This window comes from Ursus arctos, unplaced genomic scaffold (genome assembly GCF_023065955.2).
Source record: "Ursus arctos isolate Adak ecotype North America unplaced genomic scaffold, UrsArc2.0 scaffold_10, whole genome shotgun sequence".
Taxonomy (NCBI): domain Eukaryota; kingdom Metazoa; phylum Chordata; class Mammalia; order Carnivora; family Ursidae; genus Ursus; species Ursus arctos.
The window spans coordinates 50,022,873-50,508,562 of NW_026622764.1; the positions used below are offsets into that span (position 1 = coordinate 50,022,873).

The 485,690-nt window shown below is 40.3% G+C and overlaps 2 protein-coding genes and 2 long non-coding RNA genes across 8 annotated transcripts; 3 read left to right on the top strand and 1 right to left on the bottom strand.

The window, feature by feature from the left end:
• Positions 1-12,139: 12,139 nt before the first annotated feature.
• On the top strand, positions 12,140-25,226 carry RGCC (regulator of cell cycle). Its single transcript, XM_026493343.4, has 5 exons — positions 12,140-12,395; positions 12,891-13,076; positions 21,617-21,724; positions 23,494-23,556; positions 24,832-25,226. Exons 1-5 carry the CDS (start codon positions 12,347-12,349, stop codon positions 24,837-24,839), a joined length of 414 nt encoding a protein of 137 aa, XP_026349128.1. The 5' UTR covers positions 12,140-12,346; the 3' UTR covers positions 24,840-25,226.
• Positions 25,227-69,353: 44,127 nt separating this feature from the next.
• VWA8 (von Willebrand factor A domain containing 8) lies at positions 69,354-406,306 on the bottom strand. Of its 4 annotated transcripts, none has more exons than XM_026493342.4 (45): positions 406,052-406,306; positions 394,064-394,141; positions 367,554-367,684; positions 364,017-364,127; positions 351,357-351,524; positions 346,863-347,027; positions 346,259-346,308; positions 344,985-345,093; positions 342,617-342,721; positions 330,692-330,823; positions 328,691-328,825; positions 328,527-328,604; positions 300,954-301,114; positions 298,865-298,978; positions 290,065-290,233; positions 287,771-287,848; positions 280,521-280,636; positions 273,066-273,172; positions 269,529-269,635; positions 256,944-257,015; positions 237,834-237,910; positions 213,190-213,265; positions 210,926-211,061; positions 208,248-208,367; positions 204,924-205,129; positions 203,511-203,662; positions 190,398-190,506; positions 188,746-188,884; positions 187,297-187,496; positions 180,688-180,798; positions 179,706-179,770; positions 179,097-179,222; positions 177,881-177,990; positions 177,084-177,238; positions 172,367-172,562; positions 165,185-165,266; positions 161,257-161,461; positions 116,126-116,234; positions 112,855-113,011; positions 106,449-106,557; positions 92,314-92,439; positions 90,240-90,398; positions 77,427-77,525; positions 76,260-76,498; positions 69,354-74,133 (listed from the first exon to the last, which is right to left on the bottom strand). In XM_026493342.4, exons 1-45 carry the CDS (start codon positions 406,212-406,214, stop codon positions 74,025-74,027), a joined length of 5,721 nt encoding a protein of 1,906 aa, XP_026349127.2. In that variant the 5' UTR covers positions 406,215-406,306; the 3' UTR covers positions 69,354-74,024. The 4 variants fall into 4 exon arrangements, with proteins under 4 accessions (XP_026349127.2, XP_044237775.2, XP_044237776.2 ...); XM_044381840.3 differs by lacking the exon at positions 406,052-406,306 and adding an exon at positions 369,666-369,802 and having other exon boundaries at positions 394,064-394,143; XM_057308352.1 differs by lacking the exons at positions 69,354-74,133; positions 76,260-76,498; positions 77,427-77,525; ... (3 more) ...; positions 112,855-113,011; positions 116,126-116,234 and adding an exon at positions 120,615-133,325 and having other exon boundaries at positions 406,052-406,305.
• A 27-nt stretch (positions 406,307-406,333) lies between these two features.
• On the top strand, positions 406,334-433,215 carry LOC123000704 (uncharacterized). Of its 2 annotated transcripts, none has more exons than XR_007188899.2 (4): positions 406,334-406,722; positions 407,657-407,781; positions 408,938-409,028; positions 430,589-433,215. It is a non-coding gene; the product is annotated as an uncharacterized LOC123000704 (long non-coding RNA). The 2 variants fall into 2 exon arrangements; XR_006408866.3 differs by lacking the exon at positions 430,589-433,215 and adding an exon at positions 411,512-413,716.
• Positions 433,216-461,194: 27,979 nt separating this feature from the next.
• LOC130542995 (uncharacterized) lies at positions 461,195-475,053 on the top strand. The gene is made up of 3 exons (XR_008957971.1): positions 461,195-462,487; positions 463,929-464,119; positions 474,842-475,053. It is a non-coding gene; the product is annotated as an uncharacterized LOC130542995 (long non-coding RNA).
• Positions 475,054-485,690: the final 10,637 nt, after the last annotated feature.

Here is a 485,690-nt window from a genome sequence, read left to right on the forward strand (position 1 = left end):
CAGCGGTTAAGCGTCTGCCTTCGGCTCAGGGCGTGATCCTGGTGTTATGGGATCGAGCCCCACATCAGGCTCCTCCGCTATGAGCCTGCTTCTTTCTCTCCCACTCCCCCTGCTTGTGTTCCCCCTCTCACTGGCTGTATCTATCTCTGTCAAATAAATAAAAATAAAATCTTTAAAAAAAAATAAATAAAAGAATGGATTAAGCAGAAAAATCAGTTCACTAGGGTTCTATGCATAAAAAAATTTTCATACTAAATAAAAACCTTCCTTAGGTAGTCAAGATTTTTTACCGTACCACCCCCTTCCCTGAAAACTATTGATCAGGTATTACCCAACCCCTTGTGGCCGCTGGTGAGTGCACAGCAAGGGCTGTGACCCCAGCTCACTGGCCACAGTGGATTCCACCACAGGAAATATCTGCCCCACATGGGGCCATCTCTCTCCTGGAAGTTTGGGATTTGGATATAGAGGTTAGTTCATATGCTTCCTAAAAGAATTTTAGGGTGACTTATGAAAGTTTTCATTGTACGTATATGGAATTGCAAAGGATGTTATTTCCTGGGTTTTACAAATTCTTATGTTTTAAAATAAAACAACATCATTCTTTTACCCTTATCCAGGGAAATCTAAATTCATCCACTAAAAAAAAAAAAAAAGTAAACAAGTATACTTTATTATCAGCAGGACATTATACATCACTTTTTTTCTCTTTAAACCTATGTTTGTGTTCCAAATTCTCCATTTTGTGTTGATCACAGTATCTTAATTCTCTAGAACAAAAATACTTACATAAATTGAAATTAGAAATTTAAAAATCTGCAGCGCCACTAAGGCTCTGTGTTAAAAACAAGTAAATATGCTATGTATTTTCAAAAGTATTCAATGTAAAGTAAAATATTATTGGCCTTTTAAACTCTTGGTTCGGGGTGCCTGGGTGGCTCAGTCATTGAGTGTCTGCCTTTGGCCCAGGGCATGGTCCCAGGGTCCTGGGATCGAGCCCCACATCAGGAGCCCTGCTCCGCTGGGAGCCTGCTTCTTCCTCTCCCACTCCCCCTGCTTGTGTTCCCTCTCTCGCTGGCTGTCTCTCTCTCTGTCAAATAAATAAATAAAATCTTTAAAAAATAAATAAAATAAAATAAAATAAACTCTTGGTTCATGTATTCCGTGATAAATACTTCATACTGAGGAATAGCCCATATTCCTACTTACCCCATTTTTAAAATCATATCTTCGTATGTATCTGTAATCAATATATATAATGATTGACTTTGTCCAAATAAATGTGCAAAGGAGACTGGAAGTAATTTACATGCTAATGCCCTTAATTCTTTGACATTCTTCTCAGCTTTATGCCCCAGATCCCTTAGTGATCTTCCAACAAATATTATTTTAATGATCTATCAGTGGACAACTCTAGTAGCTCCTTCTTCAAATTTGATTTAAATGATAAAGTGGAAACTTCCCGACTTGCCTAGTGGCAGATACTATCAGTGCCCCACCCACTTCTGGGAGGCACTAGCATTTTAGGATGCGAAGATGGTGTCTTATTATAAATATATATGACTGTCTCTGAGATCTTTCCCTTTGCCTGAGTGTGAGGGGGACAAATGTCAGGGAGTTAATGCTCCTGGGGACAGCCTTCAGTCCATGACAAGAGATTCCTTGCTTTGCAGGTGGGATAGGCCTGAGGTGTGCTCTGTGCCATCTCCCCAAGGTTCCCTATGGAAGGGATAACTACTGGTTTCTCAGTCGTGACTCGCTTACTAGGGCATTCTGTATTGGCTTCCTTCTCCTCCCTGTCACTTCCCACTCTCCTGTTGGTGCTTCCTGGGGTCACTGCCCTCATATTGTATTTGCTTCTGGGGTAACCCAGCTGCAGTGAATTGAATTGTGGCCCCCAGAAAGCTATGTCCATGTCCCAACCCTCGGAACCAGTGAATATGGCCTATTTGGAAAAAGAGTCTTTGTAAAAGTAATTAAGTTAAAAATCTCAAGATGAGATCATCCTGGATTACCCAGAGGAGGGTCCCTAAATCCAAAGACAAATGTCCTTATAAGAGAAAGAAAAGAAGGCCTAGAGTCAGAGAAGGTCATGGGAAGACAGAGGCAGAGATAGGAATGATAAAGCCAGGAGCCAAAGAATGCCTGGGGCCACCAAAGGCTAGAAGAAGCAAGGAAGGATTTTGCCCTACAGTCTTTGGAGGGAGCGTGTCCCACTGACACCTTGATTTTGGACTTCTGGCCCCTAGAACTGTGAGCAAATAAATTGTTGTTGTAAGCCATCAGATTTTTGGTAATGTTTGTTACGACAGTCACAGGAAACCAGGTTCTGGGGATGGAGGGTTGTGCAACAATGTGAATGCACTTCTGCCGCTGGACACTCGAAAATGGTTAAGATGGTAAATTTCATGTTGTGAGTATTTTACTGCCACCACCATCACCACAAAAAGGAAATAAAGACAAACTAATGGAAGCTAGAGATGAATAGCAGAATTAGATTTAGTCAGTGCTCAAGGGATCCCCTGGATTGGGAGGGAGCCCAGGAGGCTTTCTGTCATGTGGTATGGGGTGGGGGCCGGGGTCCAGAGGGGTTGGATTTCTTGTCTTCTCTCACATTCCCCAGCTGTATCCCTCCGTGGGCTCAGAAGAACAAACCAGAAGGCATCTTCCCATACAAAAACCAACCAACCAACCAACCAACCAACCAACCAACCAACCAACCATTTTTGTTTGTTCCATTTTATCTGAAATATAGAAAGCTTTTGCGTCCTCTAGACTTTGAAAGCTCTAGCAAAGCTCTTTCTCCCCTGGCTCTGTGTGTCCAGGTGTGATGACTGCTATCAGTGAAAGCAGGCTGTTTGCTAAGCACAGCTTTTACACCAGTGAGAGTTCTTGAATTTTCTTGGTCTGCCATTCCTTTGAACATCTTTGATACTCCAAGCAATACTTTGATGACAGGTATTAACTTTTTCACCTGAAATATCCGCATTTACACATCTTCTCATGGATCCTCCTACGAGTTTGTGGACCTAGGATTACATGCACCTGTTCTAGAAGCTGAGCACTTTCATCTGGGCGTTACTCGTGCTATGAGAGCGGGTCAACATCAGGGCCAATTAGGCCTTACTCATAGTTGCTCCTAGAAGCTCACATTCTCATAGAGGAGACACATACAGTGTCAGCTGGGACTTACCCAGGCTTAAGTGATAAGAAAACTAATCTAACAAGCTTAAGTTAATAGTATATTTGGTTCTTTTAATTGGGAATTTCAGGAATGGGGGTTTCAGGCACCTCTGGATTCAGGCTTCAAGTGTATCATCAGGATTGAGTCTTTCTTCATCCCACAACTCTGCTCTCCAATGGGTTCTTAGATTCTCCTGTGGAGCCAAAGTTCTACGTGTCTGTGATATTAGTATTAGTAATTTGAGGGGAAGAGATGAATTCTTTCTCTTCCAGGGTCCATATCAAACCTCCAAAGGGAGCGCTGCTTGGGTCGCATATCCAGCCCGGCTGTGGGGTCAGCCTGCATCTGGTGCCTCCCCTATGTGTGGGAGGAGTGGAGGCCGTGTCACTGACAGCCCTAAAAAGTGGAGAAAGGAGTTTCTGAGAAGAAACGATCCCGGCCGGAGCATAGGTAACAGATGTCCGCTGCAGACATATCTACAAATAATTGCAGATCTGTATGCTGGATACTCGAAAGGAAACACGGCGAGGTCCAGTGGGGACGTAGAAGGGCTTATCGCCTCCACCGGCTGTGTTCTAGGTAACGCCAAATAAAGCCTCATAGAAGATATTACACATGATGCATTTTTAAAAATTAAAATAGAAATATATTAATTATATTCAACACTGTTTCTCTATAGCTCCATGGCTATTGTCTTCCTTGTTCACGTTTTTATTCCTAGATCTAAGCATAGTCCTTGCACATTTTAGCGACTCAACAAATATTTGTTGAATTGGGAGTTTCAGGAACAGCAGTAAGATAACCTCTTGTTGAGATAAAGATTTAAAGAAGTCAAAGCACTAACAGATCATGCTGAAATTTACATCCCACTTTTTGGGACGCCTTTAGTTACCTCTTATCCAGACTCGGTTTTGAAATAACATCAGAAGTCAGTTTTATTTTTAATGTTATTTTTTGTTGCAAACATCTGACAGCCTTGATTTTATAAGTTCTTAGGCTTCTTGCCCCATGATCAAATGGAGCATTCTATGAGAACACTATGCAAACTGTAAAATCATGGAAAAATTTAGGCCGCTTTTATGATTTAAAGTTTGGAAACCCCATCTTTAACTTATTCTTGTGATATAACGGCAGTCCATAAAGAATCTGGAGTGTTCTTAGTTAACTTGCTTCTCTTTCCATTCAGCACCTCCTTAGAGAATTGATTTACAGATTTTTTTTTCCCACTTTGGTCCAAACAGGCCCCAAAACACATAGAATTTAGGCAGACTGCATATTTATTAACTAATCAGGATCCAGTGAAACAATTACTAGGGTAAGGAATTTTGATTTATTAATACCTGTCACTTATCCCAAATAGCGTTTCGTCTTTGTTTTTTAAGCACCGTCACGTCATACCTTAGGCCAGCTCATTTCACAAAGGGTCTGTGCAGATTTTCTTCCCCAACTGTACTTTCAGTGGACTTCAGGCACTAAGTTGAATTCCTCATCTTTGGTTTACCTCCCTCATCTCTGGTCTGTGCATAGCTCTCTTTTATTTTTATCTGCGTGGCTGTTTATTTGTTGATCATGTAACGAACACCCATGAACTCACTATCAAGTAGAGAAGGAGCACACTATACTCTTCCATCTTTCAATGCTCCTGCCCTCACCCATTTACCACCCCCACGCCCGGGACCCCTCCCACTAGATGTAATACAATACAAATTCAATACAATTCAATGCAATTCAAAATTTTGTATTTTTTTCACTCTTGATTTGAAACATATTTTTTTTATCACACATACGGGCATGCAAACCATATAATGATTAGTTTTACTTATTTGTGACTTTTTTTGGAGAAGTTATTATGCCCTATATAATCTCCTGGGACGTCGTTCCTGTGTAGTTTTCTATACGAAGGGTCATTCATATTGTTGTAGCTGCTGTGATTCATTCACCTTCACTGCTATGTAGTATTTCAGGAGGTGAACACACCAGCGTTTATTTATCTGGCCTCCTCGACACTGGAGTTTAGGCCTTCACATTTCTTGCTGTGATACAGAGAGCTGCAGTGGAGATTTTCACATGTGGTCCTCTCTCCTGGTGCTCCTGGAGCTGTCCTCGGTTTATACCCAGGAAAGGAATGTGGGTTGGTGGTAGGGCGTGGGAACATTCAGCGCTGCAAGACGATGCCAGACTGCTTTCCAAAGCAGTCCTAGCAACTTATGCTCTCGCCAGGGATGTGGTAAGACATCCTATTGATCTGGCCTCTTCAGAACTTGGTATCACCAGATGTCTTAATTTTTGCCCATTGAACAGATGTAAATTGGTATCTCATTAGGGTCACCATTTGCATTTCCTAGATTATTTATGAGGGATTCAATACGTGGGACAGGAAAAAAATCATTATCCATATGAAAAGTAAATCGGATTCCTATCGCACATCAGACATGCAAATCAACTCCAGATGGATTAAGGATTCGAATGTCAAAAGCAAAACTTAAAAAATTTTAGAAGAAAACATGGGAAAATAGCTTTAGGTCTTGAGGGTAGGGGAGGATTTCCTATAAAATGGAAATGTGATGAATTGGACTCTAATGAAATTAAAAACCTGCATTCATCAAAAGACACGTTAAAGAAGATGGAAAGATAAACTACAAACAGAGAGAAGATGTGTCACATACAACAAAGAATCTGTATCAAAAATATTTTAAGAATTCCTACAAATCAGTAAGGAAAGGACAACAACTCAATAGAACAATAGGCAAAAGAGGGAACGTATAAAGCTGATCCTCATATGGCAAACTCAATTTCCTTAATTTTGAAAAGCATCTTTTGACTAAAAACAGGAGAGTTTAAAAGCTACTATGGTCTTCTTCCAGGCTAAGAAAAAAACCCCAAACATCTAGAAAAACACAACGCAAACTTAAACGTTCCTCTAATATTCCAGGGAAAGCAACTAAAACTAAAGGAAAGAAGAATATTTACTAATGTATTTTAAGTTGACTCTGATTTTGTTATTCCTGTTGCCTTACACATTGTTGGCACTCAACAATGGTTAATTAATTGATTGATTCACTGTGCCTGATTCTCTGTAAGCCTAACTTTGATTTCTTCCAGACTTGGAACAGATGGGCACGTACTTTTAAGACATTAATAAACATTATAAAACATGATCTTCTTTCTCTGAACTCTGTGCCCTGTTCGCTATAAGAATAAAGTATCCACTTGAAGGAAGAAATCAGGTTTAATCTAAAAGGCATGGTATAGCTATGCAGAGCCCAGACCCTGTGGTTGAAAACAAAATGCTTAGTCGGCATTGCTAGGGAGAATCAGAGCACAAAAGAGGATGAGAATGCCCCCGGGGCCCCCTGCACAGACGGACCTTGAAATCAAACAAATACGCTTTTATAAAACAGGGACTACATTGTAAGGTACCCTCACAGAGCAATAGTTTAATAAAGGTGACATTTCAGAAATGTACTTCTTTTGTATCAGATTGTTAACACGTGAGCTCATAGTATTTTATTTACAATTTTTTTTTTTTAGGAGAACAGCTCAGAATGTTAACATTTCTGAAGATTGGTCAGTAGGAGAGTAGCTAAAGGAAATTGATTGATGTGCTAATATTGCCTTGTATTTTCTGCAGAAGCTATACCCTAGTTAGTATAATCTTTGTGTTGGCTGGTTGGTTGGAAATTACATACTAAAAGACACAATTTTATATTTTCATTGACCCAGCAATTTATGAATTTATTCTATGAGTAAGTCTGAGTTTATTCTAAGGAAACAATCATGAATGAGCCTAAATATACAGTTACTAAAATATTCATCAAAGTATCGTCTACAAAAGGGAAAAAGTGAAAAACAATCTAAATGTGAAAAGTGGGGAACTGATTTAATTGTAATCTATGCACATAGCCATTGCAATGATGAGAAACATCAGAGACCTGGAAACTGATCTTATGGTCACAGGTTAGTAAGCAGTATGCAAGGCACGATCGTATTTAAAGCACATACAGCAATGTGTGCCCAAAGAAAACAGACTAGAGAAATATACACCGAGCAGGAGAAGAGAAAGGCAGTACAAATGAATAGAGGGCCACAGGACAGCCACGGAGCACAGACAGGTTAGCAGAGATAGAAAGATAAGGAGTAAAAACACAAGCATAGAAACTAACAAAAAAACTTAGGAAAATATTGGTTTGAAGGAATTAAAAAAAATATGCTTGAATCAACTCTCAAAATAAGAAAACCAGTGAAGATTGTTTCTAGTTGCTGCTCTAACAGGTTACCACAAACTTAACAAATTAAGACCACAGAAATTTATTTTCTTACAGGTTTGTGTGTTAGAAGTCCAATAAGTGTTTTCAGTGAGTCAAAGTCAAGGTGATGGCAGAGTGTTCTTTGTGGAGTCTCTAGGGGAGAGTCTCTTTCCTTTCCTTTTTCAGCCCCTCGAGACCACCCATATTCCTTGGCTTGTTGTCCCTTCCTCCATCTTCAAAGTCAGCAATGTTGTATCTCTGACCATTCATCCTGTGTCACATTTCCCTTTGGCCACAGCCAGGAAGGCTTCTCTGCTTTTAAGGACTTGAGTGATCCAGAGTTATCTCCCCATCTTGAGGTCCTCCACCTTCATCACATGATGGTTATTTTGCCACCTGATCACAGGGATTTGGACCTGGACATCTTTGAGGGGCTGTTATTCTGCCAACTGCAGGACCCTTGCAAGCGTTATGTTTCTAGGATTCGTCCATATTGTTGTGTGTGTGTCAGTAGTTTGTTCTTTCTATTCTGAGCAGTGTTTTGTTGTATGAACACACATCACAGTTGTGCATCTATTCTGTTGATGGCTATTTGGGTTATTACCAGTGCTTGGCTACAATGAATAAAAATGCATTTTTAGATTGTTTTTTTATTTCTCTTGGGTAAAGATGTAAGAGAATTGCTAGATTGCAGGGTATTCCCATGTTTGACTTTTCACATGTTAATTGGTCATTCATAGATCTTCTTTTGTCAGGTGTCTGTTCAAGTGTTTTGCCCATGTTTTGCTTTTACTAGACTGCTTGCCTTTTTAATATTAGTTTGTAGATGGTTTTTCTATATTCTAAAAACAAATCCTTTGTCAGATTTTCTTTCAGTCTGTGGCTTGTCTTTTTCTTTTTGTAATGGTCTCTCTGATGAACAACAGGTTTAGATTTTGATGAAGTCTGATTTCTCAAAAGAAGGTCAAGGAGAGACCTGTAGGGAGGGCAGAGTTTAATTTCACAGAGGAGGATTCCACAGGACTCTGAGGGGAAATGGTGAGGTGGGTAGGCGGATATGCAGGACAAGTTGTAAGGAGAGAGTGGTTCATGTTGTGAATACAGAAGAGATGCCAATGAAGAGTAAAGGCCTAGTGCTAACAACGTAAGATGTTGCCCTGTTTCAAAATCCTAAGCTGCCTCAATTCTTTTTCTGGAAGAAGACCTGTGTGACCAAATGACCTTCTGGAACCAGAAATGTGTGTAAATCCCAGTGTGAGGCTGTGTGGTTGATTTAGCTTCAGGGCTGGTGAAATACAAGGCTCCCCACACCTCCTCGGTAAGGGGCAAGGTCATACTTGAACAGTGAGGTCACTTATCATCTTTGTCTGTATGGCCATGTATCTGGGACCATAAGAGCCCCTGGAATGGAAAATGGAACAAGTCAAAAACTCAATGGACTAACCTTTGCCTTTTGTCTGGTTCTACAGTAGGGAAAACACAGCAGTAGACTCATGTTAGCAGTGAGATAGGTAGGAGCATGTTAACTGAAGCATCGTTTGTGACAGAGAAAGACTGGAAACAATCCAAATGTCCATCAACTGGAGAGCGGGTAAATACACCCGTCCGTAGTCACTCAATGGAATTCAACTTGGCAGATTCAGTGAATAAACTAGATCTGTGTGTTATCAACATATGTAAAGACAACGTTGAGTGAAAACAAGGCATTTTGCAGCATGAAAGTAGTTATGTAAATTTTAAAGCCACATAAGGCATTACTATACATTTTTTATGTAAACATATAAATATAGTTTCAGTACAAAACATGGACTGGGAGGGTACTTACCAATTTCCTGGTAGTGGTTGTCTCTGGGGAAGGAGGGGGCTAGGGCTGGGAAGGACAACCAAGGGGATATCAACCTTGCGTGTATTGTTCTATTTCTCTTATTAAAAGTATTTGAAGCATATGAAAGGTGGTCAATTTAGTTACCTATTGGGAAAATGTAAATTAAAGCCACAGGAAGAAGAAGGAGAAGGAGGGGGCGGAGGAGGCAGTGGGGGAGGGAGGGGGGAAGAGAAGAAGAAGAATTGCAGTCAGGTACCAGACACAGTCACCAGAATGGCTAAAATTAACAAGTTTAATAATATCCTATGTTGACACAAATATGGAGCAACTGGAATTCTTATACATTGCTTGAAGTGTAGATTCATTCAACCACTGTTGGTTTGAAAACCGTTTGGCAGTATCATTGAAAGCTAAGCTTATGCTTCTTATCCTGTAATTCCGAAATGCCACTCCTAGGTATAAACCCAAGAGAAAGGTGTGCCCCAAAAGAAATACACAAGGGTGTTCATAGCGTCTTTGTTCATATTAGCCAATGACTAGAGATAATCAAACCAATTTGGTTATCCTACTTCTAGATTCATATCCTGGAGAGTTTTTATCATGTACACCAGGGGACAGGCCCAAGAATACTCATTGCAGAGCCATTTACAGTAGCAACAGCAGCAAAATAACAATGCAGGGGTCCACCAGCAGGAGGATGGCTTAATACTGCAGCAATATAGATGAATCTCGAAGACATTATGTTAAGCAAAATAAGCTAGATATAAAAGAACACATACAGTGTGATTTTGTTTAAGGAGTTTTCGAATTGGCAAAACTACTTCCTGGTGACAGAATTCGGAATAGGGGTTACCATAAGGGTTACTAATGGGGCGTTATTGACTAGAAAGTGGCATAGGGACCCTTCTGGGGTGATGACAAAATACTGCATCTTGATCTGGTTGGTAATCACACTGGTGTATACATGGGTAAAAATTGATCAAACTCAAGATTTGTGTACTTTGCTGTATGCCAGTTTTGTCTTAAAAAATATCCAAGGCAAAAATAACAATGTTAACATGTGTTAATTCTCAGTGTGGATACAGAGTACTATTACCTAATGCTCTATATTTTTCTGTATATTAAAATTTATAATTAGGAAAGAGAGAGAGCAGTAGTCCTCCATAGCCAAAGTGACGCCCATCCTGGAGGGGCCCTTTGCCCAGCCATCTCCCGGACATCTTAAGTTGCCTTATAAAGGGGTACAGATGACAACAAGCAGCCAACCACTGCTGGTAGAGATAAGGTTATCTTCATTGTCACTCGCTCAGGAAATTAACATGGCTGCTGAAAAGTGGGGCTGTCTGGTAGGCTCTTCTGAAGATCAGCTTGGCTGATTCTTAGCTGACAGGGACTCTGAGTCACTCTGCATGAGCTGGGTGGGGTGTCCAAGACCCTGCAACCCAGCCCTAGCTGAGAAGGTATTTGGAAAGCAGTTCCCTGGCCTCAGCTCCCAGATGGGTTGCTGCTCCGTTATCCCAGGGCATCACCCTTGGGTGCCATGCAAGTCAAAGAGCATGAGGAAGGAAAGGAGAGAAAAAAATAATGTAAAATGGAGGTGGGAAAAATAAGAAAAAGAGAGACAAAATGAAAGATGCATATGCCTTGCCTTGTCGCGTCAAGGTCCTGGGTGATCTGTCTCCTTACTTGGAGCCTCTTCCTCCTGTCATAGGCTCAGTGCATCACCTTACAGGTGGAGGAAGGGAGGGTGTGGTAAAGCCCAAAGTGGCTCTAAAACCAGACAGACCTGCCTTTCCATCATTACCTGACAGACAACCTCATCTCTGGTGCCTCAGTTTCCTCACCTGTGAAACTAGCCGTAATCCCACCCCTCGGGATGGCTGTCTGGGCTGGAAATGGTGCATGCCGGAACCTGACCCAGGAGGCTCTTGATAACCCGGTAAGAAGCCTCTCTTCCCTCCGAGGTCAGTTTTGTGGATCAGAGACCCTAGCAGCCTTGTCCAAAAGAACTTTCTGCGATGGCAGCCCATTGGGCGCTTAGTATGTGTCTGGTGAGGCTGAGGGACTGAGGTTTTCACCGTCTTCTATTCCAGTTGTTCTACACTTACCTTGCCTCCTGTGCGGCTAGTGGCCGCCCCCTGGAGCAGCGCAAGGAGAGTGATTCCTGGCCGTGACCGGTCCCCGCCAGGCTGCTGGGCAGGGGGCCCAGTGGTGAGGACCCTGAAAGGCGCTGGGTACGCTCTGCATCTACGCAGTAGTTTCTTTCCCTGACAAAAACTCCTCCTGAATAAGGTCGGGCTTGCGTGAAAGCCCAGGACAGGGTCAGACTCCGGGCTCTGGGATGGGAGCAATTAAGGCTTGTAACCGTGCGGACTCCACGACTTCTGTCCCTGTCTTCCTCTACCCTCTCGACTCCGTTTGCCCACAATCCCTAAGTCCCCTGGGGAAATGCGGTGGGGACGCGGGAGCCTCCCTCTGCGTGTGTGACACCCGTCTGGGCCTGCTAGGGCTACTTTATTCTTGGCAGGAAACCCTAGAGGCTCAGCACGTCCATTTCACAGATGAGGAAACTAAGGCTGGAGGAGGTAAAGGGCACGCGGCAGGAAGCGGGGGTGCTGCAGCCCAAAACTCTCTGGGGCTCTGGTGGCCACAGAGACACTTCAGCGAGTCGGGTTGTCAGGGTGCGCGGGCCAAGTGGCGAGTAAATATTTGGGGCGGTAACCCGGTCTCCAGCAACTCCCCGTCACCGCGGTTCCGCGGCGGGCGCGTGGCGAGGGCGGTGCCTGGGGGACAGGGACGTCCCCTGCGCTGCGGATGGGACACACCCGCCGGCCCCGCCCCGGCCCGCCTCCGCCCGCGGCTATAAGACGGCGGAGCTGGAGGGTGGCGGCGGCGGGAGAAAGAGCGGGCGTGCGCACGGTGCTGAAGGCGACGCGGCAGGAGCGCAGCCAGGCGAGCTAGACCCGCAGGGCGGGAGCGCGGGCAGGAGAGCGGGCCAAGTGCAGCTCGGGCCTCGGCGCCAGCGGCTGCACCGTCCCCGGGCTCAGCTCCCCGCCGGACCCTCCGCGGCGCGCGGGGCCGAGTCCGCCCATGAAGCCGCCCGCCGCGCAGAGCAGCCCCGCGGCCGCCGCGGCGGCAGGTGAGTGCGGGACCCTTAAAGCCCTGGCCCTTCAGAGAGAGCGGGTCCCGGGGCGTCCCCGTCCCCGCCCGTCCCCATCCTCACCCGCGGGACCCTGCCCGTGGCGGCTTCGGCCGTCCTCCCCGCGCCGGGCTGGGGACACTTAACGGGCGTATCCTGACCCAGGCTTCCCACCGCCACCGGTTCGCACGCGCCCCCGGGGGACGAGCGTGGGGACGAGTACCCGACAGCGCGTGGGAAAGAGTTCCGCTGCGTGGATCAGCTGGGTGACCTTGGGTCGGCACCTTCACACGGCGGAGGCTCAGTTTCCGTGTCTCTGAAATGGGCAGACTAATAGAACCGCTTCGGGGGCTGGTTGAGAGTATGCAAAGATAAGCAACGGGCAGCGACCGCGTGGCTGTCACTCGGCGCGCGCGCCGTGAATGTTAGCTATCCTCGGGAATGGGGGCGGCCCCCTCCGGGCCCAGCACCTGAGCCCGCCATCGCTGTCCCCAGCCCCGGCCTTGGACTCGGCGGCCGCCGGGGACCTGACGGATGCGCTGTGCGAGTTCGACGCGGTGCTGGCCGACTTCGCGTCGCCCTTCCACGAGCGCCACTTCCACTACGAGGAGCACCTGGAGCGCATGAAGCGGCGGAGCAGCGCCAGCGTGAGCGACAGCAGCGGCTTCAGCGACTCGGAGAGTAAGTGTGGCCCCAATGGGGAATGTGCCAGAGCCCGGGGAACGCCCAGTAAGGAGCACTGGGGGCCCGGGTCTCAGTTTGCTGATCCGTAAACCGAGGGGTGGCGCCCCGCGAAGTGAGCCCAAGGCACCACGCTGTCCTAGGACTCCCGCAGCGGGGGCAAGACCCCCGGTGCTGTCCCTCGGAGGCCCTTGGAGGGCCAGCTGGTCTACCTGCCACCTGCTGGTGTTCAGAGGCAGGAAAGTTTAAGCAGCTTGCCCTCACCCAGCCATACGGGACTCCTGGGACCCAAGCCCGGCTTTCCCACAGTTACCTCTCCTCCCTTCCCCTGCCTTTCTCTCTCTGCAGTCATTTTTTCAGAATGTGTGGGGCAAGTGCCGCAGGAATGGGGGTAGAGGGAGACATGGGAGAGCACAATACTGAAAAATTTGTGACACCAGGAAAGGTTTCATAAGCTGCTGTTCTTGGGATTTTTGAAATAACTTCTTGCATTTTCTTCTGGCTCTGAGCTCCCAGACTTGCTGCTGCGCTCATGGCAGTTTTGAAAGAATCTCTGGCACCTCAGAGTTCAAGTGTTTTAGAAAGTGCCCCTCTTCCTTCAGGCGGGTCCACCCCGGGGACTGCTGGCATCCACCCCCCCACCCCGCCCCCACCCCGCTGTGGCTGGAGAGGGAGCCAGAAAGCAGATGGGCATAGAAGTGCCTCCTGGCAACTTTTCTCATAAGGAGACTACCCCAGGGTCTCTTTGTCTTAAATGACCTTGCAAGGAGTGAGACAGTTTTTTATTCGGGGATCAAATGGTCTGTAAGGATTATAGATATCTGTTTAGGTGTCAAACAGCAAATCTGGTGACTTTTCAATGTTATGTGATTGTTGGTTTTCAAATTCTGGATGGCTTATTATTTTTCAAAGTGAATAGACTTTTCTGAGTTATTCTTGAGGCTTCATTCCCCAGACGGTTTACCAGCATGAATGTCACTCCCTTTGCTGCCCTTGACTCTGGAAGTGAAAGCAATGACACAGTGACCTTTCCTTGTGAGTCTTTTCTTTTGAAATCTGAAGCTCTTCCTTGTTCCAGGGCAAAGATACAGTCCCAGACCTCAACATGAGCTGTCCTCCTGGAAGTGAATGAAGGCCCTTGTCACCCTGTCCAGGGCTTGAGTCAGAAACCTGAGGTCCCTCTTGACTTTCCTTGGCCGTCCTGCCCAAGGGTTAGATTTAATTGCAGCTTTTGAGGTGAACAGGAATGGAATAGTGTGCTGTTAATTTTCTGTTTTGTACTTTTGGACTTTATGTGTAATGACTGGACCGCTTATTTTCAATTTCAAAGGGAAATCGAAAAACTTTTGAAATTTGTCTCAGTATCTGTGGCCAAACTTAAATATGTCTCCTTCTGCTGGGGCATGGAACGAGTTATTCATCAAGTACCAATTCTCTCCCCCACAGGAAAGCAAGCTGGGACAGCCTGTCCAGTGCCATGCTATTGCAAAGAACAACTCCTTTCTAAACCACAGCCGCATTTGGCTGGAATATGGTCTGAGCTGGCCCATCATGGGTGATTGCAGCTCCCTCGGGGCAGGGTCTCAGATTTGAGATCTGTTTTCAGGGGCCTCAATGAGAAGGCGCTCAGAAACACATTCTTCATGATTTGGGGGGAGATATTTGGAATAGTCTATAGTTTCTCTTGGGGGTGTGTGTATGTGTATTTTGCTTTCTGCTTTTGTTGTTCACTGTTACGCTGACCCTTCGTTTGGTGGCTAGAGGAGTAATGGGGATGGTATAAAGAAGGCTCAGATGATATTAGTCTTCCTTATAAATGTGTAGTTTGTCCTCCATAAGACTGGTTAGAAATAGTGTTGGCAGAAGCAGTGTGTATCCAAATAGTAATTTCTTAAGGAAGCATAGTGTGTGTCTCTTAACAGCCACCAAGAACTGAGCACAGACATTTATTAGACGTATTTATCTGCTCGGTGCTTTTCTGAGGAAGAGAATGTTTGAGAGAGGTAGAGCCTACTGAGATTTAGGGCACCAAAAGGGAGACCTACCGGCATAATGATAATAAGAGCAGCTCACTTTTACCAAGCCCTTACTAGGATTATTGTTATTTATTAGCTCTTACTAGTAGTGATCTCTTTGCTGTGCTTTCAATGTGTTATCTCATAGGACCTCTACCACAGTCCTCTAAGATAGGCATTATTATCTCCATATTTCTGATAAGAGAACAGAACTACACGGGCCCTCTCGAAGACCTTGCTCTTGTCACCATGGATGGTTAGCTAGAATGGGAACCAGGTCCTCAGGAATAGACTTGAAGTCCCATTGGACCCAAATCACGTGCCTGTTTATCGATAGCGGTTGTGTCTGAGGGTGTCTCTTCAAGGCCAGGTCAGTGGGGCCCAGGCTGAGTTCTGTCGGGGCCCTGGGCCATAGGTGGGCCTTAGTCTCTCTAACTGTGAAATTGAAAGGATGCTATTGAGTGGTGCTGGTAGAAACATCCATAAGCTGACTATTAGGAAGAAAAGATTTGCTGTTTCCTGCTTTCAAGAAAACATTAAAATGCATACACCAGGCTCTATTACATTGATCAGATACATTTGAGCCCGTGTCTTGCATGCAAGTGTCACGTAGGAGCTATGGTCCTCACTCTGCCTTCCACCTACCGCTCTATCGCTCAGGAAATGCAGCCACCATACAAGATGGCTCAAAGCAGCAATTCTGGTTTTTTGAAGAACCCTTCCTTGGGGGCGCCTGGGTGGCTCAGTCTGTTAAGCTTCAGACTTGATTTTAGCTCAGGTCACGATCTCAGGGCCGTGAGATTGAGCTCCATTCCGAGCATGGAGCCTGCTTAAGATTCTCTCTCTACCTCTCCCTCTGCCACTACCCTTTCTTCTCAAAAAAACCCCCCAAAAAACAAAAAAACAAACAAAAAAAAAACCCTTCCTTTTCTCACTAAAATAAAAATATTTAGCTTGCTTGCATCCAGAGAAGAAATATAGACATTCCTTCCATCCAAAGAAGAAAATTACTTCTGTAGAAGAGAAGAACATACATTTAATAAAGAAATACTCCCTGTTCCCAGTTACGGGGGGGGGGGGGTCCTCCCAAGACGTGAAGAGGACCAAAATGAAAATTGCAAGATAACGCCACGTCATGGGTGGCATTCAAATGGGGGTTGATCAAAACAGGCTTGTTCCTTTCCCCTAGACTTGGGTCCAATAGGTAATTTCAGACACTTGGGTGGGAGCTGTTTTAATGCCAGCAGTAAAAGGGCAGTGTAATTAGGAGCTAGGGCAGTGTTGTTCAAACTTGATCCTTAGAGGTGCTCCAGAGGTTGTAAACTTCTTTGGTTTGAACTTATTTTAAGATAATATACTGTTTTTCAGTATTTTCAAAACTAAATGCACACCGGGATTTAGTAATGGAATGTAATGGAATTTTAACTCGTAATTACCTAAGTTTTAACCAATGTATTATAATATTAACCTGAACTTGTAAAAGATGGTAGGCACTTCTATCTTTGCTGTGTTGGGGTTTCACACACCTTTTTCCTTTGAAGAGAGGGAAGTGTTTACTACCTAACAGGAAGTTCCTGTGAATGCGAGGGATGTTGTGATATTGTAGAGCCGTTTTAGGGAATGAGGAACTGGCTCCTTTAGCGTGTGCAAGACCAGAACATTTGTATCCCCTTGCCTAGAGTCTTCCAGCTTGCGCACCTGCTGGACGCCGGGGGCCAGCACGACAGGCAGCGTTATTGGCCAATCTGGCACAGAAGCTACAGAGACTAGAATCCGGACTTGTTCAAGCCAGGAGAGACTAGAAGTTAGGAGCCCTCAGGGTGCCCTGGCACGCTGGTAGGGGTTCCAGGTGGGGGACGGGGCTCACTCTGTCGGAGATCAGGAGAGGTGTCCAGAGGGGCCCAGTGTGCCAGAAGGGAAGCTGGGGCAATAATGTTGAAAGGAGATTCACCCCCCTCAGCCCCCCCCCCCCCCCGCACCGTTCCCTGTGGCAAAAGGGAAACAGGTCCAAGGCTTTCTTTTTCCCAGTTAATTACTATAGTTTGCTTGTCTTCAACGACTGTTCTATATTTACAGGAGCTCCGGGCAAGGTTTGCCGTCTGTGGCTTTCCTTCCCTCTGGGGTAGCACATGCCGGGGCTAACCCTAAATTACCTTTCTCCCCACCCCCAAGCTCCAAAAGCACAACTACCTTTTAAACAAGCCTCTGGTTTTACAGCTGAGTTTCTCCAGCTCTGTTGGCGAGCACTGAAGTTGGACATTTGTACATTGAATGTGCTGACATTTCTTCAGCTGGTGTCTTAGAAAACTTGGTCCCCGAGCTCGAGGTTCCTGGCTGTCGCTCACCAAGGTGACTTGCCAAGGACATTTCCAATGGGGCTTTGAGATGCTCGTGAGATGGGGCTTTATAGATGCTGTGGAGCCCTGCAAGATCTCGTCTCGTCACCTGCCAACGTTCCCCAGATCATTACCGCGTGTGTCCCTGGAACCCTTGTTGGAGTGGGGCCGTCGTACATTAACACGCTATCAGCCAGCAACACGTTGCTGTCATTTTATCAGACTAACTGGCTGTTGCTTTGCAAGGGGTAGAGTTGCAGAGGAGTGGAAAGAGCAGGAAGTCAGGCTTTCCTTGCCTTTTCATCTACCACAGTGCCTTCCATGAGATCTTCTTCATGGAGCGTGCTTAATAAAAGTCCATGGAGTGAAATTTTTTTGGATAAAAAAGGAAGCGAGATCTAGAGCCTGGGCTCCTTCTGTGCTGGTGGTTTGTTTCAGGGAGGTTTATTCTCGGGTGCCTCCGAAGATAAGCTTCTCTTAAGAATTTTGCTGCTCTCTGAAGAGGAAGAGAAAGCCCGGTCCCAGAATCTTGATGGTTACTATTCTCTGTGGTGACCTCTCCTCTCCTGGACATGTCATCCTCCATTTCGCCAGGAATTTAGAATAAAATCATGAAAACCATAGGAATCATCCATGGAGCACCTAGTGAGTATTCCCCTTTTGCTGAAGAGGAAACGGAGGCTCAGAGATGAAGTGATTTGCACAGGGTCACACAGCTGTCATGGCCTCCCATCCCACATGTCTCTACCGTGGCAGCTTCTGCTGGGCTTCCTTGGTAGCTTTGGGCTTCTTGAAGTTGCTTTTTTCGTGAATGACGTGTGTACAGTATTACCACAGGGTGGAACTAAACTGCGGGCAGGTTTGGCTCAAGGATGCTGGGGGTTCATTTCCTGTTGATGGTTGAATATTTTGGAGGCTGGAGTCAGGTCTGGCTCAGATTAAAACTCATGGAGAGAGAAAGGAATCAAGGTGTGGCAATGTGCCGGTGTGCGAGCCTGTGTGTGTGTGTGTGTGTGTGTGGTTGGGGAGTTGTAAGGGGAGAGGGGAAGTGGGGAAGGGAGCGTGTGCTATGCTGACATGCCTGCATGTGTGTGTGTGTGGTTGGGGAGTTGTAAGGGGAGAGGGGAAGTGGGGAAGGGAGCACGTGCTATGCTGACATGCCTGCATGTGTGTGTGTGTGTGTTTATATAGATATTGTACCTCGTATTTTTTCTCTCCCTCCCTCATTGGGGGGAGTAGCATGAGTTCATTAGCAGTAAGAGGAACTTCTGATTATTTTAAGTTTGGTTTGCAACTGAATTTATTAGGCAAGTAACAACCGGTTTGTCTATATATTTTCTAAGTTTGAGGAAAATACTTGGATCAAAAAGGCATTTTCACACCAGGCTTTAAAGGCCAAGAGGTCCACTGTGGCAGTGTCCTGGTGCTATGACTCATTCTCTACAGAGTCTCAAAACCACCTGAATGACCCAGAGTTTTTCCTGAATCTTCTTTGGATTCTTTTTTTTTTCCCTACCATTTTGCAATGGCGTTTTCCATGTCTAGATCATTCCTTCCCCCAAAACTCAATGACATTGGTCTACTTGCCTGTGAGGAAAAACAAATTGCGTGTGCATGTCCCCGGTCCCCCCCTTCCCCCGAAGGATGAGTATATGTGGCTGGAAAATTGTTGAGGATTTGGAGCAGAAGAGAGATGAAGTCCAAAGTCAGGGCAAGAGCTGGTGGTGCAGGGCGGGGTGGAGTGAGGTGTGGTGACAAAACTGGCTCTCAAGGACCAACTGCTTTTGGAAGATAGAGACCAGAGGCGTGGCCACCTCAGTCTGGGCCAGCAAGTCTCTGGGCTCGCTACTCTGGGCCAGGGATGGGGGCGATGCTCTCGGTGTTCTTCAGAACCACAGATCATGTGCCAAGTGCCTCATATTCCTTCCTTCTGGCTCAGGGGTCTGGGCCCGAGGCCAGCCTCCCCGGGGCCCTCTGTGGTTTTCCTGCCCCTAAGTCTTACCTCATCTTTTCCCTACAAGTTTCTCAGGTTCTATTTGTGGCGATTCTCCTACTTATTGCGGGGTGACAAACAGTAATGCTCTGCGGTAGGTCTGCAACAGACGTGACCACTTTCTTGTACGTAAGGGACAGGCTTTCCCTTGAGAAAATCCAGACTGCTCTAGAGGTGGGCTCAGAGGACAAAGCAGGCAGAAAGGCTTCCCCAGCTGAGTTCCACAGAGAGCAAGTGTCCTGAGAAATATGAATGGGCTGCCACGAAAAATGTGTCCCATAGTTAAACTTGAGAAATAAGGCTGAGCTGGTTTATCGTAAGACTTCTCAGGGACATTAAAGTGGGAAGACACAGTGGGAATCTCCAGGGGTGCTCAGTGTTTCTCAAACATAGTTGATCACACGGTTCTTCTTTCCAAAGGACCAGTGTTCTGAGGAATATATTTTTGGGGAAATATAAGTGCAAGGTTTGGTATTTTGGATCTCAGTAGGTGTTCATCCTCAAAGCCCTGAAGAGTGACTGTGGTGCTTTTAGGTGACCTGGGCTGGACCTCTGAAGGGAGAAAAGATCGGGTGGGTTAGGTGTGTTTGGAAGAGTGGACAAGATGAGTGTGTAGGTCAGGAAGACAAGATGGCGCTGGGGCCACCTGGTCAGTGGAGGGTGGGAGGGTGTCGTGCCTGAGAACTTGTAGCAGCCTTTGTAGGGACAGAGCTGAATTTTTTTGGGATGAGAACCTCTGCTTCGGAAAACCCTTTTTATTCTGAGTATATCTTCTGTAACTTACTCATGCTCACTTTAAGTGATGGGGACCAAAGAAAGATGTTTTTGCCTCCTCCTGAGTTGGAGATCATTGGATTAAAGTGAGTGAATCCCAAAGAAGAGTAGAGTCCTGGCCAGGCCCTCTTGATTCAGCTGCCCCCTCTCACCTGAAGAGCCTTCCCAGAGCTCATCTCTGCTACAACCATGGCTGGCTTTGTGTTTTGTTTTAACCAGGAAGGCTGTGACTTTGTGACCTCAGAGGCCACATCCTGCTTCTGCTGGCTGCTCTGCCTTTGAGCCCTTTGAGTGGGTGCAACTCGGCCACCAGCTCCCTTCTGCTGTCACAGCCACGCGACTGGGCTGGCTGTGGGTTGGTTTCCTCTTTCTTGGCAGGGGCTAGAGAAGTAGATTCTCAGAACTTAAGAGCTGGAAGGGACTTTAAGGATTCCGTAGCCTTCCCATTTTCCTGGTGGCTAAGCTGAGGCTCAGGGGTGTCTTGCTCAAGGGCGCCGGAAGGCAGAGCCGGTAGCTGAGCTGGTTCCCTTGACTCCCAGCACAGCCCTGCCTCGGGGACCTCGCTCGCTCTTGCTCTGGTCTTTGGGGGTATGACAATAGAGGGAGCCACAAAATCACTCCAAGTGTCTATAACTAACAACCTCTAGAAGAAATATTTGTCTCTGACCCTCTAGCTTATCCTTAGAGGGTAAGTTCTCAGGAAAACCATGACAAAGATCTCTTGAGCAGGCAGGGAGGATTATTATTATTATTTTTTAAACATTTCTTCAAAAGACTTATTTATTTATTTTAGAGAGAGAGGAAAAGAGAGAGGGAGGGAAGAGGGTGGGGCAGAGAGAATCTCAAGCAGACTCCCTGCTTTGTGTGGAGCCTGACATGGGGCTCGATCTCACAACCCTGAGATCCTGACCTGAGCTGAAATCAAGAGTCAGACGCTTAGCTGACTGAGCCACCCAGGCACTCCCAGGAGGGAGGGTTATTAGTTAATGGGATCCAACCTTAGACTCGTATTTTAGGGAATTCAGAGGGCAGAAGGGACATTTTTTAGGAAACATGATTCTTTAGGTCTAAAATCTCCAACCCCCCCACCGCCACCCCTCATCAGCCAAGCACTGGCTTGGTTGTCGGTTAGACACCTGGTCAGTGGACTCCCATGTGTTGCGAAGAAGGCTGGGCTGGTCGTAATAATGCTATCCCACTCTCCATTTCGCAGGGAAGCGAGGTCCTTGGTGTGCATGACACATCCGCACGCACACACAGGCACACTCCCCTGCCTCAAATCATTTCGGGGGCATAAATGTAAAATCTGGAAATCTACCTGTTTTCTTTAAAGCCTTGCTCCTTTGGGAGGGGAGCTGTCGGTTATCAATAGACTGTGGCCTGAAAACCACCTCGAATGAGTTACGTTTTCTTTCCTGAAAGGTGCAGATTCGCTCTATAGGAACAGCTTCAGCTTCAGTGATGAAAAACTGAATTCGCCAACAGACTCGGCTCCGGCTCTGCTCTCCCCCACTGGCGCTCCTCGGAAAGGTAGGCTCCTTAGCTGCGGTGTGAGCTTTTTGGCTTCCTTACTGCCTCTTCCCCCGTCCGTCTCTCCTCTCCTCCCCCTTATCCCTGACCGATCTTCCACAAATGTGTGAAACAAATAGAACTAACATCCTCGTATGGGACGGTGTGAAGTGCAATTTGTTCTTTCTCAGGATTCTGATCAGTGTGAAAATGAATCAGATAAAAGGGGGCGGGGACAAGAAACCAGATTCGCAGGGAGAGAGAAAACCTGTCTTCCCGAGACTCTGCTTTCTCTCATGTGGTGTAATCAAGACTGCCAAATGACAGTGCTCTCTCCCAGACTGGTTGGTTCTAGAATTGAAAACTCAGCAGCAATTAGGCTTTGCAGAAAGTGGGATTCTTTTCATTTGCATTAACTAGTTGACCAATGCTTTCAGATTACCAATTGAACAATTAAAGGGGGTCATCCTCATGCGACAAGTGATGATCTCACATGATTTAAAATAGCAGCCCCAGCCTGGCTCTACTGTGATATTAATAGACCTAAAAAAGTTTTTAAAGATGCATGAGCAGTTTCTCATTTTTTGGAGCTTGTCAAGTGTCTCCAGCTAGAGAGCTAAATGTTCTGTTATATTGGACAAGTGCCCTTTTGAAAACAAAAGGAGTTTTTTTCCTCAAGAAACATTATACTTGCTGAAAATAGTTGCAGAATGCAATAAAAATGGAACACAGTTCAAAAAGAAATATGAAGATTCTATTACTTTTCTCACTCTTGGCATTAAGGAGGAATTTCCCTCTTTTTCTAAAGAGTGATTTTTAAATTCTCCTCTCAGCGGAGCAGTGTTAGTACCAGCCCCTGGGGACTCTGCCATTGTCCAGCTCCCTGTGGGTAAAACGGAGCTATTGAATTCAGAGAGACAGAACAGTCTAGGAAGTGGCTTCAAACGTGCTCAGATTTGCTCCCTGATCCTCCAGAGATAGGAATTAAAGAGGGAGAAAAAGCTCTAGTGGCAAATTGACTTTAAAAGCTAAGAACAACGAGCTATTTGTAACCAGCAAGGGTTAATTAATAAAAATATCCAGGAGTGCGTTTCGGAGAAGGCATGAATGTTGAGCTCTACAGGAAAGCGTGTACATCTCAGGATACAGAGGGGACAAAAGCAAGATAAGCACCTGTTGCCTTGTGCTGCCCCCTCGATGGGATGGGGCTGTCCCCGAAGCCTCACGTTGCCTTCCCTGTACCATTTTGACAAAGCGCGGTGGCTCTTCGTTCATTTCATACTGGAGGGACTCTGAGGGCTGCCGTGTTGCCCTGGGGTGGTAGCACAAACTAGAACGGGTCAGAGGTGAGGCGGAGCGGGAATATTGACTCCAGGTGTCCTCTCTGTACAGTGTCATGCTTACTGAATATTTTTTGACAGATAACTCAAATCCTACATAATCAAAAAATTTAAACTTTATCTTCCCCCCCTCACCCAGCTCCTCACTCCCCCTGCCCTTTTAAGGCAGTAAAGGGAGAGTCTCCTCCAGGTTGTTAGGGTGGGGGTGGCATGAGGGCTGATCAACTGAAAAAAAAAGAAGTAGACGAGATCTTCGGCGAATCTTCAGAATCAGTGTCTGAGTTGACTGTAAGTCAACACCGGGGCAGACACTGAGGGATGGTATAGGACACTTGACAGTAATGTCTCTGTAGGTGCAGAGATGCAGAATAGGGTCACATAATCCTAGGAACCGAGGGCCTCATGAGCTGTCGTTGATATAGAAACTGAAGGTTGACTCTTGTTTTTCAGCCAAACTAGGAGACACGAAAGAGCTAGAAGACTTTATTGCTGATCTTGACAGAACATTAGCAAGTGAGTACATGCCTGGTATTAAAAAAAAAAAATCAAACAGAAAACCAACCAACACTGCTGATAAAGTGCCATGATATTTACCAGCTTGCCTGGGGGCAGGAAGTTACATCATCAGGCTCCTTTAGGTTCCGAAACAACCCTAGTGGCTCAGAAAGAAATTCTGAGGATAAGCTTGTGTTCACGTAGGTCCTGTGCCTTTCCAAACGGTGAGAACAGGCCACCAGCAAACACTGACATTTTGTTTGAGAAATGCAGAGTAGTCGTGAGAGCGAGATCAGAGCTTGACTAAAATGGTGGCCTGGCAGACTTTTCAGGGGAGAAATGAGCCGACCACCCACAAGAGCAACGTGCTAACAAGCCAGACTGTTCCTTCCTGTGGGCCAGGGAAGTCTTCCCAGGTTAGATCCAGCGGCTTGAGGAGGTCTGATTTCTAGAGGGTTGGGTCCCAAAAGAAAGAATTGGCCTGGGGAGACCCCATAACCAATGGCCCACGTCTTAGTGAAAGACCTGGGTTAAGTACACACCACCTTGTTTTCCATTTGGCAGTTACACTAATGGTACCCCTTTTGTGTGACAGAAAATGTGGGGAACTGAAGATATCAGACCATAACTGCGATGTCGGGGGTGGGTGTCCAGAAGCTGGGGCCCTGAGAATCAGTCCACCCTCTCTGTTTCAAAAGGAAAGGATTGCAAGAGCTGGAAGGAGCAGCTAGAGCTTCCGGGATAAAAGTTTCAACAACTCGACTCCTGGCAGGCCATATTCAGTCACAGAGCAGAAGAATTTTGTCCTAGCCTCTTAATTTTTCAATGAAAGAGTTGATTTTCCATGAGAAATATTTTATGTTCTATTCTGTTAAACGGCCAAGTCAAACTGAAAAATTAGATCCAAAGCCGGTTATTTAAAAATGACTCTGTGCCTCACACTGAAACCTAAATATCAAGTGGAAAGTCCTCGTGTATTTTCGATTTATTGGAGAATTTTATGGCCCATTCTCTTCCATGCTGTACCATCCCACATCAGAAGACCAAGGCCTGTTTTGACAGAGATTATGGTAATTACAGCGCAATTTGCATGAGAGCCCTGGAACAAGCCTGCCTACTTCATGGAAATGGTAGCTGGCGGCCCACTTGGGCCAGTTAATCAGACACACATTATGTGGGAAGCCTGCCATTAAGTTTGGTGCTTTGATGCCTGTCTGCGATGGTGTGATCTGGTTAAGCATAGGAATTGGAAACTTTCGTGAGTGGATAACCTTATTTATCTCCTCTTTACAGGCATGTGAAACAAGGAGAAGTTCTGGGTCCTTTTATCATAAGGGAGAAGCTTCGGAAAGCTCCAAGGACCTGGTAAAATCAGCTACAGAATTTGCTGCCAGAGAGGCAGAGACAAGCGCTCACCTACCAGCAGGCCATTCTCAGGCTTGTCCTAAAACCAGCCTTTGCGATCATCTCTGGGCAATTTAGACAGTGAAACTGACTTGGTTTACCAGCTTGCAGCATATTAGAACAGACGATCCATGCTAATATTCTATTTTCTCTCAAAACATAGCTTTCCTGTAATTTAAAGTGCTTTTATGAAAATATTTGTAATTAATTATATATAGCTGGAAACAGTAATATGCTTTTCCCAGTATAATATATTTTTGTATGCAAATAAAATTTGAACTGGAGTCTATTTTGTAAACTTCTTTTTTTTTCTTCTTTATTTCTTTCAGTATATTCCCATGCAAATAATACTCTGGTGGCAATAACACACCTCTTGACGTCTAACAAGGGTCTTAGGCGCTGCCAGGTTGCTCTAGACGATAGGCTGGTGAGCTTAAGTGTCACTCCGAAGCTCCTTCTGTACTCCAGAGGGAAATGCTGGCATATGATGCATGGGAAATTTTAATTTGGGGATTATGGGTTTTTTTAATTGAGGTATAGTTGACAAACAATACGATATTAGTTCCAGGTGTACCACATCGTGATTTGACAGCTGTATGCCTTACCAGACGCTCACTGCGATAAGTGTATCTGTCACCCTACGAAGTATTACGATATTATTGACTATATTCCCTATGCTGTACTTTTCATCTCTGTGACTGAGGGTTGTGGTTTTGATGGAATTTGGGTTTCCCTTCCATCTCTATTCTCCTCATCTCTTACCACCTTTCCAGGTGCCATGGGCTCTTTCCTTCAGTTAAGGGAAACAGTTGTTGCGCTCAAAATCCAGAACTGAAATATGAAGGAGCTTTGGGGCAGCTGGAGGACTTGGAAATGATGGTGCTCTTATCAGATCTGTGTGCTAAGAAAGATTTGATGGTGTTGGCCTTGATGCTTGTGTTCAGGTGGCTTCCGTGGAGCTGGAGGCTTCAGACGCGAGGTCTTCCACAGGGGTGGGCTTTGCATGTGGAAGCCAATGACCCCCTCCGCTCCCCACCACCTGCCTTTTGGAGAGGATGGAGGGAGCACAAAACCAGGAAAGTTCCTAACTTTCTTATCTGTGCTTTTCTATCTTTAAAACCTCTACAGTAGGGGTGCCTGGATGGCTCATTTTGTTGGGTGACTGACTCTTGGTTTTGGCTCAGGTCATGATCTTGGGGTTGTGAGATCAAGCCCTGCACTGGGGGGGGGTGTGTCTATGCTCAGCGGGGAGTCTGCTTAAGATACTCTCTCCCCCTCTCCCTCTGGATCCCTTCTCTTTCTTAGGGGTGCGTGTGCACTCGCCTGTCTCTCTCTCTCTCTCTAAAAATAAATAAATAAATAAATAATAGTAATAATAATAATAATAATAAAACCTCTAAAATAACCAGACATTACTTTGATAATTGGAATCAAGCTATTTATAAACTCTGATCCTTATGTTTCTATAGGATACAATTCTAAAACATAAGTATTCAGAATTTTATTTATATCTTCAAAAGCTAATTACCATATTTGACTTATGTTTTAGGGCATCAGAAAACAACATGGCCTCTCCTTTAACCTTTGCCTTTTCCTCAGATTCTGGGAAAGCTTTTGGTTGAGCACAGAGAGTTTCTTCATCTCTTAATGGAGATGTAATTCACACGCCTTAACATGCAACCTTTTAAGTGTACAACTCTGTGATTTTTAGCATATTCGCAGAGTTGTGTAGCCGTCACCAGTACTTGACTCTGTCTCTACGGGTTGTCTATTCTGGATGTTTCGAATAAATAGAAATATAGTATGTGACCCTTCACGTCTGGCTTCTTCCCCTCAGCACGCTATTTTCAAAGTTCATCCACGTTGTGCACGAATCAGTACTTCCTGCTTTTTTATGACTGAGTAACCCACTGTAGAGGACATGCCGCATTTTGTTCATCCATTTATTAGTTGAGGGACATTTGGGTTGTTTCTATTTTTTTGGCTAGTGAATAATGCCATTATGAATATTCATGCACAGGTTTTTGTGTGGACATATTTTAAAATTTCTCTTGGGCATATAACTTAGAGTGGAATTACACAGTCATCTGATATCCTATGTTGAACTTTTTGAGGAACTGCCAAATTTTCCATAGCAGCTGCACCATTTTACACACCTCTATCAGTAATACATGTGGACTCTCACTTCTCCACATCCTCGGCAACACTTATTATTGTCTGAATTTTTGAGTAAAGCCATCCTATTGGTGATGAAGCGATATCTTACTGTGGTTTTGATTTTCATTTCTCTGATGACTAATGATGTCAAACATCTACTCGTGTACTTATTGGCTATTTGTATATCTTCTTCGGAGAAATGTTGATTCAAATCTTTTGCCTATTTTTAAATTAGGTTGCCTCCATTATTATCGAGCCGTAGGAGTTTTCTATGTATTCTGTATATAAGTCCCTTATACATGATTTGCAATATTTTTTCCTGTTTTGTAAGTTGTCTTTTCACCTTTTTGTTAGTGTCCTTTGAAGCTCCAAAGTTCTAAATTTTAATGATGTCCAATTTATCTGTGCTTTTGGTGGCATATCTAAGAAATCATTGCCTAATTCAAAGTCACAAAGAGATATTCATTTTTTTAGGAGTTGCATAATTTTTGACAACTCTTACATTATACAAATCTTACATTTAAGTCTTGATGTACTTTGAACTAATTTTTGTATGTGACTTGAGCTGGGGTCCAACTCCGTTCTTTTACATATAAATATCCAGTTGTCATTGCACTGTTTGTTGAAGAGACTGTTTTTTCCTCGTTGAATTGTGTTGGCACCCTTGTTGAAAATCAGTATGGGTTTATGGATGGACTCTCAGTTCTGTTCCAGTGATCTATATGTCTGTCCTTATTCCAGGGCCACACAGTCTAGAATACTATAGCTTTGCAGTAAATTTTGAAATCAGAAAGTATGTTTCCTCCAACTTTGTTCTTCTGTAAGATTATAATGGCTGTTCCGGGTTCCTTGCATTTTTATGTGAATTTCAGGATCAGTTTGTCAACTTCTACAAAATGGGTAGCTGGGATTTTCATAGAGATTGCATTGAATTTCCAGATCAGTTTGGGTTGCCATCTTAGAAACACTATGTCTTCCTTCTAATTCATGAACATGAAATATCTTTCAATTTATTTAGGTCCTCTTAATTTCTTCCAGCTATGCTTTGTAGTTTTCAGTGCACTAATCTTGCACCTTTTTTGTCAAATATATTCCTAAGTATTTTATTCTGTTTGATACTATTGTAAACAGAATTGTTTTATTCCATAATTTTATTTTCAGATTTTTTTTTGCTAGTGTAGAGAATACACTTGACTTTGAATATTGATTTTGTATCCTGCAGCCTTGCTGTACCTGTTTATTCTAATAGTTCTTTGTGTGTGGATTTTGTATAAATTTTGTACATACAAAATCATAACCTTTTCCAAATAGAAGTAGTTTTACTTCTTCCTTTTCAATCTGAATATATCTTCCATTCTTTCTGCTGCCTCACTGCCCTGGCTAGAACTCCCAGTACAATGTTGAAAACAAGTGGTGAGAAGGCACACCTATTCTTGTTCCTGATATTAGAGGAAAAGCTTTCAGTCTTCTACCATTAAGTATGATGGTAGTTGTGGGGATATTTTCTTGTTTAATCAAACCAGACCTTGACTTGTTTTCCAAATATAACTTTTTCATTATGTGGAACTGTTTCTTGTTCATGCTTGGGAGCTTTATTTGCTTTGGATAAATCTTTTTTCATCAGGATACCAGTGGCTATTCATTGTCACTGTCACTTTTATTACTAGCTTCTTCCAGAATTGAGGATCTACCTGCATTTGGCAGCTCTTTCTTTATGGTCTCCTGGGCCCGGGACTCCCAAAGTTAGAAGTGCAGGTATGTAGGGCTTTGTGGGCTGTTGTGAGGATAAGGTCAGTGGTTTGGGGAAAAGAAGTGAATTCGCTTAGGACATTGTTGGGGTGAGGGTAGTTTGTATTTTGCAAACCTCTGTTAGATGAATAACTGGGGACAAGCAGGCTGTGGGCCATGTCACAGCTTGGGGTTCTGGGTATGTTAAAAAGATTGTTTTCAATATTTCCCAAGATGCATTTTAAGGAACACATTCTTAACCTGTTTTGAAAAATAGGTATTAAGATCATGTATACTTGAAAAATGCTGCATGATACATATTCCACTTTGAGATTTATTGTGCATATTGGTACATAAAATACTTAGGGTTCAGTCTAAGTTGATGGCTCAGAGAACCCAAATATAGTGACTTACACAATATGGAAGTTTCTCACTAATAAGTAGCAGTACAGAGCTAAGTGCCTCACTGGTCCAAAGTGGCTGCTCCTGATCTTGTCATCACATTTACATTCCATTCAGCATAAAGGAGAAAAAGCAAGGCAAGCACAGGCTTATTTCTTTCAATGACATGACTAGAGGGGACACAAATTCCTTCTGCTCATATCTCCTTGTCCAGATCTTAATCAGATGGGAAGCTGGGGAAAAAAGTCTCTCGGTGGGCTAAAATCTGAGCTTTCTATAGTTAAATAAAGATGAAGAGGATGGGTACTGGAGGACAACAAGTCATCTCTGCTACAGAATGTGGAAGGCTTTGAGAAATCCTACAGCCAAAAGACTTTTTATTGTTCGTTTGTTTTTAAGCTACCAATAATCCAGAGCCTATAAGGGAAATGCCATTGTAGCTAATCTCGCTCCAGTGGGGTCTGTTGTACTCCGCCTCCTCCAAGACCTGAGAGCCGGCAGCATGGTCCCTGCAAACTGCTGAATTGTTACGTAGGGACTGTCAGCCACTGGGCTTTTCTGGAACAGAACAAGACCAGATATTGAGCACGCAGAGCTGGTTAGGATGTGAAGAGTCTGTTTTTGAGCTTTGGAAATTTGTGTTCTAACTTCTGGGAGGAGTAACTCAAGCAAAACAAATCAAAAAATGTGACACACACCCAAAGGAAGGGCACCGAGTGCCAGCCCAAATATTCATACACGAGCCAGCCTCTGGGGTGGGACAGAGGAACCAATAGGCACCTCTTCTTGGGGAATGATGATAGGGGCTGGCTACGGAGCACATCTGCCCCAAGTGGGAGAAGGCACATCTGAGCCGGGGGCGGGGAGTAGGCGGTGATGGTGGGTGGCCTACTGGCAATCAATCAAGACTGGGGATGCTGACGAGATGTCTCCACAGAAATCCCCTTCTGGGTATGGGATGGGAAAAAAGAGAAAGTAGACCAGGTGAAGTCTCACCGTGCCACGCTATGTCTGGGCAATCTGGGGCAAGTGTAGCCTCCTTTCAGAGGCTCTGTTTCCTTATTTACAAAATGGCAGTGTGAGTCGTGTCTCCTGGGGTCGCTGTGAAGAACAAATATAGAAGGTTTAAAGCCTCTAGCACTCTACCTCCCCCACCTTCCTGATATCACAAGGATATTGGGCTACTGTACTGAGGACAAAATTAAGCTCCACCCCCAGTGGTGGCAGAGGGCAGTTCCAACCCCACTGCTCCTCATCTGATAGAAGAAAGCCAGCAGCTCTGGTGTCATGGGGCCCGAGGGAGTGAGGCAGGGAGAGAACCCAGGACCGAGGGCAGGGAGAGAGGCTTCAAGCCACAGCCTTGCCATGGACTGGATTTGGGCCCATCCCTGTGCCTCAGTTTCCTCCAGGTTCATCACCTACAGTCAAGTGGACTCTGGCCCTACCTCAGACTCGCAGCTCTTCTCTGAGAGGCAGATGGGGTATTTTTCTTGGTTTTTCAGTATGTGTTTCTTCCACACCCTTCTCCAAAATGTTTTCCTTTGCTAATTTATTTGGCTAAGAAGGTTTGTGGTGACAGACACCAAACAGGAAACGGCTGTCATAGCTGCTGTCTGCAACTCTGTTTTTTTTAGGCTTTCTCCTGCATAGCTCACCTTCTCTGTGTTGCTTTGTATTGACTTAAGTGCAGGGCTAAGTGGAAGGGGAAAGGGAAAGGGAAACATATTTTTAGAAAGGAGCATTTTCCTTCAAGTTCAAAGTTTATTAAAGGTTAAGGATTATGCACAATGGCAGTGTTAAGTGGCTTCTTTCCACCACTGGGCCTTTGCACATACAGTTCCCTCTGCCAAGGAGGCTCACTCTTCTCTGTTTTTCTAGTTAATTCTACTTTAGGATTAGCTCAAGCATCACGTCCTCAGAAAGCCTTCCTGCCTGCCCTCCCCTCCCCCAGTCTAGGTTGGTTCCTTGCTGCTATTCTGATAGAGCCCTCTTTAAGTGCACTCATCCTGGTTTCAATGAAATGGTCATTAGTGTGATTTTTGGGGTTACTTTCTCCCTACCCTCCTGCAAGTAGACCTTAAGCGCCATGAAGGCAGGGACTATCTCTGGTTTGGCTTGCCAGTGCTTGACATGGCTGCTGGCACATAGTAAGCGCTCAGTCTATGAGGAATGAGTGGAACTTCTCATCTCTTGCACAGCCCAGGCAGGCTGGGCATGAGGCAGCGTCTGTGGGATGCTTGCTTGCCTTGTGTGTGCTGTCCCTCGCTCCCCTGGCAGGTTTTTCTGCTTTCCCTTCCCCAGGGTCTTGCTCCCACCCTACCAAAGCATCTGAAGAATTGATCCGGACCAAGATTGCTGCTGGAGGGCCCAGGACAGTCATTTCCCAGCTACTTCTCATTTGTAGGGGGAGAAGGAGCCACTGAAGACAGAGAGAACTTTGAGGCACAAAGGAACACATCTTCACAGGTGGGATTCCAGACACCCTAACTGGTAGTAGGGGAAAGAGGCAGACTTCCTAGTCACTCCAGCGACATGTCTGATGTTAGGTGGACCCTGATCCTGACACAGTATTTCTTTTTAAAGATTTTATTTATTTATTTGAGAGAGAAAGAGAGAGAGCAGGAGCAGGGGGGAAGGGTAGAGGCAGAGGAGAGAAGCAGACTCCCCGCTGAGCAGGGAGCCCGGCTCAGGGCTTGAACCCAGGACCCTGGGATCGTGACCTGAGCAGAAGGCAGATACTTAACCGACTGAGCCACCCAGCCGCCCCTGACACAATATTCATACCTTTTCTTAGAACTCAAAAATTCTAAAGTCAGTAAAATCTGCGTCCCACTGTGGACAGAATATGAACGCACTGAGTTACGTGAATGGGTGCACGCACGCATATGGACATGTATGCTTGTGTGTACTTGCTTGGGTGTGCACGTGTATGCATGTGTGTACATGTGTGTGCATGTGTGTGCTACGGATTAGTTAGAAGGAAGGAGATGAAGACACGAGCTCTGGTTTGGAAGACCCATGGAAGAAAGCAGGGCCGTGAGAGGGTCTGGTGTGGAACTGCTCCCTAGACAGTTCTGCTTTCTGGGGCTGGACTGACCCTCCCTCCAATGGGCTTGTCCTTGCTTATCAACACGCAAAACAGGATCGCTTTTGTAATTGAGTTTTCGTGCCTCACGTGGGAAGGGCCTATTCCCTTGTGCTCCCGGGAGACATGTGACCTACTGTCCTAGGCCTGGGGCCAAAGCCTGTTCTGGAAGAGTCAAGGCTTGGTTGTAGATTCTAAGCCAAAGGAAGCCCCTATGCAGCCAAGAACAGGTCTGGGAGGGGCAGGACCAGAGGGTGACCCCTCACTGGTCAAGGGTATCTGGAGGGCAAGGCCTCGTGGCTGCAGGAAGAGAGTCCTGGGAGCAATGGGTGGGGAAGGGAGCAGCAGAGTCACGGGGAAGGGATTCTGAGTGAGAAGCCTGACCCTGCTTAGGAAAGCAGGAGCGTGGAGTAAGTTCCTGGGGTAATTTGGGTAGCCGACATGGAGTTCAGGATCATTCTGGAAGGTGGGTAGACAGCACACCTTTCCAACTGAACAAGGGCTGTCATCTGATCCCTTGCTCCAGGCCTGCCCATGACCGGCTCTATCTCCTTGGGCTGATACGCAAAGGCTCACGTAGCCAAGCTGTCTCATTTTAGACACCAGAAAACAGACGCCGGGCCAAATGGTTAAGTGACCCTTAGACAAAAGTCTCAGACAAAAAAGGTTCAGGAAGGGGAAATCAGAGACGTAAATGCACCAGGGGGAAAATGAGCTCCCCAAACCCGGATTATAATTAACCGTCACTATCTCAAGATCTGGGCCTGATAGAGAGATTAGCCAGGCCCAGAAGGACATTCGTTTACCAATTGCTCGAGCACAGATAAGAGAAGTTGCGTAAGGCCGTCGGACTAGGGAGCCAGGGAGCACGCAGACCAGGAAAACACTCTGGGAGGGAGGTCACCTTGTTCTGAGGAAGCCCATTGTGCTAAGATTAGAGCCCGAGCTCTGAGAGGCTCTGACACTGGTGAGGCTGTGGCCCATGGGTCCCAGGGTACAAGGGAAAATGAGATCTTGATCCTTCTCTGATTTTATTTTTATTTTATTTTGTTTTGTTTTTTTATTTTATTTATTTTATTTTTTAAATTAAAAAAATTTATTATTAACATATAACATATTATTTGTTTCAGGGGTACAGGTCTTTGATCCATCAGTCTTACACAACACACAGCCATCACCACAACCATATCCTCCCCAATGTCCATCACCCAGCCTCCCTGTCCTCCTACCCCTCTCCCCTCCAACAGCCCTCAGTTTGTTCCCAAGATTAAGAGTTTCTGGTTTCGTCTTATTTTATTTTATTTTTTCCTCTCTTCCCCTATGATCCTCTGCCTTGTTCTTAAATTCTACATATCAGTGAGATCATATGATAATTGTCTTTCTCTGATTGACTTACTTTGGTTAGCATAATACCCTCTAATTCCATCCAGTCATTGCAGATGGCAAGATTTCATTTTTGATGGCTGCATAATATTCCATTGTGTGTATATGTGTGTGTGTGTGTGTGTGTGTGTGTGTGTGTGTGTGTATATAACACCACATCTCTGATTTTTTAAATCTTGACGGAAAGAGTGAAGACTGCTTCTCCTGAGCGGGAGGCTGAATGGGGTTTTTCAGACTGCACACACTGTTTCTAATTTGTGATCTGAGATACCAAAGTAGAAAATTTTTCCTTGCATGGATCCTGCCTTTTCAAACCTGCCACATCCTGGGGTTCAGAATCCTGTTCAGCTTGTAGTCAGTCCTGTTTTTGAAGGCAAAATGGTTTCCTTGTTGGAAATAAAAAAAGAAACAGATGCACTATCATTTCTAAAAGGTCGGATTAGCATTTTCTCCTGATAATTAAGACCCTGTGCAAAGAATCACCACTTTATTTCTCTTAAGATGATAAACACCTGGCTTGTGTTTTGTGGCCCGAGCTTGGACTCTTGTTTTCTGAGCATCATTTTGGCCGCACGGTCCAAGAGAGACACAGGGAGCGTGGAGATGATCTGAGGGGAGGTATGAGGTGTCAGGAAATAAAACCTCTCATTTCAAAGGGCTGGGCTTACGTTGTCCCACTTTCCTGAATGACTGACTGGCAATTTAATGCCACTTAAGAGAGGTTGCCCGCTTTCCATATCACCAAAGATGGACAAGGGATCTTGGGCTAGGTTGGACAGACTAATCTGGTGGTGAGTATGTAGGAGGGTTGGGGTTTCTCCTGAGGCTTTATCATTTTTTAAAGGATAGATTTTCATTTGTCGGAAAGGATGTAGGGAAGAACCCTTCTGAAAGGAGAGGAGTGTCCTTGACCATCAGGTTTTTCCGGCCCTGTGGCTGTTCCTTCCAGGTCTCCGGTCCTCACTGTGGGCCTCTTGAGCTGTTTCTACTTGAGAGCCCGGAATTCCACTTTGACGGTTGACCCGTGCATGAACGGGCGCCTCCGTGCACACAGCCTACGGGGCAGGCTAAAAATGAGAACCTGATGTGGGCCCCACCTAGTGTCCCAATTTCAGCTCCGTCTCATTTGGCCACGGGATGAGGGGACTGTCACGCGAAGTGTGCCCTTTCCAGGGTAGCACGACAGCCTCAGAGGTCACACCGGGGTTTCCAAACGCAAGGACATCCTGTTCTGGGTTTTAAATAGATAAGTCTGGCATTTAAGGAGTGTGAGGCAGTCCTCAAAGATGGCCACTTAAGGAGGGGTGTTTATGTGAAGGCAGTGAAGAGTGAACCCACTCCAGAGCTTTTAAAGAGAAGCTCTGTGAGATCTCATGGCGGGAATTCAGTGCCAATTACAACAAGACCTCGTGTGGCCTTTGGCAGAGGGGGCCTCATCTCATTCCCAGGGCAGCCCGATGAGGCAGGCTGTAACCACCCCCAGTCTGCGGACCAGGAAACTGAGGCTTGGGTCATGGTGGTGGAGAGCCGCAGAGCAGGACCACAGCTGGGCCCATCTGGTTTGAGTGCCTGCTTTATTTTTTATTTTTTATTTTTTTTAAATCATACCAGCCAGCTGTCAAGGAAAGTTCTGGGTTAATTGGTCTCTTGCCACTCAAGGCTCAGAGGTTGGCCTCCTTGGGACTTTGGTCAGGCAGAAATTTTGGAGACTTTGCTCCTTGTCAGTGAAACTTAGTGTTTCACTCATCTTCCAGCCAATGGCTGACACTCTCAGAACTGAGGTCAGCGTCGCCATGGTTAACAGCTGACTTCCAGAGAAGGAGCTGATGAGTGAAGCTCTGGGGCTCTGCTTCCCAGGCTAGGCCTGGGGCAAACGTGGGAAAGCAGAAACACAGAAATTACCTGAAGAGTGCAGAGAACCAGCTTCTCCAGGAGCCAAACAGCGCAGACAGCTAATGTGGCAGCCAGCCAGCCTGGTTCTCAGGGTGGCCAAAGTTCCTGGGATGAGATTCATGGCAGCTGCAACCATGGCTGCCTCCTTAGCCTCACATCCCCCTTCGTGTCCCCAGCACCGCACCTGTTTCACACTCCGCTTCAGGCACCACCAGGCTTGTCCACGACCCCAGGAGCTGTTTGCAGGTGTGAGTAGTGCCCCCCAGTGGGATCCCCCAGGAGCTGGTTTGGGCCTGGCATATGGTAGATCGAGGCTTGGCTGAACTGAGAAAAAAATTCATGTCAGAAGCAGCCAAGAGATGCTTCTTGGCCCTTCTTGGCACAAATGGCAGTTAGAAGATGAAATTAGTAGCTCCCCATTTTAAACTAGCTGGGACTAACGAGACCATGGCTGAACCAAGAGCCAGGAGAACTGATTCGAGTCCTGGCTCTGCTACTCCTTCTAGTTGAACGAGTCAGGGCAAGTTATTTGGTCAGCTGGAGTTTGAGTTGCTGGCATAAAGCGCGTGTCTTGCATCTGAGGCTTCTTAAGAGAAATGCATGAGCTCACACAGATGAAAATACTTGTAAATGGGAAGTACAAGGCGGATAATTTTTGTGCTATTGAAAAAATATAACGAATAAATCTAGTTATTGTAGCAAGGTTTTGCTGTGTTTTGTTTTCTCTTTCTCTTCTGCAATCACCACCCAAGTCCCTGCTCTCACGGAGCTCAAGTCAGAGTGGGGGAAAAGGCAAGAGAAACATAAGGATGTATTAACATGCACACACGCAGGGAGCTGGCGATTTGCCAAACACTTCTGCTTCCCTCTGTGCAGCGTAGAATTGTTGCTGTCCCAACAGGATTACACCTTCTGCCTTCCTCGCATCCCTGAGTGGCCGTGGGATTAATTCTTGCTGGTGGAGTGTGAGTAGAAGTGATGCATGTTGCTTCTGGGAGGGGCTTTTAAGAAGTGGGTGGGCTTAGGGGGCGCCTGGGTGGCTCAGTTGGTTAAGCATCTGCCTTCGGCTCAGGTCATGATCTCAGGGTGCTGGGATAGAGTTCTGCATGGGGCTCCCAGCTCAGTGGGGAGCCTGCTTCTCCCTCTCCCTCTGTCAACTTGTACTCTTTCTGTCAAATAAATAAATAAAATCTTGAAGAAAAAGAAGAAGAAGAAGAAGAAGAAGAAGAAGAAGAAGAGGAGGAGGAGGAGGAGGGGGAGGAGGAGGTGGAGGAGGAGGAGGAAGAGGAGGAGGAAGAGGAGGAAGAGGAAGAGGAAGAAGAAGGTGGATTTTGTCCATACTCTGTCTTTCCCTGCACGGTTTGAGCGTCAGGGACCTTGAGGCCGTCAAAGGTGGCAGGTCCACGAGATGGGAGGAGCCTGGGTGCTGGAATCGCCATGTGGAAGGAAGCCTTACGCTGACCAGGAACATCACCCTGGGCCGATGCAGGAGTGAGAAATCAACTTCTGTAGCCTTCGGCCACTGAAATGGCCTCATTTTTCTTACACGAAGCATCAGTGTTTTCCCTTTGACCCCCTTCCTCCTCGTCACACAAATAGCCTTGCTCTGGACCCAGCCTCTCTCAACAAGGGAGAGCGGGGGTTATAGATACCCATAAAGTTGTTTACCACAGCAAGAACGAAAAAAATGCCTATTTTCTTTTCTTTCTGCCTTTTAAACACCCACAATATCTGCCACAGTGTCAACACCCCACACACCGTTATTGCAGAGTCTAAGGTGCCAGGAAGGACACTGAATTGACTAAAAGAAGGCACACTTTATTTTCAAAGTGGTGTTGTGATGACTAGTATCTTAACCAGGCACATGAAACGGCTTGTTGATCTGCCCAGTGATGCAGGAGGAAAGAGCTGGCTTGTGCCACGTGGCTGCAGCCGACAGATACCAACAGGTGTTCCTGGCTTAGCGCCTGCCGGTGGCTGATTGCTGTTTCACATCTAAGTTCACCGGCCACAGACACCTGTGTTTTTGCATATTGTTGTTTAGACCACAGAAGTGCCCTGAGGGGTTAAGCAATTTGCCTAAGGTCATGTAGTAGGTGAGAGGAGGAGAGGGGTTTCCATTCGGGTCCGTCTGACCCCAAAGTCCAGTGCTCTCCACCAGCATGTTTCACAGCGGAAGGTGGAACTCCTGACTTGTGTGGGCGACACAAGTTATGACGCTGGGATACGGATCATTACTAGGGCGCACCCCAGGGCCCCAGGCTGGTTCAGGGCCTTTGCTGAAGGTTCAGGTCGGCTTGGCAGTGGGTGTGAAAAGAAGGAGAAGGAGAAGAAGAAGGAAAGGGAAAAGGAGAAAGAGTGGGGTGGGGGGAGGTGGAGGGAGACAATTTCAGGCTGCATTAAGCATATTCGATGGTTAATGCATTTCCTTTTTATGTTTCCCATGAATGGCGGTCCCCGTATGATGACAGAATTCCCAAACCGAATCTCCCATTGAGGGAACCTGGTAGCAGGTAGCTCAGGCTTCATCCTCCAGCCTCTCGGAAAGATCAGACTGGGGCTTTGGGATGCAGGGCAGACTGGATGGTGTTGAGGCTGGCTTGGACGGCTCGGAGAGGCTTCTGCCCCTAGAATGCCCAGGATAGAGAAAAGCCATGATTTTTTTTTCTGTCCTAGGCTGATGTCCATTGACCTGCTGACCCATCTAGGTTGGGTCTTTGGCTCCAGTCTCTCCTCTGGAGGACAGGGGTATGAGAAATGCTGTTCATGGACTGAATGCAGTGCGGGGCGGCGGTGGGGGGGGGGGGCTTTCAGGTGGAATTTCAACAGAGGTATTGAGAAAGTACCTAGGAATCGGAGCTGTCCATGATTAGATTTTGATTAAGGAATTTACTCTTTGTAAATTAATTTCTACCTTCTATGTTTGCATTTTTAAATTTTCCCTTCTCTACTGGTAATGATGGATTGATTTAATTAGCTCAGATTCTTCACTTCTCCCAGGTATTCATTCACACCCTTTCCCAAGCGATTCTGCAGGTCCTTCCACTAGGGAGAATTTGTTTGTTCTTGTCACGTGACTTGTTTTGGCCAATGGATTGTTAACAGACCTACAAGAAGGTACCTGACATGTATTTGCAAGGCTAGGCTTCTATTTTCATGCATTTGCCTGCACCAAGAGAACATGCCAAGCTAGCCCACTGGTCTAAGGAGGATAAGAAACACATAGAGCCGATCTGGTCCCACTTCGTAGTGTGAGTCGGACGCTTAGTGGACTGTGCCACTAAGACACCCCAGCAGCTGAGTTTTTTAACCAGAAGCAAGAAACACATCATCTGAGCATTGAAATTGACATAAATTTTAAGTTAACATCTCAACAACTAGTAAGCAAAGGCTCATTTCGTGCCAGGCTCTGTGCTTGTTGCTGGAGATAGCAACTAGGATAAGATTACCGGGCTCCCTCTCAGGGGTTCAGACAGGGAGTCCGGGGATGCTGTGTGAGCAGGGATCTAAGCAGGAGGCACATGAAGGGAATTCCCACTTGTCCTGTCAGGAGAGGCTTCCTGGAGTAAGTGGGTGTACTCAGAGATTTGAAGACAGAGACCAAGAGTGGACACAGCCAGGAGAAGGACAGAAGAAAGAGTGTTCTAGCTGAAGGGAATCAGAAGAGCCCCCCTGACTTCCATATGCAGCTTTAGTATATGGTTTATTTTGAGCTGAAGGCACTTGAGAAACAGCAAATGCAGAGAGAGCTTCTTGACTTCCCCTTTTCTACCTAAAAGCAGGTGATAAAATTTTCCCTGAAAGAGATGCCCTCCCTGTACCAGGAAGAGAACATTCTTAGCTCTGGAGACTGGGAGTTGAAGCTGGAAAGGCTTTGTACAAACCCACCCATTAAAATCACTCTGATCTGGCATTGATTTCCCTCACGGATTTCCTAGTCACTGCCACACAATTCATTGCCCAGAGCCCCGGGCACCTTGTCTTGCCACATCCCCACCATTGGTCATTCTTTGTTTCAAATGGTGAATAAGCTTTGGGGCCCCATGGCTTCTTCAGGGATTTATTTTCCTTTTGAAGACTTGCGTGGACATGTAAAAATGTCAGATAAAATGTGTACCCCTTCTTCTGTTGATCTGTCTTATGTCAGTTTAACTCTTTGCTCCACCCGCAGAGGGCTGAAGGACGTTGCTCCTTCTCTACACGTCTGCGTCTGCATCACGGGGGCGGCACTCAGGACCTGACACGCTAATCATCCCTGAGCCTTAGGAGAACTGATAGGTGTTGCGACCTGCCCTCAGCTGTCCTGTGGGGGAACGGGGTGCCCAGTGCCTGCGTTTGGGCCCTCCCCCTTGAGCCCATGGGTGATGATTGTGGTCATTACGGAGAGGTCCCCAAGGGGCAGGAGTTCTGGAGGCCATGAGGCTAGGCCTTCCAGTCGAGTCTACTCACAATGAGCTTTTTACTCCTCTGCCAACTTGGCATGATCCAGGGGCTATTTTGTCAGGGGACATAGCAGGTTTGCTTAAATACTTGGACGCAGCTTGGATGATCAGTTGTTTAGTCCCCAGGAATGGGATGGAGACTATTCTGTGGAGAGGTGAGGAGACGGTGTTGGAGCCAGAAGCTCCTTCCGGAGCATGCAGCACGGTCCCAGACGGCATTCCTGGTGGCTGTGTGGCGGGGGGCTGTCAGAGGCTGGGAAAGCCGAAAGACATCAGGGACCTCTACCAAACGGGGCTGACAATGAGGAGAGAGCAGACGGGCAACGTGGGAGTGAGGATGGGGTTTGGAGACAGTTTGGCTCCTGGGCTAGCCCTGACGAAATAATTATGACTACTGCTTATTAAGTGTTTATATGCTAGAATCCTCCCAAAGTGCTTCACGTGTATTAACTCAACAGGTGGGAAGGGGGCAGATCCATTATTACGCTCCCATGGTTACCCGGGGAAACCGAGGCACGGGAGAGTTAAGTAACTCACCTAGGATGCAGCTCATTAGCAGCAGAGCCTGGGTTTGGACTCGAGCTCTCCGGCCATTCCTGCCTGTCGCTGATGCTGGGAGAAAATGACGGTGACGTTAACGCGCGCTAGTCCGTATTTTGCTGTTCTGGGTTCCAGAGGGTCAACATGAACAGGAGAACAAAGCCCCTGCTCCACGGGGCTTACATTCTAGTGCAGACAGAAAAAAAAAAAAAAAAAAAAAAAAAAAAGACCCACAACAAATAGATAACAAAATAACTTTAGAGAGTGACAAGTGCTATGGAAAGTTCAGGCAGGGCGCTGTGACAGAGGAGGACCAGAGAGGATTCAGGAAACGCTCACTGAATGGATGACTGTGCAAATGAGCAGTTGGGGCGCGGAGGCCAGCAGGTACCTCACGAATTAGGACAACCTCAAGCTAAGCACCTGCCTCACCGGATGCAGTGAGGGGAGCCGCCTTGAGGTCATCTCCCGCAAGCGTTCATTCCTTGCACACCCGAGCAGCCGCCCACGGTTGGGGCAGTCCTGGAGTTGAATGTTTACTACACACAGGAATGTTTCTTCAAAAATCTTTCCCCCATGTGTCCAGTGATGCCAGACTTTTAGTGTGGGTATTCATTACGCGTGTTATTCTAACATTAAATGTTACTCCTTCTACTTGAAAAGAGATCCCTTGGGAACAAAGGATCATAACTTTTGAATTATAATTTTCCCTCTGCTAAGCATCCCAAAGCTGCTGATCTTTCTCAAGAAAAGTTTATTGTTAGTTTATCATTTCTTTTATCATTCTGGGATGGGTTGTGAATGGAAAGGGAAGATATCCCAATTTTAATGCAATTCAAAGTAAATACCAGAGAAAGTTCAGTGCCTTTGCATAGTACCTTCCTCTGCCCAGGAAACATGTGGAGCATAAAAGCCTTTCAAGTGTTCTGTGGGAACAGTGCCACTGGCTCACAGATTGTGGAGTGTCACACCAGGCCCGCACCTACCAGCTCCCCAAGCTTTAACATCTGCGAGACAGGGTCTTGTCACATCTCCTAGTTAACAGCTGGGTCGCTTGAAGGAGAGCCACAAATAAGGAAGGTTCTGTGCCTGTGACCAGAGCAGGTAGGTCAGCGCCCTGAGGTCTAGGTTCTCAGCACCCCTTCACTGTCCGCCGGGGCCATCACAGGTGCCTGGCAGTGAGGCTCCCTGTCTTCTGTGCCTTCCGCCTCCTCCTCCCCCCCCCCCCACCGTCCGTCCCCTGTCCTCTCTCTCTGGTCATCACCTGGTTGGGGGAAGGGCAAACCTGGCCCCAGGTGTGGGAGCAGGAAGGACAAGGCAGGAGCAGCTGGCAGCGGGCAGGACCACAACATTACAGCGAGTCCTGGCTGGTGTGGGGCTAGCAGGATGGCAGTGGTGAGTCAGGTGACAGGTACACGTGCTCTGCAGGGTTTCCGCTGGGAGCAGGAGTCAGAGGAGAGTGACAGGTAGGTAAGGCATAGCCTTATCAGGGCCCTGTGGTAAGCTTGGCAAATTAGGTCATTTCTCTGGGCCTCAGTTTTGCTGTCCACAAAAGGATGGCTACGTCCTTCGCACGACTGGGCTTCCCACTGAAATGACGGAGTTGAGATGATGGTGGGCGGGGGTCCAGGTGGGCTGCTCTCGCAGCAAGGTGCAGATCCAGCCCTCGGGATGAGGTGCCAGCATGGCTTGGGTCCAGAAGGCAGGGCTAAGGTCAGAGCTGGGCCTCGGGGTGGGGCCAGAGGAGCAGCGAGAGCAGCGTGACACTAGCCAACCCCCCCCCCAACAAGAACCAGGCTAGAACGGGGCATCCCACAGAGCTGGTGGGACTGGTTCCACAAGGTGGCCAAGGGAAGGAAGGTACCTTGTTAAATAATTTGGTGGGGGGGGGGGATGCCTCATGATATAGCGTCTCCTTGAAGAGGTCTAAAACCTCGAACCTACTAATGATTTCGAGAGTCCTGTAGTCCAGAAGACTGGGGCTTTGCTGGTTCTCATACTTCCCCCCCTTTTCCTGAGTAATTAATAGCCCTAGGAAATATAGATTCCAGAGCCTTTTCAGTTTTATTTATTTATTTTTAAAGATTTTATTTATTTATCAGAGAGACAGAGCACAAGCAGGGGAAGCTGCAGGCAGAGGGACTGAGCAGGGAGCCCAACATGGGGCTCAATTCCAGGACCCCGCGATCATGACCTGAGCCGAAGGCAGACACTTCACTGACTGAGCCACCCAGGCACCCCGCCTTTTCAGTTTTAAAATTCTCTAAATTCCTGCTCCCTCTGGAGAGTGTTGGTCTTAGGCTTGGGGCTGGGACAGAGGGCTTGGAAGCAGCCCAGCTAGGGGGGCCGCGGCAGGAGCATGGCATAGGAACGTGGCAGGGCCTGACATTATTTTATTTTATTTTTTTAAATAATTTTTTTATTTGGGAAGAACGGTCGATTTATAGGAAAGTTGCAAAGGCGGTTCAGACACTTTCCATATTCCCTTCACCCAGCTTCTCCTAACGCTCCCGTCTTACACACACATCACAGTACCTTTGTCAGAGCTGGGAAATGAGCCCTGGGACAATGCACTTCACCATCTCCAGACTTCATTCGGTTTGCACCAGTGTTTCTACTCTGTCCTCTTTCTGTTCCAGGACCCAATCTGGAGCACCATGTTACATTTACATTGTCCTTTTTCCTTCCTTCTCTCTCTCACACCCCGTTCATTTGTGTGTGTGTGTGTGTGTGTGTGTGTGTGTGTGTGTGTGTGTGTACCTCCTATTCTCCCACCTTGTGGTAGGTGAGGGGGACAGCGAGGTGAGTACAAGAGTCCTATTAGGGACAAGTCACTGTGATGCCTTTTGTGAGGTGAGCAGCGGCTGCAGGGAAGAGAAGCCCAAAGCGTGGCCAGATGGGGGCCCCGGGGACCCCATCATGAGCCCATCATGAGCAGGCTGAGTGCACAACTGTCTGCATCTGGGGAGTAACGAGACAGGATGGAGAAACCCACGAAGCTTAAGGAGCTGCTTTTTGAGGACAGGAGCCCCAACGACTCCCATCTCAGTTGTGGCTGCAGGTGGAGTGTGCGAGTGAGGAAGCAGAACACAGCAGCCCCGTTTCCTGAGACCCAGATGGTTTGCTCAGGCTCCATGCTGTCCGTCAAGGCACCGGGCCAGGTGAGGGAGAGCTGGAGCACCAATGGAGCAGACACTTCTGGATGCCTGCCCAACATGGATTTACTCCCTTCCGCCTTGCTGATTTAGTTTAGGTCTCCACTCCCTGTCTAAAAGTCTAAAAGGCAAATGCTTCAGGGACGCTGGCTTCCTGGAGTAGGTCCCAATCGGCCTACACCCATCAAAGCGCTCCCATACTGCTGGCCAGGGATTGGTTTAAGTGCGGGCATGCGGTACAATTCTGGCCAAGAAGGTAGATGTAAGGGAAAGGCCTCTAAAGTAGGGGTGCAGGTGTTCAGAAAAAGCTTTTCTCACTCTCAAAGAGACTCAAAGGTGAAATGGCTTTCTTTCCTGAATCTTGGCAATTGTGTGCCTTGGATGCAACATCTGGAACTTTGGCAGCCATCTTGTGACTGAAAGCAGTGAACCTACAAGAATGGACTAATGGGTGGGTTCAGCCAGTATAGCATGCAACTCTTGATCTCAGGGTCTTGAGTTTGAGCCCCATGTTGGGTGTAGAGCTTACTTCAAACAAACAAACAAACAAACAAACAAACAAACAGGCTGTTAGGAAGAACCAAGGTCCTTCATAACATCACTGAGTCACCAAACCGAGGCCACCTGCCTTTGGACTTCCCCTTTTGTGTAAACCAGGTGAGTTGGGTTCTTCAATTACTTGCTGTCACTGAATCACCCACACTAGGCGATCTGTGACCTGGTGGGGCCACTCCTATCTCTCCCTCCTGCTCCTGTGAATCCTTACCCTAGATCTCTGTATATGTTTCCCATTGCTTCTGCAATAATTCCCCCAAAATATAGTGGCTTAAACCAAAACAAATGTATTTTCTTACCTTTCTGGATGTCAGAAGTCTAAAAATCAAGGTTTTGCCAGGGCTGTGTTCCTTCTGGAAGTTTCTGGAGAATCTGGTTCCTTGCTCTTTTCAGCTACGAGAGGTGCCCTGCATACCTTCACTTGTGGCCCTGTCCTCCCATCACTCTGACCTCTGTCTCCCTCTTGTAAGGATCTTTATGATTGAGCTGGGTCCACAAATAATCCAGGATAGTCCCCCCATCTCAAGATCCTTAACTTAATCATATCTGCAGAGTCCCTTTTGCCGTGTTAGGTGATGTGTTCTCAGGTTCTGCGGATTAGGCCATAGACATCTTTGGAAGGGTGTTTTTCAGCCTAACACCCTTGGTCACCAAAGGTGATCCATGCTTTCTCTCCTGGTTCCACAGATGGTGGTGGTTCCTGCATGTCCCCTTCAGGGCATGATTTGCACAGACCCCAGCCTGATATGGTTTACCTGGTATTTCCCACCACCAACTAGGGAAACTCTACTTAGGTCTAGTGTTTGCTCTTGGTGGGAGAGGCGAGCCCGGGTCAGAGAGAGACAGGGATTGTGGAAACAGAATGAACTTTAGCTACTTCAAAGTGGAGAGTAATAGGGGCCTTGTGTGTTCTCAAGCTAAAAAAGATGTTGTTAGAGGTCTACCAGATGGCTTAAATGAGGCTCAGCTTTTCCTTAGAAACTCACTGCTTTTGAGGACCCTCATAGACATCAGAGTTCCAGAAACTCTGAGATCAAGGTGCTTGGGCATCTCTCAGGGAGTATGAACATCATACTTGGACTCTAACACCAATAGGCCACTGATCTGTTTCTCATCCATTTTGGACACTTGGCTAGGTTTGTGGTGGGGAGAATTCAGAAGAACTGCAGGGTCAGCTTTGGGGAGCTTTCCAGCCATTTTTTCGTTTATGCCACAGGCTGGGCTTTTGGCCAGGTGAAGGAGCACCACGTATGAATCCCGAGTGTATTCTCCACATTGCAGCCCAGAACACGCCTTTGCCTTCTGCCCTTGCAACACGTCTGGAGCAAAGGTCACCTTGACTATAAAACAACGGGTTGGGAACACTCTCAAAGATTTACAGCTTTCAAGTGCCATTGCGTTGTGGTTGGGAAAGGGATGTGGAAGAGAAAATTTTGGAGCCAGAAACAATGAGGCCAGAGCATTTTCGGGCCTTTTATCCTTAGCTCAACCCCATGAAAGGATGTGGAGGGAGAATGGGTGAAGTTAGCCTTGGGCAACATCTCTCACAGCTTGGGGTGGGTGGTATTTTCTAGCCTCAAGAGTGACTCCACTTTCCCACTTCAACCCTCTGTCTAGCCTCCTTTAGAGCAGCTCCGTGGGTGGGAAGATACACTAGCTTTGGTGTAGACCAGTCCCACCAGGAGAAGCAGATCAATGACCCAGGAGATGACTGACAAATTTTGTTTGTAGAACAAGCCACTTCTTAGAGGGCAAAGCTACAACATGCTTTTGTTGGTCTAAATTCTAGTGATCATACCTTTGCCTTGGCGAATCTCCAGAGAACTACGTACTTCCAAAAAAAATGCTTTATTTACTGGCTGAAAGAGGAAGAACAGAAGGGAGGGAATGGGAGCCTTTATCCACCAAAAGGTAAGCACAGTGGCTGATGCCATCAACAGCTGATGTAGATGGATAGCCGGAACTGGCAGCAGGATCCCTCAGTTGGCACGGTTCTGCTTCATTGAAAGTCTTTCTTGCCTTCTCTAGGTCTTACTCTTCCCAGCTGGGTTACAAAATCTCTGCGCTTTCCCACTCCAGAGCACATTGTGGCACGTCAATGAATAAGGCATGTGGTAAAAGAGTTCTTTGGAAAAGAGAATGTTGACCTGGCAATCTTGTGCTCATGGGAGCAGGACAAGCACAGCGTCTCTTGTCTATGCTGAGCGCCTCCAAGCCTCACAGTCAGTGTGAGCTTCCCTCAGAGACCACATATGTAATCAGTGTGGGGAGGCTTCTGGGAAGGTGTCAGGCTTTCAGACACAGTCATATGTGAGGGAAAAGTCCCACAGTGTGGACACTCAGTGGACTGAGGAGGTGGCTCTCATGCCTGGTTTTGGCATTTGTCAGTGTCATGGTTGGAAATCCATCCTGGTTCATTCGGTTGCTTTGGGTTCTACGCCAAGTGTGGTTGGGGAGACCCCTGAGGGTTCCCTAGATCTTCAGGGCCTGATTCATCTGACTACAGACCAGGGTGATGACAGACATAGTCTGATTTCAGGCAGAGAGTGGCAAACCAGTGTTAATAAGAGACAAACCTACTAGATGCTTCTGGAAGCATTTCAGCTTTGCGCTCTTCCCTTATCTCCTTTCCCACACTCAGCAGCAAAACAGCTAGAAAACCACAGGCTCCAAAGAGTCTCTGGAGGAGGGGTGGTGGCAGTGGTTAGAGCTTGTTTTCTAGAAAGCCAGGATGAAGTGCGGGAGCAGGCACACACATTCACATGGGGGACATTTTGCTTCAATAATGGTTAGAAAGGTGGCCAGTGTCTTTAGATCAGGGGAGATGGAGATGGAGGTATCAGGTATAGGGCTAAGGGATATCCTCAAGAGTGACCACTGGGAGGCCATTCTGTCCACACTGTCCATTGGCTGAGGACACTGGATACTTGACATCCCCTTGAGAGGCAGAATTTGGGAAGATGGCATTAAGGAATTCCCTCTTTAGCCAAGAAAAGGCAAGGTCCTCTTTCAGTCAGGGCTCATAGTTGCAAGCAAAAGCAGCTGACCCCGGCTGATTTAGCAGGGAGAGAATTTATTAACAAGACATTGAGCAACTCGCAGCATTTCCAGGAGCTCTGGGCGTCTGGTTTGGAAGCTGCACCCTGGGGATAGCACCCAAACTTCTGCCATGCAAACACTTGCTCTGCTCTAAGGCCCACAGCAAACACCCCAACACTGGGTACTGGGTGCTGGCTGGAAACAGAGCCCCTGCGGCCTCTAGAAACTGGAGACCCTGCCCCCCATGACCACCACTGCCTGTTGCCAGAGTACATTCTGAGCTCTTGTAGCTTCTTGTAGGTGTCAGATCCCAGGCCACTTCCCCTTCTACCTGTCAGGGAGCTGGAGAAGCTAGTATCTGGACCCTTAGGTTTTTATAGTGAGATGTGGGCTCTGCCTCACAAGATTGGGGGATGGGCACACAAGCACAGAAGAAGCTGCAGATCCTTAGTGACCAAAGAGATGACAGTTGTCCCCTATAAGGCATGAAGTGATAGGAGCTGACTGCCGGCATTTCTGGTGCTGCTGTACTTCTTTGCCTTGTGTTGACTCTGGGAACCACTATATTCTGGGTTCTTTCACTGACGTTGTCCTTGTGAAGGTCTCCCATGATCGCCATATTGCTAAATTCCGTGGTCATGTCTCCGTCCACATCTTGGGCAACCTCTTAGCAACATTTGCCAGTTAGTCACTCCTTCTTGAAACACTGTCTTCTCTTGGTTTCCATGACACCTCAGCCCACTGGTTCCCCTCCACCCACCTCCTCCTCTGTCATCTTGGCTGGCTCTGCTTGCTCTGCCTGATCTCTGAATATCAGTGCTCCCCGGACGCAGTCCCGGCCCCTTCTCTTCATCTTTGATGTCTCCTCCATTAGCTCATCTGTTCTCCGAACTTCATTTTTTTAAAAAAGATTTTATTAATTTGAGAGAGAGAGTGCGTGCGTGCGTGCGTGAACAGGGAGAGGGGCAGAGGGAGAAGCAGACTTCCTGCTGAGCAGAGAGCCCAACACGGGGCTTGATTCCAGGACCCCGAGATCATAACCAGAGATGAAGGCAGATGCTTAACTGACTGAGCCACCCAGGTGCCCCCCTCAGGACATTAAGCGCCATCTACGTCCTGATGGCTCCGACATTTCTGTCTCTACACCAGTTCTCTCCTTGGATGCCAGCCTTATATATTCCACTGCAATAAAGAAGTACTTTTACTTGGAGGTAACTGAACTTTTAGAAAGGTTGCAAAAATAAAAAGCATCTAAAACACCTGTATTCTCTTTACCCACATTGACCTCATGTGGACATTTACACCATTTGTATGTATGTACCTGTGTGTGACATACATACACACACATACTTTTTTTCCTCAACCATGTGGGGGAAAGTTCCATACATCATGGCCTTTTACTCCAAAACACTTCAGTGTTTTTAGGGGTGAACTGTATTTTCTCGTGTAACTCAGAACAGTTATCAACCTCAGTAAATTTAACATTGCTACGGTACTTTGATCTCGTCTACCACTCCCATTTCAATTTTGTCAGTTAACCCAAAAACATTTTCTATGGCATTTTTTTTCACCTTCTGTGCAGGATTTGGTCCAGGGTCAGACTTTGCAATCAATTGTCATGCCGCTTCGGTCTCCTTGTACTGGAACATTTCCACAGTCTTTGTCTTTTATGCCATTGATGTTTTTGAAGAAAATAGTCCCCTCCTATTTTGTTAAATAGAACATTCCTCATTTGGGGTTTGTCTGATGTTTTCTCATGATTAGGGCCAAGTTACTTATACTCTGCTGGAATACTACCTGGGTTGGGTTGTGTTTCTCTCAGAGTGTCACATCTGGAAGCACACAGTGTCCCTCACTGGTGATGTTCATTGTGATTACGTTGTCAAGGTGCTGTCTGATTTCTCCACTATGCAATTACTCTTTTTTTTTCATTATTATGTTAGTCACCATATAGTACATCATTAGTTTTTGATGTAGTGTTCCATGATTCATTGTTTGCGTATAACACCCAGTGCTCCACGCAATATGTGCCCTCCTTACTACCCATCACTGGCCTATCCCATTCCCCCACCCTCCTCCCCTCTGAAGCCCTCAGTTTGTTTCCCAGAGTCCATAGTCTCTCATGGCTCATTTCCCCCTCTGTTTACCCTCCCCCCTTCGTTTTTCCCTTCCTTCTCCTAATGATCTCCCTGCTATTCCTTATGTTCCACAAATGAGTGAAACCATATGATAATTGTCTTTCTCTGCTTGACTTATTTCACTTAGCATAATCTCCTCCAGTCCCACCCATGTTGATGCAAATGTTGGGTAATCATTCTTTCTGATGGCTGAGTAATATTCCATTGTATATATGGACCACATCTTCTTTATCCATTCATCTGTTGAAGGGCTTCTCGGCTCCTTCCACAATTTAGCTATTGTGGATAATGTTGCTATGAACATTGGGGTGCATATGGCTTTCTTTTCACTAGATCTGTATCTTTGGGGTAAATACCCAGTAGTGCAATTGCTGGATCATAGGGTAGTTCTGTTTTTAATTTTTTAAGGAACCTCTACACTGTTTTCCAAAGTGGCTGTACCAACTTGCATTCCCACCAACAGTGTGAGAGGGATCCCCTTTCTCCACATCCTCTCCAACATTTGTTGCTTCTTGCCTTGTCAATTTTTGCCATTCTTACTGGTGTAAGGTGGTATCTCACTGTGGTTTTGATTTGAATTTCCCTGATGGTTAATGATGTTGAACATTTTTTCATATGTCTGTTAGCCATTCATATGTTTTCATTGGAAAAGTGTCTGTTCATATCTTCTCCCCATTTTTTTGATTATTTTTTTCTTGGGTATTGAGTTTGAGAAATTCTTTATAGATCTTGGATACCAGCCTTTTATCTGTAGTGTCATTTGCAAATATCTTCTCCCATTCCGTGGGTTGCCTCTTTGTTTGCTGTTGTTTCCTTTGCCATGCAGAAGCTTTTTACCTTGATGAAGTTCCAAAAGTTCATTTTTGCTTTTGTTTCCCTTGCCTTTGGAGACGTGTCCTGAAAGAAGTTGCTGTGGCCGATGTCAAAGAGGTTACAGCCTATGTTCTCCTCTATGATTTTGATGGATTCCTGTCTCACATCAATTACTCTTTTTTTTTCCCTCATAACTAACACATGGTCTGTGGGGAGACACTTTAAAACCATGCAAACATCCTGTTGCTCATAAAAATTTACCTCTAGATTTAGCATCCATTGATGATTCCTGCCTGATCCACCCGTTACTAGAATGTTTGGCAAATGATGCTTTTCTAATTCTCGTACTACCTACACGTTGACCTGTCAACCCTTGACATGCTGCTATAAGTAAGAGCCCTCTCTCTCTTCCATCTGTCCCTTCCTTCCCCGCTCCTTTATTTTTAATTTTTTAAAAGTTTATTTATTTATTTAAGTAATCTCTATGCCCAACATGGGACTCAAACTCATGACCCCAAGATCAAGGGTCACATGCTCTTCCGACTGAGCCAGTCCGGTGCCCCTGCTTCCCTCCCTTCTTCCTTATCAGTTTATGATCAGAATGGACTCACAGATTTTTCAATGGTTTGTCATTCATTAATGCCCTTAATTATGTAGGTGCTCAGATCATATTTTTGACATCACTTGGCTGTCTCACCGAAAGTTCAAACTCAACATGTCCAAAATGAAACTCTTAATTTCCCACCACAAATGAATGAACCCCTCTCACCATCTTAGTCTTCTCGTCCTAGGAAATGTCACCATCATCTGCCCACTTGCTCAAGCCAGAAACCTGGATGTCATCCTCAAGTCTTCTCTGTTCCTCAGCTTCTACACCTAATTCACATGTAAATTCTGTTGGGTCTAGCTCCCAAAATACATCTTGAGTCCCCCTCCTGTCACCGTTTCTACCCCATGGCTTGCATCCCCACCACTTTCATCGCTCACCCGAAGTGTGGCAATCTCTCTCCCTGCTCTACCACTCCCTCTGATGCCCCCTCCAATTCCTTTCCACTCACTAGCCAGTGTGACTGTTTAAAAAAGACTTGTAATCAGATCATGTATTTCCCCTGCATCAAACCCTCCAACGGCTTCTCGTTGCATCTAGAACAAACTACAGCCTTTGGCACAGCCTCCGGAAGTCTGCAGCCTCTTGGACTGCTTCCCCCCACTCTGCCCCCATCCCTGCCACCCCCCACCCCCCCCACCCCCGCCCTGCCAGTGCTGCAAGGGGACATGCACACACCTACATCCCAGCTATGTGTCTGACTTCCCCTCGCCAGCCTCGCCACATGACCTTCCCCAGAGTGCTTGCTCAACAGGAACCCAGATTCTGGGGAGAGTTTTCCACTGGATCTTCTCACTATTGAGCAATCACCGCTGTTCAAGGGGTTGTCCTCCTAGCCCTTGGATTCGAAAGTGGTTTGTGGAGATGACTCACGTGCGGCTTCATGTTCGAGAAAGTCATGGTTTATGGTTTGGTTTTGTTTGTTAAGGAAAACGAGAGATTGTGAGAAATAGGAAAAAGGTCTCACTAAAGTCAATGAAGGACAGCGGGCTGAAGCCCCTCTCTGAACCTCTTCTTAACTTGGAGGAGGGTCTCCCCCAGCAGCCGCAGGTCCACACAGGGCCTCTCGGCTCTCCCCAGGTGCCCAGGAAGGGGCTGGGGACAAGCGACGGTACCGGCACCCCCACACTTTTTCCAGTCCCTGCAGACTTCTGGTTTTTATAGCTATGATGGACCTTGGTTCATAGGTTGGACTTTGGTGCTTGGTTGTTGCTTTTTGGAGACGCTGGGTCACTCTCTCCTAATCTCATTTACAAACAAACCGAATGGAGACCTTCTCCTCTGGCTTCAAATGGGACTTCTGTTCAACTCTCTCTCCACCCTGTGATACCCAGTCCTGCCTATCTCCCAGGCTCCAGCCTCCCTGCCTGTGTAATGCCCCCAGGAACCTTGGCCTCTCCATCAATGACGTAACTCCCTGCCCAAGTGCCTGTGCTCTTAGGCCAGGACCTGGGGTGCTGGCCATGAACACGCTGGCAGCCCCACCTAGTCACTTCTCGAAGCACCTAGTTGGGACCTGTCCTTCCCGGCAAGCAGACCCTGACTCTCTGGATCCTTGGGGCCCTGCCTTGGCAAGATGGGATCTCCATATGACTTGGGCAGTTGGAGGGCAGAAATCTAGTCAGCGGCGTCTGCCTCTCCCTAAGCCTGGCTTAAACTCCTAGGAGGACTGGCCTTTCCTCCTGTAGAACAGGCCAGGGCCATGCAAACGGCCTGACCCCTGGAGGAGCTCCCGGGGCTCCACCATGGGCTCCTGCATCCGGTGCATTTCTGCTTTGCGGCTTTTGGTATCACCCACAGCTGACTGGCTCCCCTGGGCTTCTGGAAGTGGAGGGCTGTTTTTGGGGGAGAAGTCTTTGGGTATTTCTGAGGCTGTCACCTGAGCTCTGCCACTTACCAGCTGTTATGGCCTTGGCCAAGTAACTTGGCCCTTTCTGGACTGTTGGGATGATGTGGGTCCCCTGGCACTGGAATCGAGAGTGCAAGTGAGCCCCGCACACCACGAGTTCTTAATAATTAGTGATTATTACTGCTGTTGTGACTACTTACTCATTCCATTTGTAATTATTTGTTTACTTTCTGTCTTCCCCAGTAACTCTTCGCTCCATATCTTCCCCATCCTCCTCTCTGACCCCAGAGCCTGATTGTCAATACATATTGTTTGCTGAATGAATGAATGAACGAATTGGTTGTCATGACAATTAAACGAGATGCTGTGAAAGCTCTAGGCACAGAGAGGCTCTTCATCTGGGGGCAGGGAAGTGGACGGGCCATCAGCAGTTCGGCTGAGGCAGGCCCAGGTCTGAGCGTCAGGCACGCAGAGAGAGCCCAGGTGCTGCTGTAGGTAGGAAGGTCTCCAGGTGCTTCTCAAACCAGGTGGCACCACCTCTGCAGGCAGCTTCTCACTGCTGACGTGTGTGTGGAGTTTCGGCCACCACTCTACACGTGGTCTCTCCTTTCCTCAGAGGAGGAGGAGATCCGGCTGCACCATCTTGCCGGCACCTCAGACCCTCTCAGGGGCCTGGGTCTGAGCTGTGGGTGATGGCTGCAGACCATCCCAGAGAAAATGCCATCTCTTTCCTGTCAGTGTGAACTCTCACATTTACATTGTTGCTAAGCTGGAAAAAACAATAACATAAACTCCCCTCCCCTGTGAGCCCCTGAAGAGAGAGGAGAAAAAAGCCCAGCCCCATCCAGGAAACAAAGTCCCCTCTGTTGGAAGACATGGGCTTCTGTTCAAGTCCCCAGGGACCCTGTGGCGGCAATGGATTGAGCTGGGCCCAGCGAGTGGGGTTTACTGTGTGGTCTGGGGCGGCCCCCCAAGGCCTGGCCTTGTTTCTCACCATGGGAGAGAGCTGCTACCAGCCTGGCTGGGGCACCCATCAAGGGGCTGATCCATCCAGCCCTGTGGGATCCCAGGGGCCTGAATGCCTCTCCTGTCCCCGGGGGTCAGTGCCTTCCACCCCCCGCCCTGGTCGCCCTGGTCAAGGGCACATGGTGTCCCTTGCCAAACTGAAGTCCAGTGTGTGTCCAGAGTCCCTCTCCTTCAGAACAGTCTTCCTTTTCACTGCCCTGCTCAGGAAGTAGAAAAGGTTAAAATTTCCATCTTCTGCCTTAATTCCTGCTGTGACTCAGTCTCTGACAGGAGTCTTTTTTTTTTTTTTCCACCTTCCAGGGTGGAGTTTGAGCTGGAGACTCAAGGCAGAGAGGCTGAGGACGTGGAGCATTTTGGATGTGCCACTGGAGAAGACCACTTTGCCACTTCCACGCTGGTGTGGCCATGGGGACAGGCAGCCCTGGGCGCAGGGCCCGAGAGAGGCTTGATCTCATGCAGAGTTGAGAGGCAGGTGAGCCTGAAAGCATCCCCGTCCTGGCCTCCCTGCCTGCCCCCAAGAGCCACAGACACTCACCTTCCCTTGCCCTATTTCTGCATCAGCCCCACCTGTTCTCAGCTCATTACCTCAGGGCTCTGCTCTTGGCTTTCTCAAGTGACTGCTCATTTATAAAGAAACCCTTGCCCTGTGGCTGGGGACTTGTGGGGATGTCATACCTTAATGCTTGAAGGCTCTAGGGCCCCCAGGGCATTGACAAGGCCAACCCAGGAGCCCCAGGACCCCCGGTCCTGTGCTTTCTCCCTCACACTGACTTCCGGGGAAATAAGGACTTTTTCCCCAGCAGGGTCTTCAGGTGCAGCTGGGTGCTGACCCTGAAATGGCGGAGCAGGGCCTCATGGTCACGAGGCCCTCAAGGTTTAGGGAATCGTGTGCGCTGAGCTGCCTGTGGAGCGTCTGGAGCGCCATGGTGAGTCTGTGGTGACTCGGGCCAGCCTGCCTTTGGCCTGAAGATATGTTAACCCGGGGACCCTCTCTGGTGCTAGTGTCTGTGGGTTCAGATAAGACATTTTAACTTTCCGGTGGTAGAGTAGCGAGTGAAATCATAATCAACTGGAGTTATCAGTGGAAGTGAGACAAATGTCTGACCGGCAGCTCCAGGAAATGCGAATTTTTCAGCCGGATGTAAATTTTTCCACAGCTATTACAGTTTTTGCTGCAGTGGGGACATCCTGAAGGGTGTTTTGCCGCGTTTAGGAATGCAAAAAAAAAAAAAAGAAAAATTAAATAAGAAGGTGATTGGAACCTCTAGTCAAGGCTTATAAAATCGAGACCTAGGTTCTCAGAGTGCACAGGAAAAATGTCACATGTAGACTTATTCCTATCTCCAACCCCAGAGACAGTCTCTTGTTTTTTTAATTGTAAAACTAAATATTGGAAAAACAAAAATTTAACAGAATCCCATCACCTAACATGCTACAATGATTTGTTTTGATGGCTTGGTTTTAATTTACTTGAGCTGCTTCTGGTTTCAATATCATTTACATATTTGAAATCTAAATAACGATTATGATTGCCAAACAGCTGGCCAGTTTGATCAAAACCCTTAGACAAACTGGAGGCTTCTCAAGAAAATTTCCCCAGTCACTCATCTCTAATTTATGTAACATTAAATTAACATCTCTTTCAGAAGGAATTTAAGACGAATTAGAAGAATAAAGATACAAATAAGTTGACATCTCACTATTGTGTAGCTCGGAGACTCTCAACTTCGGGGCAGTTTTTTTTTTTTTTTTAAGATTTTAATTATTTATTTGACAGAGCACAAGAAGGGAGGAGAGGGAGAAGCAGACTTTCCGCTGAGCAGGGAGCCCGACTTGGGGGCTCACACTACTCTCCCCGGAGCCCCCACAACAAAGAATTATCTGGTTTAAAATTCAATAGAGCGAGCTTCAGCAACTGTGGTATAGGAACCATGAGAGAGATAAAGAAGCATAAGGCACAATTCCTATTTTTTAGGAATTCACCAGCTAAATCATTTTTAAAATGCTGCATGATGGAAGCAGCTCCTCTCCCACATGCCGTTCCTTGCTCTGGCCCGAGCTTCGCTGTGCGAAGACGCGACGCCGGCTGCGCTGATGCGCCAGGCATTGTGGGTAAGGCGGAAGCGCAGAGCCCCCGAGGCGAGGGTGTGACTCGCCATGGCCGGCTCTTTCCTGGACTCTGCACTCTCCTCAGGGTGCCAGTGACCGACTAGACCCATTTTTACCGTAGGGGTCCCCAGCTCCGAGCCCACCCAAGAACGCCGGCCGCGAGGGGCAGCTCCGAGGGAGGAAGATGAGGAGGGCGCGGTGGCTGCTTCCGAGTCCGGTTAGTTTTGGGGAGTCTCCCTCCTGTTTGTGCTTCTCTCACTGTCCTCAGGCTCCCGGGCCCCCCGGGTTCCATCTCGCACCCAGAACTGGAGCTGACACCCTGGGGCAGCCCGGCGCTCTGTCACCTGTCCGCCGCATGACCTGCGGGGAGGCCTTCCCGGGCCAGGCCGGCACGGGCTAGACTGCTCACAGCCTGTGCACCTGCGCGGCCTCGTGCTTGCGGAGGACAGCCCTCCCTCTGCAGATGCGGGCGGAGGTAGCTAGCGACGCAACAGTATGATGCCTGTGACTCGTGGGAGAATAATCTGCACGGTGGGCACCGGCGAGAGCTGGTGAGGTGACAGCTGTGAGCCCTGGCTGATGGTCCATGGGAGTGTACTGTGCGTGTCTCTCAGCTTTTGCGTCTGTTTGGAATTTTCCATAAAATATCTCTAGGCCACGCTCGACGCTCAAAGCCGGACAGGTTGTGGGCTAAGTGCCACGTCTGTGAAGGGACTGAATGAAGGGACCTTCCAGTTCTCTTTCAGAGAATGTTATTTGCTTTCACTTCTGACTGCAGGCCTGGGTTTGGAGGGAGAGTTTTTAATATCGTCCTGTTTAGGTGGAAGATTAGGACTCCTGTCAGGTGGGTGGGCGTGGGGGGCAGTGCTGGCGGAGTGGGAGAGGAGGGGGCTCTGTCAGGACACGCTGGTGACCATGGGGCTGGAGTCCACCCCTCAGAGCTGCCCTAGGGGCGGGAGGGTCTGGAGGAACCGAGGAGGCCATGCTGGCCTCCAGGGTTACGAGGATTGGACCGAGAGGGGTGCCCCGGGCAGAGAGTGTGAGCGGACGGTGACTCCGAGCATCAGGATCACAGAGGACTCCGGTGGTTTAGACCTGCCTACAGTAACCGAGAGACAGGCGGCCCAGGTCTCAGTACTCGACGTCCGTCCCATGCCCTGGGGTCTTCTGCACTTACCCTTTGTGCGGAAGGGGTGGGGGGTTTTCATTGTGGGGCCTGTCTCTTAGATGGGGGAAGCAGGAAGTTACTTAAGAACAGCACTGGGTGGGGGGGCGCCTGGGTGGCGCAGTCGGTTAAGCGTCTGACTCTTGGTTTCCTCTTGGGTCATGATCTCAGGGTCCTGGGTTTGAGCCCCATGTGGGGCTCTGTGCTCAGCAGGGAGTCTGAGATTCTCTCTTTCCCTCTGCCCTTCCTGCTTTTGCTGTCTCTCTCTCTCTCTCTTGGGCTGATCTCATGTGGGGTCTCCCATGTGGTTGCAGTCAGGTGATGCTGGGGCTGTGGCCACCTGGAGTCTCCTTGGGCCGGAGAACAGTTGGCCTCTCCATGTCACCTCAAGGCATCTGTTTCCCATATGGCCTCTGCGTGACGTCTCCAGGTGGACTTTTTGGCAGAGGAGCCAGGCTTTCCACACAGAGGTTCAGGTCTCTCCAAAGTGCCACCGCAGAAGCCTTTTCAGGGCTTAGCAGGGGATTGGCCCAGCATTCTATCACCTTCTGGTGCTTAAGCAGTCGTGGGCCAACTCAGGCTTGAGTGAAGGGAAATAAACTCCAGCTCTTGACAAGAAAATGACAAAGAATTGCGGCCATCTTTAATCCACAACAGGGACCCTATTTGGAGTCTGCTTAGAAGAAGAGGGGAGCTGCAGTCATGTAAGTTGTGCCACCTTGTAGATGGGGGAGATTTCAGCATCTCTGTCCCTTGCTCCTTCCCCATTTTGTCTCTGACTTGGGCAGGCACGGTGATGATGCGTCTCCAGACTTCATGTCAACATCCGTGAAATGGTGTCACAGTGATCTCTCTCTAGGGCCAGTCCTGGGTCAACCACATCACTGTGCACTGTTCTTGAAAGTCATTCACCCAACATGACTCTGAAGTCAGACCTGCCCTCCATGCTGGGGGCCTTCTCCGTGGGGTCAGGCTTTGGCCACATCCTGACCTATCTTAGTCTGCTTGGGCTGCTATAACAAAAACACCATCGACTGGGTGGCTTGGACGAAAATCATTTATTTCCCTCAGCTCTGGAGGCTGGCCAGTCCAAGCTCAAGGTGGCAGTAGAGCCGGTGTCTGGCGAGGTCCTGCTTCCCGGTTCACTGATGGCTGTCTTCTTGCCGCTCCCTCACATGGCAGGAGTGGAAGAGCTCTCTGGGATCTCTTTCTAAGGGCACTAATCATCCAGTCACCTCCCAAAAGTCCTACCTCCTAAAGCCATCACACTGGGGATAGGATTTCAACATAGGAATTTTGGGAGAACAAAAACATTCAGCCTATAGCCTGGTCCTTTCATTCTTCTCCTTCTGGACCCACAGAAAGGAGGTCTTTGGGGACGTGGGAATGAGACTCTGACTCTGCTTGAACGGGAGTCTGTCAAATAGTGGGCCCAGTGGGCAGCCGAGGGGAGCCTGGGGGAGCCAGTATAACAGAACAGCTTCACATGTTAGCATCTGCTTAATGTTCTTGCAAGCCTGAAGCTCAGAGGTTAATATTGACCTTAAGGGTCTGCAAGCGGTTGTGGTGGAGTCAAGGGTCAAGGCCAGGTCGGCCTGACCACTGCTCCCAACCTCTCCCCACGGCGCCAAGTCACGGTCCCCACGGTCTCCCTTTGGCTGGGCGGGGAGGTGGGTGTAGAGGAAGTCAGCCCTGCTCTCATGGCCAGACTCCTTGGGGATTCCTGTTCTTTAGTTACAAAGAGCCTTCCCTTTGGTTTGCTACCCCAGACAGATGTTCTCAATTTTCAAGGAGCAAACGTTTCTCGTTTCATCTTACCTTAATCAAATTATTTGGGTTCTGTCCACAAAGTGTCTGGGGAGCTGGATAAATGGTAGGGGGTCCCAGCCACCCGCAGCCCTGGAGGGGAGAGTCCATGCAGTGAATGGCTCCTCTGTCGGCCAGCCGTGGACCGGTTGACCCAGGGGCTTCACCAGGGGAGCAGAGGGGAGCAGACTCTGGCTCCTCGGTTTGTAATTGAGATTTGACCTGTTTCCAAGGTCATATGCCTTACAGGAATCCTTCATTCTCTCACTTGCCTCTGGTTCCTGGCCACCACCCCCGACTGTCCCAGTGCCCAGGAGGAAAATGAACACTCTAGCACCGTGGGCTCAGCCCCAGGCTCTCTCCCTTCTCTGCCACATTCCACACACAGGTGGGCTCTGTTGGGAGACATTCTGGGGTAGAGCGTGGCTGGATAGCATTTTAAAAAGTCTTTGAAATACACTTATATTCAAAGCAGAACAGGCGGTGGAGGTGGAGTGAAGTCAGGTAAACTTGAAATGTGTTCTTGGAGAGATTGATTTTGTTTCAGTTCTGAGCAGAAGAATGCTCTGCAGCCCTCGTGTGGTTCCCCTTACTTCACAAGGACAGGGGTGTTTCTGTGCCCCCCCCCCCCCTTAGTCCCTTGCTAAGCACAACTGGAAACTCCGGGAGGTGCCAACAAGAGCACTTACTGATTCAAGGTCGTGGCTCCCAACCTTGGCTGAATGTTAGGATCTTCTGGGAAACTGAAAACACGGATGCCAGGTTCCCACCCATATATTTTCTGATGAATTGTCCTGGAGTACCCTCTGGGTGAGAACTCCCTACGTGATGCCAGCATGCAGACAAGGTGGCAAGCTCCCACTCTGATGTCCTTTCCTTCTCCTCTGCAGCCCTGCTTGAGCCTGTCCATGCCTCGGCCTGGGAGCCACTCATGTGGGTTGTCCATGGTGTTGCCTCTTGTCAGTCACCGGGAGCTGGTCAGACTCTGCTGGTTCCCCGTGTATTCCCACAGCGTGACCCGCAGAAAGAGGATCTTAGCTGGAGATGTCCAAAGTGCCTTCTGTCCACAACCATGGAGGGTCAAAGAATACAAGTTGCAGGTGTCTGTAGATGGCTCGGGAAGCCACTGCAGAAGGGACGTCATGCCACAGCTGGTTATTTTGCTGATAGGGAGAAGGCCTTGGAGGTGGAAGGTGCGGGGCAAACCTCACCCCTTCTCGTTTATCTGCTTGGCTTCGCCATCTCAGTAAAAGGCAGCTTTATGCTTTCTGTTGCATAGGCCAAATACCTTGGAGTCATCTTTGATTCCTGGCCTTCTCTCACATTCCACATCTAATCCATCAGTAAATCCCATTGGCTCCACCTTCAGAATATCTTCAGATTCTGACCACTTCTCACCATTTCCACTGTTCACCCAGGTTCCTGCACCAGCTTACCATGGTGCAGCGAGCTCCTTACCTGATCTCTCTGGTTTCATCCTGGGCCCTCCATGCTCTATTCTCAACATGGCAGCTCAAGTGCTTCTTTCAAAATGCAGTTCAGAGTACGTCACTATTGTGCTCAGAACCCTCCATTGGCTTCCAGACTTACATCCTGTAAAATCCAAAGTTCTTCCCATGATCTATAAGGCCAAACAATAATGTGGGGTCTGATATCTCTTTGGCCTCATTGTCTGACACTCTCCCTTTGTTCACTCCAACCCAGACATACCCATCTCCTTGCTGTTCTTCAAGCTTGTGAAGTCTGCTTCCACCTCAGGGCCTTTGTATATGCTATTCTCTCTGGCTGGAATGCTCTTATCTTTGATATTTTTGCAGCCCGGGACCTTATTTCCTTCAGGTTTCTGCTCAGTTGTAGTCTTATCAGACTCAGAATTCCCTGAGTACCTTATTTAAAATAGTGTCCCCAACCCAAACTTACCCCTCTTTTATTTGTATTCTCTGAGCTTATTGCTACCTGCATATTTTCTGTTTATTTTTGGCCTTGCCACTAGATTGTAAGTTCCATAGAGCAAGTTCATTGTTGTAGCCCAGCCCAGGGTAGTGCCTGAAACAGCAGGTGCTCAGCAAATATTTGTTGAATGGGTGAATAAATTGGTGAGGTGAAGCAGTAGCAAAGAAGTTTCTTGGGAAATCCTTCTCTCAGAAGGTCCTGTGACTAGGTTTTGAAGGATGGAGGGGTGGGCAGATGGGTGATGGAGTGGGAGGGCACTTCCGGCAAAGGGGACGACAGACACGGTCAGTCCCAAGCTGTGGCCGATTTTGGTGCAGGGCCTGGGTGGAGCATCTGGAGAGGAGGCTGGAGGAACCCTGAGTCCTCCAGGGGCTTGGCGCCTTGCTACCTAACTACCCTGCAGGGCTGCCGTGAGGCTGGGATGATGGCAGTGTGGCCAGCTGGCCTGTACAGCCAGGAAAAGGCGCTGCACAGAGTCGAGGTTTACTGCCATTACTTAGTTGCTATTCCTGGTTGGTACCACAGACCACATAACCTCTGAGTTTAGTCTTCTTAGAATCATTCCTGTACTACGAAAGTCTCCCTCGCCAGGGCTGGCCTGTGGTGAAGGTGGACGGAGCCGGAGTGGTTGGAGAGTAGCGAGGTTTTCCTGCCTCCCCCAAGTTGCTGCGGCCTGAGCTGGCTGTGGCTGTGTTCAGGCTTGGGACCCGGGAGCAGAACTGGGTTAGACTCTCCGTTCCCTGGAGAGGTGGCCTATGGGTAATTAGCACATCACCAGCCAGCAGACATCAGCCAGTTGGGGGCGTATAGCCTGGGAAGAGTAAGCTCTGACAGGGGGATGGGAATGAAGGAGACCGTTTGGTTTAGGAGGAATGAAATGGAAGCTCAAGAGGGCCTAGCCATAGGGCTATTTGGGTATAAACTGAGTCATTAGAGGATTACATTGTGTGTTCCAGAACAAGGTTAGGCAGCCCCAGCACCTTCCCTGCCACTTCCTCTTCCCTGGTGATAATGACCTTCCTGAGTAACTGGTGGCACCAGGTGGTGTTAGGTGCTTTGCACTTCACCTTATTAATCACCCCCGCTCCCCCGAAAGATGGAAAGATAATAATGATTGAGGAAATGGAGGCATGAGAAATTTCTTGAGAGGGGGTAATGTGAGTGAAAATGGTGGGGTCAGGACTTGAAAATCCTCCCCTCCATAAAAGCAATGAGAACACTGGCATACATAAATAAATAAATAGATAGGTCTGAATCAATTGTTTCAAAATTCTGCAAATTAACCAAAGACTTGCAACAATCGAGAGCATATATTTAAGAAAAGTGGCTGAATCTTAGTAAGAATGGCGAGCTTTGTGGTGTGTTGGCTTGTCCTATCACAGCGAGTAAACAAGTTCGGCAAGATGGTAAGATGCAAGCTCAGTATACAAAACTCGGTTGTATTTCTGTACTTGACCAATGAACAATCTGAAAATGAAATTAAGAAAATAATTTCCTGTACAAAAGCATTGAAAGACTAAAATACTTAGGGATAAATAAACACATATTTAGGAATAAAAATGAAAGAAGTGCTAGCATTATACAACTGAAAACTATAAAATATTGTTGAATGAAATTAAAGAAGGCCTTGAGAAATAGAAAATCATCTTGTGTTCATGGAGTTGGACAACTTAATATGGTTAGATGGCAACACTCCTCAAAGTGACCGGCAGATTCAATGCAATCCCTATTAAAATCTCAGCTGGCTTTTTTTTTTTTTAATGACAAACTGATTATAAAACTCATGGAAATATAAAGAACCTAGAACAGCAAAAATAATCTTGAAAAAGAACAAAGTTTTAAGATTCATATTTTTCAAATTCAAAACTTACTACAAAGCTCTACTAGACAAGACTTTGTGGTAGTAACACAGGGATAGTCATATAGATCATTAGAATAGAATTAATAGTTCAGAAATAAACCCATACATTTATGGTCACTTACTTTTTGACAAGGATGCCAAGATGACTCAATTGGGAAAGAACTATCTTTTCAACAAGTAGTGCTGGGAAAGCTGGATACCCACATGTAGACGAGGTTATTCCCCGATCTCACACAAAAATTAACTCAAAAAGGATCAAAGGTGAGAGCTTCAACTATTTAACTCAGAAGAAGATGTAAGCATAAATCTTCATGACTTTGGGTTAGGCAATGTTTTCTTTTTTAAAAATATTTTTAAATTTTTATTTTTAAGTGATCTCTATACCCAACATGGGGCTTGAATTTACTACTTCAAGCTCAGGAGTCTAATGCTGTACCGACTGAGCCAGCCAGGTGCCCCAGCAATGTTTTCTTAGATATAACACCCAAAGCATGAGCAACCAAAGAAAAAATAGACAAGTTGGACTTCATTAATATCAAAAACTTTTTTGCTTTGAAGGCCACTTATTGAGAAAGTGAAGGCAACCCACAGAATGGGGGAAATAATTGCAAATCATATATCTGATAATGGTCTAATATCCAGACTATATAAAGAATTCCTACAACTCCACAACACATAGACAAATAGTCAGTTAAAAAAAATAGGCAAAGGATTTGAATAGACATTTCTCCAAAGAAGATACACAAATGGCTAATAAGCACATGAAAAGATGCTCAGTATCATTAGTCATTAGGAAAATGCAAATCCAAACCACAATGAGATACCATTTCACATCCACTAGGATGGTTATAATAAAGAAGATGGAAAATAGCAAATGTTAGAAAGGATGTAGAGAAGTTGGAACCCTCATATTGCTGGTGAGAATTATTAAATTGGTGCAGCAGTTTTGGAAAATAGTTGGCAGCTCCTCGAAAAGTTAAACATAGAGTTACCGTGTGACCTAGCAATTCCACTCCTAGAGAACTGAAAACATATGTCCACACAAAAGCTTGTACAAGAACGCCCATAGCAGCATTATCCATATCAGCCAACAAGTGGAAACAGCCAAAATATCTATCAGCTTGTAAACGGAAAACCAAAATGTAGTATATTGATAAAACCGAATATTATTTGGCCATAAAAAGTGAAGTACTGATCCATGGTACAACAAGGATGAATCCTGAAAACATGGTAAATGAAAGAAGCAAAGAAAGGTCCCATGTTGTATGAATCCATTTATATGAGATATCCAGCACAGGCAAATCCATTGAGACAGGAAGTAGGTTAAAGTTGCCAGGGGATGGGGGAGGAGCATGGGGAAATGACTACTAATGAGTATGCGAGTTCCTTCTGGGGTGATGAGAATATTCTGGAATTAGATGGTGATGCTGTTTGCACAACTTTCTGAACATAGTCCAAACCACTGAGCTGTGTGTTTTGAATTTTATGGTGTATGAATTATAGCTCAATAAAAAATGTTTTAGAAAACTTCCCTGGGACAGAAGACTAGTTAGTATGGTAGTCATGATTTGAATCCAATGCCCATGAGCTCAAGGACATTTGTTGCCAAGTCCTCTGTGCCTCGCTAAGCACCAGGTGGTCCCTTGGAGCCGACTCAGTTATCCATAGAAAAATGGTTTTTGTTGGGTGTCACTGTGTCCTTGGGCACAGCTGCCTGGATATCTGCTTGTCGCCAGGGGCTGACCTGGACACAAATTTACGGTCAATACCACGCAGCATCCCTGCCCCTCCCACTAGTAAGATTTTATTAGAGGGTCAAGCTTGGGTGTCTGATTTGCTCTTCTCTTGGGATGACATCCTCTCCGTGTGGCTCCGCATCGCTCACGTAAACGGATTACGGGGAGTCGCTGCTGCCACTCTAGCAGACGTGACAGAATTCCTGCTTAGCCTAAAGCTGAATCTCTACCTCTGCTGCACTATTATTATTGTGGGTACTAATCTCCTTTCCTTGAGGTGTTTTAAATAGGATAACATTTTTCCTCTTCAACCCATACCCCACCCATCCTCCACCCCTTCAAGCCATCCATCCGTCCATCCAATTTGACCAGGCCATGTTGTGCTAGGCTCTTTGAAAAGCTACTCGCTGAAGCGCAGTTTTGCCTGGGTTTGGGAACATGGGCCAACTGATTTTTTCTAAGTCTTCTAGAGATCTAGGAGTCTAGGGAGGCGGGGGTCTTTCTGGGTTGTGTGTAGAGTTGAAATGCTTGGCAGCCATGATGATCAGCTAGGGGTCCCAGGAAGCCTCACAAAGGTGGAAAGGATTCTGCTCCTCCCTGCTAATTTCTTTTTCTTTTCTTCTTTCTTTCTTTTCTTCTTTTTCTCCTTTCTTTCTTCCCTCCTCCCTCCCTCCCTCCCTCCCTCCCTCCCTCCCTCCCTCCCTCTCTTTCTTTTTCTTTCTTTCTTTCTTTCTTTCTTTCTTTCTTTCTTTCTTTCTTTCTTTCTTTCTTTCTTCTCTCTCTTCCTTTGCCCTTCCTTCCTTCCTTCCTTCCTTCCTTCCTTCCTTCCTTCCTTCCTTCCTTCCTTTGCCACAGAGCAAGCCATTTTCAACAAAAGGGCTTGCAAACGTACAGGCTCCTCCCCAAGGGCTCCTTCTGCATGGCACAGACCTTTCATCACCAACGCAACTTGTAATCTTGGGTAAAAGAAGGCTTTCCACTCATTTTCAAAGAGAAAAAAAAAAAGCAAAGCAAAACAAACAGCCACATCATGAAGTCGCTCCATGTAACAAGGCTTGTTCTGTTAAGCTGTCATTACTCTGGGCTCCAGGAGGGTCTGGATGGCCCACTGGCCTCCCACCTCCCCCTGGCCAGTCGGGCTGGAGTTAGCAGCTGGACAGCCTAGAAAGCCACCCTGGAAGCTCTGAGGAGAGGCTGTTTTTCAGGGCTGGGCCTCGCTTAGAAATTCCTGGCTGGTCAGTGACAGCCAAGGATGGAAGAACAATCCTGACAGGGCTGCCACCTTAGCTACCCCTCAGAACATTCGGAATTCCCCCAGGACTCCCAGGACTACCTTCCCCCAGGACTCCCCGACCAGTCCTCTCGGCTCACAGAACCTTGCTCATTCTCGAGAGCCAGTGTAAGTCCTGCCTTCCAGGATCAGGGAGCCTCTGCATCTCACAGCTATGCATTCAACAACAGTTTATCGAGTACCTTCTCAGGGCCAGGCTAAAGACAGACGAGCCTGGATCCCTGCACTCCCCAGCAGTAAGGACAGTAGATATGGAAACCATTATGGGACAGTGTGCTGAGTACTCATAGCTACAGCCACTGATTTTCAGGGTGCCATAGGCACTTCTGTCTCCCTCAGTCTGCCAGTTGGCCTCTTCTTTTCTCTTTTAGGGTAGACTGGTGGTCTTTGCTTTTTAAATAAAATGGGAGTAAGAAGAGTACCCGTCCAATGAAGTTGTTGTGAGGATTTAATGAGTTTGTTTATGCAAAGTACTTAGGAAGTGCCTGGCATGTGGGAAGTGCTAGATAACAGCTATTATTATTTTGTGTAATAATAATAATAATTTTTGTTATTCTCCCTGCATATGACAGAACATGGCACCTCTCAGGTGTAGGCTTCCAAGACTCCTCAGTCACCCTCTCAGAAGGGACCGATTCTTTCAAGGGCTGTCTGAATACTTCATGGTGTCAGGAATTCTCCCCTGGTTTGAGGAAGGGATACAGGCCAGGGAGACATCCAGATAGACTCTGCTATAGTCTTGACCTTGACAACAGTTCTGGTGCTAACAGCCTCCAGCAGGGAAAGCTGTGGGTGCAGGGCACATGGCTTGGGGCCACTCCTAAGAAAGGCCATTGTCCCTCACCTGAGACAGGCTGTGGTGAAGCCTGAGAAACAACGTTCTGACCACGGGACAAACTCTTGACTGCAGCCAGGTCTGCAAATAGAGAGCCCGGGCTCTGTCTGTCCTGGAGGGACGGAAAGTCCTGGAGTTGAGTTGCCTCCCATCGCCTGCCCCTGCCCCCCACCACTTGGCCTGTATTTTCCTTTCCTTGGTCCCCACTTCATTCACCCTAATGAAGAGGCGGCTCTGGGCTCCGCATCCATTCTGAGGTGTTTGACCAGGCCACAGGATGTCCTGGCCCCCAGCCAAAATTGGTCAGAGTCCCTCACCTCCCAAGGGGCCACTTCCCTCTTGGGGAAATGCCTGAACTGGCTGGCACTTTCTGCTTATGAGGTGTCTTCCTTATTTTATTTCAATCTTCATAAACCCTGAGATATCAGATTATTATCCTCATCTTAGAGGTGAGAAAACAATGCTCAGAGAGGCCAAGAAACACGTCTGAAGTCATGGGGCTTGCTTGTAGTGGTAGCCAGAATTCGACCCGCCCCGATGCCCTTGACTGCACAGCCGGCACCACACAGAGGGGAGTTTGGAGGTTCTCGGGTGCCAGGGCTGGGCAGGGATGCCCAGATCTGACTGCAGAAACGAGAGAGAGTCTTCTCATCACAAACGCCGGCTTCTCTGTCTTCTGTGCTCATCCCTTGGCTCATCTGACTTATGTAATATTTGCAGGGTGCCAGCCATGTGGCTTTTCAATCAGACCTTGTTGGGATAGTCTGATTTAATGATGCTCAAATGAGACAGTCATGTGGGGGAGCTGATGTGGTTTTAGGAGAGAAGCTGATGTCATGGTTTTTATAAGCATTTGGGGAATGGCCAGTAACGAGGGGAGGGGGTCATCAGCAGGCTCAGGAAACACAAAGCTGGTTCTCTTTATATGTGCGATGACGGATGGGAACTAGCCATACTGTGGTGACCATTTCACAATATATACATATACTGAATCATTATGTCGTACACCTGAAACTAATATAACGTATGTCAATTATACCTTAATGAAAAAAAACTGGTTCTCTTTGGAAAGGGAAAAAAGAGAACTGTCTCAAAGAAAAACAAAGGAGCTTTTTTTCTTTAAGAAGCCACACTCATTTTTCAAAGGTCCTTGATTTTTTTTAATGCTAATAATACGTGTTTTTAGAAACTGTTACACAAACAGCTTCTTCCTAAAGCCTGAATTACAGACGCTTCTACAGACTTCTCCAGACCTTCCTAGCGGTAAACTCAATACTCCCATTGTACAGGAGGAACATTCTGAGTTTAAGAGGCTCCCGCTGATCTCATTCCAGTCCTTACCAGGATGGAACTCGGGAATTCCACGGCTCCTTCCTCAGGAACCTCCCTATGGCTTGCCATGCCCGCATCCCACTGGGTGTGGACTGGCCCTGCTTCTGCAGGGGAGGGAAGTGGCTTCCAAGAAGGGTTGTGGCCTCTCAGGGACATAAATTCTCTTTGGAAAAGCCCACAGTGCGGGGTAAAAGTTCTCTTGGAAAACTGAAAAAAGAAACCGGATTTGTTGACTTCACCAGACACATGGCCCAGGTGTTGGGGGGCAGCGGCCCGATGTTCAAGCGCCTTGCCCTTGCTAGGGAATCACGTCCTTGGTGTGCGCGCTGCGCCTGACTCTGTAACCCCGATGCCAGAAAGGTGGAGCCTCCCTACTCGGGAGGGCAAAATGCAAGTGCAATCTGGGTGTCTCTAACAAAGCGGGGCTGCCGCGAAGCAAACCACCGCCCATCCACACCTGACAAAGCCTTCGCCGTGAGCTCTCAAGAGGATGGAGAGACCACATGCGCAGCCCCAGGCAAGAACGTCACCCCCATGTGCCCCTGTCTCGTGCCTGCACCCTGCGTCCCAGCCGGGTCCCCAGCTTGGGTGATGCTCCCGCCCCCTTCTACTTCCTCACCGGTCCCAGTCCCTGTCGGGAACCTTCGTCTCAGCTGGGGCCTGGAGGAAAGCGTGTGAATGAAGGAATTCTAACCAAGATGAGCATGATGGATAGCTTCTCAGGGCTATTTGTATTTTAAAAGAGAAGCCCCTCTCTCTGGGAAATGCTGCTCTGAAGACAGACCTCAGATGTGAGGGGCGAGGAGCCAGGCCAGCTGCGTGGGGCTGTACGCCAGCCAAGTGACTGACTGCTCTCAGGCCGTCTTGTGGAACTGCCACACGCTCCCACCTCTGCGGAGAGCCTTCCCATTTCTTCCAGTCTCCACTGAGATTCAGAGAGGAAAAGAGATTCTTTGGTTTGGGCACTGCTATTGAATAGCAGATCTCTGTACTTGAGCCGGCAATGGATCGACATGCATATTCTGTCAGCGTTGAAAATAGTCGTTCAGAACATCCAAGGCCCCAAAGGACACTTTTCAGGTAAAAATCCCTTCTTTGTCAACCGCACGATAAACAGGTATATTTCCCAGACAATGTGTTGGTTGACTAAGCCCTGAACCTTCCCAGGTATCCTTTGTCATCTGCCCTCTTTTTTCTGTGTGTGTTTAATACCCTGGCATCTGAGCGTCCTGGCATGCTGCAGAAGTCCTTGCGTTCCTCACCAGCCCTGGGCTCCCCCCAGCCCCCAGGAGCAAGGCCAAGGCTGGTCAGCTGTCGTTTGCTTTCCACTGGGCCCACACATGCTCCATTCTGGGCCAGTGTTTTCAGGGCTGAATTTTATATGGGCCAGAAAATATTTGGTAAAAGGAAATGGACCCACCAGCTTTGCTAAGACTCACCCTGGAGCCCCGATGATAAAAAAAAAAAATGCACGTCTTAATTAGTTTGGAATGAAGAAATGCTCAGTCTCGTTGAATTAGCATCAGTATTTATTATTAGAAATATATTGCACTTAAAAACCCAACATTAATGTCCTGTCTGAGTAAACATGCTTATTTTTCTTCATTTCAACTAAAAAGTCTTCATGTACGGCATCGTGAGACCAGTTACACAGAGTACTCTTGACAGGCTCATTATTTGCTTGCCCCAGTCTGCCCGGCATAAAGAGTCAAACCTGCTGTGGGATGTTCACGCTGGCATTTCCCCCTTCCCTCTCCAGGACACTCGCTCCTATTTCTAAGGCTTCAGAGTTGTACGGAATTTTAAGAAATCCTGATATTCTAAAACTCTTCTGGGGTCACACCCACCATCTCTGGGGTCAGAGCTGATAGACAAACACGGATTGCTTTTTCAGGGAGAGAGCTGGCGGCCCCAAAGCACTTTCACAAAAGCCTGCAAGGAGAGAGGAGCAAGGTGAGTCTGGCACTGGCCTGGGGGAGAGGACCGTGTGTGGGGGCTGACGCTCCTTAGAGCTGACGTGTCCCTTGCTGAGATTTCTTCGAGCCGAACGTGATGTTCTCGCCACGCTCTGGATCCAAACCACCTTAGCAGAGTGTTATACTTTGCTCCGAGTGGCCAAATACCACAAGCGCCACTCGATTCTAAGATTATGTAAGGCTGGCATTCCAAAGCTGACGTGCGCGCCGCGAGGACAGACACGGTCTCTGTTTGGAGGTGCAAGCCCCAGACGGTGCTCAGTGTCAAAAAAGAGTGTCAGATCATTTTCAACTGGAGAAGATTGCTTGGCAAGCATTTTTTCCCCCTCTGGAGGAGATTTTTGTTTACAGGATTTAACAATGAAAAAAAACACACACACACAATTGCGCATTGTTCGGCCTGCTGCGCAAAGGTCAGCCCTGGGCACCCAGTAGTTTTCCAATTCCTGATCCTTTTTGATCCCACTGTGCAGATCAGCAGATAGGGAGTTTTATTTTAAGGCAGCAAAATGCAAAGTAAGAGACAATGGGCAGAAATCTTGTGAATGACTATCCAACAGAAATATCCGTCCAGCTGATGGGGGAAAGCCCTGCTTGTCCAAATCTAATGACGTGTTTGTAGCTTTTAGAAAGCATATTCTGTCAGTAACACTATCTTGTTGGGGCGGTGGGTTTAGGTGCTCAAATCCTCTGTATAATAGGGGCTGTTTGTGGGGTTCTGGAGGCAAAAACACACTGAAATGATGTGGTTCTTGTAAGACATGTGAGGGACAGAGTCAACTGGCTGTTTGAGATATAGAAACAAGGACTGAACCAAATTAGAGATAATTTGGTTCAACTTTTTACATTTAAATTAATTTTAAATAGATGAAGCAACTGAGACCCAGAAGTGACAAGCCCAAGTTCACACATCACAGAAGCATCTAGAACTTCCTTTCTACTGACTACTTAGAGTTTATAAATTCTTCTACCACAAAATCGAACACTGGAATTCCTTTCCATTACCTGTTGTACTTTTGCTGCAGCAAATCTGAGAAAGAAAAGTAAAGGAAAGGCAATGGTAAGAACTTGATGATAATACCCTGGCCAGAAAGTGGAAGCAAATTGGACTCTTCATCAAAGTATTTTTAAATGCCAGATATGTTACTGGTTGGAATAATTTTTTTGAAAGTGGACATTTTATTTCCTAAGATGAAAAAGTAATGTACAATTTACTAAATACAAACGAACATGTGACTATTCTTTGAAGCAATTCCAGAAAAATAGTCCAGGCAGGAGACGTTGGCTTAGAACTTGTGGAATCTCTCTCATAATTGTGATTGTTGGGCCGTAATGGAAATACCATCCTGTTGCCCCAGCCCCATACCTCTCTGCTCCATTCTCGGAGGAGTTTAATTCTGGCTGCGCTGACAGGCACAGGAAGGAGCCAGGGGGAGGGAAGGTTGAAGCCTCTGGAGCTGGCCGTTCAGGAACACCGACAGTGCAGTCCATGGAGAACTACTTCTAAATGGCTTTCAAAGCCCTCGAGTTTGTTCAGAGAAAATCCCACTGGCATTGATGGATTTCTCCTCCTCTGACAGTTCACAGGAAAGGGCGTAAAGAATTAAATGATTCATTCCAAACATGTGACAGGCTCAAGTACTCCTGCTCCGAACCATTTCTCGAGGCTGGGCTCACTGGAGGTGCCCCATGTGTGATGAGGTCATCTTGCTGGGGCACACAAAAGATTCCGGGGGGATACACAACATAGACGGCGGCCATTCATAGGCTTCATTCCTCCTGGTGCTCATGGGCCACAATGAACCTTCTCAGCATTACACGGGCTCACTACAGAGACTGAGCTGGTTCAGAGGCCTTTCAGAGGAACCCCCCTGAGGCAAACAATGCATTTATTATAATGTCTTGACCCTAAGAAGGGCCTGGGAACAGCTTGGAGTGGCCTATAATTAAGTACATTTAATAATAAAGGCACAAACTTCTTAGGTATTCCAAGAAGTGAAAATAAACCCTTCTCAGCTCCTCTCTCTCCGCTCCCCTCCCTCCCCCATCATCTTTCCCTTTTACAAATAAGTCAGGAGTTACGTGTTTTGTTTTGTTTTTTTTTTTAAATAACAATTGCAAGGATGTCTGGCCAGTGGGGAAAGGGAAATTGAATTACATGAGAACATTCTTCCCATGTTAAAAAAAAGTGGCTTCTGCTCACTCAGGTGGTTAGGGCACAGGCAGGATTTGTTAAAAGGCTATTCTGTTACTGACTCTTGGATTCTGGGCTGAAGCATTTGGGGGCTGTGACCCTCTTGCAGAGGGGGCACCCCCAGGGGTTAAGCTGCTGTTGGGATGGGCACTTCCTCAGTCTGCTGCTGAGCCCAGGAGAGCCCAGTGAGAGGTGTCCCTCCAGCAATGGCTCCTGTCCTCGGTCCCCACACCCTCCTCTGAGTGCCCAAATGTGTGCAGGGAGAGTACCAGGGAGAGGAAGGAAGCTCTATGAACTGTGGTTAGGTTGCAAGAAGAGAAAGGAGCAAATTCAACAAGAGCAGACTTTCAGTAAGAATAAAGCAAGAAAAGGGGCTAGCCCAGCCCCGCTCTCCCCCACGGACTCTGAGTGTGGCCTGTTTCCTTGAACTGCCTTATGCCTCAGTTTCCTTATTTGTCAAGGAGGATGTTAAACGGACAGTGACTTACTTGCCTTATCTGTAAAATGAGGTAAAAAATACCCGTTTTACGTGCATCATTCTGAGGGTCGAATGGAATGATGCATGAAATCACTTGGCATACCTGGGACGTTGTAAGTAATCAGTAAAGGCCAGTGGCTGCTGCTGTTACTATTATTACTGTTACTAGTGTGGTTACAGTTTTGAAGGTACTTATTGGATTGAAATTGCAGAGCAAGTGTTTGGAAAAACAAGACGAGCCATGCGAACTCACTGGACAGTACTGCATCGGGAATCTGATTGCTTTTATTTCTTTGACAGTTGAGAGGGAGTTGGAGGAACAAATGGGTGTCTTCTTTCCTATAATTGATTAAAATGAAATGAATCTACAATTTCATGATATATGGGCAGATAAGGTAATATTATTAACAAGACTGGTTTTTCCAACTTGTGACAAGAAAGCACAGCATCCACTGGGGCTCCCCGCAATTCTGACTTTGCATCACTGCTGGGGAGGAGCTTATGTGGTTGGACAGAGCCTGACTCTGGCTGTGGCATCTGATTTTAAACAAAGTGACACTGGACCTGTTGATAAAGGTCAGCCCAAGAGTAGGTGGGAATAAAGTGCACTTTGAAAGAAAGAAGAATGAATCTTGAAAAAAAGTTTTTTTTTTTTAACAGCTAAAGAAATCTCCAGTTCCCATTCCATTCAAACATACTGCCTTGTTTTTACTTTGCCTTAAGTAAAACGATGAGCGTTATTTCGAGCATTACGCTTTGGACACGGAAATACGTGAAACCTGTGAGAAGTACTGGAAGAACAAGAAGACACAGGAAGTTCAAGGCAAGACATCCTTTATCCTCCCACACTGGCAGCATGGAAATAGGACGTTTGCTCTTCATTATTTAAAGAGTCTTTTAAAAAGTCAGATGGGAAAGCAGGCAATGCAGGGATCTTGTGATTCCTTTTGGCTCTGGCCAAGAAAATGGATTATTGAAAAAAATCTAACCTTTCATAAAATACTGCTGTTAGAAGACTTTGCAGTGGGTTAAATACTATAAAAATCACTGTTTGCTGGGTGATAAAGGGTGGAGGAGAAAATCAAAATAATTATTGGACAGGAGCAGGTTGGGTGAGTTTACACTGACTTGTATCTCAGTGGTAGAACACGGCATCAGAATCCCTTCTGTTACGTCAGGTGACCAGACATTGTGTTAAGGCAAAAGCAAGGAATTATCTTTCCCTCAGGTTTCTGTATACAAACCAAGCACCATAATTCTCAGACTGCCTTCCTTGACCCCTGACCTTTTATAAAACGCAGGTCAACTTGTTTCCCTGTGAACCCATCTCTGGTGGTAGATTTTCATGCCCAGGCTCCCCTCCGGCTGCTTTCCTGAATTCTGATTCCTGAGCAAGCCCAGGAAGAGCCAGGAACGCCAGAATCCTCTAGTCATCGCACAGGTTCACTTTACAGATGTCGTCTTTTCTTCAGGGGACTCTTTATTCCTATCTTATTTCAAATCCCTGAGGTCATCAGGGTGATGAAGGGCCATTTTAAACAGTGGACAGCATGGTGGAGGTGAAGATCTGTTGTAAAATCTGGGGGATGTCCTTGGTATCCATGGCAACGAAGGACCGGCCAGCTGGTAAAGTTCTCTGAAGCCTGCCGGATGGAAAGGGAAAGAAAATTACCATTGCAAATGGAGGCTCCCCTTCCACCTCCTGCCCCTGCAAACCCACAGCATCCAAAGGAAATTTCTACTTTCTAATACCTTGCCCCTGCCTGCAATGGAATGGGCTGTCACCAGGCAATGAAAGGCTTGGAAGGGCCACAGAACAGAGAGAGGCACACTGAAAGCAGTGAACCGAAAGAAAGGTCTTTTTAGTGAGAAAATCAGTTAATTGGAAAAGAAGAAATTTCCTTCCTTTTCTTACTGTCATTTCCCGGTATTCCCTTGGCAGAAGAGAGCCCTAGGGATGAAACTGGGATTAGCTCACCTGGGTCCAGCAAATGCATTGGCCTCACACTGTACTTCTAAGTGCTTTCCCTGCCTTAGAACACAGGCCCCCAGAAATGTTGCCCAGCCAAACCCCAGGTGGTTCGTTCTTTCTTTCCCTCTCTCTCCTCCTCCCCCCTCACATCATACAACGCGAAGGGCAATCTGACTTACACAGTTGCAGCTTTGATGACTCCAAGGTTATATAGGCTTATGATAATTTTTTTAAATGGCAATTTATCATTTGGAACAAAGGGCCATTTTTGAAAGCAATGAAAGTACAAGACACAGTTCTAGCCAAAAGAACGCCTCCCTTCATTGTGCCAACAAAGTTTGGTTTTGGAATGACATTTAATAAAAGTCAACCATCCTGTGTAGTATCATACATTTGGCATGCCTGGTAGACCAGCTAATTCTGCAACATATCTTTTGCCAGTGGATGTTGGACCATTTCCCTAGGAAACCACAAGGGTATTATTGTACTTTCTTAAGTATTCAAACAGGATCTGTTCACTAGAAAGACAAAATAACTATTTCAGCTCAACCAGTATTTGTTGAACTTGCTGTCTGCTTAATACCGGGCTGGTCTGAAGGAAATCTGGGTAGAAAAGGCATGGCTTGCGTTCGAGGACATGGCAGTTCTAGAAGAGGCTAAAATATAAAACTGAGAAAAACGCAGTCAGTTGTAATAAAGTGACTGTAAATAAAGTGACATGATACTAAGGCAGTTCTTAACCTTACTCTGCAATCCTGAGCAAGGCGAAGGGAACAGAAAAAGTTGTCAGCTCTTTGGAGGCTAAAACACTTCCTAGTCTATACAGGACTTGATGTCTCAGAATGTGACAGGTAAAGACAGGAATAACAAAAAGGTATGTGTTCTGGGCAGGGATGTTATTTTTAGGGGGTGGGGGAGATATACTTTCATTTGTGTTTTCTGCTTCATACAAATATTTCAAGCAAAGAAAAATCACAGGTTCTTTCTGTTTATAACTCAAAAAGAAAAATGTTGGTGCGTTTGAGAAATCAAATCCAGATCTCTCCTTTTAGTTCATCCATAATGGTATTTGTTATCTGACCACAGGCTTCTCTACTGAATATTCAACGTGTTCAGTGTAGCATCTTACTATATATTCTGTCTTACATTGTCTCCCAGTGCTTCACCTGCCTGTGTCCCCAGTGAGAAGGGGTATATACACACATATAAGGGGAGATATCTAAGATAGATAGATATCTATATATTAGCCATGTATGTCTATCCACGCATATTTATGTGTATGTCTCTCTATATGCCTGTATACAGCTGTTCACTATACATACACACATTTTATATATTATTTATATTTATTTATATACACATTTTATAGACACATACAATCTCTTATACTAGGAAAAGTTTGCTACTTTGAATATGATTTGAACATGAAATCATATTCAAAGTAATTGAACTGATTAGAACTGAGCTTGAGAAACCTTGATGTTAAGTGCAAAATATATAAAATACTGTCTACTTTATTAGTGGACAAATCAATTTGTTACTTATTCTCTATTGTTGGATTAAATATAAGATGAAAATAATTAATTTAAAACTATTATTGCTCCTCCAAACATAAGCTGGGCTGTTACAGCCTCGCAACTAGACTATCAGCTCCTTGAGGGTAGAGCCCTACTGACTACTCTTCCTTCTTTCCCCCCACTGGCCCTTATGATGCCAATCCCATGAAATGGCATGTGTTAGGCAGGTACTCAAGTGTCTCTAGACTTGTCCTTTGCTGTATCCCGAGGTGACACTTACCTGGTTGCTTGATCACCTAAAGATCCAATGAAAATGGCAAAAGCATTTACTTGAGGGTTGCTTGTCAGGATTTGGGCAAACTTGGCAGGATGTATTCCATATCGTGACAGGTTTGCATCACTTAAGATGACGACGAAGTACTCGTCAGCTTCTTCTTTGACAATCTCCTTGATGGCGTGTTCTGTCCCCTCTAACGTGTGGTCCCCACTCATGCAGAACTGAGCATGGGCATGCATTGTCTGGAAGTAAGAGATGTTGCACAGAAGCCACGGGTGAGAAACTTTGTAAACAAACATAATGACATTTCTATTGACCACGAGAATGCACAAATACCAGTTATTACACTTGAATAGGAAATTTCTAAGTGAGTTCTATTTAATTTGCACCTTAGAGTGACAACAGTACACAGTGATATTTGTATGTGGTTAGAAACAGGAAATGTTCCCAAACTCTCCAGCTGCAGTGACTCTTGAAATTCAAGCTGCCATTTAAAGTGAGAAAATCTAAGAAAACATAAAACTTGGCATCTCACAGACACACAGTGATAGGCAGAATTCCAAGGTAGTCCCTAAGATTTCTGCCCCCTGGTATACACAGCCTGCATAATCCTCTCCCCTTAAAGGTGGGCAGGACCTGTGAATAGACATGACACAGGAGAAAAATGAGGAATGGGTGGAATTTCTAGTAAAGTTGTAACACTAAACACTGTACTTACAACAACAGCCATGGAGGACATTTACTTTAAGCTCATGGAGTGTGTGTGTTTCTACTGTAGATCTAAGTATATGAAATTTAATTTATCATTAGAAAATACTAAGGACATAAAATTGGGGTTGGAGCGTACTCGAAAAGTGGTCATTCTTTTACTGCAATGTGCTGAGAAGAACTGTATAGCATATACAAGGGGACCCAGGCGGTAGAATCCTGATATAATACTGAGTACACTGAAAATACATAGGGAACAAAGTTTAAAAATTGTAACGTGGAGAAAAGGATTTTAGGTACAGTGAGTGTTTTCCCAGTTTAATGCTTGAATGCCTGTAAAACAGAAAGTCTTTTTCTTTCCTGTAACTCCTGCTGCTTCAGTGAATCTTTTCAGTGATCAAAAGATACTTTACCTAATCTGGTGGAAGTTTTCACAAGAGAGAGGTGATTTAATGTATTTACCTTCAGAATTTCTAGTCTTTGCTTATTGTCCTTGGGGATTTTGTTAAGTGGAACCAGACCGATGTTGTAGCTGTCTCCAGAGTGTCCAACGATGTCATACTACAGACAAGAGAATCAGAGAGTTAGAAGCCTCTGTCCACTAAAGAACTGTCATCAGACTTATAAGCCTCCAACTCTTTGGGCTGCTACTGGACAGAAGTGCTCAACGGGCGGCCATGGAGAAGTCCAGAGACATGGATGTGTGTTTATACACAAAGGCAGACAAACTCTAGGCTCCTTCACTTCTTGTCCATCCTCTTATGTGATTTCTGCCCCAGCAGGAGGTAGAAAGGATGATGAGGGCTTTAGGGGCTACCAAGAATTCCATTCTTAACTCTCAGGGGAGAGTTCAAAATCACACACACACACACACACACACACACACACACACACAGTGGTAGGCAGAATTCCAAGGTTGCCCCCAAGATTCCTGCCCTCCCATATACATAGCCTGCACAATCCTCTCCCCTTAAGTGGGCAGGACCTGTGAATATGATAGGATATTGCTTGTGATAATTTATGTTATGTGGCAAAGGGGACTTTGCAGATGTAATTAAGGCTGCTAATCAATTGAGTTAATAAAAAAGGGAGATTATCTGGGTGGGCCTAATTTAATCATATAAGCCCTAAAAAGCAGAGAGTTTTTCTGGCTGGTAGCAGAAGGGAAAGACAGAGACTTGAAGTATGGGGGGATGTGACATGTGGGAATTATCTGTGGCTGAGATTGGGGGGACGATGGGGTGAGGCTCTGGGAATGGCATCTAGGAGTGACCCCAGCTGACAGCCAGCAGGAAACAGAGACCTCAATCGTACTATCACAAGGAACTGAATTCTGCCAACAATCCAAATGGGCTTGACAGCAGAGCCTCTAGGTAGGAAGCCCAGTCTGACTGATATCCTGATTCCAGCCTTATGAGATCCTGAGCAGAGAACCCAGCTGAGCCTTCCTAGACTTCCAAACTCCAGAACTATGACCTAAAAACGGGTATTGCTTTCAGATGCTGTGTTTGCAGTAATCTGTCACACAGCAACAGAAAACTAACATAGATTTTTTTTTCCTGAACGCAAAAGTGAAATGTATTCACCATAGAAATCACAGAAAAGCACAAAAAAAGAAAGTAAAAATTCATGATCCATTATTCAAAGATAACATCTGTTAATGTTTTGCTGTGTAAGTTTTGAGGCTTTTATTTCCTTTCAGAGTATGTATAAGATGGTGCACATTCACACACACACACACACACATACACACACACACACACACACCCTACATCAACAGAACTTTCGACCGAAATGGATAACGTTCACCATGTGGGTTTTATAATCTGCTTTTATTCTTTAGTGCATGACATATTTTCACATTTAGGAAATACCTTTTTAATTCTCTGTCTCACAACACACGTGAGAAAAGGCTAGAGCTGAGAGTGGGGTGTAGCATTTTTATGGAATTTGGAAAGAAGTCTGGGACCTTGAAGCAACTGTAACTGGAGCAAGGTGGTTCTTAACTGTTGGGTTTGCTCCCAAATTCCCTTCTTCCCTCCCATCTCCCTCCAAGAATTTTCACAATACTGATGTGAAAGAATAGATCTCAGAGTATCTGGGCCACTGGGGCATCTGCAAAGAAAACTCTGAGCGTGGGCAAAAGGTTTTTGGGAGTATTGGGAATACCACTGAGGGATGAAATGCTTAAGATTCACTGCTTTCTATTCACCAACTGACAGTCCCATCAACAGCTGTCTTTTGAACACCTGCCATGTGCAAAACATGACTCTAGGTGTTGTAGGGGAATGCAATAATTTCTTTTCATGTCTATTCCTTTTTAACTGTTGAATTCTTTGAGGCCATATCTTATTTGTCTTTGAATTTTAGTATCTGTGAGTGTGCCTGGTGTGTTTATTGCATAGATGCAATCACATTGGGGCAATAAGACGCTTTCCTTTCCCATGTGGGCTACATTCTTTTACAAATAAGCTGTTTGGAAGCTGGAATGCATTTTTCCCCACCATGTGATAAATGGTGGTTAGCCCGAGCTAGCTGACAAAAAACCCCCGTACTGTAACTGAAACCATTGTACTTAAAATGAAAAGTAGAAAAATTCCTGTTGAAATAATTTTTATGCAAAAAAGAGGGAGTCAGAAGGCAAGTTGGGTTCGTGGTGGAACATACTGAAATTGTGCATTTGGGCAGGATCAGAGTGGAAATCTATTTCATGGAGTCAGAGATGTGGCTGTCCCCCCCCTCCCCCCGAAGGGAGACATGTCTGCCAAGGGCAAATACATAGAGAAGAGCAGAGGGCCCCTTCGACTGAACCCTGGGGAGCATCCTCCTCTGTGGGTGGAAGAAGGACACAGAGCTGAGAGAAGACAGGGGAGACAGCACTTGGCGAAGCAGGATAAGGGGACAGCCGTGGGGAATCTGTGTTTTGGGTCTCAGGGAGTGGTTTGCCACTGTGCTCAATTACCCCAACCACAGCCATCCCAGAGAAGGGTGGCTAGTGACCTCTCGGCCTCAGAATCAACAGCGGACCTCTGTGGGGACAAGATCAGGGAAAAGTTTGTGGGGTGCCTGGGTGGCTCAGTCCTTAAGCGTCTGCCTTCAGCTCAGGGCGTGATCCCAGCGTTATGGGATTGAGCCCCACGTCAGGCTCCTATGCTGAGAGCCTGCTTCTTCCTCTCCTACTCGCCCTGCTTGTGTTCCCTCTCTCACTGGCTGTCTCTATCTCTGTCAAACAAATAAATAAAATCTTAAAAAAAAAAAAAAAGAAAACGGCACAGCATCAGAGGGGGTGCTGGGGGAGCGGTGTGTCTGCATTTTGCAGGCGGCAGAGAGGATGCTGTGGGGAAGGAGGTCAGGAACAGTCAGAAGCTCTAGTCTGGAGGAGGAGGGAAGACACTCCTTTTTCTGAGACCAAAAGAAAACAATGAGAATGGACAGAGATAAGTGTACAACTGGAAGGGACAAGTGTACAAATGAAGGCACATGTAAGATGTCTAAATATTTAAAATCTATTCATCAGGCTACAAATTGTTAAATAAGATCTATTCTCTTTTCCTTCTTTGATTAATAAATATAGATTATAATGGCCTGGAGAGCCAGGAGTCCTTGAAGTTCTGTGTAAGAACAGGGTGGTGTGGGCAGCATTGGCTTGCAGTCCAGGCCCTTCTCTTGCTGTATTTGGCTCTGTCCCATTCCCTGAGGCGCCGCCTCTGCACGTGTGTGCTTACCTAGCTCTCTCTCACATCCACACGCCATCACAGCCCTCCATACAGTCGCCCCTCGGCCAGACCTCAGACCTGGGTGTTTACACCACTGGCCAGTCTACCCTAAGAAGATGGACCTAGGAAAGGGGCCCATGTAGGCTCTGGAAGCAGGTTTGGGCTCACCTGAGGTTTCTTGGGGGATCCCAGAAACCAGGAGCAGGACTGAAAAATTGGCTTTAATTGGGCATAACCCCTTGGCCCCACAGACTCTTCACTTCATGGGAGGGGTATGGTCAGAGGAGGGCCAGAGTGGGGTTTTGGGCAGGGGCTGGGACATTATTCTAGGCTTGAAGATTTTTTTTTAATTAATACCAAAGATGATACAAAAGAATTGTGAAATTGACTAATGCATTAAAAAAGCTTGATAACAAATGCTTTCTAAGTATGTAATAAATTCCATATGTGAAAAAAAATCTCCTTAGGATAGTTTGCTATCAATCTAGTGAAAAGGTAACAGAATTTGAACCCTAAAAGCTGCACAGCTCTTGACAATGGCTAATTGATGTGAAATACTGGCTTCAGTAGACGCCGAAGGTCCCCCTTCAGCGCTGCCATTGGCCGGGATGTGGAGAAAGCCTGCCCGATCCCTCCATGGAAGCATGCCTGGGGCTCTGTCAAGTCTGACTGGACAATGGTCGAGGCAGGAGCTGTTTTAAGCGAAGAATGAAGCTGTCCTGAGAAGGTGCCAGCAGGCTGCTTTCGTTAGGAGCCTGGTGAAGTAATCTGTTACACAGGATCTTACACAGGACGGGATAAGATCAGTTCCTTGAAACACAAGTAGGTTTCTCTTGTTTGGCTGAGGCAAGAGGCCTATAGACATATTAGACGTTTTTTTCCTCCCTATTAACGGACGGTTAAAATTCTTTGTAATCAGATGCCTGTGGATGAAACTATCTGAATATGTATTTGACCATGTGGTCTGCTCACAGGGTTGACGTAACTGGTTACTGCGAGGAAGAGCTGATTATTAAAGAAGGAGCGGCCAAATGAGCTGTTGGATGGTCTTCGTCAAAAACAGATACTGGCTGATTAAATACTTCAGAAACATTTTGGTAACTACCCGTCTATCACTTGACTGACCTACCTACCTACCTACCTACTATTTAATTATTTGCCCAGGAGAAGAAAGCAAACCATGTACTTTTCACACAAATGAGATAAAGGTGGGTGAGTTGCTGATCTTCCTTTCTTCCTCCCCCCCTTCTTCCCCTTCTTCCACCCCCCCTCTTCCACCCTTCCTTTGTTTGTGGTAAGGAAAGTGCTGTTCGCAGAAGGATCTACCCTTGTCTGTGCCGGGTTAGCACTGCAAAGGCTTCTCTGAGGAGATACACCTAAAGGACAGGATGGGGCTTATAAAATGGTTTGCAGGCTCTGGTTCTCATTTTCCAGACAGGCTGGGGGGATTATTCTGCGCCCAAAGTAAATAAAATGCTTGAGAGGAATCAAAGTACGTCCAAATGTGGAGCGTTTCCTGGTGTTACTGTAGGTCATTGTAAGCTTCCACTGAAACCAATGCTTCTATGTCATAATTATCTAGTATCTGCTATCAAAGGACCCCAACACGTTTCACAGACACAAATTTGCTGATCCTCAAAACTGGGCTAAAGGAAAGAAGTACATCAGCTCACTCATTTCCATTCTCTAACACCTGATCCTGCCATTCACCCAGTCTGGTTCCTGCTGTGACTACTGTCAAATCAGACTCGACAGGGTCTCAAGCATGCTTCTGCGTGGGGAGGATCCCAGAGCCATTAACTAAGAACCTCACTGTCATTATCAACCCGCCTCACATTTACATCGTAACTTTTTTTGAGCAGCTCAAAATGATTTCTCCATTCCTCACGGTCTCCTCTGAGTCCTTGTAGAGTCTTGCTTTTGGCACACACATAAATAATAAACCACAGTAGTAAGGAACAGCCTCAATGAGAGAAGGCCAGTTTTAATACTTCTTTGCTTTAGGAGCTTGCTTAAATGCCCTTTTGCTATATTCTCTTTTGAAAATCTCATTCAGAGAAAGGTATAACAAATGAAAACAAATGCTGAGTTTCAGTCCAAGACACATTTATCAGCAAATAAGAAAGCTGATTTGTGGTACTTAGACTGCAAAGAAATCTCAGCTTAGAAAAAAGAGCTATTAGTGTTTTTTTTAAAAGATTTTATTTACTTGAGAGAGAGAGAGAGAATGTGCATGAGAGGGGGGAGGGGCAGAGGGAGAAGCAGACTTCCAGCGGAGCAGGGAGCGGGATGCAGGGCTCATCCTGGTAGTCCGGGATCCTGACCTGAGCTGAAGGCAGACGCTTAGCTGACTGAGCCACCCAGGCGTCCCTAGCATTTTTTTTTTTTTTAATGAATAAGATTTATGTTTAGGTTTCTATGGGGAAGGATAATTATCTGCTAACTTTAGGAAAGGCTGTGCTTTATTACACATCCACATTATAACTACGTATGAGACACCCATCTGAGGCTATTTCTGAAGACCGACGATGTGTGAAATTCTAATCTTCTAGAAATCCAAGTACACCCTTCTAAGATGGCACCATTGACAGTGGGCAGCAAACGCTTAGAAGATGAGTATGTGACTTAGAAGGTCAAGAGAAGTGCCAACAGAACCCTAAGGTGTTAGTTAGCCAATAGCTATAGTAGCTAGTTAGCTAACTTTTCTTCATATCACAGAAGTCAACGTAAAAAGAATAATGATCTGAAGATCAAGGATTCTAGACTTAGCTCTGATATTAACAAGCTTTTTGACCTAAGGCAAGTCACTTGACTTTTCTAAATCTTGTTTCTTCCTTATAAATAATGCTGGTGTAGTTGACCTCTAACATTATATGCTTATATGTCCCTTAACCTCTCTGACAAATAGGAATAATCTCTGTTTTATCTGCTCTCACAGGGTCACTGAAAGTATAGGACAATACATTTAATGAGTAGAATGTCAATGTTTGTATAGTTCTTCATAGTTTATAAACTGCTCCTATATATTTCATCTCATCTTGATTCTCTTCACAACCTTTGGGGTGGGTATTACCTCATTTCACAAATGAAGAAATGAATGCCTGGAGAGATGAACAGCCTTTCTTAAGGTCAGAGATCGAGTGCTGGCAGAGGTGGAAGCCGAACCCAGGTGCCCCGACTCTAAGTCCAATGTCTTTACCTTAGAGAAATAATCATTCCCTAACTGTTCCCCTCCCTGTCCTCCCCCACCCAACCTCTCGGCTCAATACTTCTATAGCTGTAGCAACAATCGAGTCAATTCTGAATTCTTGTTTCACTTTGAAAGGACCCAGAGTACTCTGTACACCCTTCTTTGGTCTTATCTCCATGTTGCAATAAGAATTTATTCAAAGTCTAAGCCTAATAAAATGATTGCTTTCCATTTCTAAATGTGTGAAACATTGCTGAGGCATCAGGAAAAGGTTCATTACAGACACTGAGCTAAGTTGTTGATAGAAGGAATTTTCCCAGCAGGTGCTAGTTTGTGAGTCATATCTTTCCACATCCTTCTGAGAATTAACCCAGCCTTTCTGACCAAGATATCTTCGAGAAAAGTCATGCCTATTATACCTCACTTGGGTGATGAAGTGCTAAGGGGAGGAAAAGATAAGAGTCTTTTATGTGAACGGTACATTTGCTCCTGAATCACAGCTTTGTAAAAATACTGACTGGGCAGAAATAAAATGGCTGCAAAAAACAGGGATAAAACATCAACTAAGAAAGGGCCCTGAGGTGGGAGTCAGAAGTCCTGGCCTTTTACCACGCAGCTGTGTGACCTCGAGCAAAGGACTTAATCTCTCTGGATCTTGATTTTCTCATTTGTAAAACAAAGACGTTAGTGAAAATGATTGCCAAGACCCTTCCTGATCCCAAAGTTCTATGAAGATTCAATGGTTCAGAATGAAACAGAATGAAAAAAGTCTGCTTCACTTAGTCATAGGAAAACCTGTGCCTTGCTTTCTCTTGTCAAATGAATGAGCCATCTAAATGTACCCGAGGACTGATGAAGTCTTTTCTAGAAGGAATGCCCTCAGAGTGTACAAGAAATAACAATCCAATATTGGCTCTAGGAGAGCAGTTTTCTAACTCTTTAAAATATTTTTAAACAGTGGAAGTCTTTCTCCAAATGAAATATTGCACAAAAGCCCAGATTATGAAACATCATGCAAAATCAATGTAAGTGAATTGTTTTGGTTTAATTAGGGACAGAAGGGGAAGGGGTAAAAAGTCCTGTCCGCTCACCATCGCTCCCCAACACCCTTTGAGGGTACCTCGTTACACTGTTAGGAAACCATGGCCTTAGAGAATGACTTATTCTCCACAAAAACAATAAATCTGAGAACACTTTTTCAAGTGCAACTTTTCAATAACTAACTAAATCTGCCTGTTGCCCGGTGTGGCTACTTGAGTGCTCAGAGGAGAAACAGTTACCTCACTTTTGATGAGAAGAAGTACTTAGAAGAAAGAAAACAAAGGCATTAAGAGCTTTTGAAAAGGAGATCTACTTTAAGGTTCCAGTGAAAACGTTCTCAGGGGCTTGCAGAAATCACAAGGAACAAACGAATGAAGATAAAGGCTTCCGGACTTAAATAAAATGGTTCACACAACTGTTACCATTCCTCTGTTCACTCCAGCGTTTCAGTGCTCTGTGAACATTAACAATTTTGCTGATAAGATGAGTTTATGATGGTTATTTGCATGTAATGCTACTCCTGTCTGAAGATGCTGTAAATGCTGTCCCTGAGAATAACCGCGTGCAGTTGGTAGACCGATTATGAGAAACTGTAAAAGCTTCAGATGGCTTTGAAATGTGTCCTGACACTGCGTTACCATTTCTTCTCAGTAACTCTTTCTCGAGGGTCCCTGTGGTTTGGCAAGGATCATGCGAAGATGGAACAGAAAGTGTCGGCGGACTCCGAATGTGCCTCCTGGACCTGGACTGTAATGATCCAGGGCTGGGGAGCCGAGCCTGAGCCAAACCACACACACGGCAGATGCTGAGACAGAGAGGTTTCAGGGAAGAGTCCAGATCACCGGGCCAGGCCAGTGGCTTCTGAAGGTTTCAAAGCAAATACAGACTGGACATCTCGAGAGAGGAGGGATAACTACAGGAGGACCACATTAAGAGCCATCTGGAACTGGGGAGTGGGGCATCTCAGAGCACACGCTAATTCTTAAAGATTCCACGTGCAATGCCATCCCAGGCTATGGAATATAAATTTTTCACTAGAACTCCTAAAACTCATTTGCCCCTGCATCATTTTATATTGGCTGAGAAAGTTACATACTTTCATTAGTTATTCCTAGTCCTCACACTTCTCTTGCAAATGAGAACACGAACGCACAGACGAAGGGAGCTGAATATGATCACGTGGTGCAGATACAGAAGCGAGGGAATGGGATACGCCTGACGCACACGCATCAAATATCTCTGAGACGATACCACAAAAAAGTCCACTAATGGTGGTCGCCACCGGAGAGGGAAGCAGGAGCTGAGAGAGGGGGCAAAGGCCTCGCTCTCACTCTTTTTGTACCTTCTACACATGTTTAATTACCCCCCAAAAAAGCTCTCACAGAATGTCAGTAGGCTCCATCCCACCTCTTTCCCACCCTCGACAAAGGACACTGGGGAGCCCCAGGAGAGACTGGGTGGCCGGCGGCCTCTCAAAATTGTAGACATGTTGGCAGGGGTGGTGAGATTATACGAAGTCTCCAGGGCACCCAATGTCGGAGGGCGGGGGGAAGCCTGTCAGGAGTTCTGGAAACACAGGGAACACTGGGACAAGGTAAATGGCACTGTGAAGAAACAGCCAGATGAATCCAGGATGAAGGACATGCCATAAAACAACTGATCTGAACTCTCAAGAGAGCCACCACCCCGAAAAGAGGGTAGTGGCAGGGGAAGTGGCCGTTCCAGATTAAAAGAGGCTAACAAGACATTACAACCAAAACACAAGTGTGGACTTTCACTGGATCCTGGATTGTGTGTGTGTGTGTGTGTGTGTGTGTGTGTGTGGAGGGGGGAGACCAATTAGAAAAGACACTTTCGGGAAACACCGTGGTGAGCACTAATATACGGAACTGTGGAATCGTTAAGCTGTACCTGGAACTAATATAACCCTGCACGTTCGTTATACTTCCATAAAAAAAGACACCTTTGAGATAGCTGGGAAAAGTGAAGGTGGACTGGACATTAGAGGATGTTACGAAATTACTGATAATCTTCTTAGATGCGATAATGGCATTGAGGTTGTATTAGAAAATGTCCTGTTAGGAGAAGCATAATAAAATATTTGGAGGTAAAGCGTTATGACGTTTATAATTTACTTTCAAATGATTCGGAAGAAGGAAGAGAGTATGTATTTAGAGAGAGACATAAAGCAAATGAGGGAAAATGCCAACAATCGACAAATCTAAGCGAAGACATATGGGTGTTCATTTCACTGTTCTTTCGACTTTTTCTGTAGGTTCACATTTTTTCAAAATAAAAAAGGCGGGAAATAAAGGGGAAAATTTAAAAACAAGAATATCAAAAAGGGAAAACAAACAAAGGGGTGGGGGGTCCTGGCCTGTCTCCAACTAGCCCTCTGACTTTGGGAAAAGTCCTTAATGTTCCTGGGTCTCGGTTTCCTGTGTGAGGAACGAGGAAACTGAGTAAATGACCTAGGAAAGCAACCCCGTTCTGAAGTCCACGGACACGGGGAGGAATTTGCAGGAAGGGGACTCCTGTGCCTTCCCCATCCTGCCTCTCCCCCAGCCCTTGACGTCCTTGCCCAACGACTGCTTTTCCTCAAAGAGCTTGTTTTGTGAAGACTTAATGTCTTTTCCTTTTGTTGGAAAGATTTTAATGCACTGGAGACTTTCTGTGCTCTTAAAAAAGTTCTAAAGGAACTGTAGTGAATGTAAGGAGTATGTTTAGAAGTATGAGAAAATGCACAAACCCCAAACAATCAAAGAGCTGTCTATTAAGGATCTACTAGCATAAAAAAACAATAAAGATACTTCAAACCGTGAAGGAAGTTATTCTTATCTTGGTGTCTTGCTATAATTTCTTGTTCTAAATAGTGACTGGATTTGGTAATAATTTACATTACCATAGTAACATATGGTTATCTTCTCAATATATCTGTGGTTTTACTGATAAAGACTGAGGAAATGGTTTGTACTCTTGTGGGAATCAAAGACTATCAGCAAAACACTACTTTTGGGGTAATGCCCCGGAGGGGGGGTGTCTGGAGAGGAGTGTGCTCTGTTCGTGCCTCTGTTACCACATGTCTCTCTCCGAATCTTCCACTAGACTTGGTAGTCTTTATGGGTCCCCCTCACTAGGCTATGTGCTCACGGATGGCAGGAACTCGGCACCTGGCACAGTACTCTGCTCTTCGCAAGTGCACAATTTGTCATTTTACGGAAATCCAGCACATCACGTGGCAACAGCTGGGCTGTAACTGGCAATTAGAAACAAAACAAAACAACATCCTGGGACATGCTCATTTTCTTGATATTGTTTCTTTTTGGTGCAATATGTCCAGTCTCATTAGTAGTTATTCCAAATAACAGACTTTTCACAGTGAGAATTGGACAAATCTCAATCTCTGCACACTGTGCTGTGTGAGATGAACGAAATATTTGGCACGCTTCGTGCTAATCACACCGTCTCCCTGCAGGCTCTGGGAATGGCTCTCTGAACTCCCTATTAGCTTTGCCCCCTTCCGCCTTCTAATTCTTTACCCAGTCCAACCGATTTCTTGGTGAACTCCTAAAAAAATCTTCCTAAAAACTTAGAAGAAGTAGTTTCACCTATCAGAGCAGTTCTGTTCTCAAAGGCACAGAAATCCTCTAACTGGAAGTTTTGTTCTAGAGAATATGAACAGGTATGCCAATTTTAAGAGTGATACGTTTGCTACGATCTATAATGGATCAACATCTCCATATAACTCACAGGAAGCTGAGGAACACTGACCTTCAGGAGTCACACAAGAGGCAGGTGGGCTGATCCAAATATTAGCGGAACCCAAGGGTTGTAAACCATTCAGTGAGATTTGTGCGGGTGTGATGGGTGGGTGTTTAACCATCCTCTGGGTGTCCGTGGTCCAAGGAATTATCTCAACCTCCTACTAGAAAGGATCTAAATATTTTAAAATAAATATTTTCTAGAAAACCACATAAAAAAGCAAAAAATCAAAATCAAGAAAAAGTTACATCTGAAGGGACAGAGGGTCAAGGCAAGGAAAAGGCTGAATACCGGGGCACAAGCCATAGGACATAAAGCTGTCACAGCTGGTCTTTGAGTTCGGCTCTGAGTTTCTGGCAACTAAAACTGCAAGGGAATCTTGAACAGTTCCATGGTTTTCACGAATCACAGGGGGAAACGCAACCCGGTTCTTCAAGGGAAACAAAGCTGCTCCCTACACGGAAAGTCCACCTCCTATTTGTATTGGCATCCTGCACTGGTACAGAGCCTGGCAGCCCACAGCACTCCCTGATCAAAGCCGCCTTTTCCTGCCACTTCACGCAGAGCTCCATACAAGGGACTCTGGGAGGCCTGGAGCTCTGAAACAGGCTTAAAGTAAATGACGTGATGGGTTCCATCAATCTGTTTCCATCCTAACACAAGACATGTCTCAGGACAGTGATCCTACAGGTGGGCTGTCGAGCCAAATAATGATCTAAGACTGCCTGTCTCTGCAGGACATGCATGATGCTGAATACGGTCTAGAATACCGACGGAGAGGCCATGCACCCGCCACACGTGTCGCACATACACCGTTTCTCTCCGCCGCACTTGTGATAATAACGACACAGCACGTGCCGTGTGACCTGCTCTGGTAAGGGCCAGAGTGCAGGTGCTCCTGCGGCTGACTAAGCGTGGACTGCTGGGCTCACCTTGGGCGGTCACCTGGCTCTGGGGGATCCCTCCTGCACATTCCCACATCTGAAGGAGGATGCAGAGCAAACTGAGCACGCGCAGAGTGGACGTAGTTTAAATGGCAGACTGCATGTCTCCCGGCCTTGCCGTCCTCATTGTCAGCGGCGTCATCTATTACTGTGTAATCCTCGCCCACGTGGAAAGGCACAGCAAGGCTGAGAATTATCCTCTTTGAGGGTGTTCTCAAACCTTGGGAGGCTGTCTGCTGGGCGGTGGGGCAAGAATGGGGTGTGGCGGGAACTGGGATGAGGAGGGAGACTCCGAGAAATCTGGGGAAGAGACTTGTGGTGTTTCTAAATGTCTGGTTTTTTCCCCCTAACATTATGACCAACATCACACACTTGTAAAGTGCTTTCTTCTGTAGTAATCAGTCCTTTAAATTGTATTGGTCCTTTAAATCATTTTCTGATGATTATGGCAGATAAAACAAAAGGTTCTCTTTCTCTATGCTGGTAGGTGAGCTGATGAGCTGATTTTTGTCCACTCCGGTGGAGCCTGCACCCACCTATCCATCATCATGACCTAACTTGGGGTGACCCTGGGGCAGATGTGTTCGGTGACACCTCTCACCATTCTTAGTTCATGCCATACCTTGAACTTCTCCTCATAGTTCTCGAAGGCTTCCATGACCATACACACGGCCTCCATGGAGCGCTCCAGCCGGCCGTCCACCCCGTTAAAGCGGTACATGCTGCCAGATACATCGACCACCAGGCGCAGGCGCTTGGGTTTCTGTTGCGGGCTGCCCAGCTGCGGGGGAACAACAGAAAAGCCTTGTGAACCAGAAAACCATCCCTGGATGCCGTTCTGAGGGGCTCACAGAGGCCCCAGAGTGCCAGCCGCGGGGCAGGCCGATCAGCTGTAGGCTCAGCATTGCGCAAGGCTGACCTGGCAGGTGGAGAGGATTGTATTTCAGTAAATGGAATTTCAGACTTGGGCTGGTAGTTGGGGCCATATGGGAAAGATTTTCCTTTCAAGTATGGTCCTTTCGAGACCCAACCTCATCTAGTAAAACCGCCTCACTGAGGCTATTATCCTTAAAAATAATAATCTGGAAAGATATAAACCCCAACATGTCATTTTCATGTCATGCCTCGGAGTCAGTTACACTAGCAAGACTGAGTTATTCTGGAAGGCCACATCAGTTTTACTCTTACCTGTTACGTTGTGACCTGCAAATCATTTCCCACAAAGCCCGCCAGAAATGTCAGATTCCTAAAACAAGGTTATGTGAGATGGGGTCTGGCAAAGAACCGAGGGAATATGTTTCTGCAGTGTCTTCTGTTCTTAGTAAGCTTTCGGGTTTCTCTTCCTTCCCGTTACTGCATTACTACTCCTGTGACTTTTCTGGGCGCTTAAAGCATGAGAGTGGCGCCTAACTGCGCTTGAGCGACAAGTGTTGATTAAAATGCGAAACTCCTCCGAGTTTCAGTTTGATTTTGGACTCATGCCTGCCAGTTTGCCAAATTAAAAACAAAAGTATGTTTGTCAGTTTTACTTACAGGAAAAAATGAAGAAGAAAAATTCCAGATTATTCTGTCATTATACACTCGCAGACATGCATGAAAGCTAATGAGCATGGTTAGTAATTTCCAAAACATAGTGTGGGTATTGGAGGGCAATGATTTCAGACAAAATTCAATATATTTCTTAAAAACTTGTTGAGTCCGCCTAAATGAAGAACAGTACCACATATGCTTCCATGACCACTCGCAATTCAGATATTTCTGAGCACATTTGTTGACTGCGATGAGTCAGTGAAGAACGCAGTTGTTGACTCATGCCAATGACACAGAAGTGAGTACTGCCCAAATTACCAAAAGATCCTCTCTGAATAAACATCGAAATGGAGTAAGTGACTACCCTTCCCCACCAGTCACTGCATCCCCAGCTCTCAGCGGCTGCTCAGCAATTCTGGTTATTCTGGGACACAGGCGATCACAGAGCCCTCCGAGAGGAGAGATGCAGTATTTCACCCACCGCCATTTTATGTTTGCCGCTCTGTTGCAGATGCTTTAATATTAGGGCTGTGTAAAGCTTTGTATACTACGGTTGGAATTACTTCAGGGAGAGTTTCTTATTTTCGAAAATTTTCTTCAGGTGTAGGATGGGAACAGACCTTTAAAGTCACAGGACAGTAGAAGACCACCAAGATTGCTCTAGGGCTTCCGCCAGCACAGTCCTCCAGGATGCATGGACACTGAGTGTCTTCACTGTCCCCTCCAGGGGCATCCTGCTCTCTGTCCTAGGAGCTGATCTGCATGGACAGCAGCAGCCTCTCTCTCAGCTGCTAGCTTCTGGTGGATTCTTTTTTTTTTTTTTAAGATTTTATTTATTCATTTGACAGAGAGAGACAGCCAGCGAGAGAGGGAACACAAGCAGGGGGAGCAGGAGAGGAAGAGGCAGGCTCATAGCGGAGAAGCCTGATGTGGGACTCGATCCCACAACGCCGGGATCACGCCCTGAGCCAAAGGCAGACGCTTAACCGCTGTGCCACCCAGGCGCCCCTTCTGGTGGATTCTGCAGATGGGAGACCCTGGTAGGAGATCGGGTTGCCATATTCAGGGTTTTTGGTGTTTTGACAAAGATGGCAACTCAAGAAAGCATTTGTCTATAAAGAGGGCTGGACTCTACAGACCGAGGCTACTCGTTCACCATTACTTACCTGCGGCTCCAGCTCACCCCGGCGTTTGTAGATGGCTTTTTCTCCAGTCAGCCCATCTATGATCTTGGCATCATCTAGTTCCCCTGTAGCTTGGTGTCTTAGCCACTGTCTTTCTTTACCTTTAGCCTACAACGACACACACACACAAATACAAATCCTTATTTTAATGACTTCTGGAGGGTACCTGACACATTTTCTGTGTGAAAAACAGGAAACACACCAGGATCTTTACAAATAAGTGATGCGTCTGCATGAACACAGTTTCATCAAAGGACTGGTTTCTGCTCTGCCAACAAAGAATGCCCTTTGGGTAGATTTTGTCAGTTTTAATCGTCTTAACACAGGGAATGATAAAATGAACTCACTTAAAGCACATATAAATGGGAAAACAGTATGCAAATGAGCCCTTGGAGAGATGTGCAGAGTCCAGAAACGCAGGGTTATACATTTCTTACGCATCTTCTGTCACGGTACTTCTGGCGAATTTCTTAGGTAACAAAATAATCAGCTTGAACCTGTTAACATTGTCCACAGGCACAGAGAAAACGTGATCTTCAGAACTCTTCCTTTTGGGAAAAAAATTTGTTATTTGAGTTCTCTGTGACTTATGGTACAAGTGGAAACAGCTGAAAGTAATAGTTCATGAGCATGTTGCGTCCCCCATGTCTCTCTGATGAGAAATCTTCTGAATTACTTTCCCAAAGGTACTGCCACATAATACGTTCCCACAATGACTTGTAACTATGCCAGGTGGACCAAGATGGTAGTTAAGCGATGAAGAATGACAGTATCCCAAAGGAAGGCATGGGTTTGTTACAGCCAATGACTATATTTACATTAAGAAGTGGCTAGAATAGTTAAAATATTTTTGTGTGCAAGTGAGAGTCGTAGTCAAGATCATGTGAGTGCAAATGAGTGGTAGTTAAGATCCGAGAGTCTGGTTCCCATCTTCCCTTCACCATGATCAGATATCTGACCTCAAGCAAGTTACTTAACCTGTCCGCATTTCAGCGTCCTCAACTCCAAAATAAAGATAACACTAGTTCCTACTTTGAGTTTTTGTGAAGAGTGAATGAGATACTACGTGGAATTGGCTAAGGAAGAGCCTGGAAATCTATGTCAGCTGGTATCATCATCATCATCATCATCGAGACACATTACAGACAACTAAGCCCAGATTAACGTAAGCACACTTCCATCACTGTTTCATTGGAGGTGGCTGTAGGACAGTACTGTCATTGAAAATACAAAGCCAAGCTTTAGGCAGCCGGTGTTTCCTTTAGCAGAAGACCAACCACTACCCAGAGCAGCTCCAGACACTATAACCATAGGCAGGACTACCTATATTAATTTCTTGTTCCTGATGCCCTTGCTGCAAATGGGTGCAAAATTCCCTCATTTGAATACAAATATATTAATGTGTACACGCAATAAAGAGACACTCCTATGCCACTGTTATCACTAAGCCTTGATTTTCGAAGTTTCATCAATGCATTGACAAGGCAATGACGTTGAAGAAGTTCAAGGGAAACTATTCAGTTTCTAGTGACACGTAATTCAACTAAGTATAATATGGAACTCTCAGTTTAACCAAATAGTAAATGGAGAGTGCATCATAGTTTCTGGTAAGGCTAGAAAGTACACGTCAATCCTAAAGGAATCGAAGAGGTCCAGGATCATAAGCATGGGTTATTAAAAAAGAAAAAAAAAAAAGCACTGTGCCACTTTGTAGCTCATCCCCGTTTTACTTTCTTTGTACTTACCGCTGTTTACAAATGTATTATTTACCTCTTTGTCTCTCTCTTTTTTTTTAAAGATTTTATTTATTTATTCGACAGAGATAGAGACAGCCAGCGAGAGAGGGAACACAAGCAGGGGGAGTGGGAGAGGAAGAAGCAGGCCCATAGCAGAAGAGCCTGATGTGGGGCTCGATCCCAGATCGCCGGGATCACGCCCTGAGCCGAAGGCAGACGCTTAACCACTGTGCCACCCAGGCGCCCCCTCTTTGTCTCTGTTATCTGTCTGCTCCATTAGAAAGTCAGGCTTATGGGATAAGAGCCCTTACATAACTGCAGCACCTAGAACAGTGCTTGATACATAACTGGTGCTCGACAAAAATTTACTGAAAGTTGATTGCTACTGTAAAATGTTATGTGATAATCATATAAAAGCATGTCCATACAGTATTATCTCAGTGTATATGTATGTACATTGTATACATGCAAGGAAAAATATGTGGGAGAAAACAAAAATATTAATAGTCATGGTTACTTTGGGGTTGTGACATTATGGGTGATATTGTTTTCTTCCCTTAATTTCTATATTTTCCAATTTCTTTCCTTCCTCCCTCCCTCCCTCCCATTGAAGAGAGTGAGAGAGCACATGCGTGTGCACAAGCTGGGGATGGGGGGAGGGAGAGATAGAGAGAACCTCAAGCAGACTCCCCATGCTCAGTACAGATCCCAACATGGGGCTTAATCCCATGACCCTGAGATGATCATGATTTGAGCTCAAATCCAGAGCTGGACTGAGCCACCCCGGCACCCCTCCAGTTTTCTTTTTTTTTTTTTAAAGGTTTTATTTATTTATTCGACAGAGATAGAGACAGCCAGCGAGAGAGGGAACACAAGCAGGAGGAGTGGGAGAGGAAGAAGCAGGCTCATAGCAGAGGAGCCTGATGTGGGGCTCGATCCCATAACGCCGGGATCACGCCCTGAGCCGAAGGCAGACGCTTAACCGCTGTGCCACCCAGGCGCCCCTCCAGTTTTCATATAATGAACTCATGACTTTTATAATCTGAAACAAAAGTAAGTTTTTTTTCTCAAAAGGGTTTAAAAATATCCTTTTATACTTTTATGAAATATATCTTTGAGACTAGCTTGCAGGTTATGCAGAGTAAGGCTTCTCAAGCTTTAATATGCATACAAAGAACTTAGGGATCTTGATAAAATGCAGCTTTTGATTCGGTGGGGTTGTTAACTACTTTTTGATTCAGTAGGTTTGTTAACAACTGGTCCAACAGCACTGCGGAATTCTACTAATAATTAGTAAAAATGATAAAAGGGGGTCCTTTTCAGGGGACCTACTATTGCCCATGGTAGAGAGGCTACAGAATTATAAAATGCTTACTTTTCCCTTAGAATATTATATTTGTCTGCTGTCTCTGGATTCACCACCATGGAAGAAACTAGGGATTTTAGGTCTTGATTTTCTTTGCCAATGTTGCTTCTTTTCCTAGATATAATTATCATCCCCTAAGGTACTCGTTAGGTTGAAGACCATTTCCGTTATATGTGCCAACAGACGAAAAGAACTTGGTAAAATTTGGGGTAAGGGTGAGGGAAGGAATCTGCTTTTTCCAATAAATCTGCTATCCCTTTCTTCCTTTTTTTGGGTCAACTTTTAAAATTGAAGTACAACATACTTGTAAGTAAAGTGCCTCCATCTTAAGTGCAGAGCTCAATGGACTTTAACAGTGAGTGCCCCATGTAACCACCTGTATCTCCACAGCCCCCATCGTGACTTCCACCCGCATGGCTTAGGTTTGCCGGGCTTGGGACTTCACAAAAATGGGAGTCCCACAGGATGTGCTCTTCTGCGTCTGGCTTCTCTGGCTGCACGTGACTGCTGTCAGGTTACCGACGCTGCTGTGTGTGGCAGCTCTTTACGCTTGCCCACTGCCGCACTGAGAGTCAGTCCTATGATTCGGTCACAATTTATGCCTTCTACAATGGCGCTGCCTCCACTCCGGGGCTATTAGGAATAATGCCGCCAGGAGTGTCCTGAGCATGTCTCCTGGAGCGGGTGTGTGTGTGTACTTCTGCTGGTTAGGAACCCTGGATGCGTTCAGCTCTAGTAGATACTGCTAAACAGCTTTCCAAAGTGATTTTTCCAACTTATATTCCCATGAGCAGTATGAAGGTTTCATCTGCTCATATCCTTACCAATACTTGATATTGATGGCTTAAAAAAAAATTGTTAGCCATTCTGGTGGGTGGATAGCATGTTCCCTTCCTCGTTATTTTTATCTGTGGAAAAATGAATTTTGGTTCTGCTGGTCACGGATATTTTTAGGAACATGAGCCAGTAGTTTTTGTTTTTGAGAAGTGGAAGTATGTACTAGCCTTTGATCCGGAGCTGCTGGGCACAAAGACATTTTTATAATAGTAGCACTATTCATTAGTCTTCGAGTCTAGAACTTGCAGATAACTATGGCCAGATAATTTATGATCTGCCATCTGCCTAGCCAGCCCACCAATTTTTGGAAACTTGAAACAGGAAGAGGCCTGTCAGAATGGATACTCTTGGAGGCAAGAGGCTGGAGGGGGAGCACTTTAAAAATTTACTTTGGGCTGGAACAGAAATATTTATTATTATGGACTGTGTATTTTATGGGACTCACTGAGATACGTCCTTAACTAGTACGTTCCCACTGCATTTAAAGATATGCTTTTATGTATAACAAAGGTCCCAACATAAGCTTTATGGTATATTCCTATTGGATGAAGTAAAAGTATTCTTATAAATATGTCCATCTGTTTTGGATTATACAATAAGTTGATACTAATGAGAATTTATTATATATAAACCTAGGTTTCACTAGTAAAAATCTATGTTACAGACTTTCTAGAAAAGAAATACAGTTTTATTATGTTCATGTAAAGAACACCTAGACTAATTGAAATGCTCAGAGGATGACGTATTCTGGTTAATTTATTTTCTGGGAAATAACTGGTTATCCAGAAAATACATTCACACTCGTCTGCAGCAGTGAGGACATCAGGAAGAAGACACTTGACAAAAACCAATTACCTTGTGGTTTGTGACACTTGATCTTGCGATCTCAGCACTGGAAGTATTCTGATTAATCTTCAATCTTTGCTTATCTGGGTTGTGGTTAATCATGACTTCCTTTACCTATAAACTCTACAAGTAAGCTGATTTTCTATTATTCCTTCAGAATTTATTTAATGAAGAGATTAGAAAGATTTAAGCAGCAATTTTTATAGAAAGCACATCCATTCTACAAAATAAAGCACATAGACGATCATCAATAAATACTGCTTGTGTGAACGAGTAAATGTAAATGGATGTCTGAGGATACCTGGGAGCAGTGATTCTTTTATTAAACATTAGCTCCTGTTATTTGTAACATTTCTCCATGTTCAACCAACATATACTTCTTATGCTATTAATCTGCACCTTTAAAAAAATAAGATGCTGGATTAAGGTAAACTTTTGCACAGTGTTTATAAAATAACAAATTATAAATCAGTGGAAACAATACGATTTTCTTTGGGGTTCTCTGTATTTTTTTTTTTTTAAGATTGTATTTATTTACTTGACAGAGACAAAGAGACAGCACAAGCAGGGGAAACAGCAGACAGAGGCAGAGGGAGACGTAGGCTCCCCACTGAACAGAGAGCCCAATGTGGAGCTCGATCCCAGGACCCTGGGACCTGACCTGAGCCAAAGGCAGATGCTTAACTGACTAAGCCACTCAGGCGCCCCTGTGGTTCTCAGTATTTTGACATAGCAAAAAGTATTTCTCTAGATACCTGTTAGGTTGCTAGCCGCTCTAAATGCTGAAACAGGGTTGCCCTGGAAAGAGAAGATACAGACCTTCCTATTTCAAGGGATTCCCTGTTTCTAGAAGTGACATGTCCTGGCAAGGGTAAATAGTGATTCACGTACTTAACAAGGACGACCCTCTTTAGAAGAGTTTGTTCTCCTGCTTGCTGATGTGAAACTAAACTATGACTTTGAGCCACAACGTACTGTCATTTTATAATTGGTTTTTATGAATAAAAGCAATTTTATGTCTGTTCTTCAAGAATTCAATTTTTTTTTACCTCCAAGGAGCTGGGAACCACACATAGCAGAGTGTGGTCGTGCAGCAGGCATTGGAAACCGGCTCATTCAAATGGAGCCCTGTGTTCACCGGGCCCTGCTTTCCCCCAAGTCGTCCTCATCTCAGGAAAAGGCAGCCGGCAGCCCCATTCTTCGGGCTGTTCAGGCCACACGCCTACAGGCATCTCGCATCCTCCTTCTCTCACAGCTCACGTCTAGTGCGCGGCAAAGAAGGGCGCAAGCACCCTTCTCTCTCGCCTGGACCACTGCCACGGCGTCCTGCCCGGCCTCCCTGCTTCTCCCCTTGCCCCCGTGGGCCCCTCTCCACACAGGAATCGCAAGGATCTTTATGACAACACGCTGCAATTTGCAGCAAACGCATTAAAAAATACTGGCATGATTAAATTTTTAAAACGCCTGACTGAACTTCTCTTGTTATTTTCAGGAATGAACTAGCATTTGTCCCTCTCGCAGGTAATACAAATTATCGCACTTTTTGCTTCCTTCTATCCCTCCTATCGACTTCTTGATTTTGGCTTAATTTGTGAGACACCATGAGAATTTAGGCCCCGCTTGTTATTATTACGTTCACTTTTCTTATATTGTGTATCTTTTTCAAAGCATTATTCTTGATATCTGAGTTTTCTTTGAAACATACCACAATTACTTAGAGCTGACTCTGTGTTTAACTGATTCTGAGGCTCATCGTAAGCCCTTTTACACCATGAATTTCCCATTCTTAAAGAATTCGAATTCCCTTCCTAATTGGCTGGAATATTTAAACAGATGTGCTTATTTTGTACACGTATGTGTGTGTACATGTGTGTACATGTATTTACTTCACAGTTATTTGCAACAAGAGCACTTAAGTGACACGTATCTGAAGTCTCTGAATGTCTGGAAGTGTCTCTCCGTCTCCTTGTACTTTGGCTGCGTAGAGAGTTCTCGGCTCACAGCTCCCCCTCCCCCCTGTTCTGTCACTATCTTGTGGCATTCAACGTCTCAGAGACAACGAAGGTAAGATTAATTTTTGGCTAACAAGAGCTTGTTTTTCGTCTGCCGGGATGCTTTTAGGCTATGGTCTTTGCTTTGGAAATGTCAGCGCTGTTCCGCGAGGCTGCGGTGAGGTGCGCATCTGTCCGATTACTTTCGCCTGGGCCTCGGAGAAGTGTTTTTCACCCACAGCTCAGTGCAGTTTGTTGTTGTTGTTACTCTGATTATTGTTCACGTGTTCTTTCGGGTCCTCTTCGGGAATATCATTGGCTCATTCAGCATGGATTTACGGCACGTTCACCATGTGCCAAGGTCCTACTTCTCGGGAGGGCTCGTGGCTCAGTGTGTTAGCCCTCTGCTCTGTTTTTACCGATCAGCTGTCTTTTGTTTTTATCTCCTTATTTCCTCTACAGTCTGGAATAACAATTCAAGTTTCCACTTACGTTAGTACTTAGACTTAAGACTGGATTGAGTCTGTTCCTCCTACTTTCAATGTAGATTTCAGTTTTGGCACTGCATTTTTAGTTTTTTTTTTTTTTAATAATCTTTCCTTATTGCATTCAACTCCCTTATTATTCCTGCTTGCTTCTTAGCCAGACTTTTAAAAATCCATGTCTTACTTCACATATCTCAAGTTTCTTTGAATTGTGAGAACACAAAGCAGATGTTTTCTAGAACTCGGGTGTTTTCTGAAGACAGTACTCTAGCCCAGCAGCAGCATCTCCTCTGCATCCTGGATGCTTGCTACCCTACCTCACTGCAGAATCGTCTCATAGACCCTGTGTTATTTCATTCTGGGTGTCCCTGCTCTTGAAGGATGAGACGGCTCTCCAAAACCGTTTAGGAGCAGACTGGGAACAGACCCTCCTTGCTTGCACTGACTCGCCACTTTGTTATTTTCAGAGTTCTTCTTGAAGATTTTCAACTGGTGTTCTTAGTTGAATTAAATCTACACTCCTTAGCTCAGTAGGGAAGGAGCTGGAACTGTGGACAGTCACGGCATGAGAACTTCATCCTCACATCATTTCTTTCTTTGTTTGGAAAAGCCATCGCAAGGGGGCCACTTAGTATTTGATCTCATCTTTAAGCCAAGGATAAGTCAAGGCTGGTCTGGCCCCTTTCCCGGTGTTACTCCCTCCCCAGCTTTCTGTTTGCTGTAGCCACGGCCTAAAATCTGGACCTCCCCACCCCCACTGCTCCCGGTGTTGCTGCTTGGCCGCGCCAAGAGGGAGGTCAGGTGATCTGCTGCTCGCCAACTTGAGGGCTCCGGCTTCTATTCCCCGCCTCTCCATGTAAGGGAGGCCAATCTGATTCTCCTGGGTTTCGTGCACTTCCTGGCTAGTAACGCTCTTTCTTAGGGAGGTTTTTGAGTTGTCGCTAGTACTGTCATCCACAGGGTCTCATCACACTCCATTCAGCACAAATCCTTCAAAGCTTCCTGCGTGTTACCAGTACTCTTCCCTAATTTCTACTGTCATGTGGTTTTTCACTGTTTACAGGATTTTGTTATTTTAACATGTTCATGGTCATCCGACGAAGACCGAGTTAGAGGCCCGTGCTCAAGCAGCCTAGAAGTTGGGACTGTATTTCTCGGCTGCACTTGGTTGAAGTTGTCCCTCCTGGGCACTAACGCTATGTGCTGAGTGACGAGCCATTTGGGTGCTAAAAAGAGTAACTGGCATTCTACGGTTCTCCCCGAAATGCAGACATTCCTCGATGTGGCTGTTTCCACCTTTCCTCTCCCTTTGCTCTGTACTCTCATCCTAGTCGACACACCTTTTCTCTTGGCTTGGGCTGTTGCTCTACACTGATGACCTTAAGAATGCAGACATAGATATGTATACAGATACGCAACCTATCTGGTCCTAGTCTTGCCCCTGAACTCCAGATTCACATCTTAAAATCTTCAAATATCATGCATGACATTTTTACGTAGGTGTCCCAGCAGTGAGAAAACATGGTAACGTCCAGACCAAACATTTGCTTTCTCCACAAGCCTCTCCTCTTCCTGGCTTCCCTATTGCTGTTCTCTAGGGCTTGAAAACCTCACCATTTCCCTCACCTCACGTTCAATCAGTCACTGTCTTCCCGTCCTACCTCCAAACTGCCCCATCCTTTCCATTTTCACTTCCATTACCTTGGCTCAGGTTCCTATCACTTCTTACCTGGATACCGAAAGTAATTTTAATGATTTGATTTCCGGTTTCCCCACCTCTCTCTTCTCTGATCCTTTCTCTCTCCATGGTTAGGAGGTTATGAAGCCTCCGAAAGAAGATACAACGATACGACTCCCTTTCTCAGTCATGTTCACACTCCTCAGCTGATTATGGAATACAGTCAGCATGGTGTTCAAGGTCCTTGGGGGTTCACCTTCCCCTCATTTTTTCTCCTACTACCCACTGCCCTCAGCTCCATCCCCAAACTCTGAACTCTAGTCCTTCTGGACTGTTTGTCATTCTCCAAACAGCCTTGTATTCAAGGCTTCTTCCTCTGCCCATAGGTTCCTTCTGTCTAGACCAGAGCTATGCACACTGCCTTTGGTGAGTAACACCTGCTACTGGTCCATGATGAAATAAGTTACAGAAGTGAACAGTAAGCATCTAAAAACTGGTATGGCAATTTGACAAAGTGCTTTTTGTTTGCTGAATCTAAAACTGAATAACACAGTTTTGTATCCTATATGTTCATTTTTATATCTTTTTCAGTAATTCATTTCTGTTTTATTTTATAAAAGCATTAGTTCATGGTCAACGAAAAAAACCTGGCCTCTCTCCACAGAAGGCTTGAGAAGCTCTGGTCAAGACTGTCCTTCCATCCGCATCCTTAGAAGAGTTCCCAATTGAAACCATGCTCACCCTTCATGGTCCAGCTCAAATGGCACTTCCTCTGAGTTTTCCCTAACTGCGCAGCCTAGAAATTGCTCACACATTTGCCTACATGACACACACTTGATTTAAAACGCGGCCGTGGCCTGTACGGTATTGTGTCCTACTACAGCTACTCGCATATCTTCTTTCTTAAGTTAGTCATTGAAGGCAAGAAACCTTAGGCAAAAGAGATATTCGACGGACGTTGACTGGATGAAATACAGTTATTCCGAATTGAATAAAAGGAATGGGGAAATGCCTTCCATTCTTTACATATGAATAAAGTGGGTGCTCAGAATAAAGTTTAAATTCCTTGCCCGGCACCTACCTGCCTCTTAGCCCAAGTCCTTGTGTGCATTTGACACTGAGTGGAATCCTGCTCACACTTGAACAGCCCTCAGCTCGCACCCGAGACCGCAGTGTCATGCCTTCGTCTACGCCATGTTCTCTGCTGGGGCATTGTTTTCGCCCTCCTTTAACTGGTGAATACTCATGTACCCTTCAAAAGCCGGCTCATGTATCCTTTCCTGAAAAATCTATCCTAGAATCCCTTTCCTCTGGCTTCCACTGCATTCTATGCATCTGTCCACCTAGACACCTATCATACTTAACCGAAATGATCTGTTTGGGTGACTGTCTTTCCCACTCCTCAAAACTATAGCCTTCTGGAGGACAGGGACAGTATCCCATGAATCTCTGTGCCCTCACTGCCCAAGCACAGTGCACGTCACACATCAATGTTCAAAAACACTGTTTATCTCAACCTAAGCTCATTTTAAACTACTCAAGGAAAAAAAAAGAACATAATTGTTGGTTCATGGAGATATCATGCTAGCCAAAGCAATCAGAGAAAGGCTAATTTAGTTTAGCCTGAGAATGAAATTACTGATTGTAGATCAGCAAAATGCTGGAGAGAAGATATGATTACAATCAGTGGCTTTTCGTGGAATGGATATTTTCTTTTGTCAGGCAATGCTGGAGACATGCAGATTCTGAACCAAGTATAATTGAAGTTATGATAGACTCTATTTGAAAAAGAAACTTCTTGCTATTGATTCATAAAAGGTCCAATAACCAGGACGCTACGATATCCCATACAGAATCCAGTCACGAAGCAAAGAGAGGTCACCGGTGACGGCTCTCTCAGCTGGGAAGGCCAGGAGTGGCAACAGACGCGTGCGGTGAAGCAGACGTTAACAGGAGCGGCACCGACGTTCCCTTTCTTCACATCTCAGCCCTGCCACCCGCAATCAGTGCGTGGGCTTGAAGCTGTACTTCGAGAAGTCATCTCTAACGATGATTTGCTAGTTCCTGGCCAGACTTTCTGCTGTTCACCAAGGAAACACCCATGGTTACCGGGATTACACAGCAACCTCAACACAGCTGGGAGCTATTAGTCAATCAGAGCCACACAGGACTGGTAGACGGTGGCGAAAGGGGGACCAAACAAAGCCTTCTTGTTTTGGTTACAACCTAAAGACTCATATTCCACCCGAGGCCCTGTCTATCCTTGGCCAGTAGCTGTGTTTTTAACTGTCTACATGGAGGACTAGAAGGCCCACCTGAGAATAACACTTCCGTGGATTTGAAAATACATGTATTCAATAAGGGAAACACTTGAAAATGCTGTGTTGGCATCCAGATAATGACGCAAAATGCTTTACGGGTATATGTGAGAACGATTCTTCTCAGAGAATTGTACGGTTGGCAGTGGGTACAGATGCCTAACAGGTAACGGGGACCCGAGCTTCGGGCTCAGATGCCTGCTTCCCTGGCCACATGACCCAGGCCGAGTCACAACATCTTTCTACTCTTCAGCTCCCTCAGTACAAAACGGGAACCAAATAGCTACATTTCATAAGATTGTGAGAATAGATAGGTTACAGACCTCCGCTTCCTTCTCTGTCAAATGTAGAAAATCGTTCTGTCTGGTTATCCTAAGGATTCACCAGCACAATGAATGAATGTGAAGTATGTAACTGGGTGTCTGGCTTGCAGTCCAGGCTGACGAATATTAGCAACAACTATGGAAGTAACGATGAAACAAACTCTTCCATAGAGAATGCTACGTGCTAGGCATTGTTTTACACGCTTTGTGCGTATCACGAGTCAATCTGCACAAACTGCTCTATGATCTGTCATTGCACTTTACGGGACCCAGGCTGTCCGGTGCTCTTAGTCACCACGCGATGCTGACGCTGACGATGGTGAGGGAAGAGATGGTGGCAACGCTGCTGCTAACGCAAGGCGTCTAGTGGAACGCCTGGCACACGCGATTGCTCAGTAACTGCCTGCTACTATTAAAGTGCTCGTGTATGTGGAGAGATGGAGTTCTACATCCGTTTTAGGTTCTCATCCAAGGATTACATCATTTTTATTCCCTTTCTTATATTTTAAAACTCTTTCTTGCTATTATTGAAGCCTAGTTTCTCTTTTTCAGATTTCCAGGGAAGAAGAGAATAAAAACATCCTTAAAACAATTACTCTATTTGAGAATATTTAGAAAGTTATGAACCCTGATTCCTTTATGGGTTTTTTTTTTTTTTGATAGGTGCCAATTTCTTGTTTTCCATCCGTTTAATCTATTTGTTGCTTTTCTTTGAGCCCTTCACAGTTCTCTTTCACATCTCTCTTTGAGGGCAGAAAGCCAAACTGGACACAGTTTCTGATACTGGTCTCATCACTGTTGCCTTTAGCAGAAGTCATTCGTTAATGGTAACCCTAACTCTAACCCAGGCTTACCTGGTGTCCTACTTGAAGAAGTCACAGAAGTGGGTCTACTTTTTCTTCCTTTGGCTGATCTGGTGAACATAATATCATTTATCTTAAAGGGCTGATGGGAGGATTAAATGTGGTGATGTTTGTGAAAGTAACCAGAGCCTGGTGCCCAGTGAATACCAAACTAATACCAGATGAGGATTCTCATTCCTTCAATTAAAAATGTATTCTCGTACTCCTCTCTGGTATTGTGAATAATCTAATGGCCCATTTGTACACAGGGTAAACCTCAACGTTGTCTGCATGTCATCATGGAAACAAAGGCCAGATTGTGATCTGGTCTCTGTGATTTTTTTAAAATAGATTTATTTATTTGAGAGAGAGAGAGAGAAAGAGGGGGGCAGAGGGGAGGGAGAGAGAAAGAATCTCAAGCTGACTCCCTGTTGACTGTGGAGCCCAACATGGGGCTTGATCTCAAGACCCCGAGATCATGATCTGAGCCGAAATCAAGAGCCGGACACTCAACTGACTGACCCACCCAGGCACCCCAACGTCTCTGTGATTTTGATAACCTTCTCCTTTGCCACTGTCCCCTACCACACACAGGCTCTTCTTGGTCCCACGGAACAACCTGCACTTGTCCATCCTGTGTCCTATGTCTGGAACACCCTGACTCCTCAACCATCTGGAAAATTCTCAGCATCTTTCAAGTGTGAACTCAAGCATTACATCCTCCACGAAGCCCTTCTTCGTTCATTCCACAGTACTGTGCACACACTTCTCTAGAGAATGTAAGAAATCCTTTGCCTATTTGTCTCTGAGTGGCTTCTTTGAGGGCAGGGGCTGTTTTTTTTTTTTTTTTTTTTTTTTTAGCCCTAATGTCTGGTGTGCATCAAGAACTTAAGAAATGACTGGCTGACTAAAGCACTCATTCTTCAGTCTTGGCATAAGCACTGCCTCTCATCACCCTCATTTCCTATGAACTGTTCATTTTGGCTCTTTTTCACCTTTTGCCTTGCCCTGGAGATCACCCAGAAGATGCCATTACTGCCCAGGGAGATAACCACTGGTAAAGTGAGTGTCTTCACTGGAGAAAAATCCAATCTTTCCATGTTACTTTGTTCACTCAATTTGCCTATGCATTTTTTTAAAAGCAAATTCTAAAAATAACAAGTCTTTGTTTGGGAAATATTGAAGCATCTTAATCAGCATTTTAAGGGACAAGAGCAGTATTAACTGATTCTGAGACAACCACAGTCTAAAACTGAAAAATAGCAGGCAAAGCAGGGTAGGGGGAACAGGAGGAGATGCCAGGAGACACAGAGAATGCACAGTCTGGACAACCCAAAATGCTCCTCTGTCTCTATAGCCAATGACAGGAAAATGATCTGTAGGAAGAGAATTCTACCTGCGAATTTCTAGTTAAGGTGGGATGCTCATAGATCTTATATGAGGGAAATCAGGAAGTCTAGTGTTTTCTAGGGTTGCTAGTCAAATTATTGCTTTCTGCACAGGTGGGGTCAAATACTCTTCCTTGGAGAGCTCACCTGAGAAGGCCATGGAGTGATCCACAGTCTTACTAAAACATTTCTGGCACTGATATTTTCTGACTGTCTGATTAGGGTTTGGATAACTTTTCCAAGAGCTTTGGGATGGGTCCAGCTTTGGGCCCAGATTATTTTCTTAGTCCACTGATGGAGGGATTACCTGTAAATTATCCAGGATGACTCGAAGGGAGCGCACCTGCCGTCGAACAGCACCTGAGAACCTTTCATACGTTGTGGCATCGTACTCACTCATTTGGATCTCCTTTAACCTGAAACCAGAGGGGGTGGAAAAGAGAACAGCTGATATCCTGTACATGTGGCCTTTTACTTCTATTCATCTGCTGCTAGAACTGTAGCAAGGTCCTTGGTAACTGAGCTTGCCTTGGAGGAGGAAAGGCAAGAAGTAATGTCTCCAGCTAGGAGTTTCAAAGGAAGAAAATATCTAGCGGGGGGCTGGTACGTGGTGAACAAGGAGCCTTCCAGAACAAACAAAGCAAACTGAACCAAATAAACAAAAAGCCCTGATGTATAGTATTTGCTGATTTCGGTGGTGTAAATATTCCCCCCGTGATCAATTCCAAGCTACTAACAGTAAGATCACCGAGCACTGACTTGGAAAGAAAGGCGCACAATTGGCTCTCATGAGCCAGTGAGTCAGCTCCAGAGCAAACCATTGCCATAACCCAAAGACGTGTCACGATGTTGGCAGCTGGTCAGTTCATGTGGCAGGTTCCTAGAAGAGCTCCGTGGCTTGCTTTTAGAGACCAAGGACAGATATTTGGTTGACCAAGATAGCAGTTCAGGCCCCAATAATGTAATTTAGCGTGTTGCTATGTAGAATACAAGAGGTTTCTGAAGTTGCTGTGTACTTTTAACAGGATAATTGTGTCCTCATATGATTGTGGCTTTGAAGTCCTAGGCTGCTAGCGCAGTGCTCCTTTTGCTCGTTCTTCCTCATTAGCTTCCAGCGCAGCCCCACCAGTGCCCTTAGAGACCCCTGAACACACGGCACACCCACCTCTCAGCGCTCCTGCCTCGGCTGCTCCCCCACTGGGCACTTCCTTTCTCTACCTCTTTGCCTATAACTCCCACTTCCTCTTCAAGAGTCAAATCGATGAGGACCACCTCGAGGAAGCCTGCACTGATCCCAGGTCTGTCTTCTGTGCTCTCATAGCACATTGTGCTTCTCACTGTCAGAGCATTTCCTACCCCTGCTATACCCATCGGCTGCTTGTCTCCCCAACTAGGCTCCTTTAGGAGAGGGACTGAGTCTCCCTCACTGTTACGTGTACAGTGCCTAGCATGGTACCTATCACCTAACAGGTGCTCAAAATGGAATGAAATGAATGACTGAAATAAAATAAGACTCAGGATTATTTAAAGTGCAACATCTTAAACCAATCATAAGGAGAAGGTTCATTCACCGAGTGAGGCTCTCGTGGGTTTTACAGGGTTGTATCCATAATACACTAATTTGATCACATGTTTCTATAAGTTTCGGTAACTGTAAAGGTGCTGATCCTAGGACAGGCACTAATGAACGTACATCGACAGAGCCTAGCAACAGCACAGTCTTCTAAATCGCTGTGCGTGCACACACGTGCGTGTATGCATGTGAACGGTGTGGGACGTATGGATCCCAGGTCCATAGCTGAAACTCTTATCTCAAATACAGATTTATCTTCTTGGGCTGGAACAGAAATCCCAAACGCTGAATGAGAGTGAACGGTCTCTATTCCTCCATGTCAGGCCAAGCGCCGGGGAGAATGCCCCCAGCACAGGGCAGAGTGGTGGAGGCTTGTTAGAATCATGTAACGTTAGGCCTCCACTGCCACGGGCAGATCTGCAGTTCCCGCCCTGCCACCCGGGGGGTTAGCTGATACCAACTCAGCTCGAGAGATCCCGCTGAATGAAGTCTTGCTTGATCCCTCCGGTAAAACTGATCGTTCCCACTCATGAATCTTCCGTAGATATCTACTATGCAACTCTGCACATTATGGCTTTCACTAGATATGTCTATTTCCCTCTATCGCAGTGTTTTCCAAACTATTTTCACAGAAGGAAATATGCTTTATATCGAGACCTAGTACACAAAAATGCATATGCACATGTGTGTATAATTAAACCAAAAATTTAATGAAAAATATATTTATTACTTGTGATTCATTACATGGATATTTTCTCTTTTATTCCTCTGGGAGAAAAAATAGTCTTATTTTTTCTTTGAATCTCCAGTACCTAGCACAACGCCTGGCACATGGTAGCACTCAACAAATGCTGTTAGATAGCACTTTGAAAACACTGACTATCAAAAGGTAAATAATAGCTGAATGGTGTTTCCCAAGGTGACATGCCAAAGGGACCTTCTAAATCTAATTTACGTTCTGCTCTGAAGAACAGCTAGGAATACGTGCACAGGACTTGACCTCCTAACAATACCTCTTATGTTTGGTTTTGGCAATCTCTTAAAACTCTCAATAAATTTTCATTAGATTAAGTTATGTCTCAAGTATCAAGGCTGACAGAAGCTGGGCACCATGAGTATTGCAGGATATGCTACTTCCCCCTCCACACACAGGAAGCTAATATGCTCTTTCCCAAAGAAGGGAGATTAGTACTTTTCCAAAGGGAGGTTAGAAAAAAAATGTGGATATAGCCTGCCCTTAGCAGGGGGAAAAATACATACGCACACACACACACACACACACACACACACACACACACGCATCAAGAAAGGAGTCAGGCAGTTGTAGGTCACCTTGGGCAGACTGGTCTTTGCAGCGAGATCAGAATCAGCTCCACTTATAAGGCTAGCTCTGGCACGATCGTGTTGCACCCAAAAACACACCACATGCTGTTTTAATTATGAAGAAATCTGGAAATCATATTCCAGGTTGTGTCAGCTTTCAGAAAGATCACCTACAAGGTGTTCAAAGCTGATAAATTCTGAAAGATGAAGACTGACGCAGGGAATGGGGAAAGAAAATAGGAAATTTTAGCCTCTGGATCAGATAAGCTTCCTGGTGCTAATACTCTCAAAGCCCACAAGACTAGCTGGAAATATGTCTTTTTGCTGCTTTAACCCTGATCAAAACTTCAGGGCACAGCTGCTTCACATCCTAGTAATCTATGTGGACTAACTGCATTTTGTTGGCACAGTATATTTTTAAAGGGTATATTTATTGTTACGTAAGAGTCTGGGAATTTTGGTTCTCGTTTTACTTTTCTTATAGGTCAGACTTAAATACTATAATTTTGGATCAGTTATGAGGAAAACAAACCTAAGCTGAGACCTACTGTGTAAGACTGATTCATTTTACAAATGGTAGGGGGTACACCTTCCACAGCTGCGCCCACCTCGAACGCCCTCTTAGGCGCGGAAAACACCTCACCATCAATTTCATTCATGTTTCGTTGGTTTAATGTTTTCTGTCCTGCTTTCCGCATGTCTTATGCTTGTCTACCTCTGTTAGTCTTCCTGAATCAAGCCTTTGTTTCAAAATTTTTCTTTAAATTCCAGTTAATTAATATACAGCATGCGATGTGAGTTTTGGGTGTATAGTATCAGTCAGTTCTTGATGTATGGAAAGAGGTATTGAGCTGGAATCCAGATACAAATGAATGCTAACTAGAGGCTATTCTGATGATGACAAGAGCCTTTCAATAGTATTAGGCTCTTTATGGCAATATGGGGCACCTCCAGGCTGATGGATGGGTCTGGCTGTCACTCTGGTTTCAGCCAATTTCTTTTTTTTTTTTTTAAGTTTTTATTTTAATTCCAGTTAGTTAACATACAGTGTGATACTAGTTCCGGGTGTACAATATATAGTGATTCAGCACTTCATACATCACCCGGTGCTCCTCACAGCACGTGCCCTCCTTCGTCCCCATCACTCGTTTCACCCAGCCCCCCACCCTGTCCGGTTTTAGCCAGCTTCTGAATGAAGTGTTAGCCAGTCTCTGAATAAAGCATTGATGAAAGAGTGATAAGAAGCATAGAGAAAAGGTACAGGCCACTATAAAGCATAAATGGGGGGACCTGACCTCATTCTGCATATGCCAAGAGTTACAAAATAGCTTTAAAACAGAGTATTTGATGATAGTGAAGAATTATTACTTTTTAAAGACATGATAGTCATATTGTGTGTTTCTATTTTTTTTAAAAGGGTTCTTATCTTTCAGAGATATACTCTGAGGTATTTAGAGTGAAAAGATAGGACATCTTGGATTAGCTTCAAAACAATCCAGGGGTGGGGACTGGGAGTGGAGCCAGAGTTTTCTTCTTGAAGCTGGGAGAACAGGTCCATAGGGTTCTCTACATGTTTCTCTCTCCTTTTATTTATGTTTGAAAAGTTTCATAATAGGACACCTGGGTGGCTCATTTGGTTAAGCACCTGCCTCTGGCTCAGGTCATGATCCCAGGGTGCTGGGATCCAGCCCCACATCGGGCTCCTTGCTCAGTGGGGAGCCTGTTTCTCCCTCTCCCTCTACTGCTCCCCCTGCTTGCTTTCTCTCTCTCTCTTATAAATAAATAAAGTCTTTAAAAAAAAAGAAAAGTTTCATAATAAAAAGTTTAAAGAGAATCTTCAACAATACTAAATTGGATACTCACCAAATAGGAGTATTTACTACATGAAAGTAGAAAGCACCCTCTTTGCTCTCTGTGTTTTGCTACGCCCTGAATGTCTCAGGATTTCATGTGTTTTTATTTCTTCCCCTCCTTTCTCATACTCTTGTTCACCTCCTGTCTTTCAACCACCTTATGGTCTTCTCTTTTACTTGGACTAGACTCTTCTTTGCGGTAATTAGCAGAGGTGTATGGTTTTCTTTCTCCTTTCCCTATTTCTTCCCTTTCCTCTCCCACAGCCACTAAATTTACTTGCCTTAGTATCACAAATGCTCCTTGACTTCCCTCCCCTGCAGGACGGTGGTGAGTAGAACCAGGCCCCTTATCCTTATTACGGAAATCAGAGAACGAGTTGTATACTCGTGCCCAAGCACTACTGAAAGCTCTTTCTCCCTCCCCACAAACTACATGTGTCAAAGCACTCTATCTGTCCACTTGTGCAAAAATTGAGACCACTCTGAGTATGGCAACACAGGAACTCATTAGTTGGTGAGGGGAGAATGAGGCATATCTCATGTTTCGGTTCTTTTCCTAAATGGATGTTTCATCGTTTCTATGGACTGAAGAGCAGTCTTCGAATCCTAGCAAGATCTTTCACACAGCATTCCTCCCATCTTTTCTTGAGAAGTTGAAACTGCTTTCATTTCTAACATAGTTATCTGTTCCCCAACTTCTTTGAGAGGAGGGAGGAAAGTCACCTATCTCCACGAGAGCCAGTTCGGGCACAGTGAGGGTAAACACATTGTTCCAGGTCTCCCGGGAAGTCAGCGAAATGGTGGGGAGGGACACTTTTGCCTTATTTACCTGCTGGGGACACGAGGCTCCTACCACCGCGCAGGCTTTCCTGAGGGTGTGGCAGCAGGGGCCTGCATTCTTGTCCCTATTGTTCTGGGCTGTTTACTTGCAGGATGTGTAAGTAAGCACAGCGTGTAACGTAATACCAGATGTTCTGCGTGGGAGGAACTTCAGAACTCACACACACACAAAAAGCGTGCTTTTTTCTAACAGCACCCAGCCCCTTCCATGGAGCACAACAACGTGAAGCCACCTCCCAAACCACTACCAGTCTCCTCGGTCCTGGAGGAGGTATTGCCGGTCCTTTGGTATTTTTTGCTTTTAGCTAAAGGACACATGTGGATGTCTAGTAAAAGCATCATGTGCATTCTTATTTTTTAGATGGTTCCAATCCAAGTGGCCCAGATGCGTTCCGGATCATCTAAAAGCCACAGGCTTGTGGGCCTGGATTGCAAGGCCTCCACCCACTGACAGGGACTCCACATTGAGCCTCGCCCCCAGCTGTTAGTCTTTCTCCTGGAGAGGCAAGCTGGCTCTCGCCACCACAGACACCGTGCTCGGCCTGCTCTGGGCCTCTGCTCATTTAGGTTTCCCTTCCTGAAGATCCAAACCCTGGCTGAGCTCAGGCCCCACCTCACTGACTTATCCTCGTCTGCACTGGCAGGGGGCTCGGCCTTCGTACCATGGGACTGCCGCACCTGAGTGTGTGTGTGTGTGTGTGTGTGTGTGTGTGTGCACGCGCGCCCATGTTTACCACTCCCGTCCCCACATACAAGACTGCTGAGGGCAGGAAGGGAACATCACATAGACTTTTCTAAATTCCCTTTGGGGCCTAGGAATGGATGTGGATGGAGTGATTTGAACTTTATGATTTCTCTTATGGGCGGTGTATTTGGTTTTCCTTTCTCATGGGCTCAGTTCCTTTTTCTATGAGCTATATGTGGTCAATGCATTGAACTGACCACATCAAGCAAAGAGAACGAGGCATTCTGTTCACTGGGCTGTCTCTGCTGGGGAGGTGGGAGGTACGGGTCGCAGTCCAGGCTGCGTGAGGTGGAGAACCCAAGGGCTCGGGTCTGCTCAGGGTCAGCTGCCACCTGGCACCACAGCGGCCACCCTGCCTGAGCAGCGGCGACCCACTCACCGCTGCTGAAACGCTTTCTGGCCCATCTCTCTGGCTGCTCTCTTCACCTCCTCGGGAACCGCGTCCTTCTCAGCCTCCGACACCTGGTACACGGTATGGCCTGCGTCCAGCCGGTACGGACCTCCTTTGCCACCCAGACCTGCGGTGTCTCTTCCCCCTGGAAGGAAACCGTGAAAATCCAGGTTGTAAGTCTGACCCAGGCCACAAGACAAAAGTCAGATCGTGGCTTGAAAGCAGTCCCGTGAAGCATGTTAACTGTACCTAATTAGTAATTAAATATCAAATGACCTTATTCTGGAAACGAAGGGTACCCACCCCCCTGCTTAGAGTGCCTTTTCTCTTCTCCATCCAACCAAAGTTTACCCGTATTTCAAGGGTCAGTCCAAATCCCAGGACACCTCACCTGATGACTCCACCTCACAGGCATCACTCCTGGCCACTATTTATTACCCTTTAATATTTATTTTTTTCTTTTCTCACCAACTATATGATGGGTGGGATTATATCTTATATATTTTTATACCTTTGTACCTAAAGAGTGGCTTGACCTCCATAGATAACTTGGCATGTATTTGTTAATTAAATGAGCAACACTCCTTGTCCCTCACATGTTCCCTTATTTTTCCCTAAAATAAGAGGCAGACAGCTAGGATAGAGGAGACGGTCGGCTTTGGGTAGAACAGTTTTCCATTATAAACCCAAGTCTGCATGCTTGTAAGTGTACATTGTGTCATACTGTGTAAACTGGTTACGTTGTAAATATAAATTAAATGCCTGGAAGACCAGGTAGGTAATACTATAAGAAGTGGTGAGGCCCTTGGCTAGCTAGAGAAAGCTTGCCTTGTTTAATACATTCAAATTATTTTAAAATACTGTACTGACCCCCAAAATACATATATTGGGTAGGTTTGGCTTCTGGGCTACCAGTTTATTACCTCTGCTTTATAATGATGAAAATACTAGCAATCAGTTTCTTTTGTTCATTCACACATAACGTGGGCACGCAGAAGAGAGCTCCACATTGGAGGGAAAGTATCGTATCACATCGTATCGTATACTAGTGTTATACGGCAGAGCATCGTACAGTTATACTGGGCTGCCTGAGTTTGAATCCTGCTCCCGCGCACTAGCTGTGTGTCCTTGAAGGAAGTTCCTGTGTCTCGGTCTCTTCATCTGTAAAGTGGAGATACTAATATGATTTACTTCTTGGCATTGTCATGAGGCTACAATGCTTAGAACGGTACTGGTGCGAAATAAGAACTACGTAAGCGGGTGGCTCTTACTATTATTATTCAGACAACTTCTGGTCACAGAAAATGAGGGTATTTCTAAGTTGCATAAAGTGGAAATTTTGAAAGCTTTCAGGCTTTGGTTAAATGATGTTACATTTATCTTTTCTCCTTTGGAGCCTTAATTCATGTAATAAACTAAAAGTAAAACTCAGTATGCACTGCTTCCCTTACCAGGGTCCAGGCAGGTCACTTCCTTTTGGGAAACAGCATGAGAACAGTCTATTAATGATCATATGTTTACCCTTCAATTTGAGCACATCTGATTTCACTCTTATTTAGAAATTGGGGGTGGAAAATTCCTTCTCAGACGTGTGTGATTCCTGGCTCTCACTCAGGGACAGCCTGGAGGCAGCAGGGACCAGTAACTGGACAGTGACAATGAGCTCCAGAGGTAGAAAGGCTGCTTCTGTGACCCGACCCCCTTCCTATAGGAAGTCCTTCTTCGGCAGGGGTGGGTCACGGATTAGTGCTTAACACTTCCTGGGCGCTAAGATGCCATCAGTCTTGGTGAAGAGGAAAGCACCCACAACTGTTCGGAGGCAGGTATGAGCGACGCTCAGCGTAAGTCACAGGAACCCTCAGGAAGGTCACACTGGGGTGGAGAGGGCATGAGTGGGGAGCTCTTCGTGACCTCTGCTTCTGAGAGCCTTTAATTTGTACTACTTAAATGAAAATGCTGGTCAGAGGTTTTAGACTTCCAGGCATCATCTTGAAGCTGATCTTGGACACCCTACATCAGCTCCGAAGATACGGGAGGACACGCAAGGGAGGCGCTCTGATGATGAAAGAGGGATCAAGTGACTTGGGTCAGAGCTAAGTTCCACGTAGAGAATTCTGAGGGAGAATGACAGAAAAAGAATCGGAAGCAAAAAAGATTCAACAGATAGAAAAATAAAGACTGAGGGAAACAGAAACAGGGTCTTCAGTCTGGACAGAGGTGAGCTAGTCGATTCAAACGGAATGAAAAGCGAGAACCTCCGCTCCAGAGCCGTCCACCGCTGGGAAAAACCTACATCTGGCCCACCCGTTCCACAATGCATTCCATATGGATGAAATCTTGCCGGCTTGACACACATTTCAAGATCAAAGGACATTTCTAAAAATACGCTTTCTTTAAAGCTGATGCTTGATGAATAAACAGAATAGGCAAGAAGTCTCCAGGCCTATTTGATAGCACATTGTCTCAGCACAGAAACCCATTTCCTCCCGAGGCTGTCGAGGCCAAGAGGCACACAGCATCCTCAGGGAAGGTGAAGTCGGGAGCTCGTGCCAGCACCGGCTCACGGCCGAGATAAGATCAGACAGTGCACACAGTCTGGCCCTATTCCTGCAGCCCGGCAGCTGCGTCTGCCCCGGCTGCCGCAGAGGAAAGAGGAAGACAGCAGTCATGGGAACAATGCTCCCGTCAGGCGGCCAAGAGGAAGGAATGGACCACAGCCATCGGTTCAAACTGCAACCCACTCTTTTATCTCAAAATCCTGCATCCCCAACATACTCACTTCTGAGATGTGGAAGGCAAGGCCCATTTCTTTCCCCAGTCAGCTGGTCAAGAGGATTTACTATAGATTGCTGGCGTGATCCCAAGGGCATGAGGATTTAAAAGAAGGGCTTAACATTTTTAACGAACACATTCTTCAGAGCAGGTCCCGTGCTCAGCACTTTATAATCATAATTTCATGTAATCCTCAGCACAGCCTTGTCAGGGAGTTAATATTTTCTCCTTTTCCTGATGTGGCAACCCTGGGAGGGTCTGAACGGTCTTTGGTCCCAGGGTGGTAGAGTCTGTGGGACTCAAAATGCCAGAGTTTTTCCGTGTCTTGATGTCATGCTGGGCTCCAGGGCAAAAGCACAGTCCGGCTGACTAACTGGGGAGGCAGAGAAGGCAAGTGGTCCTGAGCCTTCTCAGGGGTGATATGCAGTTTCCGTGGGCTTGGGAAGGCTCGGGACGCTCCACCCAGGAGGACGCCCATGCTACCAACCTGTTCCTCCAGCCCACGTATTGCCGCCCACATGGGGCATGTTGTCTGGGTCTTCCTTCCCGTGCTTGGGGGAGCTCACGTCTTCACCACTGTCCCTGTTGATTGTTATCTACGAATGAAGAATTGAGACATTATCACTCTCTCATGACCAACACCAGACACTGCAGGACAGGAAGAAGAATTCTTTTCCCCTAAATCCTTAAGGTATCTTATAACCTCAGGCCACAGGACACAAGAGATGCTCTTGGTATCTGGCAAAGAATTTGATCAGATTTAACATTCCTTTGGTTGGGAAGGAGACATTTAATTTTCAAGAAAATTCCTTAAAAAGAAAAGAAAGTGGACTGAGTTACAGTTTCAGAACTTTACTGGTGCAGAACATGCCTCGAGCATTTACACCAGGAGCAACACCTAGCAGAAGCCGGGACAGTGGATCTCACCAGAGACCGACACTTTCCAGATGGTTTAAAAGGATCACTGCCCAGCTGTTCCAACTGGGTAACAGCAGATATATAAACATATATATGTTTATATATATATATATATATATATATATATATATATATATATATATATATACCTATTTAATTTTCGAAGAAATCCCAGTCTTCTGAGAAATATTTTGAATAAAATATATGGAAGAGAGAAATAGAAAATGTATCTATGTGTGCTTCAGTGACATTATTATACACACGGACACGAAAGACTGCTTATTTATTTTCCGGACCCTCTCTAATTTGATTATGGTATGTTGTAGCTTTCCTAATTCAGCTTTATTTTAAAACTGGATTTACTGTTCCTGCAATGGCAAACAGAATAAGCTGCATTTTAGCTCTCCTCTGTGAAAGCCTGTGGCTCACTGGTCCCTAATTTCATTCAGCACAGATTCACCAAAAGGACTGGTAATCACCCAAGAATTCCAATCCTAAGTTAGTTCAGTAGATATCATTCCACAATACAAAAAACTCAGAGCAGCCCCACTTCATGAGTCCTATAAGCCAGCTGTCAAATGTAAGGATTTTCAGGACGGACCAGACCAAATATTCATTCATTTGTCCAATAAGACTTATAGACGAATTACTGGCAGAACACGAAGTACCATGGGGCCTACGAAAGCCACAGAGGATTGGTCACTGCTCTCTAACTGCTGAGGGTGGAGCAGGGGGCTTGCAGGTGGACCCGAAGCCTGATGCCAGATCAGTCTTTGGAGCTAACCCACTCCTTGTTAGTGCCTGGACTTTCATTCTGGATGTTGGATTAATGAAGGTAGGCAAGTAATTTAGAGCCTTCGCAAATAAAACAGCTATTAAGAATGAATTCAACATTACTTCCCTTGTCTATGTCCAGATGAGTTAATTTCAAATGTTACAACATCATAAAGAGCTTTCTGCCAATAGCTTTGGCAACAGTAACAGATTTTGGCCACAATTTTAGCATACTTTAAGAAAATTTAGCAACCAGGACATGACAATTTATATGAATTCCACACACATAATCATGCTCTAAAAATGGGTCAAAATAAATATTTTCTCCTTTTTAAAATTAAGCTATGCAGAATAGATAGAAACATTCAGAGAACAAACAAACACTTAAAAAAATTTTTCCCAGAACTTGTCACCACTTTCTGACTTGTCCAGAGGTATTATAAGACATAAACAGTGAATTAATATATGTATATTGGCTGTAAGAATTCTAGACCACCACTAACCAATAAAATTTTCTGTGCTGATGGAAATGTTTACATCTGTGGTATCTAATATGGTAGCTATTAGTCCAATGTGGCTACTGAGTACTTGAGGACCTGAATTTCAAATTTTACTTAATTCATTAAAATTTAAATTTAAATAACCACATGTGGGTAGTGGCTATTTCACTGGACAGCGCAGCACAAGGACGAGCTTGCCTTAGCCCAGCAGATACTGTTTGGAGCTCTCTGTAGCATCTTAGAGATGTTCTCTATGTCAATTTATATAAATTTAAGAAATTAATATAAAACTTATAACTACAGTCTGTTTTTTAAAAACAAATATAATGGAACTTACATATGAAGACACACTATAGTAAGAATATATGCTTTTTAAAAGATGCATTTATTACAACAATACTGTCACTGCTCAAAACACTTCTGGACTGCTTCTGGAAGGATCTACAGAGTCCATGATTCTTTAATATCTTTAATGGTGGCATCAATGTGTTAAAACTAAATTTGATTTTTAATAAACAGCCAAAGGATACTTAGAGTTGATTTCTGGTATAAACTGCTAACTTGTTATGTATCCGTCGGCAAGTCAATTAACTTCTGTGGCCCTCAACTTTCTCATCAGGAACTAAGCGGAAGTTGAACTAAATGAGTTCTACCATCCCACCTAGTGTCGGGATGCTCTGATTCCAATCTGGTAAATAAGGTGTTCAAGCTGGGGTTTTAGTCAAAACCAGGTACGCTTACGTAATAATGAGACTAGTTTGCTTATTAGAGCTGTGACTCTTCTTTAGGCTAATTCTAAAAGATGAAGTTCCAAAAATGGTCTGAGCAATGCAGCATTATTGGAATAACTATTCTGAGCATCATTCCTTACCTTGGGGTACGTGTATGCACGTGTGTGTGTGTGTGTATTCAGGTATGTTGTTTAAAAATAAATAAAAGAGGGGCGCCTGGGTGGCACAGCGGTTAGGCAACTGCCTTCGGCTCAGGGCGTGATCCCGGCGATCTGGGATCGAGCCCCACATCAGGCTCTTCTGCTATGAGCCTGCTTCTTCCTCTCCCACTCCCCCTGCTTGTGTTCCCTCTCTCGCTGGCTGTCTCTGTCTCTGTCGAATAAATAAATAAAATCTTAAAAAATAAATAAATAAATAAATAAAAGAACTTCAGAAGAGAAATAGAAAACAAATTCTTATGTGTCTGGTAACTTTATTTCAATCAAAAATTAGTTATCGTCTTTAGACATTTCCTACAATCCAGATATTCTGGTGCAAGAGAAGAGCCTCTAAAGAACAAATACTAAAAATGACGGCATTAGACAACAGAAAAAGCCCCTCAAATTGCCCCTCTCAGTGACTTCTGAAATCATGCTCTTGGAGTTGCGAAGACACCTATAGTGGGCCAACAGGAGGCAGAAAGCTGGCTATGAAACTTCTGGGCAGAAAGGAACTGGTATGTTCTTTGCCGCCTGTGTCTTTCCAGGCCATCTGCTGGGAAATGGCATTGCTTACATTGCCAACAAGGCAGCCATAAACCAATCCCAAATGGGAGTCTAGAGGTGTTTCAAAATTGACACATTCTTGACAAAAACAATCATCAGCCCAAACCTGATTTATTCCAGAGAAATATACACCACAAAAATCCAGGACACTTACTTAAAAAAAAAAAAAAAAAAGCATTTTGGGAAGTTTATCTAATTTTGTGTCATTGTATGAATACCATTATACTCACAGGAATGTAGCTCTCTAGCACATCTGCCAAAGGGTTTTCAAAGGCATTTTAGGGCATCTCCTACATGAATTGACAATGATTCATAAAAAGTACAAGACAGGAAGTCTAAGACAGTCCAAGCCAGGACAGAAACTGAAACAGATATTAGGGAAGGCCTATCATTTGAGGAAGCTTGTTTCCTGGGCACAGACAGACATGAGCCACTAGTCATTCTGAAAGTTGATAAACCACTGAGTACTTTGAAGTATGTGTTGGGGATCCGGAGTGCATCTCCTTTGAGGGCTGGTCTCACCTAAAAAGAACTTACGTAAATCATTCCAGTTACTGAAATAGACCTTACTATAGTCACTGAAATGGATCAAAATTTTCCCCAAACCACAAATATTATGGACCTTTACAATGTCTTTAAAAGATTGATCTATTTATTTTAGGGGGGCAGGGGTAGGGAGAAAGAGGCTTACACAGCCTCCAGGCTGAGCTTGGAGCCTGACAAGGGGCTCAATCTCACGACCCTGAGATCACCACCTGGGCTGAAACCAAGAGTTGGACACATAACCGACTGTGCCACTCCAGATCCTTACAACTTTCAGTGCAAACGGACGCATGTGCTGAGACCTTCGATGTGTTTCTCACGCTGACACGATCTACTTCCTTTTAGGTAAGTGTGCCGTAATCCTAAGAACTGTAATCCCAGAAATCCTTTTACATATGAATTAAAATGGAAAAAAACATGGAACTTGTAAAATATAACTCATAAAAATGTTCCGGAGTAAAGCAACCCAAAGTCAGAGAAGGAAAGGGACATGACTCACTAAAACCTTGTAATTCTGGGCAAGGCTCATATATTTTAGGCTCCTCCTTAAGTTCAGGATTTTTAAAAACCATCAATAAAATGATATAAATAGCCAGAATATAATCCTGGAAGAAAAGTTTGCTCTTGGAGGTATGATTGGACAACAGGGCCGATTCTCCTTTCCCAGCTGGAGACTAGGCATGGTGCAGCAGATATTTCTAGTTGCCTACCCAACATCCACGCCCTCTTTCTTCTTCTTCTTTTTTTTTTTTTTTAAAGATTTTATTTATTTGAGAGAGAGCAAGAGAGAGAGAGGGAGAGAGAGAGTACAAGCGAGGGGAGGAGCAGAGGGAGAGGGACAAACAGCCTCCCCGCTGAGCAAGGAACCCGATGCAGGACTCAATCCCAGGACCCCGAGGTCATGACCTGAGCCAAAGGCAGATGCTTCACTGACTGAGCCACCCAGGCACCCTGCTTCTTTCTTCTTTTTAAACAGAAGTCAGATGACTCACTGTTGAGTGGAATTAAGCATGGCAATCCCACTGTCCTCTGCCAGGGACTGGTTTAGGGAAAGGGATGTGGCCTGAGATGGAAGAGAAGGTCCGTGGGGAGGTTTCCGGGAAGCGTCCTCCTCCCAGGTAAAAGCAGAGTTCTCCTGCCGTTCTGGATGCCCTGCCCTGCTCTCCCCGGCAACACACCCGCACTTGCTGCCTTGGGAAACATGAGGCTGCGAGGCGCAGAGCTGCCGCTGACATCTGATCACCACGTGGCAAGGAGACGAAGGTGGCGGGGAAGGATGGAGGAGCTATGTCCCTGACGGCACTGCGGAGCCGCTGAACCAGCCCGGAGTCACTTAACTCTCATCTTCCACATAAGCAAAGAATCAACGTCCTTATAGTTCAAGCTCCTGTCATTTGGGTTTTCTGCCACTTGGAGTCAATTGCATGCGAATTAATAAATTCCTGTGTTGAAGGAGGAATGACAGGCAGCAGGGCAGAAGCTATTGTCTTGACCTTTTGGAGGATGTCCTATTTCTAACAAGAAGACATTCTTTGAATTTTTGGACATCAAAATTGTCATCATAATACCAGCACAGAAATCCGATTTATTACGGTTGCCTACAATTTTCTTGATTGATTAGCAGGCAACTGAATGAATTTATTCATTCTCTTATTCGAACGTTTCTGTGTGTGGTTATGGTACATCTGCTACTCACTGGGACACAGAGATACATAAAACAGGATCTTTGCTTCGAGAAAGAGACTGTATAAAAGGGAACAAAGTCACAGCATAGGGTGATTTAGGCCATGATAAGGTACCGAGCATACCTGCCTAAAACATTTTACTGTCTGAGGTTACTCTTCCTCACAGATTAGACATTTCTTTTATAGAGACAATGAGAGTCACATTAATATGTCCCTAGGAATGATGGTCTTTTATATGAAGACAGCTGGTTAAAAAAAAAGTGGACTCTCACCCAGTTTTCATAAATAACATGTAGCTTCTAAAATGAAATGCATGACAAAACTACCTTTGTCCTTAGGTACCTTCTATGTGTTCCAATGTCAATTCCCGGCAAACCATCAAGTAGGCAACTCATCTTCAGGTCTTCCTGGCTGGTGACATCTGTTTTCAAATACTCAATGGCCTCCTGCCCTCTTTAATTCCTATTCATTTTTACAAAGCAGGGAAGGATCTGATTTTTCATTATTAATATTAAAAAATGACACTGTAGCTGATATTCACTCATATTAAACAATTAACCCCGAAGGGCATTCACATTGTAAGTGTCTTTAACACTAACTGAGAAATCGGGTCTTTCCTTTGTTTGAAAGTCTGGCAATAAGCCAGCCGGCAGAGGGGGCAGCTGGAGTAGACGGGGCAGGGGATGGGGGGAGGGCACTAGGTCTGTTCCCTGGTCCTGAAGACAAATGCCTGTTGGGGTGATTGTCATATTACATGTAAGAAGTAGGTTATCTATGGTCTGTCTTGCAGCTCCTGTTCTGGCATAGAAAGCGTTCCTGTCCTTTCTCGCGGGCTCCTTCTCATCAACAAGTAGCCCCTCTCTTCTGACTTTGGGCCAAACTCTGTCTTATCCTCTTCCTTTCTGCTTGAAGGCTCCTAGAAACGTATGTTTATTTTGCTTCCTGGCACAAGTGATGTGCTTGGTAAGTATTTTTAAACATTTGAAATTATAATCTAAAACACCTCCCTTCCTCTATCTGATATGATGTTCTGGAACACATACCTATATACATCTTCTGTTATTTCTCTGAGTTTATAGTTTCTGACAAAGAACTTTCTCACTGAAATGACCCTCTTCGCTAAGTCTACTATTATGCAACAAAAATACCCCACTTGTTTAAAAGAAAGGACACTTTACAGATTTCACCGACTGGGGCTATAGAGGGGGGCAGAGTATCAGTTTATTATTTTACTTTGCCTTTTGTTATCTGACAGCAGTCGTTGGTGCAGTGGCTTATACCTATATCCTTAAACATCATAGATGCTTAACAAATATGTTAAATGAATGTGTGGGAGATGGCCTGCAACACAGTATGAGTTTAATCCTCTGCGTACAAACCTCTCCACAATAAGTGGTCAGCTGGGTGTCTGCTAGGCTCTTCCTGGCTCTTTCCTGCCAGCCCATAATTGGCAACCAGCACAGCAGGGCCCAGCCGCTGGTCAGCAGAGAGCCGTCTCCTAACAGAGGCAGGGAACACATGGCCCTCTTGGCTCTGGGTGTTCTTACATTCTGACCCTGTTCCTCCCTCCGCTTGACTCTGATCGTACGAGGCCTCAGCTCATTTTCTGGCTGGACCTTTCAACTGGGCCTGGGAGGACTCCCTCCCATGGCCTCCGAGTCTGTGGGTAGTGGCCTCCTTGCTCTCTGACCCAGATAGAGCTCTTTGAATGGCTGTCCAAAATCAAATTACAAGGCTACAGAGTCCGTCCAGAACAACCTCTTAGCTTCCTTGGAGTATTTATTCCTTTCTTTCCTCTACTTCAATTCAAACAGAACAAAAGGCGAAGGAGACTTTTGGAAAATGTGAGACTATGGAAGACAGAGGATGGGATCAAGAGGATGTTTCACAGGATAAGAGGCTATAATTACAAACAAATCTTTAAGGGAAACCAAATGGTATCATCATGTGTAGGTGAGTGTCAAAAACACATGCTAAGAAACCATCAATAATTGGCATGGCGACAGTCGACTGGCACGGAAACACGCCCCTCCTGCTGCCACTTGCGAGCACATTCTACAGCGTTCCCACAGAAACAGCTGCTAATTAAATTCAGACTGTGGAGGTGGGGCAAACCAGCAAGTCTTTATTCTACCCTTTCTATTTCTGCCTCTTTAATTTTCAGGAGCCCTCAAAAGGTTAACATTCAACAACACTACAGTCCATTGAAGCCTCGCCATCCGGCTTCCATAGTCAAGGGGAAGGTCAGCCATGCAGGGTCACCTCAACTATAGCAAAGCATGTGCAAAGGCTTCAGTTTTGTTCTAAACGAGGTGGCCCTGGTGAGAGATAGCTACTGCCATCTACTTTTATCATTACTGCCACTAAATGATCTCTTGTGACGTTTCCTGGCCAGGGGATTTCAGTCTTAGACTGAATGTTTGTGTTCTAAGACGCAAAAACCTATTTGGAATTTTTAAAGCTATTGTGCTTTCTGTGTTAACAGAATTCTCTGAGGTGTTGTGTAGCAAAGGAAAAGGAAGGATGGGTAGAAAAGCCATTCGTACCACTAGAGTGGGGAGAAGCAACAGGGGCTTTTAATGTGAGCCAGGTTCTAAAAATTCTTGGAAGCACTGATCTCAGCCCCACGCAAATGCACTTAGCATAGGAATTCTCCGAAGCTAGGAACGCTAAGCGAATCAGTGCTGGACAGGTCCTTCCGGCACGCCTCCGGGGAGCGTCACACTGGCAACTGGTTCCCATCTTCACATTCTGCTGCGGGCTATCCTTTCTTCCAGTTACCCTTCATACCGTAGCTGGTTCATCCTCTCAGGCTGCAATAGTGTTTACACCGCGTTGCCTACTGATGTTTACCCTGCGCTTCCTTAACCATTTCCCCAGGCACACGGAGTTCCGTGATGTAGGAGAACCTGTTGTAACGTCCGGCAGCACAGTCTTCCTTTGCTTCCAAGCAGCACCAATGTTCTCACACGCTTTTGGCAGCCACTATGGGTCAAAAGTGGTCATCAGGGAATGTAAATGATGGCATAAAGAGAGGCCAGCGAGAAATAAGCCAGATGCACCGCACACACTCGCTGCTTAGGACGGAGTGCTGTGCTGCTCATGAGCAGGGCACTGCCCGGCTCCCAGCGCGAGGGAGTGTTCTGGGCTGCTGCCCTGGCGCACATGGGCTGAGGGTGTACGTGGGCAAAATACACATGGTAAGTGGCTGGGAGGTACACTTTCATTGCGTGTGTATACTATACACACGTTTAAAAGAAAATGTTTCTTTAAGCGATAAATAGCACTGCGGTGAATCTATGAACCCCCATGGGGTACGCTGGAATAGGTGGCCAGACAGGCACACTGGTATGGGTTCTATGCTGCGAACACCCAGACGGCGGCAAGACTAGGTCATCGCATCCTCGTGTCATCTTCAGCGCCTGGCACAGCCTCTACGGTCATTTCAAAGCTGCAGGATGGTTCCAGTGGTATATATGCCACAAGACTATCTAGAAACCTGATCGTTGCTCCCCTGGGACTTCAGGAGGCAAGTTGCAAAGCAGGGACTTTGGGGCAGGAGACAAGAAGACTACTGGATCTTGCTTTGTGAGACATTCTTTCAACTTTACTTGTACCTACTACGTGAGCAACAGAGTAAGGCCACTAAACACCGGTGGGTATAGGACACAAATTATGTTACGTATCATGGACACTGAGCCACAGAGCAATTAGATACAAATGATTCCTAATAATGACTATAATTAATTAGGGGCATATATAATCAAACACAAGTGAGTTTGTCATCTTCTCCTTCGTGTTAGTTTTCCAGCTTTTTCTCAACGGTTTTCATTTACACCCCGAAACTCATACTCCCCCGAAGACAAAAGCCCTGGATGCCATTCCAGCAAGTTCCCTCTGCACTTGCTTCCCATGATTCCCTCTCTCCCTGCACCTGGTCCTGTGGCTTGGATCTGAGGATTCCCCCAGCAGCCCCAATTCTTGTGAAGCCTGGAGGTCAAGGGCAGGAGGCAGCATGGACTCTGGGGCATGAAGCTGTGTATGTTTCCAAGAGTGCCGCGACAGGGTCAGAGGCAACGAAGGGGATCACCCAGAAGGGAGAGGAGAGAGCGCACTCCAAAGAGACTCTAACCCAGGGCCTCGGGGCTGAACTGGGGTGAGTGGGAGCGGGGCAGCCAGTCCTTCCTCTGTGCCCTCCCAGGGCTGGTACTGTCTTCTATTCATTACACTAATTCTTCATGACACTTAGGAATGTTTTCATGTCAGTCTCCTCCTGCTGACATCATTGTATTCCCGGTCCCCACGCAGCGTGGCGTTCTGGTTGTGCAGTCATGCGAGGGTGCTCAACAGAACCTGGGTTTTAAGAAGTGTATTTATACCCTGCTTTTGGCTTACTTTGACATGTTTTAATGTCATTTCTGGGGGATGAGTCAGTTTCATGTAGGGAGTGGAAAGTGCCTGCAAGGAGGTGAGTGGTGTCTGAGGGGCTGGGGGTGCACCGCCGAGGGAGCGTGGGCTCAGAGCTGAACGGGAATTTCAGCCCCGTGGGCCTCCAAACTCACTGCGTGACACTCACCAAGTCATTTTAACCTTTCTGGGCCTTAGTCTTCTCGTCTTCAAAATGAAAAACCAGACGAGATTCTTTCTAGCTCTACGTTCTTTACTTGGGCCCTTATCTACATTTACCTTGGTTCTAGTTTACGAGAAATATAAGCTGTCACCAGGGATCAATTTGACTAAAACCAGAGTTAAGTGTAAAGTATATTTTGATAGAGTCACATAAATGCTTGGCTTTTCTTCACATGGGTCCATTAAGATTTTTTAAATTAAAAAAAAATGTTTTTTGAGAGGCAGCTTGATGTCATGGAAAAACCACTTTACTGGGAATTAGAAGGCTGGCTTTTGACCCTGATTCTGGCACTAACTGGCAAAATGGTTTTGGCTAAAGTTACTTATTTTCTCTTAGCTTTCTTCACCCAGAAAATGAGGGGGTGACTGGCAGAAATGTAATTCAAGTATACTACGTGGTTCTTCTGGTTGATAACATTTTACAGAGTATAATATGGAGCCTGAATGCTGGTCTAACCAGAATTCCAGCACAAATCTGCTGGGGGGGGAGGGGGGGGAAGCCTGTATCACAAAGCAGGGATAGGGAGGTGCGAACTACGCGTCATGGAGTCGGGATGGGAAAGTGTAAGGGTGTCACACTTGAACTCCCATGGCTGAAGCGAAGAGATAATACTTAAAATGGAAAATCAAGGGGAAACAGAAACATGTAATTGAGAGATAACGGGGGCAAAAAATAATTCAGCAAAAGGAGTTGAAAGTGTTTGTCTCTGAACTCTTTTTCGCAACAAGTCATTTGAAATTTTTTATAAGGATTTATTTATTTATTTTAGAGAGAGAGCAAGCAAGCGAGCAAGCGAGCAAGGGATGGAGGGGCAGAGGGAGAGGGAGAGACAGTTCCAGGCAGACTCCTTGTGGAGTGCGGAGCCCGACCCAGGGCTTGATCTCATGACCCTAAGATCACCACCTAAGCCGAAACCAAAAGTTGGACGCTTAACTGCGCCACTCTGGAGCCCCATGAGTCTTCTGAATTTAATTTTAAAACCATATATAACTTAGATGAAACTTCAATTGCCTCCCTTTCATCCTTTCCTGTCCAACTGCCTCCCCGCCTATAGTAGTTTTCAGCAGGCACGGACCACGAGCTGGGCCTTCTGCTAGATGCTAAGGATACAAAGACTCGTGACTCAGTCCTGTACCCTAGGGGGTTTTCATCGGCGTAGGACGAGGTGGGTCAGTTCTTACTAATCAGTGCAGAGAGTAGGTGGAGTGCCATGCCAGGGGAAAGCACAGTGTGTTAGCGGAATATACTGGAAGGGCTCCTAAGGCTGGGGGGCCAGGGCAACTATCAGGGCAAGTTTCCTGGAAGAGGTAATGCCCAAGAGGAATCTTGAAGGAAGCGTATGAGTTGCTCAGTACAGGGGCCAGGGGCTGGAGATTTCATGCAGAAAGAACAGCAGTAGGGGCGCTGAATTGAAAATAAGGGGGGTAAGTGATAGTTGACACGGGGAGCCCTTTGTGCTCACACAGCTCTTGCTACAGCACCCAGGACAATCTACCTGCGTAATACATATTCACTGAGGCTTGTGACGATGCAACACTTCATCCCAGAGCCCACCCGTGCTGCCACGTCTAAGCAGAATAAACTAATCGGGGCACAGAGGTTTACGCGAAGATCCCACTCACCGAAGAAGTTAGGGCTCATCACTCCTACACCTATTCTCCTTCGCTGAAGAACATCAGGGAGAAACGCATTTATAACGGTGCAATCAGTTCACCACTAATCACTATGTACATTTACACAAACACACAACCTCACTCAGTCTCTGAGTGTGGATAAACACTTAGAATTTCTATGCCGTGCAACTCCTCCTCGAGGCCTCTCTTCCCCGTGATCATGCCGTGCTATCTAGTACTCACTGCAGTTGTTGTGCTTGCCTCCCTCTTGCTAAAGAAAATCTCATTTAAAAATACGACTTCATAGCGTAGCAATGTGAGGACTGCAGAGAAGCAGCGTGGGGCAACTGTGGCAGCCGAAGAAACCAGGTGACCTGAGTTCTAGTCCTGCTGCCTACGAGCTATGCAACCGTGGGCTAGATTCAGACTTTCAGCTCCAGTTTTCTCATCGCTTGTATAGGAGTAATTCCACATGCCTTCCCGGAGTTCTTGTGAGCATCACGTTCGGCGTGAAGCATTGCATGACTCTAGGAAAAGCACTCACCCTCTTTGGACTTGGGTTCTGCATCTACAGAATGAAGGGGGTTGACTGGGACATGAGCCCTCAGGTCATTCCCAGCTGGAAGCCTGTGCATGGCCGAGTAAAGACGTTTTCCAAAAACGTAAAGTAGAGGCAGTAGAGATGGATTATTATTACTAAATAAAACAGAAGAGAAGGGAGAACTCATTCTATTTTTTAATAGGCACTTTAATAAATCCCCGCCATCTCTCTGGCTATTTTATTTGTTAGTGTTCTTTACGAGCACTAGCCACCTGAACTCATGGAAGGGAATGAAGTTGCCTTGAAAGACAGTGTAGAGTGAAAAGGGCAGCGGCCCAGAAAACAAATCCGGGACTCTCTGCAGGAGCCTGAGAGCAAGCAGAGAGAGGAGGGCAGTAAGGGCAAGATGGGGCTTCAACAAAGACAGTGCGCTGAGTTCAGAGCAAGTGAGGGCTGCATAAGGTGATGACTGGGAAGGGCCCCAGGGATTTAGCAACATCGAGGGTCCTTGTGACCCTAGCAAGAGCAATTCTGTAGATGGGGAGGAGGGGCCGGAATTTCATTGTTGAAGGAGGTGTGAATGAACGGAGAAGTAGAGTCAGTACACGGAGAGGATTCCTCTAAAAGGCTTCACTGCGAAATGGATTCGAGTTATCTGAGTTTGAGTAATAGCAAGTGAGATCTGTGGGGTCCAGGAAAATAACAGAGCATGTTTAAATGCTGATGAGAAGGATCCAGAAGGGAGAGAGAATGAAGATACCTGAGCGAAAGGCGTCAGAGGACGGAGGGAAGCTGGTAAGGCTGCAGAGGGGTTGGCCCATCTGGAAGAGCTACATTCTGGTAGCTTCCATTTTATTTTGGAAGCACGAGACTAGACTATTGTCTGAGAATACAGGAGACAGGAGCCTGAAGTTTGAGGAAAGTAGAGGCTGTATGAAAGTCACTATGGAGATCAGGCTGAAAAGACTTTTTTTTTCCCCCCCATCTCAAAAGAATTTTAAAATTTCCAAACATGTTCCTTTAAATGGAAGTTTTGTGGAGTATAACCATTTGTTTGGAGATTAAGTATTAGACATGTTGGTTGTGGAAGAAAAGATAAGGAGCCTGGATTAGTGAAACCTACGGCTTTAATTTGGACAAAGTGCAAGTATCTGGCCATGAAGAGAGCCAGCCTGCAAATGTTACCTTCTAGAAGTTGTTCCTGAATTTCCCAGACAAGGATGCTTGTATTCCTTTGGGCTCTCAGAGTATTCCTTCTCCACACTGTCCTCTGTGCCCTAACAGTCTGACAACCCGTGTATGCCTATCCACCTGCCGACCTCTTTGGGCACCATACAGGCAAAAGCCCACAGCCCCTAGCTTAATTGTACAGTGTGTCTTTCAATACATGTTCGCAACCTTTGAAATGGTTATGTAATCAAGAGGAAACGTTGTCTGAGTTCTACAAATTGGTCTGATGCGTGTTGAGGCAGACTCTCATGGCATAACGTGAGGTGTCTCTGTAAGAACAAAGGACTTCCAGAAACAGCAACATAACAAGTGGGTGGGCCACAGCTTGGAAGCGACGTGCTCCTTATGGGGGCCACACTGCTGCTCCATTTTACAATTTCAAGAGTCCGAGGTAGTCTAGCAAAGAAAATTCAAGGAAATGAAACAACTCCCTCCCCCTGCTCCTATTTTTCTGAGATACAAAAGACAGATAATTATCTAAATTGTTTCTCAATACGAACAAAATGGAGAAGTGACCTTTGAGTCTGTGACAGAGTCTATTCACGTCAGTGTTTTTAGCAGAAGCAAAGCCATGTCCAGGCTTAGAGAATGCTCACAGGAGCCAACTTTTGCTCTCCCTCCTGTTACACAGACCATAAATAAATAGGCACAGTTTAACAGGGGGCCAGACCCAAACGGCTCATACTCACCCTTGGGGAGTGATAAAATTCTCCTGCTGGTAGACTTACACAAACCAAGATGCAGGGAATTTTTTAAGGATACTCCCTTTGCTCAATAAACCTGAATGTTTTAAACTTGAAAGATGGTTTGACTATGAGGGAAAAATAAATCAATCTGGCAAGAAAAAGCAATCATTCAAAGTGTTGGTAGATTAACTGAAACATAGAAGAGCTCAAATTCAGTGATTTAAAAATCATATGCTTGCTAGTTAAAAATCTCCATTTCTAGTTTTCTGCCTATTTTAAAACACACTAGAGGAGCTTTAGCTAGTGATTTGGCTACTTCATGCTAAAACTGGACCTTCTGTCTTGTTCATATTCAAAATAGAAGGTAGAGTGAATTTCGGGGTCTGAGGTTTCTTACAGATTTATCTATCGGTTGGTGGCAATTATTACCAGATAATAAGTTAATCTAGTTGATCATTCTGATGATAATGACAATCTTAGATTTTGGGGGAAAGTGACATTTCTAATTTATTGAAGCAAAGTATCCAAATAGTTAATTGCTTTATTCTGTTTAAAAAGAAAAAGACATATGTTGACCATACTGGAATTAAAATTTAAAAAACTTAATAACAAAACAAGAAAAAACCACGAAGAAACCACAAAAACAAAGAGGACAAGATAAACAAGAACAGGTTGGAGGAAGCAGTAGGGGAATGGGTCTGAGAAGTCCTCCTATCCACTCCCGATCTCTGATGACCACTGGGGTTATACGCAGCTAGCGACACTGAACGGCACGTCCACGCTCTGTTCTCAAGAACCCTCATTCTTTCCTCCGAGTTACATGTGCCTATTTTAAAAGACCTTCAAGCACCAGCTTGAATGAAGACAAAGGATAAGAAGGAATAGCAGGGGAGTTAGGTTGTTTGTGGACAAGATAAGGAGAAAAGGTGGAGGGCATTTTCTGGGGGAAAATACATACCAGAGGTACAAGTGGAGTAAGAATCACAGTCCTTTCAGAAAAAAAGGTAATCTTAAATATTCGTAAGCAAAACCAATTCAAACTAAAATATTAATTCTACGATGAACAATTAGGTTTCAAAGCATTTAGAAATTACAGGTTTTTGTGAGAATTACAATGCCAATCTAAGTCAAGTAGATTATTTCACTCTGAAATCTCTTTAGAAATTTAAGGTCTGGGGGACCTGGATGGGGTTATGCATAGAAGGTCAAGTTTGTCTGCAATTCTGGATCCCTTTATATGTACTGGCTCAGCTTTTCTGAAGAGTTATTAAAACATCTATTTATTGGCAAGGGGCCAGAACTGCTGTGGTGCTGAGTATTAGTTTTAAGATGGCTGTTATGCTCTCTTAACTAAAAGAAAGCAATTTCCATCGAGCTTGGAAGATTTGGACCATGGGAATGAGGGCTCCCCTGGCAACTTCAGGATCTTAGGTAGTGTGTTAGCCATGCTAATTTGTATTCATACTGTGTGGTGTTCTAGAATGCATTATAGGTTTATAATGCCAAGAAGACTTTTATTAAAAAACCCCGTAAGTGGGAGGAGTGAGCAAAACCTTTTCTTGGTATGCAAATATGTTTTATATGATCATATGTTCTGGATTTATAGTTCCAAAATACCAGATGAATGCTACAGAACTGCATTCTAAATAAAATAAAACAAATGGAAATAGAATGACTAATAAGCAGCTTATCATAGGTCCTGCTGTGCTGGGACAGTCCCCAGTGAATGCCTATTGTCCCAGGGTATTTATTAAGGGCATCATTTCAGTCTCATCAGTGGAATTATACAATCACCTATAATAACTGAGCATTGTACATACCGGAGGAGCACTGTACATACAACACCTGGGTACTGAATTAAACTCTGTTTCTGGGCAGCAATTGCCAAGGGCAATACTGGGTATTACCCATCTTGCCATCTGACAGAAAAATGCATACATGTTTGTCTATAATCATCTATGAAAATCTGTTTATTCCATGTCCATATTAACAGCAATTTTGTTGAACGCAAAAGTTTTTGAATTTTGAAATAAAAAACTTGAAGTTTTGAATTTGTCTTCAAAATCCACAGGTAAGTGTTCTGGTGTGTTTCCTCCAGTGCCTCCTTATGAAAACTTAATAGACAAATTTCAGCCTTTTAAGGTAATTCTACAGGCTCTGGACTAAGGCGGTCTCACAGCTCTGGCCATGTAGCCCCAGATGCCACTCAGCCTCAGGTTGGTCCTGCTGTGGGTCCCCTCTCTTTTTTCACTTTACATCTTAACTGACCTTCTGGCTTTTCCCTTGGGAACAAGCCCCTACCCTGAATCCCTTTTCTTGTAACCAGGTCCCAATTCGGTTTCCTATTGCATGAATCTATGCTTTCGTTCCCCGCTTTGTCCTTTCTCTGGAGTTTTCGGGATCACTTCGCCTGATCCTAAACCTCTCCTCCCTGGGCTCCTCTCCAGGCATCACACTTCTGATTCTCTCCTTTGCTTGTGTTCTTGACAGTAAGGCTAGACATTCAGGACTTCTCATCTCTGAAGTCAGCACCTGGTACGGCGCCTGGAGCACAGGAGACTCTCCACAAACAGCTGTTAAACGAATGAATGATGAGTGAACCCTGCAGCTTTCTTCTCAGGGAAGAGCTGGGTTCCCTTCCGTGTGCCACTTCCACCCTGGTTCTTCTCATTGTTGACAGGGCTCAGGCAGCGAATGGTGTCTGCATATATTACTGTTGGGTGAGACAAGACAGGCACGGGGTTTAAAGAATGCTGGGGCCTGGGTAGTTGGCGTGTCCCTCACTGGGCAGCGCTGTCTCGGCTGAGGCAGTGTGAGTGGGGCTGGGGTTCACACAATGCTCGTGTCGCTAGCACCAGGCACGGGAGGGCAGCCTAGAGAAAGAGGTTCTTTTTCTTCCTAGCTGGTTTGTCCAGAGAGGGCCCTTTGGCATCCGTCCTCCGCAGGGGAGAGCCTTTTTCCACTTGGGTCCGGTGGCCCGGTGCACTTGAAGAGGCACTGGTAGGACCGTCGCTCCCAGGGAGAAAGGTTTTACGTGAGTTTTGGCAAGCGCGGCTCTTCAGGAACAAGCACCTGTGAAGGAGAGAAGCTACTGTCTCCTTTTCTTGCTGCTTATTATAGGTAAAACCCAATCGCTTTGCTAGAAAGTTCACAAAGACAGACTTCATCAGAATATAAAGACCAGAATTTCAGTATGGTGGCTGACCAACTCAGATGTTTTTATTGTGCCATTATATTAAAGTGTAATTTCCCCAGGAAAGTGACCCTTAGCCTTGGGAGAACCCTTGGAGGGCTCTCTGGTAGGATCGCCTTACAGCAGCCTCTAATCCACACGTGAAACGTGGGTATGTGAAGAAAAGCAGAGTGCAGGGAGGTGGTTTGCCTTGCCCGTATGTACTTTGCTAGGACGGTCAAATAGAAACGATCTTAATAGAGATATGTATTACTGCTACTCAAAAGTGTCTTCTAGTGTAGTGGTGCAGAGCAAAGACATGAACCAGACTGCTTGGATTCAAACCCTGGCTCTTGACAAACCCTGGCTGGGAGAGGTACCTCATCCGTAAACTGAGGATAACCACGGTACCCGCCTCACAGGGTCACTGTGGGGGTGGAAAAGTACACCTCACTGCTTAGAACAGAGCCTGGCTGCAGTAAGTGTTAGATAGGTTAGTTACAATTCCCACTGCTTTATTTTCTGAGACTGAAAAAGGTATTGCTCAGTATGAAACATTCATTTTTCAGTAGAGACGTGCCAGCTATATATCACGTTAACGTCCGCATTGGGAAGAAGTCACTCGGCATTTTAATCAAGGACATCTTTCTGAAATTTAAGTTGAAGGAGAATTCAACACTCTGTCCAATTCTTCTACTAACACTCGTGATCTGCTGTTCATTCGTGACTTCACACAGGAAGTTCAATGTTGCTGCAAGTATTACAAATACCGAACTGATGTTTCTGAGGGCTGTGCTCTGCCCAGGATGCAACAGGCCTCACTTACGGCTCCAGCAGCTGGACTGAACACTTGATTACTTCTGAGCTCCTGAAAACATGTTTGCTCTCAGCTGCAAAAGATATGACATGAAGGGGACGCAAAACATTTCCAGCACGTAGCTGCTCCAAGCAAGACTTGAGAGAAACGGATACCTTAAAAAATGAGAATGAAATGTGGGGGAGTGCCAAGGAAAAGGTCATTCTTTGCCTACAAATTCCAAGTTAGGATTTGTACTTTATTATTATTATTACTATTATTTTTTTAAAGTAAGTTCCATGCCCACTGTGGAGCCCAAAGTGAGGCTTGAATTCATGACCCTGAGAGCAAGACCTGGGCTGAGATCAAGAGTGGGACACTCAACTGACTGAGCCACCCAGATGCCCCAGGATTTGCACTTTCATGCACTTTACTTGTTCACTTGTTAGACTAAAAATTTTTCTCTTAAAATCATATAATATTAAATGTGTCTTGCATTTACCTCATATTTTTCTGGGTACATGTGGAAGAACGAAAGGTATTTCCAACAATGCAAAGATGAAAATGTGTACCATTTTTCTTACTGCTAAAACTTCTCATAGAATTTTCCTTATTTGTACGTGCAGAGTTGAACAACGGAAGCTAATCTGGTTGCTGAAGAGAATTCAGGCACTCACGCACTCACTCAGTGGCTACCGGTGATGGGTGCCTCAGGAGCCTGTCCACGCATTAGGAAGACAGTGTGGACGACATGTCCATGACCCCTGCCCTCATGCTGTTCACAGTCTAGGTACTTTACACATATTGTGTCGAATATTCACAGTTCTCCGTGGGAGGCATTGCGATTTCTACTTTGCAGGCCAGCAGTCTGGGGCCGGGAGACGCTAACTTACAGTCACACGGTTTGCAGGCGGTGGAGCTGCAAGTCCCAGTCCATCTCATTCCAAAAGCTAGGTTTATTAGATTCTTTTTACTATATCACACTGGCTTTAAATAATAAATATGTACTTGAAAGTCACAGAATTCAATGTTTTTAAAAGCATATCATAGTTTAAGAAGGCAAGCAATATTCCTGAAAAGCAACTGCTTTTTCCTTTTTCCTATACATCAGATTTCTAGAAAACAATGAGTATCAGTAAATGGGACACGGAATCAAAGGGCTAGTATAGTTTTCAGAAGGTTGGTAAAATACAGTATTTATGTATGGTCTGAACCAGTTTTATACCAGACAGTCTTGAACATAACTGGCAAGCTCAGTGCCTGCTCTGGGGGCACAGATATGATAGTGTCACTGGCCACAGGACATTGGGTGTATTACAGAATGAGCTTCTGTTTCTTCATCGGTAAAAATCACCACCTATCTCATGAAGAGCTACGAAGAGTAAGTGAGGAAAGTGTATAAAGTGTTTAACAGTGGTGGGCATGCCCCAGGCTCTCCCCTTCCCGCACATACAACGCCCCAGCTTCTCTAACAATGGTAGTAAAGCATATCTCTGTTTAGCATTTACAGACCAAAACATGCCTCCAGTGGAAATGTGCGAGAACATGAAGATCATGGACTCTGACGCCCTGCTTATAGCAAACCCAAGACATAAGTGAGCATCAGAGGCTTTTGGGAGACATTTCTAGATGACTCGGGTTAAGGGTGACGGAAGAAGGATCTGAATAGCTCCCTAAACCACAGGTAATCTCCCACTTATGTAAATGAGGTAAGGATACAGAAACACACTGACACAGAGAGTATACCTACAGACCAATAAGATTAAAAAAAAAACCAAACAAACCCCCCCCCCCCCAAAAACCACATGTTCATGTAAAGACTTATTTGAAATTGTTATCGTGGAAGGGTATGTATTTATACCATTGATTCATCTAACAAACGTTGATGGGGTGTCCAGTAAGCCCAGGTCACTGTGTTAGCACTGGGCCTATGGGGATGAATAGAACAGCAATGTTTTGTCCCTTCAAAATCAGTTCACGTGTGGAGTCGGTCACAGAATTTGTTGTTAAATAAATAATGCTGGAGAATTCAGATCGGAGTGGTCTAAGCCTGAATTTATCATAAAACTCGTTCTGGATCCCACCAACTAGGAGGAAACATTAAACAGGCGTTATCTTAGAGCACCCACACTGTTAGCAGAGGCCCCCTTTCCCAACACAACAGAGAAGTGCTTTTGGACTATGCCCGTAACCCCGAGAGCCTGGTCTCCTATTTCCTGAGCCTGATCGCTGTTAATTATGATGATAAAATAGATTTCCTTTTTTTAGCCTTGGGAAAAAATCCCATCTAAATAACTTTTTTGAAGCTTGACATGACATTATTTATCTCTTTCAGGTTTTAAAAATGTTTCTGATTTTTTCTGCCAATAACCAAGCCCTCTTTCCTCACAGAGGACAACCTTGATTCCTGAAGCAGCTCTTCCCTTGACATTACTTGGGAGGTGGGCATTATTTCCCCTGAAAAGCAAACAAGGGAATAAAAACAAGGTGACTCAAAGGATGAGGAAGTATGTTTTTCTAGAGAACAAAAGATCCTTTCACAGTATGTCAAAGACTTAACTGTGAACTTTCCTGAATGTAAACACTGTTCAAACGGCAAAAGGAATTTCATCTATGTCTATAAAAGGTCCTGCACAATAGTTCTTGCTGGAAGCTACATTTGGCAGGCAAGGAAAATAACCTTTTCTTCAGATACTTTGCATACAGACCTACAAGAACTTTTTTATTGTCTCAGGAGTGATACAATTCTAATGACCTCCACAGTAGCAGTAATAACACATAGATCATTACTGCTAAAGGCAAGTAATGTTTAAGTTCCAAGTAGTATCATTTATGCTTAGTCTTCAGGAATAAAGAAATGCTTTAGGAGAAAGTTTAACATAACAGGCTGATGCTGCCCATTTAGCCTAAGAGTTTAAAACTTAGAGGGCGCTAGATTTTTAAAACAGATTTTGTTATGATCATAGAAGAGGGCTATTAATATTTTAAACTGACAGCAATTACGAAATATCAGTTGGCTAAAATAAATAGTCAACTTTTCCCACATTAAAGTTTTATTCTTCACAAACGTCCTTGTTCTAGTAAACTTAAAATTGATCCTGGCAATTATGTTTATAATATTTAACAAAGCTATATGCTATAGCCAAATTATATAGTTATTACAGAAAAGTCAGAGATCTTTCTTTACCCATCTGCAGATTTTAATTTTTAAAATTATTTAAATGAAATGGTTATTATTATTATCAGTCCAAACCCCACTGCAGCCTGCTGCTGGGGTTCTATCTCCCACCACTACAGAAGGATCGCTCAAGTTCTAGGACGTGATCTATGAGGGGTAAAACTCAGAGTCAGAGGATGTTGAGATTTTACTTCTGGTTCTCTATTTTCAAACAAGGAGTATAAAATTACAGTAAGATGTTCTCCAGGATGCTCTGGTGGGGGGTGAGAGAGTGGGAGCAATGGCAGGGTTACTGCGCCTCAGAGATCGGCCTCTGTGTGACATCCCCTCTGTCCCTCCACTTCCATGGGTCTGCGCAGGGTCAGTTCTTACCAGGATCGTGGAAGGAATGTATCACTTAGTCAAATCCTTGAGAAAGGGCTTGGTGCTTCCTCAGAGTCCCTGGGAGAGTAGGGGGCACTGAGGAGCTCCTGAATGATTTATTCCACGTGGAAGAAAGAGACTATAATGTCTAGAGAGGGTGATGACATCTCCTGGAAGTCACCCCTAGCCAGAGTGGGACTGCAGTTCTCCTGGGGGAGGAGCATGTGATTTCAGGTTCCTGGAACAGACCCAGTTGGGCAGAGGAATCATGAAGTTCATGTTCTAACAGTAAGAAAGAACGACCCCCCAAATTCCCTCTTCCTCAATTCCCTTTTCTTAAGGAAAGGAAGAGTCCTAAAAATACAGAACTGTCTTTTCAATCTCTGCCATGAAGTAGACGTATCATTTCAGGTAAGTCACTTAATCCTCGTGGGGCTCAGTTTACTCATCCAGAGTGCCTTGTGATCTCTGAGATTCCTAAAGTTAATAACAATATCAAACATTTACTAAGCACTAATATTTGCCATATGATGAAACATACTCTATGCATAGATTATCTCATGTCTTTATAGCTCCTCTTTCAAGTCTTATCATTCCCATTTCATATGGAGAAACCGAGGCTTAGAGAAGTATTGTAAGTTGCTCATAGTCACACAGCTAGTATGGAGTGGAGCCAGGATTCAAAAGCTAGTCTGTCTGATTCCAGAGCTGGTCCTTTTTGGAGTTATGCCAGATTGCCCCATTCCATGATTTTCACAATCATGAACGGGTGTGAGTCATTTGTTACAAAAAAGGAACCATTAGTTTTCTACAGGAAGAATACTACTAGACATAATCTACAGCATGGCTCCTTGTAAGAGCAAAGCTTCCCTCAATTTTGTCTGCCTTATCTCCCTTCCTAGCATCCTGCAGGGAAGAACTGCCAATCTGACTGGTCAAAGACCAGGGTATCTATTGGGATACCTTTTTTTGAGGGTGCAGAGTCATAGTGCGTTCAACGTGTAATAGGCTCCCTGGAAACCGATTTCTAAAATACATAGAGAAATGTAAGGGATCTGGAACAGCAAAAATAATTTTGAAAAAGAAGAAAGTTGAAAGACTCATACTTTTCAATCTTATAACTTACCACAAAGCCACAGTAATCAGAAGTATGTGGTGGTAGTACAAGGAAAGTCATATAGATCATTGTAATGAAATTGGTAGTCCAGAAATAAACCTATGTATTTATGGTCAATTTATTCTGACAAGGATGCCAAGACAATTTAATTAGGAAAGAACTGGCTTTTCAACAAGCAGTACTGCGAAAACTGCGTATTTACATGCAAAAGAGAAATTGTACCCCTGCCTCATACCATATACACAAATTAACTAAAATGGATTAAAGACCTAAATGTAAGAACTAAAATTATAACACCCTTAGAAGAAAATATAAGTTAACTCTTCAAGACCTTGGATTAGGCAATGGTTTCTTAGATATGACACCCAGAGCACAAGCAATCCAAAAAAAAAGTAGATAGGAGCGCCTGGGTGGCTCACTCGCTAAGCGTCTGCCTTCGGCTCAGGGCATGATCCCAGGGTCCTGGGATCGAGCCCCACATCGGGCTCCCTGCTCTGCTGGGAGCCTGCTTCTTCCTCTCCCACTCCCCCTGCTTGTGTTCCCTCTCTCGCTGGCTGTCTCTCTCTCTGTCAAATAAATAAATAAAATCTTAAAAAAAAAAAGATAAATTGGACTTCATCAAAACTAAAAACTTTTAAGCTTCAAAGGATTCTGGCTAGAAAGTAAAAAGACAATTTGCAAAATGAGGGAAATAACTGCAAATCATACATATGATAATGGTCTAATATCCAGATGTATAAAGAATTCTTACAAATGAATAATAGCCAACCCAATTAAAAAATGCAGAAAGGACTTACATAGTCATTTCTCCAAAAAAGATATACAAATGGCAGTAAGCACATGTAAAGATGCTCAACATCTTTAATATAGGGGAAATGCAAATCAAAACCACAATGAGGTCTGTCCATTTCAGATCTAGTGAAAGACAGACAACAAGGGTTGGCAAAGATGTGGATAAATTGGAATCCTCATACACTGCTGATGGGAATATAAAATGGTGTAGCTACTTGGGAAAATATTCTGGCAGCTCCCCAAAAGGTTAAACATAAAGTTGCCAAACGACCTGGCCAGTTCACTCCTAGATATGTACTCAAGATACCTGACAACATCTGTCCATGCAAAAATTTGTATACAAATGTTTATAACAGAATTATTTATAATAGCTAAAAAAGTGGAAACAACCCATATGTCCATGAATGGATAAATAAATAAAATATGGTACATATACAAAATGGAAACTATTCAACAATAAACAAAATTAAGTACAGATACATGTTACAACATGGATGAACCCTGAAAATAGGCTAAGTGAAAGAAGCCAGTCAAAAAGGACCACATGTTGTATGATTCCATGTATATGAAATGTCCAGGATAGGCAAATCCAAGAGACAGAAAGTAGATTAATGTTTGCCTAGGGCTGGGGGAGAAGAGGAAATGGGCAGTAACTACCTAATGGTTACGGAGTTTCTTTTTGGAATCAGCTTAAACCACTAATACCAATCATTGCTGGACATCAAGTGGTTTAATTTTGTTAAAGAGAAGACACACCAGGATCTAGAAAAAAATAAATATGAGGAAAACACCGTCCCTGGCTTCAAATACTTTAAAGCCTTACAAAGGAGAATAATGCAATTCCACAAGCAATTCAAGGCAGGTTGTGATAAGTTCCATATGAAAGGTAGAAACCTAGTGGGTGGGGCCGGTGTGGGAGGTCGCGTCTGCGATGGATCTGTGAGATTGGATGGCTGCGACCCACAGAAATAGGAAACAAAGCGTGGTAGACGGGGACGTGCTGCTGATGGAAAGTGGCATGAGCCTGAGTGCAGAAGGGGCAAGGATGGGCTGTGTTGGGAAGCAGCCACTAGTTTAGCTTGTGGTGTAAACTGGGTGCTTCCAGGCTGGAGCATGCTGGGAATGCCAGCAAGGGTGGGCTGTATTTTGGGTTGATGGTGGCTCAATTTCTGAAGGTTTCTGACCTAGAGTGACATGTTCAGAGCAACTTTTTATAAAGATTGAATTCAGCAGTTTATGTAGAATGGATTCGAGTAGGAAGGCTCTGGACCTCAAGCAAACTTTCATTTTTAGGTAAGGATTAGATATTGCAATGTCACTCTTCAGTTACTCAAGAATAGTATAACAGAATGCTAGGGAATACAGAGGCATACTTGTATGAGATGAACAACCTATGAGTTCTAGTCAGGCAGAAAATCATATTATATGTATTTCCGGTGGGATACTTTTACTTTGCGTTTTTTGATAAATAATTTTAAGTAGATCAGTTTTTTGGTTAACATTTTGAGTATTGTTAATTTTTTTTAGTATTGTTAGTATTTAATTACAAGGTTATTGTTTTTTTTCATATTAAAATTACCAAAGGTAATTTTCTTTGTCAAAATGGACTTCCAACTTTATAATGTTTGTGTCAAAACAGATTCACTTTCAGTAAAGAGATATATCAAAGCACAGAATTTTAGAGCTCAAGAAGCTACACCAGAATGTTCTATGTACGCACTCAGCCTCATATCTCAGAAGGAAGACATTCTGCCACCAGTGGTTCTTTTATTATTATACAATAACACAATTAATTATGTATTCATTTACTGATTCATTGATTCATCAAGAATTTATTGAGCTCTGGCCCTGTGTGACGCTCCCAAGAAAATGCCTCACTGGGACATGAATTCTGCTTTGGGGGAGCTTGCTGTTCTGACATCAGCATGACATGTGGGCAGGGCACAGCACACCAAGGAAGGCGGGATCAATTCAGCTGGGGGTGCTAAGCCTTGAAGGGTGAGATACACAAGTGGGCAGTGGGCATTCCAGCCAGGGAGGACAATGTGAGGGAAGGCACGGGACATGAAGATGTGCTTGGAAAAGCTGTGTGGAGAGAGTTCTACCTTCACCCTTCTCATTCTTGTTATAAGTAGAGAATTTTGCTCTGTCATTCATAAACCACATTAAACAAAACCACTCTGGGACCAATTAGGTTTCTCCCCTTACAGTTAAGAGCCACACTGTTTCTCATTATAACGTAAACAGCACACAAACTAAAAAAAAAAAAAATTGATATACTATGACTTCTCTTAGAGGGTATGCATGTAACTTTGGAAGAAGAAACATGATTTTTATCTCTTTATGCCTGGATAATATTTTGAGATATTTATGTTTATTTTTCTCCCTTTATTTGCTCCTTTTCCTTTCCTCTGATTTAGGCAGATTTCATTTTTAAATCTCAGGGGAGGAATATAATAGGGCAGAAGGCAGAAGTAGATTGTCCATCTTTTTTGGCTTTTGTATTCTAAACCAGGCGTTGGCAAGTGTTTTCTGTAAAAATTCAGGTAATAAATATTTTAGGCTTTGGAGGCTATGATCTACGTTGCAACTGCCCAATTCCGCTCTTGTAGTGCAAAGCAGCCATAGACAGTGAATGAATGTAGCTATGTTCCAATCAAACTTTAAGAACTGTGAAATTTCAATTGCATGTTATTTTTACGTGTCACCAGATATTGTTCGTTGATTTTTTTCAACAAAAATCTAAAAACCATCTTAGCTTGTGGCCATACAAAAACAGGTGGTGTGATTCGACAATTTTGCTTAATTCCATTAGGAGAACGTAAAAATTTTGTAGAGCAAGTAAGGGAATTTACCAACATAGGTAAGTTACTTGAAAAAGCTTGTAAGGGAATGGGGCTTCATTTCTTGACACAGTCCCTTCCTGGTGAGAAGAAAGAGAGATTTGTCCCAGAGTATTCTGTCATCCCTTCACCCACAAAAAATTCTGAATTTGTTGCCAAATTTTCAAATTAATGAAATTTCATTTAAAAATCTGGACTTTGGTCTTCTCTTAAAAATGTCCAAATTGAGCCTACATTCTCACATGGCAACATTAAGCTCTACATTAAGCCTCCACATTAAGTAGAGGCTTCTTTCTTAGTTGGAGGCATGACTTCCTGTTTACCTCAGACCTTCCTGGCCTGTGTCCCCCATCCAGCACCTGTAAGCACTTAATCTCCAGGGCAGAGAAGGAATGATTTTCTGCTCTAAGAGTACAATCTCCATCGAAACTAGTCTTTTGGCCCTACGGAAGCCATGTGATGAAGAGGAATAAAAAGATGGCCTTCTGAGTTGGAGAGATCTAGGCTGAAATCTCAGTTTCGTTCATTGTTTAGGAGAGTGACCTTGGGTGAATGACTTTACCCAACCTCAGAATAAAACAATAAAATGGAGTTGTAATGATCATCTGAGAGAATGTACTGATAGCGGCCAGCACATCCTAAGCCGTCAATAAAAAAAGAATCACTAGTATGGAGAAGTTCTTTGATGTTTATCTTAATTTTAGGTCTTATCTTCATTACTGCCTTTTGAGGAAGGGCCCAAAGGATCAGCTTACAGTCTATCTCATTTTACAGATCAAGAAATTAAGGCCCAGAGAGATGGCATGACCGCCTAAAGCCACACATGGGCGGTGGAACCAGGAAGACGATCTGGATCTCCCAATTTTTGACCTGAGAAAATTCCTCTGTGCACACTTCATTAAAGGTTCTAAATTTTTCTCATAAAAGTCTTTCATTAAATAGACAAAAGATTTTCAAATGGAGAGAACATCGACTCAAGTCTTCTGGTTACCCTGACTACGCTTTTAAATTATAACTTCCAAATACAGAGAAATGACAACAGTTATTAGTTACTGAAGTTCTATTAGTTGTTGAAATTATCTGAAATATTCCTGTTCTAAGCTCACAGACACCCTCATGTGGTCAGTAGAAATACTAATTCCAGTCAAATGAATAAGAAAAATCTGAAGCTACTTAACGATCAAGGATATCAAGATGGATAGATAACCGTCAAATAACAATAACAAAGAGTCACTATAATAATATTTTAAGCCCTGGCCAATGGCCAGAGGAAAAATTATTTATCTCTCTCTGACCAAATCTTTAACAAGACTTAAAGATTATAATGGATGATTTCTTAGGCCTTGTTCACAACACAACTCTGTTATAATGAAGAAAAACATTCAACATACATGGTGGCTGTATTATCTCACATCTTTGTCAGTTTTCCTCCAGTATATACAGTTATGAACGACAGAGCATTCTGGGACTGAGTGTAACTGGTATGTGTAGGTAGTTCAACCTGAAGGTTCTACTCCAACGTCTCCTGTCAAATGTCAGTACAACTCAACTAGGAGGAGCAGAGGGCTAGGGCGTATCAGAGAGAAGCTGACGAGCTGCAAACGCACATGTGCAAGCTGCTCTGGACATCCATTCAAGAGGGGGGGTTGATCGGATGAGTTGTTTACATGGACATAGTTCAGAATGCGGCTTTTCTATTGACGGGTTGATCTCAGTCAACAGGCAATACCCAAAGAAACTGCCCAAAGAAACAGCATTTATACCAGGACAGAAAATCAGAGACAAAAGTAACTGGATCTATTTTTTTGTGCCACAAATTAAAGAAAAATGACTGAGGCACGTCAAAAGAATAAAGGAGATGGCTTGAAGGGGTTCCCACTGGCTAAATCTGGAATAATTTGAATATCAAAATAAATAAGAATGGCAATAGACTGTAACCTGTTAAGTAAGACAGAAATCCATGAGATAATACTAAGGCAAAACAAAGGGAGAAGAAGGGGGGGTCCTACCTTAGCTTAGAATGCCAAGTAAGAGGACTGATGAAATTGGGAAAAAAAATCACTGTTTGGCAACCATAGTAGTAATAATTGATTCAAATAAGAATCACTGATGGGTGGTAAAATTAATGAAAGTCTGAGGAGAAATAAGAGATTTACATAGTCTCGAAACATGCCCATTAAAGGAAAAAATATTAGCTTCACAGTGGACAAACACAGTGGAGATAACACCGTAACCAGATGTTCGAAGTTAACATCGCCAGTAATGGAACAAACCAACACCGTGCCACCTAATAGGACATACTGAGAAAAACATGGCATCATGTCTGTGATATTCCTGCCACAAACCCATTAACGGAATCTAAAATGAGAAAACATTAGCTACATCCAAATTGAGGGATGTTTTTACACGAGAATTAGCCTGTACTCTTCAAAAATGTTAAGGTCAAGAAAGCCAAGGAAAGATGAGAAACTGTTCTGGATTGAAAGAGAACACGTGATCCTGGACTGCCTCTTTGTGAATAAGAGGAAAGGATGCTACTGGGACATGTGAAATTTGAATAAATTTTGTGGATTAGACATTGATGATGTCTGGTTGCCGACTTCCTGATTTTGAGGTCTGTGTTGTGGTTAAGTAGGAAAGTGCTTTTGTTTTGAGAAAATACTCACTGAAGCATTGAGGGGTATCATGTATGGCTTACTTTCAAGTGGTTCATGAAAAAATATAATATGGACAGAAAGATAAAAAGTTTTAAAATGTAATTGATTTGGTGAGGAAAAATAAAAAATTAAATTATTTGTTTACACCTGAAGACAGAAATTACAAATAGGCTTGGATTTAAGGCTCTGAGAGGGAATGTTTTTCCTTTCTATTGTTTTTATCAGCAGTTGTCCTTAGTGAACAATATGCTCTTTTCAAACTCACCAAAATTTAGAAAAGACAGTGAAAAACTCAGAGTGGAAGAGTCAAGGCTTATTTTGTAAAAGATACTCTATTGCAACTTTAGAAAGGTCATATATATATCTATAGATATATCTATAGATATATATATCTAGATATATCTATAGATATATATCTAGATATATATCTAGATATATATCTATAGATATATCTAGATATATATATCTGTATATATATCTATATATATATCTCTATATATATCTCTGTATATATATCTATATATATATCTCTGTATATATATCTATATATATATCTCTCTATATATATCTATATATATATCTATATATATATCTATATATATCTATATATATATCTATATATATATCTATATATATATCTATATATATCTATATATATCTATATATATATCTATATATATATCTATATATATATCTATATATATATATAAATTATATGTCTCATATGTATTTATAAGCATAAAAATAAGTAAATATAAATATTCTTTCTACCTATCTACCTGCCTACCTACCTAAATATTTCTTGAGCTGGGCTTGAGTGAGAAGAATTATATTCAGAATCTTGAAGTCTGTTTAATCTTGAGAGCAGCAAGAAACTTACCCTATTGTCAAACCAGAGAGATGTGCAGCTAATTTTTTAAAAGATTTTATTTATTTATTTGAGAGAGAGAGAAAGCACAAGCAGTGGGAAGGGGCAAAGGGAGAGGGAGAAGCAGACCCCTCACTGAACAAGGAGCCCAAATGTGGGGCTGGATCCCAGGACTCTGGGATCATGACCTGAGCTGAAGGCAGACACTTCACCAACTGAGCTACCCAGGCACCCGAGCACCTAATTTTTAAACTTCTAAGTAATTATGGGCTATAGGATGGGGGAAAAACATTGTACTTGAGTATTAAGAGAACCATAGTAACAATAATAGCTTCTATTTATTGCTGTGAAACAGTCCTTACATGTTGTTGGGAGTCCTATGGGTTAACTCAAACCAGATTTAGAACACATGAATTTGTTTCTGATATTATGTCAGGGTTTCCTCTTTCTGGGCAATGACTTATATATGTAAATATGATGGCAGAGTGGTTGAGGTAATGACTCACAGTCAAATGTGGCACTTTCCCCTTTGGCTAGCACAAAACCTCGTTACATTTAGACTTCCCTACCGGGGTTCTAGAGATGTCATTGCTCTTAATGGAAAGGATTATTCAACCCATACCAGCAATGTGAAATGTAGGGCCTTTAACAGCATTGTGTTCACTTCTTAAAACAGAAATATCTGAAAGAAAAAATAATGAAAATGATCCAATATTACTAAGTTTTTTTCGCTGGGAGGAAAACCCACGGTAATACCATCAGAGCGCTGTCAAAAAAGACTTGACAGTTTTGTCCAGAATCCTCACAACTGGAAAGTCTCATAAGACAATTGTAACTAGAGTATTTATTTCTGCCCCACATGTGCTTAGAAAACTAAGCATATATTTCTGAGGTATTCGCTCTAGGAACTAAATGGAAGATGAAATGAATGAATGCTATAGATCAATCATTGTCCCAATTATCTTCATATTGCATTTGTTAAGACTCATGTTTCATGAATGTCATGCTGAGTGCAAAACAAAATAAGTCTGACAATAGTTCTAGCCTTCTGGAAGCCCTAGCCTAGAAAGGTCATTAGTTGTCACTTGCAAGGGAGTGGCTTTAGCTGTCAAAACTACCAAAAAAAAAAAAATCACATGGTCATGATTTTTGTTTATTCGGTACTTCTTTTGGAGTATTTCCCTTATTCTTAATTCCTAATTTTGTGGTTCGGATGGGACCGATAGCATCCTCACTCATCCCAAACTTCAGGAGTGAAGACATGACCTACGTCCCGTCCACTTGGTCACAGTGATTGGTTTGGGATAGGCAAGTGACTTCACAGGCCTATTGGAGTACCCCTCAAGACTCCTGCTGAAATTACTGGCAGAGACGTGCCCCTTTTGCTGGGACTGTCAGCTATGAGAACCATGTATTGCCTAGCACTAGCAGGGCTATCTTTGCCACCAGACGGAGAAAGGCTTTGTAAGAATGAAGCCACTCCAGGAAAAAGCAGAGCCAAGAGGAGAGAGACTAGGTCACATGAACCAATAAATTCCCTTTTATAGTTTATGTTTAATGTGAGCTGAATTTTATCACTTTTAATGCTCTATGTATGCTCATTTTTATACTTTTCCCATAATAAATCTGGAATCACAAGAAATAATAGGTCCCCTCTTCAAAGATACAGGAATAAATTATTCTTTTAACTGTCAACCCTAGCATTCCAGATCTATTCTCTGAAGTCAAAAATGCCATGCAACGTGGCTGTAGCCTGACCCGAGTCAGGTTCAGAATTAGTATAAAGGTCTTGTCCTACGAGATCTGCTACACAAAGTCAATGGTGAACTGCAGTGAGGAAAACCAGGAATATAAAGACTGACAATCAGGGTGCCTGGGTGGCTCAGCTGGCCGAGCACCCAACTCTTGATTTTGGCTCAGGTCATGATCTTGGGGTTGTGGGACGGGCCCTGCATAGGGCTCAGCACTCAGTGCGGAGTGTCCCTCTCCCTCTGCCCCCCCCCCAACTTGCATACTCTCGCTCTCTTAAATAAACAAACAAACAAACAAACAAACAAATCTTTAAAGACTGGCCACTTGCTGAGGTATTCAAAAGAATATGAATAGATTTGGGGACTACTGGGTTAAACAAATTAAACAGGTTTCTTTACTGGGACTTTTCAAAGCCAGATATTTACTAATTCTAATTTCATCTCTAAGAGGCTGCTGAATTATAGTGTCTTCCAACAGCTTGAACATGAATTCCTTATTAAAGAGGGTTCTGAGAATATGCTTTTGGAAATATCAGTAGGTTTTTCTAAAAACAAAGCTCAGTTGTCCTGATCATTTCCTCTCTATTCTCCTTAGCATCTAACCATTTTCATGGTTTCAACTAAAACCTCAATGCTAATTGTTACAACTCTCGCTAGCTTGAATCTCTAGTCCAGTGATGTATCTCTAATTACCAACTGTACACGGTCAGTGAGGTATCTCACCGTTACCTCAGACTCAGCATACTCAAAATGCCTGACTCCTATCTCCTCTCCAACTCTCCTGGTGCCTACAGTGAGCTGCCATATTGCCAGATATCCAAACTAGACACATAATGTCTGCCTCCATGTCCCGCACTCAGACCTTCTCCACCAACTCAACTAGCTGCCCTAGTTCACCTGGGGTTCTTTCCAAACTGCACATCACTCCCAGGTCCATCTTCCTAATACAGCCCTCATTATTCTATTTTTCCTATTCAATGACCTTCAGCAGCTCCTAGGCACAGGGAACCTACAAGCCTCATTGGACCTTCATGCAGTCTAGTTTCTCCTATTCAAGTGACTCCTGATTGCTCCCCCAAAGATACCCCTTGCTTTTACTTAAATTTGTCTTACAATTTGCTACAGATATGCCTAAACAGACTAACATCCTTTCAACTACCTTTAAAAATGTCCTGTGCCAGCAAGACAGAGCCGAAGCGAAATCACGCCGTCTTCTGAAATCCCCCAGCCTGAGCACATCTGGTGGTCGCAGACCCAGCTCTTACTCCCATTCCTGCTTTGGTATACCCTCCAACTGTCTCTTTGGGATAGTTGGGGTTCAACCTGGATTTGCCCGCTGGGCTTGCATCACACTGGCTGTGGCATTTGCTTACTGTTCCTCTGGTATCTGCACCAGGTCACTCCCAGATTTGTCGTGATCCAAGCCTATGGCACAGCTCATCCTCTTATTAAGGAAACACACAGTGCTCATTTGTATCTATGCCTGTGGTCATGATTTTTGGAATGCCTGGAAAGCTCTGAACTCTCTTTTTGAACTATCTAAAGACAGAATAAAATAAAATAAAATAAAATAAAATAAAATAAAATAAAATAAAAGTTCAGCCCAAGCCCCACCTCCTTCCCTTATAAATTTTGTCTGCATACCTACTTCTCTTCTGAACTACTATGGCACTGGGCCCAAACTCCCCAATTTACACTGAACTACAAATTGTTTTGTACGACTTGCCGCTGTTTCCTATCAGCCTCACCTGCCGAATTACATAGTATAAATGCCCTGGGGTAAAAACCATGTTCCATATTTCAGTATTCCCGCATCTCCCCACAGGTCCTACGTTGGTGGGTACAGAGCAAGTGCTCCACAAGAACATTCTGGATGGCTGGTTCCCAAGGGACTCAAGTATCTATTGTTCGTCCGTAATTTCCATAATTCAATAGATGACCACCAGCCCATCCCACAAGGAAACTCCACAGCTAGGATCACCACTGTCTCCCTAGGAGATTATGGTTTGTTGACTTTTGTGAAGGCAGGTCTAGATATATACACTGTTATATAAAAAATCAACTAGAAATATGGGGTGGATTTGGGGGGAACCAACAGAGTTTTTAAGGAACTGAGATTCAACTAATAGAACCATTAGATTATAGATATAATGACATGACAGGAAAACTTTTTCCTCACCAAAGAAAGTATTTATGATGGCAAATATGTAATTATATTTGGATCTACAGGTATCAATTGTTGCTTGAAATTTGTTGCTGGAGGGCCATTCATTAGTACATACTGAGATTGTACTTAAAAGTTTTCACTGTTATATGCAGACAATTACTGATAAATCAATTAATTTAAAAAATGCAGTGACAGTTTTTTTTTTTTTTTTTTGTGGGTACACAAACATAGCTAAGACTGATCCTTGACTGGTTAAATAAAATCATGAGAACACAGCTGTTTGGAAAAGCAAGGCAACTTCTAAGTGAATAAAATGCCAGCTTCCTCTGGGACAGACCAGCTAGTCTAGTTCCTCTGGCTTTTGGGTCCTAGCCAATTTTCTGCTCTGCCCTATAGCTTGTAAGCTTCACACTCCCGCTCCAGAAATACTGCACATTTCCCTAGGGGAGCCAATGCTTTTAGCAGTTTTCTGATGGAAGCAGAGAATATTGATGGCCCTGTCATTAGGTTATAGATCGTGGGGGAAATACAGCGGCTGTGCTCTGCCTGGAAAGTGAGCAGAAGTCCATGGGAGAAGACCCATTTTCCTACCTCTGTCTTCCTGTCAGCAAGTCTTACAGAGGTTCACATGAAACTCGTTCTAGAAAATCATCTTAACTCCCTACTGGGCCTTGTGTCTTTTAACTTTTCAACTTTTAAATGTGTTATAGAAACAGGAGACAACTAGCAAATGAATGTCCAACCCCTTCTACAGAGTTTTTGATACTACTTTTTTTCCCCTCCATATAGCATTGTTTGGTTGGTTGGTTGGTTGGTTGGCTGGTTGGTTATTTAATTCCACTATAGTTAACATGCAGTGTTATATTAGTTTCAGGTATACAATATAGTGATCGAACTCTTCTATACATGACTCAATGCTCAATTTCCAAGACATCTTTCCTGTTCTTTGAAAGTTCCTATGTTAAAATAGCATCACCTTTTTGTTTTATGAATATCATATTTTCTCTTAGTTCTCTGAGAATATCAATTGTCACTCTGTGAAAGGTTCTTCTTTCTGCATCATCTCTATTTTCTGTTGATTTGTTTTGATTTCTTTTTTTTTTTTTTTGTTTAAGAGGCTATCCATTAATATTTAAGAATAAGGGGGCTGAAAACATCTTTGCATAAAGGTAGGTCTTGACAATAAGTGGGTCTTCTTGTAAGGTTACTAGGGAGAAACTTCCAAATATTAGCATCAGAAAGGCTTTTCTCTTGGACATGTCAGTTTCCAGAAAGGATTTTTCTACTCTTCTGCTCCAAGTGTATAATGTGGATGCCACCTTCATGGGATCTAAATAAGAAAAGCAGACTTTCACTTTATCTTCTTGTTTTCTATATGGTCTTACTCTTGTCCTAAATTGTATAAATCTCCATTACAGCTCCTGTTTCTGAACAGCCTAGAGAAGAGCCGGTGGCCCAAGCGCATAAGATGAAGGAGAAAATCGGGATATCCAAATGGTCTCAATAGAGACTTTCAATTAATCTTCCAACTTTCAGGGCCACCTGCACGCTCTAACCTTCAGAGGTACATGGTGTCTACAAGTGCGGATGTCCTCATGCTTCGCGGGCTTCTGCACAGTACAGCATCTTGCTCTTACAGGCTTCCCCTCCTGGAGGAACGGGTTTTAGCTCTCTCCAGCTGACAACTCAGTTTACCACCCACCCATTTATTTTCCATCCTCCGAAGTGTTGCTGCGTCTCTAGTTCTCTTTGTCCATGTGGGTTTGTACTTTTTTTTTTTTTTATCCTTTATTGTTCTTTTACTGGGATTTTGGCAAGAGACAAAAACTAATCACATGCATTTGATTTATCAGGAGTCCCTACCCTCTTCCTCAGAAACTGGGTTCAGGGATTATTTCATCTTGGAACTCCTTCCAAAGATAAGAGTCAAGTTTTTCTGTGCTGTCTTCGGAGGCTTTAATCATGTTCCTGTCAGTTTATTTACCACACTGCACTTCAATTTATTTGGTTATAGCTCTACGTGACTGTAAGTTCCCTGGGTCAGTACCTGTATCTGATTTCTTTCTTTCTCCTAGCAATTCCGGGTGCTTAGCAAATGTTAATTAAATAAATGAAAGAATGGTTGGAATTCTTCAAAGAAGAGAGGTTAGAGATGGTGCCTGTGGCTTGACCTTGCGAGCAAATAGAAAATAAAAAGAGACATTTTTAGAATGTTGTAAGGAGAGACAAAAGAGTACTGCATATGGAAAAACTAAGAAAGACAGCTTCAAATTTGACTTGCTCTTTTTACTGCTCTCAGGACTCAGGCTAAAGATGATGTATATTTTGCTGTGTGTTTTTCGGTCCTGTTCTAATTTGTCTTTTGAATAAGGTTAAACACTATAATCCGCTGCTGACAATAGTCCTATCATTGATTTCCTGCTTTTCTTCAAGCTGACAGGTTTCGGCACAGACCATTTTTTAAATTCCTTTTTTGGGCCCGACAAAACTTTTCCTAAACAGGATTATAAACAAACCTCACATCTTATAACACTAAGATAGATGATGAATTATGTAACTCATTGGGTCATAATTTAATATTAGGTGTTTGGGAACACAAAAACCTCTTTTTAATTTGGCTTTGTTTCCATATAAGCATTAAAGAATTCTATGGCCCAATATTACCTAAATTCTAAGTTTCTAATTTTTATTTGTTTATGAGTACTTTGGTGCTAGGTACTAATGCATTTCATTCTTAAAACAACTTTGTAAAGTACAGTGGTATTGTCTTTATATTATAACAGGAAAGTAGAGCCAATAGGCTGTACTGCTTATGAATAAAATTAAAATTTTATTTATAAATGTAACAGCAAGGTTTTATTTCTATAGCCATTGTGATGCGATTATACAGAACAATATACATAATGAACTCAGAATCATAAACATTCTAGAGCCATTGCTTGTCAACATATTCATTGCATTCGACATCTCAATTTATAACTCATATATTACATAATTAATTTATTTTCCTTTTATACTTTAAATATTGCTAAGATTACTTCTTTACTTGCTGATCATATTGTTAAGTAATACGCACTGGGGATATAGTAACATACAGAATAATGATCTTAAGGTCTGTCATGAAAGAAAAGAGCTAAAATACTTCTGGTGCTGATGATTTGAAAGGCAATTCCCGGTGTCTGTTAGCCATTTGTATGTCTTCATTGGAAAAGTGTCTGTTCATATCTTCTGCCCATTTTATGATTTGTTTGTTTCACGTGTATTGAGTTTGAGAAGTTCTTTGTAAATCTTTTATCTGTAGTGTCATTTGCAAATATCTTCTCCCATTCTGTGGGCTGCCTCTTAGTTTTTTTGACTGTTTGCTTGGCTGTGCAGAAGCTTTTTATCTTGATGAAGTCCCACAAGTTCATTTTTTCTTTTGTTTCTCTTGCCTTTGGAGATGTGTCATGATAAAAGTTGCTGTGGCCGATGTCAAAGGGGTTGCTGCTTATGTTTTCCTCTACGATTTTGATGGATTCCTGTCTCACATCGAGGTCTTTCATCCATTTGGAGTTTATCTTTGTGTATGGTGCGAGAGAGTGGTCAAGTTCATTCTTTTGCACGTAGCTGTCCAATTTTCCCAGCAACATTTATTGAAGAGACTGTCTTTTTTCCACTGGATGTTTTTTCCTGCTTTGTCAAAGATTAGTTGCCCAAAGAGTCGAGGGTCCATTTCTGGGTTCTCTATTCTGTTCCATTGGTCTATGTGTCTGTTTTTGTGCCAGTACCATGCTGTCTTTGTGATCACAGCTTTGTAGTATAGCTTGAAATCTGGCAACGTGATGCCCCCAGCTTTGTTTTTCTTTTTCAACAATTCCTTGGCGATTCAGGGCCTTTTCTGGTTCCACACAAATTTAAGGACTATTTGTTCCATTTCTTTGAAAAATGTCATTGGTATTTTGATCGGGATGGCATTGAAAGTGTAGATTGCTCTGGGTAGCATAGACATTTTAACTATGTTAATTCTTCCGATCCATGAGCATGGAATATTTTTCCATCTTTTTGTGTCTTCTTCAATGTCTTTCAAGAGTGATTTGTAGTTTCTAGAACATAGATCCTCTATGTCTCTGGTAAAGTTAATTCCGAGATAATGTATGAGTTTTGGTGCTATTGTAAATGGGATGGATTCCCTAATTTCTCTTTCTTCAGTCTCATTGTTCGTGTATAGAAATGCAACTGATTTCTGAGCATTGATTTTGTATCCCAACACATTACTGAATTGCTCTATAACTTCTAGTAGTTTGGGGGTGCAGTCTTTTGGGTTTTCCATATAGAGTATCATGTCATCTGCGAAGAGAGACAGTTTGACTTCTTTGCCGATTTGGATACCTTTTATCCCTTTTCGTTGTCTGACTGCTGTTGCAAGGACTTCTAGTACTATGTTGAATAATAATGGCGAGAGTGGGCATCCTTGTCATGTTCCTGATCTTAAGGGAAAGGCTTCCAGCTTTTCCCCGTTAAGAATGATATTTGCTGTAGGCTTTTCATGGATGGTTTTTATAAAATTGAGGAATGTACCCTCTATCCCTACACTCTGAAGTGTTTTAATCAGGAAAGGATGCTGTATTTTGTCAAATGTTTTTTCTGCATCAATTGAGAAAAAGTGTTCAAAATCATTAGCCATCAGGGAAATTCAAATCAAAACCATGTTGAGATACCACCTTATGCCAGTTAGAATGGCAAAAATTGACAAGGCAGGAAACAACAAATGTTGGAGAGGATGTGGAGAAAGGGGATCCCTCCTACATTGTTGGTGGGAATGCAAGTTGGTACAGCCACTTTGGAAAGCAGTGTGGAAGTCCCTTAAAAAGTTAAAAATTGAGCTACCCTATGATCCAGCAATTGCACTACTGAGTATTTACCCCAAAGATACAGACGGAGTGAAGAGAAGGGCCATATGCATCCCAATGTTCATAGCAGCATTGTCCACAATAGCTAAATCGTAGAAGGAGCCGAGATACCCTTCAACAGATGACTGGATTAAGATGTGGTCCATATATACAATGGAATATTACTTAGCCATCGAAAAGAACGATTTCTCAACATTTCCTGCAACATGGACGGGACTGGAGGAGATAATGCTAAGCGAAATAAGTCAAGCAGAGAAAGACAATTGTCATATGGTTTCACTCATTTATGGAACATAAGAAGTAGGAAGATTGGTAGGAGAAGAAAGGGAAGAAGAAAGGGGGGGGGGGTAAACAGAAGGGGGAATGAACCATGAGAGACTATGGACTCTGGGAAACAAACTGAGGGCTTCAGAGGGGAGGGGGGTTGGGGGAATGGGATAGGCTGGTGATGGGTATTAAGGAGGGCACATATTGCATGGTGCACTGGGTGTTATACGCAAGTAATGAATCATGGAACTTTACATTAAAAACTAGGGATGTACTGTATGGTGACTAATATAACATAATAAAAAATTATTATTAAAAAAAAAAAAAGAAAGACAATTCCCTAAGGTTAGGTCTTTTCTACAATGAGAAAGAGAGATGATATTTCTGTTTTTAGTGTTAGTTTAAGACACTATCATGCCCACAGTTGTTGTAATTTATAGGATTATTATTTTTGTTGGATATGCGCATAAAGGTTCATGAAAACTCATGGCCTTCCTGAAAGTCACAAGCTTGTTGATTTGCTTGTCTTAGGGAGGTGGTTGCTCATTTAATTTTAGTTATGTTTAGCAATTACGGATGAAGTTGGGATCTAATGGAAGCACTGCTTCTGGAGGAGTGTCAAAATCAGCTGGCAATTTCCTTCTGAAATGGTGTTTGTAAAAAAGGAGGCTTGTACTCATGAACCCATGAGTGTCATCCTATTTGAATGGAGACTTCTTTCCCATTCTTTGCTCAGACTGGATTCCTGGTTCAGAAGGAGCATCGCCAATCTATAACTGCGACAACTGCAGGCTTCAGCACTTCCCAGGGACAATATGACACCATCTTACCTGTGTTCTCAGTACTTCTTTCCTTTTTCTGCTGCCTTCTCTCTCACCACATTTCTGTTGCCTGATTTCTGAAAGACCTTGCAGATAGGTAACTGTGATAATTCTCTTCGGGGAGCTAAAGGTTTAATCAAGCCAGTGGCATGCTGGAGCCTGACTGTACCACTTTGTGAGAGATGGCTGCTGAACTCTCAGACATTTAGCAAGGAGATTATTAACTTTGGCAGCTTGAAACCAACCATAGAGGGAGTATCTACACCATGGAAATTGGCAAACATTATAAATGGCCCCGCCCTGCCCTGCCCTCCCTAAAGAACTGATCTATCAGCACATCACGGGGTATTCCACTCCCCCAGCCTTCTTGCATTTTCATTAGAAACCTTATTCAAATCTGAAAGTCTTATTCAAAATCTAGATTCAAAATGTATTTCTATGGCTGGGAATTTCTCTAACAAGAACAAACATGGGCAAATCATTAGAGGCATTGCTCAAATGTTACCAGATAGGCAAATGGCTAGACCATCTTGCTGAAAACCGGCTCTACTCACGTATTGCTAGGAGATATGGTGGGAAATCATAAAAATTAAAAAAAAAAAAAAAAGCATTACCCTTTTGGGCCAAGGAAGATTTCCAAAGATATATGTACATATAACAATCCTATAAAATATGGATTGTTCTATAATAATGATCCACTGAATTAGACTGTTAAGTATTTTCAGAGTTACTGGCCAAAGTGATGAATGAAGTACAAGAGTAAACTATGAACTATCCTCCTTAAAAAGAACGAAGGATTGCAAACCCCCTCAGAGCACGTGGAGAGAACAATCTGCATACTGCAAAACTGAATGTACTATTAGAGGGCCAATGAAATGATCTAGTGGTTTCCAAACCTGGAAGCAGGACGTTCCATCTTACTGAAACCTTAAGAAAAAATCCTAACTGTTGAGCTAGTAGTTAAAGAAAAGGCCAGGGGGTGCCTGGGTGGCGCAGTTGTTAGCCTGCTTCTTCCTCTCCCACTCCCCCTGCTTGTATTACCTCTCTTGCTGGCTGTCGCTCTCTGTCAAATAAATAAAATCTTTAAAAAATAATAATGGCCAGGATTATTTACCAAAGTACAGCAATCTACCTTTACTCATATTCCTAGAATATCATCTTTAAAAGGGGGAAAGAATTAATGGTGCTTAATATAAATTAGTTATCTTTTCTACGTATTTGTTTCATGCCTCTATGTATCTACTGTGTACCAGGTACTATCTCCACTGTAAGAATGAGTAAGTTCCAGTCCCACAATGGGTTTCAAAGACTCTATCCATTTTAAAAGTATACAGATAAGAAAGTACTATTCAAAGGCCTCAAAGAGATTCTACCAGTAATATATAGAAGATCTACTTTCTACTTAGTTTATTGTAATTAGACAATAACATTTGAAAGCTGTAACTTTTAACTTTTGTGCTCCCCAAGAGTAGTCACCAGGAGCTTTTTAGAGAAGATGCTTTCATTTCCGAGGAAAAATGTGGTGTAGCTTTTACAGCCTTTTGGGATGAATCCAAATGTAACTAAATAAAAATATGAAAAGTATACTGTATAAATAAAGAACCCTATGAAGTATGGTCAGAAAAATTCTGACTTATAATTAACACACGCTTCTGAAAATATGGAGTCTAAAAGTAATGAATAGGAATTCTTTTTTTTTTTTTTTAAGATTTTATTTATTTATTTGAGAGTGAGCGAGCACTCTGATGGGGGAGGAGCAGAGGGGGCTGAGCAGGGAGTCCAATGCAGGGCTGGATCCCAGGACCCTGAGATCGTGACCTGAGCCAAAGGCAGATGCTTAACAGACTGAGCCACCTGAGCGCCCCATAAGTATGAATTCTTTTTTTTTTTTTTTTAAAGATTTTTTGTTTTATTTATTTGACAGAGACAGCCAGCGAGAGAGGGAACACAAGCAGGGGGAGCGGGAGAGGAAGAAGCAGGCTCCTAGCACAGGAGCCCGATGTGGGGCTCGATCCCACAACGCCAGGATCACGCCCTGAGCCAAAGGCAGACACCCAACAACTGCGCCACCCAGGCACCCCATAAATATGAATTCTTAATCATGGGCTTTTAGAACAACAATTACACTGACACTTTCTGTTTGTTGTTACAGCTATTTGCTGTAAGAAAAACACATGTTTCCAATCAAAGCATGTGAAATTAATGAGCACATTTTATATGCAGAGCTCAATAAATACTCTCTTGCAAACTGTATTCATGAAAGAAAACTATCAATTAATTCATTAGGCAAAAATAAAAATTCAAAGCAACAATGGCTACAGAACTAATAACTCTAGAAGGCTGAAATGTAGCAAGATATAAAGGACAGTGATGAAGCGTGTAACTGAGGTATATCTAAACATCAACAGTTCTGCTACCATGCAGAAGAATCAGGAAAAAAGGTGAGTCGATAAGCGGGGCAGGGCTTGGCAGGTGGTTTGCCTGCCTTCTCTGCTGACCTTAAGGAGCGTCTCCTGACCAACAGGAACCGCAGAGAACAGGTGTGTGTACACCCCCCAGGACAGCAGGCCCGGGGCAGCCTCAAATGCCTGAGGTGCAGCGCAGGCCTTTTAAATTTCCGTGATGTAAAATAAGTGCATTTCGCCACTAGATGGAGATCGGGTTACTCTGCCAGGAACAGGGAAAGCAGCTGGCATTTAGCCAGCGACAAGGATGGTCCCGAGAACACACTCTCTTCCCTCAATATTTCTAAGAAAGGCATTTTTCAAGCTCCACAACCAGGAGTAGACAAATGCCGAATAAAGGGCCCATAAATGAGGAACAGCTTGAGGGATCACGTGGTACAGGAACCGTAAAGACACGTTTTTGCTCGTTACTACCATCGCTCCATAATGATTCCTATTTGGATATGGTTGGGTAAACTGCTTGTAAATAATAACAGGAACTGGTCTAAAGAAGAGCAATTAAATATACTGTCTCATTATTTAGCAAGCAGAGAGAAGAGAAGAGATACGACCAAAAACTAAAACAATGGCAGGCCATTTGGATAATTAATCCTGTCTGTTTAGACATAAAGACGCACACTCAGTTTGTTTCTAGGTTTGAGTATGCATATAAATATATATTCCAGTATCAACCAAAATGGATTTAGGAACATCAGGAATGGAAGGAGAAGGTCGGATAACATCTATTCTAAGTTTCTATATGAAACTAACATCCAATTCTCAAATGTGTAACTTTATTTCTGAGTCTTTTTTTTTTTTTTTTAAGATTTTATTTATTTATTTGACAGAGAGACAGCCAGTGAGAGAGAGAACACAAGCAGGGGGAGTGGGAGAGGAAGAAGCGGGCTCCCAGCAGAGGAGCCTGATGTGGGGCTCGGTCCCAGAACACTGGGATCACGCCCTCAGCCAAAGGCAGATTCTTAACAACTGAGCCTACCCAGGCGCCCCTATTTCTGAGTAAGTCTTATTTCTGCTACAGCTGAACTCTGAACTGGAGACATAAAGTTATACATTTCCTGGAAAATGTTTGGTCTGGGAAGGACCAGATGTTGCCTTGTAAACTGTAGCCAAGTATTTTGATTATTGTTGGGATGTTAGATAATATATTTCTGTTCATTTCTAACTTATTAACTATAGATATTCATTCAATAAAAACTTATTTGGTTACAATAAAAACAAATGAATTATTTGTGACAGTTCAGAAGAACAACTCCATTTTTTATCAAATAGCTTCAATGGCCAGTGCAATTTAGTATATGTGAGTGCGAGCATACACAAACATATTAATTGCCTACTGTGTATCAATCAGTATGCTAAGCTGGGAATAGGAAGACGAACACCAGAGTTGGGGAAGTCAGTGGGAAGAGAAGAGCATATGGCTAAAACAAAAATAGGGGTTAACTTTTGTAGCAGTCAAGACCAGTTATGAAAATCATGAGTAAAATTCCTTTTTAAAATTCTATTTTGGAAGAAACTTAATTTAGGCCACAATCTTGACCATTGGAAAAATATGACCTTTCATCTCTATGACATATAAGAAATTGAAATAGAATATAAGAAATACAAATACAATAGTATTTACTCTTAGGCCTCAATCACTCTAATGAAAAGAGGAGCTTAATTCACAAGGAGAAGAAACTAATGTTTAGAATAATAAGAGAAGCAGAAGCATAGTTAATTAATTTTCCAATTATCGTTATGGACAGTGACCAACATTCGGTCTGTTGCTATGACAGATTCACGGCTCTGAATGACCTGTTTATTTTAGAGCAATGTATTTGTTTTAGCTTAATTAAATTAATACATTCATACCCTTTCAAAAGAAGTTGAGGTTGCTTGCCTACGTTGGTTTGCAATCTTCAAAATGTTCCTATAAACTTTCAAGAATCTAAGAGAAATATGGATTATTCATTCACACATCTAAACATTTCTCCTTTAAGGGAAATCACAAAAATAACCACATAAAAGAGTAATTATTAATCAGGTATCAATGGAATAGTTTGTGGAAATTTTTTATCTTGTGAATTGGCTCTTTACAGAGCAACACAGCCGGCAGGAACCTACTTTTCTTTCCTACCTTGCTGGATAAAAATGAAATGTAAACAGCGAAGTTTTCTTCTGAAGATTAAAAAAAATCAATTACAAATAAATCCTTTTCTGATATGCTTCAGTGTTTATGGGCACACAGATTTCCTCATTGTTCATGGGAGTTCCAGACAGCAGCTAGATTAGATTAGCTGGGGACCAAGTCATTTCTAGAGTGTCCTCTCACTTTGGTGCCCTGTTTCCATGTTTCTTTCCATGCAGGGTTGCGTCTACTTCTCACCACTGTTAAGTCTGCATGATTGGGACATAAGAAAGTTGGGACAGATGCATCTCTACTGGGTGTGTCATTTACTTATCTTCTCTAGGCTACAGGTCTTGGCCCCACGGTAACGGGCTGCATTTTATATCAGTATCTCTGCTTCCTTGGTAGCATGTAGAGATGCTGCGGACAATGGCAGTGAAAGTCAGAACAGATGTAAAGGCAGTGCTAGAAACTGATTAATGCTGGAGGTTAGACAACGAAAGCTGATTGTGTTCTCATGTTGTGATGTGAGGGACCTGCATATATAAGCACTGACCAAAAAATGGGCACATTTTAACTTTTTCACTCTCTAGACGGATAGATTTTTTTTTTCTATTATGAGAAATTATTTTAGCTATTTAAACAATGATATTTAAGTTTTGGGGCCAGCAGTTTCCACGACTGTGGCACATGGAACTAAATTTATACCTGAATATGCACCTTTAAGAGGGAAGGTAATTTGAGCGGTACCTGCATATGTCTGTCACCTTCTTGTCCAATCATGTTTCTCCATTCCATTAGTGATCGCTGCAGATGCTCAAGTCCAGTTTCCCAGAGCCTGATGCGACCTCCCATATCTACAGTAACAACACCACCTTTGCCCCACTCAGCTAGCAGTGCATCTGTGTCCGAAATAGTAGATAGCCATGTGGTATAGGGCGAGAGAGATTGCGACCTGATAAGGAAATTACAGTAGTCAGTCGATTGGTAGTAATTCTGGTTCATTAAACTTGCTATAAAGAATTCTAATAGTAAGCACATTAAAAGATACCAAGAGATTCATCTGCAAGAAAAAAATACACAGTTATCTATTGGTTATTTGTGCTTTTCTGTATTTGTGGACTCCCGATGATACTAGCATTCACTGTCAGAAGGAAAAGAACTCTAAACCAACTCATGTCTCATGCACCGGCAATGCTGGACTCACTCCTTAGGGCTCCAAGTTTCAGTCTGAGTGCTGAAACTGAGGTCTCGTTTATGGGCTTTAACTGCATTTGTATTTAATACTTCGCATTTTCTAACTTAGGAAGTTACAGGAATTTATAACAAGGAATTTATGTATTTCTCATATTACATATTTCATACATACATATTTCCTTTGTTATATATTCATTTCTAGAAATGCAGCTTTTGCCTGTAAGTCAACTACACACTTCCTTTATCTGAGTATAGCTCTCACTATACAAAAGAAACAGATTAGAAATTCTAATTACCTGTGTTGGCTCTCTAAACACATCTGATATTTTCTATATGAAATAAATGGTCTAAAGGGATAGTCTGACCAGAAAATAAAAACATAATAAACCACAATGTAGATCTGGGAAGACCACAAAACCACTATATGTTGGGTAAAATCTTATAATATCCTAAAGAATTAACCAGACTACTCTGACCTTTCTTTCCAGTCCGCCTTAGTGGATACTCGACAGAGAGTGATGGAGCTAGCTACTCTGGGACACACAAGTTTTAGAAAATGTTAATATGAAGCGGATAATAACAGTAGGATGGGTGCCGGGGTTTCAGAACTACTTTACAGTTTTAGGAGGTCTCAGAAGGTAACATTTGATATAATACAGGATTTATCTCCTGGTGCTCTCTCAAAAATATGTGCCTTAGGAAGAAATTAATAGGTACAGATGGTGAAGTAAAGGGCTATTCCAGAACAATGAAATTTATCTACATGAAACAATAATGTTTGAGAGTCTTCCAAGAGCACTCAAGATGTAAGACTGTGAAGTACTGTATTTACTGGCTAAATGTTTAACTCTTCATACCATGAAACTTGAAATTTATATGGGCAATTTCTTCAATATGTCAAAAAAAAGTGCTGAAAAAAAAATCACATATTTACTACAGTTTGCTCCCCAGCTCTAGAATCTCTTCTTCACCTTGTTTCAAATGCAACTTCCCCTTAATACATAACAGCAAGGTCATTAAAGAGCACAAAGAATTATAGTAGAGTGAGGCCCAGATCTCCAGACACCCACAGATGAGAGCTAGGCAGTATCATTTCACAGATGCAGATAAAACAAAAATTTGAGGAAAAATACTCAAGTTTTACTGAAGGCAAAAGTGATGTATTCATTTTGGCCCTGTAGTTACATACAGTGTTACTGTATTTTCTGTTATTTGAAGTTAGCCATCAGATGGAAAATTCCAGCTATCTAGCAGAATGCTAAATTTAAGCAACTAGCAGGAAAACTGAAATCCAGATGGGTTGTTCTCTTGGACTGCATATATGCCAAAAATGGCAAAAGCTAATCTCAAGAGAAATTCAGGATATACTGATAATGAACAGACTCCAAATCACATGGCACTTGAAATATGGCACGTCCAAACTGAGATGTTCCAAAAGTGTAAAATACATGCTGATTTCAAAGACTTAGAAGAAAAAAGGAATATAAAATATCTCATTAAAATTTTTATATTGAATATGTGTCAAAATGATACATTTTATATTTTTAGAATTAAAAAAATATTTTATTTATTTATTTTAAGGAGACAGTGTGCATGGTAAGATGATAATGTTTGAAATACATCGGGTCAATAAAATGTTATTAAAGTTAATTTCACCTATTTATTTTTCCTTTTTAAAAACATGGCTAATAAGGACTATACGATGACCTATCTGGCTTGCACTCTATCTCTGGTGGGCAGTGCGGCTCTGAATGACGGCATCGTGATGACCAGCTGGCAATGGCTCTTTACACAGCTGCTCTGCCAGATGTTCCTTCCATGGCAGGTGTCACATACGGTTCACACAGAAAGTTGAAAGAGAACAATGAAATAAAAGCCAGGGCTAATGAGAGAGAAATTAAGAGAAATACTGGAAAAAAATTATTAATGCTTCAGAAATGTAAAGAATAAAAAGCTGTTCTTTGCTTTTGTTGCTTGAACAAATAGTATGTTTTAATAAGCATATACTTCATACGGAATAAGGAATTTCCCCAAATGACTAAAAGCCATTCTCCGTTAAACTGACACATTAAGATGCTCTAAGAAGGCATACTTATATATGTTGTAACAACTAAACCTATTTTTTTGAGTAATGCTTTGATTATTCATATTTTTGGAACCTGATTAAGGGTCCTAAGAAATGAAACTGTTTCGGAGTTAACTGTGTACTGTCACACTGGGCTAGTTTCTTCTAGGGCTTGCAGGAGTGGCTGGAAAGTGGCCTGGTGATGCTGTGGGTGTCTGTTGTGTCTCAGAGTGGCCATGGTGTCAAACTAGGCCAAAGTAAAAGATTAGAAGAAGGAGGCGCTGGCTGGAGGTGGAGGTGGGGGTGGGGGTGGGGTGGGCGGGGGAGGGGGGCAAAGTAAGGAAGAATGAGGAAGCTAGGCCAAGTAGACCAGAGCAGGTGTGTGGTTCGGCCGAGAGAGGGAGATCAGGCATGGATGCATCCAAAAAGGGGCAAGCTTCTGGTGAGGACACTGTGATCCTCAAGGGTAGAAACCAAGCACGTAGTTTTCCTTCTGTACCCTCAGTCTAGCTGGTTTACGTACTTTGCTTCCATCACTGGACAATAATAGAAGCTGTGAGTGGTCATGAGTTCCATTCAAAATCTCTGGAAGCCTTTAGCTGCTGTAGAGCCTTCACAACATTTTTAAAAACCATTTTAAACAAATGCTATTTAAAGTCCTTTGACATTTTGAACACATTTACCTCCAAAAACTAATATATAAAGTTAATAAATATGGTGGCTAGAGCTCAAGAGTATTATGCTAAGCAAAATAAGTCAGTCAGAGAAGACAAATACCGCATGATTTCATTCATATGTGGAGTTTAAGAAACAAAACAAACAAGCAAAGGGGGAAAAAAGAGAGAGAGAAAAACCAAGAAACAGACTTTTAACTGTAGAGAACAAACTAATGGTTACCAGAGGGAGGTGGGTGGGGGATGGGTGACATAGGTGATGGGGATTAAGGAGTGTACTTGTGATGAGCACTGGGTGTTGTATGGAAGTGTTGAATCACTACATTGTGTGCCTGAAACTAATATTACACTGTATGTTAACTAACAGAAACTCAAATAAAAACTTAAAAAAAAATAAAGTTAGTAAGGATGAAAATTTCTGCAATACTGAAAACGCTGTTTCAGATACAGAAAAATTTATCATTGGGATAAATCAATGAATAGATCAATGGTAGAGAAATGAAGCCTCGAAGACTGTTAGACTTATACCTATATAACGTTTGAACATTTTTCCCAAATGAAAATAAAAATAGCAGAAAAGCATGCAGAGCAGCAGCAAGATACAAGCCAACTGCAACTGGGGGGGGGGGGAAGAGCTTGCTATTTCAGGAGGCAAAGCACACATTTATTCGGAGTGCTGGGTAAGACCTGACTTGCTTTTGATTTGACATACGAACTGAGAACAAAGGTGAACGTGGATTACCTGGGAATAGGGATATATCGGAGTTTCTTTGATTGAAGATCAGTGATTTCTATATAACCAGCTGTTTGTGGAGGGGTCACATCTGCAAACAAGTCATGACAAGAGCAGGGTATTAAATTACTGCACGATGCCAAAATAAGGCCAGAAGAAAGCATGAATGTTGCTAAAAGTGGAATAAAGTTACCAGTAGCCAAAGGGAGAGCTCTGAGACCCACCTGACAAGGTCCTGGGCCAAGTCTAGTCTCTAGGGTTTCATTTATCAATGAAACACAAAGATCGTCAAATATATGCATATTAGGCCATGATTTTTTACTGTCAGAAAATGACCTAAGTTCTTTTCATTGTCTTTGCTAGCTTCCCAAGATGAGACGTTTTAGCACTGACAGTTTATTGAAAAGATGTCATCACCCAATTCTGTTTGTCCTTCCTCGAAAGTCACAGTGACAGTATAACGTAGTGGACGCAGCAACCACTTTGTAATCGTACTGGCCCGGTATACAATCCTGGCTCTGACGTTTCTGAATCATGTTTTATGCTGGTCAAGTTAGTTATCTCGCTTCTTTTGTCATTTGTAAAATGTGGGTAACAACAGCATCCGCGCATCATAGACATTATTTTGAGGATGAGATGTACTTAGTGACTGGAAAGCACTTAATCAGTAGTTGCTCAGCACACAAGTTACCTGTAATTTTCAGGGCCTCTGAGACAGGAGAGGGTGAGGTGAGGATGGGCCCGTGGGGGTGAGGGCCCTAGATCATGGAAACGAGAGGGAAGGAGAGGGTATGACATACAGGGGCCAGAGCCCCCACCTCCAATTCTGGAGTTGTTTCCCAGCCAATTCCAGGGCTCTGCTGACTTCCCTTCCAAAGCTCTGAGTATCACACTCATCACTGCTCGCCGCCACTGCTGTGTGCCAGAAACCCTGCTTAGTCTTTGTGGACAACAAAGATTCATGATTCCTGCTCGAGTGAGGAGGAAGCTGAAGCTAACAGAGGTGCGATGATAATGTGACCTGCTTGAGGCGACACGACACGGCTGGAGAGTGACAGAGATGGCTTTCAAACCCCGGCCTTCCTGGCTTTGAAATCTCTGCTCTGCCCACCACTCCCCACAGCTCCTGCCTAAGCTGACCCTAGGATAACGATTTTTTAAAACAGCCTCATTTTAGAAGATATTGGCCGTTAATGTCTCTTGAAAAAAAATCTCCCCTACACAGAACCCATACTTTTTAAAGATTTTTGTCTGTTGTCTATCTTTTATTACAACTTCAGGTTAGCATGAGATATCCAGGATGTTCACACTGAATTTACCCAATGTAGTTTACAAAAAATAAGAAACTTGGCATTTTTATTTCATGTTTGCAGCCGGAGGTTTCTGAGTAAACCCTCTGAAAAATTCAAAACTCAAAATATGTCTTATTTATTCAACAAACATGGTTAGGCTTACTTTGCACCAGACACTATACAAAGCACTAAGGAGAGAGAAGATGTGATTCCTGCCTCATCTGAGGAGGCCACAGCAGAAAGAGGAACGTTCCTTAAAAAAAAAAAAAAACAACAAAAAAACCACACATAGCAAAACAAAACCCACCGTGGGCCTTTGGGGACCCACGGGCCTGGGGGTTAGGTATGAGCTGCAGAGCAAGGCAAGGAGGAGTGCCAGAGGTCAGGGGGTTAGGAGGAAAGGAAGGTCACTTCCAGGGATAGCAGAGGGTAAGAAAAGAGAGTTACTATGGTAACCTGACCACCCGGCTGGACTGGCTGTCCCTAGATGGCCATTTATATACAACAAGCATGCTTACCATCAGTCACACACAGCCTGCATTGGAAATGCTGCCTGGGATAGGAGGTCAGTCTTGGATAAAGTTTTGCACCATCTATCACTTTTGACAGTTCCTGCTGCTAAGACCCAGCCGAAGTAGGTTGAATTATTTATAGACCCAGGTTCTTGGCCAAAAATGACCAGTTATTGAAGCGGTTGGGATGACTAGAGCTGCCTCATTAACCGACTTACATTTTGGCTTGTCACTCACGGGCGCTTTTTTCATAAGTAGTAGTATTAAGCTGAGCTGTGGCCACCAGTGCTTTCAGACGGCCCGTGAACGCAAAGTAAGCCAACTGATTTTAAAATATCTTTTCTCCCACTGTGCAAATTAATTCCATGGCATAAAGAGGGTGAGAAAATGCAGTAATGGCTGTGTCTATTTCAAGAAGGGGAAAGCAAGAATTTTACTCCTGGTGCTAAAAAATATTTTCACGTATCAGAAAAGGCACTTTGTGGCTATAAAGCACTTTTCAAAGCAGTATTAAGGGAGTGGTGGTGGTGGTGGTGGTAATGGCGAGCACTTGAAAAATAATCAGCACTGATGTTTACTGATTTGAAGACAAATCAGCTCAGAATACATGACTGAATCAAGGAAGTGAACACCACGGCCAGATTTCCCTCCAAACTTGGCAAAATCCTTGTTTATCCTTTTTATTTATTTTTTATTTTTTTACTTTTTAAATAATTTTTTATTATGTTATGTTAGTCTTGTCTATCCTTTTTAAATGTTTCAACGCTGTAGGGAGGACAGAGGCTCAGTAAGTTTCCTTTACACTTATAATCCAGGTGGATTTCAAGGAGAGGTACAAGCTATGCGTGAGGACGAGTTCACTAATGATGGAAGGGAAGCCATGGCTGAGTGTTTGCCACACAGCTCCTGCGAACAGCGGGGGCAGCTTATGTGTACGGCACCAAGGTTAGGAGGAGGTATAGAAGTTGTCAGACAAATCAACCGAGAGCACATTCGGAGGGAAGATGAAATTATATTAAAAAATTCACTCCTTTTAGCAACGTAATTTGATGTACATCTGTTAACTACCAAGTTCAATGCACTTCTGTGTTCACAGATTAAGACTAATGTGTGCCTTGCAATCCTGCCAATGCCAAAAATTTGAATTTACTTAAAGTTCAAAACACAGAGTATCACTTTTAATCCAGAGTTGTTTTGTGTTTGAAGAGCTCAGGTCTGTGATTAAAAAAAGAAAAGAAAAGAGAAAAGAAAAGAATAGAAAAGAAAAGAGAAAAGAAAAGAAAAGAGAAAAGAGAAAAGAAAAGAAAAGAAAAAAGAAAGCAGCTAACATTTAACAAGAAAAAAAAAAAAAAGACTGGAAGAAAGTAGTAAATCTCTCCCTGTGTTCATTAAACAAAACTTATGCCATCTTTGTGAAAGCCATCAGGAGAATAGCTTTAAAGCTTCTACCGATTTCTTTAATAAAAGGCTGATATGCATTAGTTCCTGACTAATCAGATGGCTGGATTCTACCTACTTAAAAAAGACAAAAACAAAAAAAGTTTTTTATACCAGTGTCAGCTCAAAGATTGCTTCTTAACCAGAGCAAAGATATTTCTTATGCCATAATCTTTCCTCTACTACTTTGGAAGTTATATGCTTTATTCCTAACTTACTGACACACAAACTTAGTATCCTATCTTTCCTCCCGAACAATGTAAGGCACTTAGAACACTTTAACATTAGTCACTCCTCTCCTAACTTGCGGATTATAATTGTCTCATAGTTTTGATATATGCTTCTTAAAATTTCACAAACTTTTGTTATTTTTGTTCCTTATAATTAACGCTTGTTAGCCATATATTTACTACTTTCTCATGTATCCTCATCTGAACTGGTTGATCCTTAGGCCTGTGCACAGCTATTCTCCTGGGATCTCCCTTCATCATTCTCCTAGGGATTTTTTTTTTTTTAACAGCACACATTTATAAAATTCTTCCTACGTGCCAGACACCATTCTAAGCACTTTATATATATTTTAAATATTTAAGGAATACTACTTAAACAAATGAGGGGAAATAAAACTCCTAACAATGAAGAGAAAAATGGTAAAAGATATAAACAGGCAATTCTCAGAAGAGTAAATCACAACATATGAAAAGATTCTCAAAGTTATTAAAAATTAGGGAAAGATAAACTGACACCACAATAAAAGGTCTGATCCCTACAAGAGTCAATAAGGATGGGGAGCGTCAGGACCTCTTTTCTGCGGCTGGAACAAGGCAAGGAAGCACTTTGGTAATTCTGCTCTTTGATATACACCCTATAGACTCTCAGCAGGTACACAAGGAGAGAGGTACAAGGGTAGTCACTGCCCCCTATCTGTAATAGCAAAAGTCGGAAAGAACCTCAGTGTGCACCACCAGAGACCACATGAATAAACTATAGCGTTCCGCGTGGGAAGTAAATGATTGAGCTATCAATATGGATCATCTCCTTTGACCAAACTCTAGTCAGGCTCTTCTGGATCCTCTTCCCAAATAGGCATCAACTTTTGGGCTTCAGTGTTCATCTCTGTACTGTTCACTTTTAGCAAGAGTCCTGCTAAGTCAGTTTACCCAGAACCCCCCACCCCTCACATGTGATCAGGTTCCTCAGCCTTCACCATCCTCGAGGTAAGGCCTAATCACCCTGGCCTGCCTTCAGCAAGAACCCTCCCAGGTCAATTTAATTGGAAGTCTTCCTTTTCCCTGATTTCCTCTTAGTAGTTTTGGTTCCACTGATCCCTACCAACAGTTAGAAGATCTATATTACCTGATTTTGACACTCATTATAAAGTAGTGTCAAAGCTAGAAAGTAATCGAGTGTGCTATTAGCAAAGGGATAGTCACAGAGATCAATGGAACACAGTACAAAATGCAGAAACGGACCCAAACGTATGTGGTCAGTGATTTTCAGCAGAGGTCCAGCTGCTGAAATTCAGTGGAGATAGGACAGATCTTCCAGCAAACGGTGCTGGAACAAGTGAATATCTGCATACAAAACAATGAGTCTCAATCCACACCTTGCACCATATAAGAAAAATTATCTTAAAACGGAACATTAAATGTAAAACCTAAAACTACAAAAACTTGTAGAAGGGAGATTTTCCCTTCATCAAAATGGGAGAAAATGTTGGAAAAGAATGTATCTGATAGATTTATACCCAGAATATATAAGGAACACAAAACTCTTAAAAAAAAAAAAAACCCAAATAATCCAAGGGCAAAAAAATCTGAGCCATTCACTAAGGAAAGTACACATGACAAGATGCTCAACCTCATTAGGCACTGGGGAAAATACAAATTAAAATCATAATGAGATATTGCTGCACAACTACTAGAACGGCGAAAGACTGACTATTCCAAGTACTGGCAGGGAGGCAGCAGAACTAGAACTGTCCTTCATTGCTGATCGGAATGCAAAAGGTTTTGTTACTTTGTAAAACAGTATGGCAGTTCTATCATAAAATGTAAAAATGCCATTCCTACGTATTCACCCAAGTGAAGCAAAGACTTATGTTTACTTAAAGATCTGTGAACAAATGCTCACAACAGCCTTATTCATTATTGTCAAAAAGTGGAAATGATGCAACTATCCACCAACTTGTGAGTAAACAAAGTGTGCACATCCAACAAGAGAATACTACTTGGCAATAAAGTGAACTATTGGCACACACAACAATATCAATGACTCTCAAAGACATGATATTAGGTGAAAGAAACCAAACTTGAAAGACCATATGTTGTATGATGCCATTTATATGAACATTCTGGAAAAGGCAAAATCCATAAGGACAGAAATCAGGTCAGTCAGGGGACAGGGAGCAGGTGGAGAGGCTGACCACGAAGTAGCATGGGGGAGATTTTTGGGGAGATGGAACTATTCTCTGTCAGTTATGGTGATGGTTACACAACTCCATGTGTTTGTCAAATTTGCAGAAATATACAAAAAAGGGTGACTTTTACTCTATATATACTGAACCTTAATAAGGACAAAGGCATATTTTAAAACTATCACTGTCTGATGCATGGAGAGTGGGTAGGATGGGGAAAGAGTGGAAGAGGAAATGTCAGGAGGCTGTCGATATTCTAGTGCAAGACGGTGGTGATCTGGATGTTGGTAACAGAACTCTAATCAGGTGGGTGGAATCCAAACATATGAGTAAGGTTGTATCAAAAGGACAAGGTAATTTATGATGGGATTAGATACAGAGGATGAGAGAGAAGAAGCATCAAGGTAGACTCCCAGGTACACTGAATTCTAGTACAGAATTTCTCGTCTTTCCTGGAATGCTGTCATGCCACCGTACCTTCCACACAGGGTTCCTCCTTTCCGAAACAACTGCTTCATTTGATTCACTCCCACTCATCTTTTCAAGGGTGAGCTTATAATCACCAGTCTGGACTGCAAGCTTCTCCTTTTATAGATTACCTTGTGAATATCCCCATCACAGCACTGTACTGAGATTGTCACTTTATTCACGTGCCTCATCTACCTTAAGAAATATTTTGAGGAAATGGTGATCTCTTTGGAAGGAACTAATTCTAAATATTATCATATAACCAGGACTTGTCAAACCCAGTAATAGATTATAATACATTTAGCATTATATTTATTAAGTCCACAGTGATAATAACGAATGTAAACACAGGATAACATGTTACTAACACTATGATGCAAATAATAATCAGTGGCTCAACGAGCAAACATTTTCATAATTATCCAGTATGAAGAAAGCCCGTGTGGTTCAGCGAGAAGAGCCCTAGGCTTGGGACTGGAAGACTTGGTGCAGATCTGGGCTCTGATGGTCACTGGTGGGGCGGCCCTTGGCATGCCATCATACTTCCCTTCGTCAGCCTCCCTGCATACAAGTTCGAGAGTACACTGACGACAGAATGGGGATTTGAAGATTAAATAAATGTATACAAGGAAAAGTGACTGGCTCGGGACCTGGCCTATGTTTCGCAGTAATAAATGTAAGAGGACTCACTCTGAGAGCACTGCTAAGGGGGTCCGTCTGCATGAGTCCCCGACCTTTCATCACAGGAATTTAAGAAGAACGTGGGCCCCATTTTCTATGCCTGATGGTCTAATAATTTTTAAAAGTCTCTTTGAAAACCTTTTCTAAGTAAAGTTATTGTATAGATTGTAAGGCAAAGGAAGAAGAGTTTTAACAGCAGTGCTTCCACCACACACTGCGAGAAACTGAGTGAAAACTTTCTGAGCACACAGGTACTCTTTTTAACTACTAGACCCTGGTAGAATTATTCACATTTATACAGAATAATAATGATAAATTAAATATTCCTACCAAAAGCAAACTACGTTTACTACTTTGGCAAATTAGGAATTGGTAAATTTCTTACCTTTTGGGTAGACATCTTTTAGAGGGACTTCTCCTGGGGGCAGAATCCTGACTATCTGATTGGTATCTAAAAGAGTCACACAATTGCTCTGTTTTGGAGTTTCACTTTTCTTCTTTCCTCCATAGAATGCTCTATCAGTGACACTTGGTTTATTCAAGGATGATGGCCTTTTCCAAGAATAGACTTCACTGGGTGACTGAAAGAAGGAAAAGATTAAAGTACTGAAATATAGGGGTGCCTGGCTCAGTTGGTTAAGCATCTGACACTTCATCTCAGCTCAGGTCTTGATATCAGCGTCCTGAGATCAAGCCCCATGTTGGGCTCCATGCTGGGCATGGAGCCTACTTAAAAAAAGAAAGTACTAAAATATAGTTGACCTTTGAACAACACAGGTTTGAACTGTGTAGGTCCACTTATATCTGGATTTTTTACAGTACAGTAAATGTGTTTTCTCTTCCTTATGATTTTCTTAATAACACTTTCTTTTCTCCAGCTTACTTTATTGTACATATATAATGTATGTAACATACAAAATGTGTGTTAATTGACTGTTTGTTATCAGTAAGGCTGCCAGTGAACTGTAGGCTATTAATAGTTAAGTTTTGGGGAGTCAAAAGTTATTCATGGAATTTTGACTGTGTGAAGGGGGTCAGTTCCCTAACCCCCATGTTGTTCAAGAGGCAACTGTACTGTAAACTACATTCACCACACCTGCTACAATGCAGCCCTTTAAGCCGATATGAGTGGTAAACTTGTATTTCACAAGTATTAGAAAATCAAATTAGGGGAGCCTGGGTGGCTCACTCGTTAAGCGTCTGCCTTTGGCTCAGGGCATGATCCCAGGGTCCTGGGATCAAGCCCCACATCGGGCTCCCTGCTCTGCTGGGAGCCTGCTTCTTCCTCTCCCACTCCCCCTGCTTGTGTTCCCTCTCTCCCTGTCAGTCTCTCTCTTTCTGTCAAATAAATAAAAAAAAATCTTAGAAAAAAAAAAAAGAAAATCAAATTACTTCTTAACCTGTTTGAATTTGGTATAGGAAATAGCTGCTTCATCAATAATCATATTTTTCAGGCAAATGTGAAATATACAACATATTTTTTTTTACCTTGAAATGAATTACAACTAAAAAGAGGGACTATAACAATACAGTCAGTTTAAAAATGAAACAAATATCTAATACATCCACCCTCTGGCATTACCAGCGTTCTGAAGTCCCTGAGTGCTCCTTCCCATTCACAGCTCCTTCTGTCCGCCCTAGATGTTTAGAACTCTTCTGGAATTTTGTGGGTTTTTTTTCCTTTTGCTTTACTTAAAATTTTTACCATATATGTATTTATCCATCCCTACCCCAAGATCATACATTCTCCAATGTATTATTTAAATGTTTTAAAGTTTTGTCTTTTACATGTAAGTCCGTAACCCAGTTGGGATTTATTTTTGTGAATGGCATGAGGCAGAGATTCATATTCATCCTTTTCTCACATGGACAACTAACTGCCCAAATACTGTCAAATACCAAAGAGCACTGATCAACACTGCTATTATAAAATACAGTTCTGAATATGCATGCATCTGCTCCTGAGCACTTCATTCCGCTCTCTTATTTACCTTTCTACCCCTGCGTCTATCCCATTGTCATAGTTATTAAAGCTTTATAATAAGCTTTATAATAATAAAATTTACTATGGCAAATACCTCTGCTTCTACTTGGTTCTTCTTCAGGAACGTCTTGATTATTGTTTGTCTTTGCTCTTTCATAAAACTGTATGAGAGTTAGATTTGCTCTGCATCCTTGTCGGCATTTGATATTGTCGGTATTTTTTTATGTTAGCCATGTAGTACTGTCTCATCGTGATTTTAATTTGCATTTCCTGAAAGACTAATGATGTTGAACATCTTTTCATGTACTTAATCTTTGTATCCTCTTAAATCACCTGTTCAAGTCTTTTGCTTTTTCTTCACATTTACCTCGTTTTTCTCTATCTAAATATATTGCAAACTGTGAGTCCACACAAACAGATTCAGTTCCAATGCAATGACTATAGGATTCATTCTAGAGTTCTTCCTTTCTCTATCTGTAACTTCCTTCTCCAACAGTGAGAGACTTCATTATCTTTGATATATTTACTTTCTTGCTCAGTTCCACTGAATGTGACTCATATCCCGTCCCACTACTAACCTTCCCTCACGAGCAAATGTCTTCCTTACTCTGATTGGTCCTGACAGTCCACACCAGGCCATGCTCATGAATGGAGGCCCTCCTCACCTTACTTGGGCTCCTAAATCCTACACCAGGCTACCGCTAGCTCCTCAGGGGCACCATCTGCATCCTGCCTGGAGACGATTCCCATCACTGGTGGTTACACCCTCCCCCATCTGGGATGTCTTCACCTGCTCAGCCTCTGACCTCTGACACCTCCCACTGAGCCACTGTTTGCCCATTTCTATATTGGATGATTTGTTTTCTTGCTCTTGAGTTTTAAGAAATCTTTGTATGTTCTAGATACAAGTCCTTTGTTGGAAATATGACTTGCCAATATTTTTCCCAGCCATATTTTTTCATTCTCTTAACAGTATCTTTCATAGAGCTGAAGTTTTAAATTTTGATGAAATATAATTTATCAAAAATTTTGTTATGGATCATATCTGAGATGCTTAATAGAGTGTTTAATAGAAGTGGTGATAGTGAGTATCTTGTCTTATTCTTGATATTAAAAGGAAGCTTTTTTTTTTTTTTTAAAGATTTTATTTATTTATTTGATAGAGATGGAGACAGCCAGCGAGAGAGGGAACACAAGCAGGGGGAGTGGGAGAGGAAGAAGCAGGCTCCTAGCGGAGGAGCCTGATGTGGGGCTCGATCCCAGAACGCCGGGATCACGCCCTGAGCCGAAGGCAGGCGCTTAACCGCTGTGCCACCCAGGCGCCCCTAAAAGGAAGCTTTTAATGTTTCACTACTGAGGATATTTCTATAGGTCTTTATGGCTATTTGGCATTAAGTTAAGGAAGTGATAAAAAGTTTATAATAATTTAGGTGCCTCTGATAATGCTATAAAAAGTTAATAGGTGACATATCCCTTTATTGATAGCTTTATGAAGAGTTAAAAGAAATTCACATGAAGCAGAAAGGCACTGTGGTACAAGGGAAAGTATACAGGTTTGAGGGTCAGTCACACTTAACCTCAAATCCCAGCTCCTTTACTCATAATTTTTGTGGCCTAGGGGATATGTCTTCTCTTCTGTTTCTTCATCTATAAAACCTTGTGAAGTTGTTTTAAAAATTGTCATGTATGAAAGGGTTTAGAATAGTGCAATGCTTGATTTTTGTGTTAGGGTCTAAAAAATACGATTGTTATAAAATGTTGAAAGGATGCCTAACTGACCCTAGTCTTTCATTTAACAAATATTCACTAACACCTCCTACGTGTTGGTTAAGTAGGGGGGATAGAACTTTTAATTTAACAAGGTCACTAGTCCTACAGGCTATAAAGGATTTCTATAGGGTTAATACAAAATATCTTACACTCAGTGCCAAATACTTTTACTTTCTAACCATTTTTTACAGTAACATTATACTTCTATACTAATTTCTTCAATCAGAAGATCAATATTTTAAATGATTCCACCTTCAGAAACATAGCTCTAGTATTTTCCCTACTGATGGCAGTAATCATTGGGAAAGCATATTAAACACAACTCTCATTCAGTCAAGGCTGCTGTAGATACTGTATTCCAACAACATGTTTCATTTTCAGTTATATAATACCATAGCAAATGATTTTTACTTGATAATTAGGAAGACATATGGCAAAATCCTAAGCCACATATTATCCACTGGGTTTTGGATTTCAGACGTCTTATACTCTGAAATAGTCATCATTCATTAATTACGTTAAAAATCTAAGATTATGTGAGACTGGTGTACTATCAAACAGAGCCCATATTTTTATCTTTAAATGATTCTATTAAAAAATAAAAGCTACAAGGAGATTATGAAAATTAAATGTCAAATCAAAACACACGGAGCTACATCTGAGGTTATTAGATGGCATCTTGGACTTAAATAACCTTTATATTTAATTTTCCCCCATTCCCATCAGGGGAAGATGGTGCCTCATTTCACCTGAAGTCAATTATGAATAGCCTCTTCTTTACAGATAACAGTGCATAACAGCAGAAGGGACCACCTAAGACCAAATTGAGACTATCACCATAATCTGGATGCTGGAAAGATATGATAAATCAGAGCAAAACTCAGTGGAAAGTGAATTGATGTTCATGAATGTTAAAAACATTTAATTTAAAGTTATGAGACCCCAACAAATTTAACTTTAAAATATTCTAGAAGACATATTACTTTGTTAGTCTCAAATGTTCCTCTTGACAGATTACATGAGCACATGTTAAGGCAACAAGATGTAAAATTACAGTCAGTAGGTTAAACATTTCACTACGTCACATGGACTCCCATGTATACAGAATACTGGTTTCCCCTTACTAAATTACATAATTACATTACCCTTTGAATGTTAATTTTAAAAAAGCAATGAAACTCTACAGGTAGAATGTATTTTCTAATGACTGATTTGGAATACAGACTTGATCTGAAATGTTTACCAGAATATCATTACATTTTTAACTAACCTTCAAATAGCCTTATAGATTATAGGCTAAACTGGGGAGAAGAAATATTTATTCAATAATTGAAAAAAACGTGCTTACCATGAGATCTGGGAAGCCAATAACAACTGTAGCGTAACTATTCTCATCTGAGAGAATTCGGTTAGGAGAGGCAATCTTTTGTCCCACAGCTGAACTTAGGTTTTCAGATGACAGTTGATCACTTGAAATTTTATGAGGTATGCTGAGATCTGCTTCTGAAGTGTCAGAGAAACATTAGATATCATATACCCCTAAAATGCTCCAGGAATTAATTTTTGCAAGATTTCATTCTCACCAACTCAAACAGAAAAGCACAAGTTAAAAAAGAGAAAACACTTGAAATTACATTCACGGCCTTTTGTTCGAGAAAAGTCAGTTTTTACAATTAAGGCATCTTCTCTAAGTGAATGCAAGAATTTACTGAATTCAAAATTTTATTAGCAATACATATTATCATTAATAGCACCCTGCAGGAAAGACATGAAACTGATCCGACCCAGTGCTAGTAATGGTTTGTTTTAGTTCTTTTTCATAACAACTTATTCACCCCCCCCAAAACGGTGATGAATTAAGTAGAAATCCTGAGGGCCTGTGTAAAAAAAAAAGAAAAGATGCTACCCTAAAAGACTAATGGACTCGGAACCTAAATGTATAGAAAAATTCTGATTTCTCAGTTCAAAAAATTCAAAGACGGAACTGAAAAGATGATACATTCTTACTTACTAATTCTAATGCAGTTACTAAGTTCTCTCTTTTGGCATAAATTTAACATATGTTGATGTTATTGTTCTTAAACGATTCTAGAGGACTGTAAGCACATACCACACAGCCATGAGCACAAAGAACAGGGAATTTACCTTGTATAACTCCAAATCCTGTGCTAGGGGGCTCCTCTTTCAACACGTACAACTGGCAAACCCCACTATCCTCAGATTCAATGTGTGCAGGCTTACTTAAAAGATATTTCCTGTAAACAAACAAAACATCTAAGTGAAAAGTTTTTTTCTTTAATAATTATGAGTCCAGACTATGAAAAAATCAGAATTCCATACCCCCCCCACTCCAAAGCCTTGTTTTTATATTCTGAGTATAACCTGCAGTTTCAGAGTTACATCATGAGTTAACAAATAACTTCTCCACACTGTCTATAGGGAGCAGTGCACAATAACAATGCAGTAATAAATAGGAACTAAAATCCAACACTTCCTGTAAGAGGAAGGGCTGGGGGGGGGGGAAGCAACCTAATGTGACACACACCCCCATTATCATGGAACCTGCTATTGCTATGACTGTTTGATCAGCCAGCAAGTCAAGTGAGAACCTGGCCTCTTATTTGTTGACAGAAGCCCTCACCACGGTAATCCCCTCGATCTACTTATTTTTAAGGTTTCTAAAATAGGGATGTATAAATAGCCAGAAATCTTTTGCAGCAGGATACTTCTGCTTGTCACCCTAGGGGCAGAGAGAGTCTGTATTTAGCCAGTAGAGGTAATGCATGAGGGAAGGGGACTCAAAGGTTACCATGTACCCTATTTATGCCAAGTGCATATAATGTCCCATTCATCAAGAAGTATGCAGCCCAATGGGGGGAAAGCAACACAAACATGAACATAACTAAGAGCAACCAAGACAAAATGAAGAAGAAACTTCTAAGGGGTGAAATTCTGTGCAGCTCCAAAAAGGCAACAGCTCTAGGACAGAGACTATGGCCCTTTGAAGAAAGGATAAACCAAAAATCCACTTTGCAGTACCTCTAGCTTGGCAAGAATACTGTGACTTCTCAATGTACGAATGGGAAAAAATCCAAAGAAATATGGATCATACGTAGAAGCCATTATGTTTTTACCGTTAATTTCAATGTCATTCTCAGAAACCCTTTCGTAATTACTCTGTGAAGCAATATTTAATTTATTTTAATTTTTCCCTCCCTTTCTTCTTTCACCTACAGAGACGCCAAATTCTGAAATTGTTAAAAGACAGACACTGGAAGTCAGAACAGTAAGGTTGCTAGATAACTGATAAGCATGGTTGAGCTATGGTACACCCCATGAAATGCTATGGAGATCTACCCACTGGTTTGTTTGGTCCTCCACCAGAAGCCACTTGTCCTCTGCTACTAGAAAAACTGTCTTGAGTTTGATGGGAAGTAAGATGGTGTGAGTTCGCCCTTCGAGAACATCCAGCACAGTCAGGCTGTTCCTGAAAGAGGAGAAGAAAACTATCTGAAAGGAAACGGTGAGGATAATGAACGAGTAGCGATGGCACAGTCATTTCATGATTATCATGCAATGCTATGAAGAAGGTGTTCAAGACTAAATCGTAACAAAGAAAAATGGTAATTGAGACAAGGGGAGGGGAGGCAGAGGGAGAGAGAGAATCTTAAGCAGGCTCCACACCCAGCACAGAGCGGGACATGGGGCTTAATCTCATGACACTGAGGTCATGACTTGAGCCGAAATCAAGAGCTGGAAGCTTAAATGACCGAGCCACCCAGGCACCCCAAGCACTGTCTGTTCTTAGGTCTGTTTTTAAATGTTCTACAATGTAGGAGGAGTTACTTTTATAATAAAACATTTGCAATTTGGTTACACTGGTCTTATAATAAGGAAGCATAATTAAACGAGGAAAGAGAATGGGCAAAATAAGGATCCCAGTTTAAATCTTCTATAACAAAGAGCTCACCCGTTTTCTTTGTAGAATACTAGCCAGTTTTTGTGCGAAAATTCTTTACACATTTTATAAGTTTCCTGAAGACAAAACAAAATATTCATATTAAATGTGTGAGATGCAGTCATGTCTGTGAGATGCAGTCATGTCTCTTTGGCTCCTTTCCCTTAAATAAAGTTCTTTGACATATAAAACATGTAATTCTCTGAGAAGCTAACTCTTTATTTATTTCAAGACTCTTATGGTAATGTGGATCAAAATATATTTCAAAATTTATTTTATCTTTAGGATAAAATTTTTAAAATAATGCCAAATACTGGTTAGAAATAAACCTGCTATTTGGTGATTGTGGAATTTATACCATGACATAAACATATAGGAAATACTGTTTTTTATAGATTTGGATACATTAATGCATTTAAATTATCTGGTTTTTTTTTCATGGTCTTTTAAGACTTAGGTATGCTCTTTTGCAGGGCAAAAAGTAAGTCTTATTTTATATCCATTACCTTCTTCTGAGTGGCAGAATAAATTCTCTTGGGTGGCCTAGAACTTATTTACTGGTTTAATTTAGGTAATGTAGACAAATGTTTATTTATTTAGTAGGTGCGATCGGGTGTCATACCCATCAGGTTATTACATAAATCCAAAACATAAATACATAACTTGAAAACAATTCAGTAACTGCATGGACAGGAACTTGTCATGAAAATCATGCTCAAAAAGCTCATGAAGTTCTATTATTATTATAGTTCAATCCCGACAAGTCTTCATGTGAGTATGATGTCTACAAAAAAAAGCTATTGGTTACTTAATTATACGTGTATCTACGTCGATTTGTATGACATGAACATCTATAAGTACACAATAAGAGAACTCTCTTGTGCAGTGTAGTAGGAAACCAAAGGCATGGAGAGGGATGGGCGTGCATGCATCTTTAAGGTAGAAAGCTCCAGAAATCCGGGGCAATTTGCTGGACAAGCTGGGTGTTCCCTACCGTTTCCTCCTTGTTCCACCAGGAAGGTTTCTTAGATGGACCCTCTTCTGAAGGGAGGATAAGACGTCGAAGGGTTTGGCCAGTGGTATCTAACAACAGGATGACATTATTCTGGAAATAAAGAGAAGAGTAAAAAGCTCAAGATCTGTTTTCTTTTCTTTTCTTTTCTTTTCTTTTCTTTTCTTTTCTTTTCTTTTCTTTCTTTTTTTTTTTTAAGCAGCAGCCTCTTGGCAACCTGGGAATAGAGGATACAGTGGTAAGCCAAAGGGAAGATGACAATATTGAAAGACTTAAGAGACACCATAAAAACACTAAATGGTTTTCCTTAATATGGAATGTAAAGTACTAGATGGTTGTAGGAAGATATTTCAAATTATGTAATGCAGAATGTATTCTATTTTAAGATTTTATCTTAAAACCATCTCCTTCTAAATATAGGCTACTTTAACCATGATTCCGTTTTATTATTTACTTGAGGAAATTAAGAGGATTGATAATTTTTAAAGTGCATTTGCTTTTATTAAAACTGCACTTAAAGAATATTTCATTGAAAACTGTCTTACGCTGTGCATATTAAATCTCACTTACGCTTTTCAGAAATCCAGGCTTACTTCAGGAGATATGTACATGATAAAAAGACAGGTTAGCCAGAAAAGATCAAGGATCCTATGAACCTAGTTCATGATGAGCTTCTTCATTTTAAAATTCGCTAAGCTTGAAGAACTCACAGTTGGTGTTGCAATAACATACAAACAAGTGATTTCTCCAGCAGTATTAATCACAACTTTGTAAATGAAGTAATAATCTCAGTAATTAGCATTTTTTAAGAAAAATTTTTTTAAATAAACCTTAAGTATTAAAATCAAAGAACAGAAACATATGAATAAGAACTTAAAATTGAGAAACTCAGAAAAGATGAAATATTTTATTATTATTATCATTTAAAAAATTTTTTATTTTACTTATTTGAGGCACAGAGAGAGAACATGAAGGGAGGCAGAGGGGCAGAGGGAGAGGAGGAGTCAGAAGCAGACACCCTGCTGAGCAGGGAGCCCAACATGGGGCTGGATCCCAGGACCCTGGGATCATGACCTGAGCTGAAGGCAGACGCTTAACTGAATGAGCCACCCAGGTGCCCTGTAAGATGAAATATTTTAAAGAGATGCAATGAACTCGGCTTTCTTGAGTTAAAATTTGAAGATGTTTAAGGATTAGACAAAAAGGTTTGCAAAAACGACAACTTTAAGCTGTCAGGCCTCATTTATCCTTTTATGGCTTTTTGATAAGATAATTATGCAATTATCTTCTTGTTTTTGTTTTGTTTTGTTTTAAATTTGGGGCTCCTCCAGTTACCCTAACCCCTATGAATTTTTCATTTCAAAAACTTTCTTTGGGGGAGCGCCTGGGTGGCTCAGTCATTAAACATCTGCCTCAGGGTGTGATCTCGGCGTTCTGGGATCCAGCCCCACAACCGACTCCTCCGCTGGGAGCCTGCTTCTTCCTCTCCCACTCCCCCTGCTTGTGTTCCCTCTCTCGCTGGCTGTCTCTCTCTCTCTCTGTCAAATAAATAAATAAAACCTTAAAAAACAAAACCAAAAACTTTCTTTGGGGAAAATGAAGTCATAAAGCACCCAAAGAATTAATATATGGTTTGCAAAATATAGGAAACAAATAAGAAATGTCTGCTCACTTGTTCCTTAGTATTTACTGAGCAGCTTCTGTTGAAAGCACAAAGGAGAACACAATGATGAATTAACCATGACCCTTGCCCTGTCTTATGCAGTCCAGTTGCAAATAAAAGAAATGCAAAAAGACTGATGATTCATCTGCAAATCTGGGCCCTCATCCTGTGGTTTCAAGTTAATCTGACTCCTAATTGTACTGAAGCGCTCAAGCATTAAAGTCTTATTTGTATCACATAGATTCCTTTGCTCCGAATCTTGGCTGTACTAAAAAATCCTACTAATAAGCATGTTGACAGAGCCTAAACTTCCCCGCAAACACTACTCTTTGAGGGCATCATTGGTATAATATGCACTTCTCCATTCAGAAGGTGTGTTAGGGATATTCTTTCTAAAATCATCATTTCCTATGAGAAGTATTATTTCTGGCCTCTGAAAGTTTGAAAACGATGGCAATACCTTAAAAGTTTTGCTTAAGAAAATGTATTAAGTTAAAAATTTACAGTCTCCATTCTAGATGAAATCTTTTTTTAGCAAGTATTTTTTAAAGGAGAACATCTTTCTCGTATGATAAATATGAACATTAACATGATTCTTAGCACTTCAGCAATTTGGGATAATATTAACTCTTCTAAGCAAAAGAAAATCCTAAAAATAATGTTTGATTCCAAAACATGATTAAGCAGAATAAGCAGATGATTAAACAGATACGATTAAAAAGAAAAAATAAGTTAGTATGGTTTTGCATTTTTCTTCCTTTTTAGGGTCTAATACTTATATGCTCATAATTTGGCACAAGTGGACTGAAAAACTGTATCTTCTAAGTGACAGAAAACATATATATTCAGCCATTGTTGTATTTAGACAGTTTTAGAAGCAACTGGCAACATGAAGGAGTTCTGTTGCTCCATCCTTTTAGATGTTAATGGTTTCCTTCTGTAAATGACTAATAATATATTCTGTCTGAGTTTAAAAATAGAATTTTGCGTCACATCTGAGTACATGTAACCGTGGCTTTGGTGCTCCTTCAAGGGGGCAGGGAGAAAAAGCAAGTGAGCAATTTTATTATGTTTGTATCTGACTGGGAGAAAAGTAACCTCTGGATGACCTCAATGTCCTAAAGTCTGAAATTCTAAACTTTGTGCAGATGAAATAAGTAATCTCATGGCAGGGGAGGGGAAGGGAGGAGGGTCTTTATTTTTAGGCATGGCAAAGTTTCCCTTTCCTCACTTGAGATTTTATTTTAGCAAGGAAGTTTTGAGCAACTTTTTTAGCCAGGCAAATGCATCCAGAGTGAAGCTTTATAAAGACAAGGCATAGAGGAATTCATGGGAGTACTTCTCTACAATATTTTAGCTCTGCTTTCAGGGAGGGCAGAATGGGGAAAAGGAATCGAGGGCAGGGCACTCATTTGTTAGTTGATGAAAATTATTCACCATTTGTTAAACTTTACAGATGCACGCTGTTCATTTGGAATCCAAGAGGTCTTACCTCTTAACAGGGCCATAATATAAAACAGGCAGCTAAGATAGCCTCTCTGAGAAAGGAAGAGGCAGTTCCGAGTCTAGTGGAAGTACTCCTATAAGCTCTGCATGCTTGCTCAGGGGTGCTGAGGTAGTTTTCTAGAAAATGGTTCAGACTGTGGTTAGAGGGCCAAGTCAGGTGGTAGCGCGTGCAAGAATGCCAGGAGCCCAAGGGCTGCTATGAGTTAGGCACCTCTTTACACTCAACAGACTATTGATCAGCGATGTTGCCAAATAGTTGGATCTTTTGAGAAAATATACTTGCTAGGAACCTAAAAATCTAGTACTTTCAAAGAATTGGTATATGTAGATTTGACAGTTAATTTGACAGCTGAAAATCTGGCAGGATTGTTTGAATAAATACTCCAAATTTAGATTCTTATTCAAATGCCATTGGCTTACTAGATTAAAAATCACCAAGACAGCATGTACTTTTTACATGATTTTTACGAGATTCTTCTCATTGTGGAATTCAATTCAATGGCATTGATATTTTATTAGAAACCTACAAAGTAAAGCCCTTACTCCATGTGCTGGACACAAATTTTTATAAGCAATATCTGGATATGTATAAACTCTGCTTGGAGGAAAAAGTGAAAATTTTTTTTAAAAGTAAAATTCAGAAAAAAATTTAACTCAGAACTTATGGTAATTATTTACACAAGGCCTAAAATTAAAGTTGACTTACTGACTCAGTGCAACACTGACATGTTATTTATGCAATATTTCCTCTTGATTAGACGTGGTCTAAAAATATTGTTTCTTGGTAACACTTTGCTCTCCTAGTGACTTTAAATACTTGTAAATAACAACATTGCATTTCTTTAATATCTTCCTATTGTGAATGCTTTTTAATTGTTCAGATTCCCCAAGCAGCTGCCATGAGTGAGAGGGTGGGTGAAGTTTAATTCTGGTGGGGCCAAGCCAATCTGTTTTGAATCTCAGTTTTACCATGTATTTACTGGGCAGGTTATCTAAACTCTCTGAGCCTCCATTTTCTCCCATGTAAATAAGGTTAAGGGCAGCCTCAATATGCTGCTGGAAGAATAACATGAAATAACGTATGTCATCTTTTATTTGGCACATTGCCAGCATTTAATAATTGCTCCTTCTCCTTGAGAGGTTCATCACTGGCTTTCTGGGATACCACACTCCCTGGTCTGTCTACCTACTTCGCTGGTCACTCATCTTCAGTCCCCTTGGTTGATTTTCCCCATATCTCCCTCATTTCTTCATATTTCATTGCCCGAGAGCTTGGACTTCTCTACCCACACTCACTCCCTTGGTGACATCTTTCAGTCTCATGGTTTTCAATAGCATTTTTCTGCCAAGGCCCCCTAAATTTATATTTCCTGTTCTGATTCTCTCCACTCAACTCCAGGCTCATCTACTTGGATGTCTAACAGGCCTATCAGATTTAATCAAATGTCTAATCCCTCCCAAATCAATTCCTCATCTCAACTGACGGTGACTCTATCCTTTTAGTTGCTCATGCCCTAAATCTTGATGCTGTCCTTAATTAACTCTACCCTCTTTCACCCCATGCATTTGATCTGTTATGAAATCGTTTGGTTCTACCTTCAATACACGTCCAGAATCCATCATTACTGACAACCTCCATCCTCTAAACTGCAATGATCTCTTGCTGGATCACTGAGAACATTTCTTAACTAGTCTCCTTCATTCTGCCTTGGCACCTACAGACTGTTCACTGCAGAGGAGTCAGAGAAATCCTTAAGTCAGGTCATGCTACTCCTGTGCTTGAAAAACTCTAACACCTTCCTTTTCCACCCTCAGGCAGGGCCCAGGCCATTACAATGGTCGACAAGGCTCTGCACAATCTGCTTCTCCATCCCTTGCACCATGTCCCTTCCCCAACGAGCTGAGCAACCTCTGTGACCTCACCGCCCTATACTCTCCCCTCACTCAATCTTCCCCACCACACTTCTTTAAAGATGGGAAAAAGCATGCTCCAGGCGCTGGGCCTTTGAACTTACAATTCCCTTTGCCTGGAACTCTATTTTAGATATCTGTTCTCCCCCTTACTTCCTTCAAATCTTTGCTTAAATATCCCCTCCTCATTTAGGCAACCCCTGCCCATCTGCCCTATTTTAAATGGCCATCTTCCTGCCAGCCTTCCATTTTACTCTCCCTTGCTTCTCATCTTCTAATTTGAGATATAATTTCATGATCTTTTTGCTTATTGTCTACCTTCCTGCACCAGAACGTAAGCTTTCCAGGACAAAGATTTTTGTGTTGTTTGCTGCAGCATCCCCAGGAATAGGCACATGATATATATCTGTTGAATGAATAATATGCTCGGTATGGTGGATACTAGGTGGATAATAAGTACGCAAAGACGTTACACTCCTTTCTACTGGTATAGTATGAATTAACTTAGACCATTAGAATTCTCACTAATTGCAGCTTACCTTTTGATCTCTATCTTCTGTTTGGAATTACTTTGACTCTAAGCATCTGTATGACCTTGAGCATCATTACATACCAAAGGATCTCAGTGTAGTCCTATAATGAACTGAAGATCTATGTCCTCCCAAAATTCATATGTTGAAATCCTAAACCTTGATGTAGGAGAAGGTGGGGACTATGGGAGGTGATTACATCATGAGGGTGAAGTCTTCATGAATGAGGTTAGTGCTCTCATCCATGAGACACCAAGGAGATCCCCCGCTCTTTCTACTATGTGAGGTTACAGTGAAGAGACAGCTGTTTAGGAAGTGGGTTCTCACCAGACACCAGATCCAGATCTGCTGGCCCTTGATCTTGGACTTCCCAGCCTCCAGAACTGTGAGGAATAAATTTCTGTTGTTTGTAAGCTACCTAGTCTATGCTATATGTGCGACAGTAGCCCAAACAGACCAAGACAAGTCCATTCACTATATTTATATGGCTGTCTCTACATAAAGAAAGTAATTCAGGTTTCAGATAAAGTGTCATCACCTAAGAGGAGCACGCTTTAATACAGTTCATTCTTCCACCTCCTCCTACCCCACCCCATCACTCCTTAGGACATTACCTTGTTTCTACATAGCACTTATCACTACCTGAAATGGGTGTATGTATTTGCTGGCTTCCTTTGTCATTTATCTCCCCAGAGAGAATGTATGCTTCACAACAAAGAATTATCTGGCCTCAAATGTCATCAGTGCTGAGGTTGAGAAATCCTAACTTACATGCTTCCAGAATCACAGGTCATGTCGAAGTCTGCAGAGAGGAAGATATTAGCCTACCTTTGCGGTACTGACAAAACACAACTCTGATCCTTCCTCGAACTTTACGAAAGCAGGATTTTCACTTACAGGCTGCAAGTCACTCTTGCCTTTGCCTTCACATAGCTCACCCTTGGCATAAGTGTACCATGCAAGCAGCCTGGGATGCCTTACCTGCTGCTCGTGCAGAATCACTTGACCCTTGAGGGGATTTCCCAGCGGTGCCACTGTCACAAATGGGAGCCAAACTCTACTGGCCATTCTTGGGAAGATGTCAGAAAAGTCCGCCAAGTAGCCACTTTTCCCAGTCATGTTCATGAAGTATAAGGTGATGGGATTGCATGCAACTACATAGAGGGTATTTTCCTCATTTTCTGTAATGACAAAAAGGTGTTAATTTTGTGGTCCGCATGAGATTTTCTGACTGGTCAAGAGGTCCAGTAAAATCTGAATCATGAGACGGAGCACACAGCTGGAACTCAGCGGATGATTTGTGGATGGACTGATTAGGAGATCGATATATATAAATTAACTCTGATTCTAAGCTTTTCTCTCACAAATACAGAAGAGGTAAAAAGCAAAGAAAAAAACAACAAAAACCCTAGTTCGCATATGTGGACAATACTGAAAGAGAGAGTTAAACGATAGGAAGGGCAGCATCTGGGTTTTGTTAGTAAGGGCTAATTCTGACTGACAGTGGCTGCCTGGAAGGTTGTTTTGAAAGGGTAAAGGCCAGGACAAGGTTGAACCAGGAAAGTGCTCCTGCTGAGCCAAGCCTCTCACGGGCGTGAGGCGGAGGATCACACATACTCATCTCCAATCCCGGAAGATGCGACAAGGGCCAAAGTTCAAACTTTATCCGCAAAATCCATATTTATTCTCTACTAGTGAATGAAAAATATCTTCACAAGAGCACCAGTCTGTTACCAGTCTGCATATTTTTAAAGCACATATTTTCATTCAACAAAGCTGGTTTTAGGAATAAACAATATTCACAGAACTTAATATGAGCAAAAACTTGCTTCTGTATTTTCGCCTCAACAATCCCCATCTTAGTGACTCTCTCCCTTTCCCCTGTCATCACCTCTGTTTAATAGGACCTTAGTAACTGCCATCAATTGAAAACTTCTGCCAAAACGTACCCAGGGCATACTGCATGAATCAGTAGGTAATGGCAACAGTCCAGAAATGTAGATGCCCAAAATTCACATCCTTTATTTGTCATTCTTTACAATAAGTTTAATGACTGCAAATCACTCCAGCCCTGCTTTCATAGTTCATGTAATCATCAAACTGGAATCCCAGCCCCCAAATCCAATGTTTCTCTTTTTCTTTTCCTCTTCTATTTTTAGCACATGCCTGGGTGTGTTTAACTTTGTGCTACACTTGTAATGAGAAACAGACATATGCATACAAACTTAGCAGTGCCTATGTGGATTCCACAATAGTATTTTGTTAGGTTGTTATAGAAATTAGTTCTAAATTACATACAATTACTATCCAATCCAAAAATGACAGTTACTGAGTCTATCACAGACTTCTTGATGTTTAGAGGTTCTTTTAATCCCCCTTAAAAAAAAAAATCAGTGCAGGAAGGAAAATCAAAAGAATAAACTGACATACCATGGGATGTAGCAATGTCACAGATTAAGTTAACTTCATCCAATGGTAACTTCCAGGAGGCACATTCTTCAGTAAAGGTTTGGGATCTTTCTTCATATCTTTCTACTGGATACTCCTGTATGTTTATAAGGGCTGGACCCTAGAATAAAGTAATTACCTGGGTTAAGGAATTTAAGGCTAAAGTTCTTTTAAAATACAGAGTTTAAATTCAAACACTCAACATTTTGAATTACCTCGTCTAATTTTATTGACTGCCAGGGTACCTATAACAATAATAATACCACATACTTGCATTTATAAATGCTTTCATTCGTTCTATCTTATTTCTCACTTTCTCTTGTTTATTCACAAAATACACTAGATGTAAAATCCCATATGTTTCTCATTACTTCATTCCTTCCTAAGCCAAGAGCGAGTTTTGAACTGTGAGTTAGGACCCAGGGCTTTAAACAAGGATAATAATCTGTAAATGTATGAATCAGGGCCTGATACAGTTCCATTGAAAAGAATGATTATTGTATCATTCTATAGAAAGTAAGGGCTGAACTGGGGTCTTTGAAATAAAATATATGTTAAAAAAGTGACATTTGAAATTAAAAAAAAAAGCTGATACTTACAAAAGGTAAACTATAACACATGTAGTGAACATTACTCAATAGAAACATAAGCAGAGGAACTAATTTAATAACATTATTGATATTAGGGCTGGGTCCTTCAAGATGAGAACTATACAGAACTATATAGATGTAACCACACTTTTAATATCCGCATGCCATACAGTCCTTAATTAATCAAAAGTGTCTCGGTTAGATAGTGACTCTTGCAGCATCCCTGCCACCCCCCACACCACCCCTTTCTATCTGGTACGTATCTCAGGAGCCAGAAGTCTAAAAACTACATTCCTCATACTCCCTCGCAGTAAGGGTTCTGGATACGATTTAGGTTCTACCAGTGAAATGCACTTGAATGGTCCACAGGTCAAGTTGGACCCACCGCCTGCTTTTGTAAATAACATTTTACGAGAACACAGCCATGTTTCTCTGCTAACATATTGTCTACGGCTACTTTTGTGCTACCCCAGCAGAGTGGAGTAGCAGCAGCTGACTCTGCGCAGCCTAAAACAGTTACTATCTGGCCCTTTACAGAAAAAGTTTGCTGATCCTGCTCGGCTATGTAGCTGCCAGCACCAGGGGTGCTGGTAAAAGCAGAAGCACTGATCTTGAGACTGAAAATCCAGTGGTGGTCCATTGACTTCTGTTTCTTCTGTCTTCTAATGATTTTATAGGCAACCAATTCCCCACAGTAAATCCCTTTCTGCTTGAAATACCTAAAGGAGTTTCTGTTGCAGCTAAGGACTGATACTCTTTCCCTTTGCCTTTTTACATGGAAACAAATACCATGGAGTCAGTGTCCTAGGATACACACAACATACCTGACTCTAATTCAGGTTAGCTCTCAGGAATTCTATTAGCCATTAGCAATTATCTACATTGAACTCCTCAGAAGGCAGACTGGCTTGAAAGTTGGAGATAAAGCTAAATCTAAAATAACCTCAGAACAAGTCATTCCTGAGGTCGTATGTGTTTTTCCCAGGGAAGATATAGAAAAATCTGTAACATTCAATATTTTAGTGAAGAAATAATAATATCAACCTTTATGTCTATATGATGAGTTTCTGCTGGACACAACAGTTTTTGTATTCCATTTCTTGACTGACCAATTGTCCAATAGCCCATGAACGTCTGCTCTGGCAGAGGTAACCTGGCAAGGATGATTTGAAAAGTAAATATTTCTTCTTGTTTCCAAGTCATAGAAAAATAAATGAGCCATCAATTATCAACCACACAAATAAATTTGAAGAGTGCTTCATTTAGAAGTGAGTTATATTTTATTAAAAGATAGTCTATAATATGACATTTAGAATATACTTTAAGAAGAAGATTACACTCCTGCCATTTGCAATGACATGGATGGAGCTAGAGAGTATAATGCTAATCGAAATAAGACAGTCAGAGAAAGACAAATACCATATGGCTTCACTCATATGTGGAACTTAAAAAACAAGCAAAGGGGGAAAAAAGAGAGAGAGGGAGAAAGCAAGAAACAGACTCTTAACTATAGAGAACCAAAGTGATGGTTACCAGAAGGGAGGGGGTGGAGGGACGGGGGAAATATGTGATGGGGATTAAGGAGCCCACTTGTTCTGATGAGCCCTGGATGATGTGTGGAATTGCTGAATCACTATACTGTACAACTGAAACTAATATCACACTGCATTTAACTAACTGGAATTAAAATAAAAACTTAAAAAAGGAAGATTTCACATTTCTGGAACTAAGAAGGTAAGGTCCTATTCTGTTTTTACCTTGATGACAAACATAATTAAGGTTTACATATTTTTCCTTGAATTGGTAAAATACTTAGTGACTTACCACCTCAATTCCTAGTAAAGTATAGGAAGGATCTGGAGAAAAAATGAAGCCTTTAATAATCTCACAAAAATATACAGACGCTTAAAAAAAACGTTCATCCACTTGAGAAAGAGCAACTTTGTTCAACTTCCAGTTTTTATAGACAATTTCTGGGATACTCAAGAAATCTGGTTTGAACTTGCAAACTCATTCTAAATGACACTCATGGAAATTAACCAGGCTGCATGGTTCCATCTAAAAATAGCACTAGCTGTTTGGTTGGCAGGGTATGGGAAGGACCCTCAGGTACTCCATATAGAAACTATCTGGAACCACATAACAAGATTGCTATTGGCAATAAGGCTAAAACCAAAACACACATGGGCTATTCTGGAGTCGTACAACAAACTGACTCCATCTTCCTTCTTGGTAACACGAAGTGTTGTTCTAAGACTTTTCCTGTGGGCTCCAGACTGGCCAACTGAGGCAAACCAAAGTCCCTCATTTATTTTTCACTACTAACTCCTCCCAATAAGCTGTGGAAAAATCTATTACTAACTCTTTCCCCTTCAATAAGTCGGTAGTCAGGGGAAAGGGGAAGCATTGTATTTGGGTGCATGAGCAAGCTTTGGAATTGGAAACATAATCAACACTAATTTGGGGCTAAATCTTAACGAATAATCAGTTAGCAAAAGGCCCTATATTCCATTACCGGAATCTGTCATCCAACCTAAACCACACTTAAATTGTTACACCTGATTTCATGGAAATGACAATGGTATTTTCCATGATTTTTAGATCCTGACACTTGTAGTGTTTGACTCTATTAAAGTCTTAGCTGGAATGATGTCTGGATTTGATTTTAAGGGGGAGGAGGATGAACTTAAGGCCTATAAATAGCACTACTTTTTATCTTCAATGTCATTCATGAATTTATGTTTTTTAAAACAATGAAGTATTTCAATTCATATGTTGTGATGTTTCTTAATCTCCTGTGGAAGTATTAATAAAGATCTGGAAGTAAAAGTTTTAACTTAAAGAAAGGTGAATACCAAAATTATGATTCAGGTCAAATTACATAGGAAGCAAAAATAATTTTTTTCTAAGCATGCACACAATTCATAACATGATGCATATGGACACCAAAGCTGAGTCTGAATGACATGCAAGAGATTTGTCTAAGATTGTTTCCATAAAGAGGTGATCTGGGGTTTTAAAGAGTATGTTCTGGCAAATTTCTGCCTTCTCTGAACATTTGCCAGTACTATTTCTGGAGTCTGAAAGAAACACGTGAGAAAGATTTGGATCTTTCTAGGGGCATTACGCAATTAGAAGTTGTTGATGTACCTATTAGCAACAATTCCTAAAACATCTCCTTACCACAAGAACTAATTTTCACAGGAATAGTGGAACCCCTCAGGGTAGTTCCACCAACTCTCAAAACTTCATCAATTACTACCATCTTGGAGAAGAAAAAGAACAACTCCGATTTTAGCAGTCCTCACTCACTCCTAATATTTTAAATCGAACCTCTTGTAAAAATTAGGTTGGATTGTCCAACTGAGTTTACTAGAGCCTTTCAATAGAATAACCCTGACAAATATTTCCACTTTTGGCTCTTATGCCTTCCTCTCACTCTACAGCCAACTTAAGCCTTAGCCACTTTGAACTGCTACTTGTTCTTCCTGAACAAGCTACACATTTTCGTGCTTCCAAGAGGCTATTACCTCTTCCCAGAATTCCTCTCTGGTATTGCCTCGTTGGTGAAATCCTTCTCATTTTTAAAGCCCAATTCAAGTGTCACTTCCCTCTGCATCTCTTGCCCATATTTCTTTCTGAGCAGGATGAATCTCTTGCTCTTCTGGGTTTCCATGGAAATTTGCACATTTGGAACTCTTAGAAACTCTTAGGATACAGTTCTATAGCATTTGCAATTTTCAAATTTAAGGCCTGACAGAGAATTCAGTTTTCGAGAGCAAAGTCAGAAGTGAATCCCTTGCAAATATTTATATTTACTAAAACAAAAAGTCAGCATACTTAAAAAGAGAAAATAGAAAAGCCCCTTAAACACTTTAAATAAGTAATAGTGGGTATTACTATTTCCCAGTTACCCTCCCTTGTTTGCTAGAAACTTCTGAATCTCCCTGCCCTATAATCTCATATGTTGCTGGCCAGTTAATTGTGTTTTGCTGTGAATGATGTGCACACAACGGGTCTGTGTAGGTGTGTTTCCTGTCTTTGCCTGGCTCTGCATTAGACATGATGGCTTTCACTTTCTTAGACTTGTGTTCCTCTGCCACCTAGGTCCTGCTGACGTCATAGAAATGAGTAATTTGGATGCATGAGATGGAAAAAGATTTGAGGAAACTTGCTATTCTTGGCTGACAGTTCTCAAATATGCACCCCAATATCCAGAATGACCCTGTGCAGTCTTAGTGCTGGTGCCTCAAGTCCCTCTGTGCCAGAGCAGGCATTGTCAGCTTGTTCTGCCCATCTCTGGCTTTCTTCCTCCTCGAAGAAGGTGCCAAAGTATGGTCCTGGGGCCTGGGATTCCTCTCTCTCCTCTTTCTTCAAGTTTTACTGCAAAAACTTCTCTCTTTCTGCCATCTGCTTTCCCAACCACATCTTATTATTTTCTAACCTTAAATTCTTCCCTTTTCTAATTATCTGCATCAAGACTGACTGAGATTGAATCTTTCCCAGTTGGAAATTCCCCACCCTTCCAATCCCCCACAGAAAACCTCTGTTATTTCCCACAAGAGGGACTCATAGGATGAGATAACCCTACTGAATATAGCACTTTGAATATAACATTGCATAGCAAGGTTGATAGTTTATGTATTTTCCCAATGAGATGAATTCATCAAGGGTAAGGCTTACATCTTACTTGAATCCTTGACTCTCTGGTACTCAGAATCCATCCACTCTGCCACTGAAATCTCTCTTGCTCTTGGGCCTCTTTTCCTTCCCACTGCCACAAGCCGGCCCTCACTGAACCTCACTGAGCATCACTCAGATGACTGCTTCCAGACAGGTCTTCCTGCTGTCAGCTTCATTGCCTTTTGGTTTGTTTTTTTAAAAAAAGAAAAAAACCCAAAGGAATCGTTCTAAAATTACGCATTTGACCATGGTACTTTTTGGAGTCAAATTCTGGGATTCCCTCTGACTCTTCTCTCCCTTTTAGCCCCATCACAAGGCATGCCCTCATTCCATCCTTTGTTTGAGTCACCAAACTACTTGCAGTTTCCAAAATGCACTGTGGCCTCTTAAAACTGTTTCTGCTTGAAGTGTTTTCTTCTTTATTTGCCTGGAGAAGGGCTAGTAATCCCTTAAGCATTCAGCCTGGTTAATCCTCCCTGACTCTCCCCCAAGGCAGAAGGCAGCAATCCTACCTCTCTAATTCTCTCTAGTGTGGCTCTAACATAACACAAGTCACTCTTTACTTGGGTGCCTCCCCAATGCACCGTGACCTCCTTGAAGGCAGATATGAAGCCTTCTTCACCTTTATATTTCTGACTCCTTACCTAGTGTGTATTGATGTGAGAAATAAAGGCAAAAGAAAAAATTAAATGTCCTTACTGCCTACATCCCATTGACAAGTCTTTGAAATAGGCAGAGTGACCTTCCTCTGGGAGCTCAGCTGCCTGGATGCTGACACTTGGCTAAGGGCAAAAGGCAATATTAGCCCAACCCCTCCAGGATCCTCTAAGTCTTCTTTAATATATAAAAATTCCTTTGGAAACTTCCTTTATCTCTACCGTCCAAGATACATGTTAGCAATCATCCTCTAAACATATGGCCCACTGATAGACATCTGAAGGGTCCCCTGACTGAGTAACAGTAATAAATGACCTTTTCCTAACAATAGCTAGCCTCCTTAGAATCCTGAAAACCTTGTTTCCAAAATACCTTGGAGGCTTGTGCTCTCCCGAACCCCCTCCCAACTTGAAAGTATATAACGGGCCACTCCTCATGACCGTGCACTCCTTCTGCCCATGGGTGTTGTCCCTGTGCTTTAATAACACCACCTTCTGCACCGAAGACATCTCAAGAATTCTTTCTTGGCCCTCGGCTCCGAACCCCACCATTTTAAGCCACACCATATTACCACATAAATGCTCAATAATGTTTGTTAAATAAATGAATGTTTGGCTACACCAGAACTGCCAATATCTTCACCTACTTGTTTCTCATCTCAATGACAAGTTGCAAACTACCATAGCATTCTTCCCCCATTGCATACTGACTACATGACTCTCAATAAATGATGCAATCTACTTTGCAGGTGTATTTCGAAGAGTTATAGGTGGAGATTGGGAATTTCTATGTAGGCAGGTGACAGATATCACTTGCAAATGCTTAAGGGAATCCAAGGATAATTCTGTGAGACGGTTTAAGATGAGTATGAAAGAAGATTCATAGACCTTAATGATTTCTATGTAGATTGGTTATATTTTAAATTTTTTCTGCACCTTCATAAAGACGTTGAAAGCAAATGAAATGGCATGAAGCTCCTTTACAATATACCAAGAGAATATGGGGCAAAGGCTATGAAACTATAAAACCCAATACTACCCTTCTGCTCATAATAGTTCTGCGATGTCATTATGTAAATCTTACTACTTTTGAAAACTAAGAGCTCTTTTATGAAATGAAAGTAAGTCATCACTCAGAGTGGAATCGTACACCTTAGAACTCCATGATCAGTACCATGAACTCATTTGTAAAAACCAAGAATATAAAAAGAAAATTATAGCATACAATAGTTTGGAAAATGGAAGAAGCAGTACAAAACTTTCTTAAGAAAGTCTTAATTTAATGCGATAAACAGTAAACCAATAATAATTCCTATTTTCAAAACTAAAACCTAATGAAATTACTCCAAAGAGAGGCCCCGGTAGGAATGTTCTCTGTGATGCCTCTGGTACCCAAAAGCTGGTTTTGGTCAGAGATGAAGCTGCTATTGATGTTCCAATACACAGGATAAGTCTTTAACATAGAAAACCAATTCTAGACAGATACCCTTTCAAAGACATTTATTGTAGATGAAGCTGTTCTGTCTGCAAATACGCAACTATTTTTATTTTTGCTGCTTTAAAAGTGCTGTCTTCCCTCACTTGATATGTTTATGTTGATGTCCACCAATGCATAAGTTTACTTATATTGTGCTGAAATGCAATAGAAATGTCTGGTGAACGTGAGTTCTCCTTTGCTGTTGGTAAGGCTGCCAATGTTGCACCCTTCAGGTAGCCATTGCAGTGTGGTGTACCAAAGATCCCCACATAGAGCAATTTCAGAATAGACCTTTACTTCATCATTTTTACTTATTTAAATAAGAAAACAAAATGAATAATTCCAGTGCCTAGATAGTTGGTGAGCATTTAAAAAATAAAATATAGAAAATAATGCACGTTAGGATATTAAAACAACACAGAAAGTGGAGCTTCCTTTCTCTACTCCGGGGCCTCTCTCAAAGGCAACTATTCTCAACAGCTACCACTGTATTATTAAATTGTTTAAAACGTGAACTTATTTAAGAAGTTTAATAAAAATATTGGCTGGGACACCAGTCGGTTAAGTGTCTCACTCTTGATCTCAGCTCGTCTTCAGCTCAGTTCGTGAGTTTAAGCCCTGTGCTGGGCTCCACTTAAAAAAGTTTAAAAAAATATTGGCTAATACAGACCTAGACCTTATTAATTCAAAGTTACCTTATTTTGCCTGAAAAATGAAATTAAAAAAAAATTCAAGAAAGCATTTGAAAGCAGAGAGAGAATACAGATGTCAACAGGATGTTGGAAGAGTAACAAGACTCCAATAGGGCTTCTTCAACAATTATGGGACACTTTTTAAATGCAGTCACATGTAACAGTCATTTTTAGATGGGCAGTCTATGGCAACAGCATTTTTATATGTCTGAAAATGATAATCATATTTAAACAAATGTATAAAGACACAAAGTATTGATACACAAAGTATTGTCTGTATTCTCTATGAGAACACTTTATATGGATTATGAATTTGTTCATTAAGCTTAGAATAAATGAATAAGTTAGCCCCAAATCTCAAGGAACAAAAAGAATGGAAAAAGAATGCAGGAAAAGAGAGGTTGGGGAAGGAGGATTATATATGCTCAAATCTAATTCATTACAGTTATGCAGTTGCCTCTTAAAGAACATGGGTTTGACATGCATGGGTCCAACTTACATGCAGATTTTTTTTCAATAAATACAGTAAGTACAGTACTGTAATACCATTTTCTTTTCTTTGGCTTCCTTTGGCATAAGAATACAGTAATAATACATATAACATACAAAACGTGTTAATCAGCTGTTTATGCTACTGGTAAGGCCTCTGGTCAACAGTAGGCTATTAGTAGTTAAGTTCTGGGGGAGTCAAAAGTTATATAAGGATTTGTGACTGCATGAGGGGTTGGGGCAACTAATCCCCATATTGTTCAAGGGTCAACTGTATTTTTTTTTTCAATAAACTTGGAAGAGGTTCTTTTAAAAAGAACCCCCTTTCAGAGAAATGTCTCTTTTATTAACAAAAAAACTCAGAAAAAAACTGGAAAGAAAAAATTCTCACTGCATGAAATAACACAGAATCACATGAAAAGATCTATAGGAATTAACAACGGTTATCTCTAGATGGTGAAATTACAAGTGTTTTAATATTCGTTTTGCTTATTTACTTTAAAAATACATGGGATGTCATTCTTCACTTAGTAAATATACATCATAAGGAAATACATATAAAACCTTTTTGATTTCCTCAAATTTTTATTCCCCTTGGCTAATACAAATAAATGATTGGTAGATAATAGGTAGTTTGCCAGTGACAAATAGGCAATCAATGCTTTGGGGAAAAAAGAAACTACCTTAAGGGGCACTGGGATGGCTCAGTTGGTTAAGCATCCAACTCCTGATTTTGGCTCAGGTCATGATCTCAGGTTGTGAGATCGAGCCCCGCATAGGGCTCTGCTTTGGGTGTGGAGCCTGCTTAAGCGTCTTTCTCTCTACCTCTGCAACCCCTGCACTGGTGCTCTTTCTCTCAGAACAACAACAACAATAACAACGACAAACAAAAACCAAAAACCACAAAACAAACAAACCAACACGAAAAAGAAACTAGCTTCAGAATAAACTGTGGAATTTGAGAAACAAGGCAGAGGGTCACAGGGGAAGAGAGGAAAAAATGAAACAAGACGAAACCAGAGGGAGACACACCATAAGAGACTCTTAATCATAGGAAACAAACTAAGGGTTGCTGGAAGGGAAGGAGGTGAAGCGATGGGGTAACTGGGTGACGGACACTGGGGAGGGTATGTATTACATAAGACTGATGAATCATACAGCTGTACCCCTGAAACAAATAATACATTATATGTTATTTTAAAAAAAAGAATAAACTAAGCACAATTAAAAAAGAAACCAACAGAGTTGAGGACAAAGAATTTAGAGTAAGAAAGATGTCATTTAAATATTTTATAGACATGTATGTCTCCTAGGGAAGACAGGGAGAGAAAAACACATAATGATAACTTCAGAGGGTAGAGATAATTTCTCTGAATGTTTGATTTATTTAAAAATGACCATAACCTTTGAGAAGATTCCATAAATTAGTTTTGTGTTACAAATCAGGAAGCAATAATGGACAGTGTATTTTTTATATATGGCAGCCAAATAGAGTTTTCTAGTTTGTTTTTATTTTTCTAAATGAATTACCTTGTGTTTTATTTCATGATCCTTCACTATACCGAGGAGAAAAAAAAAAAAAAAAAGGAAACTTAACTGGAAATGAAGAGGTCTCTCAAATGATCTTTGTTGTGCCAAAAGTCTATGTTGATCCACTTTTTGACTTACTTTTCATTGTGAAATGTCATTGGGGGCTACCCTCCCCCCCAGATCTGAATCTATCATAACTCTGAAGAGTTACGCGTGTATGACATCATAGTCAGTGATGTTTCCAAGTTGCTTACCTAAAATCTCAGGGCCCTTTTAAACAAATTTCTGTAATTTTCAGCATATAAAGAGTAACTCCGAATTGTCATTTGCCTATCAATCTGCCTTCATTTATCCTTAGAATTGGAATGAAAATTATGTATATGTATAGTATTTGCCCCCATTCGCCTTCTGACCTTAAGCAATTGATACAACTTCTCTGTCTCAAATTCCTCATCTACAAAATGCAATACTAATATCATATGTATGTATATATATACATATATATATATATAACATTATATATGATAGGTTTGTTATGAGGATTATTTAAATTCACGTAAGAGAGTGATCAGAAATGTGCTGGGCACATAGTTATCTATAAGCTGTTTACATTACCATCATTACTATTGTTATTAATTAATATGTTTAGAGGTAAAGTATTCATATTCCATTGTAAATCTATGAAATGATAATTCTCTCATCTTAAGAAATGTGAAGTTGAGAGTGATATATAAATTTAAGATAAAATATTGTAAAAGTCACTTAAAATTATGTTACAAAAAACAAGGTTTTTTTCCCCTTTAAAACAAATGCTTCCCTCCAGCATGTTAGACATCAATTACTCTGAAACACACTTTTAAATTTAGAAGAACCAATGTGCTAGTAGTACCTTTATTCCTAAATAAAAGAAACTTTAAAAATAAAAGCTCATTTTAAGGAAAAACAAGAAAACTTTACTTTGAAATACATTACCTATCTCTACCACAGTAGATAATTGATATGCTTTTGGTTGGATCTTTAGAATTAATTGTGAGTGTGCACTCATTTTTCCCTCCAACGACATCTGAAACTCAATAGCTCAGATTATCTTTTTAGAAGCTCACATTTTAACCCAAATCCTTCTATCTCTGCCTAAATTCCTCCCAGTGTGCTTCCTTATTCGGCTATGTCTGTCATCTCTTTGGCCTAACCTATCTCGTGTATCGGAAATTTAAAAGGGAACGATAAAACAAAACAAAACAAAACAAAAAACAAAACCTCAGGGAGTACTAGTGGGAAGAGCCAGTGTAATGTGGGGGTACAGGTGGCCGATTCTGATCTCAGTACTAAGAACTGGGAATATATTATAGATCAGGAAGAAGAGCTGTGTTACACATGACAAGCATGTAAAATAACCACCCGGTAAGACTCAGCCTAAAAGCACCAGGTTTAGCAAAGGTTTAGTAAAGAAGATAAGTCATATTCACCTCATAATAGGACACTGGGCCTTTTAAAAATGTGCAGAGACCTTATGAGATAGGTACCATGCTGCACTCTTTAGGAGAACAAAAGGGGAAGTGACAGCATCTCTTCTGGGAATTCACCAAAGAGCAGGAATGGGACATCACCAAACAGCCAAAACATATCCTCATTGCAGCTGAGGAAGAAGGTTCTGTAGACAGAAGACGGTACAAACGGTGCTCTAGGGACGCCCAGGTGGCTCAGTCAGTTGAGCGTCTGCCTTTGGTTCAGGTCATGATCCTAGGGTCCTGGGACAATAGGGCTCCCTGCTCAGTAGGGAGTCTGCTTCTCTCTCTCTCTTTCCCTCTTCCCGTCCCCACCGGTCATTCTCTCTCTCTCTCTCTCAAATAAATAAAATCTTCTAACAGTGCTCTAGTATCATCTGTGCCCATGTGAAAACTTCCTTCTTCTACAATGTCCGCCTTACATCCCTTTTTAGTTATATATAGTGGGTGGCCAATTATTTTTCCATTCTCATCTTGAGTGTGAATGTGAACACCTGATTCTGGACTCAGTGTAATTTTGCTCCCATCCAATAAACACTATGGTTGGATTACAGAACAAGATTAAGAGGCTGTAGCAAGGATTTTTCATTCAGGGCAAAATGATATTAACAGTAAGTAAAACATTTTGTCTTTCTTTTTTAGGAGCAGAAGCCCAGTGTGGATCTTCTTCACTGACATAGTATATGCAGAGATGGGCAGGAGCAGCCTGGAAGAACTGGTTCAGCAAAAGGTCTAGTGAAGTACAAGGTTTAGCAAAAGGGCTAGAAAAGTCAAAGCAAATTATAAGACCACATGGGGACAACCTTAAAACTTCAGATGTCTATGTGATTACTATTAACAGTGTGCTACTCCAGGAAGAAAAAAAGAAAACGTTAGTATCACTCCTTTCTTATTGTTTTTGTTTTTGCAAGGAGAGAAAATTAAGATTATATTAAAATGTAAATGATGTTAGAATAGGAAGCAATCTTATCAATAAAATTAACCTTATTAACTTTATGAAAATGACCCTATATTTTGGCCTCACTACGACAGCTTTATTTTATATCTCTTTTTACAGTTATTATTAAATGCACCCCTTCCATTGTTAAACATGTACTAATTAGATGCTGTCTGATATAATTATGCTATCTATAATAAAATGCCCTCATTTTACCAACAGGCTAAGATCTGTCTCTCCATCACTGACCAGGCACACAGGTTGAATATGTGACTAACTGCTGAATTCCCAGGCCATTACTTTGTCACTTACCATGCTATCCCATCCAAAGTACAGGACTGATTGTTCAACAGAAATAGACGTATGGAACCTGTGGATTTCACTTAGAGGGCAACGAAATGACATCACTACTCTTGAGCTGCCCTAGTCATTGCAATTTACCGACATGGAAAAAATGCTGTGAATGTGCAAACTGTAGTCTATTATCATCTCCAGCCCAAGGGAAATTCACTCCTCTATGAGTCTATTTTTAGCTATTTGTAGTGGGTGGACAACTAGTTGTTTCCATCCCCATCTTAGGCATGAGTGTGACCATCTTGTTTCTAGGCTCAATGTACTGTTTCCACTCACAAGTACTAGAATTGGAATTAACTTGCATGGCAAGAATTTTTAGTTTAGAACTGAAGACTGTAATGAATATATTAAAATGCCAACCATTTTCTGATTGATCTTACCAACTAATACGTATTTTAATTTTTATTTCAAGTTGTTCAAGCATCCAAAAAAAGTTATTTTGAAATCATAAGCCTGGTTTCCAAGAAGCCAGGACTCTACAGAAATTTGTTAATGGTAATAAAAACTATGTTATTTCCAATTGAAAATAAAGATATAGTTCATAAAAAGGAAGTAAAAAACATGAGCACTTACAGAAGTTTGCATATTAAAGATAATTTCTTGAACTCTCTAATATAGAAGGTATGCTATTAAATCAGCAACTAGTTTCAAAATGCCTATAAACACTGCTAATCAATCAGTAAAACAGTATTTTAGAGAAAATTGTATGTATTAACAACTGACACCAAATGACTCTTTTCAAGAAAATTGACTCATTCATTAATATAACCAATTCACTGATGATTTCAAACATAACTCCATCTTGTGCTTCCACCATAAAAGGGAAATATTTGTTTCTCTTTAAGAGTCCTAGAAGAAATTGCTAAAGCTTTAACAATTTATTTTTATTTGTATAAATTCTGATAAGTTTTTATAATAACTTCAAAGAATAAATAAATAAGGATGATATATACACTTAGGATATATATGCATGTGTGCGTGTATAGCTGGACTAATCATTAATTTATACTTAATTTTTTTCTAAGGAAGGTAGAGAGTGCCTCCTATATGAGACTAAATTTAAATAATAATTTAAAAGTAATTATTGCCCCTTGAGAATTATGGTAATTGACTATTTTTTTATAGAAAAGATAGCATTAGATGCATTACCAATTGAGTGACACATATCTAAATCTGTTTTCTAGTGAATTTGCCTAACTTAATTACAAACCATATCAGCTATCTTTCTGGTAAACAACATATTTGCAAGATTCTTTACTAAGATTAAGTACGTAGCCTATAATTACTGAATAAAAGGAAGGCAATTGGCCTACATGAAACAAACCCACTTGTTTTCACAACCTCTTTAATCTGTTGAGCTGAAATAAGTAACCAACATTCTCTTAAGTTAATATGATTATAAATTTAGAAAACGATCATAACAAAAATATATGGTGACATAAATAAGATGATCTTAACGAAATACATATTATCCCTTTAGGTAGTTTTCATTTTTGTACCATGATTTTGCACTAGATTAGGAAATAATGAGAGTCATAATAATTCGACAAAAGGACAGAGACTGTTAAAGAAACAAATATTTCCCTTTATTTGATTACATTACATCTACTTGTGGGACATTCAAAATAATTAAAATTCTCAATTTACAGGCCTATAAATAATGCGATTTGACTGAAATCCAGCCAGCAAATAGCAACATATATGTGAAAAGCTTACTCATGGAATTTCTACCCCATGCCAGTTTAGCAGTATGTAACAGCAGATTCAGAAGTATTACCATTTAAGAATCAGAACAGTAACCCCCAAGAGTATTTGATCAATGAGTTTGCCTTACTCCTTCGCCAGCTGCACACTGGTTGGTTTTGCTCCGATAGGTATCCCGTGTTTGTGCAAAGTGTTAATCAAAATCTCCCTCATGTCATTGTTGTAGGAGTCAAAGTCAAACACATTCCTAACCACACTGGAGAGACCTTCAGTGGGAAATTTCTGTATTAAGAAAAAAAAATTCCCTTATGACACATGTGATAAAATATACAATATTATAAAGATTTATAAAACTGATAGAACAATAATGATTGAATAAACTTTAGCAGAAATTTATGAGCCTTGTCAGGTAACAAGACAGGAGGAATATATACATTTTCCTTTTAATGTTTGCTCTCATAACTTAATATTTTCCTTTTCAAATAAATATTAGAATTTGAGGGGGAATAGTTCCTTCTCTCAAATGCTAAATCAGTGCTCAGATCCTGTTTGGTGACTTCCACTGCCTTTAAAGTGAGTAGTAGATTGGCTAAATAAAAAATTCCTTCTTAAATAGATAGAGCAGTGTTGAATATCTATACAGAAGTATTTAGAGAAGTCACAGGTCTATGAATAAATGAAAGGAAAGATAAAGGATCAAGAAAAGAAGAGAAGAAGAACATAGGAAGTACAGTGAATAGATAAATAGGTCATAGAAAAGGGAAAGAAAAATAATACTAATAGCAAGATGGACACTGGCTGTGTCCTCTGGGTCCTCTATCGGCTCTGTCTTGATTTTCTTTAGGCTCTGGGATCTGAGCTTGTCTTTTCGTGGTTTAATATGCAGAATGAAGCTTTCTATTTTCCTTTCTAGATTTTCCTTAGGGGATAGGCCAGAGGTCAAGAGTCATTAGATTGTGACTTTTCACTCAGAGACCATTATTTATTATAAAAGTAGAACTGGCCTGGGTTTTTTGTTTTCTTTACCAAGCTGGACTATACATTGTACTTGGCTACGAAGAATTGCATTTCCCTCTCCATTTATTCTATCTTATAGAACTTTCTTGCAGTATTTATGGGCATATAATAAGTACTGTTAGTTCGTACTGAGTTTACTATTTCCACATCTTTTGTTTTCAAAATGGAAGTATTTTTCACTCAGAACCACATGCTTGTTGTATAAAGTCGAACAGTGGTGAAGCTTCTTTGCTGTCTCACTCTCTTGTCTTCTTTTACCCTAAAAAATTACCCAAATCCTTGGTAATGGCCATGGCATAGAATCTTGACTAAGTCAACAACATAAATGTTTGTTACAACAACAAACACTAACTGTTTGTCAGTCTTCCAGATTTAAATTTAGATTACAAACACTTCATATTATACCGTCTGAATCAGGATTACATCTTAGAAATTGAAAGACCTGGTATACATTAAGCAGTCTAAAAAAAAAAAAACAAGATTGATGGTTTCTTTTAAACCTTTATGCACAGGGCATGTGCCATACCTGTAAATGCTTCACTATGTTGACAACTTCTCTGGTAGAATAAGGATAGCTAATAATGCCCTGGTCAGCTAAACTCCTCAGCTCTCCAAAGGCAGCCACAAGCTTCTGAAGGATGGGCTCAGGCACATTTGGTCCATATTGCCTGAGCATTTCGAGCTCTGAATGGGGTTTGGGATTATCAACTGCATGGCAGCTAAAAACATCACCTATAGGAGAAAAGAGATTCACATTCAGCACGCAAGTAATCCATTATAATGCCATAGGAAATACAGAATGACCCTTTAGGGTCATTGTTAGTTCACCAAATAACTTATATTTTTAAATGTGTAAAACTGCACAGAAAGCCTGTCCCACAACAGACTGGTATAGAGAAGAAAGCAAATGACTGAAGCAAAAGAAAAGGAAACCGAGTGATGTGTGGTTTATTCTTCACAGATTTATTTCTGTTAAAAAATGATGTAATATTTGAATACAATCCCACTGGGAGATACTCAAATAAAAAAGCCAAAAAAGAGAAGTCCCCCCGTGTCTCTGCCGATCCCACTCCCTCCCCCGTAGGCACCAGGATTAACAGTTCAGTGTATTTATTCTTCCATCCCTGGATTAGTCTTTGTAAAAACACATACATACAAACACAGAGTTTTGGTGATTTATTCCTTTTTCGTTGGATACTCTTCATATGGTTCTGAGACTGTGTTTTTAATTTGAACACATGTTGAATATTTTCAGAAATTACAGACATCTATCTCATACGCATGTTTCTTTATGTGTACCAGAATGAAACATGAGAGACTACGGACTCTGAGAAACAAACTGAGGGCCTCAGAGGGGAGGGGGGTGGGGGAATGGGATAGACCGGTGATGGGTAGTAAGGAGGGCACGTATTGCATGGTGCACTGGGTGTTATACGCAACTAATCATCAACTTTACATCGGAAACCGGGGATGTACTGTATGGTGACTAACATAATATAATAAAAAAACATTAAAAAAATTATTAATAAAATTAAAAAAAAAGGGGGAGTTAGTATTACTGCTCAATACACAGTTTATTTCTTATGCAGATTGCTAGAATACACTTTGGAAGTTAGTTTTGGAGAAGAAAGCCTTCAGAGACAATGTCTAAACTAAAATTAAGAGAGAGGAATATAGAAACACAAAATATTTCAACTGTAATTTAGGCAACTGAGATTATCCTAGAACAGTATAATCTATGCTCAAGAGAGATGGATTTGTCATATTAAAAGTTCATGTAATTTTACTGATTCACAATCCAAGGGACCAGGGGACAAAGAAGTTAAAGTAAATAGATTTGCATTATTTAATATGTTTATTTTAGAAAGAACTTTCTAATTCTTAAAAATCATTCAAATCATAGGGGTGCCTGGGTGGCTCAGCTGGTTAAGCACTTTTTTTTTTTTTTTAAAGATTTTATTTATTTATTTGACAGAGAGAGTGAGAGAGCACAGCAGGGGAAGCAGCAGAGGGAGTGGGAGAAGCAGGCTCCCCGCTGAGCAGAGAGTCCAATGCAGGGGCTCAATCCAGGACCCTGGGATCATGACCTGAGCTGAAGGCAGACGCTTATCCAACTGAGCCACCGAGGCGCCCCAAGTGTCTGACTCTTGATCTCGGCTCAGATCGTGATCTCAAGGTCGTGAGATTGAGCCCGTGCTAGGGGCTCAGTGGTGGAGCCTGCTTAAGATTCTTTCTTTCCCTTTCCCCCTTCCCCTCTGCTCATGCACACACACTCTCTTAAAAAAAAAAAAAACATTCAAATCATAATTTATGATTATTATATATTTATAAAAGTAACAGAATAAAGTGCAAGCCATGATAACTTCAAGCTTGTATCTCAGACTAAACACATTTGAACACAAACACGAAGTATATGTTTTTTGCCAAAAATCCAATGTAACATTAATGTAAAATGATAATTAACCCCTCATTCATTCATTCATTCATTCATCAAATAAATATCTTCCATGAGCTAAGTACTATTCTAGGAATTTTATATACATCAGTGATCAAAACCACAAAAATCCCTGTCCTCATTAAGTTTATATTCTGACAATGAACCCTAAGTATAAATGTTAGAAACCGTATGTTTCAGAGAGAAAAAAAAGAAAAGCACAGTATAGAACATTTGAAACGGTAATGGAGGGGGAGGTGAGCAGGTCGGCCTTGTTGAGAACGTGAACTCCGAGCAAATGCAGCTACTGGTGCGGGAAGAGCATTCCAGGCAGAGGGTGTAGCTAATGGGAAGACCCTAAGGGGAGCGTACCTCGGATGTTCAAGGAAGAGGCAGGAGAGCAGAGTGGCTGGAAAAGAATGAGCGATGGGAAAAGCATCATAGAACAGAATGGACATGAAATCAGAGAGATAAGAGGATGTGGGAGACGTATTGAGTGATCTTCTGTAGAAATTCTACACATAGACAAGCATATTTATGTATACCTCTCCTCTTGTCTTTTTTTTTTTTTATTAATTTAAATGATGGACTACTATTATGGCTATTTGTTTCACTAAATATATCTTGAGGATTGTTTTTGTTTTTTTATTTCAGCATAGGTAAACTTTTCTTTCTTTCTTTCTTTTTTTTTTAAACTGCTGCATAGTATTCTGTTGTGTGGATATAATAGAATTTCTTTATCTAATCCCGTTTGGATGGACATTCGGGTTGTTTCCATTGTTTGGCTACTGTAAACAATGCTATATTGCCTACCTTTGTACTTAAATCATTGCACAGGGAATTCTCTTGCATAAATTCACTGATGGAATTGCCAGGTCAAGAATCCTACTAGGAGACTGAGTCTACTTCATGCTGAGTATGAGAATTATTAGCACCCAGAATTACCTCCTGGTTATAGAGAAGAGAAGTCCTTCTAAAAGGCTCCTGATGATGAAGTCTGTCTCGGGGCCTCTCCGAGCCACGCAAATCAGTGTCCTCAGAGCTGGTCAAACTGTCATAGTTATGGGGATATGACAAAACCGAACTCTACAAACCATTCCTTATTTTGTGTTTTATTCTAAGAGGCCCTAAACAACAAAGTATAGTACAACTGTTTGAGTAAACAGGCTCTGGAATCAGAGAGACTTTGATATGAAGCCAAGCTCTAATATTCTCACCTAAGTGACTCCAGAAAAAAAGCATCTCTCTGATTATCCAACTTTCTCCTTCTCTGAAGGGGATAACAAATGCTCTCACAAGCTGGTTGTGATGACGACACAGTAGCATTCAGTGACAGCCATTTCAGCATTGTTACTAAGACAATATTATTACTGTCAGTGCCATTATTTTTATTATTGTTTTCATTATTGTTTTTACCTAAAGTACCGAAGAAATCATTGCCTAGGAAAGGAAATCCAGGTCTGTTGGCCAAGACAATCATTCTAAAATCAGGATGAATCACAGTAACGTTTTCTCTTCCATTAACATTAGCAGAATCTGAAAAACAGAATCCCTATTTAGTTTTTATTCATATTTAATAATTCTTAAGAATATCAAGTGATAGCCTTTAAAATAATATAAGCAGTCATGCTGTCCAATCATAAAAAACTCTAAAAATCTGGTTGTCACAATTTGGTTACAGGAAAAAACTTTCTTGAGAAAGTTTGCGTAAGAACAGAATACTGATAAAGCTTATACTGATTTTTACAGGGACTTGTATTTTTATGTAAATTCTATGTATATCTAAAAAGCAAACTTGTCCAAATATTGTCTTGCAGTATTGAAACTTGGCTTGAGATGCTTTATTCCTTAAGAAAAAAAAAAAGATAAGAATCCATAACGAAGGATAATCCAAAAACGCAAAGGATAATCCAAACGTCCTTTAGATTTCATGAGATCAGTAGCTCTATCACTTTGCCTGCCGTTATGCAGCTAAGGAGTGATTCCTGGTTTAGATTACTTGTCCTGAAACTTAACATAGAATAAAGGCCTTGGGCACCTAGTCAGCTCATTAGTGCAATGTTGATTTATTCCCAATTAAAGGATTCTACCTTAGTTCTTAAAATAAGTAATTGCAAGTTGACGGAAGCTTCCTTTGTGCAAATGTTAAAAGTTAGTAAGGAAACTGAAGATCACATTCTACTGACTGATGATGTACATTTCAGATAGAACTGCTAGTCCAGATGATAATTTCAGTTGGTAAAAACTTTATTGTGGTTATTTTAAGAAGGAATACTTGTCATCTGGGTTTATTTAAATCCCAGCCTTAGGGGCGCCTGGGTGGCGCAGTCATTAAATGTCTGCCTTTGGCTCAGGGCGTGATCCCGGCGTTCTGGGATCGAGCCCCACATGAGGCTCCTCTGCTAGAAGCCTGCTTCTTCCTCTCCCACTCCCCCTGTCTGTGTTCCCTCTCTCGCTGGCTGTCTCTGTCAAATAAATAAATTTAAAACAAATTTTAAAAAAGCCTTTATATAAAAAAAAAAAATCCCAGCCTTAGGCTGGCCATCTTTTAAAAAGGATAGCTGTGAAGCACCTGCGATTTTATTTGAGATGAGTCTGTAAGAACTTACACTTGTCCTTTTTAATATAATCTTTCAAATATGCCATATATTCACGTGCTAAATACAATCAATAATCTTAATGTTTGATCCCTGTTAATCTTAGTTGTGGTAAATAAAAGGGTATGCTTCACAGGCAAAATTTAATTAGCTAATTAAAATAAAAATAATAAAAAATGAAAACTTAAGAAGGAAAGAAAATGGAATATGGCTCTAGAAGTGATGTTTTAAGAAACCATGTTTAGAAGACCTTCAAGGGCTCTTATGTTTAAAATGTTGTACACAATTATATTGGAGTTTAAAAATTAGGATGACTCCTTTTCTTCTAGATTACTCTTCAAAACTGTATTAGAAAATGTAGACGTCACTGAGATATAATTACTCTTCAACTGTAATTTTCATTCAGCAATTCTTTCTTGTTTTCCATTCACTGTCCTCAAGATGTATCTAAAAGGGGCAGGCAGAATTCTAATCCTGAGAGACTGAATGATCTTTCTAAGAGATAGTATTCAGGCTGTCTACCTCAAATTCTCATTTTTCCCATAAATTCGTTATGAAGTCAACATGTTAGGATACTTTTATTATTTATATTTATATTATTTGTATTTTATGCTACTTTCCTAGGCTTGGAAATGGCCATCTTCCGATGATAATGTCTAAGAACCTCTCTGGTGATGCACCTGTACATTTTTAATGGGGTTTTCTTCACATATTCTCTTTAAACACTGAAGATTTCAGTTATTAGTCTCAATTTGTTTGGTCACCCTGCTATTGGCTATATATATTTTCACCGGCTACTCACAGATGTCCAAGTCTTTTCATCACACAAAAAAATTAAATTAGAAACTAGAAAATATTCTCACGTTACATCCGACAAACAATTTGTCTTTATAGATTAAACAGACTGATGAGATTCATCGATCTACAGTTTTCCTAACAACAAGAAAAAAAATTAAATAAATAAATAAAAGGAAGAAGATAGTCCAAAACTAGGGGTGTGTGTGTGTGTGTACACACATGCGCACATACTGATTCACACAAAAATATGACAAATACACATATATAATGAAATCCCTGGCAATTTTTTCTAATTATTGAGTAACAATAAAATTAATTTTAATATTATAAGTCATAGAAACATGCTAGAGCTTTTTAAAAATCCAGATAACAACAAAAGAAAATAAGTTGCACAAAATAATGGAGAAATGAATATAAGGATTATAGTTGGTATTCTCAGAGTAGAAAAATACAAAGCTGATTTGTCTTAAAACTACTATGGAAATTTTCAAAGGTGCTCTCTGACGATAAAAATGTGAAATAAAGATAGATTCAGATTCAGACAGGTTCAGAACAGACTTTTATAAATGACTGTCAATACAGACAACTTCAGTTATAGTGAACTTATGCTTGTTTTTTGTAGATAAGTAGTCAGCCAAGTGTGTGATTTGATACCAAAGATGTGAAATCTGCATATAATGAAAGCTTTTTTATACTCACTTGCAACAATGCGTCTTCCATCTGCTAGAATCATTTCTCCATTTTCTACTAGAGTTTTTAAAATACAGGTGACATTTGTTGGGGCTTTGTCTGCCTCATCTACCACCAGAACATGACCCAACTTCACTGCTTTAACCTTTAAAGACAGAACATTTATCATAAACAAACAAAATGGAAGCAAATGTTTTAAAATTTTTATCACTCATTGCTCTGGGTTTATAATAGCAGCTAGTTTTATTTTAATTTATGGATATACTACCACAAAGAAAGTGTGTAGCAGAGCTGGAAACAAACTTATGGACCTCCACCAAAAGCTTCACATTGTTACTGCACTGTTAACTCTGCAGGAATCACTTTAGTTCGCCTTAGCATCAAATTACTCCTATGTTGGTGATGTCTGCATTTTGCACCCTAGAGGAGGGGAGATTTAAAACAAGTACAACAAATACAGAAATATAAGTGCCACGGGAGTTAAGACGATTGAGACTTCACAATCAAGAGTGCATATTAGACCACTGCATTTGTATGGCTCTAAAAGAGTGTAGGATTTTAACAGATCAGAATGGCTGGTGAAGTGGGTATTCAAGATAAAGGGAATCAACGGTCAAACTCAAGAAATCCCGGGACTTACTGAGGGAAGCGTGAGTATGAGTAGTCTATCTTCGCTGAAGCAGGGATTAAACATAAGAGAGAACAGGGTCTGAAAGGGTAGATCAGGTCTCTGCTACTAAAAACTTGACTGCCAGACTGAGAAATATGTACTTCATCACATTTAATAATAAATTCATAAGGATTTATGAGTTCAGGCATGACAGGAACAAAGCTTGGAGCTACACCTTAGGGTGTCCTACCCGGCAGCAATATGCAAATGGACTAAAAGGGTATTACCCTAATAATTTGGTAAAAAAGTGGTTTGGGGGACCTGATTTTAGAGGAGGAGGCATGCAAAAGTGGAAATAAAAAGCACTAAACTGATCTGAAGAGTGTTTTGGAGGTATAATCTATAGTCTTGGCAACTGGTTAGATGGGAAGTAGGGAAAGGAGAAAGAGGAAAGAGCTCTAGGTCTTAGGTGTCTGAATAAATGACGACACTATGAAGAGAAAGGTAAAAGCTAGGAAAACCTTTTAAAAACATTTTAAGAGGGTAGATAGGGGGAATGCTCAATGAATTTAAATGTAAACCCAAAGCTTATTTTTTTAATAGTAAGAAATTTCTCATAACATAAAATGAACCATATAATAAAATTTTCTCATTATATAGTTTTGGCAAATAATTTTAAGGAAATACAGATTGATAAATAGATTATTCTCTCTACCACAAATATTTTATTCATATTCTAAAAAAAAAAGCTGGTAAGGGTTTTTCTTTTTAATTTTAGGATAAAAATAAACTGAATTTAAAAAGAGGGAGATGGGGCACCTGGGCGGCTCAGTCGGTTAAGCGTCTCTGCCATCAGCTCAGGTCATGATCCCAGGGTCCTGGGATTGAGCCCTGTGTCCCTGCTCAGCAGGGAGCCTGCTTCTCTCTCTCTCCCTCAGCCTGCTGCTCTGTCTGCTTGTGCTCCCTCTCTGACAAATAAATAGATAAAAATCTTTAAAAAAATAAAAAAATAAAAAGAGAGAGAAAATATATACCTTCCTAACAATAATCCAACTTCAGCCTTCACACCCCTCCCTGTTCAGGGAAAGTCAGGCCCAACCTGGGAGAATTCAGGAATGAGATTCGAAAGATTTCAATCACTTCGAAAGCCTCTGGACCACAGAGGTTCTCATGTTGGCCTATTGTGCCACCGATACAAAGGCGTTATCTACACAGAGAGACAGGCCTGGCAGGCCAGGATTTCTTTGGGTCTTATGTGAAAAGGTGAGGAATGGGTCTTTCCAGCTACCCAAAACACGGGGCTAATATTTTATTCATTAAAATCATTTAAAAAATTTTAGAAGCATTATCTAATTTTAAACTCTATATATCTGAAAACAGCAAACTTTTTTTTTTTTAATTCTGGAATGATAAAGAAATCATTAGAGGATTTCTATCATTCCCTAAGTCATTCCAAAGAGAGAAGAACAGAATAGGAAAACATTTTCTCAATTATTGTATTTAAATGTCCGTTCCCCAAATGACATATGAATGAGTGTCTTCCAGTTGAGACGGAAATCCATTGGAATCTACGGAAGATTTACATATCCCCCCTCGAAGGCTGAAATACAACTATCATTCAGAAAAATACAGTCGAGACTATTCATATAGTTGGATTACTAACCAAAGGTGAGTCTTCATATACAATTAGTCCGTCTTTAACAGAAGGCTGAAGAGTAAGGGTTTGTACCGTGGTGTCCCTAAAATTAAACCAAAACATTTTACAGTTAGTAAGAAAATACACTGACATGAATAAAAATACAGCACAGAAGGACTTCTTTGTTCACCATCCTGCTTCTCTCAAAATGAATAATAACAAATGAAATTCCATCCAGCGCCAGTATTTTGTAGGTGTAAATATAAATTACAAGGGTTTGGGAATCCATCCAGGTTTACAGATTATTCAGGTCCTTTACTTCTCTTTTTCCTTCTAGGAATTTCCCTTGTGACTATTTTACTCCTCAAAATCACCTCCTGGGGGTGAACAGGAGAGATTAAAAATATATATTTGCATTAAAGAAATAATATTTATATTATTTGAAAAGAATTTTGATGCTGAGTTTGGTGATGACTGCTGTGCTCATGTGGCCAATTAAGGCAGTTCTGTGAATTACACATTCTGGCCCAAACTGCCGTCAGTGTGTGCAAAAGCCAGACTGCCTCACCCCCCTTCCAGAACTACAGATTTTTGAACATTTCTGCTAGGATTAAGGCACTCCTTTTTCTTTTCTTAAATCTCTTTGCTAGCATGTGCCAGACCTTCCTTTAGATCAGGATATTCAAATTATTAATAGTGAGCTATGACTTCCTCACACGATGAGATATGAAGTTCATACCACCTAAGAATATTCTTTTGCCAAAAATGTGTACACAAGCTGCAGGTGACAGGCAGGTCCAGACATGTTCAAGGGGACCAATTTTATATCTTCATCTTTAAAATACAAAATCCTATGGCCATCTCGATCCTGTCACACGGAGAATTAAATGAAATTACTTTAAAAATGTGAGTAGCACCTTTCTTTATAAGAATTCGAAGTTGTCTTTTCAAACTACCCTACCACTTATTTAAGTAATAAACGGAGTGACAGTTGTGTTCTTTTGAGTACCTACTATGTGTGAGACTTGGAACGTGAAGCTCAGACCTTAGTGCTATAATACGCTTCTGAAATTTCTCCCCAAATGCTAACATTTATAACATACTAAAATTATAAAATGTGTATCTCTTAAAAAAACCCAATAAATACCATATGACAATCACAAATAAAGCAAACCTGAGACATCATTCAAGTGAATTTTTGCTTTAGCAAAACAAATTTCATCAAAACCAGTCAACTGCCTTGTGAGGCAGTTGTGGGGTAGTGGAAAGAAGATTTTGGAGTCTGACCAATCAGGACTGAAATTCTAGTTCTTGTCACTTATTAGCCATCTGATCTTGGGTAAGTAATACAACCCCCACCAGGAAGCTCCATGACGGAGCAACGAGAAAGTAGCTGGCACAGCGCACGGCGGAGAGAAAGAGTGCAAGTACACGTCAGCTTTGGCTGTTTGTTGTTCTCATTCTTGCTTTTGTTGCGACTGAAGTTCTTGCCTAACTTCCACCTGATCTTCAGGTTTTTAGCATAGTTGGTGCTTTTTAGCAATCCCCTCCTTGACCTTTTCTAGACCAGGTTAGCTGACCCTACTGTATGTTCCCTTTGAGCCCTGGATCTCCCCTATTCCACCCCTAACACACCGTATTGTAATTACTCATTTTAATATCTTTCTACACAGATTGTAAGACTTAAGACTGTGGACCACATCTATCTGTCCCTCCTCCTGTTCCCAGCATCTAATGGATGTCTGGCTCACAAGATGTATTTAGTAAATATTTGTTAAATAAATGAATGTATGAACAAAATGACAAAAATGCTAAAAGTTAAAAATCAACACTGTAGCTCATAGCACAACATACAGTATGTGGATTTCCAAATTTATTGGATCATGGAAACCCCCCCCCCCTTTTTTTAAACAGAGGATCTGGAATATAGAAGCTACTTTAGTAACTGTTGGGTTAGATTAAGGCTGACTCTCCTAGATGTAAGGAATCTTTACTAATTTATAAGTGTGTATTAGAAAGTACAGTCATATCGAGAAGTACACTTGGGGTTCACTATTCAAGGGACTACCGGGGATATGGTTTATGTCCATCGTGGACTCTAGCTGAGTTGAATTTAGACTTATTGTTAAGAGTAACTCCTCCATCAGAGTCCTCATTTACCAGGGCTTGAGCAGGTATATTGGCAATACAATTATCAACATTTATAATTTCTAGACTACTCCAACTTCTTTGCACCTAGCTTGAAAGGCTTCTCCCTCTAATTTGACTGAATGGCAACTGGCTTCTTCAGAGAATTCCCTGGAGGTCTGGCCTATTGCCCTTCTTGACCCCTCTTTCAAGCTCCCACTCTTGAGATTCTGGCTTTTATGGGTCTGATGTCTGTCCTGTGATCTACTAGCCCAAGCACTACACTTTACAAAGATTTCCATATTATTCTTTCATATTGGTTAAAATTCAAATTAAAATGGTCTGAAACAAAGCTTTGAAGATGTTAAGAAAAGTGAAAACATATTGTGACACTTTATTGGTGCTTATCAACTTTTAGTAGGGATAGAATGTTTCTTATGTAATGCAATGTAATGTAATGATATCTAGTCATAGACCCATTTCCACATTCCTGGGTCTTATAAGTCTCCTGTAGGACATAGTTATCTTCTACTAAAAAGTTAATTTTTAGAGTTTTAAACAAGTAAGAACACAGTTTAACTAATTTCACTTAAATTCGCTGTTAATATTCTAGTGATACAGAAGGGGGGATGGGTGAGGAAGAGAAAAAGATGTGTTCACACAGATTTTTATAGCAATATAATGAATTTCTCACCTCATTTGTCACATATTTAATGGGCAACAACATGACACCTTCCAGCACCAAAATGGAAAAAGGAACTCTTATATCATTGTCAGTGGGAAGGAAATGCAAGCTGAATTCCAATTTTAAAAAGGCAAATATAATTGTTCTGTAACAGCTGAATTCAGATAGGATACAACTTGCCAAATTAGATTTATCAAAAGACTTTTGTGCTAGAAATAAAAACCATAGTTTAATGAAACATGCACAAATCAGATGATTTCCAAAAGGGACTACAAAAGAGAATGAATACAAATGGAAAGCATGCCTTTCAGTGGAATATTCTGTGAGAAAGAGGAATTTATAGAAAAAAGTGGTTTTGTTCTGTTCTTTTTATTGATCCTCCATCCTATACATCAAAGGAAAAGCTCAGGTTAGTAAAATGTGTCAAATAATATGCAATTAGAAAAACTGTTTGGCTTATATGACAGTAAATTTCACTGGTTATGTAAAAGTGGAAAATAACCTACTATCTTCTGCATGGTACTTAATACAATGAGAAAAAAAGCTTGTTTTTCAAGGTATCTTACAAGATTATAAACTTCAACTTAGTTAAGTGATAAGGTAATCATTATTGTCACAAGTAGCATATACTGACTCTTAAAGCCAATACAATGATTCTTTTGCAGAAAAATTGATTAAAATCATTGCTCTGTATTTAGGAACATCTTGGATCAAAAGATACTAGTTCTCCACACAAACAGGCAATAATCTTAAGAGAGTATTTTATTTGCTACAATTTTAATTCTATTACCATTGTTCTTCTCAAGAACAGCTTTGAAAATATAAGCTCACACGAAAGTTTAAATAGAGTCAATAATTTCAATAATATTGGGGAGAAGGAAATTTAAAACACACCCAAATCACATTTTCTTAGCCTAAGGTTTAATAAAAAGATGGTTTTCCAGTATATAACTGTTATCTGTAATGACTGAATTAATTGGAATGTTCAGCTAACTGCTGACACAAATGTTCTCACTTCTCACTATCTTGCAGACTAAAGTTGTCTATCAATTAAAGCCTGTGTAGATAAAGGGGTTACTCAAAGAAATATGGTGCTAAACTCTATTTTTCTTTTAACTCTTCTTTTAAAGTTTTTTTTTTAATAATTAGAGTTATAGTGTTTCGATAGTAATTTAAAATCATTCTAGATGCAATAAAAGTAATTAGGTTGTATAAAGACCAGGTTTTTGTCAAAATAAGGAAAAAGAAAATTGGCCTCTGGGGAGCAAGCCCAATCTGTTCTTGAAATGTTGTTTGTAAAGGTACATTAATATCTGCTAATTCACTGAGGAGCAAATGATCTCAAAATAGTGACGTTTATTTTGAAAATGATATTTTAGTAAGTTATGTTTAAACTGGTTATGGTTAGCTTTCTTTTAGGAAAACAATAGTAGTTAAACATAAGAGTGAAGGAAGAAAGAAGACACCTAAGAGTTTCAAATAGTTAACAAAAATTATCTCTAACTTCGTAGTTCATTAAATAAAATTGGCTATAGGAATAGACTACTCATTAATACAAACCAAACATGAGAAAGGAATGAGAGAATATGGCACATAGGGGCACTTAACAAATATTTGCTGAATATTTTTAAAAGGGGATGATTATGAAAATAGAAATAAAGGGTAATTTTTGCCAATAAGAGATAAGCATAACATCACTGATTTACAAGAAATGATGCTGAAAGATATTTTCAAGTGAAAAAGAGTTCATGGCATCATCAAGAATGTCATTTCCAAAGGCTTATTTTAAATAATCAATGAAATAAAGGTAAGGGACACTAATAATAATTTTCACCAATAAAACAGAGAGTGGTACTTAGACATAGCTAAGGCAACAAAATTAAGATTTAAACAATGTTTACATTCTGGGCTCTCTTGAAAAAGCAACACACCACTTCCCTACCCTTGCCTATAAAAGGCAAATATATTTCGCCATATTGAGAGAGAAACTTCCCAAGGCCCTCAAACAGAAACAGCCACTACTATAGCAGTCCTGCCATACAATACAAAAAAAGGAAGACAGATTAGCTGTGATTACTGCAGTGTGTGTTAAAAACCAGCACTGGCCTAAATCTGAGTCTTCCAACGTTGGTCAATCACTTACTCTCTCAAAATCCAGGATTACTCATCTCTAGACAGGGAATTAAAATAGAATATATGAGGAATGTAGTAGAGTAAAAAGCAAGGAAGCTGAAAGTGGAGAGAGGAATAGTATTATTATATGTGCTTTGAAGGAAAAGTCCTTTTCATAAGATAAGCAAACTATTATTTCTGCCAAAGTGACTGAAAAGACTCCAGCTCTTAAAATAGCTGTTTGGGAGGACAAACAGTTTATTTAGTAGTCAATCACTCATCACTAATGTGTCCAGATGCAAAAACTCCTAACAAACCATAAAAGAAAGGAAGACATTAGGGGGATAATATTTATGGAAGGAAGTTCACTGTGATGCAACACTTCGCTCTTCAAGGGTACGTTCTCACTGGGAACAGCAGGTAGAAAACAGCCACAGCAAAGCAGTCATCCAATGGAAGATAACATTTCAAAGTATGCTTCATTTTCAAAATCTACGTCCCTCCTCACATCTCCTAGCACTATATTAACACTTCTTTAAAAAGAAATTCCTCCAATACACAAAGCCATGCTGATAATCAAATCTTTTAACAAAATCTGAAAGTTTTGAGCTGTCCAGCCTCCAAAAATAAATCTACTAAAATGATATACTTAAAGATTGGATCTTTTGTCTTTACTCTGAAAACTAGCTTTCTTTCTTTCTTTTTTTTTTTTAAGATTTTATTTATTTATTTGACAGAGAGAGTGAGCCAGTGAGAGAGGGAACACAAGCAGGGGTAGTGGGAGAGGAAGAAGCAAGCTCCCAGCAGAGGAGCTTGATGTGGGGCTCGATCCCAGAGCGCCGGGATCACGCCCTGAGCCGAAAGCAGATGCTTAACGACTGCGCCACCCAGGCGCCCCTGAAAACTACCTTTCTGGCTTGATAAATTTTAGGAACTCAACGTGATCTAATTTCTTTGTGGGAACTTCATTTCTCCTTTCCAGCCAAAAAAAGAAGTACAGCTCTGCTGGTCCCTTGTTTCCCTTTTCCCCTGACATTAAACAGTGAATATTCTAATCAGTTTTTAAAAAGGAATCGAAGAACAAAATGCAGATTCAGATGCAAAACTGAGTGAGTGGGCAAAGATACACACAGATGAAAGCAGATGGTGAGGCTGGGGAACACAGTGTCCACCGGATAAATCTTTATCATAAAATACAGTAACGAGTAATTTATATTTTTTAAAAGACTCAGTAATTGGGTAACAACATAAAAGTGTTATAGAGTAAAAAATTAATAAGTGAATTCCTTTCCCTATATCAGGATATTACCTAATCTTTCACTCAAGAAATATGTATTGAACATTCACTAATGGGCATCACTTTAGATGTTGGAGAAGTATCTGTGAACAAAACGGGTAGAAATTCCTTCCCCCGATGAGCTTAAATTCATAATATATTTAAGTGACCTTAACTCACCATACTAATAATGTACCATCTTTGGTACAGTATGAACTAGGCTTTGCATGAGATTAAATACTGAAAGATATTTTACCAGAGGCAATTCAAAATAAAATTGAAATACTTTTTTTTTTTTTTAAGATTTTACTTATTTATTCAACAGAGATAGAGACAGCCAGCGAGAGAGGGAACACAAGCAGGGGGAGCGGGAGAGGAAGAAGCAGGCTCATAGCGGAGGAGCCTGATGTGGGGCTCGATCCCATAACGCCAGGATCACACCCTGAGCTGAAGGCAGGCACTTAACCGCTGTGCCACCCAGACGCCCCTGAAATACCTATTTCTGATCTCGAAGACAACGAAACAGCCTGCTGCTACCGAAGTCCATCAGAAGACTTAAGCCCACCAGCCCCCATGACCCTGGCTCGGCACGTGTCTTCTCATTAATAACCCTAAATACATTTTCCGTGTAATACTTACTGCCTAAAACTCATTATGTAAATTGCATTTTGTATATACCATAATATTGTTTGGTATAGTATAATCTTGAATTATTTTATCCTCATTTCTGACTGTTTATCAACTTGAAAAAACTCATAATGCTCAGTGTTAAATTTATCACACTTCAAATACTCAGGTCAAACAGAAAATAGTATGTAAATAAGCACTATATTTGGAGAACTCTTAAAGGAAATCCAAGTTTAAGTTTTCTATAACATACCTATCTGATTTTTTATGATAGATTTTTAAGGGAAGACACTACTGCACTGTAAGAAAAACAAGATATATCACATTTATTTGTTAGCTATTTGCTTATTTATTTTTTTATTATGTTCAATTAGCGAACATATAATACATCATTAGTTTTTGATGTAGAATGTGGAGATGAGCACTGGGTGTTATAAGCTGTATTGCTTTCAGAAGCAAAAGTTAAAGATTTCATTTCAGTCTCAGCCGTTTTCCAGTATCATTTTATTTTTTTATTTTATGTTCAGTTAGCCAACATATAGTACTTATTTTATTTTTTAAAGATTTTATTTATTTATTTGAAAAAGAGAGAGAGGACACGCATGTGCAAGTGGGGAGAGGGGCAGAAGGAGAAGCAGACTCCCTGCTGAGCAGGGAGCCCGATCTGGGGCTCAATCCCAGGGCCCTGAGATCATGACCCGAGCCAAAGGCAGATGCTTAACTGACTAAGCCACCCAGGCACCTCCATTTTATTATTATTTTTTTAAAGATTTACTTTATTATTTTAGAGAGCGAGAGAGAGCACAAGCAGGGCAGTGGAAAGGGGGTGGGAGAGGGAGAATCTCAAGCAGACTCTATGCTGAGCACGGAGCCTGATGCTGGCCTCTATCTCACAACCTGAGATCGTGACCTGAGCCAAAACCAAGAGTGGGATGCTTAACGGACTGCACCACCCAGGAGCCCCTCTAGGGTCATTTTAATGGGAGTCTCCAAGGACTTAGAGGTCAGAGGATGAAAGCAGAGCTCTAAGCACATTTCTTTGTCATCTTATGTTTTATCTTAAAATTTGATGGGGATTTTGAATGCTACTCCATAACATACTCAGTTGTTTCAGTACGAACATGGTCCAGTCACCATTAGGGAAACAGCAACAAGGAGCTGAGCGAATACGTGCAGGAAACTGGGTTGCGCTGATGACAGCTGACACTGCAGAGCCAGCTCAGCCTCTGGCCACTTTTGCTCTTCTGGTATCTATCTTATTTCTTGAGTCCAAATATAAATAAATGAGCGGTTATAAATGGCCATCATGTTTCCACTGCTTTATGAACTCTGTCAGGCTAATCACTGTGGAGGGCCTCTAGAATGATGCCGCAGAGGCCGTCACAGCACCTTCTGACTCATGCTGGTGGGCATTCCACCAGCTCATCTTTTTCAGATAGCAAGCAGCTTGCGTCACGTTGGGGCTTGAAAAGTTCTCTCACCTGCTGGGCAATCTCTACTACTCGAGGATGAATAGGAGGCTGTGGTTCGTTTGTCTTGTTCTCTCATTTGAATTTAGGGATTATTGCTGTTTATTTAAGGTTAGTCAGGAGATCTCTAAAACCACACCAGAAAAGGAAAAAAGTACCGATCATAGATGCAACTTACAAAAATAAAAGGCATGTTTGTAAGATGCAAAAGATTAGGAACAGGCTACTGTCCATCATTGCTACTCAAATGTCAGTTTCTCAGTGAGGCATTCCCTGGTCAGCCTATTAAAAACTGTAAGCTCTAGTCCAGCTTCCTCCTCCGCTTTATTTTTCCCCATGGCACTTACCACCTAATGTACTATGCGTTTTAATTATCTTGTTCTCTCTCTCTCTCTCTCTCTCTGTGTCTCTCAAAAGCAACTAGAACATAAACATAAAGCTGGAGTTTTTAACTCTTCTATTCCTGATGTAATCACTCAAGCTAGAGAAGGGACCAGCATATAATAGATGTTCCACAATGTTTGTTGAAATGGATGCATTCCACTCAACTATTTCAGTCACACACTCCAAGGCTGTAATGAATTATTGGTAGTTTCTTAAGCACTATGAAAATTGTGTCTATTTTTTCTGAAACCGTTTTCTTCCCTTCCCTCACTTTGCCTGGCAAACTATTCAGGCCATCCCTTAAAGGCTCAGCTCAAATGTTGCCTCCTCTTTGAAGCATTATTTGTTTCTCATTGTTATCCTCCTGGTTGAACTGTTTGATAGAAAGTACTCTACACTTAAGAACTTTTTAGTTGCTCATATGACTGTCCTTGACTGTGAGGACAAATCATACCATCTACACACAAGGGGGTATCATCTATGTATCTAGTGCCTATCACTGTGCCTCATAACCTTCTAGGCATGCAATAAATGTTTGCTCAAAGAATGAATGAGTGAATGCGTGTATTAAACAAATATTATGTACTTCCAACATGGAAGGCAGATTATTAGGTATGATGGATTATAGAAGATCAGAGATTTTGTTCTCAGGAAGCACACATGATAGAGATATAAAACCAACATAGTTCATGTCAGAGGGTGAGAAGCACAATAATAGAAATTAAAACAAAGTTCAGTGGGAACATAGAGAAGAAGGCAATTAATTCTGACTAAGAGAACACGGTCTTGGTGATTAAGTATTATTTTAACTGGCAGGTATGGGTAGAAAACGCTTCCAGGCAGAAGAACAGACAAACATGTAGAAGTTCGGAGATATAAGAGAAATTTGGGGGAATGCTGAGCATGTCTAGAATACAGTTGCATGGAGGGGAGTAGAGCTGGCCAGGTGAGGTGCGCCAGAGTGTTCAGTTATCTTAAATGTCATGCTCAAGAGTCTGATTTCATTTCATGGAAATGAAGGACCTGTTCATTTCAGAGAGAGAGGACTCTAACTGGATGTCTCAAAGACGGATAGGAAGGAGGAGACACTGCGTTTATTCATTGTTTAACAAATATTTATCAAACATCCACCATGTTCCAGACATCATGCCAGAAGGAGGCAGTTCAAAGACACACCCTTGCCCTTAGGGAGACCTCACGGATCAGCAGGGGAGACAGAGGTGGGAACATGTAATTGTGATAATGAATGACATGCACAATAGCACAGACTGTTTGTTCAGTGGCTCTAAATACACAATCAAAAGTTTTTTCTGAGAAGATACATTCTAAAATATATAAAAACCGTAACAAAAACTGAGCTAAGATGAAAAACAATACCTTAAAAATGCTTTTAGATTTTATTCATTAATAATATAAAAAACTTGTTCTCATTAAAAATTAAAGAAGGATATTTTCGGGAGAACAATGTGATTGACTTTACTATTTGTGTGATGTAAAGGTCTAGTCCTAAATTCAATTTATTTTGAGACCTGTTAATGACTATTATAGCTGAAAAAGCACTCACAAAGACATGGAGATCTGAATAGAAGGGCAACACTGACTGTACTCCCTATAGCACAACATGCATCTTTCATTCTCATTTATCAGACTTACAAAGGATTTTGTTACAATCAGGCTTGGGAATTTCCATCTCTCCCGATGTCCATCAATGGCTCTGCAAACTAATCAATGCCACATTTTATATTTTGAACAAATGGGTTTAAAACTCACTGCAACTCCTCATTTATGAGATTTTTAAACACGTCAGGAAATTGTATTTTTAATCGTTTTAGTGTGTAGATGAAACACTTCAGGAATATATGATCTGTTTCTACATTTCAGCACTTCTGACACCACATGTGTGGGTTTTTCAAACCCAACAATTCTCTTATTCTCTGCAGACACCAACTGGGTGTCTACAAGGTAATTCAATTCTGCCCTAACTGCGGGGTGGAGCAAGCACAGACCCCACTGGTCAAGGGCTCAGTTTTGCGAGACTGCCCCCCCCCCCCTCCAGGCCCCAGTTGCAAGTCCTGGGCCTTCTATACTTTTGACAGAACAACTGTAAGTCAGGGGTTCCCAGGACCCCCTCCTTGGGTTCCATAATTTGCTAGAACAGCTCACAGAACTCAGGAAGGCACTGTACTTACTACTCCTGATTTATTATAAAGGCTACAACTTAGGAATAGCCAAATGGAAGAGATACATAAGGCAAGTTATGGGGGGAAGGGAGAATGTGCCTAGAGGTTCCGCGCCCTCTCTAGGCACACCACCCTCCCAGCACTTCAGTGTGTTCGCTAAGCCAGAAGCTCACCAAACACCACTGTTCAGGATTTTTATAGAGGTTCCATTAGGTAGACATGATCGATTAAATCATAGGCCATTGGTAACGAACTTAATCTGCAGTGCCCCTCCTCTCCTCTCGCAGAGTTGGGGGGTGGGGATGGAACTGAAAGTTCCAACCCTCTAATCAACAGGGTTGGTTCCTCTGGCAACCAGCCCCACTTCTGGAGCTATCCAGGAGCCCAAGAGTTACCTTATTTGCATACAAAAAGACGCATCTCACTCCTGAGATTACAAGGGTCTTAAAACTGGGGAAGAAGATCAATGTTATAACAGAAAGATACCCTTATTACTCAGGAATTTACAAGAGTTTTAGAAGCCCCTATGCCAGGAATGGGAATGAAGACCAAACATATATTTCTTATTCTATCACACCACCACAGGGTGAAATATATTATTCCCAGCACCAAAAAAGTCTAACCATTGAAACAGTTATAAACACCCGATTTAAAAATGCTCTCTGCAGAGAAGTTTTTTTTGCTTTTGTTTTGTTTTTAGAGACAGAGAAAGCAGAGGAAGGAGAGGCAAAGACAGAATCCCAAGCAAGCTCCACACGTGGCCCACAGCCTTTAGTTGGCTCCACCTCATGACCCTGGAAACAGGACCTGAGCTGAAATCAAGAGTCAGATGCTTAACGACTGAGCCACCCAGATGCCCTAAAGATATTTTTTAAGTAGTTATTTTCCACTTTACTGCTAAAGCATGACTTTTACCTGGAAGGATCAAATTAAATGCTTTTTTAATTTTTAAAATATTTGTTATGGGGCATCTCTCTGACAGTCATTGAACACATATCAACAAATTGTGACTTCCTAACTTCATAAAAGACAAATGTGTAAGTTTGATAGATCTTTTAAATACTTCACAATAAGAATACAAGTGAGACTGTAGTGTGAAAGATTTCCATGGTTATTTCCTATCTCATTACAAAATACTGAAATAATTCTGGTTTTATTTTAAAAGTCTTGGTTTTATATGCTGTATCAAGCTGGTGACATCCTGTAGCACTTTGTGCAAGTCTACTTTCAACTTCTTTGTAGCAATGCTTTGTTCCGAATCATTATGAAGAGAATAGTATTCATGTGTGGTGTCCTCTGTAACTTTACTCCAGAGACTTTTCTCTTTTCAATCAAATCAGATGCACCATCTGATGGTTTTACTTGCATAATTTTCTGCCAATTTTCTTTTATTTATATTTATATTATTAACACTATTTTCAAACCTGACTTATTTTTCAAGAATCTTTTAAACCACTGTCCAATCTGCGAGGGCCAGCTTAGTTAAAACTAGGTAAGTAAGACTTTTCTAGGCAGAGTTGATGAGAAAGGGCATTCCAGGCTGTAAGAGCTGCATGTGGCAAGTTATGGAGTCATGAATATGCATGTGATACTTGGGAATCATAAGCAGTTCATATGGCTTAAGCATAAGTATGTGGGAGAGAAAGGGTGGAAGTTAAGACCAGTGAAGCAGATGGGGTTCAAACTGATGGACTGGATGCTGTTGGCAGGGGGAGTCATCAGAGGGTTCTGAGCAAGACAGTAAGTGATCAAATTTATTGGTTGGAACAACATGAAGCGTGAGAAAGATAGCCTGGAGGCTGAGTTCTTAGCCAGGGTACTACTGCAATAATCTAGGCAAGAGAAGATGAGGAATGGAATTATGGCCCAGAGGAGGAGAGAAGGAGATACTACATCTATTAGAAGGGTGGAACTGAAAGGACCTGGTTACAATGCTGGAGTGCTGGGAAAGAAACTAATGCAATAGTCCAGGCACTGCCAGTGACCGTGGGGAAGGAAAAGAGGAAGATATTTAGGAGACCTTAAAAAATGACGACATGATTTCATAATGATCGGCTGTCAAGACAAAGGGCAAGGAAAGATAAGAGGTACAGGGTTTATAGACCAGGTGACTGGATACAGGGTTCTGTGAGGGCAGGGAGGAAGCATCTGTTCTTTCCTTTACCAATCACGCAATTAACGCTGCTTTACTCATACCTACCACGAACCAGGTAGAAAGGGGGATGGAGGACACTGACAAAAGAAAAGTTGGGATGAAGAGATGGGTATTTTTGATTTGAAATGCCCCGGAGATACCAATGTCGGTATTTTTAAAAGAAAAACGCAGGTCTAAAGCCAAGAAAAGAAGGGGCAGAAGATGTGGCACTCACCTATATAGTGATAGAACATAATACAGACTTATAGAGAGGAGATTTAATTTTAACTGGCTCCCTACCACATACCAGGTGCTGTCCTAGTTACATGTGACATATGTCATTTAATCCTTATAATAACTCTCTGATACAATTTGGGCTCAAAGAGGTTACCCAAACTCATGCTTTCTTTTAAAAATGTGAGGTTCAGTGGCACAGTCTGTTGAGCATCCAATTCTTGGTTTCAGCTAAGGTCATGATCTCATGGTCGTGAGATCGAACCCCGCGTTGGGCTCCACGGTCAGCGTAGAGTCTCCCTGAGATTCCTTCTCCCTCTCCACTGCCCCTCCCACTCGTGCTCTCTCTCTCAAATATTTTTTTTTTAAATGTGAGGTTTCCATTTTCTTTTAGCTCAGTTTTACAATAAATGGTTTATGATTTTTGACACAGGGCATTCCTGAAAATCATATCTTAAAACATATTAATAGCGTTGACTGAAGCATTACTGCCATCTAACCAGTTATAACCAAAAACCAGTAAGAAGTATTAGTAACACTGTTCAAGTAATGCACAAGCAGAACTGGAGTCTTTGGTGGAAAATGATAATTAAATACAACTGACACTGAGAGTTGGTTAAAAAAACCCTTACATTCAGAGCGTGTGTGTGTATATAATATAAAAGATATCTTTGTTGGTACAGTGTGCAAAACCCATGGTCCTATCTCTTGCTTTACTGAGCGTCACTTGGCTACAGGCTCACCCTGTTTCCTATTCTAATCAGGGAATGAGATACAGGACCCACTGGTCTTGCTCAAAGAGGTTATAAATCTCATATTTGGAGATTTATAACGAGTCGCATATACTTCTGTCTCTGGCCCTCCATTTTCTGATGATCACACCAGTATTCCCCACAGTACCCCAATTCCCTCTAATCCCACTCCCCTGGGTCAGACCCTAGCTAGGCCCGGTACCTGAGGCTGTTGGCTGGAGTCTAATTCCAACCTATCACTAGCCTAAGTTCTCACCAGCCTCTCTCTAGTCACTGTCACCTGTAATCTTTTACGGATGCATCTTGCATTGGGTCAGTTCATCCACCAAGTCTCCAGAACACACAAAGCCACTGAAATGCTAGGATGTCTTGCTGCAAATCCCACCCCAATTATGAAGATGGTCATCGCTGCCAAATGTATCCATTTTCTCCTTATCACATTAGCCTTTAAAACATTTTCACATAATTTCCATGATAGCATTGATCCTTCCCTGTTTATTGTTTATTTATCTATTGCATATTTCCTCATCACCACCAGATACAAAGCTTCATGTCAGCAATGACCTTGTCTGTCTTGTTCGTTGCTGTATTTTTCAAGCCCTAGAACAATGCTAGAGACTGCGCTGCCCTTGAGTAAAGGTTCCCTGTAGTATATGCTGTTGGTGCCCTACACAGATCTCCTTTACCACCAAATGCACCTAGCCCCCAGCTACTGCAGCCATGATTTCTGAAAGCTCATAGCCATACCCTTCTCCAAAGAACTGCCCTCCAGCCGGAGCTATGCTGCCCAGGAATGCCTGGGAGGTCACAGGTCCCCCCTTATCCTCTCCTAGGGGGCGGCCCATAACCAATGATTTACTGATACGGGGGCAAAAAGCTGGCCCTCGTGCTTCCAAATCAGGTAACCGGGTAGTGTCATTCACCCAGAGCTCTCTGTGAGGAGGCTGAGGCCAGACTTCAACCAAAACCATCTCTTTTCCATAGCTGCATCCTAACTCCTCGCCTCCCTACAAGTTTTATCTCAAAGCACGCTCTCTAAAATTACTTCCATCTTGGGCTCTGCTTCTAGAATACCCATCCTAGATATTTGTTGACTGTTTGAATGAATGAATGATGTAAAAAGGTAGAAACAATTCTTACATTTTCTAGCAATGTCCTAAATTCTTCCTGTACAAAATACCACAGATATATTGCAGTTAACAGAAAGTACTTAACAGAGTTGTGAACTGAGCAATCTTATTAAGATGCAAATGTACTTAATCTAAGCACCTCATGCCATCCCCATCTGCTTTTGTCACTGCCGCCATTATCCGAAGAGTCTGGCGAACAGCAATATTTGCCTCACTTATAAGGAGCAGCACTTTATGAAGCATTTTAGATTTTAACAAATAAAAAGACTGTTGAGAAGTAGAGGGCACTGGCCCAGGATATGTCTTCACTCTCTCTGCTTACCTAAGGGTGCTGTGAGAAACCGGCCACTCATGCTCACTGGAGAGGCCAAGAGAGAGAGAGAGAGAGAGAGAGAGAAGAGCAGATATAAGTGGTTAGGATGTGATGTTAAGCCTGTTCAGATAATCTGATATGGAAACAATTGTCAACTTGAGTTTATTTTTATTTTCGTTACAACTAAGGACCTTTTTTAATCCTTCCCACATCAGAATAACCCTAAAATCATTATGGAAATCAGTGTGAAAAAATAATTCTCTTTAACAAAAATGTGTTTTACAAGTTAAAAAAAAACCCCACAAAGAATTGGAAGGTTATAAAGTAAATTGACATTAGTGACTGATTTGAAGAAGGAGAAATGACACTGGGGTGGTGGTTGAATGGGACTTGAGCAATAATTACAGCATTTTATTTCTGTAAAAGGAAGAGTAGAATCAAATTTGAGAAAAATATTAACAGTTGTTAAATCTCAGTGAAAATTTGGGTATGTGTTATATAGTTCTACTATTTATATAGTTCTAATCCATTTTTTGGATTTTTAAGGTTTTTCTCAATCTAAAAAAGTATAGAACACTTGACAGGAATGTGGCTATTCTCTAACGGCAAGGGACATGGCAAAACTAAGACAAAATGCAAAGGGCATCGGTGGTTCTCAAGCTTTCTGAGCTTGTGGCTTAGGAAGTACAAATGAAAAATCGTCCTTGCTTCCAGTCTTCTCTTCCAAAACAGCCCACAGCATGCTGGTGGCTGGTACTTCTAGACTCAGGGGTCTGTGTGCAGCTCTGACTCAGCAACCTCTACGACCCTCAACCTGCGGCTTGAGCAACGAGAGAGCTGATGCGGCGTCGGCATGGGAGGGACATCATGGACAAGGCCACAGGAATTCATCTGGTTTATGTTCTTATGAACTCCCTGCGTGACAGCTGATGATATACCTCAGGAGAGGCAAAGTAAGGTTAATAATCAGGAAAAGTGGTCAAGAAAACAGAAAATGAAATTTTGTAAGATGTTACTATTGGAAAAAATGGAAAAATATGGAATAACTGGCCAAAAGAGAGACCTCAGGGTCAAGTTGAGCAAGGATTAGAAATACGAAGCTAGAATTTAAAAAATTAAGCAATTATACATGGACTGTAGTCTGGAAAGTAAGACTTGTTTGGCTGACAGTCTTACCACATGGCAGTCTTACTTTAGTGAGGAATTGACTAAAGTTCTTTAAAAAAAAAAAAGAAAAGATTTATTTTAGAGACAAAGAGAGAAAGTGCAGGGGCAGAGGGAGAGAGAGGGACAGTCTCAAGCAGACTCTGCCCCAAGCGCAGAGCTTGACACAGGGCTCGCTCTCACAACCCTGAGATCATGACCTGAGCCGAAACCAAGAGTCGGACACTTAACTGACTGGGCCACCCAGGAGCCCCACAAATTGACCAAAGCTCTATCGTCATGAAAATACTATTCAATCAACACAACAAAGTCAAGAAGCAACATAGTACAGTGGTTAGAGCACAGGACTGCTGCCAGGTTGTAAAAAGCCCGCTCTGTAACCTCGGCAAAGTTATTTAACTTTTCTATGCCTCAGTGTCCTCACTGGCAAAACAGAGAGGGGAATAGTACTGATCTCAGAGAGTTGTAGTGAGCAGTAATGAGTTACAATTTGAAAACAGCTCAGAACGGTGCCCAGTTCAGAGGAGCTGCTGCGTACATGTTTGTTAAAGAAACAAAAATAACACAGAAATTTAAATGGATTTGAAGATCATCCAGAAAGGAGTAAAAAATTATTACAAACCTGAAGATCTACATGGAAAGGCTGGAGAGGGACTGGCATAACTCCTTTAGTGAAAAAGAGGCAGTAGACGCATTCTTAGTGGGAAAACTACTGTCCAATGGCTGATAAAATTGGTTCTAAAATAGCTTTTTCAAATTCATAGTGGGTAAGATGAGACAGGACTATCTCAGAGGTTTTGCACAGCAGCTGACATGTGGCGCGTCTGCAGTCCTCTAATGCTCTTATCAGTGCTAAGGATGTCTTGATGGCTCAATACTAATTTTTTCTATGAGACTTAGAAAAGCTTTTAGTTTTTCTATTTTCTGTCAATACAGCTATTTTCCCTCTGGGACTTTGTGAATTTCTAAATTTATACTGCCGCATTCAGTTTTCTTCAGCCTGAGGAAAGTCTTGTATGTTGAATTATGCTGTGCCCGTATCATCCTCTTGGCAACAACCCTCGCCTCTATGCACGTAGAGCCCATGTTATACCAAGCTGCCTCTCACTTCCTGGTTTTTAGATAGTATGTTTTCAATAACCATAATGCCCTGTTTTCTGTTCTATACTTAGAAAACTCCTGCTGATCTCTTAACATTCTGTTTGAGTGCCACCTTCCCCAGACACCTTCACCGTATCACATGCGTATACTCAGAGTTGGGCACCTCTCCCCAGTGTTCCCACAGAACCTGCACATGCTTCTTTCATAGCTCAGATACAGCACTGTATTGTAAATGTTGTAGCCCCACCCACCGACAAGCAAGCGAGCTCCTCTAGGTCAAGATCGATAACATCATCTATACATCATCAGTGCCTTAAAAGCCACTGACATACAAGAGGAATCTAATAAATACAAATTAGATAAATGAATTAATACATAATGAATAAACCAGACTCTTGCCCTCAAAAAGTGCCCTATTTAGATGGGGAGGCATGGCTGGGAAAAGTGGAGGGGATGCAAATGAGATGTAGAAATTAAATACAATGCAAATCAGAGTGAGATAAGAAAGTGGGGTATGTAGGAAGAAACTAATATTTATTAGTTTGCCTAAATATTTAAGTGCCTAAAATATGTCAGACACTGTTCCTTTCCACACATTCTCTCATTTAATTTTCACAACCATCCTGCCACGTATTATTATTTCAATTTGATAAGTAAGGAAGCTAGGATTCAAGAAGTTCAAAGCCACCAAAAAGTTAATGGCAAAGACAGGACTTGATCTCCAAAACCCATGTTCTTTCTTTCTCAATGGTACAAATGTAGTCCTATGCCATTTCAGGAAGGAAAAGTTACATTCAGAATGACAAATCAGAAAAGGTTCCAGGTAGAGGTAACAATGCACCAAATCGTGAAGGATTAGGAGAGAAACAAAATGCATTTTAGATGGAAGAATAAAGACAGGCATGGATACAAGCTCAAAACTTGTGAGTAGGACACAGAATGGTCCGGTCTGGAATAAGCTGAGCAGACACGAAGAAAATCCCACTAAAGAGAAAGTTTGGACTATATAGGGAACCTAGGAACTCTATACGCACCATGGGCATCACTATTAGAAAAATAACCAATCAAGAGCATATGGGTCATGCTAATGACTGGATCTGTGCTGTCATCTTCATATATGAAGGCGAGCAAATGGAAAAAAACTGGTAAAATAAGTATTTCAAAGCCCTACGAAAATTCTTAATATAGAAGTGTACTTTTATCCAAGAGGAAATGTAGCTACAGAAGTTGACCTATCATGTGTCCTCTTTAATGTCAAAGTAATATAACATTGTGGAAAAACAAATAAAGAGACAGTACTTCACAAATATGAAGCACGGAGTCTCTTCTGTTTGTAATATATATCATAAAAGTAATTATACCCATTAATCTTTTAAATTACCTAAATCACACACAGGACAACATCTTGATTTTAACTAAAGACACAAATTGCCTAGCGGCGCCTGGGTGGCACAGAGGTTGAGCGTCTGCCTTCGGCTCAGGGTGTGATCCTGGCGTTGTGGGATGGAGCCCCACATCAGGTTCCTCCGCTATGAGCCTGCTTCTTCCTCTCCCACTCCCCCTGCTTGTGTTCCCTCTCTCGCTGGCTGTCTCTATCTCTGTCAAATAAATAAATAAAATCTTAAAAAAAAAAAAAAAGACACAAATTGCCTAGCTTGCTCATTTTTATGAGATCTGATCATGAAAATATAAGATGGCAATACTTAAAAAATATACTGGTTTTATGTTTTATTCATGTACATTTGGTGATGGTTTAACTTATCAAGAGAATGTGTTGAGTGGCCCATAACTAATTTTGTTGGAATGACATCTATAAACTAAACTGAATGTGATTATTTAGACAGTGACATTGCAAATCTATGAAAAGGAATCTAAAATAAACAAAGTAAAGACATTAGGTAGGTTACCCATAGATCAGAGAATTCCAGAATATTTTTTTGGACTGCTGTTTTTAGGTCTTTTAAAACATATGTTATTCTTAAAGCAATTTTATGACTTTAAATATTATGGCAAATATAGTCTTAAAGTTTTATATAATGAAAAAACTCCCCACATTGAAATCAAGTTTAATTAATGAAAATCCTTTAATATTATATATTTTAAATAGAAACAAAGTTTTTCTTCCAACTTCTTATAGTATATTAAATATCGAACATTGCCAAATAGAGATACCTGGGTCTGGGTTAAAATGAGTAGATATTTTATTTGTAATAAATCATCACTCAATAATGTAGCAATGGGTGCTATAAACAAAAATAATACAAATATTTGGTTTTGAAATTTATTACATTTTGAATTTAGAAAGTTTTTCCATAAATAACACATCTATATACTTACATGGGCAATGTCAAATTACCACAGAACATAAATAAGCAGCATATAATTTTTTACTATTTATGGGTCACTTGTTCCCTTAAGACAAAAGATTGGTATAAAAGACACCGTAGGCAGAAAGTAAGGCATGGTATCTCTCTCTAATCTTCTAGAAATGACCTTGTCTACCTTTCTTAATCAGAGATGAAAGAACTGAGACCCAAAGGGAAACCCAAGGATAAAGAGTCTCAAACACATATATAAATTAAAGACTGAAAATCTATTATTTAAGCATTCATATAAAAAAGTTTAAAAAAGAAAAGTACATTAAACCCAAAGAAAATAAAAAGAAGGGTATAATAAAGATAAAATCAGAAATTATTGAATATAAAAGAAACACACAAAAGCCAAAAGTTGGTTGCTTGAACAGACCAATAATGTTGATAATCTCCTGGACAAACTGATCATTTATGAATAAAAGAGAAGCCAAATAACCAAAAGCAGGAATAAAAATGACGATATCATTACTGAGCCTAAGGACAGTAAAATATCATATGATATTATAAACTTTATACCAATAATTAAAAAGAATAATTCCTAGAAAAATAAGACTTATCAAAACTTCTTATAACTATTAAAGATAATGAATTATAAGCAAAAGGCCTGTTTACAATCAGTGTGACAGTGACATACACCCAGGAATAATTACTAAGTACCTGTTTTATTTCTTTGCCTCCTTTTTTTCTGATTATGCTAAGTAACCTCCATAATTTACAATCAGAATTGACTGATGCAATTCAGCCTAATACATCCTTCTTTAGAAATATTTTGGTGTTTAACATATACAAATGGGAAAACTGCCCCATCATACAAAGGACTCTCACATAAAGTGACTTCTTTTTTTCTGGGGCATAACTTTGTGAACTAATTTCAACCTCTGATGTCATCTTTAAGAGAAGTTGGTTTTTTGCTTAACTATTTTAAAATCGAAAATTTAAATTCATTTGTTTTTGCTCTAAATTGACATTACATGCTTAAGTGGCATCAAAATATATACTAATTAAAAGTTTCAAATAATTACATATTTTTAAGGGCACCACTATATGGTAGAAACTAAATACAATGAAACCAAAATAAAACAGCTCAAATTCTCCTAAGAATGAACAACTGCAATGCTCACTGTATCATACTTAAAATGTAAAATATGGGTCTTTCCATGTGCCTTGTGGCTCAAAAACTAGAACTGTAATGTTATAAATAAAAGTTATTCATGTGAGAACTAGCAAACTAGTCAAACTTCATGATTCTTTCATTATTTTCCTCAAACTTTGTCCATAAGGTAGAAAAGCTGGTTTAAAAGCTTAAAGGTGAAGGGAAAAAGTAGTTAGTTTTTCAGATTCAGGGGATAAAATACTGAAATAATTATAAACAAGAACAGTATGATAGCTCCTTGAAGATAGTAATTATGTTTCTTATTTCTTTATCTCCTAAAACACCTAGTCCTATAATCTTGACATAGTAAATTACTAAAAAAAAAAGGGGGGGGGTTGAAATTCTTAGGTTTACATAAGGCATCATTCATACAAAGAAGAATCATGAGAAGTTGAGGAAATAGGCTAGAAATTTTCTGAAACTATGTAGGCAACCTGTACAAGTTATGAAGTTGAGTTGGCCTTGCTAAGCTCTATTAAAATCAGCAAATTAAAATTCGCACATATTTGGTTAAATTTATTCCTAAGTATTTCATGTAAATAATATTTAAAAAATTATTTTATTTAAATTCAATTAGCCAAGGTATAGTACATCATTAGATGTCCCCCTGCTTCTGCTCTTTCTCTACCAAATAAATAAATAAAGTCTTTTTTAAAAAATGCCTCATATCAAGTTGAGGAAGTTTCCTACTATTTTAATTTGCTGCAATGTTTTATTATGAATGGGTATTAAATCTTCCCAAATGCTTTTTTGGCAATGATTGAGATGATCATATGGTTTTTTTCCCTTATGCTATAAATTAAATGAATTACATTATTTGATTTCCAATGTTAAGTCAACCTTATAATCCTGGGATAAAACCCACTTAGTTATGATGTATTATCCTTTTTATATATTCTTGAATTTGATTTGTTAATACTTGTTATGGATTTTTGTATCCATGTTCATGGAAAATGAATTATTTATATAATGCAGGTCTGTTGGTGAAAAAATATTCTCAGCTTTTGTTTTTCTGAAAATGTTTTTATTTTTAAAGAATTTTTTGCCAAATACATTATTCTACACACTTTTTTTCTCCTTTTGGCACTTTGAAAACAATCATTTCACTGAATTGTGGTCTGTATTTCTTTCTTTTTTCTTTTTTTTTTTTAAAGATTTTATTTATTTATTTGACAGAGATAGAGACAGCCAGCGAGAGAGGGAACACAAGCAGGGGGAGTGGGAGAGGAAGAAGCAGGCTCATAGCGGAGGAGCCTGATGTGGGGCTCGATCCCATAACGCCGGGATCACGCCCTGAGCCGAAGGCAGACACTTAACTGCTGCGCCACCCAGGCGCCCCTGTATTTATTTCATATGAAAAGTGAGCAGTCATTTTTATCATTTTCCCCTGTATGTAATATGTCTTTTTTCCTTTGGCAGTTTTAAAGATTTTGTCTTTTAATTTATAATAATTTGAGTATAACGTACTTCATTTTGGTTTCCTGTTTATCCTGCTTGAGATTCACTGAGTTTCCTGGATTGGTGATTTTATGCTTTCAATCAAATTTGGGAATTTTTCCACCATTATATCCTCAAACATTGTTCTGCCCCATTCTTTCTCCTTTCTTTTGAGACTCCAATTGCTCATATGTAAAACTGTTTTTTTAGAGTTGCCATTCCTATATTGAGAATTCCTAATTATTCCCTCATTATGCTCATTTTCCCCCTTTAAATGCCTGAAAATATTTATGGCAACTGTTTTATAGTCCCTGTCTGCTAATTCCACCATCTGTCATTTTTGGGTTTATTTCTATTGACCAATTTTCCTGCTTCTTTGTATGTCTAGTAATTTTCTATTGAATGCTTGACATTTTGAATGCTATGTGTTGTTGAATGGATTTTAAAGTCTTCCTTCCTTTCATGTTAAGTTTGTTTGGCTAAGAAGTTAGTGTACTTTTGAATAAGAGTGATCTTTTAAAGACATTTCTCCCTTAATATCTATCCTCTTAGTTTTTAAAGTCATTCTGTATGAGAAAAACTTTTAAAATACTACTAAATAGAAGCATCCTTGTGTTCTCAAGGCTTATGTTGTAACTTATTAAGGATGGGCATAGAGTAGGTTTCATTCTAGGGGTAGATTGGTTTTACTTCTAATGCACAGACTTTACATGATATCTTCTGAATACCAGGAGTGTTTAATGAAGGCTCCTAACCACCTGGGAGATCTGGTGGCTGTTCAGCTCACAGATCCTTGGTAGTTGTAAGTTTCCTAGTGTTTGTGAGTCTTGTACTGTTTTATAATTCTTTTTTTTTTTTTAAAGATTTTATTTATTTATTTGACAGAGATAGAGACAGCCAGCGAGAGAGGGAACACAAGCAGGGGGAGTGGGAGAGGAAGAAGCAGGCTCATAGCAGAGGAGCCTGATGTGGGGCTCGACCCCACAATGCCGGGATCACGCCCTGAGCCGAAGGCAGACGCTTAACCGCTGTGCCACCCAGGCGCCCCCTGTTTTATAATTCTTTACTATGGTAGGACTTATCAGGTACCACTTACTCTGTAACAGCCAGAGGTATAAATCCCAAGAGGGAGCTTTTGACGATCTCTCAGCTTCATATTGGTTCTCTTCTCTTTTTCCCATGACTCATTAATTCTGCCTTCTTTCCCCGTATCTTTTTCTCTTAAGAACTTATCATTATTTAATGAAAGGACCCAAATGAGAAATTAATTCTTGCAAATCAACCTAATGTTTTTTTGCACTACACAATATTTTTTATCTCCTGGAATTAAAATAATAATTCAATCTAGCTTTAAGTTGCCTGTTACTTGGTATATTCCTTGATTTCTCTATTTCTTTCTCTTTCTCCCTCTCCATCTCCCTCTCTCTATTTTGGTGGATCTGCTACTTATTTTTATTTTAGAAAGATTTAGAACAGGTTGACTGAGAACGCTAAAAACAATTCATGCCAAGAATATCTATCTGATTAAAAGTTGTCCCTGAATCAGCATTCTGACCACACAAAACTAAATAATCCACAAAGTGTTTAAAAGGAAGGCAAGGAGACTAATAACTTACTTCTTCTACATTTTTGGTTCCTTACCTCATACCTGAGATCATATAGTTTATTGTTTCTCCTTGTGAGATATTTTAGCTTCCTGTTAGTGAATGAGCTTAGTCTCTTCATATTTTTATTCTAATTTAAGACCCTTTATGTTGATGAAATCTGCTCCTAGAATGCAATGTTCATCACTCTCTGTCCACAAAATATCTATTAATTCATGTTTATAAAGCATTAGTCACTAAAAAAATACATTTTGCAATGTTTTACTGCCTTTTAAGGAAAACAGAGATAAGGACAGGAGGAACAGAAATGAAACTGGTTTATAAAATGGGCTTTTGAGAAAGTATTCTGAAACTGTGCTGGGAGAAAAATAAATGATTAAACCAGATCTCAAGAGGTTGTTGGTCTTATACTCTTACCTGTGCAGCTGGATGTATTCTCGGGGTCTGTTGAGCAGGTGAAGGAATCTGTCAACAATCTTGTTTTTTCCTACACCCTGTAATTACAGGGAAAATTAAGTAAAAAGAGACTTTTATGGAGGTAAAACAAACCAGAAGAATCTTTTGCCAAACCCTCATTTCTCAAAGTTTGTACTATTTCAGCTCATTATTAATGAAAATCTACACATATACATATATATATACACATACATACACACATACCTGTTTACATATAGCAAATAAATACAGCTTCTCTGACATAAAGATTTTTTAAAAAAAATTTAGTTCTAAATACACTAGCTTCATTACATCAGATACACTAAACATGCTCTTCTTATTTAAAAGGAATTATTTTTAGCCTTCTACAGCTTGTTTTTTTTCTGCTTCATAATTTTACACTGAATTTTAGACATTACAACACAATATTAGCCATTTCAGATTTGAAGAATGGCATCAAAGGCAATAAAGTAGGTATAAAAACAATGATTTTTCTTATCAGTTCTTTGGAAGTATGGTTTTCAGTTATAGGCAGATAAATATAATACTATAATTTTGTTTTAATCAAACCCTCATTTCTTTTCCTTCTAGCCCACTTTTCAGTCCTTCAAAACCGTGGAAACCTAAATTATAACCAGGGTTTATTAGTAAGTCTCAACTATATCTGCTCTTACTAGGAATGTCCTCATTTCCTTACCACTTATTGATGCTGAGAGTTACTGTCCTTTTGTGGAAGACAGACTGTTAAAAATGGAAACCACTCCGATGCCAGTTCCACATTTTAAAGTTTTCACTTAGAGGTAGAATACTCTATTAATGGGACGTGACTCTTTTAACAAGTGGGTTGTGTGGGAAGAATAGAAGTGGTTAAAAAGCTAAATTCCATACATCATATGTTCTAGCAATAAATAACTTACTGATTTCTTATACCCTGTCAGACTCTACCCTAAGTATTTGCATATGTTATTTCATTTAATCATCATAACAGTTCTATGAGGTAGGTAATATGATTACTCCAACCTCACAAATCAAGACACCAAGACTCTGAAAAGCTAAGCAACATGTTCATGGTCACACAGCTAATCACAGGGGAACCAGGATTCAAATCCAGGTCTGTCTGATTCTGATGCTCATGCTTTTAATCCCAACATTATGATCACATTCCTTTCAGTCTGAAATTGATTTAGGTAAACTGGGCCTTGAATTTTCTCTTTCCCCACTTCTAGGAATGCATCCTAAAGAAATAATTAGGCAGATCAGGGAAATGCATGGTGCTGAGCATTAAGAGCAGAAGAAGCCCAACAGAAGGAAGCAGGCATTATCATCGCTATTTCTGCTACACACTCATATATCTTGTAAAGAAAGGCACTCTACAAGCACAAGCGATAAAAATTCAAATCAATCCAATGAGTATTTATTGAGCATCATCATAGTCTTAGAACTGTGACAGTTCCTCTAAGATAAACAAATTCTCAAAGAAATTATGAGAACTTGTCCTTCACAATTCTCAAAAGGAGGCAAGACACAAACATATGGGCGGAGCACAGAAGACAAGTCACCAGTGTAGATAATGATTTTTTATTATATTATGTTGGTCACCATACAGTACATCCCCGGTTTCCGATGTAAGGCTCGATGATTCATTAGTTGCGTATAACACCCAGTGCACCATGCAATACGTGCCCTCCTTACTACCCATCACCGGCCTATCCCATTCCCCCACCCCCCTCCCCTCCGAAGCCCTCAGTTTGTTTCTCATAGTCCATAGTCTCTCATGTTTCATTCCCCCTTCTGATTACCCCCCCTTTCTTCCCCTACTGATCATCCTAGTTCTTATGTTCCATAGATGAGAGAAATCATATGATAGTTGTCTTTCTCTGCTTGACTTACCAGTGTAGATAAATAACTGTTAACTTATATGATATAGGTTCTTTCTTTCTTTCTTTCTTTCTTTCTTTCTTTCTTTCTTTCTTTCTCTTTCTCTCTTTCTTCTTTCTTTCTTTCTTTCTTTCTTTCTTTCTTTCTTTCTCTCTCTCTCTCTCTCTCTCCTTCTTTTTTCTTTCCTTTCCTTTCCTTTTTTTTTTTAAGTAGGTTCCACACCCAATTGAACTCACAACCTTGAGTTCAAGAGTCATATGCTCTACCAACTGAGCCAGCCAGGAGCCCCCTATGATATAGGTTCTTTTTTTAAAAGTCTTTTTTTTTTTCAAGATTTATTTATTTATTTGACAGAGAGAGATAGAGAGCACAAGCGGAGGGAGCAGTAGGCAGAGGGAGAGGGACAAGCAGGCTCCCTGCTGACCAAGGAGCCAGACACAGGGTTCGATCCCAGGACCGTGGCATCATGACCTGAGCCCAAGGCAGATGCTTAACTGACTGAGCCACCCAGGCGTCCCTATAATATAGGTTCTAACAGCCTTAGAATCTTTCTCTTCTCTTTGGTCCACTAAATATGTCATAAGATGATAGATGGAAGAGAGACTAAGGGGACTGGACTGATTACCAACTACTTAATAAATAAGACAGAGGTATGAAGCACACATAGACAGTAGCAAGTAATTAAGATCCATTGTACATCTCGAATCAGAGAGAAACACAATGAAATCAATGTTTAAAGAAGGTCAATATGACAATAATATGCAAAATATACTGACTGACAAAAGGAAAGACCGGTACGCAGGAGACTGACTGTTTATTCATCCAACATAGAAACAAGCATTTATTGAGTGCTGGCACATGCCAGGAGAGAGAGCAGCAAACAAGACAGAGAAGGTTTCTGCTTTATGCAGCTTCCATTGCAGGAGTGTGGAGGCAGATAGACTGGAAAGTAGATTAGAAAAGTAGGTAGAAAGGAAGCAAGATATAATTAGACAAATAAATAAGAAAATTATCAAATAGTGAGATTCTCTACACAGAATTAGGATAGGGTGAAGCAATACCGACTGGGTTGGTACTAATATGGATTTAGAAGTGAAGACCTTTCCTCAGGTTACTTTAAGCTAAGATCTAAAGGACAAGGAGCCAGTGCTATGATGATTATAAAAGGCACATTCCAGGAGAAGTGTCACTGCAGCTGATCCCCTAAAGTGGGAATAAGCTCAGGATATCTGAGGAACAGCCAGTGTGTTCAAGTGTGGTGGTGAGAAAAGAATATCCAAGATAAAGAAATAAAAGTAAGTAGGGCTGCAGGGCGCCTGCGTGACTTAGTCGGTTAAGCATCCTACTCTTAATTGCAGCTCAGGTCATGATCTCAGGGTCATGAGATCCTGCCCTGTGTCAGGCTTTGCACTCAGTGGGAAGTCCGCTGGAGATTCTCTCTCCCTCTGCTCCTCCCCCTGCTCTCTGTTTTTCTCTCTCTAAAATAAATAAATAAATGAAAAAGAAAGTAAGTAGGGCCTAATAAACTAAGTTTTACAAGCCAAGATGAAGAAATGGGATTTTGTTCTATGAGATGGGGAACCACTAGAAGATTTTTTAGCAGAGAAATGATATGAACTAATACAGGTCATTAAAAAATCACTTTGGTTAGGTACGGAGAGTGAATTATAAGGGAGGGAATAAGGATGGAAACTGGGAAACCAGTTGGAATGCTACTACAAAGAGTCCAGGCGAGAGACGGTGATGGCTTAGATTAGGGAGGTACAAATGTCTGAGAAGGAGGGATTCCAGCTGTTTTGCAAGTAAAGATGACAAAACTGGATGATGGACTGGACATGGGAGGGTAAAGGAAAAGAAAGATCAAAGATTACTTCCAGATAGTTCCTTGAGCAAAAAGATGGGAAAGACTAGGGGAGGAAGACTCTTTTTCCGGAGCAAAATCAAGAGTTAACTCTATCTTTCTCCAAAGCACTTATTATCACTTAACATTCTATCAATGTATTTACTTGTGTATTATTGTTCTCCCAGACTGGAAACATTAGCTTGTCGAGAAGCTTGTTTTGTTCACTACTGTATTGCTGGCACAAAGTAGGCACTCAGCTATTGGTCAAATGAATTAATGATGTCTCCATCTCTGGAAGAAACCCCTGTCATCCTCAGTACTTCTCACTCCACCTCTCAATTCATAACTAATTCCTTTCATGTCTACCTCCAAAATATATCTTAAGTCTGCCAAATTTCTCTGGCATCATTTTAAACCAAAGGAATGTCCTATCTTGTCTAGAACAGTGGTTCTCAAGCTTTGATTAACAAATGAGTCAGCTTTGAGATCTTGTTAAAATGCAGACTGATTCGGGAGGTCTGGGGTGGGGTCTCAGACTATCTATTTCTAAGACGTTTCCAGGTTGGCACCAACGCTGCTGGTCCACAGACCGTACTCTGTGCGGCGAGAACACGCATCTGCAGTAGTCTCACAACTGAGCTCCCTACGTTCATTCATGCTATTCTGAATGTATTTTCCACACTGCAGCCAGAGTAATCTTCTTAACAGATAAATTAGATCATGTCATTCTGCTCAACCCCATTTGATAGCTTCTCACTGCATTTAGAATAAATCGGAAAATCTTTCCTGTGGCCTGCAAGGTCCTACCTGCTCTACCCTTCCCTTCAGCCCTCCTGTGTCAATCTTTTCCTCCCAAACACTGTTCTAGTCACACTCAACTTCCTTCAGTTCTTAAAAGATTCCAAGCTCTTCCTACCTCAGGGGCTCTGCACAAGCACATCCTTCTCCTTGGGGAGCTTTTCTCTCTCTCACCATCCTAGCCATTCTCATTCATTATCTCAATCCTGTTCCTCCCAATGGCCTTTACTACCTCCTGATGTAAGTCAGGTCCTTCCTCATCTCCCATACTAACCGGTATTTTCCCTTCTTAAGCATAAATAGATTTATATGTGTGACAACTTATTTAAAGTCTCTCTTATCCATTGTTCTGTGAACTGAGAGTGCCACAGGGGCAGCATCCAGGCCTCTTTACTGCTGTATCCCCAGAGCCCGGCACAGTCTGACACAAAAATGCACTCAATAAATGTGTCCAATGAATGAATGAACACAGAGAATTCGGAAAGTACTGGAAAAGGGTGTAAATCCCAGTAAGATATATACTGTGACCATGTTAAAAAAGATAACAAATACTGGAAACTGATGAGTTATAGACTTGTAAAAACCAGACAAGTTTTGCAAATGATCCAATTTATATATTTCACCTACGAAAGATTCAGTTATCGGAGCTGTCAAACTGACAAACGCATGAAAGTAAGAACAATGGATCATTTCATCCTCTAGCAATCTTTCTGATATCTAACTGGATTTCTCCCAAAATAGTTATAAGCCTAACATGGAAACAAAGAGAAGGAAAATATTTTCACATTTGCATGTATACTACAAAGCTCCGTAAGCTTTAAATGGCACGCTACAACAAACATAAAATTTTATACTCATTCACATGAGTAAAATGTGTTTCTTAATGTATCAAGTCTGTTAATGTCAGTGAATCTAGAAAAAAGCAAGTATCATAAATGCATTGTAATGTATGAAATATAGAGGATTTCCTAAAAAGAAACAAATCATGAAAAGCTACTATCTGGAGTTCCTCCTCCCTTCCCACTTCCAAAGTTACTAAATCAGCCAAGCTTCTTCAGACTGCTCCTGAGTAAACATACTGTTTTAGGGGCTTACAAGTCCCATAAATGTAGGATGTGACGTGAAGTCCCCAGCTGCCACTAGGGAGCTCTTTTGCCGTTTTCTTTATATTAGGGTCTTCAGAACGTCAACCTCAGCTGTCTTCTTGCTCCATATAATCTCTCTGGGCAATCTCATTCACTCCCATAACTGGAGTCATCACACATGGCTTACGTTTCTTTCCTAAGAAAGAGATCCCCTACCCCTAACTGTCGATAAACTTCTGCACCAGATGTTCATACTGGACTCATTATACTGCCACCAAAACCTACTCCTTCTTTCTTCTTAATCCCAGTATAAGAGTACTGTCATATACCCAGCTGCTCAATGAATGAATCTTGGAATGTTTCTGACTACTCTGTTTTTTTCCCATGATCTTCTTCAAAATGTCACCAGAACCTGTGTGGTCTCTACCTGCAAAATGTTTTTATTCTTTCTTCTCATTCCTTTCTCTCCTTTCTTTCCTCCCTCCCTTTTCTAATTCATCAATTATTTTAACACATAATGTGATAGGTACTGTACTAGCTGAGCAAGATCTGAAGGTATCTAGAACAGCCACAGCCCATGGCCACACTCACAGCTTACAATCTAGCAGGAAACACAGACAAGTGAACAAATATAATAGATACACCTGTAACAGTATTATGATATGGAATATCCAAGTTGCCTGCAGATTTTAGCAAAGGGCTCAGGAAGGCCCACCACACAGAGTGATGTTTACTGGAAGATATCAAGGACTTTAAGGAGGTAAAGGGGAAGAGGAGGAAGAGGAATATTCCAGATAAAGAGAAGAGTATGTGTAAAGACTTGAGGGTAATCGTGAGCTGGAGTGCTGGACAGGTCTGAGAGAGGTCTAAGGCTAGAGCAGGAACAAGGGAAGGGAGTGGTAAGAAACAAAACAAGAATGGCAGGCGCGGTCTAGCCCTGGCAAAGCCTTGGAAGCCACTTAAAAGAGTTTTGGACTGTTTTCCTAAAAGCAACTGAGAAGCCACTGCGGTAGAAGAGTCAGAGGATCAGATGTTGATTTTTGGAAAATCACTCTGGTATAACAGAGAGAAAGAATGAAAGCACAGGAAAGCAGTTTGGAAACTCCTTCCACCAACAGGAGATGATGGTGGCTTCAACTAAGAAGCAGAAAAAATGGAGGGATTTAAGAGATAATTAGCGAAGAGAACTAACGGGATTTGGTGATGGACTGGATGTGGGGATGAGACGATGGAGAAGTCAAAGTTTCTATCTTCGGCAATGGGAGGGAAGGCGGTGCCATTTACTGATAAATGAAACAGGGGAGGAGAAGTGCATTTGCTGGGTGGGGAGGGAAGTCTAGTTTTAAAAAAGGCAGTTTAATTTTGGATTTGTTTACTTTGAAGTGCCTGCTTCCCATATCTGCTCCTTCCTCTCCAATGCACTGTCACTACTCAAGGGAAGCCCATCGTCTTGCTTCAACTCTTAGAAAAGATCCTACTTGGTGTCCCTCCTCCAGACTCACAAAAGGCCAGCCCACAAGTTGTTTAGTTATTTTTCTAAAACAGAGATCTCATCAGGTCATTTCTGACTTCATTTTGAAAGCTCTGATAGTTCCTTCGAGGAAATGCTAAAACATAATCTCAGAAGGAATTTCTGTAAATATCCTGAGCAGAAAGGAACAATTATAGTGATTTGTTCTTTCCAATCGTAGTTTTCACCTAGAACAGAAAATCCTCAGGATCACTTTAATTGAATAAATACATAAATAGCATCCTATTCTTCCATCATAAAAATTACACATACTCATTTTCCTCACTGGGAAATGTAAAAAACAAAACATTACCCAATGTGCAACTGCTAAAACAAATCTGCTACCATTTTCATTTTGTTCCTGTGAATACTTATCTTTGTCATTATTCTGTATGTAAAATGTGTATTCGTTAATAGAAATTAGCATGAAGTAGTTTTTACATCATTAACTCTTAGTGAGAATAATATTTAGTAAGTGAAAATTTAAAAGCAGAAAAGGAAGCTGTAGAATGAGAGATCCGAAAAAATACAAATTGTCTCGGGACACCTGGTGGCTCAGTTGGTTAAGCATCTGCCTTCGGCTCGGGTCATGATCCCAAGGTCCTGGCATCGAGTCCCGCATCGGGCTCCTTGCTTAGTGGAGAGTCGGCTTCTCCCTCTGCCTGCCACTCCCCCTATCTGTGCACACTTGTTCTCTCTCTCTTTCTCTCTCTGACAAATAAATAAAATCTTTAAAAAGGGGGGGAGTGGCAGGCAGAGGGAGAAGCCGACTCCCCACTGAGCCTGGATTTGATCATTTGAATATAGAGGGCCTAGACGAACTGCTCTCTAAACACTATTTTTATTCCAATATTCTGTATTCCCGTAATAAAATGTGAGATTACTGCTCTATGAATCTCCGGAAATTTCTTATTTTCCAAATTCTCTCAACGAACATACATTACTTAGGTAATCAAAAAAAATTTATGAAAAGCTCAATCCCAGGGCTCAATCCCCCCCAAAGGCAGACGTTTAACAGACTGAGCCACCCAGGCATTCCCTCACTCAAACATGTTCTTAACCAACCAACAGCCTCCAGAACCTTCGTGCTTCCACATCTTTGCTTCTGTTGTTTGTTCTGACTAGAACAGCCCATCCTTCTCCCATCCAGCCCTCTTCTTCCACTCACTCCTTAGTGTTCTGATGAAATGTCTCACTTTCCAGAAGCTTATGGGACGTGCTCCTGCTAAAGGAGGTAGAAAGCTATTCCAGGAAGCTTGTGCTCCCTTTGTGCAAACAAAGAGGAGGAAGCTAACATTTATGGAGCCCTCTATTGTGTGTGCACACACACCCCTTCAGTGCTTCATCACCTGAAGCCTCACGCCAGCCCATGTGAATCAGAGGTAATGTACCTGTTTTGGAGAGAAGCAAACTTAAATTCTAAGTAGGTAAGAACCCTGCACACAGTGGGATTTGAAGGCACATCCAATCTGATTGGACAGATAGGGCTGTTTTCTGTCTCGCCATACTGCAGAAGAGAACGAACTTCAGCAGGTTGCCTGAACTCCTGTACATGGGAGTTTAGATCCTGATGTCGCAGAGTCAACATCAGTCACTCCAAGACTGTAATAGCCTAAAATGTGTCCGGGAACTCCCTGTATAGAATCCAAGGTTCAAGAGGGAGAACGGTGAGAAAGCCAAGTTTGATCTTTCCTTCTGCAATAATTTTTAAAATGGACTCTAAGCGAGTGTTTACCACTGCTAGTGTTTGCTTTCCCTCATGTGTTTCCCTGAAACTCGTTCCTTCCAGTTCCCCCTAATTCTTCAGTAACACTCGTGGAGTTAGATCAGTCTGTATAATATGTATAGATGATTTCTGCATAGTGTCCTCATTTCCTTTTTTAAAAAGCTTCTATATGATTGTCATTAACAACTTCCAACGGCAGTAAAAATAGCAAACTAAAGAGACTAATATTACAGTAAAATCAGGAGAAATAAATTACAGCTGCTTTTTTTAACCTTAAAATGCCCATCAAATGTTGAACTTTCTAATTCTTTGCTTCTGCCTGAAAACCTTAATATACTAGCAGTTAAGAGACTTGGATTATGCTCTCTGCTTCATCTGTCCCCAGATGGAGGTCTCTACCACCAACTGAGCCTGGATTTGCTCATTTGAATATAGAGGGCCTAGACGAACTGATCTCTAAACACTATTTTTATTCCAATATTCTGTAATCCCGTAATAAAATGTGAGATTACTGCTCTATGAATCTCTGGAAATTTCTTATTTTCCAAATTATCTCAGTGAACATACATTACTTAGGTAATCAAAAAAAAATTTATTAAAAGCGAATAGTAAACCATCCTAAACATTTGCACAAATGTCTTCCCTGTCACAGAGCCAAGGAAGAGTGCCCAGAAGTCAGTGGAAAAGACATACATTTCAACTGCACTACGAGTTTGCATGCCTCGCAAAACACTGACTTACAAGCTTCCTGTCAAAGTCATTACCTCTCTTTCAAACAGGAATAATAAAAGCCACATCCCTGCAATTTCTCTTTGAAATAATGTGTTGCTATAAATGGCAAAGTTATACTCTTAGGTAGTTTGGTCATTAGGTATGACCAAAGGAGCCATGACAAATACTGTGGGGGAAAAAGAATCAATATACGTGCAAGAACAAAATACACGTTCAGAATAAGCGCAGGAAAAAAATTCACTAAGAAACACTGGATCGAAAAACTAAATGTTAGAGAGAAGGTGGCAGAATGGTAAAGAATTTCCAGATTGCAATTCAAGCAACTTCACTAAGCAAGGGGTTGGAGAAGGGACACAACACAATATAATATAACATAAAGATGAATGTCGTATTTGATAAACCCAAGTTTTTCATGGGCCTGGGACTCCCAGGCTGCTGGGGCTACCAGAAGCACAGAACACTTAGTCATCAAATTCCCTGCTGCCACTACCAGCTGGGTACTACAGGCAAGAAGATTTCAGGACAAAGTGTTCAGTCCTTTACAGATACTAGACAATTATGCTGGCATGGTGACATGGTATATTTCTAATGCTGCATGGTAGCAACCTGCCAGGGCTCAGTTCAAATTATTAATTAGCAAAATTCTCACATTCTTTAATTTTGGCAATAAAATATTCACGGTCTCTCAATATTAAATAATTCAACAAACATGACTTTACCAGAAGAAAAACTAAGTCCATGATCACGTAAGCCTATGATTAACAGATGGAATGAGATACAAAGAATTATATAGAATTATATAGTAACAATGCACAGAGAGTTCTGCTTAGTTGGCACTAAATATATGTTTACTGATTTTCATCATGTATAAATATCTCAAAGTCAAAGGCTATGAAGATCAGGAAAGAAAGCAGTTATTTCTAGCCTGGAAAAAAATGGATATGGTTTGGTGTCATTGTACAAATTAATCAGGGACTTAAACTGGCTTAACAAAATATACTCTATATAATATTTCTTCAGAAGTTTATCAATATTGGTATAATTCTGAATAAAATGTTTATATGCATGAACACTTGTTAGCACCTCTCAGGATAAAGAGAACAGGAGGGTATATCTTTCTTTTTTCAAAGAGACTATATATATATATCCTTCTTCAGCTAAATACAATTACCAGCCTTTGTCTAAATGCTGATTGGAATAAACCAACTGTACAATGACACTTTTGGAGATAATTGAGGAAAACTGAAAATAGGCTAACAAAGTATATTCAGGGATTATTATCAATTTGCTACATGTAATATGGAATCGTGGGTATATTAGAAACAAATACTGAGATATCTGTGACAAAAACGCATTATGTAAAAGAATAATGTATGAAAAGACAACATAAAAAAGTGTTGGGGGAGTAGATAAACAAGCAGGATAAAATGCTGTTAATTTTTGAAGCTAAGTAACCGGTACAAAGGGGTTCATTATATAACTCTACTTTCTGTAGAAAGTAGAAAATGCCCTGTACTCTGTATGTGAATCATAGTTCCTGGCCTACTATAAGCACTCAACCAGAGTTAGCAATTACATAGTATTACGGTTGTTGCTGTCACTACTGTTACTAGTGTAAGCATTAGTGTGCTATGGTGAAAAATAAGTTTGAGCTTGGGAGGTCTGAGCCCTAACTCTGCCATTAACTAGCTACGTGATCTTGAGCAAATATTTTAACCTTTTTGAGATTTAGAAGGCTGCTTTTTTGGTAAAATGTGGAACGTAAAAATATTTACCTCAAAAGGCTGTTGTAGAACTAAATGAGAAGATTTTTTTAAAAAAAGGAAATTGGAAATTATAAAAAATACAAATATTACCATTTTTAACCCTTACTCATGAGAAACTTAGAATGCAATTGTAGATGAAGTCAAATACATATCGCAAGAACTTTAAAAGAGTGAAAAAATACTACAAAATTTCAGGACACACCACGATTATTTCTATTTGGAGAAGACTAAGAAAGGCTTCACTGAAGAAGAAACATCTGAGCTTTTGAAAACTGGCAGGATTTTCCTTGGCAAAGACGAGGGGAAGCACCGTATGAAGCAAACAATATGAAAAATGGCGGTGGGGGGGGGAGCGGAGACAAAAGGGCCTGGCTTACTCTGGGAGGGTAAGAAACTTGAATTTAGAAGAACTAAAATTATAAAAGGAGTTTGGAGCCAGGTCACAGTTTGTTTTGAGTGTCTGTCTATGAAAGAGATTTTTTCTGATAGGCAAGGAGGAGCCACTTATAACTTTTAGCAGGAAAATAAAATTAAGAGTTATTTTCTAATGATCGAACTGAAAAGAATACCTACAGAATTAGCACTGTAAAAACATGAAGCACATGAAAGTCAGGAGCAGAGAAGACATCCTAGATGAAAATCAGCCAGAACTGACTTTTTATTTGTAACACGATAGACTTTTGATAACCGCAAACAATATGAACTGTGGAATCCAAGGAGAGCTTAAGTATGAAAATTTCACCACACCACTATTATTGGTAAAATGATACAAAGGGCTGGCTCAAAAATGAAGAAAGAAAGAAACAAAAAAACAAGGAAGGAAGGAAGGGAGGAAGGAAGGAGACAAATCTAGCAAATTACTAGATTATATTACTTAGAAGTCATTGTGAATCATTAATTATGTCTCATTAATATAAATTAAAATTTGATGATTTGCTTTGCAATTTTATCTAACATATATATAGATGAAATTTTTATCCCCTAAAATAAAATACTGCATTTTAGAAAGATAACTCTGATGTAAGGGGATACCTGAGCATTTAGAATACTACACTGCCGGAATAGTTCTTCCTTCAAATATCTGATAAAATGCAACTGTCTCTCAAAATTCAAGCATTCTTACATAAAATCATAAGTTTATTCTTAGGGAGTTTTTAAACAACATAAAATTATGCATCTATATGTTGATTCTATAACCCCACACATTCACAATCAATATTTTGTGTATCAAATAGAATACAGCTCTATAAATCAAAAAAAAAAAAAGAAAATATGGGAAGAGAAGAGGCTGATTCTCAGTAGAGCTGGGACAGAAGAAACATCACTGACTCAAAAATAAATAGGCATTTCTTTTTTTCCCTCTCTGTAAAGCTAAAATAAATAGAAACGCATGCCATGATTTAAAAAAAAAAAAAAAAAGCCAGCATGAGAACTCTTAATTGCACGAAAAGCACATGTGAAGTTATAATTAAAGTCACGGAAAACAATGCACGTAGCAGCACATGAAAGCCGTTCTACAACACGCAGCATTATGTACTAAGGGACCATCAGACGTGTGTCATTTCAGGCACCTATCCCTTTTGGCTGACAGGCAGCAATTCTGCTTCTCTTATTGGAAAGTTGCCACGCCGTGCCATAAAATCCAACACAGACAACTGAAAGGATTTAAAAAAAATCAATTTTACCCCACCAAAATAAGATGTGGGCTACTTACTATTGTTAGGATAAGTGATGTTTACGGAAATGTTTTCAACTTCCCAACAGTTATAAAATCTTGTCTAATATCAGATTTCTTCGAAAAGATAGTATTATATGGAAAGAAAAGGTGGGACTCGGCTTAAGAAGATGATAAAACTTGAGATACCTCAAGATCGCCACTTACTCTGGAATTTGCTCACTGTAAAAGCTGCTCCTGGTAACAGAGCCATCTTTCGAGACATCTCTCAATGTATAACTTCAACTACGAAAAAGTTTCTTTCATGGACTCTGGCCAGTTTCTAGTTTGCAAACAGAAGGCTAGGTGGACTGTATGTATCTATAGACAGTTTGTATTAAGAGCATTCATCACACTTTATTGTGTAATTATACCAACCCACTGCTGGCTTCTTTGCCCATATTGAATCCCCAAAGCTATACTTCTGACTTTTTTTTTTTTTTTGAGCAGTCATCACGTAATGTTTTAGAAAGAGAAAGAAAGGAGCCTGATCAACTGCTAAAAATAGTTTACTTAGGTTCAAAATAAATCATGTGGGGGTGCCTGGGTGGCTCAGTCAGTTAAGCGGCTACTCAGGTCCTGATCCCAGGGTCCTGGGTTTGAGCCCTGTGTGAGCTCCCTGCTCAGTGGGGAGTCTGCTTCTCCACTCCTTCTGCCCCTCCCCCTGCTCGTGCTCTCTCTCTCTCTCTCTCAAATAAATAAAACCTTAAAAAAAATAAAAATAAAACAAAGTAAATCATGTGATTAAAATAGGCATTTTCTTACTTGTCATTTTGCATTTGAGTGAAAACACCAGTGACATCACCCCATGAGAGTCAGCAGTCCTCAACCTACCAGCTCTACCTTACTTGCCTGTCTTTTTCCTTTTTCTGTTATTTTGTTTCACAAGATAGAATTGTATGCAGGTGAGAAGGGGCACAGAATACTGAGAGGTGCTGAAATGCCACTGATAAATGAAGCAAGGCATTTTTAAAGCTATTGATGAAGGGCCAGAGTTACTATGGCTACGAAAGCACACATTCCTGAAAAAGAAATCTCCTAGATGATCAGAACTCTGAGGCAAGCGCAGGGAAAGAGAACACAAAACTCCATCCCATCCTTAGCAAGACCCATCTCTGTGGGGTTCTTGCTCTGCATTTGCCAACAAATACTGCAGGTGGCTTCACACTGCCTTGCCCGTACCAAATGGAAGCCGTCGAGAGTCTAACTCTAATGAAGCTGGAGGGTATTATGCGAAGTGAAATAAGCCAGAGAGAGAAAGACAAATACTGTGTGATATCACTCATAAATGTGGAATCTAAACAACAACAACAACAACAAAAAGTGGAACTCAGAAACAGAGCAGAGAAGTGGCTGAGGGTGGGGTAACAGGGAGAGGTAGGTAAAAGGGACCGAATTCACCTATAAGATGAAGAGGCTCTGAGGATCTAATGTATAACACGGTGACTATAGTTGATAACACTGCACTGCATGGTAACATGTGAGAAGAGAGTAGAACTTAAACATTCTTAGGACAAAAGAAAAGTAAATATGTGAGGTAATGGATGTGTTTAATTAACTAGATGGGAGGAGTCCTGTCACAATGTTTATGTATATATCAAATCCTCACGTTGTACCCTTTAAATATATTACAATTTTGACAATTATATCTCAATAAAGCTGGGAGAGAAAAAGAGTCAAACGATAGAATCTTGCTCAGATCTTAACACCAATGTTAGCTTTTGAAAACAAGTTTGAAAGGAACTGAAATTGGCTAGAGTATTTAAAAAGTTCTGTTTAGATTTTAACTAGCCACTTTGGTTCAATTTCTACTCCTTGGCCTGATAAATGTAAGCATGCACAAGATTATGTGTCACTTAATTAGCTAAACACTAATTAGTATTTAGTTATTATTAGAAACTTAAAAATAATTACTATTTCATTATTCTGTCCTAGTGATAACGCTGCCAGTCTCTGATCCTGTCAGTATATAAACCTATCCAGTTGAATGGGCCACTTAACTTACTCTCTTACGTAGGCACTCCCTAGATTCTAATTTATTTGTTTCCCTCACTGACAGTTGCAAATTTACAAAATAAGGAATTTAGTCAATATCTTAGACTCTCTGAAAATAATCCAACTAAACCTGAATTTTATTATTAATATTATTTAAAGATTTTATTTATTTATTTGAAAGAGTAAGAAAGAGAGAGAGAGCATGACCGGGGGTGGGGGGCGCCGCAGAGGGAGAAGCAGACTCCCTGCTGAGCAGTGAGCCCAATGCAGGGCTCGATCCCAGGACTCTGGGATCATGACCTGAGCCGAAGGAAGACGCTTAATAAACCGAGCCACACAGGCACCCTCTAAACTTGAATTTTAAATTCATACTACTTCTAAATCATTTTGACTACTCATTAGGAATTTATTCTTGGTAGTCCTCTAAAATCTGGTAACTTATTCAGCAAACATTTGTTGAATGTCTACTGTATGCTAGTCAAAAATAACTAAAGCTTTTCTCAAGGGGTTCTCTCTCTGTTTAGTAGAGAGATGGCAGGTAGATATGTAAGTCTAAGGCAAGCCAAAAGAAATTGACAACTGGGCTGCTATAACAGCTCAGGGAATGGGGCCAAAGCTCAGGCCTGTGTTCAGGAAGACTTTATTAAAGAAGCATATTATAGAATATTACAGCCAGAGGGACCTTATAAAATACCAATTCCAATCCCATCATTTTACAGATAAGGGGAAAAAGAGAGAGAGAGAGAAGAGAAAAGAAAAAGCCCATTAAAGTAATAGCAATCTATCCAATATCACCTAGAGAACTGAAAAGTCTGGATGAGAAGGTAGGTCTCTGGATTTCCAGCTTTCTGCTTTTCTGATCCTGTCAGTATATAAACCTATTCAATTGAATGGAGCACTTAACTATTTATTCTCTTAAGTAGGCACTCCCTAGAGTCTATCTAATTTATTTGTTTCCTTCACTGACAGTTTCAAATTTACAAAATAAGAATTCAGTCAATGCTAGTACATTGCCACTCTGGGATTGGAAGGATTTCAAAAGGCAAAGATAAGGGAAAGAAGAGAGCGTGTTGGTAAGATCAAAGGCTGGGATATGATCAGAAGATATGTTTGGAAAACAATGTGAAACGTATCTGAGGACAAGAGTTTTAGGGGAGGAATAGGACAGGCTGCAAGCAGGGTGGGATTAGACATGGAGGACATCAAATGGCAGGAGGACATCAAATGACAGTCTAAAAGAGTTCATCTTGTTCACGAGATAATTCAATGGACACAGCAGCAGAATTTACTTAGCAAATCTCTAAGTTCCTTCAACATTGGTACTCTTATATGACACTGATGGTCTTAGAGGTTTCTAATGAATGAACAAAAGACTCTTCTGATATGAAAAAGGCCAATTAAACATAGCAAATTTATACTGGATACAATCTCCCTCTGTCAATTTTTCTTTCTCCAAAGCAGAGGGTGACAGAACAAGGACAAAAGAAGGCAAGCCACTGTGATCTGCTAATGAAAGGTGCAGTTTATGACAGCAGTGATTGAGAGATGTTTGTGATATCCCATGCCTCCAGCCTTGCTCCTGAGAATCCTCAACTTGCCAGCTCTACCCAGTGGTTGCTGAGCCAACCTGAGGCAAGGCTGAAAATCAGTGGGATCTCCTACCCTCACCAGGTGCTGGGGTCCAGGCATGGACCTACAGAGCGGTAGCTGCTCTGTGCTCCACCCCACTGCCTAGCCCTTTGTCCTATTGTCTTGTTCTCTTCTTTGGGACTGGAAATAGGCTAGAGGGAGCATATTGGATTTCCCACCAACATTCGTATAGTGCTCGAGACTAATTTCAAAGCACACCACCCCTTTTTCATTTATCATACAGTAGAAGCAAACCTCTGTTCCACCTCACCTTCATTCAGCATAGCTCTCCTCAGTCCCCCAGAGGTTAGAGTTTGCTTCCTGTCTTTCTGGTTACCGGCTAGGTTCTAACTATAACCTTTCAATCTAGACAACTCTTGTGAAATCCTGACTTTATCACCTGCTCGACTGTAAACTCTGCCTTTGCCAAGAAACTCCTACTGCATCCCACCCACTAAACCCTTATGGAATCAGTATAATCTAGAATATTTCAAAGCTGCTTGAACATCATAGCTTGACCTCTAGGACCTTCCTTTTGCAAGCCTGCTCCTCGGCAAAATGATTCCTCAAGCCCCAGCTCTGAATATTCTCGGTCTATTCTTTGCCATGCTGGTCTGCTCCTGCCAGCAGTCTGTGTCTGAGGCCATCCAGGTAATGGCAGAAGTCCCGGGAAGGACAAACTGAGTGCACCAGCTTTAACCACTTGTAAGAAGTTTGTGAAATACCCTGTGCTATACAGTCAGCATTTTCCGAAGTGAGAGAAGAGTCACCACTTCTCAGAGATGGATGACAATTTGCCTTCCTGGGCTTTGAAATCAAGGTCTGAATACAGGACTGTTGACTGCTCTCCATCCTCCCACTCTGGCATAGATACTCATCAGGAAAAATGATTTTTCAGGACATAAATGTAGGGTGGACTTTTGAAATAGTGAAAAAAAACCCTGTGAATAATTTATCACTCTTCTTTTAATTCTTATTTAGAAAAAAGTGAAACAATAAAATATTAAAGCCCTTTAAACAGAGTGATACACAAATTTAATTTTCACTGAGCACCTCCTCTGAGCCAGGCGCTGTGTGAGGTTTCTTCCACGCATTACCTCACGTGGCTCTTACCGGAGTGCGTGCTATTTTCACGTCCAGGTTAGATACCAGGGAACTGAGCCTTGGTAAGATAAGCAATTTACCCACAGTCACAGCCATCCGAGAAAGGGTTCCTACTACACCTCTAACTCCCAAACCTGTGTACCCAATCAGTAAGCCATTCAATTGGCCCATTTTTATTTAAAAAAAAAAAAAAAACACTTTAAAATTATACGTTTGAGGGACTAAATATACAAAGAATATGTATTGTTTTTATAAGTTAAAAGAAAAAGGAAAAATAAAGACCAAATTCCTTCTGAAAGTTTATTGTTAATTTAAGACCAATTTAAAAAACCAAAGTTGCTGTTCACTGTGAATCTGATAATTCAATTGGGTAACATTATCAGAACCTTCTAAATAGAAAATTTCCATCCACTGCCTCCATAAACACATGCTGAATATCCACAAAGTGGCAGACACTGTTCTAGGAACTGAGGATACAGAGATAAGCAAGAGAACTATGGTTCCTGCCCTTGAGGATCACACAGATAAGCTGGAAAGACAATCATTCTATGTATGTAAACAGAGTAATAGGACTAGTGTGATGACACGGAGACAGAAGGGTGTAAAAGTAGGGGAAACCTAGCTCAGCTAGGGACAAGGGAAGACCCCTCAGGAGCCAGAGAAAGGGGGTGGAGAAGGGGACTGAGAGTGCTCCATGTAGAGAAGAGCATGCACCAAAGACTAGGGCAGAGAGAAGAAACTGAAGGAAGTTCAGAGTGGTTCAACCTACCACCGAGCGAGACAAAGGAGGGAGCAACGCTTAGGACTAGAAAGGCAGGCAGATGCCAGACCCTGTAGGACACCAATAGCCATATTGAAGACTATACCTAAGAGCAATGGGAAGTCAATTTAAGCAAAAAAGAGAGACTTAGTCAGATTTTAGTTCGATAAGTATCAATCTGGCTGCAGAGTGAAGAGTAGATCAGAGTAGGAGTAAGGTTGAGGTAGAGCTATATTAGCAAAGGACTGCTGTAGTCCAGGTATTAGGCGATGATGAGCTGGGCTAGGGTGACAGATGTGGGAAAGAAGAGTCGATATTCATGAGGCAGAATGGACAGAACTTGATGGGTGACTAAATGGTGATTTCAGCTCTGAGGTAATTCTAAATTGTAGAAGGTGGAAGATGCTCTGTACTTAATTAAAGCAGTCATTTAGCTGGGAAAAAAGAATCACCTCTAAAAACATATTCCAACAAGGAAAAGAAACTTAATAACAGCTTGAGAGCAGTATCATTTATACATTAGTACCTGAGTTCCAGCCATACATAACTCACCTGGTTACCAACCAATAATAGGTGTTCTCCGAGAAGAAAGTCTTTCAGCATGTCTTCCATCACTATCATGTGCTAGAGAAAAAAAAAAAACCTAGAAGTTAATTGTGTTTTGTATAATTAAGATGAAATATAAAGTTAATAAAGACATTGTCATGCCAGGTAAGTAAAGCATCTAGCGTTCCAGTTCAAGACGGCAGCGTAGGAAGATCCTGAACTCACCTCCTCCCGTGGACATGCAGACTGTACAGCAACATACGAAAAAATTTCCTCTTAGAAAAATCTAAAAGCTAGCTGACTGATGGCTATGCAAATGAGAAGAAAACCATCAGAGCAGGTAGGAGAGGCTGAGACATAGTCTCCCCACAAACCTCACCCCTAGTGCCGCATCCTATAACTGGGAAGGAACTCAAAACCTGGAGCTTCTCCCGGAGGAATGAAGGGTTCAAACCCCACATTGAGCATCCCAACTTTTAAGACATACACTTGAGAGATGAGCCCCCAAAACATCTAATTTTGAAAACCAACAGGGCTCACATCCTGAGACCCACAAGACTCTAGTGATCCGAGACACTGACCTGCCCCAGGGCCCAGCTCAGAGGCAGCTGACTGTGCCCAGACTTAAAGTGAAGGAAGCGCATCTGCTTACGTCAAAGCATTGGCCTGAGGGACAGGCATCTAATTTAACACATGCATGTAGAAGCCTGATGGAACACTCTCTGGGGATGGAGATTGGCAGGTGCTATCTTTGTGCTCTCCCTTTGCTGTGATTCGGAGCACCAGAATCTCCTGGAAAAGACCTTTTATGTTTGTCTGGTGCCTCAATTTCTCCGGCTGCCACCTAGGAGTCACCTCTTGATCACCTGGCTCTGGAGGCCAGGGGAGCCTGCACTCCTGGTCCCATACGACTATGATAATCAGTGTCACCCAGAAAAGAGTTCATACTTCTGTCTGGCACCTTGATTTTTGCAACTGCTGCCAAAAGATACCTCTACATCGCCTAGCTCTGGTGGCCAGTGGGGCTTACACTTGTGGGTCCCACAGTACTGTAACCAAAGGACAAAGAGTTCTTAAACAGCTACCACCCCCAGGGCACAGCAATAGGCAACAAACCCAGGAGCTCAGTCTTTCAATGAAGGAGGGCTGTAAGCTAATCATCATGACTGGGGCCAGAGGGGCAGAATTTACTTAAACATGCATCTTGGGTCTAGCTCTAATCCTTTCTAGAGACCTCAGAGGGCAGATGGTGTCTTTGTGCTCCCCCTCTATCATGCTCCAAAGCACTAATGTATCCTAGAGGGGAGATTTAAACATACCATGTGTCCTGGTTTGTATGTCTGGTGCCCTGTAATACTCTGTAGATGCTCCTTAATCACATGGTGGCTAGGGAGGCTTGTATTTCTGGGTCCCAGGGGGCTGTGGCAATCGTAAAGATGGCTCTTGGCAGGCTACCAGCCCAGGACACTGCAGAGACAGTGGCCTGAGGCAGAGTCCTCAGTCTTCTGTGAAGGAGGCCTCTTTGCTTGTCCTGGAGCTTCAGCCAGGAGCAAGCTTCAGGTCTGGCATACACTGAAAGGCCTATGGAGCACTCTCAAGGAATACAGACTGTGGAAGCCATCTTGGCTCTCTTTCTCTCTCGGCCTTGTTCCAGTTCGTCAGTATCACCCAGAAAAGGGCTTATACACTTGTCTGGAGCCCCGATCTCTGTGGCTGTCACCCAGTGGACACCTCCAGATCACCTAGTTTTTGCGGTCAGTGGGGCTTACACTTGTGATACACAGGACTGTATTTGCACATTTTTAAAAGCTGACACCTGAGGATGTGGTTTCCAGTCAGCCCAAATCTAAGTGCTGAGATCCTCCCATATGAGACACGGAAATCTTGGCGCATCCTCAATTACTAGGAACTATTAAAAATATAATGGGCAGCATGGACAAGCACAAAGATTTAAAAGACAATCAAGAGCTAACGCAGGGTTGAATGACAAGGTTCATCTGCATGAGGCCACTCTTGAAAGACTGGGAGAAGCAGTCATCTCACATACTGTATAGAAATCAACAGAGTCAAACAAAATGAAATAACAGAGGATATGTTCCAAATGGAAGAACAAGATAAAACCTCAGAGACAAAACTTTAATAAAATGAGTTAAGTAACTCATCTGATAAAGAGTTCAAAGTAATGGTCATAAAGATGCTTACCGAACTGAGAAGAATGGATGGATGCAGTAAGAACTTCAATAAAGAAATAGAAAATATTAAAACAAAAAAGTGTCAAACAGAAGTCACAATGTTGAAGAATACAATATCTGAACTAAAAAGGTTCAACAACAGACCAGATGAAGCAAAAGAAAGGATCACTCAACTCAAAGACCAGGCAGTGGAACTAACCCAATCAAACCATCAAAAAGAAAAAAGAATTACAAAAAGTAAAGATAGTTTAAGGGACTTAAGGGACAACATCGAATGGACTAACATTTGCACCACATGGCCCCAGGAAGGAGAAGAGAGAGAGGAAGAGGCAGAAATTTTATTTGAAAATATAATGGCTGAAAATTTTCCTAATTCAGGGAAGGAAACAGACATCCAGATGCAGAAATCCCAGCAATTCCAAATAAAAGGAACCTAAAGAGACCTACACCATGACACATTATAATTAAAATGTCAAAAGTAAAAGACAAGAAGAGAATATTAAAAGCAGCAAGAGAAAAAACAACTTGTTACATACAAGGGAACACACACAAGGCAATCAGTACAGTTTTCAGCAGTAACGTTGCATGCCAGTAGGGAGTGGTATGATATATTTCAAGGACTGAAAAAAACCTTGCCAACCAAGAATACTCTACCTGGCAAAGTTATCACTCTGAAGTGAAAAACAGATAAAGAGTTTTCCAGATAAGCTAAAGCTAAATGAGTCATCACCACTAACCCAACCTTACAAGAAATGTTACAAGGACTTTAAACTGAAAAGAAAGGGTGCTAATTAGTATTAAGAACACATACGAAAATAAATCTCACTGGAAAGGTAAATGTATAGTAAAGATAGTGGATTAATCACTCATAAAGACAGTATGAAGATTAAAAGCCAAAAGTAGTAAAATAGCTATAATCATAATAATTAGTTAAGGGATATGCAAGATAAAAAATGTAAGATGTGACAGTAAAAACATAAAACACAAAGGGGATGAGCAAGAATGTTGAGATTTACAACAAGATTAAACTTAAGTTGTTATCAACTTAAAATAGTCTGTTGCAGATATATTATATGTAAGACTTATGGTCACTACAAAGAAATAACCTATAGCATATTCATAAAAAATAAAAAGAGAATATAAACATAACATTAAAGAAAGCCAACAAACCACAAAAGGAGAGAAAGAAAAGAAGAAACAGGGAAGAACCACAAAAAGAGCCAGAAAACAATTAACAAAATGACAATAAACACATGCCTATTAATAATTACTCTGAATGTAAATGGCCTAAATTTTCCAATCAAAAGACATAGAGTGGTGAAATGGATAAAATACCAAGACTCATCTATAAGCTGTCTACAAGAGATTCATTTTAGATGTAAAAATACACAGACTCAAAGTGAAGAGATGAGAAAAGATATTTCGTGCAAGTGGAAACCAAAAGAAAGTGGAAGTAGCTGTACTCATAGAAAGCATATTACTAGTAAGGAAATTGAGCCTTTAATCAAAAAGCTCTCAACAAATCAAAGTCCAGTCCAGACGGCTCTACTGGTGAATTCCACCAAACATTCAGAGAAGAATTAATACCAGTCCTTCTCAAACAATTCCAAAAAATAGAAGGGAATGCTTCAGAACCAGCATTATCCTGATACCAAAACCAGACAAGGAAGAAAAATTACAGGTCAATATCCTTAATGAACATAGATGGAAAAACCCTCAATGAAATATTAGCAAGCCATAATTTAACAATACATTAAAAGAATCATACACTATGATCAAGTGGGAATTACTGCAGGGATGCAAGGATGGTTCAACATCTGCAAATCAGTCAATGTGATATACCACATTAACAAAGTGAAGGATAAAAATCACAATCATTGCAACAGATGCAGAAAAAGCATCTGACAAAATTCAACATCCATTTATGACTAAAAAAAAAACCCTCTCGAGGGGCGTCTGGGTGGCACAGCGGTTAAGCGTCTATCTTCGGCTCAGGGCGTGATCCCGGCGTTGTGCGATCGAGCCCCACATCAGGCTCCTCCGCTATGAGCCTGCTTCTTCCTCTCCCACTCCCCCTGCTTGTGTTCCCTCTCTCGCTGGCTGTCTCTATCTCTGTCAAATAAATAAATAAATAACCTTTAAAAAAAAAAAAAAAACCTTCTCGAAATAGCAGTATAGAGGGAATATACCTCAACATAATAAAGGTCATATATGACAAGCCCACAGCTAACATCACACTCAATGGTAAAAAGCTCAAAGCTTTTCCTCTAAGATCAGGAACAAGACAAGGATGCCCACTCTTGCCACTTTTATTCAACACAGTACCAGAGAAATTAGGCAAGAAAAAAAAAAGGAATTTGGAAAGGAAGAAGTAAACCTGTCACTATTTGCAGATGGCATGGGATGAGTATATAGAAAACCCTAAAGACACTATCAGAAAGCTGTTAGAATAAACAAATTCAGCAAAGTTGAAAGTTACAAAATCAATACCAAAAAAATCTGTTGTTTTTCTATACACTAGTAATGAACCATCAGAAAGAGAAATTAAGAACACAATCCCACTTACAATTGCATGAACAAGAATAAAATACCTGTGAATAAATTTAAGGAAGTGAAAGACCTGTTATTGAAAACTACAAGACATTAATGAAAGAAACTGAAGACACAAATAAATGGAAAGATATTCCATGTTCATGAATTAGAATAATTAATGGTGTTAAAATGTCATACTACCAGAGTAATCTATGTATTTGATGAAATCCCTATCAAAATTTCAGTGGCATTTTTCACAGAAATGGAACAAACAATCCTAAAATGTATATGGAATCATAAAAGATCCTAAATAGTCAAAAAGTCATGAGAAAGAAGAACAAAGTTAAAAGCATCACATTTTCTGATTTCAAACTGTATTACAAAGCTATAGGAATTTAAAAAAAGCTATAGTAATCAATAAAAAAGCTGCAGTAATTTAAAAAAGCTATAGTAATCATCAAATTATAATATTGGCAGAAAAAACAGAGAAATAAATCCATGGAACATAATAGAGACCCTAGAAATAAACCCATATGCATCAATGGTCAATTAATTTATGACAAAGGAGTCAAGAATGAAGAAAACAATGGAGAAAAGATAGTCTCTTCAATAAATGGTGTTGGGAAAATGGACAGTCACGTGCAAAAGAATGAAACTGGATCACTATCTTCCACCATACACAAATATTAACACAAAATATATTAAAGACTTGAACATTAGACTCTGAAACCATAAAACTCCTAGAAGAAAACATAGGTGGTAAGTTCTGTGACGTAGGTCTTAGTGATGATTTTAGAATCTGACACCAAAAGCACAAGCAATGAAAGCAAATTTAAACAAGTAGCACTCCATCCAACCAAGCAGCTTCTGCCTAGTGCAGGAAACTATCAACAGAATGAAAAGGCAACCTAGTGAATGGGAGAAAATATTTGCAAATCGTGTATCTGATAAGGGGCTAATATTCAAAACATGTAAAGAACTCATATACCTCAACAGTAAAAAAACCAAACAGTCCAAGTAAAAAATGGGCAGAGGATCTGAATTGACACATTTGCTAGGAGGACTTACAGAAGACCAGTGGGTACATGGAAAAGTGCTCTACATCACAGTCATCAGAGAAATGTAAATCAAAAGCATAGTAAGATGTCACCTCCCATCTGTTAGAATGGTTATTATAAAAAAGACTAGAAATAACAAGTGTTGGTGAGGATGTGAAGATAAGGGAAACTTTGTGTATTGTTGCTGGAATGTAAATTGATGTAGCCACTACGAAAATCAGTATAGAGGTTCCTCAAAAAATTAAAAATAGAACTACCATATGATCCAGCAATTCCACTTCTGGGTATTCTTTTGAAGAAAATGAAAACACAAATTTGAAAGGATATTTGCACCCCCACATTTACTGCACCATTATTTACAATAGCCAAGGTATGGAAACAACCTACATGTCTACTGATGGATGAATGGATAAAGAAGATGTGGCATATATATACACAATGGAATATTATTCAGCCATAAAAAGAATGAAATCTTGTCACTGTAACAACCCCTTGAGGGCATTATGCTAAGTGAAAAAGTCAGACAGAGAAAGACAAATACTGTATGATCTCTTATATATGGAATCTAAAAAATATGTGTGTATATTTGTAATATGTAAACAACATATATATATATAACATATATATACTAAAAAAGTAAAATATCCCAGCTCATAGATATAGAAAACATATTGGTGGTTGCTAGAGGCTGGAGGTAGGGGTGGGAAAAATGGGTAAATTGTTTTTATTTTTGATTTTAGTTTAAATAAATTTAATAAAAAGAAAGTAAAACATGTTTTGTAATAGAAAATACTTAAACAATTTGATTTTTTTAAAAAACAAAAATTAATGCTGTGGTTGTAAGTTATATAACCAGTTAGGTTACTGGTACTTAAAACTGAAGTAGTCCACTTAAGCAAGACTAAGCCACTCACAATTACTTCACAGAGTTTTCATAATTTAACTCAAATATATCTTAGCTATTGCTTTATGTAGGGTTGGCTTATAATTAAATTAGTACTTGCTAATAATGTAAATGTACATATGCTTTCCAAAATAACTGGAGATTTCCATGGAACATTTTACACTAACTTGGTCTTAACTATTACCTTCAAAGGATGTATAACTTCAGAGTTAGAAATATAGTCTTTAGCTTCCACATTTTTTATTTGAATTAGGACACAATATAATAAAAGAACAAGATTAAAGTTGTTCACAATAGCCACAAAGGAAATTACATTGCTCTTTTATATCTGGAAAAATAGGACAACCATAAGTAGGTCACGAAGGCTCATGGGGGGGGGCGGGTTGGGGGAAGAAAGATATCCCAGAACAATTAATATTCCTATTTCTTTCTCTTGGTTTTCTGTATCAAAACAGTAAACAGCCTCATAAGGACTGAAGTTATTGAAGCTCCCTATTTGTGGAAAATGCAAATTAACTGTTTGCATTTAATACATGCTACAGATATTTTTCTAGTTTGTTATTTGCTTTTCTTTTTTTAACTTGTTTTATGGATTTTTTTTGACATCTCAGACATTTTTTTTAACTTGTCAAATTAAGCTGTACTTTCTTTCAGAGCTTTTCTTAGAAAAACAAAGTTTTTTCTTTCCTTCAAAAACATGAGTATTTCCTAATGTTTATCTTTGTAGTTTTTTTTAAATGCTTTCAGATACACCACTGAGTTAGAGTTTTAACAAAGCTCAAAGTAGAATGGGCTTGTCAATTTATTGTCCACTCTGCAACACTTATAAGACTCAAAAGAGACATTGTTAATAATAATGGACAACAAATGTAAAAAAAACTATTTTAGGGACTATCTTAAGCAAGCCAATGTGTATGGTTACCCTACTTAAAAGGGAGTCCTAGAACACCCCATTATTCTGGATTCTAGTGATAATGAGGTCTGGAGACCTCTTCCTTCTAACTAAGATGAAAAGTCAGTGCCAATTTCCAGACAACATTTAAGTCTTCCAGTAACAAAGGGGCTAATCTGCATGAGAAATAGATAGGAGAGTTGGAACAAGCACCTGCAAAGTCAGATAAAAAAGCAATGTAAATACTGAAAAATAATTTAAACTATAGTTGTATTCTTCTATACTGTACTCATGTTCTCCTACATCACGCCCTCATTCCATCTAACCAGATTATTCAAATCAACAAACATTAGCTAAGGCTAAGGTCACTGCCTACATAATTCTTCTCTTAACCTCTTGGCCCACTTGAGTACCACAGACAATTTTTTTTTTTTAAGATTTTATTTATTTATTTGAGAGAGTGAGAGAGAGAAAGGGAGAGGGAGAAGGAGCAGAGGGAGGGGCAGAGGGAGAAGTGACCCCCCACTGAGGGGGGTGCTCCATCCCAGGACTCCAGGATCATGACCTGAGCTGAAGGCAGACAGACGCTTGACCAACTGAGCTACCCAGGCGCCCCAACCACAATTTCTTAAAAGTTTCCTCTTCCAGTTAATTGTCCATCACTTCTGAATCCCTCCTACCTCTCTAATAATTTCTTTCCATAATCTTTTAGGTTGGATCTTCTTATAGCAATTCCTTAGACAGTGATTTCCCCCATGTTCCTTCATTTGGTCTCTCCCAGTACCTTTTTACATGCTCTCCTCTGGGGTTAATGTTTAGGGCAGAGTAGCTCAGGCCTACTTGTACATGAGCGCCCACCCAAGGGCAAGGGAGGGCTGTGTGAGACTTGGGTATCCACATGTCTGTGCTTGAAGAGCTCCTTCGGACTACTCTCCCTAAATCCTCTCATCCATTCCATTGCTTCAGCTACCAATTCTATGCTGATCTTCAATAGTAAAACTTTCCTCCTCAACTCCAGCCTCATATTCTGAGTGACAATCAAATAATGTTTCCCAGTCTCTTCAACCTCAACGTATCCAAAACTTGTCTCACTATTTTCTTCTCAACTTCATTCTTTATCCTGCATGTTTTATCCCCATTAATAGCATCATTATTCCCTACCACCTGACCAAACCTCTACTATCATCTTCCTGCATACTTCACTCCTCCCTTACCAAGAGCTGGTTAAACACCAAGTCTAAGCTATCCAGCCACCCAAAAGTCAACAGTATCTATCCCTTCCTTTCTATACCCGGTTTTCATTTAGGTTTTTACATCTCTGGCCTAGATTTTTTATCAGCCAATTTGGCTTCTCTAACTTCAGTCTCTGCTTGAGGCAATGTGCTCTTTACATAACTGACAATCACTAGTTTGTTCAAAATCATGTCACTTCTTTTTTCAAAATTCCTTAAATGACTCTTAATACCTTAGAAACAAAGGTTCATCCTTCCTTCCTTTTTTTTTCCTAAAGTCTGCTTATTTATTTATTTATTGAGGTATAATTGACATTATAATGTTAAATTAGTTTCAGTTGTACAATATAATTCAACATTTATATATACTGTGAAATGATCACCACCACCTGCCACTCTGCAAAGCTGGTACAATATTATTAATTATATTCCCCTTGCTGTACATTACATCCCCATGACTTCTTTAATTTATAACTGCAAGTCTGTATTTCTTAATTCCCTTCACCAATTTAGCCTTCCCCCAGGACCCCCCCCTTCTTATCTTCTTGATTTAGTCTTGGCCTCATCTCCTGTCACTCTCCTCCAACATTATATTCAGTCAAAAATTTAGAATAATTTTCTCTTTTCTGTTTTCTTTTCCATCAGACTATGTGCTCCCTGAGGGAGAATCTTGGCTTTTATCTTACACATAGTTCCACTGACTCTACCCACCGCCTAAACACATTAGCTATGTGTCCTCTCCACTGTATCCCCAGTGTCACCCCCTTTGTTCAGAACCTTTATAACTTGTACTTAGAGTACTTCAACAGCCCACTAACAAGTCTCTCTCTGCCTTGGTTCCAACTCATAGACAACATTAAAGAGTGAATGCAAAGTTAGCAAGTGGAAAGGTGCTTAACATCTTTCAATGGCTTCCTCACTTCTTCTGAATAGCATCCAGATTCCTTAATTAGCCAGGCCAAGATGCTCTGACCCTTTCCTAACCCATTGGCCTCATCTCTTGTCACTCTTGCATTTGTAACCTCAGCTCTGCGCCTGTGATAATTAATTATATGTGGCTTCCTAAATGAACTACTCTGTCACACAGCCAAGTCTCTGCAAATGCTAGTCTCTCTGCCTGAGAGAGTCAACTTTGCCTGGTTAACTCATTTTCCATGATCATTCCAATCTGGGACCATCATCTCATCAGTGCTACCACAGTGACCTGTGTGTACTTCCATCACACTGTACAGTAATCATGTGTACTTTCTTGTCTTTCTCCCCTGACAGACCTAGGCAACTTGAGTCCTGGAGCTACACAAGTGTATGTGTGTATGTGTGCGTATTTTAATCTCTTTATCCAAATACCTTAGAACAAGGCTTGATACATGGTAGATATTTTAAACATTTTTTAGATCTAAAGTTCCTCGGGGTTAAGAGGCTATTACTTTCTCTTTACTCCAATTTCTCCTTACTACTGTAAGTATAACATTCTTTAATGACAGATTTAATAAAATAATACTCCACATTATGAACATTCAAAACCTTACTCCTTCTTTAGCAATCCACTCAACACATACTTGCTCAATATTCACTATATGCCAAGCACATGCTATTTGCTGAAGACTCAAAATAAAGAAAAACAGACTTTACTTTAGTGGTGTAGAAAACACATTTAAAAAATTGATTTCAATACCACGTGGCAAGGGGACCACAGAACATAGAAGAGGATGGTACAGAAGCCCCTAAATATTCAAGACACATGAAAAGACTATTGTTTCAGAAGAAAGTACAGACTAAAAGGAAATCATAACATAAGCAACAAAAGCAAATGTAATCCAAAGCCACGGTTCCTTGAATTGGTACAGCTAAAATTTTTCATTAGTGGTTAATTCATAATGCTTTATGAAGCAAAGGTACATCTGGAGACAGGCTACAGCAAGTCCCTCAGGGCCGCTGTGTAAAGTTCACAGCAGCCCTGCGGTCCTCAATGTCTATGTCACAAACACCATGGCAACAGACACTGTGTTCAAGGGCACAATGGCCCTCCCTGCTACTGAATTTCCTACGTTCTCATATGCTGGGAGGTCTTTTCAACCTTTGCTACCATGGGGTTTTTCAAATTGTCACTTACAACAAAGTTTCCTGGTTCTCTTTTATTCCTTTCCACTACACGGACAGAATGTGATACCATCAGTGCTTGGGAATAGTCTATTTTCCTTACAATCGTGTTTTTTGTCTTTCTTTGATAGGCAAGATTCTTTTCCTTCTTTGTATCTTAAAAGTAACTTTATTGGGGCGCCTGGGTAGCGCAGTCGTTAAAGCGTCTGCCTTCGGCTCAGGGCGTGATCCTGGCGTACCAGGATCGAGTCCCACATCGGGCTCCTCTGCTATGAGCCTGCTTCTTCCTCTCCCACTCCCCCTGCTGTGTTCCCTCTCTCGCTGGCTGTCTCTCTCTGTCAAATAAATAAATAAATAAATAAATAAATAAATGAATGAATAAATAGTAACTTTATTGTCTGCTCATTTGTCCACTGCTTGTGTAAGAGCATTAATGCTCTGGAAGAGAAGTAAAACCTAATTAGTTAATGGGCTATAGAATGACACAAAACAAATCCAGTTTATGTCTGTGCCTATGTCATAGGTGGTAATTACAGTTTTGACAGATTTTAAAATATTGAGTCAAGATTTTTATTGAGAAAGAAGAATTTGTCCAGATACCTTCTATACTGTTAATATAATATAGGGATATAAATTATGGTACTTCCGAACAGCAAGTATGATTGGGAAATGGCAGATAAAAAACTTAACTTTTCTAACTCCTTAATACAGTAAAAATAGTAAGAAGTGGGGCGCCTGGGTGGTGTAGTCAGTTGTGTCCGACTCTTGGTTTTAGCTCAGGTCATGATCTCAGGGTCATGAGACAGAGCCCCAGGTGGGGCCTGGCACTCAGCGAGGAGTCTGCTTGGGATTCTCTCTCCCTATCCCTCTACTCCCTTAACTCATGTGTTCTCTCTCTTTCTCTGAAAGTAAATAAATAAATCTTTAAAAAAAAACAGTAAGTAGAAGGTCTTCTAACATAATGTAAGGTTATTATTTACATTCAGATTAGGGACCAAATACTAGAGAAAAATTAAAGTATGTTTCTTTTTATAAAATAAATATGTAACCACTTAACATAAAATCTGGAAAAGAAAAAACTTACATTATAGGTAATTTTCTCTGGAAAACATTCCTATTAAAGTGAACATCTATAGTAAAGCTTTCTGGGTATATACTCGTTTATGTGTCTGAGTGGAAGGTCCATAATTATTGGTTAGTTTACAAGTGAGAAATTATCTATCTTCCTCCCTTAAAAAGGAAAAAAGAGGAAAAGTAAAGAATAGAAAAATACGAGGAATTTTCAGGAAATGGAAAGGAATATGAAGAAAAGAATGCACAGGACACATCCTCTCTGAACTACTGAAATAATTTAACAGGAATGCAAAAGAGAGGATGAGTATTAGTTCATTTCATTTTTAATTTAATGATATATTCACTTTATTTACTTGGAGTCTAGCGCATGTGCACATATAAAATATATTATGCTAATCACAGTAGCAACTCTTCCAATTTTCAAGTGTCCTGGGAAAGAATTTAAAAGTTTACAACGAGTTAATAAAAGATGTTTCAACACCTCATTTGGCATCATCTGAATTTAACTTAGCAAATTACAAAAATAATTAAACACTGGTTTCACTGCGGAGTTAATTATCACAATGTAAGAGGAGATTTATCCATAAATGCAAAGCAATGATCTTACCTGAATGTTGTCATAGAACAGAACATCAGGCACTTTCATTTTCTCACCGGCATTATAGATCGGTGCACTAACAGCCCCAATCCTCAGAGATCCGGATGCTATTTCACCTAAACATTTCACACAGGAGAGAGAATTACTAGTAGCACTGTGCTCAGAGAAGCCAAGTCCAATGCAAACATAATGCAACACAGCACCTTTAATATCTTATAGGCTCATTAAGGAATTTCAATTTAACATCTAAAAGAAGTAAGCTTGAAGGTGGTAATAAAACATCATAGCTCTACATAAAATGCTTAAATGTTCCAAGATAACTAATTTTATACAAAATAATGCATGTTAGCAAACACCATAGAGATAAAATTAGAGAAGAACAACCCCCCCACCAGAAGTCAGTCAAGCCACCTTCATAAGCTTGTTTTGTCAGAGACTATAACACATAAAACAAACCAAATATACATTCAAAAGCTCTGAAGTACTCTGAATATCATTTTGGGGGACCCACCTATTGAAAAACTCCAAGTGAGAACCCCCTAAAATTCTAGTAAAAAAAATATTGATTAATCAACCACCCAAGACCTCTGAAATTACTATTTCCAGGGATGGTCTAAGAGATCTGTATTTTCAAATAAGCACCCCTGTGTTACACAGTTATTCTGTGATGATCACTACTGTACTATCTCCTATTTGCTTTAAATAGTTGGTCTAGAATAGAATATGAGTTCCTTACAGCCAGCAAACCCAATAATAAATTTGAAGTCAGGGAACACATCTCATATGCATTCTCTCCATGGTTAATACTCATAACATTAATGGTACTAGTTGTTACAGTAGTACTGATGATCACAACAGGAGCTATCATTTACTGGGGATCTTCTATGCGCCAGATCTCAAACCAGAAGCTTCACTGCTTTCTCATACAATTTCATGTAATTCTCTTAACAATGAGACAAGAACTATGAGGAAGCTAAGGACATAAATAATTTGCTTAAAACCACCCAGCTAACCTGGGCAGAGCTAAAAATAGAACTTAGTATAGCCTAATGTTCTTTCTGCCAAGTGGGGTATGTTTAATCCTTTGACTCCAAATAATACTCCATCCTGTGGAAATGCCTGAGCAAGCAGACAGATTATCATGATGCCTTAAACAACTGACCCATCTACCACTACCCCCCCCCCCCCGCCGCCACCCTTCAAATAAGAAAACTGTCCCTCTGTGCTAAAGCATTCTGAAAGACAAGTGGAGAAGAGCAACATTTGCGTTCTGCAGTACGACGAACGATTTTGAGCTAAAAATAATTAAACTGTCACCCTGTTTAATCAGTGCTGAGTGCTACACATTTGCCAAAGCCCAGGAGACCTCTCCCTCCAATAGATCCTTGCCATTTTCCTTTTATTTACAAGTTCCACAGGGAAGAACACCCATAAGCTGTCACGATGAGAATCTACTATTTATTTACTACCAGCAGGATCTCTGAAATAGACCCAGTATAAAACTGTACAAAGACCAGGATTCTGGCAGGGACTTTACTATATGCTCGTATGTTAAGATGACAAACATCATTTCAGATTCAAGTAGCATCTGATATCGTCTGTGGCTTAGTTTATGGAACACATCTGTTCAGTAGATTTAGGGCTTTAGGACAATTTAATTCACTCATTTAATGTTTATTGTTAAAATTTCAAGCTTGAAAAGGGAAATGCACTCAGAAGATGGTGATGCTTGCACTTCCCTGGGAGAAACCTGCTAGCTGTCTGCTAAGATATCTCATAGGATGGCATTATTTCAGTCCATTCATCAAGGTCCTTAGTCTGGTAGACTCAAAACCTAATTTTGTCCTGCCAACTGACTGCACACCTGAGTCTCAGGAGAATATTAAAGACATATATTCTGATCTACATATAGATTCTGATATATAAACAAGAACTGAAAATATTATAGTGTAATGAAAGCTGCAACTTTCATATCGACCCTATGATACATGGTTGCCATATCAGCATATTATCTGGAGGGAGAACTACACAGAAAGCCAAATCCTTATCGGAAGGTTATTTGGTGAACCTTGTCCCCTGAACAAGGAGAGTGCATTAAATGAATTCTCCTCAAGAGATAAATGGAACCAGATGAGTCAACAGTCTCTTAGGTGCCTTATCCCCTATGCAAGGCTTAGATGGGAACTGCTGACATTGGCCTGTTACCAAGACTGAACAATCTATATTCAGAACAACTCAGTCCATCTTTGGATGTTACGAGATTCAGTCAAGTACATTATGAATCAATAGGTCCCAGAGCTGTTCTGTCTCTTTGAGCTGGCTCTGCAGACCTGTAGCCAGATCCATCAGTAGGTAAAGTTTTCAATTTTACTCTTAAAAAGTCATCTCATTTCTTTATTTTATTTTTATTTATTTATTTATTTGACAGAGAGAGAGAGACAGCCAGCGAGAGAGGGAACACCAGCACGGGGAGTGGGAGAGGAAGAAGCAGGATCCCAGCGGAGGAGCCTGGTACAGGGCTTGATCTCAGAATGCCGGGATCACGCCCTTAGCCAAAGGCAGACGCTTAATGACTGAGCCACCCAGGTGCCCCCATCTCATTTCTTTAACACCAAATTCCTGTCTCAGTGTTGCCCCAACTATTAAAAACATCTACTACAAAGAGAGCCACAATAAGTCCTTGTTAGAGAGGGGTCCCACATCAGATTTTTGATAGAACAGGTACTTATCTCAAACAGTAGAGAACATTTTGTTGTGCTCTAATTGAAGAATAGGGAACTTCTATAGAAGAGCTGAACTTCCCAAAGTTCAAAATACTTATGGTTATCCAGAAGAAAAGTACCACAAAAGACAATATGAGTGGAAATGGAAAGAGTAAGAAGGCATGAAATAGTACTCTGAATATTATTTTATTTTATACCAGTTTTCTGAACATATCCCACAGGACACTAGTGGTCCTCAAAATGTACATGTTGCACAAAGAAAACAGAATTCTAGATTCTATGGTGAAATATATTTGGAAAAAAAAAAAAAAGGTAAAACCAAATCATGCAAGTTTCTTTATAGCAGGGATTCTCAGAGCCTTGAGTATGTATGTCTGTGTCAATTGTGATTCTTTGGAGGAGGACATGTATCTGGTATGCACTGAAATAAAGGAAATATTCTTTTTTTAAAAGATTTTATTTATTTGAGAGAGAAGGAGAGAGCATGCGTGCACATGCACAGGGGGGAGGGGTAGTGGGAGAGGGGAAGCAGACTCTCCGCTAAGCAGGGATAATCCCAGGACCCAGAGATCACAACCTGAGCTGAAGGCAGATGCTTAACTAACTGAGCCACCCAGGTGCCCCGAAATAAAGGAAATATTCTAAGATTTAATTTATAAGTGGATTTCAATTTAAAAATACATAAATAAAAGATTCATTTCTTCAACCCAATACATAAAGTAGATGGTAAACAAGACCACTTTTTACTGAAATTAAAATAATAAATAATATAAATGTTTGATAATTATTATTTCACTTAAAAAAGAAACAAGTAAATACTTACATCTGTAGTCCTCCAGTTCTGGTTCCTGATGATTATCAGTACTTATTTCTATTGCAGCATCTGCCAGGTTTTTTTCTAATGCCGACCTTGCAAGGCTTGGTAAGAACCTGGTGGGGTGGGGAGAACAGAATGATAAAGTCAAAGCTTTCTGTGATTCCTAACTATCTTTTGGCAGCTACACCCACAAACTCTCCCTCTCTCTCTCCTTCTTCCTCTCTCTCTATCTCAAGACAACCAATTAAGGAAGCTCAGTCTTGAGCTATGAAATCCAAATAATAAAAAATGTTGAAATAAATATAAACTTCAAGTACCTGTGAAGATGAATATGTTTGATCTCCTTTAATAAAACTTACATGTAATTAGCAGTATTCATGTATATACATTTTACAGTACAAGACTTAAAATGACTTGCTTTTTAAAATGGATTTAGTATATGTACCTCATAAATCTTGTTTAACTGTTTAACTGGATTATCAAATTTTCTTAAATAGATAAAATAACCCTTTAACAAGCTCCAACTTGGCAATCAGAAATTCAAATTAGTGGAAGTAGATTAATGATGTCTACTTTCTAACACAAATTATTCAATTTAGCGTTATACAGCTTGGTCTTTCCTTCCATTTAAAAAGTATGCCTACTTGTCTGTTCTACATGTATGTTGTCAAAGCAACAATCTGGTGAATGACAGAGGCACTCTTCATCTACAAATAGACTGTATGAACATCAGGGGCTGAGATCATGAAAATGGAGTTTCCCACCCACACCAATAAAGTTGTATCTGGAATTTATGATCCCAACTGAGCACACAGAAATGATTTTTAACTTATTACCTGTGCTATACTACTATAAACTAACCACTATGTGCCACGATATCCCATATAAACATACTAAGAATATCACACTTCTTAGGTTTTCCATAGCTCTAAATCCTTCGTGGTGGTTCCCGCAGCCCTGAGTATAAGCTCTAATACGAGAGATGCTGGTGTGAGCGAGAAGGCAAAAGAATGAGCATGTGAGGAACTGATGGATTTCCTGTCTCTGTGACAGAATTCACATAGCTGACCCTATCTCCCACTTACCTCCTCATTTTGGTTCCAGGCTATGATGGGGGATTTATATTACTCCGGGTCAGCAGCTCATCCGTTCAACATCAGGTAAGACTTACTGTCATTCATCTCTGACCCTTCATCATAGTTCTTAGATTGTTGCCTTGTTTAAAACCAAGGCTTCATTTTATCTCTCAGACCCAATAACTGGGCTTTTATCTTGTTTCCTGAGCCCTTGTGTTGGCGCCATGCCCGCCCGACCTGCCTCTCTCCACTGTACCATAAACCAGAGTCTGGCCTGGTGACATTATGCTCTGCAGCTGCATCTCCATTACTTCCTGTCAGACTACCTTGATTGACAATAAACCACTTTCAAGCTTAGACTGTGTGCTATTCCCAGAAACCCCTCACATCTATATAGTCTGCTCTCAATACATCCTCATTTGCCCCCGTCCTGGAACATTTCTAGATTGCCTTCCAAAGCCTGTAGAGAACTGAAAAAAAGGCACGTATGCCTCCCTTCCAATGTCAGTGACAGACACTGCTTGCCAATATGATACTCTTTCCTACTGATATTGAACATGTTTCAGATTTATTTTCAACCTCACATCCAGACAGCACTACCAAATAATCAGAGGTACTATGGAAGTTGAAATAAATTTACCTCGAGAATTTACATTTTAAAAGATACTGACTCACCCTACAAATGACGAGAAAGTATGTCAGGGACTATGAGGTCGACCTTAATTTTTTCTAGATTTCAATTTTTTTCTAGTTAATGGCTTCTTTTCCCACTGTTCACTGATATTTTCTACTTGCTTTTTCCTCTCCTTCTGTGGCCTTTTGTAAAATGAGTGCGTAAATGAATGAAATATCACTCTGTCTATCCTACTTTCCTGGAATAAAAGCAAATACATATCCTACTGTAAAGTTTTCAAGGGCATTTACCATCCCGAGCATCACAGTGCCTTTTGAAAATCATTATCATCATTACATTCATTTACTACCAGCAAAAATAGAATTGGAGGGTTTCCAGTCTCTATGGTCTTGGTTGTAACAAAAAACTAAAGAAAGATTCAACCACATTATGGGAAACACAGAAGTAGTTACCTTAGGCTAACTCAAATAACTGTGTCATTGTCACAGAAGTGAGATACGATCTTAGGAATAAAGAGTAAGATAGGAACTGTCAGGATGATAGCATGAGAAGCTAGAGTAAGGATAGAGGATGCTCCCAAATTACCAGGGCAGGAAAGACGGTGTTGCTATTAGTAGTAAGAGTAGGAGAAAAAGACTGCAGGTCTCAGGGGTTATCAGACAGTCTTTGGCTTCTATTTAAGAGTGTGTAATTAATTAATTGATACCTATGATTTTAAATTTTAAGTTTATAAACAGCACTGGAATATTTAAGATAGCTTATGGCTCATCCTATTTATAAAGTTAGTTTATTATATTTGTGAGTAATTTACTTTTCCGGGAAGGTTTTATTTGTTAATTCAGACATGTGAAGTACTTAAAAGGAAATAGGGCATATAAAATTTATTAACAAATTTCAAATATTTGAAGATACTTCATTTAACCAAGATATCTGGAAGATAAATGGAATCAAACATTTTTCAAAGGCCCATAAAAACAATTCAGATCAGCTAAACTTACAGAGTAAGTTGAATAACAGAAAAACCTAAAGAAGATCTAGGTTTCTGAAATTATAGCCTTAAAACACTGAACGGCAATTTTTTTTTAAAGTAGATGTCATTCATTTTATGTCACAAGGGAATTCTTAAAAAATATTGTATGCAAACTAAGTTTCTGGTGAATGGGAAAATTTCCCATTACTTCAATGTCAGAAACAGTTAATCTTCATTTCTAATTCTTATAGCTCTGCCTCAAATTTCTATGCTGAAGGATCATCACCCCAACATTTTCTATAAGTAAATACTGTAATGGAATGCAAAATACTTGAGTGGAATAGAACTCTTATTATAGGAACTTCTAGTTAATGCTTCCATAATAAAAGAACTTTTGGAACATAAAATATCTGGTAACTTCCTAATCTTGTAGTATCTTCCTTGCCCTTGGTTTCTTAGGTTTTCAACTATCCAGAAAATGAATTACGCATCTAGCTCGAAGACTTGGTGTACATATTTTAGAGATGAGGATGAGGTACTAGGGAATCATTCCCTCAGATGAAGAAATGTTCCAGTATGAACTCAACTGGCAATAAACAAATAACACATAAATGAAAAGTATTTTAAAATTAAATTAATAAGACTTTTAAAAGCTAAGCCAATATTCAATAAATTTAATGTTGAACAAATTTACACTAGAAGATTTCTTTTGATTTAGTTTGCTAAATAATAGACTTCATAAATATATCAATTAAAAAAAAAACTTCTGTGAAATTCAATTTCTTTTCATTGCTTCAATATGGAATGAGGTCATTAAAAAAAGAAAAAAGAAATTTATGCACCAATAAGATTTTTTCCGCTTTCTGTGATTGTGCTATCATGAATAGAAGGTTAGTAAAAAAGGTTTTTGAGTTTGTAGGTTTGCTAAAGTCAACAGATAATGCATAAACAAGATAGCTGTTTCACTTTTTGCAAAGTGTAATAGGGTGGTAACAAAACAGAATTTAACGTGGTCAGTTGATAACACTGGAAAAGTTAGCTATTTAATTCAGTGAAATATTTATGAGTTTGAAAGGAAGTAATTTTAAGTTTTTTAATTTTTTTAAACTATGAAATATTTTAAGCATACAGAAAACTACAGAGACTATTAAGCATTCTATTAATCTCTTTCCATACCAGGAGGTAATTCTCACCCTGAAACTGGTGTGTATTTCTCCTGTCCATATTTTTATTCTGAGATATATATATATTCATATATATAATATATGATATATTATATATATATTCTGATATATAATATATATATATATTTTATTCTGATATATATATATAAGTTAAAAATATATTTCATTGGGGCGCCTGGTGTCTCAGTCAGTTAAGCATCTGCCTCTGGCTCAGGTCACAATCCCAGGGTCCTGGGATTGAGCCTGCATCGGGCTCCCTGCTCAGCGGGGAGTCTGCTTCTCCCTCTCCCTTTGCCCCACCCCCCCACTTGTGCTCTGTTTCTCGCTTTCTCCTTCTCAAATAAATAAATAAAATCTTAAAATATATATATATATATATATATGTTGCATTTTTGTTGTATTTAACATTTCTATAAATGGCAATGTATACCAAATATCCTCTTGCAAATTGCTTTTTTTCCTACTTGATATTAAACTATCATGATTGATACATACAGATCTACTTCATTTTAATGACTGTTTAGTATCACATTATATAATTTGTCAATTTATATATTCATTCCCTACTGAGGGACAGGTGGGTTGTTTCAATTTTTCATTGTTACAAACAATGATGCAATCAACATTCTTACACATGCTTCCTTATCCATTCATTTAAGTCTCTTTCTGAGGTAATATCAAGAAATAGAATTGTCAAATCAAAGAGTATTAATATACTTAGGCATAGAGATACTGTGACATAACCCCAAAGTGATGAGACTTCCATTCCAACAGCAGTAATACAATTCCATTTTCTTTTATTCACAAAAAATGTTAATTTTTATAGGTAAAAATTATAAAAGTATGAAACGATAGCTGATTATTGTTTTAAATCTCATTTCCCTGATTAATGATGAAGTTGAGCATCTTTTCAAATGTGTGCTGGTCACCTGAATTAACTTCCATGAATGCCTATTCATCCTTTGCCCATTTAGGGTTGATTCTTTCACCTCAATAATTTGTATACCTGATAGTCCCTGAATACTAATCCATCTGTGATTACAAATCTTATCAAACATCTCTTAGTTTGTAGAGTAGCTTATAGTGTTTCTGTCGTATATCTGGATTTTACTTTTTTGTATGGGATAAAATGGATATTTTTTATTTTAAATCATTTATTGACAAGTCCATCCATTCCCACACATGATTTATAATGCTAATTTTGATAAATACTAACTTCCTACAGATGTGTGGGTCTGTTTCCAGTCTCTGTAGTCTATTCTAATAGTCTATTTGTCTTTCCTTGCACCAACATCGTACTGTAACAATGAATATAGCTTTATAGTGGGTCCTGGTATCTGACAGAAAAAGTACAATTCCTTAATCTTCCTCAAAATTTCCTTTGCTATTATTTCCATGCCAATTTTGAAATCAGCTTGTCAAATTCTATAAAACGTTAGTAGCATTTGATTAGATCACATCTATATAAAATCTGGAGTAAAATAGCTTTACAAGACTGAAGCTTCCCTTCCATGAACTTGGTATAGCTTCCCCTTTAAGTCCTTTACAGATTTCAATAAAGACTTCTGCTTTTCTCCATAAAAGTATTACATGTCATTAGATTTACTCTTAGGTGCTCAAAGCTTTCTACTACTATTTTTAACGGGATTATTTTGAAAAATTAGACTTCCTCAATTGATTTTTAGTGGAATATAGGAATGTCACTGATTTGGTTCTATAAGTAATCTCACTAAACTCTATTTTTTTCTAATGACTTATATATAGTTTCTCTTGAAGGTTTTATGTAGTCAATCAGATAACTTTGGGCAAATGCGCTGGCTAAAAGTACAAAAAGGGGACATTCTTGTTCTGTTCCTAACTCTAAGGGAAATACGAGTATTTTATCATAAAGATGTTTGTTCTAAATTTTTTGTAATACCCCTTATCAGATTGAAGAATTTTCCTTCTCTTTATGGTACTAAGAATACTCCTAGTCTTTTAAGAACTTAGTTTGTTTTTAAGCTTGGTTGTTGGGTTTTATCAAATCCTTTTTATTTTTTTTAAAAATATTTTTTCTAATATGTTAATATAGTGAACTAAAAAACAAAATATTAAACTTTCTTTGTATTCCTGAAATAATTTAAAATTGCTCATGATTTAAAATATATATATATAGTTGGATTATTTCATGATTTATAATTTTCCTTTCATACATTATTCTTGTCTGGTTGAGGTATCAAAATTATACCAGACTCAAAGTGAATTGCTGTTTTCACTATTTGTCTATTCTTTGGAACAGTCTGTAGAATGCGTTGGGTATGATTATTTCACTCTAATATCCAAAGTATTATTTCCCCTTAGGCTCCAAAACTGTTTACGTTGCTTAGTATTGACTATTTATTTCTATTAAGACACATCTATACCCAAGTTCTGACTAAGAAAATACTGGGTAGGTAATGAATCTATCTCTTTGTCTATATTTTTTTCAGTTCATGATCCTGAAAAATAAGCAATTGAAGTTCTTTTTTTCTAGTTTACATTTGGAAGCCTAATATTTTTCTACTTAAAAGAAAATTATTTCTCATAATTATCAGTTTTCTAAAAAATTACTCTAAAGACACTGGAAGGGAGCCTCATTTTAGCTGGAGAGAGAACAAATTTAAGTTGCAACACAGGAAGCTTACTTTCACTATAGGAAAAACTGTCAGCTAAACTGGAGGTTGATAGAGGCAATTACAGATTCTCCTAAGCTGAAAATAGGTTCTTTTAATTCCTTTTTTATATCAAGGAACGAATGGACAATAGTCATAGCCACCACAAAAATAATTGCCAGATCACATGAGAAGAGTCTAAAAGAAATCTCTGGGCTTCTTGGGCATTGTTATTTATTATTCTTTATTTTTTAAAAGATTATTTATTCATCTGAGAGACAGAAAGTGAGATCATGAGCATGAGCACGAGCAGTGGGGAGGGGCAGAGGGAGAGGGAGAAGCAGACTCCCCACTGAGCAGGGAGCCAGATGTGGGGCTCCATTCCAGGACCCTAGGATGACCTGAGCTGAAGGCAGACATTTAACTGACTGAGCCACCCAGGCGCTGCCCCCCCTTTTTTTATTCCCTTTTAAAACAGTTTCATGCAAGTGTGATTTTGTAAGAAAATTCTATAAGCCAATATTTTATAATAATTTCCAAACAATTGTAAAAAATATTAGCGTAGACTGAAAAGTTATTCATTTTGTTAAATTTACGCAACAGGACAGTACTATCAAGCATGGAAAGTTCCAATGTTAATTTGGGAGGTGCTCAGTGTAATGTTGAAGAGCACTAGCTCAGAGGTCACACAAACCAGCACTCAAACCCCAAACCCACTTTTACTTATTTACTACTCTCTAACTTAAGCAAGTGACTTAAATAGTTTTCTCATCTACAAAATATCCCTTTAAATTGCTATTATGCCTAAGTAGGATAAAATAGGTTCTAACTGAACGTTGAGGTTGAAATAGCTACATATTTAAGCAATACTTTCTCCAGACCTGTGGATACTATTAATTAAACATATGTTACTGTTTTAGCAAAGACCCAGAAACTTGAATTCAGTGAGAAAGGGGAACATGGTTACCTGGAAAGGCAGGCTTTAGTAACTGCACTGTGAAGATTTTCATTAGGGTACTGTGATAGCCGACGAGAAATCCGCAACAGCTGTCTGGTAGAAAGTGATGCTGCCAGGGACTGTGCCTATCAAAAGGCAAAGACAGCCTGTTAAGAGTCTTGTTTGAACTTGCTGAGAGTCCCTTCAGATGGTTATCAGAGCAGAATTCACTATTCCTGAAGGACAAGGCCAAACTTCAAATACATATATACTGTTAATGAATTACGAATAAAAATAAATGAAAACCAATTTACACTTAAGACATCTTTAAAGACAGTTTTTTAAAAATAATCTATAAAAAGTGTTTAACAGTTAAATTTAATAAAAGTGTTTTCATTGTGCTAAGTGCTGTGCATACATGTTTTCGGGGTGGAGGGGAGAAGAGGGTGGACGGAGGAAAGATGTTATGTAATACAGGCCACACCTGACTTACAAATAGCTTTTATGTACAATTAACTATCTGTTCTTTTTTTCCCTGCCTACACAAAGCTGAACTGCTCAGATAGCCTGAAATGTTTAGAGCTTTAGGTAAATCTAAGGCTTCTGAAATGGAGAAAAGGAATTGTAGACAATTTAGGTTGCTGACCACAGAGGTGTCAACCAGTTTGTCTCTTGGGTGGCAGCTTGCAGTCTGAAATCCTTCCCTCATACAGCCAGAAGAATTTCACTTTGTTTTCTTATTCTTCAAAAACCCCCGGAAATCCCATTAATAGAGCTGCTAGTATAAAACTCAGGATATGTGAGTACCAGTAAATATTTGTTAATGTGATTTTGAAATTATCTTAGTGGGCAGTGTAATGAAATGACTGATAAAGTTTATCAGCTTTGGAATCAGACAAATCAGGCTCTCATGTATTAGCTTTGTGGATTATGCAACATCTTCAAGCCTTGGTTTTCTCATCTTTAAGCTGGTGACAATAATGCCTTCACCTTTAAGGTTGTTATGAGGGTTAGTATCCACAGTCTATAAAGAACTTACCAAACTCAACACCTAAAAAATAAATAATCCAGTTAAAAAATAGGCAGAAGACATGAATAGACATTTTTCCCAAAGAAGACATCCAGCTGGCTAGCAGATACACGAAAAAATGCTCAACATCACTCATCATCAGGGAAATACAAATCAAAATCACGATGAGATAGCACCTCACACGTGTCAGAATGGCTAAAATTAACACAGAAAACAACAACTACTGGCGGGTATGCAGAGAAAGGGGAACCCTCTTATACTATGGTGGGAATGCAAACTGCTGCAGACACTGGAAAACAGTATGAAGGTTCCTCAAAAAGTTAAAAATAGAACTACTCTCCAATCCAGCAATTGCACTACTAGATATTACCCAAAGGATACAAAAATCCTGATTCGAAGGGGCACATGCACCCTGATGTTTATAGCGTCATCATCAACAATAGCCAAATTATGGTAAGAGCCCAAATATCCACTGACTGATGAATGGATAAAGAAGATGTGGTGTCTATATATATAATGGAATATTACTCAGCCATAAAAAAGAATGAAATCTTGCCATTTGCAGTGACATGGATGGAGCTAGAGAATATTATGCAAAATAAGTCAGAGAAAGACAAATACCATATGATTTCACTCATATGTGGAATGTAAGAAACAAAACAGGTGAACATAGTGGAAAAAAAAGAGAGGCAAACCAGAAAACAGACTCTTAACTATAGAGAACAAACTGAGAGTTGCTGGAGGGGAGGTGGATGGAGGATGGATAAATCGGTGATGGGGATTAAGGAGGGCACTTGTGATGAACACTGGGCATTGTATATAAGTGATGAATCACTAAATTCCACACCTGAAACTAATATTGCACTGTATATTAATTCACTGGAATTAAAATAAAAACTTGAAACTAGAAAAAAGGAGAGAGAAAAGAAAATTGTTCTAAAGCACTTAGTAGAGGTCAGACATGAGTACTCAACAAATGTCAGCAATTATTGTTAAAAGTCAGCCTTTTCAAAATGAAAAAAAATCTCACATAGGAAGGGGATGTGACCTGCACTTTAGTATGAATTTAATGCATCGGATTATTACTGGATTAATTCCTAGTTTAGATCAGCAGCATTAGGAGACAGTAGTTCTAACTGAAAACCAGGAGACAGAAGAACTTCTGAAGCAACTAGCCCTTTAGGAGGGCAGAAGAGGCCAGGGTAAAATGTCACGGGGGTGACGGGGGCAATACAGTGGCCCTGAGCCCCTAAGGGAACACACAGGAGGACTCCATGAAGTTAGCAGAGGCTTCAGGATGGATAGTGGGAGGGTGCCAAGACGCCAGAGCCATACTGCACACTGGCTTGTTTCAGCATTTCGCTTAAGGTGATCTTGGTAGGTCCCAAGGAAGAACAAAGCGCAGGGATTTCCCCTCCTGTGTGTATTTTGCAGCTCCATGAGATGCTGGTGCACTGTGATTAGTATTTCATCTCAGCTACAACATAGGTTAAATGGTCCTTTGGGAACTAGGTTGGGAGCATGATCGCCATTTATGCTGTATCCCTTTTTCTATTGAAAAACACATTCTATGTCTCAAAGAACTCATTTATAAGCAAACATTTGGTTCATCCTTGTTTTCAACAAATTTGCATTCTAGACATGGAGACAATATTTAAATATAAGAAAGCATAAATTGCAATTCAAAATAGCATATAATCTAATGCCAAAATAAGTGAAGCACTTGACAACTGCTAGAGGGGCTTAAAATTAAAATGTTCAAGTGGGCACAAGAAATGCTATGAACAAAGGCATGAGAGCAAAAGGAACAGATATAGATGCAGAAATGTGAGGAAGCCAGCCCAGCTTTACCAGAGGGTCTTGGTGGAAAACTTGCTCCTAGGTAACAAAGACCTGGGACTGACACTTGGAGGAGTTTGGCCTTACTCCTAAAGGCAACGGGACTTTGTTATGTGCAAAGTGGTAATATGAGTTTTGAAAGATTAGTCTGGTAGTAGCATGCAAAGTAGCTGAAGGACAGAGAGAACTGAGACAGGAAACAGAAAGCTACTGCAATGATCTGTCTATAAAACGATAAGGTACAGTAAGGTTACTGGCAAAAAAGAGTAGAGATATTTCAGAGAACTTGGCCCTTGATGGATATGAGAAAGAAGGGAGGGGAGAATTGAGGAAAAGGTTATTTGAGCCAGTATGATTTAAAGTATCAGAAGCTAAATAGGATTCAGCAATTCCCATTCTGAATATGTGGGCCCACAAATAATTCCTATTTTAATAATGGAAAATGTTTGACAAATGACTCCAACCTGAGGATTCTCATGAGAAGAGTCCCAATAAACCATACAATAATTTCCTTGCGTACACTATTCTAGCCTCATCCAAGAACGACACCGAATTCAGCCTTCACATTTCATTCCAGTGATCAGTAAGGACATCTCGTTATTTGAAAAATACCAGCTTTCTCAGTTGCTAATACCGAAATGCTTTATGATAATATCCAGTATTAAAAAAAAATCATAACAAAGCTTTATGTTAAGCCGTTTAAGTGTTGAATAAAGGGTTTGCTTATTTCTGCTCTCACGTTATCAATTAAAAATTGAGAACGCACTTTACTTAAAAAATCCCTAATGTGTTTAACGTTTATAACATTAAATTTCTAACTGCAGTTTTATCTTGCAAAAAAGACTGTGAGGATATGAGCACATTCCCTTAGTTACCATGGTTATGGAGTTTAAGAGCACAGCTCAAGGGGTTTTTTGTATTAACATCATTAATAATATAATTCAGCTTAAAAATATGAAGGATCTGATCAGAAATTTTTTTCAGTAAATTTTCTTTCTCCTCTTAAAGTTATTTCTTTTAGGAAAATATACTGTTCTTAGGGAGAGAAAACTCTAGGGACAATGTGTTAATAAATTAGTAATTAATCAATCACTTTATTCATTCATCCATCAAACATTTGTTAAGTGTCTCTTAGGGGCCTGGCACCAGGCTGGAAAACGAGAAAGAAGAATAAACCACACTGTGTTCAAGGGGTTCAAATACTAACTGAGGAGATGAAAATAAACTTGTGATACAGCCACGGCAGGTCGGTAGCAGAATCGTACGTCAAGTGTCACGAGAGCAGGTTGGAGGTAGAGGTTCCTTCTGTCTGAGGCTGAGAGAGACCTGACAGGGGCCAGGGAGAAAGCGCATTCTGGCGTCCCCAGAAGCGGAGGCATCTGGGTATGTGCTGGGCTTAGCAAGCAGGAAGAAGGGAAGTGCGGGAGGGCCGAGGGTGCTTCAGGAGAAGCTGGAGGAAGTGAGGCTAGGAAGGCCTCAGTCAGACGGAACTGGGCGGGCATGCTTATTTAGCAGGCTGTCCTTCAGTCTGTAAGCGAAGAATTCATCCCTTAACAGTGTAAAGAGGGGGAAGAACTTAGGAGCTGGATTTGGGAAAGGCCGCTCCAGGGATACTACGGATGAGTCATTCATTCATTTACTTAACAGACAGTTGTTGAGCGTCTACTACATAGCAGGCAAAACTCCAGATGCTGCGGATGCGGCGGGGACCAAACAAAACCCCCTGCTATCCTGGAACTTAAATTTGAGTGAGGGAAAATAGGCAGTTAAAAAAAGTGAGTAAAGGATGTATTATATCGAAGGGTAATAAGACTTATGAAGAACTTTAAAGCAGAAAAAGAGAGAAGAATGAAATGGGGGTGGGGGAATGTGAATCTAAATGGAGTGCTTCAGGTAGGCCTTGCTGAAAAGGGGACATCTGAGCAAATTCAAACGGGGGAGGGGGCAAACCTGCAGTTATCTGGGGAAGAACAACCTAGGCAGAGGAAACACTGAGTGCCAAGGGCCCTGAGGCAGACATGAGTGGGTTCAAGGAACAAGAAAGAGAATGGTGTAGCTGAAAAGAACACAAAAGAAAAGTAAAGGACAGATTGGAGACGAGGTTATTAATCCCAGGGATTATTAATAGGGGGTCTGTGATAACTGGAAAATGGTCCCCTCCCCAAAGATACCCACATCCTAATCTATGAATTTTACCTCATATGGCAAAGTTAACTCTGCAGACCACATTAAACGTTTTTGGGATGAAGAGATTATCCTGGATTATTGGGGCAGCCCCTAAATGCAATCACACATATCCTTGTAAAAGGGAGGCATCGAGAGGTCTGAACAGACACACTGAAGAGAAGGTGAAGTGAAGATGGAGGTAGAGATTAAGATAATGAGGCCACAAGTCAAGGAATGCTGGCAGCCACTGGAACCTGGAAAAGGCAAGGGACAGATTCTCCCCTTGAGCCCCTGAGGGAGTGCTGAGGATACCTCGGCTTCGATGAAACAGTAATACGCATTCCAAACTTTTGGCATCCAGAACGGTGAAAAAATAAATTTGTTGTTATAAGCCAGCAGTTTATGGTAATTTGTTACAACAGGCCCAGGAAAGTAATCCAGGGCCACATGAGGAATGCACTGTTGGTGGTGAGGGCAGTCAAAAGGGCAATGTTCCAGGAGAAAGATTATGAAACCAAATACTAGGACAATTACTGGCAATAGGTACGAGAATGGATGAGACATCATGATGTTAAATTGATGAGATTTGCTTTCAGGTTAAGTGGAGATCACAGGAAAGCAAGGAGACAGATTATTAACACAGCCAGAAAATTAAATAAGAAATACCAATAGATTTAAAGGGGAAGGACAGTTTAGTGGTACAAGGCATGTTGGATTTACAGCAATCCCAGTATCCAGCCGGGAGGGAAAGAAACTATCATTTATTAACCAGCCACTAAGGAAGAGATTTTTCACACACGTTTTCATGTTTAATCATCACAACCTCCTTATGAAGTAGATGGCACGTCCCATTTTAGAGATGAGAACACTGAGATTCAGAGTTAGTGACAGCCCTTGATCCTTCTAACATATGCAGTGGTTTCTAACTTTTTAAACATCAAGTTCCTCTTTTTTATTCCCCATGTGCCTTGTGTTTTAAAAGACTCTGCTTACCAAACTGTACTTATTAAAGAATTAGTTCTTTATTTTTTGCTATCCAAATGCATGTATAATCACCAATCATGCTTCAGATGGGCATGATATAACCAGGCTTCAGTATTAAAATTCCAGCTCAAAGCAAGTAACATTTTCGTTAGTCCTTTTATCCCTTTGTACGCAAATATGTAATTTGCCTTGGTCTTTTTAAAATATTAATTATTGCTTGAAAACCTCAGGTTGAAAACTAACCTTTTCATTTCACTCCCGATAGAGCATGAATTATATTGAGCGTATTGGACTTTTGACAACAGGGGAAAATTTTTGTTATAGTGCAAAAGTGTTTTCACCTGTGAATGCTAAAATAAAAGTTATGCAAGGAATTTTAAAAAGGGTGGGAGGGCAGGTATGCCACCCCAAAATATGCCATTTTGACATATTTATTAGTTTGAATTAAAGTTACTTAAGAAAAAGCCAGTACAAGAAGGACATTCTGACCCTCCTCCGTCCCCCGAAAACAGGAAATAAATCTTCCCTCTGAAAGATACCCTTTCTGTCCCAGGAGGGTAGAAGGCATCCTTATTGCTAGCAATAGGGAACACAGGACCAAGATGGTAATATAAACGAAACTGGTTACCTCGTCACTAATTTACTACCTCAAACCCAAACTTCTTTGTTTTGCCAATTCTTTACAAATTTAATGTTTATCTAAAAGGTATAAAAGCTGTCTGCTTTGGTCACTGCTTTAAGACTACTGTTTTTATGGGGCCCCTGTACATACAGAATTAAATTGGGTTTTCTCCTGTTAGTCTGCCTCATGTGAATGTAATCCTTAGGCCAGCAAGAGAACCTAGAAGGAAGGAAGGAGAAAGTTTTCTGCCTCTACGCCATCCCAGGATGGAAACACAATTAGAAACAGAGAAACAATAAGAAAAGAGGAGTTAGGAGCTGAAGAGAAAGATGTCATTAACAGAAGTCACACTTGAAGCCTTGAGACTAGATGAGATTGCTCAGCACAGGAGATCGGGGGCCTGAACTGAACCCCCAGATCACCAAGCTCTAAAGCTAGTTTTCTTTATGAGACCAGCCATGAGTAGCTGGAGTCAATGTTCAAATCACTGAAAGAGTAAAATATATGCACAGGGCAAAGCACAGCATAAGAGATAAAAATACCAGCTTGAAAAATAGATCTTAAAGCATTAAACTCTGAGAACATAAAGCAGCAGCATGTCAACAACAAAAAATCCTATGGGAAAAAGCCCAGACTTACCGTGGGATCCTGTGTCTCTCTGAGTTTGTGTGTAAATGATAACAATCTGTCCAAAGCTTCCTGAGGTATATTTGGGACCTATGTTATGACAGAATTAAGAAAAGACAGAAAGAGTAAGTGGGGATATCTGATCAATCAACCAGAAATTCTGGCTACTCAGCAAACAATATCAGAATTATATTTTTAGGAAGTCCCTGGTGATAGGTAACATGTTTAACTCCTCAATAAATTTGCTTATGCATTTTCTCAGGGAACACTTCCGCCTCTGCTTTCTCTTTAACAATCACGTAGTTAAAACCAAGCCACTCTTCATTTACAATTCCATCACCAGGATAAAACTGAAAGGAGCCTCTAACTCAATTAAAAACCGGCATAAAGTGTACCCATAAAAAAGCTTTTCATAATTATTTCCCTGTTTGTTAGCTTCCGCATGATTTTTTTAACTCCTAATTTAGGCATTTTTTCTTACTAAAACCAAACTCCTTCACTTAGTAGTAATCTACCAAACCAACTAGGTATCCTGCAACAAAGAATGGATGCTCACGCTGTTCATTTTTTCAAGGACTTTGAAACCACATACCTAAGGGTAGTAATCAGCTTATCAATGCATTCTGAAGAACAGCTGCCTAAATAACACATGCTGGTTGCTTGAACTGTAACACTGTTAATCTAATTAAATACTTAACTGAATTAAATTATGAGAAATTAAACTGAAACAATGACATATTTTATAATTTTAATTTAAAAAGATCAGAGAGATGTTAGAACAATGGTATAATGTAACCACTTCAGAAGTAAACCGCTCAGGGTTTCTTTGTTCATTTACGTGACCAGGACTTGAAAATTCTACATTCTTTTCAGTACATATTTTATCTCATTCATTCTTTAAATTAAATCCTGTGATATAAGAAGCAGTATTATCCCCAACTTCAGATGAAGGAACTATGGTTGAGTAATTTACCTAAGATCTGGAAGCTGATATGGAGTGGATTTGGCATTTATTTTTTTTTTTTAAGATTTTATTTATTTATTTGGCAGAGAGAAAGAGAGGAACACAAGCAGGGAGAGTAGAAGAGGGCGAAGCAGGCTTCCCGCTGAGCAGGGAGCCCAATGTGGGACTCGATCCCAGAACCCTGGGATCATGACCTGAGCTGAAGGCAGATGCTTAAAGACTGAGCCACCCAGACCCCAGATTTGGCATTTAAAAATAAGTTGTTTGTCTTGAAAGCCTATGCGCTATCCACCACCATGCTCACAAGACCTAAAATTAATCAGCTTGTTCTGGTATTTCAAAGGGGATGAGTGCATTTATGTAAAAAGTTAATTATTTGTGATTGAGAACAACACTGCCCAGCAGAACTTCCTGTGATGATGGAAATGTTCTTTACCTATGCTGTCTAATAGGGTAGCCAAAAGCCCCCATGTGTTTATTGACCACTTGAAATATGACTGAGAAACTGAACTTTTAAAATTTATTGAATGTGCCCGGTGCTACATTGAACAATGTAGTTCTAAAACTCCAAAAGTGTGAAGAACTTTAGTTAAAATAGACATTGAAATAACACAGTATGTATACTGCAAGCCACCAGGTAACTAATCGGGTAAGTATAGGATACATCACAGTACTGAGGGGAACAGGACAGGACGACTTCGTATTTTCTAAAATCTAAGGAACTAAAATATATTTGGCCTCCCTTTATAGTAGGAACTTAAATTAGTCATCTCTGGCTGATTATAGAAGGAGAACGAATCCTAAAACTGCCTCCACATGAGGAAAGTGGAGACAGCTTACATCCACGGTTCTCCAAGTGTGGTCCCCAGATCAGCAGCACGGGCATCACCTAAGAGCTTTAGAAATCCAAATTCTCATGTACCGCCCCGGATCTAGTGACTCAGCAATCTGCATTTTATCAGGCCCTCCAGATGATTCTGAAAATGCTGAAGTGTGAGAACCACTCTATCAGGAAATTTGGGAGTAAATGGGAAGAAGCCAGAAAGGACCAACTCTGCTGCGACAGGTGTCAGAGCACCTTCAAAAAAGAACAGCTGAGGGGCACCTGGGTGGCTCAGTCCTTAAGGGTCTGCATTCGGCTCAGGTCATGATCCCAGGGTTCCGGGATCAAGCCCCACGTTGGGCTCCCTGCTCAGCAGGAAGCTGCTTCTTCCTCTCCCACTCCCCCTGCTTGTGTTCCCTCTCTCGCTGTCAAATAAATTAAAAAATCTTTAAAAAAAAAAAAGATTGAAAGAAAAGGGAACAGCTGAAGGCAACAGGCTAGAGCTAGCCTTACTCTTACCATTTCCTTAATCACTTGAATTTCTTCACTTCTGACAAGTGGTTTCATATAATGGAAAAAGAACATGGTTAAGAATTCTGGTCCCAGCCACTGCTGTGTTGTGCTTCCAATAACCGGGGGTTCTGCCAAGGCAATGATTCTGAAGGAGGGGTGGACAGGAAAAATGGATCTAAAAGGGGAAAAAATAAAACAAATAAACATAAACTTTCATATTACAACTGAGGTCATGGTAGCTAAAGCCTAGGCAACAATATGCCTACTGCTGTTAATATAGTTAAGGCTATTATCCAAAGAACAAGCTTTGAAAAAAATCAGGATGTCCTAAGAACCTATTATTAAAACAGAAAAAGAAGGGCACCTGGGTGGCTCAGTTAGTTAAGGGTCCGACTTTTGATTTCAGCTCAGGTCATGATCTCAGGGTCAAGAGATCGAATCCCACATTGGGCTCTGTGCTGAGTGTGGAATCTGCTTGAGAGTCTCACTCCCCTTCTCCCTCTGCATCTCCTCAACTCACTGCACTCTTCCTTTCTCTCTCTCTCAAATAAATAAATAAACCTTTAAAAAAAGAAAAAAGAATCACCTACTGCTAAAACATGATGTCTTGTTTCCAATGATGATCTCCATCCCTGTACAAACCACTGTCTTGGATATGTTGTTATGCCTCCGTAGTCCCTTGAAACAAAATCCCATCCAGTTCATATTCATTACATAGGTTCCTTTTCTTTATTCAAAATCCTGTCAAAATTTCCTGTCTTGCAAGGAACCCACTCTACATCAATCATAGAAAGACCAAGGAGTATGATCCAGGATGAGAACACTGTTCACAACACAGAAAATTTAAGCAGCATAAGGGGGTGGGTTAAGTTTAAAATCTGGATTGACAATAAGAATACTTTAGGTCTTCAAAAGATAGAGAAAATTAAACTTTTATATAATTCACTCTTTTCTCATTTTATAGGAAATACTGTGATTTTTTTTAAGTGCTCTCTTTTATAAATCTCTGCTAGGGAATCTGAGGATGTAAATATTTTGGGACACATAGAAGAATAAGGTAAGACTTCCCACCATTTGTGAAATGACTTGAGTATGTTTTAGAGAACAGACTAGACACCTCTTGTGATCTAATCATGTGGTGATACTGTCAGTTCTTATTAATTGCACTCCAAACCCCAGTGGAAATATAACTTTAGAGGGTAATATCACCCTTGCTACGAGAGAGAAAAGATAAAACGCAAACACCTGCCAAAATCTTCACAAAAATAAAAATTTAGGTGCATAACTGGCTATTCACTGGCATTAACTATTATAATAGAACCCAACAGTTAAGTGATTAGGCAGCTAGAATATTAGGAGGTACAATATGTGTGGAGAGAATTAGATAAGTACTCTGAAGATTTAAGATAAGAAAACGCCCTCCCAATAAAACAGGTAGGTCCACTGAGTCCCTGACTACATGATCTGTAATTTTAGAGGCCACAACATAATTTGCAAACCAGGGAAAAGCAATTTTTAGAAATGGTCATATGAAAGGTCTAGAAGTATTCATAAAAGCTACCAGATATAATTTCATTTCTCTAGGTAGGACAAAAAAAAAAAAAAAATCCTTATTTACAGATATTCAAGCAGGGCATGGGAATGAACTGTCCAGAGGAGTTGTTCTGGGAAAACAGGAAAGAATAACAACATGAGCAGGGTCTGAAAGTCCTGAGGATAGCATGATCACTGAGGACTGCCAGCAATTAGATAGTCACACAAGAGAATCTAGACACAGAAAATTCTATGATCTAAAAGCTAAAAGGGAAGGTTCTTCCATTTTCCACTTCTGCCAAGTGGTTTGCCATATTCCAGAAAACTCAGCTTCAGGGCCCAACAACAGATGTTGGATTCATCCTTGATCCTCCCCTCTTTCCTAGCTGGGACAAAAGAAGGTGGGAGAGACACTGCTGCCTTTTTGTGATTTGACTACACAAAATTAAATCTGCAGATGTAGTTTCTTACTCAAGATAATGAAGGATACTAAATCAGGGAATAAACAAAGCCAAAATCCAACAACACGTAAGCCAAAAGAGGAAGTCCAATTTATATCCTTAAACCAAAAGATCAGGAAGCAGGTACCACAGCTGAGCTATAAATTTAGGACTAAAAGAGCAATTAACATGAGAATTAGCCACTAGAGAGCAAGCTAGGTGGTTTGAATTTAAATAGGTGATGATCATTGCTTAGCACATACACTGTCTGTGGCTTGCTTTTTGGTATTGATTCTAGCAGGGTACACGGGTAAGCTGGCCCAATTTAAAGAGGGCAGATTCTGCGACAGTTGATGTGTCGGGCAGAGAAGTGTACGCTGACTATAAAAACAGCCAGCAAACTACTGAATAACAGGATAAGGACCGTTGTGTTGCTAGGTCCCCCAAAGGCTTCCTTACATATAAATAGGTCATATGGAAAGTCATTTCCTGATAACGACAGGATCTCCACGTCTGAAAGTTGGAAAGCAGAGGACTCCTGAGGATCTGCCATGTACTTCCAGGTGATTTAATATACTGGCGTGAAATACAAAGGCTGGATAAGTGGTAAATAGTTGAGAATTAGGAAACAAGCACAGTTAAAAGTTAAAAGCAAGGTTAACTTTAATTTTACTAGAATTTAACAACAACGAATAACAAACGAAACTAAAGATATGGCTTAACTTCAGATAAGTAAATATTTCATTAAGATTAAAGATTAAAAAAGCAAAATGCTCTTTTAAAGAAAGATTTCAAAAATAAAAGTATTGAGGTCAGTATGTTTGGGGGCATAAATACAAGTTTTAGAGAGTAAAGCACCTTCCACTGCTTCTCAAAAATAAAAAGGAATGAATTATTGATATACATAACAACATGAAAGATCTCAAAATAATTATGCTGAGTGAAAGAAGCCAGATCAAAAAAAGTATATACTGTGTGATCCCATTTATATAAAGTTCTAGAAAATTCAAGATATATCAAGTAACTGGAAGCAGATTCCTAGGAATGGGAGAGGAGGGTGACAGAGGTCAAGAGAGAGGGATTTCCCAGTGGTCTGAGGACACTTTGTTGGGGGGGGGGCTGTCACAGATGTACTCATTATCTTGACTGTGGTGATAGCTTCATAAGTATATATGAATATCAAAAATTATGAAACTGTACACTTCAAATATTCAGTTTATTATATGTCATTATACCTCAAAAAAGCTATTAATAAAAGAAGAAAGACTTCAATAAAGTCCAATCTTCTGAAGGAAATTAGAGGGCAATTTTATTCAAATGTATATATTAAGGAATTTGAGAGAATGACACAGAAGGTTTTTATAAAGACATTAATCATAAGCCAGAAGAGGACTTTGTAACCGGCCTTCTATACTATTACTAGTGTTCGCATTCTGAACCTACAGGCTGTGCAGTTCTGAATCTACAGCTACGCAGCCCATATTTCACCTTTATTTCCTATGCAACGTAGCAAACTGCATGGACACATTCCTTACTCATCCTTATACCATACAAGGTCTAGAGTGATACTTGGAAGAGAGCAGATTCTGAATAACTAAATAAAGGTATTGCTGTTGTTAAGAGCCATCACTGCAAGAAACTTTTTGAAGACCTTTGATGGCAAGGACAAAAGAAAGGTAATTGATAAGAACTGGGAATAATGGTTTTCCACCCAAAAGCAGAGCAGCTAATCTAAATCTGGTCTTGAATGAGTATGTTAGAGAAAGTGCATCCTCTCTATCAAAAAGATAAAACCAAAACACACAATAGTAATTAGACTTTTCACAGACATGGAGTTTGGAAAAAATGGTTCTTTTTCAAAATCAGAATTTGCTTAAGGCTCTTTGTTTTGAGAATCAAACACAAAGACTCGGGCATAAAATCCTGGATTTATCTTGAATTTTGTTAAAAATTTACATGGCCTAATTTGCCAGCAAAAAGATGCTGAGGTTTCTGGGGAGGCAAGAGAGAATGCTCAGATCCTACCTGTCCTCAAGCATAGGAGTAAGAATAAAAGGGTCAGAGAAGCTAATCAATCAAGGACTACACCCGATGTCCAGTTATGGTTCACCACTGATCAGGAAAAACTGGGAGATTATAAACTATTTTCAATGTTCAATCACAATCAATACAAATAGAATATACAATAAAAATATAAAAACATTAGAACGTATATAATTATAACTGAGACTAGGCCACTAATCTTTATTGCTTCCCTGAGATAACCTTTCTTGGCAAAATAAACAATTAGTAATGCACAGACTCTTGGCCCCCTCATCTATGCTCTGACCAACGGCAGGAAGGGACACACTTAGCAGCCTACAGTATTTGTCCTCCCCCTTCCCCCAAAGAAGTTTTTCTCATCAAAGGAAGCAGTTCTATTTTGGTCCTTATTTCCTGTGAGAAATGCAGGCATGGTGTCTGGTGTGCGTGGCCATCATGCTATTTCTAACCACCATGTCCACTGGATTCTTGGTGTCTTGCAACAAGAGAAGGAAAGTCACTGACATTTCTGACGCCATATCTAAGGGCACATTAGCTACGCAATTACCTGCAAAGAATGCCTGCAGAGGGTTCTGCTCAAGATAAATGATCTTGGTGAAGAATTAGAATAAAGGTCAGCAAAGGAGTCAAAAACAGTTGTTTAGAAATTGGGTTTCACACTATGAAGCTGAAAGGCACCGTAGCCCATTGCTAGGAGCTGTTAATGATGAGACCTTGTGGTATCGGACTTGTCATAAAAGGCAAGGTATTGTTGTTAGTAGGTGCATTAAAGGGAGCACTACTAGGTCAGAAATTCATCTAAAACCAGAGTAATAGAATTACCTTTACCTTGAGTTTCCTAGAACTTACACAAGTTAAGATTTATTCCGTCGTTCAAACACATTTACTAAGTGGTCTACTGCATGTCAGGTATTGCGACATTCGAGACAAAGAGATGAAGTGTAGAGCAACAAGGTCCTGCAACATTAAAGTCCTACGTTCCAGTCATTTCCGGAGGCCCAACTGCACCCTTGCCTCTCCTTTGACCATGTGAAATACCTATAAATCCCTATGGCAACAATTTAACTTTTTTTTGGTTACTTGCAACGAAAGGAGTCCTGCTAAACATAAATATGAAAACTGGTCCTATCTGAATACAAACAGGTAACAGGTATCAAAATTTACCAAACTGGGTCTAGAGACAAAGAAGCTCTTAAATCTGCTTTCCCTTCATTCTGACTTTGACTTCTTCCTCTATCTCAAAATTCCCCAAGGAAACAAAGTGTTAATAGCTGAGTTTATTAAAGACTTTCAGAAATAATAATCATTTCACTGAACTTTAATTCTGTGCTTAGGTAGAGAAATGAAAGGACAGGTGATTCAGATGATGAGTTTCTAATTCATAGTTCAAATGCTATGCCAAGAGTGGCATACTAGATATCCACAGCATATAGGATCAACCCATGTTAGATAATGGGTCATATTACTTGTAAGAACAACTCATGAAAAATTAACTTTCTCAATGAGTAAAATTTCCCACTTTATACTACACTATGTCCTTCTGATCAACCTGTCAGCTCTCTACCTAATAAACACGTTCTGAGAGAAATACTGTCAACTGGAATAAGCTTACTATATTCCATCCTATTATAACCTATTCTAACCCTAACAGAGAACATATTTATTCTTGGAAAGTAAAAAATGGGCACAAAATTAAATCAAGTTTAGCCAGGAAAAGATAAATTTACTAATAATCCATATCATCATAGTGAAGCAGATTCTGTAACATGACTGTTTAACAATGAAATAGAGAAAAACTGTTTACAATCATAAGAAAAGAGTGTGTTTCTCAGGCAAAAGAAGGAGAATATTGATAAGGAAAGGAATTAGACTTTCAACTGGTAGGAATGTTTCAGACAGAGGAGAATCAACTGTTAGACATCTTGCCTCTGAGAAGTCAGTGAAGACCTGACAAAGTGACAGATCGTAAGAAAGAACAGAAAATTAGAAGGTTAGCCCAGGAGGCTCAACATCTAACTGATCAAAGTTGCAGAAAGACAGATCAGAGGCAATGGGAAAGTGGGAGTGGACAGAGATCTAGCATGACATGTGAGCTCCAAGTATAAAGGGCAGCAGGTGCAGATCAGGGCTGGTCGGAACGCACTATGGGACAAAGATGAAACTGGTAAAAGCCCGATGTGCCTCAACGTGCTGAGAGGAGATTTATACGAGAGGGGAAGCGTCTGGGATGAAAAAGTGATAAATACATAGAAAACAGGGTCACTTCCTCTTCTGTGTTCCCATAGGATTATTGCAGAGATCTGTTCTAAAATTTAAAAGCTGCACTGTAATTATTTCTCTCTGTATCTGCCTCTCTTCATATGTACGCAATTGCTAACTTTAGGAAAAACAAAACGTATGCAAGAAAGGAAAAACAACTGTAGTTTACCAAATGACTCAGCTGTTGTATAGTCCTTATGTAGTGATAATCATGCAGATGTTGAGTGAGGTTCTAAAGACAATTATTCCATAACTACTCAGGAAGAATGAGAGATGGGAAGGATGTATACATAGTAGGAAGACGACTGGTAAAAAGAGCTAAACCTTAATTTTCCATAGGAAGAAATCAGTCAATAATGCCTAACACTGAAAAATAAATCAAGAAATATCAATGAAAGCATATTATGATATTGCAATAGTGATGTATGGGGACAGGGTAGCTACACTTGTGATGAGCATAGCATAATGTATAAACTTGTTGAATCACTATGTTGTACACCTGAAACTAATGCAGCACTGTATGTCAACTATTCTTTAAAAAAAAAAGTGTATTATTTAGTGATACGGTGGTAAGTACATAAAAAAAAAAAAACAGCTCAAAGTTGAAAGGAGTAGACTCTGGGATGTGGGAAATGGGACAGTGTCCGAGGACAGATGACAGAGGACTGGTATTTTTCATAAAAAACCATGAAAAAGCTACCTGGCTCAACTTCTATGCATGTTTAACAAGGATACAAAACTCAAACAAAAATTAAAAATAAGTGAAGGAAACCAAGTAATGTTTTATGACTTGTTTCTATCTACTTGAAGTGACTTCTAGAAATAGAACTGAGCCTGGTTTGTATTGATGGGAGTGATGAAAATCAATAATGATGAAGATGGGACACTTTGAGAAGGAAGTACTACTACGCAGTGTGAGCCAAAACCTCGACACGATGCTCAGGGCCACTCTGTTCCTGAAATTGTTTTCATTTGTAAAACCTCTTGTGACCATTAGGGAGAACTTGGGTACTTCTCAGGAAAGAGGGCTGTCATTTCCTGGATATTTGACTACAAATACAATGCTCCTGAAGCCCTAAGGGAGCCTGAAAAGCAGACTTTCTGAGAGCTGCTTGGATTCATCTCCCTGAAAATATAAACTGTTCTCTGATGTGTGGTTCACATTCGAATAATGTACAAAAGCTGATTGTTATATACAGTAAAGGTATGAAATGAGAGGGATCTTTATAACTTCCCTCCCTAGACACTCAACGAAACTATTTACTGGGCTAGAGGAATTTCATGATGTGTATCCCAGAAGCATAAATACCTGTGTATAATCAAGTGATTTTTTTAAATAACTTATACAGAGGTAGTAAGGAATTTAATATTTCCTTTCCATAAAAAAATTCCAAGGAAATTTTTAAACAAAACTCTCCTTAAAACAGAATCACAATAAGAAATACTTAATTATCATTTGTAAAGTTTTAATGTGTTAAATATGTCAGCAAGCCCTTTGTGGGGAGGGGAAACTTCAAATAAATAAGATTCAATTAAGTGACTAGGTATTTGCCAAGGTAACAATCTCTAATTGTCAAAATATCCATGGAAATGTAAGGAGATAAAACTTATATTTGCCAAACCTCCTCTAAAGGAAAGTAGTATTTAGTTAGAAGGAATATTTTGCAATTTTTCAAACACATTGAAAATTTGAAAGAATAGAATATGAACACCTGTTACCTCCTTCACCTAGATTTTTGCCAACTATTAAGATTTTACCACCTTGTGTTCTCATTCCCACTTGCTCTTTCTCTCTGTGTGCTGTGCACATGTAGCATACGTACATGTCTTTTTTCCCCTGAAACATCTGGAAGGGAATCACTGACCTCTTTTTACGTTATCCCTTAAATATCTCAGTGTGTATCTCCTAAGAACAGGAATGTTCTCCTTCAAAACCAGAATACCATGATACCTAAGAATATTACTATTAACTCAATATCATATAGTATATATATTTCATATTTAAACTTCCCCAATTGTCTCAAAGTATCTTTTCTAGCTGTTTCCATTTTATTTCCTGATCCAGGATCCAATCAAGACACATACGTAGCATTTGGCTGGGACATTTCTGGAAGGAATCCGTAAGTAAGCCACAAAGGGTAATTCTGCATCAGGTGGTTTACTTCAGTAATAAATGATCACTTCCTAGGAGGGACGGCCCGGTAGACTATGAGGCTTTTTTTTTTCTTGCCCTGAAGGGATACAAAGTATGGGGCCAAAACTGAGTTGCTAGGACAACAGAAGGGGGATTACCTTCTTAGACCTAATGTTCTTATGAAGTGTTGAAACACGTATGTGAAATGAAGGCTGAGAGTGCAGAGCACACTGTGGATAGCAAACTCCAGTTGTAAGAAATGCCAGATTGTGAGTATGCTCAAGACACCAAATTATTAAATGATTCGAAGTTAGCGTGGCTTGACCCTCAGCTGAGAAGAATACTAAAAAGAAGGCACACGCGAACACAAGAACGAGAGCGGGGCACCCAGCATTACCTCTTCCGTAGCTGCTCATCAGACAGTTGCAGCTCTTCCTTTAAACGCTTATACCTGTCTTCTCTCAGCAGCCGAGAGCCATCGTAGAGGCTTAGCTCCCGATCGTGGATCAACCTAAGGGAGAGGGCAGTCAGGGAACAAATTCATCGGTTTGGAACGTTGAAGTCACTAGAAGTGGAATCAATTAACATTTTAATCGTGTCTATTATTGCGGGCAATTGAGTCTAACAATTTTGTTAGATGCACTTTTTGAAATTTCAAGTTGGCTAATGCTATTCTACTTGGCAAAACTCTTGGTTTCTGTACTGGAGAGCAGTAGTCATGGTTACTAGATGAGGACAGCGGGGAGGAGAAGGATGAGGAGCTGGAAGGGGAAAGGAAGAAGGAGATGAAAAGCAGCAGCTGAATGGGTGACTCAGGATAACCCTGAGGTGCATATTAATGAACAAGAGAGGTGGTACATACTCTGAGTCTAATGTAACTCTTCAAGGGATAGCATTATCAATGTATTTCTGTCTTCGGAATTACAGGATTTAAAGTATCAAAAATCTTTATAATGAAATAACTGGTGCTATTCCATATTTCAACTCTGATGGTGACCTAACCGTGCACAGCACACATAGCATTGTCTTCCAGATGTTGCAGAGGTTGAAAAACACTATTGCTAGATTTTACACCAATCACGGAAGTCTCCAGATGCCCACTTTAGAGCTGCCCCACATGACCTCTACATGGTAAGCACTGAGTCCTCACCCTGGATCACTTATATGTGACTTTCGGGGAGGTGGAGCTCAGGCATCAGTAACTTTTAAGCCCTCCCCCACAAGGTGATTCCAAGGCTGAGAGCTGAGCAGCACTCGCCTAGCACAATGCCCAGGAGACAGCAAGTACTCAATTAATGATAGCTGCTCCTTTTCCTAAGTGCTTGGCCTAACTGGCAAGAGATAACCAATAAAAGGGGAGAGTAAGTATTATTTTTGTTTGTATCTGTATTTATCTATTTAGAAGAAAAAAATACTGTAAATCTATGGGATATTTATGGCAAATCACTAAAAATTTGTGATTATTTTCAAATGCTCTCAAGTTTAATCAGGATTAACACAATGTTTTTGGAATTTTTAATTACACTCAGTATCTGCATCTTGTCAAGGACAAGAAACTTTGAGTAGTTGGCTGGGGAAATGGATTATTCCATAGTTAAAAATCAAATGTCTAGAAATGACAGAATCAAGACAGAACAAATAAAAACTTGGTATCATTAATCTGAAATGACACAGGACGGACACAGTCTTCATGAAAGTTACAGATGAAATCTTCTCTTAACATTACATTCTAGAGAAGTTAATTAGGAATGTTTTCCCCACCCAAATTGAAATAAAGAAACAACAGTTACACAATATTCGAGTTTGTAAACACAAAGTGAACTTGGTCTATATAAAATATCATCAAACATCCATTACACATGTTATTTTTTAAAAAGATTTTATTTATTTATTAGAGAGAGAGAGAGAGCGTGAGTGGAGGGGAAGGGACTGAGGGAGAGGGAGAAGCAGGCTTCCCGCTGAGCAGGGAGCCTGATGTGGGGCTTGATCTCAGGACCCTGAGATCATGACCTGACCCGAAGGCAGACACTTAACTGACAGGTGCCCCCCCATTACACATTTTATATAAGGAACTATACTTTGTCTCTCAAAAAAATTCCAACAGGATTAATAATTTAGATCTATGATTCATAAGATGTTTGTAAACAGTGATGCTGTGACTAACAAATTGTAAGAAACGTGAGCTGCGTGACTTACTGTGTCAACCAGCATATATGAAGCCTTTCAAAATTACTACCTAAAAGTTTTCTTTTTTCAACTCTTACCTAGAGAATTTTGCCATGGCAGTGGTTTGTTTTTTCCCCAAAATGTTCAGTATTGGAAGTGTTACTGTACTGTGTTTACGACAATAAAAACATCTGCTGTTCTGGTTGGATACAGAAGTTGTTTCTCGCGATCTGCATGACCCAGTTTAAAAAAGACTATGACAGAGTTCCACGTCTACTGTTTACATGGTGTGTTTTTTTTTGTGTGTGACTCATACAAACCTTTGCAATACAGCAAGTGTGCCCACATTGACCCGGTGGATGCCATCCAAGACGACCAGCTTTCCTTCCAGGGCAGCATTCACAAGGGGCGAGGACCGCCACGCAGTGTCTCCGTTGGGAAGAGTGTATCTCTGCTGTAGCAGGTCACGTGCGGTCATATCCTGAAACCAAGCCCCACCACCGACCAAAGAAAATGCAGGATTAATTTTTAAAAGATGGATGGTAGCTTATTTAGCTTTATAGCTACCTCTCTGAACATAACATTCCATATAACAACTGGGAAGTCATCTTCCCCAATCCACTAAAAAGAAAAATACTCAAAAGCTTTTCCTGGTCATTTGAAGTTTTTCCTGTTACTCATCCACATACTATAGTAAGAGTGAGGGCTTTTTTCCCCCTTTTTACTTAGCATTTTTCCCCTCCCTTAAAATATTCATTTGATATCTATACAGATGATGGCAGTCATTGCCACTTGACTATAATGAAATTTAATTCGATCAGCTTTATTTTTGCGGGGACCAAAATGTGTGAATTCTTTTTTAAGAATGAGAGGCCATACAAACTCAATGGGAGGAGAGGCTTATCAGTCCTGAGCCATTTTCTTGCAGCTGAGTTCTCCTGAAAGGCCATGCTAGGGACCCATCACAGTGACTCAGTATATTTAAAGAGGTTTAAAAATGGAGCAACTGAGGAGGACAGTTCAGATGAGGTACAGGAGTTGACAAATAACAGCATGGCAGTTATAGGCAACTTTTAAAAAAAGATTTTATTTATTATTTGACAGAGAGAGAGAGAACACAAGCAGGGGAAGCAGCAGGCAAAGGGAGAAGCAGGCTCCCTGGGACTCAATCCCACGGCCCTGAGATCATGACCTGAACAGAATGTAAACACTTAACCGACTGAGCCACCCAGGCAACCCATAAGCAATTTTTTAAAGCGCACACACAATGTGTTAGCGCTAAAACAGCGTGACAGATTTAAGCAAACTATCAACAGCAGTGGCATACAAATGTCCATTTTTAAAAATGTGGAGTACCATATAATATCAACAATTTTATCTTACATGTATTAATGATGAAGATATTAGTTTGTTTTCTGTTATCAGCTTCAGAAAGCTTCCGTGCAACTTAAACAAAATTTCAACTTCTACAATCAATTTTATTCAAAAATTTAGTCTTTTGTAAATTCCTTGATATCCAACTCCAGTTTTAAGAGGACAGAAAACTAAAAAATTTGCTTATATTCACAAGGGCAACAAATCTACACTGAAACCAAGATTAAAATATAAGTCTTAGTTATTTCAATTTTCTCACTACCAAAAAAGTACTGACTTAGGAAGTATGAATATGCTTATATTGAATCATAAAGACAGCTGAGAATAATAAAATTCAAACTCACCAAGTCTCTGTAGCCCTAAAGGTCTGGCTTTGACACATTATCAAAATTTGGCTTAATTCGTTAATTTTATTTAATTTTTTAACTATGAACTTTAAATTCTATGCAAACTATATGAGCACAACATTCTAAGCTGCCAATGATAGTTGCAATACTAAACTGAGCACCACCATCAGTGTTTACTGAGATAGCTTATGATGAGAATGAGCTCATTCCTATTCATGGGTATGCAGGAAAGGAGGGGCACCCGGGTGGCTCAGTTGGTTAAACATCTGCCTTTGGCTTAGGTCATGATCCTGGGGTCCTGGGATTGAGCTCCACCTTGGGCTCCCTGGTCAGCGGGGAGTCTACTTCTCCCTTGCCTTGTGCCCCTCTCCCCCCCCTGCTCATGCTCTCTCTCTCTCTCAAATAAATAAAACCTTAAAAGAAAAAAAAAGAAGCAGAAGAAGAACAGGAAAGGGAATCCCTGTACAAGAAAAATAGGACAAATCAAAATAAATGTTTGCAGGTCATTTTCACAATCAAATTATGAAAAACAACCAAATACATACACACAAATCTTTTTAAAATTAATATAAAAAACAGGTAAATTTAAAGAAAACTCTTGGTAATAATTATTTCAGAAAAATATTCAGTATAGAGTTAATCATATATTGTTCTAGAGAATAAAGCAAACAGAAAACATGCTTTGACACAGTAGTTCTAAATCAAAGATACATATCAAAAATAGCTGGGGGAACTTTTGGAAAATACATAAGCATAGGCCCCATCACCCCAGATCTTGGGGTAGTAGATCCAAGGTGGGGCTTATCACCTGGATTTTATCAGACATTAATTACATAGATGATAAATTAAATGTCCCCCAGGTGGGAAACACTGCTTTAAAAAACAAACATTAACTCAACGTGAAATTTTGTCTCATCCTATTTATTTATACCCCTCTCTTATTCTAGTAGGAATTATGAGATTACACGAAGATATATGAAATGTGTAACAAATAGTATAAATTAAAAGGTGAAAAAAATGAAGAAAGAAGAGGAAAGAGTAAGGCTCGTTTCCTTCAAGTATTCCTATTGGTATTCAGAGAGGAGGTAACATGAAGAAAGCATCCCATTGATACTACATTTTTAAAGAAATGCATGGGTGTTAACTTTGAAAATGCCAGCTTCACATTGAAAATATATGGTCTCCTGACCCATTTTAGCTCTTGCGTCTTTTGCGTGGGCCCAGGAAAAGAAGATGAGGAATGTGACTCTGGCAGGAGATACTCAGACTCATAAGGAGATGAGGCTAGCAACTGGTAACATTTTAAAAAAATTTCAACAGAGAAAATTCCTTACTCACATACCAAGATGTCCTGAATCACCGCTCTATGCACGCTATGAAAAAGCACTGCCTTCATTGGGTGATGATTCCAAAATTCTTTCACACCTTGTTAATTCACACACTGTCCACAACAGTTGCCTCATTCAAATGAGTAAATATTTACTAGTACAGATGACGAGAAAGACAACCAGTACCCAGGACTCCTCTTTTACAACCTAGCAGTTAGAGACTCCCTTATTCTGACCGAAGTAAAGCATGAGTTATTTGTTGCTACACAACAAGGACTAACAGATAACAGAGCTCAGCACCACTAATGACAACCACAACTACAGACAAGAAATATTCTCCCTTTCTTCAATCCTAACAGGAGTAAAAAATGGAAAACACTTGGCATTTCTTACAAGACTAGCTCAGTCCAGTTTTACCACCTAAACTCTTTCAGACTCGCATGGTAAAAAAGAGTCATTCTTCACTTCTAGTATGTTTTCACATTAAAATAAAAACCCTCCTGAGAGAAAGAAAAAAGCACTCCTTTTAATACAAGCTGCTAGTTCTCATAATTAAATTCCTGTATGAGGAGAAAAGATGAAGATTCCAGCTTTTCCTTAAAGAGATAATTGCTCCACTTTCCATAATATTAATTAAAATCAGAAATTATTTTTGATTGTGTGAGAGTGCAAGAACACCAAAATATAACTGAGCTTCTGTGCAACTGAACCTAATCAAACCTAATTATTGACAGAATTTTTTCGGCACAGTCTGAATGAGTCAGTGATATGAATTAATTTCAATAATAAGCTAATCTTTAAAATAGAGTCACAGCATCTCCATCTATAGAATATTTGGATTTTAGTACGATAAAATTATTGTAATATTTGTATTTATTTTAACATATACTGTATCATGAAATTGTTAAAAATATATCATTTCTTTATTCTTCCTGCCTACACATGCATCCCTAAAGCAAATGGAGGGGCAAAATTAAAAAGGAGTATGCTTACTCCATATGATTGTTTTGAAAGTACACTAATAAAAATTAAAAAAAGATGAACTTCCCAACTTTTGCATATATTTTTCTTATCCCTGAAACTCTTGAACTTATGAGAATAAAAATAGTACTAATGATATCATAGAGCCTGAACCATTTCCTCTTTCTGTATTTCCTTAAAAATTTTAAAACAACAGGACATGAAATCCAGTTCCTTTAGCGCTACCATTGTCTAACCTTGAACACCTCACCTTCTCATTCAGATCCCTGGAAAACATCCACAAACCTCTTAAGATTCAGTGTCATTTGGAATTTTGCTCTTTTATTTTTTTATTTTTATTTTGTGTAATTTTGCTCTTTTGATTCGCAATGGAGAAACCCTACTGAAAAAAAGTCCTATTAAAATGAGAAGCATGGCTTTATGAAATGTATCAGAAAACAGATCTGAACCTTAAAGTAATTATAAAGCTTATAGGTTTTTAGTACTTTTGAATAATATATGCTAATTTTTCTGACATTTCCTTGAGAAACCTGGATGTACGTCATTAGTTTGATAAGTTCAATAAGCATCTTCTGTGTCAAGGGCCTAGAATAAGACTAGAATTAGTTTTCCAAAGCATAATATCATTCAGAAAGGTAAATGAAAATATTATAGTAAGTTTTTAGCATAAAAAGAAATTTAAGCTATATCTCAAATATGAATATTGATAAGAAAGTAAAATTTTACAGCATAAAACATATATAATTTTTCTAGTGGACAATTTGTATTATTATAGTAAATGGAGGATATCAAAATCTATACAGAATATGACCTTAATTAGATTAAACACACTTTCCCACCACATATATGAACCCAGAAGAATTTCAGAAAGTACTTGAGTTGGCTTATAAAAATATGTATAGCATAATGTTATAAAATTTGAAATAAGTGGATAAAGAAAACTAAACAAGGGAAGATGAAATGAAGAAAGGTAAAGATAATACACAAAATATGTATTGTAAGAAGAATTTAAAATGTGAATCTAATGGTTTTACTAACACACACAAAAAGAGTGACATAATATAACCACAGCATTGACACCAAAAAAAGAAGCAGCATCATAATTTTTGATGGTGAGAGAGAGAAAAATTTGTTCCATGGGTTAGGTCATCATATAAAGTACAGTGTGTTAAGGAGTTAAAAATAGAAGTAACAATTATTATAGCCACTAATACTTACAGAGAGTTTACTAGAGCTTACCAAGTACTTAAAATAAATTAATTCATGTAATCCTTATAACCTTAAGAGAGAAACACAATAACTGCCTTCATCTTACAGAAGAGATAATGGAGGTATGAAGGGGTTAGCTTACCCAAACAAGGACACACTTAATAAGAAGAGGATCTGGGTTGTCCTCAAAAATATTATTACAATAAATACAGCAACAAATTTCAGTAAAAGAAATTCCACAGTGAAAGAGCTAGCTTGGATGAATCAGTACATGGATACCTTGGAGAGTTAATACAGGAATGTAACAATTGCACACCTCTTAGGCTGCCCTCCACAAACGTTGTTTCTCAATCAAGTTCTTTGAGAAGAGTGAGAAAGTAGTGACTATGGTGTTACCACTTTCCAAAATGTCCCCAAACACAGCTAGTCTCCACTGTTGTTTAAAAACATCTTTGTATACATGTGTAAAAGATCAAAATAAAGATGCTTTGGCTAACAGTAATTATATTTCTAGGTGGATATGATTCTTCACTTTCTTATTTCTGAATCAAAAATATACACTGCGGGCATTCACATTTTTTTTGATTGGGCTAAGTATTATTGATTTTTTTCCTCCCAAAAGAAACTAGCTGAAATTCTATGGGTCTATCTCAAATAAGTTGCGCTCAAATAAGCAAAAATATTCTGCCAAAAAATATCCTGCCAGTAGAGTATAAATATTAAGAAAATCTCGGATTTAAGTGAAACAAAGAATACACCAAGGCTAGCTGATGTAAGCCACCAATTTTGCAATAAGGGATTAATTATGTCCATACCTATTAGTGGCAGAAAACTGCATAAATATTGTATAAACACAGAATGGTAATAATTTTTAGGTCCCAGAGTAGAAATGAAGCCATTATCTACAGTCTAAGCATGCTCAGTGAACAGAATGCAAGGCCTGCTGCCAACATTCCTCAGTGTCATTTATGTTTGATCTTAAAGAAGCCTCTCATTTTACATATAGTAAAATTATCTGGAAACTTTTCCATGCTTCTCCCCCAAGTTCTTCTCTTAAAGACCTATTTTTAACTTGTCACACGTATAATAAATGCTTCATGTATACGATGACGTATACGTAAGCCTACCATGATCGTTTTAAGTGACTCTGCTATGGATGGGAAGAAGCTGATTTTGAATCATTTATAACTCTCTTCATTATAACCAGTGGGATCTATTCAAGATGATCTGCTCTGGTTAAACACTTATTCTATGAACAAAGAACAAAATCCTTCTTACAGAAGCTAACCAGAAGTCAAACCCACTGTCTCACTAACAACTGATCCAACAAAAGAACATCTTAATAAAGTTGCAAAATAAAACGTAAGTCCAGGTCAGTGTATGTACAAAAAAAGTCAGATTTTTTATATCCATCGAAGATACCCAATCAAATACCCTTCTAATCTTCCTGTACTGCAGAGGCTAGAAAACGAGAAACACCATTTCTTAGATGCTTTACAACTAAAGTTCTGTTGGTGACCCAGGTTCTATTAAGCATTCTCACATACACACAACTGGGAACAGAAAAATCGGCAGTGAGCAAGGAGAGGGAGGTGGCAGCCGGCTCCAGGGGACCTGTTCTTCTACTACAGCCATGGCTGAAACCCTCCCAGCTCTCTCATTCCTACCTGGATAAAATCTAAACACTGTTCCCTGTCTTCCCAGAAACTCTGCAAGCTACCTAATACCCAGTGATAAGTCCCTCTCAGTATTAGATAGCCAGGATGGATTCTACTGTCCACAACAAAAACCACAACCTAAGGATAATAATATTTTAAGAATAAGCCAACTTATTAAAGAGCTGGTGCAGAAATGCTCATGGACAACAAAGTCTATGAAAGAGTGTGAAAAGACTTCCAAAAGTAAGGTAAAAAGCAGAGATGTTACTGAGTAGAACCCCAGCAACACACAAACTGAAGAACCCCATTTTATTCAAATGGTACGGCAAACTCTGCTGCATTTTATCTCAAGTGTATGACTCTGTTAGATGAACACGTGGGAAAGTTACAATCAATTCTAGCTTAAATATTTGGAATGACATTTGCCTTACATTATATTAGTTTTTAAAAGCAAGTAACAAGATATAAAATCAAGGTTGTTGTAAGTACTAATAAGCAGTTCGGTATTCAGTAAAGACACCTAAAACAGATATGGCATTTGGCCTCATTCAGCCGCGCTCAAACCCCGTCTGGTCAGCCAACATGGAAGTAGCAGGTACAGTATGAGGAAAGCAGAGTGTCAATTTCAAATCTGCCACTTCCTTATAATACAATAAATGGATGATGTGAGGAAAACAACTTTAGAATTAAATGAGATGTCTGGCACCTAGTGGGTATTTGATAAATGACAGCTGAATCAGAACTAAATGAAGAAAAAAATATATAAATACATTAAATTTTAAATTTAACAATAAGTCTAAGTTCACAGTTCAAGACATTAATAGAAATCAAGTGACGATACTATATGATAGAAAAAATTCTTGTTTTAGGATTTAAAGAAAAGATAATATGGAAACAAGTAGGGATTAGTAAAGAAAAGTTGACAAAGGTCAGATTTGAGCTGGTCCTTTAAAAAGAATGTGTATTTTTCAAAATTATTTTCCACTCCTTCATATATTGACTGCTTTCTACATGCAAGTCACTGTTCCAGGTGCTGAGGATATAGCAGTGGAACAGATAAACATGGTCCTTACATTCCAGGGGGAAGAGAACAAAAACAGACAAAGGAAAGGGGACAGAGGACAAGAAGGAAAGAAGGGAGGGAGGAGACACAACTAAGAAAAAAGATCACGTAGGGGGTCAGTGCTCTGTAGAAAATACCAGGTAATGTGATAGCACATAACTTGGTGGGTCAAGGATGCCTTCTCTAAGTATATTGAAGTTGCAATCTGACAGACGAGAGGCCATGAGAAGATCAGAGGTTAGAGTATTTGAGGCTGAGGCAACAGCCTGTGCAAAATCCTAAAGGAGAAAAGCTAGATGGATTTAAGGGACTGAAAGCAGCCAGTGAGGCCGAAGCATAATCAGTAGAGGGTCCAGCAGGGAGAGAGAAGGCTGGAGAGGAAGGCACGGACAGTGGTTCTCAACTTTGGCTGCCTGTTGGAACTACTAAGTAGCTTTTGGAAAAATACTGAAGTCTGGGTTCCACTCAGACCAACCACTCAGACCATCTGGTGATAGGGCCTGGACACTGGAAGTTTTTCAGAGTTCCTTAGGTGATTCTAGTAGGCAGCCAAGGTTGAAAAGCATTGATGGAGGGCTCATAAGCCAGGGTAAGGAGTCCTTAACTTTATTCTATGTATCATAGGAGGCTATTGAAAGATTCTAAGCAGGGAAATGACATGATCTGATTTACTTCCACTATTCTTTAGAGAATAGATTATGGGATGCAATATCTTCTAATTAAGTATCTACACTTGTTTAATATCTCAAATTAAATATCTACAAAAGAGTGTATAACTAAAATGTTTTCACCAAGAGATAAATTTTAAAATAAGTAAACTAAAACTGTAAGATATTAACGAAAGGAAGTGAAGACAACACAAATAAATGGAAAGATATTCCATGCTCATGAGCTGAAAGAATTAGTATTGTTAAAAAATTCCAAAGCCTAAAGCAGTCTACAGATTCAATGTAATCCCTATCGAAATTCCAATGGCATTTTTCACAGAAATGGAGCAAACAATCCTAAAACTTGTACGGAACCACAAAAGGCACTGAACAGCCAAAAGGTCTTGAGAAAGAACAAAGCTGGAGGCATCACATTTCTTGATTTCAAACTATATCACAAAGCTATCGTAATAAAAACTGTATGATATTGGCATAAAAAAACACACACACAGATCAATGGAATAGAATACGGAGCCCAGAAATAAACCCACACATACATGGTGAATAAATTTATGACAAATGAGTCAAGAACATACATTGGGGAAAGGATATTCTCTTCAATAAATGGTACGAGGAAAACTGTAGAGCCATACGCAAAGAAATGAAACTGGACCTCTACCTTACACCATACACAAAAAGTCAACTCAAAATGGATTGAACACTTGAATGTTAAGACCTGAAATCACAAAACTCCTAGAAGAAAATATAGACAGTAAGCTCCTTGACATTGTCCTTGGATTTTTTGAATGTGACCAAAAGCAAAGGCAACAAACCCAAAAATAAACATGTGGGACTACATCAAAAGAAAAAGAAAAAGCTTCTGCACAGCAAAGAAAACCAACAAAATGAAAAGGCAACTAACTGAATGAGAAAAAATATTTGTAAATCATGTATCTGATAAGGGGTTAATATCCAAAATATATAAAAAACTCATACAGCTCCATAGGAAAAAAACAAACAATCTGATTTAAAAATGGGGACCTGAATAGACATTTTTCTAAATACCAACAGGTACAAGAAAAAGTGCTCAGCATCACGAACCTGGAAATGCAAATCAAACCTCAATGAGATCACCTCACACCTGCTATTACCAAAAAGACAAGAGATAACAAACGTTGATAAAGATGTAGAGAAAAGAGAACACTTCTGCACTGTTGGTGGGAATATAAATTGGTATAGCCACTATGGAAACAGTATGGAGGTTCCTCAAAATATTCAAAATATAACTACCATATGCTCCAGCAATCCCACTTCTACGTATATATCCAAAGAAAATGAAAACAGGATACTAAGAGAACTCTGTACTCCTGTGTTCACTGCAACATTATTAACAAGAGCCAAGAAAAAAGGAAACAACCTAAGTGTGCATCCATGGATGAATGGATAAAGAAAATGTTTTTAATACATATAATAGAATATTATTCAGCCATGAGAAAGCAGGGAGTCCTGCCATTTGTGACAAACATGGATGGGCCCCAAGGGCATTATGCTAAGTGAAATAAGCCAAACAAAGAAAAATAAATACTCTATGGTATCACTTATATGTGAAATCTAAAAAAAAAACACAAAAACAAAAAAATGGAGAAAAGTGTTTTGGTTGTCAGGGGCTGGGAGGTGAGGGAAATATGGAGAAATTGGTAAAATGATACAAACTTTCAGGTATAAGATGAATAAGATCCGGGCACCTGAGTGGCTCAGTTGGTTAAGCGTCTGCCTTCAGCTCAAGTCATGATCTCAGGGTCCTGAGATCGAGCCCCATGCTGGGCTCTCTGTCGGTGGGAAGTCAGCTTCTTCCTCTCTCTCTGCCCCTCCCCCACCCTGCTGGTGCATGTGCGCATGCTCTCTCTCTCTCAAATAAATAAAATCTTTGAGGAAAAAAAAGATAAGATCTGAAGTGACAATGTAAAATGTGATGACTATAGTATTATATAATTGATATATTCTAAGAGAGTGGAATTTCAATGTTCTCACCAAAACAAGAGACTGAGAAAGAAATATCTACAAATATTCAACCACATAACTGATATGTTCTTAAAAATCCTAAGTGAAGTTCCATATGCCAAATATATTTTCCACCAAATTCTCAACAATAGGTCTAGAGATAGTGGGTTAGAGCTACTTGGAGATGTGCATAGCTATAGTGGATCCTACAAAAAGCAAATGATGCTAGACTACTAACTGGCTGTGGGGGTTAGGGGAGATGGGGGGGAGGCTAAGAAGTGTGTCATGGCTGCATTGCTTGACAATTCTTTTGATCAGCCTAATGTGTCCCCTTTGGGACTTTCCTAACAAAACTAAAGCTGCTCTCTCTGAACTGATCCCCATGGCAGACACTGTACAGCAGGGAGCTGAACACTTATTCATTAGGTGGGAGATAGGGAAGAGTTGATGGATTCAAAGAGGGTCATTAAGGATAAGTGTGGAGTCTCCTGCCTGAAGCAGCACAGAAAGAGGCTTGCTAAGATTCGAGAAATAGGCTGGTGGAGGTAGCAGGTCAACTTCACCTTGCTCACCTTCCCACCTATGTGAGGGCACAATGGACATCAGTCCTCTCCTGTGCAGAGGCTGTCTGCCCACAGCTACCTAATTACGGTAGAGTTTAAAGGAACCACAGGAAGCCTCACAGGAGCTGGGAATGGCCAAAGACCCTCTTCAGATTGTTAATCTCTTACCAGTAGTCCATAGGGTATAAAATCAGGAATGTGGCAGCTTCTACCATCTTAAATTCCAAGCTACTTCAACTCTAAGTCCCCAGAAGCACTCAATGAACTCTGTTAAAGAATACCTTTCCCTTTGCTATCCTTTTTTTTTTTTTTTAAAGATTTTATTTATTTTTTTTGACAGAGAGAGCACTTGAGCAGGGGGGAGAGGGACAGAGGGAGAAGCAGACTCCCCACTGAGCAGGGAGTCCAATGCGGGACTCGATCCTGAGTCGAAGGCAGATGCTTAACCGACTGAGCCACCCAGGCACCCTGCTGTCCTTTTTTGACTGTTTCTATGGTTTTGTCAAATAGCTTTCATTTCAAATACCTCAGAAAGCCCTGTTTCTACTATGAGACTGGCTTATAAATCAGCAATAAAGTTCTACACATTCAGAAAGTGGTTTGGATCCTGCATAGTTGTATTTTTTTAACAGGGGAAAAATAGAAAAACAAAGTATTTCAGATTCACCAAAGGCAACCAGACAATAAAGCTGAGAGGATGTATATACTTTTTATTTCCAAAAATAAAATATGTTTGCAAAATACACTGTACATCCAAAAATTGTGAATTTCAAGATCAAATCAGAGTTATATCCTTCTTTCTTTCCTTTTTTGACGTATTCCTCACAAAAAGAATACAGACATATAACATCATCACTAATCTCATTAACCTCTAGCAAACTCCTCATTCTTGCTGTGATCTTTGATGACTATAAAATACTAAGGACCCTTAAAATATTGCCCTAAGGACTTAAAGGTAGAAAATAAGTGGCCATAATTAATTTTCAGAAAATTATGAATAAAAAGATATAAACTGTAACAGCACATATATGAAACATGGAGGAAGGAATAAAAAAAGGGTGTTTTTGGTTTTGTTTTTTTTTAGAATGTATTTGAGCTTAAATGACCATCAACTTAACATAGACTGCTATATATTTAGGATGTTATAAATGAACCTCATGGTAACCACAAATCCAAAACTATAATATATACAAAAACAAAAAATAATAAAGAGAAAGAAATCCCACCACTCTACAGAAATTCATCAATCACAAAGAAAGAGTGCAAGGAAGGAACAGAGAACTACAAAAACTACCAGAAAACAATGAACAAAATGGCAATAAGTACATACCTATCAATAATTACTTTAAACATAAATGGCCTAAATGCTCCAATCAAAAGATACAGGGTGGCACAAAAGATTAAAAAAAAAAAAAAAAAAGGACCCATTTACATACTGCCTACAGGAAACTCACCTCAGTCATGAAGACACATACAAAATTAAAGTGAAGGGATGGAAAAACATTTACCATGCAAATGGACATGAAAAAAAAAAAAAAAGCCAGAGTGGCAATACTTAGACAAAACAGATTTTAAAACAAAAACTATAACAAGAAATAAAGAAGGGCATTACAAAATAATAAAGGGATCACTCCAACAAAAGGATATAACAATTGTAAATATCTCTTCACCCAACACTGGAACACCTGAATACATCAAACAAAGATTACTGAATACAAAGGGAGAAATTAATGGCAACACAGTAACAGTAGGGAACTTTAACACCCAACTTACATCAATGGATGTAAGGAAAATCAATAAGGAAACAGTGTCTTTGAATGACACATTAGACCAAATGAACTTAACAGACACATACAGAACATTCCATCCAAAAACAACAGATGACACATTCCTTTCAAGTGCACATGTGATATTCTCCAGAACAGATCACACGTTAGGCCATAAAACAAGTCTCAATAAATGTAAGAAGACCGAAATCATACCACACATCTTTTCTGACCACAACAGTATGAAACTAGAAATCAATCACAAGAAAAAAACACAAACATGTGGAGATTAAACAATACTAAACAACCAAAGGGTCAATGAAGAAATCAAAGAAGAAATAAAAAAATACATGGAGACAAATGACATACATCCAATGGTCCAAAATTGCGAGAACAGTTCTAAGAGGGAAATATATAGCAATATGGACTTATCTCAAGAAACAAGAAAAAGCTCAAATAAACAATCTAACTTTACATATCTAAATGAACTAGAAAAAGAAGAACAAACCAACCCATGGTGAGTAGAAGGAAGGAGATAATAAAGATCAGATCAGAAATAATGGACACAGAGACCAAAAATAAATAAATAAAAATAGAAAAAAATCAATGAAACCAAGAACTGGTTCTTTGAAAAGATAAACAAAACTGATAAACCCTTAGCCAGACTCATCAAGAAAAAATGAGAAAGGACCTAAATAAATAGAGAAGAACTGACACCACAGAAATACAAAGGATTATAGGAGAACACTATGAAAAGCTATATGTCAACAAATTGGACATCCTAGAAGAAATGAATAAATTCCTAAAAACATACAATCTTCCAAAACTGAATCAGGAAGAAATAGAAAATCTGACCAGAGCAATTACTAGTAACAAAGTTGAATTGGTAATCAAAGAACTACCAAAAAATAATAACCCAGGACCAGATGTATTCATAGGTGATTTCTACCAAACATTTATTTTATTTTTTTAATGTTTTTTTATTATATTATGTTAGTCACCGTACAGTACATCCCTGGTTTCTGATGTAAAGTTCGATGATTCATTAGTTGCGCATAACACCCAGTGCACCATGCAATACGTGCCCTCCTTACTACCCATCACCAGTCCATCCCATTCCCCCACCCCCCTCCCCTCTGAAGCCCTCAGTTTGTTTCCCAGAGTCCATAGTCTCTCATGCTTCATTCTACCAAACATTTAAAGAAGAGTTAGTACCCATTCTTCTCAAACTATTCCAAAAAATGGAAGAGGAAGGAAAGCTTCTAAATACATTCTGTGACACTAAAATTACCCTGATACCAAAACCAGACAAAGACATCACAAAAGGGAAAACTACAGGCCAATATCCAACAACACATTCAATGGATCACTCACCATGATCAATTTAATATTTGCAAATCAGTCCACATGATACACCACATTAACAAAATGATGGATAAAAATCATGATCATCTCAATAGATGCAAAAAAAAAGCATTTGACAAAATTCAACATTCGTTCATGATTAAAACTCTCAAAAAAGTAGGTTTAGAGGGACTGTACCTCAACATAATAAAGACCATATATGAAAAACTTACAGCAAACATCATACTGAATGGTGAAAAACTGAGAGCTTTCCAAGATCAGGAAAAAGATAAGGATGCCCACCTCTCACCATTTTTATTCAACATAGTACTGAAAGTTGAAGCCATAGCACTCAGACAAGAAAAAGAAGAAAGAGGCATCCATATTGATAAAGAAGAAGTTAAACTGTCACTACCTGCAGATGAAATGATATTATACATAGAAAACCCTCAAGACTCCACCAAAGAACTATTAGGAGTCATAAATAAATTCGGTAAAGTTGCAGGATACAAAATGAATACCCAGAAATTAGTAGTAGCATAGGGAATATAGTCAGTAATGTTGTAATAGTGTTGGAGGGTGACAGATGGTAGCTACACCTGTGGTGAACATAGCATAACATACACAGAATGTGAATCACTATGTTGTACACCTGAAACTATATAACATCGTGTCAAAAAATTAAAAAGAAAAAAAATTGCCCCAAGACCCCTAATTAAAATTACTGCAAAGTACATTTAAAACAAGTACTGACTAACAGAGATGATCGAGTATAACAATGTGTTCTTACCAACAGTACCAGACTTCGTTACATAGAGTCCTTCAGTTTGGAGCTATTCCACAGAGAATCCCCAAATTTGCAAATCCTTCCCTCTTCAAGCTTACAGATCCCATGTTTTTGGATCACCAAGGATGGTAAATGAAATACCTTTCAGGCTTAAGTTCCTTATTTGGTAGGATTCCTTGGTCACTTGTTTTCTTCCCTGGGCTAATGGATTTGGTTTTAACATAATGTTTATTTTTATACACATGCCCAAAGGCCTCCTACTGTGTTTTTAGAAATCTAATAAATACCTCATGATAACTAAATTTGCTAAGATAACAAAAGATTTTGTCTATTACTTAAGAAGTACACGGTTTCAATTAAATAAGGAGTCCAGTGCATAGTTCAAAAAAATTACAAAAGATTTGAATAACAAATTTGGATACTTTTTTAAAAAAGCAAATGATTCCTCCATTCCATTATGTTGTTTTTAAAAAGCTAGCAAATACTACAAACCTATGCCCTTTTAAATGGCAAATTTGTGCAAGATAAGGCTGTTTCTTCTAAATGAACCTCTATAATTGCACAGTTAAATTTTAAGGCACACTTTGCATTTTTTACAACATATAAGTTGAAAAGATATCAAGTTAAACCAGCCAATATCTTGCCTTTTCAATACATAACTTTGTGCTATGTCCTGTCATATACATGCTCCAAGTAGTTCTAGTTATGAGCTTAATGTAAAATACTCCAAGTGTCATTACACTCAACTTTTGACTATGTCTGTCAAAATAAGAGCCTGAGATGTATTTTACAAAGTTTCAGTTATAGAAATAACACGCTGTTAAGATGCATTTCTATCAGTTGAAGACAACCATTAATTTTTTGAAATTCCTCCATTCCATTATGTTGTTTTTAAAAAGCTAGCAAGTAGAAAAACAGACCAATACTGAAAAACAAACTGATGTGACAACACTAGCATGCTAAAACCAATCAAGCTAATGTGATGGAAAGCATTCCAAATAAAAACAGATGGTAGCGTAGGGCCTCAACCCAGTTCCCTCTTATCTCAGAGTGATCCTCATTGTCTGCTGCTTATTGTTTTTAAAGATGTACAATCAAGCAGGCAAAAAAAAAAAAAAAAAAAAGGCTTGAAAATTAATAAGCTAGAAACTATTGTACAAGCTTTGGCTAATTTCAGGTATAAACTCTGGCACTTAACATTTCTCATCCTTAATTCTGAAAGTCAGGAAATTCCACTTTACTGGCATATTTTAGAGTAACTAGTCGGTTAACTTTTGGTAAATCACTTTGATCACTTCAAAGAGGCTACAGAAAGGTTATTAGGTCATCACAAAACTTTATTTTGGAAAGACATAGAAATACATAGAAAATTATAATTCTAGAACTGAAATGAATTTGTCTCAAAACAGAGTCTCCGGCTTTATCCTATAAGAACCTGTTCTCAGAAATCAGGAGTTTATCTAAATAATTCTCTCGCTTTTTCTACATTACAGAACTCTATAAATAGAAAAGCTCTTAAATGTTTTAATGGGGAGAATGAGAACAATGTCTGAATAATCACACCTATCCCTGACATACATAAAAATAAAAGTCATTCCACTTAAAATATTTTTAGATTTCCCAAGCCTCAAAGATGGTGCATATTTCCCTGAATATCTTCTTCATGCCAAGCACTGTACTGTGGTCTAGCCCACTGGTTCTCAATTCTGTTGGGCTTAATACCCCTATTTTAAAACACTACCTTTGAACGTTTGCTTTATAAGCTTGAAAAAATCCACGGGTAATACAATGCACCTACATACATAATTTCAAATAAAAATATAGGATAATGCCTAAACTTTAGTACAAGGAAAATAACTTGTTATAAAATACTACATAACTTCAACAAATATATGGTCACAACTACACCAAAAATATGATGATGAAATCAGGTGCTTGTAGCTACAGAGAGAATCACCATGGATATGAACACTGTATTGGCTGATACAGGTGTGCTATATTTGTAACTCAAATACCATGAATGGTAATACTTTCAGTAGCGTGATCTTCTAAAATGGTCAGGGTGGTAGGCAGAATAATACTCCTACACAAAGATGTCCAAGAGTCTGTGAATATGTTACTCTGTATGACAAAAAGAACTTTGCAGATATGACTAAATGAAGGACCTTAAGAAGGGGAGATTACCCTGGATTACCCATGTGGGCCCAATCTTATGACATGCGTCCCTAAAGCTGCAGGACCTTTCCCAGCTGTGGTCAGAGAGAGAGAGGGCAGCACGAGAAGGACTCAGTGCTCCGTTGCTGGCTCTGAAACAGAAGGCGCTATGTGCAAGGACTGGAGAGAGTCCAATCTAGAAGCTGAAAAAGGCATAGGTGAATTCCTTCATGAACTGGGTATAAGGAAAGGCTTTCTAACCATGATTCAAAACCTAGATGTAATAAAACAAAATATTAATAAATCTAACTACAAAAAAACCTTTAATTTTATGGGGCAAAAAAAACGTATGCATAGATAAAGCCAAAGGACAACTGACACTGAGAAAAAATACATGCAGCATATATCCCAGACAAAAAGCAAAATGGCTAATACATTAAGAACTCAAAAACAGAAGGGGAAAAAAAGCCAAACACTCAATAGAAAAATGGGGGAAAAAAAAAAGAAAAGGTAATTTAGTAAGAAAAGACATGATAAAATGTTCCTTAAAATTATAAATGATTTTCAGGGATGCCTGGGTGGCTCAGTTGGTTAAGTGTCTGCCTTCGGCTCAGGTCATGATCCCCCAGAGACCCCTATCAGGCTCTTTGCTCAGCGGGGAGCCTGCTTCTCCCTCTGCCTGCTGCTCCCCCTGCTTGTGTGCTCTCTCTCTCTCTGACAAATAAATAAATAAAACCTTTAAAAAAAAAATGAAATGATTTTCAATTCTCTCTCCCTAATATAAGAAATGCAAATTAAAACTACTCCTTAGATACCATTTCAAAGCATCAAACTGGCAACCATTAAAAAGCTTGGTAGCCCTGTCGGCATTGTTGATGAGAAAGCAAAATGGTATCATGTTTATAGAGGAAAATTTGGCAATTCCTAACAAAACTACCCATGCATTTATCTATCGACCTCACAATCCCACTTCTAGGAATTAATCCTGAAGATACACTTCTAACAATATAAAAACACATAGGCACAAAGTTATTCACTGCAACTTCATGTGTAATTATACAACATTGGGAATAAAACCAATTATCCATATATAGGAGATTGGTTAGATAAACTATGGTCTGTCCATATGAGAGAATAATATGCAAATACAATGAGGAAGAATGAGAAAGATGGCTATGTAAAGATAACAGCACTTAGTTTACACTATTACAAAATTCACAAAGGATATAGGATTTGTAAGTTTTACTTTTTCATCTTGACATCTACTATATGCCCATGAAGGGTATCTAATTGTGGAACAGCACGTTGTCCTTCCCCCCCAAGGAGTTTGCAAACGACAGGAGAGACAAACAGCTAAATTCCATCAACTCCAAGATAAACACTTTTTACGTTTTAATATCCCTGAAATCAGGATGCACCTTCAATGGACAGAATCTTACATCTGCTGGCCAGCTAATTATTCTCTGCCCATGTCTGAACTTGGTTTTGTATATCTGTTTGTGGCAAAAAAGGGGAACTATAATCCATTCATGTTTTGGTCAACAAATTAAAGACCACTTGGGAAAAGAATATGAGTCATAGCCATTGCCTTAAAACATTTCGATCAACCCCTTCTGTTAAAATCAAGAAAGTACCAGTATCAAAACCCAAATAGCTACCAGTAGCTTGGAAGAATATCCTGGAAATAACGGAAGAGCACTCTGTTCTTGACAGAGCACAGATGATGTGGAGAATATTATGTGAAACAACATAAACATCTACACCTGAATCAAAAAATGCTTTAAAAGAGTCAGACTGAAGGTGAAGAAGTTTTAAAAATATTTCCACCATTTATTGCATTTATATTTTTTTTTCTGCATGCACAAGAGATATATGATCTAAATTAAGTCTAAAAGAGTTCTTTCATTAAGAATAAAATAAAAACGCTAACTGATAAAGTCATGTCCTAATTTTATTTGCTACACAACTTTCTTAGCAGAACACAAAATAATGGCATGTCTTACAACTGATGGCATATTGGCCTGAATGAAATACAGTATCATTACAGTACAGAACCACAGATTTAAGAGCCTATGAAACACACAGGGAGTACATACAAATCAAACTGGGGACTTGTCAGAAAATGCAGAGATAGCAGCAGTGGAGCTAAATTGTGAAGAGTAAGCAAACTGGTCCACAGGAAAAGGAGGTTCATACAGCATGAGAAAAGCAGGAAAGTGTGGCGGCCTCACACAGCAAGTCATGTTGAAGAGACCACAAACCATTCTTTATGGCTGGAGTTAAAAGATGAACGTTAGCTACACGGGTTGAAGCCTCAAACCTGGCAAGGAGAGGTTTGGAGAGGCCAAAAAAAAAAAAAAAAAAAAAAAAAAGCAGTGTGCTAAGCAGCAGAATTTGAATATTATCTTCCAAACCATTAGAAGTGATTCAAAGGCTTAAAGCAGGGGGAAAATTAGAAAGAACAAAATTCAGTGTTGGAAGGATGGATTGGGAAAAACCCAGGCTGGAAACAGGTGGAAAGCCTAGAAAGTTAGTTTTGATAACCGAGGTAAGAAGGGCTAAGCCCCAGAGGTAAAGCTACTGTAGCAGGAACACACAGAAGTACTGACATAAACACCAATAAAAATGTGTAAAGTTTCTCAGCAATTAAAAAGAACACACTACTGAAACATGCAACAGCGTGGAAGAATCTCAAATGCATTAATAAGTGAAAGAAACCAGACTCAAAAGGCTGTTTAAATCCATTTATACACCATTCTAGAAAAGGCAAAATAGGGATAGAAAACAGATCAGTGGTTACCCATGTCAGGGAGGCGGTGATTACAAAGAGGCACAAGGGAATTTTTTAAGCTGATGGAAATGTCCCATTATCTCAATTGTGATAGTGGTTATACAACCAAATGTGTTTGTCAAAATGGACTGATTTTACTATATGTGAATTGCACCTCAATAAAAGCAAAAAAACAAAAAACAACTTAACTTAAAAAAAACACCAAAGGGGTACCTGGGTGTCTCAGTCGGTTAGGCACCCACCTTTGGCTCAGGTCATGATCTCAGGGTTCTGGGATCAAGCCCTGTCTCTGGCTCCCTGCTCGGTGGGGAGTCAGCTTGTCTCTCTCCCGCTGTCCCTCCCCCTATTCGTGCTCACTCTCTCTCTCAAATAAATAAATAAATAAAAATTTAATTTAATTTAATTTAATTTAATTTAAAAAAACAAAAAACACCAAAACTGTGACAAGGTGGAGCACAGCCACACTCATTCATTCATCATGGATTGCCTACGGCTGCTTTTCTACTGCAAGAGCAGAGCTGAGTTGTTTCAACGGGGTCTACTTGGTCCACAAAGACCAAAAAATTTACAGTCCAGTCCTTTAAAGAACGAGTTTATCAACCCGTTATAGAGTAATATCACCCATTTGTTTGGTTCTCCTTAAAAAAAGCCCTCAATTGCCCATAAAAGGAACAGGAAGACAGTAACAGAATGTGCATAAACACTCTGTTCAGGCTAACTAGAGGATAGAAATGAGTTGTTTTCTAAATACATCTTGAATTAAATCTCCAAAAGAAGAGAGTATATATCCAGTTCTAAATAACAGCCACAGATTGTTTTTAGAAATGTTCACAAAACCCTCCCATTATATTACCACATCTTCTGATTCAACCTATTGTTTAAATTATATGTTTGATGAATATTTTTTCTTATTAAAGTGATAAGAAACTGGCTTTTTATTGAAGTAATTAGCCAGCAGTCTAAAACTGCTTCTTTATGTAACTTCTCCATGAAACAAGGAGCTTTCCGGTGTATCTGAGGTTTGAAGTGTGCATTCAAATAATTAGACGTTAACACTTCACTTCTTTGAAGCTGCAAAATATGGATAACAAAGCCTGTGGCATTTTTACATAAAAATAAAGCAAAAGCACTATGCGAAAATCTTAAAAATGTGGTCCGGAAAGAAATTATACCAGCTGCCTAAAAATAATTTTGATATATATGAGTTGTATTCACTACTCATTTTTAAAATGAAGAAATGTAATAAAGTGTTAATATGCAGGGGCAATAATCACAATGGTGACTTTAAAGTTAGTTGAGCATAAACTTGAGCCACCTTTTCCAATAATGGTGATATATTACACGGAGTCATCTATACTCTGTTGTTTCCAATAAAGTATACTTGTGAAGCAACTTGTTGGAGTAAAGTTGTAGTTTGTGGCTTTACAATTTAATTTGTAAAATTCCCTGTGTGTGCAATTGCCACCTGCTTATTAGTACCCTGATGAAATTTACTGAGATAACTATTCCATACAATGTATAATATTTATAATTTTGTAATTATAAATAACAAAATGCACTATAACTTATCTATGAAATTAAGACAAACAACATTATAGTTACTGGAGCATGACTAGTTTAATTCTAATCATATTGTATACTCTTTTTTTTTCCTAAGGATTATACTGTCTCTTTTTTTATCTAAAGACTATAATGTTAGCATGACTCTGACATTATAGGCAAGAAATATTGAATCAGACTGAATAAAAAGTCCCTTCAGATTGGAAAGGAAATTTTATTCTTTTAATCTTTAAATGTTTATATGCACTAAATTTTATACTTTGAATTTTAAAGCATATTCTATACAGAGGAGGTAAGAGACAAAGCAACGTCATTAACAATGAGAATCTAAAGAAGACATGAGATAGGAGCCTTAGTAATCCTGGGACTTGAAAAGGATTGCTCAATCGGTAGGGGAAGGAAGGGATAAAGAAAGGGGGGGGTAATCAGAAGGGGGAATGAAACATGAGAGACTATGGACTATGAGAAACAAACTGAGGACCTCAGAGGGGAGGGGGGTGGGGGAATGGGATAGACCGGTGATGGGTAGTAAGGAGGGCACGTATTGCATGGTGCACTGGGTGTTATACACAACTAATGAATCATCGAACTTTACATCAGAAACCAGGGATGTACTGTATGGTGACTAATGTAATATAATAAAAAATCATTATAAAAAAAAAAAAAAAGCAGCACACCAGGCAAAAAAAAAAAAAAAGAAAGAAAAAAAAAAGAAAAGGATTGCTCAAGTCAACCATTTTAAAGTTCTTATGTGATGATGACATACACTGTTCTTTAAAAATAAATTTTATAGGAGAAGAAATTGGAAGGAGCTGAGGTAAGTAAATTCTTCAATAGCCTTATGAAGATTAGTCTATGTGGGGCAAGAAAAAATACAAAGAAGACACGAAGGATGGCAGATGGTAGCAAAATAAGAAATCAAGAAACCAAGATGAGCTACACAGAATCATGTAGAAAGTCAGCCTCCAAGGTTGAGTATTAACCATTTAAGTGAATATAGCTATCTTAAAATCTTGATGAGAGAAAAGTACAAAGTCAAGGCAAAGACAAGAAGTGAGTAAATAAATCCAAGACACAGAGCAGTGAAAACAAAGGAGAGAGAATGAAAGGAGGATGCTTTCCACTGTATTTGGATAAACAGGAAGAAGTAGCGATTGTAGATTAGATGGAAGATGGAAAAAAGGATTTGGTTTGAGTTTAGCTATAGGAAGAAAAACTTAGCTAAAAATTAAAAATGACTCTAAGATTTCAATATGTTTTAGATAGTGATTATTTCACTAAAAGTCCCATGAACTTATTTGCTCTTAAAATTCTTACTGGAGTTGACTTGGCTTTTATCCAACTAGTACTTTTAACAAAAGAAAGATATCTCAGATCTGGTGCTGTTTACGATGGTGTGGAAAGAAATCTGGAAACATGCCCTTATCTGGTTGTGAAGGAAAAGAATAATAACTTGGATTTCTTCAATAATATGAAATCACTGGCTTCAACACTAAAAAAAGAATAACCAGTTAAAAGAATCTGACCTAACACTTGAGCCAAGTGATTTAAGATTTTTATAACCTATTATAAAATTTACTTTATGTACTGCCACAAATTTGTGTTAAGGCTCTGTTTTTCTTTTTCTTCATATGAAATCCAGTTCTAAAAATAGTCAAGTCTAAAAATAAAGCAAAACCCACAGATTAAGTGTAGCTTTATACATGTACAAATAACAGGGAAATCTCCACATCTTCTAGGAAAACAGATGTTGGGTTACTTATTCCTACTAAATTCTCTGAGTCGGCTCACACTTCCAGAAATTTTCAATTAATATGGGCTATATTAATCCATCTTTAATTCTATTAAATTTGTTCCTCTATCCCATAAAGATCAATGAGCTCTACTAATAAATATGAAAGTGTGAACAAAAAGTCTTATATTTGATCTCAGGAACTTGGTTTCTATCATGAAAGCCAACTGATTATTAACAGTTACAAAACTGCAAATGACAATAAGTGCCTAACTTATGCTTTGATCCAGTTCATGGAAAGAAGCTATACGGAAAGAGGTGGAAACAAACCTCACCTACATTTTTATATTTCTCTAATTTTTTCTGAAGTCTATGCTTCAGAAACCACTTTTCTTCTAGATATTTCTGTAAAGACTAATGAACAGAAAAGCAAAATTGGAAAAGGGGTTTCCAGAATATGTGATTAATTTGCATAATTATCTCTGTGCCAGTTTTCCCAATCCTTAATGGTAGCATTTTCCTACCTTTGTTTATTCATCAATCAACAAACTGAACAAGAAAGTATAAAACATTAAAATAGTATTTTTATTAGCTTGCTGCCACTCTCCAAAAATATGTAAGAAAATCTGTTCTTGGCCTCTTAAATTAATTTTCTTTCACATATAAAGAAAACATTTTCAATGGCGGGATGCTTTGGGTAATTTTCCAGTGGAGTTGAGATCTGAATTGATGGATACATACATACTCTCTTGCTTGGTTCTTCTTTTAATGAATAACAGAATGAGGTGACCATAATTTTCACAGCTCAAGCATATAATCTTAGGATAACTTACCATTACCAAATCAACATAAACTGAAACCTAATAGAGAAATAGTATTATCTGGAAAATTTTATAAGGCTAAATTATTTTCAGCTTTCATTAGAATGGGAGTTTGTTTTTGTTTTTTTTTTTTAAGATTTTATTTATTTATTTGACAGAGATAGAGACAGCCAGGGAGAGAGGGAACACAAGCAGGGGGAGTGGGAGAGGAAGAAGCAGGCTCATAGCGGAGGAGCCTTATGTGGGGCTCGATCCCGTAACACCGGGATCACGCCCTGAGCCGAAGGCAGACGCTTAACCGCTGTGCCACCGAGGCGCCCCTAGAATAGGAGTTTTTATTTAATGTGAAGAAAATAATCATGTGTCTAATTTTAGAAATAATATTACCAATAAATTAGGTTGGAGTCATAGAGAGAAGAAATATTATCCTCAAAAGGTCTTCTCCATATGATTTCAAAGCAATGGCACCTGGGAAATAAATTATGCTTATATTTATCCTTGACCTGTAAGTGGAATATAAAATATTAGAGTAAAATTTAACTTACTTGACAAATATATTAATGATTTGGGCTCCCCAATTATTTAGTAGAAAAGTATTTGCATTGGAAATTAGAAAGGTGATAGTTAACAGGTTGGTGAGATGATAAAATGCCATCCTCAGATCACTTCTAACATCAGCTATGTAAGAGCAGAGACAGATAAACTAGCATACTGAACTAACCATCTGCCTTCTGATCTCTGCAAAGACATCAAGAGGAGTGATTTCGTAAGACAGCTGGGTATTCTTCATGGCATCTCGCATATATTAAAGTTTAAGATAAACTCCCTCTCCCAATTTCCTTAATTCTCTTTAAAAAGCCAGTAGGTCTACAATCAATTTATAAAAACTCATTTCAAAATATATTTTCGGTGGTTCCAAGACTTGCCACCTCCTGTACAATGTAGAAATTTATTTTCTTTTCTCTACATGTTTATATCTAAAGACCAAGGATATCACTACTATTTTAATCTCGTCACCTCATTTTCTTCATGATTTCATAAACTTGGATCATATGCTTCTTCACAGATTTCATTTAAACTGGCCAATTCAACCAATAGGCACAAAGTAACCTAAAGCGGCACTGAAAGGAATCTTCTCAACACTTTGAAGTATGAGCTGCCAACATTTTCTATAACCCAAAGTAACAATAAGTAACTGGATTAAATGTCATCTTTCAAAAATAAAAACATTCTTAAAGTATACTTAGTGTCAGTAACAATAAGAAAGTTTAAAGAATAAACTAAAAATGCAAAATACAACCTAAAATATAAGTAAATAGTATCACATCCACTTCAAAAATTGTTCAAAGAATAAAAACAGAGACTCTGCTATAAGTAAAAAGATATCATAACCACCCAAAGACTAACATATAGAATCAATAAATTAGCAGGATAAAAATGTTTTAGGAGGTATCATTACAAATACATTAGAGAAAATTTTACTCTGTAAAAATACCAGCCATAAGTTTGCTTTTTTATCATACTACATACAACATGTACATACACAAAAATAATCTATTCAAAAATACGTAGGAATAAATTTAACCAAGAAGATAAGAGTCATAGATTGAAAATTATAAAACACTGCTGAAAGAAATTAAAGAAGAAAATATCTGAGAAGACATTCATGTTCACAGACTGAAAGGCTTAATATTAAGACGACAATATTATCCAAAGTGATCTATAGATTCAGTGCAACCTCTATCAAAATCTCAACAGCATTTTTTTTTTTCATAAATAGAAAAACTTATCCCAAGATTCAAATGGAAACTCAAGGGACCCTGGATATCCAAAACAATCCTGGAAAAGAAAACAAAGTTGGAGGTCTCACACTTCCTGACTTTAAAACTTACCACAAAGCTATAGAAATCAAAGTATTGGCATAAGGACAGACAGATAGACCAAGGGAACAGAAGGGAGAGCCCAGAAATAAACTCTCGCATATATGGTCAACTGATTATTGACAAGGATGCCAAGACTATCCCATGAGGAAAAGACTGTCTTTGATTTGTTGTATGTAACCCCAAAACATAGGCAACAATAACAAAAAGAAAAATTAGACTTGGTCAAAATTAAAAACCTTTGGGGGCGCCTGGGTGGCACAGAAGTTAAGCATCTGCCTTCGGCTCAGGGCGGGATCCCGGCGTTATGGTATCGAGCCCCACATCAGGCTCCTCCACTATGAGCCTGCTTCTTCCTCTCCCACTCCCCCTGCTTGTGTTCCCTCTCTCACTGGCTGTCTCTATCTCTGTCGAATAAATAAATAAAATCTTTAAAAAAAAAAAATTAAAAACCTTTGTGCATTAATTGATAGCATAGAGTGAAAAGACACCTATAGAATGTGAGAAAATATTTGCAAATCATGACTGAAAATGGGTTATTATCCAGAAAATATAAAGAACTCCTACAATTCAGCAACAAAAAGACAACCCAATTGAAACATAGGCAAGGAACATGAATAGGCATTTCTCCAAATAAGACATACAAATGGCCAATAAGCACATGAAAAGATGCCCAATCTCATTAGGCATTAAGGAAATGCAAATCAAAACAAGGAGTTACCACTTCACACACTGCTGGTGGGAATGTAAGCTGCTACGGAAAACAGTTTAACAGTTCCTCAAAAAGTTAAACATAGAATTACAATATGGTTCAGCAATGTCACTTCTAGGTATATACCTAAAAGAACTAAAAGTAGGGCCTCAAATAGGTACTTACACACCAGTGTTTATAGTAGCATTATTCACAATAATCAAAAGGTGGAAACAACCAGAGTGTTCATCAACATCTGAACAGATCAACAAAAAGTAGTATACCCATACAACAGAATATTAAGTCACAGAACAAAATGAAATTCTGATATATGCTTTAACATGAACGAACTCTGAAAACATCACACTAAGTAAAATAGAAATAAAATGACAAAAAGTGTATGATTCCATGTAAAAGAGGTACCTAGAATAGGCAAATTTCATAGGGACTGAAAGTAATACAGAAGTTACCAGAATCCGGGGTTGGGGGGATGGGAAGTTACTGTTTAATTGAATAAAGAGTTTCTACTTGGAATAAAAATGTTCTGGAAGTAAGTCAGACAAAGAAACACAAATACCATATGATTTCACTTACATGTGGAATCTAAAAAACACAATGAACAAACAAACAAAAAGCAGAAACAGACCTGTAAATACAGAGAACAAACTGGTGGTTGCCAGAGGGGAGGGGGTTGGGAGGGATGACAAAATGGGTGAAAGGGAGATGGAGATACAGGAAAGAAAAACAAGTTCTGAAAATAGATAGTGGTGATGGTTACACAACACCTAATTCCAGTGAAATGTATACTTAAAAATGATTAAAGTGGTAAATTTTATGTATATATTTCTACAATAAAGAAATAGTCTATTCAATGAATACCTAATTATCTCCCATTGCTGCTGAAACCCATTTTGTTTAGACTTCCAAATTACTACTAAATGGGTTCTGTGTATGTGTGCACATGCAGGTAAATTCAATCTCTCTTGAAAAGCAGACCCTGGTATGTTCTGTACATGAGATTTCCTAGAATGCACTTTCAAAAGTTCCAAATAATTATCATTGCACTCCAATTTGATTGTTGTTATTTATGTACATCAAAATTAACAGGTCATAACTCATGGAAGAATATTCATAAGTTCTACTGATGGTCCAAATATATATGTTTACAGTCCAAGTGCTAAAAACGAATGTCATACCTGGTAGAGCATTATGGGTTCTATGTTGTATCCTAAGTTATCTGCAAAGTTCTTAGCAATGACTGTTTTTCCACAACCCTACAAATGGAAACACAATCATTCAAGAGATAAGTCAAAACAACCAAAAGCAAGGAAACAGAAATCTGCAGTGAAACTATTCTTACTTTTCCTCCAATTAAACATATGTCTTTAACCATGTGAGACTGCATCATCTCAGCCAGTAGTTGTTTATGGCTTAAAGTTTGTATAAAATGGTCTGATGCACAAGGTTGATTTATTGGCCTGGTCCCAGCTGGCACCTATAATTAAAGAGAAGTAAATATAATATGCATGTTTTTCTCAAAACATTACTAAAAGGAAGCACATAACTGCCATTTAGAAGTCCCTAATAATTGCTTGCTCAACTCAATTCTATACTGCTTTTGATATTTCAATAGAGCAACAACTATTTTCTCATTCACAGATCTGATCATTACCATCAGCCCTCCAAATCAATCATCCCTCTAAAATTAAAGCCCGGTGCTGAGAGACATTTTCATAAGAATCAGGTCATTTTCAGGCTATTTATAACTTATAATAACAATGTCACTACTTGAGAATGAAGGTTTTTGTCCAAATTCCAGTGCTAAGTACAGAATTTAGAGTCAGTCTACTGGGACTCTCCAAAGTCACCAACGACCTCCTGATTTCTAAAATCCATGTCTACAAATCCTTTTCCACTCTTAGTTTACCACTCAGAAGCATCTGTTCATAAAATCTCTCTTCCCATCCATCACACCTACTTCTTTTATTTCCTCTCTCCTTTTTATTAGTCTCCTGGGGATCCTACTAGAGATTTCCATGTTCTGCTGAGGACTCAGGACTTGATCGTACTGTACACAACATAAACCCTAGAGGATTATAAGTTTGGAAAGGACAAGATCAGATTTGAGTTTAGGAAAGATCATCCTGGTGGTAACATAGAAGGCTGACTGGAAGGGACTAGAGGCAATGAGGTCAGAAAGCCATTACCAAAGAGAAGCAAATAATGAAAGCTTGCTCACACATCATGCCTCTGGACACTCATGCCACTGTTTAAACTGCCCGAAGTGTCCTATCACCTTTCCACTCCTAAGCCACTAGAAAATTCCTATGTCATCCCACAAGACTTAGGTCACTCTAAACCCCCACAGCCATTCCAATGCAGTCCTTACTCATCTGTCTCCATTTAGACCATCAGCCTAGTGAGGTCATTCATCTGAAGGAGACAGAAGAGTGTAATGAAAAGTGATCCTGTCCAGAAGTCTCATCTGTGACATTTCTTAGCTGGTGACCATGAGTGAATTGATTACCCTCTTTACATCTCAGCTTTCTAATCTATAAAATGAACCTAATAAAACTTGCCTCCAGGGTTATTGGGGGATTTAGTGGCATAATATATGCAAAGAGACAAATATAGTGACTAATACAGAGTGGGCACTAATAATTCTTAGTACAGAGCCTGGCTTATAGTAGACATAATCAATGTTCAGTTCGATGAATGAATAATACAGCAACATTAATAATATCACAATAAAGCACATAAAAAGTTTATAATTAAAGTATGCTCTGGCACATAAGAAGGCAAGCATTTTCTTTCCTAATTCACTTACAATTCATTTAAGTCCGTGTTTTTCAAGCTGTGTTTTCTAGGGACAGTTTCTTACCTCTTAGGGTTCTCAGGGCCCTCAAAGCGTTACAAGAAAGGGAGGCAGAGCAAGCAGATGGAGCTCTGTGACCAAATATCCTTCCCTTCTTCTAAACACTGTGCAACTAGAATAGCTCCTTTTTTAAATACTGCATATAGCTAAGAACAATTTTATTTGAAAAGAGTGTTCCTTAGCTGCTAAAATATGTTTGAAAACACTATTTCTTACCAAGGACTCAGAATACACAATGCTTTATTCAGTACTTGATTTGATTTTCCCAGAGGTCAACTTTGGTTTTTGATGAAAGGCTATCCCTATGTTTCTCCTGAACTTTTCTAGTTTACAAACACACATGACTGTGGAGACACAGATAAATACAGATACATAGATGTGACACTACAGAACCAAAGATTTATAAGGAGATCATAAACCCAATTTAGGTCATAAAAATGGGCAGAACAAAGCACATCTCAGAAAGTACAAAGCTTGATCCATTACCTGAATGGTCACCTCTTTTTCTGCTATCCGGACAGTCACATTAGCTTGGGGGGCAGGGCTCTCCGCCAGCCTCTCCACTCTCACCACCTCCTTAGGAAGCATAGGGCTTTCTGAATCTTGGAGTTCAAAACGCTACAAAATTACAAGAAAACCATGTAATTTACTTTTTATTTTAGTATTAGTGTTGGATATCCGGAAGATTCCATCTTAATTAGAACTGAAACTCACTCTATATTATAAAAGTAGAGATAAAAAATTAATGAGAATTTTTTCCTGTTTTTACAAATGCCATTCTCCTTAAGCCAATTACGAAAGGTAATATGCAAATAGTTCCTAAAATTCACTAAAGACAGGAAATGAAGTCATTGAATTCCTGAACTGGTAACAGTTTGCAGCCTATACTTCTTGTTAATCAAGGGTTCCAGTTTCCTGGAAAGGAAGATGAGACTCTTGACAACATGTTAAAGTAAAATAAAACTTATTTTGGTTGATTTCTTAAATCAACTGACGTTTATATTGCCTGAAATTCATGAAACCAGAACTTCCTGGACACCATTCTGCTGTTTGCTTGTGTGGTTAGCCTAACTGATCACAATAAATTATAACACTCCTCCACAGTATCTGGCACAGTGCTTTCTATGGTATATGTTCTCAGTATTTGTCAAACTGGATGGAAAGAACCAAGACCATTGATTCTTTCTCTCCATGTGGACCAATTATCAATGCTCTAACACTTGGTTACAGCCCTTTATATATACCAGCTGGTTATATAAAGAATATATAAAGAATGCACACAAAGAACACAAACAAGTATATGGAAAATGAGACTACTAATTGAAAATTAATTAAATCCTATGCCCTAGAACAGCAGCATGTTCAATATGAAAAGCTTAACTCATTTTTAGTATTAAAGAGGCAGAAATTATCCCCCCCAAAATCCTACCTTAGTTCTAGAACATTATCACTATAGTGAAAGAACTGAACCTCAATGCAAGAACAGATCACTGCTTACTCGGCAGAATGACACAACTCCAGAAAACAGATTTTGGGGAAGAAAATTATCTTCATCCTCAATGTTCTAAGCCAAACAACCCAATTCAAGTCAGAAGTACTTAAGACAATCACTTACTCCTTTACCCAAACCTAAGAAAAATTGTCTATTTGTGCTACCATTAAAAAATGTAAGTCTTATATAGTATGCATTTTATACATGCAAATTCCCATAGTATCACATAATCTGGTAGGAGTTGCTTCCATGTTGTAGACAAATAATAATGATTGACACTTTAATTTCATAAAAAAAAATGTTACTCTGTATTTTAAGGGAGGTTCAATAGAAAAGGAGTAAGGCCTTAGTCAAGTAATTAAATTCATTAGAATTTAGAACCTAGAACCATTAAATTCTAAGAAAACAAATATATTTGCTAAAGGTATGTTTGTACCCCACCTATAAGAACATCAGCCTAACTTGATATAGCACTGACTGCAGAGCACTTGTATTCCAGAAATGAACACTAATACCTTGAACCACTTGCTATAACTGGTTATGTTCTTATAAATAATTCAAGCTAAAATATTTCAGTAGAATCAAAACAGTAGGCTAGAATACCCTAAGATAGTAAAAGAACTCAAGCTGCAAGATAAATTATCATCTGCTGGCATAGGAAATTTAAAGGACTGGTAATCAAAAAGGTAACTGAGGAGTAAAATACATATATAATTCTCAATGACTACATGTTAGCAAGAAGTAGAAAATCAAATAAACCAAAGTTCATTTACTTTACCATTTTACATTAATGAGTAGCTCCTATTAATTCTGGAATGTCAATTAAGCAAACAATACTAATGTATTTTTGATACACTTTCTTTGGGATTACATTATTTTAACTGTGAAATATAATTTAATAAAAGGAAGTGTTAATTACATGTTGGTCGGCAAGGCCTCCATACTCACCCTCCTCCTGTCCCTCCAAAGTATTCATTTTCTTTATACCTTTTTCTAGGCTGTGGGGCACTAAGAAATTCTCCATACCCTATTTCCTGGCTACCAAAAAAGTATGTAGCCCTTGGTTTCTGCTAGGCTCCTTCCCAAAGCCAATCAGCAACTAATACAAACCAACACTATTCTCCCTGAGGAGTCATCTGAACCAATTCATTCCTGTGTCAGCAGGTCATCTAGCCACCTCCTCCAACCACAACAGAGCCTTCAGGCACATTTCCTCCATTCTTCCCCAGAATATAAACTCCACTGACAAAATTAAAATGTATGTATTTGGTTCACTCCAAACCTCAAGAACCTAGAATGGGGCACAGTCAGTGGTCAATAGCTGTTTGTAATATGAACAAACAAATGAAATTCTTTCCCTTTAATCCTCAAAACATCTACATTTTCAACAATCCTCACTTCCCCCACCATCTCAGTAGAAAGGACTTCTGCTTTAATTATGAGCGAATGGAAAGCCACTGGAAGTCTGCTTTCTCCATCTCAGTTAATGGTAACTCCATCATTCCAGATGCTGGGTAGAAAAATATGTTCTGGGGCGCCTGGGTGGCACAGCGGTTAAGCGTCTGCCTTCAGCTCAGGGCGTGATCCCGGCGACCTGGGATCGAGCCCCACATCAGGCTCTTTCGCTATGAGCCTGCTTCTTCCTCTCCCACTCCCCCTGCTTGTGTTCCCTCTCTCGCTGGCTGTCTCTATCTCTGTTGAATAAATAAATAAAATCTTTAAAAAAAAAAAGAAAAAAGAAAAAAGAAAAATATGTTCTTCCATCATTTCAAACCAAGGCACAATGGTGCTCTGGAAATGTCCTTTCCTGCCTCTCCCAGACCATATTTCCATAAATATTTTCCATGCATTCTACAGATTACATCCCTTCTTCCTATGAAGATGTTTGTCTTCCCATTTCAAGAAACAATCATTTCTTGATTCTATGCAATCCTTGAGCGACCCACCATCTTTTTGCTTCTCACCATCAAACTTATTTTACACGTAGAATATAATCACTGTTTCCACTTCCTCATCTCTGATTTACTATTCAGCCCACTGATTTTTTTGGCTGGTGTTCCCACCACTCCACTAGCATTGTTCCTGTTAAGTTCACCAGTAATACCCTATTTGCCAAAATAACTGACTAAATAAATAAATAAGTTTTCCTCCTATTTTACTGCTCCTTCATCTCAGTCTTTCGGCAGGTTCTTCTTCACTTACCTGACCAGTGCACATCAGGGTACTTCAGGAGTGGACTTTTTATAGATTTTCTATGTTCACTTTTTAAATAATCTCATCCAGTTTCAGACTACAACCCATCTGTATGCTCTGACTACTCTTTCTCTGCCTTATTTGAAGGTTCTTGGCACACTGTCCAGTCCTTAAATGTTGGCTCTTCCAGCATTTAGTCTTAGGCAGTATTTCTTCTTACTATATATGCTCTTCTTTGGTTCTTTCATCCATGTGATCAATTCAACTAATACCCATTATTACTGATTCCCAAGTATTTATCTTTAATATCAAAATAGCTCCAGATCCATACCCATGTTTTCAAGCCTACCAGACAGACCCACTTGATCCTACCTAAGAAGGAACGAGAGCCAAGACACGGTACTAGAAGACCAATGTACTTGTTACTACACTGTGACAAAAGTATACCATTCTCAAAGTATAGCAGATTCAGAGAGAGAGTGTTTTAAGATATCCTTAACTAAAAGCTAGGAGTGATTTTATGACTACAGAAACATGTTTTTAGAGTATCAACATCATTCGATGAGTACCATATGAAGAATGAAAGACATTTTCACCATTTTTATAGCTTGTTTAGGAAAAAAAAAAAAAAGGTGTTCCGAATTTTAGCTGACTGCATTTTCAATGAGTAATAATTTTTCCTTAAAAGTTGTCTAAGTACGCTAAAATCCAAATGGATATCTAATTCATATTCAACTATCCATTGATTTCTATGACAACGTAGGTCGGAAAATGATTATCAAGGAAAAGTTATTAAATGTATATATGTGCATTCTTGGTTTGCTATTATAATAGATATTTCTAATTCTTAATTCAATATTTTTTCCAATTCAACAAAATTGCCTTTTCACCTCTCTTAACTAAAAATTATTTGGGGATATATAAAATTTTGTTCATCTGTGAACATTAGCTTGAGAAAATAGAGAAACTTAGAACAACAAATGGGTCACATGGACTGTCCCAGGACAGATCACATTATACCCATTAGTAGACTGCTATCATTTTTAAGGAGAGTGATTTAACACTCTGATTTGATTGTATGTATCAGTGTGTAATTATCTTACAAAAAGAAAGTTCTTCTTTAGGTTCACACAAATGAATTTAAGCTCTCCACCCACCCTTATCTATCTACTGAGGAGTTGGAAAAAGAAGTACTGTTCCTTAATTAGCTATATACACTATTAAGGCAAGAAAAGATAACCACTTTTTCTAATCTTATCTAAGTAATATCATTCCCTTTTTATTTTTTTAGATTCTAAAATGAAATTTAAATTATTTTATTTGTAATACAGACCTTCAGTCATTTTTCTCTGTTCCCCTTAATTATAAAGGTCAAAAAAAGGGCCAAACAAAATGAAGCAATACTAGCTATTTCTTTAAAAAACTCAACTCCTTAAAGGTATACTATAACTTGAACTCATTTGTATGACTAGCTGGTGTTTTTTTTTTAATTTCAGGAGAGTTAACATACAGTGTTATATTTGTTTCAGGTGTACAATATAGTGATTCAACACTTCTATACAATACTCAGTGCTCATGATGATAAGTGTACCTTTATTCCCCTTCACCTATTCCACCCATCCCCCTCTGGTAATCATCAGTTTGTGCTCTATAGTTAAGAGTCAGTTTTTTGGTTATTAGTCTTTTTTTTTTTTACTTTGTTCATTTGTTTTTTTTTCTTAAATTCCACATATAAGTAAAATCATATGGTATTTGTCTTTCTCTGGCTGACTTATCTTATTGTTATATTATAATCTCTAGCTTCATCCATGGCAAGATTTCATTCTCTTTTACAGACAAGTAATAAATATTCCATTGTAAATATAAATGCACCAGTTTGTATTCCCACCAACACTACAAGTGTTCCTTTTTCTCCACATCCTCGCCAACACTTGTTGTTCCTTATGTGCTTGATTTTAGCCATGTTCCCAGGTCTGAGGTGACATCTCACTGTGGTTTTGATTTGCATTTCTCCAATGATGAATGACACTGCACATCTTTTCAGATGTCTGTTGGCCATCTGTATGTCTTCTTTGCAGAAATGTCTGTTCATGTCTTCTGCTCATTTTTTAATTGGATTGTTTGTTTTTTTTGGTGTTGAGTTGTATAAATTGTTTATATATCTTGGATACTAACCCTTTACTGAATATGTCATTTGCAAATATCTTATCCCATTAAGTAGTTTGTTTTTTGGTTTTCTTGACTGCTTCCTTTGCTTTGCAGAAGCTTTTTATTTTGACGTGGTCCCAATAGTTTATTTTTGCTTTTGTTTCCCTTGCCTCAGGAGACATATCTAGAAAAATCTTATGGCTGATGTCGGAGAAATTACTGCCTGTGATCTCTTCTAAGATTTTATGGTTTCAGCTCTCACATTTAGGTCCTTAATCCATTTTTAGTTTATTTTTATATATGATGTAAGAAAGTGATCTGGTTTCATTCTTTTGCATGTAGCTGTCCAGTTTTCCTAACACCATTTGTTGAAGAGACTGTCTCTCCCATTGCCTATTGCCTCCTTTGTCGACGATTAATTGGCCATATAATTGTGGGTTTATTTCTGGGCTATTTTATTCTATTGATCTATTTGTCTACTTCTGTGTCAGTACCATACTGCTTTGATTACTATGGCTTTGTAGTATATCTTGAAATCTGGGATTGTGATCCCAGTTTTGTTCTTCTTTTTCAAGATTGCTTTGGCTCTTTGGGGTCTTTTGTGATTCCATACAAAATTCAGGATTATTTGTTCTAAATCTGTGAAAAATACTGTTGGTATTTTGATAGGAACTGCATTAAATTTATAGATTACTTTGAGTAGTATGAACATTTTAACAATATTTGTTCTCCTAATCCATGAACATGGAATATGTTTTCCATTTGTTTGTGTTATCTTCAATTTCTTTCATTAATGTTTTATAGTTTTCAGAGTACAGGTTTTTTGTCTCCTTGGTTAAGTTTATTCCTAGGTATTTTATGATTTTGGGTGCAATTGTGAATGGGAGTTTCTTAATTTCTATTTCTGCTTCTTTATTCTTAGTGTAAAGATATGTAAAGGATTTCTATATATTGATTTTGTATCCTGTGAGTTTACTGGATTCATTCATCAGTTCTAGTAGTTTTTTGATGGAGTCTTTAGGGTTTTCTCTATATAATATCATGTCATCTGCAAATAGTGAAAGTTTTACTTCTTCCTGACCAATATGAATGCCTTTTACTTCTTTTTGTTGTCTGACTGCTGTAGCTAGGACTTCCAGTACTATGTTGAATAAAAGTTTCAAGAGTGGACATCCTTGTCGTGTTCGTGATCTTACGGGAAAAGGTCTCCATTTTTCACCAAGTATGATGTTAGCTATGGGTTTTTCATCTATGGCCTTTATTACATTCAGGTATGTTCCCTCTACACCTACTCTGTTAAGGGTTTTTATCATGAACAGATTTGTACTTTGTGAAATGCTTTTTCTGTATCTATTGAAATGATCATATATTTTTTATCCTTTCTCTTATTGATGTGATATATCACGCTGATTGATTTGTGAATATTGAATCACCCTTGCATCCCAGGAATAAATCCCATTTGATTGCAGTGAATGCTTTTTTTTAATATATTGTTGGGGGCTCTCTGTGCCTCCTGGATCTGGATTTGTTTTCTTCCCAGATTCAAGAAGTTTTCAGCTATTATTTCTTCAAATAAATTTTCTGCCCCCTTTCCTCTCTCCTCTCTTTCTGGGATCCCTATGATGCAAATGTTATTATGCTTGGTGGTGTTAATGAGTTCTCTATTTTCATTCCCTATTATTTTTTTCTCTTTCCTGTTCAACTTGATTGCCTTCCATTACTCTGTCCTCCAGGCCGCTGATCCGTTCTTCTGCTTCCTCTAATCTACTATTTATTTCACCTAATGTATTTTTAATTTCAGTTACTGAATTCTTCATCTCTGATTGGTTCTTCTTTTGTTTTCTATCTCCTTGTGAAAGGTCTCGCTGAATCCTCCACTCTTTTCTCAAGTCCAGTGAGTAGCTTTATGACTGTTAACTTTAAATTCTCTATCAAGCATATCACTTATTTTCATTTCATTTACCTCTTTTGCTGTGAATGTGTCCTGTTCTTTCATTTGGGAAATAGTCCTGTCTCCTCACTTTGTCTAACTCTTTTTATCTGTTTCCACGTGCCAGGAAAGTCAGCTACATCTCCAGCTCTTAAAAGTAGTGGCCTTATGAAGAAGACATCCTGTAGTGCTCTGCCGTGCAAAGTCCCCTGTTCACCAGAACCTGGCACTTCAGGGGTGTCTTCTACATGTGTTGTGTGCACTCTACTGTTATGGCTGAGCCACTTTTGCCTTCAATCCAGTCATCTGCAATGGCTCTCCTTCCCTATTGTGGGCAGGATTTGATCCCTGTGTTGTTAGTGAACCAGTCTGGGGCCACCTTGGGCCAGTCCGGGACAGGAGTCACTTTGTTGTGGTGCTCACACCTGTTGGAGCTGTTTGCACACTGCCAGGCTTGTGGCACTACTTTGGGTGTGCTCTGGCCAAGATGTATTGGAGGGGGTGGAGTCCACAGAATGCAGGGTAGGGTTAGCAAGTTAGGAAGGGTATGTTGGTGCCAAAGGTGTCCATGTATCTAGGCTGGGGGTGGGGGAAAGAAATGGTACCTGCCAGCATTTTTGTTCTTGGAGAGGTCTCACAAGCATCCCCACTTCTCCAGCACATGCTCTGAAGTTAGTAAACAAATCTCCCTCTCATATACGGCAGTGTGTTTTAAACTGCTGTTTCTATGTTGTATCTCTGTGGGGCTATGTGGTATGTTGTCTCTTTAAGGGTGGGGACTCAGATTCCTATCACCCTCCCAGAGCTGAGCCCACAGATTTTCCAAGTTCCAGGTGTTAAGCCCTGCTAATTGTAAGAACTCACAAAATCAGCCCCTTTGGTTTTCAAAGCCAAATGTTATGGAGAATCATCTTCCCTGTGCAGGTCTCCGGTGCCTGGGGTACTTGGTGTGAGGGCCTGTTCTCTTCCCCTCTCTGAGCCCAAGGCGTCCCTCCCTGCCACAGACTTTCCCCAGGTCCACTCAGCTGACCACATCTCCGCCCTTCCTACTCACTTTGAGGTGGCCTCTTCTCCACATTGAGCTGTGGAGAGTGTGTTCTGCCAGGCTTCAGGTTGTTTTCTGGGTTATTTACACTGATGTGGGTGTTATCCAATTGCATCCATGAGACAAAGTGAACTTAGGATCTTCCTACTCCACCATCTTCACTGGAAGTCTAATCTGTACGACTAGTTTTGAAATTAGAGATAGAAATACATCAAAGTGGCTTCTTTATAAAAATAAATACCTTTGTTCATAACTGACTCTTCTAGGCATTGAATATCCTCTCTTAGTTGTGTCACAAAAATGTTCACATTGTTTCATTTTATCAGACCTTCCCATGACATTTTCTTCATCCCTATTTACCCTTGTTCTGCAGGAACTGGACACTGTGCTGATGGGCATCAAGGGAGCAAATCTGGAATCACAGCCTTTTTTCTTAAACACTAGGTGCTCTATTTCAGTGACCAATGCCAATTTAGTTCAGATGTTGATTAAATCAAAGATGAATTCTAGTTCTTTTTCCAGTGCCGAGAATAAAACTTAAAGTGAACTAAATAGTTATATTTTCACCTTGCTTCTTTATGCTTTTCATTTAGATTCTGTCCCCAACTATACTTCTCAGCTTCTATGAGGAAGAGCTTTTATTCGTTTTATTTTTTTATTACTATTATTATCATTAATGACACCACCAGTCAATGAAAATAATGTTTCTTTGGCTAGCTGATAATGTGGAGAAAAACCTGCTGAAGTACCTAGAACCTACTTCTGAGTTCTCACTGTTACTACCTACATAGAGAATACTTCTTTCTGTACTCCCATTGTAGACTTTGAGATAGGGGAGAAACAAATACCACTCCATTTGCCTAAGGTGGTAAAATCCTGGCCTCCAGGAAATGAAGGGCCTATACATATAGAAATAACTTAGTGTTCACATTCTACCTACTCCTTAGAAATCTGCTCCTTAAGCCAAATTGAAAAGGAAAAATAAAAACTGTCTTTCATTAAAAGGAATTAATTTGGGTAAGTCAATACATCTCTGCCAAGAGTCAACATGCTGAAATATATAGTTATAAGATATCATATATTGTGACTGGCCCTTTAGAAAACACTACTGTTAAACTATATAATGAGGAAATTAGGCCATGCATACTTTGAAAGAAAATCAGGCCCCATATATTATGAACCACTTAAGATAAAAATAAGAACTTCATTAGTTTAAATGACAGGTCTATAGCAATTTCCATAGTTTTATATAAAGTACTTACTTTTCAAGTTAATAATTTAAGTTATAGGCAGATAAATTTTACCTTAGTGCTATATTAGTTATATTTGTTTTTAATTTTATCTTGAAACACGTTATAGTGGATAGTCACTTTTTAAAATGTTTTATGTTGAAATAATTTCAAACCTACAGGAAAGTTGCAGGACTCAGTTGTACGAAGAGCTTCTATTTTGCCTTCACTCAGATTTCTCAATGATTACCATTGTAGCACATTTATCCCCTCACCCCTACCCCCGGCAGCAACCCCATACCAGACCATTATCATTGGTCTTTTAGTGAACCACTGAAGAGCAACCTGCAAATATGATGCCTCATCATCCCTAAACATTCTAGTTCATATTTCCTAAAACAAGAACTCTGGCCAATGTAATCACCACATAAGCTTCCAAATCAGGAAATCATTTTAATAGAACACTGCTATCTAATCCTCAGACCGTATTCAAGTTTAACTAACTGTGTAAACAATGTCACTTTTTCCTATCTGGTCCAGGATCCAACATAGGAGCACATGTTGCATTTAGCTATCATATCTCTTTAGTCCCTTTCAATCTGAAGTAGTTCTCAGGTTTTCCTCTTTTATGGACTAGACAATTCTAGAGAATACAGGCCTTTCATAAGTAAGATGGCCCTCAACCTAGGTCTATACCATACTTTTTCATGGCCAAACTCACACCACGAATCCTTATCCAGAATATCCCTGAAATAAGGCTGAGCTCTTCTCAGCTCAACACTCAGGAGGGACACAATGTTGATCTGTCCTACCTGGTCAAGTTGGCATTTACCATAAAAGTATCATTTTCTTGTTTTGTAGTCAACTGAGTATTTTGGTAAGAGATATTCTTAGAGTACATAAATATCCTGTACTTTTTTTTTGAAGATTTTATTTATGTATTTATTTGAAGAGAGCGAGAGTACGTGCATGTGTGCACATGGTGAGCGGGGAAAGAATCTCAAGCAGACTCCTGCTGAGTGTGGAGCCCAACGTGAGGCTCAATCTCACGACCCTGAGATCACGACCTGAGCCAAAATCAAGAGTTGGATGTTTAACTGACTAAGCCACCCAGGCACCCGAATATCCTATTCTTCATAGAACCTCCACCCACTAGCTTTAAAACCTTTCATGACTCCTGCCTAAATCAACTACCACATTGATGGTGGCCAAATGGTGATTTTTCTGTTTATGTAATTCCTTCTGCATTCAGTCAAGGGATTTTTCTTCTCCCCCTTGTATTTATTTATTCATTTATATCAATATGAACTTAGGGATTCCTATTTTGTTCAATGGTTTATAATCAATTGTTATCATTGTTTATTTTGATGCTAAAACTGTCCCACATTTTAGCCAATGGGAGCCACTTCAGGCTGGCTCCTCTGTCACTTTGGCACGTCAGCATCATTTGTTAGACATTTTCTTACTTTCTGGCACAACAGGATGATCCCAGTTCATTTCATCATGTACTTTCCCTGTGCTGATCCTTGAACCAGCCCCACTTCCTAGGAGTCCTGATTCCTTTTAGGAAGTGTGGTATTTAGAAACCAATGTCTCGGCACTTGGCATAATCATTGCCACTGGAGTATCAATTTTTAGGCCTTCATAGAGGACAGAGCTAGAATATGTGTTTGCATTCACATATACACACACAATCTGTATCTATTACTCTGTTTATATATATTGAAAAAAACATGAGTTCATTCTGATTCCTCCAATTCCAATCTAACACCTCAGGAGTCTTTCTTTCCATGTTCATAAATTCTTTTTCCAACAGTAAGTAACACAGCTCTCATAATCCTCAATATATTCATTCATTTGCTCAACTGATTTACTTAATTTGTTCGATGTAGTCAATGTCCCAACCACACCAGCCACCTATGTACTTGCTTCCCTATCACTGGCATGCCAGTGCCTCCATGCCTGGAAAAAAAGAGAGGGAAAAGCAAGGGAAGTCAAGGGAAAGAAAGAAAGATGGAAAGAGAAAAGTAGGAAAGGCGGGGAAAGGGAGAAATGGGAAGAAGGGAAGAGAAAGGACGAGAAGAGACAACTGAAAAGAAAAGGAAAGTGAAGCAGATACTTACTTTTTTTTAAAATTTAAATTCAAGTTAGTTAACATATAAAATGCTTACTTTTTAAATTTTATTTTATTTGTTTATTTGTCAGAGAGAGAGAGAGAGCACAAGCAGGAGGAGCTACAGGCAGAGGGCGAAGCAGGCTCCCTGCTGAGCAAGGAGCCTGATGCAGAATTCAATCGCAGGACCCTGGGATCATGACCTGAGCCAAAGGCAGACGTTTAACTGACTGAGCCACCCAGGTATCCCAAGATACTTACTTTTAAAACACCTTCCACAGCCATCTTCCCTTCGTGTCCTAGTAAAATAGTGTATGGGTAAAGCCACTGGATTGCATGTTTGATTGACATCATAGGAAAGGAATCCTATTTAGGAGCAAAAATACGTAGGAATGAGGAACATCTAAAATAATCACAGAAAATTTATCTGAAATGCATAGGACATTGAAATTGCCTTATAAACAATAACCTATAGGTTTCTCATATTTTCCAGAAGTCTACAAAAGTAAATATTCATTACTTCCTCCTCTCTTCCTGTTCCACACCCTTTCTGGGTAAGCTCACCCTCTCCCATCTTGCAGTTGCTATCTATCTGTTATGGCTCCCATGTCTCTGTCTCTGATCCTGACCTCTTTCCTGAGCTCTAGACTTGAACTCTCAATTGCTCAGATGTGACTCTAGATATCCCATTGAGCCCCATTCAGCATGTCTGAAACTAGACGTCTGAACACACTTCCCTGCCCTATTCATCCCAAAGTACCTTCCCCTTCACTTTTATTCCTTAATCTGAGTTAATCTCATACACACATGTATTTAGCTTCACAATTACAGACTACAAGTTAGAAAGTATTTATTATTCTCAAAACTTTCTCCCAAATCAAACTGCTCTCCCAATTCTGTTGACTCTACTTTCAGAAGTGTGGGACTTGTGAAGACAGGGACAATTAGAGAAATTTCAGTATAGGTTGTCTATCAGAATTCTGTGCTAGAATTACTGTTAACATGCTGAGGGGTATGATTAACAGTTCTGCTTATGCAGAACATCCTACTTCTTACAAGTTGCACACTGAAGTATATAAGAATACTGACCACGGTCTACTTTCAAATGGTTCAGAAAAAAAGAGAGAGAGTAATCAAATGTGGCAATATGCTAAAAATTAGTGATTCTAGTTGAAGGGATTGTGGATGTTCATTTTACTATTTGTGAACTATTTTTAGGATTTGAGAATTGTCAAAGTAAAAAGTTCCAAGCAAAACCAAAAAGAACAAAAAGGAGGAGACATGATAAATAGGAGGAGAAAAGCTGTTCTAAATATATAGAACAGTGTAAACAATACCTGTGAAACCTAACTCAGTCTCAGGAGACATAAACAAATTGCAACGATAGTTTAAAAATAAATCTCTTGGGGCGTCTGGGTGGCACAGCAGTTAAGCGTCTGCCTTCGGCTCAGGGCGTGATCCCGGCGTTATGGGATCGAGCCCCACATCAGGCTCCTCCGCTAGGAGCCTGCTTCTTCCTCTCCCACTCCCCCTGCTTGTGTTCCCTCAGTCGCTGGCTGTCTCTATCTCTGTCAAATAAATAAATAAAATCTTTTTAAAAAATAAAAAATAAAAATAAAAAATAAAAATAAATCTCTTGTCTAGGCAGGATCCCTACTACCTGAGATTATGCTCTCCTTAGCAGAATCTCTCATTGATGGCTACGACTATTTCCTATTTGCTCCTTATGCCACCATACTCTCCCTATCCCTCCTTCCTGCCAGCAGAGACACTACCTCCAACATTAACTGATTACTCTACACCTCCCCTACTTCATAATATCTAATGGGCCGCTTCTTCCCCACCATAAAATCCAGACAACTTCACTCACCATGCAAAACACTTCACAGGAAAGTTCTAACCTCTCTCTTCACCATACATGCTTGCTCTAGCAATACAACTCAGCATTCTTCAAACGTACCAAGCCCCTTTGTGATTCAACACCTTTGTACGAGCCGTTCCCCCTGCCTGGAGGGCATTTCCACCATTCCTGCCACTACCCTCACGACCTCTTCGAAACTGTGGTGGACAATGTCTAGGCTCCACCAAACCCCTCAGATCTGTCTTTATCCTTTCTGAGCCTCTCACCTTTCCCTTTCAACAGTCAGCGGCGGCAGGCCTTTTAAAGAAGACTACTCTGGAACCTCTGAAGCCAGCTTTGCTACAGGCCGAGAGAGCAGCTAGCGACTGGGAATCAGTGTCCCTTGCAATGAGCAAGGACTGCTGGTACATGAGTGTGAAAGCCCCAGCTCCCTGCCTCAGGCTGCGGCAAGGCTGAGGCACAGCTTACCTGCAGGACGCCTCTCCCAGGTCTCACGCCTCTTCAGGCTGAGTCCTCCCTACCTCTGTGGGACTGTTACCTGAGTTGCATGTCTACCTTCCCCCCCACACAAGGCTGGAAGCTCTTTAAGGGCTCAGAACACGTTGCTGGTCTCTGTACAGTTTACTGCGCTGCTGCCAATTAATCTCAGGTCTTGTAATATTTATAGAAGAATATGACAAGGCAAACTGAAGTGATTAATCCCCAAGGATTAATTTTTAAATTTTTTTTTGCCATGTTTGGGTATACAAGTCATTATTTTATACATACCAGGATTTGAACTGCAGCTGGTAAACTATCTAAAGGAAAATCTGGAAGTCCAAGAGTAGAAGATTCTTGGGAACAAAGAGTGGTGGCAAAGGACAGGAGCTGAGAAATTCTAGGGGAAAAAAATTAAGTGATATTAAATGTTATTCTAACAGTTGTAATATATAAAATGAATTCATTTTTTTAATATAAAACAGCTGAGCCAATTTAATTAATCTAACAGATGACATTTACTATTAAATTCTCAAGAAACAACAGCTTCATTTTATAATATTCCATTCAAAACTCAGAAGCTGAGGCGCCTGGGTGGCTCAGCCGGCCGAGTGTCTGCCTTCAGCTTGGGTCATGGTCCGAGGGTCCTGGGATCGAGCCCTGTGTTTGGTTCCCTGCTCAGTAGGGAGTCTGCTTCTCCCTATTCCTCTGCTGCTTTCTTGCTCCTTCTCTCTCTCTCTCTCAAATAAATAAATAAAATCTTTTTAAAATAAATAAATAAATAAAACTCAGAAGCTGATTAAATACACAGATATATTTCTTTGTTTTTAAGATTTTTAAAAAATTTGTTTATTTGATGGAAAGAGAGAGCGAGCATGAGTTGGGGTGGCAGAGGCAGAGGGTGAAGCAGACTCCCTACTGAGTAGGAAGCCCAACATGGGGCTTCATCCCAGGACCCTAAGATCATGACCCAAGCCAAAGGCAGATGCTTACTGGCTGAGCCTCCCAGGAGCCCCCATATATATTTCTAAAATATGACAATACGTGAGGTTTTTCACAACCTGGCCCACATTTATCCTGCCAGCCTCCCCTCCCACCCTTTTCAATCCAAACCTGAATTCCAGCCACCAGAAGCTTTTTATAGCCTCAAGAACAAGGCATACACTCTCATATCCCACACTTTAAAAATAACTTCTTAGAATTCCTTAATTCCAATCTTTATCTGGCAAAAGTGTACTCATTCTTTAGGACCCATCTCAAATGCTGACCCTTTTTGAAATTATGACTCCTAATATACAATATTAAACTAATGTATTTCCATATCTTTAAACCCTACCAGATCCTGAGTTTCTTGCCTTCAAGGATCATGTCTTATTAACTTTATCATCAGCACTTGCCACAGCTACTAAGGAATTCTTCAAAGAACAGTTGTTGAATGGATGAATTAAAAAACCAATGGGCCAAACAAACAAATTCAATGTTAAGTGTCCAGGTATTTATATAAATGTCTGTGTGTGCTTGTGTGTATGTCTGTGTATGTGTGTATGTGTAGCTGAAATACTTACTTCTCAGCAGAAATGTTGGCTCCAACTGAATATAACAGTTTAAGCTGGTCCTAAAATAACATAGAAACACATCAAATCAATAAGGAATGTAACAGACTCAATGCAAATTTTTATAGACACACTTCAAACTTTAAGTGGACACTACCTAATAGCAAAAAAAATCATTTGATATATGTCATTTTCTAAAACTTAGCCTTTTTTATTTATTTTTTTATTTTTTTAAAGATTTTTTATTTATTTATTTGACAGAGAGAGACAGCCAGTCAGAGAGGGAACACAAGCAGGGGGAGTGGGAGAGGAAGAAGCAGGCTCCCAGTGGAGGAGCCTGATGTGGGACTCGATCCTGGAACGCCAGGATCACGCCCTGAGCTGGAGGCAGACGCTTAATGACTGTGCTACCCAGCGCCCCGCTGCGCTACCCAGGCGCCCCACTGCGCTACCCAGGCGCCCCTAGCCTTTTTTAATCCATCAGATAAATAATGCCACAATAATTTTTCTTTCTAGTGTCCAGAGATTTTCTTTACCCTCTATCTTTTTCTCTCCATTAACTAAATATAAATAGAAAAACCTGTTTAAAAAATAAATTATCCTTGTTCATACTTACCTTAAAGGGTAGATAATAAATATCTCTGGCCTGAAACCGAGAACGGAGAGGGGGGTCTAATGGATTCCCAGAGTACTTAGGCACTGGTAAGCCCAAGGCAATGACTCGGAAGTTTTCGCTAACCCGAACAATCTTCCAAGCATCCAACTCTGTTTTGGTATGATCCTGAAAGAAAGAGATCAAAACTTACAGATAAATGATGCAGATTACAACTGCAAGAGCTGCCAGGCTGAGGAATTCAGGCCCTGCTTGCTGAGTAAATTGTATTTGAGAACCACCTCAAAACCAAACCGCCAAGGAAGGAAGCAAAGTGAAATCAGGATCAGGGTGCCAGGGAAGGCTCACAATGTGAAGACTGTAATTGAACGGAGAAGCAGCTAACACACCAAGGAACAAAGGCAATGTGGGTCAGATCTCTAAGCTGTAGTCATTAACTCAGAGAAACTGAGTGAGGAAGCTAAGCAAAATATACTGATGCAGACCAGAGAATGTAAAAAGGTAGTCCTAGAGGGACTGACCATTCACTGGTTGAGCAGAGACTTCCATGGACCTCAAATAGACAGCTATGTTTATGGGTCTATTTCTGTCAAGGCGTATTAACAGTAACAGCTAACATGTATTGAAAACTCACTACGTGGTAAGTACTTTTGATGAATTTTGCTCATTTAACTTTTACCAGAATGCAAATAAACATTTAATTCCTTTTTAAGGATGAACAAGCCGATGTTCAAAGGAATTACATCATTTGCCCATGGTCCTGCAACTAGCATCTGGTGGAGTTGAGACGGGAAACAGTACGGGGTTTGGGGTTATAAACCCTGGCTCTAGCACATGGCATAAACTCTAATGAAGTGGCCAAGAGCATGTTATTATACCCTCTGACCCTCAAGATGTCATTGATAAAGTGGGAATAGTATCATCAACACTACTGTGCCTATTAGGAAAATTAAACACAACAGTGTATATGGAAGCAACTGGTCCACAGTAGGCACCTGTTGGCTCTCATTCCTTCTCTCTCTGCCTGACCCTGTCAATGGCTCTTTACTGTCCTCAGCTGTAGAGCTTACAAAGCTTAGATGAACTGCATGTCCTCGGCTTTCAGCATTTCTTCAGGGGATGTGACCCATATAACAGTGTAGAAGCTCTTCACGTGACACTCAAGAACTTCCCTGGCTCAACTCATGTCCGATTCTCCCAGTCTCAGCCAGCACTGCACACCCACCCCTCAGCACGCCTTCCCTGACCCGGTGCTCCAGCCCCATCACACAATGGTGGCTCTCTAGACACATCATACTGCTTCACCAACGTTGCTCCCCTTGCTTGAAACACCCTTCCCACTTTGCACAGTATAAACACAGGCATCAAAGCTTAGCACAAAGAACATCATCACTTTCTAATCCCTCCCTCCATCAGAACCAGTTTTGTACCCTCCCACTGTATCCTTTGCAAGCTGTTATCATTAAACATGTGTACACTGACTTCTGTTCATTACCACCTCATGCTGGATTCAAGCGCTCGAGTGGACTTATTATCTCTTAAACATAATAGAACAAATGTCTGTTGATTACATGAAATCATTTAAAAACATAAGGAACAATTTTTTCAAGCAAAACCAAAATTATGACCCCACTTTCATTAACAGGACTAGCAGTGATGCTATGTCACCATGCACTGAAAAACAAGAGTCAGAATCTAGCCCTGCCTGAGAAACCAAGAGCATAATCTTCAGAGAGCTGAATATTTTTCTTTTCCACTTACCCAGAAGTGAACATCAGGATATAAATAAAATTTATACAAACTGATTGTATTTGTTTCCATAATAACAAAATTCTACTACAATCACCTCCATTAAAATTTTGAGATATTCAAATTTACTATATTGAATCTAGCTAGAAATAAGTAGGACTTAAATTACGGTGTTGAAATCCTTTTATCATAGAAATTATCTTAAGGTGGTGGTGTTTTGTGAAGGGATCTGGCCTATATTCTCTGAGGTTCTTATGAGACAGGTTCTATGACTATAGAAATGACATTTATCAATGAAAATTAAGCATGTATACTGATACTTACATTGGGAAAAAAACAACGTAGTACATCCTTCTCATTAACAAACACTCCTTGTATACTAAAACCCTCTTGACCCCATATCTCAAATTCTTAATCAAAGTAACACATTCAATAACTTTGCATAAAATTCTAACACAAATAAAGAATATATCAAAATTCTTGTTGTGAAGTAACCCCTATACTTAAAAAAAAAAAAAAAGATCCTGCATCTGAATATTCTTTTCCAAATCATTTATTAAAAATGGCAAATAACTATACAGGGGCCAATAATAGTTCTTTTGTAATTAGAAAGTATCTAAAGAGAAAATGCTCGCATAACACCGACCTACTTTAAAAAAAATACAAATTACTATAAGAATAGTAATATTTAAGTTCATATTATTTATAAAATGCTAATTAAATTTAAAATAAATTTAAATACATGAATAATAAACATGTCTTTCATTTCAGTAAATTAACTCTAATGATACAAATGAATGAATTTAACTTTTCTTACTGATTAAATCCTCATTTATCCTCTGCTAATTATATAGGTATGATGTCATCTTCAGATAGATCCAAAACAAGACAACTACACCTCACAATGAAAACACCATCTAAAGACTTCTATAAACAGTAAAGAAACAGACTGTTAAAAGGGTAGCAAGACAGGTCTCTGAGAAAACAGACTCCCACAGCAGGAATCAGAAAGCGCTATTTCTGGTCCTGCTGGCCACGGAGCATCAGTTCACTCAGACACGCTGGTGTCAACATCTGTTACTTAGTGCCTAGTGGGTTCTGGGCCTTTATCAGCTGTATCAAGAAGAAACATAAGACACAGACTCTGCTCTTGAGCAATCTGTAACCAACTTGGGGCAGTAAAATTAGCATACATGTATCTCTACAGCACAAGCTTCAGAGAAACTCTAAATCCTAGAATGCAGAGGCGGAGCCATCAATCCCTGGAACTCTGGGTTAGCCAGAGAACTCCGGGAGAGCACAGACAGTGCTGAATGAGCAAGGGATGTCTTCCCGTCCTTTTGTGACATTACATGAACCCCTTCCCTAAAGCCTCTGAGGCCCCTACACTCTCTTATTGTGGTCCTCCTTCTATCAACTTACATCACAGCATTTAAAGATTTTATTGCACTGATTCATTCACTCAACAAACAGTTATCAAGCAGCCACCAAGTGCCAGACATTGCTCTAAGAGCTTGAGATAACATTGGCAACAAAAAAGTCCCTGGTAGTGGAAGTTGTAATCTAGTAGAGGGAGAGAGTGAATAAACTAAAAACAGCCCAAGGAAATAATTCCTGTAGGATGTTAGGAGACTAAGGGAAAAAACAGAGCAGAGTCAGGGAGCATAAGGGCAGAAGGGACACTGCGATGTCAAATAGGAGGGTGAGAGCAGGCTTCACTGAGAACATTGGAGCAAAGACTTGAAGGAGTATAAAAGTAAGCCAGGCAGGTTATCTGGGAGAAAACCATTCTGGAAGAGCAAAGTGACTTGCAAAGCACTCAGAGAATGCCTACCCAGTGGGGTTAAGGTATAGAAAAGAGAATCCTATCAGCTGCAGTGGAATAAAAAAGGACAGCAGGATAAGGCCTAAGGGCCAGGTTCAGACAAGACCTATTTTCCACTGAAAGGCCTTTGGGTTTTATACTGAGAAGAGAGTTTAGAACAGAGGTCTGATCTAATCCGCCCCATATTTTATTTTATTAATTTTTTTTTTTAAAGATTTTATTTATTTATTTGACAGAGATAGAGACAGCCAGTGAGAGAGGGAACACAAGCAGGGGGAGTGGGAGAGGAAGAAGCAGGCTCATAGCGGAGGAGCCTGATGTGGGGCTCGATCCCCGGCTGGGATCACGCCCTGAGCCGAAGGCAGACGCTTAACCGCTGTGCCACCCAGGCGCCCCACGCCCCATATTTTAAAGTGATCACGGACTACTGCAGGGTAACCAGGAGGCGCTTACAACAACTCAGGCATCAGACACAGGCAGCTTGGACCATCAGGGTATCTTTTAAATTCGTATTCATTTCTGTCAGTATCTACTGGATTTTGAGCTTCTGTACACTCTATTAAGCTCTGTCTTCCCTGAACCATCTAGAAGCCATTAGACTTTCGGTACATAGTTGTTGGGAGACAGAGAAGGAAGATAAGAAAAGAGGGAGAAAGAGAAGAGAGAATTAAAGAGAGAAAAATAAGAGAGAAATAAATAGTTATTACATGGGCAAAAAAAAAAAAGTAAAAAGTGAGAGGTCTTCTAATAGGATCTACAAACTGAAGAACTTATAAAACTACAAACTCTGGACCTAAGTGTAGCAATCTGCCACAGATACAAGCCACCTGAATGCTGTCGTCGTTCCCATACAATCATGTCACAAACAGCATCACCCACAGCTCAGTGGCCAAGACGAAGCAGCTGGGTTTTTCTTTTCTTACTTGGAGAAGTTTGTCGTAACGCTCTGAAGACATTAGGAAGCGTCCATCCTCGAGCTGCATCTCCCTATTTTCCAGCAAGTTGTTCAAAACAGGCAGAACATTCCTCTCCGCCTTTTCCAAGCCTTCCAAAACGAGGGTTCTGCCTTCTGTGGCTGCACGGACCGCACACTATTTCCAAGAGACAGAAGCAATATGAGAATATGGAAGATGCCAGAGCATGGCCTAATTTTACTTGTAATGCAAGTAGATGAAGAAGAGGTCAATGAATAATGGAACCACAGATAATTAGTAATTACACAGTCTAATTTTACTAGGCATTAGAATTTGTTGTGTGCCTATTTAGAAAAAGAATGTTTGTAGCATATATAACAAAGACCAAATAAATATGCTTAATATAAAAAGAATTTTTCAGATTAAGAAAATAAATAATATCATTATGAAATGCAAATGAGTAGAATAAAATATTTTCCATTTCAGTGGTTAACAAAGAGCTACAGGGTAAAACAAGATATTTTTAGAACTTCAAATTGGCAAAGATTAAAAAAGAATGATACCCAGTCTTGGTAAGGTTAAGAGGAAACGCATTTTCATTCATGGTTGGTCTATGTGCAAAATGACAACCTTATGAAGAATAACTTGGCAAGACATTTTTAAAAATTTAAATGGCTATGTTCATTAATCCAGCAATTGTATTTCAAGGAATTTATCTTAAGGGAGTAGTCAGGAAAATGTACACTGATACACGAAAAGATTTATAATTACCAAAAAACCCCTGCAAAACTCCCAAATGCCAATCCCATAATAAATCAATAGGATGGGCTACTACACTATCAAAAATAATGAGATAGTTCTATCTTTACTAGGACTATGCCATTTCTTACCTGATTGCTAAATCCCAAGTAAATATGCTTCTTCTAAGAACCTTGTTATAAAAAGTACTTAATTTGTGAGTCCATGGAATGGGTTGGGGAAGACAATGACAATGCTCTCGAGACGGGACATGTGCTCCTCCCATTAGCTCTATTACAAACCTGTGATAAAACGTGAGGAAAAGCCACTACAAATTCACATTGGTCAACCTCAGCTGAATCGTTACTACTACTTAGAAAATATTTTCTTTATTTCTTATAAAAGTTATTGCCAAGCCAAGCTTCCAGTCTTTTTCATCTTTCTATGACCTTGTCCAGTACTTCACCTGATGATTAAAGTCATCGGAATTGCGATGCCATGACTTTTCTTCACTCCATCACACAACCCCTCTGTGTCTTATTTGCTCTGATGTCTGTCTTTGACAATCAGTCCTCCTGTCCCTCCAAGGCCAGCCCTTTCTGCCTCGAGCTTCGTGGTACCCGCCCCCACCTCCTCCAAAATCTTCCATCAACTATACCCCCACCTCTTAATTGCATTTTCAACTTCTGTCTCTTCTACAAACATGTCTGTACTTTAGGAAAACCTACAGTCTCCTGATACCTTTTAACATCCTCTCTTTATCTTCAAGCCCCTTGAGAAATAGTCCCATACACACTGTCTCTAATAAGCCTCCATCACCCTTATTTTACTGAAACTGCTCACTTGCAAGCACCAAAAATCAAAGAGCCAAACATCAAGTATTTCCTTGGTCTTCATGTTCTCCTTTCCTCCCACCCTCTTCCCTTGATCTTCTCTTATGCTTCATCTTCTATCTTAGATATTTGCCAACTAGGTTTTCCCTCTGGCTTTCCCCAGCCCTTCCTCTGACTCCTGTACTCTTGAGGAAAAAAAAAAAAGCAAGAGCAAGAGCAAGAGCAAGCATTTCCTAATGTTCTACCCTTAACCTTTCCCCTCCTCTTCTCTCACTTGTTATTTCATTGGCGAAGCTCTAACCTACTGCCACAAATCCTCACTTGTTCACTGAGTAGCCACTATCTGGCACGTGTTACATTATGTGCCACATTAAGTAAACAGCAACGATAACAATAGATAACATTTTTTTCATTTTCTTTATCTCATCTTTCTTCAGAAACATACTATGTGACCCTGACCCTCCCCTTGATCTCCACACTTCCATTTCCAAACACCTTTTTAACATCTCCATAGAGGTGTTTAAATTTAACATGCTGGACCAAATATGACTTCTTTCCAAACCAGGCCCTCTTCCTGATGGCGATTTCAATTAAAGTCTCACTGATTCTCCTGCCACCCAGAATCCAGTCTTTCTAATTCCTCAAACAACACAAGTGTAACCCCTAAGTAGTTCATGCATCTATCACCCCTTCCATCCTCACTGCCACCATCTCAATGGGAGCCTTCCTCCATTTCCTGTTTATTTTACTGAAACAGTCAAATGTAGCAGGCACCATATCTCCATATCTCTCGTTCTCAGTTGTGCTCGAGATGATCATATTTTACCTACTGGAAGTTAGAGACTGAATCATGCCATCTGAAAAGTCTGTTTCAACAACGAGATCTATGATTATGCAATTTACCTCATTTTTTTTAAAAGATTTTATTTATTTACTTGACAGAGAGAGAGACAGGCAGCGAGAGAGGGAACACAAGCAGGGGGAGTGGGAGAGGAAGAAGCAGGCTCCCAGCGGAGGAGCCTGATGTGGGGCTCGATCCCAGAACGCTGGGATCACACCCTGAGCCGAAGGCAGATGCTTAACGACTGCGCCACCCAGGCACCCCATTACCTCAACTTTATTAAGAATATTATTTTTTAAAATCCCCTAAGCTTTTTTCTTATTATTTATTTACACACCAGTTGGGTGGCAATGAGAATAGATGCTTCACAGTGCAAATGGATCCAAAGATAAGACTATAATAAGAGGAATACAAATTTATAAGAGTTGTATATTTTTTTAGAAAAAAAGAATGAAAAAAAATCAACATGCAAAGGATCATCCAAGATTTTTAACTTTCTTTCCGACTTGCCCTTTGGATACATGGTTATAGACCTAGTACATACATGTAAATAAAAAGTTTTAAATGCAGGCAAGAATACTGACTAAAAGGAGAAAACCTTAAGAAGATACTTTTTAGTAACAAAATCTGAATCACTGAATTTACAGAAATAATGCTAGTCACTAATTCAGTATCATCTTGTTTTCTGATTGTTTCTAAAAGTCTATAAAAGTATGAAAGTATAAAGTATGAAAATACTTTAATCAGTACTGTCAAACTTTATTAATGCAATCTTGTCACCTTTGTAAAGAAGAATGGTAAATCCATTAACTACTCGAATATATCAACAACATATTGTACCATGTGATAAGTCTCAGACTTAATTGGAGATGCTGGAGAGAGGAAACCCGTTACAGGTTTTGTGCCCAACAGAGGCCCAAACATCTTATCCCGCCTGCATCGATACCCCCTTTGCCCTCTGTTTTTTCAGCTCCTAAGTGTGGAGCCACAATGCTCAAGTTCTCCTAGCTCTCCCATATGCCTGTTTTATCTCCCCAGCAAGATTCTCAGGTCCTCAAGGGGTGAGAACCCTGCCTTTTTTGTCATCCTGGTGCAAAACTGGCTCACAGAAGGCTTTTAGTGTTTATGGAATAAAAATGTAACAGCTCAGTTAAAAGATGCTGTTATGTAAGTTTAGGAAGAATTTTTATATTAAAGGATAATAGTTATCTATGCCCACACTTGTTATAAGAGAAGAGAAGAGAACAAGTTTAACTGTCAGCATGAATGATTTAGGCTACATATTTCACAAATTTTCTATACAGATTTTTAAATAAAGTAATGGTGGCATACTTTTTCTCTTGAAATCTTAAAAAAAGAAGGGAGCGGTACATATATATTTTAAGTGGAATGAATACTTGTGATCGTTATTCAAAGAAGAAATTACATCAACCATGGGATCCTTTCCTGCCCTTCAAGTTATAGAACTTCCAGAGACCTGATTTTCTCAAATAGAAATCAGAAAAAATGAAGCAAGATCCTTCTGGACAAACCATACCACAGCTTTAACAACCCAACATGTAGGCATGAAGGGTTTCAAGATTAAAGATGCTGCATGACCTAAAAATCAAAAACTGTCTAAGCCCCTGTTCTAGATTTGCTTCTGATTTGATAAAAGACCTTAGGCAAACAATTAATCTGGAGTTCTGTGTCCTCATTTACTAAATGAGAATATCCTCAAGGGGTATTGTACAATGTCACTATTTATGAAAGAAAGCAGTACTGGAAAGGCAATTTAAAGCTATTGTACCCATAAAAATAGAAATTACTATTGATATAACCATGATTTAATGAAAATAGATTCCAAAGAGCTTCAAATGATTCAGAATGGCTATAGTATAATAGCACTGAGGAAGCCGAAGAAAAACAAAAATAATTAAATTTTAGGTTCTTTATTTTAAAGTATCAGGATAGGATCAGACTGATCTTTCAGTGCTCTACCACTTACCTGCTACGGGTAATTTAGGCTACTCTACCTCTCTGAGCTTCCATTTCTTTCTAAAGCCAGACTACTTACGGTGCTTATCTCACAGATTATGATGAAGATTAACCAAGATAACCTCTGGCTCACAGTAAATCTTTACGAAATGATTAGCTGTCATTATTATCGATACTATCATCCTTGTAGTCATGGTGGCCATCATCATCATCATCATCATTGCTCTTTCAGAGAAACAGCATTATGACACAAAGAACCTAAACTTCGGAACTGGACAGATCCTGGTTCAAATTCCACCTCTACTATTTATCAGTTGTATGACCATGGCCCTCTAAGACTCAGTTACTTTACCTATAAGATGGGGAAGTCATCTCCCTCCTAAGGATGTTTTGAGGATTAGCTGCAATCATATAAAGCACCTAGCACAACAGAGGTCTCAATAAACGTTGTTCTTATGCCTTGATTTTTAAATCTATTTCAAATTCCAGTATAGTTAACCTAGAGTGTTATACTACGTGCCCTGATTTTTCAAATGAATTATATAAATCTGTCAAACAGTTAACATTAAATGAGTACACAAGAGTTGGCCTGAGCAAGATGGCAACATGGTAAGGAGCCAAGGCCTGAGTTCTGACTAACACAGAGGCCAGAATAAAAAGAGAGATCTTCTCCAACTGTCCAAGTGACAATTAGAATATATTATAACAATATGGCTGTAAAGGGTCTGGTGCAAGTAACAGAATTCAGACACTCTTAACAGCCTTGTTTCTACAGGTCATGCTTTCCAAATTCCAAATACTTAATCAATGAACTTCTGAAATACAACTTTTTAATTTTAACAGTGGTTACACTGAAAGTAGCTTCAGCATCCAAAAGTAGGATTAAGTTTACAAGTAAATGTTTTTCCCTATTTGCTAAAATAAGTAAAACGCATTTTAACAAAATAGAAATCTTATTTTCTAATCAATAGCACTGTTATTCAATTTATTAGGAGTTACTTTTGATGACCTATAATATTTAAGCAGTGCATTAAAAAAAGGTTAACCCTTATTTTTTTCTATTAATAAGAGAGAATCAAGAATAATTCCAAACGGGGTGCCTGGGTGGCTCAGTTGTTAAGCATCTGCCTTCCGCTCAGGTCATGATCCCAGCGTTCTGGGATCCAGCCTCTAGTAGGGCTCCCTGCTCAGCGGGAAGCCTGCTTCTCCCTCTCCCACTCCCTCTGCTTGTGTTCCCTCTCTCGCTGTCTCTCTGTCAAATAAATAAATAAAATCTTAAAAAAAAAAAAAAAAAAGGGAAGAAGAAGAAGAATTCCAAACAGGAGTGACTGGGTAGCTCAGTGGATTAAGCAGTCAGCCTTTGGCTCAGGTCATAATCTCAGAATCCTGACAACCAGCCAGCCTCAGGTTCCCTGCTCAGCAGGGAGTCTGCTTCTTCCTCTCCCTCTGCCCTCCCGCGCCCCCCCTTGTGTGCACTCTCTCTCTTTCTCAAATAAATAAATAAAATCCAAAAAAAAAAAAGGAATAATCCCAACCAGAAGAGAAGACATTAAAATACTATGTAATTATTTAAAGTGCATTTTTATGCTTAACATTAAATATGTCTATCATACATTATGGAACTGCACGGTGTTCTGTCAAACAAATTAACAAGATTCTGACCTGAAAAGAGTTCCTGGCTTAGGAAAAGTTAAAGAAAGTCATTTAACTTCCCCATCCTCTCTTTCTATTCCCCAAATTGTCTTCAGTGTGTCCTTTCAGGAAGACATTAAAGCTGAAATGTAATTCATTTGTGCTTTAGTTAATTTATATTGGTTCATACTTGATTAATGTAGGCAATTTTCTATTGATTTAAAGTCTTCCACTAACCTCTCTGGAGTCACACGGCAATAAATAATTAATAAAAAGAATGTCAACAAGTAAGGTAAGGAGGAAAAAGTACATTATAGAATTGTAAAGGGTTAGAATAACAATGATTTAGATTTTTTTCAGGTTATTTCATCTTCTTTTTTTGTTTGTTTTTAAAGATTTTATTTATTTATTCGACAGAGATAGAGACAGCCAGCGAGAGAGGGAACACAAGCAGGGGGAGTGGGAGAGGAAGAAGCAGGCTCACAGCGGAGGAGCCTAATGTGGGGCTCGATCCCAGAACGCCGGGATCACGCCCTGAGCCGAAGGCAGACGCTTAACCGCTGTGCCACCCAGGCACCCCTATTTTATCTTCTGAAGCAAATGAAAGGTAATGTGGTAGCAAAATATCTTTTAGTCTCCTTATGTCTCCATGGATGTCAAAATACCAATCATATAAGTTTTCTTATTTCTCTTCTTTAACCAATTCTTTTTTAAAAGCTTAATCTGTAATCCGCTTAGCAAGGTAATTGTATAAAAAATACTTACATTACCTTTACATGAACAAGTGGATAAGTTTTGGCAAATACATATACAAGCATAGTGTAAATTTCAACATTTTCTTAACGGACTATAAATTACTTCATCAGTACCCTTCTCCTTTTCCACATCCACTCAATTCATTGACATCTTAAAGGAGCAACAGCCAATAAACATATTAAAAAGATTCAGCCTGCTTAGTAATTTTTTAATGCAAATTAAAGCCTATTAATTTGGCAAAGTACATACAAAGAAATACCCAGTGCTGACAAGAATCCATGAGGTAATCATGCATAGCGTACTGATGAAAGTGTGAGTTGGAACACCGTTTCCGAAAAGCAATTTGACAATATATATTATTCTTGAATTATTCTTGAAAATGCCTAGAACTTTTGATGAGTGGTTATACTTCTAACATTCAAATGTACAAAATACTCAGAGATTACACAATATAAGTACAATATTTACCAAAGCCTTATTTATAATAGTGAAAACGTAGAAAGAACCTAAATTACCAACAACATGGGAATGTGGATAAAATGGGAATGTTAAAATAAATAATAGCACATCTATTTGACGAAGTATTGTATGGACACTAAAAATTATATTTTTGAGGAATATCTAGTGTCATAGGAAGATACTCCTGATAAAATATCAGGTTTTTTAAAAAGCAGACTATAAAACTTTATAAACATGGTATACAATTTTTGCAAAAATTATTGTACATGACTAAGTAGATATGCATATAGGTATAATAGAAAATATTTACACTGTCCGTCTTGAAGGGGAAGATAAAGGTAATTTGTATATTCTTCCTGATGCCCGTTAGCGTTTACTTTATTATACTATAGTTCTTTACTATGGTTTTGTTTCCCCCATTAAAACATAAGCTCTATGGGGTGCCTAGATGGCTCAGTCAGTTAAGCGAAGGACTCCTGGTTTCGGCTCAAGTCAGGATCTCAGGGTTGTGAGATTGAGCCCCATACCAGGCTCAGGCTCCCTGCTGAGCATGGAGCCTCCTTAAGATTCTCTCTCTCCCTCTTCCTCTGCTCCTCCCCCCACCGCTATGTCCCCGCTCAAGTGTGCGTGTGTGTGCTCTAAAAATGAATAAACAAAATATTTTTTAAAAAGCTCTACGATGACGAGAATTTGTTTCTTTTGCTCACTGCACCTAGGCAGTGCCTGACACATAGCAATCATTTTGATAAACACATAAGAAATTCTCTCTATACATAGTATGTATATCTATAAAAAGCATTTATGATAGGGGGCGCCTGGGTGGCTCAATTGTTAAGTGTCTGCCTTCAGCTCAGGGTGTGATCCCAGGGTCCTGGGATCGAGCCCCACATCAGGCTCCTCCACTGGGAGCCTGCTTCTTCCTCTCCCACTCCCCCTGCTTGTGTTCCCTTTCTCACTGGCTGTCTTTCTATCAAATAAATAAATAAAATCTTAAAAAAAAAAAAAGCATGTATGATATTAATACACACATAACTATAAAAAGCATTTATAATATTATTAATCAGAAAAAATAAAAATTATTTTGAAAGAAAGTACAAATTCCCTACTGTAGAATTACTAACCTAATTCTAACCTTCAGGAGTAGCAGTTCAGTTTAATCCCTCATCAATCATCCTCAACTCTGCGTGAAAATAGGTGAAGAGGTTGATAGTCATGTCCCTCAACTAGGAATTGGGTTGTTGTTGTTTTTTTAAGATTTTATTTATTTATTTGAGAGAGAGAGAGAGACAGTCAGTGAGAGAGGGAACACAAGCAGGGGGAGTGGGAGAGGAAGAAGCAGGCTCCCAGCGCTCCCAGCGGAGCAGGGAGCCTGATGCGGGGCTCAATCCCAGAATCCTGGGATCACGCCCTGAGCCGAAGGCAGACGCTTAACGACTGAGCCACCCAGGCACCCCCGGAAGTGGGGGTTTTGCCAAGGTTTCCAACTGAAAAGTCAATTAGTAATTACCTGAACATCGGTCACATGTGTATGCATCAGGGACAATGAATAATCCGAACTTTCTCTCCCAGCACCCACCAGATGGCCATAGGCATTTTTTCACCTATGTTGGCCCACCTAGATTAGAGCCATCACCTACTGGTGAATGAAGTTACTGCCTCTCCTTTGATCCCAGACATCAAATTAAGAATATTTATTATTCTTATTGTTCTGTTATTATGGTTAAGAATATTAAACAAATAAAATAAATTTCCAAAGAAAATAAAGACCTTTTGGTCTAACAAACATATGACAAGCTGGTAATCAATTGGCAACTTCATCTATCTAGAATTCAGATGGGAACTATTCACTCTGATGACTCAAAACAGATGTCAAAAAGATAAATACCTTTTCCATTGGAGTGCCCCCTGGTCTTAATCAGAACCTATTTATTCTTAGTTAACTTAAAATTTTAACAAGACTGATTATCCAAAGGAGAAATCTATCATCAAATATAAGTGCCAATTATCTTCCAGACAGTTTTTAGGTGCCAAAGATAAATAAGAAAGTTATATTCTGGTAGGGAATGCAGAATTAAATACGGAAACACAGAAATAATTAGGTAAATTCAGATACTGATAGGTACTCTGAAGATTACATTGTGTAATATGATAGCACTGTATATGTGGAAGGGGGTGGGCATCATCAGTGATTACTAAAATGTTCTGAGAATTTATAATCTGAATGATGAGGAGGCAGGAATATACAGATCTGGGAGAAGATCATACCAGGCAGAGGAAATATTAAACACAAAGGCTCTGAGGCTGGAAAGCATTTGATCTATTTTTAAGAGAACAAGGCCACGTAGCAGGAGCCTAGAAAGCAAGGGAAAGAGGTAAAGGAGCTGAGGTAGACAAGATTAGGTCCTGTAGAGTATTGTAGGCCATATTAAAGGGTTTGGATTTTATTCTGGGTGTGATAGGATTGCATGGGTGTAAGCAAGGAACTGTTATTATCTGATGATGAACAAATAACAAAGAATATTAAGAGACAGAAGAAAAAATATGAAAATCAGATACAATCTCAACAAATAATCTGAAGTAACTTAGGAAAAGGACCAACGTTCCTATGCCACAATCACAGGCTCCAAAGGTGTCTGTGCATTACATCCCAAATAACAGATGTTCATCATAACAAGCAGGATTTGCCAAGAAAACATAAAGTATAAGATATTACCATACATTTATAATAGCACTTTAAATATTTTATAAACTATAAAATAAGTATCATCCAAAAATATGCTTTTTAGAATGGCAGGGAGAGTATAATATTACACAGTATTATCTAAATAACTTTATGTTTCAAGAAATACAAAGTATTCAGGCGCCTTTAAAATAATAAACATGTAAAAGTCCACTTTCTCTTCCACACTATTTGCATTTCAACAAGAATCCAGATATAAAATTCATTCAAAAAATATGTTTTTAAATCCACACTCTACCAAACAGCCAGTTCTTTCGGTGTCATTAAATCTGTTTCCACCTGAGCTCCTGGGTGGCTCAGTCAGTTAAGTGTCTACCCTTGGCTCAGGTCATGAGCCCAGGGTCCCTGCACTGGGCTCCCTGCTCAGCCAGGAGCCTGCTTCTCCCTCTTCCTCTCCCCCTGCTTATGGTCTCTCTCTCTCCGAAATAAATAAATAAAATCTTTTAAATACATAAATGAATCAATCAATCTATCTATCTATCTATCTGTTCCCATCTCCTCTCCACTACTTAGCCTGTAGTCTCAGTTTTCTATGCTCCCTCCCCAGCTCCTTACTCTTGGCCTCACTAGATTCAGAAAAGAAGCAGGCGTTGTAAAGGTATATTTCTCCACGTGTAATTGGAAATAACGTATAAAGTGAACCTTGGCATTACGTGAATAAAACAGATTTCTTTAAAATATACTTCTGGGCTTCATCCACAAAGGATTACTTTTTAATTGGAAATGTGAACGTCTCAGATTTTCTCACTCCATGATGCTAAGTGTGATCACCACCCTTCAAGGCGGTGACGACCAAATCTCCCCATCTTAAGTATATTTTTCCTTTTGTAACTAATAAGTAATCTATAAGACAATGTGAATATCCTGGGCTCCAAAAATCTTTCAGTGGTTTTTTACACTTAAAATAACTTGACCCTTGAATAACACATTTGAGCTGGATGGGTCCACTTATCTACAGATTTTTTTTCAATATAGTTTAGTACTATAAATGTGTTTTCTTTGTGATGCTCTTAGTTTATTGTAAGAATACAGTATATAATACATATAATACACAAAATACATTAATTGACTGTTTGTTATTGGTAAGGTTTCCAGTCAACAGTAGGCTATTAGTAGTTAAGTTTTAGGGGAGCCAAAATTTATATGCTGATTTTTGATTGCTCAGGGGTCAGCAACCCTAACCCACTCATTGTTCAAGGGTTAAATGTATACTCTTTTAATTATAAAGTAATAGTGTGCTCATGAGGAAGCTTCAAATTTAGAGGACTATGAAAATTCCTTCCTCGCCCCATCCCAGATGCCGGGTCACATTTCCACAGAGGTAAGCTCTGTTAACTGATTCTTGTATATCCTTCTGGAAATTTCCAACATATACACAAACATTTACATATTTCTTTTTACCACAAATAGGATCATATTACATATGCTGTCTTGCAATGTCATTTTTATGCTTTATCCTGGACTTCTTTCCTATTACTACATTCTTTTTAATGGCTATAGAGAATTCTACTTACTGTTATTTATTTAACTAGTTTAACCAGTTTCCTAATTTTTTTTTTTTTTTTTAAGAGAGGGAGAGAGAGACAGAAAGACAGAGATGGGGGAAGGGGTAAAGGCAGAGGGAGAGACAGAATCTCAAGCAAACTCCAGCAAGGAGTCCGATGCAGGACTTGATCTCACAACCCTGAGATCATGAACTGAGCTGAAATCAAGAGTCAGACGCTTAACTGACTGAGCCACCCAGGCACCCCTCCTAAATAATTACAGTTTTCACTTACAGTTTTATATGATAGCAAACAATGCTCCAATAAATACTGTTGCATCCTTTACATGAATAGCATTTGGAAGAAAAATTGCCAGAAACATAACTGCTGAGTCCAAATATATTTAATTTCTTTTGTTAGATATTGCCAAATTTTCTTTCAAAATTACATCAGCAATGCTATTTCTTCATCCCTTCTTCCCCATCAACAACGGACATTAGCAGATTCTTTAATCTTCGCTAATACAAGAGGTGAAAGAAAAACAACAGCTCATTCATGTTTTAATTTTTATTTTTGTAAACGAGAAAGCAAAGCATCTTATCATGAATTTCTTAGACATTTGAAATCTTTCCTCTATGAGTTGCTGATATAAGATCTCTGCCCTTTAATATTTTAAACCACGTTTGAAGAAATGTTCAACAAGCTTCATTATAATATTGATAAAATATTATCTTAGTTCGTAATCTGCACCTAAGAACCTCCCCCTGCCCCCCAAAAAGCTGTAGTTACTGGAAGTATATATTTAATTTCACTATGTTTAATATACCTTTACCTACCTGACTTTTAGATCGAGAATACTTTTCTAAATGTGCTAGGGAATTTCCTGCATTGAAATCTCCTTAATTGCTTTTTAAAAATTCAAATTTCTATGTGCAACTACTAGGAAGCAATTAAATATTAAGAAATCAGCATACTGATCTTCAGATAACATTTTAGAACCACTAATTTCATCTACAGTGTTTTATTTCGTGCTAAACTAAAAAGGCATTTCCAAGAACAGGAAAACCAAAAATCTAAATTAAATCTGTCTAGAGAAAGCACAGTACATTATCTTCTGCTATCACATGAGCTATCTCTTTCTACTTTAAAAATCAATTTTGCATAGACCTGGACTAAACAGTCCTGTGTTGGAGTGTGATAAGAACTTGCCTGATCAACGTAAAAAGCTGTGCCTGCTCGGATCTCTCGACGTTGTTTGAGATCGGTTTCAGTGGTGTCCCTCGATAGGGCAATGTACTCAACTTCCCGCTTGGTCAGCTCCTGGAGTGCAGAGAATGAAATGGTTCCAAAATTAAATCAAATTCCCAACATACGTTTTGGAGCCAGTTATCCGACAATGTCACTGCCCTAGAGAAGAGCATTTTAAATGTAATTCTGAATTAAAATCTTCTGAGTGTTAGCTTTGAGAAAAATGCAAAACATTGAGCATTAATTAAAACATGCCTGTATCTCTCCTCAGAGCTCTACTTTTGCTGCATCCAATAGTTTATGACTTAATAATTATTTACTTCTTAAGCAACAGTCATACTCAGATCTTCTAAATCGTACTATCTTTTATAGAATTCTTTTCAAATATCATGAGTGATAACTTGCTGACTTAGTTTTTTCACAAATGATAGTCATTTCAGTAAGTAATGTTCACCTTTTTTTTAAAGGGCATCTAAATTAATTTAGTCCATTAGCCAGTGTTGACCAACTGTATGTGATATACTGGGTTCACACTTTACCCAGTGTGAAAATAAGGTAAATACCTATAAGAAGGTCAACAGAAGGGGGAAGGAAAACAAACACAGCTATTCAGGAAGGACAAGAAGGATGAAAGGAGGAAGGGAAGGAGGAGAGGGAAAAAAGAATTCTTTCACAGAAAACAAACACTTTTGGTTTGAAGGGGAAACCATCCAGAATTCATTTCTTTTAATTTATCCATCCCTAACGTCATTTTGCCCTGCATGTGACAATTATATACAAAAAGTTTTTAACATTATCCTTGGTTTTACAACATTGAATTAAAAACACTGATGCTCTCCAGTTGAATAAGCATACAATATCTTGTTATTAAACAGGAAGAACAAATTAATTTACTGCCGTATAAAGAAGAAAATTGAATAAGCATGCCATTCATGGTAAAAGACACTATGTCCAGGGGGTGCCTGGGTGGTGCAGTCATTAAGCGTCTGCCTTTGGCTCAGGGCGTGATCCCAGCGTTCTGGGATCGAGCCCCACATCAGGCTCCTCCTCTGGGAGCCTGCTTCTTCCTCTCCCACTCCCCCTGCTGTGTTCCCTCTCTCGCTGGCTGTCTCTCTGTCAAATAAATAAAATCTTTAAAAAAAAAAAAAAAAAAAAAAAGAAGATATGTCCATACAACAGGATTTTTTCCCTCTGCCTTATCTCCATGTGATGTTGATGAAAATATAGTATCGTTTTCATTTTGTTTTTATAATATATGCCTGTTCCCATACACCCGTAAATTTAAGTACGTATGGAAAGAAGAAAACATTTTAAATAGAGAAAACACACATATAGTGGTGAAGATGTGGTGATACCAAACAATATTTTTCTAAATCAGAATGAACTGCCTGTGAAAGTACACTTTTGGACTAAAGCAGCAACTTCTCTTGTTAGCAGATACCTCCTTCTTGCTTCTGGAACACATCGCAGGTACCATCATGTCTGTTTCACCGATTGGATGAATGGGATCAATGAAAAACCCTGTCGAAACTGGCTGACAAAGTCGTACATACCTCTTATTGTTAAACTGTACCAGAGTAACACTCTGAATTGCCACACCGAGAATATTATCCTCAGTCTTGATGGCTTCCTGGGATTCTTCCTCAGGCCAGACAAGCACTGAAATCTCCCCAGTTGCTGCTTCCCAGACAGGGTGGCAGCAAGTTCACCAACAGCACCGGGAGCAGCAGAGGGAGGAGGCAGCGGGGGTCTGCTGAGTTTTTTTGGAGCTATCTATAAAACTCCTTCTATATGAATTAAATATAAAATAAACACAGCTATCAAATTATTTCTACTTCCTTTCTCATTGGTTCAGTAGGCTTGCCCCAAAACCTCTGCCTGTAAAGACTATGGATATTACTGAGCATAGCATCTTGTATCTAATGGCAACAGTACCGACATGCAGAGTTTGCAAGGAGGCTTAGACTAGTAAGTTTTCTTATGTGTATTTCCACATCCTAAAGCTGCCTCAGCTCTGTTGTATAATTTAAAGTTTGTGGGGTTTTAAGATACAGGTTTCACACTGACAGACTTAGATTGCATTTTTGAACCAACAAGACTCTTGTAATCTCCCAGCCTTTCTCATTCCACATTCCTAACAAGCTTCACAGTCTTGCCAGAAACGAAATCAAAGTGAGATAGTGTGGTCATTGAAATGAACCAGGTAGAGTGGATTCTCGGTAGCTGACTCGGCATTTCTAGACAAGCCACTTTTGCCTTGTTTATTTTTTGTTTTGTTTTGTTTTTTAAAGATTTTATTTATTTATTTGACAGAGAGAGAGACAGCCAGCGAGAGAGGGAACACAGGCAGAGGGAGTGGGAGAGAAAGAAGCAGGCTCCCAGTGGAGGAGCTTGATGGGGGCTCAATCCCAGAACGCCCGGATCACGCCCTGAGCCAAAGACAGACGCTTAAGGACTGAGCCACCCAGGTGCCCCTTGCCTTGTTTATTAATAAAATGAGGATAATACTACAATGACCCATTATACCTCACAAGCTGGTTCTAGGAACAAATAAAAGATATGAAAAGTATGGGTTCTAAGAGTTAAGTTCTGATTGGTCCATCGTATTTTTATCATCCTCACCCTACATGGTTTTAGAAGTACCGAAATAAATCTACCACTGAAATAAGAGTACACAAAGCATATTTCAATAGCACAGAAATCAATTCTTTAATATCAAGTAACACAAGGAAACTAAAAACAAAGTTCTTCTCTTCATCCTAAAAAATATCTTCAGACAGAACAACTTCATCTGATAGCATTCTTCTCCCCTCAATAGAACAATGCCAATTAATGCTGGCAAAGTAGGAAAAAAGTCCTGCACAATTTTTTTAATCTGTGTTGAGATTTTAATATTTCAATTCACTTCGCACTGTGCTCAGAGAACTACAAACATTTAAGAGGATAAGAGGTCAGAGAGAGGATCTGAAGTCCAGCTCCATCATTTACTAGCTGGATAAAGCTTCAGTGAGCTATTTAATAAACTTGTTTTCTCAACTATTTAAAGGGAAAAAAGCGTGTAACACATAAGAGATAATTTACAAACTATGGGCTCCCTTTAAAGACCATATAACATCAAAAAGTCAAGAGAATTATTCAGCTTTTTAGAATGTGGATCTGAGATAAAAGAATATTCCCTGAATAATATAAAACTGAGTTTTGTTTTGTAATCTCAGAGTTTATGATCCTATCTGCCACTCATTGCCTGAATGTGCATTTCTTTTTTTTACCAGAAGTTGAGAACTTTCTGGTTGCAGCAAAAAATTTCCTAAAGCTATGAAAGATAAATGTACATTTGCTTCCCAGAATACTTATTCCAAACTCTTTATTAAACGGATCAACATGAAAATTTTTTCAAGTAATGAATAATCCTGATATTTTTGTAAATTCTTAATTTATTTTAGAGCATAACTAATCCAAGTTAAGATCCTTAGAAATCCATAAGAATTGATTGCTCACCAGGTACTGCATAGCAATAGAGCGTCGAAGAGGCCCAGGAGGTCCTATTAGAAAGACATCTTGTCCCAAAAGATCCTTCTGCATTATCCATCTTAGATGCTGAATTACAGACTGAGCCACAGAGTCTGAAACTTCAAGGGGAAAAAAAGATAAAACGAAATGCAAATCAGACTACTACTTATAATATAAATCTCCAAGCAATCAATGCATTTAGTATACTATATTTTAAAAAGCGTATCTATCTATGTGTATACACACACACATTCATTGATACATACACTTGGTGAATTCTCACCCTGCTTTACAATAAAACCATTGTTATCAATGTTAAAACATGATAAAGTTTAGGATCTCACAAGGAATCACATAGTCCCACATTTAAAAGCTTTTAAGAACACTTGAATGATCATCTGTGTCACTAAAGAAATAAAAGTGATTTTCAAGGGTGATTTAAGGCACTAGAATCATTACTTTATCACAATTTTATAGTCCAATGCTTTTGCTCTAAAAAGGGGACATGATCAAATCATCCCAGACAATTAATGATTATCACAGTCTTGAAAAATTGAAGGAAACTGTAACTTTAGTTGGCAATAGGTTGTGAGATCTCCCAAACTTCACAGTGAGAAGGTTAAATGACTTAACATTTTCAGAATTTAAGTTTATTCTTCTACACCAATCCTTGGGAATAAAAGACTACTTCATTCCAATGCCCTTCTAAGTCTACTATTAAATCACCCATTAATCTGCTCATCTTCTGCCTAAGGATTTTATAAATGTTTGAATTAATATAATTAATTTATTATTATATAAAGGATTTGTAAATCACCCAGTGACCTAGGAAGTGCATTCCTAGGTATCCAAGAAACACTCTTGCCCTTATACATCAGGAGACAGATGGAATACTCACAGAATGCTATTCAAAATAAAACTGAATATAGCAAAGAAAAAGAAAACTTACTCATTCTTAAAAAAATAAAAATACAACTGTAGACTGGAAATGGATAAAATGCACATAAAGGAATACTACATAACAACAAAAACAGAACTGAACTACCACTACTTCCAATAATATGTTTAAAACTCTTAGAAGATAGAGTATTCCGTGAAAAAAATTAAGTCACAGAATAAATCTCATGATACTATTTTGATAATTCTCAATAAACTAGCAAATTGAATTCATGAGAAATCCATACATATGTAATCAAACAGTGCTTGAGAAGCAAAAAAGCAAGAGAATGATAAATTCAGGATAATGGATACTGGGGCAGGGCAATCAGAGAGATTCTCATGGAGAGTTTCAATGGTTTTTGATAATATTCTAGTTTCTAAATTTGATGTGGGTTAGTGTTTCCTTTATTATTGTGTTGCATTTTACACATAAACACATACATATCTCCTACAAGTCCTTTATATGTACTGAATATATTCCATATTTTTTACCCTTTATTTAACCACTCAGTGAGGTCATGAAAGAATGCAAAGATCAAACTAAGAACACTTGCCAAAGCTAAAGCTGTGCTTCCCCCACCAACCCCAACAGCACAACTTTACCAGTCTATCCCCACCCCACCCACAAAGCTAACACTTAACCATTGGAAAAAATAAAGATAAATTGCTGATTTCCTTTATCATGGTGACATGATCAAGAACAAGGTTTGGGGGGCAGCCTGGTTGGTTTGTCATGTCACTGGGATCACACTAAAGCAACTTCTAATTTCCCCAAACCAAGTGCCTTTGTGTCTGAAAATCAGAGACTCATCACCTAAGTGGAGGTGCCTGGCTTCTCTCCTGTCCTCTATGAGTCCTCTACAACATGCACAGGGAGCGTATCACCCCCAAGGGGGCAAAAACTGGTCCTTGGAAGAGGGGTTGAAAAAAATTCTTAGATATTACAATGGTCTGTTGTCCACTAAAGGGATACTGTACGTAAAAACATATAGTATATCTGAGGTATATAACATTTCATGAGATTGGGGAAAGACAATGGGGGCTAAATGTCCTTAGATGAGCAATAATGAAAAACAGATTGAAACACATTGCTCTAATTTATATAGAATCTACCTTTGAGAATCTACCAAGGAGTTTCAGGATGTTATGGAAGCGATTCACCTGAGACTGGAGATTCAACTTCATTTGTAACTATCAAATGTCCACTTAAACTATTTTCTTTCCCACTTTAGGCCGTAAATCCATCTTTGTGATATATAGTTTACTCTTTCGTACTTCAAGATGAGCCAGTCTGCTTGCTGTGTAAGGATGACACAAGGTAAGAGTTAAGAAGCTCTAATTTCTCTATCATAAAATCAAACGATGTTCCCTATCCCACAGATCTGCTACCTCTTCTTACGCCAATATCAAATACATAATTAAAAACATAAACACTTTTGGGATTTCTTTTTCCTTATGTTTTCACAAATCTCAGCTTACTTTGGCCACAGGCCCTCTCTGCGCTGTTCTTACAGTTTGGTGTCACTCCTTTGTATTTAGCTTTGGCAATGTGCCTGACCTTCCATTACCCAGACTTGCCTATTTAAAATACGACATTTCCAAAGTTCTAGAAGGTATAGCCAAGTAGGTCTCTTCGGCTTCCTCCCACTGTTTATTATTTATAACTATTTGTAACTGTTCATAATTATAGTCTCCATTTAGTTCTGTATAGTTCCATTCCATTTTGAATGCCTTGACCTTGGAACTATATACATTTTCAAGACTTTTTTTAAAGTTAAAGGCAGCAGTTCCTAATCAAATGTGAGGGCTGCCCCTCACAACTTGTCAGTATCAATAAAGTGCTGAGGTTTAGGAATAATTTAATTTTTTTTTAGCAAACTCGTGAAGAATCAATTATATCTCTAATTACAGAGCAGTTTATATACCATGTACTTTCTTGAGTAGAAGAGAAAGAGTTATTTAAAGTGGGAACTGAGTATAATCCTGAGTATGCTCACAGGAGTGCCTTCCACTCAGCATGACCCTCATGTGTTGAGAACCACTGGCAGAAGGCACATCTGACAATTCTCAGCAATCCTTTCTTTACTCTTGCCACTCAACAGTGGTTCTCAAGTAGGGGCAATACTGCCACCACTCTATGCCGGCCAGAAGGCATCTGGAAACGTCTGGGGGTACTTTTAGTTGTTGCAAAGCTTTGGAGGATGAGGGATAATTTGGGACATTACTGACATTTAGTGATGCTAAATACAATGTCCAAGATAGTCCCATCTGCCCAATATGTCAGTGGCACCCTTGTTGAGAAATACTGTGTCTGGATTTTTTTCTTTTTTTTCCAGGTTTCTGTTGCTTGCATACCTCTAATGAATTATTTCTATCTAGTCACAATAAGCCCAGAGGAAGAGTTCCTCTTAGTTTCCCCTACCTTCTGAAAGATGAAACAGTTAGGGAGGCAAGTCAGTAGTCAAGAAGTTCTATCTTTATTTATTTATTTATTTATTTATTTATTTATTTATTTAAAGATTTTATTTATTTATTCGACAGAGACAGAGACAGCCAATGAGAGAGAGAACACAAGCAGGGGGAGTGGGAGAGGAAGAAGCAGGCTCATAGCGGAGGAGCCTGATGTGGGGCTCGATCCCATAACGCTGGGATCACGCCCTGAGCCGAAGGCAGACGCTTAACCGCTGTGCCACCCAGGCGCCCCAAGAAGTTCTATCTTTAGACTGATCTGCTAGATATCAGGATCTCTAAGGCTCTCATCACCACATTTCAATTCTACATAAGTTTCTTAATACATAGAAGCAGCTTCTGAATCCTGTAGCTGGCCTTGTTGTCTATGCTATACCTTCAATAAGACTTCTTCTTTTCCCTTATTTTTCCTTCTCCAATAAACAGTCATAATAATAGCAATAATTTATTGCATTCTTTTCATGTGCCAGGTAAAAATACAAATGACTTTTCATACAGGATCTCTTTGAGAACTCACAACAACCCTAGGAGGTAGCAGACTATACTGTGTCAGGACACAGAATGGGGCCAAGCTGTTCAAATCCCAATTCTGCTGTCTACTAGCTATATAAACGTCATCAGTTATTTCAATTCTCTGTGCTTAGTTTTTCCATCTGTATAACAGATATAACAAATGTACTTATTTATAAGGTTATTATGAGGATGAAATTTGGCACTCAGAACAGTGTCTGGTAATGGTAAATACCATATAAGCATTCTTTAAATATTCATTACCTATGTTTCACGAACAAGAAAATTAAAGTTCTTGAGGGGCTAGCATTTGTCCACAGTTGCTATATGCATGAACCAGGACTTAGACCTAAGCTTTTGAGTTCAAAGCTTGCACTCTAGCCAGTATGTCCTACTGCCCCTCCAAAATCTTTTTAACAGGCTCTATCTTCAGATCCAAGATTTTTCCTACAAGTGTGCACCTCATGGGGCTCCATCGAATTTAATGGACTTGCTTTTCTGGCCATTAATTCTATTTCTTGGTTTTTGAGGATGACAGTGATACCGTGTTTTACTCCTTTTATTGAAATTCAATTCATTTTGTTGTTTACACTATGACATGAGAGGACCTGTCTCTCTGGGAAAAAAAAAAAAAAACCTCCCATTTTTACTTATTCATATTATAGTTTAGTCTATTTTGTCAAAGAAAATATTTAATTTGTCAAAAAATTGTATTAAACTACTGAGAGAAAGCATCATGTACTGCTATGTGGCGTCTGTGGTGTATTTTACATTAATGCTTGAAACTAGCTGTATTTTTAGGATGGCCTCAAGAAAACATGAGTCATACTTAAAAGCATTCCAGAAATAGAAACAAGATGTAAGACTGTACATTACGAACATCTGCAAAACAAACTGCCAAGCTGCCATGCATAACCTCATATAAACACAGCCCTGCGTGCACGAGAAAACCCTGACTTCAGTGTTTTCAAGCACAAGATGCTACCTTCCAGGAGTCCACATAATGATAAACTGATGTCAATAACACCAGAGAGCTTGATCCTATATTCTAACATTTCCTTCTCTATGTAAAAATAAAACATCTGGTTCATGTTGGGCTACATTCCTTATTCAATCCCTACCCAATACTTGTTTCAAAAAAAAAAAAAAATGTGTACTATTTTTGCCCAGGCATATTCAAGGGCTTTAAAATAAGTCTATTAAAGGAATCCAAATTATAATTTTCTCCCTCCACAGACTTAAATTTGTCATACATGTAAAGATTAAAATTAAAATTTCAGAAAATTACACAGAGTTCTAATTTCATTATAGTAAGTCCTTTAAAACTAGTGATGTTTTTGTAAGCATCCCAAGGGGCAACATAATATAATGGAGGAAAAAAAAAAGCCTTTGAAGCCAAACAGACCTAGCTGTGATTTCTCATCCTGTCCTTTATCAGTGTCCTTGGACAAGAATTCTGAATCTTCCGGGCTTAAGTTTTCTTATTTTCAAAAGAGCAGTAATAATACTTATCAAGTATGACTATTATGAGGATTACAGGTAAAGCATCGTGTCAAACCCCTCAGCCAGTGAGAACCACGAACGGAAGAATATTAAAGCCTTACCCTCACCTGCAAAATCCTTTACCTGGTGTGTGTCCTAGACACACAGGCTGCACAGTGTGGACTCAGTGATAACGAATGGGCTTCTGGGTTTATACTCAAATAACCTTCCGGACCTAGAGCCCACCCTGAAGAAATAAAGGAGAAAGGAACCCAACATTTACCACATCCCTGAGTGGCAGAGCTTATGTTAGGTACTTCCTCATGGCATTGCAGTGTACTCACCGTAGCCATCCTAGAAAATAGTTCAGAAAGAACCGGAACCCAAGCCTGCCACACTGCCCTGCAGTCACTCTTACCACATCACAATGAGAGATTTCAAAAGAATCACAACTCATCTCACTGCAAGTACATGTTCATCTACTAAAATGTCACTTATCACATATCATTCTGTACTTGAATATAATGGATGTCAGGGGAAAAAAACACGGTATGTTTAGAACTGAAGTCTACATCATTTACCACATGGGCTAACTGAACTAAGAAATTAAATCATTCACGCAGCTACATTTGTTAAGGAACTAATATATAGGCTTGGCGGCAAGAACACAAAAATGAATACAGTAAGGTCCTCTGAAGGTGTCAAAGGAAAACACTGCGTATATACAAAGCCTCAGTTTATATAAAGCCGCTCATCTATAATGTAGACTGATGAATCTGATTCAATACAGCTGTAATCAAAATTAAATGAGAAGTACAATATTGACCAGCACAGTACTCAGAATAGAGAAGCCATTCAATTTTTCTTAAAACTGGAAAAACCCATCAATATACATTAAATAAATGGAAGCATATCCATATACAATGATTAAGGGTCAAGCTGTTTATTTTTTCTGTAGAGATGTTAGAATAAGAGTATATATGTGCATGTTTTTCTTGTATTTGCACAGAGAAATACAGAAAAGATATCTCTGAAACTAATAACATGGCAATTAATGTAAACAGAAACAGGGGTGAAACTAAGATTTCTCAATGTGCACTTTTTTATATTGTTTTGGTTTCTGAACCATACAAATGTATTATTTCTACAAAAAAAAAATAAGTTACTTTTTTAAGTCAAGTTTTAGAAAATCCTTTAGACAGAATAATTTCTATAATATAATGCTTTGTGAAAATGGTCACGAAATAGTACATATAGAATATTTTCTTAAATGATGCATGTAAATACAGTCATTTTTAAAAACACTGGGTACATTTATAAGATATGACTCACACAAAGTATATTCTCTGACCAAAATTAAATTAAATTGAAAATTAATAATAAAAAGATCTTTGGAAAATCTCCAAATATTTAGAAACCAAATGGCACCACATGGGTCAAAGAAGAAATCAAAAAGGAAATTGCCAAGCACACTGAACTAAATGTAAGTGAAAACACAATGTATCAAAATTTATGGCATGCCACTAAAGCAATACTGAGGGGAAATTTTATAGCACTAAATGTCTATATGGAGAAAAAGGAAGGATTTCAAATTAATGACCTCAGCTTCTGCCTTAAGGTACTGGAAAAGGAAGAGCAAATGAAACGCAAAGAAATGAAATTTATACTGATCAGAGCTTAAATCAATGAAAGGGCAAACACGATAATTTTTAAAAATTAATGAAACCAAAATCTCTCTTTGAGAAAATCAATACAGTTGACAAATCAGGAAAGACTGATGAGGAAAGAGAGAAGACACAAATTACCAAAGTCAGGAATATGAGACAGGGGTTGACATGAAGTACAGATACTTCAGATATTAAAAGGAGAATTAGCGAATATTGTGAAAATTTTTATGCCAATACACTCCATAACTTGGACAAAATAGACAAATTCCTTGAAAGACAAATTCCTTTAAAAAGTCAGCTGTTCTTGGGGCACCTGGTGGCTCAATTGGTTAAGCGTCCAACTCCTGGTTTCAACTCAGGTCATGATCTTGCAGTCATAGGATCCAGCCCCACTTCAAGCTCCACACTGAGTGTGGAGCCTGCTTGAGATTCTCTCTCTCCCCTCCACCCACCCACCTACATTCCCTTTCTCTCTCTCTCTCAAAAGTCAGCTGTTTCTTAGCTAATACAAGAAAAGGGAACATTAATAACTATATCTAACAAAGAAACTAAATTAATTAAAAACCTTCCCATGAAGAGAAGAAAACTCCAGGCCAAGATAGCTTCAAGGTGAAGTCTACCAAACATTTAAGGAAAAATGCCAATTTTATACAAATTCATTCAGAAAACTGGAAAGTGGGAAATACTTCCCAATTCATTCTATGAGACCAGCACTGCCTGAATACTAAAGCCTTGACAAAGACATCAAAAGGAAAGTGCTATGGACTGAATGCATTCCTCTAAAATTCACATGTTGAAATCCTAACTCCCAATATGATAGTATTAGGAGGTGGGGCCTTTGGAAGGTGATTAGGAGCCCTCATGAATGGGATTAGAACCCTTACAAGAAAAGACACAGGTGCTTGCTCCTTCTCTCCACTCTTTTTGCCACGTGTGGATACGAGAAGTCAGTGGTTCACAATCCAGGAGAGAGGGCCTTGCCAGAACCCAACCATAACCCGATCATAATGACGCCCTTATCCCAGACTTCCAGCCCCTAGAACTGTGAGAAATATATTTCAGGTTTTTTATAAGTCACCCAAATGATGATGCTCTGTTATAGCACCTGGACCTAGGACCAAAAGAAAGCTGAACATCAATATTCTTCATAAATATAGACGCAAAAATTCCAAACAGAATTCTCTCAAACTGAAGCCAGTTATATGTTAACAAGCTAAAAAAAGAAAAACCACATTATCATGTCAAAGAACACAGAAAAAACACTTGAAAAAAATAAAATCCTGCTTCCTGATTAAAATCTCTAAGCAATCCACAAAGGGGAGAAAACTTCCTCAACTTGATAACGTATATGAAAAACCTATACCTACCATACTTCAGGGTAAAAGGCAGAATGCTTTCCCCCAAGATCAGGAATAAAACAATATTCTCTCCTCTCACCACTTCTACTCAACATTTACTGGAAGTACTAGCAAAAACAGTGAGGCCAAAAACAAACAAAAAGCACTACCCCATTAAAAAGCAGCAGCATTACCTTTATTTATATATAACATGATTGTTTATACAGAAACTGTGATGAAATCCACAAAAGAAGCTCTAGGATTAATAAGTGAGTTTAGCAAGGTGCCAAGATACAAGATCAATATACAAAAATCAGTTGTACTTCTTTGTTGAAATTAAAAAAATACCATTTATAATAACATCAGAAAATATGAAATACTTGAATGATGACTGACAAAATGAATGCAAGACCTGTACACTGAAAACAACAGAAGGGGAGCCTGGGTGGCTCAGTTGTTTGAGCACCCAACTCTTGATTTTGGCTCAGGTCATGATCTCAGGGTCCAGGATGGAGCCCTGAGTCTGGCACTGTGCTGTGCGTGGAGCCTGCTTAGGATTCTCTCTTTCCCTCTTCTTCTGCCTCTCCCCCTACCCTGCCCCTCTTTCTCAAAGAGAAAAAAAAACAGCAACAAAACACTGCTGAGAGAAATTAAAGATATAAATGAATGAAGAGCTACCCATTGTTTATGGGTTAGAAAACTCAATATTATTAAGATATTGAATCTATAGATTCAATGCAATCCCAATCAAAATCCCAGCAGGTTTTTGTTTTTGTGTGTGTGTGGAAACTGACAAGCTGATTCTAAAATCATATAGACGCAAAGGACCCAGAATAGTCAAAACATCTTTGTAAAAGAACAAAGATGGAAGACTAACCTTGCCTGATTTCAAGATTTATTATAATACCATAGTAATCAAGATAGTGAGACTTTGGTGTCAAGACAGACAGAGATCAATGGAACAGTCTAGAAATAGACTCACAGTATGTATGGACACTGATTTCTGACAAAGGTACAAAAGAAATTCAGTAGAGAAAGGATAGTCTTTTCAGCAAACGGTGCTGAAACAATTAGATATCTATATGCAAAACATAAACTTTGACCCATACCCTATACAAAATGACCTCTGACTCACACCATATATAAAAACTAACTTAACATGGATAATAAACCTAAATATAAACTATGTATACAATTGTGAAGACATCTAGGAAAAAACAAGAAAAAATCTTTGTGACCTTTGGTTAGACAAAGATTTCTTAGGTATGACACCAAAACCACAATCCATAAAAGTAAAAACTGATAAATTGGATTTCACTAAAATTTAAAATGGCTGCTTTTCAAAAGACACAATTAAAAAAATTAAAAGACAAGTCACAGACTGAAAGAAAATATTTGCAAATCTTGTATCTGGTAAATTCCTTATATCCAGAATGTATGAAGAAATCTCAAAACTGGGTACCTGGGTGGCTCAGTCAATTAAGCATCTGCCTTCAGCTCAGGTCATGATCCCATGGGATCCAGCCCCAGGTTGGGCTCCCTACTCAGTGGGGAGCCTGCTTCTCCCTCTCCCTGTGTAGCTTGTGCTTGCTTGCTCTCTCTCTCTCTCCCTCTCTGCCAAATAAATAAATAAAATCTAAAAACTCAAAAAGAACGCAAACACCCTAATAAAAAAGTGGGCAAAAGATGTGAGTAGACACTTTATCAAAGATATACAGATGGCAAATAAGCACATAAACATATGTTCAATATCACTAGTCACTAGGAAATGCAAATCAAAATCACTATGACATACCACTACATACCCATTAGAATGGCTGAAATTAAAAAGACTGACCATACCAAGAGCTAGCAAGAACGCAGAGGAACTGGAACTCTTACACACTGCTGGTAGAAATGGAAAGTGACACAACTACTTTGGAAAACAGAACGGCAGTTTCCTGAAAAGTTAAATATCTACTATGTGATACAGCCAGTCCACTCCTAGGTGTTTACACAAGAAAAAAGAAAGTATTATGTCCATATAAAGAATTATACTGAATGTTCAGAGTAGTTTTATTTCAAGAGCCTCAAAATAGTAACAACGATGTCCATCAACAGATGAATGAACAAACTGTAATTACTCAGCACTGAAAAGTAATGAACTATTGAGACATGCAACATGAAAGAATCTCAAAATAATTATGCTAAGTGATAGAAATCAGATAAAAATAGAATGTATATTATATGATTCCATTTATGTAAAATTCTAGAAAATCCAAATAGATCTAAAAAGCAGATCAGTGATTCCCAGAAAATGAAGGAATCAGGGGACATTATAAAGGGATACAAGTACACTTTTGGGGGTAAGGAATTTATTTGATCAATATTTTGATTGATGATGTTTCATGGTTACATACATATGTCAAAACGTATGAAACTGAAAAAAAAAACTTATGAAACTGTACATTGAAATATGTGAAATTTACTGTATGTAAATTATACTTAGTAACATTATTTTTTAAAGATTAGAATAACACATTAAAATTTTAACAGTGTTTATAATTAGACTTATAAATGATTTCAGTTTTATCTTTTTGTTTTTCAGTATTTCAGTATCCCAAGTTTTTTGTATGCATCACGTTTTATTTTTGTAATAGGAACACGAAGTTATAGTTCTTTTGAAAAACCACATTGCAAAGTAATAATAGCCATAATGGAAGTAAAGAATAACTGATACACAGGGAAAGTAGTAATATGACAGGTAACATATATTAGAATATTTTGACCAATTGATCACAATTTAACACCCAAAATTCAATTTGCAACTCAGCTTCTTGTAAAGTTCTCATCATCCATTACATATTGTTACATTGTGATAAACCACTGAAGATATCTTTGTTGGTCTTGGGGTAGCTAGCCAAATTCATAACAAGACTACACCAACCAAAAACATAGAATGAAACCAAAGGAATGACCTTTAGTTATGAACACATCTCAGAAGAACCAAGAATTTTTAGGTCCTGTCAAATGAATCTTTATTTTTATGATTCAGGTCACAGAAAAAGCAGTTATAATGGATATATTCTTTAGTAAGTTTCATCTTAAACATGAGGGTTTTATTAGCTATTTTTAAAGTTATAATCCAATACATGCTTACTGAAACAAAGAAAAAAAATCCAAAAATGTAAAAAGAAAAATGATCTCTCTTGACCCCTTCCATTCGCAGCCTCACTCCTAACCCAATGCCCTCGAAAAAACTCAAAGTTAAAAACCTGGAGTGTAGCCTTCCATACTTTTTTCTGTATACAGAAAGACATATAACATACCTGCAAAAGGTCTTTAAATTGTTTAAAAAAAAAAAAAAAAGTATCAGACTTTATATATACCCTGAAGTCTGCAACTTTTTTTTTCAGTCTGCAATTTTTGCTGAACAATATGGCATGGACACCCTCAAGGTCCACAGATATAAATCTAACATTCTTTTTTAGCAGCTGCAGAAGTCCATAACATTGGTAAACAATAATTTTATTCAACCATTCCTCTACTGATACACTCATTGCTTCTAGTTTTTGTCACTATCAGTAACAACAAAATGTTGGAATACATATTGTGTACAAATATTCTTCATGTACTGATATTTTCCTTAATGAATGTAACTTGACAAAGAAATTGCTACATCAAAAGGTTTGTTTTTTTATTTTAATAACTACTACCATATTACTTTCCAAAGAAGACATATCAACTCATACTCCTACCAGCAATGTACAGTAACAACTTTTCCCTGCAATCTTATAGGTACTGGACATTGTAATACTTTTCATTTTTTTAGATTTATTTATTTATTTGGGAGACAGGGAGAGAGAGCATGCGCACATGCATCCGTGAGCAGGGGGAGGAGCAGAGGGAGAGAAACTTCAAGCAGACTCCCTGCTGAGTGCGGAGTCCACCACGAGGCTTGATCCCACAACCCATAAGATCATGACATGAGCCAAAACCAAGAGTCCCACACTCAACCGACTGAGCCATCCAGGTGCCCCTAAATTCCTTTCTAATTTTGGCCCAGGTGATGCATGAAAATTGCTATCTTATAGTATAATTTGTATCTCTCTAACTATTAAGCAGGTTCAGAACATACCCATTTGGATTCCCTCTCCTGTGGCATGCCTATTTAAATCCTTTGCCTATTTTCTACTGGATGATATGGTGTTTCTCAGCAATTTGTGAGATATATTTGTATATTAAGGGTATTAATCCTCTATCATATGTATTAGATATCCATTAAAATGTGACTCTTAAGTTAGGGGTTTACTACTTGAATTCATTTTCACATTCAAACAATGTCATCAATAGTGGTTAAATTACCACATAGAACCAAATTAGACTACATATACATTACATAATTCAAAAATTGTATATCTGCAATGAAAGTTGCAGAAAGCAGCAACGGAAAATAAAAAGCAACAAAATGCATCAAGAAATGTTGAGTTATCTTTAGAATGGTGCCTGGGAGAAAGAGGACTAAAGAAAATTTAGCACTGAATAAAGATTGCTATGGACTCTGGAGGAGACTTCAGGCCATCTTACAGGGCTTTAAAAGTTGATGGGACTCTTCCCTTTGAGGGTTCTATTCTAGCTAAAGAAATCTTAAATGAAGTCCTTTTCTCCAAGTAAATTCTCATGAAATGAATAGCAATGAGTGCCCTACTGAAAATAAGGCAAATCTTTTTTTTTTTTTTTAAGATTTTATTTATTTATTTGACAGAGAGACAGCCAACGAGAGAGGGAACACAAGCAGGGGGAGTGGGAGAGTAAGAAGCAGGCTTCCCGCTGAGCAGGGAGCCCATGTGGGATGCAGGGCTCAATGCGGGGCTCAATGCAGGGCTCAATGCAGGGCTCAATGCGGGGCTCGATCCCAGGACCCTGGATCAGGCCCTGAGCCAAAGGCAGATGCTTAACAACTGAGCCACCAAGGCGCCCCAGAAAATAAGGCAAATCTTAAAGGATTGGAGGCTTTGCTCCTCAGACTGCTGTTGGAGCTCTGACTCTATTCTTTAAGTGAATCTTAGCTAAGATCTTCCTGGAGGCCTTCTGTGTAAGCTTTGCCACTCGCTCATTAAAACTGACAAGTAGCTGCAATGATTGTTCAACATTATCCACAGACACAAAGATGACAGTTTTTCCATGTTATTCTGTCATTTACATGTTGATGAATTTCTCAAACCCCTTGAAATTATTTACATACACACCCCTTCCCCAAAAAATCTTTCACATGGTTGCCTTTATGCCAAAAATCACCACTTTTAAAGCACAATGTTGTAATTCTTACAGAAAACCTTTGTGGGCCCTAATTGCTTGGATATGAGCTCAGTGTGTCCAGTAAACCTTAAATGACCTCAATATAATTGGTCCATGGACTGCAATAAGAAGATTATGTAAGGAAGCAAAAATATAACTCTAACTCTGAAGTCGACTTTAAAGTCATCTATTGAAAACCAGCTACCCTGGAGATCACCTCATAAGTCAAATGCTGGAAGAAATACCAGCTTGATACAATATAGTATAACTTCAAGAACAAAAACATGAAGGAACCCCTTTTCAACAGCTGACAATTTCATCTAAGCCTTGAGATGCAGTTTTCATACAAAAAGGCAAAAATCTTCAATTACCCACTTCAACACTTGCAGGGGAGAGACTAGGGACTAAAATGATAAGTGGGAGTTATAATGGTTAAGGCAGGGGGTACAGACAAGACCTAGATAATAAAAAGCCTGAAGAACAGTCCAACTCCTCTGTCTGTTATGTGCCCGGCACTGGGCTAAATGCTGTGTCCAACACTGTTCAAATGAGAAGCTGACAACTGACTATAAGATTATCTCATATAGTCAATGAATTAAGAAACTTTACTTTCATGAGGTAATACTGCTTTCACGTGTTTTTAAATTGAATTTTAGACTTCCACTTGAGAATACTCCCAGCCTATAGCATCTCTGTCGGCTAACATGATTTCTACCACTTCCATTAAAAAGATGTTAAATATGAATATGAGGGTTCATGTCTCAACACTGTGATTTTTATTTCTTCACTACTAAAAGACAACAGTTGATTTTCAGTGCTCTAAATAAATTTAGAAAAGACACAAATAAAATAGCACTGCCATGCCTCAACTATTTCAATATTTTTCAATATTTTCATTATTTTCCACACTCTTAAATTCCAGAAGAGTTATCTAACATACCAGTCTTCTTTTCATTCCCAGATTTACTCTAAAGAAACGTAGCCAGAAATACCGTGACAGACTATTAAAAAAAATTAAACTGAAGTCAGGAAATCTGGGCTTTGCTACTAATTAATTAGTCTTCTGACCTCTTTCTTATGGTCCTACCTTCCTGGTTATGAAATGAGTTTCAGAGAGGATAATAATTGCTAAAGTTCCTTTCCTTAGCAAAAGTCTATCATTTTATGTTTCATTTAAAAATGTTAAATATGCAAAAAGCAAAGAGCTAAATTGGAGCATAAATATAGGTAGGTAAGTAACAGGGTATCAAACTTCAACAAAACACCATTTTCAAAATATTTTAAAACATTTTAAAATGTAACTCCAAAAGAGGGAGGAAGAAAAGCTATCAAAGTTCTCTCATAACCAAAACCCATAATCTCCAATCAGTCATCTAATAGCAACAGTGAAGCCAAACAACTATGACTCCCATCATGGAAATAGTCCCTAGGAGAGGGAGAAGTAATTCAAAGAATACAATATTTGGGTTTTTTGTTTTTTGTTTGTTTGTTTTTAAGATTTTATTTATTTATTTGACAAAGAGAGAGAGCCAGCGAGAGAGGGAACACAAGCAACGGGAGTGGGAGAGGAAGAAGCAGGCTCCCAGCGGATGAGCCTGATGTGGGGCTCGATCCCAGAACGCCGGGATCACGCCCTAAGCCGAAGGCAGACGCTTAACGACTGCACCACCCAGGCGCCCCAAGAATACAATATTTGAACGTAATATAGTAAGTAGATGCTCAAAAACATGGTTTATTAATAAATAATCTACCCCAATCAATATGTAGCAACCATACAATGCTTATGTGGATATGTGAGATTTTGTTGACTTATAAGCTCAGCCACTTTTCCTATTTCAAGTTAACCAAACTCCCAATAGTCTTTCCCTTACGAATGAACGGGTGCTGTCGCTCATACAAAAGACTAGTAGAGACAATGTTAATAATTTACCACTGGGTAGAACATGCTACCACCATTTTGATATACAAACAATAATATATCTAAGGATACATAATTTATGAGTATGGTGGGAATAATGATGAATGCATAGCAAGCACAGAAAATGCCAACTGAAGTCTATACACCATCCAACTATTTTCAATATAAACTCTTTTCTGATAAATTTCAAAGGGTAAGTTACTAACACCTAAACACAAAATAAGTGAAAAATTTTGATTGCGTAACAGATGTATGAAACAGCAACAGAAATTCAAAGTACGTTAAACCAGAAAATGTTGAGGGTTTTTCTTTGTTTCTTTTCTGGGGTTCTTTGGTGACAACATATTTGAGTTTTGCTATATTTAAAAACAGATACCATTTACACATGGAACTTGATCTAAGCCAACTACTGCTATATTGCCCCCCAGTCATTTGCAGAATATGAAAATACATTCATTCAACTTATGTTTGTAAGTCTTAAATCTGATATCATTACTAGGATCCCTTGAATCCTTAAAGCTGGTATAGTCTTATTATACATTCTCTCACTTAATAAGACCCCCATCCCCCAAATGATTAAGCATCTGTGGCTACGATAAAATATTTTAGCATACCCCCAATGGGAGGGAGACGATGCCATCTTAGCTGTTAAAAGAAGGGAAGGATAGTGCTATCCCCTGCAGACAGCAGTCAGGCAATGACTATGCTTCATGTCTACATGAGGCTTGAAAGGCCAACATTCTTCCCACACTATAGACACAAGTTTTCTCTTTGAAAGAAAACTGAAGCTTTTTTGAAGAGTCTACGACCACCATGTGTGATCCTGGGAACAACCTAACAAAGGGCAAATTCAAAATCAAATCTAGAGAAGACATATTCCAGATTCATTTTTTACTTTATTTTATTTTTTAGAGAGAGAGAAAGTGGGGGAGAGGGAGAGGAAGAATCCCAAGCAGGTTCTACACCCAACATGGAGCCCGATGTGGGGCTCAATCTCATGACCCTGAGATCATGACCTAAGCCGAAATCAAAAGTCAGATGCTTAACTGACCAGACCACCCAGGCGCCCCTCCAGATTCATTTTTTAAGTAAAACTGAATGAAGACGAAAACATTTTTAGCATATCTCTTAAGCAGAATCATAGTAGCCCTTAGTATTAACCATATTCAACAGTGTCACAAGCATGGGATAATGGGACATAAGGAGGAACAGAATCAGGAGACTGAGGAAATGGTTGTGTTAGGTACTCATATTTATTGAGGACTATGTGCCAGGCATTATCCTATACATTTCACAGAGGCTATCTGATTGAATCCTTACAATATATCCATAAGGTTGAAATGATTGTTCCCACACTGGCAAGGAAATTCAGAGAAGTTAAATGACTAAAGAAATTCATACATCTAAGAAGAAGAAGAAGAAAGAGGAGGAGGAGAAGGGGAAGAAGAAAAATAGAAAAAGAAATTCATATCTAGGAAATAGTACAGACAAAATTATACACATAATCCTTCCCCTCCCAAATAGATGTTTCCATACAGAACCCAAACTATGAAACAGTTTTCCTACTGTCTATCAAGAGTGGACATTAGTCCTCATTTCTGAAGTTCATTATAAAAGTTAGCTACATTCATAATAAGAAAAAAGATCCAGAAATCAGGGGGGGGAATGAGTGTTTTCAATCATCAGGCAAGGTGTTATACATCTATTTTAAGTTTACTCTAAGTAAATATAACAACTTGTTTAAGATTTAAGTCCCTAGTCTCACCCCCAGAAAGGATTACTTATCAACTACAATAATATGATTAAGCATAACCATTAAATAATGAACGCTAAAAATAAATGTTCCTGACTCCCACTTCCAGTTAGGATGAAGAGAATTGAAGAGAATTTTACTTTCAACCTAACAACCAGAACAAGGCAGTTGATCTGTAAAAATCACAGTTTCTTAAAACCTACCATACAGCTAAGAATACAAAGAAACCTGAATGAACTAAATTCTAGAGAGCAATGAGCATTTTCAAGGAGAAGAGACCCACGGCTAACTTACATCCCTGGCAGAACGGTAGGAGGAGAAAGAATCTGCCATAGGTGTATCAGGAGAAGCAAGTTGAACTTTCAGCAAACTTAACAACGGTCACACACAAGCTGACATGATGAACTAATCTACTGAAAAGTCTCAGTCACAGAGAGAATCTGCACCTACCCACTAACTCTTTCCCACTGGCCTTCACTGAGTACATAGGGGTACACCCTAAAAACCAGACACAGGGCAAGAACTGAGAGGTATTCTTCCTGAAGCATACTGGACCATTTGTTAATACAAGGCAACAACCACGGAAGGCTGGGGGTGGGACAGAAGAAGCAACAGAAATCCCTTCAAGGCACTTCACGTCTTTATACCGTATAAGGCATTAGTTCTCACAGACGGTGTTAGGACAGAAGAGCTGAGATAAATTCCTCTGTGGCACTCTTGGCCTTCATTGATATGGCCTCTGGAGCCTGGAGGCAGGGCAACAGCATAAAGAGAGATCTGGGCTGGAGAAAGCAAAATACAGGACTAAATGGCAAAACTCCCCAGCAATTCTAAGATGCAACCATAAAGCAAAGAGACTAGCCATGGTTTGTAGAGCTGGAAATTCAGCTATAAAGCATAAAGAAAGCTCTGGAATCTCACCAGAATTCACATGCTGAACATTACTAAAGAGAAAGTCCTGATCTCTTCCTCAATACCTTTGAAGGTAGAGATAAGTGGAATCTAACTAATCTACAACAAAGCCCAGTCCCAGCTCAGGCACATATTAACTTGACTCAGCATTCCTCCTCCGGTGGCCCCCCAACCACAAACATGGGACTTAGCAGATGAAGAGACATGCCCTTTCCTGGGGGTAAATATCATTTACTTCAGTCTCTACTGTTCTTTTATACACAATGTCTGGCACACAGTAAAATATTATGAGACAAACAGAGAAGCAAGAAAATGTGATCCATGTTCAAAACTCAATAAAAGCCATTCTAAAAATGGCCTAGATGTTGGAATTATTAGACCATGAAAAACATGTTAAAATATCTAGTGCAAAAGGAGAACAACATGAATGTATTCAAGCATGAGAGACATAAAATATAAAGAAAACTGAATGGATGTAGAAATGAAAAATGTATTAACAGAAATGAATGAATCATTTGATGGGATGAACATAAGAGTGTACAAAGCGGAAAAGAAAACCAATTAACTTAATTATGGCCAAGAATTTTCCAAAATTGATTAAAGGTATTAACACAGAGACTCAAGGAACTTAGGGAAACACAGAGAAGTTAAATTCAAAGAACACACCTAGGTACATCAAAGCCAAACTTTTAGTTAAAAAAAGAAAAGCTTAAAAGAAAAATTTTAATGTAGATAGAGAAAAAAGACAACAACTATGAGTACAAAAAAATGACAGCTGACTTTTTATTAGAAAAAATAGAAACCAGAAAACAATAAAATGATGTCTTTAAAGTACTAAAAAACAAAACAAAACAAAAAAACTGGCATTCCCTATCCAGTGGGTGGGGGGGATCCTTTGAAAAGCAAAATAAAAACACATGTTAAGATAGACAAACAGATGAGGGGCACCTGGCTGGTTCTGTCAGGAGAGCACGCAACTCTTGATCTCCAGGTTGTGGGTTTGAGCCCCACACTGGGTGTGGAGCTTACTTTAAAAAAAAAAAAAAAAAAAGAGGGGTGCCTGGGTGGCTTGAGTTGGTCAAGCAACCAACTCTTGATTTCAGCTCAGATTGTGATCTCAGGGTCATGAGATCAAGCCCCATGCCCAGCTCTATGCTCAGCGGGGAGTCTGCTTGAGATTCTCTCTCTCTTTTCCTCTGCCCCTTCCCCTGCTCATGCTTACTCTCTCTCTTTTTCTCTCTCAAAATGAATTGAGTAAAATCTTAAAAAAAAAAAAAAAGACAACAGATGAGAGAATTCCTATCATAAGCCTACCAAAAAGAAGTGCTAAAAGAAACTTCTGGCTGAAGGGAAATGCTTTCAGATGGATGCCTGAATCTCCAGGAAGAAATGAAAAACAGCACAAAACATTAAAATATGGGTAAATATTAAAAACTTGAAAAATAATCTCCATTTTATATACATATATTTAATTTAAAATTTCATTGATTTCTTCAAAAACAATATTGTGGTATCTTAGCATTCATGCAATTAAAATACATGATAGCAAGACTACCAAGGTTATGAGAGGTAAATGAAAGTATAGTGTTGAAAAGTTATCACATTGTTCCTAAAACAGATCTATTATTTGAAAGTAGACTATGATAAATTGGAGATGTATATTATAGTCCCTAGAGCATCACTGTTCAACAGAGTATCCACTAGTCACACGTTGCTATTTGTATATTATAATCCCTAGAGCATCACTGTTCAATAGAGTATCCACTAGTCACACGTTGCTATTTGTATATTATAATCCCTAGAGCATCACTGTTCAACAGAGTATCCACTAGTCACACGTTGCTATTTAAATTTGAGTTTAAATTAACTAAGATTAAATAAAATCTAAAATTATTTTCCTTGTTGACTGCACTGGTCACACTTTGAATGGTTAATAACCAAATGTGGCTAGTGCCTGCTATATTGGACAGTACAAATATAGAACATATCCATCACTTCAGAAACTTCTATCAGACCGAACTACACTAGAAAAAGAGGCATAAGTAGACAGCCAATGGAAGAGACAAAATGGAATATATTATCTCTGAAAAGAAGATAATAAAAGACGTATATAAAAATATAAAGAGAACAAAGGCCAAAGAAAACATCAAGATGGCTGACATAAACACACTACATCAATAATTATATTAAATCTACATCAATAATTATATTAAATCTACATCAATAATTATATTAAATATAAACGGGCTGAACATTTCAATTCAAAGAAAGAGCTTGTCAGAATGGATAAATAAGCTGTTCATAAGACATACTTGAAATATAAAGGCACAGACTAGCTGAAAGTAAAATGAAAAAGAGCATACCATACAAACACTTAGCACAAGAAAGATGGTGTGGTTTACATTACTATCAGACAAAATAATCTTTAAGAAAAGAAACTGTTACCAGACAATGACAGCATTACATAATAATAAAATGGACCGTTCATAAAGAAGACATAACAATTATAAATGTGTACATACCTATTAGAGAGGTTCGAGATACACAAAATAAAAATTACTAGAATAAAGGGCAACAAATGTACACTCTACAATGATAATAGAAGGCTTTAACACCACTTTATCAGCAGTTGATTAAAGAGGTAGATAAAATTAAAAAGAACATAAAGGACTTGAACAATATTGTCAACATTGACCGAATTAATATTTATAGACTACAACACCCAATATCAGCAGAACACTAATTCTTTTCAAAGTTTACATGAAACACTCATCAATGAAGCCCTTATACTGATTGTTAAGTCTCAATAATTTCAATTTCAAAGAACCGAAACTCTACAGACTATGTTCTCTGACCATAACAGTATTAAATTAGAAATCAGTAACTGTAAGATAAAGAAAAACCAAATACTGAAAATAAGCAAACATACCTCTAAAAAACCCCTGGGCAAAGAAAAAAATTTGTAATTTTTAGAAATACCTTGAATGGAATAATAATGAAAATTTAAGATATCAGTATTTGTGAGGCAGAGCTAAAGCACAGTTTCGATGGAAATTTACAGCTTTGGACAACTACATCAGGAAAAAAGGGGCAAAAACAATAATCTGAACCTCTACCTTAAATAGTTAGACAAAGAATAGAAACCAAAGTAAATAAAAGTAAGGAAGTTATGGTAAAGAGTGGAAATCAGTGAAATAACAAATGGGCAAACAATAGAGAAAAATCAACAATGAAAAACTATTTTTTTAAAGTTAATATCATTGATAAACCCCTAGTACAGCTAATTAAAAAGAGAAAAAAAAAACACCCCATATTTCCAATATTAGGAATAAAAGAGGGAATAACAATATAGACTCTACAGATATTTAAAGCAGAATAAAGGCTACATTATGAAGAAAATGTCAATAAATTTTAAAACTGAGATGAAATGGACCTATCCCTTTGAAATAAAACAGAACTATAAAGTTCTTAGAAAAAAATACAATCTTCACAACCTTGAGGTAGGCAAAGATTTCTAAGACATAATAAGCACTAACCATAATAAAAGATAAACTCTATGTAATCAAAACTTGTCAACTAAAACATACCATTGAGAAAATAATTAGGCAAGGCAGAGACTGAAAAAACAGTATTCATAATACATAGATATGAGAAAGGACTCGTGTCATGAGTATATGAAGAACTTTTACAAGTCAATGATAAAAAGGCAAAATGTGCTTTTTTAAATAAGCAAAATATTTTAACAGACACATCACAAAAGATATACAAATAACGAGTAAGCATAAGAAAATATCTTGAACATCATTACTCATCAAGGACATGTAAATTAAAACCGCCATGAGAGGATGTGAACTATTGGAGTGAACTACTGGAAAAGCATGGTAAGGACCTCTGAAAATCCACTCCTCCATTAAAGCAATGGCAACACTTGCAAAAATTGTCAAAATTAATTTTTTCAGAACTCTAGAAATTAACAAGAGACTTTCAACAATCTGACAAGCATTTATCCAAGAAAAATGGGTGAACCTTCGTATGAACTGTAAGTTTTGTGGTCTTTTAACTTGTCCTGTTCCCATTTCTCTCCCCAGCTGTGTGGTAATCTTGACTACCAACCGCCCGCAATGCTGGTGAAAACCAGCAGCCTGGCCACCACGGAAGGGGACAGCACAGGGCTGCAGCTTCCTAATCATCCCAGCCCTAGAAAACTATCCCTACTTGACTTCTCTAACAGCTCCCTGAAAAGCTCCTTTTTTAGAATTTGACTTCATTTGACCCACTAAGAGCTCCCAGTGTGCAAACACCCCAGGGTGTTTGTCAAATTAAAAAAAAAAAAAATCAACAACTGTTTAACATCACAGCTGCCCGAGGCACCAAAACCAGTTGGAGCTAACAAAAGGATGACCAAAAAACAAACAAATAACTTAAAAGGAAAAACTGGGAATAAGATGTCCAAAGGAAGGCTTAAAAAACTACAGTGTATGTCTAGGAATCTAGAAGGCCATGCATATGTCTGGGAAACTTCTGAGAAGGGCCTAACAGCTCACCTCTGGCTGACACTGAAGCTTTGCACAAGCAGTAAGATAAACTTCTAAGCTGCCTCTGGAGCTTCATTGGAAATCACGTCCAACAGGCACACACAGGTCCTGGGCAAAAACTAGAACAGATTTGTTTGAGGCATTTAAGAAATCTCTGTCCCATCACTGGCGGGCCAGTAAGCTAACTGAGCAGAAACTTCAGTGGCTGCACATGACAAAGAGTACAGATTGCAGAAAAACAGTCTACATACGGCATTAAACAAACAACGGAAGCCAAACCAAACCCTAGGCAAGGAGGGGAAGTTGATGCCCAGAGCTGTCACATTAAACTACTTAATAGGTCTACTTAAAAAAAAAAAAATGGTAAGAAACACAAATAGAAAAGTGTAGCATACACCGAAGAAAAAAGCATTCAATAAAACTATCTTTGAGGAAGCCAGATACTGAACTTAGTAGGAAATACCTTAAATTAGCTTTTATAAATATGTTCAAAGAACCCAACAAACCATGTCTAAAAACCTAAAGTATGACAACAATACCTCACTAGAACATATCAATAAAGAAACAAATTATAAAAAAGATTCAAATAGAAATTCTAAAGTCGAAAACTACAATAAGTGAAATGAAAAAAATCACCAAAGGGCCTCAACAACAGACGTGAGCAGGCAGAATAACCAGCAAACTTGAATAGGTTAATTGAGATTATCCAGTCGAAGAAACAGAAAGGAAAAAGAATGAAGAAAAATTAACAGGCCCTCAGAAACCTATGGTACACCATCTAGTATATTAACACACATATAATGGGAGTCCCAGAAAGACAGAGAGGAGGGAAGAAATAATAATGAAGAATGATTACAAAAGAATGCCCCCAAATTAATGGAAAACATTAGAATGCATATCCAAGAAGCTCAAAAAACTCCAAATAAGCCAAACTCAAAAAGACCACACTTAGACACATCACAAACTACCAAAAGACAAAGATAAATGGACTATCTTGAAAGCAAAGACAAGTGGCTCATCATTAGAAGGGATTCTTGATAAAATTGATAACTGATTTCTCATCAGAAACTATGGAGGCCAGAGGCAGTAAGATGACATATTCAAAGCGCTAGGGAAAAAACCTATCAGCCAAGAATTCGTCAAACAACAAAGGTAAAATTAAGAAATTTCCAGTTAACCGAAACTGACAGAATTCATCACCAGTAGATCTGCCCTACAAGAAATACTAAAAGGAGTCTGTCCTTCAAGCTGAAATGAATGCACACTAGACAGTAACTCAAATATACACAAAGACACAAAGAATACTAGCAAAGGTCACTATATATGTAAATATAAAGACAGTATAAACATATTTTCATTTGTAACTCTTTCCCTCTCCTGATTTAAAAGACAACTTCATATAGTGATAATTATAAAACTGTGATGACAGATTTTAATGTACAAAGATACATTTTGTACACCAATAACAGCAAAAAGGAAGTAGAAAGGAAGAAAGCTATATTAGAGCAAAGTTTTTGTACACAATTAAAATTGAGTTATTATTAATAGGAATGAGTTGTTTCAAGCTAAATTGTTAATTACAGTCCCTAGAGTGACCACTGAGAAAATAACTAAAAAAAATATAGTAAAAGAAAAGTGAGACAGAGTGGAGAGGACAGACAGCAGAGCCATTTGGGAGGTAGAGTCACTGGAAACTTATATTAGATGAAAGGGAGATATTTTCCCTTAAGGAGCACATTTTTCCTCAAGGAGCACATAGTCTAGTGGAAGAATCTAAAGAGTGAACAAAAAATTATCTATTTTATGTCCAATGACTGGAAATAGGGAAGGAGAGTAACAGGAGATGAGGCTGAGACTAGATCATGAAAGGGAAGGAGTGACCTTGGTTCCTAAGGTATGAGGAGTCATTTAAGGAATTTTGAGAAAAGAAGTGACATGTTTCTGAGCAAACAAGTGACTGTGAGTCATTAGAGGGATGCAAATCACCATGAGATACCACTTCATACTGATGAAGATGGCTATAATAAAAAGACAGGCAGTAGTAAGTGTCAGTGAAGATGTGGAGAAACTGGCAGCCTCAGACACTGAGCAGGGGAATGTAAAACAGGGTGACCTCTGTGGAGAACAGTTTGACAATTCTCCAAAATGTTGAACATAGAGTTACCATTTAACCTAGCAATTCCACTCCTAGGTACACACCCAAGAAAATCGAAAACATATGTCTGTCCAAAAACTTATATGAATGTCCATGACAGTATCATTCATAACAACGAATAGTTCGTAGAAACGAACCAAATGTCCATCAACTGATGAATGGATAAGTAAAAAGTGGCAGAGCCATATCATGGAATATTGTTTAGTCCTAAGAGGAATCCAGTACTGATACATGCTACAACATGGATAAACCTTGGAAACATATGATAAGTGAAAAAAGTCAGATGCAAAGGCCACGTATTGCATGATCTCATCTATATGAAGTATTCAAAGTAGGCAAATCTACAGAAACAGAAAATATATTAGTGATTGCCAAAGGCTGGGAGGGTGTACAGTTGTCGGAGGACGAAACAAGGAGTGACTGTTAATGGGTACGAGGTTTCCTTGAGTGTGATGAAAATGTTCTAAAGTTAGATGGGGCATGGTTGCACAACTCCGTGAATATATTAAAAACCACTCAGTTATACACTTTAAAAAGGTAGATTTTTTTAAAAAGGTAAATTTTATGGTATATCAATTATATCTCAATAAAGACGCTATTAAACAAAAACCATGACAAGTTACTATTTCACACCTAGTAGAATGAGTAAAATGGAAAAGACTAGAAATTCCAATGTTGGCAAGGATATAGAACATCACTGTTGGTCAAAGGGTAAAAAAGCACAACTACCTTGTAGAATTGTTTAGAAGTGTCTTTTAAAGTTAAACAGCCATCCATCCTATGACATATCAATTCAACTCCTAGTTATTTATTTAAGAGAAGTGAAAAGTTATGACTACAAGATTTGTACAGGAATATTCAAAGCACCTTATTCATAACAGTCTAAAAATGGAAACCCTCCAAATGTCTATCAACAGAACAGGTAAACAAATTGTGGTATATTATACAATGGAATACTACTCAGCAATTAAACTGATAAGTACGGAACACAGATGAATTTCAAAATCATTATCTTGATAGAAAGAAGCCAAATACAGACCCAGAAAAACTATACTATATGATTCTATTTATAGAATTCTAAAAAACAGGCAAAGCTAATCCATCATGGTAGAAGAAAAGAACGCTGGCTTCCAGGGCAGAACAGAGGGGAAGGGGCACAGAAGAATATTCAGAGGTGATGAAAGTAATCTTGGTGGTTATACAAGTTTATAAAACTGTCAAAACTAATCGAAGTGAATACTTAAGATCTGTGCATTTTATTATATGTAAATTTTATCCAAATTTTAAAAAGGAAAGAATGGTACATGAAAAAATAAATGTTTTACTGAAATATTCAAGGGTGAAGTGATGGATGTCTGGGATAGGTTTTAAATACTCCAGAATGGGAGTCAGTTAAAAGCAGAATGACATACACTGACAAATGTTCAAACTGAATGATAAGTACATCATGTTTATACTATTTTTTCTAGCTTTGCATATGTCTGAAAATCCCCATAATGAAAAGTTAAAAGTTATTAATTCATAAATAAATGACTATTTCTTACTGTAGTTCTGTGGCACAAGTTCTGGGCTCTTAGGAGTTTTCAACTTGTAGGATACATCTCCAATATTAACTGTATCACCTAAAAAGAGAATAAGGAAACATACCATTACAAGAGACAAGAAAACCACACACTACGCCTTTCTCAACGATGACTGTCCTTTCCTACAGAGAAGGACTTTATAGAAATGCACCCCACATCTGCCTGTGTTTGGCCCCATAGACACACCTGTCTATGTCAACCACTATAAACTTGGGTCCAAAGTAGAAGTTATATAATAGAAAAGTAAAGCATTGGTGAAATTCACATTTTAAATGCTACATTAGCAAAAAAAAAAAAGTGAAGTACAATAGAATTTTATCAACCAGCCTTACTTTCTTTTTTTTTTTTTAATAATGATTTTTTATTATATTATGTTAGTCACCATACAGTACATCCCCGGTTTTCGATGTAACAGCCTTACTTTCTGATTAGTAGCAATACTAATAAAGTCAACAACAATACAGATGGATGCATTTTGTTTAAGATCATCCAAAGCCTCCATGAGGTGGCATCTTTAACACAAATTACAACCTTCTTACATCCTTACTGGTTCTTATTTTTATTGTCTACAACTTCAAGTTCTCTAGCAACATAATCCAAAAATGCAGTATTTCTAGGAAAGCCCCAGCCTATATGCCAAAATTCCTACATGAAGCAAGCAAAACAGGCAAAAGTTCTCACTTCTACATGGTTCTGATTTTAAGTGGCATTAATTTCTGGCTGATTTTCTAAAGTGCAGGACGAAACCACTCTCTGCTTTGCTCTCTCCCACAGCAAAATAGACTACTGATCCCATAGGCACCTGGGACTTCATTTAGAAAGGGCTCAGCGACACTTAGAAAAAGTAGCTGTGTAAAACACAACTTTCAGCATCGCCAGTTGTGAGCCATTTAGGTATCCTGGAGACTAAGGATATAATCATAGTAATAATAACAAAAGCAGCCAACATTTGTTGAATGATTACTATCTTCTAAGTACTTTATACATTCCCAGAATAACCATGTGAGACAGAGGCTTGACAAGTGAGGAAATCTGTAACTCTGGTGAAAAAAATAAAAAAGATTTCATAGATAAAGAAGTGTATTATAGCTATGTGGCAAGTTGAGAAAAAACATCATGTAAAACACAGGTATACTTTCTAATACAGAAAACATGTTTATTTAGAGTGTAAATCAAAGGACTTTTCCTCTAAATTAGTCTAGACATCAGCTAATACTTATTGAAAACTGGTTATTTGGCAAACATTGTTACAGACATGTTATCTACATCAGTTCATTTAATCTTGACTCCAAGTAACCTGTGGTTCCCGTGAGTTATGTGCTTTTCACATAACTGCTCCAGCAGAAAGCCCATCTGGAACTTGCTTAGTAAAAAGTCACTGGAGTTTCTGTGAGGGCAGTTATGTTGAGGTAGCTCACGGGAAGCGTGGGTTACTGAAGGACCGAGGCTCAGTTACTAGTCCACAGCATGGCAGGGAAGGCAGTGGAGAAACCCAGCAGTCACACAAAGTCACACCCCAGGACGGGCTCACTGAGCTACCACCCCTGCCACGACGGGATCCACACCTGAGACACCAAGACCAGAGAACAACTTTTTCCCCCATTACAGTATTTTTTAAACCTGTAGAAAAGTTGGAAAAATACTATTTTAAGTGACAGAAATCATGATTCTTTGTCTTTAGTCTAGGCTTCAGATGCATCTTCTAATAAGGACACTGCCACAGGTAAACGGTGGTAAACTCTGCATAATTCCCTCGTGACTCAAAGTCCTGGGCAGGGCATGTCACTGGCCACGTCTAGGTTACTACCCACAGCTGGGCTGCCTGGGCTGTGATTTTCAGGGCAGAGTTGGGGCCCTGCCTCCTTTCAAGACTTACACCATTGGTTGGGGCGCCTGGGTGGCTCAGTTGTTAAGCATCTGCCTTGGGCTCAGGGCGTGATCCCGGCGTTCTGGGATCGAGCCCTGCATTAGGCTCCTCCACTAGAAGCCTGCTTCTTCCTCTCCCACTCCCACTGCTTGTGTTCCCTCTCTCTCTCTGTCAAATAAATAAATAAAATCCTTAAAAAAAAAAAAAAAGACACCACTGGGGATTCCACCCTTTCTCCCTCTCTCTCTCCTAGCCCCCTTTCCTTCCTACCTCGACTCCAAGTCTTCCTTGAGTGCTCTTCCTCTTCTCCTCAACTTCCTCTTTACTAGCCTCTTTTCTATTCTACCTACCACTTTTCCTTGATGAGCTCATCCAATCTTACACCTACATTAGTGCAACTAATATATTACTGGCTCTCAGTTTATATCGCTAACCCGGACCACAGAACTCCAAACATGGATACCAACAGACACTGAGATGCCTAACATATGTTAAACCTAACATATTCAAAACTGAACTTCTGATCTTTCCACCAAAATGTGCTCTCCCCACGGTATTCCCCAGTTCTGCTAATGGCAATTTAATCCCTCCAGGGGCTCAGACCAGAAATCTTTCAGCCATTCTTAACTGTTCTCTCTCGCCTCCTCAGAAAATCCCACTGACTCTGTCTTTAAGATATATCTAGTATTGTCCACTTCTCACCATATTCTCTACCACCATAATGTTGACCCAAGCCAGTTAGAGGTTTATTACTACTTAAACTCATTTTCTCATTTAAACAGCATTAACTCTCACCTATTGACAGATCTCCTGTCTCAACCCTTGCACCCTGAAGCTTATTTTCAAGAGAGCAGCCAGTGATCGTAGTAAAACAGGAGTCCAATAATCCAAGTCCTCACTCAATCCTCATCTTTGCAATGGCCCAAAAGGCTATTCTGATCTGGCTCCCCCATTTCCTCTCATACCTCATCTCTTGCTAGTGTCCTCTGGACTTATTCAACTCCAGCCACCTGGTCTCCTCACTATTCCTTGAACATGTCAGACACATACTCATTTCAGGCTTTTGCACTGGATTTTCCTACTGACTTTTTCCTAAACATATCCATTTATCAATCAGGGTCCCAGCAAAAACAGACAGTACATGCAAACTGAGTAACTGAGGAGAGTATAATAAAAGAACCATTTGTGAAGGCGGGGCAGAGTTTAAGAAAACCAGCAAGGATAGTGCAGAGTCCTGGGACTAACAATAACAGAAAGCCATTGCCACCACTAGGCCTGAAGGGGCCTAGCGCAAGCAGAGAGAGAAAGTAGAAAGCTTCCTAAAAGGAGCTGTGAGCCTTTGTGGAGGAATACAGCAGATCTCTGGTGGTGACCTGGCAAGGAGGAAGCTGGGGGATAAACAGGAAACAAAAACTTACAGAACTAAAAGTAGAACAAGATAAATCCATTATCATACTTTGATATTTTAATCTACATCTTAGATATAGATAAATATTTTAATTTGTACCTCAGTAACTGATGGTAGAGCAAGCACAAGAAATAGAAGGACAGAAAAGTAAAAATAATCACTTCTTAGCCTTTGGCTAAGATCAATTGGAAAACAGGACAGGGAAGATCTGAAAACACTATTAACCATTCAACATAAATGACCTTTACTGAACACTATACCCAACAAGGACAGAATACATATTCTTTTTTTTTTTTTAATTTTATTTATTTATTTGACAGAGAGAGACAGCCAACGAGAGAGGGAACAGAAGCATGGGGAGTGGGAGAGGAAGAAGCAGGCTCCTAGCGGAGGAGCCTGATGTGGGGCTCGATCCCAGAGCACCGGGATCACGCCCTGAGCCGAAGGCAGACACTTAACGACTGTACCACCCAGGCGCCCCAGAATACATATTCTTTTTAAATACACATGAAACATTCACCAACTAGATCTTAGGCTGGATCGCAAAGCAAATCTTAATAAATTTCAAAGGACTGAAATCATACAAAGTATGTTTTCTGATCAAGATGGAATTAAAAATCAAAAAGCAATAACTGGAAGTTTTTTGAGCATGCGGAAATCAAGCAAAAGGCTTCTAAAAAATCCAAAGAAGCGTCACAATGGAAATTAGACTTGTTAAGAAATAGGGTAGTGATCAATTAGTCATGTCAAAGAGAAAAATGACATTTGCCCTTCCCGCCTCAATGTTGATATTCTTGACCACCTTCCGTTACCATGCTATGCTTTTCCTGAATCATCTAATCCATGCCAATGTCCCAACTCTGACCTCTGTACAACTAAAGTCTTAAATATCTCCTTTGGCTCAGATCTCTCTCCTGAGTTCCATACCTATCAGTAGGCTACTGGACACGATCCGTACATATTCCGGACATATCTCAACTTTAACATGAAAAAAAAAAAAACAGAACTCTAGATTTTCTATTGCATGTTGTCCAACCATCTCCAAATAGCTCTACCTCTTATGTTCCTATCTCAGTGACTGATGCTTTATTCCCTGGCCTGAAAGGCCTTCCACATCTCTCTCACATCCCTTGTGCTTCAGACAACTACTCCTCAAATATCCTTATCTCCCCACTGAACTTTGCCTAACTCTTCCTTTTGCACACTCTCCACCTCCATCAAGAATCCCATTCCTGGGGCGCCTGGGTGGCTCAGTCGCTAAGCGTCTGCCTTCGGTTCAGGGCATGATACCGGAGTCCTGGGATCAAGCCCCACATCAGGATCCTCTGCTGGGAGCCTGCTTCTTCCTCTCCCACTCCCCCTGCTTGTGTTCCCTCTCTTGCTGGCTTGCTCTCTCTGTCAAATAAATAAATAAAATCTTAAAAAAAAAAAAAAAAGAATCCCATTCCTGTCTTTCTGCTAGCATAGTACCTGGGTCATGTTTCTCACACTGTATCACGATTATGGACTACTTTTCCTCTACAATAATTGTCTTTAAATTAGGGTACACACTTTCTAAGGGTACAGAGCGTGGCAGTCTTAAGGAGATTCGTTTTTCAGATCCTCATTTCCACGTGTTCTTCCCTAACACTGATCTCACTGAGAACTGGCCCTGCAGGTTCTCCATTCCCACAGGCCCTTTCAGGAGCCCTCCCACTCACTTCTCTGTGGTGGATGCCAGATTGCTCCAGGGGACTGAACAAATGAGGCATATTACATTATGGTTTAGGAGAAGCCTCTTTTAAAGATTATTCAAATCAACATACACCTGCCTAGGAATAGTTTCTCCATGTCTTATAAATTCCTACTAAAAGTGAAAAGTAGCTTTAGAAATGACTGGGCTATTTTGGGCTGTGTTGGCCTGTGTCAGATATAGTACATAGCAGAGTAGGGAACTGAGAGTTAACACTGTCAGATAATCCACGATGCGAGAGCTCAAAGCAAAGAAAGCTTAAAAAACTGGCTTTTCACATACTTAAAGGTAAGCTGTTTTTTCGGCTTTTCTCAATACTTATCTTGAGAACCTACTCTTCACGCACTCTCCCACAAAGCGCCTCTGAACGTCTGACGCAGTACGTATAACTGATGCTCATCCATTTCAACGTAACTGAAATAGTTTTCAATACTACCGAAATTTTCACAATACCCTGGATAGAAACCACAGGGAAAACTTTGAAATGTTTCTTTCTGATCAGATGTTTATCTTTCAAAAAGGTAGTTAAAAATTTATTCTCAAATGTCATCATGAAATATTCATTCCAATTATGGTCATTCCTCATCTTATGAAATGGCTGTTTTCTAACTCTTACTATGAAAATGTTCTATACTAGCTTCTGAACCGGTTAGTTTCATTTCACTAAATACAATGTCAAAAGTTTGATCACGAGATCTAAACAAACAGATGAATTTATTTCTGATTTTTACACAGGACTTTAATTATTCTCTAAAGCCCATAAACAAAGTTCACTACACATTTAATAGAACAATACCATGCCTTCTACTGTAGTCTCCATTACATAAATAACTTTACCTGCTATTACATTACTTATTATAAACTATATTAAAGAACAAAACTGCATGACCATACATTATGAAATAGGTAATTTAAATATGTAACCACTAGATTCCTTTATTCTTGTCTTTATCGCATTTAGTAATCAAGCCTATAAAATGTGGACAGTAATTCACCTTCCAGTGGCTTTTAAAACATTTCTTAAAATATATATTAACAGTCATTCGAATTGAAAAGAAAAATACTTTTTCTCTGTCAGAATGTCTAATTTAGCTGTTTGAATTGATAGTTACAGATTATCTTTTTTAATTATGAAAACTAAAATTTGATGAAAAAGTATTCCAACACGTGATAGAAGCATTTTCTCAAAAAAAAAAAAAACACTGTATTGGCAAAGGTATGCTGAATGAAGGGTTAATTTTATCAACTCTGAGTACATTAGACTAAACAAGCAGCCTCTTTGTGAGGAAATGACCATAGCCATTTAATAAATTTTGGAAAAGGCTTTTTAGTGAACCTCCCAGAAACGGAGGCAAGAGTGATACTGGCTAGGTCAGCGACTCTGCTTGCACTGGTCAAGTGGTTTCTGATTCTTTGCTATGAACAAAACTGAAAAGGCTATAATCAAGTTGTCAGTTGACAGATCACTAAAAATAACATTTTTGATAATTAATCAATATATTATTTTGGCTCATAACTAAAAACTCTACAAAGAATTGAGTGATATTGGTATATCGAAATTGTTTACATTGTAGCAATGATTAATATTCAATTAAGGACTATTAATTACACTAATTAATATTTAACTGGGGGAAAGCACCACTCATATTACTAACAGGATGTTTCCACAAAATTTTAGGTTTTTTTTAGAAATTTGAAACATATTGATATTCCTTTGAACAACTGTGCCTTAATAATTGCAATAGACATGTACTAACATGAGCCATTTTTTGTTGCAGAAAAATATGATAAAGACAAAACATTTCAAGAAAAAATATTAAGATAAAATTATGAGGAGTAAGTATAATTGAAATACAAACTCAAGGAGATAAAAAAATAATGTAAACTTTCTGACAGTTAAATAAGAGCTTTTTATCTATTTTTCAAAACAGAGATAGTGGCTAACAAATTACTAGGATATTCTGATTCCATTTAAAAGATACACTTTGTTAGCAACTTTTGTTTTAAATGTCAATATTTACAACACACTGGAAACACAAACTCTGCAACTATTTATTCTTATAGGGAAAATTTCTAGATATGAACTTCAAAATATACAAAGGGATACATATTTGCAAAATCCTTTTAGGAGATAAGTGAGAAAAATGTTTTGAAGATCTCTTTTCAAAGTCTGAAAGACCATAGCATTCTGTGGGCAGGGCCTAGGTTTTAATCACCTTTGTACTCGTCGTGCCAAAAATAATATCTGAAACCAAGCAGGTGTTCAATAAATGTTTGATAAGTGAACATATGAATGAATGGTTATAGCTTTTAATTAAATACTGTTTTCTTAATTGAGTATTGTTTTAAGTCCTGGTTCATTGATTTTCCGTATTCTTTGAGAGCAGCCTATCTTTCAAAATGCTCAGAAATCAAGTCATTTGTAAAGAATTCATTTAAATGAAGTCGTGTAAGCATTAATCTAGAGGGAAATGAAGATACTTATCATAACACAAGAGGTAACATAATTTAGGCAGAAGAAACTAATGTATACTTTCCTCAAATACACTACTTTGGTTAAATGCAATCATTTTTAAACAGATTTTAGTTAATAAGATAATAGACATTATTAGAATAACTAGAAGGAATTAACAAGTGCAGATTGTTATAGAATATGCTGAACATTTAATTACATTTATTATTACAAATAATGCAAAAAAACAACCACACATAACTCAGATTAACCTATATCCCTGTATAGCACAGTCACACAAATATTACTACCAATAAAGTGATATATATTTTATTCAGGCACGGAAAGAACGGACTTGAAAATTAAAAGCCCTGAAAAGGATCCAAAAGACAAAACCTCCCAAATAAAATTATATTTAAGGCTTTTAGAGTCTTTGCTTTTATCTCTTGCAATGATCCTAATTTAAAGGAAGTTCCCAAAGGTTTGTAGGAAAATAATTTCTACAGTCAATCAATAATTAGTAGTATCTTTTAAATAACCTTATTCTTATACAAACTCCTTTGGATATTATGCACTTGATTTTTAGCAGACAGCTGTTTTCTTTTACCTGTTCAATATTCTTTACCCGTTTGACAAAGAATCCCTCTCTCCAATGGCGAAACCTATCCCATTTGGTTTGGGTAGAGTACCACTCATCCCACCCCTTACCCCTGCACCAAAACCTCCAGAAGTAAGTATCCTGCACAACCCTTGCCAGAACATTCCACCATCTAGCCACAATGATTGGTTTAGGCACACGATCCAAGGTTGGCCAATAATTGTTCTCACATGGATTTTTGTCAGAGCTCACAGGAAAGATGTTCTCTCTTCCAACAGTGTGCACTGTAAGGACAATCAAAATCTGGGGCTGTCAGTAGGGCTATTGCTGCCACCACTTGAAGAAATCCTGGCAGTTGTTGAAAACAATACAGCAAAAAGCCAATCCAACAAATGGAGAGTGGAAAGTGGGGGAACCATGGGGAAAGGCACAGAGAACCCAAGCCCTAAAAATATTTGAATGTCCTGTATCTAGCCTGCAACCATTGGACCTCTCACCTATGTGAACCATGTTTTTCTACGCACGTTTTCCCCTGAGGAAAGGAAATCACTCTTGGTTAAGAACCACTGATTTAGTGTCACCATTTTTTTTTTTTAATACAAAACTTAGACCCAGGAGAAAACCAAATACATCAGCAAATTCCAGGTTAGTCTGCATGTTCCTAATACAGGTCTTCCCAATGATTTATTAGGTAACAACTGTTTGGGGATTTTACTGCTAAATTCTTTAATATACAAGGGTCACAATGTCCTCAAGAGTCACAATAGCCTGCTGCAGGTTCAGACTGGTTAATAATTTCCCCAAAGTTCAATTCCTAGTAAATACAGAGCTAAGACCTGAATCATAGTGTAGTTTTTCCCTTTCACTGTATTCTCAGTTGAAGCAGGAGTTCTCTAGTTCTCCTCCCCAAAGTCATTAATTCTATTGTAGCCCAGGAATAAAATCTTAAAATCACAAAAAATGCATCATGGATGGATGTCTATTGCAGTTTTCATATACTTAAAAACAGACAACCTGTGGCACCTGGCTGGCTCAGTCTGTAGGGCATCTGACTCCTGATCTCGGGGTCGTGAGTTCAAGCCCCACATTGGATGCAGAGATTACTTTTAAAAAAATAAAAATAAAAATAGACAACCTGAATGTCTAAGAATGGGAAACTGGTAAAATAAATTATATGGATAAATACATGGGCTTAATATCTACTTAAAATAATCATGTATAGCAATATTAATACTTTGTTAATATGTTAACAATAATGGCTAAGTGAGAATAAATTATAAAATATACATGATCCCACTTTTAAAAAAGAAATGTGTATTTACACAAATATTATATGTATTTTACAAAATCTGCTAATATTAACATCAAAAAGTTGACAGTTAAAGACTTTGCATAGGAGAATTAGGTCTTAGGGGATTTGTATTCCACTTTTCTACAATGAACACAAATTTCTTGTACAAAAAGTATTTTTAAATATTCCTTTAAACAAATTTATTTCATACACTAAGTCATAAAGATGAATTTTGCATTATAAGCTACTGAGTGCTTATTAGGTAGAAAATGTTGACAGGCACCAAAAGAAATATAAAGACAAATAAGACATACATACAATCCAGGAAAGATAAGAACAGTATATAATGTGAATCTACTGTTCATGTACCTTGTTGCTCTTTTCTCGAAACTACTAGCAAGCAAGGTCAATTACATGCAGAGAGATGAGTTACTGGTCATATGTGTGTATGCAGCTGGGAGCATCTTTCCAACCTAAACTGTAACTCATTACAGCATAGTGCTATTTGTGGTTTTATTTTATCTGTGTATGACCTCTGGTTCAAACAGACACTCCAATCTTGATGGCCAACATTATGTCCCAGGGTAGCCAAGAGCCAGGAGGCATCCTGTTTACTTGGCTCTCAACTGTTCTTAATAAGAGTCCATATCTCTGGTGAGGTTCCAGCTGCATTTATCCACCATCCTCCTACCTTCAACCTTGCAACAGCAAAGCAAATAGGTTTAGCACAATTTATTCCTTGTGGTCTGATCCTGCTAGGGTCAGTAACTGAGTCTAAGAAGTTAATATGTTGTCTATAACGTATTCATAAGCTTCACATTTGAAACAAACACTATACTTTGATTTGCCGGACATCATTTTGAGGACATTTTTAATGTTTTTATAATCAACATGTATCATTCATGTACAATTTTTCTAAGTTCATCTCAATTAACTTTTTTCCATATGCCTACCCAGCTAGTTCTGACAGTTCTAGACCTAAAGTAACTGGTTTCATTTCATCTAAAGCCAAGGAACCAGAATAACTCTCGTATGGCTGAAAATACATATTCTAAGAATTATAAAGAAGTTAACTTTATTGAACATTAATATGTGGCAGGAATCATACAAACTAAGTAAATCACAACAATCCTATCAAATACACTCTCCTTATCCTCATTTTACAGTCAAGGAAACTGGGACACCTGCTGTGTGATGAGCCCTGGGTGCTAAACACAACTAATGAATCATTAAACCCTACATCAAAAACTGATGATGTACTATATGTTGTCTAACTGAACATAATTAAAAAAGAAAAGAAAACTGGGACACAAAATTAAGTAACCCACCCTCAAGTCTCCATATCCAGACAATGCAAAAATGGACTCTAACCCATTTTTTTAACGCCAACCTGTTTGTTTCACTCCAAAGCCCAAGTTATAGATTATGCTGCACTTCTACCCTTGTCCTCTCTGCTTTCTAGGACAAAGAAGCAACAAACAAACAAAAACGTCTAACATATAAACAAACACCCTGGAAGACACAATAACTGATAAAGGGGCAAAATTTGAAATCACAACTCTACACAGGAGAAAGAAAAAAACATTTGTTGAATGAATGAATGAATGAATGAATGAATGAATGAAATGTATGGGACCTAAACTTCCTGACGAGGAAAAGTATTGGGGCGGAATTGCAAAAGAACAATGAAACCTGCAACTTGATAGTAAAAACCTCCATTATTCTAAGCAACAATGACACTAACAACATCTTGCTTAGAATCACTCTGCCATTCAAGAGCAGAACAACATACACCCCTCCCCTTAAGGAGCACAAATGCTCTAATTCCAACGAATAATAATAGCAACAACAACAACAACAAAAGATTCCTAAAACCAGCTCTGGTAGATCCAAACAAACAAAACAAAGCAAAAAAAAAAAAAACAAAAAACGAAAAAACTGAGCTTAAGAATAAGAGCACGTGTTTCTAAAGCAGTCACTGGTTAGCTGTGTGATTTCCTTCAAGTCACTTTTCCCTTCTGGGTCTCAATTACTCAACTGTACAGTCGTGAGTTTTAAAATTAAGTTGTGATTTTCAGCTCTAGTAAGATGTGAGCACTGGGAGAAAGGAAAACCCCTGGAAAAATCAGAAAGGCTTGTGTATACATTTAAAACACTGTAACGATGGGATCCCTGATGAGAATGCACACTTCTAAGCCACCACTAGCCCTGGCTGGAACGTGACCAGCTCGGCTTCCAGGCCCTTGAGGGCAAGGTCAAGTCCAGGTTTCAACAATTCTCCCGAGAGCTGCTGCATTAACCCCAGCGAGTACTGTAATACAAATCAGCATCCTGGGGGTAAAAGCAGCAGTGAGGGAAGAGGAAGGCACTATTCCAGGTCATCAGAAACCTTAGGGAAGCTCCCGCGGGCTACAGAATGAGGCCCAGAGAGTGCAAGCGCTTGGTTCCGCGTTACCCAGCACGTAGCCGCGAGACTGGGGCTAGAACCTCTCAGTCTTGGCTTCCGGCGCAGCGCTCCTTCCCAAGCGGCGCAGCAGGGAGCGGGGTGCAGAGGGGCGCAGGGCTCCCCCGCACAGACCGCAGGGGTTGTCCCGGGGTTACCTGTGTCGGCCCCCGCCCCGGCATGCAGCAGTCTGACCTCCGACCACCGCTGGTCGCCGCCGGGCCTGCCCCGCACCACCTGTCGCAGGAGCAGCCGCACGCGCCGAGCCGCCGGGCCGCCCTGGCCGCCGGGCGCCCCGAGGAGCAGAAGCCGGGACTGCATGGCACTGGGGGTGTCGCGGGGCCGGGCAGCGGGTCCCGCGCGAGCCGCGGCCAGGACAGGCAGCGTGAGGGGGCGCGGCGAGAGGGACAGGAAGCGGCCCCGCGCCGAGTCCGCCGGAAACTCCTTCCCCCGGCGCGGCGGGCTCGGCGGTGTCCGGCCGGCCGGGACCACGCGGGCGGAGGGATCCTGCGGAGCACGAGCCGGGGAAGCCTGGACCGGCAGCCGGGGGCCGACCGCCGAGCAGGCGTGGCGGAGCACTGAGCGGGGCCCGGTGCCCGGGTTCTCGAGCGGCGGAGCTGCGGGGCTTGGGCTCCCGTGCTGGCCTCGCTCGCACCTGCGTGGGTTCACCTGGATTCGCCAGGCCGCCCTGCAAGTTCCCCGGTAGTCCCGTAAACTCTGAGTTCAGGAAGTGCCTAAGGGTTTCGGGAGCATTTAATGGGATAACTCTTCAGATGCAAGTCTTCGGTTCCTGGTTAATGGCCCATTCGTATTCTGTTGAGCTTTCCTTGTACGTTGCTTCAAATCCTTTTCAGAAATTGCGTAGTACCCTCGAAATTGTGGGAACTTTTACCTATTACTATTCATTGTAACCCTACCTGTGTTTCCATACAGTATTTGAAAGCCTTATCCTTCATCTTTTTTTCCTACATGTGTATTATAACATCTTATATTCTAAACGCAAAAGTCAGGTCTTAGTGATATACACAAATTGCCAAAATGTCAGAAAGGACCCAAATCAAGCACTTGTTCAGTCTTTCTGCAGTGGAAGAGTTATATAAATATAACTTACGTCTTTAGTAAGAGAAAAAAGAACACTGGCTAAAGCTGCCTCCCTGGCATACATGCCAAAGGAGGTAGAGGTCCTACCACAAAGCAAACCAAGCCTAATATAAATATACAGCATCTCCAAAATGTCTGCAGTGAATTGACCAAGGCAAAGTGTTTAAATGAAATAATACAAAACAAACAGCACACAAAAAAGAATGCAGAAGGCTGCACTTGCAGCTAGAGGCCTTGGTAATTCTGGAGCAGTCACCACCTTTGTATGGAGCATTTACTATGTCATAAGCCTGTGACAGGTGCTGAGAGGTGATAGGAGGCTGTAAAAGAAAAGCTGAGCTGGATATGGCTTTGTGCGTCTTGCTGAGGACCTAAGGGGTGAAGGCTGAAGCAGGCTTCTAAGCTAGTTAGAACCCAGTGAAAATAAACGTAAATGTTTGCCTAGTGCATTACAACATGGTTTCACGGGTATGTTCTCATATAATCTTCACTACTGCCCTATGTGACTGCTAGGGGGGAATGACAGAAATGCAAGATGTAACAGTGTATGAAAGTTTTGTCCCCCTTGGAGTTTATATTATGTGCCAGGCCTTGTGCTAAACCCTGCAGTGCAACATTTCATTTCACACTTTGAGGCACTATTATTATTCTCTATTTTACAGGTGAAGACACCGAGACTGGAAAAGTGAAGTCTTGATCAGGACATTGCTATGTAATCTTGCTGGAATCCGGCACACACTTGAGACAGTAGGAAAATAATCTGAGGAAACTGAGCAAAATGACTTATGTAAGCACCAAGAGCTCAGGAGTTGAGACAATGGGGAAATCAATACAGGTTACAGCGTTCAGTCATTCAGCAACATTTTTCAAACAACTGTTGGATAAACAGTACCCTGCTGGGTACTGTGTAGCAATGGGCCCACATCCAGTACAAAAGACAGACCTACGAATGACAAATTACAATACAATGAGATCCATGTTTAGGATATTTAGACTCAAGATACTCTGGGGTGACATGCTTCTCCAGGGAGAGATATCAGTGAGGTTTCCCAGAGAATTTAATGTTTAAAATGGGTCTTGAAGGATATTTGAGAGTTTTTCAAGTGGAGAAAAGGGCAAGTCATATATGGCAGAGGGAAGAGCATGTACAAAGGTACGGAAAGCTGGACATACATGGCCAGACTGAGAATCAGAGAAAGATTCACTGTGTCTGGAGGTCAAGTACATAAAGTTTGTAGGGATAAGACTGGAAAGAGAAATTGGAGCCATGGTGTATGTGAGGTGAAAGAGTTTGTTATCCTCTAGGAAATGGGAAAATGAAGCTATTTTAGTGACAGATCTGCACTGTGAAGGGAAAATTTGAGCCAGAGAAAAGGTAACACCTGAGCTTTACTTTGAACACCAGTTTAGATTTGGACAAGCAAAGAAGTGGGTATAGAGTGTGAGCAGAAGCTTAGAGTCCTGACAAGCAAATCCTGACAGGGACGATGAGACCAGCCAGGTGAGAAGGGCATAATCTTAGGAGAACAGGGGAGGGAAGAAAAGATTATACAATGACGAATCTTGAATGGCTGGATGAAGTTGGAAAGTTGGACTTCATTGTCTAGGCAGACCGGGTAGCCACTGGATGTTTTGATCATGTTTTATATGTGACGTGAATTATGAACTGAGTAAGGAAGAAAGGAAGCTTCAAGTTCTAGCTATGTGGCAGTTAAAATAGTCTCTGCTTGCAATAATGAACCCCTGTTGGTGGCAATGAGTCTGAATTGGAAAAAGTAGACCTCAGCAATGGTCAAAAGATAAACCAGAGGTCTTTGGTTTTAAAAGATGTCTATCACAACCACTGTGCATTTTCCCTCAAATTCTCACTAAAATAACTACTCATATACTTTTAAAAAACCACACTACCAAAAACTGGTATTGATTGTTACTCTTTTTTCCAGAGTCCAGAAGGAATATTTTTTCTACCACGTTAATGTAATTGGATGGGAAATTCAACTAATAATCCATCCCTGTTATGCCAGTTTTAAAAAGGTAAGTGCTTCATCCCTCTTTACTGTTTGCCTTCTTAAGAAATCATAGTGGTTCCCAGAATTCAGTGTGCACCCGATCATCTAGAGAATTGTTAAAATATAGATTCTCGGGCTTCACTCCCCACCCCCACCCTGAGTAGGTCTGAAAAGTCCCAAGAATATGCATTTTTAGCAATACCTGCAGGAGATCACCTGCATGCCGCACAGTTTAGTCACAAAACTAGGTAACAATTCTCTCCATTGTTCTGTTTTGCTGCTGAAGCTGCCCCACCTATTCATCCTCTTCAACACTTCTTCTAAAACAATTTGTAAGTACTCTCCCCTTATCTACAAGCAATCAAAATAAAATAATAAAATAAAATAAAAAGTGAGCAGGGAATTGGAGAAAAGAGGAAAGAAGAGAACAGATGACGGCCACTTTGTATCATGTTCTTGGAAAAGGACATGACAGGAATAGCAGCCTTGAGAACACCGTGAACTGTAGGTTTTCTTGAACTCCATCTATTCAGAGTTATGAGAAGGAACCCAAAGGAACCACAAGAGCCAAAGCCTGCTAGATCTTAAGATCTATGAAGGGAATTTGACCAGCACACAAGTGGACAGACAAGAGGGCCAAAGACAATTCGACCAGTCTGTCTGCTGACAAAGACCAGGTCAGGATCAATGAAATATTCTATATCCAAAAATTAGGAAAAAGGAGGAAAATGGGATCCATTTTAAAAATACTGTGAGACAAGGCAAATAAAATAGCATGGCAATTCAGAAGGTAGGTAAATCACTGAAAATGTATTACAGTGATGAAGGGGAAAAATGCTGCTTGCCATGGTTAAGAACGCAAGAATACATAGCCTTTATGAAATAAGAGGGAGCAAGAATGAGAAGTTGAGAGAGATGAGTAAGGTAAGAAATATACACTGGAAGAACACCATCACACACACAAAATACTCAATAATGCTGGATAAAATATTTTAAAACAGCACTTAAAATGAATTAGTAAGCTTATAAGAACGTAGAGAAAATTTTCTAGATCCAGGAATAAAGCTGGGGGAAGAGTCTGGAAGATTAGGAATCACCAAAGGTGCTGGATGCCCTGAAAACATCTCTCGTGGGTTCCTATAGCTATAGGTGACACACAGTACAGGGAGTTGGATTGAAGACCCCAGCATAAAGCCAGGCTACAGAATTAGCTAAATGGGAGAGTAGGAGAAAAAATTGCTGAGGTGGACAATAAGACATCACATCTATCTGCTTGATTCTAGGTAGAACGTTTTTTTCTTTAAGAAATTGTGACTTCTACCTGAAACTCAGATGGGTTTGACACCTGAATATACAAGTATTTGCTTGTTATCAAGAAAATGTAAGCCAATAAGTTTAAGTTGACTCAGTAAATATATAGGATATTTGCACAGCACAGTTAACAAGTTTTATTTAACATACCAAAAAATAGCAAGCATAAATTGGAGAGTGCACACTATCTGCAAGAACAAATAGAACATTAGAAATGAGTTATGTTAAAGGCCATAAAGCAAGTTTCAACAAAAAGCAAAGAACAGAACACAATTTTGGATCTTAATGCAATTAAGCAAGGAATCAATTTTATGACATTTTTAAAAAACAGATATGCTTCTGTACACTAATGGGTCAAAGAAGAAAATAAAATTAGAAAACACTTGGAACTGAACAATAATGAAAATGCCTCCAGTTAAATCCTGTGATGTGAATCTAAAGCTTTACTGTGCTTAGAGGCTAAAAATTAATGGACTAATCTTTCAACTTAAGTATAAAAAAGAATAGCATTAAATCCAAAGGAAGTTGAAAGAAGGAATACTAAAGACAAATAAAAATTAATGACATGAAAAACAAAGATAAGAAATACATCAAAAAAATAGGTATGTGTAAAGACTAATTTTTGTGGCAGAAATAAAATGAACTCAAGAGAAAGATTGGAAAATAAAGTTGCATTAGTCTCCCAGAAAAATGAACAGAAATACTAAGAAAAGGAAAAGAAAGTTTAAAAATTAAAAGATCAGTCCAGGAGTTCTAATGAATGAGTTCAGGAGTTCCTGAAGTAGAGGACAAAATGAACAGGGAAGGAAATCATCAAAATTGAAAAAAATTCCCCAGAAATGAAGGAATCAAGTGTTCAGATTAAAAAGACTTAGCCCAAGGAAGTTGTTCGTGAAATTTCAGCAAACTGACAGCAACAACAACAACAACAACAACAAAACCCAACAATATTTGCAAGCTTTCAGGGAGAACGTCAAGCTTTACATCAAGAATTAAGTATCAGAATAGCATTGGACTTCCAAAGTCATAGCCAAAGGGAAAAGAGAGAGACAATATAACCCCAGGTGCCTGTTTATCAAAACATAATAAAGATGTCAATAAGAAAACTTATTTTACTTTGGCACTGAGTTACAATATTTAAGTTTGTTGAAATATTGAATGCATAAATGGCATATTTTTTTTTATTTTTATTTAAAGGGCAAGAAGTATATTCTCTATACATTACATTTGCCCCTGGGGAGAAATTTGCCTGCTATAGCAATAGTGGAAGCCAGAAGACAATGAAGCAATGCCTTCAAAATTCTGAAAGAAAATTGTTATCAAGAATTATACACCCAGCCAAACTATCAATTAAGAGTGACAGTAGAAGAGACATTTTCAGACATGTAAAAATCTCAAAAACAATGTGTTTTGATGCACCTTTTCTCAGGAAGAGAAAGCCAGAAGAGACAGCTGTGCAGCAGGCCAAAGCCTACCAGTCTCCATAGGATCTGATCAGAGGGTTCAAAGAGACTTCAAGAAAATCAAAGTCACTAGAAATTGTCAAGAAAATGGAAAACAACACTAGTTAATGGGTTAATAGTGAGCCCATGAAAGACTAAACAAACAAAAGAAAATTACTAATTTCAAGGAAAACAGAAAGTGCAGGAAAGGTAAAGTACAGTATAGTATATGGCTCAGCTCTAACTGGCATTTATGTAGTCATAATAACATAAACATTGAATGTTAAGGTAGCCAAATTATGATATAACTGAATTAGTAAGATAGGAGGATAGTGACTAGTGAGGACAGAGCTAAATTCCCATCTTCCAAAGTCGAAAATCAGTAGATAATGCTTACAGCTGAAAACTCAGAAAACACCTAAAATTGAAAACTCACAAAGTAGCAACATAAGCATGTTGTTAGAGATATTGAGAATTGAGATAAATACCAAGAATCAGCTAAAGAGTTGAAAACAGTTGTGGGATATGGATAGATGGGGAGGGGGCTTCTGAGTATTGCTATTTGCTCATAATAATCTTAAAAAGCTAGATTTGGGGAAAATAAAGGGATTGTACCAATATTTACTCTCACCAGTTTGTACGAAGGCCTCTGCTTCCCCGATCCCTTCCCTACACAATTAAAATTAGGAAGAAAGGAAGGAAAGAGGGAGGGAGGGAAGAAAGGAAAAGAAAGAAAATCATTATCTATCTGGTACCCCCAAACTGACATTTGTTATTTTAATTTTTATGCCTTTGATCACCAGTGAGGATGAACACTTATTCATACGTTCAAAAGTCATCTGCACTTTTGTTACTAATCAGTCTAATACTCTTGCATGTATTTTTTGAATGATTGTTCTGATTTTTTTAAATATTGTTCTGATTTTAAGAGCTCTCTCCGTATTAAGAATATTAATACTTTTCCAGTAGGTCGTCAATACGCTTATGTAATTATTTCCCCTCTAGCTCAGTCCTCAAGTCCTTGTGAACAAATAAGTTGAACTAAGGAATAAACATGAAATAATAAAACTATAGGCTTTGGAACCAGGCAAATCCGGGCTCTAATCACCCTTAATTTCCAGTTGTGTGATGTTGGGCAAATTACTTAGCCTTTCCGAACCTCAATATCCTCATCTGTAAAATGTAAATAATACTTAATAGAGTATTGTGAGGATTCAATAATAAATGGAAAGGGTCTAGCAGATCACACGGTAGGTATTCAGGAAATGTTAATGATTTGAGTAAGCAAGCTTTGGACATTAGGCAACTTGATAATTTGAAGTATTTTAAGTGGATATTAAATGTAAATTCAGTACGGGGGTGTCTAGAAGTCTTGATTACTGTGATAAGTTGCCTTTGTTATATTTGAATACACACACACACACACACACATATAGAGAGAGAGATAGAGATAGAGAGAGAGAGAGAGATACAAGAGTCTTCTGTCCCTTTTCCTCCAAAAGAGCAATTTTTTGGTTTCTTTCAGTGCTAGACAGTCTGTTATATTTGCCTGCCAGAACTCCCCTTCTACTTTTTCTAATGGGAGTAACCACTTTTCCTTTGGGCACCTGCATCTCCCAGACCTGGTCCCTCCTCACCAGGCAGAGGGCTGGGCATAGGACTCAGACTCACAGAGCTTGACCCAGCACCAGAGAATTTCATCAGGGATGGCTATAGGTGTAGGGACTCTTACTTAATCAGATTACAGGTGATTACATCCCCCATGTAATTCAAGAACTGCTGAGGCCGTATTTGCTATAATTCAGCGAGAGCCTGCCTGTGACAAGAGAAATGCAAAACAAATGATTAAGACAAAGAGAAACAAAGTGTCCTGGCAATATATTTTGAACTCTGAATCAGCCAAATCTGAACCACCCCCTTGGACATCAGCGAGCAAATAAATATTTATTTCATGTAAGTTTGACTTAGCTCTTGTTACAAGCGTTCTGACTGATGCCAGCTTTTCCCCAGAAGCCTTGCAGGAGTGGCTTTGCTGAGAGATGTGGCTGTCCTTGGTATCCATCACTTTACAGTACCTCTCTATATACATGAAAACGTGATGAGCTATAGATTATAAATGCAAGTCACATCAACCTCCTAACTTATTAACAAAGGGAAAAGATCTTGGTAGAAGCAAGATGGCCACACGTGTATATCCCTTGGCCCCCAAAAATCCCTAGTGGAGGCACAACCTTCCAACACAACTGCTCACTCAAGGTAGGTAGGGTGTTGCCAAGTGTGGAAAGCACATTTCTTGTAACAACATAATTTTCATTACATTCAAGTCCTGTTCAGGAAAAATGTAATCAATCTATGTACTTCTAGCTAAGGAACTATTTATATCAATCTCTTTTGATCCCTGCATCTCAAAGGCCAGCAAGGGAGAGCAGAGTGAGCCCCCGTGTCTCAGTTCCACCCTTTCCAGCATTCTGGAAAACCATTTTCCCAGCACCACCCTTTGACTCTGAGTTAATACCTGTTATCAGTTGTTCTAACACTGAATTTGATCTGAGCCCCACAACCATAAATCCATTTCACCATATATGAGCTTATCAAGAAGCTAAATTAGAGACCAATTTTCACTATTTAAAAGGATTGTCTATAAGATTCCTTTAAAATTGTCAATCTGTAGTGTATACAATTAATTGATAAAAAGCAACATGTGTCCGTTTTTTCAAGGACTATTCTATTTATTTTATAGAATTTTTTTCTTTTGTACATGATTTATCCTTAAAATATTTCCTCAAAAGCATCTAGTTATCACAGAATATTAGCCTCTCATTTTATAGCCGAAAACGTCCTATCTCCTATGTCATTACTCTGTAACCTTACGGAAGTCCCCTTTATTCAGCACCATTCAAGGTATGCAACCATGCATAAGTACCACTTTCTTCAGTAGTCCAGGAATTATTGAGCTTTTACTCTGGCTGCTCCCTCCACCCAGAATTCTCTTCCGTAACTGGTTCTTTCTCAGTTTCAGGTCTCGGCTTAAAATGCTACTTCTCAGAGAAGCTTCCTGATTCCCTATCAAAGTAGGCCTCCTTCCATATTTTTAATCTCATTGCCCTTATCACAACCTGTAAGCACTGTTATATGCCTTTCATTGTCTCTCTTCTTCATTGGGTCCTAAGCTGCAGGGGGCTGTCTGGTTGAGCAGCTTCTCCCAAGTGCCTAGCACACAACCTGGCGGAGTGAGTGCTCACTAAGTATTTCTTGAATAAATGAAAATGTTCTTTTTTCTACATTCTCAGCAAGTCTCAAAAAATTAGCAAAGGCTGATAATTGCTACTCCCACCAATACCAGATTCCATAACACAAACCATGCATAATAAGTTTGGTAAATAACACAGATAGTCACACTGCTACATTTGGTAGTCATCACAGCCAACTTTGGTATGTTTAATAGTTGAGACTATTAGTTGTTTTTTTTTTAACATTTTTAAATTTTTTAAAAAATTGTGGCAAAATGCACATAACCTAAAACTTACCATCTTAACCATGTTTAAGTATTCAGTTCTGGGGCATTAAGTACATTCACATTGTTGTGCAACCATCACCTCCATCCATCCCCAGAAGTCTTTTCATCTTGCACAATCAGAAGTCTGTACCCATTAAACAATGACTCCCCAGCCTCTGCCCACCATGGTTCTACCTTCTGTCTCTATGAATGTGACTACTCTAGGTACCTCATGTATATTAGCCAGGGTTCTCCAGAGAAACAGAACTAACGGGATACATAGATATACACACAGACATAGATTCAGATACAGAGAAATGTATTAAAAGGAATGAGCTCACACCTTTATGCAAGCCAAGAAGTCCCAAGATCTGCAGTCAGCAAGCTGAAGATCCAGGAGAGCTGATGGTGTGGTTCCATTCTAAAAGCTGGCAGGCTTGCAACCCAGAAAGAGCTGATGTCTGTTGGAGTCCAAAGGCAGGAGAAGGCTGATGTCCCAGCTCAAAGAATCAGGCAGTTGGAGTTCCCTCTTCCTTTTTATTCTTTGTAGACGTTCAACACAGTGGATGAAGGCTGCTCATATCAGGGAGGACAATTTCCTTTACTCAGTCTGCCAATTCAAATGTTAATCTCATTTGAAAACACCATCACAGACACACCCACATGCCCAGAATGTTTAAGCAAGTAACTGGGCATCTCAGGACACAGTTATCTGTCTTCTTTCTTATTACTTAGCTTAAAGTCCTCAAGGTTCATCCATCTTGTAGCATAGGTCAGAATTTCCTTCTTTAATTTTTTTTTTTTTTTTTTTTTTTTTTTGCAAAACAGCAACAACGTACAGTTTCTTTTTAAAAAAAAAAATTTAATTCAAGTATCGTTGATACACATGTTCCATTAGTTTTAGGTATATAATATAGGGATTGGACATCTCTATGTGTTACTCTCTGGTACTCTGTCTGATTAATTTCAGTTAACGTAACATTCTCTAGGTCCATCCATATTGTTGCAAATGGCAAGATCTCATTTATTTTTTGGCTGAGTAATACTCCATTGTATATGTATACCACTTCTTCCTTATCCGTTCATCTATTGACGGACACTTGTGTTGCAGAACTTCCTTTTCAAGTTTGAAAAAAAAATCCCTTTGTATGTGTCCACCACATTTTGTTTACCCACATGTCTCCTGTTGGACTCCTGGATTCCTTCCACCTTTTGGCTATTATGAGCAATGCTGCTATGAACATGTGTATACAAATTTCTCTTCCAGTCCCTGCTTTCAGTTCTTTTGAGGTATACCCAGAGTAGGATTTCTGAGCCACATGGTAATTGTATTTTTAATTTTTTGAGGAGCCACCATACTGTTTTCCACAGAGGTTGCACCATGTTACATTCTCACCGACAGTGCACAACAGTGTGCAAGGGTTCCAGTTTCTCCACATCCTCCCAAAACTTGTCATTGTCTTTGTTTTGTTTTAATATTTTATTTATTTATTTATTTATTTATTTATTTGAGGGAGGGAGAGAGAGAGAGAGCACGGGGGAGGAATGGAGGGAGGGAGCAGACTCCACCCTGAACACAGAGCCCAACATAGGACTCGATCCCAGAACTCTGAGATAAACGACCTGAGCAGAAATCAAGAGTCGGTTGCTTAACCGACTGAGCCACCAGGTGCCCCTCTTTGTTGTTGTTTTTTTTTTTATAGCAGTCTTCTTAATGGGTATGAAGTGATTATTAGTTTTTTATGCTTAATTTTAATCACTTTGTGTCTGATTTTATCACTTTTGCTAGATTCTCTGGCATTACCTTTTTAAGACTGATGGCCCAGACGTCAAGAGATGATGCCTGATACAGTAGTTGACTAATGAGTACTATTTAGTGGAGATTTTCAAAAGACAGTATGGTAAACAGGCTAGAGAAGAAACAGAAGTGGTTAGTCTTGGGCAAAACAGTCCATATAGGTAGCAAAGAGGAAAGAGGTATGCGTATGGACAGTATGTTATGGAAAAATCATTTTTCCTAGAACCAAGTGGATATAATAAAGTCATTTATATTTATAGTTGGAGTGGGAGGCAAGAATGGAAGAGATAGCGTAGTTCCTGATCATTTAGAATGACTCCATACCAAATACACTGACCATCCCTGGAATGATAGAAATATTACCAGGTGTATCTACTAATAAAATGTAGATTTTATAACAGCTTCAAAGACTAGGAATAAAAAATTGGTTGCCATGGGGGCGCCTGGGTGGCACAGCGGTTGAGCGTCTGCCTTCGGCTCAGGGCGTGATCCCGGCGATCTGGGATCGAGCCCCGCATCAGGCTCTTCTGCTATGAGCCTGCTTCTTCCTCTCCCACTCCCCCTGCTTGTGTTCCCTCTCTCGCTGGCTGTCTCTATCTCTGTCAAATAAATAAAATCAAATCTTTAAAAAAAAAAAAAAGTGGTTGCCAGGTGATGTGGTTTTGAAATATAGGTGAGGTTCGGTGGGGTGAGGTTGGGAGGCGACAACCAAGAAAGAATTCTTGAGACATCTTTGGTGCAGAATGGTGGTTTATTAAAGCATGGGAACATGACACATGGGCAGAAAGAGTCTTGAGGAGTGGTGGTTATATACTCAGGAATTGGGGGAAGTAAGGAAAGGGAGGTTTCAAAAGAACTTTCATATGCTAAGGAGGACCTACAAGATACCTATAAGATATCCAGACCTTGCCATTGTCAAATTAAGGTTGTTTTCCCCTCTAGCAAGGTATTAGCATTAAGATAGTTGGGAGATCCCTGGAAGAATGTCACACAGGTCCCACCCAGGAGTGGCTAGAGGATGGGGGAAATAGGGAGAAGTTGGTAAAAGAGTACAAACTTTCAGTTATAAGATGAATGAAGTCTGAGGATCCCACATATAACATGGTGACTATAGTTGATAACACTGAATTGTATATTGAAATTTGCCAAGAGAATGTTCTCACCAAAAAGTAATTCTCTCTCTCTCTCTCTCTGCATATGTATATATATATACGTATATATATACGTATATATATATATATATATATACACACACATATGTGTATATATATACATATGTATGTATATATTAATGAATTAGTTGAGAGGAATCCTTAAAAATGTATACACATAACAAATCATCATGCTGTACACTTTGAATATCATAGTCTTATTTATCAGTTATACCTCTCTAAAGCTGAAAAAGAAAAAGAAAGAACTATCTCTTAGAACACAGGTGAACCTTGACCCTTTTTCTAAACTGTTGATCTCCATACAACCTAACCCTTTATTTTCTCCACTAAAGACCCGCAAATTTAATTGTAGATGATTATCTAAAATTACCATTGTGCCTTATTTGTGTTATGACCAGATCATGTATGATATGTTTTCTTTTAAATTACAGCACCATTTGAAGTAAATCATTCTTTTATCATCATGCATTATAATTATTCATAAGGAAACATTAATTTGTTTAACAAGCATTTATCATACCCTTAGAATATACAAATGCATCTAGCCTCCAGGAGCTTACATACTAGATACAGGGAAGGGAAAATACATGTTAGAGCTTGAAGTAACTAGGAAAAAAAGTCACAGACAACATATGATTAGTTTAAGGAAAGTGCCATACAACATTATGAAGTATTCACTGTGTGCTACTCGCTGTGTAATTCACTAGAGGAATAGTAAATCAGTCATCTCCCTGCCCTCATGGAATCTACCATCTGTTTAGGCTATATTATATTTAAAAGCTTAAAGTGTGCTCTGTTGGACAGTGGTTTTCAAATTTTGCTTTGGAGCCTGTCATACAATAAAGAATTTTGTCTTTGTCTCAGGTTCCTGGTAGGGATAGAAGTGTCTTTGTTACTCATGAGCCCCTTGGATCACACTTGAGTTATGCTAATGGGGAAACTCATGGTGGGCCTCTAGATAGCTTGATGGGGGCCTGTCATGCTGGAAAGACCATTGACATGATTAGAGGGTTGGGGCTTTGAACGCATGGTATCAGTCCACCTTCCTGACCTCTGGGGAGGGGAGGGACGCTAGAGATGGAGTTTAGTTATGGAATCAAAACTCCTATAAAAACTCTGGTCACCAAATCACATGGCCAAAGCTCTGGACAGAGAGCTTCCTGGTTGGCGACTACATTGATGTGCTGGGAGGTAGATACATCCTGGTACCACAGGGAGAGGGTGTGAAATCTGTTTGCTTGGGATCCTCCCAGACCTCATCCTATGTGTCTCTTCATTTGGCTGTTCCTGATTTATATCCTTTATAATAAAACTGTAGTCTGAAATATAGTGCTTTCCTGAGATCTGTGAGTCATTCCAGCAAATTGCCAGACCTCAGAGGGGTCATGCAAACCCTCCAGATTTGTAGACAGTTGGTCCGAAGTGAGGATAGTCATACTGTGGACTGTGTCCTTCAACTCGTGGGGTTGGGCTAACTCTGGGTGGTTGGTGCCAGAGCTGGATTGCAGCACACCAGTTAATGGCCGAAGAGAGCCCCTTCGGGGGCTGCAAAGGAAGGGGAGGAGAGGGAGGCTCCATCCTCGTTGTAAATCCTGTTTTCCTCATTGGCTTCCTGAGTAAGCTTTATTGAGCGCTGATTTCATTTCAGCCACTGTTATTTCTGTTTCACGAATGGGAAAAGCGAGGCTTAGAGGGGATAAAGGACTTACCCATATATAAATGCGAAGTGTCCAGGGACTTGACAGTTAGGAAGAACAGGTTAAACCCAAGAACCGCTGTGGAAGAGAAATTACCAGGTGGCTAATTATCTTTGAAGATCAAAAGAGAAAGAAGAGCCAAAGCTAACTTAAGGTTGTTACCCAAAGGAAACCAGTGTTTGGGAATATGGGCAACCACAAAAGAAGGACGTCACTTTGAGCAGAGGTGATTACTTTGCATAAAAGAGAAACAAAAACATTTAAAGTTCAAATGTGAGTGAAAAGGAGGAGTAAGGAGAGAAGGATCACGCAGGCTGCCTACTTTACTCTTCACTAAAGCCTTCGCTTCCTCGCCGATAAAATGGAGAGCTAGTGACCTGAGGATTCCAGGCTAGTTATCCAGCAGCACCTACGCGTATTTCAGGTTCTCAACAGACAAGAATCCCGTTTCCTTCTCCTTAGTGTGCACAGTTAGAGCAGGAGGGGAAAATGATCGGGGACCCAGACCCAAAACTCAACCACATCAGCCTGTTCAATGTCTACCCTATTTATTAAGACCCTTTTACAAACCCAGTGAGATACGGCCATTAGAGCAGAAATACCACAGTGTGCTTCACATCCCCTAGCTAGAAGTTTAGGATTGCTGGAGAGGGGTCATGTTAAATCACAGCCCATAATCACTGCATAATAAAATTCAGTGTATAATAATCTTTGTTTTTGTATTTAATATTTCTGCAGGTATATAAACAGTACAATGAAATTATAAAAATATTTATATTTAAAATATAGGGCCTAGGCTTAGAGAGGTCTGTGTGGGTTTCTGGCATGAATGAGCAGAAGACTGGGTAATTGTGTGGGACAGTTTTATAGTAAGATAGCGTTTGTGTACTATAGATCATCTAGCATCCCTGGTCCCTGACGACGGTGCCAGGAATAGTCTCTGCCCGGAATGGTCTCTTGTCATTGCGACAGCTCCAAAAACCACCTCCACAAATTTCTAGTCTGTGCCCTGTGAGGTGCTACTAGTCCAGGTGAGAGCTATTGCCCAAAGCTTCCCAGGCCGGAAGGACATCTAAGGCAAAGAACAAAGGTCTCTTTATTTACCCGGTACAATTACAGTCCTCTCCTTGTTGCTTATCAGTGGTTCTAGCTAAATTGTGGTCATCACTGCTATCCTCCATTGTCCAAATGTGGGCACTTCAAGGGCTGTAGGCCCAGCTTCCTCAGAGGCCTCTCTCTGCCACACAGTGTCCTGAGGAGACTATCCAGCTCTTGCCAGCTCAGCTCCTGCCCCTGTGACACATTCCACAGCCTTTGCAGCTGGGATTCCCCTCAGGGGTGGAGAAGTCATATGGCTCTCATTGAGCTGCACGCAATAGTGTCCCTGATTTACAGGAAGTTCCAGCACACTTGCCGAGTCGAGTCGTGAGGAAAAGGCCAGGCCACTGCCAGCTCCAGCCACTGTTCTTCCCTTGGACCCCTCCCTCTTCACTTGGCTCTGGGGGTGGGAGGAGTAGTGTGTACAAGAACACTGCCTTTCTCTCCTCTTAAGGCCCCGGATGATGGCGAGGCTGTCCTTTCCTCACGCCTCCCCTGCCCTCCTCCTACATGCTAGGGAATTAGGCCAGTGCCTGCTGGGAGTGCTAAGGCACCTTCTGCCTGCTCTGGGGAAGGTGTCCAGCTCCAAATGTTGCTAGGACTCTATAGAATGTGGAGTCATGTTGCGTCTATCCTTAGCTCTGAACCCTGCTTGCCAGTTCCAGGGAGAATGTCCTGTCGTTACACATAGTTGTTGCCTCTGGGGAAGCATCCTGAGTGTCTGGGGTGGGAGGCAGACAGACATTTCACTGTATGCATTTGTACTGTTTGAACATTGTACCATGTGCATCTATTACTTTATTCAGTTAAAAGCTATTTTTAGAACCCAGAAATGGACTCACAACTATATGGTCAACTAATCCTCTACAAAGCAGGAGAGAATAACCAGAGGGGAAAAGACAGTCTCTTCAACAAATGGTGTTGGGAAAACTGGACAGCCACATGCAGAAGAATGAAACTGGACCACTTTCTTACACCATACACAAAAATAAATTCAAAATGGATGAAAGACCTAAATGTGAGATAGGAAACTATCAAAATCCTACAGGAGAACACAAGCAGAAACCTCTTTAACCTTGGCCAGAGCAACTTCTTACTAGACACTGTCACCAGAGGCAAGGGAAACAAAAGCAAAAATGAACTATTGGGCCCTCATCAAGATAAAAAGCTTCTGCACAGGAACAGAAATGATCAACAAAACTAAAAGGCAGCCTGTGTAATGAGAGAAGATATTTGCAAACAACATATCTGATAAAGGGTTAGTATCCAAAATCTATAAAGAACTTATCAAACTCAACACCCAAAAAACAAATAACCCAATTAAGAAATGGGCAGAAGACATGAATAGACAATTTTCCAAAGAAGACATCCAGATGGCTAACAGACACATGAAAAAATGGTCAACATCACTCATCATCAGGGAAATACAAATAAAAACCACAATGAGATATCACTTCACAGAGGTCAGAATGGCTAAAATTAAGTCAAGAAACAACAAATATTGGCAAGGATGTGGAGAAAGGGGAACCCTCTTACACCGTTGGTGGGAATGCAAGCTGGTACAGCCACTCTGGAAAACAGTTTGGAGGTTCCTCAAAATGTTAAAAATAGAGCTACCCTATCACCCAGCAACTGCACTACTAGGTATTTAACCAAAGGACACAAAAATACAGATTTGAAGGGGCACATGCACTCCGATGTTTATAGCAGCATTATTAACAATAGCCAAACTATGGAAGGAGCCCAAATGTCCATCGACAGATGAAATGATAAAGAAGATGTGGTATATATATATACAGTGGAATATTACTCAGCCATCTAAAAAATGAAATCTTGCCATTTGCAACAACGTGGATGGAGCTAGAGTGTATTATGCTAAGTGAAATAAGTCAGATAGAGAAAGACAAATACCATATGATCTCACTCATGTGGAATTTAAGAAAGAAACAGATGAGCATACGGGAAGGGGGAAAAGAAAAAAAGGAGAGGGGAAACAGGACATAAGAGACTCTTAACAATAGCGGACAAACTGAGGTTTGCTGGAGGGGATGTGGGTGGCGGATGGGCTAGATGGGTGGTGGGATTAAGGAGGGTACTTGTGATGAGAACTGGATGTTGTATGTACGTGATGAATCACTGAATTCTACTCCAGAAACTAATATTGCACTGTATGTTAACTAATATTAAATTAAAAAATTAAAAGCTATCTATTTTTAAAAGGGAGGAGGAATAAATTAGTCTATATGCATTGACTTGAAATGATATACATGATATATTATTCAGTTAACAAAGCAAGCTGCAGAGAAGTGGGCATAATAGTGATAATAGCAATAGGCATAATAGTAAAAGGAAGGAAAATAAGTAAACAGTCCCCCCCATGCTCATGTTGGTACGTGTTTTGTAAGTGCAGGGAGAGGTGTGGAGGGTCACATACCGGTCTGTTAACATAATTACCTCAGAGGCATGGATGAAGGGATGAGAGAAAAACTTTTGCTATTTCCTTTGATATTATTTTAAATTACAAAACAACACAGGCTTGTTGTAACAAATGCAGCTTCAAACAAGCCTGTGTTGTTTTTGTAATTTGACAGAGAAGGAAGGAAGGGATGGGAGAGAAGGTGAAAGAGAAGAAGGAATATCTCACACCACCATGCCTACAATCCCAAACCCAAAGACCCAGTCAACAAAACCAACGAGAGCTCTCTTCTACAGATTTACCTGCCTCCGGGGAGGCAGGCTTATTTACTCCCTCTGTTTGCTCTGACACTTGGTCAGACAGGTTTCAGGAATAATGACTTAACCATACAGGCATTGATCTCACTCTCTCAGGACCAGTTCAGTCTTTCAGGAACAGGGATCTTCTCTTAAACCCTCCAAGACTTGTAGATGATATCTACCATCCTTCTCTATGGTAGAAGAAACAGATCGCTGTAGTTGTAAGTAAAAGAAATAAAACCAAAATTTAAATACCCATCAGTGGGAATGCCTGGATCGCTCAGCTGGCTAAGCATCTGCCTTCGGCTTTGTTCATGATCCCTTAGGTACCCCTGGGATCGAGTCCTCGCTCAGCGAGGAGCCTGCTTCTCCCTCTGCCTGCTGCTCCCCTGCTTGTGCTTTCTCTCTCTCTTTTTTTCTCCCTCTCTGACAAATAAAATCTTTTTAAAAAATAAAAAATAAATACCCATCGGGGCGCCTGGGTGGCACAGCGGTTAGGCGTCTGCCTTCAGCTCAGGGCGTGATCCTGGCGTTATGGGATCGAGCCCCACATCAGGCTCTTCCGCTGTGAGCCTGCTTCTTCCTCTCCCACTCCCCCTGCTTGTGTTCCCTCTCTTGCTGGCTGTCTCTCTCTGTCAAATAAATAAAATCTTTAAAAATAAATAAATAAATAAATACCCATCAATGGTTAAGAAATTTAGCCTTCCCCAACATCAATTAATTCCTTTTGAGAGCAAAAGTTGCAAGAGGAAAAAAGCATAAAAATGTTGGATGCCCCTAAGACAGGGGAGGTTGTAGGAGGAAACTGTGCGTAAAGGAGTTGGGGGGGGGGGTTGCAAATTCACTGTGCATCCCTCCTCACGGTGACCTGGCCTGGGCTCTCCTAGCAGCAGATGAGTCTGAATGCTTTTCCTTTCCCACTTTCACAATGGGTGGAAACCCTTAGGAAACGACTAGTAACACAAATCTTCTTGCCTAATTTAAGGTGGAAAAAAATGATTATGTACATCAGGTAGGCAAAGATTTTTGTTGAAGCCTTGATAGTAAAGGTGAGAATGGGGTAAGAGCCTCCCCTTACACATCGCTGGTGGGTGTGTAAAGCGGTAGTTCTGGGATGCAATGTGACAACATGGAGCAGGGACCCAGAAACATCTGATACCCCCGTAGGACTCTAGCTTGAGGAGATACGCAGGGATGTTATCAGAGATGTGGTCTAAGAATGTTTTGTGTGGCATTATTTATAATCCTGGAATATGGAAAGCTAATTGTTCAATAGAAATGACTATAGTATAGTTCTAAAATCTTCATAGTATAACGTTTAAAAAGCTAGGGAGTAAAACCCTCTATCCAACATGATTCCAATTTTTTAAAAAAGGTATAATAAGGATATAAAATCTAGAATCTGAGTGGTCAGTTCATGAATAATTATAAATTTTTTATCCTATGTTTTAAAACATTTCTACAATAAATATATATTCATCGTATTACTGAAGAGAATAATAAAATGAAGGGAAAGAATCAGTTCTATTCTCACATAGAATGCATTCTCCTTGACACATTTAAACCCGTGAATTTAGGCCAACCCTATTATCTGACCAGTGTCAAATGATTGAACAGTCTGTTTCTGAATTCATAGATATCCCTGAGGTCCTGAAAAATCCACCTATTTAGCTACTAAGGAGCCATTACTCCCCAGGAAAAAAGAGGGCTCCAAAATAAAAATATTTTTTTTCCTATCTCATTTTTCTCTTTTTCTTGAGAGAAACTTCTCTATGCAGACAAAAATTTGACAACAGTTTGTGCCCCTTTATGCATTTTAAAGAACTGGCACCCTGAATGGGATTCTGAATAGAATTTGTGCAGATGGAATGTAAATATCATCCTGAACTGAATTGGGCCTTCATCCTGTCCAGCCAATCTGGAAGTGTCTAGTGAGCTGTTTATTGTGTGAGTCTAGAACTCAGAAGAAGGTGTGGGCTGAGATGCAAATATGAGTACATTAGCATATGCAAGGCGGTGGAAACCCTGGGAGCAACCTCCATCTAAAGCAAGGGTTCTCCACGGGAAGAGATTTTGTCCCCCAGAGAACACTTGGCAATGTCTGGAGACATTTTTGATTTCAGGACTGGGAATAGGGTGGTCCTGGCATCTAGTGGGTCTCAGGCTAGGAATACTGCTAAACATGAACAGGACAATGACTAAATGCCAGTGGTGCCTAAATTGAATAATCTTAATCTCAAGGGACTCACAGGTCTGTTAAACTCAAAACTGAACTCATCCCATCTCCCTCAAAACTTGCTCTTCCTCCCGTGTCCCTATCCTAGTCAATCATAACCCATTTTAATCTTCTAACCAAATTAGAAGCCTTAGGTACCCCTTAAGCCTTTTCATACCTTTACTTCTTATCCAAATGATAAGCAAATCCTGCCAAATTTCTCTCTCTCATAGCAGTCTGTTCTTCCTTCTTCTCAGTCCTTCTGCCATTGCCGTGGTTCAGACCTTAATGCTAACTTTTCTGTTTGCTGCAGGAACCTCCTGAAGTTTTCCTCTTTCTAATCTTGTCATGCTCTCATCTCTTTTCCACATCCTTTCCAGTATGATCTTTCTAAAATGCAAATTGAATCATGTCACTTTGTTGTATGATATCTTTGATTCTCTTACGCTTGATGAGTGTGTGTGTGTGTGTGTGTGTGTGTTTCCTATATATATCCTATTCACTATTCAAACCCCAGACCAATTTCCAATTTCTTAGGGAAGTTTTCCATAACTTTTCAGACAAAGTCAATTTCCTGATTATATTCTTTTATACTACCATGTATCTCTCTTTTATAGCATTAAGCAGCACTGCAACTTTACATTTATTTGTGATTCTTTGATTAATACCTGTGTTCCCACTTAAGTGTGGGCACCATGGGAGTAGAAAGTGTGTTTTTTGTGATTGTGGTATTTTATTAGATTCCCAGCATCTATTGTGGTGACTGGCACATAATAGGAACTCAATAAATATTTGTTGAATGAGTGAATGCCTGAATAGATAAATGAGCTAATACTCTGAAAGCTCTTAGCATAGTGCCTGCTTTGTAATAAGCTATCAGCAAATCTTAGCTATTAGTGATAATTAAAATTTCTAAATGCATTTACCCTGAAATTACTTTGTAATACCATGGGACTAGTATTCCTTGGATGCTTTGGAAAATGCTGGCATAGACTGTCTTTTGAAGATTTTGGCTGTGAAAGAAAAGAAAGAGGTGGGAAGTTGCTAGACAAGGATTCAGGATCAGTGAAGAGTTTTGGTTTCTTAATGGAAAAGGCTTGGAGTGTCAGGACAGAGCTGCTCAGAAATATTTTGCCAAATTATTTCCTTTCCACAGAAATTATTCTAATAAATAAGTTACACATTATACCATCTTAAAGGCAAATCACAGTCTCTTAAGTCTCCATTGACTTGAACAGTTTCTGTCGAAATCCCCTCTCCATTGGAGCGAGGTGGGTGGGTGGTTGACTGGGAGCCACAGGGGCAGCTAAGAGGTGCTGCTCCATAATGAGGGGGGCAGGGTAGGAAATGTTTGGTGCTCAAGTAATCCATCTGAGCACCTCTTGGTTCTCAGTTGCCCCATTTTAATAGTAAATCAACAAATACAGAAGCTTCAGGGTCATGGTAAGAGTCTGGGTCACTTCCTAGGAACGCCACTAAGGCCAGCATAGTTCCGGGCGGAGGTGAAAGGACAGCTAGAATGGGCAAAGGAAGAGGTTGATCTCAAGTATCTACATTCTTTTGTTCTTCCCACTGACCTTTTTTTGTAAATTCTGCAGGAAATGAGACCCACCAGAATCGTGGGTAAGCTCTTTCCAGACAAAGGAACTTAACCATGAAAATACACAGGGGTATGAGTGACATAAAAAAGCAGACTGTAGTGGATACTGTAGTGTTCTGCTTAGAAATCTTTATTGGGGGTGGGGGTGGCGCCTGGGTAGCTCAGTTGTTAAGTGTCTGCCTTCGGCTCAGGGCCTGATCCCGGGGTCCTGGAATCGAGCCCCACATCAGGCTCCCTGCTCAGCGGGAAGCCTGCTTCTCCCTCTCCCACTCCCCCTGCTTGTGTTCCCTCTCTCACTGCCTCTCTCTTTGTCAAATAAATAAATAAAATCTTTAAAAAAAAAAAAAAAGAAGGAAAAGAAATCTTTATGGGGCCTAAACACCCCTACCTCAGATGCTGGGACTAGCATCTGCTGATGTCTCATAGCTTGTACAACTTATAAGCAATTGTATGACTGATGCAGAAAATTTCCAAAAGAGATTTAAGTTTTCTAGAAAATACCTTTGCTTACCACAAAACATGTCAAGTAGGTTCAGCTCACCGTCAAAATGTAGATCGTTTATGAAGCAATTTGTATCTGTAAGTGTGTTAACAAGATCTACATCTAGAAGGATCTGAACTATTGGGATAAATGTAATTTCATCAACTCAATGTCTTTGAAAAAAAATGCAAGGTCTCAGTAAGAGCTCTTAGTTATATTTCAAAAGAACTATTTAAACTCTTGAAAATTCGTGTAAATAAAAATCATGTTGTGAAAATTTTCTTTGTTAAAATATGTTAATTTTAAACTACCTGATTTCCTGGAAAATTTTATCATTGAAAATTACAGTTGTATGAAAGAAATAGTGATGTAAATATATATGTCCTCTTCAAAACAAAAATGCTCTCCACCACAAGAACTGTTCCCTCTCCTGGAGAGCAGCCCGTGGCCGCTGATTGGCAACTGCAGATACACAAAGGCCCAGCTGGGCTAGCTTCAGTATGGAGCAACACTGAAAAGGCCATCCCCCCTTCAGATTTGGCCATAGGATTAGTTACATTCGTGGCCTTTCCATCTGCTCCATCTGCCTTTCTTCCTTCTTGCTTTCACCTGAAAGCACTCCCCAAAACACCTGCTGTGCACAATTCTCCATCTCAAGTCTGTTTCCAGGAAACCCACCCCAAGTTAGGGAGTCTTGGAAGACAGCACCCCTTGGCATGGACTTTGACATTCTTGGTATGGCCAGCATAAATTGTGATACTAGGAGTCTCCAAGTGGCTTTGTGACTGGAGGATGCAAAAAGATGTGAGACATTCCTTGTAGATGCTCAGAAATATCTGAAGAATCTGTGTCGAGGAGATAGAGGTCCCAAATGAATGGTGAGGTTAAGGAAAGAAAAATTTTAATTGTTAAAGGTAATGAGACCTCATTTGCTGGAAGGCAATGGCGAAGTACCAGGGAGATTTAGATTGTACTTCTTAAGGAAACAGTCCAATTACTACATGTGTGTCTCTTCTAAAATTAGATTGTATCATGCTGTATTGTAATAACTTTATCTTTAGAAGAGAGATGCTCAAAATGTGTTTTGTGAACCAACTGCATCAAACCACCTCGGGGCTTGTTAAAGATGCAGATTCTAGAGCCTCACCCCATACTTACCAGGTCAGAGTCTTGGGAACTTGTGAATCTGCATGTTGAACAAGCTTTTAAAATAAATATTTCCAGACTGCTTAATGGGTATGGGGTTTCTTTGGTGGGTGTTGAAAATTTCCTGGAATCAGGCAGTGGTGATGGTTGCACAACATGGTGAATATACTAAAACCCCCAGAATCATGCACTTTAAAATGGTTTCAGAGGTCAATTTTAAGTTATATGAATTTCATCTTAATTAAAAGAAAAACAAAACAAAACTATAGGGACAGAAATCCACATCAGGTTGCCAGGGGCTGCAGCTAGGGGAAGAGGGCGGACTACAAAGGATCATGAGATTTGGGGAGGAATGATAGAAATTTTCCATATCTTGACTGTAGTGGTGGTTACATACCACCTAGAAGTATATGCCTAAATAGGTAAATTGGACTATATGTAAACTATTTCTCAATAAACTCACTAAATAAATGCATAAATAACCTCCAAAAGATTCTTAGACACTCTAAAGTGTGCGCACTGCTGCTCCGAAGCAGTCATCTATCTCCAAAGTGAGGACACACCCCTCCCTGGGTTTTGGAAGACAAACTACTGGAGTTTAGGAAGAAAATAACAGAAATTCTATCTATGTATATTTAAAATATACAGACAAGAATGAAATTATGCTTTCCTAACATTTTTAAGTTCACTTTAAAGCCTTTACTAATATTTATATACAGAATGACATTGTTGTCGCCACTGGATCTGTGTCATGTCAGGTACACAGAATGTTCCAGGGAACAGTGGAACATCTTGCATAATGAGGAAGTTGACCTTTGTGATCTCATTCATTCAGTTGCTTTCAGCATACTGCCACAAACTGCTGTTTACATGGATTTATGGATTATAATATCTACCTTTATTCTCTTTTAATACTCTTTTAATGCTATCTACCTTTAAACAAATCCTTAAAAAATGGACAAGTGGCTTTAAAAATCACTGCAAAGGAGCTGCTGATTGAAGATGGTACTGATATTGTGAGCCCAGGGAACAGGAAATGGCAGAACTGACCTTTTTGGGAAGTGCTCTTTCATCAGCCGCATTGGGAAGGGAAGCAATTGTGGTCTAATCAGATCTGAAAGAGTGAGCTAAAGTGTGAGAAATTAATTACTTTCCAAAAGAAACTTGTGTTATGGAGCAAGCATTTTGGAAACCGAAGTTTGGCCCTATCTCCACCATTGAATGAATCTGTTGGCTCATTAATGCAAATATGACATCTACTAAAACTGTCCTGACTTCACACCTAAAATATTTGGGCCAAAACCTGGAAATAGAATTTTCTAACCAATTTAAACATCTACCCAGTGAAAAGTTTCAGCAAGCTTTCAACCCACTGGTTAAAAATTTTAAAACACACTTTCCAATTACTTTGCAGGAACAACCAATTGATATCAGGGAAGACGGAAATCGACCATCTGGATTTCAACAAAGACTTCTGCATAATTAATGTATAGGAGAGAAAAATGAGTGTCATTATTTAGCAAGTGTTGCCAATGATGCACTTCTCCCCTTTGATTCTGTGTATCTCTGAGACACTTTGCCATTAAAACAGAGTATAGCTATCAATCAAATTAGAAAGAGGCATTGAGATCAATGTATCACAAACTGTCAAACCCCGATGTTGCAAAATAATGCAGCATATTCGGCCACATGGCTTTCACTGGAGAAAGCTAATACAAGAGTTTAATGAAGGCATTCCGTAGCGTTCACGGTGGGCCCCTTCTTCACTCTCCACCTAGCACTTTCTTCCTTTTGCTTTCGCGCCATTAGTCTCTAAGGGGATGAACTCCCAATTTAAGTTCCTTGCTCTGAGTCTTGTCATTTCCACTCTTGAAATACAACCTCCACTTGGTTCTGCGGCAGGTCCTTCAAACACAGGATGTCTGGGACAGAGCTCAGTATTCCTACCCCCCCGCCCCCACCCAACCCCTTCCCCTCTTGGTCTTCCTCATCTCGGTTAGTGGTACCACCTTCTACTGATGCCTGAAACCTCTGTGTCTTTCTCTTTTTACGCCTCACATTCAATTGACCACCAAAACTTAATTCTTCTACCTATGTAGCTCTGCTTTTGTCTTTCAGCTTTCTGTTTGTCTTGAGTTCTCTGTGCCTGTCTGTCTCTCATCTTTTCCTCTCACGTTATTTCTAATTCTGTTCCCTTCCTCATCCTTCCTTATCCTCTGCCTGCCCTGTCACCCGAAGAAAGTACTAAAGCATTTTTTTGTTTGCTGTATTTATTAAATATTTATTGTACTAAAGCATGAAATGGAACACTTTCTATTTCTCTTTTTATACCCTATATTTATGTATGCCTTGACTGATTTTTATTGTTGTTACTGTGGGTCAGCAGGTTTGGATAGAGAAAAAAAAATTTCCACTCCAGAATTAGTAAATTAGTGTTTTCCTTGTAGCCTGACATAGGAATACACGGCCACTTCCAACTCCTAAGGAAGAAAAATTCTTAGGCAAATGTTCGTGTTACCAGGAATCTGGGGCTACTTATGTAGCTCCGGTCAAATGTGCTATTTTTAAAGACAAGATGCGCCTGGGAGGAAGAAGCTTTGTAGATTGAAGGAGGCCCTTCTAATGCAAAAAGGGGTCTTAATACTCCTTAGTCATAATGTTTATTAAGCACTATTCAGCAGAGCTTGTTTCAGAAGGTACGTTATTTATGTATACATCATTGTGTACATTATTCAGAATCTATACGATTTAGGAAAGTACCCTAGGAAATTTTTTTTCACAAAAATGACTGCATTTCAAAGCAGTCATTTTTAAAACAATATATATATTTAGCATTCATTTTCAATGGGCCATTTGAGCTGTGATGCTGATTTTTAACATTTGCTTTTGTTGATGTTGTGATACATTAAAGTGAGAGTACAGGAACTTCCTGACTTATTTGTGCCCAATTTAGCCCAAGTTCCTTGCCTGTGCTCTCGCCGGCTGCTGTAAAGCGGCTCTCTCTTACATCGGCTGCTGAGAATTTTCCTCCTTCCCTCGGATCCCTTTCCCTCCTGCTAAAGCAGACCCTCTGCAGCCCAGAATGACACAGGACTCCCACGTGTGCTGCTGTTCCTTAAACCTCATCACTCCTGGTCACTCTTGTCTTGTCCAGGGCCTCACTCCACTTGTCCCTGTGCCCCAAACTGGTAGTAGAATGGATTCAATTCTGTAACACTGCCCTACAGACAAAAGGCTTAGTGTCCATCCTCAAAGTGCTCACCTCTCATAGGAGAAACAGAAGGAAGCAACTACAAATGCTAAGTTAGAGGTATACCCTAAGGAAGGCTCAAGGGGGTCTGCCCAACCCAGCCTGAGCAGGCGGGAAGGACTCATTCGAGAAATGGGTGGAGGTGTGGTAAGGAGACGAGGCACAAAGAGAGGCAGGAGCCAGCTATGAGGAGTTTAGATGTGATCCCCAAAGTATTGGGGTCCTTAAGGAGGAGAGCAACATGATGAAATTTGTCTTGCCTCCGGGATGGAGAATGGATGGGATACATCAGGAGAGACAGGCAGAACCATGCTGGTTGCAAGGCAATGGCCATGGATGCAAAAAGGAGATAAACTAGAGAGGAATTTAAAGGTGGAAATGCGACAACATAAAGTATAGTGGTGAGTGCAGCTCAAGGAAGAAGAAAAGAGAAGGCTTTTGAGAAAAAGGGAGAGAGAAGCGGGGAAAATGGAGGTGAGAGGTGGAATCCAGAGAAAGAGGGGAAGGGGGAGGAGTGAAAGAGAGGGACTTCCCATCAGGGCCCTCACACTGCTCCCAGAAGTACAGGTTTGTGTTTGCAAGGTGATGGAGGGGCTGGCAGACATAAGAAGTGGTGAAAGCCAAGACAAATTGGGATTGGCATGGAGGAGGGGGAAAATCCACCGAGCCTTCCTCCTCACGTGCACCCTCCAAAGCCTTGTCCCTTCCTCCTTTTTGAGTTTCCGTTCCCATTTTTTGAGTCTTCTTTACACTCTAAGTCACCATGTTGAATTGTATTGTGAAGGAGGTGAATGATCTTTTTAAAAATGTTTTGATATGCATAATATCCCTAAGAATATATTATAACCAGGGCACTTGGGTGGTTTAGTCAGTTAAGCGTCAGGCTCTTCATTTCGGCTCAAGTCATGATCTCAGGGTCGTGAGTTCAAGTCCAGGGTGGGCTCCCTGCTGGGCATGGAGCCTGCTTAAGATTCTCTCTCTGCCTGTCCCTCTGCGCCCCCCCCCCCTTTTCCTTCTAAAAAAAAAAAGTTATAACTGAAGAAGAGGTAAGTTCTTACAATTCCAGGTACTCTGGCTTTTGTGGGTTCACCCAGTAAAGTAAATGCCATTTATGGAATTGTTTCGATGGGAAATATGTTCTGAGTTCAGAACAAATGTCTCACAATTAACTTTTGAAAAAAATCTGTATTTGATCTTGAGTCTAACCATATTAAGTATATGCTGTGAAGAGGAAAATCAGAAAATGCTTTAAACGCTCTCTTCTTAAACTTTGGCATGTTCCTGCTGATTACTCACTATTTGAAAGTGCATGATAGCTATATTTAGAAGGAAAGTGAGAAATTCAGTCAAGAATGTTTTCATACATCCATAAATATTTGGCACTGTATAGATAATTTCTTTCATTTACACAGAAAATGAGCCTCAAAGCACTTTTTGCATATATTGTTTTTTAAAATAAGGTGCTCCTGGATACAACTGGATTCCAAGATTATGGTACCCTTGAAGAGAAAAGACTGGTAAGGATCTTTAGAGAGATTGGCAGAGTGCCATTTGGATTAGCTGTTGAAATGCCACATGTGGTATTTTCAAGAGGGAATAACCCATATTTGGGGAATATACTACTATTAGACATTTGTGTGATTGTCTTATTAAACCAGCCACACTCTTGTGGATGGCAGGAGGGTTTCTATGAGTGGAATGGACTTTCCCATTGTCAGTCATATGGGGGGAAAGTCTGTGGAACATGAAGCAGGACATGAGGATATAGGAATCAGCCTCAGACTTTCTCTCATTTCTGGGGTCAGGGGTCAGTTTGGCTAGCGTGGAAGGCCATGTGACGCGGAGGCATTCCTGATGATTTGGAATGGATATCTAGAGGTGTTGAGGTGTGTATGAACACAGGAATGTACAGTGCTCAGAGACCCCTTCAAGAGAGACTCGATGCCCAGCTGTAAGTAGTATGGTTTGCTGACAGCCTCCAGCTATTAACTCCTTCAAGCCCACCTCAGCAAAGACAGTCTTCGATCTGGAGCTCCCAGTAGACGAGAGAGGCTTTGTCGGATCTGCATCTTGGTCTGATGGCTCTCCTACCCAATCCCAGTTCCTTCTTTTTCTTCCAGCAGGTCTTATTCCCCAGTAAACCTTTTGCACCGCCAACTCCAAGCCCACATCTGCTTTCAAAGGGTCTAACTAGTACGTGCCACAACAGGAAGCAGCCACAGATAGCTGGGCGTGGTCAGGTCACTCTAAGCAGCCCGGGAATGGCTCTGGACCTGCACAGAAGGTATTCTGTGTGTCATACTTTCTTTCTAATGTCCTTTAAATGTCAGAGAATCTCATTTAAAGTCACATACTGATATCCGCCATGTTGTGGGGAAGGGGGAAGTGTCCACCCCTTGGGAAAGCAGAGAGAGAACAGCTCAGGAGAGCCCTGATCGCTGCAGCAGCAGCAATATGGCAGCTTGACAAAGAGGTTGGAACAGAGGACCCCGGGCTCAGATCCAGAGCTCACCTGGGCAAACCCCTTGGGGCCCCTCAGAGACATCTAGGATCACTCTGAGCCCCTTTGTTCCTGGCAATAAATCCAGGACTAACTTATGCCATTAATCCTGGGTTGCAGTCCACTAGATTGGCACCATGAGAACCCCAAAGATAGATAGATTTTGTTATCCCTGTTTTACAGATGAAAAAATTGAGACACCATTCTAGAAGTTAATTAGGTATTCTTTTCACTATCCCATGATTGCCTGCCCCCTACCTTTTCAACACAGTGTAGCTCTTGGGTCACCATTTCCTATTAAATAACTGAGTCTAATGTCAAAGGGCAGCTTAGTGGTCTGAAACAATTCAGTGCTTCAGGTGTGGGAGTCAGTCGTGTAAAGAGCAGTACCGTAGTACTTCACCACTAGACGCCTTTAGTGTAACCAGGAAGCTCATTTGTTTAAAAGAGACCGCTGTAAGTTTGATGGGGGTATACAAGAGTCTGTGATCGTCAAATTAAAAAAAAGTGGGGGGGGGGACACATTTCCCCCTGATTTTATTTCTTTTTTTTTTTTTTTTGAATTCCAAAAGTGTCTTTGCTTACCACCTGTATGATTTTTCTTTTTCTTTTTTTTTTTTTAATGATTTTTTATTATATTATGTTAGTCACCATACAGTACATCCCCGGTTTCCGATGTAAGGCTCGATGATTCATTAGTTGTGTATAACACCCAGTGCACCATGCAATACGTGCCCTCCTTACTACCCATCACCGGTCTATCCCTTTCCCCCACCCCCCTCCCCTCTGAAGTCCTCAGTTTGTTTCTCATAGTCCATAGTCTCTCATGTTTCATTCCCCCTTCTGATTACCCCCCCCTTTCTTTATCCCTTTCTTCCCCTACTGATCATCCTAGTTCTTATGTTCCATAGATGAGAGAAATCATATGATAGTTGTCTTTCTCTGCTTGACTTATTTCACTTAGCATTATCTCCTCCAGTGCTGTCCATGTTGTAGCAAATGTTGAGAACTCGTTCTTTCTGATAGCTGAGTAATATTCCATTGTATATATGGACCACAACTTCTTAATCCAGTCATCTGTTGAAGGGCATCTCGGCTCCTTCCACGATTTAGCTATTGTGGACATTGCTGCTATGAACATTGGGGTGCATATGGCCCTTCTCTTCACTACGTCTGTATCTTTGGGGTAAATACCCAGTAGTGCAATGGCTGGATCATAGGGTAGCTCAATTTTTAACTTTTTAAGGGACTTCCACACTGTTTTCCAGAGTGGCTGTACCAACTTGCATTCCCACCAACAATGTAGGAGGGATCCCCTTTCTCCACATCCTCTCCAACAATTGTTGTTTCTTGCCTTGTCTATTTTTGCCATTCTAACTGGCGTAAGGTGGTATCTCAGTGTGGTTTTGATTTGAATTTCCTTGATGGCTAATGATTTTGAACATTTTTTCATGTGTCTGTTAGCCATTTGTATGTCTTCATTGGAAAAGTGTCTGTTCATATCTTCTGCCCATTTTTTGATTTGTTTATTTGTTTCTCGTGTATTGAGTTTGAGAAGTTCTTTGTAGATCTTGGATACCAGTCCTTTATCTGTAGTGTCATTTGCAAATATATTCTCCCATTCCGTGGGCTGCCTCTTAGTTTTTCTGACTGTTTCCTTGGCTGTGCAGAAACTTTTAATCTTGATGAAGTCCCATAAGTTCATTTTATCTTTTGTTTCTCTTGCCTTTGGGGATGTGTCATGAAAAAGGTTGCTTTGGCCGATGTCGTAGAGGTTGTTGCCTATGTTCTCCTCTAGAATTTTGATGGATTCCTGTCTCACATCGAGGTCTTTCATCCATTTGGAGTTTATTTTTGTGTATGGTGTGAGATAGTGGTCAAGTTTCATTCTCTTGCATGTAGCTGTCCAATTTTCCCAGCACCATTTATTGAAGAGACTGTCTTTTTCCCACCGGATATTTTTTCCTGCTTTATCAAATATTAGTTGCCCAAAGAGCCGAGGGCCCATTTCTGGGCTCTCTATTCTGTTCCATTGGTCTATGTGTCTGTTTTTGTGCCAGTACCATGCTGTCTTTGTGATCACAGCTTTGTAGTACAGCTTGAAATCCGGCATTGTGATGCCCCCAGCTTTGTTTTTCCTTTTCAACAGTTCCTTGGAGATTCGGGGCCTTTTCTGGTTCCATACAAATTTAAGGACTGTTTGTTCCAGTTCTTTGAAAAATGTCCTTGGTATTTTGATCGGGATAGCATTGAAAGTGTAGATTGCTCTGGGTAGCATGGACATTTTAACTATGTTAATTCTTCCGATCCATGAGCATGGAATATCTTTCCATCTTTTTATGTCTTCCTCAATGTCTTTCAAGAGTGATTTATAGTTTCTAGAATATAGGTCCTTTACGTCTCTGGTTAAGTTAATTCCAAGGTAACATATGGTTTTTGGTGCTATTGTAAATGGGATGGATTCCCTAACTTCTCTTTCTTCGGTCTCGTTATTCGTGTATAGAAATGCAACTGATTTCTGAGCATTTATTTTGTATCCTGCCACGTTACTGAATTGCTCTATAACTTCTAATAATTTGGGAGTGGCTTCTTTTGGGTTTTCCATATAGAGTATCATGTCATCTGCAAAGAGAGACATTTTGACTTCTTCTTTGCCAATTTGAATACCTTTGATCCCTTTTTGTCGTCTGATTGCTGTTGCAAGGACTTCTAGTACTATGTTGAATAATAGTGGCGAGAGTGGGCATCCTTGTCGAGTTCCTGATCTTAAGGGAAAGGCTTCCAGCTTTTCTCCATTGAGAATAATATTTGCAGTAGGCTTTTCATAGATGGCTTTTATGAGATTGAGAAATGTACCTTCTATTCCTACACTCTGAAGGGTTTTAATCAGGAAAGGATGCTGTATTTTGTCAAATGCTTTTTCGGCATCGATTGAGAGGATCATATGGTTCCTGAGTCTTTTCTTGTTGATATGATGTATCACGCTGATTGATTTGCGAATATTGAACCACGCTTGCATCCCAGGTATGAATCCCACTTGATCGTGATGGATAATCCTTTTAATGTACTGTTGGATTCTATTAGCAAGTATCTTGTTGAGGATTTTGGCGTCCATATTCATTAGGGAAATCGGTCTGTAATTCTCCTTTTTGAGGGGGTCTTTGCCTGGTTTGGGGATCAAGGTAATATTGGCCTCATAGAATGAGTTTGGTAGCTTTCCTTCTGTTTCTATTTTTTGAAATAGCTTTAGGAGAATAGGTATTATTTCTTCTTTGAATGTTTGGTAGAATTCCCCAGGAAAACCGTCCGGGCCTGGAGTTTTGTTATTTGGAAGGTTGTTTATCACTGACTCAATTTCTTCATAATTAATTGGCCTGTTTAAGGAATCAATTTCTTCCGGTTTCAATCTTGGTAGTTTATAGGTTTCCAGGAAGGATTCCATCTCTTCCAGATTGCTTAGTTTATTGGCATATAGCTGTTGATAAAAATTTCTAATAATCCTTCCAATTTCAATGGTGCTCGTCGTGACCTCTCCTTTTTCATTCATAATTTTAATAATCTGGGTCCTTTCTCTTTTCTTTTGGATAAGTCTTGCCAGTGGTCTGTCAATTTTATTGATTCTCTCAAAGAACCAGCTTCTAGTCCTGTTGATCTGCTCTACTGTACTTCTGGTTTCTGCTTGATTGATTTCAGCTCTAATTTTGGTCAACTGCTTCCTCGTGTGTGGATTAGGCCTGTCCCTCTGTTGCTGTTCCAGCTTCTTGAGGTGAGAATATAAAAACTGCATTTTAGATTTTTCTATGCTTTTGAGTGAGGCTTGGATGGCTATGTATTTCCCCCTTAGGACTGCCTTTGCAGTATCCCATAGGTTTTGGACTGTTGTATTTTCATTCTCATTGGTCTCCATAAATTGTTTAATTTGATTTTTGATTTCCTGGTTTATCGAGTCATTCCTGAGCAGTATGGCTCTTAGTCTCCAAGTGTTTGAGTTTCTTCCAAATTTTTCCTTGTGGTTGAGTTCCAATTTCAGAGCGTTGTGGTCTGAGAATATGCAGGGGATAATTTCAATCTTTTGGTATCGGTTGAGACCTGTTTTGTGTCCCAGAACATGGTCTATTCTTGAGAATGTTCCATGGGCATTAGAATAGAATGAGTATTCTTTGGTTCTGGGGTGTAGTGTTCTATATATATCTATGAGGTCCAACTCGTCGAGTATGGCATTCAAAGCCTTTGATTCTTTGCTTAGTTTTTGCCAGGGTGTTCTGTCTATTTCTGATAGTGGAGTGTTGAGGTCCCCTACTATTAATGTATTTTCATTTATATGTCTCTTTATTCTGGATAAGAGTTGGCTTGTGTATCTTGCTGCTCCCCTGTTGGGGGCATATATATTTATAATTGTCATATCCACTTGTTGAATACTTCCCTTAAGAATAATATAGTGCCCTTCTGCGTCTCTAACTATAGTCTGTAGTTTAAAATCCAATTTATCTGATATGAGAATTGCTACCCCAGCTTTCTTTTGAGGACCATTTGCGTGAAAGATGGTACTCCATCCCCTTACTCTCAGTCTGAATGCATCTTTGGGTTTGAAATGAGTCTCTTGTAGACAGCAAATGGATGGGTCATTTCTTTTTATCCAATCTGCAACCCTGTGGCGTTTTATGGGATGGTTCAAACCATTTACATTAAGACTGATTACTGATAGATATGATTTTAATGTTGCCATGTTGCCAGTAAAGTCTTTTTTTGTATTGGCTGTGACTTTCTGTTCTGTATCACTCTTGGGGCCTTTTTACTTTTATAGAACCCCCCGTAATATCTCCTGTAGGGCTGGTTTCGTAGTTACAAAATTGGTTAGTGACTGGCGATTCTGAAATGTCTTTATTTCTCCATCAATTCTGAATGACAGCCTTGCTGGATAAAGGATCCTTGGCTGCATGTTTTTCTCTGAAAGAGCTTTAAATATGCTCCCCCAACCCTTTCTCTCATTCCAGGTCTGTGTAGACAGGTCTGACGTAATTCTGATGCTTTTGCCTTGGTACGTGAGAAATTTCTTTGCCCTGGCCGCTTTCAATACTGTATCCTTGCATCTATTATTTGCGAATTGCACTATGACGTGACGTGGCGTAGGTTTGTCGTGGTTGAGCTTGGGAGGGGTCCTCTCTGCCTCTTGGACACGAATGTTTGTTTCCCTTGCTAGATTAGGGAAGTTTTCAGCTACAATTTGTTCAAATATCTCTTCTAGACCTCTGTTTTTCTCCACCCCCTCGGGAATGCTGATGATTCTAACATTGGATCGTTTCATTGAGTCAGTAATCTCCCGTAACCTACATTCGTGGGCATGGATTTTTTTAAGACCATCTTCTATTTTCATTTTTTCCTCTATTAACCCATCCTCCAATTCACTAACCCTTTCCTCTGCTTCTGTGACCCTGGCTGTCAGAGCCTCTAGTTTTGCCTGCATTTGGCTCATAGAATTTTTAATTTCTGTCAGATTCGCTCTCATTTCTGTCCTTAGGGATTCTATATTCTCAGTAACCTTTTCGTTTATACTTTTTTCAATTCTACTCATCATTTTGACCATCGTTACTCTGAATTCCATTTCTGATAATTTGGTTACATCCATATCCATTATTTCTGTGGCAGAGGCCACAGAATCACTGTCTTTTCTTTGCTGGGGGGGGCTTCTCCTTCTTGTCATTCTGATGAAGAGAGGTTGCGGGGTTTCCAGAGCCCAAATTATTGACTGGGTCCCAGGCCATGCCCCTTGTTTTATAGGGATCTTAGGGATGTGGGCTTCTTTTTTAAAGATTTTATTTATTTATTTATGTGGCAGCCAACCAGCGAGAGAGGGAACAGAAGCAGGGGAGTGGGAGAGGAAGAAGCAGGCTCCCAGCGGAGGAGCCCGATGAGGGACTCCTTTCCGGAACGCCGGGATCATGCCCTAAGCCGAAGGCAGGCGCTCAATGACTGCGCCACCCAGGCGCCCGGGTTGTGGGCTTCTTGATTTTTCAGCCTGCCTTCTGGGGGAGGGGCCTGCCGCGCCGATACTCAGGCAGCCCTGTTTGGGTAGAGTCTCCGTGTCCCCTGCGAGGGGGGATGGGGATGGGCACTCCCTGAGCCGGTGTTTCCAGGCTTTTGTTCTCTGGCGGCTTTCCCTGGCGGTTTGCTGTGCCTCTTCTGAGAGTCAGAGCAGCAGCGGCCAAATTTCAGCCTCTGTCACGGAACAGAAGGATTGCGGCCTGTTCTCTACTAATGTTCTGGCCACTTTAACTCTGTTTCTGTTGGTGCTGCTCAACCCTGCAGCGTCCCGGGATGTGCGCCCCACACCCGGCGTCCCAGCCCTCACCTCCAGGGCTGGCGCGTCTCTGTCCTTTGTGTTTCTAATGCCGCCAGCCGCCAGCCGCCCTGTGCGCGCTCCGGATCTCCCGGTCTCAGTCTGGATCCAGTGAGCGCACCAGGATTCCGGGGTTCCCCGAGATGCCTGGTGGCGCGCGCACCCGGCTCACGGTCTCAGTCTGCTGTTCTGCGGGTGCCGACCGTGAGCCCCGCCCGCTCTCCCGTGCAAGTGGCTACCGCTTCCCGGCGCCCGAACGTGGCGGCTCCCTCCCCCTTCCGTTTATCTTCCGATATCTGTGCACGGTTTCATGGCTCCCCGCTTCGTACCTCAATACTCAGCGCTGGAGATGTTCATTTGTAGAGATCCAGATGCGTCTTCCTGCGTCTCAGGCTGGTTCCGTGGTTGTTTAGGCTGGTCTGGTACCTATCCAGCTCGACTCGGAGGACCGGCTGGAAAAGGTGTCTCCTACTCCTCCGCCATCTTAACTCCTCCCCCCTGATTTTATTTCTGACTCTCACCCATGACAGGACTTTTTGTTGAAAAACTTAAATGAGCAGGTATTTTCTGATCTCTTAATTATTTAAAAGAAATTTAAGGTTAAAATCCTTTTTCCTCCTAATTCTAAACTTTCTGAGCCCAGTTGTGTGATGCCCTTTGATCCCTGTCACTCCTCCTGATGTCTGGGCTGCCCCTCAGAATCAGTGACCTCCTACAAGTTTTCCTGACAGGTAAGGAGTGCTTCATCCTTTTCCCTTTCTGGTGGATTTGTCAGGAGTAATGTCACCCTTGTCTCTTATTTTTCATTGCTTTTGCATCACTCTGCTAGCTTCGCTTTCCTCTACTGCCCCTGTTTTTGTTGCTCTTGCATTTTGTGGCGAAGCTCCTTTGTTTAAACCCTGGAAATGGTTTGCGCCCTACTAGCTCCCACTCTTCTCTGTCTTTTTTTAAGTTGTATCTTCTTTTCTTCCCTCGGGTCCTCTGGGGATCTTATTTTTTTCTGCCCTCACATCTTTCTTACACAAAAATGAACAGAAGTGTAAAATATTTACCAATTTCTAATTTTGTTTCGGCTACTCATGCCTTCCAATAAGAGTAAAGAATTCTTTATTATGTCTTCATCTGGTATAAATTCTCAGCTGCCCTGGGCAAACAACTGAGTGGTTATTGCTAAGCCTGCTTTATAGGAGTAAAAATAATTATCCTTGGGTTTCTTTTTCATGCTCGATTTTCTCCTGGACTTTATTTCTGGGCTTGTATGTTTTCCAAGGAAAATGAACAATGATTTTATTGACCTTTATTGTGCTTCAAGCTCTTTACCCTACTCTGCATCTAAAGGAATTTTTCTTTTATTCTCTGGAGCATGGGCCAGGAAATATTTTTTTTTTTAAGATTTTATTTATTTATTCAACAGGATAGAGACAGCCAGCTAGAGAGGGAACACAAGCAGGGGGAGTGGGAGAGGAAGAAGCAGGCTCATAGCGGAGGAGCCTCATGTGGGGCTCGATCCCAGAACGCCGGGATCACGCTCTGAGCTGAAGGCAGACGCTTAACCGCTGTACCACCCAGGCGCCCCGGGCCAGGAAATATTTTAACCAACGTTTTTTGGAACTTTTAGTCCCTGGTATGCTCTGTGGACAGTTTAGCAATTTCCTTCTACCTGTCATGACCACAGAGGCAGAATGGAGTAGTATTGCTCTCTAAAGATACTTTGACCTGACCTCTGCAACTGAGAGGTGAAAAAAAAAGAAGTTAAATGGGAAAGATTCATGTTTAATGTTGTCTGAGTGATTTAACACATGACAGGCACAATTGTACTATGAAATAATTCTTTATTAATTATATAATACTATGTTCACTGGGATGTTGAACCCTGCAAACTTTGTAAGTTTTGAGCAGTGTTTCTAGTATGGTTTCTGCTGGCTGACTTTTGGTGGGGGGGGGGGGATGGATACTTCTTAAAATAACTTCAACATGACTATTCAAGATTCTCACGCAGCTTGATTAAGTGAGAAAAACTTTTATGTTGACCAGTATTATCTTTTATAATTTGAAAATGTGTACTTTAAAAGAATCATAGAATTTAAACAGGAGGAAAACCAAGAGATTATCTAGTTTCACTTCCCATAGAATGTTCAATTCTCTCTCCAATGTGTCATTGAGATGTGACCAGTAAGTTCTTGCTTGGATGCCTCCATTGTCGAGAACTCCTCTGAGAGCCTATTTTTGTTGAACAAGTGTAAGATTTAAGATCTTCGAACCTGCATCTGCTCTGGTTCTTCCATCTTTGGCACCAGCTTTTCCTTTGGGAGTAACTCATATCATGTCTGCTCTCTGTTTTTTTATGGCAGCTCTTTATATATTTAAAAATTAAGGTGCATATCTCCTTACGTTCCTTCTTTCCAGGTTCAGCACTGACACCTCCTTCAGCCATTCTTTATGGTTTCCAATTCCTTCTTCACCTTATTTAATTTATGAATGATACTCTTATATGTGATGTGCAAAGTTATACTCAATTCTTTTTTTGTTTCTGTTTTTCTTATTATTTAATTTTTTATCGAGGTATATAATTGACATACAACATTATAGTAGTTTCAGGTGTATAACATAATGATTCCCTAAATGTATATATTGCAAAATTATTGCTGCAATATGTCTAGTTAACTCCCATCACCGCAAATAATTATAATTTTTTTCTTGTGATGAGAACTTTTAAGGTTTATTCTCTTAACAACTTTCAAATACACAATATAGTATTATTAACTATAGTCACCACCTTGGACATTACGTCCTCATGACTTATTTATTTTATAAATGGAAGTTTGTACCTTTTGACCACTTCTACCCATTTGCCCCCCACACCCCACCTACCTTCCTACTCACTCCCTACCCCAGCTGCTACCGATCTGTTCTCTGTGTCTTTAAGTTTTGTTTTGTTTTTAGATTCCACATATAAGTGGGGTAATATGGTATTTGTCTTTCTCTGTCTCGCTTATTTCACTTAGCATAATGCCTTCAAAGTTCACCCATATTGTCACAAATGGCAAGATTTCCTTCTTTTTTATGACTGAATAACATTCCATTATGTATGTATAAACTGTGTCTTCTTTATCCATTCACCTAGATGGACCCTTAGGTTGTTTCCATGTCTTGGCTATTTTAAATAATGCTGCAGTGACCATTGAGGTACATATATCTTTTCAACTTAGTGTTTTCATTTCCTTTGGATAAATACTCAGAAATGGAAGTGCTCAATTATATAGTAGTTCTATTTTTGTCTTTTAAAGGAACCTACATATTGTTTTTCCATAGTGGCTGCACCAGTCTACATTCCCACCAACAGATCACAAGAGTTCCCCTTTCTCACAGGGCACTTGGGTAATTCAGTCAGTTAAGCGTCTGACTCTTGATCTCAGCTCAGGTCTTGATCTCAGGGTTGTGAGTTCAAGCCCCATGTTGGGCTCCATGCTGGGTGTGGAGCCTACTTATAAATAAATAAATAAATAAATAAATAAATAAATAAATAAACAAACAAACAAATAAATAGTTCCCTTTTCTCCAATCCTTGCCAACATTTGTTATCTCTTGTCTTTTTGATAATAACCATTCTAGCAGGGGAGGTGATATCTCATGGTGGTGTTGATTTGCATTTTCCTAATGATTAGTGATGTTGAGCACCTTTTGATGTACTGATTGGCCATTTCTATGTCTTCTTTAAAAAAATGTCTATTCAATTCTTCTGCCCATTTTTAAATCAGATTGTTTTTTTCCTGTGGAGTTATATGAGTTCTTTATATATTTTGGTGACTAATCCCCTGTCAGATATATGATTTACAAATATTTTCTTCCACTGAATAGGTTGCCTTTTAATTTTGTTGATGGTTATACTCAATTTTAATTTTTAACTTTGCTATTATATTCATTTCTTGCTTCAAGAGACACCTTCCAGAAAGTGAAAACAGAGCCCACAAAGAAGGGAGAATATATTTGCAAAGCATATAACTGATAAAAAACTTGTATCCAGAATATTTGAAGAACTCTTACAACTTACCGATAAAAACCACACAAATAATCCAATTTAAAAAATAGGCAAAGGATTTGAATACTCATTTCTCCAAAAAAAGATATTAAAAGTCCAGTAAAGCCATGAAACCGTAGTCAACACAACATGCACAGACACTGTGCAACCACAAAAAGATGACCAAACTTCCCATCCCAAGGTAACGTGAGTGCCTACTGCTTCTCCAAAGACAACACTAGCCCTGCTCCATTCCTCCTGCTTTCTAGATAAAAATTATTAAGCTAATCACTGAATTGCCCCTGCTGTCTGACAGCACCAGAACAGCCACCCGTTTCCTTGGATCCTCCCCCAAATCACCTAGCAGAAGCCCATATACTATAATAAGCCCTCTTTCACATCTCCATCCTGAGTCTCCCTGTGGTTTTCCATGGTGTGAGGTCTCCCTCACCACAGCAGCTAATAACCCTTCATAATGTTTGGCCATAACCATGTGTAGGTGGTCTTTGGTGGGAAAGACCAGTATGAATAAACTCATATTTCAGAAAAAAAAAAAAGCATTGGAGGATTTGAATATATATTTCTCCAAAAAAGATATTCAAAGTCCAATGAAGCCATGAAAACATATTCAACATCATTAGTCATTTAGGGAAATGCAAATCAAACCACCAAGAGAGACCACTTCACACTGTTAGAACGGCTATAATAAAAAAGACAGCCATAATAACTCTTGGCAAGGATATGGAAAAATTGAGACTCTCTTACATTGCGTATAAGAATGTAAGAAACTTTGGAAAACAGGTTGGCCATTCTTCAGAAGTTAAACAGAGCCACCCCCACTGACTGAGCAGCACAGGACAACATTGGGAGAAATATGGCTCTTCTCATTCTTTCCATTTGGCAAGTCAAGTGTGTCTTCCAAAACTGGGGATCATATGTGAGTTCTAGAGATGGAAATCAGTTAAAGAAAAAAGGAAAGCTATCATTTAGTGGACCAGAGAGACATCAGAAGCCCAGATTTCATTTTATTTCTGGGAGGAAAAATACAAAAACACCAATACTACTAAATTCATTTCCATTTCTTGGCTTGAGTTCTCATCGGCTCCCATTGCCTTCCTACAACAACAAAAGGTTTTCGTGACCTACAGGTGGTTTCAGAGAAACTGAAATCCAGCAGCGTGGAGCCACCCACCTGGCAGGGCTGCTGTCTTAGCAGAGCTGGGGAACTGTCAAATGTGTGCACATCCTCTGTGTGTGAACAAATAGAATCCAAGGCAGGCAATGCACACACTTGAGAGGAGGGACAAATGAAACAATTTCAATGTTGCCTCCCCATTCAGTTTCTGAGTATATGGTAATGAGTTTCCCCACTCAGATGAACCTCAATCCTGCCTATTGTCTATTGCTATACTATGATTTACAAGAAATGAAATACAGGGAATTAAGTCCAGCCCAAGCACACTCTCCTAGAGTTTCTTCCCTGCATCCTTGTCTTCTTTCCTGTCCTGTTGAACGAGCTGGAGAAAACACACACCTCACATGCAGTGTATCCTCTTCCTGAGCCTGTGGCCAGCTCTAAGCAGCCAGCTTGGACATTCTACTCTGTTTGGCCTTACCTTATTTCCTCTTAACTGCCTAAAATGGCACGGACAGCCCATGCCTTATTCTGCAAGAGAGAAAGCATAGAGAAAGATGACATTTGTAACCCTGTCATTCCTCCTGCTAAGTGCTATAGCATTCCACCCGGAGGAGACCTTCCCTGAGGAGGCTGTAATGAAGGGGTAAAGCTGTGTGTGCCTAACACTTTCACACATTCTGTAACACAAATTTGCTTTAGGCTTCACCAGGCTATGGGTATAGACAAGGTTATGTTAATAGCATTTACCAAATTTCTTTGAGTAATTGGACTTTTGCCTCACCCAGCTTACCTGGAAGTCCTTCAGCAAAGACTCCTCCAAGTACTTCTGGGAGTCCCCAAACAATATCTTATAGGCCTTTGCAAACAAATTTCCTCTTACACCTGACATCTGCCAGCTTACTGGGGTGTTAGCACCTCCTGAAACAGCTGAGGACTCACAAGAGCTTTTGAGATACCAAAGCATTGCAGTGTTGTGTTCCAAAGCAGGAGACGGCCTCTTCCGTGTTCACTCTCAAAGGAGGTAGAAAGCTAAGCTTGTGCTGTGAGGTTATCTCCTTTAGTTTTTCTTTTACAGATCCCTTCCTCCTAATAACCCAGCATAACTCTAGTGAGTTTGGGGCCAGGAAACAAATTTCATTATCAGTTTTGAATATTTGAGATTGATATTTGCGTATCAATGCTATTTCCACGTTTCCTCCTCCTCCAACAACAAAGCTTTCTTACTAGAGTCAAGCTCTTACAATGTCTAGCATCTGCTTTCTGCAGGATGAGTTTCCCCAAGAAGCTTTTCAGAGCTCAGGAAACTGTGCTTCTGGAAGAGTCATCCCACTGTTTTGTCAACTCTGCTCAGATACATCTGATTTTCAGTTTCCCTACGATGCAGATGTATTCTTTCCACAGTAGCCCTTTCTCAGCCAAGGCAGACCATTGGTTTGGCTAAGAAGGTGTTCCCAGTGCGGATAGCATGAAGCCTAATAGTAGCTTAAACAAATAGGATTGCATTTGTGTCTCATTACAAAACATTCAAATCTATCAGTCTAGGGCCAGTGCAGTGGCTCAAAGAGACTATCAGGGACCCATGCTCACTCGCTCCTTGCCCTTGCCATCCTTAGCTCATCCACCATTCTTCTTATGTCTCTCATGATCACTGTATGGCTGCTGCATCTCCCAGCCACTGGTCAGCATTGTGTGCAGAGGAAGAAGGAGAAAAGGCACACCTGCAGACTTATCCTTCTGTCCCTTCCCCCCAAGCTCCCTGCAGTCAATCACTGGTGTGGGGTGGAGAGGGTGCTCTCCATTTAGTCCAAGCTCTACAAGCTGAAAACAGATTCTCCATTAGCTATCACAAGGACATCTACTGTGTGGAATCCTTAGACATTCTCCTGGCCACACCGGACTGTTGTCCATTCACTTTGTGTCCCACCCTCGAGGTGGGCCACACACCTCCATGTCTCACCTGTCTTTGTGTAAATAATATGAAGCTAACTAATTAAATGGACAATTTAGGACCTTAAGACTTTTTCTGAAGTTTTTCAGTGGCTCCTAGAAAGTCACTAAAATGTTTTAGGACATTACTTTAACTATGTACCATGCCAAGCTATTTTCTAGGTCAAGAATTCACCTGATATTTCAGAATTTCTCAAAGTGTGTTTTATTGTACACCAGTCCTATCAGAGGAAACAGGGACAAAGGCACGTTAGAGATGCTGCGCGTTACATCTGACTCTCAGAGCTGTACATTGCACATTGGCATTTTAAATGTTCCTTAAAGGCATAATGTAAATAAGCTTGTTTAACTTTGTTTAACCCACTGTTTCCCAAATTTTCTGGATAAAGAACCTTTTGAGGGGCCCTTGCCTGGGTGGCTCAGTTGACTAAGTGTCTGCCTTCGGCTCAGGTCACAATCTCAGGGTCCTGGGATCGAGCCCCACATCATGCCCCACATCAGGATCCTTGCTCCGTGGGGAGTCTGCTTCTCCCTCTCTCTCTGTGCATGCTCTCTCTTGCTCACACTCTCACATAAATAAAATCTTTTTAAAAAAGAAAAAATGTTTTAGTTTTAATATGTAGCAAAGTTTTTAAAATAAAAAACAGCTTGATTTCTTTAAAAAAGAGAAAGATAATTGCACATACTTAAGGAAAGAAAATAATGTAACAAAAAAAGTTAAACTTAGGAACATATAGAGATACTAAGGAGAAGAAGAATTTTTTTTTAGGTATGCCACAACTGGGCAAGGAATAACCAGCCTATGATATCGTAAGCAACCAATGTGGACTCAAAAGAAATCAGTAGCTTAGGCATAGAGCCTAGGGGGAGAAAATAAGCGGGAGAAAATGAGAAAAAAAACTATTGGATCATAACTGCTGACAAGTTTCCACAAAGGTAAATAATTTTGAGGAATTGAATAACTGAACGGAACCCAAGTTCAGATTATATGCTTCATTAAAATGTTTGGTCAGTGAGCAGAACATTCTCAAGTACCTTAAGCCTGTACTAATTTTATATCATGTACACAGAGTCACATGCAGAGTCACGGTGATGAAGCACCAACAAGGGCAAGAGCCAAATACGGCCGGCCTCATGATGATGCTGGACGAGCAGTGGAGGCTGTGGCCCGGAAAGCCACGGTGCCGATTTGTGGCTGCCAACAGACGGGGCACTAGAAGAGAGTACTGCGAGCACGTTACAGTTAACCACAACGTCATATTTCACTCCTAGACGGCAGTCTCTCTCACTTCAGGGTGGAGAATCAGTACCCTTTACAACGGAGTTCAGCATAAGCCAAAATGATTAACCAGAAAATATGTAACTCTAAATCCCTGCCACAGAAACAAACACGTATGGATGTCATCATTTACAGAAATGATTTCATGTAAATTTTATATTGACGTTGAGTAGCTATTTTACATCTCATTTCCTTAGGAAGACTAAAATTTCACTTACTCTCCTGATCAGATCTGTTCATCAGTTGCAAGAAAATACTGGTGCTATTTTGTTACTCTTAACATGACAGAGGCTATTGTGGAAAACATGTAACCCAATGAGATAAGATTCTCTGCTGAAAAATCTTTCCGAGTTTTGGGAAGATGGGCATGGGAAGCCAGGAAAGGGGAATTGCAGAATGTCTAATTATTTGATGGCTTCTGAAAGAATGAAACCTCAAATACTATGCCAGTGTCAACTTTAGGCATTACTTCAGGGTAGCAATTTTAAAATCTTATATGTGAAAATTTAAGGAAGAAGGGATTTTTTTTAGAGGGGGCAGGGGCAGAGGGAGAGAGAGAATCTTAAGCAGGCTCCATGCCCAGCACAGAGCCCAACATGGGGCTCAATCTCACAACCCTGAGATCATGACCTGAGCCAAAACTAAGGGTCACTGCTTAACTGACTATGCCACCCAGGTGCCCCAATTTTTTTTTTTTTTTAGAAAAAGGGATTAACATAGAGTTTGGAAATAGACCGTAAAATGAGAGTTCTCTTGGAAAAATAATGATTAGCATTGCAGGTACAACAGCATTTGTTTCAGGGTAGGACTTGATCATGTTGGACCTCTAGCCCTCTGGCTGTAATTAGAACAAGACAAATTCAGCACCTAGATACGAATATGGAGGTAGGTGGAATTTGGAACTCTAATATTTATTTATTTGTACGTTTATGTCGGAGGAGGACAAGGTCCTATTATGCATGAGCCACTCTCTAAGACTTGCCTGTTGAAAACAAGTCGTGGCGTGTGTGTTTTCCTTCGACACCACAAGCTGATCGAGTGCTTGTCCAGCAGTCTATACGGCGCAAACAAAATGGAATAAGCAACTTTGTTAAAATTTGCTATGTTCAAGAGCTGCGCTCCAACATATGGCCAACCTGTGACCGAAGCTCTGAGTTCTTAAAATCACTAAATCGATTGGGAAATTTTTTTCTGTCAAAACGTTTTAGTTCTATGAGGATACCGTTGGAATCCCCAGGGAAAGAAACTTGCTAAGGAATTCTTACTTTTCCATAATACAGTCTCCCTTAAAACATTTTTAAAATTGTAGTAAAATATACATAACCTAAAACTCGCCATCTTAAACATGCTGAAGGGCACAGTTCAGTGGCAGGAAGCACATTCAGATGGTTGTGCAACCATCACCACCATCCATCCCCAGAAGTCTTTTCATCTTGCCCAACTGAAACCCAGCACCCATTACAGCTGGAACTCTATTTCCCCTCCCCCTCCCCCCAGCCCCTGTCAGTCACCGTTCTGCTTCCCGTCTCTATGAATTTGACCGCTCTAGGTACTTCATATAAATGGAATCATACAGTATCTGTCCTTTTGTGTCAGGCTCATCTCATTCAGCCTCACGTCCTCAAGGTTCATCCATGTGGTAGGACGTGGCTACAATCTCCCATTTTGGTGGCTGAGCTAAAAGACTAGTCCCAGACACTGAGTCTTTTTATATCCCTATAATATTTCATATCAGTTTTCTTCAAAGGGACTTTCATAAGTTTGCCTGGGATGTGATTTGAGTCCCCTTTATGAGAAACCCAATAGAACAGAGGAATGTTAGTGGGGGAGAGGCATGAAAAGAAGAGGCAATTTCGACCCTGGGTTACAGTCATCTGCTCTGCTCTCGGAGATTCTGGAATCCACAGATTTGGATAAGGTCTCACAATCAATATGTTTTGAGAGCCTTTTGGAAAAAATACAAAGAAGGCAGAGAATACAGATTCTTCTTTGTATTGCACTGTGCTCATGAAACCTGTGACGTCCACCCACCACCGCTTGCTGCGGAGAGAAAGCCCATCCATCCTTTGTGACAGCATTTTAAAATTTGACCTTGCCCCCTCTTGAGGCAAAACACCTCAAACTTTATGTGCTTTTCTAGTCTTTTAACTTCCAGTGTGCTTTCCTTTAGATCTCTATCAGGTGGTCAATATCCATTCAAAATGAGGCTTCCCCAACTGCTGCTTGTTCAACAGCATTCCCGAAGATTCTACCTGTGATAGGCAGAACTCTAAGACAGCAGATGGGATGGAAGATTGTCCAGGCTATTCTAAACGAATTACACTAGCCCTTTAGAAGCGGAGAGATTTCTCCTTCTTGTGGCCGAAGGAGAAGTGGGAGAGAGTCAAGGTGAGAGGGATCCCCCTCGAGGCTGGACCACCATCGCTGAAATGGAAGGGCCACAGGGCTAGGACCTGAGAGTGAGCAGCCTCTAGGAGCTGACAGTGGTCCTCAGCAGAGAGACCACAAGATAACCGGGGACCTCTGTCCTGCAACTGCCAACAACTTGAGAGAGCTTGGAGACAGATCTTTAAGCCTCCAGGTTCAGCAGCCAAAACCTTGATTGTAGCCTCCGGAGCCCCTAAAAAGAGGACCCAGCTAAAATGTGCCAGACTCCTGAGTTAACAGAAACTGGGCTAATAGGTGGGTGTTGTTTGAAGCCACTGAGTTCGAAGGAATTTGTGAGGCAGCGACAGATAATGAACACACCGCCCTTTCTGTTCCAACAATCCTTCTCTACTTGCACTTCCTCAACAGAGCTTGCTGTCGGGCTTGCATACTTTCGTTCATGAAGTTTCCTTGCCTAGGATATCCTCTCTTACCTGGACAAACTTTACTCTTTATGTGCAAGATACATCTCAGGCATTACTGCCACCAGAAAGTGCTACTGTGTTCCCTAGGTAGACCTGCTGTGTATTAGTCCCTTTTGGCTGTGGCTATTGAAAAACCCTTGAGAACCCCCACTGGAAGGATTTTCAATTAGCAATTTTAAGATTTTATGGAAAAAAATAAAATGATGAAGGCTGAGATTATGAGAATAAATGTACAAAAGTACTTATAGATGTTTTATATTCCTTAAAATAAAACAAGTAGTTTACCAACTGAAGATAGTTAACAATGATACTCTACACATAATACTGGCAGCGGTTAATGATTGGCAGTCTGGTTTCTGCATTTTCCACCCTTTGCTAAACAGAAACTTTTAAGGACTTCCTTCCTCTGCAGTTTTAGTGAGATACTTGTAAATTTCTCTCATCTTTGTTGGGGGGGGGGTGCGTGTGTGTGTGTGTGTGTGTGTGTGTGTGTGTGTGCGTGCACGCGCGTCTGTGTGGAGGGGTCTCACTTTAGTAGTCCATGATTTTTTATAACTTTTAACTCTGAGGTTTTGACTTTTCCTCCTGCCTCCTATTCTTCGGAGTGTGTCACTTGGGTTTCCGGCACCCGGAATGGTAGGAGCAGAGTAGGTGTTTCTCAAACACTCCCCAGCACCAAGAGGTTACATAACCTTCCTGATCACTTCATACCAAACCGCAGATCCTCTTATGCTCCCTCCCCACCACCAGCTGAGCTCTGCCTTTCCCATGACTGTAGTACTAAAACCTAAGAGATGAACACCATCGGTTTCATTTCTCTGGCCCCCAGGATTGCAAAAATTCTATTTCTGCCCTCCTCTCCACTTCCTTTTTGTATCCGAATCCTAAATGCATTTTTCTAATTACAGTATATCCTTTGCCCTGACAAGCGCTCTATCCTCTTATCTTTGATAATCCTCAGATTCGCAGGCACATCATAGCATGTAACAAACCCCTACCATGACACAGGCCCCCAAGGCTACAAAAGGATAATACGTAATTTTATGTTTTCAAGAAATTCATTTGCAGATACAAACAATCCAATTCAGCAGATAAAGCAGTTTCCAGAAATTAAAGCAAAAAATGGTAGTCAATGTAAATGACATCAGTGGGAGACAACAGGTATCCCAATAGGCGCACAAAGCATGGAGAAAAATGTAGGTATGGAAAATATTTCAAGATTCAAGTAGACATCAGAGAAGTCTGTTAGGAAGTGGCAAGATAGCAAGATGCCTAGAGGTTCAGATGCAGGATTTGAATCTCCTGTAGGGAACTAACAAAAGCAAATCGGGGTCTTAGTTCTTTAGGGATTGGAGTGCTGGGAAAAGAAAAGCAAGACTCCCAAGTGGAAAATCAGATCCGTGACCCAATTACCAGAAGTAGGCCGCAAGGCAGGGGTTGGGTCTTGAATACAGTTTTAAAAACTGGAGCAAACCCCAAATTCCATGTCATTCTGCAAATCTGCTTGCAGAAGCATGCAAATATATACTTGCAAGGCTGTTCGTTGCAGCCATTGGTAATAGTGAAAACCTTAGAAACAACTAAATGGGGGCTCCTGGGTGGCTTAGTCAGTGGGCATCCAACTCTTGATTTTGGCTCAGGCCATGATCTCAGGGTCCTGAGATCGAGCCCTGCATCAGGCTCTGTGCTCCGTGGGGAGTCTGCTTGAGATTCTCCTCCCTCCCCAAAATAAATAAATAAATCTTAAAAAAAAAAAAAAAAAGAAACAACTGAATGCTCACTAGTAGGGTCCTGGTTATCTAAATGACGGTATATCCAACCAAGAGAATATTTTGCAGCTCTTAAAATCAATGGGGTAGCTAGCTCATATGAGCTGATATGGAAAGATTTCCAAATGTATTATTAATTGAAAACATTGAAATGCAGGACAATATGAACAGTTTGATATTACCAGTATAAATAAAAGGATATATCTTAACCACAGACACACACAGAGGCACACACACTCACACCTGTGTATGTATATTAGTGTACTTTCGGGGGTAAAAAAAAAGAAAAGGACATTTAAGGTATTCAAACTGAGATTTAATACAGGGGGTGTTAGAAATTGTTGCACAGCCTAACGGGGAAGATGTGTTTACCCAAAGGTGGACAACTGTAGGAAACCACTAACACCTGATGGAACAAAAGAAAAAGTTGTTTAACCAAGAGTCCATAGTTGCTGTGGTATTAAGGCTGCTAGAGGATCTGTCTAGGATAAATCCTAAATACTGCGCATTCCAACCATAGTATCTCTTTCACATGCTTCCTTTGGGTTCCCGCTAGGCTAGGGGTGGTCTTAAAATGGCAGTCTGGCGGTATTCTTATTATACATTTAGTGGAGTTAGTAAATTGTGTCAAGGGGAGGGATCTTTGGTTGGTTGGTTGGTTGGTTTTTAGATACACTCTTTTTATTTGGTAAATGTTGAATGACAGTAAGAAAGACCTAACTTTTGCTTAACTGGTTAGGGCAGTGGGGGTGAAGAGAATGGAGGAAAAGCCTGATATATTATGAAAGATAAGATAATTTACAATGATAATCTACCAATGGTTTTATTTTAACCTATCAGAAAAGAAGATCTATTTACAACTGCATGAGGAATATGTTGGGCTTTTTTAGATTTCCAAGTAGAGCTGTGCAGTATATCTGTAAAAGACAAGTATGTTACATCTTTGTAATAGTTGAATCTATTTCAACTTTGTATCTAATGCTCCTTGGGCACTACTTCAGTTCTCCTGGACTCACCTATCTCTTATTCTAGCCTGTAGGGTGTTGCACGACCAGTTCTGGGCACGCTCCATTTTCCTGCAAACGCAGCCAGACAGCCACAGGCTCCCCACCCTAGGCTTCGCTGCTGATGGTGAGGCAGGACATGGTGGGAACCCACAGCATGCAACAGCCTACAAAGGCAGGGACAAACCTTTGATGTCCTGGAGCCTATTGATAAATGATTTTCCTGCTTTTTCCCCTGGCTGGGCAGCCCTGAGTTTCACAAGGCAAATCACCAGTAAGGGAGCAGGTGAGCTGCCAGGAACACATCTTTGCATTGGCTCTCCCCACTTCCCTGCTTTGCTCTCCTGTCCTTCACTCCTGCTTTCTAAATCACACTCCTCCATAACTTGCTTGCACATTAAGTACTTGCTTGAGGCTTTGCTTTATAGGGTGCCCAGGCTAAGAGAGCCTCCAGTATGCAGTGCTGTGGTTCTGATGATGGTCCAAATTCACTGACTGCTGGGAGAAAAATGCATGGAGGATACTGTTATAGCCAAATGAACAAGGCCACGACCTGAGTTGGAGGACTTTGTTATGATTTCCGTGGAATACAGCAAAATGGACAAATCCACAAATAAGAGGAACAACTGAAACCAGAGATTCAAATGCTCTCGGGGCTCTCTCTCTGCATATCTCATCTGCTTTGTTTCTGTCTCTGTCTCTCTCAGACAGCTTCATGGGCTTCTCTGGTTCACCTGGAAAGAACATGCCCAGTGCTGAGGTTGGTGGCGGGAGGGGTGGGGGATGGGGGTCACTCTCACTCCTTTTCCTGCTTCCCTGGGGAGGCGCTGCTATTAAGGAACACTCCCTGCCTTTCCCTGCAGCCTGACTCCCCAGTGTCTCCCCAGCAAATGTGGGATTTATCTGATTTGTGACTTTGGGGAAAGGGATTGACTCTATGTGGCTCAGCTGCATCTTTCCTCCTTTCTTTTTGCGATCAGTCAGCCTGTAGAGAGCACACATTTTCCGCTCCTCTAAGCAGTAAGTTTTAAAGGATTAGACACCCATGGAGGGAGCCAGCTCGCAAGCAGCTGTGCCTGTGACTGGGTGGGTAATTCTCTTTAATTTAGGGGCGGAACATAAGCAGGCCTGTGTATTACATGCTCTGCTAAGATCTCCAGGCTGGCTTTGATCAGTAATAAATATGATATCTTGATCTCCAAGAGTCTGAGTCTGCATCTATTTCCCAAGTGGTTCTGAGCTTGGGCGGATACGTTTTATATACCGATTCTCTTGCAACCCCACAGCCACCAACATCCCTCAGACTTTTATATTTTATAGAATTTATACTCAAAGAGAGGTGGTTTCAGAAGGTCAAGTCAAATTGTGACACAGCATCTCCATCCCACCACAGCTGCACCGTCATTGTGGACATGGCCAGGTAGACTCCATCGAGTGTCCCCAAGGTTCTGGGCAAGACTGGCTAGCAGGGACAGGGTATACAGGTGTGCGTGGAATTCATAGATGACATGACCGCTCCATCATCTGAAAGCTGCATCACCCAGTGTGTGAGGGCAACAGCTTAGCCTATCGGAGTCAGCACTGAACCTGATGCTGGATCCTGAATAGCTTAACCCATCGGCCTAAGAAGATGACCTGTGGCTATTAAGGCAGTTACGTTGTATAGGGTAAAAATCGTAATATGGCTGATCCAATGGCAGCTGGAAAGATGGCATGGGAGATGAGCTAGTTCTCAAAAGCAGAAGCACTTTGAGGTCCTAGATTTAGAGATGTCTGCTCCTTCCTCAATCAGTTATCCCAAAGTTTTGTCTCTGTGCTGTCTCCCCACCATATCTTCATGTTGCCCTTCTTTGCTCAGGACATCTTCATAGAAAGAACAGAGGCTGATGTGAATTACAAAAGCTTACTCTGCTTCCATACAACAAACATCTGCTTCTACCCATCCCTTACCTTCTCCCTTCCTGTCTCCACGGGAAAGGTGTCTTCCTCCAGGTCATGCCATCGGGTGGTGGGGGTGGGGGTGACAGTGTAATGTTGGGCTTGGGAATCAAATGCCCTAGATGTCAATCTTGGCTCCACCATTTCCTAGCCTGATGACATCATCCTTCTGTGCCCCCCACACCTTATCTGTCAAACTCAGCCAAAAATAGTAGTACCAACTCAGACCGTGGATTTGAAGCTTAAGTGAAAGAATGGACACAGAGCACCTTCTCCTTGGCCTGGTGTGAAATAGGAAGAGTAGTGTCTCACCACGTTATGACCACCACCAACTTCCCTGTCACTAATTCAAAGGTTACTTTTCACCTTTATCTTCCTTGACCTGCCTGAGGTGTCTGACATTGTTGACCTCTTTCTCTTTAACTGTCTCTTTTCTGTTGATGTCCACTTTACCACTTTTTCTTGGCTTTTATTCTATACCTCTAACCGTAGGCTCTCAGTATCCATCATGGAGTTCTCTCTCTGTGCCTGCCATTTAAACATCAAGGTTCTGCCCATGACCCTCTCCTCTTCTTTCGTTATTTCACATACTATCCCTTCATGCTCTTACTTATACCTAAACTCTTGAGTAACTCCTGAGGGTGAGTTTATGTACATCTGTATTTCTGGCCCTCACCTCTCCCCTGAGCTCAGAGATATTTAACATATGGCCAGATGTACCGAGAGCTTAACTAGACTCAAGAGTGCTTTTATAAATGCAATAAGGGCAAGCATCTAATGGACTCATATTTTTAAACATCCAGCTACCTGCCTCTATGTTCTACAGACACTGTAGACATTTCGTGTACAAAGCAAACGTATTGTGTTCCTCACCATACAAGTGGGTTCTCTGTCCCTCCCCCTGTACCACCTACTTTGTCACCCGAACCAGAAACTTCTTTCGCTCTTTTACTTCTATTAAAACACTATTTGTCCTTAACAAGTCTTGTCAGTCTACTGCCTAAAACTCATTGGATTTATCTCTTTCTTTTTTTTCCTTTTTTAAGATTTATTTATTTATTTATTTATTTGACAGAAAGAGCACAAGCAGGGGGAGTGGCAGGGAGAAGAAGAAGCAGGCTCCCCGATGAGCAGAGACCTCGATGTGGGGCTCCATCCCAGGACCCTGGGATCATGCCCTGAGCCAAAGGCAGGCACCTCCCCGACTGAGACACCCAGGCGCCCCTTGGATTTATCTCTTTCTATTCCTTCACAGCCAACCTATACTTTTGCACTTCTCCACATGCGCTATCTCCCTCTTTTGTTCAAGCTCCTCTCTGTATTAGAATGCCCTTTTCTCCTTTGCTTGCTCCTATTCTTTCTTTGAGATTTAGCTGAGACCTCGTTTCCACCAGGAAGCCTCCCATTCCTCCCCCAAGAAAGAAGCAGGAGCCCCCGCTGCTCTCTGTGGCAGAGAGCCTGTGGCGCACCGTGCCACATCCACTTGGCCTCCCTGGGGACGGCTCCGTGGGCTGTGCCTGCTCAGCTCACTCCTCTCCGAAGCGTCTCTGCACTTCGCTGCCTTGGGGCTTTCTCGGAATCCACAGGAAACCGCTCAGCCTGGTTGCAGGAGCAATGGGGAAGTGTGGCAGAAGCTAATACGTGCGGAGTCAGCTCCCAATTAATAGGGGGCGGGAACCAGTAGATCCTCCAAGGGGTGATCTGAGGTCCTTCCTACATAGTTCTTCAGGGGATTTCCAGTGGGACTGCAGCCCAAATTACAATAGCCCACTGCTGCTCTCTGTTAGCTTTTCTCCTTGCTCACCTTCCACACTTCCTCAGCCCTGCTACCTGGTGAGACCACCAAATAAATGACCCGCTCCAAATATTCCTCTTAGGCTCTGATTCCGGAGGGTGGGAGTACCCAACTTCAGACGCGCTCTGAGTATCCAGTCTGCAGCCATCACATTTACTATACTGAATTATCATTGCTGCTTTACCTTAATCATCTTTGCATCTCTAATGCCAGTGCCCTGACACAGGGCCTAGATTAAAACGGACATTATGTAAAATCTGTAAAAGCAGATGGGGTGGAGGTGGAAGAGAGAGGGGAGAGAGAGAGGCAGAGGAGAAAGAAATATGGAAGAAAGGGAGGAAGACAGACCTTTGGCCACCATTGCTTTTCTTAGTCGTGGCTTTTCCTACTGTCACACATTTCATTTTGTGAAAGTACAAAATTGGAAGAGCACATTGCAAATGTAGAATATTATTGAAAAATCATCTGCAAAGTAAGACACAGACCCAGGGTGGGCTCTTTGCTTGTTTTTTTCCATTCATGTTGAGGTGACGACGAGCCCAAGCCCCTCCTTGGGACTGTGCTACTCTGACTCGGACTTGCTCTGAGCTAAACAGAATGGTTCTTCAGGGGCTGCAATTAGAATAAAGTACCTGTGAGACAGTGACGATGACAAGCTACAGAGACGCCACCACCGAACGGTTTTCAACTTCCTCTCAGGACGTTTGTGTGCAAGATGGAGTATGGGTGACAGGAGCCAACGTTGGCTAGGTTCAGGGGGTATTAAAAAACCCCCGATGAATCCTTTACTGGCATTTCGCAGATGATTTCCTTGAAACAACTTTAAAGAGAACAAGCTTCACTAGCGAATGTGATAACCTAGCACATAATTATTTATGAAGTTCTCACAGTGGCACCTAGACACTTAGAGATATTGATGCATGGCCTGGATGCATCCAGAACCTTATTAGACTCAGGGTGCATTTACAAATGTAATAAAGGCAGATGTTTAATGGATTCACACTTTAAAAAAAAAACACAAAACTCACTGCCAAGGCACTTGTAAATGTTCAGTAGTTTCATACTACCCAAATACCAATCTCAGGAGAAATAATAGTAATAGAGCATAAGTAAGTGGGCTTTAAGTTCTTGGTCTGCAGGGCATTAGTGCCAGAAAACAAAATGGTAATTTAGGACAAGTCAGAATTAGTCATAGCACATGCTTATATTTCTCTCTTGATTTGTTTCCTTTTGCCTTTTAATTTTTAATAATTTGTAACTCAATTTTCTTTTCTTCCGTTTTAATGTTTTTCATTCCACTATTCTTTCTCCAGAAGTTCTTTTGTTTCTATTCAGAAAATCTAGATAGCCAAGGACTCTTTGGCACAAATCATTTCCTTTTAAACCGATGTATGGGGTTAACAGATACCCCTTTTCTAGCCAATTCCACTGAAGCAGACTATCTGTAGAGAAGGATTTTCGCACCAAACGAATGTTTTAAAAATTTAAAATACATCTGTATTTGGATCTGTGGTCTATAAACAGCAGGAAACCTGCAAGGCTCTAAAACCTGCCATCTCCCCCCCATTATCTCTCTTTTACAAAGCTTTCTGTGGCCCATCTTGGCAAGCTCTCAGTTCTTCCCTTTCAGGCAAGTTTACCTTCACATGCTAGGCAGCCTTTGGATTTTTCTGACCTTACCCACAGATGTCACCTCAGAAATGATGCATACCACTCAGCTCAATTTGCATCATTACACAAAAGGGACTCTCCTTGGAAACCTTTTCTGTGCTTCTCAAACATAATAGCATTTCAAAAGAATGTGTTCTTTTTAAGATAATAACTGCTGTTAACTCCCCCACTAGATCTTGCTGAAGGATTTGACAATTAACCCAGCTTACCACTGGCTTGAAATGATTTGACGGTGATTTAACTCTTTGGGGAAATGGTTCTCTTTCACTTACTACTAAGCTTTTTTTTTTTTTTTTTTTTTTTGCTTCGCTTTGCTTTTCAATGTATTTTAGTGCATTTAAATTTCATCTCTGTTCTTCTATGCTTATCCTTTGGAGTACAAATCCATTTTTAGTTGTGTGTGTTTGTGGTTCTTAAAGCCATACAGAATTGTTGTGTTATGGGCTGAATTGTGTGACAGTTCCCCTGACCCACCCCCACCCCCTACTGCCCTGGCCAATCCATATGTCTAAGCTGTAACCTCTAGTACCTCAGAATGTGACTATATTTAGAGGTACGGTGTTTAAAGGGGTGATTAAGGTTATACGAGGTCATACAGGTGGGCCCTGATCCAATCTGACTGGTTCCTGTACAAGAAGAGGAAATGTGGACACACACCAAGACATGAGGAATGCACACACCCAGAGAAAAGACCATGTGAGGACACAGCAGGAAGGCAGCCATCTCTCTGCAAGCCCAGGGGAGAGGCCTCAGAGGAAACCAAACCTGCCAATACTTGGATCATGGACTTCCAACCTCCACAACTGTGAGAAAATACATTTCTATTGTTTAAGCTGCCCAGGCTATGGATTTCTGTTATGGTGGCCCAAGAGGATGGACGCACATGGATTCCAAGCGGTCGTTGTAGCTTTGGCTTGAAGCTCTTCAGTGTCAGGGAACGTATCACTCCTCACTACCTATTCTATTTAGGGCAACCCTTGGGGAAAGTATTTCCTCCTCTTCTGAGTAACTATGATTTCCTGCAATAATTCTACTGCCTGAAACAACATCATGATGCACAAAGGGCTATCCCTGAATCTCCACAGAAGCCCAGTGCTTTCAAAATACAATTATAATAAGCTGGTTAAAAATGGCTTTACGTCTTTGAATTGTCAGGGAGTGCCTCTGAACTCCTCTAGCTATCTACACAGACTTAGTTGGTGAACCCAGACTCCTCTGTCCCCACTGCATCCTTTAAGGCTGTCTGGTCCCTTCCTAGCTCTCTCATTCATGCTGCCTTGACCACTATCTTGCTGGTCTTCCTGTCTGTAGCTTTCAGTCATGACAGCAAGAAGTTATTTTATGAACATTAGAGGGTTAGTAAAAGACTCTGTGGGCTAGTCACCCACTTACTACCCCCTTGACCATTTTTATTTGGTGAGATTAAATTATGATGAATAATGAAGCCTGCCGTAAAGAGAAATAAGACACCTGAAGACAGTTTAGGAACACCAGATGGGAAAGACAAATGCTTTGCCTCGCCCAGAATTTGCATGTTCCACTAACCTCTAAAAGACTGTTTCTGCCCCTGCCACTGATGGTCTACTCGGATCATAGCAGCCTGTTTACGATTTTCAAGTCTGAATTGTATTTGCACAGCCATCTCTCCCCATCTCACTCAGGGTAAAACCTGAGTCCGTGAAATGGCGCCCTCCTGCCCGGCTCCCCATGAGCCCTGTGACCAGTGTATCCCCCTGCTCTCCTCAGATGCCTCAGGCTCGCACATCGTGGCCTTTGCTGTTGTTATTCCCTCAGCTTGGAATTCATTTCTCCCAGGTATCTTTCTGAATTTTGCTCAAATGATACTTTTCATTTTTTCACCCTCCCCAGTCCCACCAGGAAGAAGAATATTGATGATAATAGTAATAGTAATAAAAACACAGTACTTCCTGCCATTGTTTAAAGTTTTACAAATGGTATCCCCACTCAGCACTCTTGGAAAGAGGCACGATGTAGACTGTGTAAGTGCAGGGCCCCTGGGAGGCTCAGTCGGCTGAGCATCCGACTCACGATTTCAGCGCAGGTCAGGATCTCAGAGACTGAGCAACACCTTAGCCTCTCTGCTTCGTAGGGAATCTGCCTGAGATTCTTTCTCCCTCTCCCTCTGCCTCTCTCCCCCTCCCCCACTCTCTCCCTCTCTCTCTCTCAAATAAATAAATAAATAAAATCTTGTGAACTATCTAAGTGCCGTAGTTAAGGACACATATTCTCCACTCTCTCACATATACCACCCTGGGGAACTCACATGATGAAAACTATTTCAAGGATACAGATCAATGTAAGGGGCACTTACTTGCAAAACTGGTTCCAATCAGATATTTTTTTTATTTTTTATTTTTATTATTTTTTAAAGATTTTATTTATTTATTCGACAGAGATAGAGACAGCCAGCGAGAGAGGGAACACAAGCAGGGGGAGTGGGAGAGGGAGAAGCAGGCTCATAGCGGAGGAGCCTGATGTGGGGCTCGATCCCAGGAATGCCAGGATCACGCCCTGAGCCGAAGGCAGACGCTCAACCGCTCTGCCACCCAGGCGCCCCAGATATATTTTTTAAAAGCTACATTTGGTGGACGCCTGGGTGGCTCAGTTGGTTATGGTTAGTTGGTTATGGTCAGTTGGTTATGGTCAGGTCATGATCCCAGGGTCCTGGGATCGAGTCCCGCATCAGGCTCCCTGCTCAGCAGGTTGCCTGCCTCTCCCTCTGCCTGCTGCTCCCCCGCTTGTGCTCTCTCTCTCTCTCTCTCTGATAAATAAATAAAATCCTTAAACATTTTTCTAAAAAATTACATTCGGTGAAAATACTCTGTGTGATACCATAATGATGGATACATGTTATTATACAGTTGTCCAAACCCGTAGGATGTACAACAGCAAGAGCAGATCCTCGGCAAACTATGGACTTTGGGTGATGATGATGTGTCCTTGTAGGGTCGTCAGTTGTAGCCAGTGTAACCACCCATGGGGGAGGTTGATCATGCGGGAGACTATGCATGTGTGGGGGCAGTGGGTGTATGGGAAATCTCTCCACCTTCCCCTCAAGTTTTTTCCCCTAAAACTCTAAAAAATTCTTTGAAAAAGAATGACATTTGCAGGCTTTTGCATGGATCAGTATAAAGGAATGCATGAACTGATCACACCTGGATTGCTCAAGTATTCTTTTCCTTTCTGCCTAGATTTAGGTCAAAAATGTAATTCTTAGTTCACTCTCTTCTCACAGACTGGGTCTCAGGGAACATCTGGAACAGTCCTAATGGGGGTTGTTTTCAGCGGATGTTGGACCTACCACCAGCCTTGGGGGCCTCAAAGATTCATCTGAACCTGGCATGGTTACCTCGAAGGAACACGTGACCTGTCTCCTGTGTGTTTCTGTGGGCGTTGGAACGGAGTGTGTATCATGCTTTACGGCAAGTATGTCTTTATCTGTCTGCTTGACTTCATATACTCTGAGCATTTTACGGTTGGGGTCTTTAAGATTTATGATAAAAGTCTTGCTCAGAAACTCAAATAGTGCAGAATTGAAAAGTCCCTAATGTCCCCATCCCTTCATGTCTACTCCCGAAGTTGTCCCCTGTTAAATTTCTGAAATACCTTCCTGAATTTATAAACAAGCAGATATTTATACATAGCAGGCGTGATTATTTTCAGGACACCACATTTAGGAGTGCAAAAGTATAACTTAAAAAAAATCTTAAACAAACAACAACAACAAAAAATAACATCTTAATCTTTATTTTGAGTCCCAGTTCTGTCAAGTGGCAGAAAATATCTGTCAATGCAAGGGAAATGCAGGCATTTCAAGGTTTTCTCAGTCAAGTGAGGAACTTCCTCTCCTTCTGTCTGCCCTGGATTGTTGTGCTAGATTCCAGGGGGATGGAACAGAGGCTTTGCAGAGGAGATGGCCAGCTATCCGTCAGTTCTGAACACACAGGCATCTATCATGGCGCCCACCACCACTCCTGGCCCTGGGCTGCTGCTGCCTGTCAGTCTTCCATATTGGCATCTGGCACAAGCCAGGTAGCTGAAGCTGCGTCTGCTGATGATGTTGTCTCTTGCTGGCCCAGAGGTCTCAACTGCTGTTGATTCTTTAAGGGAAACCAGACGCTGCTTACTGGGTCCAGCCAGTGAGTGAAGTGGTCCCAGGCCCATCTGCCCGGCATACCTTATACCTGTCTCTCCTCTATCCTGTGCCGTGACAGCAAAGAAAATTCTGTGGGAGCCCTAGACAGGAAACTGGACCCCCCACGCTCTGGGCTCAGCCCAAGGTGGGCAGCATGCTGACTGATCCTCATCGCTGGATGGTTCCCACCAGCTCTCCTCTCTGCTTCTCCTTTCTCTCTTGGAATATTTTATCCAGTCTCAAGCAGAAAAACTGGCTCTTATATCAACATTCATTTTTTCAAAGCTATTGTTTAAGCTATTGTCTCTGCCAAGAGTTTCAGAAGGTCTATTTTGAAACTGAAAAGCTGAGAATTGATTCTTTTGTTCTCTGTTCCATGTGGCCTTGCTCCCCTGACGCCCGGGCTGCCCGGTGCTGCCTGTCATGGGTGGAAGGTAATGGCCCTAGTGGTGATGGTGGGACAGGAGACGAATCATAAATACTTTAAAGGATTATTCTACCACATCTATAGATATCCCTTTTTTGCCCGCAAGTGCAATCCCTCCATTCTCTCTGTTCTATAACTTGTTTTTTCCAGTCAGTGAAATTTTAGGGATATTTTTCCAGATCAGGATATGTATGCTTACCTCATACCTTTTCACATTTGCATAATATGTCATTGTCTCCATATATGCTATTGTTTATTTAATTAGTCCACTGTTGATGGATATTTAAGTAGTTCCAAGTTTCAGCTTTTCAAACAAAGCAACAATGAGAATACTTACAAGAACATATTTGATTATTTATATGAGATACCCATAGTGTACTTTGCTAGAAATAGAATTGCTATCTCACAGAGCATATCCATTTTACAGTTTGGTTCTTATTGCCACACTGTCTCTAAAAATGTGTGCCAATGTACACTCCCCAAAAGCATTTAAGAACATCAATTATCTACAACATTCATCAGCACTAGGCATTTGTCAAGCTAGAAATTGGTTTCTTTTAGATTCTTTTTTTGTGTAAATTGCTCATTAATTACCTGAGACTATCTAATTTCTATTAAACATTCTTTTTTCTTACTGATTTGTACAAGATCTTTATATGTGAGAGAAATGAGGCCTATTTTGAATAGTTTTCTTGATTTGCTTTGTTTTTAACTCTGCTTATGTCTTTTTTTTCCCTGTAAATACATTAATGTTTGTTAGAGTAAAATCTACAAAATCTCTCAAATCTCTACTTTTCTACCTTTCATGACATCAAGGAATAGCTTACTCCACTCTAATAATAAATGAATATTACTTTATATGTCCTTATATTGCTTTTTTCTTTCTCTATTTTAGACTTTATTGCAATTTATTCAAGTGTAAGGTGTAAGGTGGGGATATAATGTGATCTTTTTTCAAATGTTTCAGTACCATTTATTGAATATCATATATCGTCTCCTGTGTAATTTTCATGAAGTAGTACTAAATTTGGTTATATAATCTAGTCTTAATAATTTTTGTGTCATCTAAAATAATCAGGGTTTGGGGTCTTCTCTTCTTCGTCTTTCCCAATATTTCTGATTACAAATCTTCCAGAGAGTAGGCAGAAGTAATATTTGCTTGTATGTGTGTCTGGCAAGGACAGGAGACCAAAGCAAATGGCACCGCTTCCCTCACCTTCCTCCCAAAGGACCAGAGCACCTGCGAATGGATACAAACGGATGCTCCCCAGAGAGGGAGTTCCTGCTCCTAAGGGCTCACAATTTCTGTTAGCAGTGTCAGGCTTGTTGCTAAAGGTGTTCCTAGTAACTTAGCAGGCTGTTCTGTTGGAAGGTTGCGAGACTTTCATGGTGTCATAATGCTGAGGAAGTTATAGCCAAAATGCTTGCTCTGAAAATGCAGAAAATCCATCCCTTTGGAAGATTGGAATCCTGAGCCTAATGCATCTTCCTTCCTCCTTGGCTGACACTTTCTGAGCAGAGTAAGCAGGTGGTGATACCTTCTCACCTTTCTCAAGAGTTGGAGTGAACCTCGAGCTCAGCTCCAAATTCCTGTACAATGACCGTGAAAACCACGAAATTAGCATGAACGTAAATGTTACATGGAATGTATGAAGATGACAAGTGCTACAGAAAAAAGCAAAGCAGAATAAGGTATGTGGGAGATCCCACGTGCCCGGGGAGGGAGGAGCAGGTTGCAATTCTAAATAGGGCAGTCAGAGTAGGCTTCTTTGAAAAGTGACATTTGAGCAAAGGTTTATAAGAGGCAAGGTTGTGAGTCATAAGGGCTTTTGAGTAAAGAACATTCCAGATAGAGGGAGCAGCCCTCGTGAAGGTCCTCAGGTGGGACATGCCTGGGCATTGAAGGTATAGCGACGGACAGCAGCATGAGTGAGGGGAAAGCACAAGGAGACAAAGCCAGAGCGGTAAGGAGTGGGGGTGGGCACAGATCATGTGGGCCTTGAAGGCCTACTGTCAAATTATGGAGCCATCATACCTCATTTTTATTATTATTTTTTCATAGTCCAAAAGACTATTAAAAACCCATCCATCTAGCACTAAAATAATTCAAGTAATGTATGAAGAGTCAATTAAATTGGGAATTCATGTTTTCCACTACAGAATAAGATAGGTATTTATAGGGAAAAAATCCAATGTTATACTATAAAATAACTAAGTATACTATTGAGTAAGCTAAACATGTTCAGATAAATGAGTGTGTTATATCCTAACCTCACTAAATTAAGCCTATTTAAATGAAAGCTACTGTTCAAAGCCAAAAATACTATTAGGGGTGGAGGAGAAAAAGAAATGGGCAAGATAGACCTATGCGTGTTGTAGATGGCTCTTTCTTAACTTCTTTCTCACCCAACAAACAAATAAGTAAATTAAAACAGAAAGAAGGAAATGACAAGAAAAAAAAAATATCTGATGACATTTTGTCACTTCCTTGGGAACATTTATTTGCTTATTTTTTGAAGAGGGACCATTGTCTTGGACCAGAGCTCAGAACCAGGAATCAGGCTTGTGTAAGCGCTGCTGGATCTTTGATTTGCACTCGCTTGGTAGGTGTAAGTGCATGACTTCCCTTCCAGACTTGGGTTTCCTCTTCAGCAGAGTAAACTAACTAACTAACTAACTAGATAAATAAACAAATAACTCTCTGGCACAAAGCACTTAAGCATTCATAGCCTAAAATTTTTTTGGTGAAAGATTTGAAAAAATTAAGAAAAAAGTTTGTTTCTATCATGTTATAAATCTTTTTGGTGATCAATGCTGATTTAATTTATTCAGCAAATAGTTACCAAGCGTTAAGTTAGGTGGAAGTAGAAGCTGTTGTGAAGAGCCTGGGAGAGTGGTTGGACAGGTAAGGGAACAGAAAAGTATCAGAGAAACAAAGCAAGGGGAGAGGTTCAGGAGGAAGCAGATGGCCAGCTGCTATTGCAAAGAGATCAAGTATGTTAATGCTAGAAACTTCTGCTGGATTGGCATTTAAGAGTTCATTGGTGAAAGAGTTCATTTATTAAGAATGGTTCTGTTGAGCATTGTGTTTATAGCACTCTGACCTGCATTTTATCGTTGTACTAAGGTTTGTCTGTTGAAATACCTAGAGTGGTAGCTGTGTTCCTGACTTGGCCCTCATGAATATGCAGGGCACGTCAGTTAGGTCCCGGCTGAAGTTTGAATTCACTGGGTAGGTGGGGATCGGTGGTACTTCCTATCCCTCCTCATCTCTACGTGCATCACTGGCTTGTATGGAAGCCAGGAGATTCCTGGGGAGAAAGGAAATCTTGCTGAGTTGTAGACACAGGTGTCGACACGTGGAGAACTGACGTGTGAGTGAGTCATGAGGGTAGGGGCTGTGATGAAAGGTAATAAGTGCCTAGAAGAACATGGGCCCTGGGGCAGAGAGCCCACCATAAAAGACGTCAGGTGCTATGAGGTAGAGAGTTCGAGAGTCAAAAGAGAGTAGTGGCCACAACATGAATGAGTCTCAACCAGGACAGAGAGTTTGTGCCCTGAAGGAAAAAAGCTGTCTGCAAACCAAAAGAGGGACCTTAAGCTGTAATACCTCTACCCCAGATAATTTGCTGTGGGATCCCTTATCAGACCTTACTCAGGTGGAAGAGAGCTGCCATTCACTCAAATATGCCAATTTCTCCTAACACCAAGAGCTTTGAGAAGATCTGCACCTTGGAAGGGCAAGGGCAATGTCATCAGCAGAGCCTGACAATAAGCAAAGGTGACAACAACTTGGACTGATCCCACCTGCCTAGAAGTACCTTCTGGGGACCCTCCAAAACTTTGGGAGAGCCAAACGATATTTTATAAGAAGCCAGAATCAATGTAATTTAGGTTACAAAGGGAAAACAATGTAATTGACTATGTCTCAAACTTGTAGGGAGGGAAAGATTTTTGAGACCCGAAACAATGGAAGAATTCTCTATTTTATATCACGGAAGCTTTATATCTGGAATTTTCACCTAGATTTAAAAATTAGTGTACAAATTGCAGATGATAGTCTCCTATCACTTTTCACATTAGTTATTGTAGATCTTTCCTTGTTTTAGATTATTAAATTTGGTTTCTCTCTCATGTGGCCGAGTTATGCCCATAGTTGAATAATTTTGGTAATACAAAAAACCAACTCTGGCTTCAGTTTATCAATAAAATTGCTTTCTGAATTTCCCAATATGTTTTGTCTTTATTTTTTTAATAAAAATCAAGTTTCCCCTCCTCACCTCTCCTTTGTTTCTCTGTGTTTTCCCAAATTCTTTTGGTATAAGAAAAGAAGGAATTTAACATTTATTGAGCTCCGTGTGTATGAAGTTTTAGTATTGATCAAGATTATGTTTGTCCTTTGGTAGTATTTTCAAACTTTAAATTTGGTTCAGAAACAATTTTCATTGTTCTCTTTTTGTGTCTTAGATTTTGTAACAATAATACTTTACTTAAGATACTTAATTACTGTTGCTGTGATCGTCACCTAAATCACTCAAGCTTATTGTCCCTTGCTATAGCCCCAATCCTTTGTAGTTTATCTTGTAGATGCAGATTGTGTTAAAATAGTCCTTCAGGCTCTACGTTTGCAAAAGATTTCTCCTGCCTTAAAGAAAAACAAGCAACAACCAAAAGCCCAAACAAATCAACTAATATATAAAAAAAATAGCATGTTGGCATCATGATGGGTTTGTAGTGAGAATCAAGTGTTTTTAAGAGATCTATGGTAATTTTATTCTTAGGACTTGATTATGTTTTATTATATAAGTTTAAACATCTTTTACTCTGAATCTTTGAATGATAGCTCTCTCTCTTCTCTATCTAGTTCTGTTAAACATCACATGTCTGTATAGTTCAAGAACTTGACAGGTAGATATCCAGGAATAATTCTCCAGATACTCAAGAGAGATTTCCTGTTCTTTCATAACTGAGGACAAGTAGTTTCAGTGATTTCTTTCAGTATGATCTCTGTGATAATTTTCTTCTCTTTTTCTTTGGCAACACTATTCACAGATTGAATTGGAGAGATGTTTCTTTGGGTCAATAGGTTTCTTTTGAATTGCTTTAAATTTTAAATCAACTCTCTTAGGATTTGATATTTATTACTGCTGAACTTTTAAAGATACCTACTGCTCTCTTAGCGGGTTAGGCTGGAGGAGGCCCCTGTGTTGTTCATTTCTTCCTTGCAGGTTAATTCAGTGGAACTCCCAATGGTCAGGTGCCAGTCTCAACTGCCAGTTCAATTTAAAAAAAAAAAATTTGTTGTATATTTTGAAGGAACTATTACTTCCTTGAGAACGATGACCTTAGACCAGCAGAACCTTAAGCTGCAGGGGTGGGAAGCAAACATTTGTGGGTTCCTGCATGTGCTGGTGAGAGTATAGATCCCCATCCCCACACCTTGATTCCTGGACCGGGCATCCTGCCTATGGGAGAAACACCACTATATATCGGTCACTTCGATCGTGGGTTCAAAGCATGTACTCCATCCTATGAGGCAGCACTCCAACCTTGTACCATGTCAGCGTCCCTAGAGGCCTCTAGACAATGGGGACTTGGGAAGATCAGTGAATTCCATGGACATGGGGCCGCTGCACCACTCTTTTCGCTATAAAATTAGTTCTTTGGTCAGAAGCAATTGCTAAATTGATTATTTTCATTCAACTCCCTAATCAATTCAAGTTCATTTTGGTATATATCATCAAGTATCATTCTAATTGCTCGTTTATAGTTTATCAGAGAAAATGATCTCAGTTATACTCAGTCTTTGTTTCCTCTTGGTCATCATGTCAAAAAACAAAAAAGACAAAGGAGATGACAAAGAAGTGTGAAATGCTCTGATTGATTTCATTATTATGAGAGTATTGGTCCTTGTTCCAATTAGTAATTCAAAGTCTCCTTGTTTGCCTAAAATATATTAAATAAATTAGCTAAGTAATCCTCAAAGTATTCAAAAGAAAAAACCTGAAAACAAAAGATTCTTAAAAGGAGCTTCAACTTTTTGGTATGTCATGAAAGGGATATTTGATAAATATAAAATTTTAGTACATGATTTATTGGGTAAATTGCTATTGATTATATTGATTGATTAGATGTGATATAACATATATAAGTTTATAGATTTTATATATATATAAATAGATTGGTTTTATTAATTGGTTGCATTGATGTTGATATTTAGAATTTTTTTCTTCGGCTAATAAAACCCTGCTAATAGTCTACTGTGCAGCTTTCCAAGCCCTTTGGTATGCATGTATATATGGACACACACAGGTTTTTGTTGCTTGTTTGAAATGGGGCATCATACTGTATATATTGTCCCATAAGTTGCTTCTAAATGTATTAGGATGTTAATGTCTATGTGGATGGCTGTGACCAAATGGTTTTAGGAGTTGATTTTCTAAATCAACCTAATGAGAATTAACATTAAATAAGTAACATTTATATAAATAATTTATAATAACATAAACATTTAAATATATAATATTTGAGCCTTGCCATGCAGGAATAAGATACAGTCATATCTTCTTAAATGCTCTCTAGCTAAATTTTATAGTTTTCTTCATATAAATCTTATACATTTCTATTTATCCTAGGTATTTTATATCTTTTGTTACCATTATGAATAGGATTTTTGAAGAGAACAACTGATTATTACTATTGATTTTTGTAAAAAAAAAATAGTCTGTAGCAGTAATTGTGAACATTTTTGTCTTGCTGTCTTGGTTTTAATGGATAAATGTTAAGTGTGGTGTTTGTCTTTATTTCTGATTGATATCCTTTTACAAGTTGGAGAGTTTCCCTCTTTTCTTAGTTTATTCAGTGTGTTGTTGGGAGTGGGTATTGAATTTTATCAAGTGGTTTTTAAGGGCATCTATTTTGGGATGATTTTTGAATATTTCTCTGAGGAAATTTGATTGTGAAGACGTAACAGCCAATTCAGTCATTATCGTTTGGATCTTTATATTGGTGTGCAATTGCCAGGTACAAAATTGTTATATTTATTGAAGAAGGCCTTTAAAATCATTCTGATAAATCTTAAGATTAGAGCTAGTTATGTTCTAGTAACGTCGGATTTGTAAACCGTGCTTACTATTTGAATTAATTTTATTGAATTGATGTATGGAAGTCAATTGAGTCTTACAGAAGTCAAGCTTAGAATGGAAAGCATAGTAATATGGAATTAAGAGAGGTTGTTTTTATGTTTCTTCCAACAAATGGTAAAGCCATTTATAAATTCATGCACAAACTAAGAACAGCCTTATGATCTTTACAGAGCATCTGCCGAAGTAAATTATAAATACCTCTGTTAAACTTTGAAATTATATTGGAAAATATCATAGTTATGCACAATGGCTGACGAAGATGAAAAATCACTGAACATGTTTAAAACTTCTAAACTAGATATGAATAAAGTACAAGCTCCTAACTCAACACCCAGGGAGAATGGAGTGAAAGGAACATGTGTAGAGATTAGTTAGGGGGACTGAACAAGGTGGTCTTCAAACGCTCGTCCCATACTACTGCCAACTCATGCCCTTGTCTTCTGGCCCACGGCATCCCTCTGAACTGGATTTTTGACTGTTTGGGGCCATGGGAAGCTTAAGCTGGGCAGCCCCAGGCAGAGAGTCTTCTGTACCATTTTTCTTGCCGCCCTGGCCAGCCAGACACCTGGCTTGATGCTCTGAGGACAAGTCAGGCACAGCAGTCAAATTGCGGGGACAGTTGTTCCATAGCCTTTCTCAGTTCACCCAGAGTATTTTTGGATCATGTGAGACTATGGCATCCATTTGATCAAAATCCTTTGGTAAACACTTTTACAAACCACACTACTAAAATAAGGAGAACATTGAACTCTTCTTCCTTATTGCAGTGCCCAATAAAATGCCAAAGTCAAAAACTTGTATCAAAAAACAATTAAATACAGTGTATATTTAAGATTAAGGTTTGATTTTTTTCTACATTTGAAAACATTTTTCTATTCTCAAAATAAGGTTGTCTCTTTCTAAATATTTTTATAGAAAAAGACCTTTCTGCAATGAAGTGATGGTGATAGTAGAGAATGTCTTCCTGCACAATTAGTTATTTATTTCAAGTAATGATCAGTACTAAGATGAACACATATAAGGTGCCGTGTGCGCTTGTAAAGAGGATCAACCTGAGTTCAGGGGCCAGGGAAGGCAGTCTCAAGGAAACGGCCCATCCACTAGCTTCATTCAGGTGGAATCTGTGAAATCAGTCTACCACCTAAATGACGGCTATTAGAATTAAGTATTTCAACATAGTACCCCGTGAGCAGTATTTTTGCTAGTTTCCCTTCCCAGGTAGGGAACAGAGGGTCCAATCCCCCAGAAGCTGGAGGCAAACATGAAAATATAAGTTAGTGCTGCAAAGAGAAAGGAGAATTTGGTCTGGGATATTCCCTAGACTTGAAATATGTTCTTTCCTTCTCTTTCTTGGTGCTTTTCTTTCCTTACCTCCCTAGTTCTATCATCTCCTTATGATCTCTCTGGTTCTTTCTTCTTTTTTCTTGTTCTACCTAAGACAAGGATCTTAGAGGAGAAGACATTAATGGGAGATAAATTTCCAAACCATCAAGGCTAATGAATTCAGAACTGTGTGATGATAAACTCCTGTAGCAGTTGAACAGATTATGTAGACACTTGGTGGTGACAAGTTGTCTTCATTGTGGAGATCTTTCCTTTGGGAGCTCAACTGCAGAAGTCAGGCTGGTATTGCTCAGAGGACAGCAGTAAGGGAAAGAGAGAGGAAGTGAGATGGCTCTGCTATTTGCCTTTATTGAGCCTGTCTAGAGGAACCTAGTATTGTTCTCTGGAGCCACGTTCGTGAACTCTCCCTGGGCCACGTCTCACTTCACTGCATCCTCCCACTTACATACTTCTGAATAATAATTGTCAGTTGGCCTTTTTATCCCCAGAGAAGAAAAGTCGTAAGGAGGCATGAATCTATGATGCCATCTGAATGGAAGGGAAATGGGTTTGTTCTTAAAATACTTTTATTTGTCAAACTAAAATAATAAGCAACTCTCTTGGACAGGTCCTTGGTTGCAAACAAAAATATCCACTCTAGCTAGTCTAAGTGTAAAGGGATTTATGAAGTTATACAGATAGCTTGTCTTAAAGGCTAAAGTGATGAACTCTAGGTAGAAGTCCCAGAACCCCATCGCAGAACTGGCCTCCCAAGTGAGCTGCTGCTTTTCTCAGGATCAGGAATCCAGTTAAAAGCCACCACACAAGCTGCTAACACGGACCACACTGCCAATGGCTGGACCCACCCCTTGGCACGAGCCTGGATCACAGTCTCCCGTGAATATGTCTTACTGGTGTATCCTCAGTCCCAGTCTGAAGCCTAGAGACCAGAGAGGCTGGGAAATGGAGCTTTATGGACTCAGGGAAGGAAGGTATACAATATGGAGAATTATCACACGGTGGAAAGGTTATTCAAAAGATTGGGACAGCTGTGAATGACTGCTGTTCACTTTAACATCCTCCTCTTGGTCTCTCAACTAAAATTTTCTCTCCTTTAGGAAATTCCGGAATCTGGGAATGCTAGTGAGCAAATAATAATCTAAAAAGGGAGCATGAGTGAAGCTTAGTTCCCGAAGGTCTTGGAACCCACACGAAAGAGCTTGAACTTGATCCGGTAGGCATTCGTGTGTCACTGGAGGAGCAGAGGAACGTCACTGGAATTTATATGTATGCCTAGAATCCTTCTCTTTTGAGGATGTTATGTATTTCCATGGACAAAATTAAATTAAAGTTCTGTCTTCTAGACAGTTTTTTCCTTTATCTAATTTTGTCTGTCTTGCTTGCATGTTACCTACTGCTCGTCATCTGTAAAGTAGTAGAATTCCATATGCTCACTGTTGGTCACCCTCAGATAAACAGAGTCTTAGTGTGTGTGAATTTTGACCTTTTAATTGTTAATTCCAAGTGCTTCTGGATTGGTTGCTCTGGATCATGCTCCTTGTTATAAATACTTCTTACTGTTTTCCTATCTTTGCCAACGTTTTAGAGCCAATCCAGGATCGAGGAAGGAGCCAGGGTAATGTTCAACTGTGGGAATACCTGGGGCTTATCACTGGTCTCTCTGAACCTATAAGCTCTCAGGGTGGTTCTAGTTATAGACCTCTGCTCTCTATAATTATGTGGGGAGGCTGGCAGAGAAGTAAGCAACAAGGCCAGTCTTCTCCGTGTGATTTGACATTAGGACTCATGAAGTCCTCCGTGGATGTTAGATAAGCTAGATTGTGGTTTGGATTTCAGGGTCCTGGGTGATGAAAAGTTCATCAGTGATCAGATACAAAAGAATAGGCAGACTTGCCACATAGCAAAAGTAGTTTCTTCTTGGGCAGAGGCAAGACTAAATTAGACCATGAAAAAACGAACCATCAACAGTATTACTAAAAGAACTCCCTGTATTTGAAAGTCTTGGCTATGGGGAGCCAGGCTGGTAAAGAAACAGTGGGCTGTCTTTGGCAGAGTGGCCCCGGTGTTACAAACGCACAGAGAGCTGTTGCCCAGGAAACAGTCTTAGCTTTAGACAGGACCACAGGAGCTGAAGGAGACAAAGATCCAGAGGGGTGATGGCTCGAGATCTTAGTGGTCAGGCTGTCCCCATGCGAAAGGGGGAAGAGTGCATAGCTGGTTCTAACTGCTTTTCAGGATGAGACCTGCCAGAAGCAAGGGCATTCAACTGTTCTGCAGTGAGGGCGGGTGACCGGACTGAACATGATTCAGAGGCAGAGGGAAGATCTCAGAGAGGAAACTAGAATCCCTGCTGAAGAGGGAGCTCAGGTGCTTCCAAGGATGCAAGGTGCCCTCTGAGCACTGTGGCTAGAGAGTTATGGTAAGATCATGTGGGGACCTCGAGAAGCGGAGTCCCCCCATTCCATGGCTCCTGGGTGGATAACTCATGGGCGGCAGCTTCTTGAGGTTATAAAAAGGTTTCTTCCACTGTTGTACTGATCTCCTCCCCTCTGACCTAACAAAAATCAGAGGAATGTTGGCCCTTGCTCTCCTTTCCCCCCACGTGTGGTGGGGGTAAATCCCTATGCCCACATACACTTTGCACAGAGTCGTTGGAGCATTCCACTCTAAATAAAGCAGTGAACAAGACCAGGCATGTGCTTATATGATGCTTACAGTCTGAAAGGGAAGCAGTTAGTAAACAAAAGTTAGTAAACAAATGAACAAATAACATATTTGGCAGTGATCAGTGCTGTGAAGACTATAAAACAGGGGGAATGATTGAGAGAGACTGAGAAAGTACTTTAGTTTGAGTGGTAGGGATAGCCCCTTAGGGGAGATGACACTAACCGAAAAGAAACCAACCACGTGAAAACTGGGGAAAGAGGATCACACAAGGAACAGCTTGTGCAAAGTCTCCAATACATCCAATAGGGGGTTAGTATCCACCATATAGAAAGAATTTATGCAACTTAATATTTAAAAGAGCAACCCTATTAACAATGGGCAGAGGCTTTGAATAGACATTCTTCCCAAAGAAGACATACAAATGGCCAGCAGGCACATGAAAAGATGCTCAACATCACTAATTATCAGGAAAATACTAATCAAAACCGCATCGATATAGCCACCTCGTATCTGTCAGATTGGCTATTATCAAAAAGGCAAAAAAATAGCACAGATGTGAGGAAAAGGAAACCCTTATGCACTGTTGGTGGGAATGTAAATTGGTGTGGCCACTATGGGTATGGATCTTCCTCAAAAAATTAAAAATAGAAAAAAAATAAATAAAAATTAAAAATAGAACTACCATATGATCCAGTAATTCCACTTCTGGGTATTTATCCAAAGAAAACAAAAACATCAATTCAAAGAGATATATATATACCCTTATGCTCATTGAAGCATTATTTACAATAGCCGAAATGTGGAAACATCCTAACTGTCCATTGATAGGTGAATGGATAAAAAAGATGTGAGATATATATAATGGAATATGACTCAGCCATAAAAAAGAATGCAATCTTGCCATTTGCAACAATATGAACCAAGTGAAATAAGTCAGACAGAGAAAGACAAAAAACATATGATTTCACTTATATGTGAAATTTAAAAGACAAAACAAATGAACAAACAAAACACAAGCAGACTCATAGATACAGAAGACAAACTGTCAGTTACCAGATATGACAGACATTGGGGGGATGGGTGAAATAGGTGAAGGGGACTGAGAGGTATAAACTTCCACTTATAAAGTAAATGAGTCATGGGGGTGTAATGTACAGCAGAGGGAATATAGTCACTAATATGGTAATAACTTTGTGTGGTGACAGATGGCAACCAGACTTATTGTGGGGACTGTCATAATGCATAAAAAGATCAAATCCCTATGATATACGGGGCACCTGGATGGCTCAGTCGTGAAGCGTCTGCCTTCAGCTCAGGTCATGATCCCAGGGTCCTGGCATCGAGCCCCACATCAGGCTCCCTGCTCAGCGGGAAGCCTGCTTCTCCCTCTCCCACTCCCCCTGCTTGTGTTCCCTCTCTTGCTGTCTCTCTCTCTGTCAAATGAATAAAATCTTCAAAAAAAAAAAAAAAATCCCTATGATATAAACCTGAAACTAAAAGGATATTGTATGTCAATTATACTTCAGTAAAAAAAATGACAAAAAGGTACATGACATGTTTGGGGAACAAAAAGGACGGTGGAGTTGGAATGCAGAGAATTAACAGAGAGTTGGTATGACATGAGATTAGAGATGTAGGCAGGAGACAGTAAAAGGACCTTGAGAATTTTAGAATTTCAAATATTTTCAGAGTAGTGTTCATGACCATTAGTAAATACTAAGCAGATACCTGACATGATTTGATCTATGCATTTAAAATTTTATTTATTTATTTATTTTTAGACAGGGTGGCGGGGAGCAGGGGCAGAGGGAGAGAGAGAATCTCCAGCAGACTCCACACGAAGCATGGAACCCGACATGGGGTTCAATTTCATGACCCTGGGATCACAACCTGAGCCAAAACCAAGAGTTAGAGGCTTAACTGACTTTGCCACCTAGGCACCCCTGATTTAAGCTTTAACAAAACCATTCTGTCTGTCTGCTACTTAGAACATGGATTGTACAGGAGGGGCAATAGTGGGAGCAGGGAGACCAGTTAGGAGACCAGTGCGATAACAAGTAAGATCATCATGGCGGCTCACACAAGGGGAAAGTAGGGAGAGCTAGAAATGGATTAATTTTAGAGGAAAAGTCGACAGAACTAGCTCATAGATTGGATATAGGAGTTGGGGGGGGGAAGGACTCATTTCAGGTCTTTCCCTTGAGCTTTTATGTGAATATTGATATTTTTTCAATCGGAATAGGGGAACTAAAAGAGAAGCAGGTTATAGGTGAAAGCTGTTTTGGATATGTTATGTTTCATACGCATATTAGATATCTAATTGGAGATGTCAAATGTCCAAGTGGGTGTATGAGAATGAAGCTTGGGGGAGAGTCAGGGCTGGAAATATAAATATAGATGTTTTCTGCATATAATTGAAATGCAAAGGCATGAGACCCAACAAGAGCACCTAGGAAGAAGGTGTAGATAGAGAAGAGAAAGGGCCTAAAACTGAGTCTTGGGACTTATCAACATTCAGAGTTTGAGCCAAAAAAGAGGAGCGAGCAAAGGAGATTGAGAAGGAGAGTCCAGTTGGTGGGAAGAAAACTAAATGAGTATAATATCATGATTCGTTGTAAACACAGAAGTCAAGAGAAGGAAGTATTTTAAAAAGTGGGGAATAATCAAGTGCGTTGAAAGGTCAAGTATTGTTGAAAAGCTAAGTCAGGTGAGGACAGGAAAGGGCCAATTGGATTTGGCAACATGGAGGATGCTGGTGAGCTTGACAAGATTAGCTTCTGTGGTGGGGGAGGGACAGAGCTGGATATGAGTCAAGGAGAGGTTGGGAAATGGGGACTATTTTCTATGGACTACTCTTTCCTAACCATGAGAGTAGTAAGGAAAGAAGGCTTTTGACTCTAGACCTACCTTAGCCCACCTCAGCACAGCAAAGGACTGCGTCATGGTTTGGGATAAAGCTTCATAGGACTTTGGAGGCTCACTGTCCCTTTCCACACTTTATCTCTGAAGAACCTTGGGGGGGACTGGCCATGAGGGGAGGGCAGGATAACTGGTCTGTTTTTCTCTTATTCACTGAGAAGCCCAACCTACGGTTATCTTTAATACCAAGAAAACACTGGAATATTCATTTTATAAATCACCACTTCATTTTTTGGAGTATATGTGTTGAATGCTAACGACCCTTTACCTTCAACCCCAGCTTTTGGAAAGCTCACTCTTGTTAATGATATGCTTAAACAAATTAAACAACATGACTAATTCTGTGGCCTAGTCACTGACTGATTCCAACAGGAAATTTCTCTTTAGGAAAGTTCATTCTGAAGGTACATTCATCTGATGTCTAGTCATAGATAGGGTGTTTCTCAGACTGTGAGGCAAGAATATCATATTCTAATAATAGGCCAGTCGAACCTGAGATTGTTTATTCACTTTGATTTCTTTATTCAAAGCTGTGCTTTTAAAAAAAACGAACTTATAGGAATCTCATGTTTGAAATAGGTTTCCAACCTCATCCTCCACCCGCTCTCCAAAGGGTAAAGCCTGTCCCAGCTTGTATTTCTTACTCCACCCTGGAGGAAACTGTTAATTTTTTAGATCTTTCAAGATGCCAGACTGGTTAGTCAGATGATTTCTAAGCCTGTTCAACATGGCTCCCTCCCCCTTCAATCATCATTCCTGTGATTCTCGACTCCTTCAGCTTCTATTTAAAAAATAAATAAATTAGAAAAGAGAAGTAGGTATTTTAAAATGGTACCTGTGCTCTCTAGTTTTGAAGACATAATATCAGGGTATTCAAGATGGAAGATAGTAAGCTGTTAAAATCGAAACCCAGTTGCGTTCTAGGAGTTATAAGGATTAATTAATCAATCAAATGATGTGCTCACTGCTTGCTATTATTATTATGTTAAAGATGTGAACACAGAAAATCTTTGCTGCTGTTCTAAGCCCTTCATAATCCATTATCTGTTCGCTTCTTCAGTCTCATCTCATATTCACTACCTCATGCTGTAGTTAACAATAATATCACCATTCTTTTCAGAACTTGAAAGAACCAGCAGAGCTCTCTTGTGCCTCTTGGCTTTTATAAAGAATTCATTTTTTCCCCTAGGACTGCTTTCCTTCCTCCCAGCCCCTCCCTACCCAACATGGTCTAGCTAACTCATGAGAGTTAAGTCTCACTATAGATGTCACTTCCTCCAGGAAGCCTCCCTTAATGACCCAAGATCCTTTGAAGCATCACTTCTACGTGCTCTAGTAATCCCTACATCATGGCACTTACCAGACTCTTTTAAAAAGTTACAGGTGTCTCCCTGGTACCAAGCCTCAGGGATAGTAAGTGCTCAACACATATGGGTTGAATGAATGAATGAATGAATGAACTGAATACTATGACTTTGTAAGTAATACATTTTAAAAATATTTTCCTTTAACACATTCAAAAACATTAAAATGATAAATACGGCATTAAATGAATTACTACTTTAACTTCAGTCTAACAGTTTGTAAAGTTCTAAAAGTTCCACACCTTATGACCAGAGACACTTAGCTAATGAGAACTGTTTAACATGATTCCTGAACAAGCCAATGTTAACATTTTGCACAGGATACAGGTAGGTGTCAAATAAACTCTTACTGGCAAAGAAATTAAAATGTAAGGTATTGACACACTTTCTTGGTGACACAAAAAGGAGAGGTATCATTCGATGATTTTCACATCAAAGTTAGTGGCCCTATGATATCCTCTCTGACTTGCTGCAGGGCACCCCCCCCCCCCACCATGAAGACTAAATGCAAACAGCGCCACTCCCCAAGCACTCCCCCTATCCTTTTTGGCCACCATCCTTGTGATCCCCAGACTGCCACCAGCCTGACTAGGTGCACTCCTGGGAGTGTCCATAGGAGCGGGGCTCTGTAAGGAGAAGCAGGACTGGACAGACAGAATGGCATGCACTTTGCTCTGGGCTTGGGTACAATTGGGAGCCACTTGTGCTAGGCATGAGGCAGTGCCAGCTGGGTCAGGAAAGGCTCTTGAGGTCCTGTCCCATTCTCCGCTTGTGATCCTCCAGGTCCCAATCTGGGCTAATAAAGCTAGAGTAGGAGAGGAAGGAGTTCCTAGGTAGACTGGTCCAGGCCCCTGGCTGGGTGGGAAGATGGTGGAGCCGGAAGCAGAGTCCAAACAAAGGAAAGTGTCCAGGGAAGTGGGCATCATGGGCAAGAGTCTGGGCAAAGGAGGACCAAGAACGGCCCCTGCCAGTCTACGACCTTTTTACTGAGGGCGGTTGCTATATCCTGGGGTAACAGGAAAGAAAACACACTTTAAACCTGGATGCCAGTCAGGTCATAACGATAGTTAACCTATAAGGTGTGTGTCTCTTCCTCGGCTCCTTACTCCTGGCTCTGCAGAGCCGGTTCTGTAAGCCTTATGCCTCAACCTCTGCTTCAGACCTTTCCCCAGGAATTAGTCTCTCTCTCTTTGACATTCTGGCACTCTCTCCTCTACTAGTTCCTTCCCACTCACCTAAACACACGTTTGCTTCCCTGTGCTATGAAATAACAGAACCCCCCCCCAACAGAAGTCTTGAAGTGTATGTGGTCCATTTTCCTTAGTGGTCTCTCGATTTCCTGATTCTTCTTCCACCTCTTTGATGGGACTCTTACGTGGTAAGAACTCCACAAGCTGGCTCTCTCTCTATCTCCGACAAATTCTGTGTCTGCAGGCAGATTTCTTAACCCCTGAATCTTAGTCTCTTCACCTATAAAATGGGGATAATAATAATTATCTCATAGGGTTGTTGCGATGATTAAAACCGAAGTGTCACTTATCTAGAAGGGAGTTTCAACAACCTGTGATGTCGAAGCTTTTGAAAAACGGATAGTTTTCTAATTCCAGTAGCTGCTAGTTTCAAAGACCATATGACATCCCCCGTGAGGGGATGAGGGGTGACATTCCCCATCTAATTTGTGAGACATAAAAGTCATATTCCCCTCATTTCTTTTCCTTTTCAGTTATATGTGTAAAAAAACACCTATATTATACCAGACATTTTAAGTACAGTATTTCACTTATCCCTCACCTAGTACTGAGAAATTGGTATCGTTATGCTCACTTTACGATGGAGGAAACGACTTGCCCAAGGTCTCAAGGTGAATAAAGAGCAGAAGTTCGAGCACCGTTCTCTTTCACAGCGAATCCCACGTGCTTTCACTCAGTGTTGGTGTCCCTCAAAGACAAGGTGCCAAACCTCACTCTCCCGGCCTTCATCTCTTCCTTGCATAGTTTTTCCAGAAGAGAATACTCTCAACCCGCTCTGAGAAAACGACTGTAAAAACATTAGTCCCTTAATCAGGGGTAGTTTCATTCAAATCCACTGCCCCTATCACCTAATGTTGAAGGCCACCACTGACCACTGGCTCCCGTTGCCCTCTCTAGCCTCTTGGCCCCTGCTCCCACCTCCCTGAGGACCACTGAACTGGGTGCTGGGCCCCCTGGTCGGAGCTCCCTTCATGTTCCTGTCTCAGTTCCCAGCATTTTGCTTTGACTCGATTCCTCCATTTGGTTCTTTTTTTTTTTTTTTTTAAGATTTTATTTATTTATGTGACAGAGAGACAGCCAGCGAGAGAGGGAACACAAGCAGGGGGAGTGGGAGAGGAAGAAGCAGGCTCCCAGAGGAAGAGCCCGATGTGGGACTCGATCCCAGAACTCCGGGATCACGCCCTGAGCCGAAGGCAGACGCTCAACGAGTGAGCCACCCAGGCGCCCCCTCCATTTGGTTCTTGATGGTACTCCTCCTGGGATCTAGAACTCTGACCTTGAATCTAAAGTGGCTGGGCACCTGACCCCACACAGATGAAGCCCACTGACAGTATTCTCAGGGATCACAAAAGCCCCATCCTTGGCTCTGCTCACTTGGTGGCAACCTCACAATTCGCCAGTTTGAATCACAATGAAATTTGTCACATTTTATTTTAACTCTAGACCCAATTCTTCACCCTCATCTGGCCTAGAAGACATAGCCCTAGGCCCCGGTTATTTTCCCTTTTCCTCTGCCTTATTCCCCAGTCCCTATATATCTCTTTTTATGCATTTAATGGTTTATATTTCCCTAAATATGTTGATTTTTATTAATATAATTATGATCAATTATTCATAATTTTCTCTCAGAAGCAATAAATACTGTGAGAAGATAAGATAATCAAAGAATATGCATAATCCCACCAAACATCAAACAAAACAAGAAAAGGCAAATCCATGAGATAATGGAATCCACCTGCCCACCAATAATCACTAACTACTTCGAGGTATATCCTACCAAACTTCTTAATACATCGTTACATAATATTTACATGTTTTATACGGTGCGTTTTAAAACCTGCTTTTTCACTTAATTGTATTTTTAGTATCCTTATATTCAGTTAATAATTGTTCAATTTTTGTGTGTGTGTTTCTCTTGAAATTGTGTGGGATGAGGGCAGAAGAGTGAGATAAAATCATTTGTAGAACTCTTACACCTAAATTGTGGTCTGTAATAAGTAGAAAACACCCCAGCACCCTGCTACGCGAAGAACCACGAAGGGTCTCTTAATTAAGGCAGCAGGGGACAGCGCAATGTGAGCCACAGAGAGTTGGGCTTGCTATCGCTCTTCTTCCTGTGGGCCCCCCGTTACTTTGATAAAGCAGAACAAGGGCTGTGATTTCCATTTTTCTGCCTTGGGTAGGCGCATTACTACTCCGATGGAATCTGCTTGTAAACGTGCTTCTACTTAAACTCTCTTAAGTAGAGAGTTGTTACCAGATGATTTTTTGGGAGGATTTGTTAGACTCCAATATGCTCCATAAAAGATCAGGCTGGGGCAGCGGGGTGCTGCAGCTCTGTGCTTCTGCAGTGTGGAGAAGGCTCTATGCCCGCATTTCAGTTGGCTGGATTCTTCACGGATGGTAACTCATGTTCTCCAGGGGCTGGCTCAGAGAGAAGGAATACCGCTGTATGAATGGAATCTAATCTGGGAATGAACCTCTGGTTGCCCAGAAACACGGCAGTGAAACTTACCGAGATATACCACTGTGGCAGATTGGATGTTCCAAAGAGGACTGCACGAGCAAATACATCTCATCCCAAATGTTCCTCTTAAACAATGTTTCAGATACTCCTCCCACTGACAAGTGTGAGGTCCGATTGTTCCATACCCTTGAAACTGGGCAGGGTTTTGTGACAACTCCATCCAATTCACTTGGTGAAAGTGATACCATATGATTTCTGAGGTGAGCTCATACTAGAATACAGCATCCATCTGGCTTGCTCTTTCTTGACATACACCTTAGAAGCCCTGATCCTGTATATACGAAGTCAATCCAGATATCCAGAAGGGGTGGTGGAGGAGTTGTGGAGAAGCCTCTTAGAAACAGAGAAAGACCTAAAAGCCCCAGGCTGTGTAGGCTTCATCTGTGTTTGAATCTTCCAGCATCCACTGCCAGACAGGTAAGTGAGCCAAGAAAACCTGGATGCATAACTGTCATGGAAAACAAGTCCCATTGGAGAGAAGCTCAGTGTAAAACATTATAAAGAACACAAGGAAACATGCCACCACAGTTGTGACTCAGCGAGTGCAACAAATGGGAGAATTTACACTCTGTTAACTACAGATATTAGAACAAATTTTAAATTAAGTTTTCAATTTTAATTCCAGTATAGTTAACATACGGTGTTATGTTAGTTTCAGGTGTACGCTATAGTGATTCAATAATTCTCTACATTATTCACTGCTCATCATGGTAAGTGTGCTATGTTAGAGCAATTTGAAGGACTTTTAAATAAATGTGTTTTAAATATTCAAAGGGATAAAGGAAAGAAGAGACTCTAGGACAAAAGTAAGATATTATGAAAAAAAGAGCAGGTAGATTTGAAAAGAAAAGAAATGAAAATTTTAGAAATGTAAATAAATTAAAATTCAGTGTCCATATCAAAGAGTATATAATACAGCTGCAAAAAGAATCCGAGAGAGAGAATCAAAGGGATCTAAGAAAATTAATTACCCAAGAGCAGCATGGAGAAAAAGAGCAGAAATATAGAAGAAAAATTAAGACATGAGAAAAAGAGAATCTTAAACTCTTATCTAATAGGAGTTCCAGAAAGATAAAATAGAAAAAAATACGTGTGGCGGGAGTGGAGGGAAGGAATACTTGAAGTACCTAAGGGCTGAAAATTGTCTAAAACTGAAGAAGGACCAGTGTCTTTAGGCTGAAGATGCATATTGAGTCCTGAACAAGCTATCTAAAAAACA

Excerpts from the sequence above, each read along its gene's own strand:
- VWA8 (XM_026493342.4), bottom strand. The coding sequence starts at position 406,214 with ATGCAGTCCCGGCTTCTGCTCCTCGGGGCGCCCGGCGGCCAGGGCGGC. Across the intron at positions 346,309-346,862 it reads TTTATTATCTACCCTTTAAG|GACCAGCTTAAACTGTTATA; the intron begins GTAAGTATGAAC and ends ATGTTATTTTAG. Across the intron at positions 301,115-328,526 it reads AACCCATAATGCTCTACCAG|GATATGACCGCACGTGACCT; the intron begins GTATGACATTCG and ends GCTTGGTTTCAG.
- RGCC (XM_026493343.4), top strand. The coding sequence starts at position 12,347 with ATGAAGCCGCCCGCCGCGCAGAGCAGCCCCGCGGCCGCCGCGGCGGCA. Across the intron at positions 12,396-12,890 it reads CGCGGCCGCCGCGGCGGCAG|CCCCGGCCTTGGACTCGGCG; the intron begins GTGAGTGCGGGA and ends CGCTGTCCCCAG. Across the intron at positions 21,725-23,493 it reads CACTGGCGCTCCTCGGAAAG|CCAAACTAGGAGACACGAAA; the intron begins GTAGGCTCCTTA and ends CTTGTTTTTCAG.